The sequence below is a fragment of the Cryptomeria japonica genome, chromosome 4 (genome assembly GCF_030272615.1).
Source record: "Cryptomeria japonica chromosome 4, Sugi_1.0, whole genome shotgun sequence".
In the NCBI taxonomy this organism is placed as follows: Eukaryota; Viridiplantae; Streptophyta; class Pinopsida; order Cupressales; family Cupressaceae; genus Cryptomeria; species Cryptomeria japonica.
In genome coordinates this window covers 23,098,934-23,675,649 of record NC_081408.1, presented here as the reverse complement: position 1 = coordinate 23,675,649, position 576,716 = coordinate 23,098,934, and the positions used below count along the sequence as shown (strand labels likewise).

At 35.7% G+C, this 576,716-nt stretch overlaps 2 protein-coding genes across 2 annotated transcripts; both read left to right on the top strand.

Annotated features, from left to right (window-relative positions):
- The first annotated feature begins 448,545 nt into the window (after window positions 1-448,545).
- On the top strand, window positions 448,546-449,418 carry LOC131030852 (uncharacterized). The gene has a single exon (XM_057961785.2). It carries the CDS (start codon window positions 448,758-448,760, stop codon window positions 449,157-449,159), a length of 402 nt encoding a protein of 133 aa, XP_057817768.2. The 5' UTR covers window positions 448,546-448,757; the 3' UTR covers window positions 449,160-449,418.
- A 114,848-nt stretch (window positions 449,419-564,266) lies between these two features.
- Window positions 564,267-564,499, top strand: LOC131874723 (uncharacterized). The gene is given in 2 exon segments (XM_059218617.1): window positions 564,267-564,363; window positions 564,365-564,499. Coding segments are annotated over 2 exon segments (228 nt in total). The 5' UTR covers window positions 564,267-564,270.
- The last annotated feature ends 12,217 nt before the right edge of the window (window positions 564,500-576,716 follow it).

Genomic DNA, 576,716 nt, shown 5'->3' with positions numbered 1-576,716 from the left:
CACTAATCATTCTTCACTTCTTACTTTCATTTCTTCTGACTAACATTTCTTCTATCAATCATTCAACTCTTTATCTCTAATCAACTAACTATTTTTTTGTTTCCTCATATTTTCTCTTTCTAACATTCTTCTCTTTTTTTGAGAGATCATTCATTTCTTTCATACATAAATGATCTCTCAAGGGGGCATCCTACCTCCATCCCTTAGTTTGTTTTGGCATGACTTTATTTTTCAATTTTGTTTGAAACAATGCTCATAATCTTATTGTCTCAAAGAGGGGAAAAATGTAGACACTCAAAATTGGTCATCACTCCTACGTCGCTAAACTAATTTTTAACATATCTTCCATGTCGCATTTGATTTTCATCATATGTTGACATTGTGTCATTCTTCTAATTCAAAATTTTTATTTTCCTAATCATTTCATCATTATTCATTCATTTCTTATCTTTAATTAAATAATCTTTATTATTTAATTAAATTCAATTTCATTTTTCTTAATACATTCAATAATTTATTTAAATTATTTAATTAGCTAATTATTTCATCATAATTAAATAAATTTCTATTTATTTAATAAAATATTAATTATCTTCTTCCAAAAATCAAGAATGGAAACAAATCTTTATTTGTTTTTATTTAATTAATTTAATTTCTAATTATCCTCTTCCAAATTCAGAAATGACAATAAATTGAGAAAATGATTTTAAAAATTAAAATAAATCATTATCCAATTTAAATCAATTATTTTCTCATATTCTCCCAATTTTAAAAAATGGAAAGTATGGCATCATCTGATTTATATGATTTTTAAAAATCATTATCATATCTTCCTAAAAATTGAAAATGGAAGCAACTAGTTAACTTCTGATTTTCTTGATTTATCTTCTTGGAAAATATCTCTTTAATCTCAATTTAAAATTCAAAGAAGGAGATAAGCCCAGTCAAAGGCCGTTTTATGCCATCTTTTCTAATCCATCTTGATTCATCAATCTTTTTCATAATCTGAACCACACTTCGAGTAACTTTATTCTATCATTTTCATCTCACAATCTTGCTTGCAATTGCACTTGTAGGTGAAATCCACAAGATCACATTTGAAGGTGGAAGAAGGACAATGGAGAACCATGGAGGAGGCACTTTGTGATTGGTTTGCATTTTATTTCAGTTCTTTGTCTTTATATTTTTATTGATTCAATTAAGATTTCATTTCATAAGCATCTTAGTTTTCATGGTTATCTAATGGTGGGCTTTGAGGTTTTCCAGAATTCCTAGTTAAACCTTAAATAAAATACTAGCTAAAATATTGGCTAGAAGTCTTACATAAGTGTTGAGAAAAGTTGTTTTAGTGACTCAAATAGGTTTTATAAAGGGGGGGTACATTAGTGAAAACTTTAATACTAGTTGGGAGGGAATGGAGTAGGCCAAACATGATAAAAAAATATTGACATTCAATCCTCCTTGATTTTAAAAAACCTTATGATAGGATTGAATGGAATTTTGTTTTGGACATGCTGAAGGCTTTTGGTTTTCCTCCAAAGTTTTTCAAATAGATCTATATATTTTTTAAATAATCCTCCACAAATATTGACATGAATGGGGACAATATAAACCTATTACTCTACAAAGATCACTTAGGAAAGGGTTCCCCATTACATCTACCTTATTTGTTATTTTTGTAGATGTCCTTCATTATATCCTCAATTGGGACTTATATTTCCTCCTCTGAAGGGCATCATGATTACCAATCAAGATCAACTTCTTAATGCTCAAATTGCAAATTATACTACACACTTTATAGAACTCTCTAAAAATAAATTTGATAACACTATGAAAAGACTTCAAATTTTCTCTACGACATCTAAGTCTAAAATTGTACCACATAAATCCATTATTATTCAATAGACTGGTGATCCTTCTTCTTTGCTTAGTAGTAGAGGATGGGGGTAGTCTAACCCCTATAATGTGTTCAGAAATCTGGGTATTCCCTTCTTAGTTTCTCCCTCTCTAAAAGATAAGTGGGAATGATTATTTTAGAAAATTGAAAAGTAACACTTAAAATAGAAAACACAGCTTCTCTCACTAGCTAGGATGATATTGTAAAGGGGAAATTTTGATTTGGAAATTTGCAACATAGAAGGATAAATCACCAAATCAATTTCACTTGGAAGACCTTTACATTCAAAAGAGGGGGTAAATCCACTAGATTCAATCACTAATTAGATTAGGACTGAATACTAAGTAGATTGATTGAAATGGAATGTGTTTGACCTTCTTTTGTATATTGACTAGTTGAATTAAGACTAAGTGTTGGAAATGAAGATAAATTTAAGAAAATAGTGAGCTACAGGTTTGAGATTCCATTGTGCACCTGGATCTAAGAAATATGAGGTGATTTGGAGCTGCTCTATGAAAACTGCCAAAAGTAGTAGGGACCTTGTGTTTGGACAAGGATTCCCACCCTCTTGGTCCTCTAAACTTTCCGCATGTCAGAAAGGGTTTTTTTGTATCTACAAATAAAGCTTAACTCCAGAAGAACAGTTGAGCATCTACTTCCTACACACAAAAAAAAGGGTAAAAGGATTGGAAATAGGGTTTTGCCTTAGTCAAACCCCAATTTGGAATCAACCATAAATGAAATATTGCAAATGCTTGAAATAATTGATGGAAAGGTATACCTCAAATCTGCAATGAATGATAATGATGCTCTGCTTCTTGAATGTAATCACATATGTTGTATGAAATGGCCATGAACATGACTAAACCCTAACACACACACACATGCTTGCAAATGAATGATGTAATGTTTCTCCACAATCGGTAGATAAAGAATATGTAGCCTTGAAGACCTCTAGAAATTCTTGATGATGAATACTTTAATGATTGATTTCTTTACTATAATTCTCCCAATACCTGTCTTCTGTTCAAATGAGAGGGGAAACCCTCATTATATACTTGCCCATCATTAAACATGTTAATTTTCTGACATAGGCCAACATGGCAAAAGGTTTATCGCTCAAACTTGAGATAGGTCCAAGGTTTCAAATTAGGGCTCAATTAAGGAGGACCATGGCATGGGCCATGGTCATGGTGAGGACTAGGGTGCCATTCCCTAGTCCTACCCCAATTTAGGGCCAGGACAAAGGGGCAATCCAAGGTGAAATGTGATATTTTGATATTTATTGCATGGGGGAAGCATAAATAGGTCCAAATCAAGCGTAGGAATGAGAACACTAAAATGAGGGCCCCAAATATGGTCAAAATTGCAAAGGGTTAAATTTTAGGATGCTACATTTAACCCCTAGTTTAGAGGAAGTATGAGCTTATACAAATACTCACGGTAAAGTAGAGGAAAGAGAGATGAAGGAGATGAGGAATGTAGAGCAAAATCACGAGTATAAGATACCACTATTTTCGAGGAACCAAGGCCCCAATCTTAGGATATTAACTCACTCAAACATATGCAAGGGCACACAAAAAACAAGACAAAAATAAAGAAGGCAAGCAAAGAAAAAGGAAAAACAAAGAAAAAAGACATAAAAAGACACACAACAAAAGCTAAAAAGCAAAACAAGACCTCAAGTCAACAAGTCAAAGAGACCTTAATATAAAAATGTCTCAACAAAAAATATTATTCTTTAAAAAAATGCCATCTCACGAACACAAATGATCACATAAAAGAGAAACACAAGCATCATCCATGAACTATCAATAGAAAAGCTATGAGTTCATGAGAGTAAAAAGAGAGCATGAATGCACACTAGATTTGTTTATCTAGGTGATCCATGAGAAGAATAATGAGAGAGGGCATGGACTATTCAACATGATAACTATTTCACCAACATACATATGCATGTGTTGTATCAGTAATACCATAGCCATTAGCTTTGCATGCATAATCACTTAAACAAAGACTGCACAATCATCACATGAAAAATGCACAACTCATGACATAGATTTGTCATGTGGAAAACCAAATGGAAAAAACCACTGAGGGGATGAATACCCACAAGCTTATTTTTGAACTCTTTTGAAGCTCGCTCTATTAGGAGCCGAGTCCAGTTAAAGACTTTACAATAAGGCTATGTTAGGAACTGATCCTATTAAAGATCACCCAGTTAAGGGATGGCTATATACCCTGTTAAAGGTTGAAACCCTGTTAAAGGCTACCTTGCTAGATGATTTGAAGAACTCAATGATCTTGAGTCACCTGGTTAGAGGATTTACAATAAGCCTATTAAAGCTACCCGGTAAAGGGATTTTCCTATTGTTGAAATGGTTAGAAGAAAACAGGTAAAGCTCTGATCTGATAATAGTACTACATGCTAAGGCAGATCCTTTTCAACTCCTCTACTCTGCAATCATACTTTGCAGTTTTCCACTCACTGGTCTGGCAAGTATCTCATCACTCGGATACAAACACAACATTTGCCAACAACTACAATATCAAAACTCATCAACCTTATAAACAACAATTAGGTCAATAGCATAAACCCTAAACCCTAAACATTTTAGGTTAACAATTACAAACGGTCTAATCTTGACTATTCAAACACTTTGCATTGAATAAAACAATCTCAAATAGATCACAAGTCATTCTACATCACCCCTTCTTCACTACATATGGAAATTAGTAACCCATCATGCTCTCTTCACATACCGCTAAGAAGAATGTTCATTCCTGAGGTAGACATTTAATGCAATTGATCTTCACATGCAAGATCCTCAAGGAATCCTTCACATGCACAAAACTGACGAGGCATCTCGATCTCATCCTTATCTCTTAGCTAACTCATCACAGAATGTCACTGGTTGCATCACACAAGCTAGATTGCCAAACCGAAAACCCTAAAGCTAAGACTACCAACCGGTAGTCATACTTAGTGAAACCTTGACACCGGTCCACTTCATCTCTTCATGCTGGTTCTCCTACTTGAACATCAATAATGACTTCTTTCAATCTTCATACTGGTTCACCTATACTTATTGACATCAATGACAACATACATTATCATCATATCATCATACCGGTTCATCATATGCCAACAATCTCTCCCATTGGCATTGATGGCAATACTAAGTGTAGCATTGCAACTATAAACATCATAGACTAGTGCAATGATAACATATATCTCCATCATCAGATATCTTCTTCCATATCATACATTAGATATCTTCTCCTCCTTTGACAACAATACCAAAGTGGAGGCACAAGCATCCATTCTCCACTATGTTGCTCCCCCTATGGAGTAGCATCCTTCAACATGTCATTCTTGAAAGATTTATCACCATAGTACCTAACTGATGTGGAGCATAAAACTTTAGTTTACTTCATGAAGGGGTAGAACCCCTAATTCACCTCTCAAATAGGTAAATGTAGTCTTCGGTAAAGGCTTAGTGAATATGTTTGCTAGCTGCTCCTTACTGGAAACATGTTCTAATACAACCTCTTTGTTTTGAGCCTTCTCTCTCAAGAAATGATACTTGAGCTCAAAGTGCTTTGTCCTAGCATGCAATACCAGATTCTTGGAAATATTGATTGCACTTGTGTTGTCACAAAATATACTCACTGGTTCAGATATAGGTACTTTGAAACCATCCAATACATGTTTCATCCATATTGCTTGAGTGCAGTTCATAAATGCTACCACATACACTGCTTCAGCTATAGACTGGGAAGTACAACTCTTCTTCTTACTCATCCATGAGACTAGTCTTCCACCAAGAAAGAACGCTCCACCAGTTGTTCTCTTCTAGTCGTCCACATTACCTGCCCAATCTGCATCAATAAATACTTTGAGATTAAAATCACCATTGTATGGATACCACAGTCCATAATCAACTGTCCCTTTTAGGTATCTAAGAATCCTCTTCACTGCTACCAAGTGGGATTCTCTTGGACTTTTCTAAAAACAGGCCACAATGCCCACTGCATGAGAAATATCTGGTCTGTTGTGTACCACATAGTGCAGCTTATCAATCATTAACCGATACTCCTCCTCATTCACTAATGTTGAATCATCTTCCTTAGTCAATTTATAGCTGGTCAACATCGGTGTACCAACCGGTTTGCTCTCCTCCATGCCAAAGGTCTTCAATACCTCTTTGACATACTTGGGCTGGGTAATAAAGATACCCTCTTTTATCTGTTGAATCTATAGACCAATGAAGACCTTTATCTCTCTAATCAAAGACATCTCAAACTCTTTCTTCATTTCATCTACAAATGCATGGCTCATTTCATCATCTCCTCCAAAGATTATGTCATCTACAATCACTTCATAGATCATAATCTGATCACCTTCAAATTTTAGGTAGATGTTGCTATTCTCACTTGTTCTCTAAAAATCCTATCTTCACAAGATAAGAGTGTAACCATTCATACCATGACCTTGGTGCTTGTTTCAATCCATACAGGGCCTTGTGTAATCTATATATCATGTTACTATCTTTTGATAAGGCAAACCCATTTGGTTGCTCAATATACATTTCCTCTTCTAGGATTCCATTCAAGAATGCAGACTTCACATCCATCTCATATACCTTGAGTCCCTTAAATGCTGCAAATGCAAGTAGCATTCGAACACCTTCCAGTCTAGCCACTAGGGAAAAAAATTTTCCATAGTCTTCTCCCTCTTCCTGAGCATATCCCTTGCATACAAGTCTTGCCTTGTTCCTTACAATTGTGCCTTCTTCATTCAACTTATTCTTGAAGACCCATTTGGTACCTATGACATTCTTGTGTTCTGGTCTAGGTACCAAAGACCATGTTGCATTCTTTTCTATCTGGTCCAACTCCTCTTCCATTGCCTTAATCTAGTCTTCATCTGTAAGTGCCTCTCTAGTAGTCTTAGGCTCAAATTCAGAAATCATGCAAGAGTTTTCTTTTACCTTTCTTCTTGTGAGTATCTCTGCATATTTATCTTCTATGATTTGCTTTGGATCATGATGTAGTTTTACATACCTAGGAATGACTCTAGCTAGTTTTGCTAGTTTTTCCTCTTCTTCTTCACTTACCTCTTCTTCTTCACCTAGTGCAGCTTCTACCGGTATAGGAACACTGAGATCTTTACTAGTTTCTTTCTTAAATAGTTCCCATAAGGCCACACCTGGTTCATCTTCCACTTGCTCGCTATAGGTTTCCTCAGGCTCCTCATGGGATTCATCAACCCTGACATTGATAATCTCAACAATTTTATGAGTCCTATTGTTGTACCACTTGAGAGCTTTGCTCTTAGTGGAATATCCCAGAAATATTCCTTCATCACATTTAGCATCAAACTTTCTTAGATTCTCACCTCTCTTGATATAACACTTACTGCCAAATACTTTAAAATAACTCACAATGTGAGTCTTCCCAGTCCAGTACTCATAAGGGGTTTTATCTTTACCTTTCTTGATGAGTACCCAGTTCATAGTATAGACTATAGTGCTCACCGCTTCTCTCGAAAAAGTGTGAGCAACCTTTCCTAGGATTAGCATTGTTTCAGTCACTTCAACTACAGTCTTGTTATTCCTTTCTACTATGCCATTTTGTTGTGGTGTCCTTGGGGCAGACAACTACCTCTTGATACCATTCTCTTCATAGTACTTATTGAATTCATCAGAAGTGAATTCACCTCCTTGATCAGTTCTTAGGAATTTTATCCTTTGACCACTTTCCTTCTCTACTAATGCTCTAAAGGCTTTGAACTTTCCAAATGCCTCAGACTTGTCTTTCAAGAATGTGACCCACATCATTCTTGAGCAATCATCAGTAAGAATCATGAAATACCTATCTCCCTAAATACTTCTAGTTTTCATTGGCCACATAGATCGGTGTGCACAAGATCAAGTAAGTTCTCTGCTGGAAAAGACTTACCTTTGAATGTTGAGGAAGACATCTTCCCAAGTTGGCATTCGCTGCACAAATAATTCTCCAGTTTGTTTAACAAAGGCAATCCTCTTACTACCTTGATCTTATTGGCTTTTACAATATTATCAAAATTTATATGACAAAGTCTCCTATGCCATATCCAACTGTCATCAAACTTTGCCATCAAATAGTGACTAATCTTGGCATTCAACTGAAATAAGTTACCTCTGGTCTGCTTACCGGTGGCAATAAGTTCACCACTCTTTCCAATTATACTACAGACTCCACCTTTGAACTCCAAAATGAGTCCTTTGTCATTTAGTTGAGCAACACTCAAAAGGTTATTCTTAAGACCTTCTACCCAGTAGACATCATCCACATTTCTCTTTCCATTCAGTGAGATGGATCCTTTACCTTTCACCAAGCATGGTGCATCGTTACCAAACCGAACAACACCTCCATCATATTCTTCCAGAGATAGAAACTTTCTCCGGTCACCAGTCATGTGGTGAGAACACCCACTATCAATAATCCACTCATTTGAGTTGTCAATGAAAGAGAGAAGGTCTTTCTTGTTAGACACTTCTTCCTTTATAGCTACAAACCCTATGTCCTCATTCTATTCATCCTCAAATTCTTCATCAGTAAAACCTTCATCTACTGCAACAAGACAATTTCTCCTACCTCCTCCTTTATACTTTCTAAACCTCTTCGGTTTATCCTTATTGTCATTGTTAGGATAGTTAATAGCTATATGTCCTATCTTATTGTAGGAAAAACATTTTAAAGGAAGCTTACCTCTGTATTTTCTAGTGCCTTTTGGAAGTCTCTTAGCAAGAAGAGCTTCAAACTCCATCAGAATCTCTTCATCATCCATATCTCTGCATTGCCTGGATTCATAACTAGTACTTACTTCTTTTCCTTTTCTAGTTAGTGTAGCAGATGCTCTAAAGGCTGACTCAGTCTTCTGAACACTATCATCATAGCTATTCAACTCATATTCAGTCAACTTTGCAGTGATAGAGTCTAAGGATACCTTGGTTTTTTCGATAGACCTTAGCTCTTGAATAGGAGCAACTCTGATTGCATAGACCGGTAACAATGATCTCAAAACTTTACTGACAATAGTGGCATCATCAATTGTTCCACCAGTGCTCTTGACATCTCCAACCATAGTCTTGGTCCTTATGCCATATTGTTGAATGGTCTCTCCTTCAACCATCCTCATGTCTTAAAATTTTCCTCTAAGGCTCTCTTCCTTATCTTTCTTGACATTCTCATCACTGCCATAAATGGTTTCCAGAGTGTCCCATTCATCCTTAGGAGTCTCCTTATCTTGTATATCAATGAACTCAATATTGGATAGGTTGCTAATAAGGGCTTCCATAACTTTCCCATTTGACTGAATCTCTCTTTTCTAATCATCTGTTAGAGTGCCAGTGGGGATTACATAGGCATTCTCAACATAGCTCCAGTGTTGAGCACCCAAACTCTTGATATAGATCTTCATTTTGTCCTTCCATATTTTTAAGTTATCTCTATTGAACTTAGGACCTTCCCTCTTCATCATTAAAGCAAGATCTTTTACCTCAAGTGGTTAAGCTTATATCACCAAGGACCTGGAGTATCTTTGATACCATTGATGAATAATGATGAACAAAAAATACCCTAATCGGTACTAAGAGGGGGGGGTGAATCAGTACATAAAAAATTTCTCAACAACTTATCAAGTTAAAACAATGCTAACCAGTTGTCTTCATCACTGAACTTAATCATGGCAATACCGGTTAAACACAGTAAGACTTCAAACATCCAAACTAGTAAAACTGAATACTTCAAATAACATTCAACACTTGATAACTATTTCATCAACATACATATGCATGTGTTATATCAGTAATACCATAACCATTAGCTTTGCATGCATAATCAATTAAACAAAGACTACAAAATCATCACATGAAAAATGCACAACTCATGACACACAAATTTTTCACATGGAAACCCAAATGGGAAAAACTACGGTGGGGATGAATACCCACAAGCTTGTTTTTGAACTCTTTTGAAGCTCACTCTATTAGGAGTCTGTTCTGGTTAAAGACTTTACAAAAAGGTTTTGTTAGGAACCAATCCTGTTAAAGATCACCCGATTAAGGGATGGCTATATACCATGTTAAAGGTTGAAACCCTGTTAAAGGTTACCTTGCTAGAGGATTTGAAGAACTCAATGATCTTGACTCACCTGGTTAGAGGATTTAAAATAAGCCTGTTAAAGCTACCCGGTAAACGGATTTTCCTACTATTGAAATGGTTAGAAGAAAACTGGTAAAGCTCTGATATGATAACAACACTACATGCTAAGGCAGATCCTTTTCAGCTCCTCTACTTTGCAATCACACTCTGCATTTTTCCACTCACTGGTCTGGCAAGTATCTCATCACTCGGATACAAACACAACATTTTCCAACAACTACAATATCAAAACTCATCAACCTTATAGACAATAATTAGGTCCGTAGCATAAACCCTAAACCCTAAATATTTTTGGTTAACAATTACAAGTGGTCCAATCCTAACCGTTCAAACACTTTGCATAGAATAAAACAATCTCAAATAGATCACAAGTCATTATGCATCATCCATTCTTCATTGCATATTGAAATCAGTAACCCATCATGCTCTCTTCAGATACCGCTAAGAAGAATGTTCAATCCCGAGGTAGACATTTAATGCAACTGATCTTCAAATGCAAGATCCTTAAGGAAATCCTTCACGTGCACAAAACTGACGTGGCATCTCGATCTCATCCTTATCTCTTAGCTAACTCATCACTAAATGTCACTGGTTGCATCACACAAGCTAGATTGCCAGACCAGAAACCCTAGAGCTAAGACTACCAACCGATAGTCATACTTAGTGAAACCCAGACAGTGGTCCACTACATCTCTTCATACCAGTTCTCCTATTTGAACATCAATAACGACTTCTTCCAATCTTCATACCGGTTCACCTGTACTTATTGACATCAATGACAACATACATTATCATCATATCATCATATTGGTTCATCATATGCCAATAGTTTCAAGTGTATAGCATCCCGTGTAAGAGTATTTTCTTTATTTTTTAGTATGCTTCAACCTATTTAATACATGAAATGATGCATAAAATGAGGATGAAGCATGAGGATGCAACAATCCCATAAATGATGGATGAAATGACGATTAAGCATGAGGATGCCATAATCCCATATTGGTAAATGCAAAGAGGATTATGCATAAGGATGCAATAGTCCCATGAAGATAGAAGAAAAGGGGATTATGCATGAGGATGTAATAATCCCATGTTGATAATCGATAGTCAAAAAATGCAACTAGGAGGCCACATATATGCCTCCCTCCTTAAGATGTCAACATAGTCTTATGTTGATGTCTTAAGGAAGATAGAAACAAAGATAGCAACATTTAACACCAAGTAGATATCCGCTAATCAATAATGCATGCATTGCAATCTAGAAAGAAAGACTCTTGAGTAGGCTTCATTTCTTTAAGCAAGGAAGAGATAATTATAAAAGAGATATCTTGAAACAAATGTAAAGGGACCCTTTTGAGGGATGTGTGATTAATAGTGGATGAAGAGATCTTTGCATAATGATATCTACCTCCAAGAGCAGAGGAGATCCTTAATAAAGATGACATCTTGGAAGGATAAGAGGACTAAGAATACACACCTTATCCAAAGTGGATTCTTAGGATTTAACACTTTCACTAAAGAGATATTATTCATAAAAGATGAACCATTTAAAACAAGGAATGTACACACAATTATAAGAAATGACCTCCAATTATGAAAGATGAAACTCAATAAAGGAAAAAGGAAATATTTAGAGAGAGAGAGAGAGAGAGAGAGAGAGTTGAAACATTATTATTTTCCTCTAAGAATGGAGACAAGGATACCAAAGAGAGATCTTTTTATAAAAGAAATACTCTTCTAAAATAAGAAAATATTCTCAACAGGGATGCATACCACCATATACAAGGGTTAATTATAAAAGATACCACTCAATAAAGAGAAGAATTTGATGAATTATTATAGACTTTCAACACTAAGGAGGAGGTACAATTAAGGATATGCACTTATAAGACAAGGATAATATCCTCATCAGGGATACTTGCTCCAATAAGTGAAAGGATATCCTTAATAGGGATATACACCTCCACAATCGATGAGTGATCCTTAATAAAGGCCCTACTTCACAAAGGGAAAGTGAGTATTTAGAAAGAAAGGATGATTGAAAGGCTATTCTTTCCCCCCAAACATGGAGAAAAGAATGAAAATACTATTATGTTGCTACCCAAGTATGGTTACACTTGAAATTTTACCACCATGAATGACAATAAGCCCCCAATAATAAAGCTTCCAATGTCACATAATGAGGAGAATGTTGGTATTTTGGATATGTTGATATGGTTTTGTCATTGATGTCAACACTTATCAATACTAGTCAACCTATCAGCACTTGGAGAATTGGTTATGTTCACCAGCAAGCAAGTGACTTATGCACAGTCACTAGTATTTGGTTCACTGGCATGATATATTGTTCACCGGCACTTGGAAAGACCTAAAGAATACTTGGTTATGTCAAAGACATCATTTTGACACTTTGTCTTGGAGATTTGTTCATTGGTATATTTGAGTTTGCATATTTGCTGTTACCAGCAAATAGGTCCGGGATATGCACCGACAGACTTATCTATTCCAAATCAGCATGGCATGTCATGGAGATGATTTGTTATTATTGTAAATGCATTGAGCTGACATCATGCATCAAATATTGTTTCATTTGTAATTGATCTTATTGTAATATCTTTTAGTGAGCCGACCTACTCAATTGGTCCTAGGTATGGTATAAATATAAGATCTCATTTGTGAGATTAAATATATACAAGATTAGAGATTGTAATAAGGTATATGTGAATATTAGCAGAGCTATACATGTAGACATCATTCAAGATTGAAGGAAGGTATGAGGAAAGCATATCAGAGCTAAACTGGTACTGAATCCAGCATATGGAGATGCTATTTTGAGCAGTACATTATCATTGGATTTAATCATCCATTTGTAGTCAGTGTGACTCCCATTTGTGATTGAGTAGTGAGCTCTAGGCGCTTGGCCTTTCTGCATGTGCAGACCCCTTATTGTACAAACATACTATCTGCAGTAGTATCATTTGATTGTGGGTAAGGTTTTCCACCATGGTTTTTCCCCTTACAGGGTTTCCACATACAAATATTGGTTTTATGTGTTGTGGATGTTATCGTCTTTCTGTTTCATACATTAATCTTTACCGGTACTGTAATTAACTGATAAACTGTCTACCGGCATAAAGTTTGGTTTATCGATACTAAGCATTAAGCTTTGGTTAAGTTAATTTTGGTTTGAATTTATTGGACAACTGATTCAACCCCCCCCCCCCCTCTCAGTTGTCTCTGGGACCTAACAATTGGTATTAGAGCCTAGTCCTCTTTTTGCAGAAGTTTAACAACTTGAGGAGATCTAATGTCTTCAAACTATTTCAGGAAGGACAGTCCTAATCTTGATGGAACCAACTATGGGATATGGAAGATAAGGATGGAGACTTGCTTGAATTGCATTGGAAAGGACATCTAGGAAGTTACAAAGAATGGTTATACTGCTCCTATTCAAGGTCAGCCTAATCCACTAAATCTGACTAAAGATGAAGAAAATAATTGCAAAGCAAGAGAAGCACTGTTGAGCACATAGTCAGATCAACAAATCATGGGATTATTAGATAGGTCTACTAATAAAGCTATTTGGGATCATTTGGAAACATTGAATGAAGGAGATTCCACAGTCAAAATTGCAAAACTTGAAAGCTTCCGGGTCAAGTATGAAAATATGAAAATGGAAGAAGATGAAAGGATTTTTGCTTTTATGGAAAGAGTAAATGAAATTGTTTTGGGTATTAAGTGTTGTGGAGGAACCTTAAGTGAAGATGAAATTGTTTAAAAAAATTTAAAGAGGATTGCCACCGGCATACAAAATGAAAGTTACTGCTATAAATGAATTAAGAACAATGCCTAATACATCAATAACTAGAGATACACTGATTGGAAAACTTTCAGCTTTTGAAATTGAGGAATTCGGTCATGTTGCTACTATAAACACAGATTTAGCTTTTAAGCCATCAACATCATCTACATCATCATCATCATCATCATTTGACAAATCTAATTGGAAAGCCTTTTATGCAAGAGAACTTGAGAAAGTAGGAGAGAAAATGAAGAACTTGAAGAGCTTGAAGCACTATTTGCAAGGAAAATGCCTAAAGGTCTTGTTGGAAGTAAGTATGAAGGTAAAGCATCCTTTAAATGTTTTAACTGCAATAAGATTAGTCATATGGCATCAAGGTGTCTTGATAGACATGGAATATTGAAAGAAGAAGCTAGAAGATCATACAAGCCTAACCCTGAATATCAGAGATACAGATTTAAGAAGAATAGAGACAAATCTTGTTATCTTGTTGATGAAGGAGTCACTGATTATTTTGATGAGGATCCAGTAGACAATGGATGGGTTATTGTTGCTATAACAAAAGATCAACTGGCACCTACTGTTCAACCGGTAGAAAAGGCCCTGGAAGCTAAAATTGAAGATAAGGATGAATGGATCATTGATTCAGGATGTTCACATCATATGACAGGTGATAAAAGTAAATTCTTAATCTTTCAAGAATACAATGGAGGTCTAGTAAGATTTGGAGATGATAAAGCTTGTTTGATCAAAGGAAAAGGTACTATATCTCTTGATGGTAAGCACAATACTGATAATGTTTACTATGTTGAAGGTTTAAAGCATAATCTTTTGAGTGTTGGTCAATTAGTTGAAAAAGGATTTCAGTTACAATTCAAGAAGGGTAAATGCAAAATCATGAACAGAATTGGTTTGGAAATTGCAACCGGTAATCAGACTAGAGGTAATATCTTTCATTTGAAAAACAATGAAAAGACATGCTTAATTGCACATATTGATGAAAGTTGGTTGTGGCATAAGAGACTCTGTCATGTAAATTTTGATTGCATTGTGAAAATTAGTACAACTAAAGCAGTAAGGGATTTGCCTAGAATTGGCAAACCTCACAATTCGGTATGTAAGGAATGTCAATTTGGAAAGCAAGTTAGAGCATCTTTTAAGAGTATTCCAGAGAAATATAATAATGCTCTTGACCTAATTCATATTGATTTATGTGGTCTAGCAAGAACTAGAAGCTTACGAGGAGATAGATATTTCATGCTAATCATTGATGACTATTCTAGAATGTGTTGAGTTACTTTTCTCAGGGAAAAATCAGAAGCACTTGGGAAATTCAAGCTATTCAAGGTGATGGTAGAGAATGAAACTGGTAAGAAAATTAAATTTCTGAGATCACATCAAGGAGGTGAATTCATATCTAAGGAATTTAATACATTCTGTGAAGTGAATGGGATCAGAAGACAATCGTCAGCACCCTGGACACCCCAGCAGAATGGAGTTGTAGAAAGGAAAAGCATAACTATCTTGGAGGCATCTAGAAGTATGTTATCAGAAGAAAATCTACCTCATGTATATTGGAGAGACGCATTAAGTACAATGGTCTACACATTCAACAAAGTTCACATCAAAGGTGAAACCGGTAAGACCCCTCATGAATTATGGTTTGGTATTACTCCTACTCTTAAATATTTCAGAATATTTGGAAGTAAATACTATATTAGAAGAGATGAGTATATTGGCAAATTTGATCCTAGAAGTGATGAAGGAATATTTCTTGGTTATTCATCTAAGAGCAAAGCATATAGATGTTTTAACAAGAGGTTGTAGAAAATTGTTGAGAGTACAAATGTGAAAATTGATGAATAATTTAGAGGAACTTCAAGGTATATAGACTCTGAATCGGCAACAGAGATACTAACAAATGAACCTACAATTAATACACCGGTATAGAATGAAGATCCAGTTACACCGGTATTATCTGAAAATTCCACAGTAACTGAGGAATAGCAGCAAACAAAGACACCCCAATATGTAAGATTGAACCACTCTGAAGATCAGATAATTGGGAACAAGTACAAAGGATTTATGACTAGAGGAAGACTGGAAACTGAAGAGGTATGTCTTATTTCTCAAATTGAAACAACATCAGTTAATGAGGCATGTGAAGATAAACACTGGATTAAAGTGATGGAAGAAGAATTAGAACAAATTGAAAAGAATAACACATGGACATTAGTTCCTTGGCCTAAAGACAAAAATGTAATTTGAACAAAATGGGTATTCAGAAACAAACTTAATGAAGATGGTAAGGTAATCAAAAATAAAGCAAGACTAGTGTGTAAGGGATATTCACAGAAAGAAGAAATTGATTATAATGAAACCTTTGCACCGGTAGCTAGAATTGAGGCAGTCGGATTATTCTTGGCTTTTGCAGCTCACAAGAACTACAAAGTATATCAGATGGATATTAAATGTGCATTTCTGAATGGAGATCTTGAAGAAGAAGTTTATATTGAACAACCTGATGGATTTTCTTTGACAGATGACAAAGATATGGTTTGCAGGTTAAGGAAAGCTTTGTATGGGTTGAAGCAAGCTCCAAGAGCTTGGTATGCTAGATTGGATAAGTATCTTTTGAAGATTGGTTTTTCTAAAGGTAATGCTAACAAAAACTTATACTACAAAGTGACTAATGATGACATCTTGGTTATAGAAGTTTTTGTTGATGATATAATCTTTGGAGGAGAAGATGGGTTATGTAAAGACTTTTCTAATGAAATGCAGCAAGAATTTGAAATGTCTATGATTGGAGAGATAAAATTCTTTTTAGGATTGCAGATTTCACAAACTGATAAAGGTATATTCTTGAGTCAATCTAAGTACTTGAAGGAGTTACTAAAGAAATTTGGAATGGAGAAGTCTAAATTGGTAAGCACACCTATGACTACAACTGACAAATTATCACTAAGGGATGAATCAACACCTGTTAATCCGACTAGGTACAAGTCTATTATAGGAGGTTTACTATATTTAACACAAACAAGACCTGATATTATGAATGTAGTATGTATTGTTTCAAGATTTTAGAGTAATCCTAAAGAAAATCATGAATCAGTAGTAAAAAGGATTTTTTGATACTTACAAGGTACTACAAATCTTGGCTTATGGTATCCTAGAGATGAAAACTTTGAATTATGTGCATATATAGATGCAAATTGGGTAAGAGATGTAGATGACAGAAAGCACCACCGGAGGAGCATTTTTTCTTGGTAGCAGATTAATTTCTTGGTTGAGTAAGAAACAAAGTTGCACATCTTTATCAATAGCAGAATCAGAATATGTTGCAGCAGCAACTAATTGCACACAGGTATTATGGCTTAAGCAAATGTTGAAGGACATAAACGTAAAATGCAAGGAACCTATAACTATTTACTATGATAATATAGTACCAATTGATATATCCAAGAATCCAGTACTACATTCTAAAAGTAAACATGTTTCTATCAAATTCAATTTTCTGAAAGAAAATGTTGAAGCAAAAGAAGTAAAATTGGTTTATGTGAATACTAAAGAGCAGATTGTAGATATCTTTACTAAGCCTTTGCCTAAGGAGACTTTTGAATATCTCAGAGATCATCTTGGGGTTATACCCCCACCAGTAGAGACTTAGATAGTTGATGTTTGTCATCAACCGATAGAATTAAACAGAGAAATCTTTTATTCCATCTTTGATGAGGAGCACTACTTCTCAAGGGGAGTAGTTGGTATTTTGTAATGATTTGTTACTTTGAGTTGGTATTTTGTATTTGAACCTGGTTTTTGTATTGCTTTGGCATTTGATGTCAAAGGGGGAGAGATTGATATGAAAAAACACATGGAAAACACATATTATTCCTAGGGGGAGAGACTTTATCCCTTGGGGAGAGACATTATGTATTTTGTTTATGATCTCTTTGGGAGATTATTGGTTTTTGGTTTTTGGCATTTCTATTTTGGCACTTTGATGGTTTTTCCATCTTGTCTTGCCATCAATGCCAAAGGGGGAGATTTTTGGTATTTTGGATATGTTGATATGGTTTTGTCATTGATGTCAACACTTATCAATACTGGTCAACCTATCAGCACTTGGAGAATTGGTTATGTTCACCGGCAAGAAAGTGACTTATGCACAGTCACCAGTATTTGGTTCACCGACAGAATATATTGTTCATCGGCACTTGGAAAGACCTGAAGAATACTTGGTTATGTTGAAGACATCGTTTTGACACCGACAAATAGGTCCAGGATATGCACCGACAGGCTTATCTATTCTAGATCAGTACGACACATCATGGAGATGATTTGTTATTATTGTAAATGCATTGAGCCGACATCATGCATCGGATATTATTTCATTTGTAATTGATCTTATTGTAATATCTTTTAGTGAGCTGACCTACTCAATTGGTCCTAGGTTATGGTATAAATGTAAGATCTCATTTGTGAGATTAAATATATGCAAGAAAAGAGATTATAATAAGGTATATGTGAATATTAGCAGAGCTATATATGCAGACATCATTCAAGATTGAAGGAAGGTATTGGGAAAGCATATCAGAGCTAAACCGGTACTAAATCCAACATATGGAGATGTTATTTTGAGCAGTACATTATCATTGGATTTAATCATCCAATTGTAGTCAATGTGACTCCCATTTGTGATTGAGCAGTGAGCTCTAGGCGCTTGGCCTTTCTGCATGTCCAGACCCCTTATTGTACACACATACTATCTGCAGTAGTATCCTCTGATTGTGGGTAAGGTTTCCCACCGTGGTTTTTCCCCTTATAGGGTTTCCACATACAAATATTGGTGTTATGTGTTGTGGATGTTATTGTCTTTCTGTTTTATGCATTAATCTTTACCGGTACTATAATTAACTGATAAACTGTCTACCGGCATAAAGTTTGGTTTACTAGTATTAAGCATTAAGCTTTGGTTAAGTTAATTTTGGTTTGAATTTATTGGACAACTGATTCACACCCCCCCCCCCCCCTTAGTTGTCTCCGGGACCTAACAGAGAAACATAATAGGGACTTAAATGTTATGTGAAAGTAAAAATATGAGAGTCCAACTCATTGCCATCTAGTATTTGAATGGTTCCAGTTATAATAAGTTGTTGAATTTTATCTACCAAATCCTGACATTCATTAGTGACATGGCCAGGGATTTGATGATACTTGAAAAAAGAAGAATCTTGTTCATTTTTCTTACGATTCTTTCTATGATTCTTTAAACGGAGAGTAATCAAGGTGGCTTTAAGAAGCTCATACAAGAGACTCTCTTTTTGTGTTGAGAAGTTGTAAGAAGACATAGATGTATTAAATAATGAGGAAGGAGATGTCGACAAAGGACGACTTTGAAAACCTAAATCTTCTTGCAAAAAGTGTGGCGTATATTTATCATGACTATCAGAACTTTGTTGCATAAATCCTAAACCATGTCCATTATATCCATGTATAGATATATGTCTTGAAATATCTAGAGGAGAGGGTTCACTCATAGTGTTGAAGTCTTAAGAACCCCCATCATCATAAAGACATGTGTTGGAAGAAGAGGTGAGAGTTGATTTAGAAGAGGTTTGGATAAATGACACACAAGGCTCCTTCAAGGCTTCCTTCATATATTAATGGATTTTATACTTATTGATGGAAGGCATAAAGTCTAATGTACCTCAATTCTTTCTAAGGAGGCATCATTGATAGGATATTATGTTATTAAAGGAATCATATTATTAAATGGGGAGATGCATCCTACTTCATCGCGAACAAAATCATAAGTATTAGGATCAACCTTTATTGTGTGAAGTTAATTATTATATATGAATTTGATTGTGCAATAAAGAGTATAAGGGTTTGCTTTCATAGCATGAATCCACAGTCTACCTAGAAGAAGGTTATAATTAAAATGTTTGGGCATGACATGAATAGGAGTAGGTAAAGTCACGAGTCCTAGTTTGATAGGTAATATGATTATAGCAAGTGTCTCTCTAGGAACATTATCAAAGCCACAAACACAGAGGATCGGATTGAATAGAAGAATGATTGCAACTTATCTTGTCTAATAAGTCAACACAACAAATGGTAAGTGCTAACCGGTTATCAATTAAAGTACCTTTTATATTGTGTTCATAAATGTGAGGAGTAATAATAAGGGGATCATCTCTATTTCTAACCTCTGTAAAAGGAAATTCATTTTGTGAGAATGTGATCACTTGGTTTAAAAGAAGGATGAGGAACCACTTTATGAAAGGCTTCTTGGATCAACCTATGGTATGAAGGGGAAGTTTGAATCAAGTCCCAAAGGGAAATCTTTGCTAAGATACCATAGAGTTTCTCAACAAGATCCTTATCAATTTCCTTCTTAGGGTGAGAGGGAGAAGAAAGAGAAGTGAGAAGAATATCAGGATCTTTCTTTTTGACACAAGCATTAAATGTTTGATGTATTTCAAAGCCATGTTTTTGTTCTAGTTATCTTTCCATAGCATCCCTTTCACATATGTATTTTGTAACTTTTAGGATATTGAGAAGTTTCTTAGGTTTAGGCTTCTAATAACTAGAAACATGAATGGTATTGACTTGATTGATCTCCCTTTTCTTCCATGATACATCTCTAGAAGGAAGAGCATTAAGGAAATTGCTAATCATTTAATCCTCTTGCCCCAAATTATCCTCATGGGGGAGGTACATAAATTAGGATAAACATCATTCTCCAAATATTTATCTTTAGGAAGGAGATGTTTGAAAGAAGTGCTCATAACCTCTTCTTGCACCAATGTTCCCTCATTGGAAGGACCAAATTTGTGAGAGGGTAAATCAATGTCCATAAAAAAAATTTCTCTAGGAGAGATACGATGTATGGAAGGTAAAGTAACATCAAGGAAGGTGTTTATGGTATTATCCTTTAGTTCTAAGATATTTTTATGGGAAAGAAATATTTTAGGAGAAAGATCAACATCAATTTTCAAAACCTGATCCTTAAGAGGAAGAATTGTAAAAAGAGTATTGATAATCTTTTCTTTCACCAAAGTATCCTCATGAACAAGAGAAGATTTAGAAGTGGAACTATTATGATTCATTAGGGTGTGATCTATAAAAGGTAAAGCTTGATAAAGAGGATTGTCTACCACATCAAAAGCTTCTTCATAAATACGATTGTTAGAAGGTAAAGGTTCATAAAGTGGATTGTCATGCATAACAATATCCTTATGAATTGTTGGAGATTTAGAGGAAAGGATAAAGTCATAAAGAGTTTCATCCCTAACATCACTACTAAATTTCTTATGCATTATGTTGATAAACCTTTTGCAAAAGGATGGTTTAGAAGGCTTAGGATAAAGGAAACCATCAAGGGCCTCCTCAAGTTCCTCTCCACTATATACTTCTTCAAAAGGATAGTCATTAATAAGAAAATGGATTGTCAAAGGCACAATAATCTTGCAAAGAGTAATTTGATATTTTGAAAAGAAATGCTAACTATTGCAATGAAATGATATAAAGTATGCAAACATACAAAATGCATAAAAAAGGATTTTTTTGTATTTTTAATTTTTAAATTTTTATTATTATTTTTAATTGTAGAAAACATGAAATGAAATTTGAAGTTTGAAATTTAAAACTTGCAAGATAATTGAATAATACAAAATTTTAGAAAAATGGTTATCTAATTAAATAAGCAAATTGATCGAAAGAATAATGAGCAATAATTTAACCTCCTATGAAATTTAAAATTAAAATTAGGATTATGTAAAACTAGTCTCTTAATTTAAATTTAAAATTATCCAATTTAGAGACTTTAAATTTAAAATTATCCAATTTAGAGATTTTAAATTTAAAATTATCAAATTTAGAGATTTAAAATTTAAAATTAGGGCCTTGTAAAAATGACCTCTTAATTTTAAAATTGAAATTTGAAATTGTTCACAAGATCAAATTTAAATTGAAAATTAGGGCTTTGTAAAAATAACCTCTTAATTTTAAAATTAGATCGAGGATTGAAATTTAGAAATTGAGATAATCAATACAAAATTGGGAAATGCACAAGGTTAATTTAAATTTAAAAATTAGGGTCTTTTTAATTAACCACTTAATTTTAAAATTTAAATTTGAAATTCAAATTTGATCCAAGATGGTAATTTTGAATTGGAATTGAAATTAACAACCAAATTTGAAGTGTAAAATTCAAAACTTAAACAACCCACAAGCTCAATTTTTAAAATTTTTAAAATTAAGGTTTTTGAAATTAACTACTTAGTTTTAAAATTTAACTGTGAAATTTGACTTGTAGATGAAATTTGAATTTTGAAATTGAAAAAATACTTACATCTGAAATAATTTATCCAAATTAAACAAATCACAAGCTCAATTTTGAATTTAAAATTAGGGGTTTTAGTGAAATTAACCTCTATTTTTTAAAAAATTTGCAACGAAATCAAACTTGTAAATGAAAATTTGAATTCTAAATTGCATACACTCGGATTTGAAAACAAAAATTAGAATTAATGGTGTAAAGAGTCGGGTTCACCAAAATGTAAAGGGGAAAATTTTGATTTGGCAATTTGCAGTTCATTGAAGGAGAAATAACCAAATCAATTTCACTTGGAAGACCTTTACATTCAAAAGAGGGGGTAAATCCACTAGATTCAGTCACTAATCAAATTGGGACTGAATAATAAGTAGATTGATTGAAATGGAATTTGTTTGACCCTCTTTTGTAAATTGACTAGTTGAATAAAGACTAAGTGTTGGAAATGAAAATAAATTTGAGAAAATAGTGAGCTACAGGTTTGGGATTTTGTCGTTCACCTAGATCTAAGAAATATGAGGGCATTCATAGTTTCTCTATGAAGACTACCAAAAGTAGCAGAGACCGTGTGTTCAGGCTAGGATGCCCACCTTCTTGGTCCTCCAAATTTTCTATGTGTCAAAAATGGTTTTTTCATCTTTGGAAATAAAACTTAACTCTAGAAGAACAACTACGCATCTGCTTCCTACACATAGAAAGAAAGGAGAAAAGGGTTGGAAATAGAGGTTTGCCTCAGTCAAACGACAATTTGGAATCAACCTTGAATGAAATATTGCAAATGCTTGAAATAAATGATGGAAAGGTATACCTCAGATCTACAATGAATGATAGTGATGCTTTGCTTCTTGAATGTAATCACATATGTAGTATTAAATGCCATGAACATGACAAAACCCTAACACACACACATGCTTGCAAACGAATGATGTAATGTTGCTCCACAATGTGTAGATGAAGAATATGTGGCCTTGAAGACCTCTAGAAATGCTTGATGATGAATATTTCAATGCTTGAATTCTTGATTGCTTGACTATAATTCTCCCAATACCTATCTTATGTTCAAATAATAGGGTAAAACCTCCTTATATACTTGCATGTCGTCAAACATGTTAATTTTCTGACATAGTCTGACATGGGGAAAGGTTTCCCGTTCAAACATGAGATTGGGCCAAGGGCTCAAATTAGGGCCCAATGGAAGAGGACCAGGGTGCCATGTCCTAGTCCTACCCCAATTTAGGGCCAAGATAAGGGTGCAATACAAGATGAAATGTGATATTATGACATTTTTTGCATGGGGGAAGCATAAATAGGTCCAGATCAAGTGTAGGGATGAGAACACTAAAGTGAGGGACCCAAATGCGGTCAAAATTTGCAAAGAATGCAATTTTAGGACACTACAGATACAAGTGGTGAAAAATGTGTTAGCTTTCCACTATGCTATATATCATTAATCTACTTTGTTGTTTATTAATTTTTTGTTCAAGAAAATACAAAGGATCTTGAGAGAGTTCCTATGGTCTGATGGTAAAAGAAATAGTAAGAGGCGCAATGTATCTTGGGCTTGGTGTTCCCTACAATAAAATTAGGGGGGCGAGTGGGAGGTGGGTGGAGTTGAAATATCCTGAGAATTTAAGGTATGGCTCTTGTTTCCAAATGATTTTTTTTTTTGTTATTCACGGTGATGAACCTTGGGAGGTTCTAGTTAGAAATAATTTAAGTTTGGAAAAGCTCAAAAAGGGAAAATTGTGGTCACATATTATCTTGTAGGAAATCCTCTTTGTCTAGTTTGAGGTAAGGACCTATGGCTCTATGGTCTTTGACTCCTTGTGGAAGGCATGGGCATATGCAAAAAATATTTTTTCTAATATGGATGTAGTGATTTGTACTCCTCTTACTAGTAGCATTAAGAGATCTAATTGGTGGGGCTTGGCCTTAAATCTAAACCCTTAGCCTTACCCCAAGGTTGCTCTGAGCTAAAATTTGGAAGTCTAAGGCAATTAGCACTCTATAATATATTTTGATGGATGACTAGCTTGGTACTTGGGATTGGCTGCAAGATAAATTTGATCTTCCTTTATCTCATAAGAAGACTTACACTATGATTTGTAAAGCCTTGGGGGATTGGTTCCCTAGTAAACAATTAAGTGAATCATGAAAAGATGTAGATTATTAGACGACAAGATGACACTAAATTGAATGGCATTTCTATCAGCAAGATATAAAGATATACAATATGCTTGTTGGCCCAGGAGACATATGCGAGGCTTAACAAATTCTACAACTAAGATTGGATAGACTCCAAATGGATTAAATTTTTGAATCGTCTTTGGGATAAACTAACTGAGCCTAAAAGAGACTTGTCTTTGTTGGCTTTTCCTGCTTAGAAAGCTTGATGTTGGCAATGTTTTGAATTTATATGAGCTACCCACTAGGATTTATGATTTCTGTAATGTGAATGAAACTTCTGAGCATCTATTCTTTGAGTGTAAATTTTCTATTTCTCTATGGTCTCTTATGTTTGGTTTACCTGTTTGTTAGAACAAAACTAATGGTTTTCCTTGGGCTAAGATTTTATCCACCTGTGGTGATAAATTTGATCTGTTGTTTTAAATAGATTTTGTTTGATTTTGACAACAAATTTTTTTTGGTATTTGTGAAAAAGGAGGAATGAAGAGATTTTTTAGTCCAAAAAACCTTTTTTCATTGAGTTCAACAACGAGCTCACCTACTTCTCTATCATGATGCAGGTTTTAGTGACAATGAAGATTCCTAAAGATAGATTTATGATCTTGTTGCAAGAGGGCATAATGTTGTTGTACAAATTAGATATACAATTAGTTCACTTCTTTCCTCATGTGAAGAACAGACTAAACAAGGTGGAGTTAGACTTGCTCAACAAATACTTGGAGGAGAAGTAGATCACCAAGAAATACATAGAGGAAAGAAACAATGGAAAGTGAAGGACTTTATGAAGACAAAATGGGATATCAATGTTCACCTAGATATACGATGCCTCCATCAGGCACTTATGACTTTGTGATATGACTGGATGTAGTAGCAATGTTATAGGCTCTTAGGAAAAGGATTTTTTAAGTTTTGTTTAACCATTTTTTTCGAACACATTGCTTATCTTTTGTTCTTTTTTAGCTACTCCAGATTATCTTGATCTAAATTAGGAGCAAGAGTTCCTTATAATGTAATCTTCTTTGATACACTATCTCTAATATAAAAAATACAATTTCTAATACACATAAATTAATGAATAAAAATCTTAATTATTACAAAGTTTATTTTTGAATTATATTATTTATCTTTCTTTCTTATAATAAAAGTACACTTACTTAAACTTTTTTAAATTCTTAAACCTATTTTATAATTAATGTTTAACTTTAATCTACATCTATACCACCAACATTTCTTTGCTAATTAAAACTTTAAATAATTCTGAATTTAAAATAATTCAAAAGCCTTATTTAATTTCTTCCTTAAATAGAGAGTTTGTCTGGTAGTTGGAGATTGGTGAGTGGTATGTTTGTGCAGCAAAACCCCACCACGAAACAGTAATTACCTAACATCTACTTATATATCTGCTTCGACATTTTCATTATGATGATGACCAGGCGGAGTCTGTCACATGACAGAAATAAACAGGTCATAGGCGAACTCCCTATGACCTGTTTATTTCTGTCATGTGACAGACTCCGCCTGGTCATTTTCAACTTTGAACTGTAATCTTATTTGAAGAACACTATTATTTTCATAGTGTAGTATGATATATAAACTATTTATTTACCTTTCGACTTTTTTCTTCAGGAGTTAAAAGTGAAGAAACCTTCAAGAATGAAATGTTTTTAAGTATATTATGTTGGAAATTTGCTGATATACAAAGGACGTGACATTAAGAAGTCATGGGATCCACAATAAGAAGTTAATTATTATATTATGTACATTATTTTGAGTTGAATTATGGTAAATTTATGTGAGATAATCAAATTAAGTATGGGTAATTAAAGTATGACTAGGTTACCATATTCAATTGAATTTAGTATTTGTATTTTTTACTTCAATGAAACAATGAAAATGTCAATGGTTATGGATTGTATGAAAATTTTGAAATTATGTAAGTCGGACTTATCTATTTGTTACTAAAAGGTTAAATTTAATTATAGAAAATAGAAATATAAATATATTAAAATGCTTGATGTAATAGTGAAAATGGGTCAAATGAATAATCAACTGTTGAACATGGAGACTATATTGTGAAAACTAAAATAAATTGTAAGGAAAAACAAAACAATAAATTTTATTATATTGAAAAAGACTTCAAATTATAAATTGGCTATAAATTCATATGCTATTTTACAATAGACCTATAAAATTATTGCACAATGAATCCAATGTTTATTCAATAGTTCCACAAGCCTCAAATAATAACAATCAGCTTGTTGGTGAATACATTGTAAGGAGAAACAAAACAATAGATTTTTATTATATTGAAAAAGCATTCAAATTATAATTGGCTATAAATTCAAATGTTGTTTTACAAATGCATAATGAATGCAATGTTTATTCAATAGTTCCACAAGCCTCAAATAATAACAGTTAGCTTGTTGGTCTAAGTGCAAAAGTTCTCATTCATATTTTCATATTCATATTAAGTAGCCACCATGATTCATTAGCTAATGTCAACAAGATTTTCCATGAATGATGATTCAATTTATAGATTACACATACAAATATAATCAAGAAAATGTTATATATTGTCCTAAGTGAAAAATAATGAAATCTTGCCCATAAATTATTAAATTTAAAATAAAATATTAGTTTCTTTGAGGTGCATTTCATGTTTTTCAATGGTCTAATAATTTTACATTAGGTTATTGTAATCAATATGTATACATGAACATCTTTTCTATGAATCCTTAATCTAATGCTTTTGTAATAAGTAAATGTTTCCTTTCCAAAAATGTGTCTGCATATTTAAACATTTACATTGACCTTAAAAATGTTTGTTAACTCTCAAGTGATTGTATAATAAAATACACTTTCATGTAAATAAAAATACTAAGAATTCCTTTTGTCAAATCATATGATACATGTGATAACAAAACATACACATTAAACCTAGAATATTTGGTTGATGTAATATTTCATAGCCCCTTAGATGCTTGTGCATCAATCTAGTTCTTTTGTAATAAGTAAATGTACCTTTCCCCCCCAAAAAAAATATGTGTATATTTAAAAATATTTTTATTAACCTTAGAAATGAGTGTGAGGCCTTAAGTGACTACATAATAAAATACACTTGCATATAATATAAATATTTAAGAAGTCATTTTCTCAAATCATACAACACATGTAATCACAATACAACACATGTAATCACAAAATATACACATGCAACATAAAATAAATAGACAAATAATTCAACTATGTGAAAAAATAATTTTTGGTTGATGCAATATTAATAACCTCGACAATGCTTGTCCATCATATTCTCTGGGTGATAGGAATTACCTTTCTTCTCAAAATTAAGGCTTTATGTAACATCATTTAAGCCATTTAAGATGTCGTATTTCTTCTTTAGAAATACATTGCTATTCTTAATTTACCATTCCAATACAATAGAAATTCCTTGTACTCATTCTACCACATTTACTTTGTAATGTGGATGTCGAATTTTTTTTGCAATTTACTCTCATTAAAATTTTGTTATGTGAATGGTGGGAATTGATGTAATGACATTTAAAAACTAATTATAAATCCATCCCTTCAAATATCCTTATTTGAACAAACTTATTATTTTAGCTCACTTATAGATAGTATTGCAACTTGACAAATCTTATTGGGATTGAACTTAATAAAAGTTCCTTTAAAAAATCATTCCTTCCTTAAGTGCACCCTAACTAAGTCATCATTTTATTAATATTTATATTTTCTTTTATGCTTATTTTTGCTCTGCAATTTGTGTCTAGCATTCTTTCTTCCAACTTTTTTTTTTATTTATCTATCAACCTCCTTGCTAATGCCAACACTTTTCTTTTCCATAATTCATCTATTATTGAATTGTATTTTTTACTATGTATCATGGATGTAGATATAATGGTGATGTATGTTGTAGTGTTTATTAGTATTTTGACTATATCATTTTCATTAATAGTAATTTTCTGAATTATTGTTTATGCACACATTGAAACACTTTCCAAATGAATTATTCCATATTTTTTATAATGTGTGCTTAGACCACCTACATTTCTAGAGATAATGCCCTTTTCAATATTACTTATTAGTGTTTTTAGTACTAAGGTACAAGTATAGAAGTATGGCATGATCATTTGGAGGATTTATATATTGTTTAGGTGTTATTTGTCTATATTGAAGATGTGAGGGCTCTTATGGATAGATGTTATCTTTAAAATAAATGTTATTTTCTATACTTTGAGATGCATATTTGTTTTCTTTCTATATTGGATTATTACAATCTTTCATCTCATTATTATTTTTATAAATAAGTAGATTATATATGTGTTTATTGTAATTATTTAATTATGATATATTTTAACTAATTGTCATTGATTCTTTATACTTTTGTTATTGAGTTTTTCTTGTAGGAAATATTGCCATTAATTTCAGAGATTAAATAGATGAAGTTTTCTATCGTCAATGTAAAAGAAAGAATAAGAACTTTATTGAAATTTTAGTCCAAATATATGGATAAGATTGTTTAAAATATTGTCATTGACTTTCCTTAATTATCATTAATGATAAATGAGAGATGAAAGTTATAAAGAATCCATGAGTGGCATGGTTGTGACTATGTGATGATACATTAATCATATTCAAGATTACAAACATTTGGGATTAAGATAAGATAGACAAATGCAATAGCAATTAAAGATTAAAAGAAACAATACAAGATGGAGATCAAAGATGTAGATATTGATGGGGTCTTGGATGTGTGGTAAGTGATATTTAGATATCAAGGAAAAATAATTAACAAATTGTTTGTAAATATGTATCAAAGTGAAATATATACCATACATGATGGTCAACATCCTCAGCAATACATAGAAATGAATATCATTTAAATATAAGAGAATATTTAGAATAGTAAGAGAAGAAAATATGAAGTTTGTTTCATGTTGGCAATATTTGTTATAGAAGCAAAAGTATAAACCCCAAAAATTAAATATTGTAGAACAAATTAGTTGCAGAGAAATAAGGAAAAGAATGAAATCCAATATCAGAATAACACATTTTATGATAATTTATGTGGTATAAATTTCACAAAATTCCAAGGAAACATCCGTGAGGCAAGGCATTGATATTTATATTGTTTAGGGAAAAATAATTACAACCCTCACAGATGTTACTATTATAATTGCTCTTGCAATTTGCAATCCTCAACTCTTATCTTTTCCTTCAAGGAAACAAAGATATATAGATAAATATAACAACTAAATATATTAAAAACAAATAATTTATTCTTTTAAATAAATAAGGAATTGCTTCTTAAAAGATTTAAAGAATTATAAAAAAATTATAATTTCTTAATTATTTTATTATTGTATTGTTGTCACAACCCAACAATCTATATCTTTATAACAATTTACCTAATGCCTATTTATGCCCATTCACCACCTTTTCTAAAAGCCAAGAGAAGCCACACTCCACCTCACTAGCCCTTTCTCACTCATACAACCCAATTGACTATGTAATAAATGAGCAGGCTCATTAGATACTATTGTTGCTTCATTTATTTTAATACTCACTTCTAGCCTACGAAGGCTTCCAAATTTTTATCCTCCATGACCATGAACTACCCTTGGGAACTTTTAGTATAGAACCTTAACAACAGGAAATATAACTACTAAAATCCAAAACTCTTAAAGAAATTAAATTCATTTCCAATTCTAGCAAATGTCTTATATCTATTAATGTCTTTACAACAGCATCAAACATATTAATTTTGATGCTTCCAATCCCAATAGTCTTACAAGAAGCATTATTACCCATAAGAACAATACCTCCATCAATAGGATGGTAAATAGAAAACCAAATCTTATGTGGAAACATGTCATTAGAAGCATCAAAATCACCTAACCATTCTTCATGACTTTGTAAGATATTACAAACGTATAAAACATCAACAACCATTGTATGTGTTATTTTTGGATTTAGATTATGTATTTTTATTTCCATCAATGTTTCAGTTCACACTTTGTGATCCATCATTGGGATGAAAAAGAGCTTAAGAATAGAAATATGGATGGTTGTAGACCAAATGAGCATATAAATAGTGGGGAAGGAAGGGAAAGGGATAAGTGACATGTCACATCAAATAGCCAACAAGGATTGACATCGAGATAAAATAAAATAAACTAATATTAAGGTGAAGAGAAATTAAAATAAATTAATTAAAAGAGAGGAAAATAAAAAGAACAAAAACAAAGGTTAAAATTACTCCTAATATACTAAAATAATAAAACAAACAAGAATTTAAAATTGGAAAAAAAATTTCAAGCAAGAAGCTAACAAAGAATAAGGAAAAAGTGGAGAGGCTAAGAAAAATGAATAAAGAAATAAATAAGGAGGGAAACAAATATGCAATTCCATTAAAAAGAAAGCTAAGGAATAAAAAAAAAATAAATAGCAATAACCGAAAGAGTCAAGGATACAAAGAAAGAAAGGAGTAACAATAAAAATGAACAAACAAGAAAATAGAAAAATAATTAAAGTTAACTAAAACGGGGAAAGAAAAGAAGAAAAACATTAAAATAAAGACCTAAAGGACACAATATTGATAACAACAAAATAAGGAGTAAAGAGAGAACATTAGAAGGGAGGACAAGCCAATAAAACTAGGAATCATATACTAAAATAAATGAGAAATACAACATAAATAAACATGATAATAAATGCTAAAAATGCCAGTAAATAAATAAAGGAAAGCCAAAAAGAAATAAAAAGAGAATAAAAGGAAAGAAAGAAAAATAATCAAAGAGAAATAAAATAAGGAAGGAAACGAAAGGATAAGAGGAGGGAGGGATAGGGACCAAAGGAAAGAGGACCAAGACATAAACAAACTTCAAAGGGGAAAGAAGTGAGACGTGATAGGAGGAGAGGATAGGAACAAGTGTTTTCAATATAGATGTGATTCTTGGTAGAGAAGGAGTGGTCAACAAGTGTTGATTTAAGGACACAATATTGCTTAATATCAACATTGTGATCTTTGAATCTAGCAGAGAAGGAGCACCTAGTTTCCCCTATGTAAGGAGCCCCACAAGAACACACACCTATCTTTACCTCCATTCCTCCTCTCATCACTATCTAGGTCAAAAACTTGGGATTCTTAAAACCCTCACCATGAGAGCCTATCGTATTTGTGATGAAGATAATTGAGGTGATGAGCTCTCCCACCTTTGTAAAGTATCTAGTTTAAATTGTTATACAAGAAATCGAATCTCTAGGACCTTCAACAACACTAAATGGTGCTTCCAGTCCAAATCAAAACATTCCCTCCCTCTCTCTGATCCTATTACCTCCTTACCCTATGTTGATGTTTTATCCTTGAAGATCTCCAAGATCCTTTTCAAAAAAGGCCTTAGATTTACCTTCAAACCCATCTCCACTATCAAGCTTTGCATCCCCTCCCTCAAAGACTCTAGAGGCATCTGTCTTTACTTAGGGGTCTACAAGGTTGTGTGTTCCTATGGGGATTTTTACATAGGTGAAATCAAGTGATAATTATCCACTAGAATCAAAGAGCACAATGTTGATATTAGGCATGACCGTGTCCTTAAATTGGCCCTTGCTGACCACTCCTCTACCAAGCATCACATTTATCTTAAAAACACTCAAATTATTTCTAATGAAAACAACATCTTAGAATGTAAACTCCTAGAAGTCATTGAGATCACTAACCACCCCTCTTACCTAAACTATGATGTTGGTTGGAATGTTAGTCACTCTTGGCAACCCTTTCTTACCTCCATAAAAAATAATTCTCCCAACCCCTAACCTCCCTTTTTTTCTTGTCCATTTCCCTTATTAATGCATTTGCCCTCCTCTCTTGTCTCAATTATTTCCTCTTTGGAGTATGTTTATGGGTCTTGGTCCTCTTTCATCTTGTCCCCAGCCCTTGTCTTACCCCTTCATTTCCTTCATTTTCTTTCTATTTTCTTCTTTTTCTTTACTTCCTTTTATTGTCCTTTTTTTCCTCTTCTTGTTTTCCCTTTATTTATTTAGTGGCTTCTTTAACATTTTTCCTTTCTTTTTTTCTTTTCTAGCATTCATTATTGAGTTTATTTATATTTTATTCTTCAATTATTTTAGTGTATGATTCCTAGTTTTTTGTCCCTCCTTATAAATTTATTTCTTTACTTCTTATGCTATTGTTGTCATTATTGTGTCCTTTTGGTCTTTATTCTTTTATTTTTCTTCTCTTCTTTCCTAATTTTAGTTAACTTTAATTACTTTTCTATTTTCCTATTTGTTACTCCTTTCTTTTCTTGTATCTTTGACTCTCTAGGTTCTTTCTTATTTTGTTTTATTCCTCAGTTTTCTTTTTAATGGAATTGTCATTTTTATTTTCCTCCTTTTGGGTATGTGCAAGATTATGGTGTGCCAAAGCAGGCCCTTAAGTGGTAATTAAATTTCAAAAAATCAGAGTTATGCAAGTTGACATGAAAATTTGAATAAGCTATGATAATTATTTTTAAAATATGTAAGAAGACAATCTATAGAAAATTGAATGTAGTTTCTAAGCTAATAGTTGTTTTTTGGAAAAAAAAATCTATTTGAAGAAAATTTTAAATTTCAATGTAGTGGTACTAAAATTTGAGGAAAAAGATAAGAAGTAGGCATATGTCTGACCACCCTAATCACAATAAAATCATAATAATTTTTTTTAAGATTTATAATATAAGTATTATACTCATGTCCAGATGTGATATATATTTTTTAAAAAAAATTTATTAAGTAAATAATTATATATGAACTGTTTACTATAGCTTTTCAGAAATTCAAAAACTCCTACATGTGACCACCTTAACTTGGTCAAAATCTTATGAAATTCACTTTTTTTTAATATTTCCCTATAGTAGACGAAGCATAGGATGTGACACTTATTACAATCTAGGGTTGTTGTTGCATCAAAAGATCGACCTGTCAATGCTCGATACAACCACTAGACTTATAGAATCCATAGGAGGTTGTTAAACCATGTCATGAATCCTCACGAGGGACATTGGACCATTGCTAACAATCCCCCTCCCAACGTCACCCACCATGACCTGCGTGATTCAAACCTGTGACCAAGCTCTGATACCACTTGTTACAATCTAGGATTGTCGTTGCACCAAAAGATCGACTTGTGAATGCTTGATACAACAACTAGACTTATAAAATCCATAGGAAGTTGTTAAAATATGTCACAAATCCCTACGAGGGACACTGGCCCACTGCCAACAACACTTTTTTGGATTCAAAAACTTTTATACCATTTGAAAGTTGAGTGTTTTTCAATCAATCTATCAATCAGGACTTTTGTCAAAATTCAATTAGAAAATAAATAATTATTTATTAAAGTCGAAATAAGACAAGCCTTATATTGTTGGAAAGCTAAGAACTTCCTTAAAAACCCCTTTTCGTTTTATCAATTTTGGCTATAAAAAAGTCATCAGCCACTAGTGTAAAGTCTAGAAAATCAAGGAATACTGAAAAACACATTTTTTCAGTTGACTTTCTAGGCTTGTCACTTCCAAGCCAAATCCCAAAGCAAATCCGAGCCAAAATTTGAAATTTGAAATTTGTACAATAGAAATCACATGTTCGATAGAATCAGATATCTGATTTTAATAAGTAAATTCAATAATTAAATTTACACATAATTAATTTATTGTTTATTAATATACTAATATATAATAAATTAATATACAATATATTAATTTATAAATATATTAGTATATGATATTAGTGAGAGTGAGAGGGGGAGTGGGGGAGAGAGAGATTAGGGGGGGGAGAGAGAGGGGGAAGGGAGAGAGAGATGGAGAGATAGAGAGATTAGAGGAGAGGGAGAGCAAGAAAGAGAGAAAGAGAGAGAGAGAGGGGGGAGAGAGAGAGGGGGGAGAGAGAGGGGGGGAATAGAGGGAGAGAGAGAGAGATTAGGGGAGAAGGAGGGAGAGGGGGCGAGGGGAGAGAGAAGGGAGAGAGGGGATAAGGGGGGAGAGAGAGAGAGAGAGAGAGAGAGAGAGAGAGAGAGAGGGAGATGAGGATGGGAAAGGGAGAGAGACAGAGAGATTAGGGGAGAGGGAGAGAGAGAGAGGGGGGGAGAAATATAGAGAGATTAGGGGAGAGGGAGAGAGAGAGAGAGAGGTTGGGGGTGGGAAGGGGTTATATTATGTCCTCAGGGGTCATATTATGTCCTATGACCCCTTAGGTGTCAAATTTGTGTAAGCAATATTGGCACTACTTTTTATATTATAATAATGGTTCATCTTGCCACCTTGTGACACACTATGACCCATTAGGACATCATATGATGTCTTAAGGGGTCAAGGAATACCATATAACCCCTGAGGACAACATATGACACCATATGACACCATATTTAGTCATAATGGGTCCTACGGTATCCTAAGGGGTCATATTATGTCCTATGACCCATTAGGACACCATATGACCCCTTATAACACCAAATTGTGTCGTTGTGGGTCATATTGTGTCCTAAGGGGTCATATTGTGTCATATGACCCCTTAAGACACCATATGATCCATAATGAAACAATATGACCCTTTACGATACTATACAGTGTCCTTATGGGTTATATGACACCACATGGTGTTGTTAGGGGTCATGGGATACCATATGATCTCTAAGGACAACATATGACCCCTTATGAAACCATATCAGGTTGTTATGGGTCCCAAGGTGTCCTAAGGGCTCATATTGTGTCCTATGACCCCTTAGGACACCATATGACCCCTTATGATACCAAATTGTGTCATTATGGGTTATATTATGTCCTAAGGGGTCATTTTGTGTCATATGACCCCTTAAGACACCATATGACCCCTTAGGACATAATATGACACTTCACGACACTATATGATGTCCTTATGGGTCATATGACCCCTTATGACACCATATAGTATTGTTAGGGGTCATATGGTGTCCTAAGGGGTCATGAGATACCATATGACCCCTAAGGACAAAATATGACCCCTTATGACAACATATTGGGTCGTTATGAGGCCTATGATATCCTAAGGGGTCATATTGTATTTTATGACCCCTTAGGACACCATATGACCTCTTATGATACCAAAGTGTGTCATTATGGGTCATATTGTGTCCTAAGAAGTCATATTGTGTTATATGACCCCTTAGGACACCATATGACCCCCTAGGACACAATATGACCCTTTATGACACTATACAATGTTGTTCTGGATCACATTGTGTCCTACAGACTCATGTTGGGTCCTATGTCCTCTTAACACAACATATGACCCCTTACAATACCAAATTGTGTTGTTATGGGTCATATTGTGTCATATGACCCCTTAGGACACAATATGAACCCCTATGACACCATATTGGGTTTTTATGGGTCCTAAGGGGTCATATGACCCCTCTCCCCTAATATCTCTCCCCCTCTCCCATAATCTCTCTTTCTCTCTCCCCCTCTCCCCTAATATTTCTCTCTCTCTCCTCCTTTTCCCTTATCTCTCTCTCTGCCACTCCCTCTCTTTATCCCCTAATCTCTCCCTCTCCCTCTACCATAACATCTCTCTCTCTCTCTCTCTCTCTCTCTCTCTCTGTCTCTCTCTCTCTCTCTCTCCCTTAATCTCTCTCTGTCTCCCCCTCTCCCCTAATCTCTCTCTCTGTCTCCCCTAGTCTCTCTCTCTCCCTCTCCCTTAATATCTCTCTCCCTCTCCCCTAATATCTCTCTCCCTCTCTCCCCCTCTCCCCTAATATTTCTCTCTCTCTCCCCCTTTCCCCTAATATTTGTCTCTCCCTCTCCCCTAATCTCTCTACACCTCCCTAATGAGGAGTGTCTCACAAAAGAGTTGCACCTTTGAATAATAGGTGGGGAAAGATGTTTTAGTGGGATTCCAACCTTTTTCACACCCCACTCTTGTCCAATTTAAAAAAAAACAACTAAACTCCTTTGGAATGCTCCCTATGAACTTCTTACTCCTATTTCTCACAAGCTTAGCTGGGATTCACTAGAGTAAAACCAACCTTCAAGTTTCCAAATCTCTAAAACACACTTGCAGGGGTCCTAGGGGGTGTAGAGAAGGTGTTTAAATACTAATCAAATGGTTCTTTGTTTGGTTTCTCTCCATTTTCCCATCGCTACCTCCTTTCCCTATTTTCTAGGCCTATTAGCCCTACCTTCATGATTTTTGTGAAATTGCTTAGAAAACTCCCAAAAGACCTCCTATGAGACTTAGTGATCCAAATACCCTTTTGGACAAAATTTTGGATTCAGTAGGTTAGGCTATCTGGTACGGTCTTTCAAGTACAGACCCCAAAAATGGCTCTTTTTGAGGGTTTAAGGGTTGCTAGTCTTCTCCAACTGGGTTTACTATTTTCTACATCCTATCACACCTTCCTGCTTCAACTAAGACTCCATTAGGCTTCATTATTTCATTCCAAACACTTGTGAAATCTACATCCTGTCTTTCCTACAAGCAATGACAAAAATGACAGTCATATCCCTAACCAGGATATGGCAGAGCTCGCCTAGGATATGATGGAAAATGGTTTCCAAGAAACCTCCACGACACTACAAAGAATATGTAAATTATTCACAGGCTCCATGAATTGAATCCCAAGGGCCATTGAACAAATACAATGGGATTTCAAGTTGGAACCATGTCTAGGGTCTTAAACCCTTGCTTTGACTGAGAGCAGTGCAGTAGAAGAGAATTTGTAAACACACATTGAATTTGCACTAAGAAATTATAAAATCACTTCTTGAGAACCACAAAAAAGTAAACTAAAACACCATGAAAATATAGTACCTATATCAAATCATCTGGTACAGGATGCCATAGTCAAACTTACAAATTTTAAGAAAAAACCTAGAAATTACCTTCCAATTCTATTCAAAATCTGATCATGAAACTTCCAACCCATTTACAATCATTTCCAAAGAATTTTATATGCCTCCTTTCTCATAACCAACCCCCCATCAGTATCCTAACCACCGATTTGATCAATTTTGAAAAGTTGCTCAAGAAGTTGCAAAAAGTTGTCAAGCAACAATGACAACTTTTGCTCCATTTTGCATTTTTGCAATTTATGCATTTCTGTTCACTCTAAATCCCCTAGGGTGGTTCCCTAACATCAAAATAACATTACCAAATTCCTAATGAGGACTTACAAAGAGTTTTACACTATTTTACAAAATAATGCCATTTTTGGCTTACAAGGGCACATTGGCCAAAACTGAGAAAACAAGAACACCTTGGTGACAAAAACCTTGCAAAAAACTCCAAAACACTCTTATGGACCTATCAATAGTCCATTATTCATTCATTGATCCCAAACATAATCAATCACTCCAAAATTTAGAAAATGCATCAATAAAACTAGGTAAAACTAGGTGCTCCTGCACCATACTCCCCCAATGAGAAAGAATTCAAGTGACTCCTTTAGGGAAAAAAGAGAGGGAAATTATGAGCTTATGAAAGTATACTTTAGGTACCCAAGTGGCCTCATATTTTGGAAGATTCTACCACTTGACTAAATGTTCCATATAGACGGTATGCCTAGTCTTCTTGAGGATTGTTGAATCCAATACCTTATCGGCTTGTAGAATAGAGGTAGGTGGTAAAGACAGGTCTGAAAGTGATTGGGAGACCTTTGAGACTCTCATTCATTCTTTTGGAAGTGTTCCTTTATACTGCGTCAAGTCTGCAACATTAAATATAAGAGATAAAGCCATGTCCCTGGTAGATCAAGTTTGTATGTATTTTGCCCATACTTAGCTAAGACCTTACATGGTCCAATCCTCCTCATTTGAAGATTTCGAGGGACACATTTCTGAATCCTTTCTTTTCTCAAATGAACCATGACCAAGTCACCAACAATAAATTGAACATCCCTCCTCTTTTCATCCACTTTGTCTTTGATTCTTTGAGAGGTGTCTAGTAAGGCTTCCTAACCTTCTCATGAATATTTTTCATGGACTGAGCCATGTCTACGGCATGTCCACTCTTTTGTTCCATCTTCCCAATATCTCTGAGATCCAACACACCTTTGGGATGAAGGCCATGAAATACTTCAAAAGGACTCTTACCGATTGATCTATTCACACTGTCATTGTAGGCAAATTCAGCTTGATGGATGATTTGATCCCAAGCTTATCCATACTCCTTTGTAAAACACTTGAGAAGGTTCCTAAGTGTCCTATTTACCACCTCTTTTTGGCCATCCGTATGGGGATGGCAAGTTGAGCTGGAAGACAAGTTAGTACCCAATCTCTGCCATAAAGTTTTCCAAAAATGAGCAATGAATTTTGCATCTCTATCTGATACTATATTGATAGGTAAGCCATGGATCCTAATTAATTCCTTGAAAAAAAAGTGATCAATATGACTAGCATCACGAGTCACCTTACATGGAATGAAATGGTCCATTTCTCTAAATCTATCTACCAAAACATAAATGCTATCAAATCTTGATTTGGTCTTGGGCAAACCAACAACAAAGTCCATACTTACACATTCCCATGGCCAGTTTGGAATAGGTAATGGCTGATAGAGTCCAACATTAGAAGAGGTCCCCTTTGCCTTTTGACAAACCACACATTGTTCCACATACTTTGTGATATCCCTTTGCATCTTTGGCCAATACTAGAATCTTTGGACAAGTTCCAAAGTCTTGTTCAACCCAAAATGTCCATTGAAACAACTATTATGCTTCTCTTGCATCAAATTTTCTCTCATGGACCCTCTAGGTACACAAAGTTGTCCTCCTTTAAACAAAAGACCATCTTGTAAGGTAAAATATGCATATTTACCATGAAAATGATTTCTAAACTCTTGACAAACCTTGTACATGGAAGAAAAGTCTTCATCATCTTGGTATAGCCCCTTGAAACTATCCACTCCAATTCTCTTGAGCCGCACTTCTTGAATTGTTAGCAACCTTCTACTTAATGCATCAGCAACTTTATTGCATTGACCTTTCTTATGTTTAATGGTGAAATTATAGGACTGCAAGTACTCTACCCATTTGATGTGCCTATGATTCAACTTTTCTTTCGTAAACTCACATTTCTCCAAATTGATAGTCAATTGCTCATCACATAATTTCTTCAGTACAATCTCTACATGCTTAAGATGTTCATGTTTAAACTTAATAAAAATCAAGATGTCATCTAAATGTACAACAACAAATTTACCAATGTAATCCTTGAGTACTTCATTCACGAGTCTCATCAATGTGCTAGGGGCTTTTATGAGTCCAAATGGCATAACAAGCCATTCATAAAGTCCTTCTATGGTCTTTAATTTTGTCTTCTATTCATCTCCCTCCTTGATTTTGATTTGGCGGTAGCCACTCTTGAGGTCTATCTTGGTAAAATACTTAGCACCCCCTAAACAATCCATCAAATCTTCAATTCTTGGAATGAGAAACCTATACCTGATTGTAATTAGGTTGAATCAGTGCAAAGTCTACAAGTACCTCCCTTCTTTGGTGCCAAAATGGCAGGAACCACACATAGGTTGATTCTCTTCCTTATTAGACCATTGTCCAAGAGTTCTTGGATTTGTTTGGCTACCTCTTTATTCTACTCCGATGTTATTTTGTAAGCTTCCTTATTGGGCAATGAGGCTTCAGGTATGAAGTCAATTTGGTGACTTATGGCACATTGAGGAGGCAAGGTTGTAGGTGTTCCATCACTTATGATGTCCTTGAACTGATTTAGTATCTATTGCACTTCATTGGGAATGCATACTTTCTTATCCTTGCTTTCTTCTTTTGGTTTCACTACAAATGAAAACCCCACTCCTTCTCCTTCCTTGAGAGTGTTTATGAACTCCTTCTCACCAACTAGTAGCACATTGGAACCTTTAGATCTGACCTCTTCTTGATCTCTTATGGACTGAATTTTATAGGTAATCCCATCTTTTTGAAAAGTATAGGAATTATTTTCCCCATGGTGTATTGCTTTCCTATAAAATTGCCACGACCTACCTAGGATTAGGTGGAATTCATCCATTGGAAATATGTCACAAGATATTTTGTCATTGTAGCCTCCTATAGTTAACTCCACCCATGTTTGTTCATTCACCAAAACATGTTGCCCCTTGTTGAGCCAAGTAACCCGATAAGGATCATTATGTGGAATTCTTTGCAAGTTGAGTTTCCTTATTGCTTCTTTTGACACTATGTTATCAGTGGAACCTGAATCCACCACCACTCTACACACTTGACACATAATCTTGCACTTTATCCTAAACAAGGATCTTCTTTGGCTAGGTTCCTCCTTGACCGATTCTTTCATCAAAACTCTTCTCATCATGAGATTCTCTCCAACCTCAGAATCTAAACTCACTTCTAATGTCTTCACAATTGGTGCATCTTCTAAATATAATTTACTCTCTTCTCAACTCCTTAAGATGAAGAAGACTTCTCAGGACATCTATAGGTTGGGTGTCCAAGTTGATGGCAATTATAGCACTTCATTGTGGCAAAATAGGACCCTCTTCCTGATCCACTAGACCTTCCTCTACTAGAGTTGTTATATCCCTTTCCTCTATAGATTCTCTTTCTATTGGAATCCCCACTTTGTTATACCAACTTGGATTTCCCTTGGGACCTTTGGTCTACACTTCTTCCACCATAGCTACCTCTATGACCTCTTCCATCTCTTCCCCTACCTCTACCTCTATTTCTTTTCTCTTGCTTCTTTTTACTCTTCTCTTCCACCTTGAGTGCCAATTGATAGCACTTATGGACAATACTGGGACACAACAAACTTAGCTCTTCTTGGATATTCTACCCAAAACCATTCAAGTACCTGGATACCTTGATGCTTTCATCTTCCACCACCTTAGATCTCAAACACTTCTGAAATTATTTAGTGTAGCTTCTCACATCTAGCTCTCTTTGTCTCAAATTTTGTCTCCTCTTGTGTAATTGAATTTCATAGTCTTTAGGGATATAGGATTCTCTTACCTTGGCTAGCATTCCTTTCCAAGTGGCAATTGGGTTCTTACCCTCCTTTTGCCTCTCCTCTTGGATGAACTTTCACCATGTCAAGACTACTCCTCTCAATCTAGATTTGGCTAACTTCACCTTTTGTGCTTTACTAATTCCATCACATTCAAAGTGATCCTCCAACCCTTCAATCCACTTCATGACCACTTCTGGTTCCATTTTTCCAAAAAAAAGTGGCACTCCTTCTAGGGACTTCCCTCCTAAGGCTTTGATGACTCTAAGGAAAGGTTTGTTAGGTAGAATAGGATCCGATTCAGGTGTGTCATCCTCTTCTACCACTTCTTTACCCTTCCCTTCATTGATTTTGATTTTTACCTTCTCAATCTTGTCTTCTACTTCACCTAGTTTGTTCTCCAATTGTTGCAATCTTTCCCTGCGGATTCTATTCTCTTCCTCTTGATCTTCTACATTTTTGGCTAACTCTGCATAGGTAACCATTCTAAGGCTATTTTCACCCACTAACTCAATCTCTAACATTAACTGGTTTCTTCCCAAATCTTAACTTGCTTTGATACCACTTTGATGGGGAGTGTCTCACAAAAGAGTTGCACCTTTGAATAATAGGTGGGAAAATATGTTTAAGTGGGATTCCAACCTTTTTCACACCCTACTCTTTTCCAATTTCAAAAAAAACAACTGAACTCCTTTGGAGAGCTCCCTATCAACGTGTTACTCCTATTTCTCACAAGCATAGCTAGGATTCACTACAATAGATCCAACCTTCAAGTTGCCAAATCTCTAACATACACTTGCAGGGGTCTTAGGGGGTGTAGAGAAGGTGTTTTAATACCAATCATATGGTTCTTTGTTTTTTTTCTCTCCATTTTCCCATTGCTAACTCCTTTTCCTATTTTCTAGGCCTAATAGCCCTAAGAGCCCCTATTAGCCCTACCTTCATGAATTTTGTGCAATTGCTCCGAAAAATCCCAAAACACCTCATAAGATCCTTAGTGATTTAAATACCCTTTTGGAGAAACTTTTGGATTCAATGGGTTAGGTTTTCTAGTACGGTCGTATAGGTACAGACCTCAAAAATGGCTCTTTTTGAGGGTTTAAGGGTTGCTAGTCTTCTTCAACAAGGTTTGTTGTTTTCTACACCTTGTCACACCTCCCTGCTTCCACTAAGACTCCATTAGGATTCATTATTTCATTCTAAACACTTGGAACATCCACATCTTGTCTTTCCTACAAGCAATGACAAAAATGATAGTCATATCCCTAGTCGGGCTATGGCAGAGCTCGCCTAGGATATGATGGAAAAGGATTTCCAAAAAACCTCTAGGATACTACAAAGAATATGTACATTATTCACAAGCTCTATTAATTGAATCCAAGGTCCATTGAACAAACGTAATGGGATTTCAAGTTGGAACCATGTCTAGGGTCTTAAACCCTTGCTCAAACCAAGAGCGGTGCAGTAAAAGAGAATCTGTAAACACACACTGAATCTGCACTAAGAAAGCATAAAACCACTTCCTGAGCACCACAACAACATACACTAAAAAACCATGAAAATACAGTACCTATATCAAATCATCTGGTATGGATTGCCATAGTCAAGTTTACAAATTTTAAACAGAAACTTGAAAATTGCCTTCTAATTCTATTCAAAATTTGATCATGAAACTTCCAACCCATTTACAATAATTTCCGAAGCATTTTATATGCCTAATTTCTCATAGCCAACCTCTCATCAGTTTCCTAACCACCATTTTGATCAATTTTAAAAAGTTGCTCAAGAAGTTGCAAAAAGTTGTCAAGCACCAATGACAACTTTTGCTCCATTTTGCATTTTTGCAATTTATGCATTTATATTCACTCTAAAGCCCCTAGGATGGTTCCCTAACATCAAAATAACATTTCTAAATTCTTAATGAATACTTACAAAAAGTGTTAAACTAGTTTGCAAAATAATGCCATTTTTGGCTTACAAGGGCACATTGGCCAAAACTGAGAAAACAAGCACACCTTGATGACAAAAAACCTTCAAACAACTCCAAAGCACTCTTGTGGACCTATAAATGGTCCATTATTCATTCATTGATCCAAACATGATCAATCACTCCAAAATTTAGAAAATGTATCAATAAAACTATGTAAAACTATGTGCTCCTGCACCACTCCCCCCTCTCTCCCCTAATCTCTCTCTCTCTCTACCCCTCTCCCCTAATATTTCTCTCACTCTCCCCCTACCCCCTACCCCCTCTCTCCCCTAATATCTCTCTCTAAAATATGAGTACTCAAATCGGATATCTGATATAATCAGAAATCCTATTTTTGCCACTGCCATTAATGTGGCATCAGTAAAAAAAGGTGGCAACAGGAATTATTTTTGGGACCCCAAATTTATGTATATCGGATATCCAATTTTTGTAAATAAAAAAGAGCCTTTTCGGCCATTTTGTGGATTTCAATGGCCCACATTCTAATTTTTGTCCACAATCATGGGTTATCAAACAGGTTGAGACAAATTTGTGCTTTTGAGAGATTCTTAAAGTCAAATCTTACATTGTCAATCATTTAGGAGCATCGTTGTGGAGGTAAATGGGGAGTAATAGGACCGTTGGAAGTCTAAACACAAAAGAAAGATTTCAAATAACCGAATTGAAGTGTATAGAGAAAGAGATAGAGAAGGTCATAGGAGGAGAAGACAAGCTATGTTAAATATTGCTAATGTACTTCAAGTGAAGAGGAAATTGAATTTGAAAATGTTGAACAAGTTATTGAAAATGAAAATGTTGAACATGTTGAAAGTGATAACGAAAATGCTCAACATGATGTGAGAATGGAAAGTGAAAATTTAGGAGTTGAAAATGAAGGTGTCCATAATTTTGGTATAAATATGAATTTTTTTTACATTGGAGGTGAAAATGTAGAAATTTTTGACATAGGAGGTGAACATATGGAAAATTTTGACATTGGAGGTTAAAATGTGGATTATTTTAACATTGAAGGTGGGATTGCTCAACCAAGTGAACAATATGTAATACCTAATTACTTCATAAATGAAGACCCTCTAATGGATGAAAGACAATTTCCAAATCCAAGACCTTCAAGAACCCCAAAATGGCTACTTGAAATTGATGAGAACATTATTGCAAATCTTGAAGGCAAGAGGTCAACAAGAACCGTTCGATTGTGGGCTACACAGATTTTCGACCAAAATTTTACCAATAAGACATTGACCAAGCAATGGTAACTTTTTGTTCAATTCCTAAAGATGATAAAGATGAGACCATTTCCAAACAAATTGAAGATTCATATGAACAAGAAGATGGAGAGAAATTCTATTATTGCCAAAAATCTATTTGATGCTCTCAATTATATTGGAAAGAATACCAAGGAAAGAGATAAGAGAGCCACTCAAAGAGTGATTACAACCTCCTTAGTAAGCCATCAATTGAGGAAGGCTCATCAAATGAGACAAACTTGTGTTGATTTCAACATAAACCGTAAAACTTTGGATAGAACACTTGCACAAAGACAAAGACTTGATGATCCACTTCAACATGATACATGGGATTTTGGTGGGAGGCTTCCACGTGTTGATAGAAAGTTGACTGAAAATGTGAAGGAGGAGATTCAACAATTTTGGCACTCAAATTATAGATTATCACCCAACGTAAAGGATGTTTTGAAATTAAAAGTAGGCAACCGAGACCACATACCACATCCCAAGCATTTCTTGGAATCAAGCCAAACAATGTTGTACAGTTTTTTTTGTGAAGTACATCCACCTTCGCAAATATCACAAAGGGCCTTTGAATATTTGAAGCCATTTTATTGTGTACCTCTTAAGATTCGTAATACTTGTTGTTGCAAGTATCATGTGGAGTTTTCAATGTACCATGAACTTTATGCCATATTTGTTCTACGATGCATACTAATGAGATGTTAGAGGAGTGTGGTGCAATGTTATTTCTGAGATCATCAAGAGACTTGCAAGATCTATTTTTATGCCCTAGAGATGATGGCTGCTATTTTTATAGAAATGATTGTTTGAATGAGAAGTTCTCACAATGTGGTGAGTTGTCAAAGTTTGTTTCATTTTTTCTTGAGGGTAGCAAACATAGGTTTGGAAATAATTATGGGTATGTGCATAAAGATGGTGGTCAGAAAAGTGGACACCACCCAAAAAAAACATGGAAAAACAAGCAGCGCATACGCGGTTTTAAAATTTGAAATTCTCACGTATGCGCTTAGGTTTGTTCTTCCCGAGCCTAGAAAAGGTAGCACGTATGCGCTGCTTTTAGGAAAATGAGCGCGTACATGCTACGCCTAGGAAAATGAGCACGTATGTGCTGCTCATTGGAAAATGACTGCGTACGTGCTAATAATTCAAATATAACCGAGTATGCAGTGCCTGTTAAAAAAAGTTTTTTTAAAAAAATGGGTCTCATTTACCTATGAATAGCACATTTTTACTTCATTTTTTTTCCATTTCCTCTCCTAAACCGCGAACGGGGTGCTAGATTTGTCCTCCAAGCTATGGATCAAGGTTAGTTTTTGTTTTTTTTTGTCTTTCTTTCCCGTTTGTTCAATTTGTTTTACATTTTGAATTTAATTTCATTAATTTTAATTAGGTTTTTTCATTTTTTGTTTCAAAAACCAAATTCTTCTAATCCACAACAAGAACAACCAAATGCACCTCTTGAAAAAACACAAGAACAACCAACTGCACCTCTTGAAAACACACAAGAACAACCCCCAATTCCTCCTTTTGACGGCACACCCGAAACACAGGAGCAATTAATTAATTAGTTAGGACAAAATACCTCTAAAATCAATAGACTGATTGTTAAATTGAAAACTTCTGAACTTGAGCATCATCAATCCCTTGCCACTAGCCTAGAAACATTAGCTAGTGGTGCCATAGTTGTTTCCACACAAATTACCAAATGGGGAAGCTTTAGGCATAGGTGTCATCAATTCTATGTCGATGGGCTATCATACCGTGGAGTTAAAAACAAAAATATTACTAAACAACAAATATGTGCCCTTTTTATTGATCCCAAAACTGGTCAGTCATTACCCCTTAGTGCAAAGAGGTTTCCCATACATTGGTGTACCAATGTGTAGAAGAAGAATCTTTTTTGGCAGAGGTGGTGGATGGTCTTTGATGATCCACCTTGTAATAATTATGAGGTGCCATTATATTTTTTGAGAAAAGTATATTGTGAGTTTGTGCTCAATGTGTGCCAAAATTATTTTGACATGAGAGAGTTCCATGGTAGAGGTAGTGGCTCTATCTAAGATAGACCTGGAGCCCGCACGTGATTACCCGCAGAGAGTCGTCGCCCCCTAGCACCCAAACTCAAGGTGCATCAAGTTGTCCTAGTAGAGTTGAAAGAGTCAATGGAGCTACAGACTCTTCAGGTGGCCACAACATTGACTGGTGCCATCATCCAGCATGGGATGTCATTAGCACACCCTATTGTATTGGATGATGAGCCATTAGGTGGCGACAGAGAACCCATCCAACATATGTGTGTCAGTTTCTCGGGGATATGCTTGGGGATAGATGATGTAGCCAGTGCAAATGGATCCTCATCTCAACTATGCATGATTTATGGGAGTAGATGTCAGGCCCACACGACTGAGGATTTTGCGCTGATAGATGAGTTGATTGATGGGACGGGGTTAGGGATAGACTAGCCTAGTCTATGCTCTTGGATCCTTCTCTTGGATCACCTGGTGTTATCCTCACACTGTAGGGTCTGTAGTACTTCCTTTTCTTGAGGAATCCCCTGACCTTGCCCAATCCACCCACCAATGAGCTGCAATGCTACTCCTAAGGTCTCACCTACTCAAGAGACTCAAAACTCCTTACTATGGCTAATAAGGGCTAGGCTTGTTCCACACCTTCCAAGGTCTCAGCAAGGTTATGTCAGGTCAACTTCATGGTTTTTCCACCCACTCATGTGCCCCCAAGAGGTTTCAAGATTCCAACCCCTTACCGATTTCACTATTTTGTGTTTTTGCCTTCAAATACAGCTACAAAGATTAGGACCAATTAGGCCTCCTACTCGGTTCTTTAGGGCTCCCTCTCACAAAGGATGCACAAACAACCCAAACTCCCAAAATGGACTACCATTCATTTGGCTAGGACTCAAGGATTTTCTAGGTTTTAGGCCTCCAAGTGTCTGTACACTGTCCTAGGTGGATTTTAAGGTTTTTAAGGGTTTTTAGGGTTTGCCTGGGTCACAGTGAGTGTTTTGATTTTTAGCCACCTTTTTTGGATTGGTGGAGGCTCCTCCTTCACACCAATGATGCTTCACTCACTCCTCTGCACCTCCTCCAAAGGGTGCACTCTCCACTAACCAACCTTGCTCTCCAAGACCTCTGCACCAACAACCATTCCTAACTAAGCACTGTCCAGTCTTGCCTAGGGATGGATCTTCAAATGGATTCCTTGCATTTTCAAGGGCCCTTCTTGCTTAGGACTATAGTACAAGGTCTTCACTTCCATTCCCCATGGTTTCATGGTGATTCCACAATGGGGAATGGAGTTAAGACTTCATTTGCACAAACTAGTCTAAAACTGGATAGAGAAAAGATAGTTTACAACTATTTACAAACACACTCAACCTGCAAACAAAAACCTAATCTAATTGCTCACAAAGAAGATATTTACACCATGGAAAACACTCCATAAAATCTTATATGCAAATCGATCCATTAGCTTGCTCGGCAGCTTCATTCAAAACTGACTGGTAACCAACAAACAGTCACAGTCAACCTTTTCTTGCTTGGGCCATACAATCTCTGACATCCAACCCATTAACTTAGGGTTTGCAAATACTTATACCACCTTTGCCTTAGTCTGTGTTCCCATATTAGGGTTTTCCATTCCAAACTAAGGATTTAGACCTCCTGGTGGAAAACTTGCTTGACAACTTTTAAAAGTTGTCATGCAACTTTTGCAACTTTTGAGCAACTTTCTCAATGTTGCTTTTCATGACTCCTAAACCCATATTGGGCCAACCTAAGGACACCACCATGTTATGAAGGACCCCTAAACTCCACAAAGACACACATACCCTCCATTTTCAAGAAAATCACAATCTTGACTTATAACCCTTAAAACCTCAACTAGGACCCTAACTAGGACCTATGAGCACATGGCTCATTATTTTATATACAAAGGCTTCAAAAGAAGCATAATACCAATAAAACAAGAAGAATGGAGAGCTTGGAAGGGTGCTCCTGCACCATACTCCCCCTCTACACACAACTAAGAAATAGAAGAAGAGATGAGAGCCGGGTCTATTCCAAGTGTCTTGAACCTGCTCTCCTCCACCCAAGTAGCTTCAAATACTAGTTTATCTGCCCATTTCACTAAGTGCTCCATGTAGACCTGGTGTCTGCTAGACTTTTTCACTCTTGACTCCAAAATCTCCTCTGCTATAGGCTTCTTCACTTGAGGTAAGGTATTCACATCCAAGTCTTGTAGTACCTTGGCTTGGTTCTTAGTCTTCCCTGCTATCTCTCCCTTGTACATGATCAAATCAGCTACATTAAAGACTGGTGATATAGCTAAATCTGAAGGTAAATCCACTTTATAGGCATTCTCACCATATTTTGCTAGAATTTTACAAGGTCCTACCCTCCTCATTTGTAGTTTGGTTGGCTTACCACTTTGCATCCTAGCTTTGCTCAAATGGAACATCACATAGTCACTCATCTTAAACTAAACTTCTCTCCTTTTCTCATCCACTTTATCTTTCAGTTTTTGAGTGGATTCAAGGATGGCCTTCTTAACTTGCTCTTGGACTTCCTTGATGGTTTGAGTGAAGTCCTCTGCTTGCCCACTCTTCATCTCCAAAGTACTAAGGTCCCTCAACTCACATACTCCCCTTGGATGTTTGCCATACACAACCTCAAAAGGACTTCTTCCATTAGTCCCATTCACACTATCATTCTATGCATACTTTGCTTGAGGAATGATAAGGTCCCATGTCTGACCATACTCCTTAGTTAAACACCTCAACAAATTGCCTAACACCCTATTGATGACTTCAGTTTGACCATCTGTTTGTGGATGGTAAGCTGAGCTAAATGACAAGTTAGTTCCTAGTCTCCTCCATAATGTTTGCCAAAAATGACCCATGAACTTGTTGTCCCTGTCTTAAACAATGCTTAAAGGGAGTCCATGAATCCTAACAATCTCTTTGAAGAAGAGATGTGCAACATAGCTAGCATCATGTGTAGTCTTGCATGGAATGAAATGACTCATCTTGGAAAATCTATCTACTACCAAATAGATGTTGTCCATACCTGTTTTTGTCTTGGGAAGCCCTATTACAAAGTCCATGCTTATGCATTCCCAAGGTCTATTATGGACCGGCAATGGTTGATAGAGACCAGCATTTCTTGATCCCCCTTTTGCTCTTTGGCATACACCACATTGCTCTAATACCTTTTCACATCTCTTGGTAACTTAGGCCAATAGTAGTACCTCTATACTAAATCCAAGGTTTTGTTGACTCCAAAGTGTCCACTTAAACTGCCATTATGTTTCTCTTGGATAAGGTTCTCCCTCATGGATCCCCTTGGTACACACAACTGATTACCCTTGAACAAGAGACCATTTTGGAGAGTGTAATCTGCATACTCACCACGGAAATGGTTCTCAAACTCCTTGCAACCCTTGTAAGCTGATGAGAAGTCTTTATCTCCTTCATAGAGGTCTTTGAAACCTTCTATTCCTATGCTCTGCAACTGTAACTCTTGAACTATCAACAACTTCCTGCTTAATGCATCTACCACCTTGTTAAGTTTCCCCTTCTTATGCTTGATGGTGAAGGAGAAGGATTGGAGGTATTCCATCCATTTCAAATGTCTATTGCTAAGCTTTTCTTGAGTATTAATGTAACTCAATGCCTGGTTGTCTGTGAACACCACAAATTCTTTTGGGAGTAGGTAATGCCTCCATTTCTTTAGAGACTACACTAATACATACAACTCTAAGTCATAGGCTGAGTACTTCTTCTTTGCTTCATTAGGCTTCTCACTAGAAAATGCCACAGGTCTTCCCTCTTGACTCAATACACCACCTACTATAATTCCACTTGCATCACACTCCAAAGTGAATAGCTTATAAAATGTAGGTAGGAGAAGGATAGGTTTTGTGGCTACTTCTTGCTTCAACAATTGAAATGCCTTGTCAGCCTGCTCTATCTATTTAAATTTAGTTTTAAGGCCTCCTTTGATGGTGTCAAGGACTAGTGCACATATACCACTGAAGTTCCTCACAAACTTCCTATAGAATTGAGCTAATCCATGAAAACTCCTAACTTCAGTCCTTGTTTTAGGTGCAGGCCAATTCAAGATTGCCTCCACTTTGCTTGGATCCATCTTCAAGGTTCCCTTAGACACCACAAATCCTAAGTAGACTAGCTCTTGTTTCAAAAAGTCACACTTCTCTAAGTTGATTGATAACTTCTCCTCCTGCAACCTCTCTAAGACTAACCTCAAATGCTCAAGGTGCTCCTCTTTGGTTCTGCTATAGATGAGTATGTCATCTAGGTACACCACCACAAATCTGCCTGTGAAGTCTTTTAACACCTCATTCATCAACCTCATGAAGGTTCTTGGGGCATTGGTGAGTCCATATGGCATCTTAAGCCATTCATACAATCCTTTTGTGGTCTTGAAAGAAGTCTTCCACTCATCACCCTCCTTAATTCTTATCTGGTGATAACCACTTTTAAGGTCTAGCTTGGTAAAATACATAGACCCTCCTAAATAGTCCATTAAATCCTCTATTCTAGGAATAGGAAACCTATACCTTATGGTGATCCTATTGATTGCTCTTGAGTCAGTGCAAAGTCTCCACTTGCCTCCCTTCTTTGATGCTAGCACTACCGGGACTGCACATGGGCTGATGCTCTTCTTAATTAGTCCTTGTTCCAATAACTCCTGCACTTGCCTTGCTACCTCCTTGTTCTAATCAGGTGTGAGCTTATATGCAACCTTGCTAGGTAAGGATGCACCGGGCATAAAGTCTATTTGATGGCTTATAGACCTTCTTGGTGGGAGTGTTGCAGGTGTTCCATCACTCACTATATCCTTATGCTCTTGCAACATTTGTTTCACCTCCTTGGGTACTTCTGCCTGCAACTTGTCTTCTTCCTCCTTTGGCTTCACAAAGATGGCACACTTCACTATATCTTCCTCATGTAGCAAGTTTAAAAACTCTTTACCAGTAGCCATTAAGACACTAGGTGTCTTTGAAGTTCCTTCTTCATTCTCTGTCAAGGACTGAATTTTGAAGGTCTTGTTGTCCTTCTTAAAGGAAATGGAGTTCTCCTCTTCATCATAGATCACCTTCCTATCAAATTGTCAGGGTCTTCCTAGTAGCAAATGACAAGCATCCATAGGCAACACATCACAAAGGATCTTATCCTTGTATCCTCCAATAGAAAACTCTACCCAAGTCTGTTCATTGACTAGCACACTCTACTCAAGATTCAACCATGTCACCTTGTATGGGTTAGTGTGGGGTATCCTTGTGAGTTTCAGCTTCTTCACTACCTCTTCTGATATGATATTGTTATTTGACCCTGAATCAACTATCACCTTGCAAACTTTACCAAGAATCTTGTATCTCACCCTAAACAATGCTCTCCTATGCTTAGGTTCATTCTTCTCTGGCTATCTTATCAAGATCCTGTTGAACATTAAATTTTCTCCAATCTCTGATTCAATACAGTCCACCTCAGGTGTCTTTCTTCTTGAAGAGTCCTCATGTGCATAAGCAACCCTCTTTCCACTGTTTGATGATGTAGGCTTGTCAGGGCATCTATATGTCAGGTGTCCCAATTGACCACAATTGTAACACTTCATAGTTACAAAGTAGGAGTTACCTCCGTCGGTACCTCTACCCTAATTTGGACCACCTTGTGCACCTCTTCCTCTAGAATGTCCTCCTCTAATATTGGTTTCACTACCATATTCAATCAACTTGGCTTCTCCTTGATTCCTCTGCTCATTTGACTTGCTTTGGTAACCACATTGGTGGTTCATTTGGTCTCTACCTCTGCCTCTACCCCTATTATTGGAGTCTCCTTTCCTTTTGTTCCTCTCTTCTACCTTGGCAGCAAGCTGATGACATTTTTGAATAGTAGTAGGAATCCATAGGCTTATCTCCTCTTGAATGTTCCACTTTAGGCCGCTTAGATACCTAGCCACCTTAATAGATTCATCTTCTTGAACTTTGGATCTAAGACATAGCTTTTGAAATTCTTTGGGTAGGAGGTTACATCAAGATCTTTTTGCTTCAAACCCTGTCTCTTCTTATGAAGTTGGACTTCATAATCCTCTAGTAAGTAATTCTCTTTGATCTTCCTCACCATGGCCTTCCAATTGGCAATAGATAGCTTCCCCATGCTAACTCTCTCTTCTTGTAGGTACTTCCACCATGTCAGAGCTGCTCCCCTTAATCTTGATTTGGCAACTTTAACCTTCTGAGCCTCTTTCACTCCCTCACACTCAAAGTGGTTTTCCATGCCCTCAATCCGTTCCATAACAATGTCTATGTCCATTCTTCCACTGAAATGTGGCAATCCTTCAAAAGCCTTGGTGTTCAAAGCCTTAATAGCCTTTACAAATGGTTCTTCATTGAACAAGGGATCTGATTCATGGATAATATCATCTATGTCTATAGTTTTCTTGCCTTAACCCTTGGTGTCTTCATCCCAAGGTCCTTGTGTCCTCTGATCCACCACTTCCTATAGTTTATCCCTTATCTCACTCATAGCTTCTTCAAGGAGTCTATTTTTCTCCTTCTGCTCTTCTACTTCTCTAGCTAGCTCTGCATTAGTGACCATTCTACTCTCCCCTACTGATTCACTAGTATATAGAGACATACACAGTCCTCCAAGTCTTTTACTATGCTCTGATACCAATCTGATGGGATGGGGTTAGGGATAGACTAGCCTAGTCTATGCTCTTGGATCACCTGGTGTTCTCCTCACAACCTAGGGTCTCTAGGACTTCCTTTTCTTGAGGAATCCCCTAACCTTGCCCAATCCACCCACCAATGAGTTGCAATGCTACTCCTAAGGTCTCACCTACTCAAGAGACTCAAAACCCCTTACTATGGCTAATAAGGGCTAGGCTTGTTCCACACCTTCCAAGGTCTCAACAAGGTTATATCAGGTCAACTTCATGGTTTTTCCACCCACTCATGTGCCCCCAAGAGGTTTCAAGATTCCAACCCCTTACCGATTTCACTATTTTGTGTTTTTGCCTTCAAATAGGGCTACAAAGATTAGGACCAATTAGGCCTCCTACCCAGTCCTTTAGGGCTCCCTCTCACAAATGATGCATAAACAACCCAAGCTCCCAAAATTGACTACCATTCATTTGGCTAGGACTCAAGGATTTTCTAGTTTTTAGGCCTCCAAGTGTCCGTACACTATCCTAGGTGGATTTTAAGGTTTTTAAGGGTTTTTGTGAGGGTTTTTAGGGTCTTTCTAGGTCACAGTGAGTGTTTTGAGTTTTAGCGACCTTGTTTGGATTGGTGGAGGCTCCTCCTTCACACCAATGATGCTTCACTCACTCCTCTGCACCTCCTCCAAAGGGTGCACTCTCCACTGACCAACCTTGCTCTCCAAGACCTCTGCACCAACAACCATTCCTAACTAGGCACTGTCTAGTCTCGCCTAGGAATGGGTCTTCAAATGGCTTCCTTGCATTTTCAAGGGCCTTGATTGCTTGGGACTGTAGTACAGGGTCTTCACTTCCATTCCCCATGGTTTCATGGTGATTCCACAATGGGTAATGGAGTTATCACTTCATTTGCACAAACGAGTCTAAAACTAGACAGAAAAGACAGTTTACAACTATTTACAAACACAGTCAACCTGCAAACAAAAACCTAATCTAATTGCTCATAAAGAAGATATTTACACCATGGAAAATACTCCACACAATCTTACATGCAAATCAATCCATTAGCTTGCTCAATAGCTTCATTCAAAACTGACTGGTAACCAACAAACAGTCACAGTCAAGCTTTTCTTGCTTGGGCCGTACAATCTCTGACATCCAACCCATTAACTTAGGGTTTGAAAATACTTATACCACCTTTTCCTCAGTCTATGTGCCCATATTATGGTTGTCCATGCCAAACTAAGGATTTAGACCTCCTGGTGGAAAACTTGCTTGACAACTTTTAAAAGTTGTCATGCAACTTTTGAGCAACTTTCTCAATGTTGCTTTTCATGACTCCTAAACCCACATTGGGCCAACCTAAGGACACCACCATGTTATGAAGGACCCCTAAACTCCACAAAGACACACATACCCTCCATTTTCAAGAAAATCACAATCTTGACTTATAACCCTTAAAACCTCAACTAGGACCCTAACTAGGACCTATGAGCACATGGCTCATTATATATAAAGGCTTCAAAAGAAGCATAATACCAACAAAACAAGAAGGAGGGAGAGCTTGGAAGGGTGCTCCTACACCATTGATGGACATGGTGTTTGCCCATGAGCAAGAGACATAGGTGTGTTGATTTGAATTCATAGCATTTTATTTATCAGCCATTTTAAATTTGTAATTACATAAATGAATTTTCATTTATACATCAATTTAAACTGAGACAAATAATATGCATTTCAGGATGCTACAGCGGTATCCCATACTCCTCCCCTAGTTACTATAGCTACAACTTCGATGCCTGAGGTATAAATTTTGTAACATGTTAAAATAGAATAGTACACTTTGAATTCAAAAAAATACAAGATATACTAACTATCTTTAATGCTTGGTCCAATTTTTGGTTTGTAGGTGTTGATAGGGGACGAAATGTCCTAGATTGATGACATCACGCTCTCAGTGATCAATTTTGGCCTACAAGGCTATACGGTATCATATTTTGTACAACCCTTTTTATGTATTGTTTTGATGGAATATGAAAGTCATTTTATTTTAGATTTTTAAAATTATGTTTAATTTATTATCTGTATTAATATCTCATGTTAATTTTTTTTTTTTAGGGTACCCCCTCCACGTCTAGGGCTCGTCCTAAGAAAAAGAATTCCTCGGAGATGCCAAAATGTGGGAAGAAGGTAATTGAACACATTTTGAGTTGTACAATTATTTGAAAATATTGAAATCAAGTATTAGTTGGGGTTTGTAGATTGATTAGTGTTTTTTTGTCTATTTTACATGTACATCAGCCATTGAGCTATGTGGATTTGTTGAATGCACCTGATTCGCCCATGGATCAAGAGAGGGTAGAGGTATGTATCTCTACTTTATTTTCTTGATTTCATGATTATATGCATGCATACATGTGAACTTGTGATATATTATAATCTTATAATTTTTTTGTACAAGGAATATCGATACCTATTTCATCAATGGTGAACCATCCTCTGTGCACTAAAGAAGCATCTCAGGATCTGGTACACTTTTGTTTGATATGTAAAATCAGTTGTTTTTAACCTTCAATACTTATCATTATATTAATTGTATTTAATCTTTGAACATTTTTTGTATAGGTAATAGCAATAGTTTCTACATTGATGGTGAACCATCCTCAGTTCATTGGAGAAGCATCTCAGGCACACATATGTCATTGTTCTCTATATTATAGCTTTTAAGTGTTTTTGATATATTTATGTTAGTACATTTTATTAATTGTACATTTAATGTACAATAGACCCCTTCGTGGTACGGCCATAACGTGGATCCATTTAAGTATGTCTTCAAGAAAACTCCTAAGAGTGACAAGGAGAGGAGAGCGAAGACATTAGCTCCTAGATCAGCCGATGAGGTAATCTACATTTCAATTGCAAAGGAATTAAAGTTAAATGCATAGTTATGTTGTTAATTGTGAAATATTTTCTACAAAAGAATTCTAACTTGGCTTTTGAATTGTGGTTTTATAGCCATCTACAGAGCCGCATACTACATCGAAGAGGCTTGATTTTGATGATCCACCACAAGTTTAGGATGATATAGTGTTATTTTTGGTCATAGAATGACCAATACATGTAGATATATTTTACATTTTTATTGTATATTGATTTGGACATGGCATATGCCACATTTTTGTAATACATGTATTGACTTGGTAGACATGCCTTTTTTTATATATAAGAATATCGATATTTGATCCAATAAATGCGTATTGAGTTCATTATTTTGTATTCATTGTATTTTGTGGTTGTAATCAACAATATGAATATAAACAACAAATATGAATATAAACAACAAAAACATATGATATAAAACATTGCAATCGTGGAATATGATTTGATAAAATTTCTTAAATGTTGAATTAACCCTACAAAACTCCTTGCATTCAGTTCATTATTGCATATTCGATGTATTTGGTATCTACCCTTTTATAAATTTAAATGAATATTTGCATATGTCATCAACAATATGAATATAAACAATAATATGTGTTTGGTGCGAGAGCACCCTCATGCTCGCAATGGTCAAATTTTGGTCATTGTGTGCATAAACTGACTACACGAGTGCATCCGGGTGGGAAAGTTTATGCTAGGCATGCCCCTATCGTGCATCCCAAAGCGTCAGAACGTCGAGATTCATACCATATCGGTGCGATCTCTCAAGTGCCCTGAGTCCAAAAAATTGTCAAAATTTGACAGACTATTTCCTCAAATCCAGGACAGATATGGTTGATCTGTTTGAACCTGTGGGGTCGCGCGAGGCTCCTCTACAATGGCCTATCTCATTTTTTTATGAGTCAAAGCCATTTTCAATTGGTAGCATTTTTTTGTCTACTGCAAAAATTGTCAGTTGCATGCAATGCAAAGTTGCCAGATTGGCTAGAATTGATTCGGTTCATCATGTGCACAAACCAACATCACGAGCACATCTGGGTGGGTAGGTTTACACTAGGTATGCCCCTGTCATGCATCCCAAAGCGCTGGAACATCGAGAGTCATACTGTACCGGTGCGATCTCTCAAGTGCCTCGAGTCCAAAAAATTGTCAAAATTTGACAGACTATTTCTTCAAATCTAGGGCACATATGGTTGATCTGTTTGAACCCGTGGGGTTGTGTGAGGCTCCTCTACAATTGAATTCTCATTTTTTGACGAGTTGGAGCCATTTTCAATTGGTAGCATTTTTTTGCCTACTGCAAAAACTATCAGTTGCATGCAATGAAAAGTTGCTAGATTGGGTAGAATTGATTCGGTTCGTCGTGTGCATAAACTGACATCATGAATGCATTTGGGTGGGCAGTTTTATGCTAGGCATACCCCTATCATGCATCCCAAAGCACTAGAACATCAAGAGTCATACTGTACCAATGTGATCTCTCAAGTTACCTGAGTCCAAAAAATTGTCAAAATTTGATAGACCGTTTCTTTAAATCCAGGACATATATGGTTGATCCGTTTGAACCCATGGGGTCATGTGAGGCTCCTCTACAAGGTCCTATCTCGTATTTTGATGAGTCGGAGCCATTTTCAATTGGTAGCATTTTTTCACCTGCTACAAAAATTATCAGTTGCATGCAATGCAAAGTTGCCAAATTGGCCAGAATTGATTTGGTTCATCACGTACACAAATCAACATCACAAGAGTGTCTGGGTGGGTAGTTCACACTAGGTATGCTCCTATTGTGCATCCCAAAGCACCAGAACATCGAGAGTCATACCGTACCGATGCGATCTCTCAATTTCCCTAAGTCCAAAAAATTATCAAAATTTGACGGGTTGTTACTTCAAATTCAACACACATATGGTCATTATGTTTGAACCTGTGGGGTTGCATGAGGCTTCTCTATAATGGCCTATCTTGGTTTTTGATGACTCCAAGCCATTTTCAATTGGTAGCATTTTTTTGCCTACTACAAAACCCGTCAGTTGCATGCAATGAAAAGTTGCAAGATTGGCTAGAATTGATTCAGTTTGTCATGTGTACAAACCGACGTCACAAGAATGTCTGGGTGGGTAGGTTTACACTAGGAGTGCCCCTATCGTACATCCCAAAGTGCTAGAACATCAAGAGTCATATCGTACTGACGCAATGTAGAAGTTGCTTAACAACTTTTTTGATAATTTTTTTGACAACAATGACAATTTTTGCTCAAATTGTATCTCGTCTCAATCTATGACCCCTATGACCCGATAATGACTCAAATAATTCTCCATGATTATAAAAGAATCAAGAATGCTCATGATTGACCAAGGACACATCAAATATACTCTAAACATAGTCACAAAACATTGACACACAAAATAGTCACAAAACATTGTCACATATTATTCAAAATTTTGCCTCTAAATATGGTCAAATCAGCTCTTGGCTATTTGATTATACAAAAAAATGTCTTACAAATCATCTCATGGACTTTTATACAAAATTTGGCATTACAATATGTGCGATTCAACTCATCACCATTTTAATATACAAATCATCTCATGGGCTTTTATACAAAATTTGGCATTACAATATGTGTGATTCAGCTCATCACCATTTACAAAATTTGGCATGTACATATGTACAAATCAGCTCATTGCCATTTAAATATACAAAATTATGCCCCTAAACATGTAAAAATCAGCTCATGGGCATTTATATATACAAAAAATGAATATAGAACAATTCGTCGAGGATTTATACAAAATTCTCAAAATCATTCTACTCTGAACCATAGAATCAATCAAGTGAGCCTTCAGGATCGGATCTAACCTATATTGTGTCAAGTATTGTCTCGTGGTCAGATTCACGAACTTTCCATAAAATCTTGTTATGAGATCTACCACAATACTTAATCAAATGAATATTTGTTACAACAACAAGGTTAGAGAAATGAAGAATATGTATGTGTCTTTCAAAGTCCTTGAACAACCAAACATTAGAATTCTTGATAGGGTATCTCTGAAGCCATGTTCCTATCATGACAACAGACCCTATTGGGTACTCAATACCCTCTCTGTCAATGATTGTGGTTGTCAATTTTCTTTTTGGCTCAACACAATGACACAAATAGTAATTTGTTCCTTCTTCATTGTTCTCTTCTGCAACATCTACATACACATGACCTGTAGTTTATAAAGTGTTAATTAATACCAAAAATAAAGTATGATGTACAACAAAATGAAACAAAAAGAATACTTGCAAAAAAATTAACCCAAAAAATCACCCGAATCCACTAGGTCGGATACATGGTCAAAATCCATTGATGTCTCCATCTAGCAAAATTGTAGTGCTTTGGGAATTTGATATGAATCAATGGGAACCAACAGTCTACAAGACCATTTCTCAACCCACTCTTGTGATTCACATTCTTCCCACAAACAATACATGCATGAAGAGCAAAAACATACCATCTATCTTGTATAAATTACCAGTGAACTTGAATTTGAACTCATACTCGATCCTACAACTGTACAACAATCTAGATAGTTTTCAATGTTAGATTCAATGATGAACAAAAAATAACTATGAACCATTGATGTACCTGGATTACTTCGACCCATCGTAGACTTACACCATCGCATAATTGTTTCTGCATCTATCAACTCAGCACCACCTTTGTACTTCAATTCTTCCCTAGATGGGGCTCTTTTCACACATGCTCCTGCACCATCATGCTCTCCCTTACCATGTCCAGCCTCAGCAAAATTCCAAAAATGTTGTACACTGCTTGTCATATGCATCCTTGTCAACCAATAAAACAACCTTGCATTCTTGAATTGTGTGGTGCAATTATCTGACCATATTAAGTGTCGATTGTATTGTATGTTCCTTTCCCTTAAACTATCATAGAAAACTTTAAAGCATCCTTGTACAAACTATGATGAATGAGTATGATCATCACTTATGTAGAAGTGATACTCTCTTACAACCTTTCTATCCTCCTCTATGCTATCATTTGCATGCATGAATGTTATGTGTACAAAAATAGAAACTTGTTGATATCAGTTGTCCTAAATAGAATCATATTAGATATATATGTAAAAAAAAGTTCATAAACAAACAAATAACCATAAATATGCATCTTATCACTATTTTTTGGAATCAAACTATTAAACAATCACAATACTATTGACAAAAACTAATAAGAACAAAAATTCAATCATTTGAAATCATGCAAAAATTAAAAAATCACTTACTTCTATATATAAAACAGTGATAGAAGTGCATACATAGTTCCAGTGGGGCCTTCAACAACCTCAAAAACTTCTTTTGAGGCCGTTGAGGCTCTTGGGCAAGTAAAACTATGTCTAGGTACTGCATATGCACTACATTTATAACCGCGTACGAGTTGTTAGTCCATAAAATGTTGGCAAGCCCAATGGTATTCTTTCTTCCCATTCTGGACTAATAAGTAGTGCATACATGCTCCTAAGCTTAAAAAATGTTATCGTAGGGTAGCGAATAATGGGCTCAGTACCCCGTACGCACTATTGGTAGTAGAAAAGATGTGAATGAAAAGGGGAGGGAGGGAGAGAGAGAGAGGGAGAGAGAGGGAGAGGGGGAGAGTAGGGGGGGGGAGAGAGGAGGGGGATGAAAGGGAAGGAGGGAGGGAGAGAGGGAGAGAAGAGGGGAGAGGGTGGGAGAGAAGAAGGGGTATGGAGGGAGGGAGGGAGGGAGAGGAGAGGGGGGAGGGAGGGTGAGGGGGAGGAAGAGAGAAAGAGAGGGAAGGAGGGAGAGGGAGACAGAGAGAGGGGGAGGGAGAGGAAGAGAGAGAGAGGGAAGGAGGGAGAGGGAGAGAGAGAGAGAGAGAGAGAGAGAGAGAGAGAGAGAGAGAGAGAGAGAGAGAGGGGAGGGAAGGTAGAGAGAGGGAGAGAGGGAGAGGGGAGGGAGAGAGGGAGAGAAGAGGGTGGGAGAGAAGAAGGGGTATGGAGGAAGGGAGAGGGAGAGTAGGGTGGAGGGAGAGAGGAGGGAAGGAGGGAGAGAAGAGGGGGGAGGGTGGGAGAGAAGAAGGGGTATAGAGTAAGGGATAGGGAGAGTAGCGGGGAGGGAGGGAGAGGAGAGTTGGGAGGGAGGGAGAGGGGGAGAGAATAAGGGGTATGGAGGAAGGGAGAGGGAGAGTAGGGTGGAGGGAGAGAGGAGGGAAGGAGGTAGGGAGAGAAGAGAGGGGAAGGTGGGAGAGAAGAAGGGGTATGGAGGAAGGGAGAGGGAGAGTAGGAGGGAGGTTGGGAGAGGAGAGGGGGGAGGGAGGGGGAGGGGGGAGGAGAGAGAGAGAGAGAGAGAGAGAGAGAGAGAGAGAGAGAGAGAGAGAGAGAGAGAGAGAGAGGTGGAGGGAGGGAGAGGGAGAGAGAGAGGGAAGGAGGGAGAGGGAGAAAGATGGAGAGAGAGAGAGGGGGGAGGGAAGGTAGAGAGAGGGAGAGAAGAGGGGGGAGGGTGGGAGAGAAGAAGGGGTATGGAGAAAGGGAGAGGGAGAGTATGGTGGAGGGAGAGAGGAGGGAAGGAGGGAGAGGGGGAGAGGGAGAGAGGGGGAAGGAGGGAGAGAGAGAGAGGGAGAGAGAGAGGGGGGAGGGAGAGGAAGAGAGAGAGAGAGAGAGAGAGAGAGAGAGAGAGAGAGAGAGAGAGAGGGGAGGGAAGGTAGAGAGAGGGAGAGAGAGAGTGGAGGAGGGAGAGGAAGAGAGAGAGGTAAGGAGGGAGAGGGAGAGAGAGGGGGGAGAGAGTGAGAGGGGGAGGGAAGGTAGAGAGGTAGAGGGAGGGAGAGAGGGAGAGAAGAGGGGGGAGGGTGGGTGAAAAGAAGGGGTATGGAGGAAGGGAGAGGGAGAGCAGGGTGGAGGTAGAGAGGAGGGAAGGAGGGAGAGGGGGAGAGGGAGAGGGGGAGAGGGAGAGAGAGAGAGGGAAGGAGGGAGAGGGAGAGAGAGGGAGAGAGAGAGAGCGGGGGAGGGAAGGTAGAGAGAGGGAGAGAGGTAGAGGGAGGGAGAGAGGGAGAGAAGAGGGTAGGAGAGAAGAAGGGGTATGGAGGAAGGGAGAGGAAGAGTAGGGTGGAGGGAGAGAGGAGGGAAGAAGGGAGAGGGAGAGAGAGAGAGAGAGAGAGAGAGAGAGAGAGAGAGAGAGAGAGAGAGAGAGAGAGAGAGAGAGGACACAGTACACCATATAACACCATATGACCTCTAATGACACCTAAGGGGTCATATGGTGGGCTAATAAAATGAGATATTAAATTTAAAGTTATGAATACAACATCATACAACGAGACTCCAAGCGAACAAACAACAAGGCTTCGCTAAAAATCAAGTGTAAGAGCTTGACCTAACCCTAAGAGTACTTCCTAAGTTCTAAAACATATGATGCTATTAAATTTGCAAGGTTATAAGACTGATCTCGATTGTGACTATAGGAATTACACACCTGATTTCTTTCATGGGTATGTACTGTTCCAAGTTGTTTGACAAGTGATGATCATCATATACTACCACTAACATGCATACAACAAACTTTAATTTCTTTAGGTGATAGGCATTGTGTAACAACATGGGAACTCTCGCATACCCACCACTATCATTCTCCAGGACATCATCTGTGTTACTCTCCCTCTTTCTCTTCCTACCTGTTGTTTCCTTCTAAAAAACATATTGCAAGTACTCTGACTCATCATGTTGCTTTTTTGACACTATTTTCCACATCTGCTCTGCTCATTAAAAACACATTCGTGAAGAATATTGTTGCAGGTTTCCTTGTTTGTCACGGTAATACACCCGTGGTTCAATTTCAAACCCTATTCCTATTATTCAATATACACACACAAATCCATCAGTCAACGAGACTCCAAGTGAACAAACAATGAGGCTTCACTAAAAATCAAGTGTAAGATCTTGACCTAACCCTAAGAGTACTGCCTAAGTTCTAAAACATATGATGCTATTAAATTTGCAAGGTTATAAGACTAATCTCGATTGTGACTATAGGAATTACACAGTTGATTTCTTTCATGGGTATGTACCATTCCAAGCTGTTTGACAAGTGATGATCATCATATACTACCACTGCCATGCATACAACAAACTTTAATTTCTTTAGGTGATAGGCATTATGTAACAACATGGGAACTCTCGCATACCCACCACTATCATTCTCTAGGACATCATCTGTGTTACTCTCCCTCTTTCTCTTCCTACCTATTGTTTCCTTCTGAAAAACATATTGCAGGTACTTTGACTCATCATGTTGCTTTGTTGACACTATTTTCCACATCTGCTATGCTCATTAAAAACACATTCGAGAAGAATATTGCTGCAGGTTTCCTTGTTTGTCATGATAATACACCCATGGTTCAATTTCAAACCCTATTCCTCCTATTCAATATACACACACAAATCCATCAGTCAATTTTCTTAGGAGAGAATACATGATAAAAATAAAAGAGGAAGTTGTAGACAAGAAATAAATTCACTTACTTCTATATAAGTGCAGACACAGTTGAAGTGGGGTATGGAGGGAGAGAGGGAGAGAAGAAGAGAAAGAGGGATGGGGTGTGGAGGAAGGGAGAAGGGGGGGAAACGAGAGAGAGAGGGATGGAGTATGGAGGAAGGGATAAGGGGAGAGAGGGAGGGATGGGGTATGGAGGAAGGGAGAAGGGGAGAGAGTGAGAGAGAGAGAGGAAGGGATAAGGGGAGAGAGGAAGGGATGGGGTATGGAGGAAGGGAGAAGGGGGGAGAGGGAGGGAGAGAGAGAGGGAAGGGGTATGAAGGAAGGGAGAAGGGGAGAGAGAGAGAGAGAGAGAGAGACCTTGTATGTGTTTGAGAGGGGGAGACAATACACTTACATGTGTATATATATACTTAATATATTAAATATATACATATATATTTATAAATATTATATATTATATGTATATACAAATATTATATATACAATATCATATTATACGCATATTTTATATTACATATATTATATGTATATATACATATTATATATATAATATCATATTATACAATAGCGCATAAGCGCTGCTTACACCATAAGTACCCCGTACGTGCTTTTTAAACCATAAGTACCTTGTACGCGCTTTTGACTCTTTAGGCTTGGAAATAGGCCTGGATGACAAAGCTATAGTTTGGAAGTTTGATTTCCCTCCGTTTCTCTCATTTTTGACGTGTTTTATTTTATCGACTCTGTCATCATCAGGTTTACACTTCATCAAGTGGGTATTTCTAAAATTGCCACCATATTTTCACCCATCTTCTGAGCTTTCTAACCGTATATTTTTTTTTCAATTTGAACAACAATAACATATTATTATTGAATTTCTTTTACCAGTGTCTCCATAGTTCTCACAGACATAGGTGCACCATTTTTTGAATCTTTTGATATACTTATCCAAATTTAAAAAACTTCATATATTATTGTAGTACACTTGATTCTTTACAATTAAAAATAAATAAAATATATTTTTGATTTGTTTAGTGCAACTTATGCTTCGCGCACGAACATGTACCTAATTTTCAGGATGTGCTTGATTGGAAAAATCATAAAAAAAAAAATACTCAACAAAAAATTACAAAAAAACACACATCTTCTAGTTCTCACTCTTAACTATCTTTCTGCCAAAGGATTTGTCAAAATACTAAATCTAACTATGACTTTTTGATGTGCATGTCAGACACTATGTTATGTTTTTCAGAAAAAATCAGGGTCAGTTTTTCATGTACGAAGGATTTGACCCCCTTAATCTTATCCAATTTTGAAAACGTTTAGTAGTTTGGAAACTAGATTCAGAGTACCACAATATTTGTTCTTTGATTATCTTCATATCTTGAGTGGATGACTTTCAAAGTTTGCCTCCAAGTTCAGGTTCACCTGATTTCAGGAAAAAAGTGTTCACTTATACCCCCCTTTTTGACCACCATCTTTGTGCACTTACCCTTATGTTGAGAAAAAAAGATATGAGACAGTGAAATATACTTTGAAGAGTGGAGGTGAAGTTTATAGATGCAAATTAGTCTCAAGAGAAGTGAGTGTTGCTGATATTATTTTGGATTTTAAGGAAAATCTTTTCCACAAGTATGAAAGGTACACCCATAGGTCTTAGTGGTTGGATCAATAGTTTAGGATGTGTAAGAACTCTTTCCCGATTGGCACTATTGTATCGGTGGTTGATTTTGCAAATAATTATACATTGCAACCACTGAATGAGGTACAGTCTTAGTACTAAAATTCAATCCAGATTGCTATTTTTGTTCACATTACATATAGAGATGCTCTTGATAGTACATAAGAGGATAGGAAGATAATTAGGGAGTATCATTTTTTATATGATTGATGATAGATCACACTCCTCCAAGTATGTGCAACATTCATTCAAGAATTTTTTTGAGTTATTACATGAGAAAGATAGTGCAATTGATTGACATCTCATATGGTAAGATAACTATACAGGTCCATTCAAGAATGCCTATATGTTTTATTGGTTGAGTAGAATGCATGTAGAGAGACGTATATGTCATATTTGGTGTTTTTTGAGGTAGGCCATGGGAAGGGGGAGTATGATGGAGTAGGTGCATGTTTGAAGAGAGCTCTAGTTAAGGAGATACTGAGGATTTCAAGTGCAAATTTCTCTGATGCACGTTCTATTGTTGATTGGTGTAGTTAAACATTGTCACATGCAGGTACTCTTGATTCGGCAATGACCGAATTCTTTTGGTTGGTTGAGGAGGGCACAATGGGAGACAGATTGGATTGTCAAACAATTAAAGATTCTTCAAAGATGCATTCATTTCTCAGCTCAAATACAAGTACATGGACCATTTGGACATGAGCATTGGCTTGTTTTTGTCAGAGTTGTGTTCAGTGTGAGTCAAGTGAGTGGGTTGATACATGGGTTCCACAATATCTAACTTCTTTATCTCAAACAATATCATTGTCAAACAATGACATGGAAAGCTCACTTGAGTATGACTGTCTATCAGATCTTGTACAACCAGGACATGTTTTTGTAGTTGTTGCATCGAAATGGAATGAAGAGAGATTGGAATATTGGTTGGCACGATGTGTATAGGGAAAATAGAAGCTAACAGAACCAGTGATAAATGATAATGGGTTCACATATCCTACAGGTTTAGTTGTTGTTGTGGGAACTTGGTTGCGAACATACATGATTAGAAAGAATGGAATACCTACATTTCAAGACTATGAGAGACATTAAAGCATTTTCATGTATTCACACCTTATTATAGCTACAAATGTCAATTTGTTGAAGAATCAAGAAAAACCAAAGAGCTATGGACATTGACTACTGATGATTATAAAGCAATACTAGATACTCTTAAGAAAATGGATGACCCTTCAGGCACACTTGAGTAGTAAATCTTTAATAGTGTCTTATTTTTTTAATCATGCATTTCATTTCAAACAATGATCATAAAACCTTAATATTCAAGTTTGTTATGTGTATATTAAGGATGTGTTCAAAATGTAGGTCTATTGATGAATGTTTTTTTTGTGCAACACGGTTTTTGCATGCACATATCGGGTACACTCGATATAATTCAAGGTGATGTATTTTGCAACACAGCTTATTATGATGCATTTGATGAGAATTACAATTTTTGATAATAGACAACACTATTTGAAATTTTTTGATGATATACTTATCGCAAGAGCTTTATGCTCGTACAACTCTTTTTGATGATATACAACACTATTGGATTATGATTTTTATGTCAACATAGTGGGTTCACTCAGAATAATTCAAAGCAAAGTATTTTTATGGTACATAATCCTACCTTTTCATTTATTATCATGCATTTCAGTTGAAGTGATTATCATAGTGTAATGCTTATTTATCTATATTTTTCATTGAGTGAGTGACAATTTTTTCATCTACTGAAAAAATGTTGCCCTAATAAAACTGTAGAAAATCTTAAAAAACTAAGATAGGCTTTTGGAGGGACCCATCTTGTGGCCCCATAGGTTCACACAGATTGTTCATAGGTGCCACAGATTCTATGTTACACCCGTCAAAGTTTGACAATTTTTAGTGATTAGGACGCTCAAGGGACGACATTGGTAGGGTATGACCTTGAGCGTTCGACCGAGTTGGGGGGGAAAATAGGAGAATGCATAGGGTAAGAATACCTAAATGGACATGTTGGAACTAATGGTTCATGATGATGATGAGAAAAATGAGAAACTGGTCACGCGACAACATTTGATTCAATGAGAGACGATTTTTTCACCAACTGAAAAAATGTTGCCCTAATAAAACCGTAGGGAATATTGAAAAACCAATATAGGTTTTTGTAGGGACCCATCTCATGGCCCCGTAGGTTCAAATAGATCATTCGCATGTTCCATGGATTTGGATTTAGTGCCTGCAAAAGTTTGACAATTTTTAGCACTTAGGGTGCTCAAGGGACGACGCCGGTAGGGTATGACCTCGAGCGTTCGACCAAGTTGGGAGGGGGGGGAATAGGAGTATGCATAGGGTAATAATGCCTAACTTGACATGTCAGAACCAACAGATTGTGATCATGATGAGAAAAATGAGAAATTGGCCATGCGACAACATTTGATTGAATGAGATTGACAATTTTTTTGCCAAATGAAAAAATGCCTGCACTAATAAAACCGTAAGGAATCATGAAAAATGGAGTTATGATTTTGTAGGGACCCCTCTCATGGCCTTGTAGGTTTAAACAAAGAGATCATTCATAGGTGCCACGGATTCTAAGCTAGGGTCAGTCAAAGTTTGACAATTTTTAGCACTTAGGGAGCTCAAGGGACGACGCTGGTAGGGTATGAACCCAAGCATTCAAACGAGTGGGGGGGGGGGGGGGAGAATAGAAGAACACATAGCATAAGAATGCCTAACTAGACATGTTAGAACTGACAGTTCTTGATCATGATGAGCAGAATGGGAAATTGGCCATGCGACAACATTTGATTAACTGACTGATGATTTTTTTGCCAACAAAAAAAATACTTCCCTAATAAAACCATAGGGAATCTTAAATAAAAAAGATATGATTTTGTAGGGTCCCCTCTTATGGCCCCATAGGTTCAAATGGATCATTTGCAGGTGCCACGGATTCCATGTTAGGGCTCGTCAACGTTTGAGAATTTTTAGCACTTAGGGTGATCTAGGTACGATGTAGGTAGGCTATGACCCCGACCATTTGATCGAGTGGGGGGAAGGGGAATTAGGAGCATGCAGAGGATAAGAATGCCTAACTGGACATGTTATAACCATTGATTAGTTACCATGATGAGCAAAATGATAAATTGGCCGCATGACAACATTTGATTGAATAAGACTGACAATTTTTTTGTCAACTGAAAAAATGTTGCCCTAATAAAACCGTAGGGAATCTTGAAAAACCGAGATAGGATTTTTTAGGGACCCTTCTCATGGCCTTGTAGGTTCAAATGGATCATTTGCAGGTTACCATAGATTCTGAGTTAGGGCTCGTCAAATTTTGACAATTTTTAGCACTTACGATGCTCAAGGGATGATGTTGGTAGGGTATGACCCTGAGTGTTTGACCAAGTGGGGGGAAAAAATAGGAGCATGTATAGGGTAAGAATGCCTAACTGGACATGTCAGAACCAATGGTTCATGATCATGATGAAAAAAATGATAAATTGGCCACGCGACAATATTTGATTGAATGAGATTGATAATTTTTTCACCAATTGAAAAAATGATGCCCTAATAAAACCGTAGGGAATCTTGAAAAAATCGAGATGAATCATTTCGACACATGTATCCCCCATTGACAATGTTTTACAACTTTTCAGCAATTTTGAGCAATTTTGCCAATATGAGTACAACCTATGACTAGACATAACAAATATTTGTCTAGCAGACCTTATTACATAAAAAATGATTATATTTCACCTTATTTACATTGAGAATCCATAAAAACACTTGTCTTCCAAATTTGACCTCGTGGAGGCTTGATGAGAAAGGAGGTCATTAAATTTGGTGAAGTTGCCAAAGGCAACCAAATTTAACACTTACGATTTAGATGAAATGAATTATATATAATTTGAAGATTATATAAACAAGAATTACGATGAAATGAAATGAATTTTATTGTTCATTAAATAACAATTATTAACCATTGTTAATTATTGGATTGAAGATTAAAGTTTAAAATGATAACACCATGCACACATGAGCAACAATTTATATGATCAAATATCAAATTGTGTATATATGAAAATGTCAAATGATTACAAGTGTATGTCCATACATAAATATGGCATAAAGGCCAACTCAAACAAAATGTATATCTATGTACATGAATGTATGTTCATATACAAAATATACATTGCAACTAGACATGTAAGTATCCCAAAACTATATATAACATCCTAAGCTACTAATGGATCATCAAAATAGATCCTCTTCGCCGCACTGCTTGGCTCTAAAGGATCCTACACAAGAAAAACAAATGATGATTAAGATTAGTTATATTATATAACTCACATTTGAAAAGTTAACATAAAAATGAACTATAATCGAACTATTCTAGTTTACCTCATCTTCACATTTTCTCTTCAGATTTGGAGGACTCTTGATGTATGTCTTTGGTAGAGGAGGTATGTTTTCAATATTTTCATACACAACCTACATATGTTCACAAACATGACATTGATACAAGTTAGAATATAATTGTCAACGATAATAATGAATTATATCTACTAAAAAATAAAATAAACACACGTACCGAGGAATCTCTTCTTCTTCTTCTTCTTCATCATCATCTTCAGGTATAGTGGGTGTTGTCAACAAGGATGTGAAGCGAAGAATTTTTTGTACATATACACAACTTGTAGTATGTGAAACTATCAATCTATGTATAGAAGTGTATAATTATTATGTTATTTAAGCTATTCATTGAATCATTTTTGTATTCAATTACCTTTCCCTTGTCTCTAGTTTCACTACCAGATCCTGAATTGCACAGCCCCCACTCATGCTACTTGTGCTCTACAAGAGTAAAATAAGATATACATGCAAGTTAATACATAGTATAATTAATGTCAATATAAATGATGAGCATGTATGTACAATAAAATACAAATGACTAGGTGCAATATTATATGTACCATAAAGCTATCAAGGCCAAATAAAATGACCATCAAGGTGCCCTCCTAGATCTGTGTCAACTCCTCCTTTGTCTGGTGCAGGAGCACCTGAGCACCTGAATGCTCAAATCCTAGCAGGTATAACATTTTGTTGCAAATTAAGCATGTGTGTTTATTTTATGCTTCTAGTAGGTTTAATAGGTTTTTTTTTTGGTGTAATAAGGTTTGGAACTCATTTTTCTTAAGAGTTTCCAAGATTTTTGGTTTTTGCTCGGTAGGCCAAAAATTGTCAATTTTGGGTCCAAATGAGCATTTTTGAATTTTTGATGTTGTAAAGCCTTGAAAGGAATTGGAGAATGTTTATTTAGTGTTTCTAAATGATTTTGAGTCATTGGTTTGAGTGCCAAGTCATCGGAAGTCAAAATGCAATTTTTGAGCAACAAAAAGTTGTCAAAAAGCTGTCAAAAAGTGCAAAAAAGTGATTTTTGGTGGTTTTGGTTAGTTCCAGCCTGTACCTGTCCATACAAGGGCTTCAATAAGTTGTCACATGTATAAAAACCATGTTCCCATCATTGTATGTGTGGGTCATGTTGGAAAAGTAAAAGAAATACTTATTTTGCTCTTATTTTTATGAGTTTTTAACTAGTTTTATGCACTTTTGAGAGTACAGTCCGTACTACTCCTGTTTTTCATTGGTATGATCTCTCTTGGTGTTTGAGTAGTGATCTTTGATATTTTCTTGGGGATTGGAACAAGTTTTGTTTGGAGTACTCTTAAGAAAGGCATTGTTTTGTGGTTCCAATGGAAGACCATTCATGGTCCAACTAGTTTCTTCAAGTCTATTCATCCATGGCTTTGAGGAAATTTGTTGGATCCTCTTTACATACTGTATCATACATCTATTTTCCTTTTCTAGCAATGCACAAGTATTTGTAAACCCATGGCAAGTATGTGAAGTGATCAACTTGGCTTGGGTATTTCTTAAAGTTGTTTGAATGGTACCTTGTTGTTCATAGCACTGTACTTTGAAATGTTGAAGAAGAATTAAGTTGGCAAGAGTCATCAATGCATTTTACCATCCCTGTCTCTCTCATGACTTGGTTGGATGCAAGAAGCAAAGGTGTAATCAGACTGTAAAACAGTGTGTCACTGTTTCATGGTTAAAACTTCATTGCCAACCTCCCAAATGGATAGTATGGAATGATGGATTCCTCTCTTTGCATCATGGGAATGTATTTATAAGTTTTTTTTTCAATGTTAAGAAGGCAAGGAATACAATTTTATTGTAAAGGACCTAAATAAGGATCCTAAGACAACGTATTCTCTATCACAGTTTTATAATGTTGTCATGCCTTGTGGCATCTTTTAAGTGTGCAAACTTGCAAGATCTTTGAAGGGGCTATATTCATATTTCTATCATGCCTTTAACACCTTTTTGCAGGCCAAGGATAGAGTGAAGAAGTATTAAAAACAAAGAAAAGATAGTTGAATCAGTTTAATACTATTAAAGTGCAGTGATGGCGGGTGTATGAGCAACAGTCATAAGAAATCCTTTCCTATTTGTTTTGTAGGGTGCTATAACTCCTATAAAGTCATTTTTGTATCTATATTTGATATAATTTCATTGTATATGGTTTACAAATGCTCAAAATGAATGCAAAACCTTAAAAACATTGATGTCCCAGTCCTCTAGACTGTTATTTCTGTGTAAGGGCAGCAGTATGGCATTTATTTGACATAATGTCAGTGTTCTAAGATAAGGTTTGAATCTTTGGGAGTGCCTTGTATATGTCAAAGAAAGGTTTAAAACATTTAATTGGGTCTAGTAACATGGAGAAGACTTTTAAATTGGAAACCCTCACTAAAACCTTCAAAAACCCTTGAAAAATGCCTATTTTGTGGGACAGTCCTTAAACAGTCTGTACAGTACTTGCCATAGAAAAAATCCTTGAGCTTTCATCATCAAATGACCACATCTTCAAGGGTTTCCAATGAAGTTTAGCAGGTTGAGCAGGGTGAACAAATTTCACTAAAAACTAGGGCTAATTCTAGTAGCCTTTTTGGGGTCAAATTGGCAATTTCATGAAATCGGTAAGGAAGGAGAAGTAAATGATTGTTTCAAATCATCAAAATTGATGAGTTAAGCCCAGAGACACCCTACTACAAGCTCCACAACATTGCATTAAGTCATTTGACCAAAATGACCATTTGAACCTAGAAGTTGCCTTGAGTAGAACAACGCTCTTTGCACCTAACTTGGATATTTTCACTCTTGAAAGGTGAGGGACAGTCATCATACCTTACAGACCTATCTAGATGCTTAGTCAACACATTAATATGTTTGAAATCCTTACAAGTGCAAACAAGGTTAGGTAAACCATGGTTCTCCAACAGTTGCCCATTCCTGGAAGAGAGGAGATTCAGCCAGTTGGACAACCAAACTTGTTCATTTTAAGTGACACACAAGAGGACCTCATTTCAGATTTGAATGCCTTAGCATGGAAGGTAAGGAGGAGTGATGTGCAATACAATAGGGTGCAAGCAGTGTTGAGTAGAGAGGAGGAGATAGGAGAAAGGTTTAGAAGAATCCCATTTGTGCCTAGGGATTGATTTGGGAACAAAAGTCCACCAACCTCAAAAGAAGACCAACTTCTATTATGCCTCCTCATCATAGTGGTATCAGAGCCAATTCAGATTTGGGTTGAGAGATTAGCACATGTCAAGTAGTGAGTCAATGGGAGACAACACCAACAACATGGTGACTAATGCAGAGTTAGCAAAGAAGATGGAGGATCAAGTTGAAGAAAATAGACTCCTTAGGGAAAGATTACAACAACTCGAGAAAAATTTGAACCAAGTAGAAGTCAAGACTGAAGAATTCAGTGAGAGAGTAGAAAATGCTGAAGATAAGAAGGAAACCTTAGATGAAGAAGTCCCAGAACCAGATCCAATCTTGGATAGAGAACAAGAAACCTTTTTACAAGCTTTGAAAGCTTTGACTGGAAAGGCCCTAGATGGAGTGTCCCTTTTCAGTGGCAAGATGGAACCAGAAGCACTAATGGAGTGGATAGAGTGTCTAGAGAATCACTTTGAATGTGATGGAATCACTGAAGCACAGAAAGTGAAGGTAGCCAAATCCAGAATGAGAGGGGTAGCCTTAACTTGGTGGAAGTTCATCCAAGAGAAAAGGGTGAAAGAGGGAAAGAAACCCATAGCCACGTGGAAGACAATGGTAACTAAAATCAAAGACACCTACATTCCTGAAGATTATGAAATCCAATTACATAAGAAGAGACAAAACTTGAGACAGAAAGACCTAGATGTCAGTAGTTACACTGAAGAATTCCAAAAACTTTGCCTTAGATCTAAGGTACAAGAAGATGAAAATGTCAGAGTAGCTAGGTATCTCAATGGGTTAAGATGGAATATTCAGGAAGAGTTAAGCCTATGGTGTCCCAACACATTAGAGAAGTGTTATCAATTAGCACTGAAGGTAGAAGAGAGAAACAAGAAGAAACAAGAACAGAATGGTAGAGGCAGAGGTAGAGGAAATAGAGGCAGTCATAGAGGTAGTTTTGGGGGAAGATACACAGATCATAGGTCCCAGGGAGAGTCTAAGCTTATTGAGCAAAGCAGGGATTCTCAGAGCAGACCCAACTATAGGGGTAGGGGATCAGGCAACCCAGGAAGGGGTAGATCTAATGGACCTGGAAGAGGTTCATACTTCTCCACCATGAAGTGTTACAACTATCAGAAACCAGGCCATCTAGCATATAGATGCCCAGAAAAGCCAAGCTCATCTCAAGGAGGTGATAAGAGAGTCCATTTTGTGCAAGAGGAAACCACACCAAATCAAAGGTGTCTACCATCAGAAGAAGGGGAAAACCTCATGATCAGGAGGATCCTCATGAAAGAGCCATCTCAGAAAGATATGTCTCAAAGGAAAGCTCTTTTTAGGATCAAATGTAAGATCCAAGGAAAGGTGTGCAAAGTTATCATTGACTCAGGATCAACTGATAACATCATATCAGAAGAAGCTGCTACAAAACTTCAACTACCTAGAATACAGCACAATGAGCCCTACAAGGTCACATGGTTGAAAAAAGGGCAGCATGTATTGGTGAGTGAACAAAAATGGGTAGAGTTTAACATAGGTGAGTACCAAGATAAGATTTTGTGTGATATACTACCTATGGATGCTTGTCATTTGCTTTTAGGAAGACCTTGGCAATTTGATAGGAAAGCACAATATGATGGTGAAAAGAACTCATACTCATTTTTCAAGAATGGTATCAACTATAAAATTCAGTCCCTTAATGAAGAAAGTGAGGGCAGCAAACCACAGGTTCCCAACACTTTGTTAGTTGGTGAAAAGGAGTTCATTCATACCCTAAGAGAAGGTGATGGCATAGGTTTTGCATTGGTAACTAAACCAGTTGATGAAAAGAAAGAAAAGAAGGTAGAAATCCCATATGAGGTACAACAACTTCTATATCAGTTTAAGTCAATTGTTAATGATGGTCAACCAACCTCTCTACCTCCCCAGAGAGCCATTAGCCACCAGATAGACTTCATCCCAGGTGCATCCTTACCAAACAAAGCTGCTTACAAAATGACACCTGAACAAAATCAGGAAGTGTCAAGACAAATCCACGAGCTCTTAGACCAAGGATTGATTAGAAAAAGTATTAGTCCATGTGCAGTACCCATAGTGTTAGCACCTAAGAAAGGTGGGGCTTGGAGACTTTGTACAGATTCAAGAGCAATAAACAGGATCACAATCAGGTATAGATTCCCCATCCCTAGGATAGAAGATCTTATGGATTGTTTAGGGGGAGCAAAATATTTCAATAAGATAGACCTAAAAAGTGGTTATCATCAAATCCGCATCAAAGAGGGGGATGAATGGAAAACAGCTTTCAAGACAAATGAGGGGTTGTATGAATGGCTAATCATGCCATTTGGGTTAACAAATGCACCCAGTACATTTATGAGATTGATGAATGAGGTGTTACATGACTTCATAGGCAGGTTTGTAGTTGTGTACCTTGATGACATCTTAATTTTCAGTCAAACCAAGGAAGAACACCTCCAACATTTGCAGATTGTCTTACAAAGATTGAATGATGAACAACTTACTATCAATCTAGAGAAATGTGATTTCCTTAAGCAAGAGCTGGTCTATTTGGGTTTTGTTGTTTCAGGAGGTGATTTGAAGATGTATCCAAGTAAGGTAGAAGCCATAGTTACTTGGCCAACCCCTAAGAATGCTAGTGATGTCAGGAGTTTTCATGGACTTGCTCAATTTTATAGGAAATTTATCAGAGGTTTCAGTGAAATATGTGCACCTATGTTGGAAACCATTAAGGGTGGTTTGAAAGTGAAATTTCAGTGGACAGAAGCAGCCAACAAGGGATTTGAATTGCTAAAAGTCAGAGTTGCTACTCAACTAGTGTTGATTCTACCTAGTTTTGACAAATTGTTTACCTTAGAGTGTGATGCAAGTAACATTGGTATTGGTGCTATTTTGAGTCAGGATAATAGGCCTGTTGCATTTTTCAGTGAAAAGCTTAATGATGCCAAGAAGAAATATTCTTCATATGATCTTAAAATGTATGCTTTGGTTCAGGCACTTAGGAAATGGAGGCATTATCTTCTTCCTAAAGAATTTGTGGTTTACACTGACAACCAGGCACTTAGTTTTCTCAATTCACAGGATAAGCTTAGTCACAGACATGTTAAAAGGGTAGAGTCTTTGCAAGCATATACCTTTACATTGAAGCATAAGAAAGGACAGTGCAATAAAGTAGCTGATGCATTGAGTAGGAGGTTACTTACTGTTCAAGAAATTTAGATTAGAAGTATTGGTATAGAATGTTTTAAGGATTTATATCCACATGATTCTGATTTTGCTGATATTTACAAGGTTTGTCAAGATTTTCATAATACTGTTCATAGTGAATATGCTGACTATACTTTGCAGAATGGATTGTTATTCAGGGGTGGACAGCTATGTGTGCCAAAAGGTTCAATGAGGGAGAATCTGATACAGGAAAAGCACAATGGTTGCTTGAGTGGTCACTTTGGTCTTAATAAGACTTTGGAATTGGTTCAGAGGCACTATTTTTGGCCTAAGATGCAGGCCAATGTCAGGAAATATGTTGAGCAATGCATGGTATGTCAGAAAGCCAAGGGTACTAGCACTAATGCTAGTTTGTATCAGCCTCTTCCCATACCTTCTAGGCCTTGGGATTGCATCAGTATGGATTTTGTGGTAGGTTTTCCCAGAACTAAAGCAGGGTGTGATAGTATTTTTGTGGTTGTTGACAGATTCAGTAAAATGGCACATTTCATACCTTGCAAAACTACTAATGATGCTAGTCATATTGCTTTTCTTTTCTTTAAGGAAGTTGTAAGAATTCATGGTTTGCCATCCAGTATTGTATCTAATAGAGATGCTAAGTTTTTGGGTCATTTTTGGAAAACTTTATGGAAGAAATTGGGTACTAACTTGTCTTTTGGCTCAGCTTATCATCCACAGATAGATGGCCAAATAGAAGTGGTGAACAGAACATTGGGTAACCTACTCAGATGTCTTACCAAAGAATATGGGCAAAGTTGGGATCAACTCACCCATCAGGCAGAGTTTGCATACAATGACAGTGTAAATAGATCCACTGGTGAGAGCCCATTTTAGATTGTTTATGGAATGCATCCTAGAGGTGTTTTCGAGTTAAATGATATAACTAATTTGCAGCATGTGAGTGGTACAACAGAAGATATGGCACAGTCTATGAAAGAAATTCATGAGCAGGTACAAAAGTCTTTACAGGAAACTACTCAAAAAGTTAAGGAGAGAGTTGATGCTTCAAAAAGAGATGTTCAATTTTCAGTGGGTGATTATGTGATGGTCCATCTCAATAAGTCATAGTTTCAGAAAAGAGTTCCTACTAAGTTGCAAATGAGAAGAGTAGGACCATGCAAAATCTTGGCTAAATATGGCCATAATGCTTACAAAGTTGATTTGCCTAATGAAGTTTCTATGTCTCCTATTTTCAATGTTGCAAATTTGGTGCCATTCAAAGGGGAGCTACCATCAGAATCACAAAGAGTTTCAGATCTTTCTCATTCCCTTTCTGATCTTTCTCTCCCCTCTTCTTCTACTCCCATTCCTCAGCAGGTACTAGATTCAAGAATCATCAAAAAGACAAAACACCATACCTACATGGAGCATCTTATCAAGTGGAAGGATAAACCATTTTCTGAAGCCACTTGGATACCTGAAAGTGACTTTCTCAAATCTGGAATTCCTCTTTCTTTACTGCCCAAAGGAGTCACATGACTTCTTTGTCCTTAGGGGAGTATGGTGCAGGAGCACCTGAGCACCAGAATGCTCAAATCCTAGCAGGTATAACATTTTGTTGCAAATTAAGCATGTGTGTTTATTTTATGCTTCTAGTAGGTTTAATAGGTTTTTTTTGTGGTGTAATAAGGTTTGGAACTCATTTTTCTTAAGAGTTTCCAAGATTTTTGGTTTTTGCTCCGTAGGCCAAAAATTATCAATTTTGGGTCCAAATGAGCATTTTTGAATTTTTGATGTTGTAAAGCCTTGAAAGGAATTGGAGCATGTTTATTTAGTGTTTCTAAATGATTTTGAGTCATTGGTTTGAGTGCCAAGTCACCGGAAGTCAAAATGCAATTTTTGAGCAACAAAAAGTTGTCAAAAAGTTGTCAAAAAGTGCAAAAAACTGATTTTTGGTGGTTTTGGTTAGTTTCAGCCTGTACCTATCCATACAAGGGCTTCAATAAGTTGGCACATGTATAAAAACCATGTTACCATCATTGTATGTGTGAGTCATGTTGGAAAAGTAAAAGAAATACTTATTTTGCTCTTATTTTTATGAGTTTTTAACTAGTTTTCTGCACTTTTGAGAGTACAGTCCGTACTACTCCTGTTTTTCATTGGTATGATCTCTCTTGGTGTTTGAGTAGTGATATCTAATCTTTTCTTGGGGATTGGAACAAGTTTTGTTTGGAGTACTCTTAAGAAAGGCATTGTTTTGTGGTTCCAATGGAAGACCATTCATGGTCCAACTAGTTTCTTCAAGTCTATTCATCCATGGCTTTGAGGAAATTTGTTGGATCCTCTGTACATACTATATCATACATCTATTTTCCTTTTCTAGCAATGCACAAGTATTTGTAAACCCATGGCAAGTATGTGAAGTGATCAACTTGGCTTGGGTATTTCTTAAAGTTGTTTGAATGGTACCTTGTTGTTCATAGCACTGTACTTTGAAATGTTGAAGAAGAATTAAGTTGGCAAGAGTCATCAATTCATTTTACCATCCTTGTCTCTCTCATGACTTGGTTGGATGCAAGAAGCAAAGGTGTAATCAGATTGTAAAACAGTGTGTCACTGTTTCATGGTTAAAACTTCATTGCCAACCTCCCAAATGGATAGTATGGAATGATGGATTCCTCTCTTTGCATCATGGGAATGTATTTATAAGTTTTTTTTTCAATGTTAAGAAGGCAAGGAATACAATTTTATTGTAAAGGACCTAAATAAGGATCCTAGGACAACGTATTCTTTGTCACAGTTTTATAATGTTGTCATGCCCTGTGGCATCTTTTAAGTGTGCAAACTTGCAAGATCTTTGAAGGGGCTATATTGATATTTCTATCATGCCTTTAACACCTTTTTGTAGGCTAGGGACAGAGTGAAGAAGTATTAAAAACAAAGAAAAGACAGTTGAATCAGTTTAATACTGTTAAAGTGCAGTGATGGCGGGTGTATGAGCAACAGTCATAAGAAATCCTTTCCTATTTGTTTTGCAGGGTGCTATAACTCCTATCAAGTCATTTTTGTATCTATATTTGATATAATTTCATTGTATATGGTTTACAAATGCTCAAAATGAATGCAAAACCTTGAAAACATTGTTGTCCCAGTCCTCTAGACTGTTATTTTTGTGTAAGGGCAGCAGTATGGCATTTATTTGACATAATGTCAGTGTTCTAAGATAAGGTTTGAATATTTGGGAGTTCTTGGTATATGTCAAAGCAAGGTTTAAAATGTTTAATTGGGTCTAGTAACATGGAGAAGACTTTTAAATTGCAAACCCTCACTAAAACCTTCAAAAACCCTTGAAAAATACCTATTTTGTGGGACAATCCTTAAACAGTCCGTATAGTACTTACCATAGAAAAAATCCTTGAGCTTTCATCATCAAATGACCACATCTTCAAGGGTTTCCCATGAAGTTTAGCAGGTTGAGCAGGGTGAACAAATTTCACTAAAAACTAGGGCTAATTCTAGTAGCCTTTTTGGGGTCAAATTGGCACTTTCATGAAATCGGTAAGGAAGGAGAAGTAAATGATTGTTTCAAATCATCAAAATTGATGAGTTAATCGCAGAGACACCCTAATACAAGCTCCACAACATTGCATTAAGTCATTTGACCAAAATGACCATTTGAACCTAGAAGTTGCCTTGAGTAGAACAACGCTCTTTACACCTAACTTGGATATTTTCACTCTTGAAAGGTGAGGGACAGCCATCATACCTTGCAGACCTGTCTAGATGCTCAGTCAACACATTAATATGTTTGAAATCCTTACAAGTGCAAACAAGGTTAGGTAAACCATGGTTCTCCAACAGTTGCCCATTCCTGGAAGAGAGGAGATTCAGCCAGTTGGACAACCAAACTTGTTCATTTTAAGTGACACACAAGAGGACCTCATTTCAGATTTGAATGCCTTAGCATGGAAGGTAAGGAGGAGTGATGTGCAATACAATAGGGTGCAAGCAGTGTTGAGTAGAGAGGAGGAGATAGGAGAAAGGTTTAGAAGAATCCCATTTGTGCCTAGGGATTGATTTGGGAACAAAAGTCCACCAACCTCAAAAGAATACCAACTTCTATTATGCCTCCTCTTCATTGTCATCAAATGTTAAATAGACCATATAAATAAACATTAGTACTTAATATTATCTAGATTATAAATATTATTTAAAATATAGAATATATTGTGAAAATACAAATCTTACCACTACATCATCAACATATGATGAAGGTGCCTCCTTGCCTCTAGCATGCGATGAATCTCCAACGTATCCTCCAGTCCCTGTCATAACATTTTGTGCATCGTTCATCTCATGCACCTCATAATTTGCAGTGTGCATAGGAAGATCAACAGGTTGTCCAATTGGACCCAAGCGTAGGTTCCCACACATGACACAACTATGGGGCATGCAAATGTGTGGAGTCGAGGAGGATGTGTCAGCGCCACTGGATGCACTGCTACCATCAAAAGAAGGTTGAGCTACTGCCCCATCTTGACAAACCAAAAGGCTACTCAAAGAGTGAATAGTTGATATGGTCTGTGACGCCGCCTCATAGATGATATCTAGATGTTGCATTGGAGGTTGGGGATCGACAGGAGGAGGGGGGGGGCATATGGGCCCTAGACTACTCTGACTGGCCCAGGTCTATTTTGGGGCATACCTAGACCCACACCCACACCCTAAAAAGGTTGGATGTCAAAGTAGTTCACATGTTTTCCTAAAACAAACTCAACATACAATTTTTTGAAGAAATAGAAGGGGACATCAAGATTGTTTTTGGGTGGTTTATCGAAAACCATTCACCAATAATCCCAAAAAAATTTCACAATATCATCATTTGTGCACCATTTAATAGAAAGTTTTATTTTTTGGGGGTCTACGAGGTGACTAGTGCGGGGATTCACAAACAATGCGCGATATTGGCTTTGGATATCTCAAGATCCTTGATTTTCTTATAGGACAAGCCATCCACATATTATTCCCTCATAGAATCTCACCACAAAAGAGCAGCATTGTGCTCCTTAGTGATGGTTTCTATACTCTTTATGATGGACATGAGGGGATCAAAAATTGGGTTTGGGTGAGGGATCCTATGATCGACATCTGCAATCCCCCTAAATTGGTTCAAATTTTGTACAATTAAATCCTGAATTGAGTGGGGTTTGGCAAAGGAGGGTTTTGTGCAAGAGGGTTTGGTTGTTGCGATTGTGGTTGATCAATGCTTTCACTGTTATCCCCCATTTTTAACCTAATTGAATGTAAACAATTGAATTTAGTTAACAAATTTGAACAATTTTGTATTTCATTTAAAAAACCTAGTTTTCATGAAAAAACATATTTTGAATGAAAAACCAAAGAAAAATAAAAATAAATGTAGAAATCTGAATGAAAATGATGAAAAACAATAAAAGTGCTACCTTTTATTGGATTTTTTTGCAAATTTGGGTCACAAAATTGGATATCAGGTCCAACCGGATATCGGATTTGCTTGAATTTGCATAGCTCGTGGGTAAAAAATAACCAACGGGCTGTCACAATCCTCTTTTATTGTATCAAATATTTGATTTTTATAGTTAAATTATTTTAAAATAATCATATATTATATAGTATATTATTATATTATATAATATTATATTATATTATATATTATCTATTATATAATATATAATATATTATAATAATATGTAATATATTATATATTATATAATATGTAATATATTATATATTATATAATATGTAATATAATATAATATTATATTATATTACATGTAATATATAATATATAATATATTATATATTGTATATTATATATTATATATTACATGTTATATAATATATAATATATTATTATTATTATATATTATATTATATATAATTTATTATATAATATATAATTTATTTTTTAATTTAAAATTACCTATAAAAATTGGATATCTGATATCCGATTTGCCTAGGTGTTTACCATGCCAAGGTGTACAGACACCCAAGCCAAGCAAAAAGTCAACATGGATTTTCGTATTTTTAGGTGAGTGGAAAGGGGTATTTTTTTCACATCAGCACTTTTTGGCCCCCCATGAACCTGCACTAACCCTTTTCTTTTATTAATTTTTTATTTTTTATTAGCCTCCCTCCCCACCTTTTTGCTATTCTCTATTAGCTTCTTGCTTGAGCTCTTTGTCACAATTTTAAATTCTTGCCTCTTTATTTATTTTAGTATAGTAGGAGCATTTTTAACCTTTTTTTTGTTTTTGTTTTTCCTCTCTTTTCAATTAATTTATTTTAGTTTGATTTTCCTTTAATTTTGGTTTTGTTATTTTATCTTGATGTCAATCCTTGTTGGCTATTTGATGTGACATGTCATCTATCCCTTTCTATTCCTTTACCACTCTTTATATGCTCCTGTGGTTTGCAACCATCCATCTTTCTACTCCTTAGCTTTCTTTCATCCTGATGTTGGATCATAAAGTGTGATCCAAAATGTTGATGCAGATAAAAACACACAATCTTAGTCTAAAAACAACACATAAAATATGATGGATTGTGGAAAATTCATATCACTTACCATCAACCTGTTAGTGAACAGATTTTTCCTTCAAAAATAAATATGCAAATTAACTCCCAATGCCCAGAATGAAGGACAAAAAGCACTAACAGTTGGATCGATTATCATGGGATTGATAATCTTCCTCTGAATTTTACAGGGTACAGCTCCCCAGTCAGATATTCAATAAATTAATTGGTTTTAAACCACACATTTTCTTTTAACCGAAAAGCAACTAAAGGCACTAAGACCTACTCATAACCATGAAGTAAATGCGAAGAGGACTGAATACTAAATAAAGTGAATGCAAGAAAAAGAAAACACAGTTCATATTCCCAACACCCATAGAAAATAACTAAAGATGTAGGAGCACATATCCTTCCCAAGAGGTAACTTAATCTGAAAACAAAATTCCAGAATTAATCACATCTATAGCTTGTCATGAAAAGAATGGTACTGAAAAATAATATTAATGAGACAAAGCTCAATAAAATCTGAAAACAACAATAAAGAATTCAAAGACTCCTGAATGCCTTCTCCATTTCTTCAATATCAAAATGAGTTCCAAGACTCAAGTTCTGTACATTACAATTGTAGGAAAAGAAAACATGCCCCCTGCTATAATTAAAAACTCAGAAATTATTGCCCTTTCCTGTAGCACATAGACTACCAGAAAAAGAACCCTCTTTCCCCCTTTCTTTTGCATATTTATACTTCTTTTCCTCTCGATGAGACACTTTCAGTTCCAAAAACTGAATCCTGGCATATCATATGCGGACAGCTAGATATAAATAATTGGCTTCATTCTTTCAACACTTTCTTGGCTTCAATGTAATCTTTAATCGTAATGTTTTAATTTGAAAATATTATAACTTAAAATACATAAGATTTATGAATTAATTATGGGCTCCATCGTTACAAATATAAGTCGTGCCTTGTTAATATTTGAAAACAAAAAACTTGGTTGTTGTTGGTCACTTTCGACAAACCCACACTCAGTCAAGCATATATTTTTAAGAAGACATAATTCGGTTAATCACTCCGGTGGAAACGTGCGCAACTTGTCTGTGCATGACATATCCAAAAATGGAAAAATCCAACGGTGGAATGAAAAGATATTCCCCCTGCAACATGACGGTTTTTCTATCATAAAAATCAGAAAATGTTCTTTGTTCTAGACTTGTATTTTGTTAAGTGTATCTTACAGACCAGATTGAATTTCCACAATTCCTTTGGTGAGAACTTGTAAAAATAGGTTTCATAAAACATATCCAAAATCCAGCTTGATCCAATGATTGAAGTGAGAGATATACCCCCTGCACAGACACTAATTTTGCTATCTCAGAAAATTTATATTTGCAGGCTGCATTGAAAATTATAAACATTCTTCGTGCTAACTCTTTCACAATCCTCTAGGAAAAATAATCAGTTGTTTCCTGAGTAAATGCCGAATCAATATTCCTCTTCCAAAATTTTGTTGGTTGACCAAATTTGTCCACTGATTGCTTTGCCTCTCCATTTTGGTTGTGCGTTGAACCTTTGAATTTCATCGAACATTTTGAACATCACTGAACTGTTTGAACTTTTGGAACCTATTGAACTACTTTGAACCATTATGAACCTGATTGAACTAAATGAACCCGATTGAACTGAATGAACTCGATTGAACTGGATGAAGGGGATTCAATGGTTCAGAGAGTTTTAAAGATGTTCTTTTTCACTTAACTGAAATTTAACACAAAACTTTAAAGGGAAAAAGTCTATCGAGACATGATACACAACTAGAGGGGCCCGACTTAAAAATTTTCAATTGGGTGGACCACAAGTGGGCCAACACAACCATAGCTAAACTTGTGAAATTTGCTTCTTTTTTTAATTCAACATCATCTTTTTTTCACTTCCAACAATCTTTCTTAAGATACTCTAATTTTTTGCAATACCAACATCTTCCTCCACCCTTTTTGCCTTTTTCTATGGACTGTCCTCTAGCCACCATTTCTTCTAGTGTGGAGGTTTCTATATTAGACATCCTCCACACCTATTCAAACAAAAAATTTCCCACAACAAAATAAAATTCAAGGGTTTTAGTTATAGTGTTGAAGCTAATAGAAGTGACTAAGTGATTTAAATTTGGAAACCCATACTAGCTAATTGACAAATAATAATATTGAAAACATTTAAATGATCAACAATTTCAATACCTTCCCTCATTTGCAAACTATATAGCTACCTATTCAAGTCAATTCGATTCGTCAAGGATTTCATCATGTAAAGATTCTCCATTTTGCTCCATAAGCTTGTTGTTGTTTCCTCTCAAAATTGTGTGAGGAACTCCAATATCTAAATCTTTTCAGTCCTCATCAAACATATTAATAGGTTTATTTAAATTTTCAACCAATGCTTTGTTCAATCCCTATTACACTAACACATAAATCATGCATCTTAAGCTTCCATTGCTCAAAGTTATTCTTTTCAATAAATTTCTCCACCTTGAACCTTGCATTGAAAACTTTTTCCATTTGATGCTACAAAATAAACACCACATCCTAACATAGTTGCTACAAAAGTAATCACTCTAATACCACTTGTTGTGGAAGCAAAACCATAAACCAAGAAAATAAAAGTTTTGCTTCCACAACAAGTTGATGAGACACTGATTTATGTTATAAAACCTTAACAAAATACCAATGAAACATCCACAAGGTAAGGTATCAGTATTCTTATTGTTTAGGAAAAAACAATTAGAATCCTCATAGTTGCTGCTATCATAATTACTCTTGCAATTTTACAATTCACAATTGCTCTTGCAATGTTCCTACAATCTACAATTTTAAAACTGTTCTCACAATCTACAATCCTCAACTCTTATCTTTGCCTACAAGGCAACAAAGACATATAGACAATAGTCACCACTAAACATGGAAAAAACCTATTTTATTCTTTTAAAGAAATAAGGAATTTCCTATTAAAAGATAAAAGTTGTTTTTCGAAACAAAATATAATTTCTTTATTGTTTTATTGTTGTCACGGTCCTACAATATTGTTATTGATGTCAAAGAGACTATTGTCATTGATAAAAAAATAAAATATGAGAGATTAGTTATCTGAATTTGATTAGCATTGTTGCTAAGGTGCATAAGCAAGATCGTTGAAAAGATAAACATCCTTAACATCAAAATTGTATTAATGAGATTGATGGCAAAATTGATGCGTATAAACAAAATTATTGATAGAATTATTTGAAAGTATGATTAGCTACATCATTAAAAACCAAAAAGACATAAAAAAATGTTTCATTTAATTAAAGATAAGTAGCCAACTATTTGTGAGAGAGATTTGTTATATTCTAATATGGATTTGCTAGCATATTATATAAAAATGGCCGACTATAAGATGGTTACAAGAAAACCTTCATTATAATGGTCGACTTTGTCATAAGTAAGAAAGCATACAAGGCTGACTTCATTTATGAAATTAAGACAACAAGGATATCATTTTAAAAGAGAAGCTATTAATATTATTATGGCAGCATTGTTTCTATTAATGACATTTATTATATACACTAGTGGTTGAGATGGCCAACTAGGAAAGACTAATGAATTTAAAATCTTAATATTGGCCGACAACATACTAATGAAATTCTCCTAAGTTGGATATTAGCATGGCTGTGTTAGATTCAAGTAGTCTTCAAAGGAGCAATTTAAGATTAATAAAATGCAGCGATTCCTAAGGCAGCACGATTAATAAAGGCATCTATGAGAATATATTAATCACCCAAGTCAAAGAAATAGCAATAATTGTTAATCAATGTTAAACTTTAATCTACATCTATACCACCAACATTTTGTGTTCTTTAAAACTTTAAACTATTTTTAATTTAAAATAATTCATAAACCTTATTTAATTTCTTCCTTAAATAGAAGGCTTGTTTGATCGTCCACCGCAAAACAGTAATTACCTAACATCTTTCTTATTCTTATATATTTGCTTGACGAGAAACTTGCATTTGCTGCTTTGAAATTTTCATTATGATGATGAGCAGGCGGAGTCTGTCACATGACAGAAATAAACAGGTCATAGGCGAAGTACCAGGCAAAACATCTGTTACAATTCAGTTCTCCCAACTTAGCCAAGTTCAAGATAAAACGGAGTACAGTACACTGAGAAATAATAGAGTTGATGATTTTGGAAGGAAGAGGCAGATTTTTCTGAGGAGTTATCAATTTACAATAAAGAGGAGTACGCCCGAGAAGATTAAGGCTTCGTTTAGAAAGGTCAAACTCAGAATTTTTGTGCACAACTACTGTAATTCATTGGCTTTAGGGTTTAAAAGTATGGGGTGTTCTCACAACTTGCCAGATGTGCATCTTCCCCACCACCGGAGGTTCCCGTTTGAGTAAAGGAGTACAACTTTTATTTGTTATTGTTTTCATGTTTAGCCACTGAAGGTTTATTTCTTACAGTTTAAGACTGGGTAAGTTTTATAGGTCGTTTAGACATTGCTTGTGTATGTTCAGAGTTATTGTTCACAGTTGTAATATGATATCTACGTAAATTTAGAGTATTTGAGTATTTAATGATCAGGTCTCACGGTCTTTTCATTTTTATTTCTACTCTTGCTGTTTAAGAATACTAGCGGACAAAATGATATTGTAAAAATATTCTCTCATCCGCAAATCACAGTATTTTTTCGTCGGATTTTTTGTGGTTTTACAGTAATGGAGATGAGGATTACAAATATGTAGCTACTAAAAATTTGGCAAATACATTATGTTTTGTGTATTCGCAGAAATCCATTATGTTTTGTGGATTTTAGAAATGTAGTGAGTGCTATTTTATGTTATTTTATGTGGAGATTAGCCCTATCCTTACGGATATGTTATAATTGTGTGGTTATTTTCTATTTTAATAACAAAAAGTGTAATATGATCTTTTAATAAATAATATATACGCTATTTATAATTTATCTTTTAATTTTTTCTTCGTATTAATGAGTTAAAACTGAAGAAACATTCAAGAATGAAAATTTTCTAACGTATATTATGTTTTAAAATTGCTGATATACATAAGGATTTGATATTAAGAATTCATTGAATCCAATATAAGAGGTTTATTATTATATTAGGTAGATTACTTGGAGTTGAATTAAGACAAATCTATGTAAGATAATCAAATTAAGTCAACAATTAAGGAAAAATAAAACAATTATATTGAAAAAGGTTCCGAATTATAAATGAGCTACAAATATATATGTTGTTTTACAATACACCTATAAAATTCTTTCACAATTAATCAAATGCTTATTCAATAGTTCCACAAGCCTCAAATCATACAAATTAACTTGCTGGTCAAAGAATAAAAGATCTCCTTCAAATTTTGATCTTTAGATTTAATAGTTAACACGATTCATTAGCTAATGTGCTTCTTCATGTTCCAAATGAAAATTGAATCAACAAGCTTTTCTACGCACAATACTCCAACTTATAGAGTTTATGCATACAAATTAAATTAACAAAATGTGATATGGCTTCCTAAGTGAGAATTAATTACACTACCTAGAAATAATTAAATTTATAATAAAATATTAGTTATTTTATGATGTTATTCTTCTTTGTTGGTGGTTTAATAATTTTGTTAGGTCAGCATAATCAATAAGTGTACATGAACATCCTTTCTATAAACCCTTCATCTAGTGCTTTCATAATAGAGTACATGTACCTTTCCCAAAATGTGTGTCCATATTTAAAAACATTTACATTGACCTTAAAAATGTGTGTGAGCTCTTAAATAATTGCATAATAAAAAACACTTGCATGTAAATAGAAATATTTAAGCCCTTTTTTCAAATCACACAACACATTTAATAACAAAACATACACATTAAACATAAAATATATTAAACATAAAATATATAGACGTGAATAAATAATTTTTGGTTGATGTAATATTTCATAACCACTAAGATGCTTGTCTATCAAATGCTCTAGGTGAGAACAATTTTTACCTAGCTTTTTAAATTTAAGATTTTATAGAACATAATTTAGCCAATTCAACTGACTTATTTCTTCTTAAGAAATAAATTTGTATTATTAAACTAATTTACCATTTAAACACAATAAAAAAAAAATCTACTCATTCTAATGTGGTTCCCTTCAGAGATTGTAAGAATAGCTTAAGAAAAATATGATCTTGATTATGATAGTCACTGCATAAGGTATATAAGTAATCAAAATGTAAATGAGGATATCCATCACCATCATATTGATTAAATATAAGGCTCTCAACCCTTTTAAGGGCATTTAAGGCAAGCAGGCTATGATGCTAATATTGAATAGCAACATTTAAATGTTAGTAAATTATTGCAGAAGTTGTCCCATTTTGTAGAATTGTATTGAGGACAAGATTACTAGGTGGGGGAGGCACAGGAAGGTTATGCATAGCAGCAAAAACATGAGGACCGAAATTAACTCCAACACCATAACCAGTAGCACTAGTCTTAGTACCAACCCACACCAACCCTAAAGGAAGTAGCCTAAGTAGTGTAAGTGACAACAGAAAGGCTAGTGGCCATGATAGTGTACCACAAGGGAGTATGACAAGCATTGATTCTTGAAACACTACCACCAAATAAATGATTGATATTAGAACCTATATCCACTATATGAACATACACCCTAGGCATAACAACATCAATATGTATGAGGATCGGTGATATTAGATTATTTGTCCTAGTAGGGGTTACCTTTAACAAGAGGAACCTGAGTTAGATGTGCTAGGGTCCTATAGGAACACGACACTAAATGTGTACTTGAATATACAAAAATAATGAAACACAAGTTCTGTAAATAAACAAAAGACTAAAATAAGAATAGTAAATAAATGAAAAGATAGAGATGAGAAGAAGAAATTAATAAGAGGTCTAATGAATGAATCCTTCAACCAACACTACATCATTTTTTTGCGAAACCTATAGAAAAAGAAAGTGAGGAAAAAAATGTATAGGCTATGATTTAGAGGCATGTCAAGGTCAGACCCCCATGTCACTGTTTCCACATCCATGGATAAACAAGATTCATAAAAGACAATGAAATAAATGATAAGAGAGACTTAATAGTAAATGATATGCTAATAGAGATGAACAAATAAAAAAATGTAATAAAAATATAGAAGAACTTCCCTTCACCACCCAAAAGTGGAGGCTTTTTGGATTGAAGATGAGCATGAATCCCTGGAATGTGTCAAGCTATGACGATGATGCAAGCACAATGATCTAGTACAATAATGGTGGACAAGATGTAGAGAGTATAGTACTAAAATCTATGAAAACATGGAGGATTTTGTTGAGAGCCTAAAATTGTAAGAAAACAACCAAGAGAGAGTGAAAATATTGATTAGAAAGTAAAATGAAGGCCCAAAAGGAAAGATAAAGAGACTGGAGAAGCATATCGACTTCAGTGTGTGCAAAAGGAGGTGTTACACTACCAAAATTAGTAGGTGTGGTATCGCAATGGCCACCTTTGGTCTAAATATTTGTGGGAAAAATATGCAGTGCACAAACATCTCTTTGATTCACACATGTCCTAGAATAAATAGTCCACATAGTCAAGAAACCAAACAAAAGGGGTGACAAGACAAACTAAGCAAGCAAATGAGGTGGAAGCTAGGTCATCATCTTCAATTTGGCTTAAAGAGAATGTACAATTTGATGTGAAATTGCACAGGGTGTAATTTACAACATTACAATATGAAACATGAATTAGAAACTTTGCACCTATATCTAAAGTCATATAATATAATATTAACAGCTACTTAAAAATAATTCATTTGGCTAATAGAAGTTTTCTTTCCAACTTGTGCTTAAATCTTGATGATATGTGTTGATGTTGGAGAAGGTGTTATGTTGTGTTTGGGTCTCACCTATGGTATGTGGGGATCAACATTGATTTATTTTAGTTCGATAATATTTTTTGGGTTGACTAGTTGTGTGCTACATGGTTTAACTACACGTTACCTTTTTGTTAACCTCATATGATGTGAGCCCACATGTATATGGTTTGGAGTTGCTTAGAGTTATGTAGTATGATATATTTAGGTCCTCTCTATTCCTTGAATTGGACCACAATCACCGTAGTTATGTTTGGTGGTCAACTTGATAGGACCTATTCTTGTCCCTTATTTTGGTCAACCTAGTTAATGTTTGCAAAGATGAAGATGGTATATATAGAAGATTAAATCAGTGTGATAGTGTCTCTTTGGTGGTAATTGTGTGTGGGGAAGATTATGTGTGAAGGATTTCTTTATAATATCAATTGTAGAGCGTTGTGACGTGAAGATAGTGAATGCGGTGGAGATTCTTGTTAGATTTTTTTTCTAATAAAGATTCAAGAACATCTTCACAGTGAGAGATTAACTTTGTTTTGCTTATTCAATTTTTTTTGGCTATTAATGTATCTTTCCCTAGAACAATGAGCTTCAACCTACAATAATTTCCTAAAATAGATTGTAATGATTTTATATATATTGTGAGTTGACACTCAACATGGTTTTTCCATGTTTAGGTTTTTTCATGCAAATCTTGTGTTCTCTTGTGCATAGTGTTTTTCAGTTTCATGTTTCATGGTTGTTGATTATGTTTTGAATTTTAAAAGATTATAGTTAAAGTGTTTAAGGTCTAGACTAACTCACCCCACACCCTCTCATTTTTAAAATGTGTTCAACATTTTTTATAATACTCAAAAGTACTTTTACTTATCTTTGTTAATTCATCCTATATTACTTCTCTTTCATTTGTTCTTATATGTTATTTGTGCTAACATGACATTTAGGTGCAAAAATATACATATCTTGAGTGAGGTTATTCCTCAATAAATTCTATGAAATACATAACATCCATTTATAATTCTTATATAAAATAATCTTCATATGGGCCTTTGTCTATAGGATACCTAGTTCTATGCATGTGTGATGCATCTAGTATATTTTTTGATATAATTTTTTCAATCCTTCCACAATCACTATTTCAACTATCATTATGGATAATAATTCATATCTATTAATCAATGTGTTTGTATTTTGTTCAAACCAACTTTATGCTTCATCACAAAAATATTTTAGATATTTTACTTACCTCTTGTGTGTATCATTCAATATTTCATGAGTGTTGATGGAATTTGATTCTTGGTGGTTACTATATAACAAAAATTTATTATATAACAAATAAAGTAACTTTTTTCACAATTGTTTTAGAAATATCTAGAATTATTTGTCATAAGATAAATATTTTTTCTTTTTTCCATTTTATTTCTCACTAAAGTGTATGATTGATCTATTCTCTTGATTTAATACTGAAGTAATTACTTTCTTACTAGCATCATAATCAACTTGAAAAGCCTTTCCAAACTATGAGAGTACAACCAAAAAATATTAGGAACATTTTCTAAGAGAACAATACAACTATATGTAGTAATCATGAACTAAAATCATCCATTCCATATATAATCCATGAAGTGTACACAAAATCACCATTAAAGCATCATATTATGTTAATGTTTAACTTATGATTACATATTTGCACACATAATTAATTTTAACTAATTATCTTTTGAGTGTCATTCTATATTCAAGTCATTATCAAAACATTTCCCACTCAGTTAATGTTAAATTTATGATTACATATGTGCACACATAATTAATTTTAGCTAATTAGCTTTTGAGTGTCATTCTATATTCAACTCATTGTCAAAAATAAAAATTTCCCAATCATCAAATTGTGCAACCTGTCAACTCTTTGATTTATGCTTATAGTTTATAAAATGATATCAATCAAATTAGTTTTAGATTTAATTAATTGATTAACTTATAACTAAACATACACACACATAATAAACTAATTATATCAAGTATTGTCAAAAATCAATATTTTCTTCTTATCAAATGGTGTAAGTTGTCATTTTTTTATTTATGCTTGTAGATTCTAAAATCAAAATGAATTTTAGACTTAATAAATTAATTACAAAAGTAATTAATAATCCTCTCATTAAATATTCTATAATCAACTCATTGTCAAAAACCAATCGTTCCCACTCATGGAGCTTTGCAAGCTGTCAATTCTTTGATTTGTACTTTTACATTCCAAAATGAAATCAATCAAAAAAGAAAAATCACACAATTGAAATTTAGAATTAAATCATATCATTTTTATATTAAAAAAATTCATCAACCAAAATGAAATCAATCAAAAAAGAAAAATCATACAATTGAAATTTAGAATTAAATCATACCAATTAAATATTCTATAATCAACTCATTGTCGAAAACCAATCGTTCCCAGTCCCACTCATCAAGCTGTCAATTCCTTGATTTATACTTATACATTCCAAAATGAAATCAATCAAAAAAGAAAAATCACACAATTGAAATTTAGAATTAAATCATATCATTTTTATATTAAAGAAAAATCATCTAAAATAATGTTACCAATTAAGTGAGTTAATCTCAACCATTCCTTCTCTTGTCTAAAAGGTTATAAATTAACTCTTCCTCAATTAATCATCAATGAAAAATTAGATCACTATCACACAGTGAATCAATCGCAATATATGTTGTAGAAGTCTTGGAAGATCTTTTTTTTCACAACTTCAATCCATTGTCACAAGAGCACATTCTGTTGACAGAAGAAACATACGCTCAAAGGTTTGCATTTTGTTTAGAATAAAAAGTATAATATTATTCTTATTTGTTTTTTATCTTTAAATTTCTTGTTTAAAATCACCATCTATTTAAATTTATAAGGAAGCAATCAAATAGTTAAAAAAATAAATAGTAGAGAATTTGCACATGAGAAAATTATGTAGAAGGGAATGGCAGTTTTGAAAATAGAAGAAAAATGATGCAATTAGAATATAAATTATGCATGGCATACTATTAATAAAATTGAAATGGGTTTTACGCAGGTACGTGGAGGTTTAGCCCAATGTTGAAGGAAGGTTGTGATGAAGAGTGTAGAATAAGTAGGCAGAGAACAGAGCGTTTCAGAAAGAAAAGGCAGATGTATTTAAACACCTATCCGTTTACTTCCAAAAAGACAACACCTGAAAAGATGAGAGATTGTTTCCACAAGTTTCATTCAGCCATGTGGAAAATCATTGGCTGTCAATATTATAATTGAGGCATTCTATTGCAAATTGAAAGTTTTTAAACTGCTTTCATTAAATGTAATTAAATCGCCTGTTATATAAGTTTTGGTTTGGATCTTTGATTTGTGTGGCGTTTGATGTAAAGTGTAAGGGTTTTGGAAATGATTTTGTAGAAGACAATGAATGGAATAATAGGTTTACATTAGTATGAGATTTCTACCAAATATTTTGTTATTCACCATTGGAGAGGTTAAAAAAACATTAGTGGGATGATTTTTTTAAATCACAATGAAGTGACATTGTTTTTAAAAAAAATATGTTTAGATGTATCATAGGTTAGAATTTGAATCAATTGAAGATAAGATATGAACATTGTTCAAAAAGCTAGAGTTAAGCATTTGTTTCTAATTTTTTATAATTTTTAGATAATAAAAGTTGGTAAAATAAAAGATAAACAAAAATAACATTTTTTCACATTGATGAATAAATAAAATGCAACTAATGTTAATAAGAGGTATGGTGATAACTTCCAAATATTTAATTGTATCAAAGTTTATACTTTCTCAACATATATTAACATGTCTACAATTGTTGCAATTGTTGGACAAATTGCTTTTAGATTAATGATTATCTTCTAGATTTGATAGGGATTGTTTTCTGAATGACAAAATTTTGGAGGTTTTTCAAAGAAATAGAAATATAGACAATTTAGGTATTATGATGTTTGGGATGGATTTAGGAGAAAATGCTTTGATTGATCTTAACTATTTTGATTAGAAAAGTGCTTATGTAAATGGGAATTAGTCATTTTAAAAAAAAATAGATATTTATTACTACATGGGAGAATAATTTGATTGATCTTAAATATTTTGATTAGAAAAGTGATTATGTAAATTGGAATTAGATATTTTGGAAAAACTTTGGTATTCATTATTACTACATGGGAGATTGAAAGAGTGGTTTCAATCAAAATTGACTTAGTATGAAATTTATTCATTACATTAATGTTGGTGAATAAAAACTAAAAGCATTTAATAAAAAATTAAAATTAAATTAAAATAAAAAACTAAAATTAAATCAAATAGTTTAAATTAATTGAAGATCATTTAAATTCTGTTTTTTTATTAAATTAAATAAATTTAAAGGTAATTAAAACTTAAAATTGTTTAAGAATTTAAAAATTAAATAAAATAATTTAAATTAGATTAAATTAGATTAAATTAAATAAATTAAATTAAATAAAGTTAAATTAAATTACTTGAATTAAATTAAATCGATTAGCTTTAATTATGTTATATAAATCTGAATGTCAATGAAAATTAAATTTTAAAACTAAAATTAAATTAAATAATTTAAAGTAAGTGTAGTCATTTAAACTTGATTTTCATAATAAATTGAATTATATTAAATAACCTAAATCAAAAACTAAAATTAAATCAAATAGTTTAAATTAATTGAAGATCATTTAAATTCTGTTTTTTTATTAAATTAAATAAATTTAAAGGTAATTAAAACTTAAAATTGTTTAAGAATTTAAAAATTAAATAAAATAATTTAAATTAGATTAAATTAGATTAAATTAAATAAATTAAATTAAATAAAGTTAAATTAAATTACTTGAATTAAATTAAATCGATTAGCTTTAATTATGTTATATAAATCTGAATGTCAATGAAAATTAAATTTTAAAACTAAAATTAAATTAAATAATTTAAAGTAAGTGTAGTCATTTAAACTTGATTTTCATAATAAATTGAATTATATTAAATAACCTAAATCAAATTAACTTAAATAAATTAAATTAAATTAAATAACATAATAAAATTAAAGCTAATTAAAATTTAAGAATTAAAAAATTAAATTTACAAAAAATAAAATTAAATAATAACTTAAATTAAAAGAAATGAAATAGCTTAAATGAATTAAATTAAATAATTAAATGACTAAAATATTTTGAATATAATAATTTTTCATTTAATTTCTCACTTTCCTTACCCATAAAGTAGTAGTTTACATGTTTGATGGTGTCATTTATAGACTGATTGTATGAAGTTGGACTAAAATTTCAAAAAAGAAAAAAAAAAAAAATTATTGCTTCTCACCCCACATGGTTTATGGAAGAGAAATTCAAACATATGCATAGAACAAAATGGTAAATGCATTGAAATGCAACACCAAGATGAAGAGAATTGAATACAAACTATGCATGCTTGTTTGCATGCACTATTATTCAACTGTATAGGTACCAAACTCCAATATTTTCAAAAATAAGTTTAGTCAGTTGTTATCTCTTTGAAAGCCCTTTCTCTAGTGAAAACTTACCTCAAAGAGAAAGAACTATTCATATATGGTTCAGTAATGAAATGGTTGGGGTTAACATCTTAGATTGGTGGCTTCATCAATTTGTAGATTAAGTTTGAGATCCCTTTCAAACTCTTATTTCGCAGAGCTATGGGATGAGATTTTGTTTGGACAACCCCTCTTCTTTTGAAGGGTTTATTTTTTCTACTATGGGGTGGGAGGTAAACTTTGATCCCTTTAAACACCATTTTAGAGAATTTATGGTTTGGATTAGGTTTATAAATCTTCTTTTAGAATATTGGAATGTTGAATTGTTGAGGATTTTGGGTAATGTACCACGCACCTTTTGGTGTGTAGATGACGACTCCATCAAGGGAAGAGTGAGATCAAAAGCTAAGATCTATGTGCTAGTTGATCAAGAGGCTAGAGTTTGGGAGTTGGATTTTTTTTTGAGAATGAGCATTGGTGTCAAAATGTTTTGTTAGATAGACATTTTACCTAGGTATTATGGGTGATAAAAGTAAAAGGTCGTGAAAGAAGGGTGCAAGTTGGATGCAAAGGATCCTCCCATTGCTTTCACTAACTTTAAGATGAACTCAAAAAGTGAGTTATCATAGGCCTCTTCTCTAGAGGTGCAAGGGGTTAATAATAGTAATAATAGAGGTGTTAGGACAATAATGTATTCATATTATTCATATTTTTAATGGTGAAGACTTTGGCATCAAGAATATAAGGGAGAGATCTTAGCACCTTTTACACAATCATTGATTCATCAACCTTTTTTCTGAGTCCTCTAATGGTATTGAAAATGTGATCTATATGAAGGAGATAGGCTATTAATTTTTATTCTTCTTTCAACTTCAAAATTTCAAACTATCTTCTATGATCTTGGAGCTTAGACTTATCAACCTTGTCATCACCTTTATATATTGAAGTCTGTCCCATTATCTCTTATTCATAGTTACACAATATCACCTTAACAAACTAAGATTAAGATAGGCCACACAAGATAGAATTCATGGTTTTTACATTGTTTCCACTAGGCTTCCTCATAGTCAAACCTATTGGAGGGTGTAATGGTGAGAAAATTAGCAATTAGGGTTAAATTAAGATAATAAAATTACAAAATGACCTAATTAAAAATCACATTTTTTCAAAGCATCAAAATGCGTTTGTTCGTGGGAAGGAGATCCTGGATTTCATTATTGTGCTGCATGAGAACATCCACTCCTTATCTATCAACAAAAAGCCTAGCTTTTTTCTGAAATTGGACCTGTTGAAAGCTTTTGATAGAGTCAACTAGAGTTTTCTTCTCTGAATCCTTAGGGTGTTTGGATTTGGAGATAACTTCATCCAGATTATTGATCAATGTGTGTCCACCCCCAAATTTTTAGTCTCGATTAATGGATTTGCCTCTGGTTTCTTCTCTGCGTCAAGGGGCATTAGACAGGGGGATCCTCTATCTCCTTTCCTTTTCATTATAATGAGTGAATCTCTCAGTAAAATTATCTAGAGGGAAGTCAGAAAAGGCAATATTATGGTATTGCAGCCCTCCTCTCAGGCCTCCTCATGCTCCCACCAACAATTTGTGGATGATACTTTGTTGATGGGGGAAGGTGAAGTTAAAGAAGCTAAGAATTTAAAAAAGACTCTGGATACTTATGAACAAGGCATTGGGCAAAAAATTATCCTGGCTAAAAGCTCAATTTTTTTGTTTAACACCCCGAGCACAGGAAAAAGAAGATTGCCTTGATTCTAGGGTGTAAAGTTGGAATTCTGCCCAACTCTTGTTTAGGTATTCCTCTCTGCCATGGTCCAGCCCCAGACTCCTTCTGGGTGAACTTTATTGATAGATTCCAGAATAAGTTGGTTGGGTGGAAAGGTGATTTGTTAAGCCAAGTTGGTAACCTCTAGTTGCTCAAAGCTTTGCTACAAAGCCTCCCGGTTTATGCTATGAGTTTATTCAAAATCCCCGCCAAAATTATTGATAAACTAGAAAGAATTCAAAAAACAAATTTGTGGACAGGGACTGAATCTAAGAATAGATTACATCTTGTGGCTTGGAATCAAGTTTTCCTTCCCAAGTCCATGGGGGGACTCGACATTAGAAATCTGAGAGATTTCAATAAAACCCTGATGGCCAAGCAAGTATGGAGATGTCTTAAAGAGAATAATGAATGGATTGACATTTTCAAACATAAATATTGCATTTTGGATATCCAAAACACTCTGGATTCTTATGACCTTCCCAATGTTGTTTCTAATTTATGGAGCAACTTCTTTGGCTCCTCTAATGTTATTTTGCATGGTTGTAGATGGGTGTTGGGGAATGGTGTCAAAATCAGGTTTTGGGATGACTGGTTGACTGGTGATGGCCCCTTATCGGATTCTTTTTGGGCTTCTGCTTTCAAAGAATTATGTCTTAGAAAAATTGGCTCCTAGGTGGCTGATTATATTAGAGAAGGAGCCTGGTTAGATCTCAATTCTGTGGATAATGCTTTGATACCTATGCAACCTTGGTTGAATTGTATACACATCCCCTGCTCTCATGTAGAGGATGAAGTGTTATGGAATTTCTCCTCTTCTGGGAAATTCAAGGTTGCCGATGCTTACAAGTTCATCTCCAGAAACTCTCCCCCCCCCCTCTAGGCGGGTATCTGGAATAAGCTCTTAATTATAAAAATTAACATTTTTTCTAGTTGTTTATGCAGGGTAAGATCTCTACCATTGACAATATTTGCAAAAGAGGTCTTCCTCTTATTAATAGATGCTTCCTTTGCAAAGAAGTAGAGGAAAATGTTGGTCATCTGCTGCTTCACTACTATTTTGTCAGGGATATCTGGAATTTCTTCCTTGATATCTGGAACACTAATTGGGTCTTCCCTGATTTTGTTCAAAGGTTGTGGTTTGAATGTAAGTTCCCCTTTGACAATCAAGCTTTGGGAGTTCTCTGGAATTTGCATCTTCCTCATATTGCTTGGGGTATTTGGAAAGAAAGAAACAATAGTCTTTAGAGATTTGGAATCTTTTGCGCTTGTTGTGGCTACTAGAATTCATAATTCTACCAAGGAGAATTTTCTGCACTCTTGACCCAGTAGAAAGAATGACCATCCCCTCCCTACTCTCCAGGAGGAATGGGATACTATCAAACATTGGCAAATTAATTGGGATATTGCCATTCTAGTGCACAAAAGAAAGCAGTTCAAACAAAATGTTCTTTGCCATCCCCCCCTATGGGATGGATCAAAATCAATTTGGATGGGGCGACTAAAGGGAATCCTAGGTCAGTCGGGTGTGGGGTAGTGGCTAGGAATCATATGGGTCTGCTAGTTTCTGTGGTGGCACTCCCTCTGGGCACCCATTCCAACCACTTTGCGGAGGCTAGTGCTACCCATATTGGGTTACACATGGATAAAAGAGAAGGCTTTAAAAAGGTCTAGTTGGAGTCTGACTCACTAAACATTGTCAAATGTTTGAATGGGTGCACGGATCCTAGTTGGATGATTGCTAATATGATCAAGGATTGTTGGGATATAATAAATGAGTTGCAAGAATTCAAAATTTCGCATGTCTTTCAGGAAGCCAAAAAAGCAGTGGATCTACTGGCCAATATGGTGGTGGGCTATGTGGCGGCTAAATGGTGGAGCAGTAGGGATTTATTCCCAAAAAACTTGTGTGATCTGGCTTGTGATGATTCCACCCACTTATGGTAATCAATGAATTTTAATCATGATTTGATTAAGTTGTTGGGGAAATAGCTCCTTTCTGTTTTCCCTAATAGAAGATATAGAAACTTCCCTTGTGCCAAGATTTTCTATCTAATTGTGTGGCCCATTTCCTGCTACTATTTGGAGACTTTTCTGGTGTGGCCCATTTCCTGCTACTGTTCGGAGACTTCTCTGGTGTGGCCCATTTCCTTCTATTTGGCGATCTGGATCATTATGGGTGGGGACAAGAATAGGCAAGAACCTGAGAAATGGAAGAAAAACAACAAGGTGTGGCAGGAAATCATTGATGGGGGAATTGTCCCCTTCTTGGAAAGACTCCATGGCCCTTCTCCTCTGCTCGCAGAAACCTTTGTCAATGGGTGGAAGAAAGGGGTTCTAAGGGCTTATGGTTTTGATTACCAGCTGGATGAAACCTTCGTGGTGATGGTTACTAGTCTGGTGATGAATGGTAGAAGGTTCTATAGAGACAGGAAAATGGGGGAGGAAGACTTGGCGAATTTTTTCGACAAAGACAAGGAGCGCTCAAGAGTTAACAAAATGGTTGATGGTGGCTACAACATGATAGATCCTATGGCTTCTTGGGCGAACATGACTGAGTTCATCATGAGGTATATTACACTTGATGGTAGATATGCCAATATCTTTTCCTACCATTTTACCATTTTGAACCATTTTAGACATGATAAAATCATTTCTATTCCTTTCTATCTAGCCTCCTCTTTAGAGAATAGTCTTGAAAAACATATGGAGAATCCAAATAATCCTTTTCTCCACGAAGGTCTTATTGTTCTCATCATGGAGTATGCTAAGACCCTTGAAGTTGTGACCTCTCTATCTGAGAAAGGCCAACATACTAATATTCAGAAAGTCTCTAACTCAGAAATGGATTGCGAGGATAGTGGGGGTGCCATTCTTTTTTATGAACCTGATTATAAGCCTATGGAAGAGGGTGAGATGATGGTCACCCCTGGTACGTTTAGTAGTAATAATCCCCCCAGATGGGCAGCCAACAAATATAAATCTACCAGCAAATTGATTTCTAAGGTCGAGCCTCTTTCTAAAAAGATGAAGCTTGCAGCTAAGGACTATGGTCCGAAGACTTCGGACCAGGAAATTAAACTGGACATTCCTATTAATGTCTTGAAGGAAAACCAAGGGACCATGCCTAAAGAAGAAGACAGTGGGTTATAGAGGAATGGTACTTTGATGAACTCGGTGATGGAAGCAACTAGAAGCTAGGAGAACTGTTGGAAATGGGTGGAGAAAGAAATTGATACCCTCAAAGTGGGGGCTAAGGAGATAATAGATATCTTCACAGCTTCGCCAGAGCCTAGCAAATCTGTGAAGCTCATGATTATGACCCAAAAGCTCTCCCAAGATGTCAAGGTTATGAAATGCAACCATGAACAAAGAATTGAAAAGGTGCAATAGTCTATGGCAGACATAAAGAAAAACCTCAAGAACCTGGTCGACATAAGCAAGGAGACCATGAATAATAGTATAGAGGGGCTCGAAAATATCAATATCATGGTTGCGGAGTACAGATCCATTCACAATGAACCTGAGAAAGATCTTGGAGATGAAGATATTGCTGTTGGAGGCAACAAAACCATAGGCCCTAGTTCCAGGACCAGAAGTAGGAGTAGCAATAAGGGCACCTCCAGATTCATTATGAAGTGAGTGGAGGAAATCAATATGATTACCATCCAAAAGAACAAGGAGTTGGTGCACGAGTGCTTTTATTTTGTTGTCTGTGTCTCTTTTTCTTTCGTGTCTATTCTGGGGTGCTCCCCTATTTTGATGTTGGTTTCTGTCTGTTTGGCTGATGGCCGGATTTTGTAAAACTTTTGGTTTTAGGTCCATGTAAAACCTGTTTATCTTTATAAAAAACAATCACATTTGAAAGGAGAAGGAATCTAATAGATCTAGCCTTACAAGATTGAGATTCTCATCAAATTTAGGCTTTTTGGGTAGGGCCTTTCTCCTAAAATTGAATTGATTTGATTGTGGATGATTAGGGCAAATTAGGTGATAATTGAAGTATTCTCACACATATAGTAAGCTACAAATGTCCCACGGAGCCACTAACTTAGATTTGGGAAAAATAAGTTGTATGGAATCTATTCTCAAAAGTTAGGCCTAATTTTCTAAAACCAGGTATTATCAACTCACCATGGTCCTCTAAATTTTTTATTGTCAAAAGATAAACTTATTCATCTATGTGAACTGTGTCGATCCTCCTAAGTATAGGCCTGCACCTATTTCCTACACACAAAAAGAAACTAAAAATGTTGGGAATAGGGGTTTGCCTTGGGTCAAACCTTAATTTTGGAACTAACCATGAAATTGAATTGATAAATTTAAATGAAGTATTGTAATGAAATACTTTCCTTTTGAGGTAAATACTAAAAATTTCCTAAAACAATAATGTGTACATCTATGAAGTTTTTTTTTACCTTCATAAATGAATCAGGTTTTCATGTATGTTGTCTTCATAAAACATAGATCATGGATGTCATCTTCAATGCTTGAAACTTGACTTCACTTTTTCTCTAATGCTCGATGAAAGATGAATTGTTTTCTCACTTGAAGAGTGATCAATTATGTTTCAAATGAGAGGGTTAGACCTCCTTTTATACATGTCTACCCAAAAATAAAAATAAATTTGGAGTTTGCTGACACGGGATCTAGGTTCCCACCCAAATTATTTGACCGTTAAGATAACCCAAATTATGCTAAATTTGAGAGGACCATGACATTGGGTGCCAATGTCCTGATTTAGAACCAAGGTGCCCAACGCTATGGTCCTAGAAATTAGGGCTCTAGGTTTTTTTTGTCTGGGGGGGGGACTGTAGAGCTAGTGAAAAAGTAGATTTGATAGATGGTGTGAGTAGAATCAACACTTCAAATGGGCCTCAAAAGTTGAAGCACCAAAGTGAGGTATAGGTAAGGAATTTTTTTTAGGTGAGTATAATTTAGGATGCCAGATTTAGCCCCCACTTTAGTGAGAGTATGAGACTAATAATACTCATGATAAAGTACAAAGGTTTGCATTGAAAACTTTCATCAAGATATCAAAGACACAAGACACACTAGGCCCCCAAGGAATCTAGGATCTTACTACTCTAATATCAAGATAAAAGAGACATCAAAAAAAAGAGGAAAGAGAGAGAGAACATGACTTCTAGCCTAGTAACATTCACTTCCTATGAGTCATAAAAAATATAAATAACAAATTAAAAAGCATAAGGCTTTGTTTGTAAAGTAAACTGAGTATTGAAACATTTCATGATGTGTGCATAAAGAGTAACATTGAATGGAATGTATGCCCCCACATTAAAGTGATTACATATGCCTCATCGGGAGAAATTGCTTTAAGGTATCATGCATATAAAAGACAAGAATGTTATCACAATGAGATGCCCCCAACAAAGGACAAATCCAAGGATAATGGTCACAAAACGTAAAAGTACATAAGGGATCCACAATATTTTGGGTCAATATACTCTTATGATAAATAATGTATATCATGAATATTTGTATTGAAATGAACTCATCCCCTAAAATTAGTGGAACTTCAAACACAATGGAAGAAGAGAACATGTGTCTTTTTCAATCAACATGGAAGAGGCCAAAAGAGATCTCAACACTTTGCATCACCCCCAAGTAGACAACACAAAAGATAATATATAGAAGAATTGAGATACAAAATAGAAGAATGACACAATAGATTCAACCACTTTCCTTGCAGCAGTAGAGTAACAAGGATCATCTAAAGAGAACCTAACAGACTACAAAAACACATCACGAGCGAAGCACATTACGAACAAGAAAACACACAAGAGAGGATCTATGGCACGAATGAAGATAATCAAGAAAACCATCTACCTCCCAATCTTGTTGAACATTAATTTGGGAAGGTGGACAAGATGCAAGAGGAGCTACTTCTAGCACAATGGATGGAGATACTACAACTTCCAAACAAGGACCATTCTCTAATGATGAGTCACTTTATTTGTCACTAGGAGCTAGGGTTAATGCTTTTGAAAAATGTGAATATAGATCATGATTAACATCAACAAGATCATACATATTACCAGAACCATTAGAATCAACATTGTTAGCATGAACAAAATCATAGTCCATATCATCATCTAGATTTATAAAAATAGGATCTAGGTATGTACAAGATCATGGTGGACCAAACAAACACATAAGTGGCAATGAAAATTTAGGAAACAAAGTCAAGAAACTTGACGTAAAAATTTGAATAAGTTACCAAAATTATTTCAAAAATATGTCTGAATAGGATCTATAGAAAATTGAAAGTAGTTTCTAAGTTGTACTAGTTTTTTTCTATAAAAAAAATCTATTTGATAAAAATTTGAAATTTCAATATAGTAGTACTAAAGACTTAGGAGAAAGATAAGAAACGGGTGTTTCTCTAACCACTCTAACCACAATCAAATCGTAATATTTTAAATAAGATTTTAGATATAAGACTCATGTCCAGATGTGACACATATTTTTTATGCATTTTTTGAAATTTATAATTAATTATGATATATTTACTACAACTTTTAAAAAATATAAAAACTCATATGTCTGACCACCATAACTTGGTCAAAACTTATGAAATTCAATTTTATTTTTTTAATCCTATAGTATGTAAAGAATAGAATGTGACACATGTTTCACATTCAATAAATATGATACCATTTGAAAGTTATAGATATTTTTCAATCAACCTATCCATCAGGACTTTAGTCAAAATATCACCACTTTTTGGCCCCTCATGTGTTGGCAATATGCAAGAATTGATTATGTGTTGTCATTGATGTCAACACTGCTCTGGTTGGACATGGTTTTGGTAGAGCATATCAGAGATTCTACTCTGGTATGTTCAAATTGTTGGATTCGGTTTTGGAAGGATATTCATGATTATTATATGTATGTCATATTCAGTTGGTTCATGATTTGGTGCTCCAGAAGCTATTGGTTATGTTCTAGATTATCAGTTGATGTTCTTGGTCCCAGTTGGTGATATTTGATGAAATGGTTAAGTGATTTTGATGTGGCTTCTATAAATGGTTCTTAACATGCTAAAGGTGATCTTGATCGTGTCCCAATTGTTTGGTTGCTTTGTATTGGCTAGTGTGAAGATTTGGTGATCCTATTTGGGTCCGGTAGGATATTATGTGTTATTAACACTGAGTGTTATTCCAGGTTGGTGTAACATGTTGCAGTTAATCCAGAATCCTCTTCGAAAGTTTTTGATGATTTGAGGATATTATTTGGGTCCTTCGTTGACATGGGTTGTGATCCAATTATTATTATATGCATTATAATGATAAATTTATATTCGGGTGGCTGACCTACTTGTTTAGGTCTATGTAACATATAAATATGATTGTAAAATCTCATTATAGATCATGAATGAATGATCTATGGATTGGATGCATAGATGAGAGATTAACGAATATATGTATATGCAAAATAAGGACTAAGGTTGATAGAGGTTATTGATCAAGTTGTATGAGGATTTAGTCCTTCGGTTGTGTTGCAAACATTGTGCTAAATCGTAACTGTAATCAAGCATTAGGGGATGTTATTTCCACAGTTCATTTCCTCTAGATTGTAGTTTGATGATTATGTAAGCCTATGAGACTTCCCTTTTGTGTTGAGGACTGTCCTCTAGGCAGTTGGTTTGATTGCAAGTGCAATCCCCATTGTAATATTTTCACATATCGCTGCAGAAGTATTATTTGATTATGGGTAGGGTTTCCCACTGTGATTTTTCTCTTCACTGGGTTTTCCACTTCAAAATATTAGTGTTGTGTGTTGTGTACTCTCATGCTTTATCTTTCACAGTGTTGTTCTCATTTTTCTCCGGTAGAAGGTTTATAATCTCCAATAATTGTTTAACTTGTGGAAAACTGATTCACCCCCCCTCTCAGTTTTCCTCTAGTTCATTCGAACAATTGGTATCAGACCAAGGTCCTCTTTGCAGAAGCCTAACCGCTTGAGGAGATTCAATGGCATCAAGTTCTTCATCTAATTTCTACTAGAAGGAGAGTCCCAAATTTGATGATATAAATTACAAATTATGGAAGGAGCGAATGAGGATTCATTTGAGATGTCTTGGAGCTAAGATATGGGAGATAACAGAAAAAGGTTATACACCTCGTGATCCTAGTTCTGGAACACCGACACCTACTGATGAACAAAATAATGTTGATAATGATATTAGAGAAAAAGAAACATTGTTAAGTGCCCTATCAAATGAAAAATTATCGAACGTCATAGAGCTAGAAAATGCAAAGCAGATTTGGTTGAAGATTGAAACTCTATATGAAGGGTACCAAGTAGTAAAGATTGCAAAACTTGAAGGTTACCAGGTGAGATATGAAAATTTGAAGATGGAAGAAGATGAAGAGATAAGTTCTTTCATGGATAGAGTGAATGAGATTGTTATGGGAATCAAATGTTGCGGTGGAACAGTTAATGAGGATGAGATCGTTTCAAAAATTCTAAGAGTTTTACATCCGACTTACAAAATGAAAGCTACTGCAATAAATGAACTCCGGACAATATCAAATACCCTTGTTACCAGAGATACATTACTTGGGAAATTGACGGCTTTTCAACTTGAAGAGATTGGAGATCAAAATGCTACTAAAACATAAACTGCACTTAATGCATCTGCCTCCAATAAGAAGAAGATAGATTGGAAAGAGTTATATGCTAAAGAGATGGAAGACATTGAAAGAGAGAACAAAGAACTTGAAGAATTGAAAGCCCTAATTGCCAAAAGAATCCCTAAAGGACCAGTTGGAAGTAAGTGTGAAGGAAAAGTTCCATTTAAATGTTTTTCATGCAATAAGATTGGTCACTTTGCTTCTAGATGTCCTGAAAGAGTGTAATGTCCCCGATTTTAGCCTTTTGGCTAAAAGGAGGTATAAGGAGAAATTAATGAAATTGATTTCTTATAAAGTGTACCCACCCTCTTCTAGAAAGAATCTCGTGAATGGTTATGAAAAAGGATAAATAGAAGAGGATGAGGGATGATCAAGGAGGTTGGAGATTTGGATATGAAGAAATGGCTTATGCGTGGCATTGGTGAAATCTCTGAGGACGTAAACCTTCAGAAGATTTGTCAGAAGGACTGGACGAAACCCTAATTCTTCATTTGGGAGTGGAAAAAATAGGTTATGGTGATTGCGAAGGACAATCAGTCCTTTCACTTGTGCTTATTGAGGATTTCCATAATAATTTCAAGGCATAAGGGCATTACATTACTTTCATCTCATATTGTTTGATACCAAGGTGCATCGTATTGTTTGTGGAGGCTAGGCGAACTCCTGGAGGCACTGTGAAAGTGATTGGAAGGAGTTAATTAGACAAACCAGATTCTGAAGACAAGTTGCAGCAGACCTCTTTAACCCAGGATTTGGTTCTTCTTTATACATCAACGCATTCTACCATACCCGATAGGCCAACGATATCATTGAGAAGAGGCGGCAATGTTTTTAGGACAATTTGAAGGAGCATTGACAGCTAATAAGTCTGAAGTGAAGTCGTGCCAGTAAAACCTTCGATTTTGTGTATATCCTTCAAGCAAGTTGTTAACTTCACATAGGAGGTTGGCGATTGGCAAGAGGGAAAAGGGCGATTCACAAGGAGACTATTTGGTGGTGATTTGAGAGAGGATCGGCCTCAAACAATTGCAAATCAGAATTCAGACCTGACACTCATGATGTTCGAATTTGGCTTCTAGTGCATTAAAAGGGGTCATAAACCATACAACACAAGAGGCGATCTTATTTAGTGTATTGAGCGAACACTTTGGTGAAGTTCCTTGGTGATATGGGGATATCTATTCTCTATGATTCAGACTGAGAATGCAGCAGCAAGGGCGGCTTAGGGGAGGCCCGATTGGGCATGGTAAAGAGGTCAAGACAACAAACCATGAATGCTCCTTGAAGACGTCTTGAATCAGGTTCCTATTAAGTTGCTTAAAATAAGTGTTTTCGGTCCTTGAGCTTGTGTATATCTGCGGTCTCTTATGTACTCAAAAAACTTAATTATGACAGTTCATGTTCTTGTTGATTAGCAGTCTTAATCATAGCTGTCTATTTAAATGTAATATGAATCATGGTGAATAAGAGAGCTAGGATTTTGCTTGAGTCAACTTTCCATTATATGTATCTTTTCTGAGGACACATGCCAACTGTTTGACATAATGTCAGCTAGTTTATGATTCTGATTTTGAGTCCAATTTGGGGTGAGAACTTCATAATTTGATTGTACATGCATTCTTAGCTATCGTACTTTCACTCACAATCATTTGTAGTTGAAATTTTAATGAGAAATGTGTGAAAGGTTCACTTCCATATCAAACTAAAAAATCTAAAAAATACTGAGACATTACAAAGAGCTACAAGGAATCATGAAAGAAGAGCTACAAGGAATCATGAAAGATTTTTGAGGAATTATGAACCTAATCCAAAATATCAGATCAAACCTATATATAAAAATAATAGGGACAAATCATGTTACTATGCTAGCGATGATAATTTTGGCATTATTGATTATTTTGATGATGATGAACTTGTAAGTGGATCTGGTAATTGAAGCTCAAGTAGTGGAAAAGATTGGGTCTTTATTGCTATCAAGGATGAATCTTCGGAACCTGTCAATGATACAACTCATATTGAGGAGAACACCCTACCTGCTAAAATTGAAGAGAAATATTAATAGGTTATAGACAATGGTTGCTCACACCACATGACCGGTGATAAGAGTAAATTCCTCTCTACAAGAATTTGATGGTGGACTAGTCAGATTTGGAGACAACAAGGCATACAAGATCAAAGGAAAAGGAAAAATATCCTTGGATGGTAAGAACAATACTGATAATGTTTATTATATTGAAGGTTTGAAGCATAATCTCTTGAGTGTAGAATAGATGGTGGATAGAGGATTTCATTTGCAATTCACATATGGAAAATGCAAGATTATCAATAGATCTAGATTAGAAATTGCATCTAGAACTTAGACCAAAGGAAATATCTTTCATTTGAACTCTGGTGAGAAGACTTGTTTGATTGCTCAGATTGATGAAAGTTGGCTATGGAATAAAAGGATGTGTCATGTGAATTTTGATTGCACAATAAGTATTAGTTCAACCAAGGCTATCTGAGATTTGCCCAAGATCATCAAGCCTCATAATCTGGTATGTAGAGAATGTCAAATAGGTAAGCAAATAAGAACTTCTTTCAAAAGCATACATGACAGATCTATTGAAATTCTTGATCTTATTCATACTAATCTATGTGGTCTAGCAAGGACTAAAAGTTTTAAAGGAGATAGATACTTTATGTTGCTTATTGATGACTACTCTAGAATGATGTAAGTTGCATATTTGAAAGAAAAATCAAAAGCCCTTGACAAATTCAAAATATTCAAAGCTATGGCTGAGACAGAAACAAGATTGAAGATAAAATGCTTAAGATCAGATCAAGGTGGTGAATTCAACAATTTTTGTGAGAAATATGGAATCAGAAGACAATTATCTGTGCCTAGAACTCCACAGCAAAATAGAGTAGTGGAAAGAAAGAACATAACTATCTTAGATGCTGCAAGGACAATGGTGATGGAAGCCAAATTGTCTCATATTTATTGGAGAGAATATATCAGTACTGCAGTCTACACTTTCAATAGAATACACATAAAAGGTGATACCGGTAAGACTCCTTATGAATTATGGTTAGGTCATACTCCTACTGTCAAGTATTTCAAAATTTTTGGAAGTAAATTCTATATCAGAAGATATAATGGAATAGGGAAATTTGATCCTAGATGTGATGAAAGAATATTCTTGTGTTATTCTACTAAGAGAAAAGCATATAGATGCTTTAATAAAAGATTGCAAAGGATAGTGGAAAGAACAAATGTCAGAGTGGATGAGAAAAGAAACGATCAGATCAGATCATATGACTATGGACTGGAAGATGAGATTGTCAGACAGAACCAGTAATGCAAGAATCATATCAGAGCATTGAACCAGTTGCTCCAGTAACATTAGAAAAATCCACAGTAACTATTGAAGAGTATAAAGAGTCTAAAAGTCATGATATTCCAAAGACTTCCAAGTATGTAAAGCTAAATCGTTCTAAAGATCAGATCATTGGAGATAAGAGAAAAGGTGTGATGACAAGAAGAAGGTTAGTTGTTGAAGAGGTATGTTTAATCTCTCAAACTAAACCAAAATCAATTATTGAAGCATGTAAAGATAAGAATTGGATGAAAGAAATGGAAGAGGAATAAAATTAGATAGAAAATAATAACACATGGGAATTGGTTCCTAGGCCTAAAGATAAAAAAATTATTGGAACTAAATGGGTATTTAGAAATAAATTAAATGAAGAAGGATAGGTTATAAGAAACAAAGATATATTGGTTTGCAAAGGATACTCACAACAAGAAGGAATTGATTATGATGAAACTTATGCTCCGATTACAAGGATTGAAGCAGTAAGACTATTTCTTGCCTATGTTGCACACAAGAACTACAAGGTATATCAAATGGATGTCAAATGTGCATTCCTAAATGGAGATTTTGAAGAAGAAGTCTACATTGATGGATTTTCACTATCAGAGGAAAACGACATGGTTTGCAGATTGAGGAAAGCCTTATATGGATTGAAACAAGCCCCTAGAGCTTAGTATGCTAGATTGGATAAATATCTTTTGAAGCTTGGATTTAGCAAAGGTAGTACGGATAGTTGTTATTATGAGGATCCAGTTATTACTGAGAAGGGGAGTGAATCAGTAATAAAATAAATCTTCAACACTTCACAAAACTGTACCAGTAACTACTCAAGAAACCATTCACTCAAGTGTTCATCAATATGCAAACAAAGTAAATATATCAAATGCACATATCAATAATTCATCCACCACATGAGCAGGAAGATTTTTCATGTGGAAACCCAACTGGGAAAAGCCACGGTGGGAATTAGCAGCCACAAAATATTTGCACTCTTTTGGAATGTGCCCAATTAAAGGCCTAGCCCTGTTAAGAGATTACAATATGCCCAATTAAGAGCAGACCTTGTTAGGAGTTACCAAGTCAAGGGATTTTTCCTCAGCCCTGTTAGGAGCTCTACCCTATTAAGAGTAACCTTGTTAAATGATTTTGAACTCAAGTTAAGGGTATGTGCAAGCTAATGAGTCACAAATTCACAGAAGTCTATGCATTGGAAAACGCGCTCCACAAAACGGGCCCCCATTTTCAAAAAACGGGGGCCTGTTCTAAAAAAATGGGGGCCCGTTAATGGTTCGGCCTCCCGAAATGAAAGGTGACGGGGGGCCGAAGTTAAATAAAACGGGCCCCCATTTTGTTACAAAACGGGCCCCCGTTTTTAAATTCTATTTTTACCCTTTTTTTGGGCAAATTTTTCATTTTCACCGTGATAGTGAATTGACAAGAGGAGATCAAAAATGGGCCCCCGTGTTGTGGTTTCCATTTCAAGCCTCCACCACCATCCCAGGTACACATTCAATCATCTATTTTCACATTTCATAATTTTCTTGTATATTTTTCTTGTTTTTTCGTGTATTATTTAGTTTTTTTTGTATCATTTTAGTTTTTTTTTATAGTAGCCTATAAATAAATTAATTTTTATATTTGTAAATTCTTGATTTTGATCTAAAATATTTTTGAACAGTTAACCGTAAACCCTAATCAACAAATTTAGAATTCAAAACCAAACCTAGATAATTAACAAAACGAAATCAACATAAACAAAAAAACGAAAATGAAATGGAAACAAAAACAAAAAATGTTCGAAAAGGAAATTGAAATAAAACCGAACATATGTACCTAAATTGTTCTTAATCTTCATTAGGCAATACAAAAGTTACCACTAAATTAGTATAACCTTAAAAGTAATTAACATTACTCTTCAAATTTTAGATATGAAAGTTTAGGCTTAGGTTTATGCCATGTCATGGCATAAAGGTCCTATTATGGTCCTATTATGTCATGTGATGGTATAAAAGGATCAATTATGGACACATTATGCCATGATGGCATAATAGGACACATTATGACATGATGGCATAATATGTCCTATTATGCCATGACATTGCATAATGGGTTCATAGTTGGTCCTATTATATCATGTCATCGCATAATAGGACCTATTATGCCATCATGGCATAATAGGTCCTATTATGCCATGACATTGCATAATAGTCCACCTATTATCCCATCATGGCATAACAATTCCATAATAGGACCTATTAAGCCACAACATGACATGATTTTCTCAAAAATTGCCAACTTCATCATCTAACTCATCTCCAACACTGAAACTATGCTAATTTGACATGTTTACTTAGTATGATAGGACCAATTATGGACCTATTATGCCATGTTGGCATAATATGTCCTATTATGAAATGACATTGCATAATGGATCCATAGTTGGTCCTATTATGTCATGTCATGGCATAATAGGACCTATAATGCCATCATGGCATAATAGGACCTATTATGCCATCATGGCATAATAGGTCCTATTATGCCATGACATTGCATAATAGTCCCCCTATTATACCATAATAGGACCTACTAAGCCACAACATGACATGATTTTCTCAAAAATTGCCAACTTCATCATCTAATTCATCTCCAACACTGAAACTATGCTAATTCGACATGTTTACTTAGTATGATAGGACCAATTATGGACCTATTATGCCATGACATTGCATAATAGGTCCATAGTTGGTCCTATTATTAGATTTTTTAAAACTTATAAATATCATGTGTATCATTTAACATATCCACACCTAAAGGATTTGGTTTTACATAAAAATTAAAAAAGAGAGAAAAGTAAGCATAATTTTTTTATTCATGGGTGAAAACCATTCTCATGACACCTTGGACAAGTACCTTGGCATCATGTATAATTTTTTTTTAAAGTACCCTACACTTGGAGCATACCACAATCCATTAAAATTCTCTTTATTCTCAACCATCCTTGTCATCATCCATATCATGTATCTCACATTCCTAGTTTTTGACCTTGATTCAAGTCTTTTAATCATTTTGAGACATGTTTTAGAAAAATTCTAATATATAAAATCCTATTTACAGAGAATTGTTACAAAAAAATTGAGAAGATGAGTAACATATATCCACATCTCTACCAAAGTAGGGAGTATGAATTGAACATGTGATGCCTACCTAGGTAGATATCTACCCAAGTAATCTTATATCCTATCCTCTAGGTGTGAATATGCAATACAATAGTTAGGTAAATGCAAGAAAATAATGATGCACCAACAAAGTGAATGTACACATTGAGGTGACACATAACATAAAAGAGAACCACTAGATATCACATGATTTAATATTTTATGTTTACTTCATATTCTCTTACTTCATGTGTTTTATCTCCTATTTTTACATTAAATCTAATCTTTATTAGTAACTACTAATTTCCCATAATGATTGATGTCTTATACTTTAATCTTTGTTCTAGCTTATGATCTTCAAGACTATTTGCTTCACATGTATGTTCATATAGTGTTTTTTTTATCTTATTAAAGCATTATCATATATTTGTATATTGGTTAATCTATCTTCTTAAAGTATTATCTTATGTTCATACATTGGCCTATTATTATAGAGAATATAATAGATTATCACTATTTGATCATGCATTTTTGCATCTTAATATCATATGATTGTGCCTCACATGATGATCTTATGATCATATCTTGGTTTATAGAGCGTAATGATCTTACATTTCAATATCTTATTTTAAGCACTTATCATCAATCCTTATATATTCTTACACTAGAAGGAGGATCATCTTATTTCTCACTTCTTTATTGATCTTATGTATGAAATATTTTATATTGATTTTAATAGTTGATGCATTTTATAAGAAATGAATTTATTAAATTGAATATATAATAGATTTATGATGTTTCATTGAAAGTTTTTATTAAGTTTTGTGCGCAAATTTTATATTTAAAGATTCAATAGTATGTACATGTATATTTTTTTAAGTTCAATATTATATTATATATTTCATGTGTATCTCATTCAACAACATATAAATGTTACTATTTATAAATGTTTTTCTTTAATTCAGTAAAATAGATTCTTCTTTGACATAGAGTTGTATATAATTCATGTATATTTTATATATGCAGGAGCTCTTTGTTATCATGGATGTCTTTGACATAGATGAACTATTAGGTGAAAATCCCCCACCACAACCCCCTCCTCCTCCTCCTCCACCTCCACCACCACCACCACCTCCACCTCCACCTCCACCTCCACCCCCTAGATTGGATGAAATTTGTTTAAGAGAACGAATTAATGAAAACCTACAAGTGATTGAACAAAATATTGCTGCTATCCAAAAAGAGCAAATCACGCCACCCCATCTTGTAGAGTTTGCAAAATCAATGCAAACTGTTGTCGAGTTAGTTAGATCTGTTGATTCTCAATTAGATCAATTTCATAGACGACGACAAGAGTTGCATGATTTTTATGCCAATGGTTTAACTTATAGGCAAATCACTGATTTGAAAATAACCAAAGCTCATTTATGTCCATATTTTACCAACCCAAAAACAAGAGAACCAATGCAACCTAACTAGAAAAGAATTTCAATTAGGTGGTGTGTGCATCCAAAAATGGCTAGATACTTTTGGGATAGATGGTGGATGGTTTTTGATTATCCACCACATCGTAATTATGAGGTCCCTTTTTATTTTTTGAAGAAATTATACTGTGAGTTTGTAATGAACCAAAAACCAAATTATTTTGACATTAAGTCATTCTAGGGTGTTGGTCGTGGAATGCCACAGCATAGATTAGGGGCACGGAGTAATAATCCCCTACCGGATCCACCCATAGTTCCACTTGTTGCTCCATCGATTCCTGCAAATGTCCAAAATACATCATTCACTTCGACATTAGATGTTTTGACTTCCCTCACAGGTAACCTGAGTGAGCAAGCTACTCACATGGCATTTGCTCCTCGATGGATGGCACATATGTGTTCGAGTTGTCATGAGACGTGTGTAGGTCCTACAGCTGCTGCAGGATCTACTTTAGTTCTAGCTGAGCATGATGCAGCAGATGATAGTATGATGACATCTTATATGGATTTTCTTTGCTCGAATGTTCATCTTGACCAGGTATAGATATATATACATGTATATGTCAATCTTTTTATACTTCATTAAATATAGGTATAAACTAAGTGCATCTCTTTTTTTTATACAATCTAATACTTCGTTAAATAAATTTTGTTTATGTAGATAAGGACTACATCTAATATTAGAGTCAAAATTGCATCTACTAGAACACAACTCGACACACCTTATGGGGTATAGTATAAATTTCTATCTAGACATTGTACTATCTTTTTAAGTTAATATGTTATCATCGTATACTATATAAATTTTCATGTTGATACATTGAATGCTTCTTTCTCCAGGATTCAGGTCATGAGGGACCCTCTACATCACATCGAGAAGAGGGTCTGACTACTATGACACCATCTATGGTATGTATCTTATAATTCTTAAATTAAATATGAACTCTTACAACATTGTAACTTAACTTGAAATTATTTAGTACACATATATATGTTCACTAAATATGATTTCATTAAATGCATGTATGCAGGTGGACACTACCATTAGGATAGGTTATCCTCATAATTTTGATCAGAGCCAATTTGAACGCACATCAACATCCTTTGAGGTATTAATATGTAATACTTAATTTGATCTTATTTTGACTCTTAATTTAAGATTTAATTGGACACTTTGAATTTGACCTTGTACAGGAGTTAGCTAGCACTACATTTGGTGTTGATACTGCACAAGATACTGCTAGAGGAGATACTGCTAGAGGATCTGATGAGCATATGGTAAGTTTGTAACTTAATTTATGAATTCTACTATATTTGATAAATGATTATTTTAATAGTTAATTTCAAGTAATATTTAAAAAAAAAAAATTATTGTACAACATGAGACGGGTGGATCTGGACCACGTCCCTGGGACAAGAGAGATACTGCTAGAGGATCTGATGAGCATATGGTAAGTTTGTAACTTAATTTATGAATTCTACTATATTTGATAAATGATTCTTTTAATAGTTAATTTCAAGTAATATTTTAATATTATTTTTTTATTGTACAGCATGAGACGGGTGGATCTGGACCATGTCCCGGGGACAAGAGAGATACTGCTAGAGGATCTAATGAGCATATGGTAAGTTTGTAACTTAATTTACGAATTCTACTATATTTGATAAATGATTCTTTTAATAGTTAATTTCAAGTAATATTTTAATATTACTTTTTTCTTGTACAGCATGAGACAGGTGGATTTGGACCACGTCCTAGGGACAAGAGACCACGGGATGTTATTGATGATAGCAGTTAGATTTTACTGTTTATTTGGCTTTGATATGTACTTTTTTATGGACTTTACACATTTTTTTACATGTGCACATACTTTATATATATGGATAGTTGCATAATAGGATTAGATCATATATATTTTGTGCATACTTTATATATTTTGTGCACATTAGATATTATGTGGAGTGAACATCATGTTACCATCTAGAAATATATATGGATTAGATATTATATGGATAATGTGGACTTGAAATTTTACTGTTTATTTGGCTCTGATATGTACTATTTTATGGGCCTTACATATTTGTTTACACGTGCACACATACTTTATATATATGGATAGTTGCATAATAGAATCAGTTCATATATATTATGTGCATACTTTATGTGTATTGTGCCCATTAGATATTATGTGGACTTGAAATTATGTGCACATTAGATCATATATATTGACTTGAAATTATGTGGACTTGAAATTTTGTGCATACTTTATATATTATGTGGACTTGAAATTTTATTTATGGAAGTTGTGCTTAAACAACTTTATAGGCATATTTTATTTATGGAAGTATCAAAACATATCTTATAATTATAACATATTCTAAATTAAAAAGTATCAAAACAAATATAATGAATAGAACTTGATTAAAACATAATTATCTCATTCATAAATTTGACCAATAGTCTCTCATTTATGTATATTTTACACAAAATGTAATCAAGAATACATATCTAAAATAAAATAAACAATCTATTTAAATTATAATAATAAGTATTTATATCTCTCAAAATACAATATAAAGTATGCACAAACAATAGTAGTCATTGCGGCCAAGTCTACTCTGAGAGACCTGGAAAAAATAAATACATATGATTAATTTTTATAATCAGGATGCATTGAATTTAAAATACAAAGGGATTTGCCTTAAGGGTACCAAAATTTAACTTACTTGTAATTATTCAAAATGAAACATAAAGTATGCACAAATAACTTTGTTTTCATTGATGTCTTCTACTTGTGGTAGACCTGAAACAAAATTTTACTAGATTGGATTTTATAATTATGATGCATGATATAAAATGCTATATGTAATATGCATCATGACTTTTAAAAGGGAGGTGGATTAAGGGTTTAAATTATAACTTACTTGATATTCATTCCATTATACAATTTGCATCCTCTCTCTTTTGCAAAGCATCTATAATAGTCTCGTGCTCTTCCATAGAGAGAGTCCATAATTGTTTATTAGTAGGCCTACCATGATATCTATCCAATTTTATATTAGTTGCCACTACCAAATGCGAGTAATGTATAATCTTCTTCTCTAATTCATAATCTTCAAATGCGGCAATCCATTCTTTCTTGTTAGATATTTGCATAGCCAAGTGCCAACAACAACCACGGATCCTGTTGGATAGTCATAACCATCATCATCTACTCGAGGAGTGGTTAGCTTATGTTTTGGCTCTACACATCGAGCCAACCAATACTCTATCCCCTCTTCATTGTCCTCTGGTGCAACAACAGCATAGACATGTCCTTGCACAAAACAATTTTATTTTAATATTTAATGAGAAATAAAAACAAAAATATACACTGTAAGATTTCATAAATATGTACTATTTAATAAATCAAAACAAATTTCAAAAATAATTTTACCTTGTTGTATAAGATCTGAAATGCGATCATAGTCATTTGATGCAAACATTTGATCCATATCTTCATCAGTTCTTTCATGCGGATCATTTGCATCTATGGGTGTCAATGATCTTTGTTGCCATTCTTCAACCCATTCTTTTTTCTCACAAAATTCCCAATCTCCGAAAACACAAAACTGACAAAAGCAAGCACGTTGCCTTGTGAATATAGTCCATGTGTTTGAATTAGAACTCTTAAACCAATGTCATTTAGCTGATCCAATGATGGTATTACAATCATGCCAAATAGGAATACTATCTTCCACTATCAACCAGAAGAAACGTCGAATTGCAGAGTTTTCAGTTGATCCTTTTGACAACTTTGAATTGCACCAATTTACAACTGCACGAGCATCTCTGAATTTCACCGCATCCTCGAATTTCAATTTTTCTCTAGCAAGAGCTCTTTTTATACACGCACTGGCTCCATCGTGTTCCCCCTTACCATGTCCCATTTCAAAAAAACTCCATAAAGGTTGGACATTGGTTATCTTGTGAACTTTGCATAGCCAATAAAACATTCTTGCATTTTTGAATTGTCCAGTGCAGTTATCTGACCATATCATATGTTGTTTCATGTCAATTTCTCTTTCCTTAAGATTATCATAAAATACCTCAAAGCAATGTTGAACAAACTCTGAAGAGTGTAATTGATTATCACTAACATAGAAATGATACTCCCTCAAAAATTTTCTGTTATCTTCTGTACTATCATGGTCATGTCTATATATAATGTGCACAAATATGGCCACTTGCACTGAGTTGTAGTATTGTGATTGAGTTTCCTCTTGTGGTTTTAGAGTATAATTTTCTGCAAAATCCACAACTGATACTATTGTTCCAACTGGAAATGTGTTCTTGCATATGCGAAACTGTCCATCAAGCCATTGGGCATGTTGGGAATGTTTCATATATTTTGGAACAATATGAGTTTTAAAATCACTAATAAATGCATAGTTCCCATCATAGAACTGGAAAGAAATAATTGTTCATTAGGTGGTTTACAAAATAAACTTCCAATAAAATCTTTTATCATTTTAGGTAGAACATAAACACCACAATCCTGCACAAGATCATTACCATGCAACATACAACGTATATATTGAAAAACATCATAATAGTAACGAAACTGAACATGAGTTTTACAACAACAAGATATTCTTTGTTTATTGATTTTAACATACCAGGGTTTGCATTTTTCAAATGATCTTTGACTAATTCGTAAATTCATTAAGACAGATTCATCACTAAATTTTTTAAAGAATTCAGTTTGAGTCATGTCAAGAAGATGTTTTGGATGAGGATCACGAATTTTTGATCCCACCCTTAACTTTAAAACATCTCTAGCATTTGATGAAACTCTAGTGTTATCATGCCAAAATTTTGCAATTAATTTTTTAGTTTCATCATTTAATTTCATGTCCAACCTTTGAAGTCTACCACTAAAACTCCAACAATGGTTTAGTGGATCAATTTCAATTGTGTCTCTTCTTTTGGCCGCTCTTGACAAGGTTCTACGATGTAAGTTCAAATAGCCACTTATATCACTTAACATTCTTTTACTAACAATCATTTTGCCAACTATAGCAGTCATTATAACTCTATGTGTTGCATTCTTATCTTTAGATCGACTTGTTTTTCCTATAGAATCGATGGCACTAGCAACAGTAGATACAACTTGCTTATATGATTCATCTTTTCTTTTTGGTTTTGCATAAATACCTATTTTTTTCATGACTTTACGCATTTTTAACATTTTTATTAATTGTAGCATTAATTGACATTGGAATCCTAACTTTTTATAATAGAAAAATTGTTTATATAATCTGTTCGCATGTGTTCTGATTTGTCTCCAAGAAACTAACCCATTAAGATTATCTAGCACATTGCTATCAATAGTAAACAAATTACATTCATTTTCTTTCAAAGACGGTGGTATAATATTTTCAATTTTTATTTCTTTTCATATTGGTGTATGAAATTTATATCCAGCTTCATTTAAATCAGCAATTTGATTGGCATCATAGTCATCGGGATTTAAAAACATACCAGGATTCACATCCACATCAACATTTGCATCAACAGTCATACCCGTGTGTGGTTCTACATTTCTTGCATCCATCATGATGTCTTCAATGGTTTCATCTACAACGGGCACTGAACTAGATGCTTCAGAAGTGTTATTCAATTGTCGTTGTTGTGATCTTTGATCTCTTTGGCGTTTTGCCTCCTTCTCTCTTTGTGCTTGAATTTCATCCACTATCATTGTGCTCTTTTTTTTCTTTTGACGTTGCTTAGAACCCATTTTTACAAACTCATCTTCAAAAAATAATATCTTTTTACTAAGTTCTTCAAAAAATCATGTAAAAAATATTTAAAAGTACTGCCAAATGATGTAAAAAATCTTTGTCAATACGGATTTCAATGATAGTGTGGTAAATTGATGCAATCTATCTTTTTTTTTACAATAATGGTTATTTAGAAACGGGGGCCCGTTATTTAAATAATAAAACGGGGACCCGTTATTTAATCCAACGAGCAAAAAATGGAACGGGATCCAACGAGCAAAAAATGGAATGGGCCCCCATTTATAAAATGGGGGCCCGTTATGTAAAATTTGAATCCACAACCCGCCACTTGCCTCGGGATTAGGCCTGGGATAGGCCTGGGATGGCCACACCTGAGACATGAACCTGCAAATTCAAAGCTCCATGAATGAAAGCACAAATATGAACTTCTGAAATAGTTTACATGCCTCTAATCAGAGAATTTTTATACAAAATTGAAACCCATTTCAGATTATACTGTCTAGATTCTAAATACGTAAATTAATTTAAAAATTGATTATTTTAACTATTTTTCATTTAATCTATACTAAATCAGGTCCATAAATTTGAAATATTAACTAATTTTCTTAATTTAATAACTTTTTTATTTTAATGAATTTTGAAAAAAAAAATATATGTCATCAATCTACACAAAATTCTTTTCTATTTAAAAAAAAAAATTAAAAAAATGCTAAGTTTACGTCAAATTATGTGGGTCGTACACGTCAAATTTTTAAAAAGATAATTACGGCCATTAAAAAATTAATTAAAAAAAATATATTTGAAAAAAAAATATAGAAAAATATGCTCATCAATCTTCAGTGTGTTACAAACCATTTCCCAAAATGGTTTGAGAAAATAATTTTAATTGTGTCAAAAAGTGTGGGTCGTACACATGCATGGTATGGTCCTGAAACAGGCATTTTTAAAACATGGTTTTTAGAACTCCATTCAAAAAGTTATTTTTTATCATGTGGGTATTAAAATAAATTACATATTTGAAAAGTACACTTAGAGGGCTATCTTTTAGATTACTGACTTTTTCCAAGATTCAATCTCTAAGTGTTTCAAAATTTAAGCTCAAATGAGACAAAATCTGAAAAACAGGGAAAACACTTCCACTTTTTGGCCAAAAAGTGGACTCATCTTCTTGCACTAACCCTTAATGAGCCACCCTATGAAGGGATTTACAATATGAGACTTATTAGGATCTACTCGGTTAAGGATTTTCAAACTGTTGTAACTGTTAGAGAACAACAGGGCAAATGATCCTTTTTAGCACAACTCTGCTACGCACATGCAGACACTTCAATCTAGTTTGGCAATACCTTCTTCTCAAACCATCAACACGAAATCTCTTCTCCAACTAGCCCTAAATACACTTTTCAGTTAGGGTGGCTACAAAAACCCTAATTACATCAAAATACAATGAATTTACATTTAGCACGACAAAACAATCTGCCAAAATACATTACATATCATTACGACAAATTTCTAGATGATTTCCACCATTGAATGATCACCACACATTGATTTGCTAAGCAATCAAACCCTTGTTCCATTCTTCTAAGCACTTCGTTGTTCTCCAAAAAATATGATCCTTGTATGCGCTCAAATACCATCTTATCATTACACATGGATTATGACACTTCATCACTAAGCTATGATCATGATAAGATCCATTGCCAAACCGTAAATCATTACCAGTTAAAGATTTGTTACCGATATACATTCTTCTTCACATAGTTCTTAACAGTCAATTATAAATGTGCTTTCTGGTTCACCAAACTTGATGCAATATCAAACACAGACTCATGCCAATGTTATGAACATATATTCTAAACTGCAACACCTAAATTTTCTCCAATCATCCGTACTAGTCTCTTGATCATTGTTTTGTTCATGTTTACTGATTGACAGCAACTTAGTAGTTTTGTTGTCTAACTGATTCCACTGCCGATTAGGCTATAACGGTAGGTCTAGATGACCTAGATGACCTAGATGACTAAACAAACACGGTTTCCATTAATGACAATAGAAACAAAGTCATCAAACAACCTATAATTATATTATCATCATCAAGCCACCAATCTCCCCCTTGACATCATATAATTGATCATATCAACTTTATCGGTCATCTTCTCATCTCATCATCATTTATGCCAAAAAATCATCTCATCATCATCTCCATCAGTTATGCCAGCAATAGAAACTTATATTATAAGATTGAGCATGATGACATATTGATTGTTGAAGCCTTTATTGATGATATCATTTTTGGAGGAGAAGAAAATATATGCATGACATTTGTCGATGACATTAAGAATGAATTTGAAATCTCTATGATTGGTGAGATGAAATTTTGCTTAGGTCTGCAAATCACTCAGACTGATAAAGGTATTTTCATTTGTCAAACTAAATATAAGAAATAATTGCTAAAGAAATTTAGACTTGAAAACTCAAAACCTGTTGGAACCCCTATGATAACCGGTTGCAAACTATCAAAGAAAGATGAATCTCCTACAGTAAACTCAACTAGATACAAATCAATGATTGGTGGCTACTGTACTTAACTCAGACCAGACTAGATATAATGAATTTTATCTATATTGCTTTTGATTTCAGTCTAATCCAAGAGAAAATCATGAAATTTTTGTTAAAAGGATATTCAGATATTTGAAAGAAACAATAGATTATGGGTTATGGTATCTGAAGGATGATGATTTTAGATTCTGTGCCTATATAGACTCAGATTGGGCAGGAGATGTTGATGATCGGAAGAGAACTATAGGTGGTGCATTCTTTCTTGGGAAGAAATTAGTCTAATGGCTTAGCAAAAAATAATCATGCACTTCATTATCTACTGCTAAAGCTAAATATGTAGCTGCCACAATAAATTGTACTCAGATATTATGGATGAAGCAAATGTTGAAGGATACAAGGGCAATTTATGATGAGACTATTCTTATCACTATGATAATACAATTGCTATTGATATGTCAAAGAATCTGGTATTTTATTCCAAATCAAAACACATATCTATGAGATATAATTTCTTGAAAGAAAGGGTTGAAGAAAAGGAAGTCAGATTGGTATATGTGCCCACTCAGGAACATATTGTGGATATTCTAACAAAACCATTTCCTAAAGATACTTTTGAATATCTCAGAAATCAATTGGGGGTCACTACCCCTCCGAAAAAGACTTAGGGATGCAAAAATGCGTCAATCAAGTAAGCTCATTAGAAATATCCTCTGATTTGGATTGATGAGATGGTGCTACTACTTAGGGGGAGTCGTTAGTTGATTGGTTTAATACCTTTGCATCAGCCTTTCAGCATTGATGTCAAAGGGGGAGAGATGTCCATGTGAAAAATAGAAAAACATATTCCAGTATGGGGGAGAGATATTTCAAAAGGTGAGAACCAGATATATCAGATCAGTCAGAGATCAATTAGCTATTTTTTTGTTATCTTGGGAGATATTGTGTTGTTCTTCCTTGGGGAAGATTGTTTGAGAGTTTGATTTTGACTACTAACATTTCTTGGTTTTTGGGAGAGAGTTTCTTGGAGATTGTTGGCATTCCTTGGCACTTGGATGTTTTCACATTCAATTTTTCCTTCAATGCCAAAGGGAGATATTGTTGGTAATATGCAGGAATTGATTAGGAGTTGTCATTCATATCAACACTACTCTAGTTGGTTGTTGACTTGCTCCAATTGGGCATGGTTTTGGCAGAGGATATCAAAGATTTTTCTCCGGTATGTTCAGATTGTTGGATTCAATTTTGGAAGGATATTCACGATGATTAGATGTATTTCATATTTAGTTGGTTCATGATTTGGTTCTCCGAAAGCTATTGATTATGTTCTAGATTGTCGGTTGATGTTCTTGGTCCCGGTTGGTGATATTTGATGAAATGGTTAAGTGAATTTAATACAACTTTGAGAAATGGTTCTTAACATGATAAAGGTGTTCTTGATCATGTCCCAATTGTTTGGTGGCTTTGCATTGGCTAGCGTGAAGATTTGGTGATCCTATTTGGGTTCGGTAGGATATTCTATGTTATTGACACTGAGGGTATTTCCCAATTGGTGTAACATGTTGCGGTTGACCTAGAATCCTCTCCAAAAGTGTTTGATGATTTGAGGATGTTATTTGGGTCCTTGGCCGACATGGCTTGTGATCCAATTATTGGTTTATGTGTTGGAATGATAAATTTATATTAGGGTGACTGACCTACTTGTTTAGGTCTATGTAACATATAAATATGATTATAAGATCTCATTGTAGATCATGAATGAATGATGGATGGATTGGAGGCATAGATGAGCAATTAACGAATATATGTAAATGTGAAATAAGGTATGCATGGTTGATAGAGGTTGTTGATTAAGTTGTATGAGGATTTAGTCCTCTGATTGTGTTGCAGACAATGTGCTTAACCAGAGCTGTAACCAAGCATTAGGAGATGTTATTTCCATAGTTCATTTCCTCTGGATTGTAGTCTGATGATTATGTAAGTCTATGAGACTTCCCTTTTGTGTTGAGGAGTGTCCTCTAGGTGGTTGGCCTAATTGCAAGTGCAATCCCCATTGTAATATTTTCACATACTATTGCAGAAGTATTATCTTTGTGGGTAGGGTTTTCCATGTCAAAATATTGGTGTTGTGTGTTGTGTACTCTCATTATTTATCTTTCATAGTGTTGTTATCATTTTACTACAGTAGAAGGTTTATAATCTGCAATAATTGTTTAAATTATGGAAAATTGATTCACTCCCCCTCTCAGTTTTCCTCTGGATCATTCTAACATCATGATCCTGCACATACCCATCTCTAATACAAAAAGAGTCATGAACCATCATTTTTCTTAACAATTATTAATATTGGTGATTTAGGTTGAACTTTCTCCCTAGGGTTAGGTGAAGGATGGATAAATGGGACTAAGTCAACATTTGGTGTCTTCAGGGAGGAAATGATTTGGGAAGCAAGTCCATGAGTCTTAGCATGATGTCTATGTTGGTGTTCTCTCGTAGAAAAAAATATTTTACTTTTAGCCGAGGGTTGTGAAGGTCGAGGATCAATGGACATAAGTTTGATTTTGTTTCTTTAAAGGGGGGGGGATATAATAAACCACACTAGGTTGAGACATAGAAGATGCTAAGTGTTTTCCTTTGTAAGATCATGTAGGAGGTAGGATTGTAGCATATATGGGAGGAATAGAACATGTAGGAAGGATACCAAGTCCATCATGAGGAGGAGGAATAGGTATAGGATTTCTTGGTTTACTCAAAGATATGATCATCTCATTTTCCCACTTTTGATAAGATATTAAAAAGGCATCACATTGAGGTTTAAGAGGCTCAAGTTGTTTAGGCAAAAAGTAATCAAGGGTGAAATTACCACGGTTCATCATGGGTTGGTAAAGGCTATGATTAATTGTTATGATTTTCCATTATGAGGGAATTTCAAACATTTATGAATAGTACAAGAGATAGCTTTCATGGAAGAGAGCCAAGGATGTCCCAGCTACACATGAAATTGATCCGATGTAGGAATGATAGCAAAAGTCACATCTAAGAACTTAGTACCAACCTCAATGGGAAGGGTAATAGAACTAATAGTAGGGAAAGAGAAACCATCATAAAACTTGACCATAACATTAAATTTATCATATGTTACTTGATACAATTTTAAAATGTGAAGATATTCTTCAATGGTCACATTCACCATACATGGTGGAACAATGAGCACCCCTCGTGAGAGTTTGTCTTTGATCTTTGCAGTGATATATAATGGTCCATTAGGTGCAACAATAGTCTCACTAGGATCAAAGGTAGTGCTTAAGTCTTTAGGAGGTGTAGGTTTGTCAGCAAGATTCACAGCACTATTAGATTCTACACCAAGGTCATTAGGAGAAAAATAAAGAGACTCTAACTCAACAACATTAGTAGAGTGAGAAGGCAATGGATTGGTGAAGATTTGATGATTTTGATTAGGAGGTGGTACAAATTTTTTTCCTTTGTAATTCACACCAGCTATGGATATAGTGTCATTTTTAATGAATTCTTGAATCTTATCCTAAAAGTATAACACTTTTTAGTGTCATGGTCAAGTTGATGGTGTATTGACAAAAGGCTTTGGGATCATGATAGGGTGGAAATGGTTTAAAAGATTCAATTGGTCTAATGGGAGGAATTTTTTGAACATTCAAAATACTGAGAGGGGAGGGGTGAATCACTATTCCCTTGAATTTATTAAAACTTTTTTTCAACCATCCAAATAACATAACTTAATTGCAAAACTAAAATGAACAATAAGCAAAACATGATACACCATGGAACATCAAAATTTATACATGGAAAATGCAAGATGAGAAAAATCACTGAGAGGATTAGCTCTCAGTATTATGTAACCGGAGATAGAATACAAAGTGGCTCACTATTGGAGGGGCTCACTACCTCAGAATGTCTTACAGCCAATATTACAAAATATAAATGGTTGATATTGCATCTATCATATGCATGAGATATAGTTCCACTAAGATACATAATCACTTTCACATTCACTGTACATAATCATTTTCACATTCGATGTACATAAACACTTTGACATTCAGTATACATAATCACTTTCACATTCACTATAGATTGCATAATATGATCAAAAGATCATATGTCTATCCTTCGCTAAGAAACTATATATAGACACATCGAACTAAGTCTATTTCAAGTCGGCTCAACCAGAGTAAAGGTTAGCCCAAAAAGAACTTTTTAATGCTACTACTCAATAGGTCTTACCGTATCAGAGAAGTTAGCCAAAAAAACAAAAGAAGTTTTGCATGATCCAAGGAGTAGGAGGGATCACTAAAACCAACATATTGTTAATGATTTTAGAGAAAACTGGATCAAATACTTTCACACTGCACTATGCCAATAAGCAAGGTATAGTATTACCAGACCCATAATTGTGCCACAACAAAATATTATTACTTGAAATTCTGGATATAGAAGTGATACCAAATGCAAAACATGTTTCCAAATCTTACAGATGTATCTAGCAGCATGGAGCAATGTACACCCAAAAAGGTATGTGTAAGATCTAAGTGATTACCAAATCTTGTGGAGGTCACACGAAGATATGTTGGACTCATGTTGTCAAAGCATATAATCATCAATGAAATCAATGACAACACTCTAACAATCTCTCCCTTTGTCATTGATGGCAACATGACAAATAATAACTAATATATACAAAAATTGTTCCTATATTACAAAATTGCTCATATTCTATACAATTTATCTACTTACATGCATAGCTATTTCCTCCCCCTTTGACATCAATGGAAAAGGGTATAGAAAAAATGCTATATGCTAACTCCCCCTAAGAAAAAAAATGAACTAACCAAAGGACTATTTGATTTTCTAAATGTGTATAGTCCAATTGCATGTATTGTTATCCCAATGCTAAATGGAATCTATTAGAGGTTTTGTTTGCACTTGGAGGGACATAGGAGTGTGCTCTGCTTCTTCTATTGATTTTGGCTCAAAGAAAGTGATTTTTTGTGCCTTGGATAGGGCATAGTTCATCAATGAAATGTAATCAATATGCATATCTCTTAACTATCGTAAAGAAAAGATATTGTCATCCCTCTGTTGTTGAACCTCAAAGTAATTTTTGTGCAATTCCTTAATAGTTGATCTTCTCGAGCCCAAGAGATCTTGAGATAGATGAAAGTTGTGATAAGCTTGTTTGATTTTTGACTTGATGGAGTCAATCTCGTCCCTAATGCTCTTGGTGGCCTCTAGCCATTGTGGAATATGCAGATACAATGCATCTTCACCAGTAAAACATACGTGTCCTCGAGAAATAGATGAGATAGATTTTGTGTGCATTTGCACACTTACCTTTCAAATTTTGGAGGAGCTTATCTTTTATAGCTTCCTTCTCTCTTGCAAGTTTTTCTTCCAAGGAGGTTGAAAAATTAGTTAAGGAATTTAACAATAATTTACATTTATCTAGGGTGGAGGTAGATGGATCAAATGAACTATCTGGGATGGCACTTTGTAGTGCAACTATTGCCACTTCAATCAACTTATTATTTTCCTACAGATCTTCAAATAAATCTTTCTTAGTTGAAGTCTAAATGGATTCTCCAATCTAAAACTTTTGAATTGGATCAACTTTGGTAAAATCAATTAATTGAGAAGAAGTAATTGTTTGGAAGGTAAGCAGTGCAGGGAGTAAACTCCTCAAAGAATCATCAAAGGTACAGGAGTTGGTACCTACATCCTCTTTTTCCTTAGTTTCATCCACTGTGGCACCTTTCTCATATGATATATTTTCCTCTTCCTTTTTTTCTTCCATTTTATCCTTCACCTCTTTAGAGTTGTCTAAAGGAGTATCAATAATTTTAGGTGCATTTACTTGAGTACTTTCATCCATAACAATGTTACGTGAAACATCATTTGTAGAAACACTCTCTATGATAGGTTCGATAGACACAATCTCAGGTGCATCTACACAGGGACCAAAGATATCAAATGAAAACATTTAAGTTTTCTTGGCATATCCCTAAGTGTTTGCATATCTTGCCTAAGGGCATCAAATCTTTTATTGGTCTAAAGCTTAGTTTTGTAAACGTGTTCAAGGGAAGCTTTGTTTTCCTTAGAAAGAGTATTTCCAAAATTTTCCAAAGCATACCTTTTAATTTCTTGATCCTCTTTTATTGCACCTTGCCTAAGCTTATTCAGAACTTCACAATGATCTTGTGCTATCCTTTTTCAAATCTTATAAAACAACATCTAATCTAACACATTATTGTACAAAATATTTTACTATTGTTTCCTTATCTTCATCATCAGTATCAATATACATATTACCTACCTCTTTAATTTCCTTCCAGTGCTATGGAATTGAACAAAGTTTCCACATCTAGAGCTTCTTTGATTGTTTTCTTTCCTTTTCCTTTTCTAACCAAAATTCTAAACCTTTTTGCCTCTGACTCCTTTGAATATTCTTCTTTTGATTCTACATCAATGATCTTTATTTTGACTTATTTTTTCTTTTCCCTCCTGGATGGAATAGATGTGGGAATCTCTTTCTTCCTTTTTATTGATTTCTCCTTCACTTCTTCAAGAGATGCCTTCTCTTTGATAGGAGTTTCAGATAAAGAAGTGATCCTACGAGATCTCTTAACCTTCTCAACTTCTTCTACAATAACACTAGCTTCCTTCAAGGATTCATCAATAACTTTTTGTGAATTCTTCTTTCTTTACTTCTTAGTCTGTTCCTTGAGAATTTCCATAGACTTTTCTTGAGTTGTCCCAAATATTTTCTAAGTCTCAACAATTGGACTTTCCAATATAACTTTTGCAAGTCCTTCCAAATTGTCCTCTAAAACTTCATAACCTAGAGGACGGATCCAATTGGTTCTAGGAAGTATAGCTTCCATGATGCACTTATCTATCATGGTCGAAAGTGATATCATTTTTGTACTTTTTCACAATAGTGTTAGGGATCCTTTCCCTATTGTGTATTTTATATTGGAAAACAAAGAAAAATGAGGTAAATGCATCATCTAGTGACATATTATCTTGAAAAATCATCAAACAATCTACAATCCAATGCGCCACAATACTATTTGGATCCCCAAATATCTTGCCATGTTCGAGAATCTCCTGCATGAAGTAGAACAAAATACACAATGCTATGGTTCCATATTTGAATACATGCTAATTTTCTTTGCATTGTTTTAGTTTCTCGAGGAATTATAATTTTAGCAGCTCGCACAAATCATAGTGTGAGAATTTGTCGAGATCTAGAGGCAATGGAAAGCACAAATAAGAGAGAACAAAATGTGACAAGAATAAATTGTATTCCTATCAATGATGCAAAATACTGATCAACTGGATCATTACAAGTAAGCCTACTAATAAAGACAAGGCTAAGAGACAAGTGAGAACACAATGATGACATGTGGCTCAATGATATGCAAGGGTAGGTAGGGGTAGGTAGGAGAAATTGTAAAATATTCCACATGAGGTGGATCACCCACCGAAGGTGGAATTATCACTCCACAATAAGTGGATATGATAAAGTAACAACAAGATCACACCATAAAAGGTGGAAATTATCTTGCAGACACACTCCCAATGTATGCACATCTCCCTAAGTGTCTCATATGCAAACTCCAATGTGGTGCATGTACCTAAGTAAACTTAAGTAAAGTGTAATTATATCCAAGATAAATAAATAATTACACCAACACATAGTCAACATTTTTCTCTATCATCTCATAAGCCATGTTAACTATTGTAGCTAAAATTGAGTTGTTATGGTTGGTAAAGTAGATCTTGTTACCAATCATCAGATATACATACTAGACAATAATGTTTTGAACCATGCTAATAGACAGAGCTCGCCCATCAAAGGTTGCCTCGATCAACTTTTCAACCTCTTTGTTCTTTGTAGCCTTAGGAGTTGGAAGTGCCCCTAAGTCATTTAATCTGGTAACAACCTATAGCATCATAAATTGTACACCCTTAATTGGGTAGTACAATTCCACACTTAGGTTAGCACCCACCTTAGTGTTTTTGCATTTTACATTTCAAATTCCCTTTAAGAATTTAATTAATTAATTTAATTTAATTTAATTTGTCTTCTTTTATCCCTCCACACATCATAAAATTAGTCCCTTTTACATTAAGTGTGCCCCTTTTATTTTATTCTCCCAATAAATCATTTCATCAAGAACCCTAATTGTGTCCTATTTTGACCTTCAAGGCCCAATTTTGCATATCTAGACATCTCAAATTCCCATATACTCTGAAATTTTCTCTAAAATAAAAATATCTTGCTTCCTCGGAAATTTGGCAAAAAGTTGGTCAGACCATGTGTTCGGACCAAATAGGTACCTACTTGGTCGTAAATTTTTCTCCCCGAATTTGAGGAGCATGTTTTGGTGGTATTTTAATCTTCAAATCCAAGATATTGGAAAAAAAATATTATTTCTAGGTCGGCCTATGACTCTAAACAAAGTTAGGGTCGCTTACATAAAGCCTTCCTTTCCTCATTTGAAGTATCTAAGATCTAGTGATTGAAGGAGCCTCTTCTGAAGTGAAAGTGAAAGTTATATGAAGTCTACAATAGCAAATCAAACATTCACCAAGTATACATCAAGCATTTTCAAAATCCATTAGGAGCTTTGAAGACATTGAAGAATAATAGGAGATCACCGACTAATGATTGGTTTGTACCTCTCCCTTAGAGTTTGGTATGGTTTCATCTTATTTTCATGTCTTTGTATGAGCTTCAACTTCAGATTTAAATTCATGCTTTAGATCTCTAGTTCATTTGTGATTTGAAGCATTTGAATTTACATTTACAATAATTTAGGGTTTTCTCTCCAAAGCGTAGGGTAGAACTCTAGATTCTTTATTACTCTCATTTAGGATCTTGCATACACACAAGATTCTTCCACACACATTTTTAGTACATTATCGACTATTTGTGTAGGTGGAAACCACCAAAACAAGGGGTTTGACTAAGGAAAAACCCTATATAGCCACCTAGACACCCTTTTTCAAGTTGTAGGTGTAGGTACAGGAACTCTACAAATGCATGATTTTCGGGACCGACGAAAGACACATATACAGAGACCAAGGCATGGCACCCTAGGATAAGACTAGGGCATGGCGCCCTGGTCCCCAATGTTTTGTAGCTTTATGTGCCACATCTGCATCTCAGACCCTCATGACCTCAGATCCAGAGTTTTGGCCTCTTATCAACACAGGGACCAAGGCACCCAACGCCCTAGTCCTACCCAATCTGCATCAATTTTCAGCAGTAGGTGTACCTCTAAGTCCATTTTTTATTTATGCTTTTAGTATCTTGTTGTCCTTGATTTTAGCACGGCCAAAATCATGAGGCAACCCTACGAAACTGGTCTATTTCATACCTTACTGTCTCCGGGAGAGCTTAATCAACTTCGTTGGTTAGCTCATTTAGCTTCTTGGTTTTGTTTTTAGTGTTTTCTTAGTTTTTCTAAGTTTGCAGTTTTACCTGCAGTTCGGACTTTAAAGTCCAAACTGCAGGGTCTTTCTTTCCTTTACACATATCGGACTTTAAAGTTTGATGTGCGTTTGCTAGGTTTTGAAGCTTACAGTTCAGACTTTAAAGTCCAACCTGCAGGTAGTCTTAACTTGCAGTTTGGACTTTAAAGTCCGAACTGCAGGCTGTCTGGCCGGGGAGTGCATGTCGGACATTAAAGTCTGACTTGCACAAGCTTTTAGCCTACATGTCGGACTTTAAAGTCCAACATGCACTACAAGTTGGTCATTAATGCATCATTAATGGCTAATTTCGGGGGTTTATTTAATCCGTTTTTGCATTTTCTTTTCTCATTTTTGCCTGTGCTTTTTTCCTTTCACACATCTCCTTCGACGTTTTCGCTCACCATCTTGTGGATTTGATTGCACCATCATCAGATCTTTCAAAAAATCTCTTGTAGCGAAGGAGGTAGGGTTTTACATTTTCTTTTCGGGTTTTCCCTTCTTGTTTGCTTATTATTTTTCCATTTGTTTTGTTTTATTTCCTCTGGGTTTTGCTTGGTGTGTCAAGAGGGCAATCGAATTTTAGACTCCAATTGCCCCCCATTTATTCCTTTTTTTCCCAAAGCTGCATAATGGGGTTTAAAGCCTATTATGGAGTTGGATTAAATGTATCTGCATAACGGACTTTAAAGTCCGATATGCGGATTATTATCTTCACATATTAGACTTTAAAGTCCGTTATGCGGAGATGTGAAGGTTGGTTGACATGTCGGGTTTTAAAACCCGACATGTCAATCAACGGTTTTTCCTTTGTAAGCACATCGAACTTTAAAGTTTGATGTGTTGGCTTGCTTGATGGTTTTACCCTTGCACATCAGACTTTAAATTCTGATGTGTTATTGATCTTCCCCGGATTGCACATCAAACTTTAAAGTCTGATGTGTTGATAGCTTACCTCGAGTTTGTACATCGAACTTTAAAGTCCGATGTGCTAATCAACATTATTTAACCTCGCACATCGAACTTTAAAGTTCGATATGTTGATCAAGATGTTTAGACTTGCACAATGGACTTTAAAGTCCGATGTGTGAATTTTCTTTTCCAAAGAGCATGTCAGACTTTTTTCCCCGACCTGCTCTTTTTGGCAGTTTTACTCCTAAGTCTGTTCTGAGTCCAATTTTTTGATCCGATTGAAGAAAATTGATTTTGATGATGATAATAACTATCAAAAGAGCTAATCCTCAGTATTGAATGTAGTCATCATGAATGTCAAAGCTCCCTCACAACAAATCTGAGCCTTCTTTAAGTTAGTTGGAATCCTCTTCGAGTAAAACATCATCAAGAAAGATGAAGTACAAGTACGACAAGTACTTGAATCTGTACCCAGAGAGTTCAATAGACTTGAATACCAAGGAGATCAGAGACACTAAAATCAGGCATGTTAATATGCAATAATTTATTAACCAAGTTGAGAAGGCTCCTGCTCGCCTAACTAATCTGATCAAATCCAAGTTGCATAAAAATGCATCCTTTCCAATTGCAGCTCATGATCCAGAATTTGTGCTTGCAATAGCGGATCACTTTGATCCAAATACAAGATAGGTGAAAGATGCAGATCAGAATGTCATCATGACCCTAGACAGTGTATTTTTCAATAGTGTCTTCAAAGGTTCTCAAGTTGAAGAGGTGGCTGATATTTCTCGAGAAAGTGCTCAAGAGTACTATGAGAAAAATGAGGATAAATGCAAGAAGGTAATTAATACTATTTTCCTCTCTGCTGCAAGAGGTTCCCTAACCTCACAATAGCCTAAGGCCTTTCATAGGAGTGATTTCAATAAGGAGTACAATGACATGGTCACCATGTTATCAAGGGTGAGGGGGTTAACAGACTCATTACGTTCAAAGCCAGATGTGCTACTACATGAAAATAATCAGGAAAGGAGCAACAAGAATTGATTGGGGTGAATAGATCAATGATTCCCTCTATGCTCAGTTGAAGGAGGTCAAAGTAACACTGAAATTTTATATGACCTCATACTTGTTTTATGTGGCTACTTCAATGAGGCAATATCTAGGCTTATCTACTAAGGGTGATAGGAGGTTGGTACCCATTTGGGAGTACTATGATCAGCTTACTATCAAGAATCAATTTAGCCATTACAAAAGAGTTAATGATGCCTTTTTTGTTGTATGGAAGTGCATGTTTGATAAAGGTTTGCAAAAGCAGAGAATATCAGAGGCTGCTTATAACAAGGTATCTCATTTTGGGTGTGTATTATTGCAATTTCCCATATTCACTTACATCTGAATTGGATGTTTCTCAGGTGAGCCCTTTATTCTACCAAGGTTCCCTTCAGACAAAATCATTCTCATGGAGTTGTGTAGACAACTGATTAATGTGCATGAAAAACAATCACAAGCACATAAGACTAGGCTGAAGTTCCAAGAATCAATTGGCAGGTACTCAGTGCTAACCAACCCCAAGGCCAAAAACATGGAGGAAGAAATAAAGTGGAATACCATGAGAAGATTCAAGGCCTGAAACAATTTTGACTTTCGTGGCATAAAGAACAAACTCAAAAGGAGTTATACTCATGTTTATAGGTTGGAAGATGTTTGGGCAGACTATCAAAATGATAAGGATATAAGAAGGATGGATTTTAGCCGCCTTACTCTGGAACAAATTGAAAACTTGGATTTAGAAAATATCCCAATGACCATGGAAGATACAGATAACATAATAGACTCAGTCCATTATGAGAAGAAAATTGCTAACTCTCCACTTCCTCTCATACGATGGTCAAAGAAGGAGAGAAAATCAATCACTCAAAGGATTGCTCCCATCTTGGCAAACACCAATGCATGGCTGGTAAAGAAGAATCTCAGGATGAAACAGCTTCCTGCTAGTTCAGGAGATGATGATAACAGTGATGGCCCAGTCGGCAAGACGGCTACAGCCAACACAAGAACGAAGAGCAGGGTAGACCCACAAGCACCATCCTCAGCTCCTGTGATACCATCAAAAGGGAAAGGGCCCAAAATTAAATTTACAGTGAAAGGGTCCAAAAATGGTGAATCATCATCCGCAGCATAGGAAGCAGTGGCAAAAGAACCAGAACAACTACCTGCCAGTCAAGTTGAAAAAGAGAAGGGAATTGAAGAAGGTGAAATTCCTCAACAAGAGGAAGTACAGGCTGAAGAAACATCACACCCAACTGAAGTTGGTGCCCCGATCACCTCACAGGTAATCGTCCACTCTATTGACTCTGACTCTGACCAAAAGGATGAGGATTTTCCAGATGGGGATCTAAGTATGGGCATGGTGCAATCGGAGGCCGCTAATTAGTTTTTCACAATAACCAACTTCTCCAATATAGATGATATCCCTTCATCTACCATTGAATCCACGATGATGTATTTTAATGAAGCCTTGGAAGAGGCACTTGCAGAATAGGTTTCAGTAGACTTACTTGTCGCTACCACCACCACAGAAATTCCACCATTGGTAACTGCTGAAGTTGCATTCACGGCGCCTTCAACTCTCCCATCTATAATTGAAGAGGTGTGAGCAACAACAAATTTTCCACTAGATACTTCAATATCGATGCCATCAATAACATTGATAACTTCTCTAAGCTCCAATCAACTTGCTCCTGAAACTTCAACTCAAAATCAGCAAGGAGCTACTACTCCATCGGCCAATCCAGAATTACCCCCTTGGATGGAAGTAGTGGCCCCTAAGAGGAAAAAATAGCTGCTCTCTCTAGATGAGTTTGATTTTGAGCAGTTGGTTCCTCTGAAGCCAAAAGGAACAAAGAAGCCAAAGACCATATCTCGGGTGTTGGTGGACCTGACTTTTAAAAGAAAGTATGTTGAGGTCATGGTGCCATCATCAGATAAGGACAAAGGAAACATACGACCTGAGGATTATACCATGCAAGTCGTAGAACTTGGGGTGGAAACACATGAGAGTGTCAAATTGGATTCTCAAACAGCTTTTGATTCCTTATTGAGAAGATTTGACCAGGAGAGGGACCAGAAAAATGAATTGAAGCAGAACTATGAACAACTGACCAATGTTCTTCTAAAGGTCACACAATCTTCTTAAGAAATTGAGCCCATAGGATCCTCAATGGATACTGAAGCTCTAAAGAAGATTGAATAGGTAGGAGCTAAAGGCCGAGTGATGGATGAGTGGATTTCATGGCTAAGGTCAGAAGGCTCTCATCTTCTAAGTTCGACGGTGGGACTATTGGCAGATTATGAAGTAATCCAGAGTCAGATGCAAGGACTCAAAACTTCATTATCATAGGAGATTGAGGAAGTTGTGAAAAGTACTACCTTTTGGAGCAAAATGGAGGACTTCAAGATAGATGTCCTTGTTGAAAATAAGGTAATTCCCACAAGGGAAAAGTACATCCAAATCTTGTCATTATTGTCTCCTAAGCAAAAGACAATAAGGTTGATGATTGCAGAACTGGACCGAGAAAAGAAAGAAGGTGATGACAAGATTGATCTCATTTTTGCCAAAGTTGTCGATCTTCATTGTTACTTATATGATGGCGATCAAAATCTCATTACTGGCGAAGCTATCACACAAGAATTCCTTTCCTTAATAGATCATTGTGCGGGACAAGATTTCTCAATTGATACATTTGATAAACTATTGAAAAAGAAATAGGTAAAGATTGAAGATGCAATTTCTCGCGTCCGAGTAATCAAAAGTTCTACCCCAATGCCAAACGAAGCAGAGATGAAAGCTATCCTGGCTAAGTTCAAAGATTTTTAGAAATCCAATGAGGAGGAGAATGAAGAATGAAGTGACCCCTTTTGACACCTTCTCTTTATGTAGTTGCATTGATAGATGCTGTCAATTTTTATGTAGCTGCATGTTTTCTTTATGTTGTAGTTGTAGTAAAATGGGACTGTGCAGTTGAATAAGTCAATTGTGCCCACCTTTTTCTCAACTTCTTTTCCTATATAAGGAGGACCTCATTTGTAAATATTTATCCTTTTCATGCTTAGCAAAACTCTGTAGAATTTTTATCCCAACTAAGACTTTGGGCTTTTGTGGTGAAAATTCTATCAAGTAAATAAAGAAAACAATTTTGTTGATCTCAAACTTTGTGTTGTATCAAGAAAATTGTTTATATAATTTAATGTTCCTATATCCATTGAATATATATGTTCTTTATTTCTTTGATCTTGAAGATATTGTTATGTGGGTTAAAGAGCTCCTGAATCATGCAAGTAGACTGTGTGCTCTTAGCATATCTGGGAAATCTTCTGATAAATTAAGTAATTAGTGGTAAGCTTTGTATTACTGCAATTACTTGCAGTTTAAAGGATTAGAAATTTATAGTTGAAGACTTTGAGCTACAAGCTAAGTTTCTAATTATTTGATTTGTAATAATCAGTTTGAGTTAGTGTTACCTTCAAGGAGACTTTGTGCTGCTTAATAGTAACTCTTGGTGTAGTTTGTTAGATTCATTGTTCTTTTCTTTAAGTATCTAAAGAGGTAGAGAAATTGTAACCAGGTGAAGGGAGAATACATAGACTCTGAAAAAAGAGAGTTATATGCCCAACACCAACCAACAAATTTAATTTCTTATTAATTAGAGGAGAAATTTTGTAGGGAACCTCCCCTTGATGAGAGGAGAGATTAATTTCTCAACATAGCTTTGTGTGAATTATATATTTTGTCACTAGTACGTTGGTGACAAAATATTCACCCAACAATTTTTTGGCGACTCTATTGGGGAGCGACGTGCAACCAGTTTGTCTTTTGGGTTGCAGTGTGCTTTCATTGTAATTTTCATATTGTTGTTTTTCTTCATTTTCTAATCTGGTTGATTGAAGTTACACTCGTGGGCAGCGATTAGCAGGAATTGTTGATCCTACTTTTGAAGTATTGCAGCAATCTAATTTTCCCTTTATGACACCTTCACGGACGCTTTCTCCTTTGCAACGGACATGAAGTTTTCCTCCATCTGCACAGTTATCTCCCGTACCAAGTGAGGCATCAAGTTTGCAAGTTTCAGTTGTTCCACTTGCAAGTCATTTTGTAATACCACCCTATAATCTGTTAAGGATGGCTGCTCCTGGACCTTGGGGTACTTCTTTTGGTCCTTTGAACTTGACCGCACCTTTGCATGAACTTCCCAAAGGTATGCGAAAAAATTTACCCAAATTTTTGGGGGATGGTTCTCAGCACCTAGACGAACACATTGTTGCCTTCTACATCTCATGTGGAGTCCTAGGTGTTGAGCATGAAGATGTTTCAGTGAGACTAGTCATTGAGACTTTGCATGGAGCTATTGCTGATTGGTTCTATCATCTTACAAATGCTTGTATCACAAATTTGGCAACTCTCAGAACATTGTTTGAAGCATGGTTAAAGTTTGTCAAAGACGATCATGCATTGCTAGCTCAATTAACTCAAATGAAGAAAGAACCCCAGGAAGCTATGCATGAATTTGTAGCAAAGTTCAATAGATTGCACAATCGCTTTCCAATTGCTTCATGACCAACCATTGGAAACTTGAAATGCTTCTTCATCAACGCTCAATTGCCAGAGGTGAGCTTTCTTTTGCAAAGAGATAATCCTACATATTTGGATGTTGCACAACAGTTAGCTATATCAGTTGAAGATGATCTTATCCTCACTAGTAAGATAAGGAGAGATCCCAACAAGGTTAGAAATAATCAAATTGCTGATTTATCAATTCCTTCCATGAATTTTGTTGATCCCATGATACAAAATTTAGCAAATGAGTTGTTGGCACTTAAGAAGAAAATTTCCTCACAAGCAAATACTTCTTATAGTGATGTTCCAAGAAGGACTTATCCAAACAATGCTTCCAATTACATCATGCGTAATCAGAATAAATTACCTCCTACTCCAGAGAGGCTTGTCTTGGAAGCACCACCCCAAAATTCAGCTACGGGATATTATGAAGCTGAACAGAATGATCTTCCCTCTTCTGGTGAAGAAGATTCCAATTCACATCAAGAAGATGATGCAGAGTTGGCTGGCGACTCTAATATCAGGTTTATGCAATATCAAGAAGATGATACACCAGACACATGTGATGGGGATGTCTTTGCAGTATTCACCTGTTCGCAAGCACAGGCGGCTTAGCTACCTGTCATTGTGAAGAGTGATGATCCTATCCAAATTAAGGACTCTCAACATTTTCCAATTTCTATTGTGAAGCGTGGGACTCCCATACCAAATCCTACAAAGGACAATGCTATCTCAATGGACGTCGCGAAGGATAAAAGTGTGAGTGATTCTTTGACTGCTGTCAATTTTTCTGCACCTATCAATTCTTCTACACATGCATCAAAGACTAGTGTACCTAATATTTTAAATTCTCAAAATGAGAACCCAAATCCATCTTTGATGATGAATTCCTTTCATTCATTTGATATTTTAGACCATGCTAAGAAAACCAAAATACAAATGTCTGAAGTTGAATTTTTGAGATCTAATCTAGATCAATTTGACCGTTTGGTCAAGTTTGTTAAAGAAAGAGATACTAAACCCTAGTAATCTTCCTAAGTATAACTTACTTCAAAATAACTTAGTAACTTTCCCTTCTCCTATAGAGAAGATAGAACCATTCTACATCTCTTTGTTGATAAATGGTTATAAGCTTAGTAACTGTGTAATTGATTCTGGGGCATCTGATAATGTTATGCCATCAAAAGTTACCAATGCTCTTGGCTTGACTTTGACTAAAACATTTGGAAGGTATTTCTCTATGGATAACAAGCAAGTCCCCTTGATAGGTCAAATCAAGGATGCACAGTTTGCTTTTGCTTCATTCCCAGAAAAGAATATTAAGATGACAGTACTGGTAGCCGATGTGTCGACCTCCTATGGTCTATTGTTGAGAAGAAATTTCTATAGAGATGTTGGGGGTGAGTTAAACATGGATATGATTGAGACTCGTATTCCTGTTAAAGGAGTTGTTCAAAAGTTACTTCCAGAAAAAGAATCAAAATACACCGTTGTCAAGTCTAATGATCAACGGGCATAGATTCTTTTCGAATCATAAAGTATGGGTAATTATTTTATGCATGTTGATGATGGTTTAGAGGCGGCTCCTGAGAGTGAAGATGTCATTCCACTAAATGATGTTCCAATTGATTGTGAAAGTGGTGTTACGAAATTAGAAAGATCTTCAACTTCACAACAAGAAATTCTCAAATTTGATACCATCAGGATTGGTAGTCCAGATGATGTTTGGACGCTAGATTTTGATGGCAGCTGTTCTTCTACCGGATCAGGAGCCGGTATTGTTTTGGTTTCTCCTGAGGGTAATCTTTTCCCTTTCTCTTTCAAATTGAAGTTTGATAACACAAATAACACTGTTGAGTACGAATCACTTCTTCTAGGAATGAATGTTGCTTAGAAGAAGGGAATCAAGAACTTGCATGCTCAAGGAGATGTGGAGTTAATTGTTTGTCAAGTCCAGAACATATATCAAACTAGGAGCGATATGCTACGACATTATCGTAACCAAGTTTAGGATTTGATTGAGGCATTCAATGCCTTTGATATATTTGTTGTCTCTCATAAATTTAATGATAGAGCAAATTCATTGGAAATATTTGCAACTTCTTTGGTTCCTCACAAAGATTTTTTAGGATCAACTTATGTTGTTGAGTTAGTTTTCCGGCCAAGTGTTCTTGACAACTCTGATCATTGGCAAGTATTTAATGATGATCATCATGTAATAATTTTTTTGCAAACTGCTAACAATTTTGATGATCTGTACTTTGAAGATAGTCACTGCCCTTCAAAGGATGCAATTGAAAGTATTGATGTAGAAATGGGAGAAAAAATTCTACAATTAAAAGGAAACAAGATCCCCAAGGGTCTAGTTTCTCTAGAAAATATTTTTGACAAACATGATCATTATGTTAAAAAGCAACAAAGATCAACTGCAGGATCAATGGAATATGAAGAAGTAAACATTGGGACTGAAGACAATCCAAAAATGATCAACATTGGAAAGTGTTGTTCACAAGAAGAAAGGCAGAAATTTGTTGCATTATTGTAGAAATATGTTGACATCTTGGCATACTCCTATGAAGATCTAAAGTCTTTTTGTCCCGAAGAGTTCTGCCATGACATTCCATTGAAACCAAGTATTACGCCTTTCTGTCAGAAGCAAAGGCAATACAACCCAAAGATCTTCGATACTATCTTTGCTTAAGTACAAAAGATGTTGAAAGCAAGGATAATCTTCCCCATTCATCATTCTTCCTGGATAGCCAATATTATACCTGTACGTAAGAAGAATGGTGAGATTTAGATATGTGTTGATTTTTGAAACTTGAATCATGCATCTTTGAAGGATAATTATCCTTTACCTATCATGGATCATGTCCTACAAGCTGTTACTGAAGCAGACATGATGTCCATGTTGGACGGATTTTTGGGTTATAACCAAGTAGAAGTTTTGGAGCAAGATCAGCATAAGACTGCATTTACTATACCTTGGGGTACCTTTGCATATCATAAGATGCCTTTTGGATTAATAAATGTAGGAGCAAATTTCCAACGTGCAATGGATGTGGCCTTCCGAAGTTTTCTTGGTAAGTTCATTGTGGTCTATTTGGATGATTTGACTGTTTATTCTAAGGAATGTCAAGATCATTTCTTTCATCTGCAACAAGTCTTAGAGAAATATCGTCAGCATGGAATTTCCCTCAATCCAAAGAAATCTATTTTTGGGGTTACTAAAGGCAATTTGCTTGGGCATATTGTTTCGAAAGAAGGTATAAAAATTGATGCAGAAAGAGTAAAAGATATTTGTGACCTTTCGTTGCCAACAAGTAAGACTGTTGTTCATTCTTTCTTCGGTAAAGTAAATTTCTTGCAAAGATTCATTCCAGACTTTGCTAAATAGACTCATCACATAGTTAATATGATGAAATGTAATTCTCTCTTCAAGTGGACTCCTGAAGGAAAGAAAGCTTTCCATCAGATTAAGGAAGCCATGGCAAACGCTCTAGTCTTAGTATGCCCAGATCATATACCAAAGAGTTTATTATGTATAGCTATGCATTAGATCATACTTGTTCATCTATGCTAATGTAGAGAAATAATGAAGGTGTGGAATCACCCATTGCATTCATGAGTTATCCACTAAAGGCTCATGAGTTGAAATACTCAAAAATGGAGAAGCATGCTTTTGTCGTGGTGAAAGCGGTGAAACATTTCAGGTTTTATATTTTGAATTCACATGTCATCGCTCTTGTTCCTGATGTCATCGTTAAGTCAATTCTGACGCAACAAGAGTTTGGAACTAAAAGGGGCAACTGGGTTGCCAAGATTCAAGAATATGATATGAAAATTAACCCCACTAAGTTGGTTCATGGAAAAGTTCTATGTCATTTGATAGCTGACAACAAATCAATTGATGAAGTGGTGCTGGAAAATGAAGGTATGAATCAAGATCTTCCTAATGTTCTATTTGTTAGCACTACTGATGAGTGGTATTCCGACCTGGCATATCTCTTAACATATGGAGATTGTCTTGTGCACCTGTTAAGGAAAGAAAGGCAAACCCTGAAGCTTTAAGCAGTGAATTTTGTCCTATGGGACAATGGTTTGTACAAGAAGGGTCTGGACGGCAATTTCTTGTGCTGTGTAGACAAACAACAAGTAAGATTACTTCAATCTTTTCATGATCTTTCTTGTGGTGGACATTTTTCTACCCCTATTACTGCACACAAAATATTGCATGCTAGATACTATTGGCCAACATTGTTTAAAGATACATACAGTTGGGTTCGCAAGTGTGAGCAATGTCAGCAATTTGTTGGTAAGCCCAAATTAGCTGCGCTCCCTCTTAAACCAGTAGTAATTGAAGAGCCTTTCCAACAGTGGGGATTGGACTTCATTAGACCTATCAATCTGACATCTAGTACAGCTCACATATACATCCTCACAGTGACTAAGTGGGTGGAGGCAATCCCAACTAAGCAATCTACCTCGGTGGTGGTTTGTCAATTTTTGAAGGAAAACATTGTTTCAAGGTTTGGCGTTCCTCATAAGATAATAGCTGATAATGCTTCATGTTTTTCAGATTATGAGATAATTGACTTTTTCTTTGATCATGGTATTACTCTTTCACACTCATCTGACTATTATCCACAAGGAAATGGTCAGGCCGAGTCAAGCAACAAGACTCTGGTTACTATTATGAGGAAGCTTGTTGATGAAAGACAATGGACCTGGCATAAAGCTCTTTATGATGCGCTATGGGTGGATCATATAACTCCAAAAAGAGCAATTGGTATGTCACCTTTTCAACTTTTGTATGGGTTGAATGCCGAGATTCCAATCACTGTGGAACTTCCAGCATTAAAGCTTGCCAAGGCCATTGAAGATGAAACATATCAAGATTCACTGGATAAGCGAATTATGTTTCTTTCTCAGCTGGAAGAAACAAGAGCAGAAGTGGTAGATAGGATTGTTGCACACCAAAGCCAAGTGAAGGCATTGTTCGACAAGAAAACAACTTCCCGTTAGTTCTCAGTTGGTGATCAAGTCTTGTTATGGGACAAGAGGAGGGAACCAAAGGGTTTGCATGGAAAGTTTGACTCCTTATGGAGAGGTCCCTTCACTATTCATGAAGTATGTGGTGAGCATATCTACTTACTTGCATATGCAGATGGTACCCCAGTCTCACTACCTCATAGTGGAGAAAATTTGAATCTCTTTTCTCAACAAGGAGTGATGTAAAGGAAGTTGTACTTTTTGTAAAATATGTATAGTCTTTTCTTTTCAGTCTTTTCGTCGCCTAACTCTATAGCCCAATGGATACAGGCACTCAGAGTTATGGATTCTACAAGCTTCAAGTGGTGTAGCTTGTTCCCCAATTAGAGCCAAATGTTGTCCTAGATTTCAGCGCGGCCAAAATCGTGAGGCAACCCTACAAAAATGGTCCATTTTGTACCTTATAGTCTCCGGGAGAGCTTAATCGACTTCGTCAGTTATCTCGTTTAGCTTCTTGCTTTTCGTTTTTCGTGTTTTCAAATTTTTTCTAAGTTTGTAGTTTTACCTACAGTTCGGACTTTCTTTGCTTTATGCATATTGGACATTAAAGTCCGATGTGCATTTGCTAGGTTTTGAAGCCTGCAGTTCGGACTTTAAAGTCCGACCTGTAGGTAGTCTTCCCTTGCAGTTCGGACTTTAAAGTCCAAACTGTAGGTTGTCTAGCCGGGGAGTGCATGTCAGACTTTAAAGTCCAACTTGCACAGCTTTTTAGCCTGCATGTCAGACTTTAAAGTCTGACATGCACTGCAAGTTGGTCATTAATGCATCTTTAATGGCTAATTTCGAGGGTTTATTTAATCCATTTTTGCATTTTATTTTCTCATTTTCGCCTGTTCTATTTTCCTTCTGCACATCTCCTTCAAATCTTTTGCTATCCATCTTGTGGATTTGATCGCACCATCACCAGATCTTTCAAAAAATCTCTTCTAGCGAAGGAGGTAGGGTTTTACGTTTTCTTTTCGGGTTTTCCCTTCTTGTTTGCTTATTATTTTTCTGTTTGTTTTGTTTTATTTCCTCCAGGTTTTACTTGGTGTGTCGGAAGGGCAATTGGATTTTAAACTTTGATTGCACCCCCCCTTTATTCCTCTTTTTCCCAAAGCTACATAACGGGGTTTAAAGCCCATTATGCAGTTGGATTAAATGTCTCTGCATAACGGACTTTAAAGCCTAATATGCGGATTATTATATTCGCATATCAGACTTTAAAGTCCATTATGCAGAGATGTGAAGGTTGGTTGACATGTCGGGTTTTAAAACCCGACATGTCAATCAACGGTTTTTCCTTTGTAAGCACATCGGACTTTAAAGTCTAATGTGTTGGCTTGCTCGATGGTTTTCCCCTTGCACATCAGACTTTAAAGTCCGATGTAAGCACATCAGACTTTAAAGTATAATGTGTTGGCTTGCTCGATGGTTTTCCCCTTGCACATCAAACTTTAAAGTCCAATGTGCTATTGATCTTCCCTAGATTTCACAACGGACTTTAAAGTCCAATGTGCTATTGACCTTCCCTAGATTGCACATCGGACTTTAAAGTCCGATGTGCTAATCAACATTATTTACCCTCGCACATCAGACTTTAAAGTTTGATGTTCTGATCAAGATGTTTATCCTTGCACATCATAACTTTAAATTCCAATGTGTGAATTTTGTTTTCCAAAGAGCATATCAAACTTTTTTCCCCGACCTGCTCTTTTTGGCAGTTTTACTCCTAAGTCTATTCTGAGTCCAGTTTTTCGATCCGATTGAAGAAAATTGATTTTGATGATGATAATAACTATCAAAAGATCTAATTCTCAGTGTTGAATGCAGTCATCATGAATGTCAAAGCTCCCTCACAACAAATCCGAGCCTTCCTCAAGTCAGTTGGAATCTTCTCCGAGTAAAACATCATCAAGAAAGATGAAGTACAAGTATGACAAGTACTTGAATCTGTACCTAGAGAGTTCAGTAGACTCAAATATCAAGGAGATCAAGGACACTGAAATCAGGCATGTTAATATGCAAGAATTCATTGAACTAGTTGAGAAGGCTCTTGCTCGCCTAACTAATCTGATCAAATCTGAGTTGCATAAATATGCATCCTTTCCAGTTGCAGTTCATGATCTAGAATTTGTGCTTGCAGTAGCAGATCACTTTGATCTAAATACAAGATAGGTGAAAGATATAGATCAGAATGTTAGCATGACCCTGGACAGTGTATTTTTCAATAGTGTCTTCAAAGTTTCCCAAGTTGAAGAGGTGGCTGATATTTCTCGAGAAAGTGCTCAAGAGTACTATGAGAAAAATGAGGATAAATACAAGAAGGTAATCACTACTATTTTCCTCTCTGTTGCAAGAGGTTCCCTAACCTCATGATGGTCTGAGAGCTTTCATAGGAGTGATTTCAATGAGTACAATGACATGGTCACCATGTTATCAAGGGTGAGGGGGTTAAAAGACTCTCATTACTTTCAAAGCTAGATTTGCTACTACATGAAAATAATCAGGAAAGGAGCAACAAGAATTGATTGGGGTGAACAGATCAGTGATGCCCTCTATGCTTAGTTGAAGGAGGTCAAAGTAACACTAAAATTTTATATGACCTCATACCTGGTTTATACGGCTGCTTCAATGAGGCAATATCCAGACTTATCTACTAAGGATGATAGGAGGTTGGTACCCGTTTGGGAGTACTATGATCAGCTTACTATCAAGAATCAAGGTAGCCATTACAGAAGAGTTAATGATGCCTTCTTTGCTGTATGGAAGTGTTTGTTTGATAAAGGCCTGCAGAAGAAGAGAATATTAGAGGCTTCTTATAATAGGGTATCTCATTTTGGGTGTGTATTCCTGCAATTTCCCACATTTACTTACATCTGTATTGGATGTTTCTCAGGTGAGCCCTTTATTCTACCAAGGTTCCCTTCAGACAAAATCATTCTCATAGAGTTGTGTAGACAACTAATTAATGTGCATGAAAAACAATCACAAGCACATACGACTGGGCTGATGTTCCCAGAATCAATCGGCAGGTACTCAGTGCTAACCATCCCTAAGGCCAAAAACATGGAGGAAGAAATACAGTGGAATAGCATGAGAAGATTCAAGGCCCAAAACAATTTTGACTTTTGTGGCATAAAGAAAAAAACTCAAAAGGAATTATACTCATGTTTATAGGTTGGAAGATGTTTGGGTAGACTCTCAAAGTGATGAGGATATAAGAAGGATGGATTTCAGCCGCCTTACTCTAGAACAAATTGAAAACTTGGATTTAGCAAAGATCCCAATGACCATGGAAGATACAGATGACATAATAGACTTGGTCTATTATGAGAAGAAAATTGTTGACTCTCGGCTTCCTCCTATACAATGGTCAAAGAATGAGAGAAAATCAATCAATTAAAGGATTGCTCCCATCCTGGCAAACAAAAACGCATGCCTGGTAAAGAAGAATCTTAGGATGAAACAACTTCCTGCTAGTTCAGGAGATGATGATAACAGTGATGGCCCAGTCAGCAAGACAACTACAGTCGAGACAAGAACAAAGAGCAGGACAGACCCACAAGGACTATCCTTAGCTCCTGTGATACAATCAAAAGGGAAAGGGCCCAAAATTAAATTTACAGTGAAAGGGTCCAAAAAGGGTGAATCATCATCCGCAGTACAGGAAGCAGTGGCAAAAGAACCAAAACAACCACCTGCCAGTCAAGTTGAAAAATAGAAGGGAATTGAAGAAGGTAAAATTCCTCAACAAGAGGAAGTATAGGCTTAAGAAACATCACACCCAACTGAACTTGGTGCCCCGATCACCTCACAGGTAATCCTCCACTCTATTGATTCTAACTCTGACCAAGAGGATGAGGATTTTCCAGATGGGGATCTAAGTATGGGCATGGTGCAATTGGGGGTTGCTAATCAATTTTTCACAATAACCAACTTCTCCAATATAGATGATATCCCTTCGTCTACCGTTGAATCCACGATGATGGATTTTAATGAAGCCTTGGAAGAGGCACTTGTAGAATAGGTTTTAGTAGACTTACCTGTCACTACCACCACCACAGAAATTCCACCATTGGTAAGTGTTGAAGTTGCATTCATGACACCTTTAACTCTCCCATCTGTAACTGAAGAGGTGTCAACAGCAGCAAATGTTCCACTAGATACTTCAATATTTGTGTCAGCAATAACACTCATAACTACTCCAAGCTCCAGTCAACCTGCTCCCAAAACTTCAACTTAAAATCAGCAAGGAGGTACTACTCCATCGTCAAATCCAGAATTACCCCCTTGGATGGAAGTTATGGCCCCTAAGAGGAAAAAATAGGTTATCTCTCCAGATGAGTTTGATTTCGAGCAGTTGGTTCCTCTGAAGCCAAAAGGAACAAAGAATCCAAAGACCATATCTCAGGTGTTGGTGGACCTGACTTCTAAAAGAAATTATGTTGAGGTCATGGTGCCATCATCAAATAAGGACAAAGGCAACATACGACCTGAGGATTATACCATGCAAGTCATAGAACTCAGGGTGGAAACACATGAGAGTGTCAAATTGGATTCTTAGTCAACTTTTGATTCCTTGTTGAGAAGATTTGACCAAGAGAGGGATGCGAAAAATGAATTGAAGTAGAAGTGTGAACAACTAACCAATGTTCTTCTAAAGGTCACACAACCTTCTCAATAAATACCAAAGCTCTAAAGAAGATTGAACATGTAGGAGCTAAAGGCCGAGTGATCGATGAGTGGATTTCATGGCTAAGATCAGAAGGCTCTCTTCTTCTAAGTTCTACAATGGGACTATTGGCAGATTATGAAGTAATCCAGAGTCAAATGCAAGGACTCAAAACTTCATTATCACAGGAGATTGAGGAAGTTGTGAAAAGTACTACCTTTTGGAGCAAAATGGAGGACTTCATGATAGATGTCCTTATTGAAAATAAGGTAATTCCCACAAGGGAAAAGTATATCGAGATCTTTTCATTATTCTCTCATAAGCAAGAGACAATAAGGTTGATGATTGCAGAAGTGGACCAAGAAAAGAAAGAAGGTGATGATGAGATTGATCTCATTTTTGCCAAAGTTGTCGATCTTCCTTGTTACTTATATGATGGTGATCAAAATCTTGTTACTAGCGAAGCTATCACACAATAATTCCTTGCCTTAATAGATCACTGCACGAGACAGGATTTCTCACTTGAAACATTTGATATGCTATTTGAGATCCAGGTCAATTTTGAAGTCCTTGCATCTGTGTTGAAGGACGGGCGAAAGAAATAGGTAAAGATTGAAGATACAATTTCTCGCATCCGAGTAATCACAAGTTCTACCCCAATGTCAAACAAAGCAGAGCTGAAAGCTATCCTGGCTAAGTTCGAAGATTTTCAGAAATCCAATGAGGAGGAGAATGAAGAATGAAGTGACCCCTTTTGACACCTTCTCTTTATGCAGTTGCATCAATAGATGCTGTCAATTTTTATGTAGCTACAAATTTTCTTTATGTTGTAGTTGTAGTAAAATGGGATTGTGCAGTTGAATAAGTCAATTTTTCCCACCTTTTTCTCAAATTCTTTTCCTATATAAGGAGGACCTCATTTGTAAATATTTATCTTTTTGATTCTTAGCAAAACTCTGTAGAATTTTTATCCCAACTAAGACTTTGGGCTTTTGTGGAGAAAATTCTATCAAGCAAATAAAGAAAACAGTTTTGTTGATCTCAAACTTTGTGTTGCATCAAGAAAATTGTTTATATAATTTAATGTTCCTATGTCCATTGAATATATATGTTCTTTATTTCTTTGATCTTGAAGATATTGCTATGTGGGTTAAAGAGTTCCTGAATCATGCAAGTAGACTGTGTGCTCTTACCATATTTGGGAAATCTTCTGATAAATTAAGTAATTAGTGGTAAGCTTTGTATTACTGCAATTACTTATAGTTTAAAGGGTTAGAAATTTATACTTGAATACTTTGAGCTACAAGCTAAGTTTCTAATTATTTGATTTGTAATAATCAGTTTGAGTTAGTGTTACCTTCAAGGAGACTTTGTGTTGCTTAGTAGTAACTCTTGGTGTAGTTTGTTAGATTCATTGTTCTTCTCTTTAAATATCTAAAGGTAGAGAAATTGTAACCAGGTGAAGGGAGAAAACATAGACTCTAAAAAAAGAGAGTTATATGCCCAACACCAACCAATAAATTTAATTTCTTATTAATTAGAGGAGAAATTTCGTAGGGAACCTCCCCTTGATGAGAGGAGAGATTAATTTCTCAACATTGCTTTGTCTGAATTATATATTTTGTCATTAGTGCGCTGGTGACAAAATATTCACCCAACATATCTCAATTTTAGTTTAGACAGAATTTGCATTTTTAATTTGTGTGTGTTTCATTTCTCATCTCCTAGAATAGTTGATTGTGGCATCATATTTTGCATATCTACTCCTCACTTATAGAAAAGGAATAGAAACCCTAAGAGATATTCCTTGACTCTCTCTTCCCCAAAAATAAGTATTCAAAGTGAGATATCTCCCTAGGCTCTTTCATATTCCATTTTGTGTACATGAGAGTGGGATATGGTCTTAGTTACTTGATTCTATTTTTTATGCTCCACACAACCTTCATCACATCCTTTGTGATTTGGAATGATTCTTCGATCCATATGAACTCATCATAGAATTTTCTCATTGCCATTTTAACCCATTTGTCATCTAAATAGAAATTGGCTAAATGGTTCCATACATCTATCTTTTTGTTGACTAGGGTTCAAAATTCTAGCTTTATTTCAAAGTCATCTCTGCTCAAGTTGTTTTTCATAACTTTTGTAGATTTCCATGGTCATATTCTTCCATCTATACATGAATGTAAGCCCTAATATTTTTCAGTTGATAAATCTCCAAAGGAAATGTTAGAGAGTGCACCCATCGAATCATTTACAATCAATTTGTTTGGGTATCTTTTGAAGCTTGTGTTGACTTCTCTTTCATTTTATTTGTCCTTGATGACAAAACTATTCGGTTGGCACTTTGATCTTGGCATGGTACTGATATATGGTATATTTAGTTTTGACACACTTGGTTTTGGCATTCTTGTCTCAGTATGTGGCATTCAGTGTTTTGTTTATGAATAGCATTCTGATGTTGACTTCCATATAGCAAATCAAAAACTTGCATTGTATAGAGTTAAAGTTCTTTTTAAAAAGAGTAAATAAGATTGTTCATACACTAATAGAACAAAGTTACATGATTCTTTTAATATGAGATATCAATGTCACTCTCTTGCATATCATTTAAAAAAAATTATGTGTTCACTTGCATAAACAAATCTCTCACATTGGTTCAAGGTCAAAATTTTAAGTGTGTCAAAAAGTTTAAAAATATATCACTCTAATTCACCCACCCCTCCCCCCTCCACTTCCAACAAGTGGTATTAGAGTGTAGGGTCCTACATTAGGTTTTTCCTAGGATTGGTCCTAGTCTTGGAAGTCTATCAACATGTCGCATGTTCAAGAGGGTTCATCTATCACTAGAGATCCTTTATTTGATGGTTCTAATTATATATTTTGGAAAATGAGAATGGAAACGAATCCGATTTATATATACCTTAATGTCTAGAATATAGGTTGTACTAAGTACATTGTTCTTGCTACCATACCTATAGATTCTGATGCGAAAAAGCAATATGAAATGAATACAAGAGCCAAAAATGCTATCTTGTGTGGCTTGACAAAAGATGTCTTTATTAAAATCATGCATTGTAAATTTTCTCATGAAATCTAGAAAAAAATTGAAAATATCTATCAAGGAAATGAAAAAGGTTAAACAGTCAAAGATTCGTACCCTAAAAACTCAGTTTGAGGAAATGAAAATGAAATATGATGGAAAAATTGTTGAATATTTGTTGAGAATAGATGAAGTTGTTAATGGTGTGAGAGGATTAGGTGAAGAAGTAGATGAGTTCATAGTTGTTAAGAAGGTCATTAGAACCTTACTGCCTAAAATATGAGACCAAAGTTTCAACCCTTGAAGAAAACAAAAACTTTAACAAGCTTACCTTAAATGATCTTCAAGGAACATTAAGTGCATTTGAAAGGAGAACAAGCAAAGTTTACAATGCTAATTCAACATTGAAAAGGACTAATTTTAAGATAGAAGAAGAAAGAGGATTTAGATAGTGAATCAAAATTGTCTGATTTGTTAGAGGCACTTCTAGTGAGAAATCTCAAAAAGAAATACAAAGGAAAATTGTCACTCAAATGTTTTAACTATGGTAAGGCTAGTCATTTTGTATCCCATTATCCTCATGTTGATCAAAACAATGATGATGTTCAAATTGAAAAGCATTACATGAAAAAATTCTTTAATCATAAAAAGAAATTTGACTTCAATGACTTCAAAAGGAAAAAGAGTCTATTTAGCAAAGAAGACTCTAATGATGAATCAAATGATTCCCTAGGTGATGAAGGTGAAACCTTATTCATGGTTGAATTTGATGTGCAAAAAGATTCAAGAAGTCAACTAGGTAATCAAACAAATAGTCAATCTGATTTAGATAATTGTGAAATAAATCTTGAGGGTGAATTTCTTTGTGCCCTACAAGAAATTAAAAGACTTAAGAAACAAATTTCTTCTCAAGAGAAAAATCCAAACAAGATGATTACATATTTGCAAGTTGAGTTAGATGACTCTAAAAGAGTTGTGGATAATCTCAAATTAGTTCTTGTTGATAAAGGCAAAGAGATTCAAGCTCTTAAACAATTAATTATATCTCTTACTAAGCAAGTTGTGTTAGACAGCTCAGATAACCGGAGGACGACTGAGAGGGGGAGTGAATAACTTGTCAATAGATTACATAACTTTAAGCATTCAAAACCTTATTACCGGAATACATAAACTTAATACTAGAAGCATAAACAAAATATCAAACTAACATATATAGCAATTAAGCATAAACATAAATCATAGAACTATTACTATCGATCCATAACACATGCCACCAAGATTTGCACGTGAAAAACTCAGTAAAGGGAAAAACCAAGGTGGGAAGCCTACCCACAATCACATAATACTTCTACAGTAAGTATGCGATTACAAAATGAGGGGCCTACACATGCAGGAAGGCCAACAACCTAGAATGTACTGCTCATCACAAAAGGAGCCTCACTGACTACAAAAGAAATCCAAACTACAATCCGGAAAGAAGAGTGAACTACAAAAATAGCATCTCCTATGTCTAAGAATAGTTTCGGTTAAGCTCAATATCGAAGGTCTTAAACCTCTCTTACAAAATTGATTCAATCACCTATGATCGACCACAACCTCTGCATATGATCACAACCTTGTCCACACACAGATAATCACATAACCATAACCCATAACCATGACCATAATCTACAAAGAGATATTACATTATATATATACCAACCTGGGACCTAAACAATTAGGTCGACCACTTAGAAGATAATACAATAAATTCATAACATAAACCTATAATCCAATGATCATCCAAGTCGGACTGGGACCAAAACAATATAATCCAATCGATAAATCCAACTGATAACGCATCGGGAGCATCATCCAACACATTACATAAACCGGTCCATAGCCTCAAAAAATAAGACCGGACCCAAAATAGGTTGCCATTAACCAAATCAATCAACAGGAACATGAACAAGATAACCAACAATATCCCACAAACCATCTAGAAGCCACACCAACACCACTTATCACGTGCATCAAAAGATCTTCAACAAAGCTCTGTCAGTAAAGCCCTTACTGGTAACCAAAAGGCTTAGTAGAGAAAATGATAGCTTCTGAGTCATCAAATCTCAAACTAACTAATCGTGATACACATCTGAATAGCATAAATGATAGATCCAAACCAATTCCATAAACCAAAGCATACCAGAGTATACTAGATCAATATCATAATCCAACCACTCTACCAGAACCAACAGGAAACCGATAAACAACCAAAATAGTAGGTGTTGCCATCAATGCAACACATAATCAATTCCTCCAATTTGCCAGCAATCTCCCCCTTTGGCATTGATGGCAACACTAGATGTGAAAAACATCCAATTGCCAAGAAATGCCAAACAAGTCTCCCCATAATGAATTTCTGATCCAAACTCCCCCTGTGAATGATATCTCGGTTAAGCTCTGATCTCTCCCCTTTGACAGGTATTTTTTTAAGCTCATTTTTTCACATATATCTCTCCCCCTTTGACATCGATGCCAAAAATATGACATTAAAATCAAAGAAAAAATCATAAAATCCTTTGAACCACACAACTGACTACTCCCCCTGAGTAGTAGCATCACCACATCTGTGAGACATGGACTAGCTCTGATACCATGTGAGATTTTGCCAAGATCAAGAGGCAATGGAAAGCACAAATAAGAGAGACAAAATATATGATAGAAATAAACTATATTCTATCAAGATGAAAATACTGATCAACTAGATCATCAAGCGATGTTACATACAATGAATATGAGCCTCCTTATATAGGCAAGGCTATATGGATATGTGAGCACACAAACATGACATGTGGCTCAATAAGAAACAAGGGTAGGAAGGAAATAGGTGTGGGTAGGTAGGAGAAACAATATAATATTCCACATGAGGTGGATCACCCATTGAATGTGGAGTGTAACAACAAGATCACACCATAAAAGGTGGAAATTCTCCTACACACACTATCCCAATGTGGCACAAACACCCAAGTGTCTCATACCCAAACTACTATGAAATGCATTTCCTAAGTAAACTTAAGTAAGGTGTAATAATATCTATGATGAATAATTATTTACACTAACACCCCCCCTTAAGTGCAACTTAGGGGAATGCACTAAAGTCTACAATGCAACTAAGCAATGCAAGATGGGTCTCGGCTACGAGGCCATGTTAGGTACCCATGTACAAATGCAAATGCATGCAAAACAATGCAAGGAAATCTCTCACAAAGCAGGGAAAGAGAGAAAAACCTAATGGGAAAAAACCCTTCCCCAAAAGAGAGATGAAAACTAGATACAAAGAACTCTCATAGAAGTATCTGAAAGACAAAACCCCATGTGAGGAAAAAGTCCCCCCCATATGAGAGAAGAAGAAGAGAAGCTAGGAAGCCCCCCCCTCAATGTGGAATCTGCACCAATGATAGAAGCTCGAAGATGAATGAAGAAACTACTCCATGAATGTCAAACCACGTTCCTCCCCTTAGGAAGAAACAAAACCAAAGTTGTATCCAAAAAGTCTCCAAAACCATGAAGGGAAGATGAAGCAAAAATACTCATTATGAAAGGAATATCTGAAAACTGCTCAAATGTCCCCATGTCGATGCTGAAAGGTACCCTCTCCAAAGGTGGTAAACTGTGCCACACTGCTGAAAAAGGCACTCTAAGATCTAGTGGAGATGAATGTAGAACAATATCCAAAGACTCATATGTCTCCTCAAAAGATAAAGAGACCTCCTCCAAGTGTTGTACAAAAGTATCCACAATCATGTCAACCTCTAAAGATTGGTCATGTAGAGAATGCTCAAGAGGGTCAGAGTGATCCCTTGCAACAATCAAAGAAGGATCATCTTCATCAAAGAGAAGATGAATGTCATCAATGGTATCTCCCAAATTTGCAATGTAGGAGTCCACAAACAAACCTGCAATGTTTGTCAAGTAGGCATCCCAATCAACTGAAGCTGGAAGACATGAAATATCTTGCTGCACTAAATCATAAGAAGGCAAAACTATCACACTAGCTACATCATCAGGTGCAATAGGTGGTGTGATATCAATAGGAGGAGATGAAATGCAAGGCTCAAGAATGGGGTCACATGTGAGAATCCCCAAGTTCAAATTCCCAAAGTTCTCCTCAAAATTTGAATCATCAATATAGGAAGAATCAACCTCATCAATAGGACCAAAATCTGAAAAAGAGTACAATCAAGATGCATGATCAACCACCCCAGTCACAATCATAGCTCTACTCTCCAAGTCTCTAATGATAATTGAATCAGGTGTGAACTCCATAGTTTTCTTAGTTGCCCCATATGTGATTTGATAGATGGAAAGAAGATTATTTGTCAAGTGGGGTACACACAACACATCATTGAAGGAGTTATCTCTAATGGCAATAGATCCTTTCCCAATCACATCCATGTATGTATGATTGCCCATCAAAATCTGTGGCATGTGGCAAGGCTCAAATGTAGAAAACATAGACTATGAAGATGCCATATAATGAGAAGCCTCTGAATCTAGAAGCCACCTCCCTGAATCATGACTTGTAGTAGCACAAAGAGCTTGTCCCTTTCCTTTTTCTGTCCCAAAAGAGTGATCCTTTCCTTTATCCTTGGAAGAAGAAGCCGATGTAGACATTCTAGAAGGTAGGTTGATTCTATTCTTCTCAAGAAGATTCTTCAACTCATCAATATCCTTCTTATAACAATGATGTTCATCATGTCCCGACTTCTTGCAATATCCACAAAAAAGATTGTCCTTATATGATTTCCTCTTAGGTGAGAATGGTGAATCACCTTGTTGTGGAGAGGAAGATTTTGCTCCATCTTGTTGTGGTTTAGACTTAGGTTGCTTTTGATTCTTGCCTTTTCCTTGATTACTTTGATTCCCTTTGTTAGCCACCAAAGCTTGTGACTTTGAAGATTTGAGAATCCCCATCGTGGTCAACTTAGATTGCTCAAGTATCAACATCTCTGTGAATGAATCAAATGAGGGAGAAGTGTACGAGGAACCTTGAGCTAACCTATGGGTGTGAAAGCTAGATACAAAGGCTGCATACTCTGAAGGAAGCTTGTCAAACAAGTTATAAACCAATTGAGCATCCTTTTTGTCAATTCCACAATCCTTTAGCATTGCTCTTAATTCAGTTGCTTTTGTGACATAATCTTGGATTGTATCAAAATCCTTGGGATCCAAAGTTGTGAGTTCACTATCAAGCTTGTAGCCCTTAATCTCATCAACTTGACCATACAATTTCTTAAAAATATCCCAAGCCTCTTTAATTGTTGTACACTTACCAATGTGAAAAATGAGGTCATCTGATACATACTTTCTAAGAGTTCCAAGTGCCATAGAACTCTTAGTAAGCCATTCAATTTGAGCATTAGGATCAGCCTTAGGATCAGGTGGTGCTGTTATAGTTTCATTTACATAATGAATGAGTCCTTTTTCCATTAGTTTACTCCATGCTTTAATCTTCCATGATGCATAATTATGAGGAGTTAAAAGTGGCAATTTAGGAGAACCCATAGCACCAAAATGAAAAAAACACAAGATAGAGAGAGGCACAATCACACAAGACACCCCCCCCCCAAAATGGTGATTTTGGCACTTTATACTTAGTGTGTATACAATGGGCCACTTGCAAAACAAGGCAAAGTGGACTTCTGATTTCAATTTACAACTTCTCAAAATGAGATCTAAGAGACTTCAACAAATACTGCTAGTGATCTAAACTGAGATCCAAGCAAAATGCAAGTACCAAATATGCCAAAAATGGCCAAATACTGAAAGTACAATTTCTACTTAAAATCACTGCAAACAGAAGGCAGATTATGAAAGTAGATGAAAAAATATGCACTTTCAAAAAAAACCAGCACCTGAAAAGGAGTCCATATGAGCCCAAACGAAGCCTCCAAAGTTCTAAAAATTGGGATTTTGCGATTTCTGAAAAACTTATATTCAAAAATCAGAAACCTCTTGTACCATTGTACAGATCACAAAATTCTACCCCAAAACAAAAAAAATTGCTCGAAAAAACAAGTCCAGATGAGTGAGACATCGCTATTTGAAAAATGCCTGCAAAATTATAATTTCTGGAAAATTTCTGCCGCAACATCAAACTTCAAATTCCTCTAGATTTGGCCTCCGAAGTCCGATTTTGATGAAACAAAAGGCAAAAATGACTTTCTTGGACCTCCTCAATCCAATGGTAACCTCATATTTGACCCATCAAGCTTCAATAATAACCTGCAATACAAAGCTCCAAAATGCAAACCCCAAATAACATCATATTTCTCTCAATTAGCAAACCAATGACACTCTAATGGCTCTAATACCATGTGAGACATGGACCAGCTCTGATACCATGTGAGATTTTGCAAAGATCAAGAGGCAATAGAAATCACAAATAAGAGAGACAAAATATATGATAGAAATAAACTGTATTCTATCAAGATGAAAATACTGATCAACTAGATCATCAATCGATGTTACATACAATGAATATGAGCCTCCTTATATAGGCACGGCTATATGGATATGTGAGCACACAAACATGACATGTGGCTCAATAAGAAACAAGGGTAGGTAGGAAATAGGTGTGGGTAGGTAGGAGAAACAATATAATATTCCACATGAGGTGGATCACCCACTGAATGTGGAGTGTAACAACAAGATCACACCATAAAAGGTGGAAATTCTCCTACACACACTATCCCAATGTGGCACAAACACCCAAGTGTCTCATACCCAAACTAATATGAAATGCATTTCCTAAGTAAACTTAAGTAAGGTGTAATAATATCTATGATGAATAATTATTTACACCAAAAACATCAATCTGGAATGAATAATAGTTTTGATAAATGCATACCGGACTGATGACAATTAGCATCACTCAAGTCTCTATCAGAGGGGCAGAAACCCCTGATCTCTCTCTGAAGTACTCAAATGATTCCTTAGTAAAATGTTTAGTGAAGAGATCTGCAATCTTCTCTTTAGTGTTCACGTAAACCATTCTGACTTCATTTGCTTCCACCTTCTCCTTCAAAAATTTATACTTGATAGCTATATGCTTTGTCTTAGAACTAAATATCAGATTCTTTGATATGTCAATAGCATCAAAGTTATCACAGTGAATAACTACTGGTTCATTACAATCCACCCTTATATCCTTCAAAATTTGCTTCATCCATAGAACTTGTGTATAGTTAGTAGCAGTAGCTACATACTCAACTTCGACAGTAGATAAAGAAGTACATGACTACTTCTTGCTGATCCATGAAACAAGTTTCTTTCTAAGAAAGAAAGCTCCACCAAATGTGCTCTTCTTTTCATCAACATCTCCAACCCAATCTGCATCTGTATATGCACATAGTGTAAAACCATCATCTTTAGGATACCACAAACCATACTCAGTTGTTCCCTGCAAATACCTTAAAATCCTTTTCACCTCATTCTCATGATTCTCTCTAGGATCACTTTGATATCTTGATACAATACAAATTGCATTCATTATATCTGGTCTAGTCTAAGTCAAATATAACAAACCTCTAATCATATACTTGTACCTTGAAGGATTTACCAGAGATGATACATCCTTCTTTGTCAATTTCTCACTTGTAACCATAGGAGTTCCAACAGGTTTAGAATTTTCCATACCAAATTTCTTCAACAACTCTCTAGCATACTTAGTTTGATAGATGAAAATATCTTTATCAGTCTGAGTAATTTGCAAACCTAAGAAAAAATTCATCTCCCAAATCATAGACATCTTAAATTCATTCTTCATATTGTTAGAGAATTCCATACATAACTTATCCTCGCCTCCAAAAAAAATATCATCGACAAAGACTTCAACAATCAATATGTCATCATCAGTGATCTTATAATATAAGTTACTGTCAACATTACTTTTAGTGAAACCAAGCTTCAAAAGATATTTATCCAACCTTGGATACCAAGCTCTAGGGGCTTGTTTCAATCCATATAAAGCATTCCTTAACCTACAAACAATGGTTTTGTCATCTGAAAGTGAAAATCCATCAGGCTGCTCAATATAAACTTCCTCTTTAGGTTCTCCATTCAAGAATGCACACTTGACATCCATCTAATAAACTTTATAATTCTCATGTGCAGCATAGGCAAGAAATAATCTCATAACTTCAATCCTAGCTACTGGTGCAAAAGTCTCATCATAATCAATTCCTTCCTTCTGAGAATATCCTTTACAAACCAATCTAGCCTTATTCCTCACAATGTGTCCATCTTCATTCAATTTATTTCTAAAAACTCATTTAGTTCCAATAACATTCTTATTTTTAGGTCGGGGAACTAAAGTCCATGTGTTATTCTTTTCTATCTTATCTAATTCCTCATCCATAGCTTTCATCCAACATTCATCTTTACATGCTTCAATTACAGATGCTGGTTCAACAAGTTCAAATTGAGAAATTAAACATACCTCATCAGCTACCAACCTTCATCTTGTCTATCTGATCTAATTCCTGTCACCAATGATTTGATCTTCTGAATGATTCAACCTCACATACCTAGGGGTCTTCTGATTTCATGTTCCTCTCTCCTGATCTTTAGTTACTATTGAATTTTCTAATACTACTGGAGTAACTGGTTCAACATTTTGTTCTAGTGTAGGTGCTATCAGTTCAGTTAAGATTATTTCCACTACTGGTTCTCTCTCATAATTTCTGATTTGACTTTTGTTCTATTCATCCACCTTGACATTAGTGCTCTCCACAATTATCTGCAATCTTTTGTTATAACATCTATATGCTTTTCTTTCATTAGAATAACCAATAAATATCCCTTCATCACATCTAGGATCAAACTTTCCAATGGAAAGATCTCTTCTAATATAGCATTTACTACCAAAGATTCTGAAATACTTAACTGAAATAACTCATAAGGTGTCTTAACGGTGTCTCCTTTGATATGAACTCTATTGAATGTGTATATCGTTGTTCTCATAGCTTCTCTCTAGTAGATATGAGGTAGATTAGCTTCCACCATCATAGTTCTAGTTGCATCCACGATAGTTATGTTCTTCCTTTCCACAACTCCATTTTGACGATGTGTCTGGGGTGCAGACAATTGTCTCCTTATCCCTTGCTTCTCACAATAACTATTAAATTCACCGGATGTGAATTCTCCACCCTGATCTGACCTTAAACATTTAATCTTCAATCCTGTCTCTATCTCAACTTTAGTTTTAAAGATTTTAAACTTTTCAAATGCTTCAAATTTCTCCTTTAGAAAAGTAACCCACATCATTCTAGAATAGTCATCAATGATTAGCATAAAATATCTATCACCTTGAAAACTTTTGATTCTAGCACGACCACACAAATCAGTATGAACAAGATCAACAACATCATCAGATTTGTCTTTTATACTTTTAAAATCAGTTCTGACTTGCTTTCCCATTTGACATTCCTTACATATCGGATTATAGGGCTTCACAATCTTAGGTATATCTCTAACTGCCTTAGTTGAACTGATCTTTACAATGCATTCAAAATTCATGTGACACAATCTCTTATCACATACCCAACTTTCATCAATTTGTGCAATCAAACATGTCTTCTCACCGAAGTTCAAATGAAAGATATTGCCTTTAGTTTGTGTACCAGTTGCAATCTCCAATCCAGATATGTTGATAATCTTGCATTTTCCATCCTTGAACAGTAATTGAAATATCTTATCCACCAGCTATCCTACACTCAAAAGATTATGCCTAAAACCTTCAACATAATAAACATTATCAGTATTATGCTTACCATCCAATGATATAGTTCCTCTTCCCTTGATCATTCATGCTTTGTCATCTCCAAATCTAACCAGACCACCATCAAATTCTTGCAAAGATTAAAAAAACTTTCTTTTATCTCTTGTCATATGATGTGAACATCCACTGTCTATCACCCATTCATCCTTGTCTTCAACTTTAGTAGCAAGGGCCTTTTCTTCAGGTACCAAATCATCTTCCTGTATAGCCAAAAATACCCATTCCTTTCCATTGTTGGATCCACTAGTTGAATCTTGTGTCGGTTCATCATCAGAATCAGTCACACCTTCCTAATCAATGTAGTAGCATGATTTGTCTTTGTTTCTCCTATAATTATGTTTGTTCTGATATTCATGGTTAGGCCTAAAATATCTTCTATCTCTTTCTTCAAATATTGAATTCCTTTCAGGACATCTAGATGCAAAACGACCTATCTTATTACATGCAAAACATTTAAAAGGTGATTTTCCTTCATACTTACTTCACGTTGGTCCTTTAGGTACTCTTCTAGAAAATAGGGTTTCAAGTTGCTCAAATTATTCATCTTCTTTCTTCATTTCCTTCGCATATAAAGCTTTCCAATCACTCTTGTCGGTAGATGATGTAGATGCATGAAAACAGGGTCAATCTTTGCAACTCCTTGAGGGCCAAATTCCTCAAGATCAAAAGTCGATAACTTCCCAACCAAAGTATCCTCGTTAACAGAGGTGTTAGCTATAGTTCTCAACTCATTAATTGCAATAGCCATCAGCTTATAAGTTGATAGTAAATCTCTCAATACTTTGGAAACTATTTCATCTTTGCTCAGAGATCCACCACAACATTGAGTTCCCATGAAAATTTCATTAACTCTCTCCATCTTCTTCCATCTTCAAGTTCTCATATCTCACCTGGTAACCATCAAGTTTAGCAATTTTAATAGTAGGGTCACCTTCATTCAGAGTCTCCAACTTATCTCATATAGCCTTTGCAGTTGATTTATCAGTTAGTCCCATTATTTGCTTATCAAAGTGCACACAAAAGGGCTTCTCTATCTCTACAATCATTCCCAAGCTCCTTAACCAAGCCTCCCAGAGGAGGATTTCTAGATGTCGGATTAAAAGGGGTAACTCCTCTCTCAGTGATCTCCCAAATCTCCGTTCCAAGACATCTCAGATGAGTCTCCATCTGAATCTTCCATACTCTGTAATTTGTTCTATCAAGCCTAGGAATTTCTCTCTGGAAAACAGCTATAAATGAACTTTATGAACTTGAACTATTAGATGCCATAGGATCTTCCTCAAGTGGTTAAGCTTTTACAGAGAGGACCAGGCTCTAATACCAATTTTTATATAGCTCAGATAACCAGAGGACAACTGAGAGGGGGGTTGAATCAGTTGTCAATAGATTATAGAACTTTAAGCATTCAAAACCTTATTACCAGAACACATAAACTTAATACCAGAAGCATAAACCAAAAACCATAATAACAGATATAGCAATTAAGAATAAACATAAATCATAAAATAGTTAATATCCATCCATAACACATGACACCAATATTTGTACGTGGAAAATCCAATAAAGGGAATAACCATGGTGGGAAGCCTACCCACAATCAGATAATACTTTTGCAGTAAGTACATGATTACAAAATGAGGGGCCTACACATGCAGGAAGGCCAACAGCCTAGAGCACACTGCTCATCACAAAAGGAGCCTCACTAAATATAAAAGAAATCCAAACTATAATCTGGAAAGAAGAGTGAACTACAAAAAAAGAATCTCCTATGCCTGAGTACAGTTCCGGTTAAGATCAATACCAGAGGTCTTAAACCTCTCTTACAAATCCGATTCGATCACCTATGATTGACCACAACCTCTGCATATGATCACAACCTTGTTCACACACAAATAATTGCATAACCATAACCCACAACCGTGACCATAATCTACAAAGAGATCTTACATTATATATATACCAACCCGAGACCTAAACAATTAGGTCAGACACCTAAAAGATAATACAATAAATTCATAAAATAAACCCGCAATCCATTGATCATCCAAGTCGGCCTAGGACCAAAACAATATAATCCAATCGATAACACATCAAGACAATCATCCAACACATTACACAAACTGGTCCATAACCTAGAAGAACAAGACCAGACCCAAAATAGGTCACCATAAACCAAATCAATCAACAGGAACATGAACATGATAACTAACAACATCCCATGAACCATCTAGAAGCCGCATTAACACCACTTATCACGTGCATCAAATATCTTCAACAAAGCTATGCCAGTAAAACCCTTATTGGTAACCAAAAGGCTTACTAGAGAAAATCATAGCTTCCAAGTCATCAAATCCCAAACCAACTGATCGTGATACATCTTGACTAGCATAAATGAAAAATCCAAACCAATTCCACAAACCAAAGCATATTGGAGCATATTGGATCAATATCATAATCCAACCACTCTACCAAAACCAACCAGAAACTGGTAAACAACCAAAATAGTTGGTGTTTCCATTAATGACAAAGCGTCAATGCAACACATAATAAATTCCTCCAATTTTCCAACAAGTTGAAGAGCATGAAAGAACTATTCACTTGAATAATATAATTGGGAAAGAAAAATAACATAGTAAGACTGGTGAATGTTCAAAAACTGTAAATCAGAACTTCAAGACAAATAGTAAAAAGCAGGCATTTGAGTATAAGCGAAACTATTTTAGGTTTAACTCCTTTTTCAATGGCTATTGCTTCGTTTATAATACATTTGGCCACAAAGTGAGTACTTGTAAATTCATAATTCCTAGAACACCAAGATCTGGTCATAAACAATACTTTGGCTTTGCAAATACAATCAGGTTTTTTAATTGTAATACTATTGGTCACATATTCAAACAATGCAAACAAAATAAGAAAGTTACAAAAAAGGTTTGGAGACCCAAACTTGTTCCAAGCATAGAACAATCCATGCTTGTGTAAACTTCCTTTCTCTCCAATAAGAATACATTATGGGTCAAGTCGAAGAAAATTGGTTATGGCACAAACATTTATGGAATGTAAACTTTGATAATCTAGTTAGAGTCAGTGAAAATCAGAATGTAAGAGGTTTACCTGTGCTAAGAAAACCATAAAATGCTATTTGCAAAGGTTTTCTAAAAGGCAAGCAAATAAGGGTGAGTTTAAAATCTAAGGAACATGCTTAAACAAGACCTTTGCAACTTGTACACACTGATTTATGTGGTGCTACGAGGACAAGATTAATAAATTATGAAAAATACTTCATGTTGTTTGTTGATGATTACACTCGAATGGTTTGAGTAACTTTTCTCAAACATAAGTCAAAAGCCTTTGAAAGATTTAAAATATTTTGTATAATGGTTGAGAAAGAATTAGATTTCAAACTTAAATGTTTGAGATCATATAAAGGAGGTGAGTTTACCTCTCAAGAATTCATTGATTACTGTGAACAACATGGCATCAAAAGGTAGTATGTTTTTGCTCAAACACCTCAACAAAATGGGGGTGTCGAAAGGAAAAACAGAACTGTGAAAGAAATGGAAAGAACAATGCTAGATGAAGCCAAATTGCCTAATATGTTCTGGAAAGAAGTTGTTCATATAGTTGTATATATTCTAAATAGGGTGCAGATAAGTGTGAAATCTAATTTCACTCCATATGAGCTATGGTAGGGTAATTCAGCCATTATTAAATACTTTAAAAATTTTGGTTGCAAATGCTTAATCAAAAAGGATGATGAAAATTTGGGCAGCTTTCAATCTAATTCAGATGAAGGTATCTTTTTAGGATACTCTACACATAGTAAAGCCTATAAAAGTATCAATAAGAGGCTAAATAAGATTGTTGAATCTATCAATGTCACATTTGATGAAAAGTTGCTTCTAGATGATGATCATGTGTAGGATTTTGAGGAGGAACCTACAATAGGACTTGACAGGTCTCCTACATCTGTTGAAGTAGATAATACTCAACAGAAGGATGCATCAAGTTCTAAGGTAGTAATGCCTCTAAAAAAACCCTCCAAGATTATGAGTTTTAACTAGAGGTAAAGAAAAACTTGAAGAACAAGAATAAATTGCTGAACACTTTTGTCTTGTAACTGAATTTGCACCTAAAACTGTTAATGATGCCTTAAAGGATGATTGTTGGTTGAAAGTTATGCAGGAAGAAATCAGCCAAATTGAGAAGAATAAAACTTGGGAATTAGTCCCAAGACCTAATGATAAAAATGTTATTGGTGGAAAATGGATCTTTAGAAACAAATTGGATGAATGTGGCAAGGTGGTTCGAAATAAGGCACCTTTTTTGTGCAAAGGGTATGCACAACAGGAAGGTATTGACTTTGGTGAAACTTATGCACTTGTTGCTCGAATTGAATCTATTAGAATATTCTTAGCATACTCATGTTTCAAGAATTTTAAGGTTTATCAAATGGATGTTAAAACAACATTTTTGGATGGCTATGTTGATGAGGAAGTGTATATGGAATAGCCCAAAGGGTTTGTTGTAAAAGACAAATCTGATCATGTTTACAAGTTGAAAAAGGCCCTATATGGTCTTAAACAAGCTCATAGAGCTTGGTTTTCAAGACTGGATTCACATTTGACAGCAAATGGTTTCTTAAGAGGTGGTGTGGACATAAATCTCTATGTCAAAGGGAAGGTCATGATATTCTGGTTGTAGAAGTATATGTTGATGATATTATCTTTGGATGCAATAATGATGCTCTCTCTAAAAAAATTTCAAAGATTATGGCATCAGAATTTGAAATGTTGATGTTAGGTGAACTAACATTCTTTCTTGGCCTTCATGTTTCTCAACTTGAACATAGAATATTTCTATCACAAACAAAATATGCAAAAGAAATGTTAAAAACATTCCAGATGGCTGATTTTCATGTAGTAAGCACTCCTATGGTAACAAGTTAAACTATCTAAAGTAGATGAATCTCCTGATGTTGATCAAACTGAATATAGGTCTATGATAGGCAATTTATTATACTTAACTACATCAAGACCTGATTTAATGTAGGAATTTTGTATGGTTTCTATATTCCAATCTGCTCCTAAACAGACCCATCTTATAGTTGTTCAAATAATATTTAAGTATATTTAGGGTACTCTTGCTTTTGGTCTTTGGTATCCTAGAAGTGACAATTTTACTTTAATGGTTTTTACTGATGTTGATTGAGCTGGTTGTCTAGATGATAGAAAAAGAACAAGTGGTGCTGCATTTTTCCTTGGTGATTGTCTTGTGGCATGGCAAATTAAGAAACAAGATTTTGTTTCTCTTTCTACAATAGAAGAAGAGTACATTGCTACTACATCTTGTTGTACTCAGCTACTATAGATGGATAAAACTCTCTTGGATATGGATAATACTGTTGAAAAACCTATTCCTATATTCCGTGATAATACTAGTGTTATAAGTTTGTCCAAAAATCCAGTCATGCATTCTCAAATGAAGCACATTGCTATTAAATTACTCCTTCGCAAAAAAGTGTTGGCTAATGAAGTCACTTTGCAATATGTTCCTACTCAAGCACAAGTGGCTGATATCTTACCAAGCCTTTGGCTACAGAAGATTTTGAAAGGCTTCATTTGCAATTGGGAGTTGTCTCTCAATCTATGCTCTCTTAAAGTCTCATCATTGATTCAAGGGGAGCTTCTAAGCTCTCCAAAAAGCTTATTACTTCTTTCTATGGTTACTATTTGCTGCTTCATGTTATATCTGTAGCTATTTCAGTTTAATTTTCTTGGTATTCTACAGTTTTCCCTTTGTCCTTGTGACAAAAAAGGAGGAAAAATATGTGTTGATTCGTTTCAGTTGGTTTTGGTTCAGTTGGTGGCATACTTTTTCATTTTGCATAGTTTGGTTCAGATGGCTCAGTTTTTGCCATCAAGGACAAAGGGGGAGTTTGTTGACTTCTCTTTTCTATTATTTTTCCTTGATGAGAAAACTATTTAGTTGGCACTTTGATCTTGGCATAGTACTGATATATGGCATATTTAGTTTTGACACACTTGGTTTTGGCATTCTTGTCTCAATTTGTGGAATTCAGTGTTTTGTTCATGAATAGAATTCTAGTGTTGATTTACTTTTAGATTTTCATTGTTGAGGTACTGATCTTGTTTGCTCCATGTGCAGACAAAAAATTATTCTTCTCACAGTTTATTGGTGTTGATCTTCATAGGTGATATCATTCTTATGTAGTATTATTTTTGCATGATTGGATTTCAATTTAAATTGATTCTATGTTGAGACATATAAGTGATGACACTTCAGTATAAAGACTATTGACTCAATATATTTCTTATCTGATCTTAATTAACAATGTTCATACTTAGCATTTTTGCACACTTATCATAAGTGTTTTCGGGCCCATTGACTTTACTTGGTAACATTTAATTATTTTTAAAGTGCATTTTGTATAGCACTCAAGTCAATCATGGCACATTTTATCGAGCTTCTTTATGAATTCTTCAAACTCTACATTATGTTTATGTGCATCAGACTTGGTTTATACACTTGGTATCGACTTGGAAAGTTCGTTCTTATGGACTATCGATAAATATTTATTGTTTTACATTGACATATAGCATCGAGCGACTTTGACAGTAGTCAAACACTTAATGATGATTATGTGGTAATCCATGTGGGCAGTGACATTTGAAAAGAATTATATTATTATGTTGTCATAGGTTGATAAGATTCAAAGTGTCACGTTTTCACTTATGGACTTGAAATGAGATTCATTTTGCTTTAGGACTCGTATGTAAAAAAAAAACTTATGGTAAAAGACTATTGTTCTTTCATCTTGCAACAACAACCCGAACCCTAGAGCTGCCATGGAAATTGTTCAGATTTAGTTTTTTACGCTTGGGTTGCACATCTTGATTCGAACCACAAGTATGATGAAGAGTTAGCATTGGAGATTCGGTTGGTGTTTTTCACTTGAGCTAGAAGTGGAGGTAAATTTAGTAGATTTCATGGGACTGTGTTTTTGGTTTCAGGTCACCATAAAGGTAACATTTGACCATTGTGTTTTTGTCTTTCTTCAAAGTAAAATGAGTGGTGAAAATTTTTATTTGGAAAATGATAAAGGCTATGAATAAGATCTTATTGATGGTTTTTTTTTTTTTCTTTAGAAAATAAAATGATTAATAGAGATTTGTATTCTGTTAAGGTGCTGAATATGAAAATTTACCTTCATGTCTCGATGATTTCATTTTGCAAAAGGAAAATAGTTTCAGTTGTTCTTTAACAGAAAACAAAATTTAGTTGATTCATTGAAAATAGAAACTGATTTTTGGTTTCAACTATATCAAGCAATTTCTTTTTTCTTGAAACCCTAACTTGAGGGTTTGATTCTTGGCTCAAGTATAGACATTCTTTTTGAAGTGGGTTTTTATTGATTTCTCAATATAAATTCATGGATTCAAACCGTTGTTTAGTTTGATGATGGTAAAAAGGAAACAAAGCATTATTGAAGATTTTATTGTGTTGCATTTGAAATTTTGAAAATATTTAAAGAGGGTTTTGTTGTCTCTGGTATTCACAATAGAGAATTTTATTGAATTTGAGAGAAATTGTTTTGTTGTACTATTGCATTCAGTACATGTTGTAATTGGAAACATTGAAAATTAGATTTTTTATGTACTCTATAGAGATTTTGTAATTGCACAAATGATGCAATTGTAAGGTCCTTATAGTTTACAAACATAGATAGTAACTTTTCATATTGAAGGGGTTGGTGCTCCTATGAAGTTGGTGCTTTAGAATAGGTGTTGAGTTGTTTCTCCACCATTGTTACAGAATTGGTTCTCTTTGATTAATAAAAAGGAATTTTGAGCAAGTGGTTTTTTATACCCCATGAGGATTTTTCCACTTAGGAAATCTTTGTGTTATGTGATGTTATTTGTCTCTCATTCTATTACATGTCAATGTTTCATTCAGTCAATGCTCTTATACTTTTAAGTTTGTTCAAAAAGTGTTCAAATCTTTCATTGTTCAAATTTGCAAAGTTGAATTGTTTAAATTTGATTATAAAAGTCTTCCATATAGAAAATCAAAAACTTGCATTGTATAAAGTTAAAGTTTTGTTTCAAAAGCATAAATAAGATTGTTCATACAGCAATGGAATAATGTTACATGATTCTTTTAATATGAGATATTAATGTCGCTCTCTTTCAAATCATTTTGAAAATTTTATGTGTTCACTTGCATAAACAAATCTCTCACATTGGTTCCAGGTCAACATTTTAAGTGTGCATTCAAGTCAAAAAGTTCAAAATAATATCACTTTGATTCACCCCCTCCCTCTTAGAGTGAATCAACTTCCAACAAATTGGTTGACACTGAGTGATAATATCAACAACAGTACGAGTGGCCATTGATGCAAATGTTGAAAATAACAAATTCGTAAGAAAAATACCTTTCACAAATCACTAGGAAACCCTAACCCTTGAATCGCCTTTATTCTCCTTTAGTTTTCTTTTTTCTTTGAGTGATCAGACTCTTTTAATCTTTTTCCATCCCACTTGCTTGTAATAAATGTAGAGAGAGAGTATGGTACCGCTTCACTATTTATTCACTCTGTTTGTTTTCATAATGATCTTCCAAACTTTCATAGTTTACCATAGTATAATGATTTCCACCAGAATATTCACCATTACACTTGCATCAACATGTCATACCTACAACCTCACACTCTTTGGAAAGGGAGAGATATTTCTTGATTTTCTCCCCCTGGGCCAAAGCCTCTAAATATTAATTACTGAAATAAATGTCTACACCAAAGCTAGGTGCAACCTCGACTTCTTTCTTTGTACAAATGTTCTTCATCTCAGCCTTCACATCTTCTTTATTGATTTTGTTGGAATTAGGGATCACTAAGAGGGGGGGTGAATCAATGATCTACCGGTTAATGAATTTTCTGACTTATCTTTAAACCACCAGAAGCATAATAATGAAAATGAAATTAGAAACATAAAACAATCGATCGCAAGATAATAACACCAATATTTTTACGTGGAATCCCAAATGGAAAAAACCATGGTTGGATTTGAACCCACAATATTATTCCACTATGGCTAGTAGAAAAACAATATTACATGAAGGGGATGCACAAGCATTCAAGCACATTGCCTAGAGCTTACTGCTCAATTAGAATAAGGGCTACAACCCTAGAAGGCCCATTGCCTTACTTATCAATTACAATAATGAAGTATAATGGAAGAACTCTAAAATAGCATCTACAATGCCAGGATGAGTTTCGGTTAAGTGCCAAATATTCTGACTGGATCACCTCTGCTGCTCTGCTCTGCTTTTCCTTATTTTGTATCTCAATCAACTACTAGATCAAGGATGTGCATGTGAAACTACACTACAAAGGATTCTTGATCACTATTCACTCGCATACAATCATATGATACACCAAAAATATCATCTAGACACCGATGTTATATATCTACAATCACAAAATAGATCATTTACCAAGTCGGCCTGCTATTGTAACATGTAGTGTTATGTCGGCTTGACCAAATCAACAAAGATAAATGCAGATCGCCAAACGATGATATAATGATGTCCCTATGTCAGCTCAATAATCCCATACATGATTCATAATGTCAAAATCACTGAAAAGCTTCCCGACCAAAACTGCTTTGTTCATCCTGAAATACCAGTTAACTGGGTATCGATTGTCATCAGCTTCTAGAAATCAAGATCTGTGATTACCGGATAGGAATCTCATAAAGAGTTTCCATCAATGACAATCCTAAACCAATAATCAACCATCAATAGTCACCAAATGAGTGTCAATTGCCAACAATCTCCCCCTTTGGCATTGATGGCAATACTCATGAAAAATGGCTAAGTGTTGAAATCTATGCACCAAATCAAAAGAATCTCTAAGGCTCCCCCTTAAAAAAAGAATTCTAGTACCTGTAATTACACTTTTCTATTGTACATTTTTCACCTTTACTCTCCCCCTTTGATAGCAATGCCAAAATATGGTGTGCTATCCAAAACTTATATACAAGGATATTTATCGGAGACTTTACAAGTACTTGAAGATATCAACAAAAATGTTCTTTAAAATTCCTAGGTGAGTGTCCCACCCACTCTTCAAGTTATCAAAAACTATAACAAATGCACTGAATACATATGCATGAATCTCTACATCTTTCAACTGAGATGGGACTGTGAGACATGGACCAGCTCTGATACCATGTGAGATTTTTCCAAGATCAAGAGGCAATGGAAAGCACAAATAAGAGAGAACAAAATAGATGATAGAAATAAATTGTATTCTATCAAGATGAAAAATATGATCAACTGGATCATTAAGCATTACATACAATGAATATAAGCCTTCTTATATAGGCAAGGCTATATGGATATGTGAGCACACAAACATGACATGTGGCTCAATAAGAAACAAGGGTAGGTAGGAAATAGGTGTGGGTAGGTAGGAGAAACAATATAATAGTCCACATGAGGTGGATCACCCACTGAATGTGGAGAGTAACAACAAGATCACACCATAAAAGGTGGAAATTCTCCTACACAGACTATCCCAATGTGGCACAAACACCCAAGTGTCTCATACCCAAACTATTATGAAATGCATTTCTTAAGTAAACTTAAGTAAGTGTAATAATATCCAAGATGAATAATTATTTACACCAACACCCCCCCTGAAGTGCAACTTAGGGGAATGTACTTAAGTCTACAATGCAACTAAGCAATGCAAGATGGGTCCCGGCTACTAGGTCATGTTAGGTACCCATGTACAAATGCAAATGCATGCAAACCAATGCAATGAAATCTCTCTCAAAGTGGGGAAAGAGAGAAAACCCCAATGGGAAAAAACCCTTCCCCAAAAGAGAGATGAAAACTAGATACAAATAACTCTCATAGAAATATGTGAAGGACAAAACCCCATGTGAGGAAAAAGTCCCCCCTATATGAGAGAAGAAGAGAAGCTAGGAAGCCCCCCCTCAATGTGGAGTTTGCACGAATGATAGAAGCTCGATGTATGAAGAAACTTCTCCATGAATGTTGAACAACATTCCTCCCCTTAGGAAGAAACAAAACCAAAGGTGTATCCATGAAGTCTCCCAAATCATGAAGGGAAGATGTATGAAGAAAACTCATGATGAAAGGAATCTCTGAAAATTGCTCAAGTGTCCCCATGTCGATGCTGAAAGATACCCCCTCCAAAGGTGGTAAACTGTGCCACACTACTAAAAAAGGCACTCCAAGATCTACTGGAGATGGATGTAGAACATGTCCCAAAGACTCACATGTCTCTTCAAAAGATAAAGAGACCTCCTCCAACTACTGTACATAAGTATCCACAATCATGTCAACCTCGAAAGAATGATCATGTAGAGAATGAACAAGAGGGTTAGAGTGTTCCCTCGCAACAATTGAAGAATGATCATCTTCATCAAAGAGAAGATGAATGCCATCAATGATGTCTCCCAAATCTGCAATGTAGGATTCGACAAACAAACCTGCAATGTCTATCAAGTAATCATCATATGAATCTGAAGCTGGAAGACAATGAATATCCTACTGCACTGAATCACATGAAGGCAAAATTGTCGCACTATTTACATCATCAGGTGCAATAGGTGATGTTATATCAATATGAGGAGATGAAATACAAGACTCAAGAATGGGGTCACAGGTGAGAATCCCCATGTTCAAGTGTCCAAAGTTCTCCTCAAAAACTGAACCATCACAAGAAGTGTGATCATCATGTGTAGAATCATCAAATGTGAAATCATCATCTTCAACAAAATTTGAAAAGGAGTATAACTGAGATGCATGATCAACCACCCCAGTCACAATGATAGCTCTAGTCTCCAAGTCTCTAATGAAAACTGACTTGGGTGTGAACTCCACAACTCTCTTAGTTGTGCCATGTGTGATTTGATAGATGGAAAGGAGATTGTTTGTCAAGTGGGGTACACACAACACATTATTGAAGGAGTTATCCCCAATGTCAATAGATCCTTTCCCAATCACATCCATGTATGTATGATTGCCCATCAAAATCTACGGCATGGTGCAAGGCTCAAATGTAGAGAACATAGACTATGAAGATGCCATATGATGAGAAGCCCCTGAATCTAGAAGCCATCTCTCTGAATCATGACTGATAGTAGCAAATAGAGCTTTTCCTTTTCTTGTCCCAAAAGAGTGAGTCTTCCCACTTGTAGAATCCATGAATGCTTGTCCTTTTCCTTTTGAATGTGAGGAAGTGGAAGCTGATGAATCATCCTTCTAGTAGACATTAGGCAAATCAATGTTAATCTTTTTGATGATATGTGTGAGCTCATCAATCTTTTTAAAATGGAAAAAACACTCCTCATGACCAAACTTTTTACAATAGGCACAAGTAGGTCTCTCCCTCTTTGGTGAGTTATCCCTCTTGGAATAGGATGAATCTCCCTGTTGTGGAGAAGACGATGCTTTGTCCTTAGGCTTTGATTGCCATTTCTTCTTGTTTGAGTTGTCCTTTCCTTGATTTCCTTTGTTCCCTTGATTTGCCACTAATGCTTGCAACTTAGAAGCCTTAAGAATGCCCATGCTTATCAGCTTAGTTTGTTCCATCATCAACATTTCATTGAAAGCATCAAATGTAGGCATTGTGTAGCTTGAACCCATTGTCATCCTATGGGTTTGGAAACTAGAAACAAATGTTGCATATTCTTGTGGAAGCTTGCCTATCAAATTGAAGATCAATTGAGTATCCTTCTTATCAATGCCACAATCTTTGAGTTGTGCCCTCAACTCATTTGCCTTAGTGACATAATCTTGTATAGTATCAAAGTTCTTGGGATCCAACATGGTGAGATCACTATCAATTTGATATCCCCTAATCTCATCAACTTGACCATACCAGTCTTGAAACTTTTTCCAAGCATCCTTTATTAGAGTACACTAGTCAATATGAAAAATGAGATCCTTTGATACATACTTTCTTAAGGTACCAATTGCCATGATATTTTTAGTGAGCCAATCCAAGTGACCACCTGGATCAACCTTAGGATCAGCGAGAGCAACAGTAGTTCCATCAATGTAATGATTTAGTTCTTTTTCCATAATTTTACTCCATGCATCAATTTTCCAAGTAGCATAATTATGAGGAGTTAAGAGAGGAAAATTAGAAGAACCCATAGCAACAAAAAGGAAGGAACACAAGAGCACAAAAGCACAAGAGACACCCCCCCAAATTCACTCAATCAAGAAACCCCCCAAAATGGTGATTTTGACACTTTATACTTAGTGCATATACAATGGGCCACTTGCAAAATAAGGCAAAGTAGACTTTTGATTTCAATTTACAACTTCTCAAAATGAGATCTAAGAGACTTCAACAAATACTGCTAGTGATTTAAACCGAGATCCAAGCAAAATGCAAGTACCAAATATGCCAAAAATGGCCAAATACTAAAAGTACAATTTCTACTTAAAATCACTACAAACAGATGGCAGATTATGAAAGTAGATGAAAAAATATGCACTTTCAAAAAAAACGGCACCTGAAAAGGAGTCCATATGAGCCCAAACGAAGCCTCCAAAGTTGTAAGAATTGGGATTTTGCGATTTTCAAAAAACCTGTATCCGAAAATCAAAAAAATATTGCACCACTATATAGATCACAAAATTCTACCCCAAAACAAAAAAAATTGCTTGAAAAAATGAGTCTAGATGAGTGAGATATTGCTATTTGAAAAATGCCTGCAAAATTATAATTTCTGGAAAATTTCCACTGCAGCGTCAAACTTCAAATGCCTCTAGATTTGGCCTCCGAAGTCCGATTTGGATGAAACAAAAGGCAAAACTGACTTTCTTGGACCTCCTCAATCCAATGATAGCCTTAGATTTGACCCATCAAGCTTTAATAAAAACCTGCAATAGAAAGATCCAAAATGCAAACCCCAAATACCATCAAATTTCTCTCAATTAGCTAGCCAATGACACTCTAATGGCTTTGATACCATGTGAGACATGGACCAGCTCTGATACCACGTGATATTTTGCCAAGATCAAGAGGCAATAGAAAGCACAAATAAGAGAGAACAAAATAGATGATAGAAATAAACTGTATTCTATCAAGATGAAAAATATGATCAACTGGATCATTAAGCATTACATACAATGAATATAAGCCTGCTTATATAGGCAAGGCTATATGGATATGTGAGCACACAAACATGACATGTGGCTCAATAAGAAACAAGGGTAGGTAGGAAATAGGTGTGGGTAGGTAGGAGAAACAATATAATAGTCCTCATGAGGTGGATCACCCACTGAATGTGGAGTGTAACAACAAGATCACACCATAAAAGGTGGAAATTCTCCTACACAAACTATCCCAATGTGGCACAAACACCCAAGTGTCTCATACCCAAACTATTATGAAATGCATTTCTTAAGTAAACTTAAGTAAGTTTAATAATATCCAAGATGAATAATTATTTACACCAACAGGAACAAGTTGGGCGATTGCCTTTATACAGTTAACCTTATTGTTCAATATGGTGTCCAACCATAGGGCAATTAAGTTCCAGAGTTCATCAAATCTCCTCAAAATCTTGTTCTTGTCCACATATAGGCTCGAGATTTGGTCATTAAGATCCATGATTTTCCCTTCAACACTACTGGTCAGAGCTACATTGGGATCAAAAGACTGTGAAATACCAGCAAGCTTACCCTAGCAAACACTTATTTGCTTGTCTATGTCTATTGTAAACTTGGGAAAAATTAGACAAGACATATATTTTACCTCCTTCCGTCAATGCATCTAAAGTAGTTAACAGACCTTTATTCAATCTCACTCTATCATCTTCAATCATTTTCTAGAATGTCTGCATCCTTACCTCCTTAAATCTATCCAAAACTTGCTTAGTAGTAGACTTCTCTAAAGAATCAATATTTGTATTTACACTATTAATCAAATGAAGTAGATTACCAGATGGGCTATCATTTTAGGATCTAGTTGTACACCCAGAGCCACCTTTTCCAAAACATCAACTGAATGAGGTTTTTGTCTTCAGATTCAGATTTGACCTGATCCTGACTAGCCTGTGCTTGAATAGGTACTGCGAGCATCAACTTCTTTGCAGGTGACATTTGTCCAATATTTAAAAGACCATCAAGATTGATAGATATTTGAGGTGGATTCCTTGTGACTGGAGGACTGTTAATTGCTAGATTAACCACTCCTTTACCCTTGTCTACCTCAGCATTCTTTACCTCTTCTCTCTCAGATTCATTTTTCTCTTCTCCATCCCCTTTATCTTGTACACTGTTGTTGCCACTTGGTGCAGTATTATCCTTTTGAATCTTAGGGACTACTTTAGTATTATCTACCACCAAAGGATTCACATTGTTCTCTGATGGTATGATGAAAGAATAAGTATCTGATAGAATACTGAGGGGGGGGGGTGGTGAATCAATATATTGAAAAACTAATACAAAGTTCCCAAACTCAAATTCAGTCACACACAGTAAACATATCTCAGTTAAGATCAATATTCATAAGAATACTTGACATCAACCGGTTTAACTGCTATGACAGCTTAACAACAAACAACTTCAATCTTGTAAACATCAACAATGCTTAATCTTAACTCAACATTTTCATCTCTCAATGCTTCTACTTATCATGCCTTATAAGAAGTTAATCAAATCAACAAATAAGATCATAACAACAAAAGCATTCACCACTTGACACAAATGTTTATACGTGAAAAACCCAAATAGGTAAAACCCACGGTGAGATGAGACTCACAAGGATAGCTATCTGAACTCTACTGAAGTTCGCCCTGTTAGGAGCCAAGCCTGTTAAAGCTTTACAATAAGTCTCGTTAAGAACTAATTTCAGTTAGGAATTGATGCTCTACAAAAAGGACAAGGTTAGGATAAACAAACACCGAACAAGAAACAAAAAGAGTCGATTGTTAGATGTTAGAAAATCATAAATTAAAAACTATCCTAAGCAAGCATATCAAGAAAGACACTACTAAGCAAAAAGAATGCTTAAGGAATCTACAAAAAGCAACTAAGCTCCTTCAAATGCTCTCTACCATGCTGGTAGTTTCTCCTTGTTCCTCTCCTCTCCAAGTTCCAAACTAGTGTAGCTCTCAGCAGTTTTTTGCACAATGGATGCTTATGGAGGTTTGAGATTAAAGTATTTTCTCTAAATGTGAATGAAAAGCTAATACTAGATGCTATAGATACTAAGATGATTTGTTTTAAACCAAAATGACAATTATGAGTTTATTATGCTAAAATTCTCTCTAAAATTCACTATAGATTAAATGCATACAAGTTTTCAGGATGCTTGAGGCTTGAGGATTTGAAAATGAGGAATGTGAGCTCTATTTATAGGAAAAATGGAGCAATGGATGGTTGAGATTGAGTAATCTCAACAAGGGTCAGGATTGAATGATATTCAATCCATGTGAGGCCTTTCAACCCAATCCCAAGATGACAAGTGTCAACATGAGAGGGATTGAGAGGAGAGGGAAGAAGCATTAAATGCTTGACATGACCTGAGGGTTAACTTGGGAGTTAAGGTCAATGGTTGGGTTGAGTGAATAAATTCTTTACTCAAAGAATAAAGCTTTTATCTAATGGATAAATTCTTGTGCAAAGGTAAAAAGGGTACCCATGGTCAAAGCAATAAATGCTTGAGGAGACACATGAGTGCAAGTTGAAATAACCATAAATGGTTATGTAAGAGCCATAAATGGTCATGTAAGAGCCATTAGTGGTTTTGGAAGACTTTGAAGGTTAAATTGTTTGAACACACAAAGCAATAAATGTTTTTCAAAGGCTTTGAGGTCTTTGAGAAGTGACTCCAAGTTGCTTAGGAATGTGACAATAATTAGGGGATGGATTAGGTTAATTAGGAAGGGCTTAGAAGAATCTAGAAGGGGGTTAGGATTGCAAGTGGATTTGGTGGGTGAGGGAAAATAGGATTTTATAAAAATAAAATTTCATTTATTTCAATAAATGTGTGCAAGATGCATTTGTAGGAAAATGCAAGTGGGGGGGGGGGGGATTAAATGATTTAAATAAATGTTTTATTTAATTTATTTAAAAGAGGAATAGGGGATTAAATGAAGTAAATATGATTCATTCATTTAATTGATTGTGAATTTGGTTTAATGAATTAATTAAAATAAATTGAATAATTTATTTAATTAATAAGAGAATGTTTTGAAGATGAATTAATTAAATATTAATTGAATTAACTGATGGCTAGTGGATTTTAATCAAATAAATAGCAAATATTCATTTAATTAAAATGGACAGATTTATGTGACTACATTTGCCCCTCTTTGAGACAGTGTGGTTTATCGCATCATTTCAAAGAAAGAAAAATAGGTGCGTGAGAAATGTCCCATAAAGTGTTAATTTAATGGGTGGTATGCCCCCTCGAGAGATGGGCCAAAAAATTTCAAAAAATCGGGCAATCTCTCAAAAAAGAATGAAAATTGGCAGGGTGATAGAAGAGAAGAAGATAGAACTAATGGTGAAATAATGGGAGAAAATGGAGTGAATACGAAGAAATAACAAGCCAGCGAGTACCCTGAGGTCATGCAAGAGATACATAGTAGATGTAGTGTGTGGTTTGGATTGATGCTATACAATTGATCAAAATTGGTTGGACAATCTGGTGCAATCAGTTTAATTGCCTCGGTGAGTCAAAGCGTGACAGTTGATGTTAGTTGGTCGCTTGGACAAGATAAAGTCTGAGTAAGTGAATCAAAGTGACCTGATGTGACTTAGACAATTGATGTAATTGCTTGATGAAGTCAAGGTATAGGAAGCAAAATTCTCATTGAGACTTAGACAATTAATGTAATTGTCCAATGTGATTGTGTTTGATTGGTTGATCAATTGATAGTGTGTGCGTGTGATGGATGGTTGTGGGGAAGAATGGTAGCCCTATTGAGACTAGGTCATTATGATAAATGCCTAATGTAGTCTAGGATTACCATGATCGATTACCTGTTGAGACCTGAAGATACTTGATCAAAGTATCTATTGATAGTCTAGGTGTGTGTGAGTCGATGTGCCTGTGTCGATAGAGTAACTGGCTTGATTGGGTTGATGGGAAATGATGAAGGGATTTATTATTATGACCTATATAGGGAGTGTGAGGGGGTATTCGATTGTAGATAGAAGATGTGGAGGACCTAGGACCAAGTCCTATGGAGGAAGATGAGTAAAATAGAGTATGCATTGTTATGACTATGTATGCATGATATGTAGCTATTATGAATGTATGGATGGATGAAATGCAACGGAATGAAATATATATAGATGACATGAAATGACAATCCATAGTGCTTTATTTTCATCATTGAGCTTTTAAATGTTGTAAGAAAATACAAGCAACTTGACATAATGATCCAAGATGACCTGAGTATTCTTTACATGGATTTTGATATAGCAATTTAATACAAGCAACTTGATATAATGGATCAAGTTGACCTGAGTATTGCTTGTGGAACAGACAAGGATCATCTTCGTTCATGCATGACTTGGATCGTCCTCCTTGATCTTGGGCTAATCATATCTTGAGACAAGTTCATACCTTAATAAGAGACAAAAACCTTTATCCAAATTGGATGAGGAGGAACCAAAGAAGGAGCATCGTTCTTACAAACAAAACAGTATATACATAAAGAATAAAGAATATGGATCCTTGGTAATGGTTCATGCTCATATGGTCGAGGTATACACTATAGTCAGCAAGACGTAGTGATCTATGACTTGAAATTTTGCATATGATCACGTAACTTAGTGAACTTCCCACGTAGACACCATTAGTACATGCCCCAGAATTTCATCGGAATAATTCGCAAAAGACTTACAAACAATGCCTAGGAACCATCCTGGCCACTCTAATCACTCGTGGATATCCCAGAGTAGTGTAGGAACTTGATATATATAAATGAATGAATAACCTACAAATCAACCAAGTATTTGATAGCTTAAACAAAATTTTCTTGTCAAAGAAAAAGATATCTTGTCTTTGTTTTGGTAAGGAAGGATGCATCCTTGTTGAAGACAGTTTGTGTTTTGATGTTGATTGTTTGGTCGATTTGATAAGTGATCATCATTTTGAGTTTTGCATAACGTTTGTTTGGTGTCTACTCGGATGAGTATGTACAAGGTGTTGCCATGTTTTTGTTTGGTTTTTTCGATGTTTTCTAATGTTTTTGGATTTTGATGATTGTTTTGAATGTTTTTGGATTTTGTGAGATAGTTTTGAATGTTTTTGGATTTTGGTGATTGTTTTGAATGTTTTTGGATTTTTGTGATGATTGTTTTGAATGTTTTTGGTATTTTGTGAGACAGTTTTGAATGAAGAACCCAATGAATCACAAGTAATGTAGAATCCACTTCCATCAATAGGTTAAGGGCATTGCCCCCAATGTAGGAATGACTATGAAAAAGAGGGATGCAAGACGCATGAAGTACTTTTGTTGATTACAGATCAATAACAAGCCATGGTGTTGGACTAATGGATGTGTGGATGTAGTGAATGTGATCGCAAAAAGTCTGAAAGACAATGGAGCCATAGCCTTTATGAGTGGCGCCTATTTGGCAGGTTTTCACCATCGCACTTACTCAAGGTGCCACCAGAGTGGTTGTTCACCGTTTGGATGCATGATTTTTCTTTACTATTTTGATGTTTTTGGATTGATTTTCTGGCATGTATGAGAGCCTGATACTCTATATAGCTTTTACGTATAAAACCGTTTGAGGTGCATACTATTGATCGGATCTGCTAGCAGTTTTCCTTTTGAAGTAGCCAACTAATATTCCTCGGACCCAAATACAATAGTGATAACATATGGACCTAGCTAGTTTGATTCAAACTTTCCCTGATGTTCATGGTTGGGTTGGTTACGAGGATTTTCTCGAAGAACAAGATCACCTACCTTGAATGTATGAGGTCTAACTCGATGATTATAGCTTCTGCTCATGCGCTGCTGATAGGCCTTGGGGTGATTGTATGCAGCTTGTCGCTTCTCATCAAGTAGCTCTAAGTCCTGAAGAACAGGATACTATGTATGCTTCATCATCTATGAGATTGTGTAAGGAAACCCGTAGTGATGGTATCTCGAGCTCAATAGGTAAAATAGCTTATGCACCATGGACCAATGAGTAGGGAGTTGCGCCTGTAGGGGTTCGAATGCTAGTTCGATATGCCCATAGTGCTGGATTCAATTGAACATGCCAATCACGACCGGCATCATTGTCTATCTTCTTTAGGATCCTCAATATGTTTTTGTTTGATGCTTCAGCCTAACCATTGCCTTATGGGTAATAGGGAGTGGAAAAGTGGTGTTAGATGTGAAATTTCTCACAGAGTTCATGGACATCCTGATTTTTGAAAGGAAGCCCATTATCTATGATGATAGACATGGGTACACCATACCGACATATGATGTAATTGAGGATGAATGAGGCGATCTGCTTGCCAATAACTTGGGTAAGTGGAACAGCTTCGATCCACTTTGTGAAGTATTCGGTGGCAGTAATAATGAATTTGTGGCCATTGGATGAAGATGGATGGATTTTACCCACAAGGTCAAGACCCCATTGACAAAAGGGCCATGGTGTTGTGATTGGTTGCAATTCCAGTGCTGGTGCATGTATTAGGTCTCCATGAACTTGGCATTTCTTGCACTTTCTGACAATGTAGTAGGAGTCTTTTTCCATGGATGGCCAATAGTATCCAGTGCGCAGGAGTTTCTTGGCTAGTGACGGACCACTTGCATGAGTTCCACAAATTCCTTCATGTACCTCTTCCAAGGCCTTTGTTATCTCATCCTGTTCTAGACATCAAAGGAGAGTACCATCAAGACTACATTGGTATAGGGTTTCAGCAATAATGGTATATCGAGCAGATTGGTGAATGAAGGTTTTATGTTGGTTATTCGATTGGTTAGGAGGAAGTGTGTGATCGTGGAGGTAGGTGTAGAATTCACCGTACCATGGGGATTCGGAACCAACAAGGTGACATATCATCTCGGATTCGGGGATATCATAAGCGAGAATCCAAAGCTGTTCTACCAGGAATTCGTAGCATGTTGAATTCTGTGGAAGATCTAGGAGAGATGCAATGGTAGCCATAGCATCAGCAGCGCGATTCTGATCTCTTGGTATTTGCTCAAAGGTGATAGTAGTAAATGATGCCTTTAATTTGTCTACCATTTTCTTGTATGGCATGAGTTTGTCATCTTTAGTTTGGTATTCATCAGTTGCTTGTCGAATGACTGGTTGGGAGTCACCATATACCTGTAGTTCTTGTAACTTCCATTGTATGGCTAGCTTGAGTCCTGTGATCAAGGCCTCATACTCTGCTATGTTATTTGTGCATGGAAATGTGAGCCTGTAAGACTTCAGGACGCTATCACCTTGAGGTGTGATAAACAGAATGCCTGCCCCCGAGCCATGCCTAGTGTACGAACCATCAAAGGATAGTTTCCATGGTTGTGTTGTTGTGATCATGAATATCTCTTCATCTGGAAAATTGGAAATGAGAGGATGACCACCTATGAGTGGTTCCTCGGCCAACTGATCTGCAATAACTTGTCCTTTGATAGCCTTACGGTCCACATACTCAATGTCAAATTCACTGAGAATCATCACCGATTTGGCCAAGCAGCCTGTCAATGTTGCTTTGCTGAGTAAGTATTTGAGTGGATCAATCTTTGCAATGAGTTGTACCTTGTGTGTTAATAGATAGTGTCTGAGTTTAGTGGCTACCAAGATTACTGCTAGGAAAGCTCACTCAATAGGGGTGTAATTGAGTTCATAGCCGACCAGTGTGCGAGAGATGTAGTAAACAGCACAATCTTTCCCTTTTGCATTATGTTGTGCCAATAGTACACCCAATGGTGTACTTGTTGCTGAGATATAGAGTAGTAATGGTCTGGTTGGATCTGGTGGCATCAGCAACGGTGTATTCATGAGATAGTCTTTAAGCATCTATAATGCTTGCTGGCATCTGGCATCTCATTGAAAGTGGATGTTTTTGTGTAGCAGATGTGTAAAGGGGTGACACTTATCTGCCAATTGTGCAATGAATCTTCGGATGGATTGTAGCCATCCTTGTAATGTCCTAAGCTGACTGATGTTCTTTGGTGGTGGCATGTCCATGATTGCTTTGACCTTTGCTGGATCAACCTCATACCTTTGCTGGAGACAATGTATCCAAGAAGTTTCCCTGAGGTTACTCCAAAGACACATTTCTTTGGGTTGAGTCAAACATGATATTGTTTTAGTCTATCAAAGATTTTATCTAATATGTCGAGATGACCTTCTCTGGTGAGTGATTTCACTAGTAAGTCATCAACATATTCTTCCGTTATGGTATGCATCATGTCATGGAAGATGGTGGTCATTACTCGTTGATAGGTTGCTCCTGCATTCTTGAGGCTGAAAGGCATTACATTCTAGCAGTATGTGCCCCATGGACATGTGAAGGCTGTCTTATGTTGATCCTCTAGTGTGATCTTTATCTGATTGTATCCTGAAAAGCTATCCATGAGTGAAAGCATGGCATGTCCTGCTGTTAGGTCCACTATGATGTCGATGTTTGGTAGGGGGAAGTCATCCTTAGGACATGCCTTATTCAGATCTCTAAAGTCAGTGCAAATACAGATGCCCCCATTTGGCTTGCCGACAGGCACAATATTGGATATCCAATCTGCATAATCAATTGGTCTAATGAAACCAACATCTAGGAGTTTCTTGAGTTCTGCTTTGACTAATACTGCAATCTGAGGATGCATCTTATGAAGCTTCTTCTTGATAGGCTTGGCTCCTTCTGCTATGGTGAGGTGATGCATGACTAGATCAGAATCAAGCCTAGGCATGTCTATATATGACCATGCAAATTTCATCTGACGCTTTTGAAAGAACTCTACAAATTTAGGTTCTTCCTCTAGAGTTAGAAGAGATGCCAAATGTATGTGGTGAGCAGTTTCAGGAGTCCCCACGTTGTATTCTTTTGTTTCCTTGATGAGAATCATTGATCGTTCTTGTTGTGTACTAGCAGGGAGAATGTCAAACCTTTCATCCTCTGGCACCTCAGAGAGGTTTTCACCATTGGATACGCTCTTTCTTTTTACTTTTGTTGGATCAAACAGTGCCACAGTGTGGTTTTCACTAGAAGATCCATGTTTTATTTTTATATTTTTGCAGCTAAAAGGTTTGGCATCCACCCCGAAGTATGCTGCGCTATTAAGCTCAATGGTGAATCTAGCTTTGTGATCCCCACTTGGTATGTTATCCCATAGTTCCAAAAATTCAATGATTGCCTCATCATTTTGGAAAAGGTCAAGACATGGGGGATTAGGTTGGTTCCATTCAATGAGTTCAGGATGGATAATGGGCATTACCACATCAATTAGGTTAAGTTCGTTAGATGTGTTAGTGAGGGTTAAGACATTATGGTGAAGGTCATTGATGGTACTCTCCCTATCAGAATCAGGCATGGGATGTGACGTAGGGTCTGTGGAAGAAGTTTCTAGCTCAGGAACCCAAGAGGTCTTTATTTGTGCTTCTCCATAAACAGGGATGTCTTTACGAGGTGGAGGTAGTGATGTGTCTTCCTCATCTGAAGTATTAAGCTGGATGGAATAAAATTCCCATTCGTGTGAGTCAGTCTCTGAATCACTTTCCAGTATCTGATTACTATACCATACTGGGATGTCCTTTGTGTTAAACACTGCAGGTGTGATCAGTTGATGTACCTTTGTAGATGAAATGATCAGAGCTACAGGAAGGATGATAGGGATCAATGAATTCGATACGGGGAGTATTGGTAGTGTTGACTCTACTGCTTCTGTTGGAACCACTGGTGTCATAGATACTACTATGGGTTCTGATATAGTTGCTACTGCTAATGGTGCTATTGATGTTATTGTTGTTGTTGATGGGATCACTGGTTTGATTGGTGGGATGATTGGCATTGTAGATGGTTGTGTTGGGATTTTGAGCCTTGATGGGGGACTTGCAATGGTGTTTGATGCTACTTTTATAATAAAAGGTGTCCTCTTTGTAATAGGCTGATATAGTGGTTGTTGGGTTTTCCTTTGAATCTGAGCTTAGGAAAGATCTCCTTTTGAAAGGCTAGGCCTGTATTATCCTTGGGCTTTAATTCCGACAGCAGTGATTCATGTCTTCCTTGTTTGCAAGGTCCCAAAGCACTCTGACCATCATAAACCATTCTTTGCATAATGAGGAGGCCTTTGCCATACTGATCTGTGGGAAGTGTAGCTTGCGGCATATTAGTGGTGATGGGATCTTTATAGATCCATTCCGCTAAGTCCTCATCTCTGGTTTCTTCTTCTTGACTCTTCCCAAGGATGAAAGGCATCAAAGCACATGCTAGCGTGATCGGTGGTTGTTGAAGTAACCGTTGAGGTTTTCCATGTGTGCTAGGAGAAATGGGCATTTGTCCCACACAAAAGAGTTGACTCAAATTGTATTCTCCTGGGCCTTCCTCTGCTACTTTCATCTTGAGCTTTTCTTGCTTGGGTATAGTGGTGTTTGAACTAGTAAGAGAGGTTGGACTTATGTATGAGGTGGAGGAGATGGCTTCTCTATTGTTAGGAATGGTAATCTCTAGTTGATGATTGATATTAAGACAATATGCAAAGGGGTTTGCATTGCCCAGGATTGTGATCTCTACACCGTTATGTGGGAACTTGATACATTGATGGTAGGTAGATGGAATGACTTGCATGGAATGTATCCAAGGTCTTCCTAACAAGAGATTGTATGGTAGAGGAAGGTCTAGAACTTGATAGATGATGTGTTTCACCACAGGGCCCACTCGGATTGGTAGTATAATAGCTCCTTTGGATGAACGCTCTGCATCATCATAAGCTTTGGTTGTGATCTTCTTGCGAGGATACACTGATTCTATTATATATCCCAAAGTAGTGACCAACTATAGTGTACAAATATTTAGGTCGGCTCCATTATCGATCAAGACTCGCTTGATCCTATGCTGGTTGATAAATCCTTCAATATGTAGGGAAGCGTTATGGGGTTGCTGGAAGGAAGAGTTGTCACTTTCAGAAAAAGTGAGACAAGGTGATGACTTTAGACTTCCAACCATGGCTTGGAACTGATCTGTATTTAGGTTTGCAAGGACTGGCGCCTCTTAGAGAGATTGATCCAAAATGGTCTTATGAGATGGAGATAGGTGCAATAGCTCTAAGATAGATATCAGTGTAGGCATTTTGTCTAACTGTTCTTGTTGTGGCGTGTAACAACATTGCAAGTGGAGCTAGGATTTTTTATGGTTATAGTTGCAATTTGTTCACTGGCATCATACAGGTGATTTACAGTGTAATTATACGCAGCTTGCGTATAATCAGTGGTATCAGTGCCTCTCCTGGAAGTGGAAGGACCCCTTTGATCTTGTGATGGAAGTGGATTTTTGAACATCAGATGATCATTGTTTGTTGTTTTTGGGTCATGTCCTTCAATTTCGATTTCACCTCGATCAATAAGATCCTGAATAAGATCTTTTAATCTATGACAATTACTTCTCTTGTGTCCTCTCCCTTGATGGAAATCACAATGTTCGGTATCCCTCCACCATGTAGATTTGACTTGAGGTTCATAGTTTGATGTTTTGGGTAGGGTTACCAGGTTTTGAGAAACTAGTTGTCGCAATACTATTTCGATGGGTTCCCCTAAGGGAGTGTATGTTCTCTTTTGTTTTTGTTGACGAGGTCTGGGTTCATCGTGAGATGTGATGCGGCCTTGATTGCGAGGAAATATTGTGTTAGTCTAAGGTGGGGGATTATGTCCTGCAAATCGAACTACAGGTTGTGCACTTTTGATAGTTCTTGCATCCACAACCCCGTCGTTGACAACATTTTTGTTCTTGTTCCAGAAGCTTGGTTTGTCACTATTGAAGTGTGGGTGAGGACCATCCTTTGGTTCATTATAGATTTTGATAAGTCCTTTCTTGATGAGAGCCTGCTCACATTTTAAACCTTTTGTGATCATGTCATTGAAAGAGTCTGTGTCTTTGACATCCAAGTGAAACTCCATTTCTTTATTTAAGTTGGAAATAAATATTTCCACTAGTTCTTGTTCAGGTAACTGAAGAGAACGTCTGCTAGACATTTGACGCCATCGTTGCAAGAATACTGAGAATAGTTCACCTGGTTTTTGTTTAGTGTTACATAGATCAGCCATGGTGATATCACATTCAATGTTATCAGAGTAATGTGCAAGGAACTTCTGGACTAGCTCTTCGAAGGTCCTAATGCCACTTGGTAATTAGGAAAACCATGATGTGGTTGTTCCTCCCAAGCTTTGGGGAAAAAGGTGCATGAGGTACGTATCTTCATATGCCACTTCGAGGCAAGCTGAGTGGAATTCCCTGACATGATCACAAGGATCTCCTTTACCTCTATACTTTTCAAACTTGGGTGTTTCAAACCCTCGCGGAAAAGGTGGCATATGAAGATTCCTATCAAAGGGATAGGGACAAATGTCATTAAGTGAAAATTGATTAGTTTTCACACCACTATGAAGTTGTTGGGCGAGATTTTCAACTTGTTGCCTCAACATCTCTATTTCATTTGGAGGAGGAGGAGGTGGGTTGCCTCGAGGAATGTTATATCTGATGGGATCTCTACCTCTTTCTTCTTCATGGCGACTTTGTCATTCTGATGCTTGTCTTAGTTGTGCAAGATCAAAGTCAGAGGGGAGTTTGGCTCCTTCTTGAGCAAGCTTTAAAAAGTGAGCATCCGCATTGCTCCTGAGTATTTCATCAAAAAGTCTGTTAAAGAGAGGGTTGTGTTGAGCCCTTTCTATTGTTGCAGGAGTAGGAGTACTTGGGTTTTCGTCATTGGCATTTCCTCCAAGTGCTTCTTGAAATTCATTGATATTTTCCTCCTCTTCTTCTTCAATTTCTATTTCTCGTTGCCTTGACTGTGATCGGGTATGAGCCATTTTGTTTACAAGTTTTTGTTTGAAGCTGGGTGAAAATGATGATGAGTTGTTGATGAAATGAAAGATTGATGGTTGGTGAATTGTGTTGCATGTGGATCTCTAGCACTTAAAGGTGGATGTTACCAAATTTTTCTCTTTGAATTGCTTGGTGTGTTTGATAAGGTTTGATGTGATAAGGTTTAGAGAAATTTGAGATGTGTTACAGACTTAACTACCTAGTAATGAGAGGATTCACTCATAAACTAGTTTTAACCTGTTTAGAGATGTCTCTTAGGATGAGTTTATCCTAGATGTAGAAACAATCTAAAATTGATGTTTTGTTGTTTGATTCAAGCAATATCCAAAAGAGAACTTAGGACAAGAACCTCTTTAATGTTTTGAGAGTTGAAAATGAATGAGATGGTGTGTGAATGAGAAATGGATGAAATGTTTAACTTCAATAAAAGCTTTGTGTCACAAATGGAACAAATTCTATCTCTTCTCTTTCGGGTGTTGGTGGCATTTCTCGAGCTACGTTGTATATGATACAAATGTCTGGGAAGAAGTTGGGATTGATCTTGCCTCCTTGGTTTTTGTGATAGCTCAAAGCTCTATATTGCATAAAAGCTTTGCGGTTTAATGACTCTTGGTCAAATTCGTTTGATTTGCCTTGAAGGTATAGACGCATGTGACGTAGAAAAGCTCTATGAGAGACAAAGATTTGTCTATTTAGATAGAAGAATCTCCTTCTTTTCATGAGAGATTTTGAACTTAATGGCCTTTGCTTCAAGTTGATATGTTGATGAGGATTCTTTTTTCTCAACATGTGAAGAATGGTCATATAGTTTGAAACTTTGTTGTTGCACTTTGTTTTTGATCTTTGTTTGGTATTTTTGAAACTGTTTGTGTGTTGAATGAATACTTGTTTTGAATTTTGGATTCTATGATGTTTCTTTGACAAGAAAACAAAGCAAGCACACAAACACAAGAATATTGCCTTAAAAGGCACAAATGAGTATGGGTCTAGATCAACCCAATCCTTGGACTTTTTATGACCCTTTCCTTTAAGTGTATTTTAGGTGTTTTCTTTCCAAAGCCTAAAGTTAGCTCAATTTGTACTTTGGTCTTGACTAAAATGAAAACACTTCAAACACTTTGTATCCCTAAGGTCAAATGGCCAGTTGTGATAAATTCAGCCCACATCTTGATATTTCTTCGACTTTGGTACTACATACCTTATGAATCCTACCATGGCAGGTAAGGATGTGATATACTAAGTCTTGGACGAGCATAACAAATAGATGATCCCTATGATGGGGGAGTCACCACTTTCATCAAGCCACAAGTGACTTTTCAAAAAGCTATGTTTCTACTCAAGGAAATATGTATGGTGAGTATCTTGGGAGCAAAACCATCTATGCTCTTGCACTGAATTATATCACAAATATCCTCAATCAATAGAACAGGTGGGCTACTACTTAAAGGTGTTTAGTAATTTTTGATGTCTTTGGACATAAGTTCATTCTGCAGTGACTCACTTAAGAGCCTTGTAACTTGTGGTGGGGCCCATTTGTCCTTTCAGCAAGTTACACTATAGGAACAGCTATACCCAAGGCTACAGCTTTCGCTCTCACCTGATTTCTATAGCGGCTCGAAGGATTTACCGCGCGAGGTCGTTCCCAAGAGTGATGTGTCTCTTGGCAGGCCTCTCTTAAAAAGATAAAAATTTGAGTGTTACTAACACTTTTCTCTTGCACCTAGGACCACAAAATCCAAGGGAGAGGATAGTGTGTGTTAGAAGTAGGACCATTCGACCAACTCTTTTGCACAAGTGTGCCAGTCATGAAAAGCACTTGTTCCTTTTTAACTTGTCATTGAAATGATTTTATATCTAATTGGAGATGTTGCTCCAACAACCATGATGTTCTTTTTAACTTCAAAGGCAATATGTTTAAGTAACTAGGAAAATGAAATCCTGGTCAACTTAATAAAAAGCACGTTTGCTTGAAGTAAATAGCTTTTGCAAAATTGAGACAAGTTGATTGTGAATTTTATTTGCACCAAAATTTTGAAGTGTGGATTGTGAATTTTAGTTTGATGCAAGAAATAAATTTGTCTTGTCTTGTTTTAAGCACCAAATAAAATGAACCTAACTTGCAAGGAAGAAAATTTGTTGTGTTCAATTTTTAGAGCACCAAATGCAAATTATCCTAATCTTGCAAGAAAACAAACTTGTTTTGTTCAATTTTTAGAGCACCAAAATGGAAAAAATTTTAACTTTTAGCAACAAAAAGGGTTAGTTTTGAACACCTGCATAAGAAACAAACAATTAGAAAAAAATGAATTTATGGTGGGCTTCTACAAGCCTAACAAATTTCAATTTTTTGGTTACAGGGTCTTTTTTACAATGTTTTGTTACAATAGCGCCACTCTGTGTTTGAACAGAAGCGCTATTTAACACAAACGTGCTAATACAGACACAACAGCACTAAAAGTAAAATTTTGACATCAAATGCAACAGCGCTAAAACAAGCACAAAGGCACCAAAACAGTAACAAAAGCGTTGAATAAAGGTCAATAGTGCCAAACTTGGTACAATAGCGCTAGAATGTCAAGTTGCAATAGTGCTACAACGTGATCAAAAGCACTAAAGTGCAACCTATGTGTCAAGTTCAACATTCAAACAAGTTAGTTGTGTCAAAAAAAAAGGTTGTTTTTAGGTGTTTGGATTCATGTCAGGTTCACCAAATGATGCTCTGCAAAAAGGACAAGGTTAGGATAAACAAACACTGAACAAGAAAAAAAAAGAGTCAATTGTTAGATGTTAGAAATCATAAATGAAAAACTATCCTAAGCAAGCATATCAAGAAAGACACTACTAAGCAAAAAGAAAGCTTAAGGAATCTACAAAAAGCAACTAAGCTCCTTCAAATGTTCTCTACCATACTGGTAGTTTCTCCTTCCTTGTTCCTCTCCTCTCCAAGTTCCAAACTAGTGTAGCTCTTAGTAGCTTTTTGCACAATGGATGCTTATGGAGGTTTGAGATTAAAGTATTTACTCTAAATGTGAATGAAAAGCTAATACTAGATGCTATAGATACTAAGATGATTTGTTTTAAACCAAAATGACAATTATATGAGTTTATTATGCTAAAATGCTCTCTAAAATTCACTATAGATTAAATGCATACAAGTTTTCAGGATGCTTGAGGCTTGAGGATTTGAAAATGAGGAATGTGAGCTCTATTTATAGGAAAAATGGAGCAATGGATGGTTGAGATTGAGTAATCTCAACAAGGGTCAGGATTGAATGATATTCAATCCATGTGAGGGCTTTCAACCCAATCCCAGAATCACAAGTGTCAACATGAGAGGGGTTGAGAGGAGAGGGAAGAAGCATTAAATGCTTGACATGACCTGAGGGTTAACTTGGGAGTTAAGGTCAATGGTTGGGTTGAGTGAATAAATTCTTTATTCAAAGAATAAAGCTTTTATCCAATGGATAAATACTTGTGCAAAGGTAAAAGGGATACCCATGGTCAAAGCAATAAATGCTTGAGGAGACACATGAGTGCAAGTTGAAATAACCATAAATGGTTATGTAAGAGTCATAAATGGTCATGTAAGAGCCATTAGTGGTTTTGGAAGACTTTGAAGGTTAAATTGTTTGAACACACAAAGCAATAAATGCTTTTCAAAGACTTTGAGGTCTTTGAGAAGTGACTCTGAGTTGCTTAGGAATGTAACAATAATTAGGGGATGGATTAGGTTAATTAGGAAGGGCTTAGAAGAATCTAGAAGGGGGTTACGATTGCAAGTGGATTTGGTGGGTGAGGGAAAATAGGATTTTATAAAAATAAAAATTCATTTATTTCAATAAATATGTGCAAGTTGCATTTGTAGGAAAATGCAAGTGGGGGGGGATTAAATGATTTAAATAAATGTTTTATTTAATTTATTTAAAAGAGGAATAGAGGATTAAATGAAATAAATATGATTTATTCATTTAATTGATTGTGAATTTGGTTTAATGAATGAATTAAAATAAATTGAATAATTTATTTAATTAATAGGAGAATGTTTTGAAGATGAATTAATTAAATATTAATTTAATTAACTGATGGCTAGTGGATTTTTAATCAAATAAATAGCAAATATTCATTTAATTAAAATGGACAGATTTATGTGACTACAGGAATCACCTGGCTAGGGGATTTAAAAATATGCCTTGATGAAAAGCACAATACCTTGTTAGGAGTAACCTCGCTGGAGGATTTAAGAATCCAAGCTAATGGATCACCTTGTTAGAGGATTTAATGAGTAACCAAGCTTGTTAGAGCTTACCCGGTTAAGGGATTTAACTTTTGCTGTAATTGTTAGAAAACAACAGGTTTTCTTGATCTGTCTGAGTAGCACTACATTTGCTTGATCATATACTTCTAAGCTTCAATCTGCCTTCAGTCAAAGTGTAGATCCATTCACTGGTTAGGCAACTACACACTCAACAGGTTTCTAGAAATCTTGCCAACAACCTTTACAAACAACTTCATCGACCTTAAATACAAATTAGTTAGGTTGGTAACACAACAAAAACCTAATTCTCATCATCAAAATTACAAACAAGTCGGTACAATCTTGATCGTTAGAAATCATGACAATCTCTTCACATTCTTCAAGAAAATTCCAACCGCTCCATGATCACCGCTTCATTGGACTTTGTAACTCATCATGTGTTGTGCATTAGATGCAATCCACTTTTCTCCTTCCCTAGACAAAAAACAAATGCGCCAAAATAATTTGAACTTATCCCCATACAATGGTCACACATGTCTCCATCATTACCTCTTATCAGATAATAAACCATCAAACTTGATCAGTTAGGGTTTAACAACTGATAGGGTTTATCGGTTACATTGCATAGAAAGGTTTAACCCTTTACATCAGTTCAACTCACAAACTTTTACATACCGGTTTACAACGTCTTCCACAAATCTCTTCTTATCAATTACTAGCCAATATAAAAAACAACAATATCAGCAACAGCATGAATACCATTACCGGTTCAATTGACATCAATGACAACATATCATTAATGCAATCTACATGCAAAATGCCAACAAACTCAAAATACCAACAATCTCCCCCTTTGGCATTGATAGAAATACCAATATCAATGCCTCTGGTTGTTGTTGAGATTGGTGAATAGGAATCCTAGTTTACATTACCAAGTATTCACCTTGTTGTTGTCTATCTTCAGCCTACCGTTGGTTCACCTAATAAGACACATAATTATTTTTCTCAATCACATAGTTCTTCTCCCCCTTTAACAACAATGCCAAAGTGAAAGTAAAACATGTAATTCTTCTCTCACTATGCATCAACATCATTCTGCAACTTGATGCTCCCTTGTGGAATACATCCACTTCTTCATCAATCCATGTAAAATTATGCAAGTGGTTCAGGGACTTATGCAATCAGCATCATGCTCAACTAACTTCATGAAGAGGGACAACCCCCAATTGACTTCTAAGATACTCGAAAGTGGTTCTTAGGCAATGGTTTGGTAAAGAAATCTACAAGCTTCTCCATTGTAGAAACATGCTCCAAGATAACATCTTTACTTTGAACTTTTTCCCTCAAGAAGTGATATTTCAATTCAATGTGCTTAGTCCTTGCGTGCAAAACAAGATTTTTTGAAATGTTTATTGCACTTGTATTGTCACACAAAATCTTTATTGGTTCTGAGATTTCCATCTTCAAACCTTCCAAAATGTGTCTCATCCACATAGCTTGTGTGCAATTCATATAAGTTGCTACATACTCAGATTCAGAAGTAGATTGTGAAGTACAACTCTGGTTTTTACTACTCCATGAAACTAGCCTTCCTCCTAGAAAGAATGCTCCACCAGGAGTACTCTTCTGGTCATCAATATTACCTACCCAATCAGAATTTGTGTATGCATTCAAGTCAAAATTTCCACCATATGGATACCATAACCCATAGTCAATAGTACCTTTTAGATATCTAAAAAATTCTTTTGGTTGCCATCAGATGTGCCTCCTTTGGATTCTTCTGAAATCTGGCAGCAATACCAACTGCATGGGCAATATCCAGTTGACTGTGAACAACATAGTGTAATTTTCCAATCATTGACCTGTATTCTTTTTTATCTATAGACTTAGATGCATCTTCCTTGGACAATTTACAACATGTAACCATTGGAGTTTCAACTGGTTTACAGTCACTCATACCGAAAGTCTTCAAAACCTCTTTCACATACCTGGATTGAGTAATGAAAATACCATTCTTCATCTGATGTATTTGTAAGCCTATGTATTTTTTTATTTCCCCTACTAAAGACATCTCAAATTCATTTTCATTTCATCTGCAAAACAATTACTCATGTCATCATTACATCCAAATATAATGTCATCTATAAATACTTCACTGACCAGTATTTCATCTCCTTCAGACTTGAGATAAATGTTGATATCATCACTGGTTCTAGCAAAGCCTATGGGTATGTGCAAGCTAATAAGTCACAAATTCACGGAAGTTTGCACGTTGGAAAACGCACTAATCAAAGCGGGCCCTTGTTTTCAAAAAATGGGGGCCCGTTAATGGTTCGGGCTTTCGAGCCGAAAGGTGATGGGGGGGGCGAAGCTAAATAAAACGGGCCCCTGTTTTGTTACAAAACAGGGGCCCGTTTGTAAATAACGGGGGCCCATTCCCATTTTTAAATTGTATTTTTACTGATTTTTTGGGCAGATTTTTCATTTTCACCGTGACGGTAAATTGACAAGAGGAGATTAAAAAACGGGCCCCCATGCTATGGTTTCCATTTCAAGCCTCCACCACTATCCCTATAAATAAATTAGTTTTTATATTTGTAAATTCTTGATTTTGATCTGAAATATTCTTCAACAGTTAACCCTAAACCCTAATCAACAAATTTAGAAATCAAAACCAAACCTAGATAATTAACAAAACAAAATATCAAATTAGCTATCTCAGAAACATAACAAAAATGAAATCGAAACAAAAACGAAAACGAAATCGAAACAAAAAAAAAAAAAAAAATGAAATCGAAACAAAAACAAAATTGAAAACGAAATCGAAACAAAAACAAAAATGAAAACAAAATCGAAACAAAAACGAAAACGAAAACGAAATCGAAACAAAAAAAAAAAATGAAAAATGAAATCGAAACAAAAACAAAAATGTTCGAAAAGGAAATCAAAATAAAACCGAACATATGTACCTAAATTGTTCTTAATCCTCATTAGGCAATACAAAAGTTACCACTAAATTAGTATAACCTTAAAAGTAATTAACATTACTCTTCAAATTTTAGATATCAAAGTTTAGGCTTAGGTTTATGTCATGTTATGGCATAAAGGTCCTATTATGGTCCTATTATGTCATGTGATAGTATAAAAGGATCAATTATGGACACATTATGTCATGTCATGGCATAATAGGTGCCATGATGGCATAATATGTCCTATTATGCCATGACATTGCATAATGGGTTCATAGTTGGTCCTATTATATCATGTCATGGCATAATAGGTCCTATTATGCCATGACATTGCATAATAGTCCACCTATTATCCCATCATGGCATAACAGGTCCATAATAGGACCTATTAAGCCACAACATGACATTATTTTCTCAAAAATTGCCAACTTCATCATCTAATTCATCTCCAACACTAAAACTATGCTAATTCGACATGTTTACTTAGTATGATAGGACCAATTATGGACCTATTATGCCATGATGGCATAATATGTCCTATTATGCCATGACATTGCATAATGGATCCATAGTTGGTTCTATTATGTCATGTCATGGCATAATAGGTCCTATTATGCCATGACATTGCATAATAGTCCACCTATTATGCCATAATAGGACCTACTAAGCCACAACATGACATGATTTTCTTGAAAAATTGCCAACTTCATCATCTAATTCATCTCTTACACTGAAACTATGCTAATTCGACATGTTTACTTAGTATGATAGGACCAATTATGGACCTATTATGCCATGATGGCATAATAGGTCCTATTATGCCATACTATTGCATAATAGGTCCATAGTTGGTCCTATTATTATATTTTTAAAAACTTATAAATATCATGTGTATCATTTAACATATCCACACCTAAAGGATTTGGTTTTGCATAAAAACTAAAAAAGAGAGAAAAGTAAACATAATTTTTTTATTCATGGGTGAAAACCATTCTTATGACACCTTGGACAAGTACCTTGGCATCATGTATAATTTTTTTTTAAAGTACCCTACACTTCGGAGTATACCATAATCCATTCAAATTCTCTTTATTCTCAACCATCCTTGTCATCATCCATATCATGTATCTCACATTCCTAGTTTTTGACCTTGATTCAAGTGTTTTAATCATTTTGAGACATGTTTTAGGAAAATTCTAATATATAAAATCCTATTTACAGAGAACTGTTGCAAAAAAATTGAGAAGATGAGTAACATATATCCACATCTCTACCAAAGTAGCGAGTATGAGTTGAACATGTGATGCCTACCTAGGTAGATATCTACCCAAGTAATCTTATCCTATCCTCTAGGTGCAAATATGCAATACAATAGTTAGGTAAATGCAAGAAAATAATGATGCACCAACAAAGTGAATGTACACATTGAGGTGACACATAACATAGAAGAGAAACCACTAGATATCACATGATTTAATATTTTATGTTTACTTCATATTCCATTACCCCACTTGTAGGGCATGTTTAATATTTTCTCACTTGATTTCCTTTTTTAATCATACTTTTACTTCATGTGTTTTATCTCCTATTTTTACATTAAATCTAATCTTTATTAGTAACTACTAATTTCCCATAATGATTGATGTCTTATACTTTAATCTTTGTTCTAGCTTATGATCTTCAAGACTATTTGCTTTACATGTATGTTCATATAGTGTTTTTTTTTTATCTTATTAAAGCATTATCTTATGTTTGTATATTGGTTAACCTATCTTCTTAAAGTATTATCTTATGTTCATACATTGGCCTATTATTATAGAGAATACAATAGATTATCACTATTTGATCATGCATTTTTGCATCTTAATATCATATGATTGTGCCTCATATGATGATCTTATGATCATATCTTGGTTTATAGAGCGTAATGATCTTACATTTCAATATCTTATTTTAAGCACTTATCATCAATCCTTATATATTCTTACACTAGAAGGAGGATCATCTTATTTCTCACTTCTTTATTGATCTTATGTATGAAATATTTTATATTGATTTTAATAGTTGATGCATTTTACAAGAAATGAATTTATTAAATTGAATATATAATAGATTTATGATGTTTCATTGAAAGTTTTTATTAAGTTTTGTGTGCACATTTTATATTTAAAGATTCAATAGTATGTACATGTATATTTTTTTAAGTTCAATATTATATTATATATTTCATGTGTATCTCATTCAACAACATAGAAATGTTACTATTTATAATTTTTTTTTTTAATTTAGTAAAATAGATTCTTCTTTGACATAGAGTTGTATATAATTCATGTATATCTTTATATATGCAGTAGCTCTTTGTTATCATGGATGTCTTTGATATAGATGAAATATTAGGTGAAAATTCCCCACCACAACCCCCTCCTCCTCCTCCTCCTCCTCCTCCACCTCCACCACCACCACCTCCACCTCCACCCCTAGATTGGATGAAATTCATTTAAGAGAACGAATTAATGAAAACCTACAAGTGATTGAACAAAACATTGCTGCTATCCAAAATGAGCCAATCACGCCACCCCATCTTGTAGAGTTTGCAAAATCAATGCAAACTGTTGTCGAGTCAGTTAGATCTGTTGATTCTCAATTAGATCAATTTCATAGATGACGACAAGAGTTGCATGGTTTTTATGCCGATGGTTTAACTTATAGGCAAATCACTGATTTGAAAATAACCAAAGCTCATTTATGTCCATATTTTACTAACCCAAAAATAAGGGAACCAATGCAACCTAACCAAAAAAGAATTTCAATTGGGTAGTGTGTGCATCCAGAAATGGCTAGATACTTTTGGGATATATGGTGGATAGTTTTTGATTATCCACCACATCATAATTATGAGGTCCCTTTTTATTTTTTGAAGAAATTATACTGTGAGTTTGTAATGAACCAAAAACCAAATTATTTTGACATTAAGTCATTCCAAGGTGTTGGTCGTGGAATGCCACAGCATAGATTAGGGGCACGGAGTAATAATCCCCTACCAGATCCACCCATAGTTCCACTTGTTGCTCCATCGATTCTTGCAGATGTCCAAAATACATCATTCATTTCGACATTAGATGCGGGTGAACTCACAAAGCTGGTTCCCACTTTTTGGTACGACCTGATTTTTGCTGAAATCATACATTTTTAAAAAAATATAATGATTTAAGCTTTAAGAGGTCCCATTTTAAGTAATTAATTGAAGAGAGTTAAATCAAAGGCTCTTAGATCAAAATTTCTTGGATAGAACCTTTCTACTTCTAAATCATACTTGCAATGGAGTCTCCTTTGCATCTATCAAATGCTGATAAAAAAACAATTTTACATTAGCTTTTGGGGGGTCAAATTAATTCATTTAAAAGTTTTTTTTTTTAAAGTATTTAGTCCTTATTATAATATTTCCAAATAGTATAACAATTAATATATTTAATTTCATTAATACATTTTTATTTTATTTCTTATGAATGTAGGTTTTTCACCGAACATGAACTTCTTTGTTCAATGCATTGGGAAAAATAGTAAACTAAGTTAAATTTTTTTTGAAAAATATCTATGCACTAGGTATTGATGTTTTCTTTCTAACAAAAGAAAATAAAATTGAATTTTGATATATATAGAACAAGTTATGTGTTCAAACGTACACCTATATCTAAATTATAATTAGTCGAACTTCAAAACTTAATAAAATGAAAAATATTCAACATATCACTATCAAACCAACTACATGCCCTGGGTATTGATGTTACAAACCAAAATTCAAAAGAATTAAGTTTTTATCATTTATAGAAAAAAAATTATGCGTTTCGGGATACACATCACTCTTAAAAAATGTTGTTTGCTGTAAAAAACTAAATTTTGAGGGAGATGGAAAAATCAATTAAATTTTATTCAAACAAATTTGAAAAAAATATATTTAGAATCTACAAACAAGATGTTAAAAATCACTAGTTTATAGCATCTTCAAATTCTTAACGGTTTAAAAGTTATAGGTGTTGGAAAGTGAAGGTTTTTTTCAAAATATTCATATAAGTGTCAAAGTTGGTCAAAAAGTGGGAACCAGTATTGTGAGTTCACCCATGCTTTGACTTCCCTCACAGGTAACCTAAGTGAGCAAGCTTCTCACATGACATCTACTCCTTGATGGATGCCACATATGTGTTCGAGTTGTCATGAGACGTGTGTAGGTCCTACTACTGCTGCAGGATCTACTTCAGTTCTAGCTAAGCATGATGTAGTAGATGATAGTATGATGACATCTTATATGGATTTTCTTTGCTCGGATGTTCATCTTGACCAGGTATAGATATATATACATTTACATGTCAGTCTTTTAATACTTCATTAAATATAGGTATAAACTAAGTGCATCTCTTTTTTTTGTACAATCTAATGCTTCATTAAATAAATTTTGTTTATGTAGATAAGGACTACACCTAATATTAGAGTCAATATTTCATCTACTGGAACACAACTCGGCACACCTTATGGGGTATAGTATAAATTTCTATCTAGACATTGTACTATCTTTTTAAGTTAATATGTTATCATCGTATACTATATAAATTTTCATGTTGATACATTGAATGCTTCTTTCTCCAGGATTCAGGTCATGAGGGACCCTCTACATGACATCGAGAAGAGGGTCTGACTACTATGACACCATCTATGGTATGTACCTTATAATTCTTAAATTAAATATGAACTCTTACAACATTGTAACTTAACTTGAAATTATTTAGTACACATATATATGTTCACTAAATATGATTTCCTTAAATGTATGTATGCAGGTGGACACTACCATTAGGATAGGTTATCCTCATAATTTTGATCAGAGCCAATTTGAACGCACATCAACATCCTTTGAGGTATTAATATGTAATACTTAATTTGATCTTATTTTGACTCTTAATTTAAGATTTAATTGGACGCTTTGAATTCGACCTTGTAGAGGAGTTAGCTAGCACTACATTTGGTGTTGATACTACACAAGATACTACTAGAGGAGATACTGCTAGAGGATTTGATGAGCATATGGTGAGTTTGTAACTTAATTTATGAATTCTACTATATTTGATAAATGATTCTTTTATTAGTTAATTTCAAGTAATATTTTAATATTATTTTTTGATTGTATAGCATGAGACGGGTGGATCTGGACCATGTCCCGAGGACAAGAGAGATACTGCTAGAGGATCTGATGAGCATCTGGTAAGTTTGTAACTTAATTTATGAATTCTACTGTATTTGATAAATGATTCTTTTAATAGTTAATTTCAAGTAATATTTTAATTTTATTTTTTTCTTGTATAGCATGAGACAGGTGGATCTGGACCACTTCCCTGGGACAAGAGACCACGGGATGTTATTGATGATAGCACTTAGATTTTACTATTTATTTGGCTCTGATATGTACTTTTCTATGGACTTTACACATTTGTTTACACGTGCACATACTTTATATATATGGATAGTTGCATAATAGGATTAGATCATATATATTTTGTGCATACTTTATATATTTTGTGCACATTAGATATTATGTGGAGTTCATCATGTTACCATCCAGATATATATATGGATTAGATATTATATGGATTATGTGGACTTGAAATATTACTGTTTATTTGGCTCTGATATGTACTATTTTATGGACTTTACATATTTGTTTACACATGCACATATACTTTATATATATGGATAGTTGCATAATTGGATTAGATCATATATATTATGTGCATACTTTATGTGCATTGTCCCCATTAGATATTATGTGCACTTGAAATTATGTGAAATTATATTTTGTGCACATTAGATCATATATATTTTGTGCATACTTTATATATTATGTGGACTTGAAATTTTATTTATGGAAGTTGTGCTTAAACAACTTTATAGGGATTATGTGGATTTGTAATTTTATTTTTGGAATTTCAATTAAATAGTTCTTGTGATTAGATAAACTAAAGGTACATACATCATGAACTAAGTATCGAAACATATCTTATAATTATAACATATTCTAAATTAAAAAGTATCAAAACAAATATAATGAGTAGAACTTGATTAAAACATAATTATTGTAGACATATAAAAATGACCATATTCCTAAATGAATATTTTTATGTTCATTTCTCTATTTAATTAAATCCAATTTAATTAAATTACCCGCATTCCTCTATTTAATTAAGTAAATTACTCAATTAAATTCACTACACCCATTTAATAGGATAAATTCATTTTATTCAATTAAAGCCTCTGTCCACTTTTTAATTAAATTCAAAATTAATTAAAATAATTATCCTAAATGAAATAAATCTAATTTATTTAATTGCAACCAAATTAAAATAAAGCAATTAATTCTATTTTCCCTCACCCACTTGCAAAATCCTACACCTCCCACTTGCATCCTAACCCTCTTTCTAACCTCTTCTAGATTCTTCTAATCCTGATTAATTAACTCAAACCCATCCATTATCCCTTTTTCCTAAAATTGAGGTCACTTCTCAAAATTGGAGTAAAGTCTTCAAAAGACATTAAAGCCTTTATCCATTCAACAAGCTAACTTGTTGAATACCCCCAAATTTGGCATGACTCTTACAAATTTGTCCCCAAAGTCTTCATAACCGTCAATGGTTAACTCAACCTTCTTACAAGGTTAAAGAATTTCCATAAACTCAACCTCCATCTAACCCAAGGGTCTCATCAAGCATTTATTGCTTTGACCATGGTTATCCTTAAACCTTTGCACAAGAGTTTATCCTTTGGGTAAAAGCTTTATCCATTGGATAACCCTAACTTAACCTTAACCCTTAACCCCTAGGGTAACCATGAGGTCTTCTCAAGCATTTAATGCTTATTACATCTCCTCTCAACCCAGTCTTATGTTGACAATTGTCACCATTTCATTGGTGCTAATTGCAAACATGGATTCCCAACTTTCAAACTCAACCCTTGATTGCCTCTTTCAATCCTGGCCATCCATTGCCCTGTTTTTGCTATAAATAGAGCTCTCATTCCTCCATTTTTATCATCCAAGTCTTTAGCATCACACTTATACTCAAATCCATTTAAGCTTTCATATCTCCTATATGCTCATCATTTAGCCTCTCTTTTAAAATAGGAATTAATCTAAAAGTGCAAATTTAGAGTATGTTCCTTATCATTTAGCTTAAATCATAAACTAATATAGTATGCTAGGATAGTCTTGTTTACTAACCTTGTCATCTTATAGCTAGTTTATTGCATTTGTAGCATCATGCATAGCTTAGGATGCATCTCATCTTAAAATCAACAAAAGCATCCCTCGTTCTTGCATTTGTCATCCCTAAACCATTTTGCTCAGTGATCTGAGAGAAAAAACATTGGTTTGAGGGACCGTGCAAGATAGAGAACCATGGAACCAACCTTGGGAAGTTGAGCCATACTTCAAGACTCCATAGCTTGCACCAAGAAGTCCTGTGGGTGTGTGAGCAAGGCTCCCTAGAGCTCCATTTTTCACATTTTGAGTTCTATCGACTTGCTTTTTCCACATACATTTATGGTGCCCACGGTGGGGCATAACCCCATATATCAAATCGGTTTTTAAATTTAACCACTTTTGCAGGTCCACGGGAAACAAGAATCAGCGCGTGGGAAACATTCCCTAGCGCATCTAGTCAACAACCTAGTGCATCCGGCTTACTATTTAGCGCATTGGGTCCATCATCTAGCGTGTAAAGTCTGTTTATTAGCACATAATAATACTAACCTTTTCCTGTAGGTCTCGACGCAGGAGAAAAAACAAAGCAGCACTTCCGTAACATAGAGTAGCGCATCTCGAAAATAGTGTAGCGCATCACTGATTTCTTTTAGCGCATCACTGTTATTTTGTAGCACGTACAGTTTGTTCTGTAGTGCATCATAGACAAACAAAAATTAGAAAATTAAAATCTATAACTGGGGGTAAAAATTAGACTTGTTGAAGTCCACCAATCATCTAACATTTTTCACTTGTTCTTTTGTAGAATCCTAACAATTTTGTTGCAGATAGGAGCTTAATCTTAAGATTATTAAGATAGCTAGAATTTCACTAACTTAGTTAAGTTAGTTTAAAAATTTGAACATCTTTTATTCTTAAAATTGAACTCACTTTTTTGGGGCTTTAAAAAGAACCACAAATCAAAAAAATTTCTTGCTTTCATAGGAGAAAAACTTTATTTTGAGGCTTTAAAAAGAACAATACAACTTTCCTTACTTGCAAAAGTAGCTTTAAAAAGAACCTCACCATCCTTTGGTGTATAAAAGGATTCATTTCAAATTTTTTTTTGGAAAGGAAAGAACCACACTTAAGAAATTCTTGTTACAATCAAAAGAGGGAAGTTATTCCCCTTTTTGTCGGTTTCCTTTTGTTATCCAAAATCAAACTTTTGCTTTGTTGACTCGATTATTTTCCTAGATTAAATAATCACTAATTTGGGGAAATAAAATTAACACCATGCTTTTTGGAGCAACATCTCCAAATAGAAGTTAGCAAATCATTTGTCCTAAAAGCTAAAAAGAAAAATTGTTTGCCTTGTCTTGAAAGTGGAAGGTATATGCTCTCCCCTTAACTGGGTGATCAAAAATCCAGACCACTCTTAAGCTTTCTATACTTCAAACATTATACAACCTTTAGCAGGTCTGCCTTCCCTAGGAGTTGGAATCAACTCTTAAAGCCATTTATGGCCGGTGTGAAGGGAACGACCTAAGTGGGGAACGAATTTGATGCCAAGTATTCCAAGCCACTATAATCAAAAGTGGAAAGTGACGAAAGTCCTTTTCAACAGTTGCGCGCAGTGATTAGCCTTCCCCCAGTATCCTAGAGATACATAAAGCCTTTGTTCTAAAGGTTGGGAAGCCTCGTGAGGGAGTTTATCACTGATGGCTGAATAGGAAGCCTTATTACGAACCATAGAAATAGAAACCTTGAGCTGAGTCAGTAACCAGATATTTATAACATCATAGTGCAAGGGTGGGGAAGAATCCGCCCCCAAGATCGCTCACCATATATCTCCCAAGATAACTACTCAATTGTGAAGCGATTCACTTTGAGTTAATTTCTGGAAAAAGGCAAAAAAATGGGTGCCCTCTAGGGGGTGACATGGTTGTTTGAGCTAACGGAGTATCGAGACTAGTGGGCTATGATGTTATTTATGACCTTTGAATAAAGAGTCTTCTTGATGTGTATAATTTGTATCCAAACCTGTTAAAACATTGGGGATTTGAACACATCCTCGCAGAACATACACTTTTTGTTAGATTAGGCAAAATGGTTGTCTTTTTTGTGCTGTGCTTGCATTTACTACTTCAGAAAATCATCCATCACAACTGAAAAATTCACAACAAAAATCCAAAAATTGCCAAAAACCAACCAAAGGAAAATATCAGGGTAGTCTAGCACGTGAGATCAACTTCTTAGCACGTAAGGTACATTTGTTAGCACATCAAAACATAAAGTTAGCATGTCCAGTCAAAACAATAGTGTTCTTCCAAAATCTCAAAACAATGTTAAACAGTTAGTGCATTCGAAAAATAGCCTAGCGTGTTGGAACATTAGCTTAGCATGTAGGAGTCAAACTTTAGCACGTAGGGTTTAACAGTTAGCGCGTAGCAGACCCATACTAGTGCATAACTCTTTGAGCTAGGCAGAAAACAAATTTTAACAGTAAAAAAAAACATTAGCGTGTGGCAGGGGCAGCTTAGCGCGTGTGGTCCTTTATTTAGCACGTAAAGTAAATTTGGTAGCGCATCTTGTCTCTGTTTTAGCGTGTGACCAAAACCAAAAAAATAGAGGACAAAACAGTGAGGAATTTTGAAAATTTAGAAAACATCTTTGGAAGCCTCTTTTCATCAGCATCATTTTTCATCAAAGCAGAGTAGCAAAAACACAACTCTAAAAACTATTTCTTGAGCAAAATTTATATCAAACAAACGTTGTAAAAATCCAAAACTGATCGCACGATAAAACATATCTATCCTATCAAAATCCGGAAACATCATCACAAGTGGCAAAAAGGTCATTTATCATCTCACGGATTTTATCTCAAAATCACTTGCTTAAAACCTCAGGTTGTCAAATCAAGTTTCCATATCGGGAGACTTTATCCACATCATTTGACACGCTTTGTCATGAAGGGGCATCTAAACCTTCACTTTGATAAAGTAAAAACTTGAATTTTCAAAGCAAGATAAACTAAATCCAAAACAAATCAAAGGAAACCATTGATCACTTATGCATGACTAATACCCATAGTCTGAGAAGAAAGAATCTTTATCGTAACACCACGTTGAAGAAACAACAACCTAGTTTTTCCAAATTCATCAAAAGAAATAAATTTTTATACATCAATCATCAACTCTTCAAATCTCATCGAATTTTCCTTCATGACGTCAAACTTTATATCCAAAACAAATCCAACGAATTTGACAAAGAGCCTTTAAAAACTAGGGCATATTGTCAAAAATCCGCATTTAATCAAATCATAAACCGTGGAGGAAAGATCAATTCGGCATTCTTGCCCGACGAGTGCATCACTTACAACACACCCTGACCTGAACCACCAACCCCCAAGCAACATATCGAAGAGGATTTTGTCCCCTTCGTCATAGAAAGTTTCTACTAAAATGCCTGTTACTCACTCTCAACAAAACAAACAAGGTGAAGCACAAGCGGAATCCAGTATGAATCGAAGGTTATCGAATCATTTTGAAGGTCCACACCTCGAGGATACTGAAATTTTTGAAGAACTTCTTCAGGAATGTCAAGAAAGTGCTTCATTCCAAAACCTTGTAGAAAGGCTCATGGAAAATGACAAGGAAAAATACTTGCTCATGCTCACAAGCAAAGGAGTCAAGCTCCCTGAAGACCTTGATGCAAATGTGTTTAGAATGAGACCTCAACATTACAAATATCAAGAATGACAACGGGAAGGGGAAACACATGACCCTGAGCAAGATATCCTCGAGCAAAACATACTGGAGCAACATACACCAAGACAAAACATCCCTGAGAAAAACATACCGTTCCATACACCATTTCAACCCAGGATTAATACAAGGGAAGAACTCTTCCCTTGGCAAAACAATGCACCTTTGGTTGCCCTTACTCAACAAATGCAAATGTTACAAAGACAAATGCAAGACATGCAACAAGGGACAACAATGCGGTAATCTTTAAATGAAATTTGTCCTTATCCCTTTGACAGAAGATTGCACATGATCCCTTTTCTTCCAAACTCAGACATGCCTAAATTTGACAAGTACGATGGGAAAAGCGATCCCCATGATCATGTCAGAGAATTTTGTACCATGAGTCTTGAATTTGCTCATGATGACACCTATCTAATGAGGTTGTTCCCAAGAAGCTTGGGAGGACAAACAATGGAATGGTTATCCAAAATTACACCTCTTGTCAGGTCATTTGATGAATTGGTTAACAAGTTCATAACACAATACTCCTATAACATTCAACATGCTATAACCATGCTAGACGTCTGCAATACCAAACAGAAAAACAATGAAACATTCATGATATTCCTTCAACGCTGGCAACGTATGGTTTCATGATATCCTCGAGACATTCTTGAAAAGGAGAAAATGGAAATTTTCATCGACAACTTGAATGGTGAGATGAGTTACAGGCTCAAACTCCAATGCATACCATCTTTTGCTAAATTGATTGAAAATGGCATTCAAGTAGAAGAAGCATATGTCAGAAAGGGAATGCTCAAATTCTTCAAAGAAGGAACAAGTTCATCAAACTACAATAACCAAAACAACAGCAACTTAGACAAGTCTCAATTTTGGACTAGAAACAAAAATGAAGGCAACAATGAATCACATGATCCAAAATACAAGCAACTAGTGCTTGCATTATCAGGAAATCCTCAAGCTACAAAGAATTCTAAAGGTGCTAATCCAAACGCTAACACATCCACACCGAATACCAATCAAGGTCAAACCAATGCAAACAACACCAACAATACTCAAAACAAAACCACAAATCAAGGACCTAATAACAATTCGCGCGACAGCACTAACAATTTCCAAAAACGTGTCTTCACACCACTAGGGCAATCACTAGAGTCAGCATTCAAAGAGCTCCTGGTGAACAAAATTCTCTCTTTGCCTGTGATCAGCAACTATGAACCCCAAATCAAACCACCTTGGTGGAATGACTCACACTATTGTGATTTTCATCGTAACAAAGATCATCGAATGAACGATTGCATGAGATTGAAAAACATTGTTCAGGATATGATTGGTCGAGGTGATTTAACGGTAGATGGTCTCAAAAAAAATGGTGACCACGAAGCCTTTAAAAATCCTCTTCCAAACTACAACAAAGATGGAGCTTCAACCTCAAACGATACACGTGGATCTCGTATCAACCACATCTACAATAACACCATCAATCACATATCAGCTGAAGACCATCATGTAAATGTCATCATAATCTGAGACCAACATAATCATGAATCCATCAATGTAACGACCCGAGCTCAAAAATATGTCTTGAAGGGACATACCGCGTCGACAACCACTACACCGAAAATCCAATATGATTTAGTCAGCCAACTATGCAAAACTCCGACTCAAATATCTATACTAGAATTGCTGAAATTGTCGCCAAAACACAAAGACATATTGGAACAAGTGCTATTGGAAACCAATGTACCTCAAGATTTGGATGCAGACAGATTTCAAGCCATGGTCGCTCATATGACAGGGCCTCATAATCTCACCTTCTCGGAGCATGATAATACTTCCTTAAGTCATCTGCATAACACACCTCTCCATATTGAAGTCATCGTTTATAAACACTGAGTAAAAAGAGTATTGATAGATGGAGGAGCTAGACTTAATATATGTACCTTAAAACTTATCCGTGCATTAGGCTTCTTAAAAGAGTCTATCGATCCACGTAAAAAGATTACCATAAAGGCATATGATGATGAGGAAAGGTCATCTAAAGGAACCGTGATGTTACCCATTCAAGTTGGACCAGTGCAAAAGGATACTATGTGTATATGGTGAAAATGGATAGCAATAAACAACAATATTGAAAGACTAAAATGGATTCAACCACCAAACCCTAGCCTAACAATGAACAAAGATCCACCATAACATATGAAGATAACCTAAGACAATGCAAAATAACTCAAAAAATCACAAAGATTATACCATCACATGTCCACTAGGGTTTTTGATCTCCATTCTTCCTATCTCCATTGATCTTGTTTGATATGCTTGCTCTCAGATTTTTGTATGCACAAGAGCTCAACAAAGAACGGAATGTGGTTGCAAGTAGGATCGTAGTGTAGCCAAGTCCCCAAAATTAGTCATTAGGGTTCTGGTAATGAAGAAAGCATCTCCTTAAATAGAAGACACAATAGAAAATGGAGGGTTAAGATTGAGAGGTGTAAAAAGAGAGGTCGGCTAGGATTAGAGGGTAGGTATAAGAAATACCAAAATAATGAAAGGGGTAGGTAGTGTAGGAAATAAGAGATGAATGACATGTGTCATGTGTAGAAAAGGTTAATGAATTAATTAAATAAATAAAGATTTATTTAATTAATAGAAGAAGTAGGGCAATTAAATAAATAAAATATTTATTTAATTTAGGAAAGGGATAATTTAAATAAATAACTGTATTTATTTAAATGAGAAATAAGGCTAGAAGAGGATAAATGAATTAATTAAATAAATAAAGATTTATTTAATTAATAGAAGAATTAAGCTAAAGTAATTAAATAAATAAAATATTTATTTAATTAGACATGACAATTTTAGGTGTCTACATTTTGCCCCTCTTTGAGACAATGCGGCTTGTCGCGTTGTTTCAAAGAAGATAAGCTGAACTGATACAGAGTTGCCCCAGGATGGGAATGATATGCCCCCTCGAGAGATTGGATGAAAAAGTCTGGAAAGATTGCAGACAATCTCGCGATAAGAAAGATGGGAAAGAATGGGCTGATTGGATAATGTGACAAAATCACAGGATGAAGAATACTGACTCGGGAAAATGAAGGGCAGGGCTAGGGTAGGCTATAAGATAAACCACGGGCAAAAGACATCCTCATTGTCATTCACACCCTTACGAGATCACAGTGCAGAGCGAGAAAAGAGAAGCAGCAGTCAGCAGCGATGGCATTCGTTCATAGATTCGATCGTGTCCGCCGATTCCAGCGACCAGCCGATGCAGGAGAGCCAGTAAGTACCCGAAAACCTCCTCGTACTTTCACGCATTTCAAGTTTTGTCATTAATGCATGTTTAGGAGCAATAAATGCGCTAGAAATAGGGTAGTTTAAAAGTGCAAAAATGCGCAACCGCGTCTGTGTCAGCGCCAGGCGCGTCTGTGTCCAACAAGCGCGTCTGTGTCGGGTCCAGGCGCGTCTGTGCCTGGAACCGCGTTTGTGTTGAATGCGGACGCGTTTGTGAAATGTAGTAGCGTCTGTGCTTTTGAATAGCGTTTATGTCATGCAGGGACGTCTGTGTTCCCTGGTCGCGTTTATGTCTGGCATAGGCACGTTTGTGTTTAGAAAGCGCGTCTGTGTTGCAGAGGCGCGTTTATGCAGTCTATAAGCGCGTTTATGAGTTAAAAGCGCGTGTGTGTTGAAAAAGTGCGTTTATGTGTTTAAATGCATAGTTTTAGTCCTTAAGGTCAAATCAGCAGTTCTGTGATGAACATACGCTGTCGATTGGATAAGCTGCTGAGAGGATACACTCAAGCAGGTCCTCTAGGAAGATTAGGATAGATCAAGGCACTTTGTGATGAACAGGGAGCACCAGGATATGCAGCACTTTGTGATGAACAGGGAGTGCGAATGTGAGTGACACTTTGTGATGAACAGGGAATGTCACACACGTAGTACTTTGTGATGAACAGTGAGCACTACTAGGATAAATAGCAACACTTTGTGATGAACAGTGAGTGTCACTAGGGTAGATAGCCATATGCATTTGGGTAGCGAGTAGCATTTTGTGATAAACAGTGAATGCCACGATAACTGACAAGATTGATTTGCTTGACTGCAGGAGTATTTGCCGATGTTGGAGTCACGGGAGAGATTCCCATCGACTCAGAGACTGCGTCCAGAGTTGTCCATCCAGGACATGATTTCCATTGAGGAGATGGGTCTCACATATATGCTCTATGTGCCTGAGTTTCGGGCAAACATGGGGTTGCTAACTGCATTGGCCGAGAGATGGCACTCAGAGACATGCACGTTTCACCTGCCGATGGGTGAGATGACAGTGACACTGGAGGATGTATACAGGATATTACATGTCCCTATTGATGGAGAGTTGATCCCCTACGACCGTGACGGTGACAGGGAGGCCTTGAGACGGGTTTTTCAAGATCCTGAGTTGGAGATGAGAGCAGGGCATGTAGCCTGGGACACCATGACTGCCACAGGATTGGCATTGCCGGCAGTTATTGGGGGAGTTATCAGTGGATACCTGTGTCCAGACAGGGCCACACGAGGATTGGCAGTGGGCTGGGGAGGGGCCTTGGAGACGCTGATGGCAGAGCACACTAGGTATGCATGGGGGCCATGTGTCCTAGCACATTTGTACTATGAGCTGCATCAGTTTGTATACCACGGATCAGTGGGGCTGGGCTGCGGTGTGACTCTATTGCAGGTGTGGGCCTATGAGCACCTTCCAGTGACGAGGCCGATTCATTTCAGAGGCAGAGGACAGGGACAGAGTTTTGTTCATTTGTATGCCATGATCACATCCCAGCCTCGGATTGGGAGATTGGAGCACTGGAGGAGAGTCATTGATGACATTGATATGGTGATCTGGAGGCCGTACCTGGGGTGCGAGGAGTGGGGTGACGATGCACTGGAGCTACCCTACACCTTCCGGAGCAGGTACCTGATTGGACGGACGCCCTATATATTAGAGAGACAGCTGGTGGATAGGGTATGCAGGCAGTATGGCCGGATTCAGAGGATGCCCCGAGGCTCGGGTATGTATGCCCGTACTGTTAGAGATCAGGTGCAGTTTGGCCCACTGCTATCTTATGATCAGGCAGTGATGCAGCTAGCAGAGATGATGCCGATGCCATGGGACATGTGGCCAGAGGTAGATGATGCAGGGATGGACGCAGAGTACTCTGCGTACTGGGCAGAGCATCCATTTCCGAGGTTGACAGATCCGGCAGAGCCAGTGGATGGAGAGGGTGGAGGAGATGATGATGAGGGAGGAGGGGATGCAGGTAGGGGCCGGCGGAGGCGGAGGGGAGTGGTGGGAGAGAGACGGGTAGCACCTCGGAGGGAGGGAGGTCAGGAGAGAGCAGCTCCAGTGGTGAGAGGACGGGGTGGACTGCCCCTACAGGTGCCAGCAGCACAGGGTCCCAGAGAGGGACAGAGACAGGTACAGCCAGAGGGACAGAGACAGGTACAGCCACAGGTACCTATACAGGCACAGGGACAGGTGCAGGCAGAGGCACAGGGACAGGCACCTGTAGAGGAGGAGCCACAGGCAGGGGCGGAGAGCGGAGACTCCGAGGAGGATGAGGTGGTGAGGCTGCGGGAGATCTGCCAGGGCCAGGCAGATGAGATTGAGGATTTGGTTCGAGAGAGGAACCACCTCAGGATCAGGGTCTGAGACACAGAGCGGGAGAGGGATCAAGCCATCCAGAGATATACCGAGGCCGAGACAGCTCTGAGGGCAGGTAGGCGGGCAGCAGAGGATGCAGGGGCAGGCTACGCCTATGTTTTGCGAGCGGGAGAGGAGATCGCCTACTGGAGGGATCTATATTATGCAGCCGTGCCAGCAGAGCAGCGGGCTAGGAGCTTCCAGAGGTCGTCGCGCACAGCGACGGCTACGGGAGGGAGCCGCAGGAGACAGGCATCCAGCGGTGGGGTTATGGGGCCTCCACCACCACCAGAGGGACAGGGGGATCCAGGGGCAGGGCCATCTACAGCTCAGACTCCGTCGAGGCGAGGTGGCTCCAAGGGAGGGAGTTCCTCATAGCTATAGTGGGCTCCCATTGTATCAGTAGATGTATCATTGTTGTATTGTAGACACCTGCGGGTGATTCTTTTGTAGCCATATGATTCTTTTGACATCATTGTATTATGACACATTTGATTGATTATATATATGAGATGATTCATCTTTTGCGGCAGCTATATGCATGTGTACCTTGTGTGATGAGATGTTCTTATGTGATGCATGTTTTATGATATGGATGCTTATATGATGCAAGGCCATATATTTTTGTTCTTTTATGTTGTATATGTGATGCATGATGCAAATGAAAATGTATGTGATGCAAATGATTATTTATATAATGAAAATGTGAGATGTGCTAACATGTGTTGTATGCAGGATGTGATGCCATTATAATATCTATATGTATGAAATGCTTATATGTGGTGATGCAGGTGCAACTATATGAAATGCACATGTTTTTGGTGTGTCATTATACTCAGTCATGTGATAGCGGGCTACGCGGACTCGAGAAGGACAATGGAAGTCAATCAAGAAAGGGGGATGGAAGACAGAAGATATGAACGTGAAAGAGCTTCTTGTGCGTTATCATCATTGAGCTTTATTATGGCAGAATAGGTTATGACAATCGAGGCATATGTTCGGCCCAGAAAGTCATTGTACCTGTTTGCATGGAGATAAGACAGTCACAAACAAGGAATGCCCCAGTTCACACTAGACTCACAGTGTCCTCATATCCTTGGACAAGTCATAGTATTACTAAAAGACAATCCACAGACAGCAAATGCAAATAAGTGACGATACCCCATCCTCGCCTTTCTAGTCAAAGACATCCTGGAGATAGAATCTCTAGTCAAAGACATCCCGGAAAAGCTAAAAGACATGTCACCAAAAAGATGAAACCAAAAGAAAACCAAGACTCGACACCCACATCCACTGTAGTCCTCAAGTTTGTGTCTCTTGTCACTTGTTTAAGTCAAATTTTGATTGTGGTCACAATGTTCACTTTCACAAAAAGGATAGATAGCACTGAACCATATGTTGTCTGAGTCTGTTAAAAGATTTGATTTTGTTGAAGCCCATTGTTGCTGCTGTGTTTCCTTGGAAACTGACTGAATCCATGAAACTGATACCTTATTGTGGAGAAGATGGAACTTTATTGCGAATCTGCGATGCAAAATGTTGCTTTATTGCGAATTGTGCGCGGATAGACTGAAGAGAGCTGAAAGAAACTGTATTCCTCGAAACATGTGATGTTCTCAGTTCCACACCCATTACTAGACGCAGGAATTGGCCGTAGTCATAGATAGGATCTGATTTATTATGGATGGAAAGAGAGTGAAAAGGGAGGGTTTATTATGAATGGCTAACCAATCTCGGGTAGATCAATAACAAGCCATGATGGGAATGGGTAAGTTTATTGTGGGTGAATTGGTCGTGATTGTGTGCGAAGTGAAAGAATGAAAGGGAATCCTGAAAGAGGGAGGAGCAAAGTCCCTACGCATGGTGCTGGTGACCCAGTTTTCACCATGGTACTTGCCCAGGGCGCCACCGAAGTGGTTTTCACCGTTGGACGAAATTATTTCTCTTTACTTTTTTGGATTTTGCAATTTTTTTGTTGTCACAAGGCGCCTGTTTGCCAGGTTTTCACCAAGTAACAATTTTTTTGTTTTATAATTTTTTTTGTATTTTTGCATTAGGATACTCAAAAAGAGCTTATGTGTAGAACCTGCGAAGGTGCATGCTGTTGATAGGATCCTCCAAAGATTCACCTTCTGTAGTTGAGAGCTGATATGCCCCAGATCCATATGCTGCTGTGATGATGTAAGGACCAAGCCAGTTGGGTTCAAATTTGCCCTTCTTTTCTCTATCTTGCTGATTCTTGGGGTTCTCTCTGAGGACTAAGTCACCTACCTCAAATGTGCGAGGCTTGACCTTGTGATTATAACTGCGACTCATTCGTTGTTGGTAAGCCTTGAGATGATTAAAAGCAGTGTGTCGTCGTTCCTCCAACAGTTCTAGTTCTTGTAAGCGAGAGACCCTGTAGTCTTCATCGTTGATTATGTTTCTCAAGGAGACCCGTAAAGAAGGTAACTCGACCTCAATAGGCAAGATGGCTTCAGCACCATAGACAAGTGAGTAAGGTGTAGCTCCTGTAGGTGTGCGGACACTGGTACGATAGGCCCAAAGTGCGGGATTGAGTTGGACATGCCAGTTACGGCCAGCGTCGTCGACTGTCTTTTTAAGTATTTTGAGAATTGTTTTGTTAGACGCCTCAGCTTGGCCATTACCTTGGGGGTAATATGGTGTGGAGAAACGATGAGAGATATGGAATTGCTCACAGAGTTCACGAACATCCTGATTCTTGAAAGGACGCCCGTTGTCGGTAATAATGGAAGTAGGAATCCCGTATCGGCAAATGATGTAGTTCAGGATGAAAGTAGCGATTTGTTTCCCAGTAACTTGTGTGAGAGGCACAGCTTCAATCCACTTTGTGAAATACTCTGTGGCTGTGATAATGAATTTATGTCCGTTGGAAGAAGGAGGGTGAATCTTGCCTATGAGATCGAGTCCCCACTGACAAAAGGGCCAAGGAGATGCAAGTGGCTGTAGTTCTTGTGCTGGTGCGTGTATGAGGTCTCCATAAATTTGACACTGCTTACACCTCTTGACAAACTGATATGCATCTTTTTCCATAGTAGGCCAGTAGTATCCAGTCCTGATGAGTTTCTTGGCCAAGGTAGGACCACTAGTATGCGGACCACATATCCCTTCGTGCACTTCTCGTAACGCAATCTGAGCTTCGTCACTCTCTAAACATCTAAGGAGGGTGCCATCTAGACCTCGTCGGTATAGGATATCAGCTAGGATAACGTATCGGGAGGATTGGCGGATGAAAGTGCGACGTTGGTTGTTCGATAAATCGGGAGGTAAAATGTTGTCGCGAAGGTATGTGAATATGGAACCATATAACTGGGATTCAGGACCAACAACACATATCATTTCCGTGAGAGTGATCTCATATGACGGAATCAGCAGGTTGTCAACCAGGAACTCATAACAGGTCTCATTTTGTGGTAGGTCAATGAGTGAAGCAATTGTAGCCATGGCATCAACAGCGCGATTCTGTTCTCTTGGTATCTGCTCGAACTCTATCTTTGCAAAGTGTTGTTTCAGATCATCTACCAGTTGTTTGTAAGGCATTAGCTTTTCATCTTTTGTTTGATAATCATCAGTTGCTTGACGGATGACAAGTTGAGAATCGCCAAAAACACGAAGTTCCTGGATCTTCCACTGAACTGCAATTCTTAACCCTGTTGTTAATGCCTCGTATTCCGCTATATTGTTGGTGCAAGGAAATGATAAGCGGTATGACTTTGGTATAGAATCACCTTGGGGAGTTATAAAGAGTATACCCGCTCCTGCCCCGTGCTGTGTGTATGAGCCATCAAAGTATAGTTGCCATGGCTTTGCAGGTGATATTGTTAGAATGGACTCATCTGGAAATTCTGACTGTAGAGGAACATCATCTATCATGGGAGCATCTGCCAGTTGATCTGCAATGGCTTGTCCTTTGATTGCTTTTCTGTCCACGTATTCAATGTCGAATTCACTCAAAATCATTACCCACTTGGCCAGTCGCCCAGTAAGTGTAGCTTTGTTGAGCAGATATTTTAGTGGATCAATTCTGGCAATCAACTTGGTCTTGTGAGTGAGCATATAATGTCGTAATTTTTGTGAAGCGAAGACCACAGCGAGACATGTACGCTCAATTGGTGTGTAGTTGAGCTCATATCCCACCAATGTGCGACTGATATAGTAGACTGCTTTTTCCTTGCCGTCAGGTATTTGCTGTGCTAGTAGTGCCCCCAGTGCTGTTGGAGTAGCTGATATGTAAAGTAGCAATGGTTGATTCGGAATTGGTGGCATCAAAACTGGCGGGTTCAAAAGATAGTCTTTAAGTGCCTGAAAAGCCTGTTGACAGTTCTCGTCCCATTTGAACTTAATGTTTTTGTGTAGCAGGTGCTGGAAAGGATTACACTTATCTGCAAGTTGTGCTATGAATCTTCGTATGGACTGGAGTCTCCCTTGTAAAGACCGAAGTTGACTGATATTCTTGGGTGGCGGCATGTCCAAGATAGCCTTGACTTTTGCTGGATCCGCTTCTATTCCTCTTTTAGACACAATGAATCCTAGGAGCTTCCCGGAGGTTACTCCAAAGACACATTTCTTTGGATTTAATCTTACCTTGTATTTTTCCAGCCTATCAAAAGCAACTGAAAGTATGTCCAAGTGTGTATTTCTGTCTATTGATTTAACCAAAAGGTCGTCGACATAATCTTCCACCTTTACATGCATGAGATCATGGAAGATAGTCGTCATGGCTCGTTGATACGTGGCACCTGCATTTTTCAGCCCAAAGGGCATGACATTCCAGCAGAAGGTTCCCCATGGACAAGTGAATGATGTTTTATGTTGATCTTCAGGTGCAATCCTGATCTGATTATATCCAGAGAATCCGTCCATTAAAGATAACATCTCATGGCCTGCTGTGAGATCAACAATTAAATCAATGTTTGGTAATGGGAAATCATCCTTCGGACAAGCCTTGTTGATATCCCTGAAGTCTGTACATATTCGGATGCTGCGATCTGGTTTGCTAACAGGCACTAAGTTGGAAATCCATTCAGGATAATCAATTGGGCGTATGAATCCGACATCTAGTAATTTCTCCAGCTCTGCCTTGACTAATAATGCCACCTGTGGATGCATTTTTCTCAATTTCTGTTTTACTGGTTTTGCCCCCGGTTTGACTGTTAAATGATGCATTACTAAGTCGGGGTCTAGTCCAGGCATATCAGCATAAGACCATGCGAAGTTGACTTGTCGTGCCTTAAAGAAGCTTATGAACCTTGCTTTCTCGGCCTCTGTCAATGATTGAGCCAAAAATATGTTGTGTGGAACCTCGGCTGTACCAATGTTTGTCTTTATAGTCCCCTCTACCAACATGGATGATTTTTCCTCGTATGATGTTGGGAGAATGTCAAGCCTTCCATCTTCGGGCGCCTCAGAGAGGTTTTCACCCTCAGATACGTCCTTTCTTTTTACTTTTTTAGAGTCAGAGAGCGCCACAGTGTGGTTTTCGCCGTAAGACCCTTGTTTTGTTTTTATTTTCACATTTTTGCGACTAGAAGGCCCGACACCCTCACCAAAGTATGCCATGTTATTTAGCTCTATGGCGTATCCTGCTTTATGGTCTCCAAGAGGAAGATCATCGCGAATGCCAAGATAATCCACGATAGCTTCGTCATTTTGAAATGTATCGATCTGTGGTGGTCCATCCTGATCCCAGTCAATGAGTTGGGGGTGAACAAGGGGAAGGTCTTTAGTGTTTTTAGAATCCGCAAGGCTAATAGTGAAGATGTGGTTATATTCAGGTATGTCAAGGTAGTCATCGAGGTCGTCAATGGCACTCTCCTCATCAGTGTCGATCGTGAGTGAGTCCAAATTATCATCACTAGTAGCACCCTCAGGGACAGGTGTCCTCATCCTATGTGATCCTGACCTAGGGCCCTGAAACGAAGCTTGTGCGAGATCCTTATGGGTCGTTTCTTGACCAACTCTGAATTTCTTGTAAAACTCCTCCTCCTCTGTAGGTTCATCTGGCTCTCTAAATGTCTCATTAAGTTCATAATCGCTGGAGGATTTGTCTGAACCCCATTCCCACTTATTGGAGTCTGTGGAATAATTATCCTCTTGTTGAACTTCAGCCACTTTGACTCGCCATATCTGTTTTGTTTTCTTGTGTTGAATCTTGGGGTTTAGAAAACCAAGCCCCTTAGAGCGTTCCCTTCTTGTAGTTAGCTCAGGTTGTAGAGGCTCCATGACACCTTCTTTGCGTAGTCCGAGAGGACTTTTTCCATCATACCCGAATCTCTGCAGAATTTTGAAACCTTTACCATAGTTTTCACAGGGTATTATAATTTGATCATGTGTATCATCTCCAGCGTCCTTATATAGCATTTTATATAAACTTTCTTCCTCTAGTTCGCCCCATTTTTGAAAGACGGTAGGATCCCATTTGAGGAGCATGATGGAGATTTGCTTATTTGGATGTGGTCGCCCATATTCCTTGGGGGAGTTCATGACTTGTCGTAAGAACATTGTTTGATTCAGAGTGTATTCTCCCATGCCTTTGTCTTGAGACTTGGCTCTAAGTTCACCTTGTTTGGATGTCGAGGGCTTTAATGACTCAGGATCAATATATGCTGAAGAAGGAGTAGCCTCACGATTGCTGGGAATGATAATCTCAGTATGTGATCTCAAGTTATTGCAATATATGAATGGATTTGGATCACCATTGACCGTTACCTCGACTCCATTATGAGGAAATTTTATGCACTGATGGTATGTTGATGGGACCGCTCTCATTTCATGAATCCATGGACGTCCTAGCAATATGTTATACGTGAGGTCTAGATCCAGGACTTGACAAATCACGTCCTTTGTTACTGGCCCTATTCTGAGTGGTAAGATGACCGTGCCCTTGGACGAGCGCTCTTCATCATCATAAGCCTTAATAGTGATTTGGTTTGTAGCATTCACAGCTTTGTCAGAATATCCCAATTGTCTGATGGTGCTCAATGTACAAATATTAAGACCTGCTCCTCCATCTATCAGGACTCGTTTTATTCGGTGTTTATGTATGAAGGCTTCAATATGTAGAGGTGCATTGTGAGGCTGACTTATGGAGGCGTCATCGGCTTCTGTAAATGTGAGGGAGTGTGGAACGGATAGGTATCCCACCATGGCTTGAAACTGATCCACGTTTAGATCCGTAGGGACAGCAGTATCTCTCAAGGTTTTGTCAAGGACAGCTTTATGTGCAGGAGATATACGTAAGAGCTCAAGAATAGAGATGAGTGCGGGTGTTTTCCCTAATTGCTCTACAAGATCGTACTCAGGCTTAGTTGACGGAAGATTGGTATTCTTAGAAGAGGTTCCTGGCAATGTGATCTTACCTCGACGGGTTGTAACATGACATTCAGAGGTAGCTTCGGATGAAGATCCCACACCTTTTAGGACAATTTTAGGTCGCTGAGGAGGATTCTCAGGATTTTTATTTTTGATAGTAATGGTAGAAATATGATTGTCCATTGAGATGTGATTAATAGTGGAATCATAATTGTAAGATGTTCTGGTGTAATTGGCTTGATCATCTGTGACTTTGCCTTTTCCCTTGTCATGTTTTGGGAATGGTTCCTTAAACACCTCATGCTCTTGGTTAGATGAATGTCCCTCAATCTCAATATCTCCTCTGTCAATGAGATCTTGTACAATGTTTTTCAATCGATGGCAATTACTTGTCTTGTGACCCTTGCTCTTATGAAATTCACAATATTCATCATCATTCCACCAATTCGGTTTTACCTTTGGTTCATATGGAGGAAAATCTGGGACCGTGATCACTTTGTTTGCTACAAGCTTTTTGAATACTGATTCAAGTGGTTCTCCCAATGGAGTGTACTTCCTTCGTGGTTTGGAAGCTGTTTGATTGTTCACTTGATTGTTGGTAGAATTTGATCCAGAAAAGATGAACTTTGGTCTCACTGTATTGGCATCAACAACACCATCATTAACTGTGTTCTTGTTCTTGTTCCAAAACTTTGGTTTGTCTTTTCCCTTAAAGTCCTCTTTGTTTTCTTTGAATAGTTTGATAACTCCTTGTTCAATTAAGACTCTTTCTGTTGCTAGGCCCTTTTCAATGACATCCTTGAATGTAGACAAACAAGCTTTTCTGAGATCATAACCAATAGCCTTGTTAACATTTTGTGTGAACATTTCCACCATTTGTTTTTGCGGGATTTCACAAGAGCATCTGCTAGCTAAGTTCCTCCATCTTTGCAAAAATGACGCAAAAGATTCTCCTTCTTTTTGTTTCGTATTGCACAAGGTAGTAACTGAGACATCTGTTTCAATGTTGTAAGAGAAATGTTGAATGAATGCCTCTGCCAAGTCACCCCATGACTTAATACCAGGAGGTAATTGAGAAAACCATTCCATTGCTTGATCTCCTAAGCTCTGTGGGAACAACCTCATTAAGTATGTTTCTTCTGCCGCTACCTCAATGCAAGCTGTGAAGAATTGTCTTATGTGTGCCTTGGGATCTCCTCTCCCTCTATATTTGTCAAATTTCGGTGTTGCAAAGTGCGGAGGAAACGGAGGCATTGGAATGCTCTTATCAAAGGGATAAGGGCATATATCTCTCATAGTATATGTGGGTTTTGATGTGCCCATGTCTTCCACTTTCTTTTGTAGATCTCTAATTTGTTGCTCCAAATTATTTTTGGGAGGAGATGGATTTCTTGTAGCATATCCCATGTTTGAAACACCCATTTGAGGAGGAGCTTGTTGCATGTATGGATGATACTGATCGTAGACATGTCCATATGGAGGTCTATATTGTTGCGACATGTATGGAGCACTTGGCATAATTTCTTGTTGAGGAACCCCATATCTGTTTTGTGTATATAAACCATATTCAATGGGCCTTTCATTTTCCATTGTGTTGCCCCCAATTTTGGCATGAGGTCTTCTTGTGTCAAAATTTTGAGGAAGTCCTTGAGTATCCATTTGTCTTGGTTGACCCATATCTTGAGCATGTGTTTGAACATAAGGCCTCCATGATGGTCTTTGAGTGTAAGTATCGTGCATTTGAGCTTGTGTATGTGGGATTGCTGGTTTCTGAAGCAAAACTGATGGTGACTCCGGCATCATATTATTTGGTCCTCCACTATTTGGTTGAGTTTGTTGTGAAGGTCTACTTTCCATAAGTTGAGATAAGTCAAAATCATGTGGTATCTTAGCTCCACTTTGTGCCATCATGTTTAGAAAGTATTGACGATCCCTCCTCATTATCTCTTCAACCAATCTATTGAATTGAGGATCCATTATAGATTCTTGTATGTCTGCTGATAGTATTGAAGAATTGTCCACATTATCATTGTGTGTAGCGTTGTGTATAGCGTTTGCGCTTTCCATATTTGAATTGTGTCTATAAACATTCATGTCTGGTAATGTAGTGTGCTCAGGATTGTAGAAGACATCATTGTCATACTCATAAGAACTCATGTTTACGGGTCCTTGAGCTTCTTTAGCTTTTCTCCTAGATTTTTGAAGACGGGTTTCAACCATGAACTAGGTGTTAGACCAATATGTGAGAGACTTAGACGAAAATGACAAGGGTATGTAAGACCAAGAGTTGTATGGAGTGTAAATGAATCTGAAGTTTACTTGCAATGTCCAAAGTGTAAGACCAAGTATGTATGTTGTAGAGTAGGTGTGACTTCCAAAGAGAGGATAGTTTCTCTTGATGAGGTAAGCTGACCTTGACTCTAAGTAAGACCAAATGAGACCCAAAGGTAAGAAACCTTGATGAGGGATCACTTAGCAAAGTGTTGTAGTATGTAGTGTGTTGACAAAGTATAGTGAGGACAAGCAAGTGACTTTTTGACTCAAGTATGAGGTATGAAGCAATGATGGACTGTGTAAGACCTTAGAACAGGCTGAATGCTAGATGAACCTGAAGAGATAACCTAGGAAGCTCAAGTGTGCCGAAACTGATTTCTTTGTTTGCTTGACTGTTAGACTTTTTTCAAATCCTGACACAGACGCCTCTGTATACTTCACAGACGCGGTTTTAAGACACAGACGCTATTCTGTTTGACACAAACGTGATTCTGAGATTTCCTGTTGATGTTTGCTAAGACTGACAGATTTTTGCAATTGTGGACACAGACGCGCCTGTATACTTCACAGACGCTATTTCCAGACACAGACGTGTCTCTGTTCGACACAGACGCTGATAAAAACACAGACGCTATTCTGTACTTCACAGACGCGTTTATCAGACACAGACGCGGTTTTAACAGACACAGACGCGTTTCTGTAACCTTAGTGCAATCTTTCCTATCTGTGAATTTGTTTTGCTGTGACCAAATCTGATTTTTCGACTGTTTTTCGTGACAAGAGGACACAGTGTTGATGACCCAATGTTTGCAGACTGTTTAGACTCCAAAAAGTGTGTTGTTTGATGTAAAAAGTTTTTGCATACACTTGAAGACACAAAAGACACAATGTTTTGCTGTTTTGTCTTGATTGTTTGAGTGTTTATCATAAGTCAAGCACAATTCTTATGGCTGGCCAGGACAATAATTGTTGATCCCACATGGGGTTTTACCCCCGAGGCTACGCTATTCAGAGCGGATACTTAGATGCTTGACCTCACTGGCTCCACCCTCGGCACTCACTTCTCGGGTCAGCCAAGCATCAGTCCCCATGAAAACTCCCCATGGCGAACTTTGTATCTCTACTAAGAACCGTATGTGTGTGGGCCGCTACCAGAGGTCCGACCTCCTGCCTCAACAACTAGAAGGATTTGGGCATCTAAAACAATGAGGTGCTAGTAAGGGCATCCGCTCGTGTGGCCATACATGCGGCACTTTCAGCTCTGTAAATACAGAAGGCTCCCAGCCGGTAGGGGTTACGCCCTACAAATGATCAAATAAATTTGATCAAACGGGTTTATGGGGAGACATAGTGTCGGTATGAACTAATCAGCACACGTTATTCATAGTTTTCACCATGAATACATTTGATTATAGTGGCTTGGAAGAAGATGGCTTTTCTTTTGTTACCACTTGGGTCGTTCTCTTCTCACTAGTAGTCCTAATGACCACACGGGAAGACAGGCCCTCTAAAGAATAAACACAAAGAGCCTATTGCTCAAGACACAAAAGACAATGGTTCAATTTTAGTGCACCAATTGAAGTGTTTGCTAAGCTATGAAGACAAGGCACACAAATAAAATTACAAAACCCTAGCTAAGGCCCTGCAACAAAATTGTTAGTAGTTTGGGTTGTTTCAAATGATAACCCCTTCCTGCAAGCACACGAGTTAGGTAAATTTTAAGAAAACCCAAAAAGACTTTGTGAAAAGGGGCCTTCAACAAAAACGTATTTGCCTCCAAAGCAAGCTGCACAAACCAGGTTAGCTAGATCTGCAAAGGTTAGCCAAAAATAAACCAGATCTGAAACCCTAAGTACAAAATCCGAAAACCCGAATCGAAAAACTTGAAAAAAAAAAAAATTTTTTTTGCAAAACAGAATGCACAGACGCTGTTATACCAGACACAGACACGTCTATCCGACACAGACGCGGCTCTGTGATTCGCAGACGTGATTTCAGAACACAGACGCCTTTTTATTCTTCAGACGCGATCAGAGGGTTCACAGACGCGATTCGGGATCACAGACGCGACTTTCGGAAACCTGCAAAAATAGAAAATGACAGAAACACAGACGCGATAAAAGATGTCACAGACGCCTCTGAAATACAAAAACGCGATCCGAACACTCGCAGACGCGAAAAAAAAACCTAAAATGTCGTCGAAATCGTCCGATCTGCAACTTCAAAAATGCAAAATCTGCAACAAAATGTTAAATGCAAAGGGACAAGAGTCCCACCGGGCGTGCCAAAATGTATATGGTGAAAATGGATAGCAATAAACAACAATATTGAAAGACTAAAATGGATTCAACCACCAAACCCTAGCCTAACAATGAACAAAGATCCACCATAACATATGAAGATAACCTAAGACAATGCAAAATAACTCAAAAAATCACAAAGATTATACCATCACATGTCCACTAGGGTTTTTGATCTCCATTCTTCCTATCTCCATTGATCTTGTTTGATATGCTTGCTCTCAGATTTTTGTATGCACAAGAGCTCAACAAAGAACGGAATGTGGTTGCAAGTAGGATCGTAGTGTAGCCAAGTCCCCAAAATTAGTCATTAGGGTTCTGGTAATGAAGAAAGCATCTCCTTAAATAGAAGACACAATAGAAAATGGAGGGTTAAGATTGAGAGGTGTAAAAAGAGAGGTCGGCTAGGATTAGAGGGTAGGTATAAGAAATACCAAAATAATGAAAGGGGTAGGTAGTGTAGGAAATAAGAGATGAATGACATGTGTCATGTGTAGAAAAGGTTAATGAATTAATTAAATAAATAAAGATTTATTTAATTAATAGAAGAAGTAGGGCAATTAAATAAATAAAATATTTATTTAATTTAGGAAAGGGATAATTTAAATAAATAACTGTATTTATTTAAATGAGAAATAAGGCTAGAAGAGGATAAATGAATTAATTAAATAAATAAAGATTTATTTAATTAATAGAAGAATTAAGCTAAAGTAATTAAATAAATAAAATATTTATTTAATTAGACATGACAATTTTAGGTGTCTACACTATGTGTTAGGTCTTAGACATAGACCTCACCTACAATATTTTATTAGGTCGACCCTGGATACATGAAATGCAAGCAGTGCCTTCTATGTATCACTAGTGTGTCAAATTTCCCTATAACAGACAAGAGGTCTCTATATCTGCTGATCACAATCCATTTCAAAATTGTAATGCAATGGGGGCAGCCCAGGACAGTTTGGTTCCCCATAATAGGGAAAAATAGAGTTCCTCAACATCAGACCTATAGACGGCAAAGCCTGAATCATTACCTAGAGATTTCAAGCAGAAAATGCAAATCAAAGAACAAGGTATGGGAGAATACTCTTTGGAACCCATGTGTTTGGCCAAATTACCAACATCACCCAGATCTCATGGATTGCCCACTACATCAACACATCAGGTAACTTAGTCCATCACCAAATTTGATGGTACATTCATCCAACTAGGCACTCTAACACATGAATCAAAAGATAAGGACATTCTTAGCTGGTTATACAAAGATGAGGAAGAAGATAACAGAGCAACTGCTCTGGATATAGCTCTACCAACACACCTATATGGAAAGGGCTACTTAATCATGCAGCAAATGGGATATGATGGTAAAGGACCTATTGGAAAATGCAAAGAAGGAGTCATTGAACCCATAGATCTTCCTTCACAGCCCAGTAGAGACAAAATAGGATTGGGTTGCAAACTCACTTTCTTATTAAGAAGGACACCACGCATAACTCCAAAACCTCAATGGAAAGCAAAGAAGAAGTACAAAGAAGAATCCTAGCAGGAAGCACTATTTGAGTCAGTAGAAACAATCCGCAAAGCACGTGAATGTCAAGAACAGAAGCAACATCAGGAAAACCTTCTCAGTCACAAGAAGGCCATATCTGCAGCAGTAGCTCATATTCAAACACCAATATCTCAAGAACTAATAGAATCATCTCCTGATACTGTTATTCCTCCCCAAGGAGGCACAGTCTATGAACAAATACAGAAAGTAGAAGCAGGATCCAACACCAAATCAGCAAAGACTATCAAACTGGTATCCATCATCAAAGATCTATTTTCACCATACAACATACCTATTAACAGCGTTGATAGAATCTGGGATGATGCCTTAGAGACTGATTCAAATGAATATGAATGGGGTAGCTACTCAAACGCTACTAGAGATATCACTGACAATACTGGTTCCATATCCCTTTCTTAGGAAGAGCATAACGCAGAAGATAGACCTCTTGAATTTGGACAGCAAAATATCTATGACGCCAAGGAAAGCGAAAATAAACACTATGAACAAGTCTATACGGAAGATAATACCATTGAAGACCTCGACGAAATCCTTGACTTCTTTGAAACCAAGACCTATCATGATGAAACCTCTGTCTTGACACTTATAGTAGCAGAACTTGATCCACCAAATGATTCCTTACCGCTTGTCTTTCCCAACCTCATCGACTGGGACGAACCCAAAATACATGATATACCAATTTTCCCAGATGATGAATCTATTATCCACTACCTATGTACCATTAACCCAGAAACAAGCTCTACTAGTGAACGAAGTAATGATGTCTGCAAACCAGGGAGTGCCAAGTCTCTCAGTCGCAAAAATGAACCGAATAAAAGATTTGATGCTGAAAACCAGTCAATGGCAGCTCTAGATCACAAAAAAATAAAAATAAAGGACGCATCTGAGGGTGAAAACCTTTTTAAGGAACCTAAGGATGGGAGACTTGACACTCTTCCTAAACACTTTCATGAGCGATCACCCATATTGATTGAGCCCACTCAATCAATCAACATTGGTACTACAGAAGCAGCCAAAAACATACACCTAGCAGAATCTCTAACAGAGGAGGAAAGATCGACATTTCTCATCTTTTTTAAAGAGAAGCAAATTAACTTTGCTTGGTCATATGCAGATATGCCCGGAATTGATCCACACTTAATCATGCATCACTTGTCCATCTCTCCAGGAGTTAAGCCAATCAAGCAAAAACTACGAAAGATGAATCCACAAGCAGCACTCATGGTCAAGGTTGAACTAAAGAAACTACTAGATGTCGGATTCATCTAACCCATCGACTATGCAGAATGGATCTCCAACATAGTGCTAGTATCAAAACTAGACGGTAGTATCAGAATCTGCACTGATTTCAGAGATGTCAACAAAGCCTATCCAAAGGATGAATTTCCTTTGCCCAATATTGACAGAATTGTAGACCTCACAGCAGACCATTCAATGCTCTCACTAATGGACAGTTTTTCAGGCTATAAACAAATAAAAATAGCCCCAAAGGATCAAGATAAATCAACATTTACCTATCCTTGGGGAACGTACTATTGGAATGTTATGCCTTGTGGCTTAAAGAATGCAGGAGCTACTTATCAATGAGCAATGACAATAATCTTTCATGACATGATGCATACATTCATGGAAGACTATGTGGATGATCTGCTAGCTAAATCATTCACCAGAGCAGAACATCTCGGCATCCTAACAAAGATCTTTGATCAATTGGAGAAATTCTAAGTCAGGCTCAACCCTAAGAAGTGTGTCTTCGGAGTTACATCAGGAAAATTACTAGGCTACATCATCTCAGCTAAAGGTATTGAAGTGGATTCAGCAAAGGTACAAGCCATTATGGAGATGCCACCACCAAAGAATATCAATCAACTCAGATCTCTACAAGGACGACTCTAATCAATCAGGCGATTCATCGCTCAACTAGCTGATAAAATTCTACCATTCAATCATTTGCTCCATAAGAATGTACCTTTCAGATGGGAGGCCAAGTGTGCAGAATCTTTTTATCAAATCAAATAGTATCTGATGAACCCACTAGTTCTAGTACCACCGGTAGCAGGAAAGCCCTTTATTCTATACATTTCAACAACAGATATATCACTGGGGGCACTATTGGCACAAGAAGATCAACAAGGAAAGGAACGAGCCATATACTACATCAGCAGGACATTGAATGGCTATGAACTCAACTATACATTCATTGAGAAGGCTTGTCTAATAGTAGTCTTTGCATCTCAAAAGTTCCGACATTATATGCTAGCACACACAATTAAGCTAGTGGCCAAAATTGATCCTCTCAAATATCTACTCAGCAAAGTAGCTCTTACCAGTCGGTTGGCTAAATGGGTCATGATTCTCAATGAATTTGACATCCACTACACAGAACAAATAGCTATCAAAGGACAAGCAATTGTAGATCAACTAGCTGAAGCACCACTACCAGGAAAACAAACTATGGAGATTGAATTTTCGGACAGGGACGTTCTTGCTATTTCTACCACACAATGGACCGTATACTTTGACGGATCCTACACCCAACATGGTTCAGGTGCTGGCATTCTATTCATCACTCCTAAAGGGCATACTACACCAAGATCATATTGGCTTATGTTCCCATGCACGAATAATGTGGCTGAATATGAGGCATTGGTTATAGGCATCAAAATGGTCATAGAATGGAAAATCACAGAGTTAATGGCCTATGGAGATTCACAAATAGTCGTCAATCAAATCAACAATGACTATCAGACAAAGAATGACAAGCTACTACCCTACAAGTGAATGGTGGATGACTTCAAACAGTATTTTGTACACATCACCTTCGAGCAAATACCAAGGTTGAACAACAAAGCAGCCGATGCCATGGCTACTATCGCTTCATTGCTACAAATTCCAAAGCAACAGAGTCATTATGAGTTCCTGGTAGAGCAACTGTTCTCCCCAGCCTATGGCTACCCTGAATCCCATGTTGTCTATGCCTTAACCGGTTCGGACTCTCCTTTGTATGGACCGATATATGATTATCTAAAGAACAACATCCTACCCATTGACTTATCCCGTAACCAAAAACGTAATTTTATCTGACAAGCTGCTCATTATACCCTTACTACTAATACTTTGTACCGTCGAGGTCTAGATGGTACTCTTCTTCGTTGCCTTGATCGTAATGAATATGATTCTGCTTTACACAAGCTTCACGAAGGTATTTGTGGCACACATTCCAGTGGGACTACTCTTGCTAAAAAGCTTCTAAGGATGGGATACTACTAACCTACAATGGAGAAAGATTCTTACCACTTTGCCAAGAAGTGTCCTAAATGCCAAATCCATGGCAATCTGATACATGCACCAGCACAGGAAGTGCAGCCATTTACAACATCCTGGCCCTTTTGCCAATGGGGACTAGACTTGGTCGGCAAAATTCATCCTTCATCTTCAAATGGACACAAGTTCATTATAACTGCAACATAATACTTTACCAAGTGGATAGAAGCAATCCCCATGACCACAGTAACAGGAAAACAGATTGCATCTTTTATCCTGAACTATTTGATCTGCAGATATGGTATTCCAAGTTCCATCATCACCGATAATGGACAACCATTCAAAAACCAAGATGTTCGAGAACTATGTGAGCAATTCAAAATACAACATCGGTTCTCTACGCCATACTACTACCCCTAGGGGAATGGTCAAGCAGAAGCACCAACAAAACAATACTGAAAATCCTCAAGAAAATAGTAAATGATGTAGGCAAAGATTGGCATATAAAACTCAATCCAGCACTTTCAGCATACAGAACCAGCATTCGTACACCTACAGGAGCCACACCTTTCTCATTGGTCTATGGATCCGAAGCTATTTTACCACTGGAGGTAGAAATTCCGTCTCTCAAAGTCTCTCTAAAAGGATTAATTCCAGATGAAGAGTATCGGGTCAACCAACTACAAGAACTAGAACTATTAAATGAGAGATGTCAGCATGCTTACACTCATCTCAAAGCATATCAGCAACGCATGTGCAGAAGCTACAATCACAAGGTCATCCCTCGCAACTTCAAAGTTGGTGACCTAGTCCTCAAAGAAAATCCAAGAAATCAACAAGATCGAGAAAAGAAAGGGAAATTTGAACCTAATTGGTTGGGTCCCTATGTCATCATATCAATCTATGGATCGGGTGCTTATCAGCTTACAACTTCAGAAGGAGATCTGCTTGACGAACCAACTAACAGCATTCATCTGAAGAAATACTACACTTGAGTAGCCTAATGCACGGAAAAAGTCAAAACAAACAAAAAAACAAAAAATCAAGAAAAAGCAAATAAAAAGGTACAATAAAAGCAACTGGTGAAAACCTGATAACATGCACTATTGTGAAAGAACTGCTCCTCTATCTATATCCATATCCTTATCTCCACAGTACAACACTATCGGCCATCGCCCGACACTAAGCAAATATCCATTCAGGACATACTTAGTGTAGTCACTATCCTAGTTTATCCATATATCCTTTTACCACATTTCACCATGGCTTGGTAATCACTGTACATATCCACATCGAGAGGCACACTCAACTAGGGGCAATAAATCGTCAAAACTTGCAACACGTTCAAGACATCAAAACTATTTGCAAAACTCAGAAACATCACATCCAGCATCCAAAAACTTCACTCCATCACAGAGCAAAACATTGGATCGCTAAAACAAGAAACAAAATTATCAAGATGGATGATTTTCTGAAGTATTAAATGTTGCATTATCGCATAAAGTCTTGACTATTTTTGCATTTGAACTTTTTAAATTATTGGATTCTCTACATTTTCTCACTAATGCTTCAAAGCTAGAGATCATGGGAAAACTCCAATATTTTCTTAGTCTTCTATCTGAGAGGCGATCACTTGTACTGTGTAAATACTTGTCTCGAGACGTGATACATCGCATATCATTGAAGACATGATTCCACTTTATGCATAAAAATGGTTTAATCTTGTCTGTTTATATGCAATCCGCACTCTAGTCGTCCTGGTTCAATTATACCTTGACGCTTGTGCTATCTTGCAAAATCAAACATCATGTAAATTTTTCTCAGGTCATTATGGTTCAATTATACCATTATGCTTGTATAAATTTTTAACATATCCCAAACAAATCAATGCTCAATGATGATACCTACAAAGAAAGAAAACAACATGTGGCTATATTGGATGACAAATGCAGAATAAGGATGCTCAAAAACAATTAGTTGCATATCATTTTACAATTGGTTGCATATCATATCATACATCTCATTTTCAAAATATCATTCATCATTCATCATTGCATCCCTCGCATGCATATCTATCGCATCATCATGGAATCTTTCTTCACTTTCATATCTTCATCATTCTTCCAAACTATCTTCATCATTCTTCCAAACTATCTTTCATCATTCTTCCAAACTATCTTGTATCATGTCTTATACAAGATGTATCTTTCCTGAAATCAGATGTTTTGATCAGTTCTTATACAGGATATATCGTTCCTGAAACCAGATGTTTTGATCAGTTCTTATACAGGATATATCGTTCTTGAAACTAGGCATTTTGATCGGTCTTATACAGGATATATCATTCCTGAAACCAGATGCTCGATCATCCATGTCTTATATAGGTGATATCATTCCTAAAACTAGATGCTCGATCATCCATGTCTTATACAGGTGGTATCATTCCTGAAACCAGACGTTCAATCATCCATGTCTTACACAGGAGGTGTCATACCTAAAACCAGACTTCCTCTCATTCCAATCAATCTAATCAATCTTATCAAACCCATGCATGCCATCACCATCCACTCTTCTATCTTTCAAACAACATTCTTCTTCTTTCGAGAGATCATTCATGTCTTGTGTGCACGAACGATCTCCCAAGGGGGAATTATCATATCAAATATCGACATCAATTTCATATCGACAGCAGTCTCATATCAACTTTTCATATCAAAATAATTCTTCATATCTGGGGCATCATCAATATCATTCATCAAATCTGGGGCATCATATCGATTTTTCATATCAAATCAATTTTTCATATCCACAACATCATATCAATCAAATTTTGACAGCATATGGGGCAAATTTTTTTTGAATCAACATGTGCACACACGTCACTTCAAAGAGGGGCAAAATGTAGATGTATAAAAATGACCATATTCCTAAATGAATATTTTTATGTTCATTTCTCTATTTAATTAAATCCAATTTAATTAAATTACCCGCATTCCTCTATTTAATTAAGTAAATTACTCAATTAAATTCACTACACCCATTTAATAGGATAAATTCATTTTATTCAATTAAAGCCTCTATCCACTTTTTAATTAAATTCAAAATTAATTAAAATAGTTATCCTAAATTAAATAAATCTAATTTATTTAATTGCAACCAAATTAAAATAAAGTAATTAATTCTATTTTCCCTCACCCACTTGCAAAATCCTACACCTCCCACTTGCATCCTAACCCTCTTTCTAACCTCTTCTAGATTCTTCTAATCATGATTAATTAACTCAAACCCATCCATTATCCCATTTTCCTAAAATTGAGGAGGTCACTTCTCAAAATTGGAGTAAAGTCTTCAAAAGACATTAAAGCCTTTATCCATTCAACAAGCTAACTTGTTGAATACCCCCAAATTTGGAAGGACTCTTACAAATTTGTCCCCAAAGTCTTCATAACCATCAATGGTTAACTCAACCTTCTTACATGGTTAAAGAATTTCCATAAACTCAACCTCCATCTAACCCAAGGGTCTCATCAAGCATTTATTGCTTTGACCATGGTTATCCTTAAACCTTTGCACAAGAGTTTATCCTTTGGGTAAAAGCTTTATCCATTGGATAACCCTAACTTAACCTTAACCCTTAACCCCTAGGGTAACCATGATGTCTTCTCAAGCATTTAATGCTTCTTACATCTCCTCTCAACCCAGTCTTATGTTGACAATTGTCACCATTTCATTGGTGCCAATTGCAAACATGGATTCCCAACTTTCAAACTCAACCCTTGATTGCCTCTTTCAATCTTGGCCATCCATTGCCCTTTTTTTGCTATAAATAGAGCTCTCATTCCTCCATTTTCATCATCCAAGTCTTTAGCATCACACTTATACTCAAATCCATTTAAGCTTTCATATCTCCTATATGCTCATCATTTAGCCTCTCTTTTAAAATAGGAATTAATCTAAAAATGCAAATTTAGAGTATGTTCCTTATCATTTAGCTTAAATCATAAACTAATATAGTATGCTAGGATAGTCTTGTTTACTAACCTTGTCATCTTATAGCTAGTTTATTGCATTTGTAGCATCATGCATAGCTTAGGATGCATCTCATCTTAAAATCAACAAAATCATCCCTCATTCTTGCATTTGTCATCCTGAAACCATTTTGCTCAGTGATCTGAGAGCAAAAACATTGGTTTGAGGGACCGTGCAAGATAGAGAACCATGGAACCAACCTTGGGAAGCTGAGCCATACTTCATGACTCCATAGCTTGCACCAAGAAGTCCTGTGGGTGTGTGAGCAAGGCTCCCTAGAGCTCCATTTTTTACATTTTGAGTTCTATCGACGTGCTTTTCCCGCATACATTTATCTCATTCATAAATTTGACCCATAGTCTCTCATTTATGTATATTGTACACAAAATATAATCAAGAAGACATATCTAAAATAAAATAAATAGTGTATTTAAATTATAATAATAAGTATTTATATATCTCAAAATACAACATAAAGTATGTACAAACAATAGTAGTCATTGAGGCCAAGTCTACTCTAAGAGACTTGGAAAAAATAAATACATATGATTAATTTTTATAATCAGGATGCATTGAATTTAAAATACAAAGGGATTTGCCTTAAGGGTACAAAAATTTAACTTACTTGTAATTATTCAAAATGAAACATAAAGTATGCACAAATAACTTTGTTTTCATTGATGCCTTCTACTTGTGGTAGACCTAAGACAAAATTTTACTAGATTAGATTTTATAATTATGATGCATGATTTAAAATGCTATATACAATATGCATCATGACTTTTAAAAGGGAGGTGGATTAAGGGTTTAAATTATAACTTACTTGATATTCATTCTGTTATACCATCTGCATCCTCTCTCTTTTGCAAAGCATCTATAATTGTCTCGTGTTCTTCCTTAGAGAGAGTCCATAATTGTTTATTAGCAGGCCTGCCACGATATCTATCCAATTTTATATTAGTTGCCACTACCAAATGCGAGTAATGTATTATCTTCTTCTTTAATTCATAATCTTCAAATGCGGGCAATCCATTCTTTCTTGTTAGATATTTGTGTAGCCAAGTGCCAACAACAACCACAAATCCTGTTGGATAGTCATAACCATCATCATCTACTCGAGGAGTGGTTAGCTTATGTTTTGGCTCTACACATTAAGCCAACCAATACTCTATCCCCTCTTCATTGTCCTTTGGTGCAGCAACAGCATAGGCATGTCATGTGCACAAAACAATTTTATTTTAATATTTATTGAGAAATAAAAACTAACATATACACTTTAAGATTTCATAAATATGTACTGTTTAATAAATCAAAACAAATTTCAAAAATAATTTTACCTTGTTGTATAAGATCTAAAATACGATCATAGTCATTTGATGCAAACATTTGACCCATATCTTCATCAGTTCTTTCATGCAAATCATTTGCATCTATGGTTTTCAATGATCTTTGTTACCATTCTTCAACCCATTATTTATTCTCACAAAATTCCCAATCTCCAGAAACACAAAACTGACTAAAGCAAGCAAGTTGCCTTGTGAATATAGTCCATGTGTTTGAATTAGAACTCTTAAATGAATGCCTTTTAGCTAATCCAATGATGGTATTACAATCATGCCAAATAGGAATACTATCTTCCTCTATCAACCAGAAGAAACGTCGAATTGCAGAGTTTTCAGTTGATCCTTTTGACAACTTTGAATTGCACCAATCTACAACTGCACGAGCATCTCTGAATTTCGCCGCATCCTCGAATTTCAATTGTTCTCTAGCAAGAGCTCTTTTTATACATGCACCGGCTCCATCGTGTTCCCCCTTACCATGTCCCACTTCAAAAAAACTCCATAAATGTTGGACATTGGTTATCTTGTGAACTTTGCATAGCCAATAAAACATTCTTGCATTTTTGAATTGTCCAGTGCAATTATCTGACCATATCATATGTTGTTTCATGTCAATTTCTCGTTCCTTAAGATTATCATAAAATAGCTCGAAGCAATGTTGAACAAACTCTAAAGAGTGTAATCGATTATCACTAACATAGAAATGATACTCCCTCAAAAAAAAATTGTTATCTTCTATACTGTCATGGTCATGTCTATATATAATGTGCACAAATATGGTCACTTGCACTGAGTTGTAGTATTGTGATTGAGTTTCCTCTTGTGGTTTTAGAGTATAATTTTCTGCAAAATCCACAACTGATACTATTGTTCCAAGTGGAAATGTGTTCTTGCATATGTGAAACTGTCCATCAAGGCATCAGGCATGTTGGGAATGTTTCACATATTTTGGGAAAATATGAGTTTTAAACTCACTAATAAATGCATTCACACTATTATGTTCTGTAATCAATTCTAAACGTTTCCCCATCTTTCCATCCTTTAGAGGGTATTCTATATTTTTAAATCTCCTAGCACCAACCATTTTTTGTCCAAACTCAAATGAAACATGTTCATGCAAACATTCACCTATCGAAGAATAGTTCCCACATAAATTGCAAAGGCCATAAATGCATGAACTGAAAAGCAATAATTGTTCATTAGGTGGTTTACAAAATAAACTTCCAATAAAATATTTTATAGTTTCAGGTGGAACATAAACACCACAATCCTGCACAACATCATTACCATGCAACATACAACGTATATATCGAAAAACATCATAATAGTAACAAAATTGAACATGATTTTTACAACAACAAGATATTCTTTGTTTATTCATTTTAACATACCAGGGTTTGGATTTTTCAAATGATCTTTGACTAATTCGTAAATTCATTAACACAGATTCATCACTAAATTTTTTAAAGAATTCAGTTTGAGTCATGTCAAGAAGATGTTTTGGATGAGGATCATGAATTTTTGATCCCACCCTTAACTTTAAAACATCTCTAGCATTTGATGAAACTCTAGTATTATCATGCCAAAATTTTGCAATTAATTGTTTAGTTTCATCATTTAATTTCATGTCCAACCTTTGAAGTCTACCACTAAAACTCCAACAATGGTTTAGTGGATCAATTTCAATTGTGTCTCTTCTTTTGGCCGCTCTTGACAAGGTTCTATGATGTAAGTTCAAATAGCCACTTATATCACTTTACATTCTTTTACTAACAATCATTTTGTCAACTATAGCAGTCGTTATAACTCTACGTGCTGCATTCTTATCTTTAGATCGACTTGTTTTTTCGATAGAATCGATGGCACTGGCAATAGTAGATACAACTTGCTTATATGATTCATCTTTTCTTTTTGGTTTTGCATAAATACCTTTTTTTTTCATGACTTTACACATTTTTAACATTTTTATTAATTGTAGCATTAATTGACATTGGAATCTTAACTTTTTATTATAGAAAAATTGTTTATATAATCTGTTCGCATGTGTTCTGATTTGTCTCCAAGAAACTAACCCATTAAGATTATCTAGCACATTGCTATCAATAGTAAACAAATTACATTCATTTTCTTTCAGAGAGGGTAGTGTAATATTTTCAATTTTTATTTTTTTTCATATTGGTGTATGAAATTTATATCCAGCTTCATTTAAATCAGCAATTTGATTGGCATCATAGTCATCGGGATTTAAAAACATACCAGGATTCACATCCACATGAACATTTGCATCAACAGTCATACCCGTGTGTGGTTCTACATTTCTTGCATCCATCATGATGTCTTCAATTGTCTCATCTACAATGGGCACTGAACTAGATGCTTCAGAAGTGGTATTCAATTGTCGTTGTTGTGATCTTCGATCTCTTTGGCATTTTGCCTCCTCTCTTTATGCTTGAATTTCGTCCGCTGTCATTGTCCTCTTTTTTTTCTTTTGACGTTGCTTAGAACCCATCTTTACAAACTCCTCTTCAAAAAATAATATCTTTTTATTGAGTTCTTCAAAAAATCATGTAAAAAATATTAAAAAGTACTGCCAAATGATGTAAAAAATCTTTGTCAGTATGGATTTCAATGATAGTGTGGTAAATCGATGCAATCTATCTTTTTCTTTATAGTAATGATTATTTAGAAACGGGGGCCCGTTATTAAATCCAACGGGCAAAAAATGGAATGGGCCCCTGTTTCTAAAACGGGGGCCCGTTCTATAAAATTTGAATCCATAACCCACCACTTGCCTCAGGATTAGGCCCGGGATAGGCTTGGGATGGCCACACCTGAGACATGAAGCTGCAAATTCAAAGCTCCATGAATGAAAGCACAAATATGAACTTCTGAAATAGTTTACGTGCCTCTAATCATAGAATTTTTATACAAAATTAAAACCCATTTCAGATTATACTGTCTAGATTCTAAATATGTAAATTTATTTAAAAATTGATTATTTTAACTATTTTTCATTTAATTTATACTAAATCAGGTCCATAAATTTGAAATATTAACTAATTTTCTTAATTTAATAACTTTTTTATTTTAATGAATTTTGAAAAAAAAATTATATGTCATCAATCTACACAAAATTCTTTTCTATTTAAAAAAAAATTCAAAAAATGCTAAGTTTACATCAAATTATGTGGGTCGTACACGTCAAATTTTTAAAAAGATAATTACGGCCATTAAAAAATTAATTAAAAAAAATATATTAGAAAAAAAAATACAGAAAAATATGTTCATCAATCTTCAGTGTGTTACAAACCATTTACCAAAACGGTTTGAGAAAATAATTTTAATTGTGTCAAAAAGTGTGGGTCGTACACATGCATGGTATGGTCCTAAAACAGACATTTTTAAAACATAGTTTTTAGAACTCCATTCAAAAATTTATTTGTTATTATGTGGGTATTAAAATAAATTACATATTTGAAAAGTACACTCAGAAGGATATCTTTTATATTGCTGACTTTTTCCAAGATTCAATCTCTAAGTGTTTCAAAATTTAAGCTCAAATGAGACAAAATCTAAAAAACAGGGAAAACACTTCCACTTTTTGGCCAAAAAGTGGACTCATCTTCTTGTACTGACCCCTATCTTCATCAAATGAGTATGAAGCCATTCATACCATGCTCTAGGTGCCTCCTTTAATCCATACAAAGCTTTATGCAATTTGCATACCATGTCTTCCTTTTCTGTCAATGCATAACCATCAGGTTGCTCTATATAAACCTCTTCTTTAGTATCACATTCAAGAATGCAGACTTAACATCCATCTGGTATACCTTGAACTTCTTATGAGCTAAAAATGCAAGCAATGTTTTGACACCTTCCAATCTTGCTACTAGTGCAAAAGTTTCTCCATAATCCTCTCCTTCTTCTTGCACATAGCCTTTGCATACTAATCTTGTCTTGTTGTGAACTACAACACCATCTTCATTTAACTTGTTTCTGAAGACCCATTTAGTACCTATAACATTCTTGTTTACCGGTCAGGGTACCAAGGTCCAAGTGTTGTTCTTCTCAATTTTATCCAACTCCTCCTCCATAGGTTTCACCCAATGATCATCACCAAATGCCTCCTTAGCACTTCTAGGTTCAAAGGTGGAGATCATGCAAGAGTTCTCTCTTATTCTCCTTCTAGTTAGTACATCAGCATCCTTATCTCCAATTATTTGTTCAGGACTGTGATTCTGTCTCACATACCTAGGAATAACATGATCATTCTCTTCAGGTTCAGCTTCTTCATTATCATCTTCCTCTGAATTTATTTGTTCCGATTGAACATGTACATCAATATTTGCTTTACCGATTTCTGATTTAACAGTTTCAGGTTCCAAAAGCAAAATGCAAGGATCTTCATCCTTCTTCTCAGAACTGGTTCCTTCTGAAACTTCAAGACATTCATCTACACGAGCATCAACACTCGTAACAATTTTATGTGTCTGGTTGTTGAAGCATTTATATGCCTTGCTCTTGGTGGAATAGCCAAGAAATATGCCTTCATCACTCTTAGCTTCAAACTTTCTTATGTAATCACCTCTTTTAATAAAACATTTGCTTCCAAATATTATAAAATAGCTAACATCAAGTGATCTCCCATACCAGTATTCATATGGGGTCTTTGTTGGGAAAAATGGTGTCTCAACCTTGCATTTATGCGAGGTTACTATTTATAGTAAGTTTTTATTTGAGCACGAAATGGTGCGAAACTCTCCCTGAAGCTTCTGGGTGGCTAGATAAGCATTCCGGTAAAGTTTCGTCGCAAGGTCACAGCTAGTTTTGAAGATATTAAAGTTTTCATCTTGGAGGGGTGCAATAAAATGTTTAAACTTAATTTTGGGGACTTTAGAGGCTCCGAAACGCCCTGAAAAGTTTCCGTAACCGGCGAAGCGGGTTACGAGGTGATAGAGCACTTCACGAGCTTTCCGGCGCTTCAAACGGTTCGTCAATCGGACACCCGGTTCTCAAGTTATGGCCTCCGAAAGTTTGTACTCCTGAAATAGGAAAATAATTTGTATCGAATACATAAATGAGCTGTAAAAGGGAGCGACACGTGTTGATGTGTGCTTTAACATGTCATAGAAGGGAGATAAGGTCGGCTACACCTTATTGGGTGGTTTTAGCCCATAGTTTTGTAATACCGTTTGACGGTTTCTTGTATTGTATCTCCTATTTATGAGGTGTGTGAGATAGAGGTTGTGTGTAAGAGTCTTATGGCTATTGAATTGCCTCTGAATCTCTGATTAGTGGTACTCCTGCGAAGAGCTTGCTCTGCAAGTATTTTGTAATCTGTTTTTGATTGCTGAATAAAATATTGAGCTGCTTTTGGAGGGTGGGGTTTTTCTCCCGAAAGGGTTTTCCCCACGTAAATCACTGTGTTGTGGTATGAATGCTATTGTATCTATTTCTATTTTCTGTAACTGTTGTAACAATCTAAAAAAAGTTTTGCATTACCCTCCTCTCAAGGTTAGTGTAGGAAGTTGTTTCTGCTACTTAACTTCCTTACAAGTGGTATCAGAGCCTGATCACCTTTGGTTTCAATTGTGGGCAGTTGGGTTTTTTGAACTAATCCAGATTTGAGTGGGAGCTTGTGCAGAAGACACTTTTTGATCTTGTTGCAGGAATATTCAGATGGCGAGTTCGTCAGGGAGAATAGAGGTGGAGAAATTTAATGGAAGTAATTTTGAGATGTGGAAGCTGAAGATGGAAGATCTGCTAATAGATCGAGATCTTTGGGATGCTGTTGATGCGAATGTCCAAAGGCCCTCAGATCCTACTGCGGCAGCTCAGTATGATGTTATGGACCGAAAAGCCAAGGGTCTAATCAGACTGTGCCTGGCAGACTCTGTTCTAATCAATGTCCATGAAGAGAACTCTGCAAAGAAGCTATGGACTAAGCTTGGTGAGATGTATCAAGTGAAATCTTTATTAAATCAAATTTTCTTAAGAAAGAAATTGTATTCCTTGAAGATGGAAGAGGGTGGACGAATTGCAGACCACCTAGAAGCATTCAATATGATTGTGGCTCAATTAGTATCCGTCGGTGTTAAGATGGATGAGGAGGAGAAATGCCAGATCTTGCTTTGTTCTTTGCCTGATTCGTGGGATTCTCTTGTTATGGCTATTGGTAGTACTTCTGTTGTTTTGAAATCTGAAGACGTGGTGGGTGCCCTACTCGGTGAAGAGATGCGGAGGAAGGTATCCATCAGTTCAAAGGAAGCCCTAACCGTTCGTGGAAGACCTAAGGAGAAAGGCAAGAAGAATGAGAAGCGCGGCAAGTCCAAATCCAAAGGGAGATCGAAATCTCCTAGAAAGTCCAAAGTCATTTGCTGGAATTGCGGTAAACCAGGTCACATCCGTAAGGACTGCAAAGAAGAAAAGAAGAAGAAAAAGAAAAAGTTTGATTCTGATTCTGAGTCCGACAAGGAAGATGGCGATGCATTTATTGCGGCTTTGGCGACTCATGCAGGTAATGATGCCTGGCTAATTGACTCAGGTGCATCTTTTCATATGACTTCCAATAGAGATTGGTTTTCTGAATATGAAGGATTTAATGGAGGTAAGGTGTACTTGGGTGATGATTCACCTCTAGACATTGTTGGTCGAGGTAAGGTTAGAATCAGGTTTTCTGATGGTAGAATAAAAGGGATTAATGGTGTGCTGCATATCCCTGGATTAAAACGAAACCTGTTATCTGTGAGCAAACTGATAGATGCGGGTGTGCAGGTAGTCTTTTCTGAAACAGGATGTAAGATGATTAAGGGTGCTATGGTAGTTGCTAGAGCTGTCAGGTTTGGCACTTTGTATAAGCTTGAAGCATACACTGTTGAGTGTAATAGCACTTCTGTAAAAAGCAAATCTGTCGATACTTCACTGGAAGATTTGAAGGTTTCACCTTCAGCAGATGGAAATGGTTTTTGGGTACGTAAGGGTGCTCTTTCGTCTGAAGCAAAGTTACCTGCAGAGAAGACTATGTTATGGCACCAGAGACTTGGCCACATTGGAGAAAAGGGTCTAAGGACCTTGAAAAATAAAAACCTTGTTGAAGGTTTGAATGACTGTAACCTTGACTTTGATTTCTGTGAGCATTGCATTTATGGAAAACAAAACCGCGTTCAGTTTTACTCGAGTTCTCATAAAACTTGTGGTGTTTTGGATCTTATCCATTCTGATGTGTTTGGTCCAGTAGATGTCTCTTCGATTGGAAAATCCACATATTATGTTTCATTTATTGATGATTTTAGTAGAAGGACATGGGTTTATTTTCTAAAGAGTAAATTTGAAGTTTTTAATCGTTTTAAAGAATTTAAAGCAATGGTTGAGTTGCAGACTGGAAAGAAAATAAAATGTTTGAGAACTGATAATGGCGGTGAGTTTTGCTCTAATGATTTTGATAGATTCTGTAAAGACTGTGGAATTAACAGGCAGAAGACAACTCCGTATTCTCCACAGCAGAATGGAGTTGCAGAAAGAATGAACAGGACACTGATGGAAAAGGCTAGGAGTATGTTGAGTGGTGCTGGTCTTGAACAAAAGTTTTGGGCTGAAGCTGTTGCCACTGCTTGCTACCTGATTAACAGGTCTCCTACATCAGCTCTTGTTGATAAAACGCCTATGGAAGCATGGTCAGGTCACAAGCCTTCATTGAGACATCTTAGAGTTTTTGGTTGCGAGGCATATGCACATGTGCCAAAGGAGAAGCGAACAAAGTTGGAGAACAAGGCTGTGAAATGTATCTTCATCGGGTATAGTTATGGTGTGAAAGGATACAAGCTTTGGGACCCTGTTGCACAAAAGGTAATTCACAGTAGAAGTGTTATTTTTAGAGAAATTAAGTCTCCTTCTGTTACATTGCAGCCAGAACAGACTAAAAAGGAAGATGTGATTCAACTTCCTTCTACACCTGAAAGAGTTGAATCGAGACCCCTAGATAGGCAAGAATTTGAGGAGAGCTCATCTAGCTCTGAATCTTCAGAAGAGGAGGAAGAACCTCCAACTCAGCTTGTTCGAAGGTCTACAAGACATAGACAACCACCTGAAAGGTATTCACCTGATGATTGGAGATGTATTTTTGCTTTGAATACTAGTGTGGATGAACCGAAATCTGTAGAAGAGGCATTAGGTATGAATGATGCAGAATCCTGGAAGATTGCTATGGAGGAAGAAATGGCAGCTTTGAAAAAGAATGATACATGGGATCTTGTACCATTGCCTGAAGGACGAAAACCTGTTGGTTGTAAATGGGTGTTCAAGAAAAAGATTGGTTCAGATGGAAGCATTGAGAAGTATAAAGCAAGGTTGGTTGCAAAAGGCTACTCTCAGGTTGAGGGTGTTGATTACGGTGAGATATTTTCTCCTGTTGCAAAAATGACGTCCATTAGATTTTTGCTTTCTATTGCTACTGCTTATGATTTAGAGGTTGAACAAATGGATGTGAAAACTGCTTTCCTTCATGGTGATTTGGAGGAAGATATTTATATGACACAGCCAGAGCACTATGTGGTGAAAGGCAAAAGTAATTTGGTCTGTAAATTGAAGAAATCTTTATATGGCCTCAAACAAAGTCCTAGGATGTGGTACCAGAAATTTGATACATATGTGTTGAGTTTGGGATTTGAACGTTCTAAATCAGATCACTGTGTTTATTATAAATCTTATGGTGATCATTTCTTATTCATTGCATTGTATGTTGATGATATGTTATTCATTGGTAAAGGGAAAGGTATGATTTCAGAACTGAAGTCTCAGCTCGCTGCTAAATTTGAAATGAAAGATCTTGGTGTAGCAAAGCACATTCTTGGGATGGAAATTAGAAGAGATAGGGCGAACAGAAAGCTATGGCTAGGCCAGAGTAAGTATGTGAATTCAGTGTTACAGAGGTTCAACATGCAGAATTGTAGACCATTGAGTGTTCCTTTTATAGTTGGAACGAAACTATCTGTTTCAGATTGTCCTACATCCCCATTGGAGATGGAAGACATGAGCAGAGTGCCTTACCAGAGTGCAGTTGGAAGCTTGATGTATGCTATGGTCTGTACTAGACCAGATATTGCCCAAGCAGTGGGAGTACTTTCTAGATATATGTCTAATCCTGGAAGAGTTCATTGGGATGCAGTCAAAAGAGTCTTCAGATATTTAAAGGGTACTTCAGAGTATTCTTTGTGTTATCATGGTAATTCAGTTGGAGACATGACTTCCCTTGATATCCATGGTTATGTGGATTCAGATTGGGCAGGTGATATTGATAGCAGAAGATCCACCAGTGCTTATGTGTTTACTTTGTTTGGTGGTGCAATTAGTTGGATGAGTAAGCGACAGGCTGTGGTTGCTTTATCCACTACTGAAGCAGAGTATATGGCAGCTACTCATGCTTGTAAAGAGGCCATTTGGCTTAAGAGACTGTGTTCGGATATTGGAATAAAACAAGGTACAGTGACAGTTTACTGTGACAGTCAGAGTGCAATTAGCCTAGCTAAGAACCCGACATTTCATGCCCGGACCAAACATATTGATGTTCAGTATCATTTTGTTAGAGATATGGTCGAAGATGGTAGGGTGAAGCTGGTTAAGGTGGACACTTTGATGAATGTTGCAGATGCTTTAACTAAGGCTGTGAGCACAGAGAAGTTCAGATGGTGTTCAGAGTCTATGGGCCTTATGGCCCCTAGCAATTGATTCATTGTGTTGACATTCCCTTCCGCTCATGCAAGGTGTTCGACAAGTGGGAGATTTGTTGGGAAAAATGGTGTCTCAACCTTGCATTTATGCGAGGTTACTATTTATAGTAAGTTTTTATTTGAGCACGAAATGGTGCGAAACTCTCCCTGAAGCTTCTGGGTGGCTAGATAAGCATTCCGGTAAAGTTTCGTCGCAAGGTCACAGCTAGTTTTGAAGATATTAAAGTTTTCATCTTGGAGGGGTGCAATAAAATGTTTAAACTTAATTTTGGGGACTTTAGAGGCTCCGAAACGCCCTGAAAAGTTTCCGTAACCGGTGAAGCGGGTTACGAGGTGATAGAGCACTTCACGAGCTTTCCGGCGCTTCAAACGGTTCGTCAATCGGACACCCGGTTCTCAAGTTATGGCCTCCGAAAGTTTGTACTCCTGAAATAGGAAAATAATTTGTATCGAATACATAAATGAGCTGTAAAAGGGAGCGACACGTGTTGATGTGTGCTTTAACATGTCATAGAAGGGAGATAAGGTCGGCTACACCTTATTGGGTGGTTTTAGCCCATAGTTTTGTAATACCGTTTGACGGTTTCTTGTATTGTATCTCCTATTTATGAGGTGTGTGAGATAGAGGTTGTGTGTAAGAGTCTTATGGCTATTGAGTTGCCTCTGAATCTCTGATTAGTGGTACTCCTGCGAAGAGCTTGCTCTGCAAGTATTTTGTAATCTGTTTTTGATTGCTGAATAAAATATTGAGCTGCTTTTGGAGGGTGGGGTTTTTCTCCCGAAAGGGTTTTCCCCACGTAAATCACTGTGTTGTGGTATGAATGCTATTGTATCTATTTCTATTTTCTGTAACTGTTGTAACAATCTGAAAAAAGTTTTGCATTACCCTCCTCTCAAGGTTAGTGTAGGAAGTTGTTTCCGCTACTTAACTTCCTTACAGTCTTGTCCTTACCTCTTTTCACTTGAACTCAGTTCATTGTGTAAACAGTTGTACTTACAGCTTCTTTCCAAAAAACATTTGCTACACCTCCTTGTATCAACATAGTTCTAGTAGCTTCAACCACTAATCGATTGTTTCTCTCTGCTATACCATTCTGTTGTGGTGTCCTTGGTGCAAAAAGTTGCTACTTGATACCATTATCATCACAATACTTAGTGAGCTCCACAAAAGTGAATTCATCACCTTGATATGTTCTTAGACATTTTATCTTTTTGCCACTCTCTTTCTCAGCTAAGGCTTTGAATGGATTGAATTTACCAAAAGCTTCATTCGTATCTTTTAAGAATGTGACCCACATCATCCTTGAACAATCATCAGTGAAGATCATGAAGTATCTGTCTGTTGGGTCTCAAATCAACAGATTGGATGGGTTCTAAGGAAATGCCAACTCCTATGATCAAACCCTCCAATTGACTTGGCCAACTTATAGAGTGAACCTATTTAGTTACTAACTCTCTCTCTTTAGGCTCTGCAGGACCTAGGCGGGTATACCTATTCACTGAATGTCTCCAATAAACAGTGCTTTTTATAGCAGATATGTTATCCTATTCTGATATCTCCTGATCTTGAAATGGCATGAGTTCCTTGAATGGAGATATAGCAGACGAGTTCAAGATTGTTATTTTGCTTTGTGTTTCTTAATTACTCCTGTAGCTGTCGAAATAACTAATTATGAAAAGAAATGATGAGTATAACTTGAGATTTTAGCCAGTGCCTTCTTCACTGCATGGGTTACAGAGTCATTACAATTTTCTTCAGGACTTGTAGTGCGAATCTGTGAGACAGTTTTTTAACTCATCCCTTATGAACCTGTCAGTTACTATTTCTTTCAAAACCAAATGAATGCTTATATTATGTGCTGATTGAGTGAATTTAACCCTACCCTTAAGGGACCAGTCAATTAAGCTTTGCAAGGAACAATTACAATCCGCAAGCAAAACTTTTGTTGCAACATTATAACCTAAAGCATAGATTTGATCTTAAGAATATGAATAACCTTATCTTTATCAGATAATATCACAGACGATTGCCAAAAGAAAATGAAATAATCCACAACACATATGCAGGGAAACAATTGATCAAGATTTGTATTCCATTGAAGTTCGTACACAAAAGGCTTACAGGCTGTCGTTCTTTCGCTCTTAATCCTATCTAATATTATATATCCTTACATTACAAAAATCATTCTCATATATGTATGAGGACGAAAGTTTTTCATGAAGAGACACGACTTTTCAAAATATTAGTCGTTAACTCGAGTGTTTCTAAACTTAAGCAAAAAGAGATTCAAAAGCCCCAAATGATGAATGTAATCATCGTCTTTGAATGTCCTGATTCGAGGCATTTGCTTTTTTAATTCATCCCCTAGCGTCAGGTACTTGAATATCATCTGGTTGATGGTAGGGGCCATATCCTTACTCCGATCAATTTCTGACAAGGCCCAATCCTTGACGCTGACAAGTTCCTTTCGCAAATCCTCCAAGGTTATTACCTCTCCTTCCTTGTAGACGGAAGGCATTCCAACGGGTTTTTCATCATCTAATTCTTTTAAATCTCTTCTCAGCATATCCTCGAGTTTGACATGATTATCCATATACGCGTTACCCTCAGCCTTTTCTTCTGGCGTCATGGAATCGTCATTGCTTAGCACCCCCTGCAATCGTGCTCTTAACCGTTCATGCTCTGTTAGCGCTTTTATTGTTCCATTGTAAACTATCCAATATGGTTCGACCTGTAAGAGCATGGTGTTAAACCGATGTCCTATGATGTCATTGACCAATTTGTCCATCTTTTGCTGGATATTGTCTGCGCGTTTATTGGCTTTCTCTGCCTGATATTTCCAGTACAGGGCATCAGAGACGTCATCCAAGCTGCGTCCTGCGGGGTATGAGGTGTATTCGCTGATAGGAGTCCCCGTTTCTAACTGCAATACCTTTGCTTGCAGCTTCTGATTTTCCTCCTTGGATTTTTCATACAATCCCTTGTATGTAATGTTCTCTCTGACCAGAAACTCTGTCTGGTCCAAGTTCAATCTTGCAACATCCAAGTTGAGCTTTGCAGTGACCCTAGGATCAGTCTTCCCAACCTGATGAACCATGAGATGCCTAAAGGTTTCTTCTATATCCACAATGATTGGCCTCTTCCCTTTTGGATATAGTGCCCACTGTAGGAGAGCCTTTTTGTCTGGATCATATCCAGAGCCTAGGAACAGTTTATCTACCTCCTGGGGCAATACCTGCTGATTCAAATCTTGTTTTTTCAAAAAGCCATCAAATAAGAGTGCTGAGTTGATATCCCAACCAGAGAAGATGATCACACCGGCCTCTTTTAATAGTTTCCTCCCTTTTTCAGGAGTCATATCTTTCATGAGGACATCAATCTCATCCTGTAATCTCTTCATCTGTTCCTCCTCTGGTTTTCCAGCCATGCTTCGTTTGACATGAGCCCCTTTGTATTGATATAGAAATGAAAGGAATTCCCTAGAGGAGGCGAATCCATCATCAGCAAGGAAGTCCTCATGCTCAGTCATTCTTATGTCAACAACATCTTTGATGTTGATTTCTCCTGTGTCCATGTTCATTTCTGTTTCAAAACCAGGAGGATAATCCTCTCTAGGAGAATCAGGTGGGATACTACTGGCGGTTGATTTTGGTGACATGTGAGCTAGGGGCTGACTGTCCCTTTCAGTATTAATGAAGCGAAGGAATTGTGAAGGAACTCTGTGCATAATTTCAACTTCATGTTGAAGCAGCCTTTTAGCTACCTCCAGAGGATCTTGGAGATGTCCAATTAGGTCTCCATCTATCATTCCCCTTGCCCTTTTCCATTTGTAGGCCTCCCAGACTAACTCACTCTTTCCTTTTAAAGCTTTGGCCTCCTCTCGCTCAAGGTTCTTAATTAGGTCGTCTGGCATTTTGGCCATATGTATCCCAGCTTTGAGTTTCTGTGAGGCTCTGGCAGCTCTTATATATCCTTCGGGATCAAAATTCTCCCTAGGCTCACCCACAGTCATGCCATAGTAATTTAATTTATTCTGTAATAAATGATAACTCTTCGAACTTTTGACAATGAAATCAGAGAAAACTAATAGATCTGGAACAATAGATTGTTTACCAAAATCAGTTAAATGTTTAGCACTGGCAATAGACAATTGCCTTATAATCTCCAAGCTAGCCACTCTGTCTGGCACCGTAATTGGAAGCATGTGTGGTTGCCCTTCATATCCAAATACCCTTATCTCTGTGTGATTATCATGGAAATACCAATCACCCCAATTATGTTCAATCTGTGATTCTGGAGAGAAATCCTTTGGCCTGAGGAACCTCTTAATTTCAGGGGACAAAGTATAATCCCTGCGTTGTCCAAAAGCTGCACTGAGAGGTTTCACAAAGTATTCTTGAAAATGCCAATATTGGTTGTTCATAAACCTCTGGTCCCATGCTGATACCCACAACTGAACCGGCTTCTTCAGACCATTCTTATCATAAGACCTAATGCTGAACTCATCTGGCCAGAAGTTAATTTCTTGTCCACAATAAAGAAGAATATGCATTAGCATGGAGTATAATGAAAAGTGAACATTCACAAGGTCTCCTTTCATTTTTTCCAGCCCATGATTCAAGGTATCCGCAACATAAGTAGCAAAATCAAATGACCTAGGGTCTTTTGATTGAATATCAGCACACAGAACTATAATCCCAACATCCATGAGTGGATGAGCCTCTATGCCTAGTACTTGGGCTGCAGTATAATACGTATATTTGAAATATGGATGGAAGTGGTTGACATCAAATGGCACCTTGTCACTTTTGCCAAACTGAACAAATGACCCACCCACTTTTGGCCTGTGAACAGGTAGCCTCCAAGTCCTGTAGATATTTTCCAAACTAAAGAATTCCTGTGAAAGTTTCTTCATATCGATGCTTTCCTCGACTTCCCAGTCTAGATCAAAAACCATATCAATAGTCTGCTTGTTGATTACTACTAATGTATTCCCTCTGTAATCACATATGGTTTTAGTTCTCGGGTTGTAGCAATTTACCAGAGCTTTCATTAATTCTACGTCTACAAATACATTTGGAACTACTAACTTGCCTAAGTTCCTCTTCCACAGATTACTAATGGGTTCGGGTGCATCCCTTCTTTTGTAACCAAACAAAAATAACTCATGTCCTCTTATCTCAGTCCAAATGTCTCCTAGATTTTCAAATTTGTCCTCTAATCCTTCTTCTTCACTTTTAATCTTTTTGGACCTTACACTAGACAATGGACACTGGTCTAATAAGTCCTGAGTCAAAGCTCTCCCTTCTTTCTTCTGTCTCTTGGGCTTCTCTTCAGGGTTTAACTCTTTTCCTTTCCTACTCTTTTTAGAAGAAGAAGACGAAGGTTCCATAGTTACAGTAAATAAGAGAGACAATACTTACTTGGTAGAATGCTCAACTCTTCTGGTTATCGTTTGCAAATCTCTGCAAGTTCTTCACAGCTTCCAATCTCTTAGCATCGATCTGATTCTTACGAAAATTCACTCAGTTTAACTGTAATTGAATGGGCAACTTGTGTATAGTTAATGTTCTGCATCTGTAATGGCTACTCAAGTGTTTTAAATTTAATTGCAGATGTGACACTTTTCAACTGGGCCTTTAATTCCTTCGCGGGAAGTACAGTCCGCTCAAAGTGCGCGCGTTTCAAATTATCGATGAAACCCTTGTCTTCGGCCGAGTGCTTGAATCTTCCATCGAAAGCTCATTCTCTTCGATAATATTGTTTCGATGAAAAACTTACGTCGAGAAGCCGCTTTTAAGACTCATCGAAATCACTTTTTCATCGATAGTCCCCCTTTTCGACAAGTTGCTTGTGAGTTTCATCGATGCCATACTTTCGATGAGTTTCTTTCTTCGATGAAGGCTTATGAGTGTTCATCGATATCCCCTTTTTCATCGATATCCTTTTTATCGATGAAACAGCTTTTCTTTTGTTCGACACCACGTTCATCGATGAAACTTGCATTTCGATGAATGTCTCTTGAGTTTCTTCGGCAACGATATTTCTTCGAAATCACCTTTTGCCTTTTCGCTTTTTGCTTTTACCTTTTCGATGAAACCTGGAGTATCGATGAGCGGTTTCTTGCGTTCATCGAAGGTAACTTCTTGCCGAAACACCTTTGCTTAATGCTTTATATGCCCTGTGTCGATGAAAACGCTCTTTCGATGAAACTTCTCCTGCAGTGCTCGATACAACTTACTGGCCGAAATATCCATTAGTCTTCATGCTTATGGAAACATATATTATTATTTTTTTTTTTTATTATATTTTTTTTTTTAAAAATAGTGCTCAACAGCGGCTCTGACTGAGGATGAAGGCATTCTGAAATATGCCTTCAAGAATCCAGAATCTCTGGTTAGTGCAGATATGATGGTATTTACAATGGAAATGGATCCTACCCTACTGTACAGGTGATGCAGAGTGCTTCAGGAGAAGAAGTTCTTTAAGAACTGCCCATGTACTGGCAATTCTTGGACCTCCCCTGTCGCGTTTTGGAGCAAATAAGAATCCTCCCCCCCTTTGTCTATGATCACATATGGGCCGATCCATAAGGCTTCAAATTTACCATGCTTGCCTTTGTCTTGACTCCTGGCATTCCACATTAAAACCCAGTCTCCTACACAAAATTTCCTGTTAGATGTCCTCTTGTCATACAACCTCTTCATTTGATTTTGAATCCTGATATTTTGCCTTTGAGCTTCTGCCCTGACTTCATCAAGTTCTACTAGCTGCATTATTCTTTCTTGTGATGGATCTTCAACATCTATTTCTTCTTGAATCATAAATCTATGTACAGGTAGAAGATTATCCAAAGGTAGTCTGGCCCTTTTGCCATAAACCAATTCAAATGGAGATTTTCCTGTGGATTTTTTCACAGTTATCCTGTCTGCCCATAATGCAAGATTCAACTTTGAGTCCCATGCTTTTTTGTTCTGCCCCAGCATCTTTTTAATGATCTTCAGGATGTTCTTGTTGCTTGATTCAGCTTGCCCATTCCCCTGGGGGTGATAAGGAGAAGAATGTGATATCTTAATGCCATATTCATCACAAAAATTGTTGAATTCCTCTGATCTAAAAGACATGCCATTATCTGAGATGATTCTTGCAGGAACACCAAACCTAGTAATAATGTTCTCCATTAAGAATTTTATCACCACCTTGCTAGTGGCCTGTTTGGTGGGTATTGCCTCCACCCATTTGGTAAAATAATCTGTAGCAACCAATATCCATCTGTGTCCTCCACTAGATTTTTCTGATATTTCCCCTATAAAGTCAATTCCCCACTGTTGGAATGGTTCCTCAGTCAACATTGGTCTCAAAGGGAGTGATCCTTGATACTTTGTTTTGCTTGAGAACTTTTGACAAGCTTCGCATTTTCTGACATATCTATAGGAATCATTGAAGACACATGGCCAATAATATCCGGCTCTCAATATTTTATGTGTTGTAGTCTTAGCTGAGAAATGGCCACCACAAACCCCATCATGCATTTCATGAAGAACCTTGTCTGCCTGGTAGTTGTCCAGACACAATAACAATATCCCATCTCTATTTTTCCAATATAAGTCCCCATTGATAATCACATACCTTGCTGATTTTAACTTCAAAGCTCTCTTCTGACTATCGGTCATAGCATCTGGACACTTTAAGTGCTTAAGGTAATACATGATATGAGTGTACCATGATGTTTTCTCAATACTGAAATTAGCTTCTTCCCATCCAACCTGATTCACATCAGACTCTTCAATTTCAGTTCCTGTCATGAGTTTGGCCAGTCCTTGTCCTTTGATAACCTGTGAAATCTTAAGCTCAATGTTAAATTCTTGTATCTGATTGATCCATTTGCATCTTTTGCCCGTGACCTCAGTTTGTCTGAAGATATCTTTTACTACTGCATTGGGGACATAAGCAATAACTTCGGCCCCTACTAAGTATGGCCTGAATTGTTTTACTGCTTTGACCAGAGCATAGGCCTGCTTTTCATTTATTTCATATTTTACTTCTGAAGGGCTTAAAGATTTGCTAAAGTATGCAATGGGCTGCTCATATCCCTCTGAATTTTTCTGTAACAACACTGCTGCTATAGTATGACAAGAAGCAAATGAAAATATCATAAATGGTTTGCCAAAATCTGGGGAAATTAGTACTGGTGCCTCAGAAATTGCTCTTTTAATAGCCACAAAGGAATCAATTGCTTCTTCAGTCCAGTCAATTTTTGCCTCTTTCTTCAACATCCTTACTATAGGTTTCACTATGTCTACGAAATTCAAAATGAACCTTCTCACAAAATTAATTTGTCCCAAAAATGACTGAATGGCTTTGATAGTTCAGGGGATGGGAACCTCATTAATAGCTGCTACCCTTTCAGGGTCAATTCTCACCCCCTCCTTGGATACTATGTGTCCAAGTAGTTTTCCCTCTTCAACACCAAAGTGACATTTCTTGGGATTCAAGGAAATTCCATATTCTAAGGCTTTTTTAAATATCTTCTCAAGGTGTTCACAGTGATCATCAGCTTTCTTCGAGTACGCAGTCAGATCATCCTGGTATACTACCATGATTATATCAATCAATTCTGCAAAAGCCACATCCATTGCCCTTTGAAAAGTAGCTCCAGCATTGGTCAATCCAAATGGCATTCGTGCATAGACATAAGTGCCCCATGGAGTTGTGAAGGCTGTCTTATATTTTTCAGTTTCTCTAACTTTCACCTGATTGTAACCTGAAAATCCATCCATCATGGACAGCAACTCACACCCTATTACCTTCTGCAGCATATTATCCATGTTTGGCAATGGATAGTTATCCTTTAAAGATGATATGTTTAAATTCCTAAAATCTACACATAATCTAATATCCCCATTTTTCTTCCTGACTGGTACCAAGTTAGAAACCCATGTGGAATATCTGCATGGTTCTATTATTCCTGCATCTTTCATCTTTATAATTTCTTCTCTCATTTTTGGTAGCAATGTAGGATTAATTGGTCTCTGTTTTTGCCTAAATGGCTTAGCTTCTGGCTTAAGTGGTATCTCATGTTGAAAGAGATCTTCCCTGTAAGCTTTGAGATCCTCATAAGACCATGCAAACACATGTTTATATCTTTTTAACAAGATTATCAGTTGTTGCCTCATAGTAGGAGTCAATTTTTTTCCAATAAGAACATTCTTGGGGGCTTCTTCATTTCCTAGATTGATTTGTTCAACATCACTTTCTTTAACAGCTGACCCTTTGGTTTCAATTACATCTTGAGCATTAAAAGTTCTCTCTAATGCTACCAGGCCTCTTGGTAATTTATTTGACTTCAGTTGTATAATTTCATGTCCAAATAAGGTCTCCTTACCTTCAGTTTGTTCCACAAAGTCATTAAAATTTATAGCTTGAGCCTGATAATGATCAGCACACCGTAAGAAGTTCAGCAGATCTGCATCATCTTGAAACACTTGCCAATTATACAAGTTGTCAGGAACAGATGGTCTCACTTTCATCTCCACTTCAGATATCCCAGTTAGCGTTATATCATTACCTTTTAGTGCAATATTTGCTAGAAAATCTGCCATGATGTTCTTTGATCTATCTATCCAGGTTATCTGAAAAGCATCAAAAAGCTCCATAGTATCCCATACAGCATTCCTGTATTGTTTCAGTCTTAAATGCTTCGAGGCATATCTCTCCTTTACTTGTGAGACTATTAATTCTGAATCACCAAAGACACTTAGCAACTTGATTCCATGTTTGACTGCTATGTTAAGACCAGTGAGTAGGGCTTCATATTCAGCAATGTTGTTTGTACACTCAAATAACAACTTGAAAGAATATTTGTAAGTTTCTCCTGTAGGTGAAATAAAAAGGATTCCAGCCCCACTCCCTTCTTTGCTACAAGACCCATCAAAGAACATCTTCCATATCTGACCATCATTTTCAGTTAGACATGACTCAATGGGGATCCACTCTTTAAATTTAGGTTTTGTCAACTGTACCTGGAAGTTGTCCATATCAGTTTGTAAAAAACATACTTGGTTCACTGTTCCTTCCATGTCTTCTATGATATATGTGGACCGAGGCTCCCTGTCAATTTTTATTTCCTGTCCATTTATTGGAATCGTAGCATAAGACAAATCCAGCTGCACATATCTACCAATCATATTCGACCATTGTCTAGACAACAACATTCCATAGTTTGGTGGAACATCTACCACCGTGATATCTGTTTTATATGATGCTTCTGGACAGGCTGCTAATCTGAACTCTACATTCTTCATGACACCAACCACTGGGACTGATCTATTGTCCATGGCATAGCACTTTCCAAAGGTAGTATCAACTTCCAATCCTAATTCTTTCATCACCCCAACAGGCATGACATTTATGGCTGCTCCTGAATCAATCATACAATTCTTTACCCTTTTGTTGTTTATCACCAAAGTGAGGTAAAATGGGTCTACTTGTGTTGGGTTTTTAGTTATAGTGGACCCTAAGTATATAACTGGAGCCATTTGTTCATTACTGCCACCTATTGGGACTTCTCGTTTCTGTTCATTAACCTTCCCTTCTTGGACACCTGAAATCATCTCCAAAGTTTTTTCCCTATATTCAGGAAACCTCATGATTTCCATTAATGGGACAGAAACTTTTAATTGTGTTAGTGCAGCTAAGATATCAAACGAGGTAGATTGCTGTGATGAAAGAGTTTTTACCGTTTCTTTCTTTTGAACATCAGGACCCTGATTACCATCTTGCTTAGCCTTAGTTGCCTTATTCATTCGCTTAAGTGCTTCATCGTTTTCTTTCATGAAAAGACTAGCAGGTTTACCTTGTTCTGGATTCACCATCCTGTTTCTTAAGTCATAAGTCCTTTTTGCTTGTGCAACAGCATAAGCTGTAATTTTTCTTTTCTCTTCTTCAGTAGGGACTCTGAGTTTGACACTTTCATTTTTGCTGGTGGTCACAGGTAAAACAGAGCACTGATCAATATTTATAGAGTCTGACCTTCCTTCCTGACTAAATGACATCATATTAATAGTTGAATCATCCACATGATCTTCATAGCTATCCTCTTCCTCTTGCAACCCTTTTGCTACTGCACACAAAGAGGAAGCGTGTGGCATATTGTAAGCATAGCACCACATGTCATCGTCTTGAGTATAATTTACTGCTCTTTTTAAAGGATCTGGAATTTGTTGATTGTCTCTGTGGTTCCTTTCTACTGGTTTTCCATCCTTCCATGTAGTGTTATAAGGCATGTCATGTAGTCTAGGTCTCTCAGGACGGTAGTATTGCTGCTTCTCTATTTTGTTTACTCTTACAGATAAATCTTTCAGGGCATTTAAAACTTTGTCAAGCTTATCTTCATCCCTATTGGCCTTGGGTGCTTTAGGATTGTACAATCTTGCATCCTCTCTTTTTCCAACCTTACCAGCAGCCTTTCTATTGTTCTCTATAACAATGGCATCTTTCATAACATCTCGGAGATCTCTTGGGTTTCTGGTTCTCAACTCATAGTTTGTTTTGCTGTCATAAGCATTGATATAGTACAGAATGCTCACTTCAGGTACTGGTTTCATCCTATTAGGGATTTTGTTCAGAACCCTATTGAATCTTTTGTTAAAGTCAATTACTGATTCATTTTGCTCTTTCTTAATGCTGATGATTTCATGCAAAGCAAACTCAGGACTATTATGGTCTCCATATTGTTCCAGGAACATTTCTTTGAATTCTGCAAGATTTCTAATGGATGCATCAGGCAATGTTCTAAACCAATCTCTCGCATCTTCTATTAATGACTGCATAAACAACCTGATCTTGACATCCTCATATGGCAAACCAAAATCCTCAATTACTGCATCAAAGGCTTTGCAATGAGCCTCACCTGAAACTGCATTACTTCCTGTGAACTTTGGTATTGCTGTCCTGATTTCATTTGGGATGGGATATGGATACACCATCATTCCTGAAAAATCAAACTGCCTCATTTGTTCCATATTTATTAGTCCATGCCCTCCATGAGGATTCACAAAGTTCTGGTTCATATTACCATACAAGGGCATTTGGTTTTGATAAGGAGGAGGGTATTGATTCTGGTGTTGATACTGAAACTGATTAGGGGGTGGATGTTGGTTATAAAATTGACCAGGAGGTGGATACTGATTATGAGGGATGAAGCCTGTATGTGAGTTTTGCTGGACTGGTGGTGCACCTGATTGCACATGATCATCCCTCTTGTTACCAAACAGAGGGTTCTCATAAGCTTTGAAATCATTACTCTTTGTTCTACCCACTCCCTGAGCATATGTTTTCTTGTAGTTGTTTACATCTTTATTAAAGTCATCCTCACCAACATTTATGCCCAACTTGGCACATAGTTCCAAACATTCCTGAGTTCTTCCTGAATCTCTCATCTCAGCAGCTGCCTCCATCATTTGTCTGGTTAAATCTGTAAATCTATCTGCAGGATCTGCCATACCTGATCCTGATGGAGGTGGTGTATATTGTCTGGACCGTGCTTCATGATTTTCAAAACCAGGGGGAATTTGGCATCGCCCCTTTTGAGCTTTATATGCCGCAACCAAATCTTCGTTCATCGGGCTTGAAGTTGTTGTTCTATCTTGTTCCTTTAAGGGCGAGTGTTGGCTACTTTCATGTTTATACTGGTTGTATCTTTCTCTCATGGAATCATTCATGGGTTCTTTACTTTTATTCTTTCGTTGAGGGAAATCTAATTGGGATAAAGATTGTCCTTTCACAACCGATCTTGTCCCGTGCATTGAAATTCTTATTTCAGAGTCGCCACCTCTTTTCTAGAGGATATGAATTGTTTTTGTTTCTTCTGAGCTCTTTCCCACAGCAGAGTTTTTATAATTCTTCCCCAGCAGAGTCGCCAATCTGTTGGGTCTCAAATCAACAGATTGGATGGGTTCTAAGGAAATGCCAACTCCTATGATCAAACCCTCCAATTGACTTGGCCAACTTATAGAGTGAACCTATTTAGTTACTAACTCTCTCTCTTTAGGCTCTGCAGGACCTAGGCGGGTATACCTATTCACTGAATGTCTCCAATAAACAGTGCTTTTTATAGCAGATATGTTATCCTATTCTGATATCTCCTGATCTTGAAATGGCATGAGTTCCTTGAATGGAGATATAGCAGATGAGTTCAAGATTGTTATTTTGCTTTGTGTTTCTTAATTACTCCTGTAGCTGTCGAAATAACTAATTATGAAAAGAAATGATGAGTATAACTTGAGATTTTAGCCAGTGCCTTCTTCATTGCATGGGTTACAGAGTCATTACAATTTTCTTCAGGACTTGTAGTGCGAATCTATGAGACAGTTTTTTAACTCATCCCTTATGAACCTATCAGTTACTATTTCTTTCAAAACCAAATGAATGCTTATATTATGTGCTGATTGAGTGAATTTAACCCTACCCTTAAGGGACCAGTCAATTAAGCTTTGAAAGGAACAATTACAATCCGCAGGCAAAACTTTTGTTGCAACATTATAACCTAAAGCATAGATTTGATCTTAAGAATATGAATAACCTTATCTTTATCAGATAATATCACAGACGATTGCCAAAAGAAAATGAAATAATCCACAACACATATGCAGGGAAACAATTGATCAAGATTTGTATTCCATTGAAGTTCGTACACAAAAGGCTTACAGGTTGTCGTTCTTTCGCTCTTAATCCTATCTAATATTATATATCCTTACATTACAAAAATCATTCTCATATATGTATGAGGACGAAAGTTTTTCACGAAGAGACACGACTTTTCAAAATATTAGTCGTTAACTCGAGTGTTTCTAAACTTAAGCAAAAAGAGATTCAAAAGCCCCAAATGATGAATGTAATCATCGTCTTTGAATGTCCTGATTCGAGGCGTTTGCTTTTTTAATTCATCCCCTAGCGTCAGGTACTTGAATATCATCTGGTTGACGGTAGGGGCCATATCCTTACTCCGATCAATTTCTGACAAGGCCCAATCCTTGACGCTGACAAGTTCCTTTCGCAAATCCTCCAAGGTTATTACCTCTCCTTCCTTGTAGACGGAAGGCATTCCAACGGGTTTTTCATCATCTAATTCTTTTAAATCTCTTCTCAACATATCCTCGAGTTTGACATGATTATCCATATACGCGTTACCCTCAGCCTTTTCTTCTGGCGTCATGGAATCGTCATTGCTTAGCACCCCCTGCAATCGTGCTCTTAACCGTTCATGCTCTGTTAGCGCTTTTATTGTTCCATTGTAAACTATCCAATATGGTTCGACCTGTAAGAGCATGGTGTTAAACCGATGTCCTATGATGTCATTGACCAATTTGTCCATCTTTTGCTGGATATTGTCTGCGTGTTTATTGGCTTTCTCTGCCTGATATTTCCAGTACAGGGCATCAGAGACGTCATCCAAGCTGTGTCCTATGGGGTATGAGGTGTATTCGCTGATAGGAGTCCCCGTTTCTAACTGCAATACCTTTGCTTGCAGCTTCTGATTTTCCTCCTTGGATTTTTCATACAATCCCTTGTATGTAATGTTCTCTCTGACCAGAAACTCTGTCTGGTCCAAGTTCAATCTTGCAACATCCAGGTTGAGCTTTGCAGTGACCCTAGGATCAGTCTTCCCAACTTGATGAACCATGAGATGCCCAAAGGTTTCTTCTATATCCACAATGATTGGCCTCTTCCCTTTTGGATATAGTGCCCACTGTAGGAGAGCCTTTTTGTCTGGATCATATCCAGAGCCTAGGAACAGTTTATCTACCTCCTGGGGCAATACCTGCTGATTCAAATCTTGTTTTTTCAAAAAGCCATCAAATAAGAGTGCTGAGTTGATATCCCAACCAGAGAAGATGATCACACTGGCCTCTTTTAATAGTTTCCTCCCTTTTTCAGGACTCATATCTTTCATGAGGACATCAATCTCATCCTGTAATCTCTTCATCTGTTCCTCCTCTGGTTTTCCAGCCATGCTTCGTTTGACATGAGCCCCTTTGTATTGATATAGAAATGAAAGGAATTCCCTAGAGGAGGCGAATCCATCATCAGCAATGAAGTCCTCATGCTCAGTCATTCTTATGTCAACAACATCTTTGATGTTGATTTCTCCTATGTCCATGTTCATTTCTGTTTCAAAACCAGGAGGATAATCCTCTCTAGGAGAATCAGGTGGGATACTACTGGCGGTTGATTTTGGTGACATGTGAGCTAGGGGCTGACTGTCCCTTTCAGTATTAATGAAGCGAAGGAATTGTGAAGGAACTCTGTGCATAATTTCAACTTCATGTTGAAGCAGCCTTTTAGCTACCTCCAGAGGATCTTGGAGATGTCCAATTAGGTCTCCATCTATCATTCCCCTTGCCCTTTTCCATTTGTAGGCCTCCCAGACTAACTCACTCTTTCCTTTTAAAGCTTTGGCCTCCTCTCGCTCAAGGTTCTTAATTAGGTCGTCTGGCATTTTGGCCATATGTATCCCAGCTTTGAGTTTCTGTGAGGCTCTGGCAGCTCTTATATATCCTTCGGGATCAAAATTCTCCCTAGGCTCACCCAGAGTCATGCCATAGTAATTTAATTTATTCTGTAATAAATGATAACTCTTGGAACTTTTGACAATGAAATCAGAGAAAACTAATAGACCGAGAACAATAGATTGTTTACCAAAATCAGTTAAATGTTTAGCACTGGCAATAGACAATTGCCTTATAATCTCCAAGCTAGCCACTCTGTCTGGCACCGTAATTGGAAGCATGTGTGGTTGCCCTTCATATCCAAATACCCTTATCTCTGTGTGATTATCATGGCAATACCAATCACCCCAATTATGTTCAATCTGTGATTCTGGAGAGAAATCCTTTGGCCTGAGGAACCTCTTAATTTCAGGGGACAAAGTATAATCCCTGCGTTGTCCAAAAGCTGCACTGAGAGGTTTCACAAAGTATTCTTGAAAATGCCAATATTGGTTGTTCATAAACCTCTGGTCCCATGCTGATACCCACAACTGAACCGGCTTCTTCAGACCATTCTTATCATAAGACCTGATGCTGAACTCATCTGGCCAGAAGTTAATTTCTTGTCCACAATAAAGAAGAATATGCATTAGCATGGAGTATAATGAAAAGTGAACATTCACAAGGTCTCCTTTCATTTTTTCCAGCCCATGATTCAAGGTATCCGCAACATAAGTAGCAAAATCAAATGACCTAGGGTCTTTTGATTGAATATCAGCACACAGAACCATAATCCCAACATCCATGAGTGGATGAGCCTCTATGCCTAGTACTTGGGCTGCAGTATAATACGTATATTTGAAATATGGATGGAAGTGGTTGACATCAAATGGCACCTTGTCACTTTTGCCAAACTGAACAAATGACCCACCCACTTTTGGCCTGTGAACAGGTAGCCTCCAAGTCCTGTAGATATTTTCCAAACTAAAGAATTCCTGTGAAAGTTTCTTCATATCGATGCTTTCCTCGACTTCCCAGTCTAGATCAAAAACCATATCAATAGTCTGCTTGTTGATTACTACTAATGTATTCCCTCTGTAATCACATATGGTTTTAGTTCTCGGGTTGTAGCAATTTACCAGAGCTTTCATTAATTCTACGTCTACAAATACATTTGGAACTACTAACTTGCCTAAGTTCCTCTTCCACAGATTACTAATGGGTTCGGGTGCATCCCTTCTTTTGTAACCAAACAAAAATAACTCATGTCCTCTTATCTCAGTCCAAATGTCTCCTAGATTTTCAAATTTGTCCTCTAATCCTTCTTCTTCACTTTTAATCTTTTTGGACCTTACACTAGACGATGGACACTGGTCTAATAAGTCCTGAGTCAAAGCTCTCCCTTCTTTCTTCTGTCTCTTAGGCTTCTCTTCAGGGTTTAACTCTTTTCCTTTCCTACTCTTTTTAGAAGAAGAAGACGAAGGTTCCATAGTTACAGTAAATAAGAGAGACAATACTTACTTGGTAGAATGCTCAACTCTTCTGGTTATCGTTTGCAAATCTCTGCAAGTTCTTCACAGCTTCCAATCTCTTAGCATCGATCTGATTCTTACGAAAATTCACTCAGTTTAACTGTAATTGAATGGGCAACTTGTGTATAGTTAATGTTCTGCATCTGTAACGGCTACTCAAGTGTTTTAAATTTAATTGCAGATGTGACACTTTTCAACTGGGCCTTTAATTCCTTCGCGGGAAGTACAGTCCGCTCAAAGTGCACGCGTTTCAAATTATCGATGAAACCCTTGTCTTCGGCCGAGTGCTTGAATCTTCCATCGAAAGCTCATTCTCTTCGATAATATTGTTTCGGTGAAAAACTTACGTCGAGAAGCCGCTTTTAAGACTCATCGAAATCACTTTTTCATCGATAGTCCCCCTTTTCGACAAGTTGCTCGTGAGTTTCATCGATGCCATACTTTCGATGAGTTTCTTTCTTCGATGAAGGCTTATGAGTGTTCATCGATATCCCCTTTTTCATCGATATCCTTTTTATCGATGAAACAGCTTTTCTTTTGTTCGACACCACGTTCATCGATGAAACTTGCATTTCGATGAATGTCTCTTGAGTTTCTTCGGCAACGATATTTCTTCGAAATCACCTTTTGCCTTTTCGCTTTTTGCTTTTACCTTTTCGATGAAACCTGGAGTATCGATGAGCGGTTTCTTGCGTTCATCGAAGGTAACTTCTTGTCGAAACACCTTTGCTTAATGCTTTATATGCCCTGTGTCGATGAAAACGCTCTTTCGATGAAACTTCTCCTGCAGTGCTCGATACAACTTACTGGCCGAAATATCCATTAGTCTTCATGCTTATGGAAACATATATTATTATTTTTTATTTTTATTATATATTTTTTTAAAAAAATAGTGCTCAACACTGTCACCTTGAATGCTTCTTGTTCTTATTGGTCCACATAGATCTGTATGAACCAAATATAACAAGTGCTCTACTGAGAAGGACTTTCTCTTGAAATTTGAAGAAGTCATATTTCCTAGCTGACATTCTTTACAAAGAGCATTAACCGGTTTGTCTAGCTGAGGCATACCTCTTACTGTCTTAGACTTTCTTACTTTAACAATATTGTCAAAATTTATATGACAAAATCTCCTATGCCAAAGCTAGCTATCATCTATTTTTGCAATCAAATAGTTGCTAACTTTGGGATTGAGATGAAATAGATTAACTTTGGTTTGTTTCTTGGTTGTAATCAATTCACCTTTGTTTTCAAAGATTTTGCACATTCCATTTCTAAACTCCAGTAGGTATCCTTTGTCATTAAGTTGTGCCACACTTAAAACATTGTGCTTTAGGCCTTCAACCCAATAGACATCGTCGGCACTTCTCTCTTCCCATTAAGAGAAATAACTCCCTTACCTTTAACCATACAGGGTGAGTCACTGCCAAATCTGACAACACTGCCATCAAATTCCTTCAAGGAAATAAATTTGCTCCGATCACCAGTCATGTGATGTGAACAACCACTATCAATGATCCAATCATCAAAGTTATCCATTCTGGATACTAGTGCCTTCTGATTTGATATTTCTTCCTTAATAGCTACAAACACAATATCTTCACTAGCATCATCATCAGATTCTTCATCAGTAATACCACTATCAATAGCTACAAGACAATCTCTCTTGCCTTTACCCTTATACTTCTTATATTTTTCTCTCTTGTAATCATTTTCACCATTAGGGAAATTTGCTACTATATGACCAATCTTGTTGCATGCAAAACATTTTAAAGGTATCCAACCTCCATATTTACCAGTGCCTCTAGGGATTCATTTTGCCAACAATGCTTCAAGTTCCACTAGGTTGTCTTCATCTTCAATATCTCTGTTGGATCTAGATTCATAGCTATGGCTAGTATCTCTACTTCTTCGCATGGATGAGTAAGAGACAGAAGCTCTGAATGCACATTCTGATTTCTATACACTACCATCATAGCCATTTAGTTCAAAAGTAGTAAGTTTTCCAATAATAGAGTCAAGAGTTACCTTTGTCTTGTCAATGGATTTAAGCTCTTGAATAGCTGCAACTCGGATAGCAGAGACCAGTAGCAGGGTTCTCAGTACCTTACCGATTACTGGGGCATCTTCCACTTTCCCTCCTGCACTCTTTATCTCACCAACTATCTCTTTAATCATTTGACCATACTGCTGGATATTCTCACCTTCAAACATTCTCATATCATCGAACTTTCCTCTTAAACTCTCTTCTTTAGCAATCTTGACATGTTCATCACCGCTATAAATATCTTCGAGTTTCTTCCATACTTCATATGCAGTTTCAAGACCATGAACATCTACATATTCAACATTAGATAGGGAACTGATAACAACCTCTAATGCCTGGTGATTTTCTTATTGTTCTTTCTTCTGATCATCAGTCAAGGGTCTAGTAGGTGTAATATACGTATTTTCTATATGATACCAATACTAACTACCAAGACTCTTAATGTAAATCTTCATTATGTCACTCCATATTCTATAGTTATCTTTGTTGAACTTCGAACCTTCTTTCTTCATCATGATCTACAAGATATTTTCCTCAAGCTATTAGGATTTAAGATTAAGAGGACCTGAGATGCTCTAATACTAATTGATGGTATGATGAAGAATAAGTATCCGGTAGAATACTAAGAGGGGGGGTGAATCAGCATATTGAAAAATTGATACAAAGTTCCCAAACTCAAATTCAGTCACACAAAGTAAAAATATCTCATTTAAGATCAATATTCATAAGAATACTTGACATCAACTGGTTTAACTGTTATGACAGCTTAACAACAAACAACTTCAATCTTCTAAACATCAACAATTCTTAATCATAACTCAACATATTCATCTCTCAGTGCTTCTACTTATCATGCCTTATTAGAAGTTAATCAAATCAACAAATAAGATCATAACCACAAAAGCATTCACCACTTGACACAAATGTTTATACATGGAAAACCCAAATAGGTAAAAACCACGATGAGATGAGACTCACAAGGATATCTATCTGAACTCTTCTGAAGTTCTCCCTGTTAGGAGCCAAGCATGTTAAATCTTTACAATAAGTCATGTTAAGAACTAATTTCGGTTAGGAATCACCTGGTTAGGGGATTTACAAATATGCCTTGATGAAAAGAACAATACCCTGTTAGGAGTAACCTCGATGAAGGATTTAAGAATCCAAGCTAATGGATCACCTTGTTAGAGGATTTAATGAGTAACCATGCTTGTTAGAGATTACCCGGTTAAGGGATTTAACTTCTGCTATAATTGTTAGAAAACAACATGTTTTCTTGATCTGTCTGAGTAGCACTACATTTGCTTGATCAGATCCTTCTAAGATTCAATCTGCCTTCACTCAAAGTGCTGATCCATTCACTAGTTAGGCAACTACATAGTCAATGGGTTTCTATCAATCTTGCCAACAACCTTTACAAACAACTTCATCAACCTTAAATACAGATTAGTTAGGTCGGTAACACAAAAAAAACCTAACTCTCATCATCGAAATTACAAATAATTTGGTACAATCTTGATTGTTAGAAATCTTGACAATCTCTTCACATTCTTCAAGAAAATTCCAACCGCTCCATGATCACCGCTTCATTGGACTTTGTAACTCATCATGTGTTGTGCATTAGATGAAATCCACTTTTCTCCTTCCCTAGAAAAAAAACAAACGCGCCAAAACAATTTGAACTTATCCTCATACAATGATCACACGTGTCTCCACCATTACCGCTTATCAGATAATAAACCATCAAATTTGATCGGTTAGGGTTTAACAGCTAATAGGGTTTACCGGTTACATTGCATAGAAAGGTTTAACCCTTTACATCGGTTCACTGGTTCAACTCACAAACTTTTACATACTGGTTTACAATGTCTTCCACAAAGCTCTTCTTGCCGGTTACTAGCCAATATCCAAAACAACAATATTAGAAATAGCATGAATACCATTACCGGTTCAATTGACATCAATGATAACATATCATTAATGCAATCTATATGCAAAATGCCAACAAACTCAAAATGCCAACATTCTCAACATTTGTGGTTGTGTTTCCTTGGTCTTTTGGATGTCCCTTAGTCTGATTTTCATCCTTCAAATCACCGGAGACACCTTCCCTTACTTTTGGCTGAGAAGACTTAACTGCATCTATGTACAAAGGATCATTCATTATTATTCTTCTCTAGATGTTTTGAGCCTCCTTCCTCACCTCCTCTCCCTTGCCAATCATTAACCTGTTCACCTTGTTTTTGCTTCTAAATTCTTTCTTGTTAGCTTCCTCAATGAGCATTTTGGCTTCATCTCAGGAGATACAGGTGCAAACATTAACCAACTCCCTTTCCTTCATTTCTTTATCTGCCTTACTAGCTGTTAGCTTCCTTGCATCAATAATGGTGTACACATCCTTAGGGATGCTCCACTCTAGGTCAATCAAAGCTTTACTAACGTTATGTAAATACAAGACAACAGCTTCCTCAACCTTTCTTTGGTCTACCTCATCTAGATTTTCATAATAAGATCCTAGATTCTTCAATTTTTCATCAACAATTATCTCATCAATTAATTGATCTATTGAAAATAGAGGAACAATTGTATATTTACCTTGGAAATTACCAAATTCAATCTTTGTCAAGTTGAGTTTTATTGCCTTCCTCTCTTGGGCCTTTTGGTGGGGACAGGTTCAAATTTGGTTTTCTTTCTTTGCTAGGCTCCACTGGACTATGACTTCCTCACCACTCTAACAAATTCACCTTTCTTCTTAGTCTTGCCTACTTCTTCATGTGATTTTGTCTCAAAAGCTACTAGAGATACAACAACATAAGTTTTCTTGGGCTTCTCCTTTTTCTTCAAAACTCCCTTTCTGGATGGGCTCTGTCTTGTAGATGGTGCAACCAGAGTAGGGGCAAACTTGGTTTCCTTTGGTTTAGCTTTAGAGGGAACCAGCTCGGCCTTAGGCTTTTTCGTTTCCTCCTTAGCCTCCATTTGTGCATTTTTCTCTCTAGCCTTCTTCACTGCCTCCGAGGTAAATCCCATCTAAATTGTCACTTCCTCAGCCATCTTGGGAACTTTCCTTTTCCTCGCAGGTGCAGTGAACTGCATGTGCAATTTTAGGTCTTTGTCCTTAAAAGTGCCAAACCTTTCTTCCTTTTCATCAAGCAGTTAGCTCAGTAGATGTTGAGCATAGAAATCTAGGGTAGTAGCATCAAATTCATAACCCAGAGGAAGAATCCACAAATTTCTTGGCTTGATTGCTTCCATTAAGAATTGGTCTTTGTCAACCATGAATCAAATTGTTTCCTTATATTTCTCCACTATCTATTTCAAAATTCTTTCTCTGCTCTTCATTGTGGCTTGGAAATTTTTGAAATATCCCCACAGAGTGGATATCCTCATTGTGGCATCTCTAATTCCCATAATCCCTTCCTAGATTTACCTAGCAACCGGCCTATCATAGGCCCATTGGACCTTTCCTTGAACACTGAGGATTTCATATTATGAAATATAGTGCCAAATAGATGATAAGAGTGCCAAACTTAAAGGTGTGCTTCTTGTCCTCTTCGATTTTCTTCAAATTACTTAGCAACTCATTCAAGAGAACTGTACACAAATCATACCTCTTGTCTTCTTTCAACATCAAATAGGTTGAGTATATAGTTATGCCAGAGATAGATTTTTGTCTACTTGACTAATATAATTTTTCCAACCACCATCGATGCAAACTTCACATCATGCTCTAGAATGTCATTTATTGTCATTGCTCTACTATCAAACTGGAAACCAGTGGCGGCAATTATAGTGTTGTTTGATATCTTCCTCAAGCTGGAAACTTCACCAGATGAGCACAAACAGGTTACGTCCTGGATTGCTTTCTTGGTAATCTTGTGAGGCTTATCTAGCCACATAAACTCATCATGAATTCGGCTGAGTACGAACCGGATCCATTCTTTCTCATCAAAGGTCAAAAAATCACAAACTACGATAAACGCTTGGTCTGCAAATGTTGATATTCTGGATTGAGATTCCCCAAGTTGTCTCCCAAATGTTTTTTGTATAGGCTCAACAAGTCAGCACTCCCGAGTTCATCAAGATCACAGTGGATATATGCTCTAATGTCCTCATTGTGAAGAACGTCTTAGGGTACAAAGGAAAACGCTTATTTGAGATAATCCTCGATAGATTTAAAAGGATGTTTCTTAAAAATAGGTCAAGCTCTATCCTTAATCTCCATAACCAACGGGGTATCAATTACAGAAGTTGAAGCCATTGAAAACTTAGGGTTTGTGGAAACTGCTAGATTGAAACAAATAAATACCTTAATTCGCAATTGGGTGCTGAAATTCTCTTTAGGATCACTATAATCGTTGTTTAAATCACCAAATCACTTTTTTCTTCTACTCTACACTATTCTCTTTGATCACATTGTCATGAATAAATCTTTCAAAATCCCTTTTAACCTTCGAGAAACCTAATTCTTCATTGTAATAAATGATGCAAATGGTTACCTTGATTTTCATGGAGTCTCTTACCAAAGCATCAAATTTTCACTCAAACTTCCGGACAACATATGCATATACAATTTTAGCCTTCTGCAATCTTCTAAAATCAATTGCAGATCTCCAAAGAGGGGGTTCTTAGAATCTGCATGAAAAGTCCCCCCTAAGGCAAAAAGCCCTAGTTACTGGATGAAGATCCTGCATTGATTCAAGTGCAGATCCATTGTCTTCTTTAGATTCATCTTTTCTGACCTACATCTTCTCATGCTTGTCTTTGATCTCTTATATCTTTTCCTTTCCCTTTTCATCTGATTTGTTCTTGTCTAATAGAGTACTCTTTTTTCTTTTGTGGTATTTTGCACTGTGACTAGTTTTATTGCATGCATAGCAAACAAAATTCTACATCATTTTGAAGTTCATTTGATTTGGTCTCATCCTGCATTGGTTAGAGATATGCCCAAACATCCCACAAGCATAGCATCTCTTGTTTTGAAATTTATCCATTACAGCTCTGCACATGTTTGACTTGTGATGAAAATTATTGCATATGAAAAACTGACCGGTAAAGGTAGTCCACCATTATTATTCATTCCATTATTCACCCTACTTCTGCATTGATTCACTATATGACCAAATTTATTGCAAGTAAAACATCTACCATTGAATTTATGAGTATTAGATTGTCTTATCGGAGGATTCTTGCTCTTCTTCTGATTAGGTTTTGTATTGCTTTGTCCAGATCCAGAGGATTCTCCTTTCTCAAATCCAAGTCCTCGCATGTCATTCCCATGCCTTTGACTTTCCAGCATCTCATCAAGCCTTGTTGAGCTAGCTTTGAATTTGTCTTTGTATTCGTTTGCAGTAGCAAGTTCATCTCTTAGTGCAACAATATGTCTTTCAAGTTTGTGACCATTATTCCTTGATTGTGTCAACTCAAGCTTCAACTAATCATTCTCATAGGTAAGTCTGAAGCATTCATCAGCTCTTTCCTTCAATGATTGAGTCAAATTCTCTTCATTCTTCTTTCGGTCCTCAATCTCTCTAGTCAACTTCATCACAATGGATTGCATCTCATTCTTCCATATAGCATTCTCTCTTTCAAGCTTGTCACATTCATCGGCTTTACCCTGATTTTCCATGATTGGATATTCTTTCTCCTTCAACTTATCCATCAATTCCTTCCTCTTGTCTCTTGATATGTTCACTTCATCCTTCAAGTCATTAATGAAATCATCAACAACATTCAGGTTTCTCTTCAAGGAATTGATCTCATTTCTAGCTGCATCAAGATCCTCAAGTGTCACACTTAGCTGTCTCTAAAAAATGGAATCCATTGATTCAATCTCCCAAACCTTCCTAAAGTAGTTAGGCTTCCTCAGAGGTGTTAGGATTTGATACCAATTATTGGAATTAGGGATCACTAAGAGGGGGGTTGAATTAGTGATGTACCAGTTAATGAATTTTCTGACTTATCTTTAAACCACCGGAAGCATAAGCATGAAACTGAAATGCAGAAACATAAAACAATCAACCACAAGATCATGACACCGGGATTTTTATGTGTAAACCCAAATTGGAAAAAAACATGGCAAGATTTGAACCCATAATATTATTCCACTATGGCCAATAAGAAAACAATATTGCATGAAGAGAATGCACAAGCATTTAGACACACTGCCTAGAGCTCACTGCTCAATTACAATAAGGGCTACAACCTTGAAAGGCTCACTTCTTCTTGATCAATTACAATGATGAAGTACAATGGAAGAACTCTAAAATAGCATCTACAGTGTCTGGATGAGTTCTAGTTAAGTGCCAAATATTCTAACTGGATCGCATCTGCTGCTCTAGTTTGCTCTACCATGTTTTTTGTCTCAGTCAGCTACTAGATCAAGGATGCGCACGTGAAACTACACTACAAAGGATTCTCGATCACCACTCTCTCGCATACAATCATATCATACACCAAATAGATCATCCACACCGGTCTTATATATCTGCAATCACAAAATAGATCATTTATCAAGTCAGCCTGCTAATGTAACGTGTAGTCTTATGTTGGCTTAACCGAATCACAAAAATGATGATAAAATGATGTCCCTATGTCATCTCAATCGTCCCATACACAATTCATAACATTGAAATCACCAGAAAGCTTCCAGACCAAAACTGCTCTGTTCATCCTAAAATATCGGTTAACTGGCTACCGATTGTCATCCGCTTTTGAAAATCAAGATCCGTGATTACCAGATAGGAATCTCATAAAGAGTTGTCATCAATGAAAACCCTAAACCAATAATCATCCATCAACAATCACTGGATGAGTGTTAATTGCCAACAGATTTTATTTATAATCAGAACTTTTTTTTAGACTATTATATTGCTAAAAAATAATATAATATATTTCTACCACGATGTAATGAATTGATGTGCACTCACCATTTGTGCAAACTTGGTTTAGTACTTTGTTTCCTCATGCATACAACTTTGCATTATTGAATCTTCAACTATATTTATACAATGCTTGAGTATTGTTATTGTAATCTCTTTTAAAATTGATTTGTACCTTCAATAACATCTATGCAATAATTTTAGAGTGATATTTTGATTAATCATACGAATTTGTCACTTTTTGCACCTAATCATTGGTATTGATTTTATTGGAGATTATTGTTTAATAATTTATTAATTTCTTATAGCTTCTTCATATTCCTCATCTTTTAGGGAAGTCTATTTTAGCCTTTCATGAATCTTTTTAGTCCTTCTCAAGTTCTCTCTTTTAGAGGGGATTTTTTTCTTACAATTGTTCTCCCTTTCTTTGTTTATGAGTGAATAACATGTAAATAGGTACCTTATTAGGCTTACTTGTTGGCAACCATCCATTTATCCCTTTCTCTATATGGTTTTCTTATCAGTCTTTTTCTTTTGTTCTACATTTCTATTCAAAATTCATTTAGTTTATTCCTATATTGCATTTTATGCACCTAGTTAGGATAATATCACTTGGGTAACTATGTTAATCAACCATGTGCCCATGTTTTATGAACTTGATTGATATTTATATAGAGTCACAGTTCAGTTATAATCCTTATATCATACTATCTCATCTAGTTATCATTTAATATTATGAATGTTTGGCTTAATTGAATTATTGCTAGATTTATTAAGTTATCAAAAGATAGGAATTGCACTATTTTCAAATAGAATTTTATCCATATCAAAGTCTCTACTTAGAACATCTCTTTTGTGATTTTGAATGTGTTTTAATGCAAATTTAATCCTAGGCCAACAAATTGGTAGACTTTATTTCATTGCTAGGGCAATGTCCATGTACCTTTCATTTCACAAATTTGTAGCCAATCAACTCATTCTAACTCAAAATGTGACTTTTCTAACCCATATCAACATAACTTTTAGAGCAATTAATGACGGCTCTTCCTTTGGCTAATTATATATCATGTAAGTTGAGTTCCCTACATGCATGATAGATTAATTAGTCTCTTCATCATGTTTTCCATCCTTTCATTGCATCGCTTTAGCAACATGATTGGGATTTCCTCCAAGGACAAGACATTTTCTTTATTTTTTAAGTTCAAATTATTTTATATTTAAGAATTATTTCTATTTTAAGATTGCGTTAACTCTTAACTTTTAGATGTACATAACATTTAAATATGATTTTCATTCTATTTAATATTTTATTTTTTAAATTCTAAAAATGATATATATCCTTTCTATTTTTTAAATAATTAATATGCTATATTTCATTTACAAACATTGAAAGGTGAGCTTGGTAAACTAAAAACCTAATTGTATATTACTTGTAGGAAAAACTTATGTGGGTGGTGACATAAACGAAGAAAAAACTACCAGCAACAACTTTTTCCTTGTACTTATCGCATCTACACATCATTTTACTAAATACAGCTAAGCCGAGTCAATCCAAAGCAATTGCACCCTCGCAAAGCAAAGGGTATTTATTTGTGAAAAGTCAAACAAATACGGTTTGACTTTTTCGATGTTCTATTTAAAATTGATAGCCGTTTTTCTTGTTTTTAACGTTAAAATGTTTTTTTAATTCACATAAATTAATTAGAATAAAATAATAATTTAACAATAGCAATTAAGTAATATTAATTTAATGAGCAAATATAGTCATAGTATTAAAAATAAAGAATGATAAATTACTAATATAGGATTTTGTTGAAGATGGTGTTTAAAGATATATTTTGATAAATTGTTGAATAATTTATTTTTATTTAGATTAAATCATATTGTACAAATAATCTTTACATTTTTAGAAATGAAAACAATTTATGTATCTGGTAAGTAGACCTTTCATAACTAAAATCTATATATTTTGAAATGTAAATTTGTGTTTACAAAATTAATGATGTTGACGAACATCTTTATGAACATTACATGTGAGGATCTTCTCTTAGATTAATGTTTAAATTCAATTAAATCTGTGGTTGATAATTAGAAGAGATGTCAAGAAACTATACAATATGTATATTTATTAGAAATGATGTGGAGTTGATTTATGTTGATGATAGTGTGACACTCTTGGATTTTTATAGATGTAATAACTAAATCAAAGGACGGTGTTTCTTTATACAACACCCTAACATGTATATCAATTATTTTTGTATTAAAGTCAACCAATGACAATTATTGTAATGGAAGTTCATTATAATAAGGTTTAAAAATTGAATTTAAGAATTATGAATTCATTTGCACAATATCATTTTATTGAAGATAGATCCAAACTTTAAAATATATGAAAGGTGTATTAAACAAATTCAAATAAGCAAGCTCTGCTAAGGCTTCTCATCTTCTTAGATTTGTTGTGCATGTCATATTACCACAAACCTTTGCATGAACCTTCTAGTGTTTGTTTGCATTAGATAGGCCTAAGGGCCTCTCCTTTTCCACCCTTTTTAAATAGTCTTATCTTTTCATTCCTCAATGATTCTTATTGTTGAATTTGAAAGTTTGACATTATCATCCCATGGCTTCCCTACCCAAACAAGAAAGGAAATTCACCATGAAGGTGTTTCACAAGGTAAGTCTCCTAATCCACATCTAGATATTCTGCTTTCACTTCTAGAGTTTAATGAAGCATGTAAATGCATTTTAAATTTCACTATTGTGGGTTACTTTGTGGGAAGGGTCTCCCTTAAAGTGTGCTTCATGATTGGGATGCCAATCTTGGAGTCCACATTGGATTCATCTTGTCACCATAGAATACCTCTCTAATGGTTTTTTTCTTTCTTATTTTGTTGAAGAAAATCATGCCTAAGCTATTCTCACCTAGGATCCATCTCTTGTTCAATCTTCTTTGCTCGTGTTTGAACCTTGCACCCATGACTTTTAAGTTGCAAATGAAAAGTCTTTGTGACATAATTTGGGTTGAATTATTAGGATTACCTCTTCCATTCTAGAACTTTCTTACCTAGATTTCATCCTCAATGGACTATGTTGTTTGTGTAGAAATTGTGAAGTTTTATTTTTCTCACCCCAACTATCGAGTTTATGTTTAGTTTGACCCTTGAGAGGACTACAATAAAATGTGAATATTCGGATTGTTGAATCTCAATACTCCCAAAGATTCTAATACATCAATCTTCCAAACACTTGTAATCAATGCCACTTGCATCTGACCACAAGATAGTGATTACCCATTAGTTTCATAGAACCCTAATCCTACTTCTCAACTTTCTATGAGTTCAACATATCCTTCAAAAAAAGAGGTTAGTATGGTCTACAATGGTCAATTATAAAACCAAGAGTGATAGCGCTTCTAATCCTACCCCTAAATATTTTGGAAACTTAGGAGCTTTAGTTTAACAAGTTTCAAGACCTTTCAATACCATCAACAACAATAGTTTATGATGAAATAGCTTTGATTCTGGGCAGATAATGGAGAGGGGGGGTGAATTAGTTGTCACAAAAAATTACACAATTTAAACTTATTCTTAGATCTGATAATTAAACATGAAAGCATAAATCAACAACACATCAAGACAACACATAACACCAAGATTTTTGACGTGGAAAACCCGGTCAAGGGAAAAATCATGGTGGGAACCTACCCACAATATGATGATACTCTATTAGAATTATTAGAAATATTACAATGGGGAATGCACATGCATTGAGGCACACTGCCTAGAGCTCACTGCTCAAAAACAACAAGGGCTACAACCCAAGGAAGACTCATTGTCTTGTAAATAGATTCAGATCACATCTGAAAGATCATGAATTAAAAAATAGCATTGCCTTAATGCCTGGTTACATTTACGATTAAGCACATAACAACTTTTTTCTTCTCCCACTTCTTCTCTGCCTTCAAAAAATGTTTACATTCAGCGCACATACATTCTGATTCTCATACATATACACACTCAATTACAAAGATATTACATTTATTTATACATGACATCAACCTTGTGAAGGTCATCAAGGTCGAATCAACACTCACCACTTAATTGCAAAAATATAACCACACACTCTACAATATCACATGTGAACCAAGCAATGTCGACTAAGACATAACATGTACCCAAATCTACCACCTCGAACATGCTACACCTCCAAGAATTATGCATCAAACATCCACAACATGCTACAAGCATCTAGTCAGCCAAAAATATGAAGAACACCAATATGCCGAAGAAATCATCAATTATGAGCTCAACGATCAATGTGGACCACCAACACAAAAGGCACATAATCCAAAAACATCCACAAGCATCAATAATTGCCATAGAAACATCCGCACCAACTTGAATTACTAGAATCATAATTATCACTATACCGGACCTAGGAACACAAACTGCAATGACTATCAACCTAGAAAAATCACTTGCAGAGCTCCAAACCACGAACCAATAGAATTAAAGATACACATCAATGTCCCAAACATATCTTCATATCCACAAAACAAGATATTATAATGTGAAGAAATGCAAATCAAAATACTGACCACTCTCATCACTGAACAATAGAAAAACCAACCACAACACAAATAATCATCACTCAGCCAAATCTTCATGTGGACTTCTGAAAATTGCACTAAATCATCTATACACAACCCTCTACAAACTATGATCATCAACATGCCGAACAAACCAACTCACTAAACTTTCCTACATCACTGTCACAGACATAGAAATATGTAACATCAATGACAACACATATCTCAGATATCTCTCAAGAACATATTTGTAGCATAATTCCAACAATTTCTACTTCCCAGATTGGTCCAGTTGCTTCACAACCCTAGGTTGGTCCAATTAGTCATACCTCACAATCAATAATGTCTTGAAGAAGATAACATATTCCATCAAGGTGTTTGGAAAAAGTTCAATTTGTTCCTTGACACAAATAGTTGGGCCAACTCAATGTTCAAAATGGTAATAGTTATTCTACCTTTAACAGGATAGATGATGAGGAAATGCCTCTTAATTTTTAATAAATTGTATTTCTTAGAGTGTGAGGGGTCTCATGAAGATCCCTCAAAAATAATTTTTTCCTTAGATGTGTTTCTAATTCCTAGAATTGGACATTACTTTCCTTAAGGAGGTTAAAGTGTCTATCTTTTTTATTTCAATTTCTTGTCATGTCATTTGGCCTTCTATTTTTTCTCTTTATTTGAACAATGAAGCTTTCCATGGTGGAGTTGTCTCCTTTCGCTAACCTATGTGGCCTCAAATTTTCATTGATCACAAATGTAACCCCACTAACTCAGTGATATGGGCTCTTTTTCATATGAAAAATCATTCCTCTACAGTGATTACTATTTATGCTTCCAATGATTCTATTGAAAGACATCCCTTTAGATGGTGGATAGTTGATTAAATAGCAACCAACACATGGGTTATATACCCTGGATGATAAATGCAAAACCTTTCTTATGTAGTGGATAGCTAGAAAAAAGGAGGTTGGGTTTTATATGTGTAATAAATCAAGGATATTTTTAACATCAACTTCAACCATCAACCAAATCAATCACCTTGGTACATGTGGGCCAACTTATGGGTTGGACCTAATAGAATTTTAAACAAACTAGATAATGTCATGATCTCAACATAATCCTTCTTCCCAATTTCTAATTCTATTCCTTATCTATAAAACCATTAATGAATGTTGGCATATTTGACCACTTTCTCATATAGTTTTGCATTGAATGGAAAGTTATACCTCTTAAAGTTATAGAGAGTTAGTTCGTTATCAACATGGCAATTTTTAGTCATGAGACCACATCTGCTCATATCTAATGTATGTAAAATATTGAGCCATGTCTATTACATGACATTAGGTGGATCATGTGGTGGAATGATGCCATAACCATTATTCTCCAATTTCATTGCATAAATGGGTGCTAGTTGGCCTACTTTCATTGCCGCTCATATGAGGTCACCACGTAAGAACTCTATTGGGATACTGCTACCTTGGAAGCTTAATCTTTTGATCCTATTACCCATATCTAACTTTCTCAATAATAATAGAAAAAGAAAATTGTGTATGCCTATTCTAACTCTAGTGCCCAAACCAAAGCTATATTATATTGAATTAAAATTACTGATAAAATTTCAAATGAGTTTTTCTAAGCATTATAGATTCACCACATTTATCATACCATCAACATAATCTGTGAAGGTCATCAATTCCTTAATAAATTACCTAATATACTCCAAATTGTCTTTTTCTAACAATGCAAGAATTCTTTTTCTTTCCCAAGAAAACACACCTACAAGATAGATTATCTTGTAGCAATATCTTCAGTTTGTCCCATGTTGGTGTAGTGTTGTAGATTGTTACCAATCTCACTCTATTTAGCACCTAGTTTTTAGCAGTTTCCCCTTGATCATATTAAGCCCATTTATGCCCTACACTAGCAATTTGTGAAGGTCATCAACTCCTTCATACATTACATAATATACTCAAAGTTTCCTTTTTCTAACAAAGCTCTTTTTCCTACCCAAGAAAACACACCTGCAAGATAGATTATCTTGTAGAAATATCTTGAGTTTGTACCATGATGGTGTAGTATTTTAAATTGTTTACCTTGCCAATCTCACACTCTTTTTGGTACCTAGTTTAGAGTGGTTTCCCCTTGATCATATAAGCCCATTTGTGCCCTATGCTAGCCTATAATTTTATTTTTAATCCTACAACTAAACCATCATCAAATACAAAATATAAGACTAGGTCCCATACTTATAGACTTAACACTTTGCTTCCCCTTTTAAAGGCCCCCTTTTTAATGGACTTAGGTTCCCAACAACCCAAAACCTTCAAAAGAGGCCTAAACTTCAAATATTGCAAGTGTCAGCCTTCATCATTCATGATTGGATCTTCTTGTCATTTGATTATTATTTTTTACCTTAAATTCAAAATAACCTTGTGGCCCCTATATGAATAATAGCTCATATCATTCGTAAGGTCTAAGAAACTAAGAAAGCTAGCTAACCAACAAGTGTTTCCAATCTAGAGACACTTGCAAGGGAGATGAGTGTCCTTGATAAGGATCTCCTTTCCCCTTATTTGAAAAGGGTATTCTTGTTTGAGGATCTCCTCTCTTAGTAGAGGTAGATATCTTTAGACAAGGATTCCCCCAAGTGTCTTTTCCTTTTCAGTCGATATGTATCCCTAACAAGGAACCCTTCTCTTTTTCTTTTTGAAGAGTGTATCCTTAATAAGGAATCATTTACGCTTATTGGAAGATGTATCCTTTTCAAATATCTCCCTTCCTTTCTTATAAGTGCTCGTTGTGAGTATTTCTTCTTGTCTTGGATGCATTCATTCTTGACAAGGATATTTTCTTGGTGTTGAAGGTGTGTATCCTTGATATGGATCTCTCTCTTATTCCTAAGATATCAATATAAAGATATGCTAACATATTAAGTGGGTGCATGTTCCCTCCTTGTTGTTTGTTGTTTTCATTGGTGTGCCCCTTGAGTATTGGTGGTTTTGTGTTGCATAGTTCCCCCTAAAGTGTGATTATCAATCTATCTTTAGTAAATTTTGTGGTTGTAATGGTGGAAAAATGGTGAATGATAGATCAAGAGGAAAACTACCCTTTCCCTCAAAGAGAGATGAGAGTTTCACTATTGATTAAACCCTTCAAACACTTTTCACCAAGTTACATTTGGAAGAGGAGAGGAAATTCACTAGATTTAACCTTCAAAGATGAAGATTGAATTCTTAATAAAATGGGAATGACAAGTTGATCCCCTCTTCCTTATTTGAAATGGAAATGAAATTGATTGATTTATGTAGTGCAAAACTGACAAAGAACTAATTATAACTTGAGATCGGAATATGGGATGAAGTTGTGCACCTGGATCTAGCAGTAATATGTTGAGATGAAGTTGCCCTGCGAATTTAAGGAAAAATTGCCTGAACTGTGGTAGGAACGTACACAATCCTCTGAAAAATCCGCGAAACGAAAAGGGTTTTTCCGCCTCTGCAAATGGAGCCTGAATCTGAAAGTATAGTTGTGCACTTGCAACCTACACACATAAAAGAGAGGAAAATGGGTTGGGATTGGGGGTTTGCCTTTAGGTCAAACCCCAGTTTTGGAATTAACCAAGTAATGAAATAAAGTACTTGCAAGTAGATGTAAATGAAAGATTAAATTGTAAATCACCTTAAGGGATGTTGTAGTAGAAATGTTGATAGAAATGCTTGTGTGGAATTATATTTTTAAATCAATCTCCTCTTCAATGGTTGAATCCTTGACTTGACTGCAACACCTAGCCTTGAAGGGAGACTTGAGAATGCTTGAATGCTTGATCACTTGTGCAACTTGAGTTTATCCAGCTTTGACCTCTCCAACTTATGCAAATGAGAGGATGAATTCCACTTAAATACATGTTAGTGGATCTGATTTTCATCAGAGGTCGACATTGGGGGAGTTTCTCGTCCGATGCACAACCAAGAATGCAACCCTAGGAACCGTCCTATCCCAAAATGGGGTATGACGCCCCTGTCCTGCGAGGACAAGGGCACCACGCCCCTATCCAAGGGGGGAAAGTGGCACCATGCCCCTATCCTACCCCTTTCTCCAGGGCAGAGTGTGGGCGGAGTGATGCAGAGGCCAAGGAAGAAGTTGTTTCTGAGGGCTGAGCAATCTCCAGTCTCTGATCAGGCTAGAGGATTCGATCTCGTGTGCATGAGGACTCTAATGCAGTCGAAAAAATTTCTAGGGTCATAATTTTATGACACTATAGTGGTATATGACTTATCTTGACTATATAGTATAGTGTGTATTTCTATTTTGATCCTTGTTTACACTACCTAAGGTGTTGATGGTATATGAATCACGTAGCATAACAAAAATTGTTGGTTAGTGACATCCACATGATTCATTATTAGGTCATCTAGTTTAGGATGGCTTGCTAGTTTGATCTTTCTTGGTGTTTATGACCCCTGAGACATTCATCATCTATTACAACATGGCTTGCTATTTTTATCATTGTTTCTTATGATCCTTGAGGCATTGATCACCTAGTATAGCATGGCTTACTAGTTTTGATCATTTTATTGCAATATACACATATCACCCAACATAACACAACTTGTTGGAATAGAATTCATGTAGCATGAAATGTTTGTGGACACTATCATAACATAAATTGTTAGTTGATAGACCATATAATCTCATCTTTAATGGTATATTGTCTTGTCTCTTTCTACAAGTCTTCGTGTATGTTTGCAATAGCATTTTGGGGATGGTACTTAGTGTTTGAGATAATCTAATTTTTTTCAAGGTCACTTCACCTTGTTAAAATTCATCCTTCTGCTAAAGTGGGGGCTAAATGTAGTGTCATAAATAATTTACCTTAACAATTTTACATTCTAGTTGGCACTTGCTTTAGTATGGTTTCCCATAGATCATTTTAAGCCCATTTTTTCCTTGTGCTACCATATAATTTTACGGTAAAGTTGACAACTAAATGATAATCAAATGAAAAAACTAAGACATGGTCCTATGTTTAGGGCCCCAACACCATGCTTCCCTTTTTGAAGGCCTCTTTTTTATTGGAATTGGGCACCCAATACCATAGTCCCTTCAAAAGAGGCCCAAATTTTCAGTATTTCTAGTTTTGGCTTCTATCATTCATGATCCGATTGAGCAATCTTTTTGTTGGATCATTATTTATTTTCCTAAATTCAAAATAAAATTGTGATTCTTATGTAAAGAACATATTTTATCATTCATAAGGTCTAAGCAACTAAAAATTCTAGCTAATCAACAAGTGCTTCCAATATAGAGCCATTGACCAGCAAAATATAAGAATTCTACAATCAATTACTATGGAATCATGTGTTTGTCATTTATTGTTATCGTGTTATGGCATTAAAACTTGTAGGAATTTATAAGTGAATTTCATCACCACCTTTATGCAAAACTCCTTGAGAGAGTTTTATACCTAAGGGAATCTTATCATTTCAACATTTCATCATTGATTTAGCCTATGTCCTTGTGAGGGCACACACTCTATCACTCATCATTTCTATTGTGGATGTGGGAACACGAACACGACGTTTTACTTAGGCAAGTCCCTATGCAACACAACCTTTTCTATATTTTTTGTTTGTACATGTTCATATCTAACAGTGAGAAAGTTATAGAAGAGAAGAGAAGGCAATGATAGATTGTGATGAACTTTGCAACATATGAAAAACCTCAAATTAGTGTTCTTAGCACCTCTTTCTTGCACTTTGAGCCAAATTTTTTAGAGGAATTTGTAAAGAGCTTTCCAAACCCATCTCTAAAAATCTTCCAAAGATTTGAACACTTCTAGACCATGACACCCAACACGCATGTCTTGCACAGACAACTTTAGATTTCAAATACATGTTCCTCTTTCTGTATTTTTTTTAGATGTCTTATTTTTTATGTTTTTCATTCTATATCTATTATATACTACTAAATTCAATCATTTTTCATCAGTAACCTATATCAAATACACTCACTTCACTATATCTCATTCATTTGCATCAAAGGAACACAATCCCAATGCCTAGCTCTCTTGTTAATAACATTATTTGGGCCTATTCATGTTCCAATATTACAAATTAACCTTGACATATTTAGGGATCTCAAACCCCATTTATTTTAGTTGGATATATAGTTTTCAACACATCTTTTATGATCAATTCCCAAAAAGGAAACTGCATCGTCCTATCTCTTGTATATGACATTGCAAAAAATAATTTTGGTATAGTACTATAATTTTTTTTTTAATAAATCAATGGAGGGAGAACATGCAAAAATAATAAAATGGATGAGGATGGGAGAAAAATATTTTTTTAGAATTAGTGCTTTAAGCTTTATGTTGGCACAATATATGGCCCATATGTCTGTTCATGCTTAGATACCATTGAATCTCTTATGTAAATGCTTTGAAGCAAGAATATGGATAATCTAAGGGAATAATATTCAAGTGGAAATAAATTTCGTAACTATAAGAGATATGTTGCAATCTAAATGTAAATTTTATTTGTAGTTATTATAGTCCCCTGAAATGCACCCTTTATTGCTAATTGAAAATTGTCTATAACTTTCAAATGATGTCACATTTTTTTGAATCCAAAAAATGTGTCACATTTTATGGTTCATATACTATAGGATTAAAAAAAAATGAATTTCATAAATTTTTGACCAAGTTATGGTGGTCAGACATACGAGTTTTTTATATTTTTAAAAAGCTATAGTAAAAATTATAATAATTAATAATTAATTTTAAAATACAGAAAAAAATTGTGTCACATTCAAACATGAGTCTTCTACTTATATCTAAAATCTTATAAAATAATATTATGATTTGATTGTGGTTAGGGTGGTCAAATAGACACCTGCTTCTTATATTTTTTCTAAATTTTTTGTATTATTGCATTGAAATTTCAAATTTTCATCAAATAGATTTTTTTATTTCCAAAAAACTACTAGTATCTTAGAAACTAAATTCAATTTACTACAAATTCTATTCTTACATATATTTTAAATAATATTCATAATTTATTCAATTTTTTACGTCAAGTTGCCTAATTCTATTTTTTTGGTTTTCATTGCCACTTAAGGGCTTGTTTGGCCCACCATGATTCCACACATACCCTGTTCAATATTTTAGAGAGATAATGAGAATGATATTTCAAGTGTGGGACCTTGCTAACTTGAGATCAAAACTCTAAAGAAGTTGGGTTCCTTTCTAAGTCTAAGTGTAGGTATTCATCTAACTCAACACTAATTAATAATAGTGCATACTTCTACTCAACTAATATTTCACAAGGGAAAGAGATAAGAGAAACAATAAAAAGGAAAGGTAATGATGTGCACATGACACCTATAAAATGCTACAAACTCACACAGTTCTCTATTTTACCAACCTTTACAAGAATTTATGAAGGTGAAACATTTGAAATATACTAAGAGGGAGAGACAGATAAACACAATAAACCTCAAAATAGGCTTAAAAAATAGAATCCATATGTAGCTCCTACTATGCACAACATAAATCTATTCAAGAAGGCCAAACTTACTTTTACATGAGGTTAAGAATACTTAAATGACATAATAATACAAGAAATTTAGACACAAACCTTGTTGCTAATACAAAGAATATGTGTACAACATGTTATAATTGATGAGAAATGGTTAAAAATAACTCTTTATTGATTGCAATACACTGAGAAAACTTTTAAGGACTGTAGAGAGCAAAGAATATGTAACAAAGATATTTTCTTCTACCTATATTTTTTTGGAATTGAGAAATTCTTTAAAATGAGGAATACTAGGTCCTTACTACTCTTTGGAGAAAGACACCAAAATATTCAATAAATTATGTGATTTTTAATGGGCACAATACAAAGAATAATTATGACTTAGTTATCATTCTCATCAATGTTCAACAAAATAATGTGAATTTTAAATAGAATTTGATAATTTGGAAACATGGAATGAAAACCTTATATAATCTTGTCATACCATTTAGCATATATGGTTCATGGAACTGAATGCAAGGATAATAAAATTGCCCAATAAATTTATTGACTTATTGACCTAGGTATGGCATGCCAAATATTGTCTCTATAAATAATAACTAAGGTATGATTGGGTGTCATTTTCATCCTTTGATTCTAAACCAATATAAATAAAGAATGATTTTTGGGTGCGTTTAGATCTAATATTGTAGTTAGGTAAAGTTACATATGCATTAATGGTTTTTTGGGTTGTCCCATGAGTAGGTAGGAATTTTGTGCTTAAATGATGGAGTTCTAGTGTTTGGCATGCCAAGTAAGGAAATTTTGATAAGTATGTTGCGATAAGACCAAGCCCAAATTTTTAAAAAGGAACAAGGAATTAGCTAATGAAAATAAGAGTTTTTTCCTTTCATGAGCTATTTTGCACTTTCAATAGGTTCATAGACTTGTAAGCTTGGCAACTTTTGGAATTGAGTTGCTTTCAAGTTTCTTGTTTCCTTTTTCTTTCATTGTATTTTTGTATAATAGAGAAAACTAACATATCGAGAATTTTCTGAAACTATGAACTTTCTAATATGGTGTTGGAGTAATTAGGAAAATCATCTACTTATTTATTAATTTGTTCCTATTAATTATTTTTTTCACTTAAGCTAATTTTAGGTGCTTTTTAGCTTTTATTTAATTAGGTTAAGATTAGCTTCACTTTAATTTACCTGTAGTTGAGCTTATTTTATCTCCTCGTGCTTTTTATTTAGTTCTCCTAAGTTTAGGGTTAGGGCATCTATTGCTCTCTATAAAAGAAAGTCATTCATTCATTGTAACTATCCAATTTCATCACAAGTTAATCTAATTATCAGATTCCTCTTTGAATCAATACTCTCACAAGGTTGCATAACATCAATCTTGGCTTCTTCTCTTTTGTGTGATAGGTATTTTTTCTTGCAAATGATTCTTGGTTCATGTGGTTGTATCATCAACTTCTACATGGTATCAGAGATTGATCTTCAAATTCAACATGGTAATCAGAGCATAATCTTTACTCCTACATAGTATCAGAGCTTAATCTTTAATTCAACATGGTAACAAAGCATTATCTTTACTTTAATATGGTATCAGAGTGTGGATTCAAAAAACCTATTCTCAACCTTTGAGCTTTTGTTTTCATAGAAGCTTTGTAGGGTCACCAAGTTTGCCTACTTGTGTGGATCTAGAAGTTTACAATTTTTTGGAGCCAACCAAACAAGCATAATAATTTTATTTGTTAAATCATTTTTAGAAAGTTTCTATGTTTGGAAACTTTCTATTTCCAAATACTTTCTATTTTTTGAATCTTTCTATTTTTGGAAAGTTTCTATTTTAAAATATTTTTTCTTTTTTGAAAATTTTTCATTTCGAGAAAGCCTTCAAGGCTTCCAAGCCCTAATTGACACGTCATTGTTTTTTGGCCATAACTAAGTCATACGGAGTCAAAATCATGCAAACAAGATACCATTAAAAATCTATCTCTAGCATTGATCCGAATCGGTAGATGGTTTTGTCGAATTTTGCTTTAATTTTTTGTACAAAGCCTCCAAAATTAGCCTTTAGTTTTGCACTTTTAGGGTCATATCTTACACATCTAGACTATTTTTCCCAAACTAGGAATTGTTGGTGTTGGTGTAATTATTTATTCATGTTGGATATTATTACACCTTACTTAAGTTTACTTAGGATAATGCATTTCATAGTAGTTTTGGTATGAGACACTTGGGTGTTTGTGCCACATTGAGATAGTGACATAGGAGAATTTCCACCTTTTGTGGTCTTATTTTGTTGTTACATTCCACCTTTGGTGGGTGATCCACCTCATGTGAAATATTATATTATTTCTCCTACCTACCCCTACCTACCCTTGCATCTCATTGAGCCACATGTCATCATTGTGTTCTCTCTTTTCTCTTAGCCTTGTCTTTATAAGAATTTGTATTCTACATTGTATGTAACAATAACAACGCTTGATGATCCGGTTGATCAATATTTTGCATCATTGATAGAATACAGTTTATTCCTATCATCTATTTTGTTCTCTCTTATTTTTTATTTCCATTGCCTCTAGATCTTGGCAAATTCTCACATGGCATCAGAGCCATTGGAGTGCCATTGATTTGCCAATTGAGAGAAATTTGGGGTTTTGCATTTTGGGGTTTTCTATTGCAGGTTATTATTGGAGCTTGTTGGGTCAAATATGAGGTTACCATTAGATTGGGGAGGTTCGAGAAAGTCAGAATCGCCTATTATTTCGTCCAAATCAGACATGCGAGGCCAAATCAAGAGTCGTTTGAAGGTGAATGGCGGTTACTTGTCTCGGTAGCGATCTACAATTTTGGATCATTTTTGGTCAAATCCGACATCACCATTACGCTCAGAAAGCCTATAAACCCCAAGCTCGCCTCTCCATTTGTCAAAATCGGAGCTAGTCACTTCGAGCTGAAAAAAATCCCATCCATGCCTATCATACGAACGTTTGTCTGCAACAAGGTACTTTTATAATTTTTTAATAAAAAAAATATTTTTCCTTTTTCAAATTTTATTGTTTAAATTCGAAAATTAAAATAAAAAAAAATTAAATCGTGTGGGGGGAGGCTTTTTTAATATTTTGGTTTCGATTTTTTAAAATTTGGGGGGCGGGTTTGTACCATAAAATTTTATTAGACCATGTGATTAAGCATGAATTTTATCTAATTTACTTGGAACATTTTGAAGTTCTTCCTTAGGCTCAAACATTAATAAAGTATTAATCAAACTATTACAAGAAAAGGGGAAAAAGAAGACAATATTCTTAGTTAGTTTCTATTATACTCTTTTAAATACTTCTTTTAAATTGTTGTGAAGGTATTGGCTACTAGTTTCAAGTTAAACTAGTAGGTAAATGTATTCTCCAGTAAAAATAAATTATTTTTCTAGTAGAGAATATATATTCTTGATAATTTTATTTTAGCTTGGGGAATGAGTGAATGAGCTTTATACTATAGATCAAATACATTGTTGGTCAAATTTGACTATAATAAAGCTTATAATAGAATATTTTGGAACTTCCTTCTTAATGATACATTAATTGGCTAGGTTTTGGGCCTCAAATTCATACATACATTCAAATGCTATTTGAAAATGCTAATTCTCATAAAGTATAATTGATAATTCAATATTTAAAACAGTCTTGTTGCAATGCTCAATCAGGTACAGTATCATTTATCTTCATTTCTATTTGTTCTTATGATGAATGGTTTGGATTACTTATTATAAAGAAATAATCAACATAAGAACATATTTGGTATCTCCATCCCTCAAAATAATGTTGCTATCAATTCACATTTTATTGGTGAAATTTTTTTATTTATAGAGAATATAGAAAATGAACTAAATAATACACTTAGATATTCTAAAATTGTATTTCTTTATGTTTCAATATTGATTAATTCATCATAAAACATGAAATTCTTAATGTGCCAAAATAGCCACTCTTAATTGGTTCCTAGAGAAAAAAATTAAATTAAATATACTGAGATAACTTAGTATCTTGGAATCTTTATTGGATTGGTAGTTTCATTGATTGAGATGTGGAATATTTGATTGATTGGTAGCTAATAAAATATTCACATAAATATACTGAGATAAATCAAGAGGGAAAAATTAGGTAGCTAATAAAATATTTCTTGGCACGCATGTGTTTTGTTCTTCATGTTAGATGCAATCCAATTAAGGAGATGAAGATATTAATAGATTAATTTGATAATTTCTTTCAGCCAAATGACATGGTATTTGCAATTTTAGAGCTACTTCATGCCTCATTACATAACCTAGGTCTAAAAACAGTTACAAATTATAGATTTTCGAACTCATAGTTTATGTATAATTACTAAATTGATTGTGAGAGTAGTTATAGGTGATCAACCATAGAATATTTTTCTGCAACATAAAATAAATATAGCTATTGTTAAAGGAAAACAACATTATATGATTTAGTTAGAAAAGTTTCTTCTTGCTCCTTTCTTAAATAACTTCCATGCCTATACAATTAGTTTGGAAAGATTGGTATATGTTTGTCACCTCTTAAAGTGGAAAAAAAATTCATTACAGCATGGATGTAGTTTCACTTGTTCACTAATGGAATATGTGCATAACTTATCACAAACAACCTCTTATCATTAGTTTTTTTTAAGAAAAATTGTTACTTGGTCAAGAAAAGGATTTCACAATTTAGTGATCTATGAAAGTTCATTACATTAAATTAATCTTCTCTATACATAACTAACAAACAAAAAATATTATTTTTGTGCGTTGCCCAGTCCCTCTTGAGTTAATCATTAAACTATGTACCCTAACTCCTTGTCATTTTTTCAAAGATTGGTATTGGTTGTCAAATCAACACTTCTCAATCTTTTCTTTAAATAAAAATCTCCTTCCCCTTCTCAATTGTTCGTCATTCATCACCTTAAGATTACTTGGATATGCATTTATTTAGTCATGAGTTCTGGTATAAGGCTAGTGCTGAAATTTCAAGATCTAAATCTAATACTAATGTTTCATTGTTGGTCTAAATAATATTTAGATAGCAAGCAACTTGTTGGGGGCATATTGAAATATATGATGGTTCAATCATTGAAATTATTATTTTGTCAATCAACTAAAAACATGGAGCATTTATTCTAGGATAATTTTGCAAAAAAAAAAATACTTAATTAATTTTTTAGAGATTTTCTAGCTATAAATTTGATGATTATTTGAATTAGAAAGACATTTTTCGTAGAATGAGATTACAAAACAATGTAATTTTTTATATTGTTAAATATGTTATCTTGTTATATTTATCAAAGTTCAAATGCTTAATACTATTTTTCATCAAAAATTTGTAATTTCAAGACTTTATTTTCACATGTCTTTGTTGATTGCATCTTCATTTGTTCAGTTATAAGAAACCCTAAATAGAAATAAAGAAATTAAATATCAAATGAATCTAATTATAAAGGACCGAAGCTATTCTGGTTCCAAAATAGACCTTTCGTACAGTGTGTTAGCGACAGGTTAGTCAATCGCAGCTGTTAATTGCAAAATTGACGGTGTAAAATGCGCGACTAATATGCGAGTTAGTCAATCCGTACTGCCATTTTGGAACCAAAATAGACGTGTCCATTATAAAGCATATCCTTCAAAATATTTACAACTATATAAAAGATGATGTATTATAGAAGTTCTTAAAAAACTTACAGCTGTAAATTAGTTGTGATGCTGCTTTTATGAATTTTTTGTTCATGATTGCACCTTACTTGTACTGCTCGTTTGAAATCTTCTACAAAACAAAAAATCACATAAGATTAAAATAAATTGAAAAAACACTTACTTAAATGAAATGTGAAAATCTGACAAGTTATGTATAAAAATAGATAAAATAAACGTTAGTATGCTTCTTTGCCCTCATAAGTCACCGCGGAATTCAAATCGACTATAAACACGAGGCGGCAAGACATTGCGTAACGCGACCGTATTCCACGTATATCACGAGTCGTATACTCTGCCGCATGTCTTATTCTTAGACGGCTATATTTGCTGTCAATTAACGTGAAAGTTAGACAAAGTATGAGCTAACCGTCCGGCAATTGCTTCATAAATAACAAGCAGAAATTGAAAACCACACAGATTGGGTTTTCTCGTTGAGAATTTGATGACGACAGTTACAGGGTGTTTTATGCGCAGGAACAGGCGGAATCCATCATATGACAGAAGCAGGGAAGCCTTCAGCAGATTATTAAGCGAAAATCCTGTCAGAATTCCATTCTCTCCGTTAATCAAAGCGAATGACAAGAAAAGTTCTGGAGATGCAGAATCCTATGGATTGAAAAAACAGAGAGGAGTGAATTTTTCAAGGAGGAGGCAGATATTTGTGAGGAGTTATCACTTTACGCGCAACAGGACAATAGCTGAGAAATTTAGGGTTTCGATTCGCAGGGCTAAAGTGATCGTGTGGAGAATTGTGAGATATTTGAATTCCTTGGCTTTCAGATTGAAGAGATTTGAACATTTGAAGACTGGATCTGCCGACTTATTTTCTGCAAAAGGGCTTATCAATCATACAAATTCATATTTTTTTAAAATATGAAAATTACAGAGCAGGCTGCCAGTTCTATGTTTAATCCTTTCTTACCAGTTAAGAATTTGATTCAAATTTTACTATCAATTGTTTTTTCATTTAAATTATAAAAATGTATTATTTTTTTCGGAAAATAAAAATGTATTCTTGATTACAGTATCATATCAAGTTCAATTTCTGAACGATTGATAGACAGGTTCTCTGGCTCATGACTACTTAACTAAAGACGAGTTCTAATTTAACTTTATGTTTACTCATCATATTGTTCTACGCTGGTATCAAAAAAGAACAAAAAAATACTACCTTTTTCTTTAAAAATAAAAAGCCTATAGATTACATTTGATAGGAATTTTAAAAACAATGGTTTCTGTCTGTCTCTACTGTATCTTCACCTTCTGCAGGAATTACAGTGGGCTTCTAATTACTTAGAAATAACATAGTTTAATTTTTTTAATTGAAAGAGTGTTTAATTATTTTATTTTAATTCTTTTCTAGTTTTGTAATAGATTACGGGAAGTAATTTTAAATATTAATGTGAATTTGTTTATAAGATTATTTATTAAAAGTATACTTAATTCATATGTTCAGGTATTTTTTTATAAATTTAATGTATAATTCTTAAATTATTTTAATTAAAATAATTTTTATATTCAAATATAAACTTTTCTTTAACAAATTTTTTTGTTTAATTGTTTAATGTACTTTAATTTTTAATTTATTTAATATATTAATATATTTTTTATTAAATTGAAATGAGCATAAGGAATAATAGAATGATAATAACAAAGATTTTATCATATACAATCTTTCACATTGTATTTCATTAGTATTTGAGTTTGTTACATATTTGTTGTTTATGAGTTTTGTGGCAATTAGATTTGAGTTTTATTATAGCAAAGGAGATCAAAATATAAATATACAAATTTTAGTTTTATATGTATGAATTTAAATGCAATGATAAAAACTTAACCAAATTAATTTCATGAACGATACTTTAAAACTTTGCTACCACGTTCCTAAATCATTATTGTATCAATATAAATAATTGGAGATAATTATGAATGATTATGACTAAATATATCTAATAGAATAATAAAACTGTTAATGATTATGTTATCTTCTTCCAATCTTTGTCTTACAAATTAAAACATTAATTTAATGATTATGAATTTTACATTATGTTTGTTGATAGACTACTTACTTGAAATATATAGATTTATTTGAGAAATCTTAAAATAAATTATTAACATCTAATAGATCTTCATCTCAATCCTCCTACCCTTAAAATTTTCAAAAAAAATATTAAGTAATATATTAACAAATTTACTGCTGATCCTACCTTTTCATCTTTTAAAGATAATGCTCCTAAAATTTTCACAAATCTGTAATAATATTTTTTTCTTTGTAGTTATCCCATCCAACAATCCTCAATGTTATCGCATTAAAAGCATTGAGTGCACGTCAAGTGCTTGCTGAACAGAGTGAACACAAAAACTATAAAACGTACAAAACCGACAAGCGAATTCCAACAACTACACTCAGCAAGGAAAGAACAGTATTAGATTTTTAGAAGTCAAAGAAATACGGTTGACTTTTCAGAAGTTCAATACATGTTTAAAATTGATAGCCGTCATTCTTGATTTTCGACGGTAAAATACAGACAACACAAGTACACGTTATATTCTCAATTTTAAAGGACCAGGTTATATTCTACACAAAACAACACAAGTACAAGTTCCTATGAAGATCAAAATTTGCATAGCTTGACAGATTTTCGTATAAGTTTTTATAGTCGAATTTTCATAATCTGTTATGGCGATGCTGTAAAAATTTGTTAGAAGCACATTGTGTTATGTGGATTCTTGATTTTGCAGCGATGTCATTTTGTGTGAAGAATAGCATGACCTTTTGTGGAATCTGGAGGTGTCCTCGCCGAAGCGAGACTAATCCCCTAGTGTGTATGACCCACTCACAAGGTAGCAACACACACAGAGTTAACACAGTCGGGGACTCGAACTCAAGACCATGGGGAGCATACCCACGCCTTAAGTTGCGATCCATGACCGAGCGAGCTAGGGCCGAAGCCCGAGCTCATAATTTGCTCATTCGAGCGACCAAGAGTCACAACTTAGAATTCCACAAAGGTGTCCCTCATGGGAGTTGAACTTGGGTCTCCACATTGAGATTTCAATGCTTTAACCAACTATATAGCCATCAATTATATACCTGTAAATTTTAGTAGTTAAAATGGTTTAGAGAAGGAGGTTTTTTTAAATGATTTTAATTTATATTAATATGTTAAATTATATGTAAAAATTTAATTTTATAAAGAGAGTTTTTTTTAATAATATATTATGTAGTAGAATTCAAAATAAAGATATTAGTGAATTTTAATTAATTTTTTGAAAAAATTATTCAAAAATTTCATATAAATTTATAAAAATTATTTAAAAAATATTAACATTTTTTAATCTTAAAAGACTTAAAATTGTATGCATTACAAAAATTTAAATTATAAATTATTTTTTTATATAAAATTTTACTTACATTCGTTTTCTATCAAATAAAAAATAGGCATATATAATTTGTTTAAAAATTTATAATTAATATCCTTTCATACAATTATAAATAATAGTTAAATTCAAACATTATATAAATCTAAGACAACTATCTAATGTGTAATGTGATGATATTGCACTTATTTTTAGGTAAAAGGTTAATTACATTAAATTTAACTTAATATTTGATTTATTTAATCCACTGCTAATACTTAATTAATCATAAAGAAAAAATACCATTACAATAAGCATTCCTACATTTAAAAAAAAACATATATTCTTTTAATGAATTTATTTTCAAGACTTAAAATCCTGATATCTGACCATTACCGATTATAACATTAACAAAGGATTTTATTTTGCATACTTGATAACTTCATGTATATTTATCCTTCACGTGGAACTCTCTCCTAATCTCTTAGTTTCCCTATAACTCTCGTCTCTTCGTTATATGTATCAAATCGCCTTACGTAGATAAAAAGGAAATACATATATTTTAAATGTTGTAGTATTATCTTGGGCTTATGAATTAGTGTAGAAGGGAATAAAATGATTTATAAAAAGTTGTTGGCATAGGGGTCTATGAAGCTAATCGCCCCTTCACAAGACTGAAAATGATGTACAAAATGCCTAAGAATCGTATGGTAGGGTCTCAAACAGTAACTAACGTTTGAATCATATGGTAGGGTTTGAAATAGGACGCTTCCTAAGAAATGCAATTTTTTTCATATCGTAGGATGCTTCTTAATTAATTAATTTGAAGTATACGTTTTTTAAAATTTAAGAAATAAATTGATTAATCTATTTTCATAACTAAAATATAGAATAATAAATTATTTTGAAATTAAAGATGAAATCTTAATAAATAAAATGTCTATATTTTAGTTTTACATGAAAAAATAATAATCAATTCAATTTCAAAAATTTAAAATCTTTTACCAAAATTTATAAACCATCAATGCCACACAAATAATTGTTAATTGATTATCATTTAATCTTAATATATAATATATATGATTTTATAATGTTTATTAGTTCCTTCATGAAACTATAAATTTTTAAACCACTAAAATTTATTCACTTGTCAATTGTTTAAAAACATAACCTCACCTATAATTTCATGAAGGAACTAATAACAACATTATTAAATCATATATATTATATATTAATATTAAATGACAATCAATTAATAGTTATTTATAGTAAATGTCAAAAGTTTAATTTAATCTACTATGACAAGTTTCTAAATTCATATAAAAATAAAAACTATTTTAAAACCATTCTTATATATATATATATATATATATATATATATATATATATATATATATATATATATATATATATATATATATATATATATATATATATATATATATATATTATATAAACCACCAAATTCCAAATTTTGACCCTAGGTGGAACCCATAGTCTAACAAAAAAGCTATAGCAATAAAATCATCTCTAAAACTTTCAACCAAGCTAAATCTAATCTCTCCTCCAAACCTAACTCATTCCAATCCTTCGCCCTGCATATTGCCTCCCTCCCTTACATTGAGGGGGTTTCTCATAAAATTTCCAAAATCCTTCGCAAGAAAGGCCTTCTTTGCACTTTCAAGCCCTTCCTGACTTTAAGAAACCTCATCCCTCCTCTCAAAGACCCTAGAGATATCTATCTCGAGTCTGGTGTTTACAAAGTCACCTGTTCTTGTGCCATTCCCTATATAGGTGAAATTGGTTGCTCTTTCAAAACCAGATTGAAAGAGCATAGTGTTGACATTAGACACGAGCGTGCTCTCAAATCAACCCTTGTTGACCACTCTGCATCCACCAAACACCATATCTGCTTAGAAGATACCCAAATCTTGTCTAAAGAAGATAACCTATTCAAGAAAAAACTCAAGGAAGCAATTGAAATTCACAACCACCCATCTAATCTTAATACAGATGAAGGTTGGAACCTTAGTTTCTCTTGAATTCCTCTCTTAAATATTCGCAGAACCCACAACCTTCCCCACTCCTAGTCTTCTATTTCCTTCTTTTTGTTCCTCTTTTTAGCTCTTGTTTTTCCCTTGTTTGAGTCCCCTTCTTTAAAAAAAAATTTGGTCTCTTCTTTTTTATCTTTATTTTCACTTTTGTTTTTGTTTTAGTTTTTAGTTTTAAGTTTTTAGTATTTAGTTTTTAGTTTTCTAGTTTTTAGTTGTTTGTCCTTTTTTAATAGATTGATTTTTTCTTATTGTTATCTATTTTATTATCATTTTATTTAGATCTTTTGGTGTCTTCTTTAATTAGATTTGAAATCATTTATATCTTATTATTATTGATTTTATTTTCTAATTAAATTTGATGTGTGTGTGTGTGTTTTAATTTTATTTTTGTACTTTATTTTCTTAGTTAGTCAACATTTATTACCATATTCATATATATGAATATGATAATATGTGTGTGTGTGTGTGTGTGTGTGTGTGTGTGTGTGTGTGTGTGCGCGTTTTAATTTTATTTTTGTACTTTATTTTCTTTAGTTAGTCAACATTTATTATCATATTCATATAATAAATATGATAATAAATGTTGACTAACTAAAGAAAATAAAGTACAAAAATAAAAATTAAAAACACACTCAAATATATATAGAGAGAGAGATACTCACACACTGATATATATGTATATATTCTCCCTATTGTGTTGTCTTTTAGTTCTTGTTGTCTTTGTTTTATTTTTCTCCCCCCCTAAAGGTTTTTGATTTTGGTCTTTCATCTTTATTGCCTTCTCTTCTTTCCTTTTTATTATTTCGTTATTATTTTTATTTATTCTTTTTATTTATTTCATTTTTATTGTTTTCTTTTTTATTATGTTGTTGTAGTCATTTTTCCTCTTTTGCTTCCTCTCCATTGTTGATCAAGTATCTTCTTACTTTTTTCCTTTTTCCTAATTTTTTTATCTTTACCATTCCCCACACCTTGCATTGTGTGCACACTTCTCAAAGTCACCTATTTGATCCTTTTATTTAAGTCTTTATCTGCAATCTATCATTTCTACTCCATTTGTTCTCTTTCATCTTAGATGGTTCACTGAATGTGATCCAAAACATTGATGCCAAAAAATATTACACAGTTGAATCCAACATGTACAATCAAAAAAGAATAACCTCAAACATGATAGTTATAAGTTAACTGCACTAAACAGGTGGAGTAAATAAAAGTTGTAAAAAATTGATGGGCAGAATTTGCAGGTAAAATATTACCAAACCTTACGCGTAGGAAAACAATATAAAAATAGATGAAAAATGATCAACGGCTACAAAAGTTTCAATCGTCTTGCATCGCATTTAACCGATCCGTCGATCGTCCAAGTCAGCCCATACGTTTCACCAACGGCGTAATAAACGTTAGTCTCGTCCTTTGCATTCATAAGTCACCGCCGAATTCGAATCGACAATAAACACGAGACGGCAAGACATTGCGTAACGCGACCATATTCCACGTATTTCACGAGTCCTATACTCTGCCGCATGTCTTACTCTTAGACGGCTGTATTTGCTGTCAATTGACGTGAAAGTTACGTAAATTATGAGCTCACCGTCCGCCCATGCTTCATTAACAAGGAGGAGAAATTGAAAGCCGGTCAGTCTGAGTTTTCTCGTTGACAATTTGATGATGACAGTTACAGGATGTTTCATGCGCAGCAACAGGCGGAATCCGTCATTTGACAGAAGCAGGGAAGCCTTCAGCAGATTATTAAGCGAAAATCCTGTCAGAATTCCGTTCTCTCCATTAATCAAAGCGAATGACAAGAAGAGCGCTGGAGATGCAGAATCCTGTGGATTGAAAAAGCAGAGAGGAGTGAATTTTTCAAGGAGGAGGCAGATATTTGTGAGGAGTTATCACTTTAGGCGCAACAGGACAATAGCTGAGAAATTCAGGTTTTCGATTCGCAGGGCAAAAGTGATCGTGTGGAGAATTGTGAGATACTGGAGTTCCATGGCTTGCAGATTGAAGAGATTTGAACGTTTGAAGACTGGATCTGCCGACTTATTTTCTGCAAAAGGGCTTATCAGTCATACAAATTTACATTTTTTTTAAATATTAAAAGCACAGAGCAGGCGGCCAGTCTTATTGTTGATCTTTTCTTACCAGTTAAGAATTTGGTTCAAATTTGACTAGCAATTGGCTTAAGATTTTGTTTTTCCTTTTGAAGTTATAAAAATGTATTCTTGATTATATCATTCATTAGGGTTTAAATGTTAAGAAGTGTTATCAGATCAAGTTCAATTTCTGAATGACTTTTGACCAGAGAGACAAATTTCTGATAATAATCTGTTTGTATCCGAAAAGAGAAAAACCGCCTTATTTTCATGAGAAGGGGGCCAAATTACTAACTATTTGCCACAGCTTATAGATTTCATTTGGTAGGAATTTAAAAAACTATAGTTTCTTTCTGTCTACTGTAGCTTCACATTTTGCAGCAATTACAGTGGGCTTCTAATTATTTAGAAATAATTTAGTTTATAATTTTCTTATTGAGAGTGTATTTAATTATTTTATTTTAATTCTTTTCTATTTTTTTAATAGATTATGTAGAGTAATTTTAAATATTAGTGTAAATTTTCTTATAATATTATTTAATAAAAATATACTTATTCCATATGTTCAGACATTTTTTAATAAATTTTATGTATAAATCTTAAATTATTTTTAATTAAAATATTTTTTATAATCAAATATAAACTTTGTCTTTAACCATTTCATTGTTTCATTGTTTAATGCAATTTAATTTTTTATTTATTTAATATATTAATATATTTATTTATTAAATTGAAAATCTAAAATTGAAAAGAACATAAAGGATAATAGAATGATAATAACAAGGATTTTATGGTATATAATCTTTCACATTGTATCTCGTTAGCATTTGAATTTGTTATATATTTGTTGATTATGAGTTTTGTGGTCATTAGATTTGAGTTTTATTATAGCAAAGAAGATCAAAATATAAATCTACAAATTTTAGTTTTACATATGAATTTAAATGCAATCATAAAAACTTAACCAAATTAGTTCTATGAATCATACTTTAAAACTTAGCTATCACATTCCTAAAATATTATTCTATAAATATAGATATGGAAATAATTATGAATGATTTTGACTAAACGTATCTAATAGAATAATAAATCTATTTCATGATTAGCTTTAGATTATGTTTGTTGATGAACTACTTGAACAATTTTCCATCTTTTAAAAATATATAGACTCATTTGAAAAATCTAAAACCAAATTATTAACATTTTTTTCATCTCAATCCTCTTACCTTTAAAATTTTTAAAATTAAATATTTAAAAAAAATACTGATCCTACCTTCTTTTTTAAAGATAATGCCCCTTAAATTTTTACAAATTTATAATATTTTTTTTCCTTTGTACTTATCTCGTTAAATTTTTACAAATTTATAATATTTTTTTTCCTTTGTACTTATCTCGTCTCAATGTTAATCACATTAAAAGCATTCAAATGCACGTTAAGTGCTTGCTGAACAGAGTGAACACATAAACTAAAACGTACAAAACCGACAAGCCAATTCGAACTGGTACACTCGCAAGGAAAGAATAGTATTATATTTTGAGAAGTCAAAGAAATACGGTTGACTTTTTAGAAGTTCAATAGGCGTTTAAAATTGATAGTCGTCATTCTTGATTTTTTTGACGGTGCTCTATATATCTATATAACGGGACGAGATTGTATTCCACACAAAATAGTTTACAAGTATATGTTCATATGAAAACTAAAATTTGTTCTTCGAAAAAAAAAAAGAAAAAAAAACAACATTGTATTGTTTTTTATTAGAATTTAATTTATATTAATATTTTAAATCATATTTAAAAATTTAATGTTAAAAGGAGTGTTTTTTTATGATATATTATGTAGTAGAATTCAAATAATGATATTACTGAATTTTTTATTAATTTTTTAAAAAATATTCTAAAAAATTTTATATAATTTTTTTTAGAAATTATTTAAATAATATTAACATCTTTTTATCTTAAAAGACTTGAAAGTGTATGCATTATAAAATTAGATTATAAATTAATTTTTTGTATGTAGAATTTTACGTACATTTATTTTCTATCAAATAAAAATTAGGTATATATAATTTGCTTAAAAATTTATAATCAATCCTCTTACACAATTATAAATAACAGTTAAATTCAAACCTTTTATAAAACTAAGACAACAGTCTAAAGTTTAATGTGATGATATTGCACACTTACTTCACAGTTTGTATAGCACTATGTAAATGTCATTCATAATTGGTCATACTAGTTCCCATTTGATAAAAGATATAAATGTATAAGCCAATTGTCCACCCATGGTGTTGAGGAAAATTATCCTATATAGAAAAATGCATGGAAGAACACACCAAAATTCTTCAATGGATGATGTTGGGATCATCAAACTTGTCATGTCAAGTGTGCCATAAAGGGGCTATATGCATCTCATTGAAGTCAATTTTTTTTTTTTTTAATTTTACCTCAATCCATCTAAGGCCTCATGTAACACATGAGGGAAACTTAATATATCTCCAAGAGAATCCAAACACGTATCATACATCACACATGTCTCTTGCAATGATAATCATCTTCCTTTATATATACCTCTTGCTAGTAATACTATGGAAGATTAAATCCTAATGAAGGCCTACTCAACTCTTGATATAATTAATTGTATAAATTACTCACATGACCCAATATAACTAACATAAGGGATGTGTGTCACATGTTGAGATCTCCATCCACCTAAATACCTTATAATATCATATCCCTCGCTACATAACATTGATTTTGGTATTTTTGTTTGAATGGTTATTAGTAATTTTACTTGTAATAACAAAGATCAACCACCATGATCTATAAAGTCAAGAAAAACAGGTTAGCATAAAAAGTACAGTAACCTTGTGAAGCTTTGTGTTTGTATCCTTCTATGCATGATGTCAAAATATGGCCACCTAGCATCCACAAATGTAAAGAAAGTAAGAAAAATATATAATGGTTTTATTCAACAAAGGAATCCAATTAGTTGGTTGAGTGGGTTAGGCTTCTAAGTTCCACACACACACCTAAAGTGGGATAGCAAGGATTGATGACTCAATTTATAGAAGTATTAAAAAAAGAGTTTTATAACTCTGAGGTATACCCACTTGCTATTGAATTTAGAACTTGATGAGAGTGTGGTTTGAGAAAGTTCAACATCCAATGAAGGATAAATCTAGAATGAGAAATAGTTAGCAAATAATAAAAATCACTATCTAGAAATAATTGTACAATCCAAGCATTTAAATAATCTACACAAGTACACTAAAATTTATTTTAGATATATCAATGAAAATGATTATGGTGACAACCCATGTTGAGATAAAAAAAATATCCAATTTATTATGCACATAATATCAAACCTCTCTTTCATAAACTATCAAGTATAAAGGCAAATTCCAGCCTTTATCATAGACCATCTCTACCATTTTAAAGTCCCCACACATAACCCAAGTGATGAATGAAAAAAAATTAGCAATCCATCACCATAAAAGAGATCTTTCAATAACATAATCAGAAGCATATTTATATTTATGATACTAAAAGAATGATTATCAATATTAAAGAGGATCCAAATCACATGATTGGTGAGGTCAAAACCATGGTTGAAAAAATGTTGAATACACCTAGGAGGGATAACTATGATGACCCCTCCATGACTAGTGTTGTGATCGTTGCCAAAAAAAGAAGCTAGCTAGCCAAATAACATGACAACTAGTAGAAAGGGAAAAAAATTGATATATTAACTTCCTATAAATAGAGAAATATAAATATATTTTTTTCTAATGAACATCTCGCACTATATATTTATTTAGGAGGCTAGTATGACCTTAAAAAATTTAGGAGATAAAATAATTTGATATGAACCAAACTTCATCTCATCACTATTTGACACTTAGAAAAAAGAATAATGATTTTATAAAAAGTACTTTGAAGAGAAACTTCCCTATTATTTGTTGGGAATTGGAATTCATCACTTTTATATAGTATACTCTTCCTCCTCCAACTACTTAAGTCAGATACAATAACATCACACATATTTAAGAATGGGGAGAGTGAATAGGAACTTCTAGATAAGAAGATAAAACTAATGTCAATTGGAGTTTCTAAAAAAATTATTGTCCTAGAGGAAGGCTCACTACTAGGTGGGATAAATTTGTCAACTCTTGAAAGGGTTTGAAATTTTTTATTTCTATTGCTTAGTAGTTGAATAATCTAAATAATGTATGTCTTTAGTTTGGGAGCTACCAATATTGGCATGAACTTGATTTGGAAATGTGAAACAACAATCTATTTATCTTTAAGGTTTTATGGAGTAATCTAAAATGACCAAAGAGGTGATTTGACCCAAGGGGGTGCCAAAGGAAAATACTTAATATTGCACACAATAAATTGGTAAAAAAAAGGGGGGAAATTTATGTATAACACATACTAGGTATGATGAGGATGTCTAATCTAAATGTCCATGGATTATTTCAAATCCATACATAAATCAATCCCAACAAAGAAACATTTCTCTGGGTGAGCCTAATAAAACCTATCAAGCCCAAAAAATGGCATTCCAAAGAAAAATAAAAATGGTGGTTAACGATTTCTAGCATGGAGGGGTAGACCTAGGAACTCAACATAAACTATCACATAAAGAATCTTCTCATTTGATATAATAAAATATTGCATCTATGGTTGATAGAATGAAATGTTGAACACACCTTAGGACTGAGAGGAGGGGGAGGAGGGGGGCTAGTGAATTAGTCCTCAAACCTTAAAACGCTTTACTTAAACTTTTAATCCCCAAAACTCAATCAACTTATCTTTTTAACTTTATCATCAACGATGAATCATGGAACCACAAAACATAATTCACAAGAGAACACTAGAATTATGTGAAAAACCCCAATCAGGAAAAAACCACAGTGAGAGTCAACTAACTATATATATATATATGAAATCATTACAAATCTATTTCAGGAAATCACTCCCAAGGAATCACATTGCTACCCAGATGACTTGTAGGCCAAAGCTCAATGCGACAAGATACATAAACATCAAATCTATAAATAACCAAAGAAAAAAATTATTCCAATTGTGAATCCATCCTTGAACCTTTGTTACAAGAAACAAACTACAATAACAATCACCACCACATTCATTATTGTCACTTTACAACACTATGCAAATAATATGACCATAAAAGCACTTTGCACATGAAAACACTTCACACATTATTTCATCATCTTCATCACTATACAACACATTCAAATACACTCAATCACATCGATTTGATCTTCTATATATACCATCTTATTCATTACAAACATCAACTACGTCATCCAAAACAAGGGATAAGTATAGGACCTATATTAATCCAAACACCAAACATTATTGTGGTGGATATGTTCCAATCCAAGAGATAGATATGACCTAAATACATCACATTACACTTCTCTAAGTATCTCCAAACCATATACAAGCTAGTGCACATCATCTAAGGTTGCTAACAAGGTAACGTGCAAATAAGAAATGTAGCACATAACTAGTCAACCCAAAACACATCGTCCAAACGAAATAACTCAATGTGGATCCCCAAATACCATAGGTAGGAACCAAACACAACTCAACACACTCTCCAATGTCAAAACATATCATTAAGACTTAAGAACAAGCTAAAAAGGAAACTTTTATTAGTCAAATAATCATAATTACCCACAAACACAACATTAGACACAATGCGGCACCAAACTAAAAATCTAACACTGTTTGGAGCACATAAGGACATTCATGGAATATCTAAAAATACTTCCAAACACTTGTTTCTTTCTCATTGTCACATCGATACATGCTAGCACAATACAAACATATACAAAACACTTCATCACCAGACTGCTAGGAAACATAGCCTTGAATACACCATCAATCACCTTCTTGTAGAATACTTCAACACTTGAAACTAGAACTAAGACAACAAAAAAACATTAAAAACATGTCCTCCAAGTCACACCTAAAATATGAATTCAAAAAAATGTGGAGCGTTTCTTGAACCAATCGAACCACTTCTGACAAACAGCTAAGCTATCAACAAATAACCATCACAAACCACTTTAGCTACAACAACAAGGACCTAAAAGGATAGTTGTGCAATTTCTATAGAGCACAAACATTAAGTCCAAATTCACAAGACCAACTTCACAACTATAGAGAAATGCTGAAATTTTTTCCAAATAGACATTAAATACTCTTTCCTACATATCACAACTCATCATACTACAACATATTCTAGAAACATCATTAGCCAAAACAAAAGTGTAAGGACAAATGAGAACGCATCCTCAACCATCATCATCAGTCAACAACCAAAATATGTATTCATTAAAGACCATTATAATAGTATTTCCAATAGCAATACAATATCTCAAACAAAGTGTAGACATTAGACATAAAAGGTGGACATCCACAACCCAAAGTAACTACAACTATCAATCATCAGTACTGCATAACATCTTCCTCATTATACTGTAGCAATAAAAACTCTATGTATGACCATATATTAGCAACATCAGCAATATCAACAATAACAACAACAACAAAAACAACAATTATCATAAAATCAATGACCCAAACACCATTAGGGAGAACACATATTATCAGACATCAGGTTGACATCAATGAAAAAACATAAATACCAACATTTCCCTCCTTTGTCATTGATAGTAACACAACTACATAACCTCCCACTATTAGCAATATTTATTCCCCTTTAACATGAAGGACAAAGGGTGTACATGAAAAAATCATCTTTTCAGAACTAAAATAGTATATCCCTCTTTTATTGATGAATGTATCATAGCGGATCTCTCTCTTTGTAAAAATACAAAACATTCTTCTTACAACCCAAAAAAACAATCAATTGCTCCCTCTGAGAGCAACACATAGCATCAATCCAAGAGTAATGCTATATCTTGAAAAATCCCCCCTTGGACATATGCATCTTAGTTAGCAAGGGTAATGACACCTAGCTTGTGCTGGAGATACTCAAAAGTATCCTTTAGGAGTGCCTTAGTGAAAATGTTTGCAATCTAATCCTTAGTAGGTACATACTCCAATTTGACTTCCTTCTCTACAAATTTCTCTGTCATGTAATGATGTTGGATAGAGATTTGCTTGGTTATTGAATGTATTATAAGATTCTTTGGAATATTGAATGCACTTGTGTTATCATGCATAATATGAATGGTCTCATCATAAAATACCTTGAAATCCTTCAAATTTTTCTTCATCCATGTCACTTGAGTGCAGTGGGATGTTGCATCAATATACTCTACTTCTACGATAGATAAAGATACCAAATCTTGTCTTGTTGAACAAGGCGGCCAATCTGCCGCAAGAAAAATGCGCTTCCAGTGGTAGTTCTATCATTTGCACAACCAACCCAATCAACATTTGTGTAAGAAATGCATGATAAATCACAATCCTTTTTGTACCATAGGCCATAAATTTAGAATTGGGCTTAAAACGTCTGAATATTATTTTGATAGACACGCCATCCTTGATTTCTTAGCATTTGCTTGATATCTAGCCACTATGCAATCTTCCTACATAATATCTAGTCTAGAAGTAGTCAAATATAACAAACCACCAATCATAAATCTATACCGAGTCTGATCAACATCTAGAGAACCTTCATCCTTACTTAAGTGACAACCAATAACCATGGGAGTACTCACTAGTTTAGCCTTTTGCATACCAAAATTCTTCAACATCTCCTTAGCATAATTTTATTGAGAATTAAATATTCCATCATCTAACGAGTTTCTTGAAGACTAAGAAAGAAAATCAACTCGCCAATCACTGACATTTCAAATTCCTTTCGTATTTCTTCTACAAACGTTGTACATGTCTTGAATTCACCTCCAAGAATAATATCATCAACATATACAACTACTATCAACAAATTACCATCATCAATTTTAAAATAAATATTACTATCAACAATACCATTCTTGAATCCTTACTGCAATAATCTTTTTGTACAACCTAGCATACCAAGACCTAGGGGCTTTCTTGAGACCATACATTCCCTTTTTTTATTTGTAAACAATGTCCAAATATTTTCCCAACTGAAATCCATTAGGTTATTAGACTATGTAGACTTCCTATTTTAGTTCCCTATTCAAATTAGCTGACTTGACATCTATCTGATATACTTTAAAATTATTTATAGAAACAAAGGCTAAAAACATTTTGATTGCATCCATTCTAGCTACAATGGAAAATGTCTCCTCAAAATTAGTCTCTTCAACTTGAGAATGTCCTTTACACACCAATCTGGCCTTATTCATTTTTACTTTTCCTTATTGAATTTATTCTAGAACACCCACTTAGTCCTAATTACATTCTTGTTAGCAGGTATGGGAACAAGCTCCCATGTTTGGTTCATCTCAATCTAATCAATTTTTTCTTTAATAGATTTCATTTATCCTTCATCTTTGCATGCATAAAAAATATCTTAGGCTCAACTTTAGATAAAAGACAAATATTTACCTATTCACTTGCCTTGGTGAACCTCCTTCTAGTTTGTACTCCTTTATTCAAATCACCAAAAATTTGATCCTTGGAGTGATTCTTTTGAATCATATTAGGTGACATCTGTGAAGAAAATGTTATATTAGGATCTAGATGAATATTATCTTGGAAAGTTTGATGCAAGAGATGATAATGGAATCTTTATAGGATATTCTACAAAAAGCAAGTCCCGCAAATGTTACAACAAAAGAATTAGAAATACTACATAGTAGCAGGCCTCTTATACCAAATCTTATAATGATTAACTCTCAACTTCACTTTGTTATGCATGTATGAAGTAGTATTCATAGCTTCCTTCAAATAAAAATTTGGTAGATTAGCATCCTTCAACATTTTCCTAGCCATATCTTAAAGAGTCCTATTTTTTTCTTTCATTAATTTTGTTTTACTATGGTTTCCTAGGAGTAGAAAAATGTCACCTAATACCATGCTCTTTACCAAACCTATCAAACTCATTTGATGTAAATTTTCCTCCTCTATTAGACCTTAAGAATTTGATACTTGCAACCATTTGATTCTCAACCATAAACTTGAATATCTTAAATCTATCTAAAGCTTCTATTTTTTCGCTTAGAAAATTAATCCATGTAATTCTAGAGTAATCATCAACAAGAACCATAAAGTACATTTGACCATTGAGTGCTCTTGTTTTGGTAGGTCTGCATAGATCAGTAGGTACCAACTCTAGAGATTTTGACAAAGAAAACACCTTGCTCTTGTATCTTGTCCTTGTCTAATTTTCATTTGATGCACATTCCCTACATAAATTGTTAGTAGACTTGGTAATCTTTGGAAAATCTTTTACTACTTGAGTAGAACTAACCTTCACCATATTATCAAAATTTGTGTCCTAGCCTCCTGTGCTCCAACTCTCCCTAATCTAAGCAATCAAATAATTTCTATCTTTAGCTTTCTTCAAGTAATACATATTTTCACCAGTTCTCGTTCCTTTTGCAATCACTGTTCCAAAGTTACCTATTATGATCTCACAACCCTTATCATAAAATTTAAGTTTATATCCTTTACTACACGTCTAACTAACACTAAGAAGATTGTGTCCCAAATCACTTACATACAAAACATCCTATGTCTTGATCTTCCCATCAATGGATATTGTTCCTCTACCACAAACTTTAGTAGCTTCCACACCACCAAACTTAATATATCCATCATTCTTTTCTTCAAGGTTGATAAACTTCCTTCTATCACCAGACATGTTAAACACACCACAAGATAGAGTGTGGGGGGTGAATTAGTTTGGACCTTAAAACAACTTATTTATCATCCTTTAAAATTTAAATCACAATTAACTTACTTCTGCAATTACAAAACATGAAACCATAAAGCACAACATACACAAGGACACCATATTTACATGGAAAACCCAAGAAGGAATAAAATATGGTGAGAATAACACACAATATGAATAATTGATTACAATTTTTTAGGCTCAAGCCCAAGTAATCCCACAACACTTGATTGGACTTGCAAAAATATAAAGCGCACAAACTTAGGGCAAGATACAAAGAACTTGCATTATTGAGACACACAATCTCAAGACAAGATACAAAGACTACATAAGCTACCAAAGGAATCACTATCTTCTGGTAGGTATAGGAAAATGATGAATTGAAATGAACAATATCTTCTAATCATAAAACTATCCTTGAACCATTGTGTCAAGAAAACAATATCATTGCAAACATATCTCACTTCATCCACTATCTCAAAATGCTATCGCATTGAAGATGTCATCATCAAAGGTCATCACAAACTAAAATTCACATTTATACTTCTTCACATGCATTTGCATATCATTCACATCCAATTCACAATAATCCATACTGCAATTCACACATCTGCACTTTCATTTATACAAGGTTATACCTTGAAACCATCAACTAGGTTAGCCACATATATAGAACATACATGAATTACATAATGTTGACAACCCAAACCAAAAACACATAATATGATCCACCCTAGGAGATAAAGGGGATCGAAATGAATCACAAAACATCTTCCTTGGTTGATTCTAATGAGCTTCACATGCTAAAACAACCTCAAAAGTTGGCATCAAATGTACTGTGTAAAAAACCAATGAAATACATTAACTAGCCAGCCCAAAAATATCACCCAATGACAATTACTCAAATTGAAAGATGATCTAAGAGAGGGTTGAGAACAAACATACAAATTGGATGGAGACCTTGTATAAAAAGTTAACTCTTCCCACTATAAAAGATGCATTTGGAAAGAAAGACAAAGGAGAACTAGGTTAGTTTCTACCTCTCCTCCGATATATATTATTTCCTCTGCAACCCCTATGAGATCAATGTCAAGTGAGAAAAGATAGAGACCTAAATAAAAGGTGATGAGAGATAATATTTCTCTAGAGCTTGATGTTGAGAAAATTGATAGAAACATCACAAATGATGAAGTGCAGAAAGAAAAAATTGTAATTACAAAGAGGCTTGCAAGGACAACAATTAAGAAAGAGCACATTGAAGAAGAAGAGGACATTGTTCTTCTCAATTAGGGAAAGAGAACTTCGGTCTCTCTAGTAAAGACTTATAAATAAGATGAATCGAAGAAGAAATAACTAGAGAAGGAAAAGGGAAAGAAGAAGAAGACCAATTCCCCTCAAGTTGATTATCAACAACTATATAAGGATGGCCCTCTTGCAGACAAAGAGAAGATGGAAAAATCCATTATCTAGTATCTTATTAATTTGAATAAGAATGTGAATGATATTGTGGATAAGTTACTTGTAGGTCCTTGTTGGAAGTCTTAACAAAATAAGGATGCACTAATGAAGGAATCAAATGTGAGGACAAGAGCTTTAGATATGGTGTCTAGTCCTTTGTCCAATGAAGATAGCCAAGATTGTGTAGGCTCTCATTGCAAGGTTTAGAACAAAGGAAATAGTAAATACCGTAATGCAAGGTGATCTAAATTATTATCAAAGGATAGTCAAGAAAACTAAGGATGTCATGGCTAAGGCTACAAAAGTGATCTAAAGAGTACTTTGTCTTATTATATGGATAAGAGAAACACAAAACTAATTTGGAAGTGAGTAGATTTGGTATTGGCAATAGTACAATTGACTAAGAGAAGAGAGTTAATGAATAGATAGGTGGTGATGGAGATCCAAAAACCATTTCGAGTGACAACATGGAGATAGACAAGAATGATGAGCTAGTTGTAGAAGATATTTTGAAGAATACATAAGAAGAGGTGCCAAAGGATGCAAAGAAAGAACCAAAACATGAGAAGAAGACAAAGGAAGAAAGGAGTATAATGTAATATTTGGTCCCTCCAGAAACTTTGCATCAAAATTGTTGAGGTTGCAATTACAATTTGGACTATTTGTTACTTCTGAGGTACTTCAGGTAGCCATAACCAGTTTTGTATTGTGTACATGTCACATTTTGTTGATATACTTCACCAATATTCATGTAAAAATTACATCAAATCACATATTCAGAGTACATAATTGATAAATGATACAGTGAAGTTTCTCCAAGAGAAACTTCTAGAGCTTGTGTTGGATGAGACTCTGAGTGATGACGAGTAGCTACATGTGTTGCTTAATAGTTTAAAGGATTATGATTCTGACTTGGAAGGAATAATTTTGAAAGATGTTTAGAACAGGACATAAGCAAAGATATTAAAAGAAAGTGAATAAATGTGCAATTTTACATAGTGGATTGCAAAAAGGAATAAGAATTTTTTATGAGTGTAAAGGATGTAGTAGTGGAATATCAACTTTATCATCAGTGACCTATATTACCAAAATATATTTAAGGACAAATAGACACCATGGAAGCAAATATTGTACAGTTCTATTGTACTATAAATTTGAAGAAGAATGTAGATGACAATGGTAGACTATACAGGGTAAGTGCACAAAGATGGGGGACCAAAAAAGTCACAAAAAACTTTTTGGCCCCCATCAGGGCTTATTGCGCACACCAAATAAGGTGTGTGCCCTATTTGGTGCATGCCAAATAGGTTTGACATGCCAAACCTAAGGTTTGATCACACCATTTCTATTTGACGTACGCAAAATAAGGCAAGCACCAAATAGGGTGAGAACCAAATGGATTTCCATAATGACAAGTGCATTTTCATGTCGAAAACTGCAAATTCATCTCTCTTTCTCCCTCTCTCTTTTCAAATATATACATAAAATATAAAATTTAAGTATAAGTCAGGTGACTTATGCTTTGTTATACTTTAAGTTATATTTTATGTATATATATGAGCATGTTTGAGAGTGGTTTCAAATCTCTAGGAGTTATAATGCAAATTCTAGTTTTTAGAGTATTCACATAAATTTTGAACTTAGTAAAATTTCAGTAATTCTAGCATGCTCGTATTAGCATTCTCTCTCTCTCTCTCTCTCCTCTCCTCTCTCTCTCCTCTCTCTCTCTCTCCTCTCTCTCTCTCTCTCTCTTCACCCCTCTCTCTGTCTCCTCTTTGTGGCTAATGGAAAGAAAGGCAAATATTAGGGAGAGAGACAGAGAGCAAGTGAGAGATATGGAGGGAGTGGTTGATGGAAAGAAAGGAAAATACCAATGATAGAGAGATCCCAAGGGGAAGAGGGAAAAAGGGGGAGAGGGAGATGAATGGGTTGAGGGGGGAGAGAGAGAGAGAGAGAGAGAGAGAGAGAGAGAGAGAGAGAGAGAGAGAGAGAGAGAGAGAGAGAGAGAGAGAGAGAGAGAGAGAGATAGAGAGAAGAGAGAGAGAGAGAGAGGGGAGAGAGAGGGGGAGAGAGAGAGAGAGAGAGAGAAGAGAGAGAGAGAGAGAGAGAGAGAGAGAGAGTGAAAAAAGATGGAGGAAGGAAGGGAGAGGTTGATGGAAAGAGAGGAGTATATTAGGGAGATAGGGAGGAACATATGAGAAAAGAGGGAGAGATCAAAGGGAGGGAGAGAGATTAAGTTAAAGAGAGAGGAACGGGTTGTGAAAAGAGAGAAGCCAAGTGAGAGAGATGGAGGGAGGGAAGTAGGGGTTGATGAACAGAGGGAAAAATATGATAGAGAGAGGAGGGAGGGAAATAATGGGAGAGAGAGAGGGGGGAATGCAAGGGAGACGGAAGAGATAGGATGGGAGAGGGAGAAAGAGAGAGGGGTGGAGGGAAACAATGTTAGGGAGAGAGGGAGTGGGAAGAGATAGGATGGGGGGAGAGAGAAAGAGAGAGAGGGGAGGGAGGGAGGGAGGGAGGGAGGGAGATGGAAGAGATAGGATGGGTGAAGGAGAGAGAGGGGGGGGTGAGGGAAACAATGGGAGGGAGAGGGAGAGAGAAGAGATGGGTCTGGGGGAGGGAGAGAGAGCGAGAGAGGGTGAGATAATTGTGAGAGAAAGAGAAAGAGATGAGAGAGACTTGAGAGAGAGACTGGGAGGGAGAGTGGGAGAGAGAGATAGAGAAAGAGAGGGAGAGTGAAGAGAAAGGATAGGGAGAGAGAGACAGAAAGAGATAGAGAGTGAGAGGGGAGGGAAGCAATGGAGGGAGAGAGGGAGAAGGAAGAGATAGGATGGGGGAGGGAGAGAGAGATCAAGAGAGGGTGAGAGGGAGAGAGACTTGCAAGAGAAAGAGAAAGGGAGAGAGACTTGAGAGAGATAGAGAGATGGAGAGAGAGAGAGAGAGAGTAGGACATGTGTTAGCCCTTAGGACCCTTGATGACACCATATCACCCCTTAGGACAACATATGACCCCTGAGACACCATATGGCCCCTTTTAACATCCTAGTACATGGAATGACCCCTTAGGACAATATGATGTCCTAATGGGTCATATGGTGTCCTAAGGGGTCATATGGTGTTCTAACACATGTGTGGACACTTAGGACCCCATATGACCCCTAACAACACCACATGACCCCTTAGGACATAATATGACCCTTGAGGACACCATATGGCCCCTTTTAACATCCTAGTACACAACATGACCATTAATGAGACCATATGACACCTTAGGACAATATGATATCCTAATGGGTCATATGGTGTCCTAAGGTGTCATATGATGTTTGAACATGTATGTGTGGGCCCTTAGGACCCCATATGACCCCTTTTGACATCCTAGTACACAACATGACACCATATGACCTCTTACGACAATATGATGTCCTAATGGGTCATATGGTATCCTAAAGGGTCATATGGTGTTCTAACACATGTGTTAGCCCTTAGGACTGCATATGACCCCCAACAACACCATATGACCACTTAGGACACATTATGGCCCTTAAGGACACCATATGGCCCCTTTTAACATCCTCATACACAACATGACCCCTTATGAGAACATAAGACCCCTTAGGAAAATATGATGTCCTAATGTGTCATATGGTTTCCCAAGGTGTCATATGATGTTCTAACAAATGTGTGGGCCCTTAGGACCCCATATGACCCCTAATGACACCATATGACCCCTCAGGACAACATATGACCCCTTTTAACATCCTACTGCAAGACATGACACTTTATTACACCATATGACCACTTAGAACAATATGATGTCCAATTGGGTCATATGGTGTCCTAAGGGTCATATGGTGGTCTAACACATGTGTAGGCCCTTAGGACCCCATATGCCCCCTAACGACACCATGTGACCCCTAAGGACACCATATGGCCCCTTTTAACATCCTAGTGCATGACATGACCCCTTATGACACCATATGACCCCTTAGAACAATATGATGTCCTAATGGGTCCTAAGGTGTCATATGGTTCTCTAACATACGTGTGGGCCCTTAGGGCCCCATATGACCCCTAACAACAATATGACCCCTCATGACACCATATGACTCCTTAGGACAATGTGATTTCCTAATGGGTCACATGGTATCTTAAGGGCTCATATGGTCCTAAGGGGTCAATGGGGTTCTAACACATGCTTGGACCCTTAGGACCCCATATGACCCCTAACAACACCATATGACTCCTAGGGACACCATATGACCCCTTAGGATATCTTATGATCCCTAAGGACAATATGATGCCCTAATGGTGTCCTAAGGGGTCATATGGTGTTATAACACATGTGAGGCCTCTCAAGACACCATATGACCCCTCATGACACCATGTGACCCCTCATGACACCATATGACCCCTTAGGACAATATGATGTCCCAATGCATCATATGATGTCCTAGTGGGTCATATGGTGTCTTAAGGGGTCAAATGGTGTCCTAAGGGGTCATATGGTGTTCTAACACATGCTTGGCCCCTTAGGACCCCATATGACCCCTAACAACACCTATGACCCCTCATGACACCATATGACCCCTTAGGACAATATGATGTCATAATGGTGACCTAAGGGGTCACATGGTGTTCTAACACATGCGTGGCCCCTTAGGACCCCTTGTGATCCTTAACGACACCATGTGAACCCTCATGACACCTTATGACCCCTTAGGACAATATGAGGTCCTAATGGGTCATATGCTATCTTAAGGGGTCATATGGTGTCCTAAGAGGTCATATGGTGTTCTAACACATGTTTGACTCCTTAGGACCCCACATGACCCCTACCAGCACCATATGACCCCTCAGGACACCACATGACATGTTAGGACAACACATGACCTCTTAGAACAATACGATGTCCTAATGGTGTCCTAAGGGGTCATATAGTGTCCTAACACATGCGTGGCCCCTCAAGACCCCTTATGACCCCTAACGACACCATGTTACCCCTCATGACACGGTATGATCCCTTAGGACAATAGGATGTCCTAATGGGTCATATGGTGTCTTAAGGGGTCATATGGTGTCCTAAGGAATCATATCATCTTCTAACACATGTCTGGCCCCTTAGGACCTCATATGACCCCTTAGAACACCATATGACCCCTAAGGAAACCATATGACCCCTTTTAACATCCTAGTACATGACATGGCCTCTTATGACACCATATGACCCCCCCTAGGACAATATGATGTCCTAATGGGTCATATGGCGTCCTAAGGGGTCATATGGTGTTCTAACAAATGTGTGGGCCCTTAGGACCCCATATGACCCCCAAAGACACCATATAACCCCTTAGGACACAATATGACCTTTGAGGACACCATATGTCTGCTTTTAAAATCCTATACACGACATGACTCCGTATGAAATCATATGACCCCTTAGGACATCATATGACACTTTAAGACACCATATGATGTCCAGATGGTGTCTTAAGGGGTCACATGGTGTTCTAACACATGTGTGGCCCCTTAAGACTCCACATGACCCCTAATGACACCATGTGCCCCCTCAGGACACCATATGACCCATTAGGACAATATGACATCCTAATGTGTCATCTCATGTCATAAGGAGATGTATTGTGTCCTAAGGGGTCATATGGTGTTCTAACACATGTGTGGGCCCTAAGGATGCCATATGACCCCTTAGGACACCATATGACCCCTTAGCACCATATGATGTCTACATTGTGTCCTAAGGGGTAAAATGGTGTTCTAACACATGTGTGGCCCCTTAGGACCCCTAAAAACACCATGTGACCCCTTATGAAACCATATGAACCCTTAGGACAATATGATGTCCTAATGTGTCTTATGGTGTCATATGATGTTCTAACACATGTGTGGGTCCTTAGGACCCCATATGACCCCTAACGACACCACATGACCCCTTAAGACACCATATGACCCCTTAGGACACCATATGATGTCTAGATGGTGTATTAAGGGGTCGCATGGTGTTCTAACACATGTGTGGCCCCTTAAGACTCCATATGACTCCTAATGACACCACGTGCCCCCTTGGGACACCATATGACCCCTTATGACACCATATGACCCATTAGGACAATATGATGTCCTAATGTGTCATATAGTTTCATAAGGGGACATATTGTTTCCTAAGGGGTCATATGGTGTTCTAACACATGTGTGGGCCTTGAGGACATCATATGACCCTTTAGGACACCATATGACCCCTTAGAACCATATGATGTCCATATAGTGTCCTAAGGGGTCATATGGTGTTCTAATGCATGGGAGAGAGAGAGAGAGAGAATGGGAGAGACACTTGAGAGAGAGGGGTAGAGAGAGATATAGAAAGGGAAAGGGAGGGGTATATATATATATATACATATATATACATATATATATATATACATGTATATATATGTATATATATATATAGAGAGAGAGAGAGAGAATGGGAGAGACACTTGAGAGAGAGGGGGAGAGAGATAGAGAAAGGGAAAGGGAGGGGGGTATATATATATATATATATATATATAGAGAGAGAGAGAGAGAGAGAGAGAGAGACCATATGACCCCTTAGAACCATATGATGTCCATATAGTGTCCTAAGGGGTCATATGGTGTTCTAACGCATGGGAGAGAGAGAGAGAGAGAGAATGGGAGAGACACTTGAGAGAGAGAGAGAGAGACACACACACACACACTTGAGAGAGAGGGGTAGAGAGAGATAGACAAAGGGAAAGGGAGGGGTATATATATACATATATATATATATATATAGAGAGAGAGAGAGAGAGAGAAAATGGGAGAGACACTTGAGAGAGAGGGGGAGAGAAAGATAGAGAAAGGGAAAGGGAGGGGGTATATATATATATAGAGAGAGAGAGAGGGGGGGGGAGAATGGGAGAGAGATACACTTGAGAGAGGAGGAGAGTGGGATATAGAGAGAGAGGCTAAGAGGGAGAGACTTAAGGGATAAATAATGGGAGAGGAAGAAAGAGAAAGAGAGAGAGAGAGAGAGAGAGAGAGAGAGAGAGAGAGAGAGAGAGAGAGAGAGAGAGAGAGAGAGAGAGAGAGAGAGAGAGAGAGAGAGATGCACTTGAGAGAGGAGGAGAGTGAGATAGAGAGATACAAGTAGAGAGGGAGAGAGACTTAAGAGATAAATAATGGGAGAGAAAGAGAGGGAAAGAGAGTTAGAGAGAGAGAGGGAGAAAGGGAACTAGACAAAGAGAGAGAAAAAGAGTTAGAGGGAAAGAGAGAGCAATAATGGGAGAGAGAGACCCGAGAGAGGAGGAGAGAGATATAGATAAATAAAGGTTGAGAGCGAGAGACTTGATAGAGAGGAGAGAGACTTGAGAGAAAGAGAAAGGGATCAAGAGGGAGAGAAAGATAAAGAGAGATAGAGGGAAAGAAAGACTTGAGATAGGAAGAGAAAGGGAGGCAGAGGGAGAGGAAGAGAAAGGGAAGGGGGGGGTAGAGGGACAAAATGGGAGAGAGTGAGAGATAGAGATACTTGAGAGAGGGAGAGAAAGAGAGAGCCCAAGTGAAAGAGGGAAAGAGAGGGAGAGATACCTGAGAGAGGGAAGGAAGTAGAGAGGGAGAGACCTAAGAGAGAGAGAGGGGGGTTGCAGGGAAGAGACCAGAGAGATAATATTCCAAGAGAGAACACTGTGTGCTTCCTAGCATGAAAATTTTCTATTAAATTTATTTGGCGTGTGCTAAATATGGCACACGCCAAATGAATTTTTAATTTTTTTTTTCATTTGGCACGCACCAAATTTGGTGTGCACCAAATGTGGTGCCTTGGAAAACACCAATCCAAAGGCTTGGATTTGCCTTGGCCATCCAACCTTGGATTCCCTTCACAAGCATAAGACATGTTTTCTAGCAAGTATTGAAATTTTTCTTACTTTTTTGTTCGTGCTCTTCGTCAAGTTTTCATGTGTTTCAATTAAATAAATAAAAAATACCACACAATCGTCAATCTCTCTCTTAGCTATCCAACCATATAATTATTTTCAAATTTTGATAATGTTAAGGTCTTCATCCATAATTTCTTTTGTTAGTGTGTTCGTTTTCTGTCAAAAACCAACATGTCGTATTATGGCCATAGATTTTTACTCATTTATCCAAAAAAAATTAAATTACATTTTTAGAAACTAGACTCCATTCTACACAATTTAAAAAAAGGTTGATTTTTTATTAGTTTTCACAAATTTTTAGGGGGACCATGCTCAAATTTCATTAAAAAATTAGTGTCCACTTCAAAAATTGGTAAAAAATCATATTCATTAAAAAATCAGCCAATATGGCATAAACTTCATGGTGTTAGCTAATTTCTCACTAGAGCAATTTTAAAAATTCCAAAAAAAAGTTGACATTTTAGGGGGAGCACACCAGGTGCTATGTTATTTTTTTCTGAAAAAACAACACCATTAAATGTTTGCTCCCCCTTTTTTAAACCCTTAATCTCCACCATTTTTTAAAAAAAAAGTAGTTTAGAAAGTAGACTCGAAGCACTACAACTCGTGTTCTTACCATATCCTCATATTCTGAGTGTAACTATCTTCATTTTCTTGTCGAAGTTCAAACTTTACTGATTTCAGAAAAAAAAAAATTGGCATCTTAAGACCCCTTTTTGGTCCCCCATCTTTGTGCACTTACATTGTAGATAAAGAATATGTAAATGCAATTAAAACTGCCAACTAATCTGAAGGAGAAGATTAAACAATAATTTGGTCATATGAGAATTGTTGTAGAATTGTAGCTCACCACCATGGTGAGACTTTTTGCAAACTCTCAAAAGTTGGATCAGTCAGTGAATATTATTGGTAGTTGCAATGAGGTAAAGGATCTTCTTTTGAAGATGGAATGGCAGCACAATATTTTTACCTCTATGGAGAATGATTGGAAGACCACTTGGTCTCATCTCAATTTTGTTCACAAAGGTATTATGCTCCCAGGTATGCAGAATCCTTAGTTTTTTCGATAAGATATTTTGTTCATATACATACATATGGAAATAAGTAGGATGTTGGTGAAATATAATTTTCTCTTTCAATGGTATTCATATTCTAAGGGGGAGTTGTACAATCATTAAGTTTGTGTTATGGAGATGTCCTTTGTCCTTGATGTCAAAGGGATAGAAAATTCATTGTTGAGTGATATAATATCAATTTGGAGTTGGGACAAGTGTTGCCATCAATGACAAAGATGCAAATTATTGTAAATATGATTTTGTGTTGTCACTAATTTTAAACACAACTAAATTTGGATCCCAAAACACCATAGACCTAGGACCCAAACACAAATCACCACACTCTCCAACATCAGTACATATCATTAAGACTTATTTATAAGTCAAAAAATAATCTCTTGTCAACTACATAACCATAGTTTGCTAAAAAAACAACATTAGACACAATGTGGCACCAAATTGAAAATACAACACCATGTGGAGCACATAAGGACATTCATGGAACATCTAAAAAACACTTCAAAAAAAAAAATTCCCACTATCACATTGATACATGTTGGCACAATACAAATAGATACATAACACTTCACCACTAGATTACCAGTCCAAACACAGTCCTGAACAAACCATCAATACACCTTTTTGTAGAACACTTCAATACTTAAAATTAAAACTTAAACAATACACAAAAATTAGAAACATGTCCTCCAAGTCACGACACCTAAAACATCAATGCAAAAAAATGTGGAGCATTTTTCAGACCGATCAAAACACTTATGATAGACAACCAAATTGTCAGAAAACAACCACCACAAACCACTTTAGTTGCAACACTAGAGACCTAAAAGGATAGTAGCGCAATATCCATAGAACACAAAAGTTAAGTCCAAATTTACAAGACCAACTTCATAGATATGGAGGAATGCAAAGAATTCTTCCAACCAGACATTAAATACTCTTTCCTGCATATCACAACTCATCATACTACAACATCTTACAAAAACATCATTAGCCAAAGAAAAAGTGTCAAAACGAATTAGAACACATCCTCAACCATCATCATCAATTACCAGCCAAAAGATATCTTCATTGTACCATTATTATGGTATTTCTAGTAGAAATACAATATCTCAGGCAAAGTTTAGACATCAAACACCAAATAAGGTGGACATCCACAACCCAAAGTAACTACAACCATTAATAATCAATATTGCATCACATCTTCCTCATCTAAATATAGAAACATGAACTCTATATGTGACCATATATCAATAATATTAACCAAAAATTTCCAACACAATCAAATCCAAAAACTGCATACAAGAATATCAATAATATTAGCAACAACAACATAAATGACCACACAATCAAGTGCCCAAACATCATCAAAGACAACACATATTGTTAGATGTCAGGTTGACATTAATGACAACACATATTGCCAACATAAAAGTGATGCATGAACATACCACAAACCATGCTTAAGAATGAACATAGAAAAGACAAATTAAAATAACCTGTTGGTAAGGTTTTGAGCATCATCTAGACCCCATGCAAGGCCAAATGCTCGTTAGCCCAATCCTAGAGAATTCTCTCTAGGGGATTTCTCCCAAAAAAATATCCTATCAAAGTAAAATTATATAGCCTCTTACATGAATTATCAAACTTAGGGATCACTAAAACCACATATGTTTTAAAATTAGAGTGTGTATCTCATGAAAATAATTTGGGATAAACTTCTAAACATGTTTACTTAGAGGTTCCATTGTTTGAAATCATCAAACCATCAACACTAGCATGAACTATTAGGTTGAACCCATTTGATGTCGTAAAAGGAGTAGCTAGAAAACCTACAATAACTATGCAATGTTAAAGTTTTCTTGTGCCAAAGGCATGTAGTGAAAAAAGGATGGCAAAAAGATAGCATAATAAACATAAACCATGTATAGAAAAGTTTATCCTATTCACATATTATAATCATTTGAGACTACTTAAATGATGATTTGAATGTATTGATTTTTCCTACAATTCAATATATTTCCCTATCAATTTTATATTCATTTCTAGCTAGTTCCATGTATTTTTTTATTCCCTCCCTATTTGCATGCATTCACATATATTATCATTATTATATTTTATTAACCTACATTTGCACGCATATCCACATATTAGTTTAACAACTCAAAATCAATGTTTTACTATCCTAATTCAATACCATGATCAAATTAAGACCTAAAAAATTTTAGGAGATGTAAATCAAATTCCTATTCAACATTATTTAACCCTTAAAGAGAAGAATAACAATTTTAGAAAATTTATTTTGAAGATAAATTATGTAATTTTCTAATGGGAATTTACACTCTTCACTTTTTTACTAAAAACTCTCCCTCCTCCAACTTCCCACATAATCTACAAGAACATTGTAATTTTTTAGGTTTGGGGATAGTAAATAGGAACTTTTAGCTAGGAAGACAAAACTAGTGTTGATTGTGGTGTTTGAGAAAATATTGGCTTGGAGGAATGCTCATTACTATGTTGGATAGATTATTTGCCCTCTAAAAAGTGTTTGAAGCATTTGTTGTAACTTATTCCTTATTAGTGTTACAAGTATTTATTTGTGTTTTCATTGATGTCAAACTTGTTTTCATTGATGACAACTTTTCTCCAGAAGGTTGAGTAGTTGTGTTATGAAGTATTATAGTATCATAGGACAATATTGTAGTATCCAAGGATTGGTTATGAGTTCATTTGGATGTGTGGAGAATGATTTAGATGGTATTTCTAGTTGTATTGTGAATTTTGTATAGCTTTGGAGATCTATTTTGTTGTCCGCGGTTGAAGATGGCTAAAGGTGACTACTCTAGTGAATAATCTATTAGTGTGCATATAGTTTTATGGTCTACATTGTGGAACATTGTTTCATCATTTCTTGTAGTTGTATAATGATACATTGGTGGATGTAAATTCTTGATATATCTCAAGTTTTATGTTCTCATTTGATGTACAATTGAAGTTGTGATGGTTTGAGTATCAACTTGTATAGTGAGAGCGTAACAGTTTGTAGGAATGTATTACATTCCTCAATCTTTGGTTATTTTGGTGGTGTCGATCAATGATTTGGTTATTTTGGTGTTAATTTATGCTAGTTGAGCATTCACAAGAGGTTTGGTAGTCTGCATCATGTTTTGAGTTAGATTTGTAAATTTTTCTTAACAATTTTATCCTTTAGAGTAGACCTGTATAGTTTTGGTCTGTGTGGTAGCATGTAGAATTATTGGAGTTAATCTAAGATGAAAAGGAAGGTGTTTCAACATGTTGCGATCCTTCACTTTCTTCATTCTTCCTTCCACATTCCCAAAGAGACTGTTTTGTGGCCAACTATTTGTATCCTACATGTTACATCTAATTAGGCTAACCTAATTGATATTTCTTTGGTTGTGAATGGTATATAAAGATGAAATGTATTTGGGGGATGCAAGAAGTAGTACATGTGATGTGAAGTTGTGTATGGTGTATCTTGTGGGTGTGAAGGTTCACAAGCCCAATTGAGTAGCAATAAAGTCAATTTCGGATGTATAATAATAATGAACTGTAACCAACATTTCAGAGGATGTTTTCTTTTGCAATTTAACTACATTGATTCATTGTATTTAGATCTATTGTATCTTGCCTTGAATAAGCGATATTTAGTGTTTGCAAGTTCATTCTATCTTTCCCTAAGGTTGTGCATCTTAGTCTTCCAAGTAAAAATCAGGGGCACTGAGCTTCCTTGGCCTTAATCTTAAAACTTTGTAACCTTTTTTCATATAGTGGAGTAGTTCTCACCGTGGTTTTTCCCTCATTGGGTTTTTTCACATAAAATCTTGGTGTTTGTATGTGATTGCTCTTTTGTGTTTTAGTTCTTAACTCCTACACATAAAGTAACTAGAATGAATGGTAACTAAATGGCTAAATTGATCAATTATTAATATATGCTAATTCACACCCTAACAATCAACCAAATAAGATGAAGTGGGTAGGGTTTTATCTTGGGAGCCCCCAATTCTGGCATTCTTGTTTTTCAATGTGAAACCATAGTCTATTTTTCTTCAATTTTTGATGAAGGAATCTCAACTAACCAGAGAGATGATTTGACCCAAGAAACTCCTCAAGGTAAATACTTAATCTTGCACTCAATAGATTAGCACAAAAAAAATATTGGACAATTTGAGGTATAGAACATGTTGGGTGTGATGAAGATGTCCAATTGAATATCCATATATTCTATGAAATCCTTAAATAAATGTCTATGGACGAATCTAAGAAAACCTATCAACCTTGACATAAATGACCATCCCAAGAAAAATGGTAATTCAAGCCAACCTCGTACATGAAGCATCTTTTTATGTGAGATAATATAATATTGCATCTATGGTTGACATACTTAATTTGGTGCATGAACATACCACAAGCCATGAAGGAGAAACACCTTAGAAAAGACACAAAGAAATAACCCTTAAGTAAGGTTTTGAACAACATCAATCCAAACACCATGTAGGCCCTAATTGTTACTAACCTAATCCCAAAGCATGCTTTCTAGGGGATTTCTCCCAAAAATCTCCTATCAAAGTAAATTAGTTTAGCCACTTACATGCATTAACAAACTCAAGGATGTGTAAAACCACATTTATTGGGAAATTAGTGTGTGTAGATCATGAAAAAACTAGAACAAACTTCTAAGGATTATTTCTTGGAGGTTCCATTGTGCAATTTAGCCATCAAACCATCAACACTAGCATGGACTATTGGACCATAAAAAGGAGTAGCTAAGTATCTGAAATAAATGTGGAATTTTCAAGGCTTTCTTGTGCCAAAAGCATGGAGTGACATAAGGATAGCAAAAGATAGCAAAAAATACATATACCCTAGTATAGCCAAGTTTCTCCTATTCATATTTTTTAATCATTTGAGCCCATTTCAAGATGATCTAAATGTGTTGGTTTTTTTCACAACTCAATATCTTCCCCTATCTATTTTACATTCATTTGTACCTGGTTCCATGCATTTGTTATCCCCTCTAAATTTAAATACATTCACATACATTGAATCATAGAAACATAATTTATTAGCCTACATTTGCACACATATCTATGCATATTACTTTATCACCTCAAAATCGATGCTTTTTTGTCCTAGTTCAATTCTAGAAGTGCCTTTTGACCAGTCACAATTAAAGGCTCAAATTCGGCCCCACAATTTAAAATTTTGAAATTTAAATTTGAGCTCCACTAAATTAGTTCCCACTAGTCATTATGACCCAACTTAGTGCATGTTTATTTGCCTTAGTACTATGTCTCGATATGTAAAGACATTCATTTGTGTAATTAATTCATACTCAGTCAAGGAGAAATCGTTAGTGCACACTTCAATTCTTAAATGGATTAAAAAACCAAAATTTACATCAAAATCATATATGCCACTTGCATGCTCAATATTGTTATTGTCAATTGCCCATCACAATAACTTGATTGTAATGAATTACCTAGAATAACTTGATTGTAATGAATTAGCAACTTCCTCAAAGGTACTTTTAAGTACCCACATCTATACAAATTTTCAAACACTAGAGGTCAAGGTAAAGTAGTTTCCACAAGTCTATATTTAGTTATGTCAATCCCACTATCTATTGATCATTTAGTACAAATATCAATTATACTCCCTTGAGGTCAAATCCATGGAGCACAAGATCAATCTACAACAAGTTTTATATCTACTCTCACATGATCACATTCATCAATCAAAGAACATTAGACTTTTATGTACAGATGATTGAATCATATATGATGTCAATATTAATACCTCGTCATTTTTCTTAAAATTAAATATCTTAATTTATTAGAGATAATTGATTACAATATATACCTAACCTTTGAATTAAATTGTATTTAATAAAGATTGTATTCCTCATTAATGAAAAGACTTGTGCTACAAGTACAGCTACCCAACTAGTTATCTATCCTTATAGAAGATCTATCAAGAGAGAATAATAATCATAAAAGCAAGGATACCCCATTCCCTACCACACAATATTTTATGATGCGTATAAGATATCAAAACCTTTAGATATGGAACCTCATCTATCCACATAGGATCTTACACAGATGAATGATTTGACAGCCTAAATACAGCCAAGTTGAGTAAAAGCAACACCAACGTTGAAATGCAGGCCCAATATAAACCAAAGTTTCAATCACAGCGTTGAACAATTCAAAAGTACTAACGTAGCTGATGGTGCAAGAAAATGAAAGCAACTTTAAAACCAAATAAAAAACTCCTAGTCAACAATTTCTTTTGAGAAATCTTGGCATGCAAGCAGGATGGCAACAAAATGTCTGACCTCAGAATATTCGAAATTGCTCCTAGTGTCATGCAATGAATCTAGCATATCGTTAAGTGACGTAAAAACTAGTACAAATCTATCCGTCTGCTCTAATGAGACGACACAGAGATGGAAGAAAGCTTAGGACAGTTCTTGAAACTTGAAAGTCAGAGATATTCACATGCTTACGTCTCATAACACCACCCAGATTTTTTCTTTTATAAGTAGCATACGAGCCTGCATTTTCTTGTTGCAAGTCTTATCATGATGGATGCAGGAAATTTTGCACGCAGGAGGAAGAGGAATCTGTCACAAGACAGAAACAAGCAGGCTTATAGCAGAGCACTGTATGAAAACCCTATCAAAATCCCCTTAACTCCCTTGAACCCCATGGATGAGGAAGATTACTGTGGATTGAGAAGAGATAGAGAAAGGGATTATGCAAAGAAGAGGCAGATGTTTGTGAGGAGTTATCGATTTACCAGCAAAAGAACTGTGGCTCAGAAGTTTAGGGCTTCTTTTCGAATGGCTAAGGTGGTTGTATGGAGAGTTTTGACATTAAGATATTGCAGTTATTTGGCTTCCAGACTCAGAAGATTTGAGCGTTTGAAAAGTGCTCATGTGGGCTGTCCTTACTTTTGGCCTGCCCTGCGACTTAGGCACTGCTTCAGAATGTCTTTTGTTAGAGTATGGAGATGTTAGGGTTTTATTTTCTTTGTTTTTTAACTTAGTCTGAGTTTGTTTCCAAGCCTTTTGCAGGAGATAGATTATTTGGGTTGCTTTATCTTTTAAGGAAAGAGCTTAAAAAGTGTTGGATGCCACAGCATAAAGTAAACAGTCAGTTTATTTTATTTGGAAGAGACAATTTATGGGCTGTTTCTGTACTTTCTGGGAAAGCACTGAGTGCCCACTGTATGTAATATTAATCTGGGGTTTTGGTACCTGATATTGATACCAGGCATATATACCCTCCTTTATATGTAGATTTACTGCCCAGCGTTTAAGATTGTAAATCAGTTCATGATACTTATTTTACCAAGGAATTTTAATTATATATTGTTTAATTTTTTGCTGTTGTCTCCTTTATATGTAGATTTACTGCCCAGCGTTTAAGATTGTAAATCAGTTCATGATACTTATTTTACCAAGGAATTTTAATTATATATTGTTTAATTTTTTGCTGTTGTCTTTTTATGGTTTCCCTGCTGTTTATTTGCTAGTTCAACAAAGGCATATGGTTTGTGAGCTCAATGATCTACAAAGAATTTCACCAATGACCAAAGGCTGAATACTGTTATTTTGATTGTTTGGCTAGACTTCCTTTTAATATATGATATATTTACAATTAAAAATGACAACAGTAAGAAAGAGTTGATGTTTTACTGTTTCTGTTCTGTGCCATTTGTTTTGGGTACTTTTATGGTGTGTTGGGGTGGGTTGTAGCAACATTTTTCAATTGGTTGGTTGGGTTTGTGTTGAATTTTTGCTTCTTTTCAGTCTTTCAAAATCTTTTTACTCTTTTAACAAAATCATAAATAAAGAGTTAAATTAAGTAATTTCATTTTTTGGACTGCATTTTTTTATTGTAATTTTTCAAACTTTATTCAATAAAAAATTATAGATTGAGAGTTGAATTTATGATTAAATTTTTTAATAGTTTTGGTTCTTGTAAGTTATAATTTAATTAAAATAATTTATTTTTAATATTATAAATGTAAGTAGAAATGAAGTCAATTAAACAATTTTGAATCTTGAAAGCTATATGTTTCAAAAAAAAAAAGTATCCTAATATATTTTATGAAGAATATATAGTATATATAGAACATGTGTAATATTTTAAAGGGAAAATGTGTATATTTTGTCTTATCTTTTTGTTTACATTTTTTGATGAATGAATATCTAGATTATCAATTATAAAATAATATTATACATATTGACAAAAAAAGATGAGTGGATATAAAACCACATCCTTAGAGTCCATATGGGGCCAAAGTTTGAAGCATAAAATATTGAAACAAATATAAAACCGTTAGGTGGTTAAAGCAGATCAATGGGGTCTACAATATCCATAGAAGAGTCCCACCCATCTTCATCTTTTTTCTTTTCCTTTCTCTTCTTATTCTTTTTCAATAGCATAGACTAGTAAAATAAAAAGATCTAGTTGACAAAGTTCTAGCTAGAAGAACTACCAATAGACCACCCAAAGATTCCTCCCATAGGTGTGAGTTGGAACGTTGACAAATAGGTTGCAACCAATTCCATTGACCATGGTCCCTTGTTGCAACTAGGGAATAATCTTAAGAGCAACTCTCTTGAGTTCCTTGAGTAGAAAAACTTCTTCCATGATGGAATCCATGAAGAGGCGAGTTGTCCCTAGAGGAAGAGGGGAAAAGAGGAACTCTAAAAATTACATAAGGCACATTGTTCTTGTTGGCAAGGAGCACTTGTAAGTGAACTATCTCAATTTCTTTACTATTTTAGTATGCACTTGCTTCTACAATAAGACATTAGAATAAATCATAACTTTCAAAAATAATTAAAATTGCCAATCAATATAAGAATTCACAAAATTAGTCAAATTTGTATCTTTTCAAATGTTGAAGAGAATCTTCACCCTAAAAGTATGCACTTGCTTCTACAATAAGACATTAGAATAAATCATAACTTTAAAAAATAATTAAAATTGCCAATCAATATAAAAATTCACAAAATTACTCAAATATGTATCTTTCCATATGTTGAATAGAATCTCCACCCTAAAAGCATGCTAAATCTAATTAAATTTTTGAGATATGTGAGGTTAATCCTCTCAAAGAACCATGTGCCATGAAAAATGCTCTAATTTGAAGAAATTGAAAAATTGGTGGATCTAGGTCTAAAAATTTCAGGCTCTATTTAGAATCAAAATGTGTCCAAAAATTGGAACAACCATAGATAAAGTATGTGTTTAACAACAAGCAAGCAAACAATCAAAGACTGGTAATGTGGTGAAATGCTATGCAACATGAAGTTTAAAGTGTGTGTGTGGGAATTGCATGCAGAAAATATCAATTATATGTAGATAAATATTAAACACAGAAATAATAACAGCGAAGAGACAATATTTAACGTAGTTCACCCAATCTCAGGCTACATCTACCAAACAAAGAGTCCAATATTATTATCTAGTAAATCAAAACCGATTACAAACAACAATCCCTTTGCAACTTAATACCATTGCAAAATGCTACAAAATTCTCTACCGAAAACCCTAACCCTTGGCCTTTCTATCAAGACTTATGTCAGTTACAAAATTAAGGTTACAACGTGTCAGTCAATAGAAAAATAACACCTGATGCCTTCATAAAATAATAAAAGTCTTTTTGGCCTCACGGGGTGCTACCCCTCGACCCCGCCCTGTATTGCGACAGGGAGTGCGCCAAGGGTATTGTCCCTAGACCTCGCAAGGGGCGTTGCCCATTGACCCCATCTTGGGTGCACTGCCCTCAAACTCCCATTGAAAAATATAGGGGAAAACCGTGCCGATAGAAGTAAGGAAAATTTAACCTTCTCTAATTAAGCTTCATATAACAACATTTATATATGCTATTTTTTGTAATAACTAAAAGTGAAACAACCAAAATAATCACTTCTACTATATTATTTTTGTATTTTTCAATAGTTAAAAAATGGTGAAAAAATGCACCATTTACAACTTCTTAATTTCTACATGAACAAAATGAGTGCAATATAAAAATGGAAAGTCCTTTTACAAATCTAACATGGATGAGATAATTTATGAGCTCAAATCTACAATATGCAAATATAACAACATATGAACAAAGAATTTTCATTGTTAGGTTCACTAAGAAAGTACAAAGAGAACTAATCGAATTTTGAAGGTCCAAGTTGTGTGGCCATATGATGGCAAGAAGGTGTTGATGATTAGAAGCACATGTCTAGAAACTGCTTGACCAAATCCTACAACCAAGCCTGGAGGAATGTCAATGAAAATGTGATGGACTAATACAGAGATGTGCAAGGGGGAGCTAAAAAGTCTTTAGCAAAAAACATATATGGTAATTGTAATAACTGTATGAGGGTCAAGAGCTAATAAATTAATGACTAGTAATACTATACAATAAAATGTATAGGACTAAAAATGAGATTTTCAAGATAATACTATATAGAGAAAAGGGGAATGTCTCCTATAGTTTTCTAGGTATCTGCAATTGCAGGTGCCCATGTGGCAGGATTTTGATCACCCTTGCTCAAAAAATAGAAGCTGTTGATATCATGTTTAAGTTCTATTAAAATAAGGTTGTGAAGGCCCTTGATTATTCCATACTTATTGACATTCCTATTTGCAAATCTTTCTCACCATCTAAGCATTAAATAGAATATAGGACGGCCCGAATTGCTCAATGCTGCACCCATTACTGGGTACCTGTGGATTTGTATACAAATGCAATTCAGTTATCCAAACAAATAGTAAACACACATATATAGCAATTTTTTGTCTATAACTATGGAACCAATATCATGTGCCTTTGTTGAGGATTTGTTCCGCCATTGTTGCAGTTATAGTCCACCCCCTCCCCATTCATCAAATTAGTATTCCAACTTTGATACTACTAATTGGTAAATATAGTAGAATCTAACTACTAGAATAGAGAGTCATTAAAAATAAGCAAATGCTTTAGCATCCTGTTCGTCATGTCCAAGGGGGCTTGACATGGTTTTACTGCAAGTGTAAGATCTGGTGAAAGAAGCAGAACAAAAAAATCATATTAGGAAAAAGGGAATCTATATATACACAATTGCATTAAAATCTATCTAGGCTATATTAACTTTGGTTGATCACTGTATACTCGACCGGCATTAGAGTATATTCCAAATTTGAAACTCTTGGAGTGAACATAATCTGCCAAAGTCTTGATGCCTGAAGGAAATGTTAAAACTCGAGAAACCAGATTGCCCTACCAACATATAAGAACAATCTGAGCTCCTCAGAAAACTTGCTTTCATTATCAATACTATTCAAGCATCTTCTGCAAAAACTTAACAGCAAAAATTCAAAACTAACTAAACTACTTATAGGATAGATATGACTAAATCACATATACATACCAGACGGTTTGAATAATGAAATTGATCTCAATTTTTCGCAGTGATGGTTTCTTCAACAAGGGCTTTTTTTGTGACCCAAATCATTTTACGGATCTATACTAGAGGTCGGATCATTGATTCCTCGTGAGATCCTAATAAAAGGCCTCCCAATCAAAATTGACAACCAAAATCAGGGTTTTAATAAATGGGTCTATTTGTGCTTGCAAAAGGCCGATTTATGCACAGAATTTGCTAAATTTGATGTTGATTGAACACTTGGATTGTGCAAATTACGAAGGGAGAGAATGAAATAGGTTATTATCACATAGATTGAAGAGGAATCAGCTGAAAACTGTGAAAAATAATATTCCAGGTGGAGGTCACCTCCTCAAAGCTATCCCACAAGCTCGCTCTTTGCAGGGCTAACTGGAATGACAACACCTCTTAGTTTCACCGGTGACGTGGCACTCTTCTTTACAGTCAAATAACTTTTACCTTATTGAAACTAGTGTTTTGTTGCATGCAGGTGAGAGGTGGACGGTTGTGGTGGACTATGGCACAGAGAAATCGATGAGTTTTTACATGCAACGTCTTGCATTTGTTTACCTGCAGTCTCTTGCACAAATGCAGATCTCCAGAAAGGAATGTCCCAAGACTTCTGTTTTTCCAGCCCTGTCATCTGTAATCATGTGTTCTCTTGCAACAGAAACTAGGAACACCTCTAAATCGACCAACTAGAATAACAGTCAATAGTTAGGAGGAAAATATTAGTTATCGTTCATCTTTCTTTTTCATCCAATCTTTCGATTATTAACTCTAAAGAAATCATAAATATTATAACTAAAAGTCTAATTATAAAATTTACATTTATCAATAGCCGTTCAGTAGTAGGGGAAGAGCACCAATAGATAACACAGTTTCAATAACCGTCACCTTATTGTCATGTTGACCCTCTAATAGTCGTCATAGTGAAAACACCATTAATAAATTTGTTTTGTACCAATAGCCGATCATTTTTTGTAATTTTTTGTTCATAATTGGCCCATTTGTGCACCACTATTGGAACATTTGTCAACAAGTACTAGCGATTTTGAGTTGATTGTTACTGGAACATCTTTAGTTAGGTTTTGAAAGATTTGTGCAACTTTATGGGTACATATAGCACACCACTACTGAGGTATTTGTGCATATGTATTGGCCATTTTTGTGGTGGTTGTAGTGTACGGTTATTGGAGCATCTTTAAATAGGTATCAGACTACACTTTTAAATGACCAATTTTTTATCTTTGGGTGCATAACAGATCCCACAGTGTGAGTCATTGCTACTCAGAAGCCAAAACAATAAGCAGTTAAGTCGCATGTCAACCAAAAAAATCATTGAAATCAAATGTATCAATTAAAATCTGTGGATGCAAAAAATTAACTATAACAGCTACTGATACACTTTTTCTAATATTTAATCACTTTCTTATATCAAACAATAAAATTGTACAATTCTTTTAACTGTTAAATACTTGTTTAATTACTGGTAAATAGCACCCCTCGCTATAATTCTGGTAGAAACTAGTAGGTTGAGAGTAGACCATATCTTTCACCTTATTAAACTTTAAAACCTAAGGTCCAAAAGTTGGTAATTAATGACCAAATTTAGCTCTAGAGTTGCAAATATTTCTTTTATTGCTCATTGTACTCCATTTGTCCCTTTTTATGGGTAAATTGCTTGGGTTGGAACTTAAATCATTGAGTAACCAGAGGGCATTTCAAAGCCATTTTCTTATGTGATCAAGCTAGCGACGGCAACACCAAATTTAATACAACTAATAACTATTGAAAAGAAAAAATAATCATTCACAAATGATAGAAATTAAGAAAAGAAAAATCATGGAAAACTCATGCTCTAAAAAGTAGTATTAAGACAAAAGAATGACTCAAGAGAAACATACAATCAAACTAAGCCAAAACCCTAACAAACAACTTTTCCATCTCAAAAGAGATTGAATCCCAAACTTCCATTAAATGAATCCAAAACATCCATTAAGTCGAGTATAATGGCTATTCTATTGTTGTTTACCATAAATTTCGTTATTTAAACAATACCAACATCAATTGCAAAGGAGGATGATATCCCAAAGCGCTCTGATGTGACAAATGCTAGCAAGATCTGAACAGAGACAAAATAAGGTACGAAAGCATAGAAATATAGTTATTCTAATCTGCCTATTTAGCTAAGAAGAAAGAAACAACAAAAAAAATGAAGATAACAAGGTTGGTTGTGGTAGATGTCAGATATATCGCTGTTCAAGGTCTGCAAATAATAGAAATAAACCAAGCCTTAGATTTATAATATAAACTCTGTAACATAGTGCAAAAAGAAACATCGAAAAAAAAGAAAAAAAAAAATTCCTAGAAGCTTGTGAGCATCAAACTTTAGGGGAAAGGTATGATAATAAAAAATAATGAAAAAAAATTCTCATTTGTGTTTTGTACTCTATGTTGACTCTTTCACAAACATTCTTAGTATAAGATACCATGGCTTAAAGTCTATTACCGCCCTTGGAAATCTCATCATGGGGGTTTCACAGGAACTTACGGGCAGAGACAGCTTTAGTCCGTCATGTGACAGAAGTAGTATTTTCAGCGAAACTTCTGTCAGAATTCCTTTCTCCCCATTGGAGAAAGTTTTCACGTCTAATGACGAATATTACAGTAGATTAAAGAAGAGGAGAGAGGAAGATTATTCAAAGAAGAGGCAGATGTTTGTGAGGAGCTATCAATTTACTACTGAGAAATCTGAAGCAGCTAGGGTTGAGCCTTCCTCTGAAAAGTTTAAGGAGGTGTTAAGCAAAAGTGTTGCTTGTACAGGGAATCAAACATTGGGCTGCTGTGTGAAAATGGATGGCATTAGAATAAGGGCAGAGAAATTAGGGTATTTGTTTGGCTTGAGTTTGGGAGTGTTTTTTGACTTGGCTTTTGGTAGGCAAACTGAGAAATCCCGGGCTCACAAGGAATTTGAAGCTTGGGTTGAATCCCAGAGAAAGAGAAAAGGTGATTGGAATGTTTTGTCTGTGATTCAATAAAGATTTTAAGATTTTATCGGTATTGGGTGCAGTAGATGTTTTTTCAATTTTAGATTAAATTTTATATTTGAATCTGATGAAATTAGTTTTCTACACTATATGAATTCAAATAAAGTTTTCTTTAAGATTAAATTGTGTATATTTTTGGATAAAAGTTTTTAATATTTGAATCTATCACCAGTTTTAGTTGCAAATAATAATTAAAAAGAATAAAGATTTGGATGGATGCAGATATGTTGGAGTTGGAATTGTAGTGATGATACTAAAATTATATTTATGGTTTTGTTTATGAGACTCTTTTCAGTATAGAGCATATGGATGGTCTCTCTTTTCAGTATAGAGGATGGGATTGGCCTCTGCAAACATGGGGTTAGTCTATTGCATCACACGTGGGTAGTCTATTGCATCACAGCTTCATAGCAGAGGTATATTTGTGTGGTTCTCCTATTCACAAAATTTTTACAGATATCAAGAATGATTAGAGAAAAAAGATGATTGGAGTAACCCTTCAAATTGAGATCTACAGAAAAAAGATGATTGGAGTAACCCTTCAAATTGAGATCTACTTCTTCTTCAAGTTGGAGTAACATGTATTTCATATTAGTTTGACAACAAGTTGGAGTAATATTTATTTCATATTACTTTGACAACTTTTATATTCTTTGTAAAAAAATTCTTACATAAATTTATTGAGGTGTAATATCAATCCACTCATCTTTCTCTTCCTTTGGTAGAGTGTTCTATCATATGGAGCTCTTTTAGAAATACAAAAAAAATTGTATTATTTCCATATATTATAAACACAGTTTTTTTATATCTATTTTAATATTTTCAATAAAGATTTATATTTTTAATATTTTAAATTGAAAATCTTGTTATTATTATTTTTAGTTTATATTTGTGATTCAAAATATGAATTCTCAAGTTTAAAACATAAATAAGAAATATAAGTAAGGCAGAGGTGCATACAATTATCATTAATTAGAAATACCCACTCTCAAGTTCATCAAGTTGAGGATTGGGAGCCTCCAATCCATCTTATGGATTCTATGTACAACTTGGGGGACAAGAACAATTTACCCTAGTAGTCCCTTAATACCACTCTATAGCTGCCCAAAAGCTTTCCTGCATGGAAACATAGACTATCTCCTCTACTACACATGAAGCAATGGAAAAGCAACTTGAATGGTGAGGGCAACTCTATTAGTAAGTTATCCATGGAGAGGCGATCTAAATACCCCCATCTAGAGTAATTTGGTTTATGGTTCAAGACACACAACATGAGTGTTTGAGAACATCTTGTAAATGTTCAAACCCTAGAGCTATTTTTTCTTAGCCTAGACTTGAATCTATAGTGTACACATAAGTAATAATGCTAATATCTCATAAAGAAAAAAGTACAATCAATATATGTAGTAGAAACTAGAATATCATTTGTAGATTTCCACAATTGAAATAAAATAGTAGTTATAAAATTTTCTAAAATACATATGATAATTTAAGCATGCCAATGAGTTGTACCTCCAAAGAGAGTAAACTTCCAAGAAAATAATTTTTGATGGACAATCTAGAGAAATGTCCATGATTCCAATTTAAGACACTTTTGGCATGTGGGTAGGTCTAAAAGAGATGCTTATAAGTTTCTCCTTTATAGTAAGGACACTTAAGATGAGAAAAGCCAATTTTGGAAAATTTATTGCCTAGTAGCAACCTTTGATAAACAATTGACAAATAAATAAACAATTTTGGCCTCAATCCTAGCTTGCTTGATCCTTGTAATTATAAACATCCAAGTGTGAGGAGATGAATTGATACCCAACTACTTGTTGATTTTCTCAATACCAACAAGAAAGGACTGAAAAAATATATATAGAAGGCCCAAAGTCATTATATACAAGCTATTAAGAAAGGTAATAGGCTTCCAACTGGTGATAGCATTGGATCATCATCCTTTGGAATAAATGCAATATGATCGTAATGTTACCTGATATGACCTTGATGTTAGGATTTAGGTGTCATCAACCTTGCAAATCCTTTAATTTATTATTCTCATAATGACATTTGTAATTTACCCGTAAGAGGTTAAACTATTTAACTAACAATAATGGAATAGACCATGTAAAGGCAAAGTAACTTTATCATTTGTCCTCTAGGGAAAGGATAAAATAGATAGGTGATGTCTCTTAGAATTTTTTGTTTTCAGGTGCTTGGACACTTATTAGGATTTGTAAGAGAATATATGACTATTATGACAATCATTATTTCTATGACAATATCTATGGCAATACTTATGACAAAATCCTTCAACATGCACATGCATGAGAGATGCTTTATGATAGTTGTAAGAGCATTTGTAAGAGGCTATTTTGGGTGGTGGTGTGTGTTTTTCCTGTTGATTTTTCTACCTACTATTTGGTGATACCATAGTCGTATTCATCCTCACAAATTCCTATAAATTAGTGCCTTGGGCTAGTGTTCTCCATTCACTCTTGTTTAGTTTCTAGGGTAAAGAAGTGTTGCCAGATTTTAGAGAGGTCTACAGAGAAGTGTATTGTTTTTTATTACTCATTGGATTAGTAATATACTTGTCTCTCTTTCTATGGTGGATTTATTTATCTGAAAGGTTTTCTCCATGTAAATATGGTGTTTAATGTGTTAATAGTTTTCTTGGTCTTGTTTTGATTCTACACTCAATTAGTTAATAATTAATCTTTAGTATTATATTTACAACAAATTTGAGTTTAAGTTTATATTGTAATCTTTCTTTACCTTTTTTTACAACATTTGATATCAAAGCTAACAATTTTGTTGAGGAAGAGACGCCTTTCTCTATAAGTGTTGAAAGTTTTTTGTTGTTCTGGGAGCTTTTATTTTGTGGCATTTTTGTAGATTTGAGAAAGGTTGTATACCATGGCCTCCACCTCTTGCTCAATAACACTAGTTATGAGATGTGGAAGTTGAAAATTAAGGATCTCCTAGAAGAGAGAGATCAGTGGTTGTCGATTTCAAAAGAAAAGAAACCAAAGGATTCTACCTTGAGTGATGATGAGTAGGAAAAAATAGACAAGGAGACACAAATAACCATTCAATTGTGTCTCATTGATTATGTCCTCCTGAATTTCTCTACTGAAGACAACACATAAAATTTATGGAGGAAAATTGGCAATATCTATCAAACTAAGAGTTTGTCTAACAAGCTATATCTGAAAAGACATTTGTATTATTTCAAAATGAGGGATGGTATTTCTATTGTTGAACATTTGAATACTTTTAATTTAATCTTAGGTTAGCTTGCATCAATAGATGTTAGTATTGAAGATGAAGATAAATGTATTCTTCTACTTTGCTCTTTGCTTGATTCTTGGAAAAATCTAATTGTTGCCAGAAGTGGTGGTGGTGCAGAGCCTAGGACGAATGGTGTAATTTCCATACTTCTTTCAGAAGAGATCGGGAGATAAACCATGAATGGTGTCTCCCAAGATTCCTTGCATGTTTGAGGAAGGCCTAAATAAAAAGTCCCTTTAAAGGGAGATAAAAAGAAGGATAAGTCATTTAAAGGACATTGTAAGACCCCTAGAAAGAGAAGAATTAAGTCTTTCAGAAGAGATGGGGAGAAAGACCGTGAATGATGTCTCCCAAGATGCCTTGAATGTTTGAGGAAGGCCTAAAGGAAAAGGCTCTAAGGGAGATAAAAAGAAGGATAAGTCAAAATGACATTGTAAGACCCCTAGAAAGAGAAGAGTTAAATATTGAAATTGTATTAAAAGAGGGCATGTGAAGAAGGAGTGTAGAAACAAGAAAAAGAGTACTAAAGCTTCTATGGATAAGTCCTCAGATGATGGTGATTTTGATGCTTTTCTTATTTCAGCTAACTCCATTAGTAATGATGCTTGGCTTAATTATTTAGATGCTTCCTACCATATGACTCCTTAGAAGGAGTGGTTTTCTAAGTATAAAGGATATGATGGAGGATAATTATTTTCTTGTTGATAACACCTCAATGAAGATTTTTGGCAAAGGAAAAGTAAAGATGTGTTTTAATCATGGGAGGATTCTTTCCATTGATAATGTTTTACATATTCCAGTTCTTGCAAGAAATTTACTTTAAGTTTCCAAGTTAAATATTTTTAGAATACATGTCACATTTTATAACTATGGTTGCAGGTTGGTAAAGGGAAGTTTGGTAATTTCTAAAGGATCTCAGATAGCTTTGTTTAAGCTACAACTTCTAGTCTTTGTAATTTAGCTTTTGTAACAAGGAATGAAAATGCATGTATGTTATGGAACCATAGATTGGGTCACATTGGTGAAAAAGGTCTTATGACTATTCTAGATAAGAAACTAGTTGAGGGGATTTATGATTATTATATTAGTAAGAGTAATTTTTGTTAGCACTGTGTGCTTGGTAAACAATATAGATCTTCATTTGTGAGTTAATAAAGCTAAGAGACTTTTAGAGATTATTCATTCTTATGTATGTAGTCTAGTGGATGATGACTCTTTAAATAGATCTTATTATTATATTTCATTCATTAATGATGTCTCAAGATATATTTAGATTTATTTTATGCATTCAAAATCTGAAGTTTTCACTAAGTTTAAGGAACTTAAGACATTAGTTGAAAAGCAAACAGATTATAAGATAAAATTATTGAGATCTTACAATGGGACTTTGCTCTAGTGAATTTGATATGTTTTGCAAACATTTGGAAATTATTAGGAAAAATACTACACCTTGCACTCCCCAACAAAATGGAGTAGCAGAAAGAATGAACTGTACAATAATGGAAAGTGCTATGCGTATGTTAATTAGTGTTAAGATTGATAAATACTTTTGGGTAGAAGTTGTTGAAACTGCTTGTTACTTGGTTAATAGATCTCCTTGTAAAGCTTTTGTTGATAAAAAAAATACCTTATGAAATGTGGTTTGGTAAAGAGCCTTTAGTTTCACAAATAAGGGGCTTTAGTTGTGAGGTTTTTATTCATGTGCCTCAAGAGAAGCGATCTAAATTGGATCATCTTTGTAGGATATGGTGAGAATGTAAAAGGTTAAAAGCTTTGAAATCCTCTAACTCATAAAGTAATTTTTTCTAGAGTTTGATTTTCAAGGAATTTACATTTGACTTTGGTGAAGAAAACCAAATGAAAATTTTTAAAATAGTGCATTTTGAGACTAAGCAAGAAGATGCACATGTGGAAGAATAGAGAGACGAGCAATAAGATGAGGATGAAGAAGAGAGTTAAAGTGAGAGTTCTGAAGATTCAATTGTAATAGAAGAAGTTGACAATAATAAATAAAAATATGACGAAGAACCTCTAAATCCACCTTTGAGAAGGTCCACAAGACAACAAAGTCCAATTGACAAGTATAGCACACTAGATTTCCAAATTGTAAGTTTGAAACTTTATTAAGTGTTGATGATGAACCTAGATCTTACAGGGAAGCATTCTCATCCAAGGAAAGTGAGTCTTAGATGTGGGCAACACAAGAAGAGATGACAACTTTGGATAATTATGACACCTAGGATTTTGTTGGCTTGCCCAAAGGAAGAAAGCTCATTGAATGCAAGTGGTTATTTAAGAATAAATTTGGATCAAACAGTTGGTTAGAGGGGTACAAGGCCAGATTGGTGGCCAAGGGCTACTCCCAAAGAGAGGGAGTTGATTTCGCTGAAATATTCTTTCATATTGCTAAGCTAACTTCTATTAAATTCCTATTATCCATGGTTGATGCTTGTAATTTTGAGATAGAGAAAATGGATGTTAAAACTGCTTTCTTGCATGGGGATCTTGAAGAAGAGATTTATATATAATAGCCTGACATTTTTTTTGAGAAAGGAAAAGAAAACTTGGTTTGCAAAGTGGTCATTGTGTGGTTTGAAATAGTCACCTAGGATGTGGTACCATAATTTTGAAGATTTTGCATTAAATTTGTTTTATGTTAGAAGTGAAAAGGATCACTATGTTTATATTAAGGTTATTAATGATCATTTATTAATTATTGTCTTGTATTTTGATGACATGTTGTTTATTGGTAACAAGAAGGCGATGATTAGAGAGGCCAAAACTCATCTTTACAACACATTTGATATCAAGCATTTGGGGGCTGCTAGATATATTCTTGGGATGGAAATCAACAAGGATCGGGTTCATAGAAAGATTTAGTTAAGTTAGAGTAAGTATGTTGATACCATTTTGTAGAGATTTAAAATGTAGGATTCTAAGCCAATAAGAATTCCATTTTCAATTGGTACTAAGTTAAGTTTAGACATGTGTCCTAATTCTTATGATGATGGTGAAGAAATGTCTAATGTTATTTAAGCTAGTGTCATCAATAGTTTAATGCATGCAATAGTTTGTAGAGTTATAAGTGAGTTTATGTCTAACTTAGGTAAAGAGTATTGGAATTTTGTTAAAAGGGCATTAAGGTACTTGTGAGGTACATCTAATTATAGTTTGATTTATCATGGTACTAATAATATAGATAAGTCATTGGACATACATATTTTTGTCGATGCATATTAGATATGTGATTTGGATAGTCAAAGGTCCACTAATGGCTATGTGTTCACTTTGTTTGGAGGTGCAATGAGTTGGATGAGTAAAATATAGCCTATAGTTGCATTTTCTACCACTGAAGCAAAGTATATGACTACTATGTAGAACACAAGATGCCACTGAGAGGGGAGGTGAATCAGTGGTTTCCAAACTTAAGCCTTTTTAAACCTGACTATGTGAAACGGTTAGCAGATCTAACACAAAGTGATTATACCAGTGAGATAGGGAGAAGACCAAAAATGAAAGCACACACAAAGGGCACATCACATAACACCGAATATACGAGGAAAACCCAATATGGGAAAAACCTCCATGATAAATGTTGTTGGAGTCTACTGCTCCAATCTAGCCTCACAATAAACATTGTAGTACAAAGTTTAGGGCACCAACCCAAGGAGCACCAAGCACCAACTCAGTGATTACAATGATTGTAAGCAATACAATAGTAATAACCTTGTTACAAATGAGCTTTGTAACTCTCACACATATCTCTATCTGATTCTCTATGTTCTTTGCATCAACTATGTCGAATCTCCCTTCACTCTCCCTCTAACTTATCGGTAAAATCCCCTCTCAGCTAGTTTTATCTCTTTACTTCTTCTTTGCTTCAGTCCTACCGGTTCAGACACTATCGATTTAACTCTTCTCTATTTCTCTGCTCTACCTCTTCTCATTTTCTCTCAGCTCTCCTTTTCTCACTGTAGCTGCCTTCTTACTGATTCACACCACTGCTAAGCTCAGTGACAGTCTCCCAGTTGCCTTAACCTTGTCGATTAAACCTCTGCTAAACCCTCTTACCGGTTACACCTTCCAACACTCGGTCACTATAATCTTCAATGAACTCTCTAACTGGTTAACTCTTTGATGCACACTCACACACTCTTATCTGGCATCACAACATCATTGGTAGAATCAATTACTAAGGTCTTTGGTCAAAATATTTATGCTTGAGCTTTCCCCCCAAAAATAAAATTCAATCTTCACATGTGTCTAGGGTTTCTTCATTGAGCACAAGGCATACCAAATCTAATCATATCTTATTCCAAAGATTGACCACCTGCAACAGATCACTCAACTCTGCCAATCTTGTTGCTTCCAATACATATTTGTTATATTTAGCAAACATAGCAAATTGATCATTGACTTGCATCTGTCAATGATCACATTAAATGATCTCTCATTCCCTTTCTCCAGATCACTGACTCAGACTTCACCAACTACCTCATTGACTCATACTTCACTGACCACTTCACGTTTGACACCTAGAGTCTATGTGTCATCATTGTCGGCATCCAACTCATCCGATCATTTCAGTTCAAGCTTAGTCACCGACTAAACACACAACCGGTGTTCCCTCTATACTACTGGTTCATCTTACCTTACCGGTATACACTGGGCAGTTAATCTTCATGACATGCAGTCTCTTGTTCTGTCGGTGGGATCACATTAACCGGTCATCAAACCAAGCCAATCCTTAGCAGGTATCTAGGGTGAGTCATTGTGCACATCTCCATCCAATTGAGAGCCTTTCACCTTTGCCTCTTTGCTCGCTTACCGGTTGACATAATTACCAGTAGACTACACACATGTTTGCATATTGGTAACCACCTTGATGACACCATGCCATAAAAATCCAACTGTCATGCACCAATCCACACATGCATTTTGGTTGACATCAACATCCTAGAGTGAATCCATGTTTGCAAATGCTAGACCTTTCCTTCATCTTCATTTGATCGGTTCTCACCTCAACTGGTTTGTCAAGGTAGCAAACACATCACTCCTTCCTTCCTTATTTGTCCCGGTAATTCACCATGCATGCGCCTTTTGATCCAGTGCCCATCTCTAATCTCATGCATTGGAGGCATATGATGCATTCCCTGCATGCTTGCATGCAATGGGATAAACTAAGTATTACCACTTACCAATAGAAGTTGATCTTTGTCACTTGTTGACCATCATCTTATAGGAACCGGTTTCCAATACATTGCTTTCTCTGCTTCCGGTATAGAACTGATATGACTTAGCTTACATTGAGCAGATACATCTTCAATCAAGCATATAACCTAGTAGACATCCCCTTTGTCTACCTTACTAACTTGCAGCAACCCAAACTCTGTCATTCATATCTTCATCTTGTGATGACATCTTCATCCAGTCGGAGTCCTGTTGTATGGCATCCAACTACTTACCGATTATCTACACATTCTTTATGGATCATCCTTGCATTCTTACTAGTCACGTGCTTACCGATCTCCAATACTTGCTCATCGGTCAACATTCCATACTTACCGATGAGATGCCATAATGCCTAGTCTCTTGTGCCTATTCACTAGTTGACCTCAACTTGTAACATGTCGGTTGATATCCCGTGACTACAAATTTGGTTGACATCAATGACAGCAATACCAACAGTCTCCCATACCGCTTGTTATGTTATACCAGTTGACATCAATGACAACACAATGCCAACAATATCCCCCTTTGGCATTGGTGTTAACACATGTAGCATCTGGTATACTACAAAATTTCTCTCCCCCTTTGATAGAAATAGCAAAGGGAACTGACATAACTTTCTATCAGTTGCTTCTCCCCCTTTGACCATTATACTTTGCATCTTCTTATCCAACAACACTTGAGATAGAGAGCCTGGACACCATCTAACACCAATTGTATATACCAGTCTGATACCAATTGTTGATGTTGGCATTGATACCAATCTTGTATCACTTGTATGTTCTCCCCCTCGTTCACAACTTGTTGTTGGAGGACTTTTCTCTTCCTTTGTAGATCTATCTTCCGATGGGCAACACAACTATTCCTTTCAACTGGTGGTCAGTAGTGCAGCATAGACACCTAATCTCTCCTTGTGTCCAGCATGTCTGATACCAATCCGAAGATATTGTTGTGAACTACCCTTGAACGAGAGATCTCAGATCTTATTTGCCTGTTAGGTTCTAAACCGAGACTCCAAACTGCACCTTGTACTGGTAGAGCTAATAGAGTTGAGCATATATGATCTACAGATGATCTTCCAGTTCCATGATATCTGTCATAACTTATGACATCATCTTACATGACCACAATGCCAAACCACACCACCATCATGTCAACTATCCAACTAGTTAAATAAAAATGATGTATGCACATGAGGTTGACTATCGAACCAACACATTGTCAATCAGGACTTCTCAAATATCACCTGAGAATAATTTCCTCAATCCAAGCCACCAAAGTCACCACAATAATTATAATCTACAATTCTGGCTAACATCCATACCGGTAGCATACTTTACATACCAGTTTACTATACCGGATCAACATCTCTTACCGGAAAACATTGACTCGCACAATCTACAATACCGATTGACCCTACATCAGTCCAATATTTCTACCGGAACACTTTCCTCGACTAACCTCTATCTTCTGAAGTTAAAATCCTCTAAAGCCAATTTGCAGTTTTGGGAGCAGTATTGACTTCCTTTTGTTGATTGGTTCTTGCTCCACAAATGTTGTTGTAGTAATAGATTGTATTCATGCTAGACAAATTATTGGAGGATCTTCAATCAAATCGGTTTCTTCTGGTCATGCTATTCTAGCCCCTACCGGTTTCAATGGATTTCTTGATTTTCCAGGAACATTTCCCCTTTTGTTCCATGTTGGTCTTTGATTCTCATACATTTTGTCATCTCTTCCATGCTAACCATAGTTTCTACATCAGTTGTTATGTGACTGAAATCTCTTCTTCATGCATTCATGACTTCTATGGCCAAATCCATTGCAGTTATAACATACATAATTTACATTTCTTGGAGCAGCAAATAGACTCTTCCTATCATGCATAAGAACAGATCTATGTGATGCTCTGCAAAAAGGATTAGAAAATCTGTTTGATGGCAACACACACAAGAGCACAAGAAACAAATGTTAGTGTTAGCAACAAAAGATTATCCTAAATAGGCATATCAAGAGAGATATTAAGCATGAAATAGAAAGCATACAAACATAGAATAGATAAACTATATTCCTCCAAATGCTAATCAAGATGCTTATAGTTGCTCCTCCCTTGTTCCTCTCCTCTCCAAGTTCCACATGAGTGTAGCTCTCAGCTTTTAGCACTAGCCATGGATTGCATATGGAGATTCAAGATGGTTGAAAATGATAAACAAATGCTATGCAAGTGTAGATAATGATGCTATGAAAAAGCTCTATGCTAATACTAGTATAACAACAATACTCTAATGCTTCCTCATTTGCTTGAGGAGAAGGGTTCTATTTATAGAAGAAATGGGGAAATGAAGGGTTAAGATTGAGCAATCTTAACAGGGGTTAGGATTGAAAGATATTCAATCCATGTGAGACTTTCAACCCAATCCCATGTTGACAAGTGTCACCATGAGGAGGCTTGAGAGGAGAGATAAGGAGCATTAAGTGCTTGAGGGGACATGATGGTTACCCTAGGGGGTTGGGTTAGGGTTAGGTTAATGGATATTCCTTTTATCCAAGGGATAAATGAATGTGCAAGGGTTAAATGGTTACCTTAGTCAAAGAAATAAATGCTTTGAAGAGACCCATGAGTCAAAAGGATGGTTAAGTTAGAAGAAAGTCTCTAACCAAAGGTAAAAGGTGAGTTAACCATAAATGGTTATGTAAGAGCCTTTAATGGTTTGGAAGACTTTAGAGGTTAACCATTTGAAGACATAAAGCCTTAAATGTCTTTCAAAGACTTTGAGGGCTTTGAGAAGTGACTCCAAGTTGCTTAGGAATGTGACAATATTTAGGAAATGGATTAGGCTAATTAGAAGGAGTTAGAAGAATCTAGAAGAGATTTAGGCATGCAAGTGGGGGGAATTTTGAGATTTTCAATTAAAATAAAATCATTTATTTCAATTAAATGGTGTAATTTGCATTTCAAATAAATATTAATTTATTTAAATGAGAAAAAGGAAGATAAAACATTAAATGCTTGAAGACTTTAAGGGAAACCTTTAAAGGCTTAAGAAGACTCTAGAAGGAAGCCATTAAGTTTGAAGACTTTAAGGGAAACCATGAAAGTCTTAAGAAGACTTTAAGGGAAGCCATTAAGTTTGAAGACTTTAAGGGAAACAATTAAAGGTTTCAAGTGGGTGAGGATAAATAGAAGTTTAAATAAATAATTTATTTAAAATAGTTGTGCAACTTGCATTTGTAGGAAAATGCAAGTGGGTGGAGGATAAAGGTGATTTAAATAAATGTTAATTTATTTAAATGTGAGAGATGGGATTTTGGGGGTTTTAAATAATGTGAGAGAAGATTTAATTAAACAAATGTGATTTATTTATTTAATTAATGGTCTGAATTTGGTTAAGTGAATTAAATCAAATAAATTGAATAATTTATTTAATTAATAGGAGAAGAGGGTTAAGATGAATTAATTAAATATTAATTTAATTAATTATTGATTGATGGTTAAATAATCAAATAAATACTAAATATTCATTTAATTAAGTGGACAGATTTATGTGAATACGCTATGCATGTTTCTACAATTTGACATACTATGGCCATATGCATTACATCTTTGACAGACTACATTCTTTTTTCTAGACACTTTTTTACATTCACTTGCCTTATGACCATAACTATTGTATGAAAAATAGTAACTAGAGAAAGGGGGCTTATAACTTACAAATTTATTTTGTCAGATATGAGATGATCTTACCGGTTTGGCTTCTCCATTTCTAATTCTCTGGGGATTGTTCTTGAATTGTCTGGTTTCCACAGTCCTTTCATCTGATCCCTTCCTTTTCCACACTTGTCTTGACTTGTGGAAAACAACATTTATGTGTCTTCCACTCGCAGGAGGTCTTCTAGACTGTCTTCTCATGTTCTTTTTTCTGATGAAGACATCTTCTATCAACTTTCCTTTTCCTTTAGGATAAGCATTATTCTTCCTTGCAGCATCAGTCTTCATCCTCATCTCTTCACCAGTTGTAGTTAGGTCAACCTTCTTCCTAGGAGAATTTCTAATGGTGAAGGTCTATCCTTTGTCATTTCCACTTGAGGAGACAAATTCAATGTCTTTGTTGGTGACATCCTTTCTTGTGCCGCACTCACCGGCATCAAGACCTAATCCTTCGGTGTCCTTGGAGTGTTTTTGTTTGTTCAGCATTTTATCCAAGGCTTCAATACTGCCTATAGTCACATAAATCTGTCCATTTTAATTAAATGAATATTTTCTATTTATTTGATTAAAAATCCACTAAGCCATCAGTTAATTAAATTAATATTTAATTAATTCATCTTCAAACATTCTTCTATTAATTAAATAAATTATTCAATTTATTTTAATTAATTCATTAAATCAAATTCACAATCAATTAAATGAATAAGTCATATTTATTTCATTTAATCCCCTTTTCCTCTTTTAAATAAATTAAATAAAACATTTATTTAAATCATTTATCCCCCCCACTTGCATTTTCCTACAAATGCAACTTGCACACATTTATTGAAATAAATTAATTTTATTTTAAATAAAAATCTGTTTTTCCCTCACCCACCAAATCCACTTGCATTCCTAAAACCCCCTTCTAGATTCTTCTAACCCCTTCCTAATTAGCCTAATCCATCCCCTAATTATTGTCACATTCCTAAGCAACTTGGAGTCACTTCTCAAAGACTTCAAAGTCTTTGAAAAGCATTTAATGCTTTGTGTGTTCAACAATTTAACCTCTAAAGTCTTCCAAAACCACTAATGGCTCTTACATGACCATTAATGGCTCTTACATAACCATTTATGGTTAATTCAACTTGCACTCATGTGTCTCCTCAAGCATTTATTGCTTTGACCATGGTTATCCCTTTTGCCTTTGCACAAGAGTTTATCCATTGGATAAAAGCTTTATTCTTTGAATAAAGAATTTATTCATTCAACCTAACCTTGACCTTAACTCCCAAGTTAACCTTCAGGTCATGTCAAGCATTTAATGCTTATTCCCTCTCCTCTCAACATATCTCACATTGACACTTGTCATCCTGGGATTGGGTTGAAAGCCATCACATGGATTGAATATCATTCAATCCTGACCCTTGTTGAGATTATTCAATCTCAACCATCCATTGCTCTATTTTCCCTATAAATAGAGCCCATTTCTTCATAATCCAAATCTTGGAAACTTGTATGCATCTAAGTTGTAGAGAATTTTAGAGAGCATTTAGCATAAATCACTAATATCTTGTTATTTTGGCCTAAAATAAATCATTTTAGCATCATAGCATCTAGTATTAGCTTTTGTTCACATTTGCATAGCATTTTAGAGTAAACATCTCAATCTTGAACCTCCATAAGCATCCATAGTGCAAAAAGTTGCTGAGAGCTACACTAGTTTGGAACTTGGAGAGGAGAGGAACAAGGAAGGAGAAGCTACCATCATGGTAGAGAGCATATGGAGAAGTTTAGTTACTTTTTGTAGATTCCTTAAGCTTTCTTTTTGTTTAGTAGTATCTTTCTTGATATGCTTGCTTAGAATAGTTTTTAATTGGTGATTTCTAACACTAACATCTAACAATAGATTTCTTTTGTTTCTTTTGTTATGTTTATCCTAACTAACAGTGTCCTTTTTGTAGAGCATCATTTGGTGAACTTGACGTGAATCCAAACACCCAAAAACATTTTTTTTTAACACAACTAACTTGTTTGAATGTTGAGCTTGACACACAGGTCGCGCTTTAGCGCTCTTGATCGTATTGTAGCGCTATTGCAATTTGACATTCTAGCGCTATTGTATTTATAATAGCGCTATTGTCTCAAATTTGGCACTATTGACCATTATTTAGCGCTTTTGTGGCTTAAATAGCGCATTTGTGCTTATTTTGGCGCTTTTGTAATTGTTGTCAAAGTTTTACTTTTAGCGCTTTTGTCTTCGTATTAACGTGTTTGTGTTAAATAGCGCTTCTGTTGGCACACAGAGTAGGGCTATTGTAACAGAACGTTGTAAAATAGACCATGTAACCAAGAATATAATTTTTCTTAGGCTTGTGGAAGCCCTCCATGGGTTCGGATTTTCCTAACCATTCGTTTCTTGTGCAGGTTTTTAACTAACACCTTTTTGTTGTTAAAGTTAAAATTTCCATTTGGTGCTCTAAAATTGAACAAAACAAACAACTTCATTTCTTGCAAGTTAGGATCAATCTTATTTTGGTGCTCTAAAATTGAACAAAACAAACAACTTCATTTCTTGCAAGTTAGGATCAATCTTATTTTGGTGCTCTAAAATTGAACAACACAAACATTTCATTTCTTGCAAGTTAGGACAAAATTTATTTTGGTGCTCTAAAATTGAACAACACAAACTTCATTTCTTGCAAGTTAGGATCAATCTTATTTTGGTGCTCTAAAAATTGAACAAAGCAAAATTTATTTCTTGCATCAAAGCTAAAAATTCACAAATCCACACTTCCATTTTGGTGCAAATAAAAGGAACAATCAATTTGTCTTATTTTGCAAACGATTTACTTCATGTATACGTGTTTCAAATTAAGTTGACCAGGATTTCAAATTCTAGTTTACTCAAACATTTTGCCTTTGAAGTTAAAAAGAACACCATGATGGTTGGAGCAACATCTCCAAATAGTTAAATCACATTGCGATGATGGGTTAAAAAGAACAAGTGCATTTTGTGTTTGGCACACTTGTGCAAAAGAGTTTGTCGAGTTGTCCTACTTCTAACACACACTATCCTCTCCCTTGGCTTTCGTGGTCCTAGGTGCAAGAGAAAAGTGTTAGTAACACTCAAGTTTTATCTTTTTAAGAGATGCCTGCCAAGAGACACATCACTCTTGGGAATAACCTCGCGCGGTAAATCCTTCGAGCCGCTATAGAAATCAGGTGAGAGCGAAAGCTGTAGCCTTGGGTATAGTTGTTCCTACAGTGTAACTTACCGAAAGGACAAATGGGCCCCACCACAAGTTACAAGGCTCTTAAGTGAGTCACTGCAGAATGAACTTATGTCCAAAAACATTGAACATTACTAAATGCCTTTAAGTAGTAGCCCACCCATTCTATTGATTGAGGATATTTGTGATATAATTCAGTGCAAGAGCATAGATGGTTTTTCTCCCAAGATACTCACCATACATATTTCCTTGAGTAGAAACATAGCTTTTTGAAAAGTCACTTGTGGCTTAATGAAAGTGATTACTCCCCCATCATAGGGATCATCTATTTGTTATGCTCGTGCAAGACTTAGTATATCACATCCTTACCTGCCATGGTGGGGTTCATAAGGTATGTAGTACCAAAATCGAAGAAATATCAAGATGTGGGTTGAATTTATCGCAACTGGCCATTTGACCTTAGGGATAAAGAGTGTTTGAAGTGTTTTCATTTTTGAGTCAAGACTAGTGCAAATTGGGCCGACTTCAGGCTTTGGAAAACACCTAAAAATAAACTTAAAGGAAAGGGTCATAAAAAGTCCAAGGATTGGGTTGATCTAGACCCATACTTATTTGTGCCTTTTAAGGCAACATTCTTATGTTTGTGTGCTTGCTTTGTTTTCTTGTCAAAGAAAGAATCAAAAATCAAATTCCAAGAATAAGTATTCATCCAACATAAACATTTTCAAACACCAACAAAAGATCAAAAACAAAAAGCAAGAGTATAAAACTATATGACCATTCTTCACATCTTGAGAAAGAAGAATCTTCATCAACACATCAACTTGAAGAAAAGACCATTGAGCTCAAAGGCTCTTATCAAAAGAAGGAAATTCTTCTATCTTAATAGAAAAATATTTGTCTCTCATAGAGCCTTCTTACGTCACATGCGTCTTTATCTTCAAGGGAAATCAAATGAATTTGATCAAGAGTCATTAAACTGCAGAGCTTTTACACAATATCGAGCTTTAAGTTATCACAAAAACAAAGGAGGAAAGATCAATCCTGACTTCTTTCCAGACATTTGCATCACATATAACGTAGCTCGGGAAGAACCACCAACTTCCGAAAGAGAAGAGGAATAATTTGTCCCATATGTGACGCAAATCTTTTATTGAAGTTAAACATTTCATCCATTATCATATCCATATCTCATCAACTCCATTCCAACTCTGAAATCATTAAAGAGGTTTTTGTCCTAAGTTCTATTTTTGATATTGCTTGAATCAAATACAAACACATCACTTTTTTGAGTGTCTCTACATCTAGGATAAACTCATCCTAAGAGACATTTCTACGCAGGTTAAAACTAGTTTATGAGTGAATCCTCTCATTACTAGGTAGTTAAGTTTGTAACACATCTCAGATTTCTCTAAACCTTATCACATCAAACCTTATCAAAAACAAACAAGAAATTCAAGAAGAAACTTTGGTTGCATCTACCTTTAAGTGCTAGAGATACATATGCAAAACACCACACCAAACATCAATCTTTCATTCCATCAACAAATCATCATCATTTTCACCCAACTTCAACAAAAACTTATAAACAAAATGGCTCAAACCCAATCTAGAACTAGACAAATGGAAATTGAAGAGGAAGAAGAGGAAAATATTAATGAATTCCAAGAAGCCCTTGGAGGAAATATAAATGATGAAAATCCAGGCACTCCTACTCCTACAGCAATAGAAAGGGCACAACACAACCCTCTCTTCAATAGGCTTTTTGATGAGATACTCAGGAGCAATGTTGATGCTCACTTTTTAAAATTTTCTCAAGAAGGAGCCAAACTACCCTATGACTTTGATCTTACACAACTAAGACAAGCATCAGAACGTTAAAGTCGTAATGAGGATGAATGAGGTCGAGAGCACATTAGATACAAATTTCATCAAGGTAAATCCACCACCTCCTCCTCCTCTAAGTGAAATAGACATGTTGCGGCAACAAGTCAAAAATCTCACCCAACAACTTCATAGTGATGTAAAAACCAATCAATTTTCACTCAATGACATTTGTCCCTATCCCTTTAATAGGAATCTTCATATGCCACCTTTTCCATGAGGGTTCGAAACACCCAAGTTTGAAAAGTTTAGAGGAAAAGGAGATCCTCATGATCATGTTAGAGAATTCCATTCAGCTTGCCTCGAAGTGGCATATGAGGATACATACCTAATGCGACTTTTTCCCCAAAGATTGGGAGAAACAACCACATCATGGTTTTCCCGATTACCAGGTGGCATTAGGACATTTGAAGCATTAGTCCAGAAATTCTTGGCACATTACTCACACAACATTGAACGTGATATCACCATGGCTGATCTATGTAACATTAAACAAAAACCAAGTGAACTATTTTTAGTCTTTCTGCAACGATGGCGTCAAATGTCTAGTAGACGTTCTCTTCAGTTACCTGAACAAGAACTAGTGGAAATATTTATTTCCAACTTAAATGAAGAAATGGAATTTCACCTAGACGTAAAAGACACAGATTCTTTCGATGACATGATCACCAAAGGTTTAAAATGTGAGTGGGCACTCATCAAGAAAGGACTTATCAAAATCTATAATGAGCCAAAAGACGGCCCTCGTCCCCACTTCAATAGTGAAAAACCAAGCTTCTGGAACAAAAACAAAAATATCATCAACGATGGGGTTGTGGATGCACGAACTATCAAAAGTGCACAACCTATAGTTCGATTTGCAGGATAGAATCCCCCACCTCAGACTAACACAGTTGCTCCTCCAGATCAAGGCCGCATCACATCTCAAGATGAACCCAAACCACGTCAACAAAAACCAAAGCAAACATACACTCCCTTAGGGGAACCCATCGAAACAGTATTACGTTAGCTGGTTTCTCAAAATCTGGTAACCTTACCCAGAACATCAAATTATGAACCTCAAGTCAAACCTTCATGGTAGAGGGATACTGAACATTGCGATTTCCATCAAGGGAAAGGACATAAGACAAGCAATTGTCACAGATTAAAAGACCTTATTCAGGATCTTATTAACCAAGGTGAAATCGAAATTGAAGGACATGACCCAAAAACAACAAACAATGATCATCTCATGTTTAAAAATCCACTTCCATCACAAGATCAAAGGGGTCCTTCCACTTCAGAGTGAAACACAGATACCACCAATTATACGCAAGCTGCATATAATTATACTGTGAATCACCTATACGATGCCAGTGAATAGATTGCAACTATAACCATCAAAAATCTCAGCTCCACTTGCAATGTTGTTACATGTCGCAGCAAGATTGCCATAAAAGCAGCTCCACAAGGCACCCCACCTATCCCAAAGCAGTATAACCTTGTGGAACAGTTAGACAAAACGCCCGCACTAATATCTATCTTAGAGTTATTACACCTATCTCCATCCCATAAAACAATCTTGGATCAAGCTCTCCAAGAGGCGTCAGTCCCTACAAACCTAAATACAGATCAGTTCCAAGCCATGGTTGGAAATCTAAGATCATCACCTCGTCTCACTTTCTCGGAAAGTGACAACTCCTCCTTCCAGCAACCTCATAATGCCTCACTCTATATTGAAGGGTTTATCAACCAGCATAGGATCAAGCGAGTCTTGATCGACAATGGAGCAGGCCTGAATATTTGTACTCTACAATTAGTCACGGCTTTGGGATATGCAATAGAATCAGTGGATCCTTGCAAGAAGATCACAATCAAAGCCTATGATGATGCAGAGCATTCATCCAAAGGCGCTTTAGTGCTACCAATATGAGTGGGCCCTGTGGTGAAATACATCATCTGTCAAGTTCTGGACCTTCCTCTGCCATACAATCTATTGTTAGGAAGACCTTGGATACACGCCATGCAAGCCGTTCCATCCACCTACCATCAGTGCATCAAGTTCCCGCATAATGGTGTAGAGATCACAATCCTCGAAGATGCAAACCCCTTTGCATATTGTCATAATATCAGTCATCAACCAGAGATTACCATTCCTAACAATAGAGAAGCCATCTCCTCCACATCATACATAAGTCCAACCTTTCTTGCCAGTTCAAACACCACTATACCCAAGCAAGAAAAGCTCAAAATGAAAATAGCAGAGGAAGGTCCTGGGGAATACAATTTGAGCCAACTCTTTTATGTGGGACAAATGCCTACTTCTCCCAGAACACGCCAGCATGTACTTTAATGCCTTTCATCCTTGGAAAGAGTCAAGAAGAAGAAACCAGAGATGAGGACTTAGCAGAATGGATCTATAAAGATCCCATCACCACCGATATTCCACAAGCTAAGCTTCCCACAGATCAGTATGGCACATGCCTTCTCATTATGCAAAGAATGGGTTATGATGGTCAGAGTGTTTTGGGACCTTGCAAATAAGGAAGACATGATCCGCTGTAGCCAGAATTAAAGCCCAAGGATAATACAGGACTAGGATTTCAAAAGGAGATCCTTCCTAAGCTCATATTCAAATGAAAACCCAGCAAACCACTATATCAGCCTATTACAAAGAGGTCACCTTTGATTATAAAAGAAGCATCAAACACCATGGCAACTGACCCCTTTGAGGCTAAAAATCCCAGCAAAACCATCTACAAAACCCTTCATCCAACCAATCAAACTAGCGATCCCATCAGCAACAACAATAACATCAATAGCACCATTAGCAACAGAAACTGTACCAAAACCCACAATAGTATCTATGACACCAGCAATTCCAGCAAAAGTAGCAGAGTCAACACTACCAATACTCCCCGTATTGGATTCATTGATCCCCATAATCCTTCCTGCAGCACCGATCATTTCATCTACAATGGTACATCAACCAATCACACCTGTAGTATTTAACTCAAAGGACATTCCAGTATGGTATAGTAATCAGATACTAGAAAGTGACTCAGAGACCGACTCACATGAGTGGGAATTTGATTCCACATAGCTTATACTTCAGATGAGGAAGACACATCATTACGTCCACCCCACAAAGACATCCCTGTTTATGGAGAAGCACAGATAAAGACCTCTTGGGTTCTTGAGCTGGAAACATCTTCCACAGACCCTATGTCACATCCTACGCCTGATTCTGATAGGGAGAGTACCATCAATGATCTTCACCACAACGTCTTAACCCTCACTGATACATCTAACGAACTTAACCTAATCGATGAAGTAATGCCCATTAGCCATCCTGAACTCATCGAATGGAACCAACCTAATCCCCCATGTCTTGACCTTTTCCAAAATGATGAGGCGATCATTGACTTTTTGGAACTACGAGATATCATACCAAGCGGGGATCACAAAGTTGGATTCACCATTGAACTTAATAGCGCAGCATACTTTGAGGTGGATGCCAAACCTTTCAGCTACAAAAATATAACAATAAAACATGGATCTTCCAGTGAAAACCACACTATGGCACTGTTTGATCCAACAAAAGTAAAAAGAAAGAGTGTATCCAATGGTGAAAACCTCTCTAAGGCGCCAGAGGATGAAAGGTTTGACATTCTCCCTTCTAGTACACAGTAGGAATGATCAACAATTCTCATTGAGGAAACAAAAGAATACAATGTGGGGATTCCTGAAACACCTCACCACATACATCTGGCATCTCTTCTAACTGTAGAGGAACAACCTAAGTTTGTAGAGTTCTTCCAGAAGCGTCAGGTCAACTTTGCATGGTCATATGCAGACATGCCTAGGCTTGATCCTGATTTAGTCATTTATCACTTCACCATAGCAGAAGGAGCCAAACCTGTCAAGCAGAAGCTTTGCAAGATGCATCCTCAAATTGCAATACTAGTCAAAGCAGAACTCAAGAAACTCCTAGATGTTGGTTTCATTAGACCAATTGATTATGCAGATTGGATATCCAATATTGTGCCTGTCGGCAAACTGAATGGGGGAATCTGTATCTGTACTGACTTCAGATATTTAAACAAAGCATGTCCTAAGGATGACTTCCCCCTACCAAACATCGACATAATAGTAGATCTAACAGCAGGACATACCATGCTTTCACTCATGGAGGGCTTTTCAGGATACAATCAGATAAAGATTGCACCAGAGGATCAACATAAGTCAGCCTTCACATGTCCATGGGGCACATACTGTTGGAATGTAATGTCTTTCGATCTAAAGAATGGAGGAGCAACCTATCAACGAGCAATGACCACTATCTTCCATGATATGATGCATACCATAATGGAAGATTATTTTGATGACTTACTGGCAAAATCACTCACAAGAGAAGGTCATCTGGAAATATTAGAGAAAATCTTTGACAGACTGGAACAATATCATGTTCGACTCAACCCAAAGAAATGTGTCTTTGGAGTAACCTCAGGGAAGCTTCTAGGGTATATTATCTCAAGCAAAGGCATTGAGGTTGATCCTGCAAAGGTCAAAGCAATCATGGACATGCCACTACCAAAGAACATCAGCCAACTAAGGACACTACAAGGCCAGCTTCAATCTATTCACAGATTCATTGCACAACTGGAAGATAAATGTCACCCATTTACACACCTATTACACAAAAACATCCGCTTTCAGTGGGATTCTAGATGCCAGCAAGCATTCCAGATGCTTAAATATTATCTCATGAATACGCCATTACTATTCCCACCAGATCCAAATAGGCCTTTATTGCTCTATATTTCAGCAACAAATACAGCATTAAGAGTGCTACTAGCTCAACACAATGCAGAAGGGAAAGAGTGTGTTGTTTACTACATCTCTCGAACACTAGTTGGCTATGAACTCAATTATAAACCTATTGAGCAATCTTGCCTAGCAATAATCTTGGCAGCCACTAAACTAAGGCACTATTTGTTGACACATAAAGTACAACTCATCGCAAAGATTGATCCACTCAAGTACTTACTTAGCAAAGCAGCATTGATAGGTTGCTTCACCAAATGGGTGATGATTCTAAGTGAATTTGACATCGAGTATGTGGACCGTAAAGCTATCAAAGGTCAGGTTATTGCAGATCGGTTGGCTGATGCTCCCCTCATAGGCGATCATCCTCTCATTTCCAATTTTCTAGATGAAGAGATATTCATGATCACAACACCACAACCATGGAAACTATACTTTGATGGTTCATACACTAGGCATGGCTTGGGGGCAGGCATTCTGTTTATCACACCTCAAGGTGACAGCATCCTGAAGTCTTACAATCTTACATTTCCATGCACCAAAAACATAGCAGAGTATGAGGCCTTGATCACTGGACTCAGGCTAGCCATACAATGGAAATTACAAGAACTACAAGTATATGGCGACTCCCAACATGTCATTCGACAAGCAACTCATGAATATCAGACTAAAGATGACAAACTCATGCCATACAAACAAATGGTGGACAAATTAAAAGCTTCATTTACTACTATCACCTTTGAGTAGAAACCCAGAGATTAGAATCGAGTTTCTGACGCTATGGCTACCATTGCATCTCTCCTAGATCTTCCACAGAATTCAACATGCTATGAGTTCTTGGTGGAACAGCTTTGGATCCCCGCTTATGATATCCCTGAATCCAAGATGATATGTCACCTTGTCAGTTCTGAATCCCCATGGTACGGTGAGTTCTACACCTACCTCCGCGATCACACATTTCCTCCTAACCAATCGAACAACCAACGTAAAACCTTCATTCGCCAAACCGCTCGATATACCATTATTGTTGAAACCCTATATCGACGTAGTCTTGATGGTACTCTCCTTTGATGTTTGGAACAGGATGAGATAACAAAGGCCTTGGAAGAGGTGCATGAAGGAATTTGTGGAACTCATGCAAGCGGTCTGTCACTCACCAAGAAACTCCTGCACACTGGATACTATTGGCCATCAATGGAAAAAGACTCCTACTACTTTGTTAGAAAGTGCAAGAAATGCCAAGTTCATGGAGACTTGATACATGCACCAGCACAGGAATTGCAACCAATCACAACACCATGGCCTTTTTGTCAATGGGGCCTTGACCTTGTGGGTAAAATCCATCCACCTTCATCCAACGGCCACAAATTCATTATTACCGCCACTGAATACTTCACAAAGTGGATCAAAGTTATTCCACTTACCCAAGTCACCGGCAAGTAGATCGCCTCATTCATCCTCAATTACATCATCTGTCGGTATGGTGTACCCATGTCCATCATCACAGATAACGGACTTCCATTCAAGAATTAGGATGTCCGTAAACTCTGTGAGAAATTTCACATCCAACACTACTTTTCCACTCCCTATTACCCACAAGGCAATGGTCAGGCCAAAGCATCAAACAAGAACATATTAAGAATCCTCAAGAAAATAGTCAATGATGCCGGTCATGATTGGCAGGTTCAATTGAAGCCAGCACTATGGGCGTATTGAACTAGTATTCAAACCCCTACATGCGCAACTCCCTACTCACTGGTCTATGGTGCAGAAGCTATCTTACCTATTGAGGTCGAGATACCATCTCTACGAGTTTCATTGCATAATCTCATTGATGATGAAGCATACAGAGTATCACATCTTCAAGACTTGGAACTACTTGATGGGAAGCGACAAGCTGCATACAATCACCTCAAGGCCTATCAACAGCACATGAGTAGAAGCTATAATCATCGGGTTAGATCTCGTACATTCGAAATAGGTGATCCTGTTCTTCAAGAAAATCCTTGTAACCAACCCAACCGCGAACATCAGGGAAAGTTTGAATCAAACTGGCTGGGTCCATATGTTATCACAGCTGTATTTGGGTCTGGGGCATATTAGTTGGCTACTTCAAAAGGCAAACCACTAGCAGATCCGATCAACAACATGTACCTTAAAAAGTTTTATACATAAGCTGCATAGAGCATCAGGCTCCCATACATACCGACAAAAACACCAAAAAACATTCAGATAAATGTAAATAAAAATCAAAAACATCAAAATAGTAAAGAAAAATCATCCATCCAAATGGTGAACAACCACTCTGGTCGCACCTTGGGTAAGTACGATGGTAAAAACCTGACAAATAGGCGCCACTCGTAAAAGCTATGGCTCCATTATCTTTCAGACTTGTTGCGATCACATTAATTTCATTCACTCGTCCATCCGTCCAAACCATGGCTTGTTATTGATCTACAATTAAGGATAGTATTTCATGCGTCTTGCTTCCCGCTTTTTCAAAAGTCATGCCTAAACTGGGGGCAATACCCTTTAACCTATTTGATGGAAATGGATTCTGCATTACTTGTGATTCATTGGGTCTTCATTCAAAACTATCTCACAAAATACCAAAAACATTAAAAACTGTCTCACAAAATACCAAAAACATTCAAACAATCATCAAAGTCCAAAACATTCAAAAAATCACAAAATCCAAAAACACCAGAAAACATCGAAAATCAAACAAAAACATGGCAACACATTGTACATACTCATCCGAGCAGATACCAAACAAGTATTGAAAAATACTCGCACGATGATCACCTATCAAATCGACCAAACAATCAACATCAACACTCAAACTGTCTTCAAACAAGGATGCATCCTTCCTTACCAAAACAAAGACAAGATGACATTTTCTTTGACAAGAAAATTTTGTTTAAGCTATCAAATACTTGGTTGATTTGTGGGTTATTTATTCATATTAGGTTCCTACAGCATTGTTTGTGTATCTTCAGCACATTATTCCGATGAAGTACCACGGCATGTCCTAATGGTGTCTATGTGGGAAGTTCACTAAGCTACGTGATCTTATGCAAAATGCAGTCATAGATCACTATGGCTTGCTGACTATAGCGTATACCTCGACCATATGAGCATGAACCATTACCAAGGATCCATATTCTTTATTCTTTATGTATGTTGTTTACTTACCGGTCCAATGCTCTTTCTTTGGTTCCTCCTACCTCATCCAATTTGGATAAAGGTTTTTGTCTCTTATTATGGTATGAAATTGTCTTAGGATATGATCAGCCCAAGATCAAGGAGGATGATCCAAGTCATGCATGAAAGGAGATGATCCTTGTCTATTTCGCAAGCAATACTCAGGTCAACTTGACCCATTATATCAAGTCATTTGTATTAACTTGCTATATCAAAATCCATGAAAGGAATACTCAAGTCATCTTGAATCATTATGTCAAGTTGCTTGTATTTTCTTACAACATTTTAAAGATCAATGATGAAAAATAAAGCATTATGGATCATCATTTCATCTCACCTGTATATATTGCATTTTTTTGCATACCATCCATCCATTTACTCATTTATATAATTTTGCATACAAGTGTGAACAAAGTTAAATATGAGCAGTTATGCGAAAATTGAGTTGGTTTTGGATACCAATCACGACAGAGCACTCTGATACATCATCACGTGCATCATGCAAAATCTAAACAACCTTGCATTCATCATCCCATCATCATTTCATTACATTTTAGTTGCTTTTGCATTATTCTTTAGCCATTCATTAGCATGCATTTAATATCATTTAGTTGCACTTGCCCCATATAGTTCATTCTCATTTTACTTGCATTAAGTATCATTTTATCATTTCATTATTACACTCATAAACATTTAGATTCACTTGCATAAATAATTGTCCTTATTTGCATCTCCTACCATGATTACTCATTACTATACATTCATTTAAACATCTGTTAGTGATCATCATTTATCATCATTTCCACACTTATGTATCATACATTTGTTTAGGTTTTCATAAATTGCATACATTCATTTATCTATTCATTAGTTAAAGTGTATTCATTCATCCATTTTATCTCACTTAGGATTCATTAGATTGCATTCATTATCCTTCTTAATTGCATTAAGGTACAGTTATTCATTAAACATGAGTTGCATTATAATCACATTATCATTTCAATTCATCATATTTTCCGACATTTAGAATCATCAACAAAAACCATTTGTCTCAAACATTGGTTCATACATTATACATATGCATTCATTTAAACATTTGTACTTTACATTTGTTTATCCACATATACATTCATTTTTAAAACCATCTAGATGCATATCCATAAAATCATTCATTCAAAAGCATTACATTAACATCATTGCATATCATTATCCCATCATTGTGTTAATATAAAGTACAAACTACTATCTATAATGTCATACATCATCATTTTATTATGCATACATAAATATCATGGCATTACATACATCCAGCATTTTATCCCAAAACATCAATGCACACATAGATCAACCTGCATCCACATATTAGCATCCAACATCATAAAACATGCATTTAGGAATCATCTCATAAACACATACATATAGAAAAGTACAAGTATCCATCTAAAGCATAAACTCCATACATATCAAAATGCATATCATCAAAATATGGGATCTCCTCATATATACCATCTCATGCATCAGAGTACAATGAAGTCTATAAAATCGGCTACCAAGAGCCATCCAAGACATAGCCCAAAATGACAATATAAATACATGCATGCAAAATGCTCTCTCAGATGCCACTCTGACCAGATGCTGCACCACAATCACCACTTGCTCCACAACTAGCTCCTGCACCATCCGATCTATCTCTCCGTGGAGGCTCCATCAAACCCCCACTAGCTCCTGCACCACCTGACCTATCTCTCCGTAGAGGACCCATCACACCCCCACTGCTCTGCATCCTCTGAGATCGCTCTGATCTGGCCTACCGCATCTGTGAATAGCTAAGTGCTCGCTGACTAGCTGGCACCACCTGCTCATATAAACCCTGCCAATACTCTATCTCAGCCTGTGCTCGTCGAACCTCCCTCACCAAAGCCTCCACAATCGGCCCCTATCCTGGTACTCCCTCCAAGGCCCACACTCTCTCCTACAACTGAGTCACTCTCTCCACCGCACCATCCCTCTCCCACAACACTATAGTCAGCTCTGACTCTCATGCAAATAGCTGCACATCTCTATCTGCAACCTCCGCCTCCAAATGCTCCACCCATGTCTCAATTGTTGTAATTCGAGTCTACAACTGTAATATCATATGGTCCCGAGGATCTCCAGTGGCTCCCTCCCCTGTATCCATAGGTGCCTCACCTGTAGCTCCCTCTCCAGTGACTCCCTCCCCTCTATCCATCGGTACCTCCCTCTCTCCCATACCTCTCCCACCCAATATAACTCCTCCCTACATTAGAGGTCCCTGTGATATCCACAATGGCAAACTGCCTCTCCCTCTCCGCTGAACCTGACCACCACTGCCACCTCCACCTCCGAATCCACCACCTCCACCATCTCCCCCTCCTCCATCACCACCTCCTCCATCACCACCATCCCCTCTCCCTCCTCCATCTACTATAGGTCCTCGACCTCCTCTCCTCCTCTATCTTCATCCCCTCTCCTCCTCAAAATCTAGAATCGGCTCTTCCAAATCTGATATCCAAGGAATCGGATGAGCCGCCATATACTGCGTATACTCCTCCGACACCCCTACATCTACCACCCTCGGTCGTATATCCCATGGTCTCGCCTGTAGCATCTGAAACTCTGCCAATGCCTGATCATAAGGTAGTACTGGCCCCCATGCATACCTCTCTTGGACCACTCTAGCATACTCTCTCGATCCCCTAGGCAATCCCTATCACCGTCCAAACTGTCTCATAACTCTGCCCGACAACTATCTATCCACATGGTAGGTTGTCCTCCCAATGAGGAATCAGGTCATGAATACATACAAAAATGCCTCCGCATCATCCTCCCAGGGCTCGCACTCAATATAGCGTCTCTAGATCACTGCATCCAGATCATCTAGTGCCCGCCGCCACCACTCTAACTTCCCCAGGTGGGGCTGACTCATCATACCACTATACATATACATATACGGCTGGTCGACTGCTCAAAGTCTCAGACTCACTGGTCGGGTAACTGGTAGGTGCTCCCACACCCAAATATGCAGCAACGTCACTCCCACTGCCAATGAACCCCTCCCGTGGTATACTACCTCATGAAGCTCCTGATATAGGTGCGCTAACACGCACGGTTCCCATGCAAACCAGGTCCCCTTTGTAATCATCTGCTCAATAACCTGCCCCCAACCAACGGCCAGACCATGTGATCACCTATCCGGACACAGTAGCCCCCCAACAATCCCTGACAACAATGCTGGTAATGGCTCATACAATGCAGCAATATCCTCCCAGGCTATAGAGCCATCATCAATATACACGTCCTCATCAAAGAATTTTTGCACCGCTAGGGTACCCCATGCTCTGTCATATGTCACCAGCTCACCTCGAATAGGTATATGCAAGATGTGCCATACATCCTATAGTGTCACAGTCATCTCCCCCTACGCCAAGTGAAACATATATGTCTCACTATGTCAGCGCTCTGCCAATGCTGTCATCAAACCGTGATTCATCCGAATCATAGGCATATGCATCACATCATACAACTCAGTCATTGCAATGCAATCCACCTCGGCCTCTGTCAGCCGATCACACAGCTCCTGTGTGGTAGGATGTCTCTCGCGCAACTGTAAGACGCGTCGATCCTCCTACACAAGTGCATCAACCATTATCATCAGTTGTTTTGTCTCAAATTTTCTTAAGTTTAAACCTAGACTATCAATAGATACTTTGATCAAGTATCTTTGAGTCTCAATGGGTAAGCAATCATAGCACACCTAGACTTCAACAGGCATTTATCCTAATGACCTAAGTCTCATCAGGGCTGCTATGGTTCAAAACAACTCTCACTTCACATCTTCATCCATCCATCATTGGCATCCGGAGATTATTTGTTCAAACACTGGGGCACCTTTTTTTCTATACAAAAGTGTTATCTCCAAAACAATAGCACTACTACCCTAACAAAAGCGCTCAAACTACTCTGCAAAAGCACTCAAACTACAAAAGCGCTATAGTAACTATGCAATAGCGCTACTTCATAGCAATAGCGCTTAATTCACTCCTCAACAGCACTAAACCGACAATAACGCTTAAACAGCTATACAATAGTGCTCATATTTACAAAAGCGCTCAAACTACTGTACAATAGCGCCATTGCGGCACAAAAGTGCTAATTAAATCGACAAAAGCGCCAAAACACAGTTTCAGCGCTATTGTCTCGACTCAACTTGGACCTAGCTAAAAATACATCAAAAATGCAGAAAATTCAAAAACTCAAATTTACATACCGTTGGTCCGTAGTCATCTGGCCGTTGGAATTATCGGACTCGCTCTAATCGATGCTCTGCTACAGGTACCGGCATCCTAACTGCTCCTTGCTCTTCCAGAAAGTCACTATCAGAGCTATAATTTCACTATGGTCGCGGATGCAAATGAGTCTGTTTTCACCCCTTTCTCCCCATATAAACCATTCGCCATACCCCTAATTTTTCCCCACTCACCGCCGTGGTCCCCGTGAACTTCCCGAGCCTCCCATTTCTCCATTTTGTCTCTGCTTTCTTCTATTTTTCACCAGCATTTCTAAATTCTTCTCTTTTATCACCCTGCCAATTTTCATTCTTTTTCGAGAGATCGCCCGAATTTTCTAAATTCTTCGGCCCATCTCTTGAGGGGGTATACCACCCATTAAATTAACATTTTATGGAACATTTCTTCACACCTATTTTTCTTTTCTTTGAAACAACGCGATAAATCGCACCGTGTCAAAGAGGGGCAAATGTAGTCACATAAATCTGTCCATTTTAATTAAATGAATATTTGTTATTTATTTGATTAAAAATACACTAAGCCATCAGTTAATTAAATTAATATTTAATTAATTCATCTTCAAACATTCTTCTATTAATTAAATAAATTCTTCAATTTATTTTAATTAATTCATTAAATCAAATTCACAATCAATTAAATGAATAAATCATATTTATTTCATTTAATCCCATTTTCCTCTTTTAAATAAATTAAATAAAACATTTATTTAAATCATTTATCCCCCACTTGCATTTTCCTACAAATGCAACTTGCACACATTTATTGAAATAAATTAATTTTATTTTAAATAAAAATCTGTTTTTCCCTCACCCACCAAATCCACTTGCATTCCTAAAACCCCCTTCGAGATTCTTCTAACCCCTTCTTAATTAACCTAATCCATCCCCTAATTATTGTCACATTCTTAAGCAACTTGGAGTCACTTCTCAAAGACTTCAAGGTCTTTGAAAAGTATTTAATGCTTTGTGTGTTCAACAATTTAACCTCTAAAGTCTTCCAAAACCACTAATGGCTCTTACATGACCATTAATGGCTCTTACATAACCATTTATGGTTAATTCAACTTGCACTTGTGTGTCTCCTCAAGCATTTATTGCTTTGACCATGGTTATCCCTTTTGCCTTTGCACAAGAGTTTATTCATTGGATAAAAGCTTTATTCTTTGAATAAAGAATTTATTCATTCAACCTAACCTTGACCTTAAATCCCAAGTTAACCTTCAGGTCATGTCAAGCATTTAATGTTTATTCCCTCTCCTCTCAACCTATCTCGCATTGACACTTGTCATCCTGGGATTGGGTTGAAAGCCATCACATGGATTGAATATCATTCAATCCTGACCCTTGTTGAGATTACTCAATCTCAACCATCCATTGCTCTATTTTCCCTATAAATAGAGCCCATTTCTTCATAATCCAGATCCTGAAAACTTATATGCATCTAAGTTATAGAGAATTTTAGAGAGCATTTAGCATAAATCACTAATATCTTGTTATTTTGGCCTAAAATAAATCATTTTAGCATCATAGCATCTAGTATTAGCTTTTATTCACATTTGCATAGCATTTTAGAGTAAACATCTCAATCTTGAACCTCCATAAGCATCCATAGTGCAAAAAGTTGTTGAGAGCTACACTAGTTTGGAACTTGGAGAGGAGAGGAATAAGGAAGGAGAAACTACCAGCATGGTAGAGAGCATATGGAGAAGTTTAGTTACTTTTTGTAGATTCCTTAAGCTTTTTTTTTGTTTAGTAGTATCTTTCTTGATATGCTTGCTTAGGATAGTTTTAATTGGTGATTTCTAACACTAACATCAAACAATTGATTTCTTTTTTTTTTGTTGTTGTATTTATCCTAACTAACATTGTCCTTTTTGCAGAGCATCACCACCATCATACCGGATCCTCACCTTGAGCTCATCTTTACACTTCTGAAGGTCTTTTCAGAGATTCTCCATTTCAACTTTTTGCTTTTGACTCTCTTTATCTTTGGCTTCTATCTCTGATGCTAAATCTTTGCACCTGCATTCCTTGGTATCCAAATCTGATTTTGAATCTACATTCATCCTTTTAGCATCATCCACTTGTGCTTTTAGATTAGTAGTGGTTAGCTCTGACTCTTGAAGGCATTTGATCAACCGGTCTTGTTCCACAATAGTTGCATTCTTGAACAACTTGTATTCTTTTCTTACTCTACTATGCTCCTCGAGTGCACTCACAAGTTCTCCTTCAAGATCAACATCTACTTCATCTTCTTATTCGTCTTCATCATCACTACCAAACACATCTTGCCAGTAGGATTGCTCTGTGTTATCCCTTTTTGATGTGTGCATCTCACTATGAGTCTCTTGGGCCATGAAAAGATGAGTTTCCTCTTCATCATTGTTGCAGCTGCTAACCGAACTGTATTTATCATCTGCACATATGTTTTTTCTATTCTTACTCACACAAACCGGCTCTACAGTGCTAGGTTCATTCCCATAGAGTTTCTTCAATCAGTCCCACAAACTCTTTGCAGACTTGCACTTATCCACCTGTGAAGAAATATCACTGGATAGTCCACTGGATATGGCCTTATTGCTTCAACATTACATTCATATCTTCTTTTTGCATCATGACCAATGTGATGACTGATAGGACTAGAATATCCATTTACAACTGACATCCAAATATCATACCCTAAAGAGGATAGGTAGACTTCCATTCTACAACTCCAAACAGAATAGTTAGACCCATCAAACATCGGAGTAGAGATTGACTCAAAACTGACCATTGTGTTCACAAACCATAATCTACCCAAGCTGGAGAAATCTTATCTAACCGGGAACCTAGGCTCTAATACCAATTGTAGAACACAAGATGCCACTCAAAGGGGGGGTGAATCAGTGGTTTCCAAACTTAAGCCTTTTTAAACCTGACTATGTGAACCGTTTAGTAGATCTAAAACAAAGTGATTATACTAGTGAGATAGGGAGAAGACCAAAAATGCAAGCACACACAAAGGGCACATCACATAACACTAGATATACGAGGAAAACCCAATATGGTTAAAACCTTGGTGAGAAATGTTGATGGAGTCTACTACTCCAATCTAGCCTCGCAATAAATACTGTATTACAAAGTTTAGGGCACCAACCCTTGCATCGAGCACCAACTTAGTGATTACAATTACTGTAAGCAATACAATAATAATAACCTTCTTACAAATGAGCTTTGTAACTCTCACAAATATCTCTGTTTGATGCTCTATGTTCTTTGCATCAACTCTGTTAGATCTCCCTTCACTCTCCCTCTGACTTACCAGTAAAATCCTATCTCTGCCAATTTTATCTCTTTACTGCTTCTCTGCTTCAGTCATGTCGGTTCAAACACAGTCAGTTTAACTCTTCTCTGTTTCTCTACCTCTTCTCTGTCGGTTCACTTTTTTCTGACCCCTTTCTAGTTTAGCCTCTACATCTTCTCACTTTCTCTCTACTCTCCTTTTCTCACTACAACTTCCTTCTTACTGGTTCTAACATTACCAGTTCACACCAGCTCAGTGACAGTCTACTGGTCGCCTTAAACTTGCCGGTTAAACCTCTGCTAAACCCTTGTACCCATTACACCTTCCAACACTCAGTCACTATAATCTTCAATGAACTCTCTGACTAGTTAACTTTTTGATGCACACTCACACACTCTTATTCGGCATCACAGCATCATTGGCAGCATCAATCACTAAGGTCTTTGGTCGACATATTTATGCTTGAGATTTCCCGCCAAAATAGAATTCAATCTTCACATGTCTAGGGTTTCTTCATCGACCACGAAGCATACCAAATCCAAGCAGATTTTGTTCCAGAGATTGACCACATGCAACAGATCACTCAACTCCGCCAATCTCATTGTTTCCAACACATATTTTTTATATTTAGCAAACATGACAAACTGATCATCGACCTGCATCTGTCAATCACATAAAATGATCTCTCGGTCCCTTTCTCGATATCAGATCACAACCTGATGTTCTTCATCGATCATTACATCACTTAGATCTTCATTCTTCATCGAGCCCTAAACCTCTGTAACTCACACATGATTTTTGGGGTCGACAATAAATGCAGACTCGGTCGGCAACTACCTTACCGACTCACACTTCACCAACCACCTCATGTTTGACACCTGGAGTCTATGTTTCATAATTGTCGGCATCCAACTCACCTAATCATATTGGTTCAAGCTAGTCACTAACTGAACACACAACCAGTGTTTCCTCTATACTACTAGTTCATCTTACCTTACCGGTATACATTGGCTAGTTAACCTTCATGACATGCAGTTTCATGTTCTTTTGGTGGGATCACATTAATCAGTTATCAAACCAAGCCAATCCTTAGCAGGTATCCAGGGTGAGTCATTGTGCACATATCCATCCAATTGAGATCCTTTCACCTTTGCCTCTTTGCTCACTTACCAGTTGACATACTTACCGGTAGACTACACTTGTGTCTGCATACTGGTAACCACGTTGATGACACCATGCCATCAAAATCCAACTATCATTCACCAATCCACACATGCATTCTAGTTGATTGGTTCTCATCTCAACAGGTTTTACAAGGTGGCAAACACATCACTCCTTCCTTCCTTATTTGTCCTGGTAGCTCACCATGCCTACACCTTCTGATCCAGTGCTTATCTCTGATCTCATACACTCGAGGCATATGATGCATTCCCTGCATGCAATGGGATAAACTAAGTATTAACACTTACCAATAGAAGTGGATCTTTTTCACTTGCTGACCACCATCTGATAGGAACTAGTTTCCAATACATTTCTTTCTCTGCTTCTAATATAGCACTGAATGACTTTAGCTAACATTGCGAAGATACATCTTCAATTAGGCATATAACCCAATAGACATCCCCTTTGTCTACCTTACTAACTTGCAGCAGCCCAAACTCTATCGGTCATATCTTCATCTTGTGATGACATCTTCATCTGGTGGGAGTCCTATTGTATAGCATCCAACTACTTACCGGTTTCCTGCACATTCTTTATAGATCATCCTTGCATTCTTACCGGTCACATGCTTTCAGGTCTCCAATACTTTCTCACTGGTCAACATTCCATACTTACCGGTGACATGCCATAATGCCAATAGTCTCCAATGCCTATTCACCAGTTGACCTCAACTTGTAACATGCCGGTTGATATCCCATGACCACAAATCTAGTTGACGTCAATGACAACAATACCAACAATCTCCCATATCGGTTTCCATGCTATACCGGTTGACATAAATGACAACACAATGCCAACATACTACACATGCCTCCAAGGAGGAAATTTGGTTACAGAGACTTGGTAATGATATTGGTCTTGACTACAGGACAATGAGGATTGCATATGACAATTAGATTGCCATATATTTTTCCAAAAATACTATGTATCATGCTTGTACTAAACATGTTGATGTTTAAAATCACTTTGTGTGAGAGCTAGTTGAGACGGACAAGGACATCTTGATTGAAAAGGTTGACACTTTAGATAATGTTGCAAATTATCTTACAAAGCCAGTAACCACTGATAAGTTCTCTTGGTGCAAGAAGACCATGGGCCTTGATCACTATAATTGATTTGTATTATTTATCTATATGGGGTAATTTACAATGTACGATGGCAAGTGGGAGAATTTTAGGATTTAGGTGTTGTAATTCCTTTAACTTATTATTTTACTAATGTCACTTGTATCCCATAAGAGGTTAAATTGTTTAACCAATGGTGGTGAAAGAAACCATGTAAAGGAAAAGTTACTTTTACCATTTGTCCTCTATTAAAAGGAGAAAATGGCTAGGTGACCCCTCTTGGAATCTTCTATTTTAAGGTTCTTGAACCCTTGTTTGGAGTTGTAAGGGAATATTTGATGGTTATGACAATCATTATTTCTATGAAAACATCTATGACAATATTTATGATAAAATCCTTATATGGGTGCACATGCATGAGAGATGCTTTATGGTAGTTGTAAGAGTGTGGGTGGGTGTTTTCCTAGTTGGTTGTTTTTGTCTACTTCTTGGTGATACCATAGTGGTATTCATCCTCTCAAACTCCTATAAATTGGTGCCTTGAGCTAGTGTCCTCCATTCACTCTTGTTCAGTTTCTAGGGTAATTGAGTGCTACCAGATTTTAGAGAGGTCTACAAAGAAGTGTATTGTTGTTATATTCTTCATTGGATTAGTAATATACTTGCCTCTCTTTCTATGGTGAATTTATTTTCTCGAAAGGGTTTCTCCGCATAAATATGGTCTATCATGTGTTAATAGTTTTCTTGTTCTTATTTTGATTCTATAATCACTTTGTTAATAGTTAATCTTTAGTTTTAGATTTACAATAACTTTGAGTTCAAGTTCATATTGCAAGCTTTGTTCAACCTTTTTTACAACACTTGATTGATAACAAATCCCAATAATTGATTGCAAAGATCTTCCTTCCAAACTTATAATAGATCTAGTAAAAAGCCACATAGCTTTATAAATTTCACCGATGAATCCTTGCAAATTAGGGATTTTATCATTGGCCATTTGTATGGGAATAGAGTGAAAATATTCCTGTAATGGTGAAAAAAAAGGGGGCTGATGAGGAGATCAAGTGGAAAGCTTTACCCTCCTCAAGAAAGGATTGAAATTTTCACAAAGGATCCTCTTCAACCTCTTTCACACATTACATTTAAAAGAGCGGGGTTGGATTCAATAGATCCAATATCAATGGAAAGAGATTGAATGCGAAGTGAATTGACAATGAATTTGAAAAGTACAAGTAACCCCTCTTCTAGAATGGGTAAGATAAATTAAGTGAATTGAGACTAAGTGTAAAGATGACAAAGAAATGATTATAACTTGAGATAGAAATATGGGATGACGTTGTGCACCTGGAATAGTAGTAAAATTCCATGACGAAGCTCCCCTATAAATTTGAGCGAAAGTTGTCGAGACCGTGTTGAAAGTGTACTTGGTCCTCTGAAAAATCCATGCGCAGAAAAGGGTTTTTTTCGTCTCTGAAAATGAAGCCTAAATCTGCAAATACAGTTGCACACCTACAACCTACACACAAAAAAGAGAGGAAATGTTCTTGGGATTGGGGGTTTTCCTTTAGGTCAAACCCCACTTTTGAAATTAACCAAATGATAAAAAGTACTTGCAAGTAAATGAAAGTAAATGACTGAAGTAGAATTCACCTCAAGAGAGGATGCAATTGAAATGTTGATAGAGTTGTTTGAAAGGATATGTAGAATTGAATGCCAAAAGAGATGTCCACTTCAATGGTTGGATCCTTGACTTGAATGCAACATCTAGCCTTGAAAGGAGACTTGAGATGCTCAATGCTTGAAAGGAATACTTGAATGCTTGAAAGCTTGATTTCGCTTCTTGAACTTATTGAACTCATTGACTTATCCAACTTCTTCAAAAGAGAGGGGAAAATACATCTTATATACATGCCAATTACGAAACTATTTGATTGATTTTCCATCTTAGGCCGACATAGAAAACCTTTTATCGCTTCATTATTGACAAGCCTGATATAGGATTAATGCAAAGGGGACCAAAAATAGGGAAAGGACACGGGTGCCATGCCCCTTTCATAGGAGGACACGCGCCTATCCTAGGGGGGAAAGGGGTGCCATGCCCCTATCCTACCCTAATTCAGAACAGGAAGTGCAAGAGGGAAGTGTGGGATGCAAGGAAATGTAGGTTTCGAGAGGTGCGAGCATGTCTCGGGTTGCCAATCAGGCTTAGGGATTTGTTTCGCCAATGTGAGGACCCAAATGCGGTCGAAAATTGCAGGGTCGCAATTTCATGATGCTATATTTAGCTCCCACTTTAGCGGGAGTATAAGTGCATGCCAATACTACTAGTAAAGTACAAGGAAACAAGATTGAAATAATTTCACCACATCAAGGAGGCAAGATGCACCAATCACCTAATGGACTAAGGATCTTACGACTTCTATTGACAAAGTAAAAGGGAAGATCAAAAAGGAGGAACCATCACTAGAAGTAGTAAGGTTCCCCTCACTATGAGTCATGAAAAATAAAAGATGCCAAAAAATTAAAAAGGTCAGGTTTTCTAAGTAACTTTGAGTATCAAGAAGGAAAATATGAGTGGAGTGTATGCCCCCATGTTAAAGTGATCGCGGACGCCTTATCGGGAGAGATTGCTTTAAGGTAGGATACACCCAAGAGAGAGAGAGAGAGAGAGAGATAGGGATCACGTTATCGCAAGGATTTAGCCCCCAATCGAGGAATAAAGCCAAAGATAATGAACTCATGTATATCATGTATATATGCATAGAATAGTCATCATTCCCTAAAGAGAGGAAACTACCTTGGAAGAAAGGGAACACAGGTGTCTTTTGAGTCAACATGAAAGAGACCAAAAGAGATATCAATGCTTTGCATCGTCCTCAAGTAGATATTACTAGGGACAACAAATAGAAGAATATGGATACACATAGAATAATGGTCACAAAAGAACAAGAAAAGAGAAAAAGGTAGAGGATCTACAGTGCTAATGTAGCTAGTCTAACATGACATCCACCTCCTGATCTTGTTGATCGCTATTTTGGGAAGGCAAGAAACATGCCAGAGGAGCAACATCAAGCATAGCAAATGGAGCTATCACAACATCCAAATAAGGACTATGCTCATGTGCTAAGTCACTTTGTTCGATTCTAGGAGCTAGGATTAAGGCTTTTGAGAATTATGCAAATAAATGTTTGTCAACATCCACATATTCATATTCACTATCAGAAGCATCAAGAGTTGTATTGCCATCATTAATAATATTTTTACCTATTTCTTCATCAAGATTTATAGAAAGAGGAGCTCTAGCATGAATAAAAGTAAAACCATCACATGTTTTCTACAACTTATGATTTGGAGATTTAGGTTCAACATCTTGTTTAGGACAAAAGGGAATCATGTCAACTGTTGGTGTTTTGGGAGATTGAATAGTTTAAGAAACAACTTCATGAGCTCTAGCCCGACGTTTTCGTCGATGATCTCTCGCACAACGATTCTGTCAAGTCTTAGCGAAAGTCTGAGAAGAAGAAGGAATATTTATGAAAGGAGGAATATTTTTTTAAGGAGAAATATTCTCATCTTTGGTAGTTGGAAGTTTAGGTTGAGGTCTCGTAGGTTGAACAAGAGGATAGGCAGGTCTCTTCTCTCTATAAGAGCAAGGAGGCAGAAATGCACCATATAAAGGAGGAATGTTTGATGTAGGAAGGAGATCAACTCCATCATGAGGAGAAGGTATAGGTCTAACCTTGGGAGGGATATTATTTTTCTTATTAGGAGAAGGCATAGTTTCATCCATAAGAATAGGTTGGGAATCTTCCTTAGGAGGAAGATTAGTTCTATCTGTTAGAAGAACTTCATCTTCAAGAATAATGGGAATATCAAGTTTTGGAGTTTGAGGTTGGCTTAAGGATAAGATCATATCTTTCTTCCATTTTTGATAAGATTGAAGGAGATCATCACTTCTTGATGGAAGAGATTGAAATTGTTTAAGCCAAAAGAAATCAATAGGAACACCTGGGCTTCTTTCGGCTGGTCAAATAAGTTATGGTTAACAATTATGATTTCTCCATTGTGGGTAAATTTCAAACACTTATGGAGAAGCAATAGACTTCATGGAAGATAACCAAGGGTAGCCTAACTTCACACAGAATTGATCAGATGAAGGAATGACAACAAAGTTGACATTTATAGATTTAGTGTGAACCTGAATAGGGAGTGTGATAAAATCAATGGTAGGACAAGAAAATCCATCAAATAACTTAACAACCATATTAGTATCAGCATAGATTTGTTTATGTAAATGTAAAGTGAAAAGATACTCCTTAGTGATAACATTAACCATGCAAGAGGGATCGATAAGCACACCACAACAAGGTTTATCTTGAATCCTCGTAACTATGTATAAAGGTCCATCAAGTGCTCTAATAGTCTAACTAGGGTCAAATGTGATACATGAATCCTTAGGTGTTTCTTGTTTCTCTACCATATTCACCAAATTAGGAGTCGTGGTAGTAATATTAGAGGGAGAGAAAGAGTTATGTTCAGTTTCAATCACGTTAGAGGTATGAGAGGGTAAAGGATCAGTTAAAATATTAAGATTTTGATTAGGAGGAGCTACTGATTTGTTTCCCTTATCAGTCACACCTGCCACAGATATAGTATTATTATCAATCAGGTCCTAAATTTTACTTTTTAATGCAAAACATTTCTCAGTATCATGACTAGGTTGATGATGAAATTGACAAAAAGAATTATTATCAAAGTAAGGTGAGGCTACCTTAGAAGGGTCGATTGGTTCTATTGGAGGAAGGTTGATAACATTTCTTTGTAACAATTGAGACATAATTTTATGTAAAGATTCATTCAAAGGAGTAAATTATCTTTCTCTTGTGAAAATTTTAGAAATAGGAAGCACACCTGTTGTAGCATTCACATTGGTTTTTTTATGGTGTCATTGAATTTGATGAAGCCTTTATTCGGTTTGAACTTCACAAATGGCTATTGAGAACTCTCACCCTTATCACTCGGAGCCATAGGAGTAGATTGTTGCAGTTGACTCATAGTTGGTTGATAATTGTGAAGTGTTGCGCACAACAACAGAAAGGAAGAAAACTCAAAAAGGAGAAGTTTGTCCCTAATGTCTTTTTGCAAATTAGAAATGAAAATTCTTTGAATATCATTATCAGACACTAGAAAAGAAATTTGAGAATACAAATTCTTATATCTACCAATGAAATCAGTCACTTTTTCTTTAACACCTTGTTTACAATGTATTAAATTAGTCAAAGTGATTTTAGGACCTATGTTGTTTTGAAATTGTTGAATAAAAGCATTTGCTAATTGTTGAAAAGAAGTAATAGAATAGGAAGGCAAAGAGCAATACCATTGTAAATCTTTATCTCTTAGTGTTCTAGTAAATAGTTTGGTAAGCAATCTTTGATCATAAGAAAAGTTAGTACACAAAGTTTGGAATGTCTTGAAATGTGTTAAAGGATCACCTTTTCCATTATAGAGTTCTAGTTGAGGGACTTCAATGTGTTTAGGAGGGACAGCTCTAACAATATCAAGAGAAAGTGGGCTCACAACATCAAATGTGGGCACACTAAACTTGGATTGACTCATAGAAGCAATTTGTTGTTGCAATGATGACACAGTTTGGGCAAGGCTATTAATGGTTGTTTCGGTTGAAGAATTTATGCTAGACATGTTTGATTGAGAAGGTGGTGTGATGTTGTTGAAAGAAGGCATTGATTGAGAATAAGGTGGTGGAACACTATTGTAAGTAGGCATAGGTGATGATTGAGTAGGAAATGAGACACTAAAAGGAGGCATAGAATGATTGGATGAATTGCCCCCTTGTGCCACATTGATTGGTTGAGAGACAATAGGAATAGGCATTGAAGGCATAGGTATGGGTGAAGGATTGATTGAAGAAGAGGGATTGACCCCATGACTAATTGTTGTAGGTATAACATTTTGAGTTGATGTAGTCATGATGTTTGAAGTGAAAGTAGGAATGCTAGTTGTATGCTGGAAAAGTGGTATCAACCTGTAGGAGGAGAAAACAATTCAAACACACACATGAAACATTGCATTAGAGGTTAGAAATCCAAACAAAGCAAGTTAAATAAATCTAAACTCTTTAAAATCGTTCCATGTTCCTCTATCTCCAAGGATCTTCAAGATTCAAGGTGGCTCTCAGCTTGGAAGAGCACTTGATTCTATAAGATGACAACCTAATGAATGAGATTTAAACGATTAATCTAAGATCTAAATGGAATGCAACCAAGATCTTAGTGATGACTTAGATATGAAACTAGATGATGATAGGATGCAAGATATTTATATGAAGCTTGAACTAGTATGAAAATGATACTAAGATGAAGCTAACATGATATGAGATTAACATGATATATCTAAGATTATAATGTTATCAAAATGATCTAAAATGCTATTCTATCAAAGAGAGATAATATGCTTAATGTTATGAGAGTATAAGTTTGATGCACAAAGACTTGATTCTTTAGATGAAGGAATGGGCTCTATTTATAGGGAAAATAGGGTAATGGATGGTTGAGATTGAACAATCTCAACAAGGGCTAGGATTGAAAGTTAATCAATCCATGTTTACAATTCTCACCAATGAAATGGTCACAATTGTCAACAAGAGGTTGCTTGAGAGGAGATGCAAGAAGCATTAAATGCTTGAGAACACATGAAGGTTACCTTAGGAGGTAAGGGTTAAGGTTAGGTTAGGGTTATCCATTGGACAAAGCTTTTACCCAAGGGGTAAACTCTTATGCAAGGATTAAGGAGATAACAAGGGTAAAGCCATGAGTTCCTGATAAGATCCCTGGGTTAGATGAAGGTTGAGTTAGGAAAAAAGTCTCTAACCATGCCAAAAGGGTGAGTTAACCATTAATGGTTTGGAAGACTTTGGGGACAAATTTGTAAGATTCCTTCCAAATTTGGGGGAACTCAACAAGTTATCTTGTTGAAGACATAAAGGCTTTAATGCTTTTGGAAGACTTTCCTCCAACTTTGAGAAGTGACATCCTCAAATTTAGGGAAAGGGGATAATTGAAGGGTTTAGGCTAATTGATTAGGATTAGATGGGTTCTAGAAGAATGCTTTAGGAGGCAAGTGGGAGATGTAGGATTTTGCAAGTGGGTGAAGAAAATAGAATTTAATTAAAATAAAATAAATTTATTTCAATTGTGGTTGCAACTTGCATTTGTAGGATTTTGCAAGTGGGGGATTTAATTAAATGTCAATGGGCTAGAAGGGGGATTTAATTAAATGTAAATTTAAATGAAATGACTTAGATAGAAGAAGGGTATATTAATTAAATCTTAATTTAATCAATAGGCGATTATAAGAATAGCGATATTAATTAAATCTTAATTTAATTAATTGGATGAATTAAGAATAATTAAATGAATAAAATTCACTTTCATTATGCAGCTTTTAGGTGTCTACATTTTGCCCCTCTTTGAGTTAACGTGTGAGCACATGTTGATTCAAAGAAAATTTGTTGGATATGATGTCAAAATTTGATTGATATGATGTTGTGGATATGAAAATATTGATTTGATATGAAAAGTCGATATGATGCCCCAGATTTGACGAACGATATTGATGATGCTCCTGCTATGAAGAATTGATTTGATATTTAAAGTTGATATGAGACTGATGTCGATATGAAATTGATGTCGAGATTTGATATGATAATGCCCCCTCGGGAGATCATTCGTGCACAAAAGGCATGAATGATCTCTCGAAAGAAGAAGAATGCTATTTGAAAGATAGAAGAGTGGATAGTGATTACATGCATGGGTTTGATAAGATTGATTAGATTGATTAGATTGAGATCAAGTCTGGTTTCAGGTATGAGACCTCCTGTATAAGACATGGATGATTGAGCATCTGGTTTCAGGAATGATACCGCCTGTATAAAACATGGATGATTGAGCATCTGGTTTCAGGAATGATACCGCCTGTATAAGACATGGATGATTGAGCATCTAGTTTCAGGAATGATATATCCTATATAAGAGCTGATCAAAATGCCTAGTTTCAAAAACGATATATCCTGTATAAGAGCCGATCAAAACATCTGGTTTCAGGAATGATATATCCTGTATAAGAACTGATCAAAACATCTGGTTTCAGGAAAGATGCATCATGTATAAGACATGATAGAAGATAGTTTGGAAGAATGATGAAGATAGTTTGAAAGAATGCTGAAGATATGAAAGTGAAGAAAGATTCCATGATGATATGATAGATATGCATGTGATGGATGCAATGATGAATGATGAATGATATGAATTATGTTTCGATATGAGATTCTATGAGGAGGATTTGATTCTTAGATAAATAATGCTCTTGATTTTGATTATAATGTGAATGTTTGATTCATGATTTTGATAAGAAAAAATGTAATGATGTATTGCATTAATTTATGAGATGTGAGATGTTTATGATAATGATAATGATAATGAAATGATATTAATGCAAGATTAAAATGATATGCAACCTAATGCAAGATTAAGATGATAATGATGTGCAGCTAATGCAAAGCTTAATATGCATTCTCGTTCTCAATGTTGCCATCTATTGTGATCAAAGTGCCAATGCTTCCTTTGTTTTCATCATCGAGCCTTGATTTGTTGAAAGTTGATACAAGCCTCATGGTATAATTGAACCATAACGACCCGAGTATAACTTACATGGATTTTGATATTGCAAGACGCCACCAACATCAAGGTATAATTGAACCAAGATGACCTGAGTGTTGCTTGCGTATAAACAAACAATAGTTAACCTTTGTCCCATACAAATCCAAAATGTCCTCAGCGATATGCCACTTGATTGCTTCATAGGACAAATTTGCATGATAAAAGACTTCACTCACAGATAGCAGACAAATAAAACATCACATTCCTTCCTTGCTTCTCTAGTCATTGAGACATCCTCGAGTTACTTAGGAGATATGATAAGCAAAAATTAACAACCATAAGTAAGCATGCATGCTATTTGGAATGTATTCTTGTCAAATAAAACATCTTGCAAATAGATCTTTGCTTAGCTGAAATCAATTTAAGTCTGTGATGTCTAGCCTTCTTGCATTGTCGTTTGTCATTTGTTGGTTGTTTTGATCCTTATTGTCTTGCTACGTTTTTGGTTTGATGTTGAAAACCCTGAAGACGAAATGCCCCCAGCGAGGTCAGGATTTTGCCCCTTGCTGCTGATACTACTTCGATATGGATATGTACACTGATCACCAAGCCATGGTGGGATATGATTTGGATAACTGATTCAGATAAACCAAGGACAATGACTATGCTAAGTATGCCTAGGATTGATAAGAATTTGCGAATTTCTGGTGATGTCTCAGATGGGTGGATATGATATGTTACAATATGGCTTGTGAAATATGTACTGCCATCAATTGATAAAGATAAGGCTAACTAGAATAAAATATTGCAGTCAAGCTGATCTATGTCATTGTTTTGATTTGTTCGATGATTGATAAGAATGTCTGGTTTCAAAGAGTGAGTACCCCGTATAAGACTGATCTATCTGGTTTTGAGTGTACCTATCCTTGTATAAGACATGTTGATGTTGATGTTGATTTCGAGTGATGAATTGATTAACAAGACATGTGATCAGTTTGATTGCAGACTTTGAGAGTTTTCCTGTTGTTGATCTGATTTGATGGATGGTCCATGCGTTCATGTTTTGATTTTCAATTTTTATTTGATTTTGTCGATTTTTTTATTTTTATTTTTTGGATATTTTGATTTATTTTTTTTTGGATTAGAAGAAAGATGTATTTGGTTACCCCAATGTATAGCAAGACAAGGAACATTATGAATGGATGACTAAATCATTAAGGTGGAAATAGATTTGTTGTCCTTAGTTTTGATCTAGATCAAGGATGGAAAAGGGGATATGGATAGAGATAGAATATAGATAGCACTGGATGATGGAAGAAATGAATAGATAGGATAGATGGTATGGATAAGAAGATATGGATTAGAGGATATAGATAATGGGAGATATGGATGAGGTGAAGTGAGATCATAGATAGCATTGGATGATATAAGCAATGAATAGATAGGATAAGGGATATGGATTAGAGGATATGGATCAGGTGAAGCAAGATCATAGATAGCACTAGATGATAGAAGATATGAATAGATAGGATAGCGAAGCAAGATTATAGAAATAACTAGATGATAGAAGATGTGAATAGATAGGATAAGGGATATGGATTAGAGTGAAGCAAGATTGTAGAAAGAATTGGATGATAGAAGATATGAATAGATAGGATAAGGGATATGGATGAGGTGAAGCAAGATCGTAGATAGCACTAGATGATAGAAGATATGAATAGATAGGATAGCAAAGCAAGATTGTAGAAATTACTGGATGATAGAAGCAATGAATAGATAGGATAGTGAAGCAAGATTGTAGAAATAACTGGATGGTAGAAGCAATGAAGAAATAGGATAGTGAAGCAAGATTATAGAAATAACTAGATGATAGAAGCAATGAATAGATAGGATAAGGGATATGGATTAGAGTGAAGCAAGATTGTAGAAAGAATTGGATGATAGAAGATATGAATAGATAGGATAAGGGATATGGATGAGGTGAAGCAAGATCGTAGATAGCATTGGATGACAAAAGATATGAATAGATAGGATAGTGAAGCAAGATTGTAGAAATAACTAAATGATAGAAGCAATGAATAGATAGGATAGCGAAGCAAGATTGTAGAAATAACTGGATGATAGAAGCAATGAATAGATAGGATAGCGAAGCAAGATTGTAGAAATAAATAGATGATAGAAGCAATGAATAGATAGGATAGATGGTATGGATAAATTGAAGCAAGATTGTAGAAAGCACTAGATGATAGAAGCTATGAATAGATAGGATAGATGGTATGGATAAAGTGAAGCAAGATTGTAGAAAGACTTGGATGATAGAAGCAATGAATATATAGGATAGATGGTATGGATTAGAGGATATAGATGAGGTGAAGCAAGATTGTAGATAATTATGAAGTTAGATAGGGTAATGGATATGGATTAGAGTGAAGCAAGATTGTAGATAGAATTGGAGGATAGAAGAAATGAATAGATAGGATAAGGGATATGGATTAGAGGATATGGATGAGGTGAAGCAAGATACTAGATGATGGAAGAAATGAATAGATAGGATAAGGGATATGGATAAGAGGATACGGATTAGGTGAAGCAAGATTATAGATAATGATGAAGTTAGATAGAGTAATTGATATTGGAGGAAGGATAATGGGAGATATGGTAGGAAGAATAGAGTGGATGAACTTTGCCCACAAGAATAGAGGTGTCCATTTGCAAAGACGTGATATGTAAGATTGTCACAACATTTAGTACCATCTGAATAAGTGTTCCAGAACTTTTCAAAGATAGAGACCCAACCCACACTTAGAACCTCCAGAAAATTTAACCGAACATTTCTAGCAACTGGGAAGCAGACTCAAAAGGGAAGAAGAATCCCAAATTGGATCAAGGTACATAGTCTTTGATTACCTATGTATGTGCAAGTGGGTTCATTTTGGCTCATATGATCATTGTAATCTTCAGAATCCAGCATGGCTAGCTACATGAGTTACCTTCACTTCAAAAGCATCCTAGATAGAGCCTCGCTGCCAGCGAGCATCCATAGCCCCGACAAGGTTATCATTGTAATCTCACAAATATTGCTCCATTGCCAGCCAGGCGTCCATAGCCCCGATGGAGTTACTTGCATGTTCCCATAGCCAATCATTTTGATATTGCATTGAATTTTGCTTTTTTTGATATTCATTTTCTTGCTCATGCTTTTGATATTTCTTTTTTCTCTTTATTTTTCTTGCATAGGCTTGTAAGTGATGAAACTTACATGGGTCTGATAATTGCAGTGGCGTTGAAGCAAGATTTTAGATTTTTCACTAGTCATGTCTTCAATTTAAGAGATCACAATGATTTAGAGCAATCAATTAAGTGTATGAGATATAGTAATCAAAAGATGTCAATACTAAGATACGATAAGTGTTCTTTTCTGGATTGAGTGTGTATCCCAACCAAAAGAAAATGTTAAAGAGGAACAACCTCGGATTATAAAGAATTTCATGAATAGATATCAAGGAAAAGGGCTGAACATTAGATTCAAGCATGGGCAAGTACGTGACAAAATGACACAAATACCTATTTCACAGATGATGGATTTATGCAAAGGATTGAATGATAGGGATTGAAGGATAGAAAAGAGGTGTTGAATAATAGATAGAATGTTTGAAGATTTATGTGAGGATAGATGGATATGTATTCAAGATGAGTGTTGGTACACAACTCAAGAAGTGATGAAGAGATGGAGGAAAATTGAATTTTGGGACATAAGGACCCAAAATAGATAAAGAAAATGATAGAAGAATAGTTTTGGAAAGATGTTTAGATAGAGGGTTGAAAGAAGTTCAAAGATGTGTTCCTTTGTTGATCTTGCTCATGGATCATTAGAGGTGATGGATTGGTGATGGAGGCAGGTATGGACCCAAGATGGATGGAAGGGATGAAGAGTTTGATTGTGGAATGAAAGGACCTAAGATAGATTTGGAGGATGAAGAGATTGACTTTGGAATGAAAAGACCTAAGATAGATTTGGAGGATGAAGAGATTCCTTGATCTTGATCTCGACTTAAAGTAGGATCATTTGAATTTATGCTTTCCTCTTGATTTGGAATTAGATTAGTGGAGGAGATGGAAGGGATGTCATTCTCTTGATTAGGAGATGGATGTTGAATGGGGCTCTACTCTTGAGATGGAAGGGGATCATCGTGGGTGGAATACCAAAAGATTAGGGGATCATCATAAGATTCTCGATAGGTGGGATCTTGATCAAAAATGGGATTAGATTGGAGAGTCATGATATTATGATCTTGATTTACGCTAGGAGTCATTTCCTTTGACCGAGTTTCCTTTTTCTTGGTTCGATAATGAATGGTCATATGAATGATCAAAGTTGTTTTTTTTTATAGGTTGACGTAGAGAAATTTACTCCTTTTGACAAGGGCCCTAGGACTAGGTTGTCTCTTCTTTAACTTAGTCTTTTGATGAAGACTTCTTCTTCTCAAAATGTGAGGAGTGGTCATACACGAATGATCAATGGTTTCCTTCAATGTTTGGATTGAGATACTTTGTTTGAAAAACTCGAGCTTTCTTTATCAAGTAGAGGTTTAGATTCACCCCCATGACAAAGCATGTTAAATGATGGATAAGTGTCTCCTGATATGAAAACTTAATTTGACAACTTAAGGTTTAGACTCGGTATGTTGTTTGTGTTTGCAGGAAAAGCGGGTCAATAGAACTTGAAATGTGAAAAATGGAGTTCTAGGGAGCCTTACTCACACACCCACAGGACTTCTTGGTGCAAGCTATGGAGTCATGAAGTATGGCTCAGCTTCCCAAGGTTGGTTCCATGGTTCTCTATCTCACAAGGTCCCTCAAACCAATGTCTTTGCTCTCAGATCACTGAGCAAAGTGGTTTAGGGATGACAAATGCAAGAATGAGGGATTCTTTGGTTGATTTTAAGATGAAATGCATCCTGAGTTATACATGATCCTATAAATGCAATAAACTAGTTATAAGATGACAAGATTAGTAAACAAGACTATCCTAGCATGCTATATTAGTCTATGATTAAGCTAAATGATAAGGAACATACTCTAAACATGCATATTTAGATTAATTCCTATTTAAAAGAGAGGCTAAATAATGAGCATAAATGATATATGAAAGCTTGAATGGATTTTAGTATAAGTGTGATGCTAAAGACTTGGATGATTGAAAATGGAGGAATGAGAGCTCTATTTATAGCAAAAATAGGGCAATGGATGGTCAGGATTGAAAGAGGCAATCAAGGGTTGAGTTTGAAAGTTGGGAATCCATATTTGCAATTGGCACCAATTAAATGGTGACAATTGTCAACATAATGTTGGTTGAGAGGAGATGTAAGAAGCATTAAATGCTTGAGAAGACCTCATGGTTATCCTAGGGGTTAAGGGTTAAGGTTAAGTTAAGATTACCCATTGGATAAAGCTTTTATCCAAAGGATAAATTCTTGTGCAAAGGATTAAGGATAACCATGGTCAAAGCAATAAATGTTTGATGAGACCCTTTGGTTACATGGAGTTTGAGTTTAGGGAAATTCTTTAACCATGCTAGAGGGTTGAGTTAACCATTAATGGTTATGAAGACTTTGGGGACAAATTTGCAAGAGTCCTTCCAAATTTGGGGGTATTCAACAAGTTAGCTTGTTGAATGGATAAAGGCTTTAATGCTTTTAGAAGACTTTACTCCAAATTTGAGAAGTGACCTCCTTAAATTTAGGGAAAAGGGATAATGGATGGGTTTGGGTTAATTAATTAGGATTAGATGGATTCTAGAAGAAATTAGGAAGAGGGTTAGGATGCAAGTGGGAGGTGTGCAAGTGGATGAAGGGATAATGGGTTTTAATTGAATTTAATTCAATTTGGTTGCAATTAAATAAATTAGATTTATTCAATTTAGGATAACTATTTTAATTAAATTTGAATTTAATTAAAAAGTGGATAGGGGCTTTAATTGAATAAAATGAATTTATTCTATTAAATGGTAAAAGCAGTATAGTGAATATAATTGAGTAATTTACTTAATTAAATAGAGGAATATGGGTAATTTAATTAAATAGAGAAATGAACATAAAATATTCATTTAGGAATATGGTCATTTTTATACGTCTACAGTTTGTTTGATAGAATTTGCCATGAAGTCTTACCTCTAGCTAGTTTAAGATCGACAAATTTGTTTTCAGGATGCATTCTTGATTTGGAATTATTCTCTCTGATAATTGGATTCAGATTCTGACTGTTGATTTTGACAGAAGACCTAAAAGGGTACTCAAGACTATAGATGAAAATTTCCTTAAAGACCTTATTTGCTCTCTGTTTTTCTTGGTTTTTACCATGCGCTAAAATAGAGATTGGATGTGCTAACGAATGTTCCAGATGCGCCACAAAAGGCTCTCTATGCACTAAGCTGCCTCTCCTATGTGCTGACTCAAATTGTTTGAAAATGACTTCTCTGGATGGGTTATGCGCTAATAAGTCCCGATTATGCACTTTTGTTTGGATTGAAATCTCTATGATATGTCTCGAATGCGCTATGTTGATGTCTAAATATGGTAGAATGATGTTGGAAAGCGCTACTGGATATTTCACCAGTATGATACTGGTTATGCATTATTTTGACTGATGAAAGTGCTAAGATTTCACTCGTATGCGCTAGAGAATGTTTCAGATGCGCTAGGAAGTTGCTCCTACGCGCTAAACTACCATGATTGCTCTGTTTTTGTTGTTTTTGAATTTTAACACTTGTGATTTTGATGGATGATTTTGTTTTGGATACTCAAGCTTACTAAGTCGAATAGATAAACTCTTGATCACTTGGTTTGATATTCCCCTAATTTTGTTGGATGACAGTTTTTCCTAAAGATAGTTGAAATGTTGATAACCATCTCAAAAGATGCTTTGTTGGATTTGGAAATCTTCTCCACTTTATGATTTCTCCTTGTTTGAACTGACTTTTGAGTTTGATTGTTGGATACTTTGCAAGATATTTTAACATTTGTGACAAGAATACATAGCACACATGAAGACAATGGTCATCCTAATGTTAAACATTGAGTGTATGTTCTTTTGAGGATGTGTTCAAATCCCCAATGTTATCACTGGTTTGATTTACAACAAAAGACACATCAGGTAGACTCTTTATTCAAAGGTCATTGACAATATCATAGCCCACTAGTCTCGATACTCCGTCAGCTCAAACAGCCTTGTCACCCACTAGGGGGCGCTCGTTTTTTTGCCTTTTGCCAGAAATTAACTCAAAGTGAATTGCTTCACAATTAAGTAGTTATCTTGGGAGATATATGGTGAGTAATCTTGGGGGTGGATTCTTCCCCACCCTTGCACTATGATATTGCCAATGTTTGGCAACTGACTCAGCTCAAAGTTTCTAATGCTAAGGTTCATAATCAAGCTTCATGTTTGGCCGTCAGTGATAAACTCCCTTAGGAGGCTTCCCAACCTTTAGAACAAAGGCTTTACATATCATAAAGATACTATGGGAAGGTTAATCATTGCGTGAAACCGTTGAAAGGGACTTTCATCACCTTCCACTTTTGATTATAATGGGTTGGAACACTTGGCGATAAAGTTGTTTCCCACTTAGGTCGTTCCCCTCACATCAACCAAAAAAATGGCTTTAAGAGTTTTTAGCTCCTTGGGAGGGCAAACCTGCTAAAGGTTTTATTGCTTGAAATACTAAAAGCGTAAGAGTGGTTTGGCTTTTTGATCACCCAATTAAGGGGAGAGCATATACCTTCCACTTTCGAGACAAGGCAAACAAGGTTCATTTTCTTCTTTCAATGTAGTGATTTGCTAAAGTCTATTTGGAGATGTTGCTCCAACAAGAATGGTGTTCCTTTTAACCTTTCATAGCAAAGTGTGTATTTTCAAAACTTTTGTAAAACAATCATGGTCAACAAAATAAATCATCATTTTGGTCAACAAAATTAAAGTCGATAGGGGAAAACTTTCCCTCTTTGCCTTGCACAAAATAAAATGAGGTTCTTTTACTTTGCAATGAATTGAAATTGATCCTTTTAGGCACCAAAGGAAGGTGAAGTTCGTTTTAACTTTGTTGAAAGTAAATTTGCTTGTTTTTTTTAGAGCCCCAAATGAAATGTTTTTCCTAACTTGCAGGAATCAAAGGTTTGCTTTGTTGTTCTTTTTACCATGCAATAAGGAAAAGATGAAGTTTTATTTTAAAACACCAAAAAGGAAGGCATGAAGTTCATTTTATGCATCCAAATGAAATGATGAGGTTTATTTTAACTTTTTCAAAAAGGGAGAGTGCATTCTTTTTAACTAACTTTTGTTGAAAGAAAGTAAAAAAAGAAACTTAAAGCCTCTAAACTAACTCCTTCCCCTGCACAAAAAAGATTAGAACCTGCACACAGTCAGTGATCAAATGTTAGTGTGGGCTTACACAAGCCTAAATTCTGATCTTGGTTACAAATTTTACAATCCTGGTCCTGAAATGCCTTGAAATTTGGAGGATCTTCCAAAAACTAGATTTTGCAATATAACTCCTAGAGGTCTGAAACCCCTCTCAAACATCCTGACAATATATATGGAAAATAACTTAAAGTATAAGAAAGAGAAAAGAGAAGAGGAAATGTCACTTATACTTAAATGTTATATTCCATATATATTCTGCCTCCCACAAGCCTAATTTTTGACTTTGCTACAATTTTTTGCCTCTGACAACTCTATGCACTAAAGTTTGGCCTGAGTGCGCTACAGAAAGGAATGGATGCGCTGGAAAATAGACCGGATGTGCTAAGTTGTTGCTTTGATGCGCTAAAATAGTGCTCCTATGCGTTTGACAAGTAGAAAAGGGTATGCGCTGAAAAGAAGATCAGATGCATTGAAAGATGGTTTCTATGTGCTAATATGTGCCATGGATGCGCTAAAGAAAGTTCCAGATGCGCTATTCTGGTGTTTTAGCATGATTGTTGTCTTCTACATGCATGAAAAATGATGTTATTTTTGGGGACATGCCCCACGGTGGGCGCCAGAAATGTATGTTGGAAAACTGGTATCAACCTGTAGGAGGAGAAAACAATTCAAACAGACACATGAAATATCGCATTAGAGGTTAGAAATCCAAACAAAGCAAGTTAAATGAATCTAAACTCTTTAAAATCGTTCCATGATCCTCTATCTCCAAGGATCTTCAAGATTCAAGGTGGCTCTCAGCTTGGAACAACACTTGATTCTTTAAGATGACAACCTAAAGAATGAGATTTAAACGATTCTAAGATCTAAATGGAATGCAACCAAGATCTTAGTGATGATTTCGATATGAAACTAGATGATGATAGGATGCAAGATATTGATATGAAGCTTGAACTAGTATGAATATGATACTAAGATGTGATAGTTCTAATACTTAATATAAGTACAGATCCAATAGCCAACAAGATGAGAGGCGGGGGGGTGAATCATACAAACTTAATCATCCATAAAAACATCAGATTCAACCTCAGTAACATATATATCAGTCATATAGCCAAAACTGTTAAACATGTAAACTCAAAAGCATATGAACAATATAAACCTCATAACACCAGATTTAACGTGTAAACCCAATTAGGGAAAAACCACTATGGGATTTCGGACCCACTAAGAAATATAATCTTCTAGAGTATGCTCGGTTAAAAGAAAATCCTGTTAAAGATTACAAACACATTGCTAGATGTGACCCGGTTAAGGGATTTCCCTCAGATCTGTTAGGATCTTCACTTTGTTAGAAGTGACCTTGTTAAAGGATTTCAAACACTCAATCAGAATGTCACCTTGCTAGAGGATTTACATATAAGACTGTTAAGTCCACTCGGTTAAGAGATTTTCTGTCACTTTCACAAAATAACAGTAATAAAAACCTATCTGCAACTTCACATCTAAAATGCTAAAGCAGATTCTTATTTGTTCAATATAATCTAGACATAGAACTAATCTTGTCTATCTGTTGAGCTTCTATACTCTGTTATTCTAACAGGTCTTCAAGCTTCTGTACTCGGTAATCACTATGTAGCATCCCTATGCATACACTTGTCCACATATATTGTTTATTAACAGTTTCCTATTTATAAATAATTAGGTAATTGCATAATCTCCTTGATCACATTTCCCATGATCAATCATAGCCATCAAATCTTCAATCTTGTCCAGGTTCAATGCATCTTTCGATCTGGAAACGTTTTACCCAGCCTTGGAACTTGCATAATAGTCTTGGAACTTGTGCCAAGGTATTGTGGTTCAATCTAAGATGTAGATCTTCATGTCGACTTTCCATTGCCTTAGATTCGTTAACAAACTTCTTCCACGTCTTACCAATCATTTAATCCACTTCAACTCATCGGCTTCCTTTATTAAATACCGCATGTAAACATTTAATGCATTTTGTTATAGCTCGGTTACAACTCAGTAACAACTCGGTGAATACTAAACTCCACTGGGTAGACATTCTGCCTTCATTAACCGATAGCGATAACCTTAGGGTTTACCGACTAGGTTCCTTAGGGTTTACCGACTAGGTTCTTTGCTTGATAACATAGTATAGTATTAACCTTTACAATTTACAACATATGTATGATGTTAAAACAATCTAAAACATCATGATCTCATCATTGTCTGACTCGGTAGTAGTTGCCCATTGAATACCTTATTCATCATATTCTTTCTTGTGTCTTTTATGGACATCTTATAATCTTCATATCATTCTTCTCAAGATATGGCAACATCATACTAAATTAGAAAATCAATTTCTTGACATCAATGACAAAATAATAATATCAAGACAGTAAAACATCTTTAATCAGTTATATCCATAATCATCAACACCCTTCTCAATATCCTTAAGAAATGCCAACAATCTTTCATTGTTTGTTATAATGCAATATTGCCAACAATCTCCCCCTTTGGCATTGATGGCAAAACCAATTGATTTGACCTTAATAGATTCGGATTGCTGTGATACTGAAATGCTGAAATGCTCTCCCCCATACATTAGACTTCTCCTCATTTCTTCAGTCTTCTTCCCAATCTGTAGTTTGCTCAATTTTCTCTTAGTCTTCTCCCCTGATAGGTCTTCTCCCCTAATAGGTCTTCTCCCCTATATTGGTCTGATAGGTCTTCTCCCCCTTTCACAACAATGTCAAAAAGTAAAGAACTAAAACATAATTTCTTTCTGTAAGAAGTTATTTCTGCTATTGTGTATCAACTGAGTCTCGGTCAGAGCATTTGTCTTCCATTCTTGTTCCCTGTAATATTTCTTGTATCAATTCCAGTACACTTTTAGAAAACATTATAAAGTGTATAACTCAACATCAACTCCCAAAAGATATTCATTAGAGTCATCGGATTGATGCTTTCACTAAACTCGGTCAGTGAGTAGAAGATAGGGGTAGGACCCCTAACTTGCTTCTGAGATATTCAAAAGTGTCCTTTGGTAGTGGCTTGGTGAAGATATCTGCTATTTTCTCCTTTGTGCTAACATATTCCAACACCACTTTCTTCTCTTGAGCTTCTTCTCTAAGATAATGATATTTGATAGATAGATACGTGCTTTGTCTTAGAGTGCATAACAGGATTCTTTGAAATATTAATGGCACTAGTATTGTCACAGAATATAGTTACTGGTTCAGTAACTTTCTCATTTATACCTTCCAACAGTTGTTTGATCCATGCAATGTTGGTACAATTCAATGCTGCAGCAACGTATTCAGCTTCTGTTGTTGACTGTGAAACACATCCTTGTTTCTTGCTAAGCCAACTCACTAGTCTTTCTCCTAAAAAGAAAGCTCCTCCACTTGTGCTTTTTCTATCATCAATGTTGCCTGTCCAATCAGCATCAATATAAACTTTTAAATCAAAATCATTTCCTTTCTGATATACTAAGCCATAATCCTCTGTGCCTTTCAAGTATCTAAAAATTCTTTTAATTGCTGTCATGTGTGTTTCCTTAGGATCTGCAGAGAATCTTGCAACTATACCTACTGCATGTGCTATGTCTGGTTTGTTGTGAACAACATATTATAGTTTTCCAATCATGGATTGGTAGAGTGTCTCATCAACAGATGCAGATTCATCATTCTTAGATAATTTACAGTTGGTAGCCATAGGAGTACTTACTGGTTTTGAATCATCCATTCCAAATTTATTCAAGATTTCCTTTATGTACTTGGATTGAGTAATGAAAATCTCATTTTTCATTTGCAGTATCTGTAAACCTATAAAATACTTTATCTCACCGATTAATAACATCTCAAATTCTTTGCTCATTTCATTTCCAAAGTTCTTGCATAAAGAGTCATTTCCACAAAATATAATATCATCAACAAATATGGCTGAGATCAGTATTCCATTTTCATCATTCTTCATGTACATGTTGATATTCTCACTTGTCCTTATAAAACCAATCTTAATCAAATAAGAGTGCAATTTTTCATACCATTCTCTTGGTGCTTGTTTCAAACCATATAAAGCTTTGTTTAATTTACATACCTGATCTTTATTATTGTTTTCAACAAATCCTTTAGGTTGTTCAATGAAAACTTCTTCTTCTAATATTCCATTCAGAAATGCAGATTTGACATCCATTTGATATATCTTGAAGTTCTTGAAAGCAGCATAGGCCAACAATATTCTTACTCATTCAAGTCTAGCAACAGGTGCAAAAGTTTCACCATAATCAATTCCTTCTTCTTGAGCATAACCTTTGCAAGTTAATCTTGCTTTGTTTTGAATGACTTCTCCTTTTTCATTTAGCTTGTTTCTGAAAATCCACTTTGTACTGATTATATTTTTGTCCTTCGGTCTTGGGATTAGTGTCCATGTGTCATTCTTCTTGATTTGATCAATCTCTTCTATCATAGCATTTACCCAATCTTCAATGTTAAATGCCTCTTTCACTATTCTCGGTTCAAATTTAGATATCAAACATGTGTTTTGTCTCAGTTTGTTCCTTGTCATCACTGGATCATCCTTATCTCCTATAATTTGACTTGGTGCATGATGTCTTCTTACATACTTGGCTAATACAGGCTCGGTAGGCTCTGTATGATCTTCTTCATCACTCGGTAACTGGATATCCTCTTCATTTTCTTCAACAGTCTTCTCGGTAGGTCTTCTCGGTTGAACATAGACAAATTCATCATAGTCTTCTGGTTCCTTGGAATTTCCTTCATCATTTCTTTCTACAAATTCATCAATTTTCACATTTGCACTCTCTACTATTTTGTTAGATGATTTGATAAGGCATTTAAATGCTTTGCTTTTGGAAGAATAACCTAGAAATGTTCCTTCTTCACTTTTCTGATCAAATTTGCCATTTCTATCATCTTTATGAACATAGCATCTACTTCCAAAGATTGTAAAATAACTAACATTAGGTTTCTTATCATTCCAGATTTCATATGGTGTCTTCAAAGTACCTTTCTTCAATTGAACTCGGTTCAGGGTGTAAACAGCTGTGCTTATTGCTTCTCTCCAAAATGTTTGTGGCACCTTCTTTTCAATCATCAGTGTTCTAGCACAATCCACAATAGATTTGTTGCTTCCTTTTAGCTATTCCATTCTACTGTGGAGTTTTCGGTGCAGAGACTTGTCTTTTAATACCATGATCATTGCAGAATAAGTTGAATTCATTAGATGTGAACTCTCCTCCTCTATCTAATCTAAGACATTTCAGTTGTCTTCCTGTTTCATTTTCAACTCTTGCCTTGTACCATTTAAACATTTGAAAAGCTTCTGATTTTTCCTTTAAAAACATTACTGACAACATCCTTGAATAGTCATCCACAAATAATATGAAATACTTATCACCATAATAACTTTGAACTTTCAGAGGACCACAAAGATCAGTGTGCACTAGATCTAAAATTCCCTTAGAAGTGTAAGACTTACTTGTAAAGCTTGATCTTGTCATCTTACCCATCTGGCATCCTCGGCACATAGCATTCTCAAGTTTTTCAAGACTCGGTAGACCTCTTACTTTGTGCTTCTTACTTATTTTGATCAAATTATCAAAATTTACATGACAAAATCTTTTATGCCATAACCAGGTATCATCAATCTTTGCATGCAAACACTTATTCCGATTTGAGTCAAGGTGAAACGTATTACCTTTTGTTTGTGTCCTGGTAGCAGCTAACTTTCCATTCTTGTCATGAACTTTGACAATTCCTTTCTGAAATTCTATTCGGTAACCTGTGTTGTTTAGTTGTGCTACACTCAACAAATTGTATTTCAAACCTTCAACCCAATAAACATCATTGCATCTTGCATTATCAAGAAGTGTTATAGATCCTTTACCTCTTACTGGACATGGTGCATCGTTACCAAATCTAACATAGCCTCCATCATAATCTTCTAACATAACAAACTTGTGTTTATCTCTTGTCATATGATGTGAGCATCCATTATCTATAATCCAAGAATCATTAGTGTTTATGTGAGATATTAGGGCTTTTTCTTCATACCTTTCTTCATCTGAGCCATCCTTGATAGCCACATAAACAACTTCCTCTGTATCAGTCTCATCTGATTTATCATCATTAGATTCCTCATCAGCTATTAAGCATGTCTTTCTATCTCTTCTTCTGATGTCTCGGTGTCCTCTGTAATGGTTATCTTTCTGTCTGTTATCTTAGTAATCTCTCTTTTCAGTAAAATCTTTGTCAGGACAGTTAGAAGCCATATGTCCTATCTTATCACAATTGAAACATTTCAAAGGTAGTTTTCCTTTATACTTACCTTTGCCTCTCGGTAACCTTTTGGCTAATAGTGATTCAAACTCTTCTTGCTTTCTGATTTCTTCATATAGTTTGTGTACTTCTTCCATGTTCTTCCAAAATCTTTCACTTGCTCCACTGTGATCTCCTTCAGAGTACTTATACTTTCTTTCATTATAATCATTAGATTCATCAAGATGAAAAGAACTAAATGTAGATTCAACTTTATTTACCGAAGATCCACTGTTATCAAAATTACTTAACTCAAATGCATGTAGCTTACCAATAGTAGCATCCAAAGAAACTGGCATATTAGGTACAAACCTCAATTCATTGATTGCAGAGACTCGGATTGCATAAGCTGGTAGAAGGATTCTTAACAACTTACTTGTTATATCCTTTTCTTCAATAGTTCCACCTGCTCCTTTGATTTGATTGACAATCTCCTTTAGTCTTGTACTGTACTGAGTTATGTTCTCACCTTCATTCATCCTCATAGATTCAAGTTGTCCTCTCAGACTATCTACTTTTGCTCTTTGAACATGTTCATCTCCTCCATATACTGATATGAGCTTATCCCACATTCCTTTGCATCATTGTAGCCTTCTAGATCATTAAACTCTGAATTGGTCAATGCAGATGTTATTTCAATCATTGCTTGAATATGTTCTTGCTTCACCTTTATCTCTTCCATAGTCAATGGATAGGTGCTCGGTGTGACAAAATCATTCTCCAAATAGTATATAGCATATTCTCCAACTCCTAATAGATGTAGCTTCATTCTTTTCTGCCATGTAGAGAAACTTGACTTGTTCAGCTTCGGTGCATCCCTCTTATACATCTTTGGATCTTTAACTCAAGTTCCTTTAAACTTTCCTTCCAAAGTCCAAAGCTCTGATACCAATTGATAGTTTTGATACTTAATATAAGTACAGATCCAATAGCCAACAAGATGAGAGGGGGGGGGGTGAATCATACAAACTTAATCATCCATAAAAACATCAGATTCAACCTCAATAACATATATCAGTCATACAGCCAAAACTGTTAAACATGTAAACTCAAAAGAATATGAACAATATAAACCTCATAACACTAGATTTAACATGGAAACCCAATTAGGGAAAAACCACTGTGGAATTTCGGACCCACTAAGAAATATACTCTTCTAGAGTATGCTCGGTTAAAAGCAAATCTTGTTAAAGATTACAAACACATTGCTAGATGTGACCCGGTTAAGGGATTTCCCTCAGATCTGTTAGGATCTTCACTTTGTTAGAAGTGACCTTGTTAAAGGATTTCAAACACTCAATCAGAATGTCACCTTGCTAGAGGATTTACATATAAAACTGTTAAGTCCACTCGGTTAAGAGATTTTCTGTCACTTTCACAAAATAACAGTAATAAAAATCTATCTGCAACTTCACATCTAAAATGCTAAAGCAGGTTCTTATTTGTTCAATACAATCTAGACATAGAACTAATCTTGTCTATCTGTTGGGCTTCTATACTCTGTTATTCTAACAAGTCTTCAAGCTTATGTGCTCGATAATCACTATGTAGCATCCCTGTGCATACACTTGCCCACATACATTGTTTATTAATAGTTTCCTATTTATAAATAATTAGGTAACTACATAATCTCCTTGATCACATTTCCCATGATCAATCATAGCCATCAGATCTTCAATCTTGTCCAGGTTCAATGCATCTTTCGATCTGAAAACGTTTTACCCCACCTTGGAACTTGCATAATAGTCTTGGAGCTTGTGCCAGGGTATTGCGGTTCAATCTGAGCTATAGATCTTCATGCTAACTTTCGATTGCCTTAGATTCGTTAACAAACTTCTTCCATGGCTTACCAATCATTTAATCTGCTCCAGCTCATCAGCTTCCTTTATTAAATACCGCATGTAAACATTTAATGCATTCTATTATAGCTCAGTTACAACTCGGTAACAAATCGGTGAATACTAAACTCCACTCGGTAGACATTCCGCCTTCATTAACCAATAGCGATAACCTTAGGGTTTACCGACTAGGTTCCTTAGGGTTTACCGATTAGGTTCTTTGCTTGATAACATAGTATAGTATTAACCTTTACAATTACAACATATGTATGATGTTAAAACAATCTAAAACATCATGATCTCATCATTGTTTGACTCGGTAGTAGTTGCCCATTGAATACCTTATTCATCATATTCTTTCCTGTGTCTTTTACCGACATCTTTATAATCTTCATATCATTCTTCTCGAGAAATGGCAACATCATACTGAATTAGAAAATCAATTTCTTGACATCAATGACAAAATAATAATATCAAGACAGTCAAACATCTTTAATCAGTTATATCCATAATCATCAACACCCTTCTCAATATCCTTAAGAAATACCAACAATCTTTCATTATCTATTATAATGCAATATTGCCAACAAGATGAAGCTAACATGATATGAGATTAACATGATATATCTAAGATTATAATGCTATCAAAATGATCTAAAATGCTATTCTATCAAAGAGAGATAATATGCTTAATGTTATGAGAGTATAAGTTTGATGCACAAAGACTTGATTCTTTTGAAGAAGGAATGGGCTCTATTTATAGGGAAAATAGGGCAATGGATGGTTGAGATTGAATAGTCTCAACAAGGGCTAGGATTGAAATTTAATCAATCCATGTTTACAATTCTCACCAATGAAATGGTGACAATTGTCAACAAGAGGTTGCTTGAGAGGAGATGCAAGAAGCATTAAATGCTTGAGAAGACATGAAGGTTACCTTAGGAGGTAAGGGTTAAGGTTAGGTTAGTGTTATCCATTGGACAAAGCTTTTACCCAAGGGGTAAACTCTTGTGCAAGGGTTAAGGAGATAACCAAGGGTAAAGCCATGAGTGTCTGATAAGACCCCTGGGTTAGATGAAGGTTGAGTTAGGCAAAAAGTCTCTAACCATGCCAAAAGGGTGAGTTAAACATTAATGGTTTGGAAGACTTTGGGTATAAATTTGTAAGAGTCCTTTCAAATTTGGGGGAACTCAACAAGTTATCTTGTTGAAGACATAAAGGCTTTAATGCTTTTGGAAGACTTTCCTCCAACTTTGAGAAGTGACATCCTCAAATTTAGGGAAAGGGGATAATTGAAGGGTTTAGGCTAATTGATTAGGATTAGATGGGTTCTAGAAGAATGCTTTAGGAGGCAAGTGGGAGATGTAGGATTTTGCAAGTGGGCAAAGAAAATAGAATTTAATTAAAATAAAATTTATTTATTTCAATTGTGGTTGCAACTTGCATTTGTAGGATTTTACAAGTGGGGGATTTAATTAAATGTAAATGGGATAGAAGGGGGATTTAATTAAATGGGTTAGATAGAAGAAGGGTATATTAATTAAATCTTAATTTAATTAATATGCGATTAGAAGAATAGCGATATTAATTTAATCTTAATTTAATTAATTGGATGAATTAAGAATAACTAAATGAATAAAATTCACTTAATTCATTGTGCAACTTTTAGGTGTCTACACTAGTCATTGAAGTGGTCAAAGGAATAGAATGATTGACATGTGTAGGAGGTTGTGAATAACCTAAGTTCTCAGCACAACTCTTTATAGGAATGACATTAGGATCAACAATGTGAGCAATGCCACGCAATATATCAATTCCATTCTTATTACTTTGAATCATGCATTTTAGACCTTCAATTAATGGAAGAGCTTCACTATTAGGATATTCTTGGATATCCATTGTTGAAAGTTGTCAAATTGATTGTCCAATTTTGAAAGTTGATCTATGGAAACTCTAGTCAAAGCTTCTTCTTCATCATAGGAATCATCAATTGGGTAAATAGGGATGTTATTAGGATGAGAAGAATTAGCATTATCCTCATTGATGAAGTCACCCAAATTAGGCTCCATCTCTTCAGGAATTAAACCTTGGGAAGCCTTAATTCTAATGCTTTGTCTAATGGGGATAGTAGAGGTAGGACTAATAGTGGTAAAACTCATGCACTAGAGGGAAAATTTGAATTTGAAATTTGAACTTGAGTTTTGAATTTGGGGAACAAAGTTTGCAAAATTGAATAATGCAAAATTCAAGGGAATTATGATTATACAATTTGAACTTTGTTGAAGGAAGAAATGACAAAATTTCCAAAATAATTTTTATGGTGAATGAAAAGAAATTGAAATTTTAAAATTAGGGCCAATAGGATACCACTTAACTTTAAAATTAAAATTGACAAAATTTGTATTTTTTTAAATCAGGGCAGATTACAATTAACCACTTACTTTTAAATATGTTCTTGAAAGTTGTGATGTTGAATTTATGAAGCATTTTTTATTTTAGAGGGATCAAAATTTGACAAAATCAGCCAATTTTTTGGATTTAAGCAATTAAATACAGTCATAACAGTCTCCTAAAATTTCGAGAAAAAAGTCAGGGAACGTGTTGAAGTTGCACACGGTTCACCCAACGTTTTTGCAGATTTTCAGGGATGTTCAAGCTACGATGATTTTAGAGCTAACCTCAAAAAATTGGTTGATTTTACAAAGTTTAGATATGTGAAATTAAGGTTTGAATGTGAAAATAAGATCCTATTAGGGTTTTGAAAAAGATAAGAAATTGAAATGCAAATTTGAAAAAGGTCAAACCTAATAGATAAGGCCACCTTGAATGATGTTTTGAAAACTGAAATTGGTTGAAACTGATTAAAATTTACACAAAATCCAACTGAATTTGAAAATTAGGGTTTTAGGACCTAACCACTAAATTTTTAAATTTTGAATTTTGGAAAAGGGAGGGAAACTGAAAAATTGAATTTTAGGCAAGAAGACAAAGCTAAAAATAGTTCCAAATTTGAAAAATTAAATGTAAATTGAATTTTTGCACAAGTTCAAGTTGATTTTTGAAAATTAGGGTTTTGACAATTAACCACTTAATTTTGTAAAATTGATTTGCAAATTGAACAAGACAAAGAAGAAATTGAATTTAATGCAATTTTCAGATATAAAACAATAGATGCAATTTTTGCAAAACACAAGTTCAATTCCAATTTTAATAACTAGGGTTTTGAATGAATTAACCACTTAATTTTGCACAAAAAATAAACTTGCAAATGAAAAATATGCCATGATGTGAAATGTCAAGCATGTAAGATGTCATGCTCACCAAAATGTAATGGTGAAAAAAAAGGGGGGTGATGAGGAGATCAAGTGGAAAGCTTTACCCTCCTCAAGAAAGGGATGAAAATTTCACAAAGGATCCTCTTCAACCTCTTTCACACATTACATTTAAAAGAGGGCCCCTAGGTTGGATTCACTCGATCCAATATCAATGGAAAGAGATTGAATGCTAAGTGAATTGGCAATGAATTTGGAAAGTACAAGTAACCCCTCTTTTAGAATGGATAAGATAAATTAAGTGAATTGAGACTAAGTGTAAAGATGGCAAATAAATTATTATAACTTGAGATAGAAATGCAAGATGAAGTTGTGCACCTGGAATTAGTAGTAAAATGTTGAGAGGAAGCTCCCCTATAAATTTGAGTAAAATTTGTTCAAACCGTGTTGAAAGTGTTCTTGGTCCTCCGAAAAATCCTCGTGTCGAAAAGGGTTTTTTCGTCCCTGAAAATGAAGCCTAAATCTGCAAATACAGTTGTGCACCTGCAACCTACACACAGAAAAGAGAGGAACTTTTGTTGGGATTGGGGATTTGCCTTTAGGTCAAACCCCAGTTTTTGAATTAACCAAATGATGAAAAGTGCTTGCAAGTAAATGAAAGTAAATTACTGAAGTAGAATTCACCCCAAGAGAGGATGCAATTGAAATGTTGATAGAGTTGTTTGAAAGGATATGTAGAATTGAATGTCAAAAGAGATCTCCACTTCAATGGTTGAATCATTGACTTGAATGCAACACCTAGCCTTGAAAGGAGACTTGAAATGCTCAATGCTTGAAAGGAATGCTTGCATGCTTTATTTCACTTCTTGAACTTATTGAACTCATTGAGTTATCAAACTTTTTCAAATGAGAGGGGGAAATGTATCTTATATACTTGCCAATTAGGGTTATTTGACTGATTTTTTGTCTTAGGCCAACATAGAAAACCTTTTCCTGCTTCATAATTGACAAGCCCAATGCAGGATTAATGCAAAGGGGGCCCAAAATAAGGCAAGGACAAGGGTGCCACGCCCTTGTCCTGCCCTAATTCAGGATAGGAAGTGCAGGAGGGAAGTGTGGGATGCAAGGAAATGCATGTTTTAGGGGGTGCGATTATGTCTCGGGTCTCTAATCAGGCTTAGGGATTCGTTTCACCAATGTGAAGACCCAAATGCAGTCGAAAATTGCAGGGTCGCAATTTTATGACGCTACACTTCCAAAGTAAATTACCAATAACAGTTCTAATTCAAGCAATGTGACAAACTTTTTTAGGAACAATGTCCAAGTGCTACTAAAGTGCTTATATTCACTTTGTGGTTTCCTCTTATACCTAAAACACCATCTTGAAGTGGAGTATGTGCATGCAATGAGGATCTGAAAGGGAATCAAATGACCAATTTTTTAAATTAGAATAACTTAATCTTGTGTGAAAAATTCAAGTTGCCCACACTAAAAAGTTCAAAATGTGACAAAAACAAGACTAGTAGTAATTGGGACCTACTTTTCAAAATTTTATTATTTTTTAAATAATTGATTGATTAAGGTGGTCAATTAGAAGGAGCGCACAAATTGGTTATGTTCTTGTCAAAAAAAAAATTTAAATAGTGTTAATTGGTCTTCCCCTAATATATTAATAGGTAAAAGCACAAACCTGTGTCACACTTTTATAAAGGCACCGGCCAAAACAGAACTAAAACTGTTTAACTTCGACCGCATAAAAGTGACATTTCTAAATTTAATTTTTAAATGATGTAAATTGATCAAATGTAGAATTATTAAAGAAATTTATGTTTGTTATTTTTAAATTTTTTAGGAAAAAGTTGATATTTTTTTAATAAATTCAAAGACAAATTTTTCATTGCTGAAAAATGTTGAAAATCAGGGGTTCTAGTCGGCACCACCAAAAAAAATGAAAATGGACTTCTTTTTTTCCAAATAGAAAACATATATATGCAATGTTAAAAATAATAATAATAATAAATTTTGATTTATATTTTTCTTGTTATAATATTTTGAAGTCCAACATAGCTAAATTTGACAGTTTTCGTTCGACGTCACCTTTTGACTACTAAATTTATTATTATCCAAAAAAAAAAATACCCTTTTTCGAGAAGAATCTCTCATCTAGTGTTGAATAATTTTTTAATTTTTTTAATTTCATTTAATATTTGTTTTTTAATTTCTAATCAACCTCTTGTTTAACATTAAAAAGATATTCGCAATGTTTAATTAATAAAAATATAAAAATTATCAAAATAGTAAAAAAATTATATGACCGGATTCGTGACTTCAAGCTCTAAAAAAGGGTATTTTTAGATTTTTGTAAAAAAATATTCTGCTTGAAGAAAAATTGAATAGAAGTGAAAAGTTTTAGAAATAATGAGATTTTGACCCTTTTTGTGCCACATCATATGACACATAGGATAGTCCAACCGGACTTAGTCTGGTCGGACTACCCTTAGTTCTAACATTAAAAAAAAATTGAAATATTTTTGGATGGTGCCATTTGAACTAGAAGAGTCTGGTTGAACTAAGTCTGACCGGAGTCCCGACGTCATTTCGGCGCCACGTGACTCGGGGGTAGTCCAGTCGGACTTAGTCCGGCAGTCCGACCGGACTACCCTCCATTGGCCCAAAGTGTGACACAGCTCCATGCTTTGGCCCTAACATTTTTTAAGAATTTTACAAACCCCTTTATTTAATTGTTATCTAATATAACATGGTTTTTGTAAGAATTTTTTGCTAATTTTTCAATGAATATATATTTTAACTAATTTTAAAATAGAAACATCTTAAAAATTAGAAAGTTGAGTGTAATGCCCCCTTAATTCTAAGAAAATTAATTGAAATTCAATTTTATATGTTTATTTAATGGAGTCTAAAATATAGAAATGTGATGTGTTTCAAATTTGGATGAACATATAAAAAATGACAAAAAAATACATGGATTTTTGACACAAAATGAAAATATTAGTAAAATAAATTGAAGATCAAAACCTTAATGTATTTGAAATTTGAAAAGAAAAAGTGTACTATTATAAAGATAAGAGAGAGGTTGACATTATTGTGATACTTTTAAGGATCATGTCATAAAATATAAGACCTTTAGAGAAATCTCACTAATGTTTTATGCAAAACACTTCTTTGGACACCTTACATGAACAACTCAAATTGACTCAAATATCTAAGAAAAGTCCATGGGTAGTATATTAAGCAGCTACAAATGAATAATGCATTATAAGTGTGTACACATTATAAATAAAATAAAATAAAAGCATTTTGTGTATTTTTAAGGAAAACACAATTGAGCACATTATAATGCACTCTCATTATGCTATATTTTGCCCCCCATTTTGGTACACATACATAGTGGTCCAAGTTGGATTGAGAAATCTCTTATGAAGAAAGTTGGTCTCTTATGAACAAATTTAGCAACCTTAATTTGAGACCAAGTTTGCTTAATGCATAAGACTTTGAAGAAATATTTCAAAGCTCAATTGCTATCTTGAATCAATAAAAAATAAAATAAAACTAATTTTAAATTTAAAAAAAAATCTAATTTTAAAATTAAATTACTTTCTAATTCTCTAATAATATGAATTATATATAAGAAAAAACATTTCAAATAAATTTGAAACAAAAAATATTATACTAATAAAATAAAAATTATATCAAAATATTAAAATCACCAAACACCAAAAATAAATAAAGAAAGAAAGAATACATAATATAAACTTACAAGAAACAACTACCCACAAAAAATTTTTAAAACACGCATAAATAAAATTACTCATTAAAAACTAACTTAAAAAAAATCAAATAAAACAAAATTACACCAACCTACATCATGTTATCATTTTTTTCAATATATAAACAAATAATTAGAAATCAATAAGCAATGAGATGTCATTAATTGTAAAACTCTATCATAATAAATTAATATAAATATTGAAATAATTAAATATTAAGATGTGCTCAAATAAATCAATAAATAAATTTGGAGGACGTCTTTTTCCTAGATTAAAAAACCCTCGTTATGTCGCAGAGGCGTTGGACTTCAAACCTTCATATTTGTGTGGTGTCTTCTAGACTTCAAATTGGTGTGGTGGGGGATTACAAGCTATGATGACTTCGAGAAAAAAGGCAAGGAAATTTGTAATAAAACATCTTGAAAGTCAACGTAATAAGGTGTGACTAGAAATTGCACTATACTAGGTGGAGACAATTTATTAGTGTATTTTTTAATTTATTAATTCTATCATAGAATTATAGCAATGACGTTGTTTTAAAAATTATATTCTCAATCAATCATAGAAAATATAATATGAATTAAAAACTATTAACTAAAATATTATATAATAATTATATTATATATTATTAATATTATAATATTATTGTTACATATATTATATTATATAGTTTATAATATATCATTTATTTTAATATTATATAATATTATATTTTATTAATATAATATATGGTTATATTATAGTTTAGTATTATTTTAATTCTTAATTTAATTATACATTAAACATATTTAAGTAAAAAAACTTATATTGTATAGTAATATTATTATTATAATAATAATATTACTATTATATATTATTAACTATTAGTATATTATATAATATTTTTTATATTATAAATCGAGAGACCAAAAAGATGGTTATACAGATGAGTTCAGGGGAGGCAAGGCCTCCACAGTGAAACCAAAAAGAACTAGACGAGTGTCATATACAATTCACTAAAAGAAAACTCCAAAATAAAGTTGTGCTTGCTGCCATAAGGAACTAGAGGAGGATTTCATCCTGGTCTTCCGGCCATGTGGTCCACCCCTGTGGTCCTTCCATCCAAACCACCTTCTTCCTTTCCATGATTTGTATGCACATGTCAACCTTGTTGAAAGGGGGAGCTCTGGTATCTTGAAGTTCTTTAATCAGTTTCTTAACTGCACTCTCAAAGGCGGTTTGATTTTCTGTGATCCTTGCCCATTCATACCCATCTTGCATCTCGTGTATAAACATGGTGGCTCGGCCTTCTTTGAGGAATCGCAGGAGTTTGTTTCGTTCAACATTCATCAGGAAGCAAACCTGCACAACAATTTTATAATGTGTGAGTTCTTTTAAAAAAACCAGTAAGTTCCCTAGCATTACCTTGGAACTTCTCCTCATTTCTGAGTTTCCAAATAGACCAAAGGATAAAAGAAGACAAAATTTGCCAAATTAAGTTAGCATCCTTTTTAAGATTATGGACGAAACCAGTAACTATATCATAAGTGAAGACATGCTCAGTAATGGATATACCAAACATTAACCAGATCTCCCTAGCAAAAGGGCAGTCAAGGAAGATGTGTCGAGTGGACTCAGGTTTATTGCAGATAGAACAAAGATCATATGCAGCTACATTATTCCTAATAGGCAATCTATCCAGTAAGAGTTGCCATCTGAAACACTTGATCTTAGGGGGGGTGGGGGATTTCCAAAGGTTCTCAAAGGTTTTATACCAAGCGGTGGGGCTGTGGTGGACATTCCATAGGGTGTTGACATGGTCAATCACAGAGGTGTCCTGGTTAAGCAAGTTGTAGATAACTTTGGACTTAATTTTTGGGAGGGGGGAGCCATCCTTCCAAAGGAATGAGAGGTACCTGTGGGTGTCAACATGAGTGTTCTTAGGGAGATTGAGGGTGTTACAGGCATTCCTAATCATATTGTAGGTCCGCTTATGTGAAGCAGGGAGATTAAATTTACTACTAAGTTCCTCCCAGGTGATGAGGTTGTCATTTTCCAGGATATCTATAAGATACTTGATCCCCTTGTTATGCCAAAATCTAGCAGAACAGCCTTGGGTTAAGGCCAATGGCTTATAATTATGGTGGAGGTTCCACCATATCGACCTTTCACCATGTATAGTGTTATCACAGTCAAAGCTAGAGTTGCAAATAAGTCTACGCACATGCTCCCAGGCTTTCCAGATGGACTTAAAGACCCAGGTGCCTTGGACAAACACCGAGAAACTTCTAGCAAGTAGATCACTGAGTGGGAGGGCTTTCCATGATTTGACAGCCTTGGGGAATCCATTTTGAATGTTGTTTCTGATAAGAATTTTCCAAGGTTCTTGCCCATCTAGTGCATGAAATATCCATTTGGCGGCAAGGGAGATATTATATAATATTACAATATTATTATCATATTATACTATGTTGTCATTATATTATTATGTTATTTTTATTACTTAAAAATAGAAAAAAAAATATCTTCTCATTCTTAGCATAAAAATTCAAAAATAAAATCAATTTAGTTTGTAACCATAAGATGTATATAAACTCAAATTAAATTATTTTCAAATCAATATATTGACAATAATAAATATTATTTAAAAAAATTAAATATATAACTTTATTATTAAGACACTATATTTCTTAGCCAACCAATAAATTATCATATTAACAAAAAAATTTAAATTGTTTACCATCAAATAACAAAACTTTCTAGATGACCTTGTTTTTATAAGTTTTTAGAAGTTTTTAGAATAAGAAAAGAGACAAAAAATTTAGAAAATTTTAATATATAAGTTAGAATATTATTCAAAATATTGTTTAAAATTTTGAGTATCAATAATGTGGTTTTATTTGTTATATTTTAGTGAATTTGTAATATTTTTAAAAAATAGTAAAAATATGTAATGAATTATATTATAGATCATATATCATTAATTTTTTTGATTTATTTTATTTTAATAATATTGTTTAATTTATTTTTAGTTATTTAAAAGTTATTTTGTTTAATGAAGGATTGTTTTACTTTATTTTATTTTTTAATTAGATTTAATTTATTTTCAAAAAATATATTATTTATTTTAAAATTATTTAAAAATATCTATCTTATATATAATTTATATTTTTTAAATATATGAATTTATATTTAGTTTTATGTACAAAATAACAAAGAAGATTTTTTGATAGTTCACACTCTTCATGTGGATCTCAAAGAGATATTTTTAACTGGAGTTGATGGTCCCTCTTAGAATGGTAAGTCTTCTTGGGATGTTACATCTTCTCTTCTTGCTCCTCCCATGGATCTTCAAAATCTCATATGTTTGGTGCAACTCTCATGAATCCTACTCTTGTCACGTGCACCTTTTGCTCTGGTTTCTATTGATGAGCCACACACACCTTGTTCTTTGATTACTTGTGCCCGCTCCTCTTAGATCTAAAGACTTACAAGATAATATTTCTTGAACTGTAATACAAAGGATGAAGAAAAGGTCTTCTCAAATTTGCCTCTAGAGTAAAAGGTGTTTGTTTGGACTAAACCTCTACTTACTTTGGTTGTAGTTGTGTTGTTTTGTGTTTAACACTTGGTTGTAGTTGTGTCTTACTTCCATTAGGGAGGTCATTGTACTTGTCTCTTTCCAAACTTGTTTTGTAATGAGTTGGAGACCCTTGTTTACCATTTTATCTAATCAAAAACATAAAACTTTTGATTTAACACTAATTAATGAAAAAACAATAATTTTTAAATAGAAATAACATAATCATTTATTTAATATAAAACTTCTAAGTAATGATTAAAACATTTGATATTTAAATAAAATACTCATATATTACAAAATATCCAGACATTTTATCTTGAAAAAATTAAGGCTCGAAAAGCGCGAGTATTGAAAACCGGCTCCTGTTGAATAAAAATATTTGAATAGCGGCAGAAGCTTCTCACATTAAAAATTAAGCCTTGGACTTTTTAGCCGTGGAAGCTACGACACGTGTTTAATCTTTTTCCACTGAAGAATTCCGTGCAATGTTAAAAGGGGTTATAACATATGCAGAAAGTCAGATTTCTGAAAGAGAAAAGGCCGAAAAACATCTAATCTCAGCCCCAATTTGATTGAGTTTTTTTTCAATTTTATAATGTCGGCGATGATGATGGAGGATTCAGGGGAGCTTTTGAGCAGGAGCGGCAGGAGTTCGTCATATAGCAGAAATTATCGGCGGAGCTTCAGCCGATTATTGAGGGAAAATTCCGTCAAAAGTCGCTTCTCGCCGCTGGATAAATCTTGCAGCCCTAGAAATGAAGATTACAAATTGTACAGATATGGGGATTATTCCAGGAAAAGGCAGTTTTTTGTGAGGAGTTTTCAGTTTACGATCAAGAGGACTTGCGGTCAGAAATTTAGGGTTTCTCTTGGGAAAGTGAGGTGGGTTTTATGGAAAATTATGACACTCAGATATTGTGAACGATTGGCCTCAGGATTCAAGAGATTTAGGTGTGTTGGGAATCCATGTGGAGGACTGTAAATCTTTTTTTATGTTTTAGATGTTTGTGTAGAATCCTTCTCTGAGAGCGATGCTCTTTATATCTTTGTAAGTTTTGTCCAAATCTAAAATGCGGCACTATATACTTGTTTTCAGGGTGTTTTTGAGAGAATTTTTTATGATACAGGAGTAGGAGATTTATGCTGAAATTTATAAATCATCTTTGAGTTTTTAAGAAAATTGAGTGATTATTTTTTTATTTTGATAAATTTTCAAAAAAAAATTCTCATTTACAATTATGAAAACTTAATATCTCCTAAAACATAGTTATTGGAAAAATAAATTTATTTATTTAACTATAATATGTGTTTAAAGATATTAGTTTTTGTGATTTTCACAGCTTTAATAATTGTGTATAGTCATTTCAGATTTTGATTAATTGTGCATTATCATTTCTGATTTCTGATTTTGACTGTACATTTTTTACCTGAAAGTTCCATGATCCTTCATCAAGAATAAAACAATCCTTCATCAAGAAATAAAACAAAAGGAAAAAATTATAAGATAATTAACTTTTAAGTTAAACAATTATATTGACCAAAGACTTTTTGAGGTTTGAATGGCAGATGAAGTGAGAACAGTCGGTCATGTTGCCAGTCAACTAATTCATGTCGGCTATTTAATAATAATATTGATAAAACAGAGAAAAACTTACGCATTATATATATGTGTGTGTGTTGAGAATTTTATAAAAGATAAGTATGATTCAACCAAACAAAAAAAAAAAACATAGTTCAATTTTTTTTATAGAAGCATAACATGTGATTAAAAAAAATCTTAAATTGGAGGTTTTTTTATATTCCATTCAAAAAACATCTATTAGAGTTTTTTATAAATAGATGTGAGATTTATCATTTTTAAAGTAATGTTACACATTCACAAAAACAGGTGCGTGCATATAAAATCACACCCTTAGTGTTTAAAATGAGCTAGAGCCAGAATCATAAAACATAAAAAATAACCCTGAAATTGGTAGCAATAGCAATACAGGAGGGACAAAGTGGGTCCCAATTACTCAGTTTACCCCATACATCATGAGATCCATCTAAGTATCGATGGGAGGGTCCCAAATTGGTAGCAATAGCAATAGAGGAGGGACGAAGTGGGTCCCAATTACTAAGTTTACCCCATACATCATGAGATCCATCTGAGTATCGATGGGAGGGTCCCAACGCCCATCGTCTTTCTGTTACCTTCATCTTCATTGATTTCAAGAGATAGGCACATAAATTTGTTGGAATCAAACTAGCTAGTAGTTGTACTAGAAATCCACCTAAAAGTTCCCCCTATGGAAGCCAAAGAGGCATAGTGTTTCTTGTTGTTGTTTCTAGATTTGATTGTATCAACATTTTGGATAACACTCTATGACCCATCATCAAGATGTTAGAGAGTTCAAGGAGTATGAAAACCTATAGAAAATTGACAACCAAGCCACCACCAACCTCATTGTCCATGATCCCCTCTAACAGTGAGGAAAGAAGCTTGTAGATGAGCAACATGGTTGCTATAAGTAAAAATTCTTTGTTCCCAATAGTGCCTAGGAGGAGGTGAGTGACCCTTGGAGGAGGGAGATGACAAAACTCTAGCCACAAAATAGGAGGCATTTCCCTATGGACAAAAAGCACTGAAGGTGGGCCATTTCCAATGCAACTTTATTAGCTTGCACCTGAAACTATAATATCACATTAGAACAAGTAATTGCTTTAAAAAAGTGACATGTGTTGATCAATTGAGTAATTAGAAAATATTACAAAATTCCTATCTTTCCATAAGTTGAAGAGAATATCCACATTGAAAGCATGTCAAATTTGGTTGAATTTGAGAGGTATGTAAGGATAATCTCTCAGAGAACCACATGCCAAGAGAAAGGGTCTAGTCAAAAGGGCTTGAAAAAGTCATGAATCTTGGTCTAGTGTTTTTGGACTCTTAGAAAGAAACTGAAGAGATACTTAAGAGGCTCTAATTATCCATAGAAATGGCAATGAGGATCCTAGACACCCAAATGGGAAATCCTAGAGCCCATAAGAAGGCCTTGAAAATGAATACACAAGGTAAAGTAAACCAACTTTAGTTCCAAAATAGCCATCTAGATGGTGTTAAATATATATTGCCAAATATAACTAGTGATTGTAAATGCCATATTTGGTTAACATTGGAACCATGGGTAGATAGGGAGATAGCTAGTGTTATCCATGATGAGGTTTATAATTGCACAAGGAAAATTTAATAATTGTGGAAGGCAGTGTTTGGACACCCCACTTCTAATATTTGTTCCAAGGATTGGAGGAATTGGTACCTATTTTGTGAACCATATCAATCAAAATTGCCTTCATGATTGTACCAAACAAAGGTTTTGTGATCCTAGTTAGACAAGAAAAACTTCACCTTGATTTCATTCCAAGACATGAGACTCATTTTGTATTAATTATGTGGGTCATTTTGTGAAGTGAATATCTCTCATTTTGGCAAAAAAAAAAAAAATGTTGAGAGGGTTTTTCAAGAATATATTGAGGCATCTACAATAAAAAAAATTAGAGGAATTAGAACAAAACCATTATTACAAATTTAGGGTTTGTCCAAAATTTATTAGGGAAGCACATATCTCTATGATTTGGCAAAAACAATTATTTTAGGAGTAATTTTCAAGAACGCGATGAAATGTCTACTATCCAAATTTAAAAGAAATCAGAGTATAATTAAAAGATTCATTAAACGATTATGGTTTCTAACAAATTTCTCTCTAGGCTACAAATCAAATAATTTCTAAGATATCTTTTTGGGAAGTGATATCCAAGACCTATTAAAGCTATAGTAAAAGTTTCAAATCGCTTGGATTTATTTTATGTGATTTATTGTGAAACTAGGATTTGCACCAAATTCACATCCTAGGCTACAAATCAATTAAGTTCTTAGATCTATTGTTTTGAGATGTTAGTGTAGACATCTAAAAATGACTGATTGCATTTTCATAATTTCTTATCATCACCTTCTCATTAATTCTGCTATCCATATTAATTAGATATTTTTAATTATTTAATTAATTTTGTATTTTCCCTCCCCTATTAATCAAATAGTTTTACTATTTAATTAATTCATCTTTTGGTCCACTACAAAGATAATTTTTTTAAATTATTTAATTAGCTAACACTTCCTCTCAAAATTAAATAAATGCACATATTTCATTTAATTTTTTGACCTCAAATAATTATAATAAATGTTTTATTTATTTCCTCTATGCATTTACACCCTCTTTATGTTGCAAGGTGTGCACCCTTGGTCTCCTTGTGTTGTGCAGCGCAACACTCGGGTTTGTGACATGGCTTAACCACCTCTTGTGGATTCTATAAGTCTAATGGTTGTATTAGGCATTAACAAGTCGATCTTTTGATAAAAGACAACCACACTTGTAACAAGTGGTATCAGAGCTTGGTCAAAGGTTCAAACCCCTCACTTGCACTACGGGGGGGGGGGATTGTTGCAAGATGTGAACCCTTGGTCTCCTTGTGTTGTGCCACACAGTGCTCAGGTTTGTGGAATGGCTTAACCACCTCCTGCGGATTCTATAAGTCTAGTGGTTGTATCGGGGATTAACAGGTCGATCTTTTGGTGCAATGGCAACTGCACTTGTAACACTTTATCCTTCCACCTCATCAATCCATGTGCATTATAAGTCCCGCCCTCTTTCAATTTTTCTCATCCATTGATCTTTTTAATTAATTTTCATCATTAATCAAATGTTAAGTGAGGCACATAAATACAACCTTCATTTACTCATTTTCGTCCTAGCACTTTTGAGCACTTACACTATGGTCAAACTATCACTTTCACAAGCATTTTCATTATCAAGAGTTGCCACTCTTATGATCTAGTATCCTATGCAATCTATCAAGCACACATTTATCATTATCATTAGCAAGCTTGATGAGCACACGATTATACTGAGCTGGTGAATTAGTATAATAAAATGCTTTAATTTTTCAAACTTAAATACCATAAGCATATCAATTGCACAATATAATTCACATAAGATGCAACAAAAGAAGAACACGAGATTTATGTGAAAACTCTTCTGAGAGAAAACCATAGAAAAATATTTTCTTATACAAACTTGTTTTACAAATTTCATAGGCACCAACCATAGGAGACACCAATCTCCTCAATTCATAGGCACCAACCTACTGGAAGCACCAAACCCCACATCTATGCATCAAATTAGTGACAGACACAAATCCCTCCTTTAGGAAGCACCAACTTTCAAATTCTTCAATAAACGTGTAATCTAGTAAATTATATACCTGTACAATTTTACACTCACTTTGGACTCACTTTAGTGGTTGTGCCTCAAGACCATTTATGGGAGCTCAATGCAATCCCCTTATCGACGACTTGTTTGGCCTAGAATGTTCAATTTTGATTAAGCATTCAATTTAGCATCTTCAAGGTAATTGAGGAAAAGTCTACAATCTATGGTTCAAGCATTCAAGTTTTAACAATCATGATCAAGTTTGATGTGTTCATCTATGATGAAGACATGCATTAACAACAATTGAGCAACATAAATCTTTGTTTGAGACTTCAAGATAAGGGTTTCATATCAAAGGTATCACTTATCATTTCACGCATTTTCATTAAGGTTTTTTGCCTTTGTTCTTTCTAAGGAAAGCTATCTTTTCATTCATCATTATAGTGGAGATCGAAACACCAACACCAAGTTTGACTTAGGCAAGTCTACACAACACAACATTTTTCTCTCTTTTCATGTCTATAGGTTCATATCGGACCGTAGAGTGCTATAATAGTATAGAGAAACTAAGAGATGGTCCTAAATTTTAAGCAAACAAAAACCCTTGGATCCTTTTGATCTAGAATTAGGAACAAGCTATTGATGAAGACACCCTAAAAATAGGACGCCATTCTCTCATGTCCAACATACTCTACAGTAGATTCCAACTACAAGTTCCTTTCTATATCTCATTTATAGTTCTCTAATACTATATTGATTCCCAATTTTAGATTTTGTTATTTATGCTAAAAATTATCAAATTCTTATCATTTTACATTGGTCTTCATATTCATATCAAACCATGATCATATCATCATGACCCCTTCAAAACAAAAACAATAAATCGAATTATTCATCTCTCCCTGAGGAGTAAAGTTGAACCTGGTTGATTGTTCTCCAATTGAAGGAATGAATGATTCAATTATTGGATAAATAAGATCTTAGTTTGTGTCTATAAGATAAGGTCCTAAAATACAACAAATCATTTTGGTGAACTTGACTCATGTTACACTATTTCTAATTTGGATGTTAATATATGAGTTAAGTTTTAGAAAAAAAATTAGATTTACATGCACTTATTTTTTATGTTTATTGGCTTATGTTCATGCACTCATTAATTGATCACAATTTTACTCTTTCATATTGTTTAATTAAGAGGTTAGTTTATCATATAATTGATATATCACATAGTTTATTTGATTGCATCATTGCTATCATTTCGTATCAATTGGTTGATTGGTTGATTAATTGCATCATTCTAATTTATATTAGCAATAAAAAATTTCAATTTATTATAAACATTGCAAGCATAAACCAATTTCCCAATATTTGCCTCTAGTTTTCCTTTATTGCTTTTTTTGGGAATATTTGTTTGTTTTTTGAGCTTATACTTATTATAGACTCATGACTTATAGGTGTTGTGACTAATTGGCCTTGGGATTGAAGAGATTTAGGCGTGTTAGAAATCCATGTGGAGAACTGTAAATCATATTTTTATTTTAGATATTTATGTAGGATCCTTCTTTTAAGGTTTTTTTTATCAAAGCTCTTTAAATCTTTGTAAGTTTTGTCAAGAAGTAAATAGCAACACAACATACTTGTTTTTTATAATTTGATCTCTTGAATATAATTCTTTAAAAAATTGTGTGAATTTCTTTTGTTCACATTTTATGATCTTCAATTAAAAAGTTTCTAAATTTTTCTTAGCAACTCGTTCATTTACAATAATAAAAATTTGATCTCTCCCAAGACATTTATTGAAAAAAAAAATTTATAAAAAAAATATAGATTTTATTATAATATGTTCACAATTTATGATCTTTTCTCACTTAAACAATATTTCACAAAAACTCTTTCATTTACAATAATGAAAATTTAATCTCTTCCAAGACAACTATTAATAGAATAAATTTATTAAAAAAATATTATTTAATTATAAAATGATTTTTGAGATAAGAGCATTTTTGAGTTGGGGAGGGGGCTAGTCAAACCTATACAATTTTATTTTTTTTGAACCAATACAAGAAAATTACATAAATATAGGGAACTAGGAGAGCCTGCAAAAAAAAAAAAATGAGAGTAGAGTACTATCAAGATGATAAATTTTTATTTTTATTTTCAACAAAGAAGGATGTTAAGAGAGTCCAGAAACAAACTAATATGATATTAAAATAATGCTATTAAAAATATATATATAAAGTATAAATTCATCTGTCCAACCCACAATCAATTGAATATCTAAATTAACAACAACTCTGCAATTATGATTATCATTTGAAATAATAAGCTGCTCAAACCAATTATTATCAGTTGAAATACATAATGAACCATTTCTCAGGTGTTTCTACAATGTATGGTATTCATTGACTTCTTTAATTGCATCAACAAGATAATGTACTCAGCATCAAATCCAGCAAGCTTATGTTCAAATGTATGTTTTTCAAATCAAATGTGATGGTCTTTCAAGCCAACAGTGTGATGGAGACCCCTAATTATAATCAATGTGTAGCAAACCATGTAATAAGACTTGGCCTCATTTCTTTATAATGAATTTTCCTTGTGACTGCAAACCTTTGCATTAAATAAACAGAAACTGAATAGGTACCTTGTCAAAGACCATAGTTAATATTAGAACATGTACCTTGTCAAAAAACCATAGTCTGATCTTTTGGTTAAGAATCTGCCTTCATTAATAAACCAGTTTGTCTCCTTTCCAAGTATTAGCAACATAAATTCAACTTTACGGGTCAACAGCTACCATGTCTCTTTTATTCTTTCTCTCCTAGAAAACACATTCACATTCTCAAGAGTGTGAAATATGACGGTGATGAAAATAAAACACCTAGCCACCAAAAAAAAATATAACAGGAATTTGAGTACACCAAAGCTTGCATGTCATCCACATTTCCTAAAGCCAATTCCCCGTTTCACCATAATTGAGTATAAAACATTTGAAAATAAATATGAAGAATACCTACACATTTGTGAAATGTCAGAAATTGAGAATACAGCTGGGAAACATCTCCACCCAGTTGATGACAGTGGATGGGCATGGATGATAAACACAATGTAAGAGAAAAGATAAACAAATCAAATATAAAAAATTCTTATCGAATTGTCTTCAGTACTACACCACTTCAACTCTTCATTCATGAATTGGTTACAATCATCACATATGCTCAAAATGCTACAGCATTCAACTCACTCTCCATCTGATTGCATGATCACTTGATCACAAACCCTTTCATCAGCTAAAACATCTGATGATGAAATATTTACATTCTCTTATCAAAGAGAGGTCTTGAGAGATTAAAGGTTGATTTTAGAATCTAGACTTACACAACAAATAATTAATATTTTTCTCTTTTCTCTTTTATCTATTCTTTGTTTCTAGAACATTATTACATATTCAGACACCAGCCACAGAGTAGAAGAGTAGGTATTAAAAAATGAATCTCCAAGACGATTACAGCCTACAAGTATAGAATGAACTAGGCATTGCCCGTGATTTGTGAAAAAGAAATTTAGGGATCGTATGGATCATCTTGCAAACAAGATAACAATACAATTGCAAGCACAAGGGCCCTAAGGATATTCAAAAATCAGACTCCTCCGGAGCTGTTCTAATGAAGAGATCGTCAAATCAGGGAATTTTTTGTCAAAAACAGCTATGAAACGCAGCTGCAGGGTCGATTAAGCAGGACACAAAAAAATTTATCCAAGCCAAGATTTTGGACTACCCTCAACTATATGTATAAGTTTGGAGGATCTGCTCCTGCCTGCATAGCTGAATCGGCAATCCGAATTTCGTTTAACAAAGACGATGTTGAAAATAAAGGCAGGCAGGGGGCTCTTTTCCTGCGGCCATAAATTTTTTTATGCGTGCTAGGGTATGGTGCGACTATCTATTTTTGTGCGGATCTGCTAATGAAAGTGGCAGTACTGTATTTTTTATGTTTAGACCTCGATCTAAAAGTGGGGCTACTCTCAAGATTAAATTCCCATTGAGATCCCAAAATAATAGGGGTTTTGTTCAACCCTCTGATATTTTACATACATGAATGTTTCTTTAAGTCCTAATAGATTGTTTGTTAAACCCTCAAAAATAGTTTCAGGGCCTCCTGTGATTATTTTCTTTCAAAAAAAATTATTTCATTTAAGATAGTAATATGATCTTGCCATAAATTCTGGGAAAATGGAGGGTGTTAGCATATGTGAACAGAGGCGGACAGTAATTTTAAGTACTACAGTTTGAATGGCCTAATTCATGAAGAAATAAGAAAACAGGAAGGCAAGATTTCGACAAAAACAGGGCATAAAAGCGTAACTGAACAGATTTTGCTTGCCTGTTTGAAGATGAGGCATAGAACATGTTTGGAATCAGATTTTTTTTCTCTTAACATCACAGTTTAGATTCGGTAACATTTCGGACTGCACACATTTTGTAAAATTTCTGCCGCTCCCTGAGATCGCTAGGGTTTGTTCAGATGGCTATAGCTTTCTCCGCATACAAAACAGGGGTTTACTTTCGCAGGTCCTTTCAACACCAAACTACAAATTTTTTGTGGTGTGATTCGTATTTTAAAATGTAATCCACCGCCAGGAGTTTGTGAAAACCGTGACGGTCATCTTCGCTGGTAGGGAGTCTCACTAAGTCTTCTTTTAGAAGTCATTCATCTTAGTACTATTTTAATTCAACTTTGTTTAGTGACGAAATTCTCTCAAGATCAAGTCTATCTAGTTACAAATTGTTCAATAAGTGGTATCTTATGAATTATTATTATAGAACTTCTTTAATTTATCCAATATTAAATAAGAAGTATAAACAAGAGATGTCTTAATAAAATCATTTGCAAATCGAGGTCCTCATTATTGTAAAAAGTAAGGTATGAAAGAAAATAGATCACAAATATATGAAACATAATACGAACAACTATATGATCATAGAAGAGTAAGGAGAAGTAAATATGAACATCGAGATAAAAATTAGAAACTAAATGTCATTAATATAGAGATACAAATGAATATGCATGAAGATCTTTATAAAATGAAGTTAGTCCTAATAAGAATGTTATACATGGTATGCTCTCCAATCCAGGCCATCATATTTTGGCATACAAAGCATCATATATGTAGGAAGAAAACAAGTTAATAACAAAAATAGTCAAGGGGTGAGGTGGAGGGAATATATTTGATTTAGATCAATATGAAATGGGGTTTCATACCCTAATGCTTTACATCATCCGAAGGAAATATAGTCTAGAAAAAAGCATCTAGAATATTTAGTTAACATGAAGAGGAGTTAGATGCCACAATGCTTTGCATATATTCCAAAATATGTTAGAAGAAGGGTGGGAATAATGCATCTATAGAATAATAAGCTTAGCAACAAGTGGATGCAAGGTTATAAAAATTAACATAAAAAATTGTCCCCATTATGTGTCCACATGCACTCCAAACTATCATGCATCATTCCTAAAGTACGGAAAATAAGTAAATATATATAGAGAAAATATAATAGTGTTGTATCCCCTTTTCAAAATTTTCTACTAATAGAAACTTACTAAAAATAGTAATTCGTTAGCCTCTAAATAGCAAGTTAGGAGTAGTTGAAGACGTGGAAATAAAATTAATTTTGGTGACTTAGTTATGAATAGGATATTATTTTATCACCAAATATATTTTAATTTAATTATTTTTCCAATCTTGTTGTGGGATCTTCATGTACCCTATTTTTGTCATTTGGTGGTTATGGCAAGCCAACACAAGTAGCAAACTGCATTGGAAATGGAAGAAGTTGAAGGACACTTGGTAGAGGGAGGTACATGCACTTCATGCAAAGCAATCTATCTACTTGGTGGTGGATTTTGGTGCCCAACTTGGTTTTTGGAGTGGTTTTCAATAAAAGAAGGTTTTTTGCTTCATTTTGCATCATTCTTATTGCAGATTTTACTAAGATTTTGCTTGACACATTAAGAAAAATCATTAATTTTTTTTTAAAAATAGGAGGAAGCATACTCAACTTTTTATTTTGCAATGTGTGTTTAACATGGATATACTTGGACTTAGGAACCATTTTCATCATGAGGGAACATATGATCATCCAAGGAACTTTTGATATCAAAAGTATCTGGAAGGCCTGCAAAGCCATTAAGCCATGAATTTGTTGGGTGAGAGATGAATTTCATAATGGTTTATCCTTTTATCAACAATCCATGTAGTTGTATCCTATCTGAATTTCTCAAGGTAGCTCTTTAGAAAAGTTGCTTTAGATTTATGCTTTGATGTTTCTTAAATGAGGATTGCAAGTTTTACTCAAGACCTCATTCATCATGCCACTAAGAAATAGTTATATTGGGCTAACTTCAAGCTTAAGTTTAGGCTCACCAATTAAGATCAAGATTCTTCTAGGTTGTTATTGATGTTATTCCTCCCAAAATGTTACATAAAGTTGGGGTGTGATCTCTCAATCCTTGGTGAAAAGATTGAAAGTGGTATCTAGACACTCATTTCAAAATTATAGGTCATATAAGGGGATACTTATGGATGTCTCCCCATATAAACCTATGGTGGAAAGATTAATCACCACTTGTAGCTTTATTCAGCTCATGGAACATGACATCAATGATTCCAATGCATTTGGTTTATTGTACTAGAACCCAATTTTTCTCGTTTCACCTTGCATATTTTTGTAAGGAAGTTAACTAGCGGAACAACTTCCTACACTAACCTTGAGAGGAGAGTAATGCAAAAACTTTAACAGATCATCACAATAATTACAGAAAACAGAAATAGATATAATACCATTCAAACCATAATATAGTGATTTACATGGGGAAAACCCTTTCAGGAGAAAAACCCCACACTCTAAAAGTTGCCCAATATATTATTTTGCAATCAAAACAGATTACAATGTACTTGCAGAGCAAGCTCTTTGCAAGAGTACCACTAATCAAAGACTCAAAGGTAATTGAATATCTATAAGACTCTTACACACAACATCTATCTCACGCACCTCATATATAGGAGATACAATACAAGAAACCGTCAAACGGTATTACAAAACCATGGGCTAAAAACACCCAATAAGGTGTAGACCTTATCTCCCTTCTAGATTCCCTATGACTTGTCCCTCCCTTTTTATAGCTCATTTATGTGTCCGATGTATTTTATATTTTCTGCTTCAAGAGTACAAACTTGCAAAGGCCATAACTTGAGAACCGTGTGTCCTATTGACGAACTGTTTGAAGCATCACAAAGCTCACGAAGTGCTCTATTGCCTCATTAATTGCTACATCATTTGCGCCCACTTTTTAGGGCATTTCGAGGCCTCTAAAGTCCTCAAAATCAAATTGAAACCTTTCATTGGACCGCTCCAAAACAGAAAATTTAATATCTTCAAAACTAGTTGTGATCTTGCGACGTAACTTTACCGGAATGCTTATCTAGTCAACCAGAAGCTTCGGGGATAATCCTGCACCATTTCGTAACCAAATAAAAACTTACTATAAATAGGAATCTCATGTAAATGCAAGGTTGAGACACCATTTCCCAACAAATCTCCCACTTGTCGAACACCTTGCAAGAGAAAAGGGAGTACCAACACAATAAATTAATTTCTAGGGGCCATGAGGCCCATAGACTCTGAGAACCATCTGAACTTCTCTGTGCTCACAACCTTAGTTAGAGCATCTGCAACATTCATCAAAGTTTGTACCTTAACCAACCTCACCCTGCCATCTTCGACCATATCTCTGACAAAATGATATTGAACATCAATGTGCTTGGTCCGGGCATGCAATGTTGGGTTCTTAGCTAGGCAGATCGCACTCTGACTATCACGGCTCCTTGTTTTATTCCAATGTTTGAACACAATCTCTTAAGCCAAATGAATTATTTTTAAGCATGAGTAGCTACCATATACTCTGCTTCGGTAGTGTTCAAAGCAACCACAACCTGTCGCTTACTCATCCAACTAATTGCACCACCAAATAAAGTAAACACATAAGCACTAGTGGATCTTCTGCTATCAATATCACCTGCCTAGTCTGAATCCACATAACCGTAAATATCAAGGGAAATCATGTCTCCAACTAAATTACCATGATAACACAAAGAATACTCTAAGGTACCCTTCAAATATCTAAAGATTCTTTTGACTGCATCCCAATGAACTCTATCAGGATTAGACGTATATTTGGACAAAACTCCCACTGCTTGGGCAATGTCTGGTCTAGTACAAACCATAGCATACATCAAACTTCCAACTGCACTTTGGTAAGGCACTTTGCTCATGTCTTCCATCTTCGATGGGGATGTAGGACAATCTGCAGTAGATAATTTTGTTCCAACTATAAAAGGAACACATGATGGTCTGCAATCCTGCATGTTGAACCTCTGTAACATTGAATTCACATACTTACTCTAGCCTAGCCATAGCTTTCTATTCACTCTATCTCTTCTAATTTCCATCCCAAGAATGTGTTTCACTGCACCAAGATCTTTCATTTAAAATTTAGCAGCGAGATGAGACTTTAGTTTTGATATCATTCCTTTCCCTTTACCAATGAATAACATATCATGAACATACAATGCAATGTATGCGAAATGATCACCATCAATTTTATAATTAACACAGTGATCTGATTTAGAACGCTCAAATCCCAAACTCAACATATTTGTATCAAATTTATGGTACCACATCCTAGGACTCTGTTTGAGGCCATACATGGATTTCTTTAATTTACAAACGAAATTACTTTTACCTTTCACAACATAGTGCTCCAGTTATGTCATATAAATATCCTCCTCCAAATCACCATGAAGGAAAGCAGTTTTCACATCCATTTGCTCAACCTCGAAATCATAAGAAATAGTAATAGAAATCAAAACTCTACTGGATGTCATTTTGGCAACAGGAGAAAATATCTCACCATAATCAATACCCTCAACCCAAGAGTAGCCTTTTGCAACCAACCTTGCTTTATACTTCTCAATGCTTCCATCTGAACCAATATTTTTCTTGAACACCCATTTGCAACTAATAGGCTTCCATCCTTCAAGCAATGGTACAAGATCCCATGTATCATTCTTTTTCAAAGTTGCCATTTCTTCTTCCATAGAAATCTTCCAAGATTCTGCATCATTCATACCTAATGCCTCTTCTACAGATTTTGGTTCATCCACATTAATATTCAAAGAAAAAATGCATCTTCAATCGGGTAAGTGCACCAAGATGATGAACAAAAAGGGGGGTATAAGTGACCACTTTTTCTTTTTTTTCTTCTGAAAAACAGGTAAACCTAAACTTAAAAGAGATATTTGAAGGTCACACTCAAAACTAGGAGTTGAGAAAAGAATAAGAATCGTATTACTCTGAACCTAGTTTCTAAACTACTAATTTTTTAAAAATTGGATATGATTAAGAAGTTCAAACCTCTCTCGCACAAAAAACTGTTCCTGATTTTTTCAGAAAAAACATAACGTAGCTGCTTTCGTGCGCTGCACAAAATATATAGTTATATTTAGTATTTTTCAAAACCCTTTTGTAGGATGATGGGTAAGATTGAGATCTAGAAGTTGTGTATTTTTTTGTAATTTTTTATTGAGTGTTTTTTTTATATGATTTTTTGAAGTGACCGCATCCTGAAAATTTGGTACATGTTCGTGCGCTGGGCATAACTTGCATCAAAATAATTGAAAATGAAATTTTTTTACAAAATTATATAGAATATAGAGTATAACAATAATATGTAATTTATTTTGTATTTGGTCAAGTATATCAAAAGTTATTAAAAAAATGGTAGACGTATGTCTGTGAGGACTGTCAAGGCATTGGTAAAGAAAATTAAAGTTTACTATGCTAATGTTGTCCAAAAATAGAAAAAATTATATGGTCAGAAAGCTGAGAAGACGTGTGAGATTATGGTGGTAATTTTAGAGATACCCACTTGATCATTTGTAAACCTAATGATGATGAAGTTGAGAAATCATGTTGGAAGATGAAAAAACGTGTAAAGGAACAAAAATGGAGGGAAAATGGGCTTGCAAGCCTTAGGGTCATTTTCCAACCCTCTTACCAAGCCAAAACCTGCACAGGTTATTATGTGCAAGATAACCTGCTCGGGTTTTGAAAAACAAAAATTACTGTTCATAGTTCTACATAACCCGAAAGCTGAGAAGATGTGTGAGATTATGGTGGTAATTTTAGAGATACCCACTTGATCATTTGTAAACCTAATGATGATGAAGTTGAGAAATCATGTTGGAAGATGAAAAAATGTGTAAAGGAACAAAAATGGAGGGAAAATGGGCTTGCAAGCCTTAGGGTCATTTTCCAACCCTCTTACCAAGCCAAAACCTGCATGAGTTCTTATGTGCAAGATAACCTGCTCGAGTTTTGAAAAACAAAAAGTACCATTCATAGTTCTACATAACCCGTACGGGTTTTGTAGAACTAAAACCATCATTTTGAGTTTCACAAAATCCGTACGGGTTATGAAAAACCATCATTTTGAGTTTCACAAAACCAGTACGAGTTATGAAAAACATCATTTTGAGTTTCACAAAACCCAAACGGGTTATGAAAAACTATCATTTTGAGTTTCACAAAACTACTACGGGTTATGAAAAACATATTTTGAGTTTCACAAAACCCATATGGGTTATGAAGACATCAAAAATGTATGCTTGTAAACTTAGCATTTATTACATATATGTATAGACATACATATATAATGTGTTTATGTATGTATATATGCATATATATATATAGTTATATATTCATATATTTATATAGATATATGTATATATGTTTGTATGCATTCATGTATCTCTTCTTTTCCTCTCTCTCGTCTTCCTTCCCCCATCACCGTCTTTGTCTATTCTGAGCCCTAATTATCCTCCTTGAGTTCTATCTCATCTCTCTCCCCATCACACTTCTATTTCTGTCGATTCTCTCACCCTCTTCTCCTTCGTGTTCTCTCTCTACCTCATGTTTCTCTCTCTCTCTCGTTATCCTATCCTATTATCACCTTCTCCCCCTTCTCCTCTTTCTCTCCCCCTACCTCTCCCTCTCCTCCCTCTCCCCCTTCTCTCTCTCTTTCTCCCCCCTACCTCTCCCTCTCCCCCCTCTCCCTCCCCCTCTCGTTATCTTATCCTATTTTCTCTCTCTCTCTCTCTCTCTCTCTCTCTCTCTCTCTCTCTCTCTCTCTCTCTCTCTCTCTCTCTCCCTCCCCCTCTCCTTACCCTATTCTCTCCCTCTTTTCTTATCCATTGTTCTCTATCTTACCCCCTATCCCCCTACTCTCTCTCTCTCTCTAACTTTCTCTCTCACCCCCTCTCCTTATCGTATTCTCCCCCCCTCTCTCTCTCTCACTCTCTCCCTCTCTTAATCCTATTCTCACCCTCTCTCCCTTCTCTTTCTTTCCCTCTCTCTCTCTCTCTCTCTCTCTCTCTTCCTATCCCCTTCTCTCTCTATCTCTAATGCTCTCTCCCTCTCCCTCTCCTTACCTTACCCTATTCTATCCCTCTCTTCCTACCCCCTACTCTCTCTCTCTCTCTCAATCCTATTCTCACCCTCTCTCCCTTCTCTTTCTTTCCCTATCTCTCTCCCTCTCTTCCTATCCCCTTCTCTCTTTGTCTCCAACTCTCTCTCCCTCCCCCTCTCCTTATCCTATTCTCTCTCTCTCTCTCTCTCTCTCTCTCTCTCAATCCTATTCTCACCCTCTCTCCCTTCTCTTTCTTTCCCTATCTCTCTCTCTCTCTCTTCCTATCCCTCTCTCCCCCTCTCCCCCCTCTCTCTCTCTTAATCCTATTCTCACCCTCTATACCTTCTCTTTCTTTCCCTCTCTCTCTCTCTCTCTCTCTCTCTCTCTCTCTCTCTCTCTCTCTCTCTCTCTCTCTCTCTCTCTCTCTCTCTCTCTCTCTCTCTCTCTTCCTCTTTGGTTCCTAGTTCTACATAACCTATACAGGTTATACAGAACTAAGGCCAAAACTTCTAGTTGTGCATAACCAGTACGGGTTATGAGAAATTGTTCCTTCAAAACCCTCAAAACCCAAATAGGTTTTGAGGAACTTTTTGTTTCTTTTATTATTTTTCGCTAGGCTTGGTGTTAGCAAGCCTATCACGTTTTTGAATTTCATAGAACATGCACGGGTTATGAAAATTTTCATTTTTTTTTTGCATGTGGCCACTTTTCTGTTCACCATCTTGGTGCACTTACCCAATCATCAGGTGAATACCTTTTAGGTGGTTGTCTATGTCTTGTAGACCTTCGAACAAGCTGAGTTGGAGGTTCTTCTTCCTCTTCTGAAGATTTAGAGCTAGACAAGCTCTCCTCAACTTCTTGCCTATCTAGGGGTCTTGATTCAACTCTTTCAAGTGTAGAAGGAAATTGAATCCAATCTTCCTTTTTAGTCTATTCTGGCTGCAACGTAATAGAAGGAAACTTAATTTCTCTAAAAATAACACTTCTACTATGAATTACCTTTTGTGCAATAGGGTCTCAAAGCTTGTATCCTTTCACACCCTAACTATACCCAATGAAAATACATTTCACAACCTTGTTCTCCAACTTTATCCACTTCTCCTTTGGCACATGTACATATGCCTCACAACCAAAAACTCTAAGATGTCTCAATGAAAGCTTGTGACCCGACGATGCTTCCATATGTGTTTTATCAACAAGGGTTGATGTAGGAGACCTATTAATCAGGTAGCAAGCAGTGGCAACAACTTCAACCCAAAACTTTTGTTCTAGACTAGCACCACTCAGCATACTCCTAGCCTTCTCCATCAGTGTCATGTTCATTCTTTATGCAACTCCATTCTGTTGTGGAGAACATAGAGTTGTCTTCTATCTGTTAATGTCATAGTCATTACATAATCTATCAAAATTATTAGAGCAAAATTCACTGCCATTGTCAATCTTCAAACTTTTAATTTTCTTTCCAGTCTGCAACTCAACTATTGCTTTAAATTCTTTAAATCAACTGAAAACTTCATATTTACTCTTTAGAAAATATACCCATGTCCTTCTACTAAAATCATCAATAAATGAAATATTATATGTGGATTTTCCAATCGAAGGAACATCTAGAGAACCAAACACATCAAAATGAATAAGATCCAAAACACTACAAGTTTTATGAGAACTCGAGTAAAACTAAACGCGGTTTTGTTTTCCATAAATGCAATCCTCACAGAAATCAAAATCAAGATTATAATCATTCAAACCTTCAACACGGTTTTTATTTTTCAAGGTCCTTAGACCCTTTTCTCCAATGTGGCCAAGCTTTTGGTGCCATAACATAGTCTTCTCTATAGGTAATTTTTCTTCAGAAGAAAGAGAACCCTTAGGTGCCCAAAAGCCATTTCCATATGCTTAAGGTGAAACCCTCAAATCTTTCATAGATTTAGTTTTTAAAGAAGTTCTATTATACTCAGTAGTGTATGCTTCTAGCTTATACAAAGTGTCAAACCTGACACCTCTAGCAACTACCATAGCACCCTTAATCATCTTACATCCTGCTTCAGAAAAGACTACTTGCACACCCACATCTATCAGTTTGCTCACAGATAACATATTTTGTTTTAAACCAGGGATATGCAACACACCATTAATCCTTTTTACTCTACCATTAGAAAACTTGATTCTATATTTACCTCGACCAACAATGTCTAAATGTGAATCATCACCCAAGTACACCTTACCTCCATTAAATTCTTCATATTTAGAAAATTAGTCTCTATTGGTAGTCATATGAAAAGATGCACCTGAGTTAATTAACCATACATTACCTGCATAAGTCACCAAAGCTGCAATGAATGCATTGCCATATTCCTTCTTGGACTAAGAGTCAGAATCAATATTCTTCTTTTCTTCTTTGTAGTCCTTACGGATGTGACCTGTTATACCACAATTCTAGAAAATGACTTTGGACTTTCCTGGAGATTTCGATCTCCATCTTGATTTGGACTTATTGCGCTTCTCATTCTTCTTTCATTTCTCCTTAGGTATTCCATGAATAATTAGGGCTTCCTTCAAACTGTAGGATGCCTTCATTTGCATCTCTTCACCAAGTAGAGCACCCCCCATATCTTCAGACTTCAAAACAACATAAGTACTACCTTTAGCCATAACAAGAGAATCCCACGAATCAAACAAAGAACAAAGAAAGATTTGGCATTTCTCATCTTCGTTCATCTTAACACTGACATATACTAATTGAGCCACCAACATATTGAATGCTTCCAAGTGGTCTGCAACTCATCCACCCTTTTCCATCTTCAAGGAATACAATTTCTTCCTCAAGAAAATCTGATTTAATAAATATTTCACTTGATACATTTGACCAAGCTTAGTCCATAGCTTCTTTGCAGTGTTTTCTTCTTGGACATTGATCAGAATAGAGTCTGCTAGGCACAATTTGATTAGACCCTTGGATTTTTGATCTATAACATCATACAGAGCTATCTTAGTAGGATCTGAGGGCCTTTGGACATTTGCATCAACAACATCCCATAGATCTTCCATCTTCAACTTCAACATCATAAAATTCATTCCATTAAATTTCTCCATCTTTATTTTCCCTGATGAACTTGCCATCTGAAAATTCCTGCAACAAGATCAAAAAGTGTCTTCTACACAAGCTCCCACTCAAATCTGGATTAGTTCAAAAAACCCAACAACCCACACTTGAAACCAAAGGTGATCAAGCTCTGATACCACTTGTAAGGAAGTTAGGTATGTTGGCATATGATGAAGCAGTGACAAAGTATGTTGTCATTGATGTCAATAAGTGCTCAAGTAAATACACCAGTGTGAAGATTGGAAGTGGTTTTGGTCAACCGAGATGGAGTGGACCGGTGTCGAGGTTCACTAAGTGTAATTACCGACTGATAGTCTCTTTTTCAGTTTTAGGGTTTCCGGTATGGCCTGTGCGGTGCAACCGATGGTGTTATGTGAACGTTAAGGATAAGGATTAGGATGCCACGTCAACTGTGTGCACGTGAAGGATTTCCTTGAGGATTTTGCACGTGGAGATTGAATGCATGATTTTCTGAGCGGTGTATGAAGAGCGCGTGATGGGTTACCATTTTCTAGATGTGGTGAAGATCGGACGATGCAGAGTGAATTGAGATCTGTTTAGATCGTTTCATTCTATGTAATGTGTTTGGATGATCAAATTTGGACCGCTTGAAATTATAAACCTAAAATACTTAGGGTTTAGGGTTTAGGGTTTATGTTATCGACCTAATTTTTGTCTATAAGGTCAATGAGTTTTGATATTGCTTTAGTTGGAAAATGTTGTGTTTGTGTCTGTATGTTGAGATACTTGCCAAACCATAGTGTGAAACCTACAGAGTGTGATTGCAGAGGAGAGGATCTGAAAAGGATCTACCTTAGCAAGTAGTGTTGTTATCAGATCAAAGCTTTACCTGTTGACTTCTAACCATTTCAATAGAAGGAAAATCCCTTGACCGGGTAGCTTTAATAGGCTTGTTGAAATCCTCTAACCAGGTGACTCAATTTCATTGAGTTCTTTAAATCCTCTAGCAAGGTAACCTTTAACAGGTTATATAGCCATCCCTTAACCAGGTGATCTTTAATAGGATCGATTCCTAACAGAACCTTATTGTAAAGTCTTTAACCGGACTAGGATCCTAACAGAGCGGACTTCAAAAGAGTTCAAATCAAGCTTGTGGGTATTCATCCCCACCATGGTTATTCCCATTTGGGTTTCCACGTGAAAAATCTGTGTGTTATGAGTTGTGCATTTTTCATGCGATGATTGAGTATTCTTTGTTTAGGTGATTATGCATGCAGAGCTAATAGTTATGGTATTACTGATACAACACATGCATATGTATATTGGTGAAGTAGTTATCAAGTGTTGAATGATATTTGAAGTATTCAGTTTTACTGGTTTAGATGTCTGAAGTCTTACTGTGTTTAACCGGTATTGCCATGGTTAAGTTTAGTGATGAAGACAACTAGTTATCATTGTTTTAACTTGATAAGTTATTGAGAAGTTTTTGTTTGTACCGATTCACCCCCCCTCTCAGTACCAATTAGGGTATTTATTATTCATCATTATTCATCAATTGGTATCAGAGCGACTCCAGGTCCTCGGTGATATAAGCTTAACCGCTTGAGGCAAAAGATCCTGCTTTAATGCTGAAGAGGGAAGGTCTTAAGTTCAATAGGGATAACTTCAAACTATGGAAGGACAGAATGAAGATGTATATCAAGAGTTTGGGTGCTCAACACTAGAGATATGTTGAGAATGCCTATGTAATCCCCACTGGTACTCTAACCAATGATCAGAAAAGAGAGATTCAAGAAAATGGTCAAGTCATGGAAGCCCTTATTAGCAGTTTATCCGATATTGATTTCATTGATGTACAAGATAAGGACACTCCTAAGGATGTATGGGACACACTGGAAACCATTTATGGTGGTGATGAGCATGTCAAGCAAGCTAAGGAAGAAAGCCTTAGAGGAAAATTTGAAGACATGAGGATGGTTGAAGGAGAGACCATTCAACAATATGGCATAAGGATCAAGACTATGGTTGGAGATATCAAGAGCATTGGTGGAACATTTGATGATGCCACTGTTGTCAGTAAAGTTTTGAGATCATTGTTACTGGTCTATGTAATCAGAGTTGCTTCTATTCAGGAGTTAAGATCTATCGACAAGACAAAGGTATCTCTAGACTCTATCATTGCAAAGTTGACTGCATATGAGTTGAATAGCTATGATGGCAGTGTTCAGAAGACTAAGTCAGCCTTTAGAGCATCTGTTGCACCAACCAAAAAAGGAAAAGTAAGCACCAACTATGAATCTAGGCCAAATAGTGACATGGATGATGAGGAGAATCTGATGGAGTTTGAAGCTCTTCTTGCCAAGAGACTTCCAAAAGGCATCGGAAAATACAGAGGTAAGCTTCCTCTAAAATGTTTTTCCTGCAATAAGATAGGACATATAGCTGTTAACTATCCTAACAATGACAATAAGGATAAATCGGAAAGGTTTAGTAAGTATAAAGGAGGAGGTAGGAGAAATTGTCTTGTTGCAGTGGATGAAGGTGATACCGATGAAGAATATGAGGATGAAGAGAATGATGACATAGTGTTTGCAGCTGTAAAGGAAGAGGTGTCTGATCAGAAAGCCCTTGTCTCTCGCATAGACAACTCTAATGAGTGGATCATTGATAGCGGGTGTTCTCACCACATGACTGGTGATCGGAGAAATTTTTTGTCTCTGGAAGAATATTATGGAGGTGTTGTCCGATTTGGCAATGATGCACCTTGCATGGTGAAAGGAAAAGGATCCATCTCATTGAATGGAAAAAGTAGTGCAGATGATGTCTACTGGGTGGAGGGCCTTAAGCACAACCTTTTGAGTGTTGCTCAGTTGAATGACAAAGGACTCATTTTGGAGTTCAAAGGTGGAGTCTGCAGAATAATTGGAAAGAGTGGTGAACTATTGCCACCGGTAAGCAGACCAGAGGAAACCTGTTTCAGCTGAGTGCCAAGATTACTCAGTGCCTGATGCCAAAGTTTGATGATAGTTGGATATGGCATAGGAGACTTTGTCATATGAATTTTGATAACATTGTAAAGGCGAGTAAAATCAAGGCAGTAAGAGGATTGCCTTTACTGAACAAACCGGAGAATGCTTTATGTAGAGAATGTCAACTTGGGAAGATGTCTTCCTCAACATTCAGAGGTAAGTCTTTTTCAGCAGAGAACTTACTTGGTCTTGTGCACACCGATTTGTGTGGTCCTATGAAAACAAGAATGATGAATACTAAGAGGGGGGTGAATTAATATACCAATAAATATTTTAATCAATCTTTTAAATAATTTAGCAGATAACTGGTGCAATAGATTCACTAATAAACCGGTTAAGATAAGTGCAAACCAAATAGAAAACAAAGCATTCACCCACAAGAGCACAATCACCATAACACAAGATATTTGATGTGGAAACCCAAATGGGAAAAACCACGGTGAGAAGAAACTCACAAGTAACTATTTGCAAAATAGTAACCAAACCGGTTAAGGTCATACAATGTTCTTCACCAAAATAGATCCTGTTAGGAATCTAGATCTCTGTTAGGAGATAAGTCATGTTAAAGACTACCTTGTTAAAGGATTTCAGATCCATAGTTGTGAACCACCTTGTTAGAGGATTTACAAAGGATTTGTTGGGCCTACCCGATTAAGGGTTTTAGACTTGTTGAAGATATTAGTAATCAACAAGTGAATGATCTAGATAATAGCATAGTATGCTTAGTTAGATCCTTGACAACTCATTGTTAATGCATTTCAGCATTACTTCAGTCTTCAATATCTCCACACTCTATCTCTTCACACAAACCTAATCTTCTCTTCAATGATCACACATAACCTTTTCTGTTCTATCTCTCATACTTTATCTCATACATGCAAACCCTAGACATGATGTCCTTATAAAAGAATCTGATTTCATGTCGGTCCAATGGAATTAGACTACAAGTTCCTAGGTACAATGCATCTAGACACATTTGGTAACATGACACAAAATCACCGCCAAAGTGTCGGTGGATGATAACTCATCACACATTACAGTAATACCGGTTGGTAACTCATCACAGATATATACCAGTTAATACAATATACCGATTACCGGTTGTCAAAAATGAAGACTGGAAAATCGTAGTATTCTGATGAAAATTTAGTTACTGCTTGGGTCCTTCGTACCGCTTGAGATCCTCAAACTGCTTGGGTTCTTTATACTGCTTGGGATCTTCAGTCAATCTGTGACCGGTAAACCATCTTCTGCAAAATACCGATAGTCTAAAGACTATATGTTCAATAATACACAATACCAGTTGAGCATAACTCATACATCAAGAAAGTGTGTGTCCATAAATGACAATGAGAATATCATCAAAAAGCCAACAATCTCCCCCTTTGGCATTGATGGCAACACTTAGGAAAATTTTGACATCTAAGTATTTTTACAAAAAAAAATGCCATTATCAAAATTACTCCCCCTAAGCATATACACTACTCCTTTTCTAGAAATTACAAGTAAGTGCATAAACATTCACCAAAATTTAATGTATGTACACTACTCCCCCTTTCCCAACAATGACAAAGTAATGCAAACTATCCTTTTTATAAAATAACACAGAGTAGATGTTCATGACAATAAGGAATGAAATTTCTCAAAAATAGATTTAAAATTATGCACAAAAATTTTCATGTCCAATGTCCATGACTCAAGTAATGAGGTAGCAACCTCACTTTCAGTCTTCATCTAGAATGCCAATTCTTCCATTGCATTGATGGTAGTCAACTCTTGAGTTACCGTGATGGCTTCTAGGTTGAGAAAACATCTCTAAAGAACCTGCAATTTTGGCAATAGGAGCAGTTGAAGCTCCTGCAAATCTTGAGTCTGGTTGCTAATCTCTAAGTCCATCTTGGCAGTTTGATGTTGAAAATGATGAACAGTTTGTCCATAGGTAGTGAATAAATCACAGAGCATCTTGTAGGTGCTGATATATTCTTGTAACTCCGATTGGAGTTGAGATTTTTGTTTGAGCACATCTTCACAAAATAGATGGGGTTGACAGATTTTACTCAAAATTAATTTACCTTAACCCATAGCAACACTGATATCATTCTACTGTTTCAGTAGTTGTGTTCTAAGTTCATTCATTTGCTTGACTAAGGCAATATTGAGTGCCTTTTCATGGTTCTTACTTGCAGTTGCTTGAGCAACATCTTCTAGGCATTGTACTTGGTCCTCTACTACGGTACAAAGAAGTTTGAGTTTGGATAGAGAGGAGTCGATACTGGGGAGGTTAGTAAAAAGAATTAGACTGGTAAGGGTGTCAACTGCAGTTTGTATGACATCTTGTTCTTTCTTCCTCCGCAATTCTTCCAGTCTCTCCTGTGCAAGTTTGATGCCTCGAAGTAGCTCAGACTCATCTGCTGATTGAGTCACACATGCAAGAGTTAGATCAATAGGACTGGTGGAATCAACCTGCTTGGTTTGATCATCGGTTGCCTTAGGAGTCTGCCCTCCTTCTTTGGTCTTGATCTCTGCTTGTTTTCTCTTCTCTGCTTCCTTCTCCTCTTCTACTCTTTTCTTTTCTTCTTCTTTCTTTTTCTCCTCTTCTTGTTTCTTCTCCATGTCTTCCTTCTTCTTATCCTCTTCCTGCTTTTTCTTCTCTTCCTCCTTCTTCCTTTCTTCTTCCTTCCTCTTGTCTTCTTCTTTCCTCTTCTCTTCTTCTTTTCTCTTATCTTCTTCTCTCTTCTTCTCTTCTAATTTTCTCTTATCTTCTTCTTGCTTTTTCTTTTCCACTTGTTCTTTCTCTACTTTCTCTTTGTCCTATTTCTCTTTCTCAACTTTTTCTATGTCATGTTTCTCTTTCTCAACTTTTTCTTTGTTAGGAGTGACATCCTCATTATCTAATGCATCAACATCAATAGGGTAAATTTGTTCTGTCACTCTTTCACCTTGACTGTCAAATACCTCATCTAGTTTGTCTGAGGATAGGTCCGGTTCTTGGTCATCCTGTCTAGCGGCTTCGGACACTCGGTGCATATTGACAACAACTTTCACATGTATGTGTGTATCCTTTTCTACTTCAGAAGTTTTACCTTCTAGTAACCTGAGTCACCTCCTTCTCATAAAGAAGATGCCTTTGTTCTTATCCATAATTTCAAATAACTCAGAATTAGAAGCATCAGGAAAGTATTGTGCAAAAATTTTCTCCTTGATCTCTTGTTCTCTCTCAATGGCAATGTGCCATTTATTATCCAAAGAATTATACAAAGAATTTGGAGTAATAGATTCGATCTCAGACGGTGACCGATCATTAACACATAAATATTTAATGACCTTCTGTTCTACCTCCTCTTTCTCACTATCATTAAAGTCATCAAAATTTTCTTTTAAATCATCAAGCAATTTTCTCCTAATATTATTTATTGTCCTCTGACAATGTGTCATTGGTTTATAAGAAGAAATATCTATATTTACCAGTGCAGAAGTCGCAGGTACATTACCGGTAGACTTCAACTTTTTGCTTGATTGCCTTGTCTTCTTTATTTGAATCTTCGGTTCAGTGTCTTCTTCCTCTGGTGAGTGATTCCTGGATTTCCTCTTTCTCTCAAATACTTTAGCCAAAATGATCTCAGGTTTCTTTTTGGCTGGTGACCGCTTGGTCACTTTCGGACTGACAAATGTAACCGGTGTAGATACCGATGGTACTGCTTTGTCCTTTTTCTGCTTTGGTTCCTCAATCGGTGTGACCCTCTCCAAGTAGGTACCAGTTCTTTTCTTCTTTACATCCAGTGGTGAGGCAAGTAGGGTAGAGGTATACCCGATCAACATGTCATTCACCACTTCATACCCCATAGGGCCAACTACTTCCTTTCTTGGTTCCACCGCTTCCATTATGCAGTCATCTATCCTTATTGTGAAGCAGATGCCATCTTCATACTTCTTCACAATATCATCAGATATCCTCATTCTCTAGCTCATCTTTCATTTGAATTCATCAAAATATTTATTTAGAACCTCAGGATATGTAGTTCCCACCACTTGTAGACTTTCCTTGATCTGTCTGGAGACCGGTAGGTCAATAGACCATTGAACATCACCTACTCCAAGGAAATAACCTTGAAAATAAAAGAATAAACTGACCAGAAGTTGTCCAAACTTGAATCTTAGTGATTTGTCCTATTTGATGGATTTCAGATTTGCCAACAATTGCTTCTGTAAATAGGTATGTAAACAGGTACATAGCTCAAATTTAGTATCTTCCTTTATCATCCTGTAAGCAGCATTTACTGCAGTAGCAGGGACAAAATTCATTCTGCTAGCATAAAATATCCTGTAACCAATCACCATGCAAGCGTATTTTACTAGATCATCAAAAATAGTGTTGACGATCATTGCTCGTTAGTCACTCACACAACCGGTGAGCTCTGTCATTTTAGTTTTGGTGACCTTCCGTAGAGCTGGTACTTCTCCAACATTGCAAAATCTAGTGACGGCATGAATCGCTTCCGGTGTGATGTCATGTGTCCACTCAAGATACATCTTGTCACCATGCACTCTACTGAGGATAATGTGAATATGTTCTTCTGTAAATTCTTCCAGAAAGTATACTGCATTGTGTAAGTTCATCTTCTCAAGGATGCTATACTCTGGTTTGATCTTCTTGTCATCTCCATGGAACAGACTTAGCTGGGAGTGAATCACTAGGGATCCTAGGTCTTCCAACTTACAGTCTATATACCCTGAAACATCTCCCTCGATAATAACTCCGGTGAGAATTTGAGATAGGGCATTGTATCTCATTTTCTTTTGAAGAAAATCAGGTGTATCTTCAAGTGCACTACAACTAGAATGCGATGCGAAAGCCATAATCAAATGATAAGAAAGAACTTCGGAAAATACCTTCACAATCTGAAATTTAGGTTTTCCAATATCGCGCACAGTACACCACTTCGGTTGCCAGTTCACCGCTTAGTGTTCTTCACTGATTGCTTGAAGATGATTGCAAGATTTCACACAAGATTTCTTCAAATGCCAAACAAATCACTTTGGTTGCTCTGCTCTTGAAAATTCTTCTTTCGAAAACAGATAAGTGAAAATGACGACCAAAACCCTTTTAAACAAACTCTCACCTACCATAATAAATGCATCACCGCTAGGGCATAAACCCTAATTTTGCCTTTTACTGCTTTAGATCTTCTGCCTACTGACAGGTAACATATACTAGTTAAGGTCTTTATCGATATAAACCGAGGGTTCAAAATATTTCACCGATATGTTCCCCCTAAGCTTTTCTGAAGCTCAGTTTGTCGGTTCAGAGACTTCCACACTAGGTGCAGAAGCCGGTTCATCCTATGAGTCTTCTTCTGATTTATTTTTCCAAGTTTTATTCATTTCCACCTAAATGGTTTCAACATCAATCTTCCCTTCTGGAGTGATCGGTATATCATCTGATAGGTTCTTTCTCAGTCTGCAAGTTCTAGCAGTGTGTCCTAGTTTGTTGCAATGATAGTATACCATTCTAGGTGTTCTCCATGGTCCATTATTCATACTTTCATTCTTCCTTCTGCATGTTGCAGTAATGTGACTGCTACCACGATAGATCAAACAAGTTGCTCTCCAACTAGTATCAACTTGATAACCACTTGACCAATGGTCATAGGCATTGTATCGGTTGGGATTCTGATTCACATAAGGTTTTGGGATAACTCCTTGAGTCTCTGGAGGATATCTCCTAGTGTTGTGCAAAACCGACCTGCATTCAAATGCTCAACTTGTTGCATGCATAACAGTTTCCATTGAATCTATTGGATCTAGGCATATTGTTTTGAAAATAAGGAAAATTGTTGTAGGCCTTGCTTCTACACACGTTGGCAGTATGTCCTTCTTTGAGACAATTAAAGAAAACACGTTTAAATTTTTGCTTACCTTTATCCTTGGATGTCGGTTGCTTCTTTGATGCTTCAAATTTTGTTCTAGAGGTCTCACCTTCCTCATATCTAGAGAAACCAAGTCCAGTGGTATTCTTTACTGGCTTTACCGATTCTAGATTTTGCTCTAGCTTGGCAATACTCTGATTGAATTTGGCAAGTATCTCCTTTGACTCGGCAAGTTCCTTGGAAATAGCAACATTGGATTCCATCAAGGTTGCATTCTCATAAATAGCCATGTTTAGTTCACCTTGCATTTCTTCTTTTTCCACTTTACTCTCCTGGAGATGAACGGTAAGGGTACTGATTTCTTGCTTCAGCTTGGAGATCTCATGATCTTTGTCTTTAACCAAATCTTCATCTTTCCTTCTGTTCTCAACTCTTTTCTCAGATTGGCTTTAGATTCATTCAGTTTTTCAACTTCTTCAACTAGGGCATCCATGTCAGCTTCATCAGAAGAGCTATTTTCAGTGAGTTCCATCAGTTTCTCAGTATGCTCTCTTCTTTTGGCCAAAGAGGCCTTATACTTGACTTTGAGTTCATCATAGGCTCTCAATCTGAGTGAGATGATGAGTAAGTTCCCTGACACTGTATTCCCCCATATCTCCTTCCAAGTGGTTAGACTTATAGAAAAGTTGGCTCTGATACCAATTGATGAATACTAAGAGGGGGGGGTGAATTAGTATACCAATAAATACTATAATCAATCTTTTAAACAGTTTAGCAGATAACCGATGCAACAGATTCACTAATAAACCGATTAAGATAAGTGCAAACTAAATAGAAAACAAAGCATTCACCCACAAGAGCACAATCACCATAACACAAGATATTTGACGTGGAAACCCAAATGGGAAAAACCACGGTGAGCAGAAACTCACAAGTAACTATCTGCAAAATAGTAACCAGACCGGTTAAGGTCATACAATGCTCTTCACTAGAACAGATCCTGTTAGGAATCTAGATCTTTGTTAGGAGATAAGTAATGTTAAAGACTACCTTGTTAAAGGATTTCAGATCCATAGTTGTGAACCACCTTGTTAGAGGATTTACAAAGGCTTTGTTGGGCCTACCCGGTTAAGGGTTTCAGACTTGTCGAAGATATTAGTAATCAACAAGTGAATGATCTAGATAATAGCACAGTATGCTTAGTTAGATCCTTGACAACTCATTGTTAATACATTTCAGCATTACTTCAGTCTTCAATATCTCCACACTCTATCTCTTCACACATACCTAATCTTCTCTTCAATGATCACACATAACCTTTTCTATTTTATCTCTCATACTCTATCTCATACATGCAAACCCTAGACATGATGTCCTTATAAAGGAACCTGATTTCATGTCGGTCCAATAGAATTAGACTACAAGTTCCTAGGTACAATGCATCTAGACACATTTGGTAACATGACACAAAATCACCGCCAAAGTGTCGATGGATGATAACTCATCACAAATATATACCAGTTAATACAACATACCGATTACCGGTTGTCAAAAATGAAGACTGGAAAATCGTAGCATTCCAATCAAAAGTTAAATACCACTTGGGTCCTTTGTACCGCTTGAGATCCTCGAACCGCTTGGGGCCTTCATACTGCTTGGGATCTTCAGTCAATGTGACTGGTAAACCATCTTCTACAAAATACCGATAGTGTAAAGACTATATGTTCAATAATACACAACACCGGTTGGAACAATTTACCAGTTGAGCATAACTCATACATCATGAAAGTGTGTGTCCATCAATGACAATCAAAACATCATCAAAATGCCAACAAAGAAGTATTCAGGGAGATCAGTATTTCATTATTCTTACCGATGACTACTCAAGAATGATGTGGGTCACATTTTTGAAAGATAAGTCTGAGGCATTTGTAAAGTTCAAAGCCTTTAGAGCATTGGTTGAGAAAGAGAGCGATAAAAGAATAAAGTGTCTTAGAACCAATCAAGGAGGTGAATTCAGTTATGATGAATTCAACAAGTACTGTGAAGAGAACGACATCAAGAGGCAGTTTTCTGCCCCAAGGACACCACAACAGAATGGCATATCAGAAAGGAATAAGAAGACTGTAGTTGAAGCGGACAGAACTATGCTGATCCAAGGAAAGGTAGCTCACATTTTTTGGAGAGAAGCAGTGAGCACTGCAGTCTATACTATGAACCGGGTACTCATCAAGAAAGGTAAAGACAAAACCCTTTATGAGTACTAGAACGAGAGAACTCCTAATGTGAGTTATTTTAAAGTGTTTGGCAGTAAGTGCTATATCAGGAGAGGTGAGCACCTGAGCAAGTTTGATGCTAAATGTGATGAAGGAATATTTCTGGGATATTCCACTAAAAGTAAGGCTCTCAAATGCTACAACAATAGGACTCAGAAAATTGTTGAGAGTATCAATGTTAGGGTTGATGAATCCCCTGAGGAGCCTGAGCAAACCTACAACAAGCAAGCAGAAGATGAATCAGGTGTTGCCTTCTGGGAACTGGTTAAGAAGGAAACAAGTTGCAAACACAAAAAAGACCTTAGTGTTCCTATACCGTTAGAAGCTGTAGTAGGTGAAGAAGAAGATGAAGTGGAAGAAGAAGAGGAAAAGCAAGCAGAACCAGCTAGGGTCATTCCTAGGTATGTGAAACTACATCATGATCTGAAGCAGATCATAGGAGATAAAGATGCAGGGATACTCACAAGAAGAATGGTGAAAGAAAACTCTTGCATGATTTTTGAATTTGAGCCTAAGACCACTAGAGAGGCACTTACCGATGAAGGCTGGATAAAGGCAATTTAAGAGGAGCTAGACCAGATAGAAAAGAATGCAACATGGTCCTTGGTACCCAAACCAAAACACAAGAATGTAATAGGTACCAAATGGGTCTTCAGGAATAAGGTGAATGAAGAAGGTACAGTGGTAAGGAACAAGGCAAGACTTGTATGCAAGGGATATGCTCAAGAAGAGGGAGAAGACTATGGAGAAACCTTTGCCTGGCTAGACTGGAAGGTGTCCGAATGCTACTTGCATTTGCAACATTCAAGGGATTTAAGGTATACCAGATGGATGTGAAGTCTGCATTCCTGAATGGAATCCTAGAAGAAGAAGTGTATATTGAGCAACCAAATGGATTTTCTTTGTCAGAAGATAGTAACGTGGTGTGTAGATTACACAAGGCCCTGTATGGATTGAAACAGGCACCAAGGGCATGGTATGGACAGTTACACTCTCATCTTGTGAAAATAGGATTTCAAAGAACAAGTGTGGACAACAACTTATACTTGAAATCTGAAAGTGATCAGATACTGATCTGTGAAGTATTTGTAGATGACATAATCTTCGGAGGAGATGATGAAATGAGTCATGCATTTGTAGATGAAATGAAGAAAGAGTTTGAGATGTCTCTCATTGGAGAGATAAAGTTCTTCATTGGTCTACAGATTCAACAGATGAAAGAAGGAATATTCATTACCCAGTCCAAGTATATCAAAGAGGTATTGAAGACCTTTGGCATGGAGGAGAGCAAACCGGTTGCAACGCCGATGGTGATCGACTACAAATTGACTAAGGAGGATGACTTAGCATTGGTGAATGAGAAGGAGTACTAGTCAATGATCGGTAAGTTGCACTATGTGGTGCACGGCAGACCGGACATTGCTCATGCAATGGGAATAGTAGCTCATTTTCAGAAGAGTCCAAGAGAATCCCACTTGGTAGCGGTAAAGAGGATTCTTAGATACTTGAAAGGGACTGTTGACTATGGATTGTGGTATCCATGCAATGGTGGCTTTGATTTTAAAGTGTTTACCGATGCAGATTGGGTAGGTAATGTGGATGACCAGAAGAGCACAACCGCTGGAGCATTCTTCCTTGGTGGAAGACTAGTCTCCTAGACGAGAAAGAAGCATAGCTGTATTTCCCAATCTATAGCTGAAGCAGAATATGTGGCAGCATTTATGAATTGCACTCAGACAATCTGGATGAAGCATGTACTGAATGGCTACAAAGTACCTATATTTGAACCGGTGAGTATTTTTGTGATAATACTAGTGCAATCAATATTTCCAAAAATCCGGTATTGCATGCTAGGAAAAAACACATTGAACTCAAGTATCATTTCTTGAGAGAAAAGGTTCAGAATAAAGAGGTTGTATTAGAACATGTTTCCAGTAAGGAGCAATTAGCAGACATATTCACTAAGCCCTTACCGAAGACTACATTTACCTATTTGAGAGGTGAATTGGTGCAGGAGCACCCTTCAAAGGGCTCCCACCATTTGGTTTTGATTGTGTTCTTGCTTCTTTAAGAAGCCATTATATATACAATAAGAGCCATGTGCTCTTTGGTCCTAGTTGAGGTCCTAGGGTCATGAGTCAAAGTTGAGTTTTTTAGTTTTTTTTTGGAAATAGAGGGTATGTGTGCCTTTGAGGAGTTTAGGGGTCCTTCTTAGCATGGTGGTGTCCTTAAGTTAGCCCAATGTGGGTCTAGGAGTCAAGAAAAGCAACATTGAGAAAGTTGCTCAAAAGTTGCAAAAGTTGCATGATAACTTTTAAAAGTTGCATGACAACTTTTAAAAGTTGCATGACAACTTTTAAAAGTTGTCAAGCAACTTTTCCACCATGAGGTCAAAATGTTTTATTTAGCATGGACAACCCTAATATAGGCACATAGACCGAGGAAAAGGTGCTATAAGTAATTGCAAACCCTAAGTTAATGGGTTGGATGTCAGTTATTGTACGGCCAAAGCAAAGTGACTTGACTGTGACTGCAATTTTGTTGCCACTCGGCACAAATGGAGTAAAAGAAGAATGTTAATGGATTGATTTTCAAGCAAAACTATGTGGAGTGTCTTGTATGGTATATTTACTCTCATTGTGAGCAGTTAGATTAGGTTTTGTTTTGCAGGTTGTGTGTGTTTGTAAATATTTTGTGAATTTGCTTCTTACTGTCCAGTTTTGGACTGGTTTGTGTCAATGGGCTCATAAATCCATTCCCCATTGTGGAACCACCATGAAACCATGGGGAATGAGAGTACAGACCTTGTACTATAATTCAATGCAAGCAGGGCCCTTGAAAATGCAAGGAGGCCATTTAAAGACCCACTCCTAGGTGAGACTAGACAGTGCCCAGCTAGGAAGAGTTAAGTTGCAAAGGTCTTGGAGAGAAAGGAAGGTCAGAAGAGGAGGCACCCTTTGGAGGAGTTGTAGAGGGGTGAGTGAAGCACCATTGGTGTGAAGGAAGATCTTCCACCATTCTAGACAAGGTGGCAAGAGCACCAAACCTACACTGTGACCCTGGCAGGCCTAAAAACCCTCTTAAAAACCCTTAAAAACCTTAAAATCTACCTAGGGCAATGTACGGACACTTGGAGGCATAAAAATTGAAAAATCCTTGATTCCTTGCCAAATGAATAGCAGGTCTTTTAGGAGGTTTCACAAGCAAGTGCATTGTTTGCAAGAGGGAACCCTAAAGGACCGGGTAGGAGGCCTAATTGGTCACAATCCTTGTAGCCCTATTTTGTTGGCAAAACACAAAATAGTGAAATAGGTAAGGGGTTGAAAGCTTGAAACCTCTTGGGGGCACATGAGCGGGTGGAAAAACCATGTATTAGACCTAACCTATCCTTGCTAAGACCTAGGAAGGTGTGGAGCAAGCCAAACCCTTATTAGCCTAAGTAAGGGTTCTTGAATCTCATGAGTAGGTGAGACCTTAGGAGAAGTTTTTCAACTTGTTGGTGGGTGGATTGGGCAAGGTCAGGGGCTTCCACAAGCAGGGGAAGTCCTAGAGACCCTAGGGTGTGGTTAGAACACCTAGTGTCTAAGGAAAGGATCCAAGAGCATACACTAGGCTAGTCTATCCCAAGCTCCATCCCATCAGATTGGTATCAGAGCCAGTAAAAGATTTGGTTGACCGTGTATGTCTCTGTATTCTGGTGAATCAGTAGGGGAAAGCACAATGGTCACTAATGCAAAGCTAGCTAGGGAGGTATAAGAGCAGAAGGAGAAGAATAGACTCCTTGAAGAAGCTATGAGCTAGATAAGGGATAAGTTGCAGGAAGTGGTGGATCAGAGGACACAAGGACCTTGGGGTAGAGACATCAAGGATAAAGGCAAGAAACCCATTGACATAGATGATATTATACATGAACCAGATCCCTTGTTCAATCAAGAACCATTTGTAAAGGCTATTAAGGCTTTGAACACCAAAGCTTTTGAAGGATTGCCACATTTCAATGGAAGGATGGACATTGACACTGTCATGGATGGATTGAGGGCATGGAAAACCACTTTGAGTGTGAGGGAGTGATAGAGGCTCAAAAGGTTAAGGTTGCCAAATCAAGACTAAGGGGAGCAGCTTTGACATGGTGGAAGTATCTGCAAGAAGAGAGAGTTAGCATGGGAAAGCTACCTATTGCCAATTGGAAGGCCATGGTGAGTAAGATCAAAGAGAACTACTTACCAGAGGATTATGAAGTCCAACTTCATAAGAAGAGATAGGGATTGAAGAAAAAAGACCTTGATGTGACCTCCTACACTGAAGAATTTCAAAAGCTTTGTCTTAGATCCAAAGTCCAAGAAGATGAATCTATAAAGGTGGCTAGGTATTTAAGCAGCCTAAAGTGGAACATTCAAGAGGAGATGAGCCTATGGACTCCTACTACTATCCAAAAATGTCATCAGCTTGCTGCCAAGGTGGAAGAGAGGAACAAAAGGAAAGGAGACTCCAATAATAGGGGTAGAGGCAGAGGTAGAGAACAAATGAATCACCGAGGTGGTTACCAAAGCAAGTCAAATGAGCAAAGGAAAGAAGGAGAAGCCAAGTTGATTGAGCATAGCAGTGAAACCAATCTCAGAGGGGCACATTCTAGAGGAAGAGGTGCACAAGGTGGTCCAAGTAGGGGTAGAGGTACCAGCAGGGGTAACTCCTACTTTGCAACTATGAAATGTTACAATTGTGGTCAATTGGGACACCCGGCCTATAGATGCCCTGACAAGCCTACCTCATCAAACAGTGGAAAGAGGGTTGCTTATGCACATGAAGACTCTTCAAGCAGCAAGACACCTGAGGTGGACCATATTGAATTAGAGACTAGAGAAAATCTAATGTTCAATAGGGTCTTGATAAGACAGCCAGTCAAGAATGAACCTAAGCATAGGAGAGCATTGTTTAGGGTGAGATGCAAGATCCTTGGTAAAGTTTACAAGGTGATAGTTGATTCAGGGTCAACTGATAACATAATATCAGAGGAGGCAACCAAGAAGTTGAAACTCACAAGGATACCCCACACTAACCCATATAAGGTGACATGGTTGAATCAGGAGCAGAGTGTGCTTGTCAATGAACAGACTTGGGTAGAGTTTTCTATTGGAGGATAAAAGGATAAGATCCTTTGTGATGTGTTACCCATGGATGCCTGCCACTTATTGCTAGGTAGACCCTGGCAATTTGATAGGAAGGTGATCTATGATGGAGAGGAGAAATCCATTTCCTTCAAGAAGGATAGCAAGACCTTTAAGATTCAGTCTTTAACAAAGAATGAAGAGGGAACTTCAAGAACACCTAGTGTCTTATTGGCTACTGGTAAAGAGTTCTTACACTTTCTACATGAGGAGGAGATAGTGAAGTGTGCCATCTTTGTGAAGCCAAAGGAGGAAGAAGACAAGTTGCAGGGAGAGGTACCCAAGGAGGTGAAGCAAATGTTGCAAGAGTATAAGGACATAGTGAGTGATGGAGCACCTGCAACACTCCCACCAAGAAGGTCTATAAGCCATCAAATAGAATTTTTTCCCGGTGCATCCCTACCTAACATAGCTGCATATAAGCTCACACCTAACCAAAACAAGGAGGTAGCAAGGCAAGTGCAGGAGTTATTGGAACAAGGACTGATTAAGAAGAGCATCAGCCCATGTGTAGTCTCGGTAGTGCTAGCATCAAAGAAGGGAGGCAAGTGGAGACTTTGCACTGATTCAAGGGCAATCAATAGGATCACCATAAGGTATAGGTTTCCTATTCCTAGAATAGAGGATTTGATGGACTGTTTAGGAGGTGCTATGTATTTTACCAAGCTGGACCTTAAAAGTGGTTATCACCAGATTAGAATCAAGGAGGGAGATGAGTGGAAGACTGCTTTCAAGACCACAAAAGGATTATATGAATGGCTTGTGATGCCATTTGGACTCATCAATGCCCCAAGAACCTTCATAAGGTTGATGAATGAGGTGTTAAAATATTTCACAGGTAGGTTTGTGGTGGTGTACCTAGATGACATTCTCATCTATAGCAGAACTAAAGAGGAGCACCTTGAGCATTTGAGGTTGGTCTTAGAGAGGTTGCATGAAGAGAAGTTATCCATCAACCTAGAGAAGTGTGACTTCTTGAAGCAAGAGCTGGTCTACTTAGGATTTGTGGTGTCTAAGGGAACCTTGAAGATGGATCCAAGCAAAGTGGAGGCAATCTTGAATTGGCCTACACCTAGAACAGGGACTAAAGTTAGGAGTTTCCATGGTTTAGCTCAGTTCTATAGGAAGTTTGTGATGAACTTCAGTGGCATATGTGCAACAATCCTTGACACCATAAAAGGAGGCCTTAAAACTAAGTTCAAATGGACTGAGCAGGTTGACAAAGCATTTCAATTATTGAAGCAAGAAGTAGCCACAAAACATATCCTACTCCTACCTACTTTTGACAAGCTATTCACATTGGAGTGTGATGCAAGTGGAATTGCAGTAGAGGGTGTATTGAGTCAAGAGGAAAGACATGTGGCATTTTTTAGTGAGAAGCTTGATGAAGCAAAGAAGAAGTACTCAGCTAATGACCTAGAGTTGTATGCATTAGTGCAGTCTCTTAAAAAATGGAGGCATTACTTACTTCCAAAGGAATTTGTGGTGTTCACAGACAACCAAGCTTTGAGTTATATTAACACTCAAGAGAAGCTTAGCAATAGACATCTGAAATGGATGGATTACCTCCAATCCTTCACCTTCACCATCAAGCATAAGAAGGGGCAACTCAACAAGGTGGCAAATGCTTTAAGTAGGAAGTTGTTGACAGTTCAAGAACTACAGTTGCAGAGCATAGGAATAGAAGGTTTCAAGGACCTCTATGAAGGAGATGAAGACTTCTCATCAGCTTACAAGGTTTGCAAGGAGTTTGAGAACCATTTCCATGGTGAGTATGCATACTACACTCTCCAAAATGGTCTCTTGTTCAAAGGTAATCAGTTGTGTGTGCCAAGAGGATCCATGAGGGAAAACCTCATCCAAGAGAAACACAATGGTAGTTTAAGTGGACACTTTGGAGTCAACAAAACCTGGATCTAGTACAGAGGTACTACTATTGGCCAAAGTTGCCAAGAGATGTGAAGAGGTATGTGGAGCAATGTGGTGTATGCCAAAGGGCAAAAGGAGGATCAAGTAATGCTGGTCTCTATCAACCATTGCCAGTCCCAAATAGGCCTTGGGAATGTGTAAGCATGGACTTTGTAGTAGGACTCCCTAAGACAAAGACAGGTATGGACAACATCTATGTGGTAGTACATAGGTTTTCCAAGATGAGCCATTTTATTCCATGTAAAACTACACATGATGCTAGCTATGTTGCACATCTCTTCTTTAAGGAGATTGTGAGGATTCATGGACTCCCTTTAAGCATTGTTTCAGATAGGGACAACAAGTTCATGGGCCATTTTTGGAAAAAATTGTGGAAGAGACTTGGAACTAACCTCTCATTTAGCTCAGCTTACCATCCACAAACTGATGGTCAAATGGAAGTCATTAATAGGGTGTTAGGAAACTTGTTAAGGTGTTTAACTAAGGAGTATGGGCAGACATGGGATCTAATCATTCCTCAAGCAGAGTATGCATATAATGACAGTGTGAATAGGACCACTGGAAAGAGTCCTTTTGAGGTTGTCTATGGTAGACATCCAAGAGGAGTGTGTGAACTCAAGGAACTTGGTTCCATGGAGATGAAGAGTGGGCAAGCAGAGGACTTCACTCAAACCATCAAGGAAGTCCAAGAGCAAGTCAAGAAAGCCATCCTTGAATCCACTCAAAAAATGAAGGCCAAAATGGATGAGAAAAGGAAAGAGGTTCAGTTCAAGGTGGGTGACTATGTGATGGTCCATTTGAGCAAAGCTAGAATGCAAAGTGGCAAGCCTACTAAACTGCAAATGAAGAGGGTAGGACCTTGTAGAATTCTGGAAAAATATGGTGAGAACACCTATAAGGTTGAACTTCCTTCAGACTTAGCCATTTCACCAGTCTTCAATGTTGCTGATCTGATCATGTACAAGGGTGAGATAGAAGGGCAGACTAAGAACCAAGCCAAGGTACTACAAGACTTGGATGTGAATGCCTTACCTCAAGTGAAGCAGCCTATACCAGAGCAGATTTTGGAGTCAAGGGTGAAGAAGACTACTAAACACCAGGTCTACATGGAGCACTTGGTGAAATGGGTAGGCCAACTTGTATCTGAAGCTACTTGGGTGGAGGAGAGCAAGTTCAAGAAGCTTCGCATTGATCCGGCTCTTCTCACTCCCCTAATTCCTTAGTTTGCTGCAGAGGGGGAGTATGGTGCAGGAGACCATTCAAAGGGCTCCCACCATTTGGTTTTGATTGTGTTCTTGATTCTTTAAGAAGCCATTGTATATACAATAAGAACCACGTGCTCATTGGTCCTAGTTAGGGTCCTAGTTGAGGTCCTAGGGTCATGAGTCAAAGTTGAGTTTTTTTTTTTTTTGGAAATAGAGGGTATGTGTGCCTTTGAGGTGTTTAGGGGTCCTTATTAGCATGGTGGTGTCTTTAGGTTAGCCCAATGTGGGTCTAGGAGTCAAGAAAAGCAACATTGAGAAAGTTGCTCAAAAGTTGCAAAAGTTGCATGACAACTTTAAAAAGTTGTCAAGCAACTTTTCCACCATGAGGTCAAAATATTTTATTTAGCGTGGACAACCCTAATATGGGCACATAGACTAAGGAAAATGTGCTATAAGTAATTGTAAACCCTAAGTTAATGGGTTGGATGTCAGTTATTGTACGACCAAAGCAAAGTGACTTGACTGTGACTGCAATTTTGTTGCCACTCGGCACAAATGGAGTAAAAGAAGAATGTTAATGGATTGATTTTTGAGAAAAAATATGTGGAGTGTCTTGTATGGTGTATTTACTCTCATTGTGAGCAATTAGATTAGGTTTTGGTTTGCAGGTTGTGTGTGTTTGTAAATATTTTGTGAATTTGCTTCTTACTGTCCAGTTTTGGACTGGTTTGTGTCAATGGGCTCATAAATCCATTCCCCATTGTGGAACCACCATGAAACCATGGGAAATGAGAGTATAGACCCCGTACTATAATTCAATGCAATCAGGGCCCTTGAAAATGCAAGGAGGCCATTTAAAGACCCACTCCTAGGCTAGACTGGACAGTGTCCAACTAGGAAGGGTTAAGTTGCAAAGGTCTTGGAGAGAAAGGAAGGTCAGAGGAGGAGGCACCCTTTGGAGGAGTTGTAGAGGGGTGAGTGAAGCACCATTGGTGTGAAGGAGGAGCTTCCACCAATCCAAACAAGGTGGTAAGAGCAGAAAACCTACACTGTGACCCTGGTAGGCCTAAAAACCCTCTTAAAAACCCTTAAAAACCTTAAAATCTACCTAGGGCAGTGTATGGACACTTGGAGGCCTAAAACCTAAAAAATCCTTGATTCCTTGCCAAATGAATAGCAGGTCTTTTAGGAGGTTTCACAAGCAAGTGCATCATTTGCAAGAGGGAGCCCTAAAGGACCGGGTAGGAGGCCTAATTGGTCACAATCCTTGTAGCCCTATTTTGTTGGCAAAACACAAAATAATGAAATCGGTAAGGGGTTGAAAGCTTGAAACCTCTTGGGGGCACATGAACGGGTGGAAAAACCATGTATTAGACCTAACCTATCCTTGCTAAGACCTAGGAAGGTGTGGAGCAAGCCAAACCCTGATTAGCCTAAGTAAGGGGTCTTGAATCTCATGAGTAGGTGAGACCTTAGGAGAAGTTTTTCAACTTGTTGGTGGGTGGATTGGGAAAGGTCAGGGGATTCCATAAGAAGGGGAAGTCCTAGAGACCCTAGGGTGTGGTTAGAACACCCGGTGTCTAAGGAAAGGATCCAAGAGCATAGACTAGGCTAGTCTATCCCAAGCCCCATCCCATCATGAATTAGGGGTTCTTCCCCTTCATGAAGTAAACTAAAGGTGTGTGCTCCACATGACTCAGGTACTACAGTGACAAATCTTACAGGGTGGATGTGTTGAAGGATGCTACTCCATAGGGGGAGCAACATAGTGGAGCTTGGAAGCTTGTCACTTCACTTTGGCATTGTTGTCAAAGGGGGAGAAGATATCTGGAGGAGAAGATATCTGATGATGAAGATATATGGAAGAGTACGCACTGACCAATCCAAATGGTGGTGGTTGTGATCTTTGAACCGGTATATGACAACCGATATATGTTATTGAGCATGGTGCAGATACTGAGCAATGGTACACTGAGTATTGCCATCAATGCCAAAGGGGGAGATTGTTGGCATATGATGAAGCGGTGACAAAGTATGTTGTCATTGATGTCAATAAGTGCTGAAGCAGATACACTGGTATGAATATTGGAAGCGGTTTTGGTCATCTGGGATAGAGTGGACTGGTGTCGGGGTTCACTAAGTGTAATTACCAGTTGGTAGTCTCTGTTCAGTTTTAAGGTTTCTGGTATGGCCTATGCGGTCCAACCGATGGTGTTTTGTGAATGTTAAGGATAAGGATCAGGATGCCATGTTAGCTATGTGCATGTAAAGGATTTCCTTGAGGATTTTGCGCATGGAGATCGAACGCATTGAATGCCTACCTCGGGAATGCGCAATTTTCTAAGCGGTGTATGAAGAGTGTGTGATGGGTTACCATTTTCCAGATGCGATGAAGATCGGATGATGTAGAGTGACTTGAGATATGTTTAGATCTTTTCATTCTATGTAATGTGTTTGGACGGTCAGATTTGGACTGCTTGAAATTGTAAACCTAAAATACTTAGGGTTTAGGGTTTATGTTACCGACCTAATTTTTGTCTATAAGGTTGATGAGTTTTGATATTTTTGTTGATGGAAAATGTTGTGTTTGTGTCTGCATGTTGAGATACTTGCCAAAATAGAGTGTGAAACCTGCAAAGTGTGATTACAGAGGAGAGGAGCTAAAAAGGATATGCCTTAGCAAGTAGTATTGTTATCAGATCAAAGCTTTACCTATTGACTTCTAACCATTTCAACAGAAGGAAAATCCCTTGACTGGGTAGCTTTAACAGGCTTGTTGTAAATCCTCTAACCAGGTGACTTAAGTTCATTGAATTCTTAAAATCCTCTAGCGAGGTAACCTTTAACAGGGTATATAGCCATCCCTTAACCGGGTGATCTTTAACAACATCAGTTCCTAACAGAACCTTATTGTAAAGTCTTTAACCGAACTAGGCTCCTAACAGAGCGAACTTCAAAAGAGTTCAAAACAAGCTTGTGGGTATTCATCCCCACCGAGGTTTTTCCCATTTGGGTTTCCATGTGAAAAATATGTGTGTTATGAGCTGTGCATTTTCCATGTGATGATTGAGTATTCTTTGTTTAGGTGATTATGCATGCAGAGCTAATAGTTATGGTATTACTGATACAACACATGCATATGTATATTGGTGAAGTAGTTATCAAGTGTTGAATGATATTTGAAGTATTCAATTTTACTGGTTTAGATGTCTGAAGTCTTACTATGTTTAACCGGTATTGTCATGCTTAAGTTCAGTGATGAAGACAACTGGTTATCATTGTTTTAACTTGATAAGTTGTTGAGAAGTTTTTTTCTGTACTAATTCACCCCCCCTCTCAGTACTAGTTAGGGTATTTATTGTTCATCATTATTCATCAAGGTAGTGGAACAACTTCCACACTAACCTTGAGAGGAGGGTAATACAAAAAAATTTAGAGATCATCACAACAGTTACAGAAAATAGAAATAGATCTAATAACATTCAAACCAGAACACAGTGGTTTACATAGGGAAAACCCTTTTGGGAGAAAAATCCCACACTCCAAAAGTCGTCCAATATGTTATTCCGCAATCAAAACAGATTACAATATACTTGCAAATAAACCTCTATGTGGGAGTGCCACTAATCAGAGATTCCAAGGGAACTAAATAGCTATAAGACTCTTACACACAACTCATATATAAGAGATACAATACAAGAAACCATCAAATGGTATTACAAAAACATGAGCTAAAAACACCCAAGAAGGTGTAGCCAACCTTATCTGCCTTCTATATTCCCTATGATATGTCCTTCCCTTTTTACATCTCATTTATGTGTTCGATGTATTTTACATTTTCTATTTCAGGAGTACAAACTTGCAGAGGCCATAACTTGGGAATCGTGAGTCCTATTGACAAACCGTTTGAAGCGACAAAAAGATTATGAAGTTCTCTATTGCCTCATAAACTGCTATGCCATTTACACCCTCTTTTTAGGGCCTCTAAAGTACTCAAAATCAAATTTAAACTTTTCATTGGACCACTCCAAAATGAAAATTTAAATATCTTCAAAACTAGTTGTGATCTTGCGATGTAACTTTACTGGAATACTTATCTAGCCAACTAGAAGCTTCAGGGAGAATTTCACACCATTTCATACCCAAATAAAACTTACTATAAATAGTAATCTCATGTAAATGCAAGGTTGAGACACTATTTCCCAACAATTTTATACCAAGGCCTTCCAATGGGGATAAATATCACTCATATGGGAATCCCATCCCTTCATAGTACATTTTATGGACAAATTGAGATGATAAAACACCTCTTTTTGTTTAACCCTTGATCTTAGAAAGTTTTGAATTGGATCCATGATTTTTAGATCTTTTCGATCTACCCCTTTTTATTGGCACCTGGTTTTTTTGTAGATTAGACCTATCTATCGACCAAATATATACCTAGATTTGGTATACTTTTGGGGTGGAATTTTTTTAACATATGAAAGAATAGGATTGTTACTCTCTTTTCTTTATGTGTTGTTGACAAGAACTTCCCTTTGTATACTAAATTTATCATTTATTCTAATGTTCTAATATAGATCTAACTGTAAGGTCATAAAGTTGCACTAGAGGTTGCTCATCTTCAAAATCTACTAGAACATTAGGGTAATGTCCTTACATAGTGCCTCGAGTTCCCCCAAACTCTACATCTCTTAGAGGTCATCAACATGGGTATAGCCATTTGTCCAGCAAGTGAAGTTATCACTCATGTACTCTCCCATTCCATAATTATAAGGTTTTTATTGTCTATGGAGAATGGAACCAACCCTTTAAGTATACCTATTCTTCTAATCCTAAGTGTGGAGGAGTTGATTAGCTTAACTCATACAAGTTCCCTTATTTGTAGCTAATCTTAATTTGCTTCATGCCCAGTCATTTACTAAGGAGAATCCTGAAGAAGAAGACGTACATCTCTCACTAGTTGGAGCCAATAGATGACGATGTCTTTGGAGATGTTTGGAGGAATCTTGATGATCATGATCCCCCCTCTATTGACATTGCATTAGCTACTTAGTGCTCTTTGATTTTGCACTTTATTTATTTTTATCATTTTTAGGGCTCTAGTGTTAGACTTTGTGGATGTCTCTTTTTATCATCCTAACCTTTTTTTGTAAAAGTTGTATTATTTTAATGTTATTAATATAATATTTAATAGAAATTTCATTAAAAATAGTGAAAAATTATATATTGATTTAAATTAGCTAAAAAAATCAACCATAAGCTACATGAGATTAGCTGACTTTTCATTGAAGAGATTTGTGAAATATTTAAAATGTAACATTTTAGGTGGAGTACATCAAATGCTATATCATATTTTTAAACAAAATATAAGAGCACTTTGTGTTCTCCCACTATTTAAACCTCTTAATCTTCACTATTTTATTAAAAGTAGATTCATAGGTGCTATGAATCTTGTTCTTGTGACATCTTGTATTGTTTAGCATAACTATCTTCAATTTATCCTCCAAGATAAGTTTTTACTAATTTTAAAAAAATGACCACTTAAGACCCCATTTTGGTCCCCCATTTCCATGCAAATACTCATAGGTACTTAATATGGCTTATTAGTTGATACATATCATCACATCTCTTCTCTCTAAGTTGCATTTAAAGGGGGTGTTAACTAGACATTATTTACATTTTTGTCTCACTTTATAAGGACTTTACATATGTCATCAAATTTGTCCCAAGTGGTTTAAAGTGTGTTGCATATTTGGAGAATCAGTCATTGATTTACTCTTACCTTTCTTCTTTCCTCCTTGATTTATTTAAACAAGGACTCTCATTGCATATTTAATACTTCTATTTTATAATAGACATGTTAAGAATTTGGTTTGAAGTGTGTTGCATATTTGGAGGATTAGTCATGATTTACTCTTACCTTTGTTCTTTTCTCCTTGACTTATTTAAACAAGAGCCTCATTACATATAACACACTTATATTATAATAACTGTGCTCATAATTTACTTGTGAAATTTATCATTGTTCTTACATTCTAATCTTGATTGCTCCATTAGATTGCAATAATTGCAAACTCTACAAGAAAATATATAAAAAGAGATGAAGTAAGATCATATGGATAAGAATGTATATAAATAGAGATATTTGGTATAGTATAAAATTATTCGAAGTTTAAACAAAATTGCACACATTATTGATATATAATTCTCATTAAGTCATTTTCCCAAAAACAAATGCAAAATAAATATATATACAAATTTCACCATTACAATACCATATTTATGTTTATAAATCATTAAAGATATTTTATATAATACTACTACCTTCAATTATAATTATAAATTATTCTTTTTATATAATTCAATAAATATTTAATAATATGAAACTTAAACATAAAAATATATCACTACAACGAATCTAAATATAATTTATTAACTACCAACATAATTTTAAAAATACTTAATCAATCGAAAATTTCATAAAAATATTATAAGAATGTCCAAGGACACAAATTTGTGGTCCTTTCTTCCTTCCAATGAATAAAGTTTATTTTTAAAGACCTATTCAACTAAATTTTGGTCTCCCTAAAAATTTTTAAGTCTCCTTTAAAACTCCTATCCACCAAAATACTCAAACTATTTTCTTTCTTGGTGTCACAGGGTAGGTATCCCTACAACCTAGCCCAACATCCATTTTGTGGCGAATTGAGACAAGACTAGTCCCTAGGGATGGATGTACCAAGCAGTCTGCTTGCCAAATGCATCAGGTGAAATCTATCCTTAGAGTCAAACTTGAGACCAATGGAGAGCAAACCCACGGCCCAAGCCAACTCTGCTACTTGTGTAACCTAAAATACTCAAACTATAATTCAACAAGAAAATATTTATAAATATAAGATCTTTGAATAGTTCCATAATTTCACATTATCTAAGAAGTGAGGTAAAAAATTAGACCATTCTTCTCCATAATAAAACATAGTAAAAAATTCATAAATATTTTTTAATTTCAAACTTAAAAAATATATTGATTGTTAATGTGTCTTTGGTCTATTGGTGAAGTTAAATGGTTCTAGATGAATTCTTAGAAATTAAGTCTTGTTAAACGCAACTTCCTCAATCATTTAAAATGAGAATAAAATTATGCTTTAAAATGATTAATAGAATAAATACTCCTTAATTTTTTAGTGGACCAAAAAAAACTTCCTAACACATGAGGAGATTTGATAGAAAAATTTCTAATGACATTGAAATGTGAGAATGTTGACCAAAAAAAACTGTGAAAGAAAATTCCAACTCATTACAGTAATTGCGAAAGAATTCAAACAACGTTCCTAGGCATCTTCTTTCGTAAAGGAGAGCCAATAGAGTTTTTCATCCTATTCAATAAATAACAATTATCAATATATTTGCACCAATAGATTTATTTACCACATTATATTTGCACAAATATAAAATCGGAATGGAAGCTTCTCGCGTTGAAAACAAAGCCTTCATTCTTGGCCATGGAACCTACCACGACTGTACACGATTTTTACCTGCCAAGGATTCATTCTAATTTTATAATTCATTCTCAGGTCCTTATAATCTCTGGAGGAATCAGATTTCCTAAGAGTTATTTTCTGTTGGGTATATGTTAATCTAAGCCTGTGTTTAATTTTTGGGAATTTTTTTTGCTTAAGACCATGTCCATGGAGGCTTCAAATGGGCCTGTTTTAAGAAGCCAGAGGAGCTCCTCATATGGCACAAATTATAAGCGAAGCTTCAATCGATTATTGAGGGAAACATCAGTCAGAATTCTATTTTCACCGCTGGACAAAACCCAGAAGCCCAAAGATGAGAAATCTGATCAGAGAAAAGAAGTAGGTTATTTAAAGATAAGAGAAGCAGATTATTTAGAGAAGAGGCAGATGTTCTTGACAAGCTACCAGTTTACTTTGGAGAAAACAGTTGCCCAGAAGCTTAAGGCTTCTTTTGTGAAGGTTAAGGTTATGGCAAAGAGAATCATGGCCACCAAACTGGGTGATCGTTTGGTTTCAGGGTTGAAGAGATTTGGGCGTACCCAGAATCGATTTATAGGCTGTTAAGAAAAGTATTTTTCAGGATTGGATTGATTAAAATAGTTGTAATAAGAAATTAAAATAGTTGTAATAAGAAATCACTGAAATAGAGTTATCATTGTTTCTGGATTCAATTGTGTTCAAGATTTTTGCATCAATACATTTGGTGATTGTATGCTGTTTCTAGATTCAATTGTGTTCAAGATTTTTGGATCATGAAGTGCAATCTGAAATGTTGATGCAAAAATGTTGAACACAATTAAATTCAGAAACAACATTCTCTCTATATTTTATGGATTGTGGAAATCTCTTAGTATTGATTACTGAAATTGTTAGAAGATATTCAATAGATGAAAATTGGTGGTGTTTTCAATTGGTTTGATTTCAACAATTTTTTTGATTGGTTCTTGTTATGTGGTGAGTCCATGCCATTGAAGAAAAAGAACAAACTAAAAAAAATGAACGGTGATGAGTGGGACCCTCCTTTGGATACTCTAAATCGAGACCTTACTGATAATCTAGATCCAAACCCCACTTATATATGGAAAAGATAGATAACTAGGATCTTTCTCCCCCTTTACTTCTTATCTTGGACTGATTTCAAGCTTAAGTTTCAAGACTCACCAACCAAGATCAAGATGCTTCCAAGTTGTTATTCATGTTATTTCATCCTAGATGCTACATAAATTTTGGGTATGATCTCTCAAGACTTGGTTGAAACATTCGAATTGGTATCTAGACACCTCCTTTCAAAATTATAGGCCATCTAATGGCTACTATTGGTTGTCTCCCATTTATCATTGATGGATTAGCTGAATACCATTGGCATTTTTAGTCATCTTATAGAACTCGGCATACATGATTCCAATGTGTTTGGATAACCATGCTAGAACACAAACAAACTCATTTCACTTTATATCTTTTTGTAGTGTCCTAAAATTGCGACACTTGCAATTTCGACTGCATTTTGGTCTTCACGATGGCGACGCAACACGCAACCTGAATGGAGACCCTGAAACTTGCTCACGACACTGAAAACTGCATTTTTCAAGCACCCTGGCCTGAACCTCCTTGCACCCTGCTGTCCCGGGAGGTGGGACTAGAGCGCCCAGCGCCCTGGTCCCCAGGACCATGGCGCCCAGCGCCCTGGTCCCTGGGTCCTATTTTGGGCCCGGTCTCCTAAGGGGTCTCGGGTCTTTTTGTTTGCAAATTGGAAATTAACTTTCCTGGTCGGCCTAAGGTCGGGAAAATCAGTCTATCAGCCCTAAATGACAAGTATATAAACTACATTTTTCTCTCTCATTTGGAGAGAAGATATAACACATACATGATGAAAAAGGCGTGGAAACTATACTCAAGCATTCAAGCATTCAAGCATTCCTTCTAAGTCTCCATTCAAGGCTAAGTGTTGCATTCAAGACAAGGATTCAACCATTGAAGAGGAGATCACATACTACATGCTACATACAACATACTACTACAACATACAACATACAACATCTAAACCTTCGCACATAAGGATACAAACATCCTTAGAACAAGGTATTAGTACTTGTTTTACAGTCATTTACATTTACAGCTCTTGCTCCTTTCTTGGTTAATTCCAAAACCGGGGTTTGACCTAAAGGCAAACCCCTAATCCCTAACCCCCCAATCGTCTTCGCTTTTTTGTGTGTAGGTTGCAGGTACGCGGCTGAAATTGAAGATCTGGAATCCTTGTGCAGAGACGAACAGATCCCCCTTCGTTTCGCGGATTTTTCGAAGGACCGTGGCGCCGGGCGCCATCGTCCCGACAACTTTTGCTCAAATTTGCAGGACAGCGCCGTGTCGACATTTTACTGCTAATTTCAGGTCCGCAGCTTCATCCTATAACCTGAACTCAGTTTATAAGCGAATCTTTATGACTTTCTATGCACTCCTAGCTTAATTTCCTTAACAACATTCTTTACAAAAGAGGGTAGCCTTGCTTTCCTAACCCTTGAAATTCATTTAGCATCCAATCTTACATTGTGTGGGATTGGATCTTATGAGTTTCAACCCCTCTTTTGAATGTAAAGTCTCTCCCCTAAGTGAAAAACCATCGAATCCTAGCGAACCTCCCTTCTCTCTCCTCGGAGTCGGAAGAGGGGAGAGCAACTAGGGTTCGATCACGATTTTCCGCTTTACATTTTGGTGAACCCGACGTGAACATCCTTTCTGATTTTTCATGCTTAGATCTGAAAAAATTGATTACATTTCCATGTTTGATCTTTTGCGAAATTTTAGAGGTGATTGCATAAAAACCCTAAATTTTCTTTTTAGTAATTAAACTTGTGAAATGTTTAATTGTTGATGCTTGTTTCAGATCTGCCCTTCTATTACAAATTATCAATTCATATCTATGCTTTAATTTTGAAAATTAAGTGGTTAAGTGTCAAAACCCTAATTTTTGAAACCCTCTTGATTCAACCTTTGTCCGACAATTTCACTGATCAAAACATCTCCAAATCAGCTGTAACTTTGGATTCCGCAATAAAATCACAATATCTTTCATCCCTGAAAATTTGGAAAAAAGTTGCGAGGACCGTGGCGCCGAGCGCCATCGTCCCCGACATTTTTTCCGAAATTTCGGGAGCGAGATCTTACTGTATTTTCCTGCTAAAATCCAGAAATTTGGCTGATTTTATCAATTTTAACACCTTCAAAATAACAGTCAAAGTTGGTCTTGTGATTGCTTGGATTAAGGCTTCTAAACATTTAAAAATCATTGAAATTAAAATTTTGTGTCAAAATTGTGTTCTTACTGTCCTAAATCTGAAAAGTGTGTTATCATTCATTAAAAATTTCAGTACTTTATTCAAATTCTTGCATTTTGTGACTTTTGAAATTAAGTGCTTAATTACAACAACTTTAATTTCCGCTTTCAAAATTGAATTTTGCGTGAAATTGAGTCAACTTTTGAATTTCAAAATTTGCATTGCTTTTGGCGTTCCCTCTAAAATCATAAAATTCAAAATTTCAGTTTCCCTCTCTTTTTCAAAATTCAAATTTTTGCATTTTTCGACAATCTTGATAGGGTTCAATTTCGAGATTACAACTTTAATTTGGCCTATCTACAGATCGTAAAATTACTCAATTTTTTCAGATTAGCTCTAAAATCATCATACCTTTCATCCCTGCAAATTTCGAAAAAAGTTGCAAGGACCGTGTTGCACTCCGGGCGCCACGGTCCCGGGCATTTTTTCCGAAATTTCGGGAGACTGTTGTGATTGCATTTAACAGCTTAAATCCAGAAGATTGGCTGATTTTACTGAAAATTGCTACCTCTAAATTCAAAATCTTCTCTCTCTTTCTGGTGCATGAGTTTTACAACAATAAGCCCTACTTACACTATTCCTGTTAGACGAAGCCGTAGAATTAAGTCTTTCCAAGGTTTAACTACTGAGGAGATGGAACCTAATTTGAATAGCCTTTTTAACGAGGACATGGGTAATTCCTCTAATCCTCCTAATGATGAAGAAGCTCTCCATGAGGTTTCTGAAGAACAACTTTCGAAATTGGATAACCAATTTGACAATTTTCAACAATGGATGTCTCAAGAATACCCTGATAGTCAAGCTCTTCCTTTAATTGAGGGTCTAAAACGTATGCTTCAAAGTGATAAGAATGGAATTGATATTTTGCGTGGTATTGCACACATTGTGGATTCGAATGTGATGCCTATGAAGAGTTGTGCTGAAAATTTGGGTTATACACAACCTCCTACACAAGTCAATCATTCTATTCCTTTGACAACTCCTATTGCTAGTATACCTACCTTTACATCAAACATCATGGCTACTTCTATACAAGACATTCCTCCTGTGATTACTAGTCATGGGGGAAACCCTTCTTCTTCAATTAACCCTCTTCCTTCATTCAATCCGATTTCTTCATTCGTCCCTTCAATGAGTGTTCCTATTACATCTCCACAAATGAACATGATGCAAGGGGGCAATTCATTTAACCATTCCATTCCTCCTTGTAGTGTTCCTCCTCTCCAATCATCTCCTATGACTAATTATCATAGAGTCCCACCACCTTACTCTCTACCTTCTTTCAATAACATAACACCTCCATCTCAATCTAACACGTCCAATATGAACTCTTCGACTGAAGCGACCATTAACAATCTTGCACAAACTGTCTCTTCTTTACAACAACAAATTGCCTCTATGAATCAATCTAAGTTTAGTGTGCCCACATTTGATGTTGCGAGCCGACTTTCTCTTGACATTGTTCGAGCTATCCCTCCTAAACATGTTGAAATCCCGCATTTGGAACTTTATAATGGTAAAGGAGATCCTCTAACACATGTTAAGACTTTTCAAACAATTTGTACTGATTTTGCTTATGACCAAAGGTTGCTTGCAAAACTATTCACGAGAACATTAAGAGACAAAGCCCTACAATGGTATTGCTCGTTGCCTTCTTATTCTATTACTTCTTTCGAACAACTTGCAAATGCTTTCATTCAACAATTTCAAAACAATATAAGTCCTAAAGTTACTTTGATTGATTTAATGCATTGTAAACAAGGTGTTAAAGAAAAAGTGACTGATTTCATTGGTAGATATAAGCATTTGTATGCTCAAATTTCTTTTCCAGTACCTGACAATGATATTCAAAGAATCTTTATTTCTAATTTACAAAAAGATATTCGAGACAAACTTCTGTTTTCTGAGTTTACTTCTTTCCAACAGTTGTGCGCCACTCTTCACAATTATCAACTGACTGTGAGTCAAATGGAACAATCACATCCTATGGCTCCGAGTGATAAGGGTGATAGCAGTCAACAACCATTTGGGAAGTTTAAACTGAATAGAGATTCCATCAAATTCAATGAAAACATCATCAACAACAATGTGAATGCAGCATCAGGTGTGCCTCCTATTTCTAAATTTTTCAAGAAAGAAAGAAAGTATACTCCTTTGAATGAATCATTGCATAGTATTATGAATAAGTTATTGGAACAAAATGTGCTTACTCTTCCTCCTATAAGACAAATTGATCCTGCAAAGATTACTTCACCTTATTTTGATAACAAAGCTTTTTGTCAATTTCATCGTCAGCCTGGGCATGATACTGAAAAATGTTTTTCTTTAAAGGGTAAAATTCAAGATTTGATTGATAACAATACTATCTCTGTTTCTGGAGTGAATGATAAAGGCAACACATCTGTAGCTCCTCCTAACCAAAATCTTCAGATTTTCACTGATCCATTAACTTCTCATACCTCTAATGCAATTGAGGCTAATGATTCCTCTCTCTCATCTGATGGTCTTGTGTCTATGACTCCGAATGTGATTAACTTTGTAGAGCAGCAAGAAATCCCTAAAGAACCTTCCATCACATTTGATTCTAGCGAAACCATTAGAGCACCTGATGGTCCTTTATACATAGTTGCAAAAGTTAAGAATACACCTTGCCGTGGAGTGCTTATTGATCCTTCGTGCATGATTAATGTTATTACTGAAGAATTTCTTTTTACTTTGCAATTGAATCAAGTGATATATGACAAAACAGATGTGATTGTGAAATTATTTGATGCATTTTCTTCTCCTGCAATTGGTTCTATTACATTGCCTATTGAGGTCCATAACAAATCTCTTGATGTGAACTTTGCTATTATTCCATCTTCCGAACAATTTCGTGTGAAGCTTGGCTATCCTTGGCTATCTTACATGAAAGCTATTGCTTCTCCTATTCATAAGTGTTTGAAATTTCCCCATAATGGTGAAGTTGTTACTGTCAATCATAGTCTCTTTAAACCAGCTGAAAGAACCTCTAGTGTTCCTATTGATTACTTTTGGCCTAAACAATTCCAATCTCTTCCTCCGCGAAGTGATCATCTTTTCAAATCTTATCAAAAGTGGAAAATAGATATGATCCTATCTCTAAGTGAACCTAGAGCACCTAAACTTGATATTCCTATCATTCTTGAGAAGGAAGTTCTTCCTTTGAAAGATAAAACTAATGTCTTTCCTCAAGAAGATTCTCAACCCATCCCTATGGATGTGACTATGTCTATACCTAATAAACTTCCTAAGAGTAGACCTATACCTCCTCGTCATGATGGACTTGGTCTTCTCCCTAAACCAAAAATTCCTCCTTTGTATGGAGCAGTTCCTCCTCCTCCTTTTTATAGAGAGAAGAGACCTTCTTCTTCTCCTATTATCCAGCCTAAGAGACCACAACCTAAACACCCAAGTGCTAAGGATGAGAACATTCCTCCTCCTCAGTCTTCTCCACTTCCTACTAAGACTAGACGAAATCGTTCTGCACGTGAACGCCGACGAAAGCGTCATCTTAGAGCTCAAACAGCTGCTTCTCAAACTTTACAATCTCCAAAAACACCTTCAACAAGCATTATTCCATTTTCTCCTCAGCCGGAAATTGAGCCTAAATCTCCTAAACATAAGATGCATGATGGTCTTGATCCGGTGCGAGTTAAAGATCCTATTTTTATAAATCTTGATGATGATATGGATGAAAATGTTATTCATGATGAAAATGTTGCTCCTCTTGCTTCTAATAGTGAATATGAACTTGTTGATGTCGATAACCATTTATCTAATGAATTTTCTAAAGCACTTATCCTAGCTCCTAGACAAAAACAATGTGGCTCGGAACATGAACATAGCCCTTGTTTGGATCTTGTGATAGCTCCATCTGCTGTGTTGGATGTCCCTCCTCTGGCGTGTTCCCTGCCTTCCCGAAACATTGATCAGCAAGATCGGGGGGTAGATGACATGCTAGACTAGTTACATTAGCATAGCAGATTCTCTCCTCCTCTCTTTTGTTACTTCTTCTATATGTTATTTTCATTCTTCTATTTGTTGTCCTTGGTGTTGTCTACTTGAGGACGATGCAAAGTATTGAGATCTCTTGATCTCTCTCATGTTGACTCAAAAGACACATGTGTTCCCTTCTTCTAGGTGACCTTCCTTGATTGGGGAATGAAGAACAATTATGCATACATACATATGATATATATACATGACTTATCATACAGCATACTGACCCCAAGGAAAGCGAAGTCACCTCGTGCTTTGTGTTTTGTGTCTATTATCCTTGGGTTTATCTCACACTTGGGGGCTAAATCCTTGCGATAACGTGCTCCTTTCCTTTCTCATTTCTTATGTGTATCACTACGTTAAAACAATCACCCCCGGTGAGGCGTGTGCGATCGCTTTAACGTAGGGGGGCATACATCCTGTTCATATCTTTTCAAGATACTTGAAAATTTCTTGGCAAATTTAGCCTTGCCTTGAAAATTTTTGATATCTTTCTTGCATGACTCATAGTGAGGAAGCCTTACTACTGACAGTCATGGTTCTTCCTCGCGATCTTCCCTTTTACTTTGTCAATCGAAGTCGTAAGATCCTTAGTCCACTGGGGGCTTGGTGTATCTTGCCTCCTTGACGTGGTGAAAGTCTTTCAATGTTGTTTCCTTGTACTTTACCGGAAGTATGAGCATACATACTCCCGCTAAAGTGGGGGCTAAATGTAGCGTCCTAAAATTGCGACACTTGCAATTTCGACTGCATTTTGGTCTTCATGATGGCGACGCAACACGCAACCTGAATGGAGACCCTGAAACTTGCTCACGACACTGAAAACTGCATTTTTCAAGCACCCTGGCCTGAACCTCCTTGCACCCTGCTGTCTCGGGAGGTGGGACCAGAGCGCCCAGCACCCTGGTCCTTCAGGACCAAGGCGCCCAGCGCCCTGGTCCCTGGGTCCTATTTTGGGCCCGGTCTCCTAAGGGGTCTCGGGTCTTTTTGTTTGCAAATTGGAAATTAACTTTCCTGGTCGGCCTAAGGTCTGGAAAATCAGTCTATCAGCCCTAAATGACAAGTATATAAACTACATTTTTCTCTCTCATTTGGAGAGAAGATATAACACATACATGATGAAAAAGGCGTGGAAACTATACTCAAGCATTCAAGCATTCCTTCTAAGTCTCCATTCAAGGCTAAGTGTTGCATTCAAGACAAGGATTCAACCATTGAAGAGGAGATCACATACTACATGCTACATACAACATACTACTACAACATACAACATACAACATCTAAACCTTCACACATAAGGATACAAACATCCTTAGAACAAGGTATTAGTACTTGTTTTACAGTCATTTACATTTACAGCTCTTGCTCCTTTCTTGGTTAATTCCAAAACCGGGGTTTGACCTAAAGGCAAACCCCTAATCCCTAACCCCCCAATCATCTTCTCTTTTCTGTGTGTAGGTTGCAGGTACGCAGCTGAAATTGAAGATCTGGAATCCTTGTGCAGAGACGAACAGATCCCCCTTCGTTTCGCGGATTTTTCGGAGGACCGTGGCGCCGGGCGCCATCGTCCCGACAACTTTTGCTCAAATTTGCAGGACAGCGCCGTGTCGACATTTTACTGCTAATTCCAGGTCCGCAGCTTCATCCTATAACCCGAACTCAGTTTATAAGCGAATCTTTATGACTTTCTATGCACTCCTAGCTTAATTTCCTTAACAACATTCTTTACAAAAGAGGGTAGCCTTGCTTTCCTAACCCTTGAAATTCATTTAGCATCCAATCTTACATTGTGTGGGATTGAATCTTATGAGTTTCAACCCCTCTTTTGAATATAAAGTCTCTCCCCTAAGTGAAAAACCATCGAATCCTAGCGAACCTCCCTTCTCTCTCCTCGGAGTCGGAAGAGGGGAGAGCAACTAGGGTTCGATCGCGATTTTCCGCTTTACACTTTTATACTAAGTTCTTCCAACGGGGGGTTTTCCTGCTCATATGGGAATTCCCAACTATAATCAACTCCATACTATGAAAAAAATGAGATGATAAAATGTCTCTTTTAGTTTTACCCTTGTGCTTAAGAATCTTCGAATTGGATCCATAATTTTTCAAGAACTTTTAAACCTACCCATTTTTATTGGCACGTGGTTTTTTTAGATATTAGCCTTGTCAATCAACCAAATATACCCAAATTTGGCATAAATTTAGGTTGGGCATTATTTTTAGCATCTAAAAGGATAAGAATGTTTCTCTCTATACTTATTGTGTTTTTAATAAGGACTTTCCTTTGTATACTATCATTATCATCTATTCTAATGTTTTTATACAAATCAAAGTGTAATTTTGTGAAGTTGTACTAGATGTTTCTCACCTTCAAGAGCTACTAGAACACTAGAGTAATGTTCATATATAGTGGCTAGGGTGCCTCCTTATTCTACCTCTCCTAGAGGTCATTAATGTGGGTGTGGCCTTTCTACCAAATGTGATTATATTGAGTGTTAGAGTAATTAGGACATTATCTAATTATTTAATTAATTAGGTCCTTTAATTACTTTATTCACTTAAGCTAAAATTAGGTGCCTTAAATTATCTTTTGTTATATTATGATAATAATGGATTAGGTCTACTTGGTTGAGCTAATCTTTAATTCTTTGATCTAATTTTAGTTTCCTAATTTTAGATTAGGTTTCTCTTGCTTTCTATAAATCAAGTCATTTATTCATTGTAATCTGTCCAAAGTCATTGCAGGTTAATCTAATTATTAGATTCCTCTTTGGATCAATCTCTCTCAAGGTTGCATGGAATTAATAATGACTTCTTCTATTTAGATGTGAAAGGTTTTTTTTTGTAGGTGATTATTAAGCTTGTGGGTTTGAATCCATAACTCCAACATTGAGCAAGTCTCTCACTCCCATGCTCTCTCATCCTAAAATTCTAGGTATTTTGTTTCTTAACCGCTTGAGGTAAATCCAAAAATGGCACAATAAATTCATCTTAAAATACCAATGTTTGATGAAACAAACTTTACTTATTGGAAGGAAAAATTAGAAAATTGGTAGCATAAGGTATTAGGACAATTGGACAGGATAGAAGTGGAAACATATGTTATCTAAGGCAGAGCAATGAATGTTGGTTAAATGACATAAAAGGATGGGACATATTAACTTTGATAACATGACAAAGATCTATAACACTAAGGCAGTGAGAGATTTACCGAAGATTATCAAAGATATTGATACTATGTGTAGGGAATGTCAATTAAGGAAGCAGACAAAGAGAAGTTTCAGGAACAAGGAGTATTCTACTTCATATCCATTGGAGATGATCCATACAAATTTGTGTGGCCCTACAAGGACAATAGGACTTAATGGAGAGAGGCATTTCATGTTAATTACCGATGCTTATTCTAGAATAACATGGGTTACTTTTTTGAGAGAAAAATCTAACACTATTGAAAGATTTAAAGTTTTCAAGTCAATGATAGAAAACCAAGTTGATGCTATAATCAAGTGTTTGAGATTTGATAGCGGTGGAGAATTTACTTCAGATGAATTTGATAATTTTTGTGAGAAATATGATATTAGAAGACATTTTTCTTCTCTAAGAACTCATTAGAATAATGGTGTGGGAGAAAGGAAGAATAAGATTGTTATTGAGATGGCTAAAACTATGATGAAGGATGCTAACTTGGCTAATGTGTATTGGAAAGAAGTTGTGCATACTATTGTGTATATTCTTAACAGGGTACATATAGGAGTAAATAATACAAAGATACCTTTTGAGCTATGGAATGGAATACCTCCCACTATGAAGTATTTCAGAATCTTTGGAAGTAAGTGCTATATTAGAAGAGATGAAAATGATCTCGAAAAGTTTGATACCAAAGAAAATGAAGGAATATTCTTGAGATATGCTATGAATAGAAAGGCCTATCAGTGACATTACAATTCGAGATTGAACAAGATAGCATAGAGAATATAAATGTGAAAGTATATGAGGCATGGGATCAGACTACCCTTGAACTCGTTCAAGAGGCTGAATTTTGACATCATTCTTGTTGTTGTCGAAGAAAAGATAGATTCAAAAGATAACAATATGGAGGAGACAGATGAAACTGAAGAAGATAAAGAAAAACTAGAGCAAGCGATCAAGACCCTGAAATACGTGCAAAGCAATCATTTAGAAGATCAGATAATTAGAGACAAAAGAAAAAGGAGTTCAAACAAGAAGAAGTATTACATAAGTAAATGAGTAAACAAATTATTGTTTTCTTTCACTTATTGAACCTAAATTATATGAAGAGGCGAGCAAAGAAGAAGGTTGGGTAAAAGAAATGGAAGAAGAATTGAAGAAAATATAGAAGAATCAAACTTGGGAGCTAGTACCTAGACCAGTGGACAAAAATGTGATAGGAACTAAGTGGGTGTTCCAAAACAAACTAAATGAACAAGGACAAGTCACAAGGAACAAAGAAATATTGGTATGTAAAGGCTATTCTTAGGTAGAGGGTATTTACTTTCAGGAAACTTTTGTTCCAATAGCTAGGATGGAAGCTATTAAAATGTTTCTTACTTTTTCTACCTACAAGAATTTCAAGTTATATCAAATGGATGTTAAGTCAACATTTCTGAATGGATAACTAGAAGAAGAAGTATACATTGGGCAACCAGATGGATTTATATTGTTAGAGGATTCATAAATGGTTTGTAGATTAAAGAAAGTAGTGTATGGACTCAAGCTAGGACCTAAAGCTAGGTATGCTAGATTGGGTAGATATTTGTTACAACAAAACTTCAAGAAAGGTGTTGCAGACAACAATATTTATTTTAAGTTTGAAAGCAATAAGTTATTTATGGGTAAGTGCACCAAGATGGTGAACAGAAAAGTGGCCACATGCAAAAAAAAAAATGAAATTTCTCATAACTCGTGCATGTTCTATGAAATTCAAAAATGTACTAGGCTTGGTAACACCAAGCCTAGCCAAAAATAATAAATAAAAACAAAAAGTTCCTCAAAACCTGTACGGGTTTTGAGGAACATTATATTTAATAATAAAAAAACAAGTTCCTCAAAACTCCTACAGGTTTTGAAGAACAATTTCTCATAACACGTACTGGTTATGTAAAACTAGAAGTGTTGGCCTTAGTTCTGCATAACCTGTACTAGGAACCAAAGAGGAAGTGGAGAGAGAGAGAATAGGATTAAGAGAGGGAGAGGAAGAGAGAAAGATAGAGAGAGACAGATATATATATATAGAGAGAGAGAGTAGTGGGTAGGAAGAGAGAAATATAATAGGATAAAGAGAGGGGGAGGGAGAGAGAGTTAGAGAGAGAGAGAGAAGGGGAGAGAGAGAGAGAGAGAGAGAGAGAGAGAGAGAGAGAGAGAGAGAGAGAGAGAGAGAGAGAGATAAGGGGATAGGAAGAGAGGGAGAGAGATAGGGAAAGAAAGAGAAGGGAGAGAGGGTGAGAATAGGATTGAGAGAGAGAGAGAGGGAGAGAAGGTGAGAATAGGATAGAGAGAGAGAGAGGGGGGGGAGGGAGAGAGAGAGAGAGAGAGTAGGGGGTAGGAAGAGAGGGATATAATAGGATAAGGAGAAGGGGAGGAGAGAGGGAGAGAGAGAGAGGAGGAGAGGGGGATGGAGGGAGAGGGAGAGAGAGAGGGAAGGGGATAGGAAGAGAGGGAGAGAATAGGATAAGTAGAGGGGGTTAGAGAGAGAGTAGGGGAGAGAGGGGGTAAGAGAGAGAATATGGGATAAGAAGAGAGGGAGAGAATAGGATAAGGAGGGGGAGAGAGAGGAGATTAGGAGAGAGAGAGGGAGAAAGAGAGGAAGAGAGAGACAAGGCAGAGATGGAGAGAGAGAGAGAGTAGGGGGTAGGAAGAGGGATAGAATAGTATAAGGAGAGGGGTAGGGAGAGAGAGTTAGAGATAGAGAGAGAGAGAGAGAGAGAGAGAGAGAGAGGGAGAGAGAGAGAGAATAGGATAGGGAGAGAGAGTTAATGAAAAAGAGAGAAGGGGATAGGAAGAGAAGGAGAGAGATAGGGAAAGAAATAGAAGGGTGAGAATAGGATTAAGAGAGAGAGAGAGGGGGGGGATGGGAGAGGGATGGGAAGAGAGGGAGAGAATATGATAGGGAGAGGGGGAGAGATTTAGAAAGAGAGAGAGAGAGTAGGGGGTAGGAAGAGAGCGATAGAATAGGATAAGGAGAGGGGGAGGGAGAGAGAGTTATATACAAAGAGAGAAGGGGATAGGGAGGGAGGGAGAGAGAGAGGGAAGAAAGAGAAGGGAGAGAGGGTGAGAATATGATTGAGAGAGAGAGAGAGACTACAGAGATGGGAGGGAGAGAGAGAGAGTAGGGGGTAGGAAGAGAGGGATAGAATAGGATAAGGAGAGGGGGAGAGAGAGAGAGAGTAGGGGGTAGGAAGAGAGGGATAGAATAGGATAAGGAGAGGGGGAGGGAGAGAGTGTTAGAGATAGAGAGAGAAGGGGATAAGAAGAGAGAGAGAGAGAGAGAGAGAGAGAGAGAGAGAGAGAGAGAGAGAGAGAGAGAGAGAGAGAGAGAGAGGGGGTAAGTGATGCAGAGCATCATGGAAAACTAGCTCACAACCAAGGATCTTACTAATCCAATCAATATTCCAATTTGTTTGTCACCAATTTCTTTATAATAGAGGAATAATCAATAGCCAATCAACCATATCAAACAACATAACTATCCCAATCCATCATTAAGATCCAATATTACACTAGTCACATAAACATCCAATAAGAAATGTAACCAAACCCTTACTTCCTTAAGGCATCTTAAACACTCAACCAATCATTACAATATCATTCCATCCATATGTTTCAAGGTCACATTCATAACTCATTTTTGATTTCAAGAATCATAAACTATTCAACAAGTTCTTACCTTCATACCCTTAAACCACATGTATCCTGGTCACAAAAAGATAAATCAGATTACTTAATACCATGTACCTAAGCACCATTTAAAATACCAACTCCATATCCCAATCACATTCAAGCCACAACACCTAAATCTGATCATAAACAAGAAGTTGACATGCAACTTTCATTAGACCATCATTTTGCAACTTTGATAGTACAGAACTCTGTTGCTCATATCTTTCCGAAACAACATCATATGACCAATCTCTCCGGTGAGAATTCAGATAACTAGGTTTCCCAAAACAAATACAAAATATATCCAAATCCAACGGTTAATTTTGTAGTTATTCCCCCGTACCGAGACCCATTTTTACTGTCATAAATAACACATAAAATTTCATTGATTAGCCTGCTAGGGCATCACATTTCTCATAGAATACCAAACCATTCAATCCCAAACAAAATTCATGTTAAATTTATCTCAATATACTTTATAATGAGCCAAGAAACATAAATTTCCATTGGTTGAAACGTAAGATATCATTAAAACTTTACCAGAGACTCCATTAATGAGGGTTTTAAAACAGATTTTATAAAACCAAGTGGATCTCTTACCATACTCAATGGATGATCAAATTTTTTCCAGAGGTTTTCTAACTCACTAATATAAACACTCAAATCTATTATAGGGAATATCCAATCCATTTTCCAAGTAAAATATGCATAAAGCAACAATGTAATGTGACTGTCAACATAACAACAGATAGAGGGTTACACAAAACATAATACATCTTCATTACTTCTTCCAAAACCATTACAAATATTTGATCTTCATTGTGTATACTTCCTCCCTTGCACACCATTTCATCCATCCCTGAAAAATTACATTCAAATTGGTGCCAAACACCATGATTGTCACCTTCAACCTGCAGATTGGGTGACAGTTAGAGGCAAATAATTGCTCTCCTTACAAACCCTTCCTCCAAACTTGCCACCATGACTCAAATTCGACCATTACATGAAATATATAAGATTTTTCCCCCTATAACTGATTAAATACCCCTTTAGGATCAAATGAAAACCTTTTACATCAATTTTTGCGACTTTTTGCAATGTTGCTCTTTGCAACTTTTTGACAATTTTTGCATTTTAACACAAATCACCTCAAACCTTTGCATACACATTCTTGACACTTCACAGGACTAAACAAAAAAAATTACTTCATATTTACCCTCCCTGGGTTATTTGGCACAATTTGACCATATCAACGAATGTTGACCCGAGTGACCCTATTAGGACTTTAATAGACATTTTGAACAACCTGATACAAGTGGCTCTTGTAGCCTTACATATTGATTCAAAATACATTGAAATAAATTCAAATGGCCTTTAAAGCTCAAATATAAATGGCATTGTTCATGATATAACCTTTTACCTCCTATAGCCTAGGTGCTCCTGCACCAGTAAGATAGAGAATAGGGGATAAGAAGAGAGGGTGAGAATAGGATATGAAGAGGGGGAGGGAGAGAGAGGGGGGGAGAGAGAGGAGATTGGGAGAGAGGGATAGGGAGAGGGAGAGGAAGAGAGAGAGAGAGGGCAAAGATGGGGAGAATAGGATAAAGAGGGAGAGGGAGAGAGAGAATGAGAGAGAGAGAGAGTAGGGGGGAGGGGGTAAGATAGAGAATAGGGGATAAGAAGAGAGGGAGAGAATAGGATAAGGAGAGGGGGAGGGAGAGAGAGGGGGGGAGAGAGAGGAGATTGGGAGAGAGGGAGAGGGAGAGGGAGAGGAAGAGAGAGAGAGAGAGAGAGAGAGAGAGAGAGAGAGAGAGAGAGAGAGAGAGAGAGAGAGAGAGAGAGAGAGAGAGAGAGAGAGATAATAGGGTCAAGAGAGGGGGAGGGGGAGAGAGAATAGGATAAGATAATGAGAGGGGGAGGGAGAGGTAGGGGAGAAAAAGAGAGAGAAGGGTAAGAGGGTGATAATGGGATAGGATAACGAGAGAGAGAGAGAGAGAGAGAGAGAGAGAGAGAGAGAGAGAGAGAGAGAGAGAGAGAGAGAGAGAGAGAGAGAGAGAGAGAGAGAGAGATGAGGTAGAGAGAATGAGGAGAAGAGGGTGAGATACTTGATAGAGAGAGAAGTTTGAGGGGGAGAGAGATGAGATAGAACTCGAGGAGGATAATTAGGTCTCAGAATAGACAAAGACGGTGATGGGGGAAGGAAGATGAGAGAGAGGAAAAGAAGAGAGACATGCATGTATACAAACATATATACATATATGTATATATAACTATAGATATGCATATATACATACATAAAAACATATTATATATGTATGTCTATAAATATGTGTAGTAAATGCTAAGTTTACAAGCATACATTTTGATGTCTTCATAACCCGTACGGGGTTTGTGAAACTCAAAATGATGTTTTTCATAACCTGTAATGGTTTTGTGAAACTTAAAATGATGGTTTTTCGTAACCCGTACGGGTTTTGTGAAACTCAAAATGATGTTTTACATAACCTGTATTGGTTTTGTGAAACTCAAAATGATGGTTTTTCATAACCTTTACGGGTTTTGTGAAACTCAAATGATGGTTTTAGTTCTACATAACCCATACGGGTTATGTAGAACTATGAATGGTACTTTTTGTTTTGCAACACCTGAGCAAGTTATCTTACACATCAGAACCCGTGAGGGTTTTGGGCTTGGTAAGAGGGCAGGAAAATGACTCTAAGGCTTGAAAGCCCATTTTCCCTCCATTTTTGTCCCTTTACACGTTTTTTCATCTTCCAACATGATTTCTCGACTTCATCATCATCAAGTTTACAAATGATCAAGTGGGTATCTCTAAAATTATCACCATAATCTCACACATCTTCTCATCTTTCTGAGCACGTAATTTTTTCTATTTTTGGACAACATTAGCATAGTAAACTTTAATTTTCTTTACCAGTGCCTTGATAGTCCTCACAGACATATGTCTACCATTTTTTTTAATAACTTTTGATATACTTGACCAAATTCAAAGTAAATTACATATTATTTCTCTACACTAGATTCTATACAATTTAAAAAAAATAAGTTTTCATTTTCGATTATTTTGATGCAAGTTATGCCTAGCGCACGAACATGTACCAATTTTCGGGATGCAGTCACTTCAAAAAATCATAAAAAAAAATACTCAACGAAAAATTACAAAAAAATACACAACTTCTAGAGCTCAATCTTACCTATCATCCTACATAGGGTTTTGCAAAATACTAAATCTAACTATATATTTTGTGCAATGCACAAAAACAACTATGTTACGTTTTTCTAAAAAAATCAAAAACAATTTTTCGTGTGAGAGAGGTATGACCCTCTTAATCTTATCCGATTTTAAAAACCTTTAGTAGTTTAGAAACTAGATTCAGAGTACTACAATTTTTATTCTTTTCTCAACTCCTAGTTTTGAATGCATGACCTTCCAATATCTCTTTGAAGTTCATGTTTACCTATTTTCAGAAAAAAAAAAAGAAAAAGAAAAGTGGCCACTTATACCCCCCTTTTTGTTCACCATCTTGGTGCACTTACCCTTATTGTTGTTGTTTATGTTGACGATATTATTTTTGGAGGAAGTGATAGTTTGTGCAAGAAATTTGCAGAAGAGATGCAGAAGGAATTTGAGATGTCTATGTTTGGAGAGATGTCATTCTTTCTTGGTCTTCAAGTTACTTAGTTGGATGATGGAATCTTTATTTCTCAACCTAAGTATGTTAAAAGAGATGTTAAAAGAGTTTGATATGGAGAATTGTAAACCTGTCACTACCCCTTTAGTCGTTGGTTGAAAATTAGGCAAAGATGATATGTCTCTAGATGTTGATCAAAAGTGCAGATCTATGGTTGGAGGATTGTTATATATTACCGCTTCTACAAAAAATATTATGAAGGTTGTATGTGTTGGCCATTTGGAGGAATTAATTATGTGTCACATTCATGTTTTGACATTGATGTCAACACGAGCTATTTTGGTTGCTTTACCGGTATCCTTCTGGTCTCAGTAAGTTGCTTAGTTTCTGGCTGGATTAGATCATGATGATCCGGTGTGCTCTAGTACATTTTGGCTTTTGGAATTGGCTTAGATCTACTATCCATGCTACTCAAATTCATGTTCATTCAATTGGTTTTGATTTTGTGATAGGATGTTATCCTGTATGCTGGTAAGCTTAGTTTGTTGATCCGGTGAGGGTTTCACCGACAGAGCTTGTTGAAGATCTTTGATATTATGCATAAGTGATGTTGGTGTGGCTTCTAGTAGAGATTCAGGATGTTGATGGTGATCGTGTTCGAGACTTGGTTGATTGGGATCATTTCTTTAGCGTGTGTGGAACTATATTGGGTCCGATATTATCAAGGTTATAGACCGACTTAATGTAATGTGTTGATTAGACTTCTCGATGTGTTTCCGAGATGTCTTATGGGTTGGATATTATTTGCTTGGTCTCAGGCCGACATGTTTTATAATTGATTTATTGTCTGGTGGTCAACCTGATTGCTTGTGGGCGAGGTTTTGTATATATATGATGTAAGATCTCATTGTAGATCATATGGGAATGGTATGCGAGCAAATAATGTAATAATCATGTTCATGCAAAGGATTTGGTCGATCATTGGTGATCGAATTGGGTTTATGTAAGAGGATTTAGTCCTATGGTATTGAGCTTAACTAGAACTATACTCAGGCATAGGAGATGCTATCATTGCAGTTCATTCATTCTTTTGGATTGTAGTCTGGATTTTTATGTAGCCAGTGAGACTCCTTTTGTAATGAGCAGTGTGCTCTAGGTTGTTGGCCTTCCTGCAAGTGTAGGCCCCCATATTATGTAATATATTTTCATATGGCTAGTGGATTGATATTGTGGGTCACAAATCCCACCGTGGTTTTTCCTCTTTGAGGTTTTCCACGTATAATTATATGTTTTATGTTATTCATTTGTGTGATTGGCTTAACCACTGAATCACAAAACTGACTACTCCCCCTAAGTAGTTGCATCCCCACAACAATCTAGAATGAATAATATCTCTAATAATGCATACCAGACTGATGCTAAATAGCATCAATCAGTTTTCTGTCGGAGGGGCAGAAACCCATAATCTATCTCTGAGGTAATCAAATGATTCTATAGGCAAAGGTTTAGTGAAAATGTCTGCAATCTTCTCTTTAGTGTTCACATAAACCAATCTAACTTCATTTTCTTCCACCTTCTCCTTCAAAAAGTTATACTTGATAGATACGTGTTTTGTCTTGGAGTGAAATACAAGATTCTTTGATATGTCTATAGTAGCAGAGTTATCATAGTGAATAACTACTGGTCCAATGCAATGCACTTTTATGTCCTTCAACATTTGCTTCATCCATAGAACTTGTGTACAGTTAGTAGCAACAGTAACATTCTCAGCTTCAATAGTAGATAAAGAAGTACATGATTGTTTCTTGCCGATCCATGAAATAAGTTTCTTTTCATGAAAGAAAGATCCACCGGAAGTACTTTTTTGGTCATCAACATCACTTGCCACTAATACGTTTAGCCTAAAATTCCGACAGAGGTTTCCGACGGAGAAGGTATATTGTGATCAAACTTGATTTTTTTTTTTAAAATGCCCAATTTCGTCGAAATTCCGACAATAATGCAACATTTGGTTTCGACAGAGAAGGAATTGGCAATGACATTTGGGTTTTTTTAGAAAAAGTGCCCGCGTTCATCGAAATTCCGACGACTGCATGCATTACTTAAAAAAGAAGAAGAAAAGACCATGTCATTTCATAAATCCCACCTCTTTACAAAATCCTGCCTCTCATTCATCCCACCTTTGTTGCGAACCTGTGGGTTTAATCGTGGTGGGGAAGATCATTGGTGTGAAACCAGCCAGTTCTGCAGCTCAGGCAGGAAGTGGCGATGGAGTATGATTCGGTGGAAGTGGAGGTAGACACTCACTATTGAATCTCTATCCATCTTCGTTGGCTTCAACCACAACTATTCACGTAAGCGTCCCTTCTCGATCAAGCAAACAAGTGCCTACCTAAAGGCCCTCCCAAGGTATCTTAGTTCATGTTGTCTCGGGGCATATTAGGGGATCACAATGGGGATCACAATAGGGAACATGCAGGTAGGGGCCGTCCCCTGATGAACATGAAGGAGGGAGGTGGACATAGTTCCCTGTGGGTTTAATTGCTGCAAGATGTAGGAATGGTTTAATCGCTGCAGGAAAAAGGTAGGGTATAATCAACAAATTCATTGCTATACATATTCAAATATTTAGATTCAAATTTTATTATATATTTATTAGATTAATTGGCAATAGCAGAGATGGTGAGAGGTTTCTGTAATATGATATGATCGATTTAAAAGAAGAATTTCTTACAAGACCTAAACTGTTGAACAATCCTACAATCATGTATTATTTAAACACTGCATTTTAAATAATGAACAATATAGTTAGCCTGAAACATATTAACACTACTTTCCATATTTAAAATATATCCTAATTAAGGGGATGGATGACCTAAATCTGCGTGATCGAGTGCCATTATGTAAAATATATCCTAATTATGGATGCTAGTATATATATGGTAGTGATAGAAAATCCCTGCTGCAGAACCGTGAGAGCAATGTGTAGTGATCGAGTGCTATTTTTTCTCGGTGTTTTGGAGGGGAGCATAAGTGTACCGTTAGGAAGGTGGTATAAAATGGAAGCTGAGAGGTATAAGGTTATGAGGTGTGGGTTAGGATAAGATAGGGAGGTAAGTGATGAAGGATGTAATGGTAAAAGAGTAAGTTAGGATATGTTAGGGGTTTGGAAGGTAGGAAAGTGAATGGGGGGAGATAAAAGGATGTGAAGGATGGAATGGGGTTAGGTAGGTGAAGTAAAAGTAAGTGTGTATGAGGTTAAGGTGTAGGATATGATGTAGGAAAGTGGAGGAGGTTAAGATAGGGGATATGAAAGGTAGATGGAAGGTAATAATGATAGGAAGTGAGGTAAAGGTTATGAGGTGTGGGTTAGAAAATAGGGTGTAGGAAATGGAAGGAAGGGTCATATCACTTTGAGAGTTTTCACCAAGATGAGTAGCTTGAGTATGGACCTCAAATCTTACAAGCCATGAGGATCCACTTGTAGTAGAGGAGCATATACTTGCATCTTCGGAGCTTATTAGGAGTTCGCCTTGAATTTGGGAAATACATATAGAGGAGATAGAATATTGATCAATACACATTACCTAGCCTCATCATGCATAAATACAAGAGGTATAGACTATAGCAAGCACATATCATGAGCCAAAGGATCATATTCGAGAGTTGCTTCATCTCCAATCCTCTACATTTTTAAGATCCACAAATGGGGTTGAGCATAAGTCTTGTTTACTAATTAGCTTGGACTTATGCTTTGGGTTGCATCTATATGTGAGCAACCTAAAGGCATAATTTTCAATGCAATTTTTGAGAGGACTTGCTTCCACCTTGTGGTACTGGGAGGATAAAATGCACCAACTCACATTGGAAACCCTCTCCAAATACCATTTTGGAGTGCTTCAAAGTGTGTTCTATTTCAAAATATTTTTGACAGAGATGCATAGATGAGTTTCACAATTTACATAATAAGGTTTCATAGTGGCTCAACATGAGAGTTAGTTTTTAGAGTTCTTGTAGTTTGTAGATTACATTCAAGACAAGTTACTTGTCAATTATTTCATTAGGGGTGGAAAGCCCAAAATTTTAGTTTTCCTACACATGGCCAATCCAAATGACTTTAGGGTTGCTATGGAAAAGTCTCTTATGGAAAAGGAGGTACATGGGAGGACACAAGAGGCATGAGAGAAGTTTGTAACCTTGATTAAGGGACTAAAGTGTCCATAGGCCTCCCCATCCTTCAAAGGATAATTTAGACTTACTATATGATTTACAAAGAAAAACCCAATAGTATCAATATTAGGGACAAAGGTTACTATATGATTTACAAAGAAAAACCCAATAGTATCAATATTAGGGACAAAGGTCTACTAGAGCATAGTAGGGGCCATAGGGTAGTCACATTTGACCATCATGGACACAAGGATATTTTAGGTATGAGAGACTATAGGGCTATCAAGCTAGGCCTTCTATGACTCAACAAACTTTTAGGGGAGAATCTAGTGTTTTTAGTAATTAGGATCTTTTAATTATGGTGGGGCCTAGCCAACATAGGGTTATATGAGAGGCACATGTTATGTATATGTTAGTATTAGACAGAGAGTGCCCACAAGGTTTTAGAGTAGGTGGACACCATGCTAGGATGTCAAAGTAGATAGTTGATATGTGGGTCTTTACCCTCCCAACCACTCAACATATACCACCATGGGTCTTTACCCTCCCAAACACACAAAGGTCAAAGGAAGATTCACTGCTGCAACACTCACTTTTTGTGACAGTCTCAAGCACTTAGGACAGTCACTCCTTTCGTGGCCATTCTTCTTCACACAACACTCTCTAACATTAATTAGGATGATAGTGTACCTCCTTAAACCTTCCACCAACACCTAACTCAATACCAAACTCTTTCCCAATCTCGCTAATGGACTAATTAACTCAATTCACTATGAAATTGTGATAGTCAATGCAAGGTTTAGGATAGTAGTAATTAGGATCTTCTAATTATTGTGGGGCCTAGCCAACATAGGGTTATATGAGACATGGGTAAGTTCAATAGTGATTTCTCCTCTACAACCTTTGCCAGTCTGTGTGAAAATGAGATCTTGACAGCATTCTTTCGCTTTTAGCTAGCTAGATTTTTCAAGAATTTTATCTCTAGATTTAATATTTCTTTTCTTGCATGAATCTATTAATTGTGAGATAACAGATCTTGCCTTCATGAATTGATCCTAGTTTATCCCTTTAACCCTGATTAATTTATTTAGAGTGTTTAGTTCCATTTTAATCCTTTCTTTTACAATTAAATATTATTAAAAAATTGTATTATTGTTCCAAATTTTGTGGATATTTAGGAGACACAAATAAAATATAAATGTAATCATTCCATATTTTTGTAGGAGATATTGGAATGAGACTAATAGGAAGAGTAGTAAACATGAGTCACAATGAGCACTTTAGAATAAATCTAAACATTATAAGGAAGAGTAGCTTGGAAAAATAGAAGCGTAATTTATTTTCCAATATGCAAGATTATTACTTGGGAAAGAATATTGAAAGAGGATTGAAAAGATTCCTAGAGCTAACATTGTCTCACTTATCCAAAATTATGAGGAATGATTCATTAATGAAATGGTCATTAACAAGATGGAGAGAATAATAATTAGGAAGAGATAGATTTCACATGCTACTAGGTGACTAGATTGGAGAGAAACTAGAGGCAAATCATTTAGCTTGGCCATGACACAAAGTCTTAGAATTGATGCCAACCTTGGTGAATGGAATGAAAATCCCAAACAATTAATGAGTGGTGAGACAAGTAGAGGCATCTCTAAATTTTGTTTTGAATAAAATAAAGAAAAAATGGGACTAAAACCAAGGGAAATGCACATGGAAAGGATATGATGAAAATCAAAATAAATAGTTTGAAGATAATATTAGTTACCTAAAGGATATTCCACTTGATTATTTGGTATATCATAACTATTTGACAAATTTTGAAACCATTAGAGGTACCTTTTTCTTTTGTAGATGAGGCATTCATTCATGTTGAAGTTGTGATAGCTTATTTGCCTCTTTATAGACAACAAATTATCCATACAAATTATCATATATACTTGTAACCTCCATCCCAAACCTCCTATTTCACTCTTATTCCTTTGTGTACCTCTTTTATTCTTCCATTACCTCTTCTCTTACCTAAATTCAATCCAAAACATAGTGTATATAGCATCAAAAAAATTCCATATTTGATTAATATTATCCACAACATATCGAAAAGACAAATACCACACTTACTGTGTCATCAACCAAAAATAATTTACTTACATATTCAAAGAGTTCAATAATGGAGAAACATCCATGCGGTGCTCTACACATGTCCTTAAAGGTTCAAGAAATACTTATCCTCTATTGGTCCAAACTTTAAATCACTTTCCATGCATGAAAATAATTGCAACCATACACAATTTCCCACCCAATAGATTCTCTCAAACTAGTTTACTATCTTAACATAGGGTCAAGGAAAAGCGGGCCAAAATAGGAATCCATGTGTCTTAAAAGCCTTCAAGACCATAGTGGTGAGGATTGAATTTCTTTCTTTAGTGGTATCTATCTCTAGATTAATTAGTTGGGGATTCTATTAGGACCTTTTCCTAATTAAAAAAAAATGTAAAGATTACATCCCTAAATATTGCATTCATAATAGAATAAATTTCTACAATATTGAGACTAAATTCATAATAGATTTATAGTGATGAATAAAGAAATATTTAAGATTATCAAAAAAATGATGTTTTCTTTCTCCCAACTGTCATTGGATATTGGGTGATCTTTGAGGCATTATGTCAAATAGTTCATGTGCCTTATCTAAGCTTACATATTTTGCATGCATGTGTACCTGGGCAGTTGCACTACAACATCTATACTCACTAATCACATTTGGTTGGAAGTTTCTAAATCCATTTCAAACACATCTTGTGCATATCCTGCAATCATAGCATTCCATTAGACCGTGTTTCTTTGATGCATCTTACTAAACAGTTCATGCACTTTCATGTCTATACTTCCACATTTTCCAAACATGTCAAACAGAGCATTTCCAACCATAAGCATCTGATATTAATTGCCCTTACCTTATGCTTTGATGGAAGCCCATACTCTGTTCCAAAGCTCCCATTTTGGCACATGTAGAGAGTACGTTGGCAAATAAAACTAGTCGAAATGGAAATCTGTTTGTTGTATTGACTGCATTGTGAGGACGCTTATTTATTTCATCGACAGCATAAAGCAGGAAAGGACATGAGAATATCTCCTTAGGGAGGTATTCTATGACAGCTGCGAGGTAGATGAGAGTTTCTTATGCCATTTTCTTTGTTCTATGCAGTCAAATGCGAGAACACTGTTTGAATTCAAATGCTAACGGTGATTGTCTTTTTAAAGGAAATAGACGAGAAGGGACGTCAAGGGAAGGAATGGGCCCACAACACACCTAAGCAGTCAAAGCTTAGTGTGTGTTGTTTAAGGCTGCCCCCTTAAGACATCATAATTGATTGGCTCTTCACTCCTAAGACCTTCAAAATTCTTTAATGGCTTCATTGAGTCCTTTTGTCTTCCAAATGCACCTGCACCAACTTGAATTCTCCTTCAATGCTTGATTGCCTATTCACTTGGAATTGAATTGATTTTATAACTAAGAGATCACTTGAATTGGAGGTAGACCCCTTCAAATGATAGGGTAGGCTTCCTTTTATACCTTATATATGTCTTGAAAGCATTTTATCCTGATGGCTTTAAATTAAAGTACTTTCTCTTCTATCTGGTATTGGTGGAGCAGAGGTTGCATTGCATCGTCCTAGGATACATATTTCTGCATATACAACACAAGTTAAATGTATCCCAGGTCGATGCAAAGCAACCTCTGCTCCAGAGATCACCCAAAAATAGAGAAAGAACTTTAATTTAATGCCATCAGGATAAAAGTGTTTAATCAAGACAGATAAATGGTATGCAACTGGATCTATTTGGAATGCATTACCCAAACACCGCAATCGATCAGTCACCTTTGGAAAGAAAGTGGTATGATGAAATATTTAGACATAAAATAGATGAAATGCACTCCATACTACTACTGCACAATATTTTGGTCGATGATATTTTTAAAATAGTAAAGGAAGGTGTATGGAACAACCAAATTTTGATCATTATATACAATGAATATTTTAAGATCCTTTTATGATATGTAAGTTGAGAATATTTTATGAAAGGTCCCTAAATGAATACACTTTAAATTGATTTTAATATACCTTGAAGTGTGCAATATGGAAGGTTTGTATTCTTAATCTCTTGCCCATTTCTTAATTTAAAAGATGATATCTTTATTAAATATCTCCTCTATTAAATATCTTTATTAACTTGATTTCTCCTTCAATTTTTGATGAATGCTTGATTGCATGTTCACTTGGAATTGAATTGATTTTATAATTAAGAGATCACTTGAATTGTAGGTAAACCCCTTCAAATGATAGGGTAGGCTTCCTTTTATACCTAATATATGTCTTGAAAGCATTTTATGTGATGGCTTTAAAAGTACGTTCTCTTCTATCTGGTATTGGTGGAGCAGAGGTTGCATTGCATCGTCCTAGGATACGTATTTCTGTAGATACAACACAAGCTAAATGTATCCCAGGTCGATGCAAAGCAACCTCTGCTCTAGAGATCACCAAAAAATAGAGAAAGAACTTTAATTTAATGCCATCAAGATAAAATTCTTTAATCAAGACAAATAAAATTTGAGTTTGATTGTCATCATTTACTTTGCCAAATTCTTCACACGTAACTCCTGAATCAGTTTCCTACTCACAAGAATTTTCTTATGTCTCAAATATAGGGAAACAAAAGGCTTCAAATAGAAAACTTGAACATGCAACTAAATCCATTGACTAACCAGAAGAACAAAATTAAGAAACGATTTGATCATCTGAGAGATGTTGTAGACTTGCAACTCACCAGCTAAGTTTTTGCGGTTAAGAATTTTTTTTGTTTTGGTTATGGTTGTGGTGTTTATAGGGAGACATTTACAAATTTATATCTATTTTCACTATTTAATGGTTTATGGGTTTGTAATGGTAATTTAATGTTCTTTCATATTTTTGTACATATTCTTTATAATAGCCTATTATATTGATTTGTTCTATTATGCATAATGGTGTGGGTCATACGACTTTGCCATCGGTGCATGAAAGCATTGAACGAGTTCTACTTTTAAAAATTACATGAAACATTTTTAATTTATTTGATTCAGTGTTATTTGCAAAAAATGATCATCAATGATGTTTCCTTTCTCCAAGAATTGTCTAGGATCTTTCCATCAGATAATATGTAACATCGAATGACTAAATCTTTTCATTACAAATGCTTATTTTATTTAATTATTATCTGGGTGTGAATTAAAATTTATATCTGTATGGAAGCAAAACATACAAGTTGAAGAGTCATGTGCAAGCAAATTTCCTAAAAGAAAGCAAGCAGGCATTATCTTGAATGACATGGAAACAAGCTCATCAGCTGCCTAGAAGAGAGCAATTGGAGAATGGCAGAGGAAAGTGTTTAAGGGTGATAAATAGATAGATAGTATGCAATACAAACAAACAATGTCTGGAGTGTCTGATGTGACGTCTCTAATTTATGTTCGGAGGGACTAACTGGTTTTGGAGTTCCTGCGAAACCTATTGGGCCACGCTTGGAGGAAATCAATGTGTTCATGCAAGGAGCACCTTTTTTCTATTATGAGAATGATACTTTTGCACCAAGGGATATTTGGAAGTCAATATCCAAAAATTTCTATAGTGTGGAACCAGAGTTGGTAGACTCGAAGTAATTTTCAGCTTTCAGAAGACCAAGAGGTTATGTACACAATCTCCCAATAGAAGGGCAATTTCAAGCATTACCTCTCCCCCCCATGACTATTCAGGAAGCACTTCCTTAGACAAAGGACTATTGGCCTCCATGGGATCAAAGAAAAAAATTGAAGCATAGACTCTAGACGATGTGGTGGTGTCCTTCGTGAAGAACTCTGCACTATAATTGAAAATTCACGAGGGAAACTGCAAGATAGTGAAGAGAAATACAATCTTGAAAAGTGGGAAGAATGGATCTTGGTTTGGGTGGGGCCAAGTCAGGTGGCTCCTCTAGAGGTTGACGAGATAGAAATCATATTAGGATTTGAAAAAGATCACACTCGTGGAACTTCGTGTGCGAGTGATCGATTGTGGTGTTTGGGTAATGCATTCCAAATAGATACAGTTGCATTCCAAATGGGTAATGTCTTGATTAAAGACTTTTATCTTGATGGCATGCAACTGTATCTATTTGGAATGCATTACCCAAACACCGCAATTGATCACTCGCACATGAAGTTCCACGAGTGTGATCTTTTTCAAATCCTAATATGATTTCTATCTTGTCAACCTCTAGAGGAGCCACCTGACTTGGCCCCACCCAAACCAAGATCCATTCTTCCCACTTTTCAAGATTGTATTTCTCTTTACTATCTTGCAGTTTCCCTCGTGAATTTTCAATTATAGTGTAGAGTTCTTCACGAAGGACACCACCACATCGTCTAGAGTCTATACTTCAATTTTTTTCTTTGATCCCATGGAGGCCAATAGTCCTTTGTTTGAGGAAGTTCTTCCTGAATAGTCATGGGGGGGAGAGGTAATTCTTGAAATCACTCTTCTATTGGGAGATTGTGAAAGTTGACAATTATACTTTGAGTCCGCCAACTCTTGTTCCACACTAGAGAAATTTTTGGATATTGACTTCCAAATATCCTTCAGTGCAAAACCATCATTCTCATAATAGAAAGAAGGTGCTCCTTGCATGAACACATTGATTTCCTCCAAAGCATGGCCCAATAGGTTTCGTAGGAACTCCAAAACTAGTTAGTTCCTCCAGATATAAATTAGAGACATCACATCAGACACTCCAGACATTGTTTGTTTGTATTGCATACTCTCTATCTATTTATCACCCTTTAATACTTTCCTCTTCTTTTCTCCAATTACTCTCTTCTAGGCAGTTGATGAACTTGTTTCTAATTCATTCAAGATAATGCTTGCTTGCTTTCTTTTAGGAAATTTTCTTGCACATGACTCTAAAGCTTGTATGTTCTGCTTCCGTACAGATATAAATTTTAATTCACGCTCAGATAATAATTAAATTAAATAAGCATTTGTAAAGAAAAAATTTAGTCATTCGATGTTACATATTATTTGACGGAAAGATCCTAGACAATTCTTGGAGAAAGGAAACATCATTGATAATCATTTTTTGCAAATAACACTAAATCAAATAAATTAAAATGTTTAATACAATTTTTAAAAATAGAACTCGTTCAATGCTTTCATTCACTGACGGCAAAGCCGTTTGACCCACATCATCTCTTATCGTCGGACTTCTGACGACAACTAATGGAACGTCTGACAAGGATGCTGTATATCTGATGTCACTGCCATGTTAGACGGTCATCAAGGAGCAATCATAACATCCGTCAAAAATCCGATGGAAATCCGCCAATATAGTCGTCGTTGGGGGAGTTCATAACAACGTCAGACGACCGACGCAAATGGCATCGTCGGAAATCTCAACGATGAGTTTTCGATGGTAAAGTTTGTCGGAAGCCCGACGTTTGGTCATCGCAAATCCGACAATTAGCCATCAGAAATTAGGCCCAAATGTACTAGTGTTCCCAATCTGCATCTGTATATGGACATAAAGTAAAGTCATCATCCTTAGGGTACCATAAACCATATTCAGATGTACCTTGCAAATATCTAAAAATTCTTTTCACTGCACTCTCATGGTTTTCTCTAGGATCACTTTGATATCTTGATGCAATGCAAACAACATTCATTACATCAAGCCTAGTATGGGTCAAATATAGCAGACCTCCAATCATAGACTTCTATCTTGTAGGATTTACCGATGCAAATTCATCTTTCCTTGTCAATTTCTCACTTGTAACCATAGGAGTACTTACCGGTTAGGAGTCTATCATACCAAATTTCTTCAACAATTCCCTAGCATACTTAGTTTGATAGATGAAAATACCTTTATCAATCTGAGTAATCTGCAAACCTAAGAAAAAATTCATTTCTCCAATCATAGACATTTCAAATTCTTTCTCCATATTTTTAGAAAACTCCATGCACAACTTATCTTCACCTCCAAAAATAATGTCACCAACAAAAACCTCAATAATCAGTATATCATCATCAGTGACTTTATAATATAGGTTATTGTCAATATTACCTTTAGTAAAACCAAGCTTCAAAAGATATTTATCTAACCTTGCATACCAAGCTCTAGGTGCCTGTTTCAATCCATATAAGGCTTTCCTTAACCTACAAACCATGTTTTTATCATCTGAAAATGAAAAACCATCAGGTTGCTCAATATAAAATTCCTCATCAAGATCCCCATTCAGAAAGGCACACTTAACATCCATCTGATAAACCTTGTAGTTTTTATGTGCAACATAGGGAAGAAATAATCTTACAACTTCAATCCTAGCTGCAGGTGCAAAAGTTTCACCATAATCAATTCCTTCCTTCTGAGAATATCCTTTACAAACCAATATATCTTTATTCCTCACAACTTGTCCATCTTTATTTAATTTATTCCTAAAAACCCATTTAGTTCCAATAACATTCTTAATTGTAGGCCGAGAAACTAAAATCCATGTGTTATTCTTCTCTATCTGATTTAATTCTTCTTCCATAGCTTTCATCCAACATTTATCTTTACATGCTTCAATTACTGATAGCGGTTCAAATTGAGAAATTAAACATACCTCATTAGTTATCAATCTCCTTCTTGTCATCACTCCATTATTTTTATCCCCAATGATCTGATCTTCTGAATGATTCATCCTTACATATCTAGGAGTCTTCTAATTCTCTGTTCCTCTTTCCTGTTCTTCGATTACTGTTGGATTTTCTTATATTGCAAGAGTAACTGATGGCTGCTCATAAGATCTTTTAAGCCTAACCTTGGATATTAGAACAAGAATAAGCAGGAAAAATAGAGATAAATCATGCTACATTGCGGATGAGGAAGGTGTGACTGATTCTGATGATGAACTGACACAAGACTCTGCTAGTGGTTCTAGTAATGGAAAGGAATGGGTTTTCCTGGCTATCAAGGAAGATGTTCTGGCACTAGAAGAGAATGTACCTGAAGAGAAGGCTCTTGTTGCTAAAATTGAAGATAAGGATGAATGGGTAATTAACAGTGGATGTTCACATCATATGACTGGATATAAAAGGAAGTTTCTATCTTTGCAAGAATTTGATGGCAGTCTTGTTAGATTTGGAGATGACAAAGCATGTATGATCAAAGGAAAAGGAACTATATCATTAGATGGTAAGCACAAACTGATAATATTTATTATGTTGAAGTTTAAGGCATAATCTTTTGAGTGTAGGACAGTTGGTGGATAAGGGATTTCAATTACAATTCAAGGATGGAAAATGCAAAATCATTAATAGATCTTGATTCAAGATTGCAACCAGTACTCAAACAAAAGGTAATATATTTCATTTGAATTTCGGTGAGAAGACATGTTTGATTGCAAAAATTGATGAGAGTTGGCTATGGCATAAAAGGCTATGTCATGTGAATTTTGATTGGATGGTAAAGATCAGTTCAACTAAGTAAGTTACAGATATACCTAAAATTGTGAAGCCCTATAATCCTATATGTAAAGAATGTCAAATGGGAAAACAGTCAGAACCTCTTTTAAGAGTATACAAGACAAATCTAATGATTTTCTTGATCTTATTCATACTGATTTGTGTGGCCCTTCTAGAATTAAAATTTTTCAAGGTGAGAGATATTTTATGCTAATCATTGATGATTATTCTATAATGATGTGGGTTACTTTTCTAAGGGAGAAATCCGAGGCTTTTGAAAAGTTTAAAATCTTTAAAACTAAAATTGAAACTGAGGTAGGATTGAAGATTAAGTGTTTAAGGCCAGATCATGGTGGAGAATTCACATCCGATGAGTTTAATAACTTTTGTGAGAAGCATTGCATAAGGAGACAATTTTATGCTCCTCAGACACCTCAGCAAAATGGAGTTGTGAAAAGGAAGAACAAAACTATCTTGGGTGTTGTTAGAACCATGATTATGGAAGCTAATCTACCTCATATCTACTAGAGAGAAGCAGTGAGCACACCAGTTTATACATTCAACATAGTACATATCAAAGGAGAAACCGGTAAGACACCTTATGAGTTATGGTTTGGCAATACACCTATAGTTAAGTATTTCAAAATCTTTGGTAGTAAATGTTATATCAGGAGATATGATTTCATTGGTGAATTTGATCCTAGATGTGATGAAGGAATATTTCTTGGTTATTCTAATGAAACCAAAGCATATAGATGTTATAACAAGAGATTACAGAGAATTGTGGAGAGCGCTAATGTCAAGGTGGATGAGCTGAATAAAAGTCAAATAAGAGTTTATGGGCAAGAATCGATAGTGGAAATCATCATAACTCAACCAGTAACACCTTTACCAGAATAGACTATTTAACCAGTTAAACCGACAGTATCAGAAAATTCAACAGTAATTGAAAAACAAGAAATAGGAATAGAGAATTAGAAGAATCCTAGGTATGTAAGGATGAACCATTCCAAAGATCAGATCATTGGGGATAAGAACAATGGAGTGATGACAAGAAGGAGATTGATAGCTAATGAGGTACATTTAATTCCTCAAGTTGAACTGGTATTAGTAATTGAAGCATGTACAGATGAATGTTGGATGAAAGCTATGGAAGAAGAATTAGATCAGATATAGAAGAATAACGCATGGAATTTAGTTCTCCAACCTAAAAATAAGAATATTATTGGAACTAAATGGGTTTTTAGGAATAAATTAAATGAAGATGGACAAGTTGTAAGAAATGAAGCTAGACTGGTTTATGTGAGCACTAAAGAGTAGATTGTAGACATTTTCACTAAACCTTTGCCTAAAGAATCATTTGAGTACCTCAGAGACAGAATAGGGGTTTCTGCCCCTCCGGCAGAAAAATGATTGATGCTATTTGACATCAGTTAGGTAAGGATTATCAGAGATATTATTCATTCTGGATTGATGTGGGGATTCTACTACTTCGGGGGAGTAGTTAGTCTTGTGATTCAGTGGTTTTTGCTTTTTGCTTTGATATTTATGTCAGATTTCAAGCATTGATGTCAAAAGGGGAGAGAAATTCATGTGAAAAACTTAAGGAGATATATACATTAGGGGGAGAAATTTGCCGAACTTAATTGTGATATCATTTACAGAGAGTATGGATCAAAACTTCATTGCTATATTCTTGTGTGGGAGATTTGTTTGGCATTTCTTGGCACTTTGATGTTTTTCACATCTAGTGTTGCCATCAATGGAAAAGGGGCAGATTGTTGGCCATTTGGAGGAATTGATTATGTGTTGCATTGATTTTTTGTCATTGATGTCAACACTAGTTGTTTTGGTTGTTTTACTGGTATCCTTCTAGTCTCAGTAAGTTGCTTGGTTTCTGGTTGGATTAGATCATGATGATTCGGTATGCTCCGATATGTTTTGGCTTTTGAAATTGGCTTAGATCTGCTATTCATGCTACTCAAATTCATGTTTAGTCAGTTGATTTTGATTTGGTGATTAGATGTTATCCTGTATGTTGGTAAGCTTGGTTTGTTGATCTAGTGAGGGTTTCACCAACAGAGATTTGTTGAAGATCTTTGATATTATGCATAAGTGGTGTTGGTGCCACTTCTAGTAGAGATTCAGGATGCTGATGGTGATCATGTTCGAGACTTGGTTGATTGGGATCATTGCTTTAGCATGTGTGGACCTATATTGGGTCCGATATTATCAAGGTTATGGATCGACTTAATGTAACGTGTTGATTGGAATTCTCAATGTGTTTTTGGGATGTCTTATGCATTGGATATTATTTGTTTGGTCTCAGGCCGACATGTTTTGTAATTTATTTATTGTCTAGTGACCGACTTGATTGTTTGTGGTCGAGGGTTTGTATATATCTGATGTAAGATCTCATTGTAGATTATATGGGAATGGTATGCAAGCGAATAATATAATAATCATTCATGCAGGGATTTGGTCAATCATTGGTGATCGAGTTGGGTTTATATTGTTGGCATTTGCATGAAGATTGCATTAATGATATTTTATGTTGTCATTGATGTCAATTAACCGATAATGATATTGTTGATATTGTTGTAATGATGTTTTGTAACCGGTAGAAAGAGCTAGTGAAAGGAAATTGTAACCGGTAGGAAGAATTTGTCGAAGTGAATTAGTATTGCTATGTATTGGAGAGCTGAACCAGTAAGCCCTACTGAACAGGTAAACCCTACTTGTTGATTTGATAAACCCTAACCGATTAAGTTTGGTGAATTGGCTATATTGGTTATTGATTTGATGATGAGCAGTAATGATTATCACACATATGATTATTGTATGAAGAGAGTTTCAAGTGATTTTGGTGCGTTGATGAAATGGTTTTTGTCTAGGGAATGAGAAAGTATATTGCATGTAATGCAAAGCACCTGATGAGTTACTGAGTTTGATGAAGTGGTGATCAAGGAGCAATCGAGGTTTTCTTGATTGATGTGCAGATATTGCTATGTGATCCAGCGGCCATAATTGAACTGACTTGTTTGTAATCTCCATGAGAGAATTAGGTTTTTGTTGTGTTATCGATCTAATTGATTTTTTTATAAGATCGATGAGTTGTTTAGTTTTAGAATTGGCAAAGTTTTAGTTGAGTGTGTGGTTGCCAAACCGGTTGATATATCTGTAGTTTGAGTAAAGGTAGATAGGAGCATGAAAAGGATCTGAACAAGCAAGTGTAGTGATATTAAAACAGATCAACAAACTCATATTGTTTTCTAACAATTAGAGCAGAATTGAAATCCCCCAACCGGGTAAGCTCTAACAAGCTTGGTGTTATTCAAATCTTCTAACAAGGTGATCCATTAGCTTAGATTTTCAAATCCTCTACCGAGGTTACTCCTTATAGGGTATTGCTTCTAACAAGGCATTATAGTCAATCCCTTAACCGGGTGGTCCCTAATAGAATATGTCTTTAATAGGACTTTTGTAAAGCTTTAACAGGCTAGGCTCCTAACAGGGTGAACTTTAGAAGAGTTCAAATAGTTATCTTGTGAGTCTCATCTCACTGTGGTTTTTCCCATTTGGGTTTTCGCATAAAAAATATTGTGTCAAGTGGTGAATGTTTTTGTAGTTATGTTTTTACGGTTTATTTGCTTAACTAATTAGTTCATTTTGATAAGTTATGATAACCAGAAGCATTGTGAAATGAATTTTTACTTATGGCAGTAAAAACATTTGGATGTTTATGAGTTTGAAGTTGTTTACTATTGATTTGTTGTAACAGTCAACCAGTTTATCTTGAGAGTTTTTATCTTAAGAGTTCATATTGCATTGATAGTTCTAAGTTTACTTTGAGAGATTGATTTTGAGATTGGTGAAGTTTGTATCAGTTTTTCTATCTACTGATTCACCCCCCCTCTTAGTAGTTGACCAGATTCTTATTCTTTCACCATACCATTAATTGGTATCATAGCATATCAGGTCCTCTAAGATCTAAGCCTAGCAACTTGAGGTAAAGATCTTGAAGATCATGATGAAGAAGGAAGGTCCAAAGTTTAATAGAGAGAACTATAGGATATGGAGTGACAAAATGAAAATTTATATCAAGAGTCTAGGAAATCAATATTGGGAACATGTTAATACTCAATATGTTGCACCTAGTGGGACTATGACCAATGATCAAAAGAAAGAGAAACAAGAAAACAACCAATCACTGGAGGCTATTATCAGTTCTTTGTTTGATGCAGAGTATGTAGATGTTCATGGTCTAGAAACTACATATGATGTATGGAAAAAAATTGAAGAGATTTATAGCGGCGATGAACATGTTAAGATTGCCAAGGAAGAGAGTCTAAGAGGAAAGTTTGATGACATGCAGATGGTTGAAGGTGAGAATATCCAGCAGTATGGTCAAAGGATAAAGGAGATAGTCGGTGAAATTAAGAGTGTAGGAGGTAAAGTGGAAGATGCCATAGTGATCAGTAAGGTACTGAGAACCTTGCTACTGGTCTACGCTATCCGAGTTGCAGCCATTTAGGAGCTAAAGTCTATTGACAAAACCAAGGTAACCCTTGACTCCATCATTGGCAAGCTTATTGCTTTTGAATTAAATGGTTATGATGGTAGTGTACATAAATCTTCTGTATTTAGAGCTTTTGTTTCTAACCCATCTATGAAGAAAAGTAGAGATGTCAGTCACAATTATGAATCTAGATCTAGCAGAGAAGCTGATGATGAAGACAGTTTAGTTGAGCTTGAAGCATTGTTGGCCAAGTGGTTGCCTAGAGGTACTGGTAAATATAGAGGTAAATTACCTTTGAAATGTTTTGCATGCAACAAGATTGGAGACATAGTTGCTAACTGTCCTAATGGTGATAATGAGCACAAACGAGAGAAATTCAAGAAGTATAAGGGTAAAGGCAAAAGATTTTGTCTTATTGTTGTTGATGGTGGTATCACTGATGAGGAATCTGATGGTGATGCTAATGAAGATATTGTGTTTGTAGCCATTAAAGAGGAGATATTTGATCTAAAGGTGTTAGTATCTTGGATGGATAACTTTGATGATTGGATCATTGATAGTGGTTGTTCACATCATATGACCGGTGATCGGAGAAAATTTCTTTCTTTGAAGGAATTTGATGGCGGAGTTGTAAGATTTGGTAATGACTCGCCCTGCATGGTTAAAGGTAAGGGAACTATTTCTCTTAATGGAAAGAGAAATGCAGATGATGTCTACTGGGTTGAAGGTTTAAAGAACAATCTTTTGAGTGTGGCACAACTCAATGACAAAGGATACCCATTGGAGTTTAAGAATGGTATGTACAAAATCTATGGGAGCAAAGGTTAAATGAATGTAACTGGGAAGTAAACTAAAGGTAACCTATTTCACCTTAATCCTAAAGTCAACAACTATTTAATTGCAAAGATAGATGATAGTTGACTTTGGCATAGGAGATTTTGTCATATAAACTTTGATAACATTGTTAAAGTGAGTAAGTCAAAGACAGTGATAGGTTTGCCTCAGTTGGACAAACCGGTTAATGCTCTATGTAATAAATGTTAGTTGGGAAAGATGACATCCTCAACTTTCAATAGCAAATCATTTTCAGCGGAACAACTATTAGATTTGGTTCATACAGATCTTTGTGGACCAATAAGGACAAAAAGTATTCAAGGTGACAAATACTTTATGATCTTCACTGATGATTTCTCAAGAATGATGTGGGTCACATTCTTGAAGGATAAGACTGAAGCTTTTAGTAAGTTCAAGGAATTCAGAGCCTTAGCTGAGAAGGAGAGTGGTAAGAAGATAAAGTGTCTGAGGACAGATCAAGGCGGTGAATTTACTTCTGAGGAATTCACTAGATATTGTGAAGAAAATGGTATCAAACGATAACTTTCTGCACCGAGGACACCACAATAGAATGGTATCGCAGAGAGAAACAACCTGTCAATTGTTGAAGTTTCTAGGACGATGTTGATACAAGGAGGTGTAGCGAAAAATTTTTGGAGAGAAACTATCAGCACAATTGTCTACACTATGAACCAGATTCTGGTAAAAAGAGGTAAGGACAAGACTCCTTATGAATACTGGTATGGAAGATCACCTGATGTTAGTTATTTTAAGATATTTAGAAGAAAATGTTTTATTAAGAGAGGTGATTATATTAGTAAATTTGAGGCTAAAAGTGATGAAGGTATATTTCTTGGTTATTCCACCAAGAGTAAGGCCTACAAGTGTTTTAACAACTGGACACAAAGAATTATTGAGAGTGTTGATGTTCGAGTGGATGAATATCCTGAAGTCTCAGAGGAAACAAGTTTGGAGAAAAATGATGAAGATCCTTGCATTTGTTTTTGGAACCAGAAACTTTTAAATCTGAAACTAGTAAAGCAAGTACTGATGTACCAGTTCAACCTAAACAGATAATTTCAGTAGAAGATGATGATACTGAAGAAGATGGACCTGAAGATAATGATCATGTTATTCCAATATATGTGAGACTGAATCACAATCCTGAGTAGATTATTGGAGATAAGGATGCTGGAGTACTAACCAGAAGAAGAATCAAAGAGAATTCCTGTATGATCTCCACTATTGAACCAAGAAATGCTAAGGAAGTATTTGGTGATGATCATTGGGTTAAAGCTATGGAGGATGAACTAGATCAAATTGAGAAGAGCAACACATGGACCCTAGTAACCCGACCGATAAATAAAAATGTGATAGGTACTAAGTGGGTATTCAAGACCAAGTTGATTGAAGATGGTGTTGTAGTTCACAAAAAAGATAGATCGGTTTGCAAAGGTTATGCACAAGAGGAAGGAGAAGATTATCGTGAGAATTTTGCACTAGTGGCAAGAATTGAAGGTGTCAAAACTTTACTTGCATTTTCTGCACATAAGAAATTCAAGGTATACCAGATGGATGTTAAGTCAACATTTTTGAATGGGATACTGGAAGAAGAAGTATACATTGAGCAGTCAGATGGTTATGCTTTGACTGATGAGAAAGACATGGCATGCAGATTTCATAAGGCTTTATATGGATTAAAGAAGGCACCGAGAGCATGGTATGAAATGCTTCATACATATCTGATGAAGATAGGTTTTTTGAGAACCAGTGAAGATAGCAACATATATCTCAAATCTGAAGGAGATAAAATACTGGGCAATGAAGTTTTTGTACATGATATCATATTTGGAGGAAATGATGACATGAGCAATGATTTTGTAGATGAAATGAAAAATGAGTTTCAAATGTCTTTAGTGGGAGAAATAAAAAAATTCAAAGGCTTGCAAATACTGCAAATGAAGAATGGTATTTTCATCACATAGTCAAAGTATGTGAAAGAGGTTTTGAAGACATTTGGTATGAGTGACTGTAAAATAGTTGGGACACCAATAGTTACAGGTTGTAAGTTTTCTAAGGAAGATGAATCCATATTTGTTGATGAGAAGGAATACCGGTCAATGATTGGAAAATTGCACTATGTTGTTCACAACAGTCCGGATATAGCTCATGCAGTTGGCCTAGTTGCTAGATTCCAAAAGAATCCTAAGGAAACACATTTGATAGTAACCAAGAGGATTTTTAGATATTTGAAAGGTACTTTTAACTATGGATTATGGTATCCATATGGAGAAAACTTTGACTTGAAGGTGTACACAGATGCATATTGGGCAGGAAATGTTGATGATAGGAAAAACACAACTGATGGAGCATTTTTTCTTGGAGGAAGACTTGTTCCATGGAGTAGTAAGAAGCGGAGTTGTACATCACAATCTACTACTGAAGCTGAGTATGTTGTAGCTTACATGAATTGTACCGAGGCTATCTGGATGAGGCACATTTTGGAAGGTTTTAAGATGAAGATTTCAAAACTTGTTAAGATCTTATGTGATAATACAAGTGCCATAAATATTTCCAAGAACCCTGTTTTGCATGCATGAACCAAGCATATTTAATTGAAGTATCATTTCTTAAGGGAAAAAATGCAGAGTAAAGATGTGATCTTGGAGCATGTTTCTACCAAGGAGCAACTTGCAAATATCTTTACTAAACCTCTTCCTAAGACTAAGTTTGAGTATCTTAAAAGTCAGCTAGGGGTTGTACCCCTTCATGAGGTTAGTTGAGCATGATGTAGATTACATCAATCCCAGAGCTACTTGTAGAATTTTACAGCAGGATTGGTGTAGAAGTGGAGTTATTCCATAGGGGGAGCATCAAGTTGCAGGTTGTTGATGCTAAATAGTGAAATTTGACATTGCATGTTTTACTTTCAATTTGGCATTGTTGTCAAAGGGGGAGAAGAACTATGTGATTTGTATGATTGACAGAGAGAAGGAAGACAAGTGGAAGACAAGGTGAATACTTGGTAATGTAAACCAAGATTCCTATTCACAATCACACATCAATCAATGATATTGATATTTGTATTTCCATCAATGCCAAAGGGGAAGATTATTGGCATTTGCATGAAGATTGCATTAATGATATGTTATGTTGTCATTGATGTCAATTAACCGGTAATGATATTGTTGATATTGTTGTAATGATGTTTTGTAACCGATAGGAAGAGCTAGTGAAAGGAAACTGTAACCGGTAGGAAGAATTTGTGGAAGTGAACTGGTATTGCTATGTATTGGAGAGTTGAACTGGTAAACCCTACTAAATTGGTAAACCCTACCTATTGATTTGATAAACCCTAACTGATTAAGTTTGGTGAATTGGTTATATTGTTTTATGATCTGATGATGAGCGGTAATGATTATGACACATATGATTATTGTATGAAGAGAGTTTCAAGTGATTTTGGCATGTTGATGAAATGGTTTTTGTCTAGGGAATGAGCAAGTATATTGCATATAATGCAAAGCATGTGATGAGTTACTGAGTTCGATGAAGTAGTGATCAAGGAGCGATCAAGGTTTTCTTGATTGATGTGCAAATATTGCTATATAATCCAACGGTCATACTTGAACCGACCTGTTTGTAATTTCTATGAAAGAATTAGGTTTTTTTTGTGTTACTGACCTAATTGATTTGTTTATAAGGTCGATGAGTTGTTTAGTTTCAGAGTTGGAAAATTTTTAGTTGAGTGTGTGGTTGCCAAACCGGTTGATGTATCTGCAATTTGAGTAAAGGAAGATAGGAGCATGAAAAGAATATGAACAAGCAAGTGTAGTTCTATTCAAACAAATCAAAAAACTCTTGTTGTTTTCTAACAATTATAGTAGAATTGAAATCCCCTAATTGGGTAAGCTCTAACAAGCTTGGTGCTATTCAAATTCTGTAACAAGGTGATCCATTATCTTGGATTTTTAAATCCTCTACCGAGGTTACTCCTTATAGGGTATTTCTTCTAACAAGGCATTATAGTCAATCCCTTAACCGGGTGGTCCCTAATAGGATCTGTCTTTAACAAGACTTTTGTAAAGCTTTAACAGGCTACGCTCCTAATAGGGCGAACTTCAGAAGAGTTTAGATAGTTATCTTGTGAGTCTCATCTCACCATGGTTTTTCCCATTTTGGTTTCCATGTCAAAAATATTGTGTCAAGTGGTGAATGTTTTTGTGGTTATGTTTTTATGTTTGATTTGCTTAACTACTTAATTCATTTTGATAAGTCATGATAACCGGAAGCATTGTGAAATGAAGTTTTACTTATGGTAGTAAAAGCATTTGGATGTTTATGAGTTTGAAGTTGTTTACTGTTAATTTGTTGTAACAGTCAACCGGTTTACCTTAACAGTGATATTGCATTGATAGTTCTAAAATTACTTTGAGAGATTGATTTTGAGATTGGTGAATTTTGTATCAATTTTTCTATCTACTGATTCAACGCTCCCCTCTTAGTAGTTGACTAGATTCTTATTCTTTCATCATACCATCATATATAAGAGGATTTAGTCCTTTGGTATTGAGCTTAACTAAAACTGTACTCAAGCATAGGAGATGCTATCATTGTAGTTCATTCATTCTTCCGGATTGTAGTCCGTATTTTTATGTAGTCAGTGAGACTTCTTTTGTAATGAGCAGTGTACTCTAAATTGTTGGCCTTCTTGCAAGTCCAAACCCCTCATTTGTAATCACATACTTATTGCAGAAGTATTATCTGACTGTGGGTAGGCTTCCCATAGTGGTTTTTCCCTTTACCGGGTTTTCCACGTACAAATCTTGGTGTCATGTGGATGGTATTTATTCTCTAATTGTTGTTTATGCTTAATTGATATATCTGCTATTTCGGTAATTAGTTTATGCATTTCGGTATTGATCTTTTGGGTTTCGGTATTAAAATTTTAATTGCTTAAGGTTCCAGTAATCTAGTGACAATTGATTCACCCCCCCTCTCAGTTGTCTTCCAGTTATTTGAACTGTCTAATAGTATGTTTGGTTGCAATATTTTAGGCTAGTCCAAAGAAAATGCGTGATCAAGCAATGAAGAGTATTTTTAGATATTTGAAAGGAGCTTGGGATTTTGGCTTATGTTACAAGGATGCAAATTTCATGTTGAAAACATAAACCAATGTTGACTAAGTTGAAATCATTGATGACATGAATAATACTAGTGGTGGTGCATTCTTTTTTGGAGACAAACTAGTTTCATGGACAAGCAAGAAGCAAGAATCAGTGTCATTATGTATTATAGAAGCTAAACATATTGTAGCAACATCTCGATGTACTCAAGTTATGTGGCTGAAGCAAACTCTTAAGGATATCAAAGTGGTATATGATGAAGCTATTCCTATTATGTGTGACAATACCAGTGCTATAAACATTTCAAAGAATCCAATTATGCATTCAAGAACAAAACATATCTCAATCTGTTATTATTTCTTAAGAGAGAAGGTTGTAGAGAAAGAAATCAGATTGAAATACATTTCTACAACAAAACAGGTAGCAGAAATGTTTACTAAGGCATTGGCAAAGGATCCTTTTGAGTATCTCAGGCAAAAATTAGGGGTTATTTCCCCTCCTTTTTCTAACTAGATACATTTCAATGACGCATCTTTCTAGGGGGAAATTCAATGCTCATCCTTTATCTCCTAGATTGATGTTGTTACTACTCTCAGGGGGAGCACTGGTGTGAGTTGGTTAGTATGTTTTGCAATGCCCTTTGTCATTTTAGTCAAAGGGGGAGAGAGTTGTTGTGATACTGGGTGAGAGAGTTGTTGTGAGATTGGAGAGATTTGTTGTGAGATTGTTCAAGTGTTGCCATTAATGACAAAGGGGAAGATTGTTAGAAGTGTGAGCTTATATGTTTGTCATTGATGTCAAATATGGTTATCCAAATGGATGTTGGTTTGGATATGCTCTTGGTTGTTACAAATAGTACTTTTGGTGTTGGTTGTGGCATCTTGTATTCATGACAGTCTAGATTGATTTTTGGTGCCCTCGGGATATGTTGTCAATTGTGTTGTGTTTTAATGTCCATCATACTCTTTTGCTTCAAATCTATGTTTGAATTTGTACTAAGATTTTGTTATGGGTCTCAACATGTCATGTGGAGATCCACATGGAGTATTTTGTAGCAAAAGATGTTCAATGTTTGACTAGTTATTATATCTACACATTACATTTGGTAACGACTTTGGTGAATGTATTATTATGTGCAAATCATTAGATAGATCATGGAAGGACATATTGTAATATGTAAATAGGTTCCCTCTTTCTATTAGAGTGGACCAATTTGAGTATTGTAGGTCTAGGTGGCTTATTTTGTGTAATGTTGCTTATTCTATTTTGACTGACCCTCAATTAGGTTTTCATAATTGTATCTTATATTTAAGATGCGTGGATGGATGAGTTATAGTGTATGGGAAGTGGTTTGTGTATGAATTGATGAGAAGTGTATGTGAATGATATGTAAAACAAATTTGAATTTGTAGTTGTGCAAAATTCAGTTTGAGAAGAGTTATGAAGGTGATATATTCAATAAGACAGTGTGTTGTGACAATGGAGATTACCAGAGATGTTTTCCATGATGTTGGTTGCTTAATCCAGTTGTTCAAGGACAATTTCATGTTTAGGAGAATCCTTCTCAATTACAATTAATATATTTCCTTCGTTGTTGACTAAAAGTGAGTCCTTCAGTAGTAGTTTGTATCTTACCCTAAGGCAGTGAGCCTCAGGTGTTGAAGTCCTCATTTTGTATCTTACCTAAGGTTGTGAGCCTTAGATTCCTAGCTTGGGGTAGTGAGCTCTGTCGGTTTCTTACAATGCCTTAGTAATAAAGATTTATTTCCTTGACCAAAAGGCTCAATCCTCTGCTATCACTAACTCATTTATAAGGAATTCATTCAATTGTCAACCTGGGAACTTATACTTGAAACAAGACTGCACTATATGTGCACTAAGAGACTTATGATGAACACTAATTTAAACTTGAAACAACTAAACAAGAAAGTAGTGGAAAACATTATATTTTAACATTGCTTCTACTGACACTAACTTGACCTATTGAATGTGAAACTTATAATTCTATGCGAGAAATAAACTAACCCAGTTGGTAACTAAAACTCTGATTTTCTTTAGCTATAGGAACAGTCATAGAATGAAGTTTTTATGGTTGCTAGATAGTCAACCGAAAGACCTTAAACAACAAACTTAAGCTCAATAGTAAACTTACTTAGCAAAGCATAGAAATGAACAAGTATAGATTCTCTCCAAGTGGGCCCCCTTGGTTGAGCCTCCAGGATTCTAACCAAACCTAAAGATTATAACATCATCTCATGCACATTAAAAATCTAAACAACATATATGACATAACTGAAATCTCTTTCTTTATTAGACTATGAAAGAAAAGTACATTAAGTATTTGAAAGATAAAAACTACATTATAAACTTCATCCATAACTGATGGATTTATAGGAAATTCAACAACTAACTAACTACGCAATCGATCCATTCCCAATAGACTAGGAGGACGACTTTTATTGAAAGTAAAAGCATAGAAGGGTGAATCATCCCAGGACTTAGTCTAATGTATGAATATAGGCCATGAAACCCTCTAGATCTTCTCAACAGACCGACACACATTTTAAAACAACAACTGTGAGATCTTCTAGGTTCATCAACTACCAAATTGACTGGTTCAACAGTCCTTATTTGAGTAGAACTGCAACTCTCTTAAAATAGCAACCGATGTCTCTTCATTGGATTAGTCTCTCTTCCATCTGCACACATAGAAGTTAATGCACAAAAACACATACTCGTACAATATTACTTCCAACCAACATTTCATCAAGCATTCCCATATCATTAAAAGAGATTTATCATATCATTAAGGTTGTTTTAATATATGGCAAAGTTTATAGGTTCAAACTACAAAAAGGCTTATATCCATCTTAATCGAAATGTCTTGATTATAAAATGACAATTTTAACATACCATAAGTCCATATAAAACAAACAAAAAGAGTACCCATCAAGCTATTTGGCAGGAAGCCTTATTCATTGTAAACTATTATTATATATTGTGAGTTTGATTCTCACCATGGTTTTCCCTGTTTGGATTTTTCATGTAAATGCGATTTTCATGTGTTGATGATTAATATGTTATTGCTAAGTTAGTTAATGTTGTTTATTAATAATCTAATTTGAATTTCTCAACTAATTCACCACCCCTCTCAATCTTTCCAAGTGTTTAACAATTGCTATCAGAGCCTTGGGTCATGGGTTTGAGTCTCCCTTTACTGGGTGCTAAAGGCTCAGTTGGTGTTGAGGGGGAGATTAAATTGAATGGGTGGTCAACACCTCCTCGGGGACTCATGACATGGCTTAATTGCTTTCTGTGGGTGGGGTTAAATTTGGCGTTTGTATTGAGCATTCATAGTTCGAGCTTTTGGTGCAATGGTAAATGATTCCAACATTAAATTCTACTCTTAGGTGTAGAGAAGTTGACTAGCCTAAATCAAGTTAGTTTCCTTGTATATAGATTTCCTTTCTTGTCTTATGTCCTACTACCCACTAAGGAGAATCTTGAAGAATAAGATGGGTCTCTTACTAGTTGAAACAAATTGACAATGGTGTCCCTGGATATGTGTGGGTAGAGTTTTATGATTGAGATCCTCCCTCTACTAGCATTTCATTAGTTTTTTAGCGCTCTCTTGCCTTTGCCCTTTGTTTTTTCATCATTGTTTAAGATTTAGTCATGTTAGGCTTTGCGGGTGTGTTCTTCTATCATTCTAACTTTTTTTTTAAACAATGTGTTTTTTTAATGTTATTAATATATTTTTTAATAATAATATTAATTAAAAAATAGTAAAATATTATATATTAATTTAAAAAATAGCCAAAAAAAGTGAAGCATAAACTATATCATGTAAGCTAACTTTTCAACAAAGTGACCGGTGAAATACTTAAAAAAGCTTGACATCTTAGGGGGAGCACACCAAATGCTATAATATTTTATTAATAAAAAGTGGAGTACTTTGTATTCTTTAGGCCTATTTGAACCTCTTAATCTACACCATTTAAAAAAAATAGTAGGTTTGAAAGTTTAGAGCACTACGACTTATTTTTGTGACATGTTCAAATTTTGAGCATGACTATCTTTAATTTCTCATCCAAGATAATTTCTTACTAGGTTTAGAAAAAAGTGGCCACCTTAGACTTCCTTTTGGTCCCCTATTTTTAGGCACATACCCATAGGTACCTAACATGGATTAGTAGTTGAGATTTATTTTTTTATCTATTGTCTATAAGTTGCACTTGAAGGTTATTTTAGTATACATATGGTAATTATCCATCGAATTAGTTTATCACCTATTCTAGGTTGACCCATTCAAACTTAGCTTAACTTTACTCAGAGACTATTAACCTTTTGGTTTCACTCTATAAGAACTTTACATGTGTCATCATGCTTGTCTCAAGTGGTTTCAAACATGATGCACATTTGGATGCGAATTAGTCAGTGAGTCACTCCTACCCTCCTTCTTTCTTCTTTGTTCTATTTAACCACTGAGTCTCATTGCATACTTTATACTCATTTTATAATAGACATGTTTTTGTGCTCATAATTTACTTATGAAATTTATCGGTGCTCTTCTATTTTATGTTGACTACCACAATAAAAGTGAAAGTATATATATTTCAAATAATGTAGAATAATTTCAAGTTTAAATAAAAATGCTATATATGTATATGTATATATATATATGTACATGTACATGCATATGAATTATATGTATTCGTATTTATATACATGTATATACATATACAAATACAAATACAAATACAAATACATATATACATATACATGCATATGAATTATATGTATTTGTATTTGTATATGTATATACATGTATATAAATACAAATACATATATACATATACATATACATATACATGTACATGTACATGTACATGGGTAAGTGCACCAAGATGGTGTGCAAAAAGGGGGTATAAGTGGACACTTTTTTTTCTTTCTGAAAACAGGTAAACTTGAACTTGGAGGAGAAAGTTGAGAGTCATTCACTCAAGATATGAAGATACTCAAAGAACAAAGATTGTAGTACTTTGAATCTAGTTTCCAAACTACTAATTTTTTTCAAAATTGGGTAAGATTAAGGGGGTCAAATATTTTGTGCACGAAAAATAGATCCTGATTTTTTCGGAAAAACATAACATAGTGTCTGACATGCACATCAAAACAGTCATATTTAGATTTAGTATTTTGACAAATCCTTTGGTAAAAAGATATATAAGAGTGAGCACTAGAAGTTGTGTATTTTTTTGTTGAGTATTTACTTTTTTATGATTTTTCAAATCGAGCACATCCTGCAGATTAGGTACATGTTCATGCGCGATGCATAACTTGTACCAAAATAATAAAAAATACAACTTTTTAAAACATTTATGTAAAGAATCAAGTGCACTACAATAATATATAAAGTTTTTTTAAATTTGGATAAGTAGATCAAAAGTTATTAAAAAAATGGTACACATGTCTCTGAGAACTATGGAGAGACTGGTAAAAGAAATTCAAGAATAATGTTATTATTGTTCAAATTTTAGAAAAATTAAATGGTTAGAAAGCTCTGACGATGGGTGAAAATATGTTGGAAATTTTAGAAATACCCAGTTGATGAAGTGTAAACATGATGATGGCAAAGTCAAGAAACCAAGTTGATAAAACAAAACACGTTAAAAAGGAGGGAAATGGAGGGAAATCAAACTTCCAACCCACAACTTTGTCATCCAAGCCTATTCACAAGCCTAAATAAACAAAATCATATACGGGGTATTTTGAATATGAAGCACGTACGCAGTTTTAATAAACAAAACCACATGCGGGGTATTTTGAATATGAAGTATGTACGGGGTTTTAATAAACAAAACCACGTACGAGGTTATAAGAAGACAAACCGTGTACGGGGTTCAAATTAATAAAGTTAGAATTGTAATATGGACCTATATGCAATTCATTTAGCATTCCATTAGGTTTTTTCTTATACTTTAAGTTATATTTTATGTATATATTGTCAGGATGTTTGAGAGTGGTTTCACATCTCTAGGAGTCTTAATGCAGATTCTAGCTTTTAGGAGATCCTATAATTTTTCAGACCTCATCAAATTTCAGTAATCAGTAGGTTTGTATCATAATCCATTTTCTATCTCTCTATCCCACGTTATTTGTCTCCCCTAAGCTCTAGACCTATCTATTTTCCTATCTCTCTCATCCTCTCTTTACCTCTCTCTATCTCAGTCTCTCCTCTCTCCCCAAGCTTTAGATATTATAGTTTCTCAAACATAATCAAATTCTAGTAATCACTAAGCTCTTATTATCTACATAATCTACCTACCTTTTTCCACTCCCCCCTTTAAATATTTATCTAAATACTTACATAGATATAGAGAGAGAGGTGCAAAGAGAAGGAGAGAGATAGATAGATAGGTTAGATAGATAGAAGTGGAGGTGATATTTAGAGAGAGAGAGAGAGAATGAAGGGAAGGATGTAGAGAGTTAGGGGAGCTAAAAGTAGTGAGGGATGAAAATAGTGGTAGGTAGAGAGAAGGAGAGGGATTTTTAAGAGTGTGCGATAAAGAAAAATAGATAGGGAAGGAAGGAGGAACGAAGTGAGAAATACAAAAGTAGAGAGCCCTACCTTCCTCCCTCTCTCTCTCTCTCTCTCACTTGGGATCTCTCTCTCCCCCTCTCCTTCCCTCAACCCCTCCCTTCCTCCATCTCTCTCACTTCAACTATCTCTCAACCCCTCCCTTCCTCCCTCCATTTCTCTCACATGGGCTCTCTCTATCTCTAGTCTCTTCTTCTCTTTCCATCAACCTCTCTCTCTTTCTCAAACCTTCCCTTCCTCCACCCCTCTCTCTCACCTAGACTCTTTCTCTAATCTCATACTCATTTTCTATCCCTTCCTCCCTCTCACTTATTCTCTCTCTCTCTCTCTCTCTCTCTCTCTCTCTCTCTCTACTAGGTCTCTCTCTCTCTCTCTCTTAGGTTAGGCTTGGGAGGGAGAGAGGGCGAGAGAAGAGAGAGGATGGATGGAGAGAGGGAAAGAGAGAGAGAGAGAGAGGGAGAGATACTTGAGATAGAAAGAGTGTTATAGAGAAAGAGAGAGAGACTTGAGAGAGAAAGAGAAAGGGAGAGAGGGAGAGAGGGAAATAATGTGAGAGAGAGGGATACTTGAGAAAGGGGGAGGGAAATAATGGGAAGGAGAGAGGGAGAGGAAAGAGAGAGGATGGGGAAGGGAGATAGGGAAAGAGAGAGAGAGAGAGAGAGAGAGAGAGAGAGAGAGAGAGAGAGAGAGAGAGAGAGAGAGATGGGGAGGGAGGGAGAGAGGGAAATAATGGAGAGAATGTAAAGAATGGGAGATAGACACCTAAGAGAGAGGGAGAGAGAAATAGAGAAAGAGAAAGGGAGGGGTGGGGAGAGATGGAGATATATATATATATATATATATATATATATAGAGAGAGAGAGAGAGAGAGAGAAGGGGGTTAGGAGGGAGAGAGGTAAAAAGAGTTAGAGGGAAAGAGATAGAGACCATATTGGTGGATGAGCACCTAGGACTTCGGCTCATAGTCCTTCTACAATTTTGGGTTGTACTGACCTTAGCCAAGTCAGGTTTCTAATAAGGACCCCATGAGGGTACAAAGTGTGTGTGTAATATTTGGTTTGAGTCAAGTGTAGGCCCAATTGAGTTAGTTTTCTTTCTAGGTTTGCACTTTGTGAGTAGGTGTTAGCTTGAGTAGTTAAATTGCCTTCTTGATGGTCAAAAGAGGCATAACTTGTTGAGAGAATTAGAGAGGTTTAAAATAGTCTTAGGAATGTTGAAAAAGACATAAATGATGATATGTGATAGGTTGCCTAAGTTGGAAAGGCAAGATTTGAACAATTGTAAAAGATGTCATGACAACTTTTCAAGTTGTCATGACAAAATTTGTCCTAAACTAGCTAGCGGTGAAGTTAGGGTTGAATCATTTCCCTAAGATTCCTCTACATGTGGAGATGCATATATAAACCTTCTTTTGTAGAGAGACAAGGGCTAGATGGATGGTATTTTGAGTATGACAATCTGAAACTACTCATTTTCAGACTGTTAACACTGTTATCTTCTGTTTTTGCTTTGAACAGTCACTAGAAATGGATTACAACCATTGTTCGAAGATTGGTTTTGGGTTCCTTGTTGTTTCCTAGCACTATTATATCAATTTCATTCTTTTTTGTTAAGTTTTGTTTTTGTATTTACTATTTTGTTCCTAGATGGCCAGTTTTGGCTTATAAATAACAAACTATGTAAAAATGGGTGCCCATAAAATCCCACTGTGGAGACTTCCCAGCCTGTTCGGAAGTGGCTGGAAACCCAATGTATATTGTATATATGCAGGGAGGAGCACTGGAAATGAAGTCAACTATTGTTAGCACCTTGTCCTAGGCGAGTCCAGGAGCAACCCGGCTAGAGAAAACAAGGTGTAAACTGGATGTATATTGCAGGGGTGACTTGAAAACCTAAACTCTAGCTTTTGAAATTGAAGGATAGGTCTATTCAGAGTTCCAATTGAGAGGAGAAGTTTTGAAAACCTTATTCCATAGCCTTCCCCCTTTGTTGAACAGTCACAGCCAGTTGAAGCCTAGAAACCCTAACAAAACCCCATTTTTTGGGTTTGGGCACTATACGACATGTTGGGGGACTAAACCTAGGAAAATATTTTGAGGATTGATGAGTGATTGAAGAATCATATAACTTAATGCAGGGTCTTTTGGACCGATTCACTCAAAACCCTTAAAAACCGGATTTAGGAGGCCTAATTGGGGCTCATCCTTGTAGCCCTATTTTTAAGCAATTTTATGAAATCAGTAAGGGAATTGAAGATTGAAAAACCTCAAATGGACCTAGTTGATCTCATTTTATGGTAATTACTACCTCCACACCTTTGCAATGTCTCATAACAGTATGGGGGTGAAAAGTGAGAAGTTGACAAGTTGTTGTCAAGGTTGCAAGATTGAGTATATGAGAAGCATATTGAATTGGTAGGGTTCCTAGTCAAAACACTTGTTGCAAACACCTTAAGATTGGCAAAGAGAGAGTCCTAGCAGAGATTGAGTAGGACTTGGAGGTCTTGAAACATAGCTAGACCTGGTGAGGTTCGTGGAATTGAGCAACACCAACTAGGTGAAGTGTGAGCAAACTAGTGGAACCCTATCACATATGGTGTCCTAAGGGGTCATATGGCTCCCTATGACCCCACAAGACACCATATGAACCCTTGGGACACCATATGGTGTCGTTATTAGTCATATTGTGTCTTAAGGGGTCATATGGTGTTCTATGATCCCTTAGGTGTCGTTAGGGGTCATATTGTGTCCTAAGGGGTCATATGGTGTCCTATGACCCCTTAGGACACCATGTGGTGTCGTTAGGGGTTGTATGGTGTCCTAAAGGGGCATATGGTGTCCTAAATCCCATTAGGACACCATATGACCCCTTAGAACTCCATATGGTATCATTATGGGTCATATGGTGTCATATGACCCCTTAGGAAACCATAGGACCCCTTAGGACACCATTTGGTGAAATTATATGGTGTCCTTATGAGTCATATGGTGTCATTATGGGTTTTATGGTGTCTTAAGGGTTCATATGGTTTCCTATGACCCCTTCAGACACTATATGACCCCTTGTGTGTCGTTAGGCTCATATGGTCTCCTACGACCCCTTAGGACACCATATGACTCCTTAAGACTCCATATGGTGTTGTTATGGGTCGTATGGTGTCCTAAGAGGTCATATAGTGTTCTATGACCCCTTAGGACACCATTTGGTGTCGTTATGGGTCGTGTGGTGTTCTAAGGGGTCATATGGCGTCTTATGATCCCTTAGGACTCCATATGACCCCTTAGGTGTCTTTATGGGTCATATGGTGTCCTAAGGGGTCATATGGTGTTTTATGAACCCTTAAGATACCATATGACCCCTTAGAATTCCATATGGTGTTGTTATAGGTCATTTGGTGCCCTAAGGGGTCATATGGTGTCCTATGACCCCTTATGATAGCATATGACCCCTTAGGTGTCGTTAGGGGTCATATTGTTTCCTAAGAGGTTATATGGTGTCCTATGACTCCTTAGGACATCATATGAGCCCTTAAGACACCATACGACCCATAATAACACCATATGGTGTCCTAAGGGGCCATAGGATGTCATATGACCCCTTAGGACACCATACGACCCATAAATACACCATATGGCATCCTAAAGGGTCATATGGTGTTCTATAACCCCTTAGGACACTATTTGGTGTCGTTATAGATCCTATGGTGTGCTAAGAGATCATATGGTGTCCTATGACCCCTTAGGTGTCGTTAGGGGTCATATGGTGTCCTATGACCCCTTAGGACACCATATGACCCTTTGGGACACCATATGGTGTCGTTATGTGTCGTATGGTTTTCTATGACCCCTAAGACACCATATAACCCCTTAGGACACCATATGGAGTCGTTAGGGGTCATATGGTCTCCTATGACCCCTTAGGATCTATATGGTGTCATTGTGGGTCATATGGTATCCTAAGAGGTCATATGTGTTCTATGACCCCTTAGGACACCATTTGGTGTCATTATGGGCCGTATGGCATGCTAAGGGGTCATATGGTGTCCTATGACCCCTTATGTGTCGTTATGGGTCTTATAGTATCCTAAGGGGTCATATGGTGTCATATGACCCCTTAGGAAACCATATGACCCCTAAGGACACATGCATGGATCCCTAGGATACCATATGATCCCTAAGAATACCATATGACCCTAGAGAGGGAGGGAATGAGAGAGAGATACCCCTAAGAGAGAAGAGTGAGATAGAGACTGTGAGGGAGAGACAAGAGATAAATGAGAGAGAGAGAGAGAGGGGGGGGAGATGGAGAGAGAGGGAAAGAGGGAAATAGAGGGATAGATAGATATAGAGTGTGACATAGAGAGAGAGAGAGAGAATGAGATAGAGACACCTAAGAGAGGGGGAGAGAGAGATAGGGAGTGGGGGAGATATAGAGAGATCTAAGAGGTTGATGGAGGGATTGAGAGAGAAAGAGAGACCTAAGAGGTAGAGGGAGCGAAGGTGAGAGAGAGAGAAAGAGAGGGTGATAGATAGAGAGAGTCTGAGTCAGAGGAAGGGATGGAAGGAGAGTACAAGATACTAGAGAGAGAGAGGTTTGAAGAGAGAGAGAGAGGGAGAGAGTGAGAAAGAGAGGTAATGAGAAAGGGAGAGAGGGAGAAAATGAGAGAGAGAGAGAGAGAGAGAGAGAGAGAGAGAGAGAGAGAGAGAGAGAGAGAGAGAGAGAGAGAGAGAGAGAGAGAGAGAGAGAGAGAGAGAGAGAGAAGGGGAGAGTGAGATAGAGAGATAGAGGATGAGAGGGAGAGACTTTAGAGATAAAGAAGAGAGAGAGAGAGAGAGAGAGAGAGAGAGAGAGAGAGAGAGAGAGAGAGAGAGAGAGAGAGAGACTTAAGAGAAAGAATGGGGGAGAGAGAGAGAGAGACTTAAGAGAAAGAATGGGGGAGAGAGAGAGAGAGAGAGAGAGAGAGAGAGAGAGAGAGAGAGAGAGAGAGTTGATAGAAGATGAGGGAGAGGTAGATAGAGACTTGAGAGAAAGAGAAATGGAGCGAGAGGGGGAGAGAGAAAGAGAGTTAGAGGGAAAGAAATACTTGATAGAGGAAGAGAAAGGGAGGGGGAGGGAGAGGGAGAGAATGAGAGAGAGAGACACCGAAGAGAGGGGGAGAGAGTGAGAGATAGAGATATTTGAGAGAGGGAGAGAAAGAGAGGGATAGACAAAAGAGAGAAAGAGGGTGAGGGAGATGAGAAAGAGAGGGAGAGATACCTGAGAGAGGGAAGAAAGTAGAGAGGGAGAGGCCTATGAGACAAAAAAGTAGGGGTTAAGGAAGAGAGGGGGAATGTAGGGAAGAGACGACGAGAGAGATAATGTTGATACGAGCATGTTGATTACTAATATTTGACTAAGTCTGAAATTTATAAGAATACTCAAAAAACTAAAATCTGCATTATAACTCTTAGAGATCTAGAACCACTTTCAAACATCTTGACTATATATACATAAAATATAACTTAAAGTATAAGAAAGATAAAAGACAAAGAGAAATGCACCAAGATGGTTATATGTATATGTAGGTGTGTACACCAAGATGGTGTGCAAAAAAGTGGACACACCAAAAAAAACATGAAAAAATACAAAATGTGCATGGGGTATTTCAAATTTAAAAAACCTCGTACGCGTTTAGGCTCGTTTTGCTGAGCCTAACTGAAGCTAAACTGTGTACGAGGTTTAAAGTATACTAACCGTGTATGCGGTTTAGAGACTAAAACCTTGAATGGGTTTTAGTTTGTAAACCACATACGCGTTTGTCTGTCAATAAAATTTAAATTAGTAATATGGACTTGTATGCAATTCATTTAGCATTCCATTAGGTTTTTCGGCAAGATATATACATAAAATATAACATTTAAGTATAAGTGGCATTTCTCTTTGTCATTTATCTTTCTTATACTTAAATGTTATATTTTATGTATATATAGTTTTTTAAATTTGAAATACCTCATGCACATTTTGTGTTTTTTCATGTTTTTTTTGGTGTGTGTCCACTTTTTTGCACACCATCTTGGTGCACACACCTACATATACATATACATATAACCATTAGAATAATATATATTTATATTTATAGTTATAAATCATTAAGACAAATTTATATGATATTACTAACGACAATTATAATCATAAATTATTATCTTTTTATTATTCAATAAAAAATCAATAATATGAAACTTAAACATAAAAATATATCACTACAATAAAATTAATTATACATTATTAACTTTCAACATAATTTAAAAAATAAGTAACAAATCTAAATATTAATAAAAAAATATTATAAGAATGCGGAGGGACACAAATTTGTTGTTCTTTCTTCAGTCCAACAAATAAAGTTTCTTTTTAAAAGAACTATTCAACTAAATTTTGGTCTCCTTAATTTTTTCAAGTCTCCTTTAAAACCCCTCTTCACCAAAATATTCAACTTTAAAACCCGTCTTTACCAAAATACATTCAACATAAAAATAGTTATAAGTTCTTTGAATAATCCCATAGCAATTTTACATTGTTTAGGTAGTGAGATAAAAAGTTAGACCACTTTTCAATAACAAAATGTAGTCAACAAGTCACAAATATATTTTGAATTTAAAAATTCAATAATATGACGATTGTTAGTGGGTCTTTGATCTATCGTTGAAGTTAAATGGTTCTAGATGGACCATACCCACTAGAAATTAAGTCTTGTTAAATGCAACATCCCAAAATCATAAAAGATGAGAAAGAGATTGTGCCTTAAACGATTGCTAATGAATATAAAACAATTCTTAACTAAACTAAAACAATTTTAACGCATGATTTAATCTTTCACATTAAATAAGTCAAAATATTATAATTTAATATAAAATTCAGTTAACTCAAAAAAATAATAATTAATGATATCCCCTACATTGAAATCTGAGATTTGTTGACAAAAACTATGTAGCAAATTTCCAACAGCTTGCTCTAGGTAAGCGCAAAACAATTGAGACGGCGTTCAAAGTCGTCTTCTTTCGTAGAGGAGACGGCAATACAGCTGTTCTTCCTCTCCAACAAATAACAAATATCTCTGACCGACAGATTGATTTACCACATTATATTTGCACAAATATAAAATCGAAATGGAAGCTTCTCGCGTTGCAAACAAAGCCTTCATTCTTGGTCACGGAAGCTACCACAACTGTACACGATTTTTACATGCCAAGAGTTAATTCTAATTTTATAATTAATTTTCAGGCCCTTATAACTTCTCGAAGAATCAGATTTCCTAAGAGTTATTTTCTGCTGGGTATATATTAATCTAAACTTGTGTCTGATTTTTGGGAAAAAAATAAATTTCCCCTTAAGATCATGTCGATGGAGGCTTCAAATGAGCCTGTTTTGAGAAGCCAGAGGAGTTCCTCGTATGGCACAAATTATAAGCGAAGCTTCAATCGATTATTGAGGGAAACGTCGGTGAGAATTCTATTTTCACCGCTGGACAAAACCCAGAAGCCCAGAGATGAGAAATCCGATCACAGGAAAGAGGTGGGTTATTTAAAGATAAGAGAAGCGGAGTATTTAGAGAAGAGGCAGATGTTCTTGACGAGCTACCAGTTTACCTTGGAGAAAACAGTTGTCCAGAAGCTTAAGGCATCTTTTGCGAAGGTTAAGGTTATGGCAAAGAGAATCATGGCCTGCAAACTGGGTGATCGGTTGGTTTCAGGGTTGAAGAGATTTGGGCGTACCCAGAATCGACTTATAGGCTGTTGAAAATTATCTTTCAGGATTGGATTTATTAAATAATTGTAATAATAAATTATTGAATAGAATTTCTGTTTCAATTGTGTTCAAGATTTTTGTAGATCAGATTCCGTGATCTTATGCTGTTGCTGGATTCAATTGTACTCGAAATGTTGATGTAAAAATATCTGACAGAGTGTAATTCAAAATGTTGATATAAAAATCTTTAACACAATTGAATTCGGAAACAACATTGACTCTATATTATGAATTGTGAAAATTTCTTAGCGTTGACCACTAAAATAAATAGAAATATTCGATAGATAAAAATTGATGGTGTTTTCAGTTAGTTTGACTTTTACAGTTTTTTTTAATTGATTCTTATTATCTGATTAGTCCATGCTATTGAAGGAAAAAAGAACAAACTAAAAAAAAAAGAATGATGATAAGTAGGACCCTCCTGCAAATAATCTGAATTTGGACCCCACTGATACTCCAGATTTAGGCCCCACTGATATATCGAAAAGCTACATGACTGGGATTTTTCTCCCTCTACTACTCAAGTTGTCTAATGACTTTGTATTTGTTTCTTTGTTTTATGTACTAGATTTTTTCTTATATAGGTTTTCAAATTGTGATCCATCAACTCAACATTTTCTTTAATGTGTAATATTATTTTATAAATGATAATCTAGATATTTATTTATCAAAAATTTAATTGACATAATACAGAAATATATCATTATCTTTCAAAACGAATTGATTAATAAATCTTGTAAAATTTTATACTGATATTTTACACTTATTATCAGTTTCAAAAGTACTCAAAACATTAGGCTGTTGTAATCTGCTACTTTTTGAACTTGAACATTCATTCATCTTATTAGCCCTGCATTGAAATCCCTTCTGGTACATAAAAATGAAAAACAATGGCATCAACATGATAAAGCAGCCCTGTTGAATGTTACTTCAACATGGGATACAAAACTTGGAGTGCTTGTTTATCTTCTTCAAACGTTCATAGCCATGTGAACAACAACAAGAACAATTCCAAGCAACAGCAAACCATAACTCTGCTTTGAGTTTAAGGAAAGAAGCTTTAAGCTTTTGGGACAACTTTTTCTTGCTCAGTTGATATTTTCTCAAGAACATTTGCCTCTCTGTAGCCTCTCTAATGCATAATCGATTGATCCACAACTACTACACCCTTGGCAAGAATCCTATTCACATTCATTGAAATTATATTGACACGAATCTCATTCACAATCATTGAAGTCATCTGAACGCCCATCATGCTAAAAAGTATGAGAAAAAGAGAAGGATTCGGTGCTTATTCTTTCCTTCCTTGCATTGCCCAGATTCAAAGTGCTTTTGGAAGATAAATGTTTCCATAAAAAAGAATTTGAGAATAGACCAGACTGATTTTTCTCCAAAACTCTAATCTTTAATGGTTTTTTTTTTATTGATCTCTTTCCTTCTCTGTTTATGGGGATGACATAGGCATTCTCTCTTTTCTTTTCTATGGAAAAAGAATTCATCGTACATAGTGTTAGAAGTAGTCTTCAATGGGTCATGATGAGTCATCCTTCTATCTCCTATCTCTTTCACTTGAACATTCACTTTTTATGGTTTCTTTTTTTGAAAATGGCATTTTAATTTTCACTAGGTTTTCTTCTTTATTTCAATTATGAGAAAAGTGTACATCAGTACCTAACATATGGCCTAGTATCTGGGATTTATTATCTTTGAATGTTGTACTCTTTAAGTTGTACTCAAGGGGGCCTATTAGTGTAAATAGTACTTTTACATGTCCAGTTAGGATTTCACCCTTTTAGGATTGACCTGTTCACACTTAGCTTAAGTTCATTTAGGATTTTTTTATTCCTTTATCTCACTTGATATGGTTGAGACATGTTTCATAATCATTTGAGACACCTAGATATACATGCATACTTTCCACTTTCTCATACCCTTGTCAAGTGAGCTCACAAGTGTTACACCTTTGGAAGGGTAGTAAGAGTTTCACTCCTACCTTCTCAACTTCTCTTCCATGTCTATATATTCATGGCTTCTATGTACATTTTACACACTTTTTATTTATATGACAAACATACTATTGAGCATCATTTGTTCACTAGTATAAGGTTATTAATCCGTGTTTTCAAATCTTGGCTTTCTCCAACACAAGAAATCTATGAATATTTTGGGGGAAAATTATGCAATGTAAAAGTATAGAAAAATATAAGTAAATAAAATAAAATGATAGAACTAATTATTTTAAAAAATTCAAAAAATTATAATATAAATTTCAATAGGAATTGCCACAACTCATTAGTTTACATCATCCTTAAATATCCTTGTCCATTTGTTTAGTATAAATGACACAAACTAAAATTGATAATGGTTAAGTGTTCCACTTAAACTAAATAGTGAGACACACTAGTTGTGCTATCAACTAGGTGTCTAAGAGGTACTATGTTGAACTTATTCCACATACTCACTTTATATTAGATATAAATTGGTGATTTGTACCATGTTTTACATAATCAAGCAAAATTATTATGGCACAAGATTTTCTACAAGCAAAGTAAGCTTTCCAAAAATTATAATTTGTAAAATATTATTTAATTAATATATTTTTATGATAAACATAAGATTTTACTAAAACTTCTAAATATTTAGGGGAAGCTACATTATGTAAAAGAAGATGGAAAAATGTACAGAATATTAAATTTTTTTAAGTGAAATTAGTCTGTATGGTTGATAAATGTGATCTAGCTAGATGTGCACCCTTGCTTCCTAATTCACTAGATTTGTTGTTGTATGATTTATTATGACAACTTATAGTATTTGGTGATACCTTTAGAGGGCCACATAAATGCTAGAGTGCACATTCTCCTAACTCAAGTCTTCAAAAAGTTTACTTTATATTTTTGTGAAAAATCAAAGAAACTAGTATTTAATCGTTTAGATACTTCTAAGATGATTATATAGATCTAGATTCATTTTATGTGTTCTAATGCAATTGGTCATAACATGCTCTTTTCAAAAATTTGAATGCTATATTCAAATGATTATGTGATTATCAAATACAAGAACAAAACAATAAATTTGCATTCATATGTTTAATTCTCTATACCTACCAAAGTTGATGAGTAATTGAATTTAATTTTCTTGAGTTTAGAACTACACATATATTGGATTAATTATTGATCTATCAAATTTCAAGAGCAATTTGCCTCAACTTCCATTATTTTGCTTGCAACCCATATAAGAGGCTATGATATTGAGTTACAATTAAATTTATTACCCAAAAACATATAATGGTCTTTTGATCATTGACATCAACTAAGTGCATTTATTTTCATTATTATTAGATTTCAAAATTCTATTGCATGTGAAATAGTGTAAAATTAGTCTAGCATCAAATAAAATTGTACCATTTGTTGATATATAATTTTTACTAAACCAATCTATCAAAACAAACACAAAATTTTAAAATAACATAATATACAAATTTCACCTTTATAATAATATATTAATATTTTAAATCAGTGAAAATATTTTATATTAAACTACAAGCTTCAATTATAATTATAAATCCTTAACTCACAACATAATTTAAAAAATAATTAATAAATCTAAACTTTCATAAAGATATTATAAGAATGTGTAAGGACACGAATTTGTTGTTCTTTCCTTTTTGAGTGTCTAAAATTTCTTTTTAAAAGACCTATTCAACTAAATTTTGGTATTCCTCATTTCCTTCAAGTTTACTTTAAATCCCCTCTTCACCAAAATATTCAAATTAATATTCAAGAAGAAAATAGTTATAAATATGATATCTTTGAATAGTTCTCATGATTTTACATTGTTTGGGCAATGAAGTTAAAGGTTGACTATTTTTCCAATAATAAAATATGATCAAAAGTTCACAAACACTTTTCATCTCTCTCTCTCTCTCTCTCTCTCTCTCTCTCTCTCTCTCTCTCTCTCTATATATATATATATATATATATATATATGAGACTATTGAAAATCTATGAGACTATTGAAAATCTAGCCTAATATTTATGCTATAGGAAAATACTTATAAATACTAGATTATATTTTCAATAATTTCGTAAATTTAGATGGTGTATCTGGTGAGGTTAAATATTGACTATCTAATGAAGTTGAATAGTTTTAAATAAATGTGGTAGGATCAAGTCTCATCATAAGAAATGAGATTAAATACATGCCATCAAAAAATTTGAAAAAATAGATACTCCAAAATCCAAAAACTCAACCAAAAATATTTAAAACTAGAATTCATACTCCCACATTCCTAAAGCGACTTTGAATTTGATATGTCCTTGAAATCTGAGAATGTTGACAAAAACTATGAAGAAAAATTCCAAGTCATTACAGTAATCGCGAAAGAATTCAAACAGCCTTCAATGGCATCTTCTTTCGTAGAGGAGATACCAACAGGGTTGTTCATCCTATTCAATAAATAAATAACAAATATCAATGAAAGACCGAAAGATTGATTTATCACGTTATATTTGCACAAAAATAAAATAGAAATGGAAACTTCTCGCGTTGAAAACAAAGCCTTCATTCTTCGCCATGGAAGCTGCCACAACTGTACACGATTTTTACATGCCAAGGATTAATTCTAATTTTATAATCAATTTTCAGTCCTTTATAATCTCTGGAGGAATCAGATTTCCCAAGAGTTATTTTTTTGTTGGGTATATGTTAATCTAAACCTGCGTTTAATTTTTGAGAAGTTTTTTTAGGCGCTTAAGACCATGTCCATGGAGGCTTCAAATGGGCCTATTTTCAAAAGCCAGGGGAGTTCCTCATATGGCACAAATTATAAGCGAAGCTTCAATCGATTATTGAGGGAAACATCAGTCAGAATTCTATTTTCACCGCTGGACAAAACCCAGAAGACCAAAGATGAGAAATCTGATGACAGAAAAGAAGTGGGTTATTTAAAGATAAGAGAAGCGGATTACTTAGAGAAGAGGCAGATGTTCTTGACAAGCTACCAGTTTACCTTAGAGAAGACAGTTGCCCAGAAACTCAAGGCTTCTTTTGTGAAGGTTAAGGTAATGGCAAAGAGAATAATGGCCTACAAACTGGGTGATCGTTTGGTTTCAGGGTTGAAGAGTTTTGGGCGTGCTCAGAATCGACTTATAGGCTGTTGAAAATCATCTTTCAGGATTGGATTGATTAAAGGGTTGTAATAAGAATGTCATCTATTATATCATTAGAATTTTGGTTTTGGATTCAATTGTGTTCAAGATTTTAACATCAACGTTTCAGATCACACTACACGATCCATCATCAGGATGAAGAGAGGTTCTCTTAATCCTGATGTTGAATCATGAAGTGTGATCTGAAAAGTTGATGCAAAATCTTGAACATAATAGAATCCAAAAACATCATTTGCTCTGTATCATGGATTGTGGAAATCTCTTAGCATTGACCACTGAAATAGATGGAAGATATTCAATAGATGAAAATTGGTGGTGTTTTCAATCATTTGATTTCAACAATTTTTTTGATTGGTTCTACTTCTTATTATAAAGTTAGTCCATGCTACACAAGTAAAAGAAAAACACACTTAAAAAATGAATGACGATAGGTGGGACCCTCCTATGTATACTCCAGATCTAAACCCCAGTGTTATATGGAAAATCCTAAAGACTGGAATCTCTCCCCCTCCCGTACTGCAGTTGTAGCTTAATGACTTTGTATTTGTTTCTTTGTTTATATTTTGGACTTCGCTCCATATATAGATTCTAAGAGTGTAATTCATCCATCGAAAATCTCTTTTGCTATATAATACTATTTTATAAATGATAATCTAGACATTTGTTCATCAAAAAATTAATATATACAATAGTAAAATCTATCGCGATTTTTTGAGCCAAATTGATCAATAGATTTTACAAAATTCCATGCACAACATGTGATGTTTAACACTTAGGTAAATAAGAAAAATGGTTATGAAGAGTTAAAGTAGATTGTGCGACAATTCTTATGGACAAATTAGGATGGTAGATTAGGCTTTAAAACTATGTCCTAGCTCCATGGTATACAATTGAGAAACAAGGGCAGGTTGGGGCTTTTAGACCCTAATACTCAAGGTTCTTGTTTTTAATAAAATGGATTATAAGAGTGATGAGTGGTGATGAACCTTGGAGAATTTTGGTTCATCATCACATTTCTCTCACTATGTACAAACAATGAATGGCAAGGTGTGGGATGGATTGATAAGATACATGGATTATTTATTAACTTCATTTAACAACCTCTTTTCCTTTGTAATCCAGTTGGAAAGCCTACAAATAAGCTTCTAATTTTTTGAAATGGAAGAATTATTTGCAATATGGCTTTATCTTTGCTACTTCTTTTATTTGGTGGAACAAATTGGTGCAATATCATGGTCTCCCTCTCATAGTCATATTTGAAACTTGAATTCACTTGATTAGGCTTAATGACAAAACACCAAAATATCCTTCAAGTTGAATAACAAGTCTAAAGGGTTCCTTACATTTGTTAAATCATTGGTGCCTTTGGATTTGCTCATGAAACTTTTCTCTCCTCTTAAATGTAATGTTTTTAGAGATTAGCTTTGGCTTGGGAAAACTTGTTTTTCTTATTTTCCTTTGAAGACGATTTACTTGACTCTTCTTCCAATCTTGAAACTTAATCCTAGGTTAAAAAATAAATGTATTTATAAATTTAAAGAGAAAATATGGAGAAATGTTAAATGCTCAAATATGGAAGACCAAAGCCGAATCAAATGTTCAAATCCTAACTTGGAAAATTTGTATCATAAATTGTTGTCCCGAGGGATAGATTGAGATATTAGAAGATTGTTCCAACTCATTTCCCTTTTTGTGAGTGTGTTGGAAGTGCGAAACACATGTTTTAGGATTTTTTTAGGCTAGGAAGAAATGAACTATATATAGTTTTTTAAAATTTTCCTGCTATTTTTTATCATGTGCTAGGTTGGAATGAAGAAATTTGAGTATTGGCTTGTATAAGAATGTTATTGTTAAATCTTGACGAGACAATATATCTTGCTTTGTATTTGAAAAAGTAGATGTCAACTAATTTTTCTAATCAAATTACTTGTCAAGTAGTGGAAATACCACAATTTTACTATGACGCTATGTTACAATATTTCTTTGTGCTCCTAGTTGGAGAAGAAGGCTGCCTACAACAAGGATTTGGAAGAAATCAAATATTATTTCATTTAGATGCATGCTAATGATGTTCAATTCTCAAGATAGTCTCAAAAACTCTTCAAGTTTCAAATGTAATATTTTAATAGGTTTATTTTGTGAAAAACTGATGTCTTTTCTAATGGTTTTAATCACTTGAATTATATAGTATGTTGCAATTTTTATTAGGATCAACTATTAGTTATGCCTTGTTCATTGTAATTATTAATGCCAACACTTGTTGATAGTGTTGTTGCTGATTAGGGTCCTTTTATTTCATTTCCTTACAACTCATCTTGAACTGCTTATTATTTTTATCATTGTATATGCCCAATATGTTTTCTTATGTACCTAAGTTATTTTTGGTTATTTTCTATTTACCCTAATATGTTTTCTTATGTACCTAAGGGATGTTTAGGGATTGTTGGTGGTTTTTGATGTGCTTCTTCTTTGAGAAGGTCTTCATAAGGAGGTGATTGAGAGTTTTCAACATTTTGGGGTGGAACATCAATTCTTGGAAATTAAAGGAAATTTTAATTAAAAAAATTAATTCAGTCTACAATTTAATCAAAAAATTATAGTAAAAAATCTGAAATACATACCTCTTCAACCTCCTTAATGTTGTGGTAGCGTTTTGATGAAGATTTGACAACTTCAAGGGCAAAAATTAGCATCTTCCTTTGGTGAGCGCGAATTGGATGAGAAAGAAATGGATGAAAAACTAGGTTTACAAGAAAAAATAAAATGAGAGCATGGGTTTTTTGTTTTTAAAATCACTTTTTGAATTTGGGACACACTAAATGAGCTATTTTTGAAAAAAAAATAAAAATGGGAAACTTTTGGTTACGCATTTTGGTGCATATACCCATTTGGTGTATCTCTTCTATTTCTATTCAAAATCAATTCCTATCCCAATTATATAGTCAATGTCTTATTTCCAAAGAGATATTAGTCATGATTCCCCCACATGTTCATTAATCATGACTAGTATAGCTCTACTAATTAACCTTGAACATAGATCAAGCATTAATGGTCCAATTATCATACCAAGTGCAAAATAGCTTTTGCAAATAATTTAAAAAATATATCTCATGTGAAAAATTAGTTATGAACCAACACTATACATAAAGACTCTCTAAGTGATGCCATGTGATTATGTATGTCCTATTTCTACCTCTTAATATCTAACATTAAAAAAATAGTAGTTTAGAAAGTTCAGAGCACTATGACTCTTGTTTTTGTGACATTTTCAAATTTTGAGAATGACTATCTTCAATTTCTCATCTAAAATAATACTTTAATGATTTTAGGAAAAAAAGTGGCCATTTAAAACCCTTTCCCCCATTTGTATGCACATACCCATAGGTACCTAACATGGATCATTAACTGAGAATTATCATCATGTCTCTTCTCTCTAAGTTGCACTTAAAAGGGGTGGTAGTGTAAATTGGGTAATTATCCATCTACTTAATTTATTGTATTTTCTAGGTTGACCTATTCAAATATATCTTGAATATATTTGAAGGGTATTTATCTTTATGTCTCATTTCATAAGGACTTGACACATGTCATCACATTTGTCTCAAGTGGTTTAAAGTGTGCTGCATAATTAGAGGGTTAGTTGGTGATTCACTCCTACCTTCCTTCTCTCCTCCTTTTCCTATTTAAATAAGGAGCTTCATTGTATATTTATACTCCCATTTTATAATAAGCATGCTTTTGTGTTCATAATTTACTTGTGAAAGTTATCACCACTCTTTTATTTTGATCTTTAATGCCACATTAAAATGTAATAAATATAAAGTATAAGAGAAAATGCAAAGATAAAATTGCACCATTATTTGATATATATTTTTTATTAAGTAATTAAATGACACAAACAAATGTTATAAAAAGAAATATATACAAATTTCACTATTACAATATATATTTATATTTACATATCATTAAAAATATTTTATATGATATTACTACCTTCAATTATAATTATAAACAACTATCTTTCTATATAATAAATATTTAATAATATGAAACTTAAACATAAAAATATATCACTACAATGAACCTAATTATAAATTATTAACTCCCAACATAATTTAAAAAATACTTAATAAATCTAAAATTTCATAAAGATATTATAAAAATGTGTAGGAATTCAAATTTGCTCTTCTTTCTTCTTTCTAACAAATAAAGTTTCTTTTTAAAAAACCTAGTCATCTAAATTTTGGTCTCCCTAATTTTTTGTCTCCTTCGAACTTCCTCTTGACCAAAATACGCAAACATATAACATCTTTGAATAATCCCAATGACAATTTTACATTATTTAGTAGTAAGATAAACAAAAGTTAGACCATTTGTCCAATAATAAAATATAGTCAACAAGTTACAAAATATTTTTTTAATTTAAATATTCAATCATATAGGTAATGATTGTTAATGGGTTTTTGGTCTATTGGCGAAGTTAAATGATTCTAGATGAACCCAAGAAGATTGAGTCTTGGTGAGAGCAACCACATCATAAGAGATGAGAACAAAATTGTGCTCAGTTTTGACTTGACAAAAAAAAAATTCAAAAACATATGATTTTTTGTTGCCCGTAGTTGTCCTTGGTGACAAAAAGGGTGACATTTAATTGGCCTTGTTATCGGCAGTTTGTAATACATTTGCAAATTTTTTTTTGGTTAAGTATTGCCGGCAATGTGGGTCATATTCATGTGATGACGTGTAGATGAGTGAGCATTTTTTAAATGACTTTGGTTGATATTTTTCCAGAGATGCGGATTTCAAATAGTTTTTAAAAAAACAAAAAGTATTTTGTTTGATGTAAGTTAAAACTCTTTTCAAAAGCTTTTCTCCGGTTGAGTTTTGCGAACCCTAGCCCATGCTTGCCGCCATGAACATTTCTCAAGCCGTTACAAAGGGATTTTTTTTTGTCAATATTTTTTATGGGTCTCAGATATATTTATCTACAGGAAATGGCGATTCAAATGATGCTTTGTATGGACGATATTGTTGGGATTTTGTGCAGATCTTTCGGGTCAATTTGCCCGGGTGCATATCTTCGAGAAAAGGTAACATCTTTCTTATTATTGCAGTTTCTTCATGAAATCTGGAAGGGTAAATGGTAAATGGGAAGAGTAAAACATTTTTTTTTAAGAAACAGAAATACAAAAGTTTTTTATAAGAACGGTTTCCAGTTTATTTGTGGTTTGTCATAATTTGAGAAATGAAAAACAATAATGTTTTTCCTAAGTTTCGATATTCTTCGGAAGCCAAACAAAAAGACATTGCAAGAAGTTTTCTGTTTTTGGAAAAAGAAAAATGAGACAGTTGTATCTCGAACAGTTATTTTGTATGTTCAACATGTTACATTTTAGTCTTTAGTAAAAACCCTAGTTAGGGTTTCCTAACCTTATACGAGGGTTATGGTTGAAGACATTCATGGCAGACATTTTTCTGTTATATATAGTTATACTTGAGACATAAATTTTGGAAAATAGATTTCATTGAAAATACAGAGCATATAATCACAGTAACAGAGTTTTTTTGTTTTGTGCATCACTGTTATAACAAGCACATAGAATACGGTTGAAAATAGAGCATTGATATTTTTACAGAGATTGAGATTACTCTCTCTGGTTGAGATTGAGATTGTACTCTCTGGTTGTTATACAGAGATTTGAAAAGACTTATTGATAATTTTTTGTGGCTGGAATAATTGCACGATATTGTTATATCAAACTCGTTCCATTCATTGATAATTTTGTGATTGCAAACTGTAGTGCAATTATAAGGTTACCAGTGACTGTAACTTGAGATGGTTTTCTGAAATTGTATGAAACATAGGGGGTTGGTGCTCCTTGAAGTTTGAGACTTCAAAAACAGTGTATTGAGTTGGTGCTCTTCAAGATAATAAAAGAAATTTTACCAAGTGGTTTTTCTACCCCAAGAGGGTTTTCCACTCATGAAAATCTTTGTGTCATGCGTTAAGTGCTCTCCTCTGCCTCATTAGACTGCTCTGATATGCTTATCTTTGTCTCATTCATGAGTTCTATTATCTGCATTTCTTTTGTCATTTTGATCCCAAGCATGTCATAGTCAAAGTGCAAAACTGTTCATTGTTATTTTCAATGCTGCAGTATATGTAATGATCAAACTTATTCATGCAAGAGTCAGTTTCTGTTATAAGCATTAAAAGTTATATCAATTTATTTGTATTGAATGGTCATAAATACATGCTTTAATAAGATTCAATCCTTCTCTAAGATTTAATAAGATTGAACAGTTTTTGTTTTTGTGCAAGATGAGTCAAAATTTCTATTGCCTCTGATTCACCCCCCTCTCAGAATCAATCCACTTCCAACATTTTTCTCCCATAGAGATTTGATATAAATTATAATTAATGTAATGGCCTCACTTGAAACTGACAAAAACTATGAAGCAAAAGAATTGAAACAGCCTTCAAAGACATTTCTTTCGTATAGAGCAGTTCATCCTCTCCAATAAATAACGAATATCAATATCTATGACCCAGAGATTGATTTATCACGTTATATTTGCACAAATATAAAATAGAAATGGAAGTTTCTGGCGTGCAAAACAAAGCCTTCACTCTTCGCCATGGAATCTGCCACAACTGTACACGATTTTTACATGCCAAGGATTAATTCTAATTTTATAATTCATTTTCAGCCCCTTATAATCTCTGGAGGAATCAGATTTCCTGAGAGTTATTTTTTATTGGGTATATGTTAATCTAAGCCTGTGTTTAAGTTTTGAATTGTTTTTTTTTTTTGCTTAAGACCATGTCCATAGAGGCTTCAAATGGGCCTATTTTCAAAAGCCAGAGGAGTTCCTCATATGGCACAAATTATAAGCGAAGCTTTAATCGATTATTGAGGGAAACATCAGTCAGAATTCTATTTTCACCGCTGGACAAAACCCACAAGCCCAGAGACGAGAAATCTGATGACAGAAAAGAAGTGGGTTATTTAAAGATAAGAGAAGCGGATTACTTAGAGAAGAGGCAGATGTTCTTGACAAGCTACCAGTTTACCTTGGAGAAGACAGTTGCGCAGAAGCTTAAGGCTTCTTTTGTGAAGGTTAAGGTTATGGCAAAGAGAATCATGGGCTGCAAACTGGGTGATCATTTGGTTTCAGGGTTGAAGAGATTTGGGCGTATCCAGAATCGACTTATAGGCTGTTGAAAATTATCTTTCAGGATTGGATTGATTAAATAATTAAATTATTGAAATAGGGTGAATGTTGTTTCTTATTCAATCACATTCAAGATTTTTTATCAATTATTTGGATCGCAATCTGTGATCTTATGTTGTTTCTGGATTCAATTGTGTTGATGCAAAAATCTTGAACACAATTGAATCCAGAAACAGCATTGGCTTTATATTATAGATTGTGAGAATTTCTTAACATTGACCACTGAAATAAATAGAAGATATTCAATAGATAAAAATTGGTGGTGTTTTCAATTTGTTTGATTTTAACAATTTTTTTTATTGATTCTTGTTATCTGATTAATCCATGCTATTAAAAAAAAAGAAAAAATAACTAAAAAACATGAATAATTATGAATGGGACCCTCTTGAGGATACTCTGAATCAGGACCCCACTGATACACAGATCCAAACCCCACTGATATATGGAAAAGCCAGATGACTAGGATCTTTCTGCCCCTCTGCTACTGAAATTGCGGTGACTTTGCATTTGTTTCTTCGTTTTATTTTCTCGATTTTCTTTCATATAGATTCTAAGAGTGTGATTCATCAACCCAACATTGAATGTGTAATATTATTTAATAAATGATAATATGAACACTTACTCATCAAAAAATTAATTGTTCTAATATATAAATATATCATCATCTTTGAAAACGAATTGATCAATAGATTTTATACACTTAAAAATTTTGATTAAGTAATTTCTTATCAGTTTCAAAATCACTCAAAACATTGGGCTGTTGTAATCAGATACTTTTTTGAAATATTATTAGTAGTCCTGCATTGATCTCTTCTGGTACAAAAAAATGAAAAACAATGGCATCGACATGATAAAGCAGCCATTTTGAATGTTACTTCAGCATGGGATACAAAACCTGGAGCGCTTGTTTATCTTCTTCAAGCGTTCATAGCCATGTGAACAACAAAAAGAACAATTCCAAGCAACACCAGACCATAGCTCTTCTTTCAGTTTAAGGAAAGAAGCTTTAAGCTTCTGGGACAACTTCTTCTTCCTGCTCAGTTGATAGCTTCTCAGAAACATTTGCCTCTTCTGCAGCCTCTCTAATGCATAATCAAGTGATCCACAGTTACTGCATCCTTGACAAGAATTCCATTCACATTCATTGAACTCATCCTGACAAGAATTGCATTCAGACTCATTGAAATCATCTGAACACCCCCTGTGCTCAAAAATATGAGAAAAAGAGAATGATTTGGTGCTTATTCTTCTGCTCCTCACATTACCCAGATTCAAATTGCTCCTGAAAGACAAATGTCTCCCAGAAAAAGACCTTGAAAACAGAGCAGACTGATTTCTCTCCATCAAAACTCCAATCTTTGATAAGAAGAACAAAATCTATGCCTTCTCTGAGTATTTTACAGAAGCCCCAACAAAAATATCTTCTTGGTGGTGTGCTTGGATTTGCAAGCTTTTGGCTATGGCTTTATGCCCTGTTTCTAACTTAACTTGCTGTATACAGCACGAGATTTAGTGAGCCTTCACAAATTGATTCAGATTCTGCTAAATCTGGCCTAAAACGTTTCTCAGCTGAAGAACAGAAATACACGAGATAAGTGAAGAGTTCAGAGATCTGTTCAGAATTTAAAAGGGACTGTCAATGGCCGACTAAACGATATACATACGGCTTGTCGTCGACCGGAAGGAATCCCGCCGGTACGGTTTGGTCGCCGTCGTGAGGTGGATTTTAGCATATGGCCGACGGCAACGCCGTCGGAAAACCTTGCTTTATACATTACTTGTGTTTTTAGTATTGCCAGGTAATTGGAATCTCAGGGATTAGAAGTGCATTTCTTCATGCATAAAAAAATATGTTGTTTGTCAAGTGGCTGTTGGGTTTATTAAAAAGTTTATTGGAAATTTATTGTTGTCTAGTGGAAAGAATATTATAATAGATAGGTTGGAGTAAGTGTTTAATAAATTTTGAAAATGGATAGATTTTTTTTTTGAATCTCAAATAATTTTATAAAATGATTTTTTTTTCTTTTTTATCTAAGTCATATGAAATCATTTAGTAAATATAAAAGTTAATTGAAAATTCATTTTTGTTTTATGGAAAGTCTAGTATTATAATAGATAAAAGGGATGATGTCTTTAATAAATTCATATTATAATGGATAAGTAGAGGGAGTACCCACTAAATAAATTTTGTGAAAGGATAAGATTCATTTGGAAACTCAAATAATTTTATAAAGTGAATTTCTTTCTTTTTTTAGTAGACTATATGAAATCATTCATGAAGAGAACTGAAAATTAATTTTTGTTTTGTGGATCCATCTAGTATGTAATGGATAAGTGGAATGACACCCTTAATAAATTTTGTGAAAGGATAAGATTTTCTTGGAATCTCAAATAATTTTTTAAAATTATCTCGAGAGTTGGACTACATAGTTGACGCTGACAGGGTTGGATAATGTCTTTGATTTAATATTCATCTTGGATTTGAATAAACTTTTACCCCTTTTAAGTTGTAATATCTTTCCTTTTCATTAGATAACATGATATCATCCATACACACAGATACTCACAAACTACACAAAATATCATTTTTGTAATTGTTATCTGAACAATAAATAATGTAACTTATTTAAAAAATTAAAATTAGATAAAAGTAAAGGTCTTTTAATAGTTTAAAAATGACGTATATATCATTAGTGGAATTAGACTTAACTTAGTGGAATATCATCTTATAGTTCTCTATTTTTGTTAATATTTTTCTATGATTTTTTTATTTAATTTTTTTGATGAATAGGCCTTCTCTATTAGATTAAAATTTTGAAGTACATATTCACAAAAAAAGGTCGGGGGATACAAGATCACCTCGCAAGAGTCACACGACAAGAAGCCGGAGTCAAAAAACAAAGCTACTCATCAAAAAACTTCCTCAAGCAACCAAAGCAGAGGCAGACGAGGGGGGAGGATCTAGATCATCTTTCTTGCCCTATAGATCAGTGGGGCTAGGAGTCGGGTCCGACACGAACCAACCATCTTCAGGATCTTTTTCTTCTTTTCCTTCCTCCCGCCTGGGAGGCGAAATAGCCAGAGCTAGGTGAGGAAACTTGGAGGTGGTGGTAGAAGGCCACCCAGAGCCATCACCAACAGCAGGAGCCAAAGTAACAGGAGCAACAGAAGGCCACCCTGAGGTAGAGCCACGATGTGGAGGAGAAGTCGAGTAGTGTCTCCACACGTCGGAAAACCTTGCTTTGTACATTACTTGTGTTTTTAGTATTGTCAGGTAATTGGAATACCAGGGAGCATTTCTTCATGCATAAAAATTTATGTTGTTTGTCAAGTGGTTGTTGGGTTTATTAGTGAGATTTTTGGGGGTTATTAAAAAGTTTATTGGAAATTTATTGTTGTTTAGTGGAAAGAATATTATAATAGGGGAAAGGACTTAGTAGTTGAGCCAATTTTTATGATAGAAGTTGTTGATTTAATACCCCATACTTGTTGATTTAATGTTCAACCTTTGTATAACATTGCACCAATAGTTGTATGATAAGTATTAATAATTGATTGAAATATATACCATTTGTTGTGAAAAGTAACCAATCATGTGATGCCACATCAACTGCACAAGTATTGGGGTCCTTTTGCACACCTATTGGTCTCACTTTTTTTGGGCTGTTTTGGACACCTTGGGAAAAAGCATGCTGATGTGGCATCATATTTGATGATGTGGCCTTGAAACCTTAGTTAGAAGCAGGGGACTTGCCAAGTAAGTTGTTGTAAACAAATTGGAGTGATTTGAAATTTCCACGTAAGATTTTGAGAAGTGCGAAGTTAGGGTGCACAACTACTGGGTCCTTTCCCCTAGATAGGTTGGAGTAAGTGTTTAATAAATTTTGAAAATGGATACAATTTTTTTGGAATCTCAAATAATTTTATAAAATGAATTTCTTTCTTATCTAAATCATATGAAATCATTTATGTATATATAAAAGTTAATTGAAAATTCATTTTTGTTTTATGGAAAGTCTAGTATTATAATAGATAAAAGGGATGATGTCTTTAATAAATCCATATGGTTTTTCAAGTGGTTGTTGAGTTTATTTATGCATATATTTATTGTTTGTCACTTGTGGTTATTGGGATTATTACTGAGATTTTTTAGGATATTAAAAAGCTTATTGGAAATTGATTATTATTTAGTGGAAAGGTCTAATATTATAATGGATAAGTAGAGGGAGTACCCACTTAATAAATTTTGTGAAAGGATAAGATTCATTTGGAAACTCAAATAATTTTATAAAATGATTTTTTTATTTTAGTAGATTACATGAAATCATTCATGAAGTTAATTGAAAATTATATTTTGTTTTGTGGATCCATCTAGTATGTAATGGATACGTGGAATAACGTCCTTAATAAATTTTGTGAAAGGATAAGATTTTCTTGGAATCTCAAATAATTTTTTAAAATTATCCCAAGAGTTGGACTACTTAGTTGAGGCTGGCAGGGTTGGATAATGTCTTGATTTAATATTCATCTTGGATTTGAATAAATTTTTACCCCTTTTAAGTTGTAATATATTTCCTTTTCAATAGATAACATGATATCGTCCATACACACAGATACTCACAAACTGCACAAAATATCATTTTTGTAATTGTCATCTTAACAATAAATAATGTAACTTATTTAAAAAATTAAAATTAGATAAAAGTAAAGGCCTTTTAATAATATAAAAATGACGTATATATCATTAGTGGAAGTAGACTTAACTTAGTGGAATATCATCTTATAGTTCTCTACTTTTTTTAATATTCTTCTATGATTTTTTTTATTTAATTTAAATTTTTTATGTTTTATTTTTAATAACTTCATATATATTGTAAATAAAATTCTACATCATTTTAATCTCATTTGTTTTAATAGTTATGATAATTTGGATTCTTCACTAAAATATTACTAGTTAAGATCATTTACTTAATCTTTTTGATCCCTTGAGAATGTGTGTTATTAAAGAATGTCATGGCTTGAATAATTATTTGATTGATCAACTCATTAGAACTTTGTGTACCTATGAAATTAGAGAGATGGAAGAAATAAAAAGAGAAAAGAAAGAAGTTGCATTCAATGTTTCAAAGGTAGCAAAAAATGAACTAGAAGTGAGTGAGAATCTAGATGAGATTGAAGCAAACTCATTAAGAAGATTGAAGAGAAGAACTAGAAAGTACAAAGGTAAGTTACCTCTGAAATGCTTTAATTGTGGTAGAATTGGTCATTATGCTTCTAAATGTATATACAAGAAGGATTACAAAAGACCTAAAGATGAAAAGAAAGGTAGATATAGAAGACATTTTAAGAAAAGGACAAATGATAGAGATAAAGGGAAAAGGATCTTATGTTCTATGAAGACACATTCATCTGGGGATGAATATGGTGATGATTCAAATGAAGAATCTTTATTATTATCCATAGAGGAGAAGGACATGGATAGGTCCAAAAGACTGGAAGGAAAGGAAATGTCAACTAGAGAAAAGATTGCATCGCATGCTAAAGTAGAATCGAGAGCTTGGATCATTGATTTAGATGTTCAAATCACATGACTGATGGTAAAGATAAGTTCATCAATCTTAAGAAGTATGATGATGGATCAATGAAATTTGCAAGAGAAGAAGTTGCACCTATTTGTGGAATAGAGGATTTATTTTTGTATGACACCTACAATTTGTTGTTTCAACCTATGAGAAATGTCATACGAGATTACGCAGAGGCTGTACGGCTGAAAATCCAAAAAGTCAAAAAAAACTTGAAAAATAACAAAAATAAAAAGTCAGTCTTGGAGGCCGAAAAAAAGTAGTCTTCGGCCCCACGGTGGGCACCAAAAATGTGTGTGTGAAAAGTGAACCAAGAACATGTAAGCACAACACTTCAATCAAGTCATTACATGCATGGTTAGACAGATATAATCAATGAATAATAAACCATAACAAATCGACCCATTGCCTTCTAAAAGATGCGAGTATAAGATTGCTCTCAGATTATAAGCAATACCGGTGACTAGACAACATCAAGACGAATGATTTAATCTATATGAGCATGATGAATGCTAGATGGATGAAAGATTAATCTAACAAGATATTTGCAATATTAAACTAAATGATTTAATCAATTTGAAATAATTAATATGCAATATATCAATAAATCCTAGAGCAAAAACAGTATAATAACAATATATTCTCCAACCTTTTTTGAATGAGAGATGAATCTGAATTTATAGAAAATTCAGAAAGATACCAACGGCTAAGATCAAATGATGATGAGCGATCAAGATTTTCGAAGAGGAAGCACAATCCAGGTAAATTGATGTGATTGGATGTTTTTATCAGCTTTAAAGGAAATTGAACTAAAATTAAGATTAAAATCAGAAAAAACTAATTTATTCTCTCTTTCATTCAATTTTAATATTTAATTGTTTTAATTGCTTTCTTTGAGATTATTTTTCAATTTTTTAATTTGTTTTTCAAGATTGTTTCCAATTGATTTCTTTTCTCAATTTTTGGTCAATTAATTCCTTTTTTGATTTATTTCTATTTTTGAAGATTTGTGCTCAATTGATTTATTTAATTAAATTCCTCTTTTTGATGATTTAATGGCAAATTGATTTATTTAATTAAATATGCAAGGATATTCAATTAAAATAAATAAGATAATTGTTTAAAATGATTCACTTGGACTGATTTATTAATTAAATAAATATTTAATTAATATTGAGTGATTGATTTTGCCTTGTGACATTTGATGATTAAAGAATTAAGTGGGTGCTCAAGATTGATTTAATTGCCTTTGGTTAGGACCTTGGTGACGTTGTCGAGATTAGGGGCTCATGGTTTAGATGACCATTTTTAGGGTATTACAACAACTAGTGTGTATTGAGTGGGATGCATATTGAGATCTAATCAAGCTATTAGTAGCTAATTCAACAAATCATCCATCTGTTTCTTTCTAACAAATGCAACATAAACCCCTTAACTGGGTGGACTTTAACCGGTCCTTATAGTAAAATCCCTTAGCCGGGTAACATCTTAACAGATGTTCTAAGTCCTCTAACCAGGCTACTTTTAACAGGGTAAAGACACTAACCAACCTTTATCAAAATCCCTTAACTGGGTGGCACCTAACAATGTCTTTGTAATCTCCTAACAGGGATGGCTCTTAACTGGGCGTACTCCAGAAGAGTGAAACTTTTGTGATTTCCTACTCACACCGGGGTTTTCTCCCTATTGGGTTTCTATGAGATAACTCATTGGTGTCATTGTCAACTTTTCATGCTTGCATATTTTACCTCAGTGATTAAGTATACTGTTGGATCTTAGATGAATGTATATTCAAGATAAAAGTTAAATTGTGAAAATTTTATTAAGTATTGATTCACCCCTCCCCTCTCAGCACCGATTGTGACTAACAACTAGTATCAGAGCATCAAATCCCTAGAATCAGAAGAATCTTAACCGGCTTAGGGAAAGATCAAAGATGATGCGTAAGGAGGGTCCTAAGTTCTCTAAGGAGAACTACATCTTATGGTGTGGAAGAATGAAACTCTATTTAAGATCCATAGGTGAACACTACTGGAATCAGGTGATCATAAAGTACAATGAACCTACAGGGATTCTTATTCTGGAATAGATCAAGGAAAGGCAAGATAATACTGCTACTATGGATCTGATTGTTAGCACACTTTTAGATAATGAATTTGCTGAGGTATAAGATTTGAAAACAACTTTTTAGATATGGAATAAGCTGAAGACAGTCTATTGGGGAGATCCCCATGTTCAAAAGGCCAAAGTAGACAACCTGAGAGGAAAATATGATGAGATGAGAATGCAGGAAAGTGAAAACATAGAGCAATACAGTAAGAGGATAAAGGATGTAGTAAACTCCATTAAAAGTGTAGGAGGAAAACTCGAGGAGGATGATGTGGTTAGCAAAATCCCAAGAACTCTGCTACCACAATATGCCATAAGGGTCTCTGCTATCCAGAAACTTAGATCCTTGGGAACAGTCAATGTAACTCTTGACTCACTGATTGGTAAGTTGACCGCTTTGAATTGAGCAATTATGACAACAACGTACCAAAGATTGATGCTTCTTTCAAAGCATTCATGATCCATGCACCCACTAGGAGAAGGAAAGAAACTGGTACTAGCTCTACTACAAGAACCGATCATTCCCATGAGAGTGATAATCTTCTCTCTAAGGAACAGGAGAAAGACGAAATTGAAGCTCTATTGGGGAGAAGATTGCCAAGAGGTAAAGGTAAATACAAAGGTAAATTACCATTAAAGTTCTTCTCCTGTAATAAGATAGGTAATATTTCTTAAAGATGCCCTGAAAATGATAGAGACAGGAAGGATAATTTCAAAAGTTTCAAGGACAAGAGAAAGAAGGAATGGTATCTTGTAGAAGGAGTCACTGATGAAGAATCAGAGAGATCTGATGAAGATGGCATTGCTTTTGTGGTAGTCAAAGAGGACAACATAGAGGAAGGAGATATGACATTGATTTCTAGCAAAAATCAGTGTGGAGAATGGGTGAATGATAGTGGCTGCACTCACCGAATGACTGGTGACATAAGCAAATTCCTTAGCATGGAGGATTACAATGGAGGAACAATGAGCTTCGAAAATGATGCCTCATGTGCAGTAAGAGGTAAGGGGTCTATAGCATTGAATGATAAGACAAATTGTGATGATGTCTTTTGGGTAGAAGGATTAAAGTATAGCTTGTTAAGTGTTGCACAACTTAACAATAAAGGATACTAGTTAGAGTTCAATCAAGGGATATGTAAAATAAATGACAAGTCTGGAATTCTAATTGCCACCAGTAAACAGTCAAGAGGCAATTTGTTTCATCTAGACACCACCATAGGTAATTGTCTAGTGGATAAGGTAGATGATAGCTAGTTATGGCACAAAATATTGTGTCATATTAATTTTGATAGCATAGCTAAAGTCAGTAAGGCAAAATCTATCAGAGGTATTCTTGACATAGTAAAACCTGAAAATGCTATGTGCAAAGAGTGTGAACTAGGAAAGTTGACCAGGTCCAGTTTCAGCAGTAAAACTTTCTCATCTGAATGTGTGGTAGACTTTGTTCACACAGACTTGTGTGGTCCCATGAGAACCAAGAGTTTCTATGGAGACTAGTATTTTATGTTATTTGTGGATGACTTCTCAAGAATGATGTGGGTTGTATTCTTAAAGGAAAAACTAGAATCTTTTCACATGTTTAAGGTGTTTAAGGCTCGAGTAGAAAGAGGAACCGGTAAGAATATGAAGTGCCTAAGATTAGATAGAGGAGGAGAGTTCACCTCACAAGAATTCATAAACTACTGCGAGGAACAGGGAATCATGAGGCAAATGTCTGCACCCAGAACACCTCAGTAGAATGGAGTTGTTGAAAGAAGAAACAAAACTCTTATTGATTGTGCTAGAACTCTAATGATACAAAATGATATCCCACATACCTTCTGGAGAGAAGCAATAAGCACTGCTGTATACACTCTGAACTGGATACAGGTAAAGAAGGGGACAAACAAAAATCCCTATGAATTATGGAGTGGTTACTCACCTAATGTTTGTTATTTCAAAGTATTTGGAAGCAGGTGCTATATCAAAAGGGATGAGTACACTAGAAAATTTTATCCCAGGTGTGATGAGGGAACCTTCTTAGATTACTCAACAAAGAGAAAGGTATACCTGTGCCTAAACAAAAGGACCAACAAGATTGTGGAAATTGCAAATGTCAGAGTAGATGAGTACTCTAAGAAAAATGAACAGGACAGTAAGAGTGAACCGGAGGACTATAAAGGGTTTGAGTACAATGTGTCGGTAGAACTTGCTGAAGAAGATCATGTAGAAGCGTCTAATGAAGAAGCCTGTGAAGTAGAACTTGCACAACCGGTAGAAGAAGCTCCAAGGAGTGAACCAGTATTGGTTAAATATGTTGGAAATAATCACTCTACAGAAGATATCATCGGTGACAAGGATGCATGAGTTCTAACCAGAAGAATAGCAAGAGAGAATGAGTGTATGCTCTCCATTTTTGAGCCCAAAACAAAACAGGGTGCTCTGAAAGATGATGACTGGGTCAAAGCCATAGAAGAAGAACTGAAGAAAATAGAGAAAAGTGATACATGGACTCTAATACCCAGACCAGAAAATAAAAATATAATAGGTACCAAGTGGGTGTTCAAAAATAATATGGATGAAATTGGTAAGGTGATAAGAAACAAGGCAAGATTGGTCTATAAGGGCTATTCTCAAGAAGAAGGTTTGGACTATGGAGAAACCTTTGCATCGATAACCAGATTGGAAGGGGTTAGAATTATGCTGGCCTATGCTACTTATAAAAGGTATAAAGTATACCAAATGGATGTCAAATCAAAATTCTTAAATGGGGTGTTAGAGGAAGAAGTATACATAGAGCAACCGAAAGGGTTTGCATCTGAAGATGGGAGGAATATGGTATGCAGGTTGCAGAAGGCTCTGTATGGGATCAAACAAGCACTGAGAGCTTGGTATGAGAGGTTAGACTCATATCTACTAAGAATTGGGTTTAAAAGAACCAGCGATAACAATAACCTGTATATGAAGAGTGGAGCTGAAGAAAAACACCTAATTGCTGAGACCTTTGTAGATGACATCATCTTTGGGGGAGATGATGAGATGAGCAGAAGATTTGCAGAACAAATGCAACACAAATTTGAGATGTCGATGATTGGTGAGATTAAGTTCTTTATTGGCCTACAAGTCTCTCAATTAAAGAATGTCATCTTTCTCAGTCAGACTAAGTACATAAGAGAAATTCTTAAGACTTTCGGAATGAAAGATTGCAAACCTGTTGGAACTCCAATGGTTATAGGTTGCAAGCAATCTAAACATGATGAGACTAAAGAAGTGAATGAGACAGTTTACCGGCCCATGATCGGTAAATTACAGTATGCAGTACACAACAGACCAGACATAGCACAAGTTGTTGGCTTGGTCACCAGATTTTCTACAAATCCAAAAGAAACTCACATGATGGGAGTCAAAAGAATGTTCAGATACCTAAAGGGGACTGATGAGTATGGTCTCTAGTATCCACACAAAGGAGACTTTAGTTTAAGTGTCTTCACTGATTCAGATTAGGCTGGAAACATCGTTGACATGAAGAGCACCGATGGAGGAGAATTCTTTCTCGGAGAAAGGATTGTATCTTGGACAAGTAAGAAACAAAACTTCATATCTCAATCTACAGTTGAGGCTGAGTATGTAGTTACTGCAATTAACTACACACAGATAGTTTGGATCAAGCAATTGCTGGAAGGAATTCAAGAAAAAGTGGTTGGACTGGTAGTGATTAATTGTGACAACACCAGTGCCATTGACATATCTAAAAACCCGGTGATGCACTCCAAAATGAAGCATACAACCACAAATATCACTATCTAAGGGAACAAGTTCAAGAAAAGGAAGTGATGTTGGATTACATACAAACAAAAGAGCAGGTGGCTGATATATTCACCAAGCCACTATAGAAGGACACCTTTGACTATCTCCGAGGTAAGTTGGGGGTTATGCCCCTCCATTCTAGTAAAGTAACCAAATAGGGTTCTACATCAATATGGTATGTTTTCAAGTTTTGTTTATAAATAAACTAGATTGATGCGTGTGGACTTATACTTCGGTTAGGGGGAATAGTCTTGAAAGTGTTCAAACATGACTCATTGGCATTGTTGTCAAAGGGGGAGATATGATTAGAGTGCAACATTGGTAAGGAGTGACTAAGATGAAGTTGTTGTATCAGAGTATGATCAGTGACAGGGGGAGATGAAGGAACATGCAACTAATTAGCCAGATCTTGAAGTGTTTGCCATCAATACCAAAGGGGGATATTGTTGGATTATTGGTATTGACAAAACCAATCAATCCAAAGAATCAATATATGTGCTAATGTTTGTCATTGATGTCAAACACTTACCGATGAAGACACTAACTGGTGAAGTGGTATAGGTACAGTAGTGTTGTTTTTTAGTAAGCCAAGGTGTTGACTTACAAAACATGGAAGCAACATTGGTATTGAATGATCAAAGGTTCAATCAGCTCAAGAAAAAATAGACTAAGCCAACTAGTCTATCATTCAGGAAGATCAGTCACTTTGATGATGGTAAAGTCACAAAAGGTGACTCAAACAAGAAGACTTGAAGTTGTATGCAAGCCGACAATCAAAGGATGAACTAGTAATATAAGAAGTGTAGTTGCATAATGGTACACCGGTATGACAAAAGCAAGACATGTGATCACCATAAATCTCGGAGTGGTGATCAGTTATTCAGTTGTGGTGTCAAAGGATGAGTTGGTAAGCTTGTGTCTATGCCAAATCATTTATTGGTAAGGTCAAATTTTAGTTATCATGGAGTCAAGCATGATCACATGCAGATTTTTCTGGTTCACATTTAATTGGCTAAACATGACTTAGAATTTTCTATCTTTGGGAGATGCAGTGGCAGAATTGGTTGAACACTTGGCGGAATTGCTGTATGATGCACAGATAAAGAGTGGGAGATTTTGAAATTGAAATATTTTGAAATCCTTGATTGATTTGATTGAGGATATGCCTGAAGGTGTTGACATAAAATGTATAAAGAGTTCTTGATCTCTTTCAAAAAAAATTGTTTGTGAAATTTGAAACAAGGAAATCTTGTTGAAGGCAATCCAAGGTGAAGAGTAGAGTGAGAGGAAGTGATAAAAGGTGTTAGCACAGTTGAGTGTGTGTGTGAGGTAGATCGACTAAGTACACAGTTGACAAACATAGAACCAACTGAGTGCAGAGCTGAAAGATAGAGAACCGGCTGAGGGTAGAGCCGAAGGACAAAGGAGTGGCAGAGTGCAGAGCTGAAGGTCAGAGGACCGACAGAGTGCAGTGCTAAGGGATAGGTGATCAACTGAGTGAATAGCCAAAGGTGTAAGAAGGAAACCGATGTTGTGCAGAGAAGACACAACCAATGTGTATTGAGTGGGATGCATATTGAGATCTGATCAAGCTATTAGAAGCTAATTCAATAGATCATCCATCTATTGCTTTCTAACAAGTGCAACATAAATCCCTTAACTGGGTGGACTTTAACAGGTCCCTATTATAAAATCCCTTAACCGGGTAACATCTTAACTAATTTTCTAAGTCCTCTAACTAGGATACCTTTAACAGGGTAAAGGAACTAACTAGCCTTGATCAAAATCCCTTAACTGGGTGGCACCTAATAGTGTCTTTGTAATCTCCTAACGGGGATAGCTCTTAACTGGGCATACTCCAGAAGAGTGCAAATTTTGTGAGTTCCTACTCACACTGTGGTTTTCTCCCTATTGGATTTCCACAAGATAACTCCTTGGTGTCACTGTCAACTTTTCATGCTTGCATATTTTACCTCAGTGATTAAGTATATTGTTGGATCTTAGATGAATGTAGATTCAAGATAAAAGTTAAAATTGTGAAAATTTTATTAAGTGTTGATTCACCCCTCTCCTCTTAGCACTAGTTGGGACTAATAGGGAGATTCCCCTAACCCACCCAACGAAGATGGAATTGGAAATAAAATACCCAAACCCCTCGATGGCTAGCACATACAAGGAAGGAGCTAGAGAAAAACCCTATCGAATAGATCTGTATATCCCAAAAGTTGAGGAATGGTGACCATTAATTGTGATGCAAGCAAAACAATCCCCAAAAAGCATTTTCATAGACTAGATAAATCATGGGCCAAAATCAAGAGCTACCAATATGGTGAGAATAAAAGGTCATTCAATTCGATCATAGGCTTTAGAAAAATTGATCTTAACAAAGATGGCATTTTGTTTAGATTGACGAGCCTGCTCCATTCCTTCCCAAACCACAATGATGTTATCTAGAATGAATCTAGATTTAATGAAATCAATTTGTGGGAGAAGATGATGAATTTTTAAAGCTAGGGCCCTGACAATACTCTTATAAGAGACATTGAGTAGGGTGATAGGCTACCAATTACAAATGTATTTAGGGCCAATAGTTTTAGTTTTGAACTTAATGTTTCCTTTATTAATTAATTGACCAAGGGATTGATAATAAAAGGCTTCCAGATAGACCTTATGCAAATCAGGTCCCACACAAGGCCAAAAAGCTTCATAAAATTCACAAGGAAAGCGATCATACCTAGGGGCCTTGTCATCGGTCATGGAGAAAGAAACTTCCATGAGGTCTTCAATGGTGAGTAATTTATCATAGAAAACATTTTAACCTTAATAAATCCAAAAGGGAACAACATTGAGGCACTCACACAAACCCCTGTCTCACTTTGGTGAAGCATCTTGAGCAGTGAAGACTTTCTTATAGTGGAAAATAAATGCCTAGAAAAAGTCTAGTAGCTAAGAAAGAACCATTTGTCCTTCCTTAACTTTATGATGCCAGGTGGGAGTGACATGCATGAAGAGCCAAGAATAACTCCTTGGAAGCACGATCCCCAACCTTATGCTAGTGAAGAAAAGCCTTGATAAGGGCTCCTCTAGCAACATGGCTATTAGAAATCTACTTATGATAACATAGATGAGAAACCCTAACTTACGGGGTGCGAGAGAAAGTATTGGTTGAAAGGGCCTCCATGGCATGGTGGAGATCTAGGGTGGTAGCCTCATATGAGTGCTGGTCATACATGGCTAGTTTTCTACCATAAACCTAGAGAAATCAAATTGTACGCTAAATAGAATCATTCTACCAGACAATCTACCTTGCTTTCTTAGTAGGATGGCTCTCTAAATTGTGAACCTACTAAAAGTGGGCCATTGTGGGATGGGCTAGTAACTTAGCAAAGAAGTGTTTAAAAAAAATTATTCTTGGATGGTCATACATGACATACTTGTCATTGAATGTTGAGCTTGATGGGACAGTAGTCTGATAAGGTAATCTCTGGGAGGGGTAAAACTAGGAGATCTCAAGTGATAATCCCCAAAAGAGAAAAAAATTGTACTACCATTATAGCATGATCAAGACATTTAAAACCTCTGTTAGTAGTGGCTAAATTTTTAATCTATGTATTCCAAATACCATGGGATGGCGACAGTATGTATTGGGATAAAAAAGGCCCAATTTATTGCACATGTAAAACCATGCTTCCCTTTCACCAGTCGTCCAACGAAAGGGAATTAAACCTTCTTTGTCAGAGGTAGCCTCCACTATGTTAAAATCACCACACAACACCCAAGTAGCAGTCGGCAATTAATATACAATCCACCACTATAACAAGGATTTCTCAACAACATCATTGGGAGCATAAAAATTGATGATCCAAAAGGAATGATTGTTCACTGATGTAAGGATCCAATCTAGCCACTAAGTAGGATCTGACACATGTGCCACAACAAAAGACTACCATCATGGTGCAAGGAGAGTAACAATACCTCCTTGTGTTTCCTTGTGATTAGAAGAAAAAACCAAGCCATCTACCCAATAACTTGTCATGTAAGAACAAGCATGAATGAAACAATTTTAATTTCTTGAAGACAAAAGACATTTAAACTAAGATATTTTTGTTGAGTATCCTACACGGAAAAATTCCTGGTGAGGTCAATGAGATCTTAGTAATTCCATGACATACAATTCATGAGTGAAATTCATGCATGGTATCCTCATCCCCAAGAGAGGGGAAGTTAATCTATAAAAAATGGATGCAAAGCGGTTAACACTGAGGTGGGTTGAGGAGTTCAAACACAAGTGGTACGAATGACACCATCACCACCCCTGAGAGCAGGAGATTCCTTCTTCTTGAAAGAAGGGTTTGAAATATCAGGCTATGCCTACAATTGAGGTTGAGGTTGTGGTTGCTGCTACGACTATGGCTATGGGGAAACATAGCTTTATTGCTTGTCGAAAGACGAAGAAAGCAAAGAATTCTTCCCTCTACGAGCAATAGTTGTCCAACCTTCCTTAGATTTAGAGGCCTCAAATGAGCATGAAGGTTTATACTCCTTGGGAGGAGCCTTCACCTATGAGGTAGCCAGAGGGAAGTCCTTAATCTTGTGCTCTGAAGACTAACAACAAAAATAAGAATTGGGAAAATTCAAATAGAGCACTTGTTGAGACTGACGTAGACCTACTATTTGAATATCAATAGTCTCTTTGAGGTCATGAGACAAATCCACTTCTATATAGACCCTCTTTTGAGGTTGAGCACAGTAAGATTAACACAAACAACCTTGCCAATAGACTGGGCAATAGTTTGCAAAAACAACCAACAAGGCAATGGAAAGCTAAGAAATTCTATCTAGACTGGGACCTTGAGCTTCTTGTCATTAGAGATAGAAGTCTCTTGACCATGGCTGAAATACAATCAAACATGACCAAACATACCAAGGCCCATGTTGTAGAATGGCTTGAATATGGTTAGACTCAACAAATTGAAATAGAAAAAAGCCTTTAGTGAGATTTTGGACGTCATCACGATAAGATCCCATGAGGGGCCCAGGTCTTGGCGACCTAGTCACAAAACATGCCTTTGGGTGGAACCCTCCCCACAAAATACCCAATCAAAGTAAATTATTGAAGCCACATACATGCACTATCAAAATATTGAATAGACAAAACAACTTTAGGGTTCCAAGTAGATGTACCTTGTGAAAGAGTTTGGGAACAAATTTCTTGGGCCATTTTTTCAAGAGTACCATGATTGCCAAACCCCAAAGTTCCAATATCAACATCAAAGGTTGGGTTGAGGCAAGATGAGCCCATAATAAACCCAAAAAACTCACGTAATAAATATGGTATGGTGACAAACACACCTCAAAAAAATAGACAATAGATAAAAGAAATCAAAATCCTAGCAGAGCACAAAACGACCATTCTTCCATCTAGTTTTAAAATTCAAGACATGTGACCAAGATGAATCTCTCCCTATTAGTTTTAATCAAATTTTAGAGTGTGAATTAAGTCATTTGAATGCTAGGGTGTTGTATAAAAGGATAAACCCTAATTTTATTTTATCATCCATTACCTTAAGTTTGACTTACTGACTAACACTTAGAGAGTACCATAACAGTCATCATCATTAGCTAACATCACCATCATATTGCACAATTTATTCTAGTTATGATGCAATGGGCAATGATTGTATTTCTAATTTGACTCCTTATGTAAGGTAAAAGTATAAACATGTGTCACACTTTTATAAAATAATCAACCAACAAAACCAAAAATTGCCAACTTTGACCACATAAAAGTGACCTTATTGTTTTAAATTTAATAATAATATAAACTAATGAAATGTAGATGTCTTGTTGAATTCTATGCTTGTAATTTAAAAAAAATTAAAATTGTTTTGATGTGTACTTTTATATATTTAGGAAAAATTTCAATTGTTGAAAAAAAAAATGAGGTCTACTTAGTGTCACAAAAACAGATCAAACAATGCTATTTTTTCTTTTTTTTTTTTCCAAATTGATACATTCCATATCTAGTGCATGGAAAAAAAAAGTTTAATTTTTTATGAATATTTTTATCGTAATAACATTTTAAAGCCAAACTTACTAGAATTTGATACTTTTCATTTAATGTCAACTTTTTCTAAATTTTTAAACTATCATTTTTAGGTTTATTTTCTATTATGCGAAAGAAAATTATGAAAAATAGGCCTCCTGCCTGAGGAGCGCCCTTGCATGATTTTTACCCCAGGTCAGGAATTCGGAGAAGGAATCTCGATAGGGTAAAGAACCCTACCCCTCAAAACCCTCAGATTTCAAATGTTCATCAACAAATCATTTCGGGCAATGATAGACCACAATGGGTGTTTTAAAATGGAGGATGGGTGGACCGATGCAGATATAATGACAATTATCTGTAGAAGGTAGATGAACACTCTATCACTACCCCTCTTGCCACAAATAAAGGATGGAAAATCTTCCACTCAAAGAAAAATAGAAGATGGGTAAGAATCTCGAGGGGAATATCAAATCACTTCTCACACATTCGTAACAACTGAAGCATTTAGGGAAAAAATAATGTTAGGGCAAACACTCATAGGGAAAGGAAGGCAGTTCTAGATAAAAATGCCCAACCCTAGCAACGAGAGAAAATTGTATCCCTCTGGGAAAATTAGGGTTTTTTTCTACTGTGCAATTAAGGAATGATTCAATAAAAAATATGCAACACAAGGTAAATTATGTCAAAATAGCCACAGAATCTATGGTGCCCATATGGAATCACCATTATGAAAAGGGATTACCAGCCAAATGGAGTGGTCAGAATTAGTTGATTCAAAATGTTATATATTGGTGGGAAGAAGAATTCCCCGGACAGGTAAGTATTTCTAACCTAGAAAATGACTTTCTCCTTTTAATCTGCAAAACTAAAGAAATTAAAAAGGAAATCTTAGAAGGATATGTTAGGTTTTTATAATGGTTATTATTTTCATTGCTTTGATTGGTTTTTCAATTTTGATCCTCAAATGTACAAATTTAATATATTCCCTAGATGGGTTAATTTGGGAAAACTTCCAGTGGAATATCATTTTCCATGAATTATGGAATCTATTAGCTCCAAGATGGGCACCTTTCTAGGATGTGAAGGATTAGAAAGGGAAGACAAAAGAGAACATATCAAAGTTCTCATTCTCATGAACCCTGACATTAAAAAACTTGATCAGATTGATCTATTAACAGATAAAGGAAAATACACTATTAAACCCTTATTTTATGATGGGTACATAGATGATACATATATCATTATGAAAAACATGCGTAGAGCTGATAATAAACCTAAATAGATTGAAACCCCTTCTCTTAAACAAGAGGTGTCCATAAGATTTAATCAAGAATGTGACCTTGAATGTAACATAACAGAACTTATTTTATGAGATACCAAGGGAATTGGCTAACCCTATGGATAGAAATATCGAATCTCTAAAACAGCTACTAATGGATATAGATGTTTTTAGGGAGGAAGTAGTGGGCCATATCGACAATTTGGTTCAATCTTAGGCAATCCAGAGTCAGGGGGCCCAATGTCTCGAGACTAATGAGTCTGTTGAGTTAGCAAATCTTGATACAGATACAAACACTCTCAACCTCCAAGGAGTGTCCTTGGATTTGGAGGCAGCCTATGATATGATGGAAATAAATCAAGGTGAGGCAGGCATCCAGAAGATGTGGCTATTGAGAAGCAATTCCTCATTTAGAAGATCCTAGAAATGATAGATCCTGAAGAAGCAAATGATGAGGAGGAGGTAGATAGAGAATTTGCAACTGAAGCTAGCTTGCATTTATCTTAGAATGACACACTTGAGGTGGGGAATCCATAGTTGTCGAATCCTTATGGAGAATAAGTTAAATTGGGAATCCTGCAGTCAAGCTAAAATGAGAGTATCCCTAACTGCACAAAAGATGCAAAGAAAAGAGGTAGGAAATCGCTAAGTGATTTGAGAATGAAAAATGGCCAAGCTGAGGATCAAGGGAAATTGACCTCTTTCTTTAACATAGGGAAGGGAAAGGTCCTCCCCGAAGAGAAATGAAACTCATTACTTGGAATGTTAGGGGAATGAAGGCCCCTAACAAATAGCGCATTAAAAAGCACAACTTATTCACATGGAAAATGGAAATCATTTTTCTACAAGAAACAAAACTAGACGTAGCAAAAGTAGATATCTTTATCAAAAAGCTAGGTGGATGGAAAATGGAAGTTGTTTGGGCTGAAGGAGCCTCTGAAGGTCTTAGGGTTATCTGGGACCCTAAAAGAGTAGCCTTTGAACCTGTTGGTAGAAAAAGGAATTAGATAGGTGGTGTGATTAAAAGTATCGATAGTAACCTAAATTTATTATTAATTAATATCTATGGATGTATACAAACTGGCAAGAAGAAGGAATTATGGAAGGAATTGGAAATATATTGTAGACAACATTTTGACAAACAAATCATTTTAGGAGGGGATTTTAATGCTATCTTAGATCTTTTAGAAAAAATGGGGGGCGGGGGATATTAGGAGAGAATCCCAAATCCTTGAAAGACTTCAAGGAATGGATGAATCATAATAACTTGTTGAAAATTAAGGCTAATAATGCTAGATTCACTTGGAACAATAGAAGATCAGGGTTTAGCCACATAGTGGAAAAACTTGACATATTTTTTTTTTACGGGAATATGGGGGATTTTCCCTTTCTATTACACTCAAGTATCCTTCCAAACTCAAGGGCTGACCACTTCTTGGAACAATTAACAATTGTGAAAGAAAGGAAACCTCTTAGGTTCCCTTTCAAATTCTTAAAGATGTGGATGATGGATGCAAATTTCCTAACTCTCATAGAACAATGATGGAAGGAAGAGTTTTTCTTAGGATCTAAGTTGTTCTATTTTATTTCTAAATTAAAACCAATAAAGAGAAATTTGCTCCACTGGAACAAATCTCAATTTGGGAACATATTTGAAACTAAACTTAGGGTAGAAAGTGACATGGAAGAACTTAATGAGAAAATTTTAAAGGAAGGAATGGACCAGAATAATTATCTAAAAGAAAAAGAACTATTAAGTAGTTATGAGGATATCCTTGCTAAGGAAGAGGTCTTCTGGAAACACTTGGTTACAACGAGGGGACAAAAACACAAAATTCTTCCATAATAGTATTAGACAAAGAAGAATTACAAACAGGATTGTTAAAATCAAAGATGCTGTTGTGAACACAATTGAAGATCTTGAAGAAATAACTTTAGAAGCCATTAGTTTTTTTAGAAATGTTTTAAACAACTAGGACTCATCAGACATAAGGGCCCAATCGTCTTTTCTGGAAAATATACCTAAGCTAGTAACTGAAGAACATAATCAGATGCTAAACAAAAAATTCCATGAGTTTCAAATCCTCTTAGAAATTAACCAATTAGATCCAGATAAGTCTCTTGGCCTAGATGGTTTCCCAACATGTTTTTTTTTCAAAAATGTTGGAGCATTTTAGACAAGGAATTGGTAGAAGCCCTAGAGGAAGCCAGAAATTCGGGAACATTCTTGAGGGAAGATAACCATACCTTTATAGATTTAATCCCCCAAAAGGAACAAGAATAAGAATTGGATGAATTCAGACCAATCTCCCTATGCAACAACTTATACAGAATTCTCACCAAAACTATGGCTAAGAGACTTAAAACTATCTTGTCGTCTATTATAGCAAATTAACAGACATGTTTTATTTGAGGAAGATCTATTTTTACATGAAATCATAATTTCTTAGAAATTCATTCATTCCACTCAAATTAATCACAATCCATTAATGAATGGAGGTTCCTCTGTAAATGCTTAGAAGCTTTTGGCTTCTCAAAACAATGGATAAATATGATCTATGAATGCATTTCCAGCCCAAAATTCTCTATCCTGGTTAATGGTTTCCTAGAAGGTTTTTTTTGAAATATTGAGGGGTCTCAGAGAAGGGGATCCTATCTCCCCTTTCCTTTTCATTATAATGGAAGAAGTTTTATGTAGGACAATTTCTAAGGCTCAAAGTAATGGACAACTTAAAGGTATAAGTGTATCTAATGGAGTTGACCCCATCACTCATTAGCAATTTACAGATGATACAATGATGATGGGTATTGCTTGAAAACAAGAATCTAAGAAGTTTCATAAATAATATCTTTGTAATCCAAGGCTTCTTTCCAAGCGGTTAATAATAACAAGTTTGAGATTTTCTTTTTTAATTCCTCCCCTAGAAATGAGTTGGATATCTGTAACATTCTAGGATTTAGAAAAGGCTCATTACCCTGCAAATACCTCGGGTTGCCTTTGGATAAGGGACAAAAAATAGAAATTATTGGGATCCTTTAGTTTCTAGGCTAGAGAAGAAATGTGAAACATGGAAAAACAAGTCGCTTTCTTCTGCTAGGAAGATTACAATGCTCAAATTTGTCCTCTCAGCAGTCACCATCTACCAAATGTCTTGTATCCAGTTACTCAAAGGTGTTTATGATATATTCAATATGAAGATAAGGAAATTATTTTGGAATGGGAAGGGGGACTAGAAAAAGTTGGCTCTGATTTCATGGAACAAAATATGCAGACCTATTGTGGAAGGGGGTGTTGGTTTAAAAGACTTGGGAAGAAAAAGTCATGCCTTAGGTGCCAAAATAATATGGAAGATTTATAAGGAACCTAATATGAAGTGGGTAAAGTTTATGAAATCCAAATACATTGATAATAATGATCCATTAAGTATATTCAAAATAACCTCTTCACCTAAAGGGTAAAAAATATGGAACTTTCTATTAAATTGTAGAGATATCATATCAGAGAAACTTACCTAGGATGTGGTGTGGGGAGATGAAGCCCTATTTTTTAAAGACTCTTGGGGAGGCTACCCAGTTTTAGAAACTCTGGTGAACAATGTACATATCAAGGATAGGCTGAAAATCCTCTAGGGGACACATGTAAGGGATTATGTGGAAATCCCTAATGGTGATCCATCCCTAGGATGGAAATGGAAATCAAAGGATAACCTTGACCTTCCCAGACATGAGATAGAATTTGTTAAAAAAATGTTGATAGATAGGAAACTCTATTTTCACTCTAGTGGAGACAAAATTATTTGGGATGGTTCCAAAAAAGGAATATATAATGTAAAGAAAGGTTATAACTTCTTGCAGAGAAAACTAGAACACCACAAGACAAACTTACCAACACAAATGTGTTGGAACAAATTATGCTTACCTAAAGCTGGATCCTTTACTTGGGCAACACTACAATATAGAATCCTCACAACATATAGGTTTACTAAATTAGGATTTATGGGCCCTACAAGGTGCCCCCTATGTGACAAAAATGAGGAAATTGCTAATCACATTCTTCTTAATTGTCAATATAGAAATACTTGTTGGAAATGGCTTTGTAATAAACTAGGATGGTCTACTACTTTACATTGTGATCTTCTGAGTTGGTTTCAAAGCTGACCAATTCCAAATTATCTTGGAACATATAGTATTGTCTAGGTTATAGCCCCATCTATTCTAATATGGAAATCTGGAAAGAGAGAAATAGAAGATTCTTTAAAGAAAAATCTTTGAAGGAGGAATTTATGATGAACAAAATTGAAGTATCTATAGTAGAGGTAGTTAATAGTAAACTTAGTATGCTTCAAAGGAATGTTGTAGTTTTAACAAGATGGGATAAAACTATGAGACTCAAATGGCATGGTCTTAAAATTCCACCCTTCATAGGAGGAGGAAATAAGGATAAATCAAATAAAAGAGATCAAGTTAAATGGAATCCACCTAGGCTAAGATGGTTCAAACTAAAATTTGATGGAGCTTCTAGAGGTAACCCGGGAATAGCAGGAATAGGATGCATTATTTACAATAGCCACGGGTAGGTAATAGCTAGTATGAACAAGCCAATTGGTACAAAAACAAATGATATAGAAAAATATTAGCCATAGGCGAGGGATTAGTTTTGGCTGGTAAATTGAATATTAAGAATCTTGAGATAGAAGGGGATTTGACTATTATTATTAATGCCCTAAGAAAAGGTTCAACACCAAATTGGAAATTAAATATCCAATTGAAAAGAATAATGGATATGTTAAAACACTTTGAGGAAATCTTGATAGACCATATCTATAGAGAAGGCAATAAAAAGGCAGACTTGCTTGAAAATTTAGGTGCAGATGGGATGACTGAAGAGTTTATAGATCCTCTGATACTATCTCAAAACAATTTGCAATCTGACACATATGACCCCCCCTAGACTTTGAAAGCAGTAGGGTTTGAATAGGGATATTTTACTTGTCTTAAGGTCACTCATAGATTCTAAGGCTCATACATGACTAAAATATCTCTAAGAAGAGAGACATTTAGAATGTCTGTTAGGTACTGGAGGCAACTAAGAAGTGGGGGGGGGGGGGGGTGAATCAGTTGTCCAATAAATACAAACCAAAACTAACTTAACCAAACTCAATGCTTAATACCGGTAAACCAAACTTTAATGTCGGTAGATAGTTTTATCAGTTAATTGAAGTACCGGTAAAGTTTAATGCATGAAATAGAAAGACAAATAACATACACAACACATAACACAATTATTTGTACGTGGAAACACTGTAAGGGGAAAAACCATGGTGGGAAACCTTACCCACGATCAGATGATACTACTGCAGATAGTATGTGTGTACAATATGGAGTCTGCGCATGTAGAAAGGCCAACTTCCTAGAGCTCACTACTCGATCACAAAATGGGAGTCATACTGACTACAATTGGATGGTTAAATCCAATGATAATGTACTGCTCAAAATAGCATCTTCATATGATGGTTTCAGTACCGGTTAAGCTCTGATTTGCCTTCTTCAAACCTTCCTTCAATCTTGAATGATGTCTACGTGTATATCTCTGCTTATATTTGCATATACCTTATTATATTCCTCTTCACTATTCTTGTTTTAATCTCACAAATGAAATCTTACATTTATACCAAAACCTAGGACCAAATGAGTAGGTCGGCTCACTAAAAGATATTACAATAAAATAAATTACAAATGAATCAATATGTGATGCATGATGTTGGCTCAATGCATATACAATAATAACAAGTCATCTCCATAATGTGTTGTGTTGATCTCAAATAGATATACTTGTCAGTGCATATCCTAGACCTATTTGCTGGTAACAACAAATATGCAAACCCGATTAGACCAATGAAAAAATCACCAAAATCAAGTGATCAAACAATGTCTTCGACATAACCAAGTAATCTTCAAATGATAACAAATCATCCTCAGTGTCGATGAACAATATAACCTACTAGTGAACCAGATACCGGTGACTATGCATAAGTCATTGATTATGTCGGTGAACATAACCAAAGATCTCTAAGTTTTTCTCAAGTGTTTCTCAATTGTTGACATCAATGACAAAACCAATGCAACACATCCATAATACCAACAATCTCCCCCTTTGGCATTGATGACAACACAAGATGGAAAAACCATCTAAGTGCGAGAGTAGAAATGCCAAAAACCAAAAACCAACAATCTCCCAAAGAGATCATCAAAATACAAATACAGAGAGTAACAATCTCTCCCCAAAAGATAATGTGTTTTTTCATAGATATCTCTCCCCCTTTGACATCAAATGCCAAAGCAATACAAAACCAAATACAATCTTGTTACAATACCAATTGTTATAACCATATTTATTCAATCTACTCCCCGTGAGAAGTAGCTCTCCTCATCAAAGCCGGAAAAAAGATTTCTTTGTTAATTCTGTCAGTTGATGACAATAATCAAATGTCTAAGTTTCTATCGGTGAGGGTATAACTCCAAGCTGCTCCCTAAGATATTTAAAATTTTCCTTAGGCAAAGGTTTGGTAAAGATATCTGCAATCTTCTCTTTAGTATTCACATAAACCAATTTCACTTCTTTTCCTTCAACATTCTCTTTCAGAAAATTGAATTTGATAGAAACATGTTTAGTTTTTGAGCGAAATACCAGATTTTTTGATATATCAATTGCTGTCATATTATCACAGTAAATAATTATAGGTTCCTTGCATTTTACCTTTATGTCCTTCAACATTTTCTTGATCCATAATACCTATATACAATTAGTTGATGCTGCAACATATTCTGATTCTGTTGTTGATGAAGATGTGCAACTTTGTTTCTTTCTCAACCAAGAGATTGTTCTGCTACCAAGAAAGAATTCTCCACCGGTGGTGCTTTTTCTGTCATCTACATCTCCTGCTCAATTTGCATCAGTGTATGCACATAAATCAAACTTTTCATCTTTAGGATACCATAAACCAAGATTTGTTGTGCCTTGTAGATACTAGAAAATCCTTTTTACTGCTGATTCATAATTTTCCTTAGGATTACTCTAAAATCTTGAAAAAATACATATTGCATTCATAATATCAGGTTTGCTTTGAGTCAAATACAGTAAACCTCCTATCATAGACTTGTACCTAGTTGGATTAACAGGTGCTGATTCATCCTTCAAAGATACTTTATCAGTTTTAGTCATAGGCGTGCTTACCGGTTTAGAGTTTTCCATGCCAAATTTCTTTAGTAATTCCTTCAAGTACTTTGATTGATTTATGAATACACCTTTATCAGTCTGTGAGATCTTCAATCCTAAAAATAATTTTATCTCCCCAATCATAGTGTTAGGTCCCAGAGGCAACTAAGAGGGGGGGGTGAATTAGTTGTCCAATAAATACAAATCAAAACTAACTTAACCAAACATAATGCTTAATGTCAGTGAACCAAACTTTAATGCTTGTAGACAGTTTAACAGTTGATTGCAGTACCGGTAAAGTTTAATGCATGAAACAGAAAGACAAATAACATACACAACACATAGCACAGTTATTTGTACGTGGAAACTCTGTAAGGAGAAAAACCACAGTGGGAAACCTTACTCATAATCAGATGATACTATTGCAGATAGTATGTGTGTACAATATGGAGTCTGCACATGCAGAAAGGCCAACTGCTTAGAGCTAACTATTCAATCACAAAATGGGAGTCACACTGACTACAATTGGATGGTTAAATCCAATGATAGTGTACTGCTCAAAATAGCATCTTCATATGTTGGATTCAGTACCGGTTAAGCTCTGATTTTCCTTCTTCAAACCTTCCTTCAATCTTGAATGATGTCTGCTTGTATAGCTCTGCTTATATTCACATATACCTTATTACAATCCTTTTCCACACTCTACCACACAATCTCATAAATGAGATCTTATTGTTGGCATTATAATAGACAAAGGGAGATTGTTGGCATTCCAATTACAATGAGAGATTGTTGGCATTCCAATAAGGATATTGAGAAGGTTGTTGATGATTATGGATATAACTGATTAAGGATGTTTACCATCTTAATATTATTATTTTGTCATTGATGTCAAGAAATTGATTTTCTAATTCAGTATGATGTTGCCATATCTTAAGAAGTATGATTTGGTGAGTATAAAGATGTCGGTAAAAGACACAGAAAGAATGTGATGAATAAGGAGAGGAATAAGTTATTCAATGGGCAATTATTACTGAGTTAGACAATGATGAGATCATGGTATTTAGATTGTTTTGATATCCTACACATGTTGTTGATTGTAAGGTTAATACTATACTATGTTACCGAGCAAAGAATCTAGTCGGTAAACCCTAAGGTTATCACTATCGGTTAATGAAGGCGGAATGTCTATCGAGTGAAGTTTAGTATTTACTGAGTTGCAACCGAGTAATAACAGAATGCATTGGATGTATAGATGCGCTATTAATGATGGAAGCTGATGACCTAGTTATGATTAAATGATTGTTACAATGTGTATAAAGGTTGTTAAGGATCTATGGCAATGAAAGATCGGCTGGAAGATCTACAGCTCAGATTGAACTGCAATACACTAGCACATGTTCCAAGAAATGTATGCAAGTTCCAAGGCAAGGTGAAACATTTTCAGATCGAAGGATACATTGAACCTAGTCAAGTTTGATCTGATGGCTATGATTGATCATGGGATATGTGATCAAGGATATTAAGTGGTTAGAAAATTGTTTATAAATAAGAAACTGTTGATAAACAATGTATGCGGGCAAGTGTAAGCACAAGGATGCTACATAGTGATTACCGAGCACTGAAGCTTGAAGACCTATTTTAATAACAGAGTATAGAGCCCAGCAGAAGGACAAGATAAGTCCTATGACTAGATTGTATTGAGAAAATAAGAATCTTCTTTAGCATTTTTAGATGTGAAGTTGCAGATATATTTTTATTATTGTTATTTTGTAAAGTGACAGAAAATCTCTTAACCGAGTGGACTTAACAGTCTTATTTGTAAAACCCTCTAGCAAGGTGACATTCTTATTGAGTGTTTGAAATCCTTTAACAAGGTCACTTCTAACAAGGTGAAGATCCTAACAGATCTGAGGGAAATCCCTTAACCGGGTCACATCTAGCAATGTGTTTATAATCTTTAACAGGATTTGCTTTTAACCGAGCATACTCTAGAAGAGTATATTTCTTAGTGGGTCTGAAATCCCATAGCGGTTTTTCCCTATTTGGGTTTCCACGTTAAATCTGGTGTTATATGTTTTATGATCTTATCTATTTATGAATTTGCATGCTTTACAGTTTTTCTGATAAGGTTACCGAGGTTGAATCTGTTGATTTTATGGAAGATTAAGTTTGTATGATTCACCCCCCCCCTCTCATCTTATTAGCTTGGCATCTGTACTAAACATTTAGTATCAGAACTATCACTTATATATATACCAAAACCTAAGACCAAATGTGTAGGTCGGCTCACTAAGATATTACAGTAAAATTAATTGCTAATGAATCAATATGCGATGAATGATGTCAGATCAATACATTTACAATAATAATAAATTATCTTCATAACGTGTCATGCTGATCTGGAATGGATAAGCTTGCCGGTGTATATCTTGGACCTATTTTCCAGTAACAAAAAATATGCAAACCTGATTAGACCAATGAACAAATCATCATAACAAAGTGTCCAAATGATTTCTTCGACATAACCAAGCAATCTCCAGATGATAACAGATCACCCTCAGTGCTAGTGAACAATATAATCATGTCGGTTAACCAGATACTGGTGACTATGCATAAGTCACTGATCATGTTGGTGAACATAACCAAAGATCTCCAAGTGTTCTCAAGTGTTTGACAAGTATTGAAATCAATCACAAAACCATATCAACATATCCAAAATACCAACACATAGACATTTCAATTCTTCCTGCATTTAATTAGAAAAGGCTTTACACAATCCATCTTCTCCTCCAAAGATTATATCATCAACAAAAACTTCTATAACCAAGATTTCATCATTAGTCACTTTATAATATAGGTTGCTGTCAACATTACCTTTAGTGAAACCAATCTTCAAAATATATTTGTCCAATCTAGCATACCAAGCTCTAGGAGCTTGCTTTACTCCATATAAAGCTTTCCTTAATCTGCAAACCATATCTTTGTCATCTATCAATGAGAATCCATCAGGTTGTTCAATGTAAACTTCTTCTTCAAGATCTCCATTCAGAAATGCACATTTAACATCCATTTGATATACTTTATAGTTCTTGTGTGCTGCAAAAGCTAAGAATAATCTGAATGCCTCAATTCTAGCTACCAGTGCAAAGGTTTCATTGTAATCAATTTCTTCTTTCTATGAATATCCCTTACACACTAATCTTGCTTTATTTTTTTTACCTTGCCACCTTCATTGAGTTTATTTCTAAATACCCATTTAGTTCCAATTACATTTTTGTCTTTAGGCCAGGGAACTAATGTCCATGTGTTATTCTTTTTAATTTGTTCCAATTCATCTTCCATAGCTTTAATCTGGTGTTTATCTTCACATGCCTCATTAACTGATGTTGGTTCAATTTGAGAAATGAGACATACCTCTACATTTTGCAGTCTTCCTCTAGTCATAACACCTTGATACTTGCTCCCAATTATCTGATTTTCAGAGTAATTCAATCTTACATACTGGGGTGTTTTTACTTGTTGTTGTTCTTCAGTTACTGTGGAATTCTCAGATGATGGTGGTGTGATTGGATTAACATTTTGCACCGGTGTGCTCATTGCAGGTTCATTTGATATTATCTCTATTGCCGGTTCAAAGTCCATGTACCTTGAATTATCTCTAAATCTTCACATTTGCACTTTCAATAATTTTCTGCAATCTCTTATTAAAACATCTATATGCCTTGCTCTTAGATGAATAACCAAGAAACATTCCTTCACAACTTCTAGGATCAAATTTTCCAATATACTCATCTCTTCCAATATAGCATTTACTTCCAAATATTATGAAGTATTTAAGAGTAGGAGTATTACCAAACCATAGTTCATGAGGGGTCTTACCAGTTTCTCCTTTGATGTGAACTCCATTGAATGTATAAACAACTATATTGAATGCTTCTCTCAAATACACATGAGGTAGATTTGCTTCTAATATCATGCTTCTAGCTGCATCCAAAATAGTTTTGTTCTTTCTTTCCACAACTCCATTCTGCTGGGGTGTCTAAGGTGCTAATAATTATCTTTTAATTCCATTTACTTCACAAAATGTATTAAATTCCTTAGATGTGAATTCACCTCCTTGATCTGATCTCAAGCATTTGATTTTCTTACCTTTTTCATTCTCTAACATCACCTTGAATAGTTTGAACTTCCCAACAGCTTCTAATTTCTCCCTAAGAAAAGTAACCCAACACAATCTAGAATAGTCATCAATGATTAGCATAAAATACCTATCTCCTTGTAAACTTCTAGTTCTTGCTGGACCACATAAATCAGTATGAATTAAGTCAAGAACATTATTGGATTTTTCTGTTATACTCTTAAAAGTTGTTCTAACTTGCTTTCCTAATTGACATTCCTTACATACTGGATTGTGAGGCTTAACAATCTTAGGTAAATCTCTTACTGCCTTAGTTGTACTGATTTTCACAATGCAATCAAAATTTACATGACACAGTCTCTTATGCCATAGCCAACTTTCATCAATATGTGCAATTAAGCATGTCTTCTCATTGTTATTCAAATGAAAGATATTACCTCTAGTCTGATTACCGGTTGCAATATCTAAGCCAGTTTTGTTCGTGATTTTGCATTTACCATTCTTGAATTGTAACTGAAATCCCTTTTCAACTAATTGACCAACACTCAAAAGATTGTACTTCAAACCTTCAACATAGTAAACATTATTAATATTATGCTTACCATCAAAAGATATAGTGCCTTTTCCTCTGATCAAACAAGCTTTGTCATCTCCAAATCTTACTAGACCTCCATTGTATTCCTGAAAGGTTAAGAATTTACTCTTATCACCAGTCATATGATGTGAGCATCTAGAATTAATAATCCATTCATCCTTTTCTTCAATTTTAGCTGCCAGGGCCCACTCTACCGGTTGAATAGTAGGTGTTGGTTGATCTTTTGTTATAGCAACAAAAGCCCATCCATTGTCTGTCGGTTCCTTATCAGAATCATCAGTAACTCCTTCATCAACATAGTAACATGATTTGTCTCTATTCTTCTTAAATCTGTATCTTTGATATTCAGGGTTAGGCTTGTATGTTCTTTTACCTTCTTCTTTCAATTTTGCATGTCTATCAGGACACCTAGAAGCCATATGACTAATTTTATTGTAGTTAAAACATTTAAATAGTGCTTTACCTTCATACTTACTTCCAACTGGACCTTTAGGCATTTTCCTTGCAAATAGTGCTTCAAGTTCTTCTAGTTCTTCATTCTCCTTTCTAATTTCTTTAAATTCTCTTGCATAAAAGGCTTTTCAATCAAATTTCTCAAATGATGATGCCTTGAAAGATAAATATGTCTTAATTGTAGCAACAAGACCAAATTCCTCAAGTTCAAAAGTTGAAAGTTTACCAACCAAAGTGTCTCTAGATACTAATGTATTACACATTGTTCTTAATTCATTAATAGCAGTAACTTTCATTTTATATGCCGGTGGCAAAGCTCTTAAAACTTTAGAAACAATTTCATCTTCACTTAAGGTTCCTCCACAACATTGTATACCCAAAACAATTTCATTTACTCTTTCCATAAAAGCAAAAATCCTTTCATCTTCTTCCATTTTCAAATTTTCATACCTGACCCGAAAGCATTCCAGTTTTGCAATTTTGACTGTGGTATCACCTTTATTTAATGTCTCCTATTTATCCCAAATAGCTTTAGTAGTAGACTAGTCTGATAATCCGATGATTTGTTGATCTGACAATGTGCTCAAAAGTGCTTCTCTTGCTTTGCAATCATTTTCCTCATCTTTAGCCAAGGTTGGTGGAATAGGTTGACCTTGAGTAGGAACAATATAGCCATTCTTCATAACATCCCATATGTCCTTTCCAATGCAATTCAGATGTGTCTCCATCCTGATCTTCCATATAACATAGTTGGTTCCATCAAGCTTCAAACTATCCTTCTTGAAATAGTTAGTAGACATACGATCTCCTCAAGTTGTTAAACTTCTGCAAAAAGAGGACTAGGCTCTGATACCAATTGTTAGGTCCCAGAGGCAATTGAGAGGGGGGGCGTGTGAATCAGTTGTCCAATAAATACAAACCAAAACTAACTTAACCAAAATTATTGCTTAATGCCGATAAACCAAACTTTAATGCTGGTAGACAATTTTATCAGCTAATTGCAGTACCGGTAAAGTTTAATGCATGAAATAGAAAGACAAATAATATACACAACACATAACACAGTTATTTGTACATGGAACCCCTGTAAGGGGAAAAACCAAGGTGGGAAACCTTACCCACAATCAGATGATACTACTACAGATAGTATGTGTGTACAATATGGAGTTTGCACATGCAGAAAGGCCAACTGTCTAGAGCTCACTGCTCAATCACAAAATGGGAGTCACACTGACTACAATTGGATGGTTAAATCCAATGATAATGTATTTCTCAAAATAGCATCTTCATATGCTGGATTCAGTACCGGTTAAGCTCTAATTTGCCTTCTTCAAACCTTCCTTCAATCTTGAATGATGTCTACGTGTATAGCTTTTCTTATATTCATGTATACCTTATTATATTCCTCTTCACTATTCTTGTTTTAATCTCACAAATGAGATCTTACATTTATACCAAAACCTAGGACCAAATGAGTAGGTCGGCTCACTAAAAGATATTACAATAAAATCAATTACAAATGAATCAATATGTGATGCATGATGTCAGCTCAATGTATTTACAATAATAACAAGTCGTCTCCATAATGTGTCGTGCTGATCTGGAATAGATATGCTTGCCGATGCATATCTTAGACCTATTTGCCAGTAACAACAAATATGCAAACCCGATTAGACCAATGAACAAATCAACAAAACCAAGTGATCAAACAATGTCTTTGACATAACCAAGTAATCTCCAGATGATAACAGATCATCCTCAGTGTCGGTGAACAATATAACCTACTGGTGAACTAGATACCGGTGACTGTGCATAAGTCATTGATTATGCTGGTGAACATAACCAAATATCTCCAAGTGTTTCTCAAGTGTTAACAAGTATTGAGATCAATGACAAAACCAATGCAACAGATCCATAAGACCAACAATGTCATTCTCATATGAATATACAATAGATATAGATTGTCACTCTCTTACATATCCTTAAACATGACTTTTGACTAAGGTTAGACAATCTTCCTAGGAAGGATTTTGGGGTCTAAATCAATGGCTGTATTTCTGGACTTTATTACATCAGGAGCTAGAAATGGTTATTCTTATGCTCTAGAATTTTTATGTTATTTTCCTATATATATATATATATATTGTTGGTAAATAGATTTTTTTCTTTAAGTAATCTTCTTTGAAGAAACCTGTTTTGCCCTTTGATCAGCAACAAAATATATTCACAACAGTAGAAGAATTCCAAAACAATAGCATTTCCTCTCTGCGTTTGAGAGGGGCAGCTCCCTCATATGATGGGGGTATATGGATTTTCTATGATTTAAAGAACAACATGTATAATCAAAACTGATTGAGAAATAAGATATAAACTTATCAATTTTTAAATTCCACACATCCAAGTTAAGATACCAAAACTTGAAATGATAATCTTCTTCACATGCAATGCTAAAGGAAAGCAAATGGTTATCATTGATAGGACACAATAATATTAACAATAAAAATTGAGATGAATTGAACACACATCCAAAACATTTCTCTATTGCTTTCTTGCTTGAATAGTACTATTCGAGTCCTTCATACAATGCTTTGCGAAAAAGTGGAACCCCTTTGATTGAATTACAATGAGGTATATATAGGTGAGGTTAGTAACCACCTAAGGTAACTACCTTAACCACCTTTATAACTACTTAGAATAACTAACTCACTTTAAGTGTAACAACTTGAAATAACTAACTCATTTTGGAATAATAGTTACTTAGAGTAACTACCCGAGTTGAGAACTTAAAATAACTACCTCATAAGAAAGACTTAGAGAAACCTAACTTTACAATAAAAGAGAAGAAGATAAGACTCAAATAAGAAAACTTGATCATGAAACTTGTTTACAAAGGAAAGTAAAAAACATGATTCGAGTTAGACAGACACAACAAAAATGAGAACTATACAATATGCATCACTGCATTTATTCTACGCCTTCCAAGGGTGCCGCTGATGAATTTGCTGATTCTGAGAGCATGTTCTGTTGACTGAATTCTTTATGTTTGAATATTCTGAAAAGTTTGATGGTTGGAGTAACAGATTTCCCTTTAGGAATAAGGATGTTGGCTATCCACATCTTCCAAGTCTCTAAGTTTTTGTAGATGCTACTCAACTCCACCACCATACTAGGTATTTGAGAAATATAAATCTTCAAGGAAGTGTAGGTGTCAATAAACTTATCTATTGTGTTTTTATTGAAGACTTCTTTGTTAAAAATTTGATGATCAACCATGCTCTGAAAACCATTTTGTAACACTTGCGAGTCTTCCATCAAGGATGTAGTTGGAAGGATGGCGGTGAGCTGATTTTGAAGTTTTGCACACACTTGATCACAAGAAAGTATAACCTTTTCTTGCTCTATTGAAACTTGGTTGATGATTACCAGCTTCCAACCTATAATTTCTATCCAGATCCCTAAATAATTTTCCTCTATATTAGGTAGGATTTTCTCTGCTACAAGGGTGTTGACATTAATCTCCATCATCTTCCTGAAATCATTCATGATCTCTTTCCAAGCTGCTTCTTTTCTTTTCTAACACTTTTCATGTCTTTTTCAATGGTTTCTTTCTTGATTAAGCCCTCATCATGAACAACTTTCACCTTAACAAAGAAATCAGATGCAATGATTTTCTTTCTCCACCCAACTTTCAGTCACTTTCCCATAAACTTGATATTTTTATAGACTATCAATAAAACTTTTTTCAACTTTTTTTGGGCCCAAGACAATTGGTTGGTGAGAAACATTGAGTGGCATGGTAGAAGTGTCAACTGCGGACTTAAAGTAGGAGGATGAATTATGCACTTGTTGTTTTAGTTGATCCTTTGACTACTTTTCTTTTTCAGTTCTCTCTACTAGCCTTGCAGCTACCACATTGAAATTTTGTATGTCAGCTTCATGAGTGGATGAACCCATATCATTTTTTGTCATAACAAAATTTGTAGGAGTGGCTTCATTTACATATTTTTCAGAGTCGGGTCGAGCTATCTTTAGGCACATATTTCCTGAATTCAAATTAGTCATTATTCTTGAAGTCACTTTAATTTTCTTTGGCTTCTCAGGTTTCTTGAAAAGATCTAAAAAGATCAGACATTGTGTTGAATTTAGGAACCACTAACTCCTCCAATTTTCTCTTCTTCAATAGGCTTTGTTCCAACCATGGGAGGGAAAGACTTTCTGAGGGCTCTTGTCCATTATTTTGTTGAATATTTTGTTGCTCAAGTACTAGTGAAGTTACTTCCTCTCTAACTTCTTTTATTTGATCAACTAGATTCCTTAGGAAAGAAGGCTCCAAATTTGAACTAGGGTATTGTACATAATGATAAGGAGATTCAATGGGGATTGAAGGTGACATAGTTGGTATACCTTCATCAAGCCTTGGATCATCCTAGACTTCTACTGGGTCTTGATCTTTCTCTTCTCTTGAAGTAGAATATTCTTCTTTGTCTTTTGATCTTGATTTCTTCTTCTCTTGTCTGGGCTCATCTCCGCATGTATTTTGGATATTATTTCTTCTTGGAGGATCTTCATCTTCGTCACTTCCTTGATATCCGCAACTGGTGTATGAGAAGGAATTGATGAAATAGAACTGTCTTGATGGTTGCTTCTCCTTGGTGTCTCCTTTCTACTTGTTGGCTTTGTAGCAGTCATTTGTGCTATCCTCTTTCTGGCCCAAGCTTATGACTTCTTGATCATGAAATTGGTTCTTTCTCTGACATCTCTGACGTTTGGATCTGCCCAATTAATAGCAGGAAGAGGTTGACCCCAGATCTTCTCAAAATAAAAGGGATCAATTAGATTCGATTCATCATCATCAATACCTTCAATGATCCATTCCATCTTGAAATTACATATTTGTTTCAAGGTGAATCTTTTCCAATCTCTTATCCTAAGTTGGAATTCATCCTCACAATCTTTCCAAAAACCTTCAATATTTGAAAAATGGAGGTACCCAGGACCAAGTCTCAAATTATTATTGACATATCCTTTTCTATCAAAGGGGAATCTCATCTGGTAGGTGTAAAAATTGATTTTGGCTAGAGCCCTTTCCACATCTTTTGCTTTTGAGTTGGACTCACATTTATAATGACCAAGGCAAATAGGGAAAGTAACTGCTTTGTTCCTCCTATCTCTGCATTTCTACTAGACCGACATCAGTTGTCTACAAAGCTTGATCAAGAAGAGATTATCATCCACATATCTTGGCAACCTATAAGGATAGCCATCGAATCCCCCTACTCGAAGGTAGGTGAATTTTGGAAATTGAATGAAGTTTTGTACTTCTTTATCAATGTTGTTGCTTCTTTCGATATTCTGATAGTTGTATTTCCTTGAAGTAGCCTCACTGTGGTGCAAGAGCACCTAGGACTTAGGCTCATAGTCCTTCTATAATTTTGGCTTGTATTGACTTTAGACAAGTCAGGTTCCTAATAAGGACTCCAGGAGGGTCCAAGGTGTGTGTGTGATGTTTGATTTGAGTAAAGTGTAGGCCTAGCTGAGTTGGTTTTCTTCCTAGGTTTTCACTTTGTGAATAGGTAGTAGTTTGAGTAGTTGAAGTGGCCTTCTTGATGGTCAAAAGTGGCATAACTTGGTGTGAGAATTACACAGGTTTAGAATGGTCTTAGGAATTCTTTAAAATTCTTGAGTAATGACTTGTAATAGGTTGTTTGGGTTGGCAAAGCAAAATGTGGAAAGTTGTAAAAGTTGTCATGACAACTTTTATCCTAAAGGAGCTTAGCGGTGGAGTTAGGGATAGCACAATTCCCTAGAATTCCTCCACACATGGGGATGAATATTTAAACCTCCTCTTGCATGGTTACCAAGTTTGGAAGTTTTTTTTTGTATGATTGACAATCTGAAATTACTCATTTTTGGATTGTTATCACTATTTTGGTCTTATTTTGCTTAAAATGTGAATACAAACAGATTGAATCCATTGATCCAATGTTATATTGTATTTCTTTGGTGTGTTCTAGTACTATTAGTTTCATTAAATTATTTTTAGTTAGTGTGATTTTGTACTTTCATTGTTTTGTTTCCAAACAGTTAGTTTTGCCTTGTAAATAGCCAATTCTTATAAAATGGTTGCCCCATAAAATCCCTCCGTGATACCATCATGGCCTATTGGTACATGGAAGGAAACCCTATGTAAAGTTTAAATATGTAGGGAGGAGTTCTAGAAGTGGATATTAACATGGTTACCACCTTGTTCTAGGTGAGTCCAGGAGCAACCCGGCTAGAAAAGGCAGGGTGAAAATTGAGTGCATAGTGTAGAGGTGAATACCAAAACTTGGCCAATCTATTTGGGATGATTCATGAGGTCCATACAGAGTCCCAGTAGCAAGGAGAAACCTTGAAAAGTCATTTAGATTCCCATTTCTCAAACTTGAACAGTCACTATCGGTTAAAGGCCTAGAAACCCTACCAAACCCTCATTTTTGGGTTAGGGTACTGTATGGCAAGTTGGGAAGCCAAAACCACCAAAATATCTTAGGGACAGGTGAATTATTGAAGAAATTTAAAACTCTTTGCAAGGTATTTTGGATGGTAAAACCAAAAACCCTCAAAAACCAGATTTTGGAAGCCTAATAGGGGCTCTTCCTTGTAGCCCTATTTCTAGGCAAATTGGTGAAATCGGTAAGGAAAATAGTGAAAGAAAAACCACAAATGGGCCAAATGGAATTCATTCCATGGTAAATTCCACCTCCACACCTCTGCAATGACTCACAATAGTACGGGGGTGAAATTGACAAGTGGTTGTCATGATAGCAAGATTGAGCGTATGGGAGGCACATTGAAATGGTAGGGTTCTTAGCCAAACACTTGTTGCAAACACCTTGAGATGGGTAAGGACTTAGAGATATTAAAGCATAGCTAGATCTGGTGAGGTTGGTGGAATTGAGCAACACCAACTAGGTGAAGTGTGAGCAAGCTAGGTAAACCCTATCACACTGCCAGTATTGTAAAGGCATCATTCACTCATCTGAAATGCACGAAAATATCCTGCAACTACAACTGCTTGTAGTAGTTGTAGATCTGTGTTTCCAGATTCAGAACACCATTTGTACTCAAACCTAGCCATTACCTTAAATTAGTGATTGCGTATATCAAATAGGAAGACATGTGAAAGCGTTGACTTGTCTTAAAATAGATCAACTGATTATGTATGAAATCACTAATAAGACGACCCCAATCAATGAATTGTTTTCCTACTGATATAACTATGATGAAAAGGTAAATCCACATTTTGAATTCAGTAGAATCAGGGCTACCTGTTACCCTATGGAGTAGGACTATCAGATGAAAGATCTCTTTAATAAAAGGAGAGCAGTGAAGTGTCTTCGGAAGCTGAGATTGTCCTCCTCGTGATGTCACCATCCATTCTTTGGCTAAGTTATTCAAGCATTTACTTCTTGTTGGCCATCTGGTGGAATTGATTATGTGTTGCATTGATGTTTTGTCATTGATGCCAACACTAGTTGTTTGGATACTTTACTGACACCCTTCTGGTCCCAGTAGGTTGAGTGGTTTCTGGTTGACTTGGATCCAACATTATCCGGTAGGATCCGGTATAGTTTGGTGATGGAATTGGCTTGTTCATGATACTCATGCTCATATTTGTTCAATTTCTTTTGGTCTGGAGATCAGATGCTATCCTGCCTGCTTAGAAGAGTGGTTTCTGGTTTCGGCGAGGGTTTCACCGATAGAGCTTTTGGTGGAGATCTTTGATGAATTGCATAAGTGGTGTTCGTGTAGCTTCTACTGGAGTTTCTGGATGTAGTTGTTGATCATGTTCCAGACTTGGCGGATGAAGATCATTGTTGTGGTGTGTGGACCTATACTTGGTCCCGATTGATCTAGGTTATGGAACGACTTTAATGTAACATGTGGGGATGTCTTATGTGTTGATATTATTTGTTTGGTCTAAGGCCGACATGGTTTGCAATTATATAATTGGTTTATTGTCTGGTGGCCAACCTGATTCTTTATGGTCGAGGGTTTGTATATATAGATGTAAGATCTCATTGTAGATCATCATGGTTATTGTTAGAGGTCATGGTCAAGGAATGTAATGTGTGAATAATGTAATATCATTTAGGAAAAGGAGTTGGTCGATCATTGGAGATCAAATTGGGTATATGTAAGAGGATTTAGTCCTCTGGTATTGAGCTTAATTGAAATTGTACTCAGGCATAGGGGATGCTATCTTTTGTAGTTCAACACTTCTTTGGATTGTAGTCTAGATTTATATGTAGTGAGTGAGGCTACTTTTGTGATGATAAGTGCGCTCTAGGCTGTTGGCCTTCTTGCAAGTGCAGGCCCCTTCATTGTAATTGACATACTTACTGCAGAAGTATTATCTGACCATGGGTAGGCTTCCCACCATGGTTTCTCCCTTTACCGAGTTTTCCACATACAAATATTGGTGTCATGTGGATGGTATTTATTCTGTGATTATTGTTTATGCTTAATTGGTTTATCTTCTATTCTCGTATTAATGTTTTGGGTTCCGGTATTAAAGTCTGAATTGCTAATGGTTCTGGTAATCTATGACAACTGATTCACCCCCCCCCCTCTATGTTGTCTTCCAATTATTTGAACTGTCTAACAATTGGTATCAAAGATTTCGTGCTCTCTACATAAAGCTTAATCGCTTGAGGAAGATCCTATGGCGACTAATAGTTCAAGTTCATCCAGTTCTTCTAGAGCTATCTTTCATAGGGGTATTCTGAGGCTTGATGGAACAAATTACATAGTATGGAAGATTAAAATGGAGTCTCATCTAAGATTTCTTGGCAAGAAGATTTGGGAGATCACACAGAATGGTGTCACATCGTATAATCCAGGATCTGGCAATCCTCCTCCTGCAAACCTAGACAAGGAGCTTGAGAATGATTGTAGAGCAAGAGAAGCCCTCTTCTATGCACTTTCTGATTAGCAAATAATGGGATTAACCGACAAATCATCTGGAAAGGCTATATGGGATAAGTTGGAGACTCTTAATGAAGGTGACCCTATAGTAAAAATTTCTAAACGTGATGGTTACCAGGTGAGATATGAAAACCTGAAGATGGAAGGAGATGAAAGGATTACTGCATTCATGGAATGGGTAAATGAGATTTTTTATGGGAATTCAATGTTGTGGTGGAACTTTGAGTGAAGATGAAATTTTTTCTAAAGTCCTGAGATCCCTACCACTGGCTTACAAAATGAAGGCTACTACTATTAATGAGTTGAGAACAATGGCTAATAAATCTATCAACAAAGATACTTTGGTTGGGAAACTATCTTCTTTTGAGCTTGAAGAATTTGGAACTTCTGGAGCTATGAAGTCTGAACCTACTTTTCATGCATCTACATATACAACCGGTAAGCAAGACTGGAAAGCTTTGTATGCAAAGTAATTGGAAGATATGAAGAGAGAAGATGATGAGTTTGAGAAACTTGAAGAACTATTTGCTAGAAGAGTACCTAAAGAACCGGTAGGAAGTAAGTATGAAGGAAAAGAACCTTTTAAATGTTTTGCATGTAATAAGATTGGTAATTTTGCATCTAGATGTCCTAAAAGGAATTCAAGATTTGAAGAAAGAGTTAGAAGATCATTTAAGCCTAACCCTGGATATCAAAACAAGTATAAATATAAGAGAAACATAGACAAGTCATGCTACATAGCGGATGAGGAAGGCATTACTGATTCTGATGATGAACCAGGTATTCTACTAGTGGATCTGACAATGGGAAGGAATGGGCATTCCTGGCTATCAAGGAAGATGATCCGGCACTAGAAGAGAATGTACCTGAAGAGAAGGCACTTGCTGCTAAAATTGAAGACAAGGATGAATGGGTAATTAACAATGGTTGTTCACATCATATGATTGGAGATAAAGGGAAGTTTTTGTCTTTGCAAGAATTTGATGGTGGTCTAGTTAGATTTGGAGATGACAAGACATGTATGATCAAAGGAAAAGTAACTATATCATTGGATGGTAAGAACAATACTGAGCAGTGTGCTCTAGGTTGTTGGCCTTCCTACAAGTGCAGGCCCCTTCATTGTAACTTCACATACTTACTATAAAAGTATTATCTGACTGTGGGTAGGCTTCCCACTGTGGTTTTTCCCTTTACCGGGTTTTCCACGTACAAATCTTAGTGTCATGTGGATGGTATTTATTCTGTGATTATTGTTTATACTTAATTGGCTTATCTGCTATTATGATATTAATGTTTTGGGTTCTGGTATTAAAGTTTAAATTTCTAATGGTTCCAGTAATCTGTGACAACTGATTCACCCCCTCCCCCTCTTAGTTGTCTTCCAATTATTTGATCTGTCTAACACTTCTGTTGTCACTAAAATACTTATAAGCCTTTTGCTTATCAATGTAAGTGAATTTCTCCTTGTATGACAATCAAAGAATGATGGCGATGGAAATTCCATCTAGCTTAGCCATCAAGCGCCCATCAACAATGCTTATTTCTCTTGCATTAGGGTTATATCCTTTTGCACATTCTGTCATCAATTCTGGACATTGCACCACTATGGGGAAGCAAGTTGCATCAACCAACCCATTGTCAGCTATCCTGCGGGACAATTTTGATCTATCTTCTTCTGTTAATGATTTTATGATATCTTGTAGATTAATGTATCTTATTTTGGTGTCAAGAACCTTGGGAAGCATAGTGTTGATCATGGGAGCATATTCATACTCCTGTGCTTTGTACTTCATGATGGGGCTTTTGTAAGTTCCACACTGAAATCTTCTTTACAATTCTAGTGTGTAGTATGATTTGCAACCACCAAGAGAAAATAACCATGATAGCTTTGTTTGAAATTTATCGAACATGGCCACCACGAACATGAAGATCCATTTGAAAATTCCTAAAGTTTTTCAACATATCTATCTTCTACGTATTCTATAAATTGTGATGACTCAAAAGTCTTTGAATCTCATTCTCGGGTATCATAACATTTATATTTCGTCACCTCTAATATTTTGTCTTTTCAAAACATGTATATCTACCATGACAACTCGACCCATATACAAATCAAATTTGCAAATGCCGAGAAGACATGACCACACATTTAGTACAAGTTTACGACTTGCTTCTATTAAGAGGAGTGCAAACAAGACTTATAACCCTAGAATGTATTTCAGAATGCTTTGATTATTTAAAGATTTTGAGAAATTCTTTGTGCAAACCATTTTCTAAATTACCATTCAAAGAGATGGTGGGCATTCTACATGCACACTAGGTCTGTGCTTGTGAAGATAACAACCAAATTATACAAGTTAGCTTTATATCTGCTAATCACACTTGCTTCAAAGGTTTCTAAAACTGTCTTTTTTCTCATCCATTTCCTGTGACTTTTCTTTAAGATAGTCTGATAAAATTTTCCATGATTTGTCTATGATTCCTCATGATATGCATGTCTACCACAGGCAACTGCAACTCAAACATCTGATAAACCCCCATGCTTCACATTCTTCATACAACAATTGAGCATCTTCAGGAGAATACGTCCTCATTAAAGCAAGTGTGGACAAAGGTTGTGAGATAAATATATTTTATTGAACATTTTCAATGAACTCATTTTGTGCGGACTCTACAATCATCTCGACCCATTCCTTGACACAATCTCCCTCGAGGCATTCTTGCATACAAATCGCGAGGGATTCTGTCAACCTTTTCAAGTTACATGTCTATGATTCCACATTTTGCATGCCATGGGACTAAATTGGTATTCATATTTACTTCAAAGTCGTTTCATCATATATGTTGAATGCCCACTACTAAAATTGTAGGAGAGTTGGTTAAAATAACTGACTTTAATTTGAGAGATATCAGCTACCTTCAACTTAAGCAATTTGCGGATACTTGGGCTTTATTGACAACTTGTGTCACTCTTACAACTTACCGATGAAGTAATTACTATCTTTTCCTTAGGAATGTATCGTGGTTCATTTGTAACTCTATTAAATTGCCCAAAGAATAAGTTAAAATAACTAACTCTTTAATGAGTGAGAGTGCGTGATCGGTCACTTAAGAACTTGTTCCAACTTGTCAATTTAGTCGATAATCTTGAATGATGTATGACAACTACTTAATGTCCTCGACTTCTTTGAAGACTGAAACGGGATTATAATTGATGTGATTTTGAAACTGAAACTTGGCAAACATGCATGCAAGTATATTGTCGACAATGACTTTGTTAACACCCACTTACCGCATTTCGTGGTCTTCATAATTGGCTTGCACAAAAATATTCGGCAATTTAGGAGTCATTATCAACGCACCATTTTGATTTTATTTAAAAACCCATTAAGCTCCTTGTCGGCATCATGAATAACAAGTAGGGTCAACACATACATACATACATACATACATACATATATATGTATATATATGTATATGTATATATACATATACATATGCATGGATACATACATACATAAATACATACATACATACATACATATATATGTATATATATGTATATGTGTATATGTACATATATGTATATGTATATGTATTTGTATATGTATATATGTATGTATGTATGTATGTATATGTATATGTATATGTATATGTATATGTATATGTGTCTATATAATATATTTATACATACTTTTACACACACACATATATGTATATGTATATACATATACATATATATACATACATACATATATATACATATACATATACAAATACATATACATATACATATACATATACATATACATACATACATGCATACATACATATACATATACATATACTGGTAAATAGATTTGTCACTGTGAATTATCCTTCAAACTTGACCCCGTTTGCCTGAAGAGCAGTGACAACCGTTCCAACAGTTGGAGAGATTGCAAAGAAACTGCAATCTTCCTCTACGTTTGAGAGGGGCATCTCCCTCATATGATGGGGGTTTTTAGGATTTTTATGTATTTTTTACTTGAAAGTACAAAAAGGAGACAAAACTAAACTAAAGAAAGGTGAATAACAAAAACCCCAATGACAGACATATGAATACCATTTGAGATTCACAATGAATAACAATTACAAAAGGGGTTTAAGCATGAGATATGTTTTAGATATGTGATGTTGATGAAAGAAAGACAACAAACCTCAACATATGAAGAAATAAGTTGTACTAACACACACATTTTAGGATACCAGGAAATGATGTGTTTCATCAAAATGCATATATTTTGGAATTGAAAACCAATGGATTGCACCAATACACAAAATGGATTACTAATTCAACATACGAGAAATTAGTAATGATAAACTATGAATACACTCAAGACATATGAAATCAATGAATTCTTCATTGTTATTTTGAAAATATACAAGTTCAAAAGCATTGTGTACCAGAATGTAAAAACCAAAAGTTCTCCAACATCTCCCCTTCTGTCAGAGTCTCCCTGTCATAATGAAAAAGCCATGTATTTATAGGATTGCCTTGATAACCAACCCATAACCACTTTGTGTAACTACCTAACTAACCACTTAGGATAACTACCCTTTCGATGATAAGTTAGGATTTACCTAAATTTTTACAAAAGTCATTTTCAAATTCTTTTAGTTACAGCAAGTGACATAAGTCACTTTTTACAAAAAAGAATTTCAAAACCATTACATTGAAGAAAGAACTTGTTGTCGATTTTGTCGAGGTGGCCTCCATGTCTTCATCTTCATCTTTATCTTTGTAACCATTTCATCATCAACTCTCTACTTACACTGTGGAGTGTAGCTACATGCTGGAAAATGTTAGACAATCATAGCTTTACACTCATTATCTACACATTTGTATGAAATCTTTTGGATTTCCTTTCATCGAATTTTGGAGTCATCCTTTCATGTTTTGATGGATATCAATACTTCACTTTATCATGGGCTCCAAGGATGCTGACATAAGTTGTAGAATGAGCTTTACGTTTAAAAAATTTGCTTTCATGAAGATTTTTAAAGCTTTTTCGACATCATTAGTTTACATTCATGTAAAATTTGCATGCACCAAGAGAGCACATCTACACATACATTGCATTCAAATGCATATTAATTCGAGTGTCTCCTACAATCATCTATAATTATCTCATTTCATTCCTTGACACAATACTCTTCTCTCTCGAGGCATTTTGACAAACAATTCGCTCGTCTTCTCTTTGACTCCATAGTTTCCATGCATATCTATCGTGGCAATTGCAACTCGGACACCTGAGGAAAGTCCTTTATCCTTTGTACTTTGGACCCATCTAATCGTATTTTCTTAAGAGCTTCTAAATATTTTTAAACAAACCAATTATTTGGATACACTGCAATCATGGAATACAATGCACCCATATTTCTTTGAGATGACTTATCAAACTATTCACGTGCTTTGACTGTAGTTGCCCAGTTTGCATGTATATCGACCAATGCACTTGCAACCATGAGGTTTGGTGGTTTTAACTATTAGATTTGACAAAAATATTTGATGTACTTTGGTAGACGGTCATATCTTATTTCAAACATCCATACGACACCATGAGACCACATTGATTTGATCATTTTGCCACTGTGTTTGTGCCTCATCGACGCTTCCACATTTTTCATGCTTGTAAGCTTACAAATATTTTTCAACACACGCCAAGGTAACACGCCCACACAATCGCGACAAATACAGTTTATTGAGTATCTTCAAGCTGACCACCGCGGACATAAAGATGAACCATGTAGTATGCATGACCCTCATCCACAAACTATACACAAACAAAGCTTATAATGTTAAGATGTGTGTGAGCAATATTTATTCGGTGTTTTTGGGAGCTCATTTTGCGAGGTTCATTTCGTGCATACACTGCAATTATATCATTTCATTCCTTGTGATGACATCTCTTTGGGGCGTCTTTGTTCGAAGCTTCTATATTGGCACAAGTGGACTACTGGTAAAGGTCATGGAATTTGGCTATACACCTACCAATTGCATTAGCTTGAAAGTTTCCACAGCCTTTCAACAAATCGATTTGTGCAATCCTTCAATCATTGCGAGCCATGAGATAGCATCTTTTCTAGACATTGTGTCAAACAATTTTCATGTTCCTCATCTACCTTTCCATATTTCACATACATTTCTATACAAGAACTTGCAAATGCAACATCTAATAAGAATCCAATATCGATTATGGATTGGCGAGTCTCCATGCGCTATTTCAAAGTTATGGGAAAGGTTATGAAATTCAACTTTTTGCCTGCAAATTGCATTTGCTTGAAAAGGTTTTAAAACATTTTCAACAAGTCTGTTTAGTGCAAATCCTCCCATAGCATGTATTGCGTTTAGCATGTGCAGAGAGATATCAAAAGGAGAAATAACTTATGCATATGCTTAACATCCAGCAGAGAGGAGGAAAATACAACAAATGAAATAGACTAACACAACTAGTTGTTGTCACCATTGTTAAACAAAAGTAACTTATATGTAAATTACTATGAACCAATCACTTTTCTTATTCTTCTTCGTCATCGTACCCCTCTTCCTCATCAGTGATGGCATCCCGGTATTGCATGTGCTCAGAGACCAGATCGTTCATGTTGCTCTCGGCCTCAGTGAAATCCATCTCGTCCATGCCCTCTCCAGTATACCAGTGCAAAAAGGCCTTTCTCCTGAACATAGCAGTGAATTTGCTTGTTCATGCACCTGAACATCTCTTGGATGGAGGTGGAGTTACCGATGAAGGTGGAAGCCATCTTGATGCCTGTGGGAGGGATGTCACAAGCAGAGGACTTCACATTATTGGGGATCCATTCCACAAAGTAGGAGGAGTTATTTTTCTAAACATTCATCATCTGCTCATCCACTTCCTTGGTGCTCATCTTCCCATGTAGCCAGAAAGTGAGAAAAATCATGCACAAAGAAGAATGAGCTCTCTCGCGTAGGGAAAGGAAGATTTCTCATGCACTTGAAATGTGTTCACATGCTTTGTCTATATTTCCACACTTACCAAATCAACGCCTTCACCTTTTGTCGCATACGTCTTTGTAATAGATTTATTCTTTCTCTTGTTCACTTTTACCATTTGCATTTGGTTGAAAGTTACAAGTCTTTTCACCAAATCAATTTTCTATGCAGATCTTTTGTTGAGTTAGAGAAAGTACTAAAATCTGGAGCCATCTTCTTTATTGCATCATTCTCAACAAAGCAAAGAACCAAAATCAATGCTAGGGTGAATTCAAGAGTACTTTGTTAATTCAAAGATTTTCAGAGCTTCCTTGCAAAATCCATTTTGCGCACATTCTATGATCATTTTATTTCATTCCTTGATATCTCTTTGAGGCGCCTGGTCAAATAGTTGTTGTGGGTTTGCCGATGTCTCCTTCTATAGCCCATGATGTCTCCTTCTATAGCCCATGCATTCTCTTTGTAAGTTTATTAACCCTTTTTTAATAAATCCATTCAATGTATATCTCGAAGCATTATGTCAAAGGGTTTACATGTTGCGTCCATGCTTCCACATTTCTTTGAAAATCAATTTGGGTATGTTGCCTTTAGGAAGATGCAAACAAAGGTTATTGAACACGGTTCCATACTAGCCAAAGTTTTCAAAACTTTTAGAATGAAACTATTATTTCCTTTAATATCCAACGATCATGCATTCTATGACTCTTCAAATTGTTATGTTTGAGCTGCTCACACACGAGATTGTCCCTATGACCACGGTTTGCCACCACACATTTAATGAGACACTATATCTACAAGGCATTATGCCAAGTGTTCATGTGCTTGTCTTTTGATTCTACATTTTGCATCTACATTTCAAATCATTTATGCATTGTTGTGAGCATTGCATCCCATGAGATAATCTTTTTAAATAATTTGTTCAAACCAATAGCTTTATTTGCCAGCACAACAGCAACTCATCCGATAAACCCTTATATTACTCATGCTCAATGGATGAACATAACTAACTTTCTTTCAATGCTCGAATAGAGGTTAGAAAGTTAGGATTTTTGAGCAATTGAGCATATAGACTAGGATTGCTTAATTTTTTAGCATATCTAACCTCCTAAGGTTAGGATTTTGACTTTTCAAAGCAATAGGTTAGGATTGCTCACTTTTTGAGCATTTTTAATCTTTGAGGTTAGAAATTTGAAATTTTTGAGCAACAAAGGGCATTGAGTAAAGGATCATTTGCAAATACTCCATCAGAACCTACATAAAGACTTTTGATTGCACTTCCTCTCTAAAAGAGAAAAATGGGAAATATATTGAAAACAATTTAAAATATTTGAATTATTTTCAAAAGAATAATTCAAATATTTCCCATTAGACTTTAATGCCTTGATTTAGGAAAAATGACCACAACTTTCAATTGGTAAGGAGCTATGCTCTAAACTTCGAAACACGCCTTCAAGGTATTTATTAATCATGAAGATACCTAGGGTAAGGGATTTTAATTGTTTTTGAGCAAGGGACATCAAAATTTAAAATTTTTAAATATCACAAATTGTGAACTAGGTTCGCACAAAATTGGTCATATAGCACAAAATGATGCTCAGGACATGTTCACAAAGCAATTTCTCTCAATTCCTTGTAATTTTTTAAACTCATCCATTTTTCACATTTTGGCCGAGATATTTATGATTGACCACAATATGGATTAAAAATAACAACCTTGGATCACATGCTCACTCATTAGACCAATTCAAAGTTCACGTTCAAGTTTTGGGTATATGTATGTATGAATATGTATATGTATGTATGTATGTATGTATATGTATGTATGAATATGTATATGTATGTATGAATATGTATGTATGAATATGAATATGTGTATGTATGTATGTATGTATGTATATGTATGTATGTGTGTATATATGTATGTATGTATGTATATGTATGTATGTGTGTATATATGTATGTATGTATTATATATATGTATGTATATATATACATAAATGCATACATTGTATATATATACATACATATATATGTATATAATACATACATGCATATATATATATATATATATACATACATATATACATACATTGTATATATATATATACATATATAATACATACATTGTATATATATACATACATATATACATACATGTGTGTGTGTGTGTGTGTCTATTTATATGTGTGTGTGTGTGTGTATACATATATGTATATATATATGTATGTATGTATATATATGTACTACATATACATACATATATATACATATACATATACATATACAGACACACACACACACACATTTGATAGTAGCACCATATTATCCTCTTTCCTTTCCTTTGTTTATGCAATGTGAGATCTTTGTTCTGTGGAACACCTCTAATGCTCAAATTTTCCTCTATCTATGTGATCTCTTGAATTATTTTATGGCATAGATAATTATTTATGTCTTAATGAAGGTATGCATTTATCTTAATATATGATTGAATTACTGAAGAGATATTTGATGTGAGATATCCATTAAATTCGATAAAAACTAGTAGGTAGTCGGTGTAAGATTTAGCAAGCTAATGCTTCTTCAGGTTCATTATTTTTATCTCATGTATGAAATAATAAAATTTGGAAAGATTTTTTTGGCACAACAATTAGCCACTAAGGATATACTTAGTTTCAGATAGGAAACCAAAAAGCTGATATGTGTAATATATTCCAATTTTTGATCTTTTTTACAAACTATGAAATGATAGGATTTGATAATATTCTGAAGAAACTAATTTTCTTAAAGGACTAACTATTCTTCAAGTTTGGGGATCTAATGTGTATTACAAGATTCAGATATTGATAGATCATTTGATTGCTCATGTAGGGGTTTGCAATTGATCCTTGGAAGCACATTCCAGGCCTAACAACAACAGTCAACTTGTAATAATCATCATCTTATAGGGATTAAGATGGGATTTTGTATCAAAAAGCATAAATTCTGAGAAAGTATGCAATAGAAGAGCCATCCTAGATATATAAAGATTTATAGACTTGTAATGAAGGATGGGGAGGGAACATTGTTAAAGGTTCTATTGTACCTAATTGGTGATAGGGAGAGTCTCGCAAAAGAGTTGCTCCTTTGAATAATAGGTGGGAAAAGATGTTTAAGTGGGTTTCCAAACTTGGTCACACCATACTCTTATCCAATTTAAAATCAAACAACTGAACTCCATCGGTGTTCTCCCTATCAACTTGTTGCTACCATTTCCCACAAGCATAGTTGGGATTCACTAGAGTAAATCCAACCTTCAAGTTGCCAAATCTCCAACATACACTTGCAGGGGTCTCGGGTGGTGTTGAGAAGGTGTTTCAATTCCATTCACATTGTTCTTTTTTTGGTTTCTCTCCATTTTCCCATCGCTTCCTTGTTTTCCTATTTTCTAGGCCTAGTAGCCCTAAGAGCCCCTATTAGCCCTACCTTCATGGTTTCTATGCAATTGCTCAGAAAACTCCCAAATTACCTCCTAAGAGCCTTAGTGATCTGAATACCCTTTTGGATAAAATTTTGGACTCAGTAGGTTAGGCTATCTGGTACGACCGTATAGGTACGGACCCCAAAAATGGCTCTTTTTGAGGTTGTAAGGGTTGCTAGTCTTCTCCAATAGGGTTTATTGGTTTCTACACCTTGTCATACCTCCCTGACTCTTTTGAGACTCCATTAGACTCCATTATTTCATTCCAAACACTTGGAAAATCCACATTTTATATCCCCTCCAAGCAATGACAAAAATGGCAATCATATCCCTAGCTGGGCTATGGCAGAGCTTGCCTAGGATATGATGGAAAATAGTTTCAAAGTAACCTCCAGAACACTGCAAATAATATGTACATTATTCATAGGTTCCATGACTTGAATGCTGAGGGCCATTGAACAAACTCAATGGGATTTCAAGTTGGAATTATGTCTAGAGTCTTAAACCCTTACTCAAACCGAGAGCAGTGCAGTAGAAAAGAATTTGTAAACACACACTAAACCTACACTAAGAAAGTATAAAACCACTTCTTGAGCACCACAACAACATACACTAAACCACCATGAAAATACAGTACCAAAATCAGATTATCTGGTACGGACTACTATAATCAAATTTACAAATCTCAAGTAAAAACCTAGAAATTGCCTTCAATTTTATTCAAAATCTGATCATGAAATTACCAACCCATTTACAATCATGACAAAATAATTGTATATGCCTCCTTTCTCATAACCAACCTCCTATCGGTTTCCTAACCACCAATTTGATCAATTTTAAAAAGTTGCAAAAAGTTGTCAAGCAACAATGACAACTTTTGCTCCATTTCACATTTTTCCAAGTTCTGCATTTATTTTCACTCTAAACTCCCTTGGATATTTTTCTAACATCAAACTAACATGACCAAATTCTTAATTAGGCCTTACAAATTTTTACACTATAATGCAAAATAATGTCATTTCTGGCTTACAAGGGCACATTGGCCAAAACTGAGAAAGCAAGCAGACTTTGGTGACAACCACCCTTCAAATAAATCCAAAACACACTTGTAAACCTATCAACAGTCCATTATTCATTCATTGATCCCAAACATGATCAATCACTCCAAAATTTGGAAAGTACATCAATAAAACTAGGTAAAACTAGGTGCTCCTGCACCATACTCCCCAATGAGAAAGAAGTCAAGCGACACCTTGAGGAAACAAAGAGAGGGAAATTACAATTTTAGGAAAGTCTACTTCAGGTACCCAAGTGGCCTCAGATTCTGGAAGATGCCGCCACTTGACCAAATATTCCCTATAGGCGGTATGTCCAGTCTTCTTGAGGATTCTTGAATCCAATACATTATCGGCTTGTAGCATAGATGCGGGTGGCAAGGGCAGGTCTAAAAGTGATCGAGAGACCTCTCAGACTCTACTACATTCCTCTAGAAGTGTGTCTTTGTACTACACCAAGTCTGTAACATTAAAGATAGGAGATAAAGCCATGTCCTCGGGTAGATCAAGTTTGTAGGCATTTTGCCCATACTTAGCTAAGATCTTACATGGTCCAATCCTCCTTATTTAAATCTTGTTAGGGATACCTCCCTGAAGCCTTTATTTGTTCAAATGAACCAGGACCAAGTCACCAACTACAAATTGAATATCCCTCCTCTTTTCATCCACTTTGTCCTTGATTCTTTGAGAGGTGTCTAGTAAGGCTTGTCTAACCTACTCATGAATCTCTTTCATGGAATGAGACATGTATACAACATGTCCACTCTTTTTTTCCATCTTCCCAACATATAGGAGATCCAACACACCTCTGGGATGAAGGCCATAAACTACTTCAAAAGGACTCTTACCGGTTGATCTACTCACATTGTAATTGTAGGCAAACTCAGCTTGATGGATGATCTGATCCCAAGCTTGTCCATACTCCTTTGTCAAACACCTAAGAAGGTTCCCAAGTGTCCTATTTACCACCTCTATTTGGCCATCCATTTGGGGATGGTAGACTAAGCTGAAAGACAAGTTAGTACCCAATCTCTGCCATAAAGTTTTCAAAAAATGACCAATGAATTTTGCATCTCTATTTGATACTATATTGATGGGTAAACCATGAATCCTAATGACTTCCTTTAAAAAACAAATGAGGAATATGACTAGCATAATGTGTCACCTTACATGGAATGAAATGCACCATTTTGATAAATCTATTTACCACAACATAGATGCTATCAAATCCTGATTTGGTCTTGGGTAAACCAACAACAAAGTCCATACTTACACATTCCCATGGCTAGTTTGGGATAGGTGAAGGTTGATAGAGTCCAGCATTAGAAGGGGTCCCCTTTGCCTTTTGACAAAACACACCTTGTTCCACATACTTTCTGATATCCCTTTGCATCTTTGGCCAATACTAGAATCTTTGGACAAGTTCCAAAGTCTTGTTCAACCCAGAATGTCCACTTAAACAACCATTATGCTTCTCTTGCATCAAATTTTCTCTCATGGACCCTCTAGGTATACAAAGTTGTCCTCCTTTAAACAAAAGACTATCTTGTAAGGTAAAATTTGCATATTCATCATGAAAATGATTTCTAAACTCTTGACAAACCTTGTAGATAGCAGCAAAGTCTTCATCATCTTGGTATAACCCTTTGAAACTATCCACTCCAGTACTCTTGAGCTGCACTTCTTAAACTTTTAGCAACCTTCTACTTAATGCATCAGAAACCTTATTGCATTGACCTTTCTTATGTTTAATGGTAAAAGTATAGGACTGCAAATGCTCTACCCATTTGATATGCCTATGATTCAACTTTTCTTGTGAGTTGAGAAAACTAAGAGCTTGGTTATCAGTATAAACCACAAATTCTTTAGACAACAAATAATGCCTCCATTTCCAAAGTGATTGAACAAGTGCATATAACTCCAAATTATAGGAAGAATACCTTTTCTTGGCATCATTGAGCTTTTCACTAAAAAATGCAACCAGTCTATTGTCTTGACTTAGAACCGCTCCAACTGCTATATTGCTTGCATCACATTCTATGGTGAAAAGTTTGTCAAAGTTTGGAAGTGCAAGGACAGGTTGAGTAGCCACCTTTGTCTTCAAGAGATCAAATCCTCTTTGTGCTTCTTTTATCCATTGAAACTTAGTCTTTATACCGCCTTTGATTGTATCAAGCATAGGTGCACATATCTCACTGAATCCTTTGATGAACTTACTATAAAATTGTGCCAAGCCATGAAAACTCCTCACTTCACTTGTTGTTTTAGGTGTAGGACAACTGATTATGGATTCCACCTTTGAGGTATCCATCTTCAAATCACCACTTGAGATTACAAACCCAAGATATACCAATTCCTGTTTCATGAACTCACATTTCTCCAAATTGATAGTTAGTTGCTCAACACATAATTTCTCCAATACAATCTCTATATGCTTAAGATGTTCATCTTTAAACTTACTAAAAATCAAGATGTCATCTAAATAAACAACAACAAATTTACTGATGTAATCCTTGAGTACTTCATTCATTAGTCTCATGAATATGCTACAGGAATTTGTGAGTCCAAATGGCATAACAAGTCATTCATAAAGTCCTTTTGTGGTATTGAATGATGTCTTCCATTCATCTCCCTCCTTGATTCTGATTTGGTGGTAACCACTCTTGACGTCTATCTTGGTAAAATACTCAGCACCCCCTAAACAATCCATCAAATCTTCAATTCTTGGAATGGGAAACATATACCTGATTGTAATCCGGTTGATGGCTCTTGAATTAGTGCAAAGTCTCCAAGTACCTCCCTTCTTTGGTGCCAAAATGGTGGGAACTGCACATGAGCTGATGCTCTTCCTTATCAGACCATTGTCCAAGAGATCTTGGATTTGCTTAACTACCTCTTTATTCTGCTCCTGCGTCATTTTGTAAGTTGTCTTATTAGGAAATGAGGCTTTGGGTATGAGGTCAATTTGGTGACTTATGGCACATTCAGGAGGCAAGGTTGCAGGTGTTCGATCACTTATGATGTCCTTGAATTGATTTAGTATCTACTACACTTCATTGGGAATGCTTGTTTTCTTGTCTTTGCTTTCCTCTTTTGGTTTCAAAACAAGGGCAAACCCCACTCCTTATCCTTCCTTGAGAGTGTTTATGAACTCCTTCTCACCAAATAGTAGCACATTGGAACATTTAGATTTGCCCTCTTCTTGATCTCCTATGGATTGAATTTTATAGGTAATCCCATCTTTTTGAAAAGTATAGGAATTCTTTTCCCCATGGTGTATTTCTTTCTTATCAAATTGCCAAGGCCTACCTAGGAGTAGGTGGCATGCATCCATTGGCAAGATGTCACACAAGATTTTTTCCTTATAGCCTCCTATAGTGAACTCCACCCAAGTTTGTTCATTCACCAAAACATGTTGCCCCTTGTTGAGCCAAGTAACCCTGTAAGGATCACTATGTGGAATTATTTGTAGGTTGATTTTGCTTATTGCTGTTGGCAATATTGCTTTATAACAGACAATGAAAGATTGTTGGCATTTCATAAGGATATTGAGAAGGTTGTTGATGATTATGGATATAACTGATTAAGGATGTTTACTGTCTTGATATTATTATTTTGTCATTGATGTCAAGAAATTGATTTTCTAATTCAGTATGATGTTGCCATATCTTGAGAAGTATGATTTGAAGAATATAACGATGTCGGTAAAAGACACAGGAAAGAATATGATGAATAAGGGGATGAATAAGGTATTCAATGGGCAACTATTACCGAGTCAGACAATGATGAGATCATGATGTTTATATTGTTTTAACATCATACATATGTTGTAAAATGTAAAGGTTAATACTATACTATGTTATCAAGCAAAGAACCTAGTCGGTAAACCCTAAGGTTATCGCTATCAGTTAATGAAGGCGAAATGTCTACCGAGTGAAGTTTAGTATTTACTGAGTTGTTATCGAGTTGTAACCGAGCTATAACAAAATGCATTAAATGTTTGCATGCGTTATTTAATGAAGGAAGCTGATGAGCTGGAACTGATTGAATGATTGGTATGCCATTAATATAGTTTGTTAATGAATCTATGGCAAATAAAAGTTGGCATGAAGATCTACAACGCAGATTGAACAACAATACCCTGGCACAAGTTCCAAGAAATATATGCAAGTTCCTAGGTGGGGTAAAACGTTTTTAGATCGAAAGATGCATCGAACCTGGACAAGATCAAAGATCTGATGGCTATGATTGATCATGGGAAATGTGATCAAGGAGATTAATTGGTTACCTAATTGTTTATAAATAAGAAACTGTTGATAAACAATGCATGCGAGCAAGTGTATGCGCAGGGATGCTACATAGTGATTACCGAGCACAGAAGCTTGAAGTCTTGTTTGAATAACAGAGTATAGAAGCCCAGTAGATAGACAAGATTAGTTCTATGTCTAGATTGTATTGAACAAAAAAGAATCTGCTTTAGCATTTTAGATGTGAAGTTGCAGATAGATTTTATTACTGTTATTTTATGAAAGTGATAGAAAATCTCTTAACCGAGTGGACTTAGCAGTCTTATTTGTAAAACCTATTGGCATTATGTGAACCGACATGAAGACATAATGATATTGTATGTTGTCATTGATGTCAATATGAGACATGGTGAGAATCGGCACATGTGATAGGTGAAGAGAGAGGAACCGACATATGTATGAACCGGTTTATATGCCAAAGTGAAGTGGTACATTTGTTCAAGGTGAACCAGCATGTAGTTATGTGAACCGGCACATGGAAGCATTGTATGGTTACCGGTTGTTAGGTAGCTTCCACTTCAGGGTTTCCGATTGGAGCAACTCAAGTGACTCAATCAGTAGTCTTCGTGTGATGAGTTAGCAGTATGATGGAGGACAGATCGTGTTGCCACGTAAGCTCTATACATGTGAAGGATCTTGCATGAAGAAGACTATTCCTATCCACCTTGGGAAAGTGTGAAGTCTGTCAAGCGGTGACAATGCGTGATGGGTTATCAGCTGCCATGAAAACGATGGATAATGGATGATGGAGAATGTCTTGAGATCGATTCAAGGTTTAGGGTTTAGGGTTTTTGCTACCGACCTATATGTTTCCTATAAGGTCGATGTTGTGTTTCTTTCTGAGATTGTTGGCAAAAGTTGTGAGTGTGTATCCAAGGGAAGTGATACGTGATTCTTGCAAGACCAAAGGAGAGAAGAGATATCTGCAAAGTGAATGTGCAAAAGGTGAAGAGGAGCGAAAACGGATCTGCATTAGCATTGAGTGTTATTAACAGATCATTGTAATATCTATTGATCTCTAACCACTTCAACAGTTGTAAAATCCCCTAACAGGTTAGCCTTAACTGGCTTGATTCAAAATCCCTTAAATCGGGTGGTCTTAACCGGGTAACTCGAGGCTAATGAGTTCTGAGAAGCTTGAGAAGCTTAGGAGATCCTTTTAGCTATTGAGTTCTTGAAATCCTCTAACAAGGTGACCCTATCGGGTTTAACCCTTAACCGGGTGATCCCTAATAGGATCGGTTCCTACCAGAACCTATTGTAATGTACTTAACCGGTCAAGGCTCCTAACAGAGCGGACTTCTAAAGAGTTCAAAAAGTAGCTTGTGGGTATTCATCCCCATCGTGGTCTTTCCCAGTTGGATTTCCACGTGAAAAATATGTGTGTCATGTGAAATGCTTTTGTCTTGTGATGCTTTGTTTTACCTGTTAAGCACATGAAGGTTCTATGTTTTATGCCTGTCAATAAAACATATCGAACTCACTGTTGTGAAGATCTGATGGTTAAGTTTACTTGTTTATGCATGAGAATATAATGATACTGTGGTATTGAGCCAAGAGGAAAGCTTATTGAGTGACCGGTTCATGACTGGTTGAGCTATACTAGATGTTGCTAGTTGCACTCTGTTTTACCGGTATCCCTGTTTGTTAGTCTTTTGGAGCATTTGCTGTCAAACTGGTTTTGGACTGTATTGGTGTTTGTACTGATTCAGCCCCCCACCTCTCAGTACCGGTTTGGTACTAATTGTTCATCATTGAGTTATCAATTGGTATCAGAGCTCCTCCAAGTCCTCTATGTTGTAAGCCTAACCGCTTGAGGAAAAGATCCTAGACAAATGATGAAGAGGGAAGGTCTAAAGTTTAACAAGGAAAATTTTGGTATATGGAAAGATAGGATGAAGATATTCATCAAAATCATGGGTGTTCAACACTGGAGTTATGTTGAAAATGTATATGTTGTTCCTACCGGTACTCTCACCGATGACCAAAAGATAGAGATACAAGAAAATGGGCAAGTCATGGAAGCCCTCATCAGTAGTTTATCTGACATTGAGTTTATTGATGTTCAGGACAAGGCAAACCCCAAAGAGGTATGGGATGCTCTTGAAAATATCTATGGTGGTGATGAGCATGTAAAACAGGCTAAGGAAGAAATCTTGAGAGGGAAATTTGAAGACATGCGGATGGTTGAAGGAGAAACCATTCAGTAGTATGGAATAAGAATCAACACAGTTGTTGGAGAAATAAAGAGTGCAGGTGGCAAAATGGAAGATTCCACTGTGGTAAGTAAAGTCCTGAGATCCCTGCTGCTGGTCTATGCAATAAGGGTTGTTGCTATTCAAGAGCTGAGATCAATAGACAAGTCTAAGGCATCCTTGGACTCCATCATAGCCAAGTTGACAGCCTATGAGCTGAATAGTTTTGATGGTAGTGTTCAAAAGTCAGAATCGGCTTTTAAAGCTTCTGCCATACCATCCAGAAAAGGAAAAGAGGCTAGCACTAGTGGGGAACCCAGTCAGAACAGAGAAATGAAGGATGAAGAGTTTTTGATGGAATTTGAAGCTCTTCTAGCCAGGAGATTCCCAAAAGGGACTGGTAAATACAAAGGTAAGCTTCCTTTGAAATGTTTCTCCTGTAATTAGATAGGACATATTGCTATGAACTGTCCTAATAGTGACAACAAGGATAAACCAGAAAGGTCCAAGAAATTCAAAGGAGGAAACCAGAGAAATTGTTTTGTGGCAGTTGATGAAGGTGTCACAGATGAGGAATCAGAAGATGAAGAGAATGAAGACATTGTGTTTATTGCTGTAAAGGAAGATGTGGCAGACAAGAAGGCTCTTGTCTCCCGTTTTGATGATTCCAATGAGTGGATCATTGACAGCGGCTGTTCTCACCATATGACTGGTGACCGGAGCAAGTTTCAATCCTTAGAGGAGTATGATGGTGGTGTGGTTCGCTTTGGAAATGATGCACCATGTATGGTCAAAGGCAGAGGGTCCACCTCTTTGAATGGAAAGAGTAGTGCTGACAATGTGTACTGGGTTGATGGTCTCAGACACAACCTTCTAAGTGTTGCCCAGCTAAATGACAGTGGTCTCACTCTACAATTCAAGAATGGAGTTTGCAAAATCAAAGGTAAAGACGGTAAATTGGTAGCCACTGGCATGCAGACTAAAGGTAACCTATTTCATCTAAATGCTAATATAAGTACATGTCTTATGGCTAAGCTTGATGATAGCTGGATATGGCATAGG

Bases quoted from the DNA above. Each gene is read 5' to 3' on its own strand.
- LOC131030852 (XM_057961785.2), top strand. From the start codon at position 448,758: ATGTCCATGGAGGCTTCAAATGGGCCTGTTTTAAGAAGCCAGAGGAGC.